This window comes from Panthera pardus, unplaced genomic scaffold, assembly GCF_024362965.1.
Source record: "Panthera pardus isolate Hobbes unplaced genomic scaffold, ASM2436296v1 HiC_scaffold_12, whole genome shotgun sequence".
Lineage (NCBI taxonomy): Eukaryota > Metazoa > Chordata > Mammalia > Carnivora > Felidae > Panthera > Panthera pardus.
The window spans coordinates 49,606,277-50,157,773 of record NW_026526677.1 but is presented as its reverse complement, the minus strand read 5'-3'; the positions used below and the strand labels follow the sequence as shown (position 1 = coordinate 50,157,773).

The 551,497-nt window shown below is 43.2% G+C and overlaps 8 protein-coding genes, 3 long non-coding RNA genes and 2 other non-coding genes across 27 annotated transcripts in view; 4 read left to right on the top strand and 9 right to left on the bottom strand.

The window, feature by feature from the left end:
* Positions 1-29,279: 29,279 nt before the first annotated feature.
* LOC109271104 (uncharacterized) lies at positions 29,280-61,924 on the bottom strand. The gene is made up of 4 exons (XR_002081823.2): positions 61,597-61,924; positions 58,398-58,525; positions 33,530-33,643; positions 29,280-30,097 (listed from the first exon to the last, which is right to left on the bottom strand). It is a non-coding gene; the product is annotated as an uncharacterized LOC109271104 (long non-coding RNA).
* Positions 61,925-88,881: 26,957 nt separating this feature from the next.
* Positions 88,882-257,807, bottom strand: STK33 (serine/threonine kinase 33). Of its 3 annotated transcripts, none has more exons than XM_019456216.2 (13): positions 257,399-257,805; positions 156,003-156,393; positions 154,585-154,698; positions 150,188-150,301; positions 147,673-147,777; positions 142,651-142,789; positions 140,141-140,229; positions 137,888-137,972; positions 131,355-131,430; positions 127,183-127,295; positions 126,655-126,740; positions 107,853-108,059; positions 88,882-89,717 (listed from the first exon to the last, which is right to left on the bottom strand). In XM_019456216.2, exons 2-13 carry the CDS (start codon positions 156,225-156,227, stop codon positions 89,505-89,507), a joined length of 1,566 nt encoding a protein of 521 aa, XP_019311761.2. In that variant the 5' UTR covers positions 156,228-156,393; positions 257,399-257,805; the 3' UTR covers positions 88,882-89,504. The 3 variants fall into 3 exon arrangements, with proteins under 3 accessions (XP_019311761.2, XP_019311764.2, XP_019311762.2); XM_019456217.2 differs by lacking the exon at positions 88,882-89,717 and adding an exon at positions 91,718-91,968 and having other exon boundaries at positions 257,399-257,806; XM_019456219.2 differs by lacking the exon at positions 107,853-108,059 and having other exon boundaries at positions 257,399-257,807.
* A 12,475-nt stretch (positions 257,808-270,282) lies between these two features.
* On the bottom strand, positions 270,283-330,524 carry TRIM66 (tripartite motif containing 66). Of its 3 annotated transcripts, XM_019456222.2 has the most exons (21): positions 310,833-311,641; positions 310,257-310,305; positions 304,691-304,794; positions 303,113-303,260; positions 302,105-302,237; positions 301,660-301,776; positions 300,251-300,365; positions 299,552-299,698; positions 297,274-297,391; positions 294,940-295,844; positions 293,400-293,561; positions 281,822-282,343; positions 281,464-281,656; positions 279,896-279,956; positions 279,280-279,454; positions 278,685-278,974; positions 278,070-278,196; positions 277,669-277,743; positions 277,147-277,299; positions 276,515-276,733; positions 270,283-275,767 (listed from the first exon to the last, which is right to left on the bottom strand). In XM_019456222.2, exons 3-21 carry the CDS (start codon positions 304,697-304,699, stop codon positions 275,708-275,710), a joined length of 3,729 nt encoding a protein of 1,242 aa, XP_019311767.2. In that variant the 5' UTR covers positions 304,700-304,794; positions 310,257-310,305; positions 310,833-311,641; the 3' UTR covers positions 270,283-275,707. The 3 variants fall into 3 exon arrangements, with proteins under 3 accessions (XP_019311767.2, XP_019311765.2, XP_019311768.2); XM_019456220.2 differs by lacking the exons at positions 310,257-310,305; positions 310,833-311,641 and adding an exon at positions 327,936-330,524; XM_019456223.2 differs by lacking the exon at positions 310,257-310,305.
* A 501-nt stretch (positions 330,525-331,025) lies between these two features.
* RPL27A (ribosomal protein L27a) lies at positions 331,026-333,866 on the top strand. The gene is made up of 4 exons (XM_019456224.2): positions 331,026-331,157; positions 331,598-331,673; positions 332,351-332,525; positions 333,694-333,866. Exons 2-4 carry the CDS (start codon positions 331,642-331,644, stop codon positions 333,820-333,822), a joined length of 336 nt encoding a protein of 111 aa, XP_019311769.2. The 5' UTR covers positions 331,026-331,157; positions 331,598-331,641; the 3' UTR covers positions 333,823-333,866.
* LOC128776327 (small nucleolar RNA SNORA3/SNORA45 family) lies at positions 331,853-331,982 on the top strand. The gene has a single exon (XR_008421403.1). It is a non-coding gene; the product is annotated as a small nucleolar RNA SNORA3/SNORA45 family (small nucleolar RNA).
* On the top strand, positions 333,440-333,570 carry LOC128776326 (small nucleolar RNA SNORA3/SNORA45 family). Its single transcript, XR_008421402.1, has one exon. It is a non-coding gene; the product is annotated as a small nucleolar RNA SNORA3/SNORA45 family (small nucleolar RNA).
* A 1,017-nt stretch (positions 333,867-334,883) lies between the features above and the next one.
* Positions 334,884-336,871, bottom strand: LOC128776177 (uncharacterized). The gene is made up of 2 exons (XR_008421202.1): positions 335,347-336,871; positions 334,884-335,091 (listed from the first exon to the last, which is right to left on the bottom strand). It is a non-coding gene; the product is annotated as an uncharacterized LOC128776177 (long non-coding RNA).
* A 3,445-nt stretch (positions 336,872-340,316) lies between these two features.
* Positions 340,317-518,865, bottom strand: DENND2B (DENN domain containing 2B). 8 transcript variants are annotated; one of them, XM_019456225.2, is made up of 25 exons: positions 518,394-518,864; positions 516,321-516,391; positions 497,542-497,801; positions 497,147-497,281; positions 495,725-495,857; positions 448,883-448,971; positions 391,834-391,938; positions 373,682-374,926; positions 369,856-369,992; positions 362,328-362,479; positions 360,603-360,818; positions 359,484-359,580; positions 358,842-358,886; positions 357,660-357,844; positions 356,479-356,588; positions 356,195-356,264; positions 353,343-353,420; positions 352,643-352,783; positions 348,821-348,969; positions 344,983-345,160; positions 344,640-344,681; positions 343,644-343,755; positions 342,649-342,888; positions 341,683-341,769; positions 340,317-341,062 (listed from the first exon to the last, which is right to left on the bottom strand). In XM_019456225.2, the coding sequence occupies exons 7-25, from the start codon at positions 391,911-391,913 to the stop codon at positions 341,028-341,030; spliced, it is 3,399 nt and encodes a 1,132-aa protein (XP_019311770.1). In that variant the 5' UTR covers positions 391,914-391,938; positions 448,883-448,971; positions 495,725-495,857; positions 497,147-497,281; positions 497,542-497,801; positions 516,321-516,391; positions 518,394-518,864; the 3' UTR covers positions 340,317-341,027. The 8 variants fall into 8 exon arrangements, with proteins under 8 accessions (XP_019311770.1, XP_019311772.1, XP_019311781.1 ...); XM_019456227.2 differs by having other exon boundaries at positions 497,147-497,270; XM_019456236.2 differs by lacking the exon at positions 358,842-358,886 and having other exon boundaries at positions 518,394-518,865.
* Positions 379,942-391,819, bottom strand: LOC128776176 (uncharacterized). Its single transcript, XR_008421201.1, has 2 exons — positions 391,520-391,819; positions 379,942-381,341 (listed from the first exon to the last, which is right to left on the bottom strand). It is a non-coding gene; the product is annotated as an uncharacterized LOC128776176 (long non-coding RNA).
* Positions 518,866-519,007: 142 nt separating the features above from the next.
* On the top strand, positions 519,008-526,688 carry AKIP1 (A-kinase interacting protein 1). 3 transcript variants are annotated; one of them, XM_019456238.2, is made up of 6 exons: positions 519,008-519,113; positions 519,332-519,559; positions 520,023-520,103; positions 522,288-522,392; positions 523,974-524,048; positions 526,249-526,688. In XM_019456238.2, exons 2-6 carry the CDS (start codon positions 519,338-519,340, stop codon positions 526,387-526,389), a joined length of 624 nt encoding a protein of 207 aa, XP_019311783.1. In that variant the 5' UTR covers positions 519,008-519,113; positions 519,332-519,337; the 3' UTR covers positions 526,390-526,688. The 3 variants fall into 3 exon arrangements, with proteins under 3 accessions (XP_019311783.1, XP_053755979.1, XP_019311787.1); XM_019456242.2 differs by having other exon boundaries at positions 519,090-519,109; XM_053900004.1 differs by lacking the exon at positions 523,974-524,048 and having other exon boundaries at positions 519,041-519,109.
* A 3,995-nt stretch (positions 526,689-530,683) lies between these two features.
* On the bottom strand, positions 530,684-536,490 carry CUNH11orf16 (chromosome unknown C11orf16 homolog). 2 transcript variants are annotated; one of them, XM_053900003.1, is made up of 5 exons: positions 536,393-536,490; positions 535,600-535,784; positions 534,154-534,310; positions 532,126-532,360; positions 530,684-531,526 (listed from the first exon to the last, which is right to left on the bottom strand). In XM_053900003.1, exons 2-5 carry the CDS (start codon positions 535,764-535,766, stop codon positions 530,775-530,777), a joined length of 1,311 nt encoding a protein of 436 aa, XP_053755978.1. In that variant the 5' UTR covers positions 535,767-535,784; positions 536,393-536,490; the 3' UTR covers positions 530,684-530,774. The 2 variants fall into 2 exon arrangements, with proteins under 2 accessions (XP_053755978.1, XP_019311616.2); XM_019456071.2 differs by having other exon boundaries at positions 536,397-536,487.
* A 2,628-nt stretch (positions 536,491-539,118) lies between these two features.
* ASCL3 (achaete-scute family bHLH transcription factor 3) lies at positions 539,119-540,089 on the bottom strand. The gene has a single exon (XM_019456667.2). The coding sequence runs from the start codon at positions 540,035-540,037 to the stop codon at positions 539,492-539,494; it is 546 nt and encodes a 181-aa protein (XP_019312212.1). The 5' UTR covers positions 540,038-540,089; the 3' UTR covers positions 539,119-539,491.
* Positions 540,090-547,448: 7,359 nt separating this feature from the next.
* Positions 547,449-551,497, bottom strand: part of TMEM9B (TMEM9 domain family member B) — a 14,277-nt gene continuing 10,228 nt past the window's right edge. Inside the window, exon 5 of the mRNA XM_019456243.2 lies at positions 547,449-548,630. Within this exon, the coding sequence (XP_019311788.1) occupies positions 548,475-548,630 (156 nt within the window). The 3' untranslated portion in view covers positions 547,449-548,474. The remainder of the gene's footprint in view (positions 548,631-551,497) is intronic.

Here is a 551,497-nt window from a genome sequence, read left to right as displayed (position 1 = left end):
AGGGAACAAGGGCAAAGGCTCACAGAAGGAGAACTGTCTAGGGCCTTGGGAAGATAGGCTGACTCTAGAGAGTGTGGACTCAGGAGATTTGGGTTTGCATCCTGAAGAGGGCTTTTAGTCTCTGTCTACCAAGGGTGAGTCAACAGCATGGCCCTGCCATCCTTGAGTAGTTAAAGGCTGGAAGGGACAATGTCCAAGGAAGTGCTTCACCAGTTTCATAGGCATTAGGCCAGAAGGAGCCTCACCTTCACCTTCAGGACCATGAGAGTTTCTCTTACCCTCCTGAACTCCATATCTGATTCAAAAGCAACCCCTGTCAGTCATACCTTCAAAATATGTGCAGAATTCAGTTGCTTCTTACCACGGGTGCTCTAATCTAAAGTGTTGTCATCCCTTGCCTGGACTATTGCAGTAGTCAGTAGCCTCCTGGCCATCTTCCTGCTTGTCCCTCTTATAGGTCATTTCCCCCATGGTAGCCTTGAAAAATACATGCCAGGGGCACCTAGGTGGTTTAGTTGGTTGAGCGTCCAACTTTGGCTCAGGTAAGTGATCTCACGGTTTGTGAGTTTGAGCCCCTCTTCAAGCTCACTGCTGTCAGCCCACTTCTCATCCTCTGTACCTCCCTCTCTCTGCCCTTCCCCACTTGCGCTCTCTCAAAAAATAAATTAAAAAAATGAAGAAAAATACACAACAGATCATGCCATTCCTTAATGGCTTCTGATGTTACACGATCTGCTCCATGCTTCCTCTCTTCTCTACCTACCCTTCCAACCTTGTCTTCCTCCCACTCTCTTACTAGATAATTCAATTCCAACACATTGCTGTTCCCCAGATATGCCAAAAATCCTCACATCTCAGGGCCATTGGGCTTTCTGTTCCCTTTGCCTAGAATGCCCTTCTCAGATGATTGCATTCATTCCTCCATCTATCACCACATCTGGGTCTCTACCCTTATGGCACCTTATCCATGAGCCCTCCCTCCTGGTTACCATCTTCCTCCCCTACTATATGTATTTATAGTACTTATTTTCCAAATGTTATATAGCAGTAGTAGTGTGTGTGTTTCTCCCATCCTGTGTAAGATCCATGGGAAGAACTATGTTTTCTTCACCCATGCATCTCCAGCCAATAGGACAGGTGCTCCATAAACACTTGTTGGTTACACTGAATAAGGACATCAGAGTTCATTGAGGCCAACTCCTAGGAGTGTCAGAGCAGGTTAAGGGAAAAAGGGCCTGAGCTGGGCTTATTTGCTCTGGCTCTTTCTCATAAAACAAGACCGTGTTCGTACAAAATCTAGGGAGTGGCAGCAAGCCACTTGCCAGATGTCTCATGGCAGAACCCAAGGAGCTCCTGGCCTGGAGATGCATTCACTCAGATATGGTGGCCACCTGTTGTGGGGGAAGGAGGAGTGTACTCAGGTTCTCAACTCTTTCTCTGAGCTGTGAGATAAGCCAGGTGCCAGTTATACCCCTGGAGAAGCTGGGACTATTCAGGTGGCCGGTGGCAGAGAGGAGCAGAGGGTCTGGTATCCCACTTATACACAGACTCTGGATAGAGCACTGGTCCTGGCTTTGTGACTAACTCATCCTGTGGCCCCAAGTAAGACTTTTTCCCACTCTGGGCCTCAGTTTGCCTATCTCTGAAATAGGGCTTTAATTGACTTTGGTTATTATCTGCCTTACAGATGAGGAAAATGACATGCAGAGAGGTTTGAAGACTGGCCTGGGGTCCCAAAACAGCATTAGTAATAGAACTGGCCCCAGGCCCTTCACACCCACATTTTCATCCCCCTGCGCCCCTATGCTCAAGTCCTGACTGAGAAAGCTGGTCTTTCCTCATATCTAGACTTGTTTCCCCAATTAGGCTTCAAGCCCCTCAGGGCAGGAACCACATCTGGTTCCTGCTTCTCCCAGTTCTTCACAATTGGGCAACAAGCAGGTGATGAATGAAGGCTTGGTGAATGAGGCAGGGAGTCAGGTTGCCCAAGGTCACATGAGGAGATGGCAGCAAAGCCAGGATTCCCACCAGGTCCACTGGTTCCCTTGGAGCCTCCAGATGCTAGAATTTGAGTCATTCATTCATTCATTCATTCATCGATTGATCGATCCATCCATCCACCCAAACAATATTTGCTAAGCAGCTGCCCTGTGTCAATTACCACTACAGTATGGGGAATAGAGTATAGCAGTGACCAAGCCAGACAAGGTTTTGCCCTCGGGTGCTTACGTTTCAGTGGGAAGTGGCAAATAGCAGGGAACAAATCCATACACAAGACAATTTTTAATCAGCACAAGACCCTGTGACAGAAATCAAACAAAGAGGCAGACAGTAACTGGGGTGGAGCTGATTTTGAGTGGGTTGGGGTGGGCCTCTTTGAAGAGTTGAGACCTGCTGGACAAGAGGGAAAACCACAGTAGGCACAGGGAATGGCAAGTACAAAGGCCTCCAGGCAGGGTGTGTGTGTGTGTGTGTGTGTGTGTGTGTGTAACAGAAGGAAGATTATAGGGGGTGAACCCAGAGAGACGAGCTGGAGAGGTAGGCAGGAGCTAGGTCTTGGCCATGGTAAGGAGTTTGCACTTTATTGGAAGCAGGATGGGAAGTCACTGGGTTTCAGCAGATGACTGGAAGATGTGATTGGTGTTTCTAAAGGATCCCTCTGACTCCAAAACTTCTTGCTGTTGCTAGTAGAGGAATCGTGGTGGTCTGTGGTCCCTTGCCCAAGGGGAAGGCAGCTTTGCTCCCAGGCAGGCAGAGGTTGTGGGTGGCTAGCACAGTTCAGGGCGTCTCTGGAGAACTACGCCTGAGGTTCTGGTCCAGGGGAGCGCAGCCGCGTCCCCACCCCGCCCCCTAGGATCCCATCAGCACACCCCCCGCCCCCCCCCCCCCCGCCTCCCCTCCCCCCCTCCCCCCCCCACCTCCAACATCCCAGGGGTGTTACAGAAAACCGTGCCTGCAAGATGTCTAGGCCCCCACTCCTTGATTATATTAATGCCAAAATGTATTAAAGAAGCGTGGTAGAAATGCCATTCTAATTGTTTCGTACACACGCCACTGGGAGGGAACTGATTGGACACAGCTCACAGGCAGTATGTTAATACGCTATTTTCATATGATGATAGCTTTGCATAATCTTCCCTTCTCCCCAGCTTTGCGGGGACCTGTTGTTAACCAAGCCCCAGGAGAGAGGGGGAAAGGCAATTTGACTTCAAGTCCACTCCCCGCCACATTAATTAGTCATGTGGCTGGGGAAAGGTGTGCTCACTCAGTACAAAGTAGACTTTATAATTTATACACCAGCTGTTTCCGTCCATTCTCCTCCCTGCCTGCCTCTAATGAAATCGTGTTACCAGAGAACTGACTGGCGTGAATTGAGCCTTTAATCCCATTGACCCTGGCCTGGCTGGTGGGGCCCAGGGGAGGGGGTGGGGTCTTTCAGCACAGAGCTGTGATGAGAAGACCCTGGCAGGCACGACCCTTCCCCCCCAACCCCGGCTGCAAGCCCACACAATGGAGCGGCTTGGCAAAGGAAGGGGGGTGCTGGGAGCGGGGGCCTGCCTGGCTGAGCAGCCCTCGTGGGTATCCCTGGAGGCTGGGATGGCTCACATTTATTGCCTCATCTTCTGAGATCCAGCGAAGCACAACATTCTCATCTAGGTTGTTCCTTTACTTAGAGAACAGGCCAGGCCAGACTGCACAACCAATGAGCTAACACTTGCTTTTTCTGGCCGTGGGGGTTGCTGGGAAAACAGAGACATGATTCCAGGGAAGGAGATGCTGCCCCGGTCCCCCAACAGCAAACTTAAACTCTCTTGAACGAGGAGGTCAAGTGGGAGACCAGGGCCCCTTCCTGGAGGGGAGGGCCGGAGGCAGACAAGGGGACAGGCCCTAGTACTGGTTCTGGCCTCTGGTTCCAGAAAGGCAGTGCTGAGATGGATGCTCCTCTTTCCCTCCCCGCAAAAAGAAAAACAAGCAAGACCAGGCATCCAGAGCCACTCAAGCAAATGCCTGCAAAACAGAGCGCATTTGGCGAGCAGGAATAAACACAGCAATTAGCACCATGGCAGCCTCTTAAACAAACACATGGGACCAAGTCATGGGTGGGGGAGGTTCAGATGCATCTGTCAGAGAGGCCAGAGGCTACAAACATAGGCTCAGGTTGAGGGAAGCTGCAAATAAGGATGAGCAGACCAAAATGTTGGGGTGAGACGGATCTGAGGGTGGGGACAAAGAGATGGGGTAAGTGCTTGGGGCAGGGGCTGAGCGTTGCAGGAACAATAAATGGGGGAGGTGGGAGCAGGGCAGGGCAGGGCGTATCAATGGAAAGGGATGGGGGATACAGAGGGACTTCTAGGCTGCCATCTTTAATTGATTGGGAACCTGATATCCTCACATGGACGTGAGGACTTTCTTTCTGCTGGGAAACCTCAGTGAATTGGGATGTAGTGTCCCCAGATCTCATTTCTGATGAGAGCCTGAGTGGGCATCTTCTATCTAGGCCCAGATGTAGTCCTGAGTCTCCTGTCCATTGCCTGGCCTTGGCTGTCATCTTCTGCCCCATCTGGAATGGCAGCCTTCTCTTCTTCCCCCAGCTAAGTCCTAGAGCCTTCAAGACTCAGATCTGATGTCACCTCCACCTTTCCTGACCCCCCAGCTGGTCTGTCAACAGCCATATCTTTATCTCCCCCACTCCTTGTTGGTAGGAGCTATTTCTGTATGCCTGGCAGCTAGCCTGGGGCATGACAAGATGACCTCGAGTGGGTCACCACCTGGTTCCCTGTTTACTCATCTGTAAAATGGGTTTGATGATCTCTTAGAGACATACTGGCTACTTGAGAGCCCCAACTGGGTTCTCTCAGGCCAAAAACCGAATGTTCTGTCCTGAGAAAAGGAAGGGAACATTTCAAAGCTGTTTGAACTCTGTGTGGGCATCCAAACTGATTTATTAGCTCTGAAATAGCCAAAGTACTGCCTTTGCTTAATGACATTAAGAAACAACAACAACAAAAACGAAAAAACCTGCGACCAGTCCTCTTTTTAATGAAAATGTGGGGACCGTCAGGAGAACCTATCCAGGGAAGGAAAATGAAGTTGTCATTTTTCAACATAATTAAACTTGGTTTTCAAAAATCTCCTGATCTGAAATGTGAATTACGCTAATTACTTCTGGTGGCTGCAACATTGATTTCAGTGTTAAAGTTAATGGACTTAATGGACGTTGCTTTTCCCTCAGACGTGGCTTGGAGCTCCTTGCTGAAGCACCACGAGGGGCTTCCACCGACCCTCTGAATCTCCTGTCATCAGCTTCTCCTGCCTGAAGCCCCCACCAGGTTGGTTCCTCCCTGTCAGGCCCTGGGTCTGGGCTTGGGGCCTCAGGAGGACTACTGTGGATGTGATTCAGGTACCTACTTAATGCTCCCAACTGTGTTAGTCCCTGTGAGGGGACACAGAGAAGCCAAAGGCAGGTGGTCCCTGTCCTTGGAGGTCTCACACACTAGAGGAATCCTGACAGGAACCTGGGGAAGGCTTCAGGCAGGCAGGGCTGAGGTTTGGAGCCCAAGGCTGTCTTGGCCCTGAGGGGTCCTCAGTGATGGAGCTAGTCAAATGTGGCACCTCCTAGAGCAAAGAGGTAAGGGAGGCAGAGATGGGTGAAAGTATTCAGGGGAACTTGCTCCCTGGAAAGGGTGCAGTGCTGGCTAGGAAGGTGGAGTACAGGAGCGAGCAGGGCAGGGAGAGATCTGGTGGTGCAGGGGGCCTGCTGGACTGGAGGACCCAGCAGAAGGATGTAGGACTGAAGGCATAGAGCACAAGGGGGCCTGGAGCTGGGGTAGTGAGTGATGGGGCCAGCATGGGTCAGAGTGGGAAGGGCCTTGACAACCAGCCCAAGAAGCCTGGACTGGATCCTGTCAGGACAGACAGACAGCGGGACAGGGAGCTCAGGCAGGGGAGGAAGGAGCCTCCCTGAGAAGAACCCCCTGGGGGCAATGGGGAGTGAGCGACGGGACTTTAGGAGCGGGGTGATTAGAAGGCTGCTGCAGGAACCCCAGCGGCGATGAGGAGGGCCTGACTCTCCCTCAACATCCCCCCTCTGACCATCACCAAGTTTCCCTCATACATTTCTCTCGAACTCTCCCACTTCTATCTGTCCCCTCCCTACTCCTTGCCCAGACCCCTCCGCGGAGGCCATCAACATGTCTCCCCTGCACTGCTGCAAAAGCCACTCTCCCAGCCTCTGGGTCTGTCCCCACGTCCCACCTCCTCACAGCAGCCCGGGTGAGCTTCATGACATGGAGATCCGACCTGTCCATCCCCTCGTTGAAGCTGTGGTGGCTAACAGTCGCGCAGCACTTGTGACAAGCCGTTTGGGGCCTTGTAACAGTCCTGTGAGGCTGACGCTATTATCAGTCCCCGGGTTACATTTGAGAAACTGAGGTCCAGAGAAGTGAAGTGATCTGCCTGAGGTTACACAACTAGTGGGTGGCCGAGCCAAGGTTCGAAGCCAGACAGTGGCTACTCCTGCCCTTGACCCCTTACAGTCTGCTGTCAAAGATGTAGTCAGAAAGACCTTGATCATGTTCAAGCCCTTACAATTCCCTCCAAGGCCCTATGTAGCCTGGTCCTCCTTACTTCTCTTCCCCCTCTGCTTCCCTCTCCTCACTCCACAGTGCCTTCATGGCTGTTCCTTGAACATGCCAGACCTCAGGGCCTTTGCACTGCCTCTTCCTTCTGCCTGAGAATGTTCTCCAGTATGTCTGCTTGCCTTGCTCATTTACCTCTTTCATGCCTTGGCTCAAAAATCACCTCCCCAGGAAGGGCCCTGAGCATCCTACTGAAAACTGCAACTCTTTCCCAACACTCTATTTCCCTTCTTTGCTTTACTTGTCTATGTAGCACATATAGCCTGCTGGCATATTATACACTGTTTATTATAGTTATTTATTGTCCTTCTCTTCCACTGGAATGGAAACTTCATAAGGGCAAGGATTTTCATCTGGTTTGTTCATGGCAGTACATCTCGTGCCCAGAATAGTGCCTGGCACAAGGTAGATGAAACACATATTTTTTGAACGAATAAAAAGATCTTCACATCTCTGCCCCTTGCCCAGGTTGTCCCATCCCCTTGGAATGGGTTTCCTCATGGGTGTCTATGAGACGCTGATGTGCTCTCCCTATGGTGTCTCCAGCAGCACTTCTGCTGGGAAGCCTTCTCCAGTCCTTACAGCTGGAGCCAGTCCTCCTGGTTGGTCACAGCCCAGAAAGTTGCTCCTATGTCACCAACCACACACTGTCCCATGTGCGTGTGATCCTGAATTTGAGTCATTACGGGAAGGGATGAGGGCAGACTGGTGTCCGACTCAGCGCTTTCTGTCAGATGCTATGTTCTGCTGATGCCTGGGAGATTGGGATGAGGTACACCCCATGGAGTGGAGGTCCCCAGGGGAGAGGATTCATCAGCCTGGCCTTCTCTGCAGACAGGCCTCCGCAATTCTCTGGGACTTTGCTCCTTGGTTTCTGCTCCCATCCCAGGACCTTTGACACTTCACTCCCTTTCAGGCCCTCGTCTTCAAACTGCTCTGCACCTCTCTTTAATCTGACCTTCATCTCCCTACCAATCTATTTCCATCTTAGAGCCCAGAAACTAGGTTCCTCATGTTCAGTTACAGAGGTTGTACACTGCACAATTTGAAGAGGGGGCATTCGTCTTGTGGTCTACATAGATAGCACTCCTGGAAGCTTGTGCAATGCAAAATCAGCACAACCAGACTAGCAGACCTGCTGGACCCCCGTTCACAGTACCGCCTTGGGCAACATTTCTCTAGGACCGTATAGTCTTTGGGCATTTCTTGGGGCTTTGCTCTGTTCTCCTAGTGTCAGACTTCACTCACCCTGCTGCCCACAACCTAGCTGCATTGTCTGAAGACAGAGAAAGACTTCAGAAAGTAGGATCTCCTGGTTCTGAGTCTTCCCGCTCCCTTCTGTGGGAGAAGCTAAGCCCAAAGGAGGGCATGGGGAATCCCAGCTGGGGTAGCAGCCTGCATGGACCCAGACTTGAACCTGTAGCTTACCAATTACTTATGGAGAGACAAGAAGATCCTGTGGGCACGTTACTTTGGGGATCATTTTTGGGCCAGCAAAGACTTCCTGATGTAGTGTGCTCACTCCTCCCTACAGCGTAGGGTGGCAACAAAGTGCCCCTGGTCATTGCTCACCACTCCCGCTGCCCACATCTACTGCTAATTGCAGTGACTCAGCCCCGTCTAGTTGGGCTGCCCACGTTAACCCAAACAGCCCATCAATGTCCCCATCTTCCTCTCTGGCACAGCACAGACTCAGGGCCGTAACGACCGTTACAATCACTCCCATATATGACGGTGAACCACGTGCCCAACAAGATGGAGACTATCCTCATGCCCATTCTACAGATGAGCAAATTGAGGCTGGAGAGGTTCTGCGACTTAGTCCAACTCACAGTAAGTTGATGGAACTGGGATTTGAACCCAGGCTTGTCTGGAAGCCCGTCCTACATTCTCAACCACTCTGTTCTCCCACCTCTAGAGCCTCTGGACGTTGAACATCTGGTTGAATACGCATACCAAGGCCCCAGTGCCCAGGTGCAAGATGTACATGTCACACTGTGACCGGTCAGAGGTGCGGCCTGGGTAAAGCGTGACCCATAGGTGGGTGGATTGTGTGGGAGCTGTTCTTAGGCATGTCTGAGGGGGTGAGGAACAGAACGTGGAAACCTGGGCCTCTCTTCTCCTGACAGAAGCAAGGGCCTGGAATGGATTTCTCGCTGAGCTGAAGTCAGGCCAAATCTGCTTCCTCACAGGTGTTAGGTTGCTCCCCTGTTGGCTGGAAATTCAACTGTGGTTGATTTAAAATCTGACACCTGTGTCCATCACGCCAGCCTCCACCGTGATTACCATCCCTATAAAGTTCCTAATCCCTGTACTTATGCAGTGTCCTTACCCTCTGACGGGCCGGACCTATGTGAGCAGGGAGATTGGGTTATTATGTAGAAGAGTTATAATAAGAAATATGACTGCAAAAGCCAAGTCAGTTGAAATTGGACTATAATTAAATGCTTAGAAAATTCTATGCTTGGCTCATTTTAAAATCAAGTGCTTCTTTGTAGCAATTTCCTTTCTTTAATTACAATTTCCTGTCTAGTTTGACATTTACAATGCAATCTTGGGGGACATGTTTGTGATTTATTATTCCTGCTCCTATCAGGATATCACTGTGCAGAAATGAGTTTATAAAATAAGAGCTCAAATTATTATGGCCTTTGACCAATAAAGCAGGCTCATAATTTCAGGCCTGAGAGAAGATTACCATTTTTGACAATCTAAGGCAGAAATACTGGAGGGGGGAGGGCACAGTTTAGGAATTTGCTCCATGTTCACAAACATTGCATCATCTCCTCGGGGAAGGCCAGCTTGGGAGGCAGAAAAGCACATTAATAATACCTCAAATATATACAAGGCTGCAGCTTTGAAGAACTTTCACTGTCATTGGTTCCTATCATTGTTAGCAATAGATAGATACCCTTATCCCTATCTTATAGATGGGGAAATTGATGGCCAGAGAGGTTAAGTGACTTGCTCAAAGTCACACAGCCTATAGGAAGGGTCTTAGAAACAACACCCAGGTGCAACCTAGTGAGTCCTTTCCCCACAATATAATAGCTCTCCCAAAGGCCGAGAGGTGACCTGAGACACAGACGATGCCCTCAGGGTACCTCCCATGGCAGGAGCTCTGAACTAACCCCAGGGGAACATGAGCCCATTACCCGCATGTAGGCCGTCAACATAGGCCTCCGTGGCCCCAGTACATGAAAGAGGTGTCATCATTCCCTTTTCTCTTTTTCCTTCCAGCTCGAGGTTTTACCTAGAAATTTGGGAGTATCATTCACTTATTGGCCGGCATCATGTCCCTTTGCCCTTGGGCTGCAAAGTGGGACTTCCAAGCCCAGTATAGGAGGGTTTACCTTCATATGCACACATGGAGATACAATTTCTCAGCTACATGTTTAGGGGTATGTGTGGGCACCAGTGTGCAAAGTGGTGTGTACACGTGCTGAGTACGGTAGGTGTTAGATGCTTGCACAAAAGTGTGCATTGTTACCCCAGCCCATTGGACAGAATCTAAAGAGCAGAGGCCGAAGTGAATGCACAATGCAATGTGCACCCAAATCAGGAAAGACTCGGTTTCAGTCCCCCTGGGAAGGCCTTGAAGAGAATGGGAGGGACCGAGAAAAGTTGGGTCTCCTGGCGGTTGTCTGTGGACCCTTCATCATCCCATTCCCTGGAACTTTCTATGGCAAAGGTTCCCATCAGCCTAGTTCCCATCTGGGGGGCTAGGGGTTGATTTCTGGTGAGGTTAAGTGTACCCACTGGCCCCTCTCTGAGCCTGAAGAGTCTCTGGGGAAATGAGCATCCCCTATCCCACTCTCTTCCAGAATGCCAGTCAGCTCTGTGCCCTGGTCAGGAAGGTGATGCCATCTTGATGATGGTGAACACAGGAGGTGAGGCAAGCCTGGGCATTGGTGATGAATCTAGTTGTGGATGCAGTGAGCTGGAGGCACTATGGGACATCCAAGGGGTGGGGTCCAGGTGGTTACATGCGCAGGTCTGGAGCCTGGGGAGAAGATCTGAGCTGTGCTTATGGTTTCTGGCCCTCTGGCCTCTGCCCTCAATGCCCACCCCAAGGCTTTCAGCCCCGGTGTCCCTCTCCAGCTTTGGCTGTGGCCATGCAGCCAGGATCAGAACAGATTTGGGCACATGGTACAGACACCTGAGGTGGGCTGAAGCAGTCAGTCTGTGATGAGGTGGCACCCAGCAGTTGGTTGAAGTGGGGTTGGTGGAGCTGTTGGCCTGGGTTTGCTCAGAAGCAAGGCTTCTAGGCCCAGAGCAGGGAGTTCTGGGGCGCTCCTTCCTGCCTCTCTGTGGATCCCCTTCAGGAGTGGAAGTCAGGCTTCCGCTTTGTCTCACTTGAAAAGAGCCGTTATGGGAGGTAAATCCCCGTCTCTGGCTTTTGGCCTCAGATTAAGTCTGTCCAGAGACTCATTTGTTGCCTGTGAAAATCCCTTTATTACTTCAAAAAAAATTTAAAGCAGAATGCATTAAGATTTTTGAAGAAAGAGAAAGAATCATATCCCTACACCAGGATGCTGGTTATGAAATTCAAATGGATGGGACAAAGCAATCCTCTTATAGTACCCCCCTCACGTCAAACTGGGAGATGAGGAGGGGGCTTGGGCTCACCCCTCAGAGTCTGGAGTCCTAAGGAAACCTGACCACTGAGCAAAGCACCACTCTCCTGAAAGCTACCACACTGGCCTTGCCTGGACTCATCTGCACTCGCTTTCCTCCCCCACGTGCACATACATACATTCACGTGAACACACACACACATGCACACAACAGTCCCTCCCTGTCTATAGTTACTTCTTTGAATCATCACATTGTTCAGGAAGGAAGGAGATGACTATTTGATCCCTATCGTTGAAAGAGAAAATGGAGGCTCAGGGAGGAGGGAAGTGACCCTTTGAAGGTCAACTAGGACCAGATCTTCCAAGGTCAGGACCCTCCCCTTAGAATTTCCCAGACTTCCAGGCATAAGTCTGGGGCTCTTACCAGGTTCCTGAATCCAGGAGGAAGGCCTATGAGGAAGGTGATCCTGGGACTCCAGCTCTTCCCTTGCTGGGTCTGTGGGGCTTGCTGCCCTATCCTGCCCAAAGAGACAAAGAAGTAGGCCAAGTTAATGCCACTGCCCTTACCCCACTCCAGTCCTCTCCTGTGCTGGCCCCTTCAGGCCCCAGGATCAAGCAGGGAGGAAGGCCTATATAGGAGGAAATGGTTTCCAGAACTCATAGGAATCCCCACATGCATGCATTCATCCTTCCGTCCACCCGGTTCAGCTACACTGTGGCTATAGCAATGAGTAAGGCTGCTCCACTTCTGCCTCCAGTTGCTCATGGGTCTGAGAGAAGACAGGAAAAGTCATGTCAAACCAGCGTTAAGTGTTGTGACAGGAAAAGTGTAGGGAGCTGCGGTAGCACAGTGATGTCACTTACTTAGCTGGGGAGGAAGGACTCCTGAGCCACGACAGATGGAAGAGCCAGGCAAGGATTCCAGGGGAAGAAGGAGGTTGGACAATGGGTGACCATGTTCTTTCCAAATGTTTGGTGGGAGGACAATGGGAGAGAGGCTGGGAGCTGGGGTCCAGGACTGCCTCTGTGGAGTGCCCACAGAGTCTCCATAAAGCCTCTGGCCTCACCTGCAGCCCACAGACCCTGATTCCACTGCACATCTGTTGCAACTTTCCCACTACACATTCACCAGTGGGGGCCCCTTCTCTAAGCACTGTTCACAATATGACTAGCTCTGGCACAACCACTCCAAAGATGTGTGCCACACCTTCTGCTAAATGCTTTAGGGATGTCATTTCCCTTGGGGGTAATGAAGCTGGTACAAACACCTCTATGACACTGAGGATGCGAACAGTGGCACATCTTTTGAGTTTTCTAACAGATTAAATATGGTGCCAGCCAAGCTCCCCAAGGTTGGCGATAGATCCAATCTTATTTGTAGTGGGCTCTTTCTTCCCCTCTTTTTTTATCTTATAAGAAATTCGGGGACCTTATCCTCAGATATGGCTGTCTTTGCTCATGACCTGGGCCCATCCCCTCAGCTGGGACCTTCTCCCAAGGCGCTGGAGCCTGCTGGTCAGCCTTCCACCTCCTCCTCTAGGTGGACCCAGATTTGTCTTCAAGGTCTTCCTAGAGTCTAAGGATGTATCTCATGGACTAAATCACTTGGAGGACCCACCTAAGGTTCATAAGTTGGTTTAGTGGCTTAGGATCTCCTTTGGTCACCCAAGGATGTCAGTAAGCCCAGCACTTTGTGTCCTTCTCCTTGGCCACTGGGAAGAGTCTGGCAGCCATCCCTTCACTGTCCTGCTAAGGGCGCTGCCGGCCTCTCCATTCCCTGCAGGCTGACCCATCTCTGTGACAGTTCAGAAATTGTACATTCAGTGGGAAGATGAGGCCTGATTAAGAAATTTGTGCTAACGCACTGTGCTTAATTGGATTTGGAGAAGGACACAACATGGGCTGCTTGACATTCCAGGGTCCTCAGCAAAGTCTTGGGACCTCCCTGTTTCCTCCCTGCAAAGCTGGCCGTAGCCCCAGCCCCATCGCCCCCAGTGCCGCAGCCTTCGGCCTCTCAGCCTAGTAACGGGGAAGTTATCTGCCTAATCAGACTAATTAGCACTGGGGACACAAAGTCATAATCTACAAAGAATGCAAATGCCAGTTTTACAAAATGAAAACGCCATATGTGCAGTAATTAGCAAACCACGGGCACATTTTATAAATCATATTTATTAGTTTGTAAACAAATCAAGCTCTAAATGAAATGAAAGATGCCATTAACTGTGACTGCAGCAGTGGCAATGCTAAGCCTCAAAATGGGGGCCTGGGGGTATAGGGTCGAACCTGATCCCGTGACCCTGCCTAGGAACCCACCCACCTCCACCTAACCTTGCCCCCCCCCCCACCTCCACCCAGGAGCTCTGCTGTGGGAGGCAAGGGGTCTGTGCCTTGGCCCATGGCCCACTCGTCCTCCCACCAGACCCCTGCTGGGATGACCACCTGCCCAACATCCCACGACTCTCGGCTGGTTACTCAGATGAGGGCTTAAACTGATTGTTCCCCCCATGATGGCAAGATGGTATCTAAGTGCCAGGCTCCCCTTCTCTTAATTTTGGAGCCATGGGCCTCTGTGTTCAATTACATACTTCTGGGGCTTGAGTAAAAGTAAAGCAAACATCTTAACTGAAGGAACTACCAACACTGACCAAGCCCGCTGCCCTGCTCTCAGCCTCTCCTGTCCTTGGAAAGGGGCTTGGGGGAAGGGGACTTTCCTGGGCGGGCTCTCCTCTATGCTGCACTAACATATTCTCCTGTCCATCCAGCTGAGGTCCTGCCTTGCACTCAGCCCTCCACTGGGCACTCCAAGTGTTGAAACAGAAGTATAAGGGTAAGTCTAAGCTTTTCAGGTTCTCCATATCCTGAGAAGGGCTCCTGGTGTGGACTGTAGTAGCATGATTATGTTGTGCTCAGAACATTATCTCAGAACTTCTCCCAGCTTTGGAGATTTTTTTTTTTTTTTTTTTTTTGCCTTGGAGAGAACACCTCTTTCTGCCCCATGTGGCCATAATGAGGCTCTCAGTCCAGGTATCCGGTACCATGTCCTCTATAAGATAAGCATGTGATGCAAAGAGAACCACCATAGCATTGCATTGCACATCCCAGACCCAGTGACACAAACTAGGCCCATCGCTCTCTTTGTCCCGATTTTCCGAATTGAGACGGAGGGATTGTCAACTTCAGAATGAAGTTGGTTCACACTCTGGTTGCCTAATTTGGCCTAGACAAGGATCAATGACTATAAATTTTATAAAAAGAAACCCAAAAGTTCATCAGCAGTTTCAAAAATAAGATTAACATCTCCACAAACCAGACATGGAATAGAAGTCTAAAATGGTACAGTGGGACCAAAGCCATAATTTTGCTTGGATTCTGGGTCTGGCATCAAGAGAGGCAGTCAACAGTTCAACCCTTGTAGGTTTAAAGGGGAGGAAAGTGATCTCCAAGGACAGGAGGGGTAGGAGGCAGCTTTGTGGTCCAGAATGAAGGCAAGCTGACTGGCCAAGTCTGTGACTATGTTTGGGACATGCCACTACACCCAGGGGAAAGGAAGCACAAACTGCTATTATAAGAGTTGGTTTGGGATAACAATGGGTAAAAACAGACAGGGGAGAGAGAGGGAGAAAAGGAGGAGGAGGGGAAGGGGAAAGTAAGGGAGAAAAGGAATCCCCGCTTAAAATGAGCCTATGACTCAATATTCCAAGATATATGGAGAGACTTCTTGCCAGAAAAAAAAAGATCAGCAATCTGAATAGAAATTCAGTCTAGATAGAATTCACTTGACAGAAGAATCTGTCCAAGACTTAAAAATAAATATGTTTAGAAGTTCAAAGATATACAGTCTTATTAAAAGAAAACAAAAGAATTATAAAATAAAAACAGGCATAAAGGACAAGTAGATATGAAAAGGAACCAATTAGAAACCTGGTTAAGGAAAAATGGAGTCATTGAAATTAAATGTTCAATGGATGAAATAAACCCCAGACTGGGCATAGTTAAAGAGAGGACCAGATATTTGAGTTGAAAGTTAGACCTGGAGAAATTAAACAAAAATGCACCACAAAGTGGTAGTTAGAATATTTATTTAAAAAAGCAATGGAGACACATGGAAGTTAGATTGAAGAGCTCCAACATGGGTCTAATAACAGTTACCCAAGAAGAGGAGCGCCCGGGTGGCTCAGCCAGTAAGCATCTGACTTCAGCTCAGGATATGATCTCACGGTTCATGAGTTTGAGCCCCACATCGGGCTCTGGGCTGACAGTTTGGAGCCTGGAGCCTGCTTCGGATTCTGTGTCTCTCTCTCTCTCTCTCTGTTACCCTCCACCACTTGTGCTCTGTGTGTCTCTCTCTCTCTCAAAAATAAATAAACGTTTAAAAAAATTGTTTAATTTACCTAAGAAGGAAATGAAAGTAATAGTAGAGAAGCAATATTTAAAGATAATTGTCAAAACTTTTCCAAAATTGAAGAAGGATGTGAGTTTTCAGATTTAAAAATCCTCCAATTATACTGAATCGGAAAAATAAAAATAGATCCATATCCAGGCACATCACAGTGCAACTTCAGAACATTGAGGGTAAGGAAATCATTTAAAAGCTACTAGAAAGTGGAAACAGATTATGACAAAAATCCAAATAGATCCAAAGCAGGATTCTCTTCAGCAAAATGAAATAATATCTTTAAGGTGCTAAGAAAAAATGACAATAAATCTAGAAATGTGTGCCCTGCTAATGTATTATCCAAAAGTGCTCTGGCACTTTTTGCTCTGGCAAAATGAAAATTCTTGCAGACATGCAAAGACTAAGCTAATATTCCCTATAGCCCCTCCCTGAAATAAAGATTTCCCCTTAGTAAGAAGGGAAGTGGACACAATGAAATGTGATGCGGGAAACCATGGATGACCACAGGAAATAATAAAAGCATGTTGGTAAATTCAATTAAGTGTTGACTATAAAAACTAGTAATGATACCCATAGTATGTATATTTAAGAGGTTAAACTCAATTTCTAAACAAAAATTACTAAATGGATAGGGATGCTCAATATGGCATCACATGAGAAAGAAAGAAAGAAAGAAAGAAAGAAAGAAAGAAAGAAAGAAAAAGAAAGATCTTCAGGATGAGAAAGAATGTATTTATTTCTAGGATGGTAAGCAGATAGTGATGCTGTAATGTCCCACGGTGGTGGTCGTAGGGTTTTAACACCCAAGCAAGGACAGGAGATTTAGCCTCCTGCGCATGAAAAGCACAGAGCTGGAACTAAGTCCCCTGTAAATGGCCGGGAGCACTGAAACGCTGCCATCTATATGAAAATGGAAGTAGAAAAACTGAACTCACAAGCTGAGGAAGCAACAAGAAAGCTTATTGTGCACCTGGGGCACTGGATGAAAGAGGGAAAGAGCCCATGAGAAGGTAAAGACTTGGGAATGAAACAGAAGCATGTGTGAAGTCCTCAGTGCATACTATACTACCCGTACATAGGGCATAGGATCCACAAGCTAAGAGAATAAAATGGGTCTGGGGGACCAGCAACAGGAACTATGAAGTGGCTTGGAAGGATTATTTCGACAACTATGGCACAAGAGATTCCAACAGAAACAAAACCCCTGCTAAAGAAAAGCTCAGAAAAGTTACCAACTACATGAGGAAATGAGGCACCATGAGGGAGAATCAGGACATATAAGATCATCTGAAGATTCCTGGTAGTTCCAAAAGAAGACAGCAGACAGAATGGTGGAGGGCATGCTAGAAGGGAACATGTCTAAGAATTTTCCATAGTTGACGAAAGAGGTGAGTCCTCAAATTGATTAACCCCCTTAAATCCCGAGAAGGACAAATAAAACATATCCACACCTGGATGCATTATTGGGAAACTTTAAAACAGGAAATAAAAGAGAAAAGTAGAGAACTCGAGACAGCAGAATCTCTGAAAAAGAACGACGACTGGGGTCACAGCAGATTTCTCAGCTGCCAGATTGATTCCATAAGACAACGGAAGAATATCTTCAAAGTACTAAAAGAAAAATGGCTGGCGATGTATATAACTCATTCTGAATAAAGACAAAATAAACTATGTCAGGAAAAGCCAGAGAGAGTTTATGACTCACAATCTTCTCTGAACTAACAAGTAAAGATTGCACCTTTAAAGGAAATCAAGACCAAAAGGTAGAGTTGATGAGCAAATACAGTAGAAAACATGTTTGGTTAAGCTAAGCATTGCCCACAAAAAATAAAGGCTAACCTTTGGGAAGAGTTAAAAACAGGGTAAAATTAAAGTACTTTATAACAATAACAAGAAGACAGGGGCAGGAATCGGAGTTAAAATATTTAAAGGTCTTTGTATTGTAGGAGGCAAATAAAGATATTAATTACATTTAGACTTCTATTTATTTTATTAATTTAATGTTTATTTTTGAGACAGAGGGAGACAGAGCATGAGCAGAGGAGGGACAGAGAGAGAGGGAGACACAGAATCCAAAGCAAGCTCCAGGTTCTGAGCTGTCAGCACAGAGCCCGACGTGGGGCTGGAACTCACAGACTGGGAGATCATGACCTGAGCCAAAGTCGGACGCTCAACCGACTGAGCCGCCCAGGCGCCCCTTACATTTTTTTAAATGTTTTTATTTATTTTTGAGACAGAGAGAGACAGAGAATAAGCAGGGGAGGGGCAGAGAGAGAGAAGAGACACAGAACCCAAAGCAGGCTCCAGACTCCGAGCTGTCAGCACAGAGCCCGCCCGATGCAGGGCTTGAACTCAAGAACTGCGAGATCATGACCTGAGCTGAAGTTGGACACTTAACCACCCAGGTGCCCCAAATTACATTTAGACTTAAAAAAAAATGTAACATCCAAACCACTAGAGAGGAGAAAAAAAGGTAATAAAAAGAACTCAATAAATCTAGTTGAAAGCAGGAAAGGAAAAGAAACAACATGGTAAAATTTTTACAAGATGGTACAAAGAAGTCCAAGTTTATCAGTAATCACAATTCACTTAAATGGATTAAACCCACTTATTCTGAGATATTCTGAGATTTTAAAATTCCAGTTGTAAGTTGTTTATAAGAGATATAATAACTGAAACATAACTGCGGAAAGCTTGATGGTAAAAGGAGAACATCTAAATACTAACAAAAATAAAGGAGGTATAGTAATAGTATAATGTTATAATATTATCATTCTATAGTATATATGTAATATAATTATAATATAACATAATAATATAACAGCAAGTGAAAGAGATTTTAAGGCAGAAAATTTTTTGAGAATTTAAAAAGATGAACATTTACTGACAAGAGAAATAATTCAATAAGAACCTATAATGATGCTGAACCTGATTGTTTTTAATAATATAACTCTTAAAATGACAGAATTATGAGGAAAAAATTAACAGAGTACATTAAGCAAAATTATGTAGCAATATGGGAGAGAAACTGATAAACCTAAAATCGTAATGGGAAATTTTAACCTGCTCTTTCAGAAACTAATGGAACAGACAAAAGATTAGTAAGAACATATACAGTTGAATATCTATGATCAAACTACAAAATTAGCTCTTGTTTAATGTACATATATAAAATCTTCTCTCCAATAAAGAGTACACTTTATTTTTAAGTACACATGGAACATTAACAAAATTGACTATATAATAGGCCACAAAGGACGTCTTAACAGATACTAAAAATCTGATGTAATTAATGACACATGTCCTATGACTCCAGTTCAATAAACTTAGAAAAAAAATAAAAAAAATTAGGTCAAAAAATATCTCATTCTTGTTTTTGGTATAATTGTGGACTATGCTATATGCATAAAAAAGTATACTTACGATACACACAATGTTAAGAAATACAATAAACATTTGTGTACCATCACTCAGATTTAAAAACAGTGTATTTCCAGAATCTCAGAAATCTGTGTGCTCCCTCCATCTGCATTCTTTCTGCTCCCCACAGGTAACCACCACCCTTTTAGGAAAATAATTTTATTCGTTTTTCTTACAGTTTTGTTACCTAGATGTACATCCCTAAACAATATCCACTCTTGGCCTGTTCTTGATTTTTATATTAATGAAATCTATATTCTGCCTGGTATCTGCATGTCTTGCCTTGTATCTAATCATGTGCTGGGCAAAGGGAATATAGACGTGAATTACACGTGGATCCTGTCATCTAAATGATCACAGGGTTGGTTGTGCAATGCGTAATTATGCCATAGTGTGCAGTAAGCTATGGGAGCACACAGAAGGGGGACCACCACAACCAGACTGGGGAGAAGAGAGACTTCTTAGAGAAGTTGACATTTGAGATGAGTCTTGTAATCAGTTGTTTTATTTTCCAGGATGACAAGGGAGGTGAGAATTGCTGACAGTTTAAACAAAGGTGTAAAGCAATTCAGCCATCGTCTTAGTTAAGATTCAAACTAGGCACGCACACAGAATTTAAATTTACATAATTGAAAAACAGATGAGTGAGTTCAGGCATGGCTGGATCCAGGAGCTTAATCTCCATGTCTCTCAGATAGGCTTTCTCTCTGTAGTGAATTAGATGGTCCTCAAGAGCCCCAGACTCACTGCCTTTCAGCTTAGCAATATCATTAGGAGGTGGTCTCTTACCTAAGTTCCAGCCAAGATTCCCAGAGAAGACTTTTAATAGGCCCTGCTTAGGTGATGTTCACATTCCTGCGTTAACCACTGAGTCTAAAAGGATGGTGTGTTAATATCCTAGATCACAGACCTAGATCACCAACCATCTTCACTTAAACCACATAGAACTGGTTTCTCGCATGAGAGAAGGACTCTGTTCTCAGAGTAAGAAGAAATCCTAAGAGAGCAAAAACAAGTAGAATCCACCCCAAATATGAAGACTGCTTTGCAGTTGAGAAACTGCTAGCTGTTTGGTAGGAGCGGAGGGTATGATACAGGGGAACGTGCCCAGAAAGAAGCGGGGGAGGTGAGGGAGGGGCAGAATACGTAAACTACCAAGTTTTATTTTATTCTGAACCTAATGAGAGCTTTACAGTGATTGAGGGGATTGAAGCAGAGGGTGAGGGGTTCAAATGTTCATTTTAGAAGGATCCCTCTGGGACCTGTAGGAAAGAGGGACTGGGGAAGGACTGTCACGACAATTCCAGGGAGGGGCATGAAATGGTAGAGGGAACGGAAGGCATGTGGGGCAGGGGGCAAGGAACAGTCAGGTAGGAAGCTGATAAACAAGTGGAGACTATAGAATGGGGTAGGAAAGGATGAGAAGACAAAGAAGTAAGAGGAGTCAAGATGACAGCCACATTGTCATCTGCGTATCAGGTGTGTATTGGGGTGCTCATCACCAAGATGGAGAGCCTGAGAGGGAGGAGCCCTTTATTATATGATGGTTGTAACTCTGCCCCTGTCCTCAGGAACCCTTTATTATATGATGGTTGTTACTCTGCCCCTGTCCTCAGGAACGACCTGGTGCTGGGTACACTCTAGGCTTCTGACAAACCTTTAGGGGTAGGCTGATTGGGGGTGGCACTGAAATGTAGATTTCAGTGTGGCCAGGGCTCCAAGCTGTAGGTCTCCATGGGGCCCATTGCCAAGTACTTGACAGTCCCATTGAGGACGGCTGGGGCTGAGCCAGAGTGTGTCTGTTCCTATTGTTTTGTCTGTCTGTGTGAGATGACTTTCCCGCCCACTGCACTCACCCTCAGGCCTCACCATCCCTGACAGCCAGGGGCTCCCAAGCCCAGGCATCCTGCTGGCCAGGACCAAGGTGGGCTTCTCCATATCTGCTACCTAGCCTGGTGTGGGGGTGTCCCTTGTCACCTCGCCAAACCTTCCAGAGGAAATCCTGGGGAGGGGAGTGATGGAACCCATGTCCTAACCTTAGTCAGACAGAGTGTGTCAGGGAGGGACCAGGCCACAGCGTTGTGCTCTGCCCCCACCCCCCATCGGGTGCTCTGCAATGCCTTCTCTCCGTTCACTCTTACCATGTTCTACAAGGCAGATATTAGCAATGCCCCCAATTTACAGATGAGGAAACTGTAGCCCAGAGAGGCAAATGGAGTTGCCGAGGCCCCTCATTGGTAAGTGGAGGATGGAAGCACAGGTCCCATCAAGCTTGGGTGCCTCAGCCCTTTCCAGAAAGGTTGTCTGGAGGCAGGCAGCCTGGAGTGGTAGAGCCACAGGGCTCCTGGGGGAAGATGAGGAGCTCAGATTTTCCTGGGCCCCAGAGGAAGTAGATCTGAAGCCCAGCTTTAAGGGAGCACACCAGCCCCTCCCCCCACGGGCCTGGGTCCCTAGGGGCCCTCATAGCCACCCAGCCCAGCCCGTGGCAAGCAGAAGGCCGGTAGTGGTGGGGGTTGGGGGGGCTGGAGGAGTGGGTGGCCAGGGGTGGGTTAATGCTGCTACCTTATGAAGGACATTTTTCAATTGAGCCAGTAACTGGAGGCCCTGGGAGTGCGTTCTGTCTCAGCAACTCTACAATCGGAGGATATGAACTGGCTGTGAGAAAGCCATCAGGGGCTGGCTATTCCCAAACTCTTGGAAGGCATAGGGCTAGATTTAATAAAAGGGGAAAATGAAACATTTTCATTAGCACCAAATTTTCCATTTAATTTGGACTTTTGCAAAATAAGTGGCCTAATTACTGCCATGATTTGAGCTTCTCAATAGGTTTTACCTCTAAGAAGTTGAAGACCCCACACGGACTCTGTTCTCCAGAGCTTGCCCTGCACCTGAGACCCTCCCAGCCATCCCTGGAAGCAGGAGGGCTTCTGAGGCCTGAGGGGGGTGACGGGGCAAGCCATGGAGGGGAGCCCAGGGTTCACTGGTCCTCTTCTGCTCCCATCTGGCAGCCTCCAGTGGGGCAGCCACCATTCTGGGACCCGAAGACCCTCAACGCTGGCCTAGACTGTGTCTGAGCCCTGACCCGAGTCTTACCTGAGTCCAGCTCAGGGGCTGGGAGTTTGCTGGGCTGCAGTGAGTTGACTGTATCTTCTCCTCAGTGGCCTGGTTTTTGCCTTTGGTGCTGTGCACCCCAGGCGGCTAGTCTTGGCCTATAAAAATGACTGCAGCCCAGCGGTCTCAGTCCCCAGCCTACTCACACTGACTCTGCCAGTGCTGGAGGAGCTCAAGGAAGAGGCAGCCTCAGCTCTGGGTCTCACAGCTCTGGTTCAGGACCCTCAGGGCTCCTTGTTACCCCCACTCTGTATGGAGGCTGAAAGCCTAGGGCTGGAGCCACTTCCTTCATCTCTTTTCACCCCTCCCCCACTTCCCTCACCAACAGGCCTTCAGCTTTTTCCTATTAGCTCTGCGCTTGAGGAGAATCAGGGATTAAAGAAACAGAGCAAGAAATTGCCAAGAACTAGCCTAGCAGACGATCAGATAGAGTGATGGAGAGATGGGACCCTTCCTCCAAAAACACCTTGGAACATCCAGTCTGATTGCGGCCCAAGAGAGATGGCGTAATCCAGTAGGCAGGGTCTGGGCCACTTACCCACCATCCCTGACGGAGACTCCAGGCCTCCTTCTCTCCCAGAGAGCCAGTGCCAGCCAGGACCTCATCACTGGGCCTTCTATCAGCAGAGCTTGCCAACCCTCCTCTTCCTGCCCAGGAGAGCAAACCCCACTCTGGCCCCTCTCCAAGCCAAACCCAGCTACTGTAACACCTCCAAGGACTCCCACTCCTAATTTTCAGAGTCCAGACCCCATCTTAGCCTCAGCACCCTAGTTCTGGTCCTCTTTTTCCAGAGAGAGAGAGGCTACCCCAAGTCCCTTATGGAAGATCAACCAGAGGCACATGGGGACTCACCAAAAGCCACTGGGATATTGTAAAACAAGGTAAGATGTTTCCTAGGGAGTTATGGCTTCCCTCAGTCCAAGAGCCCTTGTTGGGAGAGGGTTTTACTGTATTGACAGTTTCTCTTTCTTTCTTTCTTTCTTTCTATAAATGTTTATTCATTTTAGAGAGAGAGTGAGTGGGGGAGGTGCAGGGAGAGAAGGGGACAGAGGATCCAAAGCGGGCTCTGCGCTAACAGCAGTGAGCCCGAGATGGGGCTCAAGCTCATGAACCGAGAGATCATGACCTGAACTGAAGTTGGACATTCCACCGGCTGAGCCACCCAGGCATCCCTATATTGGCAGTTTCTTAAGCCAGACCTTGAGTAGAGCCCAGGGAGGACACAGAATGGAGAACATTCTTTATGTCCCCTATTCTCATGAAACTTGAGGACCAGTGGGAAAGAGGCGGGTGATAGTCTCCTGGTTTACAGATGAGGAGACTGAGCCTCAGACCTAGTGTGAGGTGTCCCATTGGTCATCCAGCTGGGGAGTGGTAGAGCTGAGATCCAACTGAGGCCATTACATTGAAAAAAAAGTTTCAAAAACCCCCACAAAAACTAGGGCCCTTAAAGGGTGAGCCTATATCTGTTATTATAATTTTAAATTTACATACAGCAAAATGTGTGACTCATGTGTACATCCATGTGTACACCCATGTAGCCATCACCCAGCTTAAGGTCTCGATTTCCAGTATTCTAGAAGGTTCCTTTGTGCCTCCTCCAAGTCAGTACACTCCCACAAAGGTAATCTTTATTCTGCAAATCTTGGCACTTCTTTGCAGGAGAATGGATTGGCTGGCCCAGTGGGGCTCCCCCATTGTGCCCATGACTGAGCTATTGCTGAAAAAGTGGCATGACCCAGCACCATGCTGGCATATAGAAGGAAACACTAGCAATTTGGAAAGTAAAGAAAGTTAATAATGTGGGGACTACAGGTGTTAACAGGGACTATCCTCATTTCTCTCTTTACTTGGGCCTGCTGTCTCTCTGCCTGTGTCAGAGTTCAGAGGCTCTGAGCCAAAGTTTTTGGTGAGAGCTGTGCTGTGTGTGGGGGGGGGGGGAGGTCTCGCCTGCGGCAGAACCAGACCTGACCCACCAACCCCTTCTGGGGGTACACCAGCCTCGGGACACAGTGAGGATGGGGGGGGGGGTAGGTGGGAAGCTAAGACTCTCTGGGGCCCACGCTGTACTTTCCTTGAGGGTGGACCTCAGAGACAGCTGGTGGGGATTCAGTGTCCACAGCAATGAAGACTGTCAGGAAGCAGGGTCCTGCCCCAAGAGGCCTTCTGGGGCCTCTGAGGCCCGCGGACCCACCCCCACCCACCCCACCCCACCCAACCATCATCCATTGGCCTGGAAGAGACCACACGGGCAGATCCTCTTTAACCCCAGCCTGCCTCTTTGTCTCTGAGCCAGGCCAGCCTATTCAGTGTTAAAGTCGCTGGAGTGTCCAAGGAGACATAAAGAAAGTTTAGAGACTTTTAATTTGCCAGCTCGGCCTCTCCCACTGGCCAGCAGGTTGAGCATTTATGGAGAAGGGCAGCAGCAATAAAGGCTTATTGTTCCTCCTCTGAGCCACTGCTTGGTGACTCCTTTCTTAAGTGAGACAAAGGGAACTCAAGGCCCACAGGCGTCCCCAGGCCGAGGAGCTGGGCCCACAATTAGCAGGCATCCCCCACAGCCACCCCAGAGCCAGGCCTTGTGGGGAGGGCCCAACTCTGCCTCCCTCTGGGCTGTGCCCACAAGAGAGAACAAGTGGGGGAGGGGGCACAGTCCACTGGGACCCGCATTCCAACAGGGATTCTGGAGGACCCCAGAGCACCAGGGAGCAGGACTCAGGGAGGGGCCCAGAAGTCCCACTGCAGGGTTGCTACACAGCCAGAAGAAGAGCAGGTGTGGGGGACACAGGGGATGAGCCTCATTTTCAGAGTCCTCTGTGGAAGGTGGGGGGAGTGTCCCAGGAAAGGTTTCCAACAGCCAGAGAGGCCACCTCAGGAGGGAGTGAACTCCCAGCCACAGGAGTGTGAGCAGAGGCCAGAAGCCCACCTGCCAGGAGGGTGCCCAGAATGAAGGCCGAATTCTGGTTGAGGAGGTCATTTCCAGAGTCCTAATGCCCAGACTCAGGATCTCCAAGCAGGCTCTTTTGGCCAGACAGGAACAGGGGAGAGCAGAGGAATGTGGTGACCCTTTCAGAGACACGCTGCACTTAAGGCAGCCACCTGGTGCTGCACACCTGGGAGCCATGTATCCCATGGCCCTGGGGAATAGAGACTGAAAGGAGGCACCATGTCCCAGAGCACCTCTTGCTGGAAGCACCTTGTATCACATCCCATGGCAGCACTGCTCAGGAGTCCAGAAGAGAACCTGCACGGTTCGTCCATTCTGCCTGCACTCACTTACCATGAGGCCAAACACCTGTTGGCATCCTGGCAGATAGTGATAATGGGAACATCCTTTCTCACTGTCCATCACCCCCTCTGGAGACTCTCCTTACTTCATTGCCCAGGACATTAAAGGCTTTGGAGACATTAGGCAGACAGTAAGTTGCTTAAATATGGCATTTTCAGGCCACAAGACTGCTGGTAGGGAGGGTGGTAGGGCCGTCATGTACAGTTGCATAGGCTGTATACTGCACAAGGGCTAAGAGAGCAAATGAGGGTTGGAATCTTGATTTTTCTCTACTTACCAAACCATAGGCCCTGCGTGGCCCATCCCTGCCTGGAGGAAGGGGACCCTTTTCCTAATTTTAATACACACAGAGTCACTATAAGGGGCTAATGGAGACCTTGAAGATGTAGCCACCTGGTCCGTGAGGACTGTCCTTGCCACTGTTTGGCTCTTTCCCCTTCAAGTCACTCTGACCAACGGTCATTTCTGAAGCCTTTGTGACACAGGCCCAGCTCTAGTGTATACTGGGTCCACCCCCAGCATGCGGGGTCTTTCCTGGGATTGGCAGCAAGAACTGGTGCCTGTGAGTTTTATGTCTGTACACGAGGCTTCAGCCTCAGTTACATCTGGGAGCTGCTACCTCTTTCCTCCCACCTCCCAACGCCTCTCTTCCTTGGGTAATTGGATTGGGGAAAGGGAGTGTTATTTACTAGTCGTGTGGACCTGTTCCTCTCAGACCCATCTACCCTCCCTTTTCTCTGTCTTGCCAAAGAACAAAGATTGGGGATGAAATAAATTTGATAATAACCAATAAGGACCCCCAGAGAAAATAAAGCAGCTTTTATTAAACTTCTTCCAAGACCTTTTGTGCTGAGCCTCTCTGCAGGCTCTCTCAGTGCGGCCTTGGCAGGCTCGCCTCTGTCCCTGCCGGCAAGGGGAGCCCTCAGTGTGGCCCTCATGGTCACTCCTGCAAAAGCCCAGCAATGACTCTGGCCATCATTCTTCCTGTGGCCGTCTTGAGTTGACTCCTATTTGAAAGGCAGTTACAACCACAGCAAAGACTCTGGCTATGTGTTGCCCGGCTCTGAGGTTTTGGCCGCGTGGTCTTCCTTGGCCCCGCCAGGGCTCCAGGTGGCTGGTGCCTGTGGGTCCCAGCTCCAGAGGCGACAGAGCGGAGCCTCAGGGGCATGCTGCCATTCATCCCTGGAGTCATCTCTCCAGGTTGAGTATGGCACGATTTAATGCGCCCATTCCTCCATTCCTGCTCTGCATGACAAATTGTTTTAATAAACATAAACCGGGTAATAATAAAGTCATAATAAGCCCGCAACTCACCTTATATCACTGCAGTTAAATCCTCCCATAAGCCGGCGCTGGTTACAATGACAATTACGGCCGGGCCAATCCGCAGGCAGGCCTGCGTGCGGACAGATTTAATATCGTTTGTAAATATGATTAGTGGGCTGTCATGTTATTGCAGGCTGCTATTTACATTTCTCTCCGGGGTTATACACTCCGCCAAATCAACATTAAGTAGTGGGCCTCTCTTTCCTCCTTAAATCATACATTCCCTCTGCCTGCGCCAATCCCGCTTAATGAAGAAAGGGAACCTGACGGCAGGCGCTGGGCAGAATGGAGCCTCGCCTCGGCATTTTTCTGAAGACAGATGGGCACTGGGAGCCCCGAGAAAGCTCCGCCCGGAAACTCCAGTGGGTGTACGGGCCCTGCCTGCTGCAGCCCCCTCCCCTCCTACCCACAGCCCCTGCCCCTCTCCCTGCCTGCTCGCTTATGAAAAATGTTCAAATAATGAATGGTTGTTGTTTACAGAAGTAATTTCATGCTACATTTCCATTATTGCCTGGATTTGTTTAGCTTCGCACACTACCCCATTGCCTACGATGAACTTTTAAGGAAATATTGCTCGCGCTTCCCGCTCTGCCGTTCCGCTTCTAATGGAAGCCGCTTGCATTTGAGACATATTGTGACACTTCATAACTGTGTGCAAATAAGCATTCTTAAACTGCTAGGGTCAATTAATCATTGTTGCAGAGGCTGATCTGCTTCTGGTGCAGCAGAATCCACTCTTCGGGGGGTAGGGGTGGGGGTGGGGGTGGGGGGGGGGCGAGGTTGGGTGGGAAAGAGCCAAATAACTCTGGCCGGAGGGACCAGGGGCCTCTCTGTGCTTCCAGATCATCCTAAACCACTGGAGCACAGTGTGTTCCTCTCTCGTCTTCAAAACAGTTCAGTGTGGGCCTGTAGAGCAGAGTGTGAGGGAGAGTTAGGGCGGGGGCTGCGTGGGAGGACGGAGTAACACACGAATACCATAGGCCTCCGATGTCTACTTAAAGACAGCGCTCTAGTCGGGATTCCATCTTGAGATGGCCCACGTCTCCGTTATGTTTGGGAGTGTGATATATTGACGCACTCCGAGGCTGGCTGTTAGCCCCTGCTCCGAACGCCCCAGCCCTGTGGTTTCTGAGCCCTGCAGCTGGATGTGCACGGTAGCTATCGCCCTCGGGGTGTCTGTCCAGAGCATCCTCACTTCCTCCTACTGCTCCAAATTGTTGGTGATCTTGGCGGCCAGGAAATCAACTTTGGAGCATGAGGACCAGATAGCCAAACTTTATGAATTCTTTGTGAAAGAAGAAAGAATAGACTGGCTACGAGAGTGGGAACCCTCTTCAAAGTAAGAGTCAGGATGTGTATTTTACTCAGAGCTCTTTGTTTCCTTCCTGATTCTCTGTTGAGTTGGAGCAAGGGAAGAACCTGGAGACAGGCTAGGAGGGGCTGTATCCTTTAGCGAAAGTGCGTTAGCCAGTTCATTCTGTAAGTCTACACCTGCTGTAGACAAGACGCTTCTGAGCACCGTAGATCAGAGTCCCTTCCTTCTCTGAGGAGATGATACTTGAGGGTGATAAACACATTGCCCCTCTTGGTGCATACCTGCAAATCCTTCCAGACCCCATATGTGTGCACACCTGTATGCATTTTCTTCTTCATTAATGACTCTCGAATGAAATAATTTTTCCTCATAATGGCCTATAGTTGCCAAACTTTGTATATAACAGATATTTATTATTTTAATAAAAAGAGATAAATATACAGGTTTTTTTCAACATCAGGGGAGATTTGAAAACATTTGGGAAGATTTTCATCCGTAAGGATTAAAATGATTAAGTGTTGGTGCTTCAGTGATCATACATTCCACTATCTGAAAAATGTGGGTGATGAGCGAGGGTGGAATGTGTGTGCGTGTTTAAGAAGGGCAGGGGTGTAGCTAGGGGTGGCAGGCCTGGGGATGGCCCCCGGGGTTCTGAGGCAGTGTGAAACGGACCATGGGTCCTAGAGCATGTGTTCACTAAGCTTGTCAGCCTGTACAGAGATTAGGGCTGGGACCATGGCCAGAGAACCGTCTCAGTCCCCAGCAGCACAGAGGAAGCCTGAGACATAATGAAAATGAGTCGCCCAGCACAGAAAGTGGAAAACGATATTGATTTTCCAGTGCTTGGTTGCTCAGGGGAGCTCATCAGGTACAACCTCACAAGCCTGTCCACCACCCTGGAGGGGTCTGTGGCGCCCCCTGCCTGCCTCGCTTTGCTACTTCGCAGAAGCCAGCTCACCCATCTAGCCTCTGCAAGCCCCATGAAGTACCTCCCCCCGGGGGGTCCTAGGGGTCCAGCTCAAAGTGGAAGGGCAGGTAATGGAGGGGCAGAAGGGGTCTGGGAGGGCACAGCACTTGGCTCTGATGTGTGTGAGCAGAAGTGAGACCACTGCCCACAGGCCAAGTTGTTGCCCCAGCTCTGGATCCTTACCCCCACCCATCACTGCTACTTGCCCCCCCCAGCCCCCCCCCCCCACGCTACAGGACTCCAGAGCCATGGGGAGGGAGCAATCTCCACCCTTGAACATGAAGCAGAGAACGGAGGCAGCCCCACAGAGCCTCGCACCCCTAGGAAGGTGTTACCATCTGGGCAGCTGATAGAATACCATTGTTACAATCCTGGCCTGGCATCCTGGCTCCTTCATTTGGCACTATGTAAGTGTAAGCAAATCATTGAACTTTCTTGAGCCTCAGTAGCACCATCTGCAGAACGGGGAGAATAGTTGTCTCCTCGAGGGATTTATTGTGAGAATATCATCACATAAAGCAGGTAAGTCACTTAGCATCTGCTTGGCTATAGGAGTGCTCATGATTGTTAACTAAAACAACAGTAACAACAACAACAATGATAAAATCTAAGGATCTAGGGGAGGGCTGGGGCCCACATCTGCTCCCTATGACATTTTTCACTTTATGAATGGTACCATCATCCCCTCATTGCCTGAGGCAGAAACCTTGAGGTCATTCTAGAGTCCTCTCTTGCACCCCACAGCCAATTAGTTGTAAAGTTCTTCCCATTCCACTTTCTGAGCACCCCTCTATTCCCACTGCCTCCCCTACCCATGCAGGCGCCACGACTTCTCTCCTGGACTATTATAGTTGCTGCACACCGGCTTCCCCAAATCCACTCTTGCCCTCCCCACTGCGTTCGACACCCCACACCTGAAGCATATCGGGAGTTCATCACACTCTGATTCAACATCTTCAATTGCTCCTCTTTATTCTGTGCTTGCGTGTCACTCTGCGTGTCCCCCAGGGAACAGTGAGCTCCTCCAGTACACAGCCCTTGGACTTGCACCACTCTGGAACAGAACAGGCTCAGTGGATGACTGCTGAGTGAATGCACGATGTATACAGGGGGCCCTTCCTCCCTCCCCTGTCCCACATCTACTGCTACTTAGAGCCAACACCTTGGGCCTGCATCTGACCACAATACATTAGAGGCATGAAGTGATGGCCCATTGCAGGTGGGTGGGCACTGAGGAGTGGGGTGCTGGGGGCAGAGCTACAGAGGCGGGGGAGGCAGAGGAAGAAGAAACAGTGGGCAGGGGCAAGACTGCGAGGAGCCTGGGATGTCTGGTAAGGACTGTGCACTTTACTTTGTAGGTAGTGGGGGAGCCATTGAAGGTTTCAGGCAATTAGAAGACACGATCCGATTTCTTAGAAATATTGCTCCAGGATGAAGGGATGTGGAATAGAGACCGGAAAAACAGACAGGAAACACTTCCATTCCTTCACGTAAGAATTGAGAGATGGTGGTGGAGAAGGGGGATCAGATTCAAGAGGTAAAATTAATAGGCTTTGGTGACTGTTGAGTTTGAGGGAAGAGAGAAAGAGAGAAGTGGAGGATCTAGCAGGTTGCCAGGTTTCTGGAGAATTCCCAGACAATTGTGCAACGATAGTGCCATTCACCGGGATGCTAAGTACAGGAGGAGGGGCAGCCTGGGCCAGAAGGGGTGGGCTCCATTTTGACCATGTGACACCCAAGGTTAGATGTCCGGAATCTGTTGGCTGTAGGGGTCAGGATGCAGCTCAGGGCTGGAGACAGAGATGCGGCAGCCTCTGTAAAATTCAACAGTGGGAGGAAGCCGAGCACCAGCTGGACTGTAAGGAGGTCTGTTCAGTGAGAGAAAGAGGACTGGGTCGAGACCATGGGAACACCAGCATTTAGGAGGCCAGTGGAGGAAGGGGAGAGAGAAGGGAGTGAGGAGGAGCAACAAGAGGCAGGAAGAAAGTAGGGGACTGTAGGATCGGAGAAAATGGGAGAAAAAGCCTTCACAGAAGCATGGTCAGTCATGTGGCCCACAGAGACTTAGCAGGAAGGGGAGGGGTTCAAGATGTCTTGGGCAGGGTGCCAGGGGGAAGGCAGACTTAAACAAGATTCTTTTTTGGTAACCATTGAGGAGACTTAAGTGTCTATAGTTACTTACAGATTTAAATTTTTATCCTGCCTCCTTTTGCAAACAATGTAAGGCAGCTGAGAAAAACGTGATCATATTTAGAGTTGGGGAAGAGCATCAAAGTGGGGCCAGGCCTGCTTCCCGCATGATCCCCTATAGCGCAATTCATTTCAGAGAAAGGTCTGCACTGAAGATGTCCCCTCAGCAAGTACTGTGCAAGGGTCTCCGCCATGGTCTCAGGACAAAATCAGAATTGGATGAGGCCAAGGTGGGGTCAAGACTGTGAAGTCAGGGTGGGGTTGCTGGGAGTGCAAAGTGCGGCAGGAGTCAGATGAAGACAAGGGGCGAGATTGGAGGGTCAGGGTATGGAGGTGTCAATTGCATGGAATCCCAATGGGAACAGAGTGTGGTCAAGTGGGGTCAGGACAGGTAGGGCCCCAGCAAAAGCAGGAGGGAGTGGTCACTCTGGGTGGTGACTGTGATGGGAGCTGCCGTATCCCTCGCCCCACCGCTATGTGTGTGCCTGAATGCATATTTGAGTGGTGGGTCTGCCAAGTGCTCGTGGCATGTGTGTGTGCACATGTGTGTGACATGTCCTTTTGTGAGTATGTGTAGGTGTGGAACATATGTGTGTATTTTGTATAATGGTATGTTTTCTAAAACCACAGAATGGACTGAGTATTATAATCAGAAACTCAGTACACACCCTTCAAAGATACAACCAAATATCCCATCCCATTTCCTGATAATTTCCCAAGGCCAAAGAACTTTGGAAGCGATGTGGAGAGGGAGAACCTCTGGTTCTTTGTCGGCTTAGAAGGATACATTGATGGGAATAGGGCAGGGGGTAGTTGGTAAAAAATGGACCTCACCCCCAAGTCTGGAATCTTCCCACCCTGCATCTCACCTTACTGAGTCCAAACTATTCTCCCACCTAATTCAGCATTGGAGTGAATGCTACTGCCTCAGCACCTCTCCTCCACACCCCCCTAATCTATCCCCTTCCTTCCTTCCTTCCTTCCTTCCTTCCTTCTTTAACTCAACAAATATTTATGACTTGCTTCCAGTATCTGAAGATACAAAGATGAATAGAACTCAGACAGTGACCTCCGGGGGCTGGTTATCCCTCAAGGGAGAGAGTTGGATTAACAGAGTATCAACCAGGCAGTGACTAAATATAATAGGTGCTCAATAAATACATATTGAACGAATGAGGGAACATAGTAAGTGTAATAATAGATTATAACAAAATAAGGGACAGTGATAGGAAAGAAAAGAAACCTTTCCTCTTCCTAGAGATCAGGGAAGGCTTCATGACATCTGGTGACAACCAGATGAACTTGTAAGATTTGACTAGGAGCTTATAGGTGGCACTGAGAAAGAGCACTGAGCAAATGTCAGCACGGCCAGAGGATAGGCAAAAAGGAGCAGCCGAGTGTGTGTGTTAATTGGCACAACTAGGGCCCGGGGCATGGAGACAGGAGGTGGCAGACAAACTGGGGAGGAAGCTGGCACTTGTCACAGAGGGCAGTGAGCAATGCTTTCTCCCGAAGGTGGATGGGGGCTCTTCCAACCAGTCAGGGGGGCAATGACCAAGCAGGGGCCTGGTGAAGAGGAAGCATTTGGGTGCAGATCTGTGGGACCCAGCTGTTGAACAAAGGGCTGTGGCCTAGAGGTGGTGGCCCATATTCAGAAAGGCCCTGTGCTTAGGGTTTAATGCTCTATCGTTGCCATCTTGAAATTCTCAGAATTTTGAGTTTGTGTTTTGTATGTGAAGCCCGAGGGGACAATGGAGCATGTGCCAAGGGCCTGGAGCACAGTCCAGCTTCCAAACCTCCTGGGGTGAATTCTCAGCCTTCTTCTACCCCTAGTGCCCTGGGTAGGGCCCCCTTGTTGCCTCCCTCCACTCCAGGGGCAAAAGAGGGCCCTATTCCGAATTGGCCCTCACCCTGGCCGTGTTCTGGACACAGAACCGGGGAAGGCCAGGTATGCATCCCATGGCTTCTTGGGCAAGGCAAAGTGGCAGTCATCCCTGCCCGCCCTCGTCAGCCAGGGTCAAGAAGAGTCTCGCATTTAACTCTATGGTGGTGGTCAGGGTGGGGGGTCTCTTGTCCATCCCTCACACAGGGATAGGTCACATCCCAAATACACCCTGCCTGCGTTGTCAGGTGGCAAAGGGCTTTTTAAGTTTGCACAGGGATGACAGATGAGGCACATGGGGTATGAAACAAGGCAGACCCTCTCCTGACCATCCCACCTTCTGTTCTGGCTTCATCTTCCTGGTGTGGTCACCGTGGGGGGTGATCAAAAGGCAGATATATCAGTGTTACTTACTGCAGATTTCTGGAGAGTTCTTTATGGCTCAGTTTCTGTGGATTTGTTTGTTGACAAAGACGATCGTGCCTGCCTGTGGCTTCCATTACCATGAGGACCTTCACCAAGGTGCCCCTAGGAGTTAAGAGTTGGAGGTCTGGCTCTGCTGCTTATTCCTTTTGGGAAGTTGGGCAAGTTACTTAACCTCCCTGAACTTCGGACCCTTCATCTATAAAAGGATAGTAATACACCAACTTCATGGTACGGTTATGAGGATTAAGTGAAATTAAGAAAAAGTTGCTTAGTAGAGTGTTTGACATTGAATGGGCTATTGGACAATAAGAAGAACTGTAATAATAACGACCACTTGTATTGTACTTGCTGTGTGCCAGACGCCACCCTAGGGCTTACGGGCATCAACTCATCCAGTTTTCAGCACACCTCATAAGATGGGTCCATCTTGCAAGAAACTGAGGCACAGAGAGATTAAGAACTTGTGCCAGACCACACAGCCAGTAAATGGAAGAAGCAGGCTTCTAACCCCTGGTCATCTGGCTCCAGGGTCTGTCTTCATAATCACTGTTCTATTCTGCCTTGTTTGTTAAAATAAATGCAAAATAAGATGGCAGGTGTTATTTTTCTATTTTTTTAAATTATTTTTCCTCACACCCATGCACGAGCTCCTATACTTATCAACACACACACACCCACACATGAGAACTTGCCTCCTGGGGCAATGGAAGATCATCCCAGAAGGTGACTTCAGGGGAGCGTGGGCCCTGTAGAGAACTCAGGGCAGACAGAGCCAGGTTGCTCCAGCCCAAGGATGCCCACTCCCCTCCCACCAGGCCAGCAAGTTATGTGAACAGAAGCCAGAAAACAGAGGACGGGGCCTGGCTCTCAGCCAAGCCCACTGAACATATTGAGTGGTCCCTCGTGTCACATGAGGCCAGGCTCAGGCAGTCCTGTCTCCCATCCATGAGAATTGGGTTTCCTAGTTCCAGAAGGCGGAGCAAGAACAACACAAGCCCTCATTACTTTGTGGTGTGACACAGGACAAAAGGACTGAGTGTGGGCCTCTGCTGAGGCAGGAAAAGGAAGTGACCTGGTGTCTCTCTGTGTCCCAGCTGCATGGTCCTCTGGCCCTCCTTCTATACCTCCAGGAACAGAGACCTCACTGCCCTCTGAGGTAGCTGTGATGTCATTCGTCAGCATAGCACCACAACCCGCCTGCCTGTAGCTCCCACCCTCTGAGCCTACCTGGGGTCCTTCTGTCACACACTCGGAGCTCAATGACTCACCTGCTCCAAGCCAAGACCCTCTCTTGTTCCTCAGGCTCAGACCACCTCATCAGGTCACCCCTGCAGCCACCAGGCCTGGGATGGAAGACACATGGTCCTGAGATGATGGTTTGGTTTTGTCAGCAAGAGCCAATTTGTTTAATATTCAGGAATTTTGCAAGTCAGTTCTTAAACTACTGGGAGCTTAAAATCTGCCACAGTGGAAGTATTTACATCAAGGAAATTGGCAAACACTACACATTAGGGCCCGCTTTCCCCTGGAGAGCCAGTGTGCTGGCACGCCACACCGTGGAGCCCTGACTCTCATGGGCCAAGGAGGATGCCCGGTGTGTGTGTGTGTGTGTGTGTGTGTGTGTGTGTGTGTGCTTGTGGGAGTGTCCATATGTATCCATAGGAACATACATGTGTGTGTATGAGACGCGTGTTTGTGCATCCCTCTCTGTGTGTTTCAGGGGCTGGCAGTGGGCTCACTGACAACCAAAACTACCCAGGTAGCAAGAGTGTCCCAATGTAGGAAAAATGTCCCCCAGAGGTCTTGCAAGTGGCTCAGACCTGTGACCACGCAGGGTCTTCCACCCAAACCCGGGGCGGGGGCAGGGGGACTCAGGCTCACCTTAATCATATAGTAAAGGGCTGGGACTTCTGAACACATAAACCCATCAGCAGCCCCAGAATCCCTGCAGCTGGTCCAGCAGCCACTTGTTAGCTCTATTCATAAACTGTGTTCTGATTCAGTTGGTTTTTCTTTTTTGTTTTAATACAGAAAACAGGGTTGGGTGACTTTGCAAAGTCTTAAGTCTGAAACAGTTAAAACAGCAACGACGGTAACAAATTACCTGAGGTTAGTAAAGAGATAATCTTTAGCTTTTCATGTAAAATAATGTTCATACCAAATCCAGAGCAGACCAGTGAGAAGGCACGACTGGGGGGGCGGGGGGCTGGTTACTACGGCAACTCCAACCCAGTGAGGGAAAAGACAGTCTGTAAAACAAGCTGTGGCTCAGTGTCCTACGAGGGCTGGGACAGCCCTGACTCTGTTGGGCCAGGCACTTGTGGAAGGAAGTCAGGGCTTTTTCTTCTCAGTCAACAGAGGCCATCGGGCTGACCTGGGTGCACCCGAAATGAGAGGGCTGACAATTAAATAACACGGTCACTTCCCCATGCTGGCCACGCACAGGAAATGCTCCGTAAGTGCTGTGTGCTTTTTTTTCTTTTTAGGGGCCTTTCTTCCTTCCCCCACCCTTTCTTTCCTAGATAAAGACTAGAGATGTCTGTACACCCTGGATCCCTGGGATGCTGGTTAGAGCCCAGAATGGGAAGATAATGATCCAGGTCCTTCCTCCCATCTTCCCTGAAGGTCTGAGAGGGAAGGACTTTGTTACAATGTCCCCAAAGGGGGGAGTCTACCTGCACAAGAAGTGACCTGCACAAGGGTAAGGACCTCGGGCCAGGACCCACCCACTCACTCTCTAGTTCTAACTGGCCCCTCCATCCGGGAACTCTCAGAAGAGTGGGTGGTGGACTTTCTGCGTGGGACTCCTGCTGACCACGGGCTGGACCAGCCCTCCTGGCCACAGCAGCTGTCCTCAGCAGCATCTGGAGGAACTTGGCTCTGTTGTCAGTCCCTGACCATCCGGGGGGAAACAGCCGCTGTACCCCCTGATGGGGGCCCCCTCAGAAGGAGTACCCAGGAACCACAAACTAGAGGCTCAGCTTCCTGTGCCTGGTTGGCTGCCCTCTGGTGGAATTCTAGGGGTTCCCCGGAGAGAACTCAGAATGTGGGGGGTAGGGAGTGGCAAATGAAGATATTTAACCCAAGCTCTGTTGTTATCTGCTTTGCATAATAGGCTTGTTTGTACAAAGACTTTGTTTGAAGAAAGCGTTCAGTTACTTTTTAAGAGTTGCAAATCATTGGTTTAGGAGCAGAAATTTCATTAGGTAGGTTGGTTAATAACCCTTAGGGGATTCCATATGGTGGAGGCAGGGTGGGGAGTTGCATGTATTTTGTGCAAGATTCTTGGGGGTTCTAATTTGCCCTGAGAGCCTAGTGGGGTCAGAGAAGCCTGAGCCAGGCAGATCCCATGGATGGGACGAATCATGTCCTGGGTCCCTGCACCATCTTCCTCTGCCTGGACATGAGCCCAGAGACCTGCCTGCCTGTCCTGTGTTTATCTGGGGTGTTATCTCGGTGGCCTGGGCCAGGCCCTCCTATGATTACAGCCTCCGTATGTTGTGTTGGGGAGAGGTGTTTGCATGCCCACCACACCTCAGCCCCATTGCCCTCTGGTGTGTGCCTCTAAGAGGCTGAAGGAGAGAAAGGGGCGGGGGGCTCCCTTCAACCCAAGGGGACAGGGCATCTTCTCAGCATCCCTTGGGCCAGATTCCTCTGACAGAACAAGGGAAGGGGGACTCTGGAGAAGGTGACATGGCCTCTGGGATTCCCCAGCTTCCCCCAGCTATCCTCTTGGTTCAGGAGTTGGAACCTAATGGAAGGGGATCCCTGAGTGAAAGGGAGGAAAAGAGGCCTGCCCTGGAGGAGGCTGTGCCTCAGGTTGGTCCCACACCTGGAACTGGTATGCTGAGGGGCAGGGGTGAGGGGAACTAGACAGGAAGGCCCTAATCCCAAGACTGCCCTCCCCTCCCAGGGCCTACACGCTTTACCTGCCCCTCCCACATGCAGACCCTTCTCCCAGGCACATTCTTCCAGCTCCCCCTGCTTGACTGTCCCAGGATGGGCCCATGATCTTCTCCCCCTCTACCCTACGCCCTTTCCACAGACCCAGCCAGCTCACTCCTGGCCTGGTGCAAAGTTTCCTTCTCTGTTCTCCACCTATCCCTGTGCAGCTCCTATGTACCTGCCCAGGTGAGCCTGTGCCTTAAGCTGGGTCCTCTAGGGGGCGGCAGAGAGAGTCCAGACTAAGCGGCCAAAGAACCCTCTTCTAAAATTTTTTTAATGTTTATTTATTTTTATTTTGAGAGAGAGAGAGAAAGACAGCATGTGAATGGGAGAGGGGCAGAGAGAGAGGGAGACACAGAATCCAAAGCAGGCTCCAGGCTCCAAGCTGTCAGCACAGAGCCCAATGCAGGGCTCAAAATCAAGAACCGCAAGATCATGACCTGAGCCGAAGTCGGACGCTTAACTGACTGGGCTACCCTGGCGCCCCAAGAGCCCTCTTCTAGATGCATTTCTATCCCTGAATTGCTGGGTGCCTTGGGACAATCCATTGCCCTCTCTGGGCCTCCATTTCTACATTTGCTTTTTTGGGGAGATGACTCCCTGTTGGACATACATCTGTGGCTGGGCTGCTGCAGAGAATCAAAAGAGGAGGTGGAGAAGTGAGAGTCCAAGCTGCCAGGGAGGAGTGTAGGAGGCTAAGGGGCAGTGGGGGGTGGGCACCATCTGTGTGCTATGGGCAAGAGGGTACCATGGCTGAGAACCTCCCCCCGCACCCCCCATCTCCAGGATGGCAGACCAGCTTCTACACACAGGCCAGGGAAGCATACTGTTGTTGGATCACGCTCGTCAGGGTCCCAGTTCCGGGCACTGGGACCTAAGAGCAGAGAGTGCTGTGTGCCTGCAGGAGCCGGGCACCCCTGGGGCCCACATGCCCATGACCACCTCTCTCTCTGCCACTTCTATCTGGGTTTTCTCAGCATGGTCTGACTTTAGGACTAATAGATTTGGGATTTCTCTTTGTAAGAAATACAAGCCCAGCATATGGAGCTGGGAGGTTCCTAGCCCACCCAGATGCCCAGGGTCCTACATTCCCCTTCCCTGGGGAGGGCTGGCGTTTGGGCTTAGGGGACGTGGTTGGCCCTGCCCAGGAGGGCTGGGAAGTCAAGGAGGCTGGAGAGGCCTGGGCCCTGCTCTGGCCTCTGCCAAACTGCACTGGGGAGGCCCAGAGGGGTTTATTTGTTTTTTTTAATTATCATTTTTACTTTTTTTCTCCTCATGAAAAAGTTTTAATATACACAGTAAATTAAGCCCAGAAAAAGGGAGGGGGGGCACATTTCATCTTTAATCTATTTACTTCTGAATATTTAACATACAATTCTGGCACCAATCACCAAATTTAACTGGAAAATTACTCACTAATCTGTTTGCTTATTTGGAATAATTGGGTCGGCTGCCAGCGCGAGGATTTCCCCCCCTGTTTAATATCTCAGTTAGTAGTCCAATTTCAGCTTGGCGGCATAATTACTCTGACAGAGCTGTAGCCACGGGGCCTGGGAGTGGGGCTGCTTTTAAACCGTAAATTATGAAGGATTAGCATTTATGAATTTTAAATCAGGGCTGGGGTAGGAGACACTAAAGCTGCTTAACGCTGGGGAACAGCAGCCTCCACTCAGCGGCAGAAGCCGTAACCCTTCCGCTCCCAGGACGTGGGAACCCAGGACGGGGATTGGTGACCCAGGAGGTGTGGACACACAAAGGACAGGGGGGCAGGGGAAGCTGAAACAGCGATGGAGCCCCTGGGGGTGAGAGAGCCTGGGAGGGAGCAGGGCAAGGGGCTTTGGCCTCCTCCCCTTTCCTGTCCAGTCTGTGGGGAATGGGGGGAGCAAGAGTTCAACTCCCATTGCCCCAAAGGCAGCTTGGAGCACAGACTCAGGAGTTGGGGTCAGCGCCTGCAGCCCTCCGTGTGCCGGCAGCCTAGAATGTGAGCATTCTCAAGAACCCCCCTCTGGCCCTGAGCCAGTCTGACCCAAAGCTCTCTGGCTCTAGGTGAGACTTCCCAGTGTGCCCAGCGCTGGTGAGCTGCAGAATGGCCGGCGACACTCCCCCAGGTTCGTCACTCTCAGTTCTTGCCTTCCAGCCCACTCTGCCTCCATCCCCACCCCAGTCCCCTCTCGCATGCAAGGGCCAGGGGACCCAGCTTGGAAACCAGATGGACCTGGGTTTGAAACCCAGGTATGCTCTTTGTGAGCTGTGTGACCATGGATAAGTTACTTAACCTTTCTGAATAGCTCAGCTAAATGAAAACAGTAATTCCTACCTTGCAGGTGGCTGGGAGACAGTCATCAGATACCGTGGGTGGAGTGCCAGGCACAGTGGTTGGCACATGGCAGGTGTATATTGGAGCAGCTCCGTGCTCTTTAGGGTCTCCTCAAACCTGAGTCCGTGCCCTGCCTCCACTGCCCTCTCCTTGTGCTTCCTCCCTCATAGCACAGGGAAATCTCAGCCCCTGGCCATTCAACCTGGCCTTATGGCGGGTGCCAAGGGTGGGTCTTAGGCCTCTGTTGGCTCCGGGACTGATGGTCACTAAAGCTCTGACTCTGGAGCCAGGTTGGCTGTACTTGAACTCTTATTCTGTCATTCACTAGCCGGGTGAACTTGAACAAGTTATTTAGCCTCTCCATGCCTCAGTTTTCCAATTTGCAAAACGGGAATAGTAGCAATAGTATTTTATCATAGCGCCGTTAATAAGGTTTAGTGACTTAATTACTGTGTTCAGAATCACGCCTAACACACACAGTAAGCACTAACCGTGGTAGTTATTTTTATTTATCATCCTTATGAGGAAGAGGACTATTGCCCTCTCTGTGGAACCTGCCTGTTGTGAGGCTGCAGGTTGACTTCTCCTGGGCTTGGGGCACCTCCAGGTTGCTCACAAGAGTAGAAGGAAAGGGGGCAGGATCTGAGTGGGTAGAAGAAGGCTACCCAGAACCTCGCTGAGGACCAGTCTGGACCATATCACTCTGTTCAGGAGCAAGCAGGCCTTACAGTGGTCAGACCTCTACCTGTCCCATCTGTGGGTGATGGGGCCTTCCTGTGACTTGCAGCTCTGAAAGGGCCTTCTGAGGCACCTGCAGGGGCAGATCCCCAGGGTCCAGGCTAGCTGCACAGGCAGCAGATACATGGGGGACAGGAGAGAGGGCAAAGGGGCACGTTAGCCCAGAAAACCCCTCTGCACGGACCAGCCCTCCTTCCCAAGCTGGCCAAGATCTCTGTCCTCCAGGGTCCCCAGGCCTGAAGTAGTGGGGTAGTGGGTGGCCGGGGAGGGGTGAGGGCCACTTCAGGCATCCCAGCGTGCAGGGTGAGCAGGCCGGGCTGAGTGGAGCCCAGAGGCCTCACTCCATGCCTCCAGGACTATGGCTCTGGGCCCACCCTTCCCATGGCCCCGAGCCACACGCCGTGACACTCTCCTAGACCATCATGTATACAGGTGACAAATTGCCTACTGTGAGTACTCTGGCCCTTCAGTTCCCCTCTGTGGACCTCATTTTGCACATCTGAAAGAAGAGCAGGAGGGTCTAGGGGTCTGTAATTCAAGTTCATGCCTCATCATCTCAGCAAATAGACACAGCATGTCACTCCCCTGTTCTCTGCAGAAGAGGTCCCACGGTCCACCCACAGGTGCAGGCTGGGGGCAGTTTGGCTTTCTATGACCGTCCAACACCATCCATGACCTCAGGCTTAATGACAGACCAAGGCATAGCCTCAGCTCCTAGGCGCGGGCTGGCGGTGGGGGTCCTGGAACAACGTTGCAGCCCACACAGGGCCCCACAGGCTGTCACATGGTTTGGTGCTCTTTCTAAGGCTGGCCTGCATGATAATTTGCTTCAGCAAATAAATCCTTAAGTATTCCCCCTTTTACTTCCACGGACCCCACACCATCGTCTCCAGCCAGCTGGCCTTTCAGGGCCATGATCCGGGGCCCAGCGAAGGGGAAGGTAACTGCAGCAGTACTAAGTGAGGCTAGATTCCCGGCGGCCCAAGATTTCTGGCCCGGCTGGTCTGCAACCACGCTGGGATGCTTGATGGATGGGAAGTGCCCAGTTTGTCGAGTCCTTGCTGAGCTTTGTGATAACTCATTATATTTCTTTCTTTACAAATTGCCCCATTAGTGCTCTCGAATTGAACAGAATCATAAAGCCAGGAGCACCCCAGCCTGAGCTGAGCCTGGGCGGTGAATTACCTGTGGCTGGAAGGCCTGCATTTGGGGGAGGAAGCTGGGGGCCCGCTGGCTGGAGCAGGCCCTACATCCTGCAAGGGAAGTGGGTTTGTTTTCTTTAAACTCCAGAGAATAAAAGAGTTCTAACCAAGTCCTGCTGGATTTAAATAGCAAGATCTGCCTCACTGTTCATTGGCTTTCAAGCTGGGGGCTCTGATCCCTGTTTGAGGGGTTAAACTCTAACCCCATTAAGCCATTTATGGGAAGCTGACCACCAGGGAGGGAGGCGGCCCCTCTTCCTGCAGCCTTCCTAAAGCCCACAGGTTCTGAAATTGGTTGTCACTCTCAGTCAGAGGATTCTAAACAAGTAGGCGCTAATCCCCTCTGTTAAGGAGATACTTATTTTGTCTGAAAAACTTCAAAGAGCCCATGACAGACACTCAAAATCAAAATTAGCATTCCAATGAGGATTTAAAAAATAATAATTCTTACAGTTCTGCTGAGGAGAGGAGAGGGGAAGTGACTGGCCAGGAGGCTGGGGAAGGAGGGGCAGCGCCTTTCATCTGCCCACCCCGAGGGGCTCTGGGGATCTGCCCCTGATGGCTGAGACGCTGAAGCCCCTCCACAAAGAGGCAAAGCCTGGGCCCTGGCCTGGGCCGTCCAGGGTGGGCAGGAAGTGACAGCTGCCCCCAAGGATTGCACAGAGAAGCCCAAGGTTTAGGGAGGAAGATGGTTCCTGAGCTGCAGCTGAAGCCAGCCAAGTGGACCCAGGGACGCCCCAGGGCTGCCTGCCTGAGGGTCACAGTGATGTTCCCCACTCCGATCCGGGACCTGCAGGAGTACAGAGAGGCTGACAAGTGTCCTGGGGCAGCTCAGTGGGCGGCAGGCCAGGCGCCTGCCCACATCTTGGCCGCAGCCACTGCAGGATCCCAGCACTCCCAGCAGCCTCCCTTCCAGAACCTAGCGAGCCTCCTGCCACTCCCAGGCATGACCCCTCCCTTTGCTGGACCAGTTCCCCCAGCTCAGCCTCACCGTGGCCTGTCCCACCAGTCCAGGAATCCTCTCTAGTCCTCTTTTACCTGTCATGTGGGCATTTCCGTCTCTCAAGGGACCCTCTTGTTCCAGATTCCAAATTCCCAGGCCATGAGGAACCCCGTCTCCAGACAGGGCACTCTTCTCTCCCAATCTCTGTAGCCTCTTCCTGTCTGAAGTCTCCTGCAGGGCCTTCCTGGGCCTCCCTGGGCTTCTGGGCCAAATACACCACTTGCTCTATTGGCCCCTGCTTGGGCTTCCCAGGAAGCCAGGGGGCAGCACCTATCCCTTCCTGTTCCCCTTGGCCGGGTTGCCCAAAATCTGTTTGGTGTTGCCCCCTGCAGGGAGGAACTAGCACATGAAGACTGTTAGTGCAGGGGTCATGGAAGTTCCAGGGACTCAGTGTTCCTCTACTCCCCTGGTACACACTGCTTTTCTGCATCACACCCCCACCCCAACCTGCCCCTACGAAGCTCTCTCTCATCTGCCGAGTCCTCACTAGCACCTCTGCTCTGCTCCAAGGCTGACCCAGAACCAGATTCTGTCTGCTCTTGGGATGCTTCCAGCCCAATGGGAGATCCAAGCAGCAGAACTAGTCCATCACGGTGTAAAAGGTGTGAGCATTTGACAGGGGGATCAGAGAAGTCCATCTGGGGGCTTCCCGAGCAGCTAGGTGCCAATGAGCTTCAGTAGAAAGTCACCAGGTGGAGGAAAGAACAGAGCCTTCCAGTAGAGACAGCAGTGTGCAAGTGCAGGGAAGCCAGAGAAGCTTGGGAATGAGACAGAACCCCGACTCTCAGTTCAGACAAGCCCAGTGCCCCTTCCTTATCCCTAGCCCGGGTCCCCAGGCTCTGGATGAAGAGAGAGAGACCTAGCTTCCTCTCGGCTCTCTGCATTGTGAAGACAGCTAGAAGTTGGCAGTTTGCAATCTGAAAGAAGGCTCTTTCATGCCAGCATGCCAAACATGCTGGCACCCTGACCTAGAACTTCCAGCCTCCAGAACTGTGATAAATACATTTTTGTTGCTTCTAAGACACCCAGTCTATGGTATTCTACGACAGCAGCCCAAACTAAGACAGACTTTCTTGGGGCCAAATGCAAACCAGGCGTTGGGATAAAGTCCCCCGACTCCAGCTTCTGTCCCTCCCACAGCCTTGCTGGATCCTGAGGGGGCCCAGAATACTGAGATAGAAGACCACGGGCTGGGGCTAAAGACCAGCATTATGAGCTGGGTCTGCTGCTGACCTCCCTATGCACAGCCTTAGGTGGATCAGGACTGCACTGAACTTGGGGCCCCTCCTGGCCCTGCCCTTTATCCTGTTGGTCACGCAGAGGGGCAGATATCTCCTTTTCCTGCTCCATGCCAGGCACCATGTTGTGCATGGGTGCAGCCTTTACCCAGAGGAGCTTGCAGTCAGGATGGGACAAACATCCACACAGTGTGGCAACGTCTACCCCGGGGAAGCACAAGGCACTGTGGAGGCATTGAGGACAGGGTTTCAGGGGGAGAAGGGAACTAGGTCTGGGAAGAGGGGAAGAAAACCTGCTCTGAGGCCCCCTTCTGCAGCTGTGACCCACCCAGCTTCTCAAAATCCCGGGACCCCAGCTATCCCTGATGTGAACAGCCCAGGTGAGGAGAGCCGGCTAAGGAAGCATGACCCCAGCCCTGCCCACAGGCCTGCTGGGCAGGCAAAGCCCAGTCTTGGTGGTGGCTGCTGCTGTGTCCTCCTCAGCAGAGCCCCAAGGGGCCTAGCCTCAGCTCTTCCCCATTTCCTGCAGGCATTCCAGACTTCTTTTGGGCTAAACTGAGTCTGCCTATGGACCAAGCTCGGGCAGGAGAGGAGGACTGAGTCCTGCCTGCCAGAAGCCGGGAAGCGACAGCCCAAGGTAGGAGCTGGTCTGCCTCCTGGGCCAAGGTTGGGTGGTAGCCTGTAGGGCCTGTGGGGCCTCCACTCTGCAGTCAGGGCTTATCTGCCTCTTGCCCCCACCTGGCCACTAAGCCTGATGCTGGTAATGAGCATCTCTTACACCACCGTGGCTCAGAGGAGGCCTCCTAGCAGCCTGGCCTTGTTCTCATTGTCCTGCTCCAGCCCAAATGCACCAGGCCCAGGCCTCAATCATGATCAATGGGCCGAGGATGTGCTGACAAGGCACTTTCATCTTTTCTCAAGGCCGGTGTTTGAACTTCTCCGAGCAAGCGGCCTTCCCAAACGGGCCTGTCTTCTAAGAAGGCGGCCAATCTCCTTTCCCTTGCTTCCTAAGCAGGCTGATCCTGAGAGTTATTGAGGCACAAAAAAGGAGACGTTCAAAGGCAAATCTAAATTACCGTCCTCTTCAAACTGGGGAAAAGTCTTATTAAGTCACCTGCATGTGAATCCCGGCCTATTTCTGTCTGCAGACCTTTCTTCCTTTGTGCCACATAAATGGACACATCTTATTGATTTTCTTTCAACCTGGATCACCTCCATAGCTGTGAATATGGGCAGACAAATCCCACTTCTTCCTCGCCGGTGGGGCTGAGGAAGAATGGGGGTGGCAGCCACGCAGGCCCAGCATGCTGGGGAGGTGCCGCACCCCTCCTCACCGCCCCTGGGTGCCTTTCCACAGGCCTCAGCAGAGCTCCTGAGAGCCAGCTCTTTCCTCAGGGGCGCCAGGGGAGGCCCCATGGGCCTGGGGAGCTGGCAGATGGGGCCTAGCCAGCCCTTCCTGGGTAGGAGGGCAACTCCAGGGACCCCTGAACTTGCCCACCTCTGCCCTTAGCCTGTTAACTCGTTTTCTGTGTCTCTGACTGCTCAACCTCTGTGATTCTTCCACCCCCAAGCCCTTGCCACTTTGGTCCCACCATTCCAGTCCTGACCTCCTTGTGGAACAGGGCTCACATGCTTCTACCTCAGGGCCTTGGCAGTGCTGTTCCCACGCTCAGAAACTTCTTCCCCCAGACATCCTCAAGTCCCCTTTCCTCACCTCCTTCAAGTGTCGGCTCAAATGTCAACTTTTCAGTGAAGCTTTCTTGGCCACCCCACTCAAAACGGCACTCCCCCCACCCATACTGCCCAGATCCCTCCCACGTTTTATTTTTCCACACAGCACTTATTACAACTGACATATTCTGTGTTTTACTTGCTTTATTTTATCTCCCCCATTAAAATCTAAACTCCGTGTCAACAGAAATTTTCGTAGAACAGGTCCCTGCGTGAGGGTGTTTCACCCCATCAGACCCAGCTGGCCAACGTCCTCCAGGCCCTCAGCTGCCCTCTACAAGCCCTTCCCAGAGGATGGATCCTCCTGTGGGGACCCCAGGGCTGCCGCCCACCTCCCTCATTATACCTCTAAACTGGGCGAGTTGGTGTACTAAATTACTATGCACTATGGTCTGAATGTTTGTGTCCCCCACCCCCAATTCATATATGGAATTTCTAATTCCCAGGGTGATGGTATTAGGAAATGGGGCCTTTGGGAAGTGGTTATACAAGAGCTTCCTTGCCCCTTGTATTGTGTGAGGGCACAATGAGTCAGCCATCTCTAACATGGAAAAGGGCCTTCACTGGAACCCGACTGTGCTGGCACCCTGATCTTGGCCTTCCAGCCTCCAGAACCAAGAGAAATACATGTCTGTAGTTTATAAGCCACCCAGTCTTTGGTACTTGGTATAGCAGCCTAAGTGGGCTAAAACACTGTGTAAACCACCCCGGCTGGCTGACGGGAGCCCCGGAGCTAGGGTTGGCTCTCCCGGCATGGGTCCCAGCGTGACTCTCCTTTTATCTCCTGACCTCAGTTTTCCCACATGCAACATGGAACCTGAAGACCCCTCTGTAGGCCTGACAATCAGAGCCCCTGGCCCATTCTGGGGAAAATCAGAACCAGCAGCTGGAGGCACTTAGACTGATCTAGGGTCAGTTCTCATCTTTGGGCTGCTCCAGGCCAGGCGGGTAGGTTGAGAGGCTGGGATGGAGTAGAACATTGGGGCCAGGCCCAGAAGGTTCAGGTAAGAGTGTGGCAGTGAGGGAGACATCCCAAGTCATGATTTCATCCCCCCCACCCCCAACGTTCTCAGACCCCAAATGAACCACAGGCAGGCATTCAGGCTGTGAGGATTAGAAGGCCACCAAACCTGACCTCAGTCCTCAAGGAGACTTTACCGATCAGTTCTTCATGTTTGGGGTGGGGGTGAGGGGGGATTGGCCAGGAGTCTCTGACTCGGGACCCATAACCCTGTGATCTTCCCTTCTCCTATTTTAAATGTGCTGAACAGAATCCTGGTCATGAGCTCAGCCCCAAGGCTGACCCTGTTGCTGACACTGACCTTGCTGCCAGGCCCGGCCCAGACACCTCCTGCCCCAGTGGACATGCTACCCCCCAGGGCTGCCAGCCTTCTTGCTGAGCTGAGCTGCAGGGAGCATGGCTGCCTCCCCACATTCATCTCCACCAGATTTCAGCCACCGGCCACGCGTGTGGCAGCTCCACCCACAGTGACCCTCCAGTCTCCAAGAGGCCTGTTCCTCTCCATTAGGCCAATCGGTGATTCTTACCTGTCTGGTCTGCCTAGCTCCTCCCCCAACCTCCCTGCCCTCATCTTGACTGACGTGTGGTCCTCCTCTCCCCAGGATGCCTGCAGTCACTTCCGAACTGGCCTCCCTGATCCTGACCCTAAACCTTGGCATCACTGGGCTAGGAGGCTGGGGTCCAGCACACAGCTGCCAATGATCTTTCTTTAAAAATCTGGTCCTTTATTTCCCTCTTGGAAAGCTTGCATTGCCCCAGGGCCCCTACTAGGCCACAAACTTTAAGAAGGCACTCACTCTCAGGGCTGTGCAAGTGCAGAGTCATTCTTAAAAAGCAGTGCTTCTGTAAATCTTGTGCCAAAGGGGCCCTGCTGGACTCGCCCTAGTCTCAGCCCTGCATCACCCTTAAATCCAGATAAACTCCACATTCCTTCACTTGGCTCAAGGCACCACCACACCCCAGCCCCAACCCTCTCCTGCCTCCTCTCCTACCCAATCCCCAATGCCCCTGTACCTCACCACAACAAAGGACCTGGGATCATTCACCTAGAGGCTCCCCCACTTCTGGGTTCCTGTACCCTCTCCCCTCCTGGGCCTGTCTCCTCTTGGTCTTCCAGGCTTCACTTGGCTGTCACCTTTTCCAGGTAAGCCTCTTTGGCCAGGGTGGGCAAGGGGTCTCCTCTGCTCCCAGGGACCCATGGGAGGAGCACACGGCACTAATCCCATTGCACTACCTTTGCCCATTTATGCGTCCCTCACTCCCAATGGGCTGACTCATCTTTGAGGGCCAGAACAATGTCTGATTTCTCTCCTTTTCCAGCTCAGGGCCTGGCCCAGAGTAAGCCAGTACGTGTCAGATGGATGAAAGACTAACCCACAAGTGCGCAGGCTCATCAAAGAATGGGCTGTCAGCCCCTGCCCCAGCACATGAGCCCCACTGAGAAACCCCATGTGTCTGCTTGCTGGGGAGAAGCAGACAGACAGATGGAAGCAAGTGAGGCCTAGGAATTCTTTGGGGAGGAAGCTCATTTCCAAACGGTAGGCATACAGGCTATGGGAAGACAAAAAAATTTCTCAAAATTAAACCAAAGGAGGGGTTTGGGGAGCGATGGGGCTCCGAGGGATTTATTAATGCACGCCTCCGAGTGATTCTTCCTTCTGCAATCCAGGCACTAGGTTAGCACTGACTTCCAAATTATATTTAATTGGACAATTATTCAAACTGAAAAACCTGCACAGAAAACGAAGGCGGTCCTTAATAAACACCTTGTCTCCTCAGCCCCAAACAGGCAAGTCGTTTACTGACCCAAGAGGCACAATTTTGTCTTTGGTAAATTTATTTTGAAGTAATTGCCGACTCCAGGAGTAACCATTTTTCAAAGGGAAACTTGGCTCTAGCCAGCAGAATAATAAATTGTTCCCTGACCCGTGTGAAGCCTAATCCCATTAGAAGGATGTGCGCTTAGAGGGTGGACGGTGGAGGGCGGCGCACGGGGAGGGCTGGCTCTGCGCACAGCACCATCACCCGGTCTGGCGGATGGGAGGCTCCCGGGATGTCCAGGGCACAACCACCGGGAGGAGCCCATACTTTCTCTACAGGAGCAGCCGCAGGGCTGGGCCGGGACGTGTTACCCGGCCACGCTCGCCTGTGTCCGGGAGAGAAGTCTCCAGCCTCGCCGGGGCAAAGGGGTGGGGGCAGCCCTGGGCACCGCCCCACTAGGCTTGATTGCAGCCCGGGAGCCAGGCCACTCCCCCGCATCACCTCCCCCGACCCCGCCATCCCACCCCACTGCGGGGACAGCCCTTATTTCCGCTCTGCGGCCCGGCCCGGGTGCCCCCAGCCAAACCGCCCCCTCCCCACCGGCCAGCGGGGTTGTGCGGAGGAGCCGGCAGGGCAGGCGGACCTTCCCAGCCGAAGGCGCGCACGCGCGGGCCGCACCTTGTTGAGCAGCTGAGGGCCTTGGGGAACCTGCTTTAATGAATAGAAGTACGTTTATAAATAGCATATCCATATGCAGATGAGCACCTCCAACAGCCTGGAAACAGACTAGTCTCTGATCGCTTCCTTTTAAGCAAATACAGTTTATAAAAACTGGGGTCTTTTTTCAGGAGAGAAACGAAGGGACTTTCCTTGATTTGCCAAGGGATTCCAACTTGGTTTCCTTGAAGAACAAGGTCCCTCCCTTCCATGAATAGTGTACCTCGGTGCTCTCAAATCTGTCTTTGGCCTACTTGGTAACTACCACAGGTTTTTGTTCTTACGGCGGATGCATCCGGGTGCCTACTACAAGTGCCTGCCCTGAGGTAGTGTTCAATAAAATATTGTTCATAGCTATGACTCCTGGAGAACCCGTCCTCTGGAGAAGCCTCATCAGTTCCTTCGTGCAGCCTTTCTCCAGACCTTGAGCAAAGTAAAGTTCACAGGACATCAGTTGGAAAGACCCTCAAGTGTGATCAATTATCCTCTTCCCTCTTTTTCTGGTCAGAGAGACAAACTTTGAGAGGCTGAACAGTGTCCCAACTTCGGAACAGATCCCAGGCTGAAGCAGAGGTGGAACCTGGGTCTCTCCTGCATCCAGGCCACCTCCCAACACCAGCCTGGCTCCACTCGGAGTAGTAACACAATCAAAAGAGCCCTAGCAGTGAGCAGGTCCTCCCAGAGCACCTCTGGCTACCCACGGCTTCTTACAAAGAAACCGAGGCTTCCAGAGCGAGACCCCAGGTAATACTTTGAGGGGGCTTTTCCCAAGCTCTTAGGCACTAATATGCAGCCTATGAGTTAGGGCCAGGTGCCCTGTCAGCACCTTTGGTCCTCTGGGGAGCCACAGGGCTTGGGCCCCTGTATCTAGCAAGGCCACGTCACCAGAGGACAGCAACCCCACAGGGCATGGAGGCTGCTTCTGTTGGGTTCTAATTCCTCATTCAACTGCCCCGGCTCATCACAGGGAGTTTCTGGGGCACCCCGGCCCAGAAACCCCATACCACTCCCATTGTCTCCCTGAAACCTTCTGCCTTGCTCGTGCCCCTGTGCTCCCAGAGCAACTCTCCACATGCCCACAGTCACACCCCCCACCCACTAACTTCCTTCTTGATTTTGTGACTGTGGCCTCACCTTCTGCCTTAAAATAATAAATACATTGTTGAGCAAGAACAACCTGAGGCCCATAGCCGGAAAAGCGGAGGCATCTAGCCTATGGAAGACCAGATTCAGGGAGAATGTATCCAGAGAGGGCTGTGGGAGAAGCACTGGAACATTTGGGGTTAGGAGGATGAGCCCAAAAGTCTGAGGTCTGTGAGCCATGCCCCTCTTTTAACCAACTATGTGGGTTATGAAGGTCATATGACCTTCACAGGTTGTTTCCTTATCTGGAAAATGGAATGGTAAGTAGAGCCTAGATGGTTAAGTTGTGTCATTATGAGATCTAACGTTTTTGGAACACTTGCTGGGGCTATTCTAAACACTTTACATTCACACACTCACTTGATCTGCACTGCAAGCCTGTGAGATATTATTTCCCCATTTTATAGATTAGGAAATTGAGACACAGAGAGGTTAAGTTTCTTGCCCAAGGACACACAGCTAGCAGGCATTCCTCCAATGCATATAATAGACCTGGCATATTATAAGAATTCTATATTTATAATTGCTATTATTTAAAAAAAAATTTTAATGTTTATTTATTATTAATGAAGGACAGAGAGAGACAGAGCATGGCATGGGAGGGACAGAGAGAGGGGGAGACACAGAATCCGAAGCAGGCTCCAGGCTCTTGAGCTGTCAGCACAGAGCCTGACATGGGGCTTGAACTCACTGAGAGATCGTGACCTGAGCCAAAGTTGGATGCTTAACTGACTGAGCCACCCAGGCGCCCCTATAATTGCTATTATTAAGACTTGATTTTCCCTCTTTTGCCAGTCCAAAAAGCAGAATGATGGCCACTGAGGCGAATCAAGGGAGCGCGTGGTGTGCCAGAGAGCATGAACGGAGCAGGGCTGTGGGGGCAAGAACTGCCTCTGATACTCCTGATGGAAACATTAAGGCGCATCCCTATGTAAGCATTTGCATCCAAGATTTACACAAGAGGCAAGAAATATACCGGGAAACACTTGAATTCAGACCACATGCATCCTTTATATGGGCTCCGGGGCCCTGACAGAGAACAGAGAATAGGCCCCAGGTGAGAGCTCATCCAAAGGGGGATAGTGGCTGATGTGGCGGACAAACCCAGCCAGGTCAGAGCCCCCCAGCAGGAAAGTGGGGTATGGCCCTGCAGCTGGAGGGGCAGGCCATCCTGGGAGCACATGTAAGCTGTGCCCTGAGGGAGGAAATCATCACAGACTGTACGCTGAAGGCCGAGCTACCCAGCTGTGGGACCTCCAACTGGGCGTGACATGGAGGAGAGGCACCCCCCTGGCTTTGAAAGGGAGACCCTGAAGACACAGGTGTCATCTGCCATGTGACTGGCAGTAGAGGAGGAAGTAAATGCCTGGTACAATGAGCTCCAACGTGGTGGTGGTGGTGGTGGTGGGAGCAGTTAACAGTGGAAGCTTGGCCGGGATTCTGGCTCAGTTGGCTGCCCCTGTGAATACAAATCATATAAGGTACTTCTGGCAATCACCCAAAACACCTGGGAAACGAAGGTCTGCGGAGACCTGAACAGGGGCCGGGGCCATGGAGATTCAAATGTTTCGCTAAGGCCTGAGCCATACAGGTCACATAAGGACGAACTTGCTGATTTCAGAGGGTCTGACAACAAACTAAGCAGACTAGAGTGGGAATGAGCTCCCCATCCCTATGAGTATGCAAGTGGAGGCTAAACCACTATCTGCCAGGGATGCTGCAGAAAACCTCCCTCTCCTGTCCTGAGAGGGGTGAGATGAGCCTTCCTGATTCATCCTTTTCCCCTCCCCCACTCAGATATGCCCAATTTCAACCTAACGCTCTTCCTGAAGGTTCATTGCTCACACTATCAGGCACACATATGCCCACAGAGCACAAAAAAAAAAAAAAAATGATAGTAAAGATGAGCTAACACTTACATACGGGTATTGGGTGCCACAACTTTGCAGGTACTGACTCACAGCCTCACGACAGGTGAACTGAGTATTGTTATCCCCATTTTACAGATGGGGAAACTGAGGCCCAGCAAGGCCTGATACCTGTGGTATCAGGTGGTCTAGCCCCTGGTCCACATGCTTAGCCCCCATTCTATGCTGCCTCCCACCACACAGCACACCCATGGGTCCTTCATGGCTGGGCTGAAGCCTAAAGACCTGGGTGAAGCCCAGCCCAGAGGAGGAGCCATCAGGAATACCCTCTTCTTGGGGACAAGAAGATCCCTGTGGTCCTGGCTGGGTGGCCTCCTCTTGTTGGACACAGCGTCTGTGGACCCTCTGTAAGGTGGGTCAGGGGGACTGTCTCAGTAAGATGGGTCCCCAATCTTCCTTAAGGAGGGAGGCAGACACCAAAGCACAGAGAGGTTTTAGCCACCACCTCAGAGGGCATCAGACTGTAGCTGGGCACCTGCCCTGTTGGGGCTCTGGGAACCTGTTTCTGTCTGTGCTGTGGTTTCTGCTGCTGTCTGCAGGGAAGCCCTCAGAGTGGACTGAGCTGTGGTCTTGCTGGGGGCAGGGATGAAAGCAGAAGTTGTAGAAACAGATAGTCTGTCCCTCCATGGGGAAGGGATGAAGGCTTAGGCCCCTGAGGGAGGCCCTAGAGAGGAGTGGCCGCACCCTGGGGCAGGCCCTAAGGGGTCAGGCCAGGCCCTGAGGTGCCCTCCTGATCACAGTTCAGGGGGCTGCTTTCGTTGCTCACTCCTGGCCTCTCTGCTGCCCCCTCTAACCTGATAATCCCCTCACCCAATGGCCCCGTCCTCTCTGCTGCCCCAGATTCCAGAACACAGTTGTGCCTATGCCTTGCCCCTGGTAAGAGCCTTCTGGTGGCTTCTTGGCACCAGAGGGCAGAGCCCAACACTCCCCACCTTGGGAGATGTGGTTTCATCTCCCACCACACACCCTCTCCCTGCCTGGGCCCCAGTCACCTCGCATCCTTACCATTCCTCCAAAGGCAACCCGAATCACAAACACAGGCTGTACCCTCAGCTTTGAATGCCCTTCCATGCTCTTCTCCCCCACAGGAGGTTGTGCAACCTTCAAAGCTGCAACCCATGACCTCTTCTTCCATGCAGCCCATTCCGGTCCCCTTTCTTCCTGTCCTGAGCACCCAAGCAAGACATAAAAACACCAGCAACCCCCTCAGTCTGCACTATTGCAACAGCTTTATACTTTTACACCTTTCATCCTTCCAACGTGTGAGGTAAATGCTGTACTGGATCAGCCCCAGTTCACAGATTAGAAGACTGAGCACAGATAGTTAAATAACGTGTCCAGGGTCACACAGCTAGGAAGGACTGGAGCTGGTAATTCAAACCTAGATAATCTGGTTCCAGAGTCTTAACCATTATTTTATTCTCACCGGTTTGGGTGTCAGCCACAGGCTCTGTTTCCCTCTAGGGTGGGGAGAGGAGTCCTCAGGTCTAGGTCCACTTTACTACACACCCCTTTGGCTGGGAGTCAGATCCCACAGCTGGCTGACGCCTCTGGGATCGGAGGCCTCTGATCCCTCTCACCTAGCATCTTGTCACATCTCCCATGTGCCTCTGGGCTGCCTGGTAAAGACACCCAGGTTAGCATGACAATCCCCAAATCAGCTCAGGGTCCACAGGAAAAGGGCCCATCCAGAGATTCCCCCCTCCAAACCTCTCTCTGCCCCACCTCCACCCTCCACCACATTGGGCTTCAGAGAAGGGTGAGGTTGGAGCCCCAAGATTCCAGGCATCTCCAGAGCTTCCCTAAGACAACTTGCAGAGTCCCGCTATAGTCCTGTTGACAATCCCAACCTTCTAATCTTCACATCACTTAGAAAGTTCTGGCTAATATTAGTCATAAGACCACTGTGTCTATATCTGTGCTTATTAAAGGCTGGCAAATCTTATGCAAACAGAAGATAATGCGTGCAGGGCCTAGCCCAGAGAAGACACCACGAAACTTTCTTCTCCCTTCCTTCTTATCTCCCTCTCTCCCTTCCTTCCTTCCAAAAATGTTTTGAGCCCTTATTGGAGAAAGGCCTATGCTGGATGTTGGAGAAATGTTGACAGAATACTGATCTTCATAGAGTTAACAGTCTAGTGAGAGAGATGGTCCAGAAAACCCGTCCATAGCCTGTGGTTTGAGAGCATGGACAGAGGGCAGCCCAGGGAGTTAGGGGCATGGCCCCCACCTAGAGAGCTCGCGTATGTGTGACAGGCTTGGGTGATCAGAAGGGGCCTGTGGGCCAAGCTGAGCAGCTTGGACTCCACTCAGAGGCTGAAGGTTCTACATGAGGGGTTCACCATGAGAGGGAGCTTCAGCAGGGTCACTCCGGCAGAAGAGGTAGAGTGTGAGACTGGGGCAGGGAGACAAGAAGGACAATTCAGATGGTCAGGAGCAAGGTGATGCTGACCTGGCTTAGGAGAGTGGCAGTGGGGATGGAGATAAATGATATTTCAACAGTACTTAGTTGGTCACAGTTAACCACAGCTTCCGGGTATGGAGTGACACCAGTGGCCTAGGTGTTGGATCTTTGTGCCTCACACCCAGTTTCTCCATCCTTATAGGAACCCCCCAGGGAGGTCCTTTAGGCCACATCCAGGGCAGAAAGCAGATGGCACCCCTGAGGCACAGGGCTGGGTGGGGCAGGCAGGCCTGGAGTGTCCAACACAGGGTCGGCCAGAGGGCTGGGACACTGAGTATGGAGGAAGAGTCGTCAAGGGTGACACAGGTCTCTGGCAGCTGGTGGTGAGATGCTCTGAGACAGAGTCCAAGACCAGGGAGGGCTGGATGGGAGTGTGGGAAGGGCCCTGCTTCCACCCTGAGGCTCCCACATGGTCAGCACTGGCTCTGTGCCCCAGACAACATGCCTCTTCTTATCCTTTGTTTCTAAAACAAAGGACTTACCAGCGACATGAAATGACTTCATGTTCCCCCATCCCAGCTCTCACCTTTCTTGCTGCCAGCATTCTAGGCCAGGCACATGGCCCCTTGGAGAACCTTCTTTCATGGGGGGTGGCATTTTAGGGAACATGAGCTATTTGGGGACAGTAAGGGACAGGCTGGGAAGCCAGAAAGAATTGAGTTGGACAAGCACAAAGCTGCAAAATGTTATACATTCAGATGTGCAAAATCACAGACCTTTATTTTCTATTATTTACCTCACTTTGCTGTTGAGCTCGAATGCCCCCAGATGACTGGGAGGGGAGTGTGGGAGATCCTTTGGCTAACCAGTTAAAGATAGCTCAGCCGTTTCCAGCTTGAAAGTCTCTTTCAGGTTAACACAACGACTTTTTCATAAATACTCAGTCTTTCAGAATCAAGCTATAACAACTGTTTCTCTCCTCTGTCAGTATATCTTGAGTCTACTCCTTTCTTCCCAAGATGGCTGCTGGCTGCTGAGGGCAGCTGGCACCCCTCATGGTGGCAGGGGAAGGCCAACAGGCCCACGTGCTACAGAAGATGGATGTCACTGCTCAGACAAGCAAGCAAATGCACCTTTCCTCTGCCTTTTTGTTCTCTTCAGCCTCTCGACCCATCTGAAGATGCTTGTCCACATAGGTGGGGAGAGGGCGATTTTTACTTGGTCTACCAACTGAGATACTTATCTCTTCTGGAAGTGTCCTTACAGACACACCCAGAAGTAATATTTTTACCTGCCTTCTGTACATCCATTGGTTCAGTCAAGTGAATACATAAAATTAACCATCACACGGGCATTGGCCAACGACCAGCAGGGGCTGGAATATGAAAGCCCAGCTCCCTTGCTCCTGCTCAGGACAACTAGGAAGCAGTATTTCACTCCAGAGTTCCTCATGCAGAACTGAACTGGACTGACACTACCCTCTGGGGAACTGAAATTGTTTTAAATCTCTGCCTCATCCCCTGATGCACCAGCTTGGCTTTTCCCGTCTCTTCCCCCTGCCCACTCCTTCCAGGCTTCTCCTGGGAACACCTCATTAAAAACCACTTAAACATACATCCTCATCTCGGGGTCTGCTACCAAGAGCCCAGCCTTGAAGCAACACATGCCCCACAGAGCTGTAAGCATGCAAACTAATTGCACCAGCTATTTATTGAGCACCTGTCGTGTGCATTGTACTTCACATGCCTTATCTCACTTAATCCTCAGAACCCAACTGCCAGATGGGACATGTTATTGTTCCCAATGTACAGATGAGGACACCAAGGCTTAGAGCATCATTTGACTTGCTGAAAGCCACCCAGCTGGGGAGTGGTGGAGCAGGATTTAGATCCAGGACTGTGGGACTCCACGGCCTGTGCGCTACCCTCCCAATGTCCACCCTACCCCAGGATGTACAGTGAGTGAATGTGGCCCAGACGCCCATGGCAGGAGGTAAGGCAGTTAGCGTGAGGGAAGAACAAGATCCTTTTTGGAGAAATCGTGGTAGAGCAACACAGAACGAGCTCAAAGTGGGGATAGGTGTGGAGAAGCAGACCCATACCTGGATTTTTAAAAAAATTTTTTTCATGTTTATTTATTTTTGACAGAGAGAGACAGAGCATGAGTAGGGGAGGGGCAGAGAGAGAGGGAGACACAGAATCCAAAGCAGGCTCTAGGTCCCAAGCTGGCAGTACAGAGCCTGACGCGGGGCTCGAACTCACGGACTGTGAGATCATGACCTGAGCTGAAGTCGAACGCTCAACCGACTGAGCCACCCAGGCGCTCCAGTCCCATACCTGGATTAAGACATGGGATTGGAAAGGGGCTGGTCTGAGCTGGCCCACAGGCATGTGCACCTGCCATAGTGACACAGAAACACCAGGGAAGCTTAGGGGGTTACAGCTCACATCTCACCGTTCCCTTGTGGGGACTCTGGTCGGCTCCATGCCGCTCTCCTGGCTACAGACGCCTTATCTTGTACCGTAAGACTTCTAGCATGGGTCTGGCCTTTAGGAAGGAAGGGATCCGCCCAGAGCAGGAAGGATTGGCTCACAGAGGCTGTGGGTTGAGCTTGGAGACACAACCCCTACGGGACAAGTTTTTTTTTTTTTTTTTTTAAGTTTATTTATTTTGAGAGAGAGAGAGAGAATGGGCAGGATAGGGGCAGAGAGAGAGGGGGACAGAGGGCCCGAAGTGGTCTCTGCACTGACAGTAGAGAACCCTATGTAGGGCTCAAACTCAGGAACCATGAAATCATGACCTGAGCCAAAGTCAGCCAACCAACTGAGCCACCCAGGTGCCCCAGGGACAAGTTTTGATCTCAACTGGAGGGAGGGATCACCCTGATCTAGCTGCTGATGAGGGAGGTGGGGGAAGGGCATGGGCCTCCCCTATACCAGGTGGGTCAGCAGGGGAGGGCAAAGACAGGAGTGGCCCACATCTGGGACCTGTCACACAGCAGTTTTTGCCTAAGCCCTGGGAGCCTGCGGGGGTGGCTTTAAGTCAAGTGCGGCCAATCAGGAATCCAACGTTCCGCTTCCTGAGATCTGGAGCCAAGCTTCTGCTTGATCTGGGGACAGGGTTTGCGGCTAAATGGCAAGTATGGGCTGGTGGTCATGCTGTGTGCAGGGAGGGAGAAAGAAGAGGAAATCCAAGAATCACTATCCTTCGGAGATGGCACCATACTGCTCACACCAGCATCAGTGTAAGCGACTGGGCCACTAGCCCCCCACACCCTTTGTCTCCAGAAATAGTTGGGACAGAAGGCGGCTGGCTCTGAGATGATGGCAGGAGATACAGAGCACTAGGCTGGAAACAAGAGAAGGAAATCCCTGGATATCCCCTGAGGGAAGCTGCAGGAGATCCTAGGTTGACATGCCTGGTCCTATCTTCTGTCTGGGCCCCCAGACAGGATGATGAGCAAACAAGTATCTCTCAGACAAGGAACCCCCACAGTCTGATGCCCATGTGACCCCCAGCTGTACCCCCGTCCAGGACAAAATGCCTTCCCCCTGAAACCAAATTCCAGTTCTATTCCCTGATCCGAACCCCTCTCCTATACTCAGATGGAAGTGTCACTTGACCCCTGACCTGAATCCAGGCTTACTTCAAACCTACCCTGGCTGAACCCAGACTTCACTGTCAATCCCCCTCTTACCCTGCTCTTACCTTTAACATCTGCTGCAACCCTGGCTGTGACTTGGCTGCACGCTCGTGTGTATCCAGGGCCACAGTTCCATTCATTCAGGAGGACTGTGCTGGCCACCTGGTGGCTGCTGGCCTCTGTTTGCCTTGCTCTGAGGGACACAGGGGACCCCTTAGAATGGCTGGGCTCTGAACAGCTCTGGCCATCCCTCTGCAGTGACATCTGAGCTCTGGTATTATCAGCATCATGGGAGGGATTCACCGATTTCCCTGCCTGTCACTTTACCATAATTTCAAAGGCACGGTAAGCTGATTCCATCTCACAACACCATGTGACTCCATCTCAGTCTCCAAAGGCTTCCTTGGGGCCAGGAACCAGAAGAGATGGCCCGCGAGTGTGATTATTTGTAGACATGCTCTGCCAGGCCCCTCTGCCCTGGCCCCGGCACCACTCCTGGCTCATCTGAGGCCTGATGGTCCCAGGAGCACCCTCCTGGAGCCTGAAGGAGGCAGGTGAAGCAAATGCCACCAGGGGGCCCTGCCAAGCTGTGCCTTCAAACCCTCTGCAAGATGACAGAAATCCTAAAAACCCCAGAGTTGCTCAGGCAGGAGGGCTGTAAGCAGGGCCTGTGGCCTCTCTTCGTCCATCGCCTTCACCATTTGCAACTGTCCCGACCGACTGAGCATGTGCTCAGTCTACCCCGTGGCCAGGGGCGAAGCTGGTGGGCAGTGGCTGTGTGGGCCGCTCTAGAGCTGGGCACTGGGGAAGAGTGGTTCAGAAAGAAGCCCGCAGGTTAACAGGGAGGAGGGATGCTGTGGCTGGAGCCTGGCAGGATTACCCCCAGGGGACTGAAACTATCAAAGGCACAGCCCACCCAGAAGACTGATGTTAACTGGTGCCCTAGGGTCTGAGCCCTGGACTCAGAGGCAGAACCCTGCCAGGAGATGGAGAAGGGTTTCCAGACCTGGGACCTCAGCCAGCGGGGTTGTTTGGCGGTGTAGCCCTGAGGTGCAGGGTGGGTGTTGGAGTCCCCCTCCCCCCATCCACAGCCTCAAGACATGCTTTCCCAGGGCCCCCATGCCCGGGGAGGCCAGATGCTCCGGCCTGGCACAAGGAGAGAGGAAAGTAGGGTATTGTTGGGAAGGTTTCATCTCTCAGTATAGCTTTCTAACCATCACAGCATCCAATTTAAAAGAAAATCTAAAAAGAGGACATCACATCAACTCTCTGATTATTTGTGGGCTGTGAAGACTGCCTGTAAAACCTCCCCGGTAATTAAGTAGAATGACTCCATTTTGCCACATAAGTATGGTTATTGCTCCTGGGTGGCTGCAATGAATATAAAAGCAGCTTAAGGAAGCCATCATCAAGGCGTAATGAGTTTTTAAATATTAATTAATATGTTAATAATCATTCTAGGTTGAGGGTGAGATTGTGGTACCATCAGAAACGGTTTCTGCCAGGGACTCAGGAGTGCCTGCCTCCTACCCGGCACACCCTCTTCCTGGAGGGCTTCCTGAGGGAGCAGTAGTGGAATGGAGATCAGAGCCCTACTAGCTCTGTGATGCCTGGCGCCCCCGTGCAGCGCTCTGAGCGACTGGTCTGGAGCACATGGAACATCGTGCAAGGTCTTCAGCAGGGGCCTGTCACATCCCCAAATGGAAATGTGGCATCAGCACCCCGGGAGGGCCCGTGGAGCGAGAGAGATGCCCCAGGAGAGCCCCTGGTCCACTTCCCTCCCAGGACGTGGAACCAGAAGGGATGAGCGGAGAGGTGGCCACAGGACTCAGGGCTCGTGCCCTGCCTGGATGGGCAAGATGCCACCATGAACCTGAGTGGGGTCCAGTAAGGCTGGTCCACTCAGGCCCAGTCGATGCCTTAGATTCTGACCTCCTTTGGAAGGAGCTGGGAGGACAGTGTTCAGAGGAAGTTCTTGCGTGGGAAGAGGAAAGGGAGCTTGAAGCACTTCCTTCCCCACAGCCACCCAGCTTTCGTTCTTGAACCTTCTGGCCTGCCTAGCAGGGGCATGGCTGCCTGCTGCTGGAGCCAATCCACAGCTCATGGATACAGCCTGTTCCTAGCTAGCTCAGGCCCATCCATCAATACCGACTGGAAATCTGCAGCCCCAGAAGCCTCTGAATAGGTTAGAACAGGGTGTTAAATGATTAATCCAAGGCTGTCCTACACACTTATGCCAAAAATTCACCCTCCTTTCTATTTCGCCACCTTAAGTTATAACCAGGCTTCCTGTCCCAGCTAGTTCAACCGAGGGCTACACACGGACCACCACAGACAGCATATGCCTGGGCAGCAGTAGAAAAATTCCCCTAATCTGAACCTCATACCCTTCTCCCATCATTAAGTTCTTACAGAGAAATTAATGTCCCAAATGAAATCCTTTTCCATATGTTAATCCATCTCCAAAACTCTCCCTTCCCTGTTGCTTTTCAGCAACAGAAGGGGCTTTCCTTGGAAGCCGGGGGGAGGGGCACCTAGGGTACTTCTTTACCCCTGCAGCCTGGACCAAATTCCCCTGGAGTGGTTTGCAAAGTTTCATAGAGCTAATTTGAACTCTCTCATCTGTGCCCTTTTCCTTAAAACTCCAAATAGAACAGCCACAGCTCTAAATCCAGGCCATTTGGAAGCAAATGTGGCCACTTTAGCAATAAATAACATTCCCCAAGCCAAGTGAAGGTCTGACATTTCTGCCGGCAGCCATGGACCACAGGCAGATGTTGGAGCCCCAGGTTAGGGAGCAAATCCCTTCTGCACTGTGGGCCTCAGTTTTTCCCTTCTGCAGAATGGGAATGACAGTCCTGCCCTGCTTGCTTCCCAAAGCTGTGGGGATAAATGGAGAAGAGGCACTTTATAATCTGTAGCTTGAGATGTCAGGATGAGAGTGCTATGTCACTGTGTCCGCTCCCTTCCTTGCCCTTCCTCCGTGTGGATCAGCTCCAAGGCAGAAAAGCCTCTGCCAGGCCCAGCCTGAGCTCTATACTCTCCCACAATCTTCCTACCCCTTTCCCCCACCTCCACTCCCACCTTCAGCCCTAGCTCCCTTCTCAGTCCTGCCCCAGTCCTTACTTCCCAGATAGAAGATTCTAAAGCACCAGCCTAAGGGTCCCTACAAGTTTGGGTCTGAACCCTGGCACGGAGCACACCCTCGAGTACACCACATCCAGCTCATCCCACCCAGCTCAGCACAGGTTGGGGGAACTTTACCTCCTAGCAATCTGCCTGGGGGCGTGACGAAAGTCCAGAATGCTGCGAACACGGGGCTGCCAACTTCCGTCCAGATGGTTTCAAACTTGCCGGGACAAAGGGCTGAGCCCCTTCCTAGGAGCGGCAGCTGGGCCCACGGAAGCATGGGGAGCGCCGCCGAGCAAGCCCCCCACCCTGCATCAATTAGGCACTGATTAGCAGGGAGGGGGCCAGGTGGGTGCTGGCTGGGCGCCGCCCCGTGGTCACAGCCTTGCTTCTCTAATTGGAAGCCGTGCCTGGCAGGGCTGGGCACGGACTTCACGCCGAGAGAGAAGAGAGCCAGGCGCAGCCTGAGTGCTTCTGTTTCTGATCTCTTCTTGCAGGTTTTTCCAAAGCTGCTGTGAGCTGCCCAGCCTTGGGGAGGAGGGGAACAGCGGGTTTAAGCAGTTGGCCGCCACCTGCTAATTGCAGCTTCTGATACTTGAATGGGGCTATAGAGGCAGGTGCGGAGGTGGGGCTCTTACACTTTCCCACACAGCCCCTTCCCACACTGCCCCCACCTGGCGTTTGTGCAGTGCTATGAGACCCTGAAGGGTAGTGCTGGGGAAAAGATTCCTGAAGGTTTCCAACTCCAGGTTCTGCCTGGGGCTCGGAAGGCCACTGACTGGCACTTAGGGGTGACTGATAATGGCAGACACGAATACTCCACATCTGACCACTGAACATGGAAATGTGACTTCCAAGAACCCAAATGTAATTTAATTGTAGTTCATTTAAATAGCCACACGGGACTAGTGGCTAATACCGGACAGCACAGATTTAGACAGAAGTGAGGAAAATGTTACCGCGATTCCCCCCAAGTCTCTGAGAGGAACCTGAGGAATGACATGACTGTCCCCTGATCCCGTTCTCTCCACGCACCAAAAGAGGGCTTTCCTTCCTCCCCCTGTTCCGGTCTGGGCCTCTGCCGGTGAGCCCCGAGCCCCCACAGGCAGGGCTGCTTCCAGGAACAGTCAGGGACTGAGGTTAGGAATGTAGCCTTTGGGGCCACACAGACTGAAGTTCAAATCATCCCTGCTCTGAAGCTTTCTCATCTGTAAAACAGGGGGAAATAAATAACACCACTATCCACTAAGGGTTTCTGTGAGGACTGAATGTGAAGCACCGCGACCAGCCCCTGGCGCATAGGAGGCACTGGGTAAGTGGCGGCTTTAATCGCTATCACCATGGCCACCACCACCACCGCTGCTGACAACTGTCTTCTGGAGGGAGACTGCAGACCTTAAAACGCGGTCTGAGTCTGGAGCTTCTCAGATAGCAGCAAAGGCCGCCAAGAGAGAAACCAAACACGGCCCTGCCCCCAAACGGCTGTGTGTGTTGAAGGGGCCGGGGGGGGGGGGGGTGGCAATACCTGTTGTTAAGTGAGAGAGCGTGTCCTTTCAGAGTAGGGATTCACACATAACGATTGCTGCCAACTGGGTGGGGGGTGAGGGGTGGCTGGAATCTGTCAGTAGTTACGGGAACAGTCAGGCATGAAGCTCACCCCAGCGGGAGCAGAGACAGGACCATCCACATGAAACTCCCATGCTCACTCTTGGCCACGGACCTGGCACTCTTCCTGCCCACAGCTGTCCTGGTGAACCTGGGTGGCATTGGTGGGAAGGTGGAGGAGTGGGGACCCCCAAGTTGCTCCAAAGTGAATGACTGGCGCACGGTGTTTGCACTAAGGCGGAAGGACAGACACAGGGCCGGGCGTCCTTTCCTGCTGGTCATGGCAAGGATTCCTGAGAGCAGGTGGGACTTCAGACAGAGAGGTTTGCAGAAGACCCATCGCAGGGCCGTGGGCTTTGGAGCCGGGGAGGACGATGAGGAGTGGAGAGTACCCAGGAATCACCACCCCCTACAACGTCTGAAGTCTGAGGTGACTCAGGAGCCCCCACCCCCATCTCTGCTGGTTCCAGAAAAGAGCAACATCAGCTGTCAGATGACTGGACTGTGACCCCCCATTCTGGGCAGTGGTGGCTGTCAATGGAGACCGGAGGGCCTTGGTGGAGCTGGCCACACCAGGGGAGCACGCTGGAGAGAGAGGAGCCTGACCCTGAAGGTGCCCCCACCCACCGCACCCCGAGGTGGAGGAAGCCGTCCCTGAACGGGGAGGACTCCATACAGCAGGACACAATTGAACAAAATACATCGTGGAGGTGTGGACTTGGGGTGCCCCACGGCTGCTCACCCTTCTCTCTCCCGCCGTCCCCACCACCCGGCCCTCCAGCGAGCAGGGCTGTCATCAGACTCATTGGCTCCCAAGTTCTGAAATGAACTCTGCTCTAAGTAATTACAGCTCTTCAAGTTTCCCGTCCTCTGTTTAAAGAATTCGTCCTCTGGCCCTCAATGCCCCATCAGCTCCCTAATTAGCAGCGCGCAGCGCGATTACACATTCTCCGCAGCTCGCTGGGTCCGGCCCCCTAATGAGTGTTTGTGGACAGCTGGGAGCCAGGCCCGCCACCGCGGCCCCGCCGAGCCAGGAGTCAGGGCCCAGGAGTGCGAGCTGTCAGCTCCGTGATGGGGCTGGAGCTGGTCGCAGCCCCGCGGGCCTCCAGGAGGAAAGGCCTTGAAATATAAATGAAGATGAATATTCATATTTGGTTCAATAAGTGCCAACTATTAATATACATGTCTGTCGGGAAGAGGAGGCAGCACAGAGCCAATTCTGCCGGGCATAATTGGGCTCCTAATTCACAATTAGCCTTGAGCTCCAGGCCTCTGCACAGCCAGAACCTGGGCTCCAAACCTCGAGAGGGGTAGGGGATGGCCCTGCCATCTTGGGGTGCTTCTGCCCTGAGACCCCTCCACCAGGAAAAGGCCAGGGAGAAAAGAGGGGCCCGCAGTCCCCTCTAGAATCCCCCAGGGATTACGGGAACCACATCCTTCAGGTGGACCCCAAAGTCACATCTGAGCCACCCACACTGTGCCTCTATGGGGCTGTCAGTTCAGAGAGCTCACGTCCAGCTTGTAAACCAACTTCATGCCACGAAATGTCTAGAGATGCATGGGAGTGAAGCCAGAAAACTGTAGGGTCGAGGCCTAGTGTGGTGGCTATCCACTCTGAAGGCTGGCTTGCTGGGGCCCACCCATGTGGCCAGAGAGGGACTCCAGCCTCTGCCTTAACCAGGATCCTGGTGTCACTTAACTTCTCTTCTGAGCCCTGTCTTGCTTCCCCCAGACTCTGACCAGATGTCCTGCATTATGACACAGCTGCCACCTGGCCTTCTCTATACCCTAAAATTCACGGACTGCCTGCTGGTGGCTGCTGAGCATGGCTGCCTTCTGCTGTGTAGCCTCATCTCAGAGGCACAGGGAAGACTTCAGGATTCAGAGACCAGGAGGAGCCACAGCCCAGAGCAGCGGGCATGTCTGAGCCCTGGCAATGAGCGCACACCCGGGGCAGCTGTGTAGACTCCCTTTGGGCCAAAAGGGGAACCAGGAGGTTGCCAGCTCAGTTCTAGGTCTGCCCCAGCCAGGGCAGGGGCCAAGGTCTGCCACTGGGCAGAAGGCCTGCCTGTGCCCTCCAGCCAAGGTCCAAACCTGCCAGGACTCAGATGGCTCCAGTAGGGATGGGAAATAGTCTGAGAGGTGCTGAATGCCTGGAAGATGAAAGGCTAGATTGGAGGCTTGTCCAGGTATGCTTCTGCCCGAGCAGTGGCCAGGAGCAGGCAGGACAGGGCAGGGCAGGCAGGAGCTGTGACGAGGGCCTGGTGTGTTCTGGGCCTAGGTCATTGCATCCTCTTAACGATGTGTGAGGCAACCTCCATTTCACAGATGGGAAGGCTGATGCCCAGAGAGGTTAAGCTAAGGGAATAGACAGGAAATCCGAGCATGGACAAAGCCATTTTCCCATCTGCTACCTCAGGGTCTGCAAAATGGCCACATGGAACCTACAGGAATGGGGGTGGCCTCCCATCATAGGCAAGTGAGAAGGATCCTAAGAGAGTTTCCACTCTTTCTCTTCTTCTTCCTCCCCTCCTCTTCCTTTTATGAACAACTTTGCCCAAAAGCCACGAGGTGAGGCCAAGCAAGGTCAGTGTCTGCATCAGAGGCCAGGGGACGTCACAGTGGCCCAGAGCAGGGTGTTGTGTCGGAGCTGGAGTAGGATGAGGACTCCCAGGAGGGAGGTGGTCCACCACGGTGGGTGAGGCAGGCACCGTGCAGGAGAGTGGGGTGGCAGGAGAGCCTGGCTGCATACAGGGGGCTGACCAAACACAGAAAGACACTAAGGCTGGGGTGCCTGGGTGGCTCTGTCGGTTAAGCGACCAACTTCGGCTCAGGTCATAATCTCGTGGTCCGTGGGTTCGAGCCCCGTGTCGAGCTCTGTGCTGTCAGTTCGGAGCCTGGAGCCTGCTTCGGATTCTGTGTCTCCCTCTCTCTCTGCCCCTCCCCGACTCACGCTGTCTCTCTGTCTCTCAAAAAATGAATAAACGTTAAAAAAAATTTTTTTTAAAGAAACACGCTGAGGCTAATGAGAACCATGCCCCCCCACCATTGGGGAAGGGAGTTGCAGATAAGGAAAAGGAGTAAACCAGAATGAACCCTGGGTTAGAATTGTAAGTATCCATGTGAACATACAGTTTGCAATAGAGATCGGGATGGATTTGTCCACTAAAGTGGTTCACTGGTTAGGACTTCTTGGAGAAACAGCTGATTCCAGAGGGCCGAGGCAGGGAAAGTACCAGCTGAACCTAGGACATCTGATTGTGCCAAAAAGCAAGTGTGTGCTCAAATCGTGATGGGGAAAGTAGCAACAGGAAACAGAAGCCAGCTTGAAGGGGCTCCCACTGGCCAAATCTGGGGCAATCTGAACATCAAAATAAATAATGATAGTGGCAGTTTATAACCCATTGAATAAAATAGGAAACCATGAATCCATACTGACATAAATGAATAAATTGGAAGTTTAATGAGGAATGGGATATTTACATAGTCTCAGAGTACCTTCCCACATAGTTATTAATTATAAAAGGAAAAAAAAAAGAGTAATTTTACAGTGGAGAAGCCTGGCAGACACCATCTTCATCAACTGATCGAAGTGAACAGCAGTAATGGAACAAATCAAAATTGTGCACCACCTGATTGGATGCGAGGAGAGAAGCTCTACATCACTTCTGTCATGTTTCTGCCAGAAGCGCGCAGCCTGAACCGAACCTTCAGAAACACTGCACGTTCCCCCCCGACTGAGGGACAGTCTGCCAAGTGCCTGCCTGTCGTCTCAGAAGTGACCAGGTGAGGGGAAGCTGGGGAACTGTCCCATACTGAAGGACATGAAACAAATGACAGCGAAATGAGACACATGATCCGAAAACCTGGATCCTTTTGCGGTAAAGCACCTGACTGGGACAGCCGGTGAACCTGAGCGGGACCTGAAGATCACATGGTGGTTCCATGTCCGTGGGGCTTAGCTGCCTGGAGGATAGGTGGGAGAATGCCTTCTTTGTACGAAATATACTCTGACACGTGGAGACGCGTGACGGGGGATTATGTAGGCAATTTATTTTGAAAGGGTTCAGCGAAAGAGATGGTTATGTGTACTGTGATTGCCGCTTTTCTGTAAGTTGATATTATTTCAAAATAAAAAGTAAATTTTAGAAGGGCAGAGGGAGGTCCTCGCCTGGCCTGGGGCCCAGAGCTGGGAAAAACAAGAGCATGGTCACCTGCGTTCCGTGAGGGGCACTGACTGCTCCAGGCCAGGCTTGCCAACAGGAAGCCCAGATTGGCCCAGGCCCCTGACCTCGTCATTTGCCTCCAGCTGATAAAAGAGAGAAGCCAGGATTCCTCTGGAGCGATCACATAGGGCTGCTCCCCTCCTCTCCTCTCCCGTCCCCAGGGGGGGGGGGGAAGGGCTGCCAGGGCAGCAGAGAGTTTCTTAAGGGAACATGGCCTGTGTCCCTATAGAGTCTGGGGGCAGCTGACTGACATCTCCCCAGAAAGTCTGAAGTCCAGAGGCCACCCAGAGCTGCCTGTGAACCCACCACTCGGGTGCCCTGTGCTGGCAGAGTTTGGGAGGGCAAAGGTGAGGGAAAAGAATCCAGGGCTCTAGCTTTCTTGAAAGAACCCTTCCCCAGGAGACTGGCAGGGCATGGTGACTTCAGGCGGTGACTCTAACAGGAAGGGCCCAGAGTGCGTGTAAAGATGCAGTGAACTGGACAAAGCAAGCATGCACTCAGCACCCGCTCTTGGCCTCCAGGGCTCACCCCTGTACTGGGCACCCGCTCAGGACCCAAAGACAGCCCCTGCCTCTGGTCCCAGCTGCTGCTCAGACGAAGGGGTCTGTAATAGGGAGCTATTGCTGGGACATTACTGCACAGCGAGCCTGTCCAGAACTCTGGGGTTTACGGCAACACTCTTTTCTCAGCCCCGGGTCTGCAGGCAGGGTGACTACTGGAGGATACAGGCTGGCTGGGTTGGTTGCAGGTTTTTGTTGGGTTCAGGCCTGCCCCTCAGCCCCAGCAGGAGGGGCACTACGTCTGGGGGCATGTGCTTCTCAGGCCACCAAAGACAAGAGGCTGAGCAGAAACACAACACCTTGTCCCAAAGCCACGTGCTGCCACTTCCACCATCCAAGCGAGTCACAGGATGTGTTAGTCCGCTGCTGTGTAACAAATTATTATGAACTTAGCCACTTAAAACCCACTTGTTAGCTCGCCGTCCATAGGTCAGAGTCAGGCCTGGTGTGGTAGATTCTCTGCTCATGCTGAAGTCAAGGCGTCAGCTGACTACGTTCTCATCTAGAGCTCAGGATGCTCCTCCAAGCTCACTCCTGCCGCTGCGCTGGTAGGACCGTTCCTCGTGCCTGTAGAACTGAAGCCCCCACTTCCTGGCTGGCTGTCAGCCAGAGTTGCTCTCAGCTTCTAGAGGCTGCTCACATTCCTAGTAGCAAGGCCTCCCCCATCCTCAAGCTCTCAATGGTGCAATGACGTTTGAATGTTTCTGATGTCCCTTTCTACTGCTAACCAGAGAAATCGCTCTGCTTTTAAAGGGCTCACTTTTTAAAAGGCTCACCTGGATAATTTCTGCATTTTAAGACCAGCTGACTTGGGACTTTAATTACATCGGCAACTCCCCCCCCATCAACCCCGCCCCGCCTTCACAGCAGTACCTAGATTAGTGTTTCACTGAATAACTAGGGGTCAGGAATCTTGAGGGGTCATCTTTAGAATTCTGCTTTCCACACATGGCCAAGGCTAACCTGTAAGTGGGGGGGCGGGGGGCAGATATGCACCTCCCCAGAGAGAGGGAAGCAAAATTTACCAAACATTACAGTGTTTCTGGAAACTCTTCCTGAAACCCATTCGTCTATGGGTTGGGAAAGAAATAGAAAGGGAGGACCCCAGGCCTGTTCCCAAGATACTCTAACACTGTTCTCTTCCCAGGATGGTCCTGGGCCAGGGCCTGGTGTGTGAGCCCCACACGGGCACCAGGGAACCTCCTGGACCCCTTCCTTTGGCTCCCTATGGATGGTTGTCCAGCCATCACTTTACCGCACAGCTGGCCCTTCCTGGGCAGCCACCAGCCCAGCCACCAGCTCTATCCTGCCCTCAGAGCTCCCCAAACACTTCCCTGACTCCAGGACAGAGGCTGAGGTCCAGCCCCTTCGTCCTTGCCCCCAGGCCATGTGCCCACTGTCCAGCCTTTGCTCTCTGTGCTGTTTTCCACTCTCTTCCCCCTCACTCCCCAGGCACCTGCTCCTGCCAGACTCTAGGCTTCCATCTCACTGGCCTTCTTCACTGCGCTTCAGACTCTTCCTCTCTGATCTCTTTATTCACATCCTCACTACCCTTCAAGGCCTCCTTTGTCCTCTTGCTCCTCTGGAAGCCCCATAAGACTACCCTCTGGGCTCTGTCTTATCTCTACTCTGGGGCTGGGTAGAACTCCCTCTAGAAGGGCCAGAATGAGGTGGTGGGAACCCTAGCACAGTTGTATGTGGGGAAAATTCCACAGGAGGGAGTGAGCACCCCAACATACCCTGCGACTATAGGATACCCAGTCCTACATGAAGGGAATCCAGCAGGGGCAGCTTACCCCAAGCCCACACAGCCCCATAGCCCCCATGGAGTCCCATGCCACCCTCTTACACACCTCTTACACACCAAGTGCTCAGGGCACTTGGCTCTCCCTCACACTCTGGTACTCCCCCTCCCAGAATGGTTCAGGATCTGGGCTGCCTGTTTCCCCAGGTGGGATGTCTTTTCAAAGCATGTCTCTGCCCCCTAGGACCCAGGAGCTGGATTCAGTTTGAACAGAGAGGGTCTGCTGGCTCCCTGGGCTCTGGTTCCAACCATCCCCTGGCCAGCGGAGCCTCAGGGAGGGAGGGCCCGAGCAAGCGGGTGAGGGGCTTTGAGAACAAGGTCACATCTCGGCAACCGAAAGCCAGTGAAGCCCCTTCCATCAAGTTTTTAACTAGAAAAATAGTGTGCCCATTTCTCTGTAATACACCTCTGGGCTTTTTTATTATGACTTCATTTCCCCTTGTAATATTGGAACGTCTCTATAATTGTAAAAGTGTAATAGAATCTAATAGAATTTCATTTGGCGCCTGGAATGCTCCATGCCATGGCCGCTCATTCAGAGTGAAATAATGATGTCTAATGCCCACACACGGCTCCCCGTGACCTTATTCAATCTTGGGGCTGATCGGGAAATATATTGATTCAATTATACACTGATGACAAATGAACTCAAAGAAAGAGGAAAAAAAGGTCAGCATATATTTGAAAATGTAAATCTTAGCAATGTCTTTGGGGTTCGCCCAAAAAAAAAAAAAGGCCATTTCAAAATGCCATTTGTGGCTAATAGTGTGGAGTTCCAGGCTCAATCAGGGAGACATGTCAGTGGCCAGGAAGGCATTAATGGGGCGCCACTTCTTTAGAGCTGGGATCAGGCCCAAATCCGTCCTGAGCAGTTCCTGCTCCTTATGACTTCTTCCCACACTGCCTCTCTTCCCCAGCAGCCAGTCCTATCTTCCTTCCCTGCTTCCTTCCTCCCTCCCTCCCTCCCTTGCTTCCTTCCTCCCTCCCCTTCCTTCTTTCTTCTTCCTTCCTTCCTTCCTCCCTCCCCTTCCTTCTTTCTTCTTCCTTCCTTCCTTCCTCCTTCCCCTTCCTTCTTTCTTCCCCTTCCTCCCTCCCTTCCTTCCTCCCTTCCTTCTTTCCTTCCTTCCTTCCTTCCTTCCTTCCTCCCCTTCCTTCCTCCCTCCTCTCATTCCTTCCATACTTCCTCCTTGGGAAAGGGCGAGGAGACAGGGGTGTCAGGGTTAAACCACTGACCACACTGGATGAAGTGAGGGCAGGGGAGGTTCCAGGTGTGCTTGAGCCCCAGAGTGGAAGTGCTCCTCAGTTAGGACAAGCCGGCAGGTGATGGAAAAGGTGGGAGTTGGTGAAGAGCAGCTCTTAGAAGCCAGGTAGTGGGGACTAAGGAGTGGCCAGGGGAAAAGGAGGAATACCAGGAAGGCTGGGTCACAGAAGTCAGACAGGAAAGAATCTGAAGAAGGAGAAAAAGCCCGGTCATGTCAAAAACTATCAAATTCTAGAAGATGGAGCCACATAAAACCCCAAGGCACTCACAGAATGTCTCCAATAAAAAATAATTATTTATTTAAAACTATCTTATACACAGTAAAGTACACAAATATTAAGTGCACAGCTTGATGAAATTTTTACAAATTTATACATGCCTGTAACCAGCACTCAAATCAAGATGGTCCAGCACCCCCGGCAGCTTTTTTTCATGATCTCTACAAGCTAACAGCCCCACCTGCCCCCAGAGAACCACTATTCTGGCTTCTCTCCTCACGCATTAGTTTTGCCTGCTTTTGTGCTTCATATAAACAGAATTATAAAGTATACACTCTTCTGCGTCTGACTTCTTTCCCTCAGCTTCGTGTCTACGAGATTCATCCAGGCCATTGTAGGAACCAGTAGTCCTCTTGCTCTGGATGGCAGTGAGGGGCTGCGAAGTACTATATAGGTTGAAACTACACAAAGTGATCTTAATAATCAGTGGGGAGGGGGTGCCTGGGTGGCTCAGTCGGTTGAGCATCAGACTTGGGCTCAGATCATGATCTCCCGGTTCGTGAGTTCGAGCCACACATCAAGCTCTCTGCTGTGAGCACAGAGTGCACTTCTGATCCTCTGTCTCCCTCTCTTCCCCTCCCCCACTGGTTCTCTCTCTCAAAACAAATAAATAAAACTTAAAAAAAATAATAATCAGTGGGGAAAGTTATGATTGTTCCGTGACTTTTAAAGTTTTTTAATCAAAACAATAAGAAGTCTCTCACTGTTTGTTTAAAATGTATACGGAGATTTAAAAATTGTAATACTAATATTCATTTAGTATACTTTAAAATATTAAGAATTCAAGTGTTTTATTTCTTTGTAGGAAATTTATCAAGAACAATTAGAACAGTGCTCTCCTCCTTCCTCTCATCGTGCAACTTACAATACAGAGCAGGCAGCTTTTCTGGTCTTTTCTGTGCCATGGTGAATTGTCCTACTGTTTTCTAAGTTTGGATCAGCTTCCAACATTTTCTCTTTTGTGCTTTCAATGTTGTGAAATATCTCTGAAAGTTCCTTTCATGGGAAGTTATTTTGGGAGCATCACTTTCTCCGGGAGGTCTTCATCCTCTTGGTCACAACCACACGCTTCATTTACGTCCATAAGTTCACGGTCACAAAGTGCCACTCAGCCCCATTTATGTTTGATTCGAATTTCAATTTTATCAGCATTGATTCTTTATTTCTTCCTTGCACTTACATCTTTGTTGACGAGTTCCTTCTTTTTTTTGTTTATCGATTTTGTCAAATGTCGCCTGGGTTTAGAAGTTGGAGATAAAGAGGCAACACAACAGTGCCCTCTGCTGTCTGTGTATGAAATGAATGGCAGATGCCCCGTGGCCAGCCACCAGTAGACTTCCTTCCAGAAGGGACATGACTGGTCACAGATCATGTGATGTACATCGGCTGTTTATGTAGTGACTTGTGGGCTGAAAAGCTAGTGGGTTAGTCTGAATTTTATGCAATTACAGCTAATATACCACGATAACTAAAATTTGAACTGTGTTGTTGGGAAACCAGGATTATTTAAAACTAAACTGTGGTAACTGGAATCCATGCATATCAGAACCATGTAAGATGAAGATTGCCTTTATAAGTAGTATTTTTCTTTTTCATTGCTGTGTGCTACTCCACTGTATGAATATGTCACAATGTATTTACCCCTTCTTTTGTTGAGGGGCATTTAGGTTGTTTCCAGTCTGCCTCAATTACAAATAAGGCTGCCATGAACATTCTTGTCTTTGTCAACATATTTACTCATTTAGCTGGTTAAAGATTGTTTTACTCAGCTTCACGAATGATTGCATGTGACCCAGGAAGCCCCCACCCTCAGAGAGCTGGAAGCATCTGGGCCACACCTATAAAGGAGAGGCTTCACAAGCTTAGAACTGGACTGAAATGGGGAAGAAGCGCTTTCAGAGATCATCAAATTGGCCCCGTCCCCTCCTCCAGACCCATTTCACAGATAGGAAGATAGACACTAGGTCCAGAGGGCCTGGCCTGAGGTCACACCTCGTCAGACTTCTGGGGCCTGCCTACACTGCAGAGGCCTGCCCTCCAGGGTATAGCCCCGCTACGCTGTGAGGCTGGAACTGGCCTTATTCTGGGGCTGCTGGGGTTATCCCTCTGTCTCCATGGGCAAATACCTCCACCCTATCCACATGGGGGCTGAGATCAAATCAGGCATGTAGGGCCAGGAGGCCGATGATGGGAACCTTCCCTCCTCCTACTACTCATGAAGTTTTCAGTAGAAGCTCGGCCTGGCCTGGCTGCCCCATTTAATTCTCATAATTAGCTGACAGCTCATTAGCAGCTCATTAGAGACCCTGGAAATGCAGTGACAGTAACAAATTCGGTGCAACCAGGCAGTCTGGGGTGTCCCCAGAGGCCTGACCCAGGCTGGGCTTTCGGGGGGTTACTGGGAATAAGCTCAGCCTCTCTGCCCATGCCTGAGTCCTTGGAGTCTGAATCCCAGGCTTTTGATCCCATTAAAACGTCCTCTTCCCCAATCTGCCCACTGCCACTTCCCAGCCCCACCCCCAGCTCCAGGACCTGCAGCTACCCTCGTCTCCTCCAGGGTCCAGGTAGAAGGAGGTAGCCTAGCTCCACAACAGTAGCGGGGTCTCCAAAACCTCTAGGGAGCCGCAGAGAGCCCAGACTCTGTGCCCAACCCTGTCCACCAGGCCAGCCGGCGATGTCCAATGTCTGAGTGCCTGTCTATCTCGTGTCCTGGAGGGCATGCTCTCCAACACCCATCTCTATTTGTCTCTCTAGCTCTGGTCTCAGCCTTTATGTCTACCTGTCTCAGTATATCTGCAATTATCCAACATTCATTAGGCATCTACTCTTTGCCTATTCTGGACTAAGTCTGAAATAGTTACAAAGCTAGGTCAGATAAAGTCCAAAAGCTAATGGCTCATGACACAACAGGGAAGGAATTGAGTAGACAGGCATACTTCTATAAGGGCTGGGAGAGAGTAAAAACTGAGGAAGCAACAGAAGAGGGGACCTCAGGACCTCAGAAATGGGGCACACTGGGGAGGCTTCCTGGAGGAGGCGGCATCTAAAAGGAGGAAAAGGAGTTTGCTGGTATGTCTGTTCTTCCCATGACTACTCTTGCGGTATTCCAGCCCTCCCCTCCCTGTAGCGGAGCCGCTTCACCACATGGTCTCGGGCCCACCAGAGGCTCCAGGACAGAACAGATACTTGCAACAGAGTCAGCCCCACAGGAGAGAGCTAGGGCCTGGAGCCAGCAAGGAGAGACAGAGTGACCTCTCTTACAGAGAGGATGGAGAAGTAGAGAACAGGAAATGGGGGCGGAAGGGGGCAGGAAAGGAGAGGAAAGTCAGATGGGAGGGGCTGGAGTCCTGCTCCCCAGGCCCCCAGCCTCCAGCAGGCCAGGTGACCTTGGGCAAGTTGCTAATCTCCTCCTGGATTCCCATTTCCCCTTCTCTCTGTACTCTGTGGGAACCATGGCCTGGGTGGAGGAACAGGGATTCCTGGCAAGGCCGCCAAAGGTCAGAGCTCTGCAAGGGAGGCCTGGCCCCCAATCCTGGGCTCCCAGCTCCACCTGGGGGTGGCCATACGTCTGCCACTGGGATCGATGGGAAGTCATTATCATCGCCACATGTTAATGACACCAATTAATTCCCCATCTGTGGGTCCCATGCAGCCTTCAGTGCTGAAGGTTAAAGGGAGGGGCACTGGCTCTGGGTGGTTTTTCCCGAGGATGACAGTCACAGGCCTGTGTAGCTCATGTGTGCAAGCATGTGTACTTGCAATCCTTGCACTGCCCTGTGTATAAAGAGTATATTCATCATTTACCGGTATATGCCTTGTGTGTACACAGGTATGCATTCTGTGTATGTATATGTGTGTATGCACAATGCTCATGTAAAAGTGTAAATCTTGCGTACATGTGAACAAAGTACTGTGTGTCCTAATTATGTGCCTTATACGTGTACAAAGTGTGTGCATATAAATTATGCTTCTATATTATGTCTGCACACAATGTAGAGCTTACATCTATGTACATTGTGTGTGTGTGTGCAAAGATTATGTGTGTGAGTCCTATGTCTGTGAACACTGAGGACGCTAAGTATTTGTACCTCCCGTATCCAGGAGGATTACGTGTGGATATGTGGGCGCACATTCTGTGTCTACCTGCATCACCGCACAGGTATGTACAAAACACCCATATGTGGAAGTGTGCTTACTTCTACATTTGTGTGCCAAGTGTGAGGGGCCCCGATCAGCAGAGCCCTTTCTCTGCTGCATGGGTGTGAGGTAGGCAGGAGTCTCCTCTCTGCTTCTTTAAGGACTGGGGTTCTGCCCTTGAGCCCACGGTTCTAAGACTAGACCCCGCACCTGACACGGGCCTGATGCTGTCTGACCTTCATCCATGTTTTGAATGATTAAGAGTTCACCGAGCAGGTGGAGAAGTAGAGGACAGAAGGGGGTTCCAGGCTCAATGTTCTAAGTGTGTGACACACATTCATATAACCTTCACGAGAACCCCGTGACGTGAGCACTATCATTATCTTCATTTCACGGATGAAGAGAAGGAGTCAGAGATGTTAGTGGCTGGCCCAAAGTGGCTTGCAAGTGGTACAATCAGGATTTGAACAGGCATACATTCACATTCACACAGGCATTTGCACACACCACGATACACACAATGCACGTGTAGACAAGGCAATGGGCACACACTCCTGATCACACAGGTATGCCGAGCACATGCTTATGCACATCCACACGTGTACACAAACCCAGCTGTCCAGAGTGACCCAGACCAGAGCTCCAGCTCAGCCCTGGTTTTGTGTGGGTGGGGATTCGGGGGGGGGGGGGCAGTGAGCCTGAGATGAAGGGGAGCTGGAAGCAGGTGCCTGGGGGTGGTCTCCACCTTGTAACCATACCTCTGCAGCCCCCAGAGGGCAGGGTCCTCCCCATTCACCACACCCACGCCAGCACAACCTCTTTGCAGACCTCAGCACAGCCTTATTCTCTCCGCCTCCATGAGGGAAGAATGCCGTCCCCTTGCCACTGCCCGAGCCTGTAAAAAGGCCTCTGTGGGAATCGGGAGACCCCAAGCACTCACCCAGGTCTCGTATGTCTCCAGTCCTCTTAAGGGGTTCAAAAAGAAACCTAAAAGCTACAGCCTGCTCATGCACAATGCCTCCTGTCCCCCGAGGATGCTCCCTGAGATCCAGGCTGTCCTGGGCTGGGGGCTGGCCTGCCTTGCTCTCAGGGCCTCAAAGTCAAGCCATGTCCCGGCCACCCCTCACCCTCAGAAGGCCCTGGATGGGCAGCCTGCCCGGCCTGCCTGTGCCAGAATGTCTGGCTCACCGCCCCCCCTCCCCTGGGCTCTCTCTCTTCTTAATTAACAGAAAGTCATTGTGAATACCAAAGAAGAAATTAGCACCTGCCAGTCATCGCTGGGTGTTTATGGCTTTCTCAAGCCCTCTTTAATTAACCCCTCCAGTTCTGAAGCCCCGTGTCCCCCATGGGAGCCTGGCCCCTGCCCTCAAGGGGCCCAGCCCCGCTTGTGCTGATTCCCTCCTGCAGAGCAGCTTCCCATTCATCTCAAGGTCAGACGTACCCTGGTCCCAGGGAGGCCCTGGCCATCCCAAGATGTCAGGCAGTCAGATCAAGACATGAAGTATCCGTGCCCTTTCACCCTCCAATCCACGCCCTCTTCACAGGGGACTCACCCAGCGAGCAGGACCAAGGGGCGGGGAGTGGGGCCCAGAGACCCTGGGGAGTGCTGCTGTCAGAAGCTGGAGAAAGCCGAGCTCGCTTCCCGCCTGGAGCCCGGTCCTCGGACTCTGCCTTCCAGCAGTGCTTCTCCAGACGGGCTGTAGTTGTGGCTCCCAGAGCCTGGAGGGTCTTCCTCTTGCCAGCAGGCCCAGGCCAGGTGCTTTCTCATGTCTTAGCCACAAGCCACGTGCCTCCCAGCCTTTCTGTCCTCCTTCATCCTGGGCCTCCCCACCAACACTCCCGGATGGAAGCCTCCCGGTTACTGACACCCATACTTATGTGCCCCGGCTCTCAGCCAAGACCCCTGCTGCTTCAAAATCCAGTTACCCACCTGTGGGGGTCCCTCACAAGGTGTCTCTGAGATCCCTGGGCTTCTGGTGCTTCTCTGCCTCTCGGCTCCCACCACCTCTCACACTGCCCTGGGGTCCACCTTGCCCACCCCAGGGGCACTCAGGCACTTTGCAAGCTGGGAGGAGGTGAGACTGGTAGAGTCAAGGGACTGAACAGTCGGCCCCAGCTGCCATAACAAAATACCACAGATGGCGTGGCTCAAACAACAGATACGATTTTCTCACAGTTCTGGAGGCTGGGAAGTCCAAGATCAAGGTCCGATGGGGCTGGTGTCTAGTAAGGACCCTCTTCCTGACTTGCAGACAGCAGCCTACTACATCCTGTGTCCTCAGTCTCTGGTGTCTCTTCTCATAAGGACACTAATCCCATCACACCAGGGCCTCACACTTAGGACCTCATATAACCTAGTTACTTCCCTCAAGGTCCAAATACAGTCACATGAGGGATTAACTATATGATAGTTATGCACTTAACTATATGAATTTGGGGAGGGGGAATAAAATTCAGTCTATAAGAGGGATGTTGTCACAGCAAGGTCACATTGCAAAGAGGGTTCTGACCATCTGGCTGCTCCTCCCTTGTCTCCTCCCCCCAGATGGACACTGTCCCCACCCCGTCTGTCCCTGGACACTTCCACCTGATTCAGGTGTGTTGGCCAGCTCATCTTCTAAACCAAGGACCCGTCAAGGGATGTTTTACAAATGTTTCCCTTCCTAGGAGAATTTTTTTTTTTATTTTAGAAAGAGAGAGAGCGTGAGCAGGGGGAGAGGGATAGAGGAAGAGAGACAGAGAGAGAGAATCTCAAGCAGGCTTGATGCCCAGTGTGGAACCCGATGTAGGGCTTCATCTCACAACCATGAGATCATGACCTGAGCTGAAATCAAGAGTGGGACGCTTAACCGACTGAGCCACCCAGGCGCTACCACCCCCAGGAGCAATTTTAAACCATAACATTTTCCCACCATGCAGTATGAACTTAGTTTCTCAGCGTGCTTTCAGAGACTATGGAGGATTCTGGTGCTGAGCCCTGGTGAGAAGTCTGGCCAGCATTTAGGCAGCAGAGCTCCTACATGAACGCACACTCATAGGGCTTGAAGCACACTAGCCGAAGCGGCTGTAGTTTTAATTAGTTGTTAGTCTTGCCTTTTAACTACAGACTTCTGTCAGTTCGGCTTCATCGATGTCGGTTAACCCTACAAAGTGTTGTAACGCATATTTGCCGCACAAAGGGGTTTCCAACAGAGAACTTCCCACCACCAGGCCAGTGAAGGTAGGCGTTCGTGTTGGTTTAAATGAGAAATGTTTCTGTCCATGGTCACTTTGGAGGTATACTCACCACTCCTTCTTCCCCACATTGCTGTTCACAGAGAGGAACTCACTACTGGTGATAAAATCCTAGAATTTGTGTGACTTGAACAGGATGATAGAATCACTGAAGGATTTTCAAGTACACACAGCTCTGGCTTGTAATGTGTTTAAGCTTACATTTGTCAATAGTAAACACACAGTGCATGTATGGTGCCATCAGTGAGTTGTGGAAGCGGATCGGTGAGCCTTGGAGGGAAACTGAGCCTGCAGAACAGAGTCCACTCTCTGGGCACTCAGGTCACTGAGATTTCCAGATGCCCAACAGAACAGCGCAATCCCTTGCTTGCTTTCTGCACTCTTTCCTTCTCAAGTCAGCCACCCATGGACTGTTCCAGAGAGGCCGCACGGGGATGAGCGAAGTTGGAGCTGTGGTTCTTGAGTGATACCCGGCAGAGGCAGGATTCTTGGGCACCTGGATCCTGGGCAGGAGGGGCAGAAAGTAACTGTGAGTTTGATGTGTCTAAACATGCCAGGCAGGCAAGCTCAAATCTGTCCCCTGCGGCAGCGAGGCTCAGAAGTTGCCCACGAGTGTGTCCACGTGTGTGTGTTGGGGGGAGGGGTGTTATTTAGAACCTTCAGTCCGACCCAAGAGATGGCACAATGCTGGAGGCAGAGTTGGGCTCTCAGAACTCCCCTTCCTCCTGTCTGTCCTGGGTGCTTTCTTCATCAGCTGGGATCTCTGGAAGTGCAGAAGCACATCTGAAATAACGCCTTGTCCCAGCACGCTTTCATTTTGCATTTCTTTTAAATAAGTGAGATCACATCTTCCAGCTGCCACACTTGGCTCCTGCCATCCCTGAAGTTCCCAGCAAAGTGCCCTCCGTGGCAGAATCTGAAGCTGTTTCCAACAGCACCTGAGCTCTCCTTCTGGGTGTCCTATATCCTGCATACCTGACCATTCATCAAAACCAGTAACCTGACTGTGCCTCTGGATACCTTGTAAAATTCTCCATTTCCTTCAACTATGTCACAGCCAAAGCAAAAACGAGGAGCTAGAGATCGTGCCCTTGTTAACCAAGAATGACCAATAAACAGGCCCACGGTCTTGGGTTGACACGGTTCTTCCCATTGCCTATGTAGGAGCCCTGCAGACTCCTCAATCTTCACCTTGGCCCTAAACAAATCCCCGAAAATACCATCCAATTAAAATACATCTCAGTGTCTCTTATCCCCAAGAGGCAGGGATGGGGACCCCCACATGATGGATGAAGGGTATTCTGAGACATCCAGGCAACTGAGGATCTCCTGCCTGACCTTTGCCCTCACCCTGGCTTATAGTTAGGTGCTTGCTGCGACCCCAGAGAGAAGGGCAGTGGGAGCTGCCTGGGTGGGGGGACTGCTGGAGCCATGGGTGACTAGGTCACGGAGCGGTGCTTGCCTGGCCCCCACGTGGGATCCAGAAGGTTCACCCCACAGGGGACAACCTGGGCGCAGGATCCCAAGAGACCACTCAGCATCCACCTCCTGGCTTCTGGTCCCGAGGGCACCGAGCAGGCCAGAAAAGTCCACTTGCCGAGACTTGCTGTGCAGTGAGGGGTTGGACTACATCCTACCCTTCGCACTCCTAAAGATGCCTTTTAAAATTTCTTCTACAGACTCTGTGTTTTGAAAGATTTTGTCAACCAAAAACTTTAGGTATGAGTGTGGCCAGAGCCATTCATCACAGGCTCATATGCTCTTTTCGTTGTGCTCCTTGACATTCGAAAATTGCCTGCAAATCCCATTACTTGCTTGGGGGCCCTGGGAGGAAGGAGACCTGTTGTGTGTCAGGATTACCTGGGGCAGCCTGAGACCTGGGGGTAGGGCCAGGAAAAGTTCGAGAGACCCACCCAGGGCCCTCCCACCTGAGTCCCTCTGCATTTCCTCCAGTGCACAGGACACTCTTTCCCAGGAGCCCACCCACCCCCACCCGACATCCTACGTCACATGTACCTCAGCATCCTCTCACCACCTACATCCACCCACAGCACAAAGCTGAGTCCACATCGGGGGCTGGGTAAGGGGCACCCTGCTGCAAGGGACATGCCAGGACCCAGGCCTGGGCTGCTCTGCCTTGTCAGGGTGGAACCTGGGATTTGGGCCCAGCCCTCATCGCTTTGGACACATGGCACCCCAGGAGCTGTGCAGAAGCTGGGGAAGCAGGAGATCTAGAGATAAAAGTGAGAGGCAAGGACATCAGAAGTGACACTTTGGTTTCAAGTGTCCTGAGCCTCTGCTGGCTGGCAAAGAGCAGCATGTAAACAAGGACACGTGTCACCACTCCTGGAAATTCTAGAGAGGTTTGGGGAGGGAATCCTCTGACAAAGACTCAGATTCCTGCTAGTAACGTCGAAGGAGGGCTTGGAGCCATTTAATATATGCAGAGATGTTAATGTGCCCCTGCGGCAGGGGAGGCTATGAGACACAGAGGGTACCTCATGCTCATCCTGTTTGGAGGGTCCAGGACAGGCCTGTGACTCAGTTTGTGCCTTCCCTCCTCTCTGTATCTCAGTGGTAGTTAGAGAGACAGACACCAAACGAAAATGAGTCTGTCTTCCTGGGTGATCTTAGGGCTCCGTGCCTCAGATCCAGCCCAGGCACGTTCTGCCACTCCCCCTGGCATCACACTGGGAAAGGGCTCTTTTGTGGTCACTGAGAGTCTGCCACAAGGACAGCGATAGGAAAATAAATGTGCTTCAGGGTCGCATCATCAGTAAAGGCTGTGTTAGTAAAGTCAAGCCAGACTGTCCACCAATTCTTGCTAACGGGAACACGATGGGCCCCAGTGATAGGGACCAGTGTCAAGAGGCCTAGGGGTGGCAGGCCACATGTTCATTTTGGAAAAAGGTTCATTTTGGGAAAAGACCCAGATGAACTAGAACAAAGGCCCAAGAAACATGCCACCTGAGCAGGAGTCTAAGAGAACACTAGAGAAGGTTCAGAGGGCTGTGGGGGTCACCTCCAACTCTCAAGGGGCCGTTATGGGGCCCAAGGAGTAGACTTTAAATAGTTTCCAGAGGGGCCAGTGAGGAGCAGGTGTTAGTTAATACGAAGACTTTTCTAGCAGTTGCCCATCCCAGGGAGCATTTCATCAGAGGCTGGGAGTGGGGGGTTCCTGCCCTGGGGGATTTGGGCAGTGCAGACAGTCCACGATTCTGCAAACTTGGGCTTCGGGAAAGTATCTGGTTGGCCATTTTCTGATTTATGCTGAAGGGAATCGATGGAATTCTGAGCCAGAGAGGACCTGGTACCTGTCACCACTCAGATTCGATGAATCGGCCATAAGGAGGTTTGGCCACATCTCCTAGGGACACTTCTCCAAATGGCACTTCATGTCATCATGCCATCCTCACACTTGTTCTTGCCCAACCAAGTACAGCCATGCCCAGTCCCTGGGTGGGAGTGTGCCCAAGATGGTGCCTTGATGCCTGGGTCCTCGAACCCTGCCTAGTGTCCAGAAGCCCTCATGAACAACTCCCTGTTAACTCTGGGTCTCTCTCCACATCCTTCCCCCTCCAGCCATGGTGACCCACTCCGGCCTTTAAGTCTCTCTCAAGCAGCCATCTCCACTTCAAGGTCTGATAGCGCTTCAACTTAGGATGACTTGGAGGAGCCCTTCATCTCACTGCCAACCCCCAACTCGGTGAGTGAAACCTCTATCAAGCCGCTTACTGTTGAAGCCAAAAGTCCCTCTCGGTCCCCCACCCACTCTTTTCTTCACTCTACACATCTAATCCCTCACGGGATCCTATCAATCTATCTCCAAACCATATTTCCTATCCACCCACTTCTCTCCATCTTCTCTGTTGCCCTCTTGCCCAATGACCCCTGACCGATCTCCCTGCTTCTCTTTCTGCTCCACCTGCATTTGTTCAATAGAAGACAGAGTGAACCTTTAATCAGAGGTCATTCCCCAGCTGGAAACCTGTTAGTGGTTCCCTGTTGTGTTTAGAATAAATGGATTCCTTCTTGTGGCCCCCAAGGCCTGCAGGGCCTGGCCCCAGCCCCTCCGCACTGCCCCCCCCACCCCCCACCACCATCCTGGCTTTTGGTCGAGGTCCTGGAGTCCACCCAGCTCTGTCCCAGGCCCCTCTGCCTACAGCATTCCTCCCTTTAGCCTTCAAGCTTCTTTAGAAAGGCTCCTATCCTGTCGTTCTCTATTATGGCACTCTTTACTTCCTACCTTGTGCTCATCACAGTACACAGGTATTTTACATATTTGTAGAGATCTCCAACATCTGCCCCACACCAAGACTGCAACCTCCTCAAGGGCAATGACCTTGACTCTCTCTTACCTCATCTTATGCCCATTGCCTATCACTGTGCCCGGCAATAGCAGATGGTCAGTAAATATTTTTTGAATGAACAACTGAGTCTCTCAATCTGATTCTACTTAGGGGACATTCTTTGTGCAGCTCCCAGTCCTCGTGGTAGAGTGTGGTGTTGGTCACCTGGAGGCAAAAGGAGACGTCAGCATGGCCGGACTGTTGTTGCCCTCCAGGCAAGAAAAGTGCACCGGAGGCAAGACGTCCTGCCAAGATTCCACTTCAGGGGATGGGGCCAGGACGACGCCCCAGTGGCTGAGGCTCCAAGGTCCCGTGACTAAGTTCACACTGACTGGGGGAAAGGGGTCAGGCCACAACCAGGGAACTCATCTGGAGGGAAGACACTCTTGTGAAAAATCACCCACGTCTGTGGGCTTTGGGGGCTTTCCCACTAGTAGCCTTTCTTCCAAAGCTCCAGAGCAGCACCCAGGATAAGAACCGCTTCTCTCCTGGGCCCGAGCGGCAGGCAGCAGACTGAGAGATGGCAGCCGGGTCAGGAAGCGCCATCCTTGGCTGCTGGGCTTCTTTCCAGAGCAGGGGTCTCCCTCGTCCTGCACCGGACAGGGGCTTCGAGCCTCTGGAGACAGTCTGTGCTCCTTGATCCGGGCGCTGTCAGTCGGTGTGACGAGGAAAATAGAAGCTGAAAGCAGTAAGGAAAAGTATTCGAGCTAAAAGCTGACCTGGGCCCGTGTTTGCAGTCACACAGCCGCGCCCGCCACCTGATAGAGCCGTGCGGGGAACGGAACCGTGACGGGGACTCCTCGCCCCACGCGTGTACAACGCCGTGGGAGTCACAGCTCTCGGCCCCGGCCAGCATGTCTGTCGTGTCCGCACACAGGGCTGTCCAGGGGAATACCTGCGGCAGCCACAGGGCCTCTTTCCTCTCTTCGCTCAAAAACACATTCAAAGGTTTCCAAAGATTGCTCCTGACAATGACCAAAGCACTTAGACCTTTAGAATTCATTTTCGTCACGTGGAGTCCTTCAGAATGCAGCTTACCCTGCTATGGTGTGGTTGCACCTCATTCAAACTCGTCAACATGCAAAATAACCCTCCTCCACTCTGAGACCCAAAGTTGCCAGAATGACTGCGCCAGGCTGTTGCTGGGAGCTGGCGGTGTTCATGAGCCGCTGACCTTTCCAAACTATGAGCTCAAACCTTACAGCAGCCACGGCCTAAACTATAGATACCTCGAGAGGCAAGTAGTGCAACAGTGACATACTTAACCCCGCTGGCTGGGTTCAAATCTCTGTTCTGCTACTCCTTGGCTGTGTGACCTTGGACAAGTTTCTTAACCTTTCTGTGCCTTAATTTACTCCTCTGTAGAGATAACAGTACCAGCATCCAAGGTTGCTGTACGAATGAAAAGAACGTGTGCTTAGCAGAGTGTTGGGCACGTGATCAGTGCTCTGTGAATGTTGCTGTTATTTTTACATCATTACCCTGAACATGGGCTTTTGTCAAAAGACAAGATCCCTTCCACTAATATGGCTCAAAGTCCACCTTACAAGAGGACTTTGATTTCTAGTAAACTGCATGTAAACCAATGCCTGCACCAGGAAATACTGGTTGCCACCTCCATGCGAGGGCTTCTTCCTCAGGGTCCAGGGAAGGTGCCCGTTGGCCGTCTTCCACCTGCCCTGCCCTTGGGTCGCACTGGAAATGCTGACTCTGGGACCTTGCAACCGCCCGGGGATGGAGATCACTTCCTGTGCTGATGAGGAAAACCTCTTCGAAACGACAGCTTGGTGTCAGGATCTTGTCCGCAGAGGCTGTCCCGGGTGAGAGAGTCAAAGACTTGTGTCCCAGTCCCCCAAGGGTGGCGAACTGTGTGTAATCTCTGTCTCAGCGCTGAAGATAGGAATGATCTGAAGGTGCTCCAGAATCCCTCAGGAGAGGGGGGCGGGGCTGCCCTGCGTGGTGGCCCTGTCCTCTGGGCCAGGCCAGGAACAGTTGCACGTTTCGGGGATGAAGCCCTCTGAGGTCTTCACCCTGGGTTCATCGGGTCCACCTAAGACATCTGGGATGGCACCAGGCAACAGACAGGGCTGTCCCTGAGCTAGCCGGTGGTGACACCGCAATGTCTTCCTCTTGTCCCACCGTCATGAGTGCCCTGCTGCTTGAAGTGAGGCCACTGGGCCGGTAGTAGCAGTCTCTACCGCTCTGCTGAGGGCTGCTCCGGATAACTTAGGGAAACTGAAGACCTGCCACACAGGGAACCGAGTGGAGCTGATTATACCAGCAACTGAGGAAGGAAGCCACAAAAATGTCAGACAGACACTGAACGTGGCCTTCCTTTGAAGAACAAAAGCAAAGAAGATTGGCTCACCAATGGGAATTAAGTGATAACAATGCAGTGCACAGAAATCAAAACCAATTCTAAGCTAGCTCCCTCAGAAAAATACAGGGTCCTGAAGAGTAAAGCTGAACTATGTGAGGTCTTTGAAGAGGGAAAATGTTACTTGAAAATGCTTTGTAAAGCGATGTTAGCACTTGCAGAGATGAAACACACGGCCCGGGGAGAAGGCTTGTCTGCAGGCTGCCTGTGCTTCCTGGCCACCATAGGCTCCCCAGCAGAAGCCTCTGCCAGGCCCTCCAGTCCAGCCGGGAGACAGTGTCCCAGGCTAGGGGAACTCTTGGCTGTTACAAGTGTTGATTGCTTGCTTGCTTGCTTTTCAAAGAATGTTTTTCTTTTTCTTTTTTTTTTTATTTTGAAAGAATGAGAGAACATGAGTTGGGGAGGGGCAGAAAGAGAGAGAGGGAGAGAGAGAATCCCAAGCAGGCTCCATGTGCCAGCACAGAGCCGAAGGCAGGGCTCGAACTCGCAAACAGTGAGATCATGGCCTGAGCCAAAACCAAGAGTCGGACGCTTAACCGACTGAGCCACCCAGGCATCCCACAGGTTCTTTAGGCTCCAAAAGCCGCGACTGGAATGTAAGACCTAAATGTGAACCTTCAGGGTCCAGACAATTTCAGATCCAGTTGGGTAATGCTCGATGTATTTTGCTCTGGCTAGGTCCAACTCTGGGAAATTTCCTCTGCCATCGCCTCCCTCAACCCTAGCTAGTGACCACCCAGGTGCACCAGTTTGCTTCAGGAAGAACTCATTTAGGCTTTTTGCTCTTCACTTTACTGCTATTCAGTAGGAGGTCAGCAACCACAGACAAAACTGCCCCAGGTCAAAGAACAATGCAGAACTGACAAGAAAGGGTCCAGATCACTCTGGGTCCCAGGAAGAGACAGATGGTGCACTCAAATGGGGTAGGTGCGAGTTCAACAAAGAGACTATTTATAAAGGTACTGAGAGAGTTAGGGAAACCCACAAAGGAAGACACAGTACCCAGGGCAATAGCCCCTGGTCTTGGCCTGGAGGGGCTGCCAGCAGGTGCTGAGGCCTGCAGAATGAGAATACGGTGACTTCCCAGCAGCCCAGTATGGAAGGCCGTGGGGGAATCGATGACTGGCCCTCGGCTTTCCTAGCCGATGTCCTATTGGTGACTCCCACTGACAGAAGCCCAATATATCCAGAGGCCCAGGGAGACTGTTCATGCAGTCCCTAAAGATCAGTCTCTCGGAGTGGAGAGGGCAGAGCAGGGCAGAGTGGCTCTGGAGGGGCACATGGAAAACAGCCAGCTCAGGGTCGTTTCCCAGAGGCCACAGCTTCTTGGTCTCCAGCCAAGTGCAACCATTATAGGACACAACCTCCGTGGCCAATTTCAAAGCTCTGCTTACTGCTGGGAATGCATGTTTGAACAAAGCCTTTATTCTCTCTATTCCAACAGCAGGGCTGGAATTTAAAAAGCTTCATTTTCAAGACTGGCTGCTTTTGATGTGTCTAACCTGGAACTTACATTTTGAGTCAAATAGAATTATTTAAACAAAGCATTTCAGTGATAAGCACAAAATGTTTTGGGGTTTTTTCTTCTTCTTCTTTCCCCTCCCAATACCACAGAACATTCCTACTCTCAGAGGGTAAGGGCTTTTCTGTGGCCTACATCACATCCTCCCTCAGCCTCTGTTTCCCCGGTCTTCGATTCTGCAGCCTGAGTCTTCATCCGGGTGTGCCCGGGCACAGGCCAGGGAGGGCGACGCTTACCTCAGACAGGCCTGGAGCCAGGACTCTGCAGCGCTTCCCTCCTCTGACTCCTGTTCCAAGTTTGGCAGAAACACGTGTTGTCATCCACTCTTCTTTAGTCATTATACTTTGTCTTCTTTCTGCTCCCTTCCCCCCAACCCATCTCTCTTTCTCCTCTGATTTAAGCCCTTTTCGATAGCATCTTCTGTTCTCCTCAGCTGAACCTCTCCTCAGCCCCAAGCCTGCATTTATCAATTTTATCTCCTGCCTTGACTTGTCTGTTATTCAAGTTGGAGCGTAATCAGCATGTGCATGCCTTGGCAATTACGCCTGCTCTGTACTGTCCCGGTGTCCCTCTGGGTCCTGCAAGCCCATCTCTCCATGCAGTGCATACGAGGTGTCAGAGTGATGGTTACCAGTGCCTTGGAGCTGGCCTCTCGGTCACCGAAAACCATTCTAAAACAGAAGAGCTACTTTTTTTCCACAGCCATGAAAGCAAATGAAGAGAGCAAGTCTCAGATAGTAAAGAGGTACAGTCGTTGGGGCAAAAAGCTCAGACCTGGCCTGGTCCAGGGGTTACACACAAATAAATAACAAATACAAATAATGTGAAAATTCCCCTTAGAAAGAGTGAGCTCGGCTTCTATCAAAATGATTCTACATAAATAAAACGAAGGCCTAGACAGATGAAAGCTGATAGAATGATTTTTACGGTGGGAAGGACAGTCAACCTGGCGTGGGGCTGGGGAGGGCAAAGGTGCAAACACAATAAAAGCTATTAAATGACTTCACCTTTCACTGAATGCTTAGTTCTGGACCTTTGGTCAAGCTTACTGAGTAGAATTACTAATTTAAGGCTGAAGAGCAATGTGGACAGAAATTTGGATAATATTAAATTTAACATCAGAATTCTCTAATATGTGATACAAAAGACTGTATCACTATGGAAGTAAAAGCATTTTAGATACAGGGAATATTCCATTTTCAGCCTTAGGGGATGGACAGAATCTAAGCCACCGTCTCAGCTGGCTTTTCTGCAAGGAGATCAGCAGGCTGCTATTACCCCTGCCTTTAAGAGCACCACCGAGGAAGGGAAATCTGAGGCCGGGCTTCTCAGCAGGCAAACAGGACATACTCCTCAAAGATTGGCTCACTACATCCTGAGAGGAGGCTTACATCTCAGGAGATGGTTTCTGGACTCCTGATAGGACTGGAAGTAATAGTAAGGGAGAAAGACCTTGAAGAAGCTATGCCAACTCCAGTTCTAAAATAAAGTCTAGACAATTTAAACCAGGTCCACTTTAGCTGGCAGATTCCCTCAGGGGAAGCACACTGTAGGTACTAAGAAGGTCCTGACAGAGCTAGCCAGGGACAACGCATGTTAGTGCTACCTTTGACCCACTCGGAAGTACAACAGTGTCTTCCAAATTAATCACAAGAAGTACTTCTATTACCATTAGCCACTGAGTGGATTTATATGCAACTAAGTACATGCTCAGCAGGCTCATTTTGGAGGTCTAAGACAATCCCATCGGGAGAGGTGGAGTGAAACTAGAGTATTACTTTATACAAGTAAAAGCAAACACAGATTGTTTCCTTAGAATTTGTTTGGAAGGCCAAGCAAAGCATCTACTCACCCAGTTTGATCTCGAAAGACAAAACAATTTCCCTGGGGTGGAAAGGAGATACTTGTAACACCAAGAGTAATGATGTATTTTTCCCTGTATCCACTTCGTGACTTTCCCCAAAGATATGTGCCTACCTTTGCAGAAGCAGGCCAAACTCATAATTTGCATAAGGGCTTAGAGGACCTTTTATATCCACCTCTCATTAACATAAAAATTAACGTTCATGGGTGACATCTGTCTTTTATTGATTCAATCAATATATTGGGAATTTAGCAGCAACTTAATGGCAAGCAGTTACAAAAATCTCCTATTCTTCTACATTTAAAATAAGTTGTCTTAAATAATCTACACCAACCTAAAATCACAAGAACACATGTGAATGGCTGAAGCACTTCTGCTGTTATGCCTATGGCAAGTTTATTAGTAATTTCCTAACAAAATCTCCTAGTGCAAAGTGCACATAATTATTTGGGACCTCCATCACCATATTTGGCTCTCATTTTCTCCTACAAATAATTGTGCCCAAATACAAGAATGTGAAGTAAAACTGAGCAAGTATGCCCACCACCTTGCTTTGAGGATGCGTGCTCCTCTAAACAACTCTCAAAAACCTCGAGTTAACTGCAGCCACAGCTCGCCATCAAGCCTGTTGGTGGCTGTTCTTAACACTAGGCTGCCTTGAAGATCCCCAGCTCCGAGGTTAAACTGGTGCAAACACATGGCAGGGCTCAGCGGGGCTAAAAGACTAAAAGCTCGACATAGTCCTGTCCTTTCTCCCTCCCGTCTCCTCACTTTAGCGCTAGAAAGAGCAGCTCCGTGTTTGTACTATTCATCTGTGAAGGGAACCTTAGAGTTTCTTTTTGGTTCTAGGCACGGGATTGGATTTAGCAATGTATTTGGTTGCCGGTCCTTGGCTTGACGTCATGGGGGATTTCTCTGGTTCTCCCTTGAGTCTGGCTGGGAAGTTTCTGCTACCTGCGGAACTTGCATGCTTCGAGTCTGAGTTGTCCGCGTTTTCCTTCTTACTGGCCACAGGAAATTTCTTTGCATAAGCAGTGGACTGGAAATAAAGGGAAAGGCCTGGATTACTTTTCAGACACGAGGCAATATCTATCAATTCAAAGAAGCAAGGGACTACAAAATTGCCCAGGATTTGCAAGGCGGAGCACTCTCCAGAGGGGAGATAGAAACTAATCCCATTGTAGGGCTGTTATTAAATGCCCAAGTAAGTTCCTTTAGCACTTTCAGGAAAACAGAACTGTTTAGGGTTTGGTGTAGTGCAAACTACAGGCACAATTTCAGATCCTCTGCCATGCAAAACAAAAGTAAACATCTGGCAACATTTGCGTAGGGAAGCTGGCCAGGACATAACCACACTCATTTCATCTTTACAGAATTCCAGGCCGGCCCTGGCATGTGTACGGTTGACCTGACAGGCACAGCACAGCACAGCTACGCCTCCTGACCTGGGGACAGTCGCTGCATATGGCCCACTCCTCACGCTCTCGCCATTCTCTGTGCTCACTCCGGAGCCTGGCTTCAAATCCCGGTCATACCACGTGGGCAGGTCCACGGACCTCTTGGAGTCTCGATGCCTCACGGGTAAATGGAGAAAACGTATTTGCATGTTTACTACATGGGTTTATTATGAGAATGCACCGAGATAGAGGCCATGAAAGTACTTCTTCAAGGCACAAAACAAAAGGGGTCTCAATAGGCAATTGTGTTTCTTCAGGTCACCTCACCCCACTGCCAAGGAAACAGTCTCTGATTCTGCTGTCATGAGGGAAGCAGAGTCCATTTTAACCTTAGAGCCATTTTATAAGTAATCACTTCTCTGGGTGCCATGGTGGCTCAGTCGGTTAAGCTTCTGACTTTGGCCCAGGTCATGATCTTAATGTTCTTGAGTTTGAACTCCATGTGGAGCCCCGCATCAGTCTCCGCCCGGACAGTGCACAGCCTGCTTGGGATTCTCACTCTCTTCCTCTCTGCCCCTCCCCCACTTGCATTCTCTAAATAAATAAATAAATAAATAAACTTAACAATGACAACAAAAAAGAAGTGAGCACTCCTCATGAAATGAAGCTGAGCACAGAGTTCTAAAAGAGCTGAGAACGTATTAGGAGAAGGGGACACAAGCAAGGTGGGGGATGAGACAGGGGAGAATAGATACAGCAGGCCTCACAGACACAAAATGGTCTGGGAAGGGCTTGTAAGTTTAACGCTCTGGCAAATGCAAAGTTACTCTACATCTGGATCAATAATCAGGTTAACAATTTTCAGAGAATCTGAAAAGACTACATGTAACACTGTACAAATAAACCTGGTATTTCTTTGATCACTCAGGCCCTTGTGATACAAATGGCCATGTTTTATGCCCGGTAGTAGGCACTTAATATATATTTGTTCAATGAATAAGTGACCTCCCAGGGCAGCAGCAGAACTTCGGGTCATTTATGATTTTTGGTACCTGTATTTAAAGAAAGAGAACATTTACCTGACATTTGCTTATTGCAGACAGGCCTTAAATATGTGTCTCTTCAGAACATCACTCATGTAGGACTTCCTAACCATGTCTGCTAATTCTTGAGCTGGTAATTTTATACATTGAAAAAAATTAATTTGTATAAATTTAGAAATGTAAAAAAGTCCTTTTCTCTATAGAGTTGTTTCACCCACGAAAATGTCTACGTTGCTTCTCTGTGTATTCTTTCACAAAATAGAAAATACTGAAAATGCATCAGCATTCCGTAACATAGATTGTACCCTCTCACTGAAAATTCCCATGTTCAGCAATACGGTGAGGGTGAACTCCCCTAATGCTCCAGTAACCGGCCGGAGAGAAGCTGCGTTGTTTAGAATAGCACTGATCCCAAAGACAGGAAACCTATCTTGGAAATTTCAATTCATGAAAGTTGAATCCTATTAAAAGGTGAATCTAAGTGTAACCTTCACTCTTTTGATTTTCCACCTTTTGAGTGATCATCCAAGTAGTTGAGGAAATGTCTTTGAACACATCCACCACAACTACTGTTCTACAGAATAGGAACACGGATTCAGCCATTTTCTTTTTAATGTATTTATATTCATTTGCAGCTCAACACTTCCATTCTTCTTCATGGTTCCATTTGTTAATGGACTTGAGTCATTAAAGTAGACTCAGAAGTTGCAGTCACCAGAAAGAAATACTCAGAGACAGTCTCTGTGGGCAGGTTTAGTGATGTAGATGATTTTTTCTTTTTCCCAAACGCATTAGAGGCTCTGGTGTTTTCTTCTTGGATAAGGTAACTTAAGATTATCCTCAGAATTTTCTGGCAAAGGGGAAAGAGAGAAAACTAAACCAGAATGTTTGCTTGCTTTAGTGCAGAAATATGGTGTTTCTGTTTCATTCTAGAGCAAGATGAGAAAATATTCCTCAGCAACATTTCATTATTTTATTTATTTCATTTCTTTCATTATTTTATTTATTTATATCTAATTCATTATTTTATTTATTTATATCTAATTTTAGTGATGTATTTTTAAAATAGATGGTACAACCCCATGATTTAATAGTCACAGTGTTAAAAATCTTCTCCCTGCCCCCTAGTTGACTCTGCTCTGCCCCACATCAGGGACACCAATATTATCAATTTACAGTGTATGCTTCCAGAGAGTTCATGCATCTCTTCAAGCAAATATTACGTGGAACCAGATTGAATTGGTAGTCATTTCTGCAGGCCAAAACAGCCTAATAATGGCAATTTCATATGGTTCCATCTAATCCATATATTGACATGCTTTCTTCTCCCTGTTTTTACCCAAATGGTAGCCCACTGTAAGTGTTCTTTCACACCTTGATTTTTTTTCAACTAATGATTATTTTGAGGATCCTTCCACGTCCATATGTAAAGAGTTCTCATTCTTCTTTTTGGCTCTGCAGTATTCTCTTGTTTGAATATTTATTTAGCCAGCCCCTTCACAATGGACATTCAGGTCGTTTCCAAACTTTTCCTAGTACAAATAATGCTTCTGTGAATAATATTGCACTTGTGCCATTTTGTACATGTGTAAGTATATCTACAGGCTATACATTTTAGAAGCAGGACTCCTGAGTCAAAACATCTATGGATTTGTAATTTTGAAAGGTATCGCCATATTGCTTTCCAGTGCCTCTGTACCAACTTATATTCTTACCGGCAACATATAAGTGCCTGTTTTCTTATTTCCTTTTCAATTTGGTATTTCATACATGTTAAAACTAATATAGTCAACCATGTTTTCTTTAACTCCAAGTTGGCCCAAAACTGGCTGCACTGAAACAAATCTCAATACTTGTTCCTTTACTCCTTGGTAATATCAATGCAAATTTACTCACCTTTATACAGATGTTTATTGTAAATGCTTAGAAGCTTCTGTGTATATGTGTGCACCTTGTAAAATGGTGTGTGTGTGTGTGTGTGTGTGTGTGTGCGCGCGCATGTGCACACTTTACCATTTCCCTGCTAATTTGCAGTTGCATTAAGTTTAGAATGCCATTGTTTAGGAATCAGAATTGTAAGAGCTTTCCTGAAGCCTCTGAGTCTCCCCTCTTAAATATCACCTCCGATATTTGAAACTGTGCTCTGATGCTAACAAGACATGGATGCAGGCCGGCTCTCATGATGTCCTTTAGACTGAGCCGTAGCTTTCTTCACCAAGAGCCAAGCCACTCACTTCCTTGAACACAAATGGCCAAAGCAAATTCCAGCTTCCAGGCTTTTCTCTAGGAATATAAACAAATCTTAATGTTTCAGGGATTTCCTTTGTAGGTTATAGGTTATCTAAATTTTAGGTTTCTCTTTTTCTTCTCTCACAGTTGAGGGGATTCCTTAGGGATCTATGCTGTCACTGATGCAATTTTACAGTTTTGTGAGTAACGTGACAGAAAAATGAAAAGTGAAATTACCAAGGCTATAGGAATTACTAAGATCTTCTAGGTCATAAAAGGCAAATAGAAGGTGATGAGCTCCCATCCTGTTGTACAGAGGGGGAGAAAGATGAGACAGGAATTCAATATTCAGTTCTAGGGGAAAAAGAGTTTAAATGATCATTATGAGATTGTTGGCCATCATTATCAGTCCAAAAAGGATCTACAAATCATTGTAGATTGTGCTCTGAAGATACTAGGGTAACATACAATTGCACAGTGATCAAGAAAACCTAGCTATCATCAGAAAGCATTTTAGAAATAAAGAAAAAAATCCTTTATCCTTACATAAAATCATGAAGAATTCATACCTGAAACACTGCAAATCAGCTTGAACAGAGATAAAGGAACGAGGAAAGGTTTACAGACAGGTCACTAATATGATTAATGGATGGAGGTTTCTTTACGAGAGAGAGCTCTTTAGTCTAAAAATATAAAGAATAGAGGACATATATAATCACAATCTGTAGAACACACAAGGGGGAAGATCTCAGCTCTGTGCTATAGTCAAGATGGTTATACCAGGGGCGGCCCCAAGCAGCATTTCAATTGTTCCTCATCTTTGACAGGCTCTTTCCACCTGGGACAGTTGAAGAATAGTCAGTCCTACTGGAGGCGGAATGATGGAAAAGATGACCTTACAAGGTTCCCTCCGGTTTCATCTTTTAGTAATTCAGCACCCATGGCCTGATTTCTTCAGCTCATATTATTAATCTTGGAAAGGGGCTCCATGTGTGCAAGGGGAGATATGTAACAAGAAAATTGGGCTAAATATACATATTTCATTATTCACTGGCATAACTTTAACCTGATGAACTCATCTGGTGATAATGGATGCAAAACCTGTAAGCTCTAGGCATATCCCTGCAAGTTAATACCAGTACATGATTACTAGAAACTGTTACCATTTCTCTGAATTTTGAGTAAAATACATGCTATTTAAGTAAAGTGGTTTATCGCCATAGCAACCATTTCTAGAGTCACACATTCAAATTATAGGCCTGCACAAGGTCCAAGTGACAGAACATTCTGATACAAGTTTTCAGCTCCAGTTTGCTTGCAATGGTCACCCACTTTCTCTCACATTCCTGTGGTTTTCAGAAAGAAGAAGGAAGGGAAAGAAAAACCAAAGGGAAGAAGAGTAATTAACTTCCAAATATATAGATTTCTTCTATAAGGCTATCTACATAAATAGCTGGGCCTTGTATGGAGTTAATGAAAATAAAATCTAACTTGCAAATCAGGGAGATATAAATTTCTCTTTTCTTTTTTAGTTGAAGTATAATTTACATACAGTAGAATGTACAAATCTCAAGTGTACAGATTGATGACTTTTGACAATGCATAGACCTGTATAACCAACACTCAATCAAGAAATAGAACAATTCCCTACAAATTGCCCTGGGTCCACATCCCACTCAACTCCCTCCCATCCTGAGGCTACAGGTGTTCTGATATAGTTCAACATAATTACTTTTCTAAAACCTCATATAAATGAAACAACATACAATATGTACTCTTTTGTGTCTGACTCCTTTTCCTTAACATGCTTTTTTAATTGAAATTTTTACTGAGATTTAAGAAAAACAAATTTTTATTGAGATAATTATAGATGCTCATGGTATTGCAACATATGTTTTCGAGATTCATCCATGTATTAGTGGTTCACTCCTTTGTATTACCAAGTAGTATTCCATATTTTATGGATATACCACAATTTGTTTATCCATTCTTCTATTACTGGATATTTGGACTGTTTCCAGTTTGAGGCTCTTTATACATAAAGCTGCTATAAATATATTCTAAAAATCCTTTTCTGAACTTATACTTGGGATTTCTGGGTAAATGGTAAGTAAATGCTTAACTTTATAAGTAACTGCCCAACTGGTTTCCAAAGAAACTCCATCATTTTGCACTCCACAAAGCAATGTAGGAAAATTCCAACTGCTCCAATATTTGCTAAATGGACTGGATTTTTTAGATTTTGGCAATTCTAGAAAGGATATAGTGATATATGTTGTGGCTTTTCCTGTTATCATTTGCATTTTCCTGATAACTAGTGATGTTCCACATTTTTTTTTCACATTCTTATTGACTATTAGTGTATTTTCCTATCTGAAATGTCTGTTCAAATCTTGTGCATATATTAAAAATTGAGTTGCCTTATTGAGTTGTAAGAACTATCTCAATATTTTGGATACAAGTCCTTTGTTAGATATATTTATTGCAAATATTTTCTCCCTGTCTGTGGCTTGCCTATTCTTTTTCTTAATATGCTTTAGATGAGCAAATGCACTTACTTTGAAGAAGTTCATTTGATCTGACTTTTAAAGATGCTTCCTGGTGTTCTACGAAATCTTTGACTACTCTCAGGTTGGAAGATATTCTCCTATGTTTCTCTTAGGAGCTTTATAGTTTAGCTTTTAGATTTAGGTCTACTATCCATTTCAAACTAATTTTTGTGTATAGTGTGAGCTGGAGGTCAAAGTTCATTTTCCCTCATATAAGTATCATATTAGCTCAGTACTGTTTACTGAAAAAAAAAAAATCTTTTCCCCTACTGAATGGCTTAGAAATCTGTCAAAAATCAATGGACTACCTAAGGGTGGGCCTATTTTTAGACTCTATTTTGTTTCCATGATGTATTTGTCTATTCTTACATCAATACCACATTGGACTGATTACTATAACTATATAGTAAGTGTTGAAATCAGATCACATAAGTTCTCCAACTTCATTTTTTTGTGTTATTTTGGCTATTCTAGGTCTTACGTATTTCCAAACAAATTTTAGAATCATCTTGTCAATTTCTAACAGAAAAGCAAAGTCTTAGATTTTAACTGGGATTGCTTTCAAGTCATAAATCACTTTGGGGAGAATTGACATCTTAACAGTATCAAACTTCCAATCCATAAACATAGTCTTTCTCTCCAAATATTTCCATTTTCGTCAATTTCAATGTGTTGTGGGATTTAGAATATTGTACACATATACTGTTAGAGTTAAGACTAAGTATTTTATGTTTTATGATATTTAAAATGGTATTTTAAGTTTTGTTTTCTAATTATTCATTGCTAGTATATAAAAAGACAATTTGTTTTTGTATATAGATTTTGCATCTTGAAAACTGTTTAACTCACTTTTTGTAGATCCCATGGGATTTTTTTTTCCACAGTCAAAATAAAGACAGTTTTATTCTTCTTTTCCAACCTATATAATTTTCTTTTATGTGCCTTGTTGCATTGGCTAAGATCTCTAGTACAATATTAAATAGAAGTAGAAAGGGTCATCTTTGCCTTTCTCCTACCTTCAGTTGGAAAGTGTTCGATATGTCACCATGAAGAATGATATTAGATACAGAGGGTTTTTTTTAATATAAAAATCCCTTAATATGTGAAAGAAATTCCCATCTGTTCCTAGTCTACTGAGGGTTTTTCTCATGTTTAAGTGTTGAATTTCATCAAATTATTTTTTTCAAAATGACTAAGATAATCATGTGGCTTTTCCCCTTTACCTATTTTTTTAATATAAATTATTGTCAAGTTAGCTAACACACAGTGTATACACAGCTAACATATAGTGGATACAGCGTGCTCTTGGCTTCAGGAGCAGATTCCCATAATTCATCACTTACATACAACACCCAGTGCTCATCCCAACAAGTGCCCTCCTCAATGCCCATCACCCATTTTCCCCTCTCCCCTGCCCTTCCATCAACCCTCAGTTTGTTCTCTGTATTTAAGAGTCTCTTATGGTTTCCCTCCCCCTCTGTTTACACCTATTTTTTCCCCTTCCCTTCCTCCATGCTCTTCTGTCAAGTTTCTTAAATTCCACATATGATTGGAATTCTCTGACTGACTTATTTCACATAATACTCTCCAGTTCCATCTGCGTTGTTGCAAATGGCAAGATTTCATTCTTTTTCATTGCCAAGTAGTATTCCATTATATATATAAACCACATCTTCTTCATCCATTCATCAGTTGATGGACATTTGGGCTCTTTCCATAATTTGGCTATTGTTGATAGAGCTGCTATAAATATTGGGGTACATATGCCCCTATGAATCAGCACTCCTGAATCCTTTGGATAAATTTCCTAGTAGTGCTATTGCTGGGTCGTAGGGTAATTCTATTTTTAATTTTTTGAGGAACCTCTACACTATTTTCCAGAGTGGCTACACCAGTTTTCATTCCCACCAACAGTGCAAGAGGCTTCCCATTTCTCTACATCCTCGCCAACATCTGTCGTTTCCTGTTGGCTGTTAATTTTAGCCACCCTGACCAGTGTGAGCTGATATCTCAGTGTGGTTTTGATTTGTATTTCCCTGATGATGAGTGATGCTGAGCATCCTTTCATGTGTCTATTGGCCATCTGGATGTCTTCTTTGGAAAAGTGTCTATTCATGTCTTCTACCCTTTTCTTCACTGGATTATTTGGTTTTCAGGTGTTTAGTAAATTACTTATAGAATTTGGATACTAACCCTTTATCCAATATGTCATTTGCAAATATCTTCTCCCATTCTGCTGGTTGCCTTTTAGTTTTCTGGATTGTTTCCATTGCAGTGCAGAAGCTTTTTACCTTGATGAGGTCCCAATAGTTCATTTTACTTTTGTTTCCCTTGCCTTAGGAAACATGTCGAATAAGAAGTTGCTGTGGCCAAGGTCAAAGAGGTTTTTGCCTATTTTCTCCTCTAGGGTTTTGATGGTTTCCTGTCTCACTTTTAGGTCTTTTATCCATTTTGATATTATTTTTGTGTATGGTGTAAGAAAGTGGTCCAGTTTCATTCTTCTGCATGTTGCTGTCCAGTTCTCACAGCACCATTTGCTAAACAGACTTTTTTTCCACTGGATACTCTTCTTTCCTGCTTTGTCAGATTAGTTGGCCATATGGCGAATTATATTTGTTGATTTTGGATGTTAATCCAAAGGAATCCCAGGAATATACTGTATACTTGACCATGATGTGTCATCTTTTTAATATATTTCAGGATTGTTTGCTAATATTAGTTTGGGATTTTTATGTCTATATTTGTGAGAGATATTGGCTAACAATGATCTTTTCTTATAATATCCCTGTCATGTTTTGGTATTTAAGTTATACTTGCTTTATAAATGAGTTGGAAAATATTTTAAGAGTTTGTGTAACAAGCTTTCTCTTCTGTAAATATTCAGAAGAAATTAACCAGTGAAATCATTTGAGATTGGAATTTTCTTTACTGACAACTTCTTAATTATGGATTCAATTTTTAAAGTAAATATAGAACTATTCATATTTTCTGTTTTGTATATCTACTTTGATGTTTTTTAAATAAATCTGAACATTTCATATAAATTTTCCAATTCGTTGGCACTAAGTCATTCACAATATCCTCTTGTAGGGAGAGTGCTTAATTTGTTGTTCTTTTTCTAGCTTATTGAGATGAAAGTTTAGATTCATTATTATTGCTATTGTTTTAAACCATCAATATGATTTTATATTTACTCACATATTTACTCTTGCTGATGCCCTTCATACTTTTTTGCAATCAATATTTCTATCTGGGATTCTATTATCTTGAGAATTTTCTTTGAGCATTTCTTATGGTAAGATATGCTGGTAACAAATTCTTTCATCTTTTTCATACTTGAAAACATCTTTTATCTTTATTTTTTTTTAATATGAAATTTATTGTCAAAGTGGTTTCCATACAACATCCAGTGCTCATCCCAACAGGTGTCCTCCTCAATACCCATCACCCACCCTCTCCTCCCTCCCACCCCCCATCAACCCTCAGTTTGTTCTCAGTTTTTAAGAGTCTCTTATGTTTTGGCTCCCTCCCTCTCTAATCTCTTTTCTTTTTCTTTTCCTTCCCCTCCCCCATATTTTTGAAGAAAATTATCACTATAGAATTCCAAATTGGCAGTTTTTTAAGGTTTATTTCTGTTTCCACTTAACACTTTAATGACATCACTCCATTGTCTTCTGGCTTCCATTATTTCTTTTGATGCATCAGATGCTGTTCCTTTGATGCCAACATGTTCCCCAGCCCCACCCTCCTAACCCTGGATGCTTTTACAATCTTCTCTCCCTAGTCTAAAGAATTAGAGGGCAGAATTCAAAGCAACCACAGACATAAGAAAGTAATGAGGGAATCCCTGAAAGGAGAGAGCCAGAGAAGGGGCATCTTAAATTCTTCCCAGCTAAAGAGAAATGAACTGACCTAAGGTTTGAACTGCTGGCTAAGAGAAAATTTGCAATTTGTACCCAACCAACTAATTGCCTGCTAAAACAGAAACATCAACACTTTTTGGAGGAACGCAGTTGAATCCAGAGTCAGCACAACATAACACTTCTAATCTCTAGGATACAGTCCAGAACTACTCAAGAGAAATAATAATCAATAGAGACAAACCCTGAGGTGACCCAGATGTTGATATTAGCAAACAAGGATTTTAAAGCAATTATTACAACAATTACCAATGATGTAAAGGAAAATATTCTTTGAGGAAAAAAGAAGGTCTCTGAAGAAAAATAGAAATAACAAAAAAGAATCAAATGGAAATTTTAGAATTTAACATCTAAAATTAAATATTCACCAGGTAGGTTTAACAGAGAAACAGAGACTGAATCAAGCTGCAGGGAAACGATACCAGATGGAAAACTGGATTTTCAGAAATGAAAGAATAACAGAAATGGTAAAATACCTGGGTACATATAAAAGACAAAATTTCCTGGAAATATTTATGACTATTTAAAGCAAAATTAAAACATTGTTTTGTGGGGTTTATAATTATGTACCTATAATACATGTGACAATATTAGCCTAAAGGCAGGGTAAGAGATGAATGGACCCAAATTAATATATTTTGAATTAAAAAAATTTTAAAGCCCAGCGATTAATCTTATGACCACTATTATAAATTCTTGATCAGATATATTGTTTATATCTGTTTTGATCAATTATTTAGCTGTCATTTTTTCCAGGAATTTCTTTTGAGGAGAATTCTTCCGTTCTGTCATTTTGGCCAGTCTTCTGTCCCTCACATGTTTTAAAAGCTTGTTATGTGTCCTGAACCTGTGAGCACTACTATATTAAAGAGGGGTCATACACTGTCTAGGGCCTGGACCTTCAAGAGGTGTTTTGGGTTTTTTTTTTGGAGTGTGTTACTTGCTCTCTGCTGTTGTGACCCTGGTTGCTTTATGTCCCTACTTGTAGTGATGTTTTGGACCCTCTACCAGGTGTGCTTTGATTTGTTCATTGAAGTAGCCCTGTGGACTGCCAGGTTGCCCTTGTGGGCCCCAGGAGCCGTCTCTGTCACTCTGTAGCCCAGACTCTTGGAATTCAAAGTACTCCGGCATCTAGACTGCTGTGTTTGAGGGACAAGGGAACTTCAGGTCCTCTATTTTTCTGACATGTCGGATCTCCTCTCAGCCAATTTTTTTTTAATTTAAAAAAAATGTTTATTTATTTTTGAGACAGAGAGAGACATACCACGAGCAGGGGAGGGATAGAGAGAGAGGGAGACACAGAATCCAGAGTAGGCTCCAGGCTCTGAGCTGTCAGCACAGAGCCCGACGTGGGGCTCAAACTCACGAACCACGAGATCATGACCTGAGCTGAAGTCGGATGCTTAACCAACTGAGCCACCCAGGCATCCCTACAATATATTTTGAATTAGAGCAATATTTGTTAAAATCCAACCCAGTGGGTATCCTAACAGCTACAGTCCCTAAGGGGAGCTGAGCAAAAGCCAGGCTTGGGACAGGATAGAAATGATTTGAAAGGATTCAATAATACATTCCTTCAGCTGTGGAAATCTGGCTAAGCTTGCGGTGAAACCTAATCAGAGTAGCAGGGACAAAAGCCTTATTGTTTATGGAAGCCTATGAATCCAAATTGGCAATTGGCATTGTAAACAGCTTTGGATCAAAGAACAACATGTCAAGATTCATGTTAGCACAGTTATTTGCACCTGTATTAATCATCTATTGCTGCAGTTATGCTACTGTCTTTGGGAGGACAGTAGCATTTGGGAGGTCCCCTAAATCACCTCTAGTTTCCATGATTCACTAGGAGGACTCACAGGACTCAGAATATAGGTGTACTCATGCTACAATTTATTACAAAGCACAATTAGCAAAGGTAAAAGGTACTTGAGGTGAAGTTCAGTAGAAACCAGGCTCAAGCTTCTAAAAGCCCTCACTCAGGAGTTACACAGAATGCACGTAATTACTCCAGCAATGAGCTGTGACAACACATATCAAATGTTGCCAACCAGGAAAGGTCTTAAAAATGGCACCCTCGCTTTTTATTGGGAAGTGGTCATGAAGGCAGTCTCTGCCTAGCACCTACCAAAATGCCAGACTCCCAGAAGGAAAGCAGGTTCCAGCATAAACCATATCATTTGTACAAAGAGTTTAAATAGAATAAATCATTTTTTAAATATTTATTTATTATTTATTTTTGACAGAGGGAGAGAAAGAGTGTGAGAGGGGGAGGGGCAGAGAGACAGTGAGACAGAGAATCCAAAGCAGGCTCCTCACCAGATGTGGGGCTCGAACCCACAAACCATGAGATCATGACCTGAGCTGAAGTTAGATGCTTAACTGACTGAGCCACCCAGGTGTCCCAGAATGAATCATTCTTATCAGTTAATGGTAGCAACCAAATCCAAGTTCCCAGAAGCCAGCCAAGGGCCAATCTTGCAAGCAATCCTTTTCAAGGATAGCATTTTAAGTCTGCTATGTTAACTGTTTTCGGTACAATTACATAACTAATGACTATAAAAGTCTCAGTATCTTATAACAACTAACATTGCTTTCTCTCAGTTAGCTGTAGGGGGTAGCCATGGTAGACTCAACTAGACTTCAGGCTTTGTATTAGGTTCAGATCTGCTTCACAAATCATAGTTCCAGGAATGGTGGCTCCCTGCAGGCATGTTCTTCTCATGTCAGGTAGCAGAAATACAAGAGAGCAAGCTAAATCAGGCAAACACTTTTAAGGTCTCTACTTACAGCATACCTCTTAACATTCCATCAGCCAAAGTAAGTCATACAGTTAAAACCAACATTAGAGGGATGAGAAAATATCCTTCATCTACCCTAGTGGGGAGAACTGAAATGTCACATGGCAAAAGATGTGAATGTACAAATCCCTTACAGAGAGGGATTAAATAATTGGGAAAAATAATCTAAGCTACCACAGTAGGGATCCAGGGACCTCACAAAACTCAGAGGGCAAATGAGATTGGAAGCATCACCTTATCATTTTTGAAAATGATACTTCTTGGTTTGTTCATTAGTTTATTGAAATACCTATACCCAAAAGAGACTTGAAGCTGACAAGAAAAAATGTGCAGTTTTAGTAATATTCTACGCAAGTTCTTTAGCGATATAATAATCAAATAATAAAAGCTAACATTAATGAGTGCTTACTATGTCAAGAGTGTTACATGCATTATTCCATTTAATCCTTGGTTGATACCACCATTATTTCCATTTTATAGATGAGGAAACAGAGGCCTAGAGATTTTCCCAAGGTCGTAAAGCTTGTAAGTGGTGAAGCCAGATTTGAATGCATGCAGCCTACATCCAGAGATTGTGTTTTTATCCATTGTATTTTAAGTGTGTGCCAGACTGTGATGTTTCAATATTGGACTACAAAAGTGTGCCAAAGTTGTGGAAGCACCACCAAATCTGCACATGAGCCACATGGGTTCATAGAGCTAAGGTTTAATTTGTCAAGAAAAGAAAATCTTTATCCTCCTCAACTAAAATACCAAGAAAACCTGACTCTTTCCCGTAGAAATATATCAACATACCATAGTTCAACTGTTTCATTTCCATGTTATTTAAATTCAAACATTTCTTGTCTTTGAAGAACTGCTACATGAATACATTTCATTGATCAAAATAACTGCAAAGTTTCTAAGCAACCTTGAATTTCTACTTTCTAGACTAAAGTATCTGCTACACGTACCATCTCCTGTGACACTGTAAAGGCCATGTTTTCAGTCAACAAAACTAATCACAAGAGAAAACAATTAGAAAAATCTTCCATTTTCATTAAACAAGTACATTCAAGACTGTTCAATGAGTAATTGAACAACTAAGAAGTTTCTCTTTTATGAAGCAAGAATTCTGTAATGCAGATATACTTGTATCACATCCAGAATTTTTGGTCTTTCCCTCCATAGTTAGAGGGAAATGCATTTTAATTACAGATATTCATTTCCCACTTGTTTTCTGAGATTAATAAATAATGAAAGTATGGTAGTACACACCTGAAATCACTAAGGACATAATGTTAAAAGGCATACTCCTGCAATAAGCAATGGTCTGCCAACCATCTCATTTGAAGATGAGTAAATGTTATTGTAGGAACTAAAGTCTTTATCTCTGATAAAATAGATTTAAGCACCCACTGTAGGGGCACCTGGGTACAGTCGGTTAAGCGTTGGACTCTTGATTCAGCTCAGGTCATGATCTTGTGGTTCGTGAGTTTGAGCCCAGTGGCGGGTTCTGGGCTGACAGCGTGGAGCCTGCTTGGAATTCTCTCTCTCTCTCTCTCTCTCTCTCTCTCTCTCTCTGCCCCTCTCTGCTCATGCTCTTGTGTTCTCTCTCTCAAAATAAATAAATAAACATTAAAAAAAAAGAGAACCCACTGTAGGGAACTTATTTATTTTTTAAAATTCTTCAGTGGATCTTTTTTTTAAAGTTTATTTATTTATTTTGAGAAAGAGAGAGAGAGAGACAGAACATGAGGGAGGGGCAGAGAGAGAGGTAGAGACAGGGGGAATTCCAAGCAGGCTCCTCACTGCCAGCACAGAGCCCGACATGGGGCTCAAACTCATGAACCACAAGACCATGACCTGAGCTGAAATCAGGAGTCAGATGCTTAACCTACTGAGCCACCCAGGTGCCCCCACTGTAGGGAATTTAGAGGGTTACTAAAAACATAAAACATTACCTAGATGTACTCAGCCTATAAAACACAAGATGCACACAAGAGAACATTTTTATCCTCGAAGACACAATTACCCAAATTAGACAAAAAATTGGAAGTAGAAAGAAAAACAAAAAGGACGAGGCCAAATGTCAACTATTTGAAGACAAGTTTGAAAAAGCACAGAGGAATACCTACCTTAGTCCAGACATGAACAATGAAGAGATGTGGACTATATTTGTCCATGATGACCTGGGCATTTGGAACTAAGGGATGGTTATTCAGTGAAAGAAGAAGGTGTTTAGTTCGAGTGTTTTTTATTTTGTTTATAACAAATCCTCACTTTCTCTGTTAGTTTTCCAAAAGCTCTGCCACTTAGCTAAAAAGAATGATTACCCTGGTTTATAAAAAATACAAAATCGGAGCTCTAAATGGATTTGTGAGATTTTCCAGAAGAGAGAACAATGATACAGTGGAAAGCAGGAACTGTTGGCAGATTTCCACTTAAAGCCAAATTTCAAAAATTTTAATGGAAAAAGAATGTCCTTAATTTTCTAGGTATAAATTATTTATATTATCACATCAAATTGTTTATATAATCTAATTTTAACAAACAATTTTCCCCATGGGAAATATTTTAATATTCATAGAATAATTTTAATAAAATTAAAATTTCACTCTTAAGAATATTAATTACTATATGAATCCTGTGTGGACTCAAGAGTAAATGGCAAACTCTATTTTTCAGTTATCACTTGAGAACTTTACACTAGAATACTATTTACTGCTAATGAAGATTTGAAAGAAAAGAAGTAATTTCTTAGCATAAACTCAGCTTCAATATAATTAACAAAGTAACATATTTATTCATAAAAATCCATGAAAAAACTTAATATGTTAAATGTATCAGAAGTCTTTCTTTTAAGGGATAGCACTTTTCAGAAAAACTCCTGCACAAGGTAATGTGTTCCCCTCAAGACATCACAGCCAAAACCTAAGCATGGGAAAGTTCCTTAGAGGACATCCAGGCATCCAGGATTCCTGCTACAGCATTTCTAACAAGTAGCTTTCCAGACCCTGTATGAATCTTTCCAATAACTGGGAGGTGGGGTCTACTATCCATGGTCCAGCCTATTCTAGTGCAGGGGAGCTGTGACTATAGTAAAGTTCTTCCTGCTGATGAGTAGAATCTATGTTCTTAAAATTTCAACCTACCTGGTATAAAATGAATACCACTGGTTATATAAAGTTCTAGTGTCTATAAAGCACCTCAAATTCCAATTCTTTTGTTCCCTAGTTGGAAGTAGCTAAGAATAGCATAGAAGTTCTATCACTCTAGGACTTGCAGAAGGAAGGGGACAAGAGGGTAGAGGTGTGACAGAGCAATGTAAAAGGAGACAGAAGACAACGAGATATTTGGTTCACAAGGATATTTTATGTCAGATTCAGTGACAAACATGGATATAATCCAAGACTACAAAATACAAAAGATGATATGGGTGCATGTGGTGTACGTGTAAGTATTTGTGTTTGTATATATATGAGTATATGTAGATGCGTGTGTTGTATATATGTTTAATACATGTGCATGAGTGCATGAGTATATATATAGTTGACCCTTGAACAACAGGGGTTTGAACTGTGCAGGTCTGCTTATAAACAAGGATTTTTTTTTAGGTAAGTACAGTATACTCACTACTGTAAATGTCTTTTCCTTATGATTTTCTTAATAACATTTTCTTTTTTCTAGACTACTTTATTGTAAGACTACAGCATATAATACATATAACATACAAAATATGTGTTAATCGACAATGTTATTGGCAAGGTTTCAGTCAACAGCAGGCTATTAGAAGTTAAGTTTTGGGGGAGTCAGTAGTTACATGCAAATTTTTGACTGCATGGGGGTCAGCACCCCCCACTCCCATTATTCAAGGATCAACTGCATATATGTATATGGTATATGCATGTATGTGTATGTGTGTGCATGTGTGCGTGCATATGAATATGTATGTATAAAATGCCAAGTCAGCCAATAGAAAAATCTGCAAACTATGTTCAATAATGGAAATGCAAATGTGGGTTTTTAGGGTATTATTTTTAATAACATAGAATTCACACAGCTACTAAACATGGAAGGAGTTATTAACAGACCAGAGAGGATGAAGGGAATTCAACAAACTTATGTTTATATTACGGTTTTAGAAATATTATTTTGAAACATCTGAGTCATGGAACGTGAAACTTATTATCTAGATATTTGCTATTAAGTAGATGAAGAAGTTCTCAACCAGTAAATCAAAAGCAACCAGTAGATCACTCAGTATGTCAAGTCTCTTTCTGCAAGTGCTAACAAAGCTGATATCATGGGAGGGTAAGGGCCAGCAAAGCCACACCTTCCTGGGTGCAGCTCGGGGTCCACCCTTACAGGCCTTGTCTGCACTCTACCTATGCTATGCTTCAGGGAGCCAGCCAGCAACAGTTCCTCACAGGGGTCTGGGCTGCCCTGAGGTGAACACAGTCCCCACTGACAGGACACTCAATTATTAAAAGAGAATTCAAATACGTTCACTAGATCTCAAGATAAGGAAGAGAATAAACACAGAGAACATACATAGAACATACATTTTGTTTCACACAAACATAGAAACAAAAGAAGAAAGGGTTTGGGTAAATCGTTAGGATATTAAATTGTTACTAAATTTTACGCACCAAAAAGAATAAAACGCTACTCAGATCTAATATGGCAAAATGATAAAGCTACATAAACAGTTTCAGTTAATCATAAAATTGGAAACAGATCATTGGATAATGTAATATATCTTTTTCTAGGTAACACATAAACCCATTCCAAATTGTATAGCCTGGTAAAGCACAAAAATTACTACTTTTGACCCATGGGCCAAATATCACACACCATCTGTTTTTGTAAATAAAGTTTTGTTGCCACATGGCCCCCCTCATTCATTTGCTGTCTGTCTATTTTCATGCTAAAACATCGGAGTTGAGAAGCTGTGACACAGACTAAGACTATTATGGCCCACAAAGCCTAAAATATTTACTCTCTGTTCCTTCATGGGAACAGTTTGCAGACCCCTGCCCTACATAATTACAGATCTTAAAATAAACACGTACGTCACACTGCTAAACCATGACAGTCTCAGGGGAGGAAAGAAGTTCACTTGCTTTATCATGTAGGCCCTTCCTTACAAACCAACAACAAAAAAGAATTGCAAAAACTGTTCCAAGGGTTGTGAGGGTATTTTACAGTTTGGAGAAATGAAGTAATTGCTCTTCCTACTTGCTGTGTGGTTCCTACCTGTTTTTCCTCCTCTTCATCTGAAGTGCTACTGGTGTTCTGGACATTTCCGCTGGGTCTGCTCGGTTGGTAACCTTTCAACTTTTCTTGAATGGACCAGTTTTTCTCTGGATGTGTTGTGTCTTCCTCATCACTTTCTGGGTTATTTTTCCATTGTTTCATCATTTCTAACACATTGGTTGGTCTTGCTGAAGAAAGTGTGTTGCCCTAATATCAACAATGAATTTTTGGTGTTATAAACCGTTTAGAAAATTGAGATTTTTACATCTTTTAGTAATATATTTCCCTAAAGCCAGTAAATTGCATGGAAAAACTATAATGCTGAATAAATAACAAAACTTCTGATGCCCTTTGGAGCATACTTCCTGCACTGACATGGCTCGTACCTCTTGACTGATCTCATGTACAACCCGTTAGGGTTCGGAGGTGGGGCAAGACCCCCTTCTAGAGCTATTTGTAGAAAACTAACAGGGAAATGCAAAGAATGAAAAAAACTTGCCCCAAGTCTAGTGGGTCCAACACTAAGGACAAGTTTATATAATATCAAAATGTCTAGGTAGAGGGGCGCCTGGGTGGCTCAGTCGGTTAGGCGTCCGACTTCAGCTCAGGTCACGATCTCACGGTCCGTGAGTTCGAGCCCCGTGTCGGGCTCTGGGCTGATGGCCCAGAGCCTGGAGCCTGCTTCCGATTCTGTGTCTCCCTCTCTCTCTGCCCCTCCCCTGTTCATGCTCTGTCTCTCTCTGTCTCAAAAATAAATAAACGTTAAAAAAAAAAAAATTTTTTTTAAAAAATGTCTAGGTAGAAATGCTAAATTCAATTGAGTAAACACTGTGAAACAGCCTCAAAATTGTATTATCTCATGCCATTTCATGGAGAGACACTTTGTTATCAGCAGATCTTATTTAAAAATTTTTTTTAATGTTTATTTATTTTTGAGAGAGAGAGAGAGAGAGAGAGAGAGAGAGAGAGAGAGAGACAGAGTGTGAGCAGGGGAGGGGCAGAGAGAGAGGGAGACACAGAATCCGAAGCAGGCTCCAGGCTCTGAGCTGTCAGCACAAAGCCCAACGTGGGGCTCAAACTCACGGACCGCGAGATCATGACCTGAGCCGAAGTCAGCCACTTAACCGCCTGAGCCACCTAGGAGCCCCTCAGCAGATCTTATTTTAAAATGGATTTTGTCTGTATTTGCATTGGACATTTTTGCTTTTGGGGTTTCTTTATTGTCATTTCAAATAATATACAATACAATAAACAACAACAAAAAACAAAAACAAAAAATATCACTGTGTCCAAGAATATAGATATTTGATTTTTGATTTAAAAGCTTTTATTTGAGGGGTGCCTGGGTGGCTCAGTCAGTTGAGCGTCCGACTTCGGCTCAGGTCATGATCTCGCGGTCCATGAGTTCGAGCCCTGCATCGGGCTCTATGCTGACAGCTTGGAGCCTGGAGCCTGTTTCAGATTCTGTGTCTCCCTCTCTCTGACCCTCCCCCGTTCATGCTCTGTCTCTCTCTGTCTCAAAAATAAATAAACGCCTAAAAAAATTTTAAAATAAAATAAAAGATAAAATAAAATAAATAAAAGCTTTTATTTGACTGGAAGATTTCAATATGATGTGGTCATTTGAGTATAACTAATTCAGCACACTGCTTTTATCCCAGATGTGACTATCCCATACCAAAGTTGACTGTTTTATATTAACAATGTTTTTCTCAAATATAATATTCCACTTCGTGCCAAGAAATACATGAATGTAGTCTCAAATGGCTCCCACTAGAGTAGGAATGCCTTAAATATTTTTGCTCCTAACTCAGACTAGTAGAGAAAGTTTAGACAAGTTTGGATCACATTTGGATTAAAATGGGAAATTCAGGTGTGGGCACAGCTATGGAGTGATTCTGCATTAACTTGGTATGTGAGTGGATGCAAGCATCAGTGACACCAAATACTATGAAACAGGGCAGTGTAAGGGCAGCCATCTGAGCACCCTGTTGAGGATTTGTAGAGTTTAACAGACTTGTGGTTAAAAACACAAACACACATTAAGTATGGAATGGTAACAATGAAATGAGGATCATTATGCAATTAATTCCCCATGGTTCTTCTATTTCATCCTGTTTTAAGAAGTTCTATATTCTTACCACTTTCTTAGCATCCTGCTTTTGATAAAACACTACCCATAGCATCCTCTACCCGTTCACTCCCAGAATTCCTTCACCACGCCTTCTGCCAACCCATAGCCTACATTTCCTCCAAGCCTCAATTTGAGTCATCTCTAGTCAAGCATCCCAGAACTTCAAAAGATGTTGTCATCTTAAATTCAGATGAAGTACGGAAGGAGTCTCAGTAAAAGAGTTGGGATTGTCTACAATGGTAGAGTCTCTGATCTCTCATCTGAATGAGTTCTGACCTCCAGGGCTCTGCCAACAGCCCTGTTTGATCCCTATAATCCATCTAGCTTCTATTACAACTTCCTGGTTTCATCCTGATCTTTAGCCCCAATTTTCATGTAATTACAATATCAGCTCCTCGAATGCTAGTAGACAAAACTCTGCCTCAACTTGATTCTTTCACTAGCAGACAGACAATCTGATATTATCTATGTCTGTATTTCCAGTCCTCAATTGCCCTTCCCTGATAAACTTCCTATAAGGTAACTCTTTAGATACTATGGTAGTCACAAAGGCTGCTCACCTAACATTCCTTTCTTCTAGGCATGTTGTAGACCTCTGCCTCTCTTCCTCTTCTGGGATACAACCATGTGAATTGTTTGGGCCAGTAAAATGTTATTGGAAATAGTATATATAACCTCTGGGTGGAAACTGTAAAAGATGGTGTGCAACGTATCATATCCCCAATTCCTTCGTGAGTAACTACAGAAGCAGAGAGATGGAGCCTCCCTCAGCCTGGATCCCTGAGTGAGGGCAAAGTAAAACAAAACCCCCTCCTCTCCTCCCAGCCAATGTGCGATGGAAGACATCAAGGACACTGAGAGTTGGGGGTCATTTGTTACCACAGGATAATTTAGCCTGTCCTGATATAAATAGCAAATTAAACATTTGCATTCTGTAAGTCACTTCCAAAAAGCCTTAGAAAGAATGAGCCCATGGTACAACCAGCATACCCAACAAAACTGTAATGACTACAGAAGTCATATCCAATTAGCACCATGTGATAGCCCATTTATTCAAGCAGTCCTTGCTTTGCACAGTCCTGATGTGTATGAATTTCAATCATCATGACTTAGTTAAATACTATCAGTCACCCAACAACCCAGTTCAAACTGCAGTCACCATGGTATACTAACACTAATTACATGAAGTTCAAACTTCACTGCTAGCTCTTCAATCCACAATCACCATGTAAATTACAGATGTGCATTGTGATCAGTGATGGATCATGCCACTTCTTTCCCAGTCTGTTGTGACGGGGCACCGGGCATCTGCTATTCAGTTCACACACAGGCAGCAAAGCATGCAGTTGTGTTGCCTCCTTGCCTCCCAGTGAACTTGCCAGCTAAGAAGAAGGTGTAGCAAATAAATGAAAGGGGATCAGGCTGGAAGTGGAATCTGAATCAAATGTCAGTAGAGCAATAGTAGAAGCAGCTGACCTTGGAAGCATGGACACTGCCACCATTTGAGAGAACCTAGCCATGCAACCCAAGGAACTTGGTGAAGGCAAACTTATAAACATAAATGGGAGGAAAGTGGTGTGCAGAAACGATGCAGGTGCCCCAGAGACTGTGCAAAGAAGGTGACATTTAAAGAATTTTCAGAGATAATTTATGACATTGAAAGCACAAATGATAAAAAGTTGGAAGTTGACCCAAACTTAGAAAATTGTATTGTAACTCACCAAAATGTAAAAAAGATGCTTCCCTCTGTATTGTATTATATTCAAGCAGGAGAAGGTAAGCACTGTTTAAGCTAATTTTGATATGTTTTTATTAAAAAAATATATACTTTAATTCTGATATTTCTAGTGTTTTAAACTCCAATGCACTAAAAAATCAGTTTATCTTTCATTTCATTTTCTAAGTATTATAACCAACAGTTTTCAATGTTTAACAAAAAATTTTAAAGTGCATGGAACAATCCTAATTTTCCCCAATGATTATTAATATCACTTTGCTCTTTCAACCTGCATTGTTGTTTTTATGGTCCTGTGCTACTATACAAACCAAGGATTCCCTGGATTATCTTGAATCTGTATCTCCAGCAATCTTTCAAATGCTTGGTTCACATATACATATGCATAAGAGCTTGATGACTGACACCCTAAATGCCTAAAGTAGAGTGCTTTTGCACTCAAAGAAATGACCCTATTTCTCATTCCAAAGAAGCTGTGGAGAAAAGAAAGGATTCAGGATAGGACATTATTCCCTCCGAAACATGCTACTTGGAAATCTCTAACTCCTTGTTTCTGACATTCATGTGTGATACCAAACAGGGCACAAATAGTGATACTGACTCCAGACTTTCCCTGTTGTCTACAGTCCAGTCAATAACTTACTAGATGACCTTCTTCTTGCTTGCTAGCAGTTGGAGGAGGAATTGCATCGCATTCTTGGACTGACCGATGATTAAGTGACCCAGGGCTATGTGTCATGAGCCTTCTAGGGTCAATAGAAACTACAAATGAACCAACCACCCAAAACAAAGATGGGTGGAATTATTAGGGCAGACACTGTAGATTGTGTAGATTTTACTATCAGGACACTACCCTCTGAATTTCCTTTACTGGCTTGGGGAATCAAGGGTCAGACACTGAACTCATCAACTATGAAATAGTAAGAGGCAAGAAGGCGGCAGTAACAGACCAATAATCTGAGGCTTTCAAAAGTAGAACACCAACCTTTTGGTTACTAAATTTCCACTTGTTTAACTAACAGATGGCTGAGGCTATTTTACTTTGAAAAATGGAAAATGAACACCCATGGAGAAGAAGCGCTGGCAAAAACTGAGATTTGGATTTAAAACCTTAGTATTAAATGAAGACCACAAATGGAGACCCAAACATATGCCCTCATCTAACATACTTCTCAAGGACGGCAACTCTAAGTATTTGGTAAACAATAAGTATGCAACGAGTATTTTTAACTGAATGAATGAACAATATTCATGAGCTGGGGTGAGGTGATACAAAACATAAAATTGGCAAAGCTAAAAGAAAACATTCGAGGTCTTTAGCTTTTGGTCATCATTCTATTTCTTGTAAATAGCCAGAACTCGTCATTTTGTGATGTTCCTAACAATATATATGTATTCTTAATTGAGTATAGTTGATACCTAGGAATAAATTTTTTCAATAGGAAAGTGGAATAGTCACTTTATTAAAAAACATAGAAGAATGTTCAACTTCCCAAAATTAATAAAACCCAAATCAAAACAATGAGATGCCAATTTTCACTTAACAGATGGACATAAGTTTAAGTTTGACAATACTCTGTATTGGTAGGGGCATGGGAAAACAGGGTTTCTCATCTACTTGCTTTTTTTATTGGATCACATAGGAAATCAAAAGGGAATTTATTTGTTTAATTTAAATTTTAGTTAACATACAGTGCAATATTGGTTTCATGAGTAGAATTCACTGATTCATCACTTATCTACAACACCAGTGCTTATCACAACTGCCCTCCTGAGTAGGGGTACCGGTGACTCAGCTGAGCATCTGACTTCGGCTCAGGTCATGATCTCACGGTTTGTGAGTTTCAGCACTGTGTCAGGCTCTGTGCTGACAGCTCAGAGCCTGGAGCCTCTTCGGATTCTGTGTCTCCCTCTCTCTCTGCCCCTCCCCCACTCATGCTCTCTCTGTCTCTCTCTCTCTCAAAAAATAAACATTAAAAAATTAAAAAACAAAAGACAAAATGAAACAAAAAACAAAAAAACCCCACAAATGCCCTCCTGAGTACCCATCATCCATCTAGCCCACCCTCCACCTTCATTTACTTGAGCTTTTTATGGGAGGGTAAATTAGTAATAGCTTATCAAAATAGATAATTCACATTCTCTCTAACCAGTAATTCCACTGTTAAGAATTTATCCTATAGATATGATAATACAGTATGCATATCTACAGCATAGATATAATACAGTACATGATAATACAGTAAATATATACTTGTAAGAACATTTGTTGCACCATTGTTTGTAACAGAAACAGTCTGAAACAACTTAAATGTTCCATATTCATATTCATAGTGGACTATTTAGAAAATAATAGAGTGTCCATAGTTTGGGATATAATGCTGCTTTTTAAAAAATAAGGAAATCTTTCCAAGATATATTAGATAGAAAAGAATAGCATGCATAATATGAACTTGCTTGTGTAACGTATGTGTATATATATATATATAATTATATAGAATATAGAATTATATTATAGAAATTATATAATTTATAATAGAATTTATTATAGAATATAATTATATAGAATATATTCTATATAATTATATAGAATTTTTTTAAAAGAATGCATAGAGACTTAACAATGGCTATCTTTAGTAAGAGGGAATGAGGGGGATGGAGGAAGAAAGTTACTTTTCCTTTTTTGTTTACCATTTAAATCACTTACCATGGATAATCCTAACTATTACCTTTATAGAAGTAGTAATTAATGTAAATTACAGCAAGAAAAGAAATAATGTAAATTGCAGATACCAACATGAACTCTAGCACCCAGAAAAATCACCAAACTCATCCTCATGGGTCTCGATGAGCCCAAGGCAGCAGCATCCCAAGGTAATAATGACCACTGAAGTAAGCAACTGTGTGTCACTTTACAATTTTTCCTAAAAGTCATCTCGGTGATCTTCTTTTACACGTGCAGCAACTATACGAATATACAAGGTTTAGTGCTGATATTCCTATTCTTCAGGGGAAAGCAGCCTGAGAAAGTTAGTAATTTATCCTATGCCAGAAGTGTATTTCCAATTGCCTGTCAAGAATTTCTAGCTAGAGGTGTTGTGGAGCCTTCAATAGTGTATTGTATATTTGAAAGTTGCTAAGACAGTAGATCTTAAAAGTTCCCATCACAAGAAAAAAAATGTAACTATGTGAGCTGATGGATGTTTTAACTAAACTTATTGCGGTAATCATTGGCAATATATACATATGTGAAATCATTATGTTGTACACCTGAAATTTATATAATATTATACATCATTTATATCTCAGTAAATCTGGAAAAATAAAAACAAACTCGATATATTCCAAACCAACATTCTTCAAACTGTGTACACCTGGCTGTACATGAAGACTTTCAAAGGGATGTGTAGGCAGGGATAGTCTGCGGGGAATCTATTTCAAGACCCCCAATTTCCAATGATCTATTCTTTTTCAAAAGATTGGCAGTAATCTTTTCTATGTTCTTTTTCTTAAGTCAGCTTCTTCCAATTCTCATTATTGTATATATATTTATTTGTGTGTCACAGAATGCTCATTTATCTAAAATATATAACAAATTATCAAAAAAAAAAATAAAATATATAACAAACTCCTATAAATCAATAAGTTAAAGACCTAAAACCAAATAGAAAGATGGAGGGAAAAAGCTTGAACAGGTGTTTCACAAAAGAAGATTTAAAAAAGAAGAAGATATCCAAAAGGCCAATAAGCACAATTAAAGTGGTTAATTTCATTTGTCATTCAGGAAGTGCAGAATAATTAAGGAATCTACTCCTGAAATCATTGTTTCACTATATGCTAACTAATTTGGATGTAAATTTTAAAAAAAATTAAAAATAAAATTAAAAAAACCACACTCTCTCTCTGTCTCTCTCAAAATAATTAAATGAACTTTAAAAAAAAAAACCACAATGAGATGCTATTATATATCTTCCAAAGTATCTAAGTTAAAAATATTGACAAAATAAGCACTGGAGAAGATGAGGAGAAAAACTAGAACTCACACATTGCTGGTGAGTGGTAAGCCCACTCTGGAAAAGGGAACAATGGAATTTTCTAGTTGGGGATAGAAATGTTCTATATTTTGTTTTGGGTGGTAGTTACACAGATACATACATATATAAAAATTCATCAGGCTATATACTTAGAATCAGTGTATTTTGTAGTTAAGTAGATTATGTCTTAACAAAGCTATGATGAATTTAAAGATCAATTTCATAGCTTCACGGATATTCCTTCATGTAGTTTAATCATTTTTACTAATATATATTATTCCATTGTTAGACCATACCATAATGTATTCATTCACCAAACTGCATTTGGGCTGATTCTGGGATTTTGCTCCTATATACACTTCTATACTCCTGGTATATAAGTGCAAGAGTTCCTCTTGGGTATATTTTTTTTTTTTTTTTTTTTTAATTTTTATTTTTGGGACAGAGAGAGACAGAGCATGAATGGGGGAGGGGCAGAGAGAGAGGGAGACACAGAATCCGAAACAGGCTCCGAGCCATCAGCCCAGAGCCTGACGCGGGGCTCGAACTCACGGACCGCGAGATCGTGACCTGGCTGAAGTCGGACGCTTAACCGACTGCGCCACCCAGGCGCCCCTCTTGGGTATATTCTTAAGAGTGAAATTTCTTGGTGGTAGAGTATATGAATGGTTAGCTTTATAGGATGGTGTCAGACCCTTCTTCCTTTGTACCAATAAATACTCTCACCAGCAATGATTAAGGGATACGCTTTATCTACATCTTTTCCAACTCCTAATATTGTCAGATTTCTTAATTTTTGGTTTACCTCGCTGAAGTCTCAATTTGTATTTCCCGATCACTAATGCAATTGAATATCTTATCACATGTTCATTAGCCAAATGTGGGTCATCTGTCATGAAATGCCTGGCCCTGTCTTTTGCCCATTTTCTACTAGGTTGTTTGCCCTCTCTGTATTGATTTGTAAGTTATCTAAATTTCATATTAACCCTTTGTTGATTATTTGGGTTACAAAAATCTAGTTTTTCTCCTAGTTTATAACCTGTTAACTTTACCTACAGTATTATTTTATGAACAGAAAAGTTCTGAAGATTAATATTTGTCAAGTTTATCCATGATTTCTTTTATGTTAGTGCCTTTGTTATCTTGCTAATAATATCCTTTCCTATACCCTCCAAGGCACCCAAATTTTTCTTCTATATTTTCTGCTAAAAGTTTCAAAGTTTTAGTGTTTAATATTTAAGTCTTAGATTCATTTGGAGCTGATTTTTGTCTATGATGTGAGATAGGAGATAGGATGTGAGATAGGAAAAATGGATAGGTTATCCATTTTTTTCATATGGATAACCATTTATTCCAGCTCCATTTATTGAACAGTTTCTCTTTTTCCCACCAATCTGCCATATGACCACCGTCATAAAAGTCCCAGGTGTCCGGTTCCATGTATATTTGAAAATATTTGTATAATTCCTTTCATTTGAATGATAATTCGGGTGGATACAAAATTCAAAGTTAAAGTTCTTTGTCTTTTTTTTTTAAGTTTATTTATTTATTTTGAGAGATATAGAGACAGCACAAGTCGGGGAGGGGCAGAGGGAGAGGGAGACAAGAGAATCCCAAGCAGGCTCTGTACCATCAGCCCAGAGCCTGACGCGGGGCTCGAACTCACCAAATCATGAGATCATGACCTGAACCAAAATCAAGTCTGATGCTTAACGGACTGAGCCACCCAGGTACCCCAAAGTTCTTTGTCTTTTAATATATTTAGAATATTACTCGATTTATGCTCATATCCAATGTTGCTCCCCAAAAGTAAGATGTCAATGTGATTCTTGCCCTTTTTCATATGATTTGCTATTTCTCTCTGGGAGTTTTTAGAGTTTTTTCTTTGTTTTTGATGTTCTTAAATTTCATTATGCCTCTTTTGTCAGTTCTTCCTTATCTCTCCTATTTAGGATTCTTCCATTTGTTGAAATCTGAAATCTTTCTTTTTTCTTTAATGCCGATTATTTTATCTCTATTATTTCTTTAAAGATTTTCTCCTCCTCCTTTTTCACTTTTCCTGTCAAATTCCTATTAAATGAATTTGGGCACTTTTAACTCCACATAACTTTTTTTCTCTCTTTTTTTTTTTTTGTATGTTCAATTTGTGTATCTTCCTGCTTCCCTCTGTAAAGTTCTATAATCTGATCATCTAGTTTTTAAATTCATTCTTCAGCTGCACTCATTTCACTATTAATTATATAATTGCATTCTGTATTTCAACTATTATACTTACATGGTTCTACTTGGTTCTGTTTTATTATTTCATATACTTGCTTCATATTATTAACATCTTCCCTTATCTCTTTTAGTATGCTCACTTTGTTGATTTTCAAATTTTGGACTGCCTATTCAAAACTCTCCTAATGGTGTCTGAAACTTGGTCTGTGATCTCATCTTCCCCAGGGAATACTTGTCCTTGGGAGGACAGTGTATGGTTCTAAGGCCAAATCCAGGTCCTCAGCCCAGGAGTTTAAGGAAAAGTAGGGGTAAGAACCCTAAGCACCAAAAACATGCCCCCTCCAAGCTAGTCCTCAGTCCAGGGCTTCATCCTTATCAATCTTCTCCCAGGAGAAATGACCTTAGGTACTCCTAAAAGTATAACCTTGCATCGCTGACACTTTCCCCCTTCATTTTACTTGACTTTTCCACAGTATTTGACTCTCTTTAGCAGTCCTTTCTTGAAAACTTTTCTGGATTTTTATATTACCCTGGCCTGGTTTTTCTCTTGTCTCTGAGTATCTTATGTTTGTGAACTGCCTTCCAGGGTCTAAATTTCTTTTCTCATCCTTCAGATATTGGCATTCCATACTCATTCCTCTTGTCTCCTCTCTCTATATACTTTCTCTAGATGGCTCTCAGGTCTCTCTCCAGCACACAGCGTTCTGCTAAGATCTAGCTCCACCTCTCACCCCACCTGCATGGACACATCCACCTCAAGGCACCACAGGCTTTTCAAAGTTTGTATGTTCCAAAGTGAAAATCATCTCTTCCCCCACCTCAACTTTCTCACTGTCCCATATTCTCTATTATCTCCATCAAATTTCTAAATAAAGAAAATCGTTCACCTCTGTATGCTACCTGTCATTCTTCAAGGGGAAATGGGTCAGAAAATGTTGGTTACCTATTTAAAAGTTATTCCTGACTTTTTTCTTGATAAGAGTACTTTGACTTTTTTTGTTTTTTTGTTTGTTTGTTTGTTTGTTTGTTTGGATATGTCTAGATCAAAAGGATAAGTTATGGGTTTCTTCAGTCTTGGCCATCCCATTCATTTTTGCCAGATACTCATTTCCACATCCTCTCCTAGACCTAAGAATGGCCCATGTGATTCACTTTGGGCCAGTGAGAAATAATGAGAATTTATCTGGGTGCCATCTTGATAAAGTTTTTTCCTTGGTAAAACTGGAGAAATGTATACTATGTCTTTGTCCCCTTTTTTCCTTCTTGAGATACTGTCATGTGAGAAGGTGATGCTTGGACTGTGGCAGCCATCTTGCTACTGTTGGAGAAAAGTCTTAGGATGAAGGCTGGTCCGGTAAAGATGGAGGCACACAAAAATGGTATAGTGTCTGTGAGTTGTACTGTGCCCAAATGGAGGACTCCAGAAAGCTACTGGCAGCATAAGTGTATCCAAAGAACTGAGAAAGATTAACAAGTTAAAGTGTCAATGTTTTCTAGCCTTGGTAGGCATATTCAATTCTTTGCACCAAAATGTAAGGGAAGGAAAACAACTTGGTGGAGAGGCATAAAGAAAATTAAATAGCTAGAAAGGAAAGCCTGCTAAAACACTGAAATATTAGCAACTACTTGTTAAAAAATAAAATCTTAAAGCCTTAAAAAAATAAATAAAAGTATAACCCACCAGTCCTGGAGCTTGGAGTTCAATGTGTAAGGAGTCAATGCTGAACACCAGTCACTTCCCACCCCTTTTCTTTAGCTTCTCACTCAAAACAGGGCTTTAGTGCTGCTTTGATTTTATTGCTTAAGACCTCTGTGAGGGGACAGGTATCACTGTCCCAAGGCAAAGGAAGAGAAGCAAAATGGGAACTTGGATTTTTTTTTGTCTTCCTGTTTTAACTTCCTATCCTGGCTCCTGGCTGCCGCCTCACCAATCGTACACACCAGCTCCAAATGAACCCTTTATTTTCCCAAGAATTTCTCATAGTATTCTCTGTAATCTTGTATCATAAGGTTTTTCTCTAAAGTTACTCTAGGTTTAATCTTCAGAGAAGATGCAGTGTTCTGTGCTAATTCAGCATCTTGGGAAGGAACAGAGCCTTTTGGAAGTGGCCTCTCCCTGGGTGGTTTTTGACAATTAGCTCAAACAGATTTAAAGAACTGAGTGACACTGCTATGTCAAAACTCCTTCCGGGGCACCTGGGTGGCTTAGTCAGTTAAGTGTCTGACTTTGGCTCGGGTCATGATCTTGTGGTTCACGAGTTTGAGCCCTGCATTGGGCTCTGTGAGGACAGCTCAGAGCCTGGAATCTGCTTCAGATTCTGTGTCTCCCTCTCCCCCTACCCCTCTCCCACTTGTACTCTGTCTCTCTCTCTTAAAAGTAAATAAACATTTTTAAAAAATTAAACACACACACACACACACACACACACACACACACTCCTTCCATTCCCATCTACTTATTTATGTAAGGTCCTTGGTGCCTGTATCTTTAAAAACTAAAACAACAATACAATTGGTGCTGAATGCTGTCTCTAACAGTAAGTAATATTCAATTCTGGATGAATAAACAGTTTGGGGGAAAAATGCAGCTTCATCCATCCACTAAAGAGATGCATTTCCAATATAATTTTACTTGTGATGCTTAATAATTTTAACAAATTATAATTACGTTCTCTTGATCAATTATGTGTTAATAAACATAATGATAAATCATTGTTAAATAATTTTTAAACATTTAAAGGTTTAAAATTTTTAAAACTTAAAATCACAGGGAATAAAAACAAAGTATTAAATATGTATTTGAATCTTTTTTTTGGAAAATGAGACAAATGATAGGATGATTAATAAAAACCTTTCAAGTAAAAATATATATAAGGATAAAATTCTGTGAAAGAAGTGGAACAGAAATACAAATTCAAACGAAAGAATGAATAACCTAAAGTTTCTGTTATAAAGAGTTCATAAGTTTTTACAAATGGATAAGATGAATATCCTATACATGTAAAAAACAATATTAGTTTTATTTTTAATTGTCAATATTTGTAAAACATTATAGCCTTTGAAATTAAATTTATGATGAAAAATTTTTAAGCTTGACCTACAAAGATCTTCAGAGATTCATAATTTTTACATATTGTTGGAATTACAATAAAAGTTTGAATATACAATTCCAAAAAATGCCTCATTCTTTTTCCAATCTACGAAACCAGCAATTCTCCTAGACTTTCTTTTTGTCTTACACCACTTTCCCAGTCACCCGAAAAAGGTTTGATTCCTTGTACTCTTTTACCTAACATTCATACTTATTTGAAAAATTGTGCTGATTTTCTTCCCAATGTCTGATTTTTCCCCTCCTCTCTGTTCCATTCTTTTTGCCCAAGTTCCGATCTTCATCATCTCACCCACATCCTATTTCAGTGCTCCAACTGCTGCTTGCCCCAAGCAAACCATACCACGCGCTGTTGCCAGATTATTCTTCCTGAAGTTCTGTCTCGCCAGGAATCCATCTACCAGCCCACTAACTGATGGAGCTGGCCTGTGAGGAGTCTCAGACACTTGGCTACTTGTCCCTGACCTGCTCCAGTGCCCATCCTGTTTCCATTCAGACCCTGATCCTCATTTTATCTCCCCATCAAGATCCTGCTTCTGCCTTTTAGCCAAGTTCCCTCAAGACCTTCAACTCAAATGTATTCCTAGGGCTTTGCCAGCTTCTTACTATCTCAGGCAGGACACTCCATTAGAATAGGCATTCTCCCCTCAGAATCTAAACCACAGACCTCATCCAAGTCCACCCAAACTACCCTACAAGGGTCAGAGGGACAAAGAAGAAACTCACATAGGTTCAGCTGTGATCAGGGTACTTCATTGTCTTCCATTAGCAACCCATTGTCAAATAAGCTGAAAATAAAGTCTTCTCCAGGTAAGTCAAGTTCTAGAGCAAAACAGTTCTCACCTGCCTTCATGGCTTAATTTCCCCCTACTTCCCTACATGTCTTCTACGGATCTAGAAAAACAGAATTACTACTATATTTCGTATTCTCTGAACATAGTACACATTTTTTTTCTGTCTTTGTAAAGTTCTGTCTTTGTAAAGTTCTTCCTATCTAGAATCCCCTTCCTTCTTACCATGACTGTAACATTAATTTCTACTTTCACCTATTCTTTCAGAGTCAGATCACATATTACCTTCACTTTAAGTAGTTTCCATAATCCGCTAAAGGGAATATTAGCTCTCTTCTTAAAAATCTAGTACTACCACTACATTATATAGCACCACATTACTACATCATATGTTTTATCTTACCATATTATATAATATTATATAGCACTGTTATATAGTACATAAAGAATACATGTTATTATATACTATGTGTAATATATACACACACATACACATTATTATATATTCATTCACTGCCTGTATTTTTGTTTTAAACCCTTTACTAGGTTGTGGGCAACCTGTGGGCAGGGACTGTGCCAGACTCGTCCCTGTGTCCTCCACAGCACATAGTAGTATTCAATAAATATTTATTGAATTATTAAGTGTATATCAATCATTGCATATTGAATAAATCCCCAAGGCTCCTGCTTAATGGGTTCCTTTGTAACATAATTTTCATAAAAACCTTCATTAAATAGGGCCTCAACATATTCATACACATAAGGTAATTCACAATTTAAGAATAACTAAATATAGTAAAATAAAGGTAAGAGTCTTAACATATTGGGATGAAAATATACAGTAGAGAAAAAATGCCCAACAATTAGGCATCAGAAAAGTTTCACTCTCTTACTTAGAGTGTGTATGTTAAGGCTAAAGGTCAAAAGCTGATGATCAAAACCTGGATAACAGCTTGTAAATTAATGAACAAGGGTCTTGTTCACACACTAGAAAAAACATTTTAAAATTAGCCCCCACACTTTGATGACAAGTGCCTTCACAAAGTTTGACCATAAAGCAAAAGTACATTGTACGTTGTGGTAAATTACTCAAGGCGAGAGGCTGCATTCTATTTATCTTTGTACCCCTATAATGGCTGACGGATTAAAATCCAAAGATACTTGTTAAAATCAATAAAGACATTTAAATGACTGCTGTGCCATTTTTAAAAAGCCACCTTGCAAGACTGATGCACTACGACAATAATTTCCTTCATTTCAAAGAGGATACGTTATTCTCAACTATCTATGACAGCAAGTTAAAACTTTTTTAGACTGGGATTCACGTCCTGTCACAATTTTCTTTCCTTTTTTAAAAGTTCATTTCCCACTTCTTTCCTTCAAGCATTTTATCTGCCAGTCAAATTGAACTTCCTTATTTTACACTTGCTTGCCTCTATACCTCTGGTCATTTGGCAATTTCTTATGTCATTCATCATTTTCTTCCCTGTATTGTATCTTACACATAGCTTGTCTCCCTTACCAGATTCTAAGTTCCTTATATCAGATTATCTATCCTTAATTATATTTTTATATATCTTTATATATCTTCAATTATATTTTATTACCTAGCCTAACATGGTAGGCACACACACACACACACACACACACACACACACACACTCGGTCAAAGGAATTACTGAATGTATGAAGAATACCAACAGGGCTCAGATCTGGAAACTACTTTATGACAAGCCATAGAATAAAATGTTTCCTTAAATTATAGCTGGGTTCTTAAATATAAGTAGGCATTAAAAATACCTTGGAAACGTGTTAAACATGCAAATACTTGGTGTTAGTTATCAGAAGGGGGCTTGAAGGAATACCAAGTGGCAACTGTAATTACCCAATAAGGAGTAAACTTCTGAACCACTGTTGAGAGTAAAGAGGACAGAAAGGAAGAAACAGACACGAGAGGATCCCAGGCACACTCCTGGCAGTAGGAGACATCATCAAACTCTTCCTTTGTTGGAAAAGCATTTCTGGGCTGGTTTTCCTTACATCTAATCTTTGACTTTTGAAATCAGGATGACAAATGTATTTATTTTAAGTTCCATTCACTTAAATGTACATAGAGAAACCATGACTATTTTTCTCAGAATACTTTTCAGATATATACCATATTTCAAAATGCACAATACATAGGCTGAACCATAAAAACTTTTTATCCAATAAAGCCCTTTGAAAAAATGTCTCTACATGTTAGATATTGCAAAAGATAAGCTCTGCTTATAAAGCAGCCAGGTACTGAGAGAAGTAACGTGTTCTTTTTAGATTATTTCAAACAGAGGATATGAATTATAGGAAGACTTCAAGTAGCTAAGAAGAAAAGAGTCTTTTTGCCTTTCAGAAGTTTATGAAATGCCCATATTCCAAACTTCATACACTGAACTCCTTAGGGTAGTCTGATATAGTACACGCTATCTGTCACTTCTCTACCCATTTGGCAAAGACTACATAGAGACAAATGTTACAGAGGCTCAAAAATGGAGACTTCTGGAAAAATGACCAAAGCCAGAAATAAAGTTGTACTAATTAGAAAACAAATAATTAAATGGCCAAACCCGAATGTTGTGTGATGCTGAAAAGAGATAGATTTCTAAGGCACACCATCTGTTTTACAGTTTTTGATTTTGCTGTACTACAAATCTACTCAGAACAGTTTTGCCATGATCTAGCTGCTAGCTCATTTGCACAATTACTTCAGGCCAGAAAAACTTATTGCACAGAAGCATTTCAGAGATCAACACATTCATAGAAGAGGGCAGATAGAAATCAGCTTTCAGTGAAGACTAGTTTCTGAGCCCTTGAAGGAAAAAAAAATATTATTCAAAAAAATGATTACAAATTGCCAAAGGAAAATGAGAGAATTGAAAGGAACAGTGATATCACTATAAATTTCTGATACATATCTAAACTGACCTGGGTCACCACCAACCCCTCTGTTGGCCAGTCTAATGGAAACTCATCTCGCCTTGACCTCTCAGCAGCATTTACCTGGGAGCTAAGCTCTCACTTTGTCAATCCTCTCACTTAACTTCTCTGGCACCACTCTCACGATTTTCTCCTCTTCTTACCTGCTATCCCTCCATAGCCCCCACTGCTAGCTGATCCTCTTCTGAATGCTGTAGTGTCTCATGGCAGGGTGCTGGGGCCTCTTCTCTTTTCTATCTGTATCTTCTTACTAATTTATCTCTTTAGCCCGATGACTTTACATGGCATCTATATACTCATGATTCCCAAACTTCTATCTCCAGCTTGGACTTCCCCAGCTCCACACTCACATATCCAATGATCTATTTAATATTTCCACCTGGATGCTAGGTGTCTCAAGCTTTGCACATCTAATATGGAACTCTTGAGTCACCATCCTCCCCGCAGGAAAAAAAAATCTGGAAGTCATCCTTGACTCCTCCCTTAACCTCTTTCCTCATCTAAGCCACCACCAAGTCCTGTCAATTATACCTAAAAAACATGTCACATGTATTTCTCTCCAACTCTATTGCTACCACCCTGTCCAAGCCACCATCACCTTGCGACAATACCACTGCAAGGTACACATATCATGTATCTCCAGTACCTAGCACAGTGTCTAGCAAATAATAGATGTACAATAATTTCTTCATAGATGAATACTGCTTAGCAATATTTCCTATGTGTATTTAGAAATCTCCAATCTCAGTTCTTAAAACATTTTCTGAAATACCCACAGGCTTACTCATTTATTGAATCATTCACTCATTCAGCAATTATTAGTTGGTCTTAGGCTCAACAACATATTTTGCAGTGTCTTCAAGATGGCAGAAGTTTGTTTCCAGTTTTTATGAAAATCTCTGGAGATGGGCAGTCAAAGGCTGGCATGGCAGCTCTGTGAACTAAGAGCCCTGGTTCCTTGCATCTTATTGCTTTGCCATCCTCAGTTTATGGATTCCACTTTATGGTCTAATGTGGCTAGTCAAACAAAGAAGATGGGTATGAGGAATGCCATACTCTTTCCATTTAAGGACATTTCCCAACAATTGCTCCTACTTCCCCCAACATGATAACTAACAAAAACTGGGGATAACTAGCAAAGAAGACCAGATAGCAACGTTTCCAGCTGCAAGTGAGGATCCTCATACCAGAGAATAAAAAGAGAATAAATATTAAGAGGTAAGTAGCTGTTTCTTCCAAGGTTCCTATTGTGACCAGGTAATGTTCTCAGTACAGAAATACAAAGCATGGTAAGATATAGGGTCTATGCTGAAGGCAGTTAGTCTAATGGGGGAAAGCAATATGCAAATGAATAATTACTCAAAATTTCAGGCCAGGTAACAGCCACTGTTAGGAGATCTTGGTTTTTCTAAGTCCCCAAAGATTCCTTCTATCCAAAGAGCTGAAAGAGAAGTGGACAGTTCCAGTGCTTTACGTCACTGAACTGTACAGACTGCCTCAATATTCCAGTTTTCATAACGGGCATTTCTCAGCTCTCTTCTACAGGACTTGATATGGCATGGAGCAAAGCAGAGTTCATTTAAACCTCTGTAAACATATAGAAACTACTGTGGTAATAGTTTTAATAATTTGAAAATATCCATTTGAGAAATGTGTTAAGGTTCAATAATTTCTTTTAACTTGTCATAAGATGAAACTAATTGACTATTTTAAGACTATACATAAATGACAAGGCCAAATTAAAAAAAAAAAAAGCAATGATAGCATGTCAAAAAGAAAAAAAAAAGAAGTAATACTATCACTTACTGTTATCCACTGGTTATCTAGAAGTTCCTTAGCTGTGATTCTGTGAGCAGGGTCTACTTTCATAAGTTGTTTCAACACACTTTTAGCTGCAAATAAGGGAAAATCCTGAAAATCTTATTTTAGCTACAATTAATACATTTTCCAGTTTATTTAGAATAAGGTCTATGTGACCTGAGGGAATGACTGCAATTATAAAATAAATATCATCAGTATAAATGGTTAATAAATAATGTTTCACAGGCCTACAGTGAGGTTTTATGGCCTGGATTAGCTGGTTTATGGTCTATAGTAAAAATGAGCTAGATGATTGGCAATTTCCTCTTCAATTTTTACTATGTATTTTCTGTTTTTGTTGGAAGTTTTGACAACAACAATCACAGTGAAGAGATCACTATTTCTACAAGTAAATAGTGTTTATTTCTACGAGTAAATACAATGATTAAACAGATCTCGAGTATTTGAATTACTGGCCAAGTTTCTTATATTACATATATTTCCTTCAGTAAATAATAACAAATCTATACTTACCGCAATCACTTATGGAATCCCAGTTTGGATCTTCAAAATGTAGTTCTCCCTTTCTTATTAGCTCAAATAGCTTCTCTTCTGAGCTTGCCAAAAAGGGTGGTTCTCCACATAATCTACAACAAAGGCAATGATTTTGTTTAGATTTTTAAAAAATAATCAAAATGATGCTATTAAAAATTAACTTTCCATAGGAGTTGGAAATAGTGGTGCTTCAAATTTAAATAAAGGATAGCTAGAGGTGGGTATCTCTCTAGATGTACAAACAGGAGAAAAGGGTTTTTGCAAGATCAGTGCTAGGCCCTCTTTATAAACCTTGAAATCTCCAGATTAGCAAATGGCCCAAAGGTGTTCCAGATGGGGGAGAACTAAGCTTAAATAGGGCCAAAATACAGGAAGGTGTGAGATTTTAAGTACGCAAATAATAGTGGAGGTGAACTTCAACGTGAGAGAGGATAATGTAATGCTTTAAAGGACATAATTCAAACTGAAATTTGAGGAAAATATACTGAGTTTTCAGAGTCCAATGAGAGTTGTATCCATGGTAAAATACTACACAAATGTTAGTAAGAATAAACCAAGAAAAACCCTGGGCTGTACAGGCTCTGAGTCAAAGCCAAAAATACATTAAAATCACCACAACTCTTCAAAACTGGTATACAAAAGGAAGACAACCTGGATGAGGAAAGTCAGATGACGATGATTTGACCTTTCAGTCTAGAATGAAAGCTGAGTTACATAATGATCAACATCAGTAAAAACCATTGGCAATATATATAAAGTCAGCATGGCTTGTTGCACATTCTGTAATACAGGGACTATGTGTCTTCAGACTCTTTTCAAAGGAAGTACTGTACTATATTTTACAAAGAGCATGGCAAGCCTATGCTTCAGTAAGTAATCCAGACCAAAACTATAAGAACTCGTGTAAAAGCTGAGTTCCAATTCTTCATAATATATTCTCAACAAATGTTACCCATCATCTTCACTGTCAGTCCCAACCTCTGAGTACAACCCTATAGACAACAACCAGATTTTGCCAATGACAACCAGACAGGAGCTGAACCTGGGCTCATCACAGAGGCAATACCATATGCCTGTTCTTCAACTCTCAGGATTATATTTTTCCACTTTGTTACTGAAAGAATAAAATGGCATAATTATATTACACTCCGCAAATGCCAGTCTATTATGTCCATAAGTATAATGATCTCTAAGTTTCCCAGCAATTAGATTTTTACTTTGACTTTTAAAGTTATACTGTGGAGTTCTTTTAAAATCTTCACTATGATCATTTTTGAATAAATCTAAATTTGATAAATAATTCACATGATAATGAGGATGGTGATGATGATTTTGTAGGGAAAAAAAGTTGTTTTCATCCTTGAAGTTGATCAACCTAGGCTGGAAAAGAGAACTCTTCATTTATATAGCTTCTTGTTAAAAGACCAGTACTTATCAAGTTGTTCTACAGTCTCTTATTTTAATACTTTTTATTTCTCCAGCTCATTCTGACCCTCCTCTCTCTGATCTTATTTGCCTATTGTTTAGTTTCAAAATGCAATAAAAAAAAAAGCTAGATAAATGGTCTTACGGACAATTACTATCTATTATAACAAGTACAGGCCAGCAAGAGTCCAGCTCATTGAGTCTGTTAACAACCAGTGATATGCACATTCACCAATTTCTTAGCTGCCCCTGCATTGCCCGACTCGCATGCCACTATAGCTTAAGGGCTACTTTTTAAAAAATTCCACTTTTTTTCTGTCCTTTGCAATTTTACTTACACAAAATGTATCTAATGGTTGGTCAATCAGCAGCATATGAAATTTTATGACAGCAATTTTCTGCACATCCAGAAAAGGGAATCCAAGACATGAAAAATGCCTCTTGAAGCCTTTCTATTATTTTCTGTTGCCTTCATAGGAATCACAACAGCAGAGGATAGTACCCATGAAGAGTGTTTATGTTAATTTCACCTTGAGGAAGTACGTTATCATTGTCCAATTAAGCAGAAATGAATCAGGGGTAACTGATAAACAAGAAAATAACCCCCCTGGAGAAGGTAATATGTTTGTGCCCTTGGTGAAAGAAATTATCTATAAGAACACTGGCTCAGGCAAATTAATGAATAGGCACTGATTAGCTAAGTAAGAGTCTAGTGTAAAGAAAAAAATATGTCATTATGATGATATGCAGTCACGCTCTGAAGCAGAAAAATTCAAATTATATCTTTAAGAAGGAGAAAAAATTTAAGATATGTAATACACTATCACTTTCTTTAACAACAAATTCAAACTAAGAAGGCAGCAAATACCACATGAATTGTGTAATAATAGATTACATATATTATGTTTGACTTGTCTAGAAATTCTTACAAGTATAAAACACTAATTTAAAATAGTTATATTTTTAATTAAAAATTATGGCTCAGAATTTTTATGGTTTGATTGTAATCAGCACAAAACAATGATCAAAAACTTTGTGAATATGTTTATACTTCATGCAATCTGAGCAGTGATGTGTGTTGACCATCTGAGTTACAGCTACAATCACATCTTCCAATTTCTGCTGCCTGTGTATTCCATTTCACAGAACTGTGAAAATGTAACTACTGTGATGTCAATATTTAGAAATGATCTGGAAGAGGTAGTACACAGTGAAATCTTCAATATGATCATAAAACTAATGTTGCATCAGCATAAAAATGTTCATACTCACCAAGAGGCAGAACAATGGCCACTAACTTTTCAGAACACCTCTTACATAATTCGCTTTAATTCAATTTAACAAACAGATATTGAGCACTGACTACATACCTACCATTGTACCAGATACTAGGGATGCAAAGATGAATAATATAAGATCTCTTCCTTCATGGAATTTAGAGTAAAGAAAACAAAAACAGAAAACAAAAACATACTCTAACAATTATATTCCAATAGTTTTAAAAAGTGCTATGAGAACACAGGAAAGTGAACACTTCCATCAAATGTACACATGTGCAAACTTTCCTGATGAAATGTTATCGTTTTTCTTTCAGTGTTGTTGTTTTGCGTGCATTTTTGTATGTTGCCTTAACCCCTCTTTGGAGTGTAGGAATGTATATACATAATGAATGCAGTAGCTCTGCTGGGGTAGATGGTAGGAGTTAGGGAAACAGAAGGTGTTCATGTTTGAGCTGGAGGACCCAGGAGAAAGGTTAGTAGAGAAGTAAAAGAACATTCTAAGTAGAAGAAACTGCATCAGCAAAGACCCAGAGACATGTGATACACGGTATGTGAATCAGAAAGAGTGGCCTGAGTGGCTATAGCATAGGGTAGGTGCATGGGAATGCACATCTAGCCCAAGACTGGAAAGACATTCTGGAGCCAGATCATGAAAAACTTGCCTTTATGCCGTGCTGGGATGCTCTGACGTTTTTCTATAACAAGGGAGAATTATCAGAGGTTGTGAATCAGAAAAGTAGTACCATCAGATTTGAAAATTAGAAAGTCCTGACAGCAATGTGAAGGATGAACTAGGGAGGGAGACCGGGGGCAGGAAGAACAGTCAGCAAGACAATGTAATATTCTAGAAGACGGATCATAAGGAGAAGTGATACAAGTGAAGAGAAACCAAAGAATTTCCTTTTCAAAGGAAAAATGAACAGGACATGGGGTTTGATTGACTCCTGAGAGTGAGAAAGAAACAGTGATGTTTTCGGTAGCAGCGAGAAGATCAGGAACTATGGAATACTCTCTGGATCCCGGGATGAACCTCTGTCTAGTTAGTGTCCACTCCTCACATATGCCCTGTTCATAGGACAGCTAAGTGCCAGGTACCAGTACCTGTCTCTACCTGATGAATCTCTTCAGAAAATACAAAGAAGCTTTCTGGTTTGTAGCAAAGGATCAGGGAGGTGTTAAGCAAGAGTTCACTCAGATCATGTCACGTATTCTAGCATTTATGGGTCAACGAAAAGCAAACCTGTATGTTATAAATTTATAGTATTAAAAAAAATATCTAATGGATGTAGCTAACAACTAATAAGAGAGCTTTCAGAAGTACTTCCCAATTGTTTTTTCAGTCATTTTTTAAAACCTATATTGTTGAATCTTCATTTAAAATCTATATAATTCTACTGTTAGGGACTATCCATTCATTTTAAACTGTACCTTTAGCAGGCTACTTACAGAATGTACATTATGACACCTATGCTCCAAATGTCACACTGCTGGCTATAGTCGTGGGCATTGATAACTTCAGGGGCTGCCAAATAAGCAGAAATGAAATAATATTAATAATACAATAAATGAAGTTTAAATGCTTAGACACAAAGCATGAAAAATGTGCTGATGTGTTGTAATTTATTCCCCCACAGGGAAAAAGAGAACCAACAGCAGATGTTAAATGAATAATGTACAGGCCTTAACAATTGATGTCACTGTACCCTCACTCCTGTCATTTAGCTTCTAATGGAACGATGGCATAAACTGTGTAACTAAATGTACTACTCTTCGTTCCTTTGAAATTGTTAAGAAATGATTTTGCAAAGACTGTGTAAGTTATAGAAGACAACAATATCTCAGTTCCTTTCCAAAAATAGAATTGAATACGTGCCTGAAGTGGATATAATTTAAAGCAAGCCCAATATGTGGAAATCTGGATTCACAGAGAAACTAAGATAAATGGTTATAAATCACTTTAGTAAAATAATAATAATAATAATAATAATAATAATAACAACAACAACAACCCAGCACTCCTATGACAGGACACAAATTATTTTCCACACCTTCTAAATGAGAAAACTAAGGTGGCAAAGAAAGAGCTCCTACAACCTAACTGGATCAAAACGCCAACTAGGAAAAGGATCCAGGTACTCTGAGTCCCCAGTTCTGTGCTCCGTACTTTACAATGTGTTCACAATAGGGCTCCTTTAAACAAGCTTCTCAAAATAGTTGTTTTTCTTTCTTTTATTTTTTGTTTTCTTTTCTTTTTTCTTTTTCTTTTTTTCTTTTTTTTACTTGAAGGGAGCACAATTTAATCGTTAGATTACTTTATAATGGCTGGCTTTTAAAATGGCTTTAAAAATGTCCCATATGATATTTCAGGAATAGTCTATTGTGCCTCTATGGTTAGGAATCAAATATCTTTCCTTAAGGAAAAAGAAAGAATGAAACTGTTATAAACAGAAAAATAAAATATAGCTGTATATATTTCAATAGAACTTTAATATTTACAAAATACTTTCATATAAATTATGTTATTTGTCTAAATCATACTATGAATCTTGGGAGATGGGCATCTGGCTCACTCTGCCAGTGGGGAAACTAAGGTTCAGATACATGAAGTGACTTGCCTAAGGTTACACAGCTACAGAGTACCTCCCACATAAAAGGTGTTATTTTAGAAAAGTTTCATTCTCCCGCCCTGCCCCAGACCCTTCTTTTATAACTACTAAAAGCAAATGGAATTTCACTTCTTCTGCCTGTTGTCAAAGGAACTAAAAAGCAACAAAAAGGAACCAAAAAGTAAAGAGAAGAAAGAATGAATAAAGGTTCAACTATAGATAATTAACAAAACTGAGTAATTCATTTCCAAATCATTGAAAATTAATTAGTATTTTCCTTTAAGTAGCTACTTATATTCCTCAACTCTACTTAAACTCTTTAAATACTGAATCATTAGAGTTCAAGTTGTTCTGTGGCTTTGAGTCAATGACAAGGGCAAGTCTGTGATTTGATTCCATGAAGGCCCTCCACACTGTGTGCCCCACAAGGTAAGGGCCGGGATTCTGGGCCTTCATCTTTCAGAGCCATCTTAATTACCGGGGGCGTTTCCACATGCACTGCCATCACAGCCCTCACAGGGAGGCAGAGGCCAGAATGACGGTGCCAGGGAGCCATTTAGGAAGTCAGCAAAGCTCTACAAACCATCTGTCTTCTCTCTTGTTCTCTCACTTGTTATCAGTGTAGACAGCTAATAAGCAGGCATAAAACTCAGGGTGCTTGGATATATTTTCCCCATGTAACTACAGACCAGATGTCTTTTGCCAACAGGAGGATATGAACAGAATCTAAAGTAGCCTTTTCCCAAATAAGAGAGAACAGTTTCGAAACTTTATATATCAAGTAGGAAAAAAAAAAAAAACAGAACTAAGTATACTCCTCAGCAATAGAAATGAATAATCCACTGACACAACATGGGTAAGTCTCAAAATCATGACACGGAACAGAAGACAGACACAAGAATGTACACTGATTCAATTTAAATAAAGTTCTAGGCAAGAAAACCTAAGATTTAGTGATAAAAGTCATCAGTGGTTGCTGGGGTCTGGATGGGAGACTGACAGAGAGCAAGACAAAGGAATTTTCCAGGGCAAAAGCGATGTTCTATACTTTCACTGGGGCGGTGATTACATAAGCACATGCATTTGTCAAAATGCATTGAACTTTACACTTAAAATCTGTGCATTTTATTGTACATAAATTTTATTTCAACAAAGATGTTTTTAAAGAAATCTATAAAAGGTACAAAAAGATTTGTCAAAGCCCTATCTTGGTGGATGACTTTAATAACTCTCTCTCTTAGAAGTCAACAGAAGCAAACAAAATTAAATTAATAATATGCAAAGTCTGAATCACAAAGGTATCACATTTGACTTTATAAATACACACACAGAGAAATTTTTGTGGTCAACAAACCAGGAATATATATACTTTCTAAATACCCAATGCAACATTTGCAAAAACCAACTATGTGTTCAATCACAAAGAACAATTCCTAGAAGCCAAAAACCTTTAAGTCACAATTGCTCAGGACAATGAAGAAAACCAGGCAGAAAAACCAAACGGCTAGGAAAACTAACACATATTCACATGAACATCAAACGTATCCCAACCACCTGGGAAACTCTAAAAGCATTTCTCAATGATTCCTGGATTAAAGACAAAAACTAAAATTATACACTATTAAAAAATAAATAATAGTTAGAAAGAAAACTGGATAGGAAAAGAAATGGTCAAAGAAATACTCAGAGGAAAATATGTAGAAAATAAGAACGCTGAACATAAATAAGCATTTAGCTTAGGAAGTTAAATAAACCAAAATAAAATATAAAGAAGGAATTCAGAAAGATAAAAACAGAAATTAATGAAAAAGCCAATCAAATAACATTAGACTTGAGCTGGTTCTTTGAAAGCCCAATAAATTGTCCTAACCACTAACAAATCTGATCAAGAAAAAAAATGATTAGTATTATTACAAGAGCTTAAATTGAGCACTAAGTGTCAGGTAATGTGCTAAGCACTTTACATATATTTTCTCTTTCAATTCTCATGTCAACCTGATAAGAAAGACATTATTATTACCATCCTAAATACATCCTCTCCCCTTCCCTGGTTTATTTTTCTTTCTTAGCACTTCTCTCTAACATCCCAGATAATACCAGACATTTTACTTTTTTATTTTGTTTAATGTTTGCACCAACATGACATTTTTTTCTATTTTGTTCACTGCTGTAGTCCCAATACCCAGACCAGTTCTGACACAAAGTAGACCCTCAAAAATTGTTTGATAAATGGATGACATACTCCCCATTATACAGATGTAGACTGCAACAAAAGCAGTCAGGTTGTTTTGCCCAGGTGTAAGTGACAGAGCTGGAATCCCAAGTTAGCCCAGTGATGCAGGACATATTGCTAATCTGCCATCATATGACCTTCTTAAAAAATATTAGGAATTATTAGGGGTACAGAACCACAGATACACTGGAGAATTACAAAATTGTAAGTGTGAGGTGCCTGGGTAGCTCAGTCGTCTAAGCATCCAACTTTGGCTCAGGTCATGATCTCACGGTTCGCGGGTTCGAGCCTGGCACCAGGCTCCGTGCTGACAGCTCAGAGCCTGGAGCCTGCTTCAGATTCTATGTCTCCCTCTCTCTCTGCCCCTGACCCACTAGTACTCTGTCTCTCTCCAAAATAAATAATTAAAAAGATTTTTAATTAAAAACAAAATTATAAGTGAATATAATATGCACATTTATGCCAATAAATCTTAAAATCTCAACATGATGAACAATTTTCTATCAAAACAATTCAAGAAGGTGTGGAAAACATGAATAACCCAGGATAAATTGAAAATATAATAGAAACTTAACCTACCAAACGGAATCAGGGCCAAAAAAACTTTAAGGGGAAATTTCATCAAACTATTAATGAATAGATAATTTCTGTTACTTTGTGGTTAATGAGCAGATCATTTTATTTTTTAAATGAGGCTAGCATAACCCTAACATCAAAAAAGAAAAGGGCAGCACAAAAGAAAGCAAGCTACATTCAAAGCTCCTAAATAAAGTGGTGACGAGTTGAATAGAGCAGTATATTAAACCAAGTGGAGTTTAATCCAAAGGTGCAAGGATAGTTCAGCATTTTAAAAACCAATTAATGCAATTAGTCTGCTAATAAATTTAAAGAGAAAAAATACATAATCATCTCCTAGGTACAGATTTGAATAGACATTTCATCAAAGATTATGAGTGACTCACAGCTACGTGAAAAGATGCTCACCCTCATTGGCCACTAGGAAAATTAAATTAGCAAATTAAAAAACCACAATGAGATACTACTTCACACCCACTACAATGACTATAATTACAAGGAAAGGTAATTATCAAGAGTGAGCAAGGACAAAAAGAAACTGGAACCCTCATACCCACATGCTAGTGGAAAGGTAAAATGCTATAGCCACTCTGAAAAACCACTTGGCAGTTTCTTGAAAAGTTAAACATAAATAATCCATGACCCAGCAACTTCACTCCTAGGTAGCGCCCAAAGAAAATGTGTCCACATGAAAATGTGGACCCAAAAGTTCATAGCAGCATTATTCATAATAGCCCCGAACTGGACACACTGCATGGCCATCAGCTAACAGATGAACAAAAGATGGCATGTCCGTGCAACAGACAACTGTTCAGAAACATAAAGGGACAGACTACGGCTACAACAGGAAGGTACTGCAAAGACATTACGCTTCAGTGAAAGAAGCCAGACATAAAAGACAACATATGGTATGACTCCGGTCAGACGAAATGTCCAGGAAAGGCAGATACAGAGAGGCAAAAAGATTAGTGGTTACCTGGGGCTGGGATGGGAATGAGATTGAGTACAAATGGGCAGGAGGCAATTTTCTGGGATAGAATTACTCTGAAACTGGACTGTGGTGATGGTTGCACGAGTCTGCGAATGCAGGAAAAATCACTGAATGGTACACTTTTTATGGCATTTAAATTGTACTTCAGTAAAGCTGTTAAAAATCACACTTGGAAAAATGGTAAACTGTTGCTTTACAAAATATATTTAATCGGTACTCTTTATGATGTACCACTTGATGGCAATAAAAATGGACAAGAAATGGAAAGAAGCAAAACACACACATGATTTCAGCACGAATTCACAAAACCAATAATTAAGTTTGGGGTATGATTACCTAAGAGATATAAACACTCTAAGAAGAGTCCAGAAAACCAATAAAAACTATAATCTTTAAAGATAAGAACTGCGAAAAAAATGCTAAAACAACGAAATTATTTGACCTAGGAAAAAGAAAAAGTAGCTTGATTACAGGGCCATCAAGTCAAATTATGGCAAAATCAGACTGCTCAGGTTTTTTTTTTCTGCTTTTTTTAAAATTGAAGTATAGTTGACATACAACATTCTATTAGTTTCAGGTGTAGAACATAGTGATTTAATATTTATATATGTTACTAAATGATCACCACAATAAGTCTAGTCACCATCTATCGCCACACAAAGTTATTACAATGTTATTGACTCTATTCCCTATGCTGTACTTTACATACCCGTGATTTAATTTATTTTATAACTGGAAGACTGTACCTCTTGATCCCCTTCACTTATTTTGCCCATCACCCCCAAAACTACCAGTGTGTTCTCTGTATCTACGAGTCTGTCTCCGTTTTGTTTTGTTTGTTCGTTTGTTTTATTTTTTTAGATTCCACATTTAAGTGAAATCATATGGTATTTTCCTCTTTCTGTCTGACTTCTTTAACTTAGCATAATGCCCTCTGGGTCCATCTGTGTTGTTGCAAACGGCAAGATTTCATTCTTTTTCATGGCTGAGTAATTACACATACTCAAACATACCACATCTTTATCCATTCCTCTATCGATGACACTTAGGCTACTTACATAGCTTCGCTACTATAAATAATGCTGCAATGAACATGGAGGTGCACGTATCTTCCCAAGTCCGTGTCTTCGTTTTCTCCAGGTAAATACTCAGAAGTGCAATTGTATCACATGGCATTCCTATTTTTAATAACCTCCACACTGTTTTCCACAGTGGCTGCATCAATCTACATTCCCACCAACAGCATACGAGGGTTCCCTTTTCTCCACATCCTCGCCAACACTTACTTGTCTTTTTGACAGTAGCCATTCTGACAGGTGTGAGGTGGTATCTCATCGTGGTTTCGATGTGCCTTTTTCCCTGATGATGAATGATGTTGAGCATGTTTTCATGTGTCTGTTGGCCATACAGATGTCTTCTTTGGAGAAGTGTCTATTCCACTCTTCTGCCCACTTTTTAATTGGATTGTTTTTAGTGTTGAGTTTTAGGAGTTCTTCAAATTGCTCAAGTTTTAATCTACATTAGTTGTTCTACTCCTTTATATAGAAAGATCATTTTAAATCTATGAACTTACCCATATAGATAGGAGTCCCACATGTGGTCTGCAGCATGGCTTCACTCCTACCCTGCTTCTTCACAGCTAAGCCAAAATCAGTCACCTAGAAGAAGAAACCCAGTCACCTGGTTTCCTGTCCCAGAGTTCACTCATTCTGAAAGTAGGAGTTCTAATCGCTTCTCGGCCTTTTGGCTAAGATCAAGTGTGAAAGTAGGAGTTCTACCGCATTGTAATTGCACTGTATTTAATTCAGGGATTCTTGAGGATGGAGGGGTTTTATTTGTATTACTAATAAGGACTTTGCTTTCACTTCCCTCCCACCCCTCTTTGTGAAGAAGAAAAACCTTGCTGGTAAAGAGAAGGCTGGTTTCTCCTATCTGGAGCAAACACCCATGATACTGATTGATTGTTCCTTCTAATTAAACTTACCGGCTCAACATGGGAAGTTCTATTTTGAAAGAAGGCATTTAGCTTTTTCAGATTAAAAAAAAAGTTATTTTTAAAAACCTCTTTCATTGTAGAATGCATTCTGGCCTTAGTAGGTTTACTCTCTATTTTTCTGACACTCAAGCTCTGTTCCAGTTTAAAGCACCGTTATAAATGCAGTCATTATCCTTGGCAGCACTCACAGAAACGGCCCCCTTTTTAAAATTACTTATAAGACACTATCTCTGGTAAATACCATCTTCTCTTTGCTATGACTTCCTTTGTGTTTCTAGAGTATACTAACTAAAACAATTACGACGCTATTAAAAACTACAAGAAGCAAATTAACAGGGAAAAAAGGCGACCGTAGAGCTAGAAATACACGGGAGGCCCTGCTGCGACTGCGCTCTTCCTGCTCTGTTCCAAATCGTGGTCAGGACACAGTCGGTTATTAAATATTCAGTATGTGCCCTTGGTCTTGTCTCCCAAGTTGGAACAGCCTTGGGCTGAAAGCAAAAAAACAGGCACATTTATTGATCATACAACCAAAGATAGGCTCGTGGTCCACAGACACAGAATGCAAAGTTTCCAGGGCCTTCTGGAGTGAGAAAATGTTCCTATCAGTACGTGATACCACTATTTTTCTAAACAGAATGATTGATTTCTCCAGGAGTTTTCACAATTATCTCACTTGGAGGATTATAATGTGTATCTTTTCTCCACAGAAAATCTACACAGATATCAAATATACAAAAGGTTTCACGATCAATTCCGTTCTTTAGAGAGCAATCATTCCCTCATTTACCAAATATTAAGTGAACACATACTATGTTTTCAGACATTACTCTAGGTACCAACAATCAATAAAACATGTATGATTCCTGCCCTCACAGAGTTTAAAATGAAAATATTCAAGAATATTTATTTACTTTGGTAAAACAATGCTGTTAAACTCACTTATATTACATAGAGATTTAGCTTCTGCAACAAAGTGAGTTATTCACAGACAACATTTTATTCCTAAATTAACACATTCATATATTTTGAAAGCAGCCACTATTAAAGTGCTAAGTAATAAATAATGTATCCTATCATTTATTTGACATTAAGGAACACTTAATTTGAATAAAATCTTGAGGAATAAACACTTGGCACATTAATTGTGCTTAGGACATAAATATTAATACCCAGGAAAATTTTCAATGAGAAATACAGACTTTAGTGTTAATTTAGTATCAAAGGCACAGCCAAGGTGTTTTTTTTTTCCTCTAAATCTGTAACACATTTACATCAAATTACCAGGCATAAATTTGAAATTAATTAGAATTCAGAGCATCTGTTTGCTTCTTTAACTAATGATTTAGAACTATCCAAATGAATATCTACTTTAAAAGAGATTCAATAGCACTACCTAACTTGTAAAATTATTCTTGTCAGTTACAACCTCTTTTGTAAAAATTTTATCTTTATTTTATTTTGTTTTAACTTTTTAACATTTATTTACTTTTGAGAGAGAGAGAGAGAGAGACAGCACGAGCTGGGGAGGGGCAGAGAGAGGGAGACACAGAAGTCAAAGCAGGCTCCAGGCTCCAAGCTGTCAGCACAGAGCCCAATGTGGGGCTTGAACTCATGAGCCGTGAGATCATGACCTGAGCCGAAGTCGGATGCTCAACTGAGCTACCCAGGTGCCCCAAGTTTTATTTTTATTTTTTTAGCACAAGACACTTATTTTCTGGCTGCTCAAAAGCTTCCAAAATATATTTAAAAAGAGGATGTACTTTGCCACTTTGCTATCAAACTGTTTACAGGCAAAAATTTACCATGATTTCTAATACCTTATCTTACCTTTATATTTAAGTTCATTTCATTGTTATCATCAGTAAAGCTGCTTTTGACCATTATGTTTTCCAGTTTTAGATCTCTGTGTACTATATCTACCAAGAAAAGAAACAACAAATCAAATGAATAGTGAATGACAGGAGAATAGAGGGGATACAAATATAACAAATATATATAGCTGACAAGTTAATGCCCACTGTTAAAAACTTTGGAAAAATAAATAAATAAATAAAACATACATACATACAAAACTTTGGGGAGGGCCAAGCACAATTCTGTCCTGTTCTATTTCCTTCTATTCAAATCCCTTTTCTCCACGTGTTTAACTTTAAGCAGCCCTTTTCTTTAACTCTGTCTTCTCCCCCATCCCCCTACTGCTCTAGCAGATGCTCTTCATGACTGGTGGCCTCATGAGTGGGACAGAGGATCCTGCCCAAAGTCCGGCATTCCCAGAGGAGGGAGACCATTGTAGTTACAAACCCAGTAAGGTTTCCCATATCCTTAGGTCTTCAAATAGAGGATTACTTCTTTACTTCCATGCATATGTTATTGCCAATATAAACATTTAACATACTGCAACTTAACTACATGTATACAAACTGCACTCATTTCAGTATATTTTTCTACAACATAAGCACAAACTTTCCTAACTCTTTATATGTTAAAATACAAAGCAAACAAACGAAAACCCCGAGACACAAAATCTCCAGTTGAACATGTCAGACATCAGGTAAGATTTTATGTACATGCAAATAATCATGTGCCAAAACATTTCCTCTGCAAGTGACTAATTCACTTCATATCCATAGCAATCATTTCCCCAGACTTAAAAAAGTTACACGTACAATTGCTGGAAAAATGTAGCTGAAGAGCCCTGGAATGGCAATTCTACCTAATCACTTATAGTTCCCTTACACAGTTCCCAACCTGTGTTTTTGGAATTTTTATGTTCCCGTTACTTTGCTTACTTATCTCTTCTGTCATAAATACCACCCAATAAGTCTCCCTACTGCCTCCATCATTCTTTTTAATTGTTTTCTTTGCTATTCTTGCCCACTTCGGAATAATTTTATCAAGTTCCATGAAAAATCCTGTGGAAATTTTGGTTGGCATTATACTGAATTTATAGCTCAATGTGGGAGGATTGACATTCATATAATATTAAGCCCTTGATTTCCTGCCCTTGCAAAACTGTTGCCCCTGCCTGGAAAGCCCTCCCCTCTTTTTTGTCTGAATTTGTATTCCTCAGCTCAAATTTGTTTCCTCTGTGAATCCTTCTCTGGCTTTTCAGGTCAACTGAGGCACTTACATTCCTATGCTCCTTGCGCTGTATATGGCTCTCCATTAGAGAAATTATCACATTGAATTACAGTTTGCTTTCTATACTCAATCTCCCACTAGGCTGAGTGCCTTAAGGGGCGGGGCCTTGTCTTTTAATCTTTCTAACTCTGGATCCAACCACATGTAGAACTCCCTCAGGAAATATCTGCGGAATGGACCCCTGGGTCCATTCTAATACTAGCTCTGCCACACCTCACCATGTCACTTCACCTCTCTGGAACAAACTTTTCTCTCATCTGTATAATGAGAAGGTGTTAAAGTCACGTGAGAGCCAAATTAACCTTGAAGAGAAAAAGGAGGTGCCTGAGGAAAAGCAGTGGCAGTAACATCAAAGAACAGTAAAGCAATTAGAATAATTTTTACATGTGGCTTTTAAGGTAGTGAACCTATTCTGTATGATACTAGAATGGTAGATACATGTCATTGTATGTTTCTCAAAACCGACAGAATGTACACCACCGAGAGTGAACCCTGATGTGAACTATGGGCTTTGGGTGATAACAGTTTGTCAGTGTAGGCTCATCAGTTGTAACATGTGTACCATTCTGGTGGGGATCTTGCTAACTGGAGGAGGCTGTGCATGTATGGACAGGGGTAGACGGGATATCCCTATACCTTCTGCTCAGTTTTGCTACAAACCTAAAACTGCTGTAAAAATTAAATCTAAAAAACAAAAAACAACAACAAAAAAGCCTAGAATATATAGATTTTAATATATAGAATATATATATATATATACACACACAGAATATATAGATTTTTATTTAAATTCCAGTTAGCGTGTAGTGTATATAAGCATTTAGTGTAATATAAGTTCCAGGCGTCTAGTGATTCAACACTTCCATACAATGTAAGTGTTTTGAAATTTCACTTTTATTATTGACTTGTCTACTTTTGTTTTGATAAGATGAGCAGCTTTTCAAAGTGTTGAATAGAAATATTCATCCTTGTCCGTGTACAATGTAATGAATACTTGCCTTGTTTCTAATTAAAATATATTTATTATATTTAATTAAAGTTTTAAAAAGAAAACTACTTTAGAAAGTTTTTTAAAATAAAATTTTCTGTTTTAGTGGGGATTATTTCTGTGACTATGAATCCTGAATACAATCACTCTTAAACAAAAGTGCTGTCTGCATTCATGGAGTCAACGAGCTGAATGACCCTCTTCTTACCCTTATTGTGAAGATATGCTATAGCTGATGCGAGACTTTGAATGATCCACCTTGTCTCATTCTCTGAGAAATGCCCTTTCCTATCCAGAATTTCTTTGAGTTCTCCATCCTCACAAAGCTCCATCACCAGGTACATTTTCTGACATTGTATTTTTGAAAAGAGAGAGAGAGGGCAAATTATACAGTTGAGAATTTTTAAAATGTTATATATTGCACATACATAGTAGAAATATTATCATAATCTAAATCATCAATCTACTCATTCAAAATTATTTATTACCTATCATGCACAAGATACTCTGCAGGATGCCAGAGGAACAACGAGGCATAAGGCATAGATCTTAACCCTGAAGGAGTTCACAGTATAGTCAGAAATACAATATCGTATGGTACGTGTTAATCAAAGAAGTATAGCCAAAATGCCATGAGGTTACAGAGGAAAGGAGCCTCTGTTTAAAGAATGCTCACTGAGGAGGTAACACTAAACGCAGGTTTTTATACCTGAATCGGGACTTATGCTTAGAGAATGGGGGTAAGAACAGGATTAACACATGGTATTTGCAAAAACTCCAAAGATTGAAACAGCACTGACTGTTGAAAGAAGAACAGATATCTCAGTGTTACTAGTACTGGGAGTTTGGTAGGGTGGAGAACAGTGGAGTGGAGAGGGGCGAGGCTAGGAAAAACAGGTTAGTGCCAGGTTGTAAAGATTCTTGGATGTCACACAGAGGAGTTTGCAATTTTTCCCCCATATGCAGTAAGGAGTCACTGAAGTCTTTTAAGCTGGTGTCTGGAGTGGGGGGAAAGGTGTGTGCTATTGTTAAGTCTGCCTTTCTAAAAGAACACTCTAACAGCAATGTAGAGCAGGGCTCAGCAAACTTTTTCTCTAGAGGCCTGATCCAGATAGTAAATATTTTTGCCTTTGTAGGTTGTACAATCTCTTTTGCAACTACTCAGCTCTGCTGTTATAGCATAACAGCAGCCATAAACAACACAACAAAACTTTATCTATGGACTTTGAAATTTTAGTTTCATATGCTTTTCATATGCCATCAAATATTTACTCTTTAAATTTTTTTCAGCCATTTAAAAATGTAAAAAAACGTAGCTTACAGACCATAAAAAAAATCGGCAGCATGCCAGATTGGGCTTGCATGCTATAGTGTGCTGACCTTTGTTTACAGGGGGTAGATGCAAGGCACAGAATGGACACAAGAAGGGGAAGAAGAAAAATACATGAAACTTACCTAGGAGGAAGAAATAGTGGGACTTTGTAACTAACTGGTTATATACAGGAAAAAGCCAGGGGTAAAATGCCTCTTCCATATTTGCTGTTTATGTTGATGCATATTAAGACCACTTTGGGTTTTCTAGAAGTCATTTCTTCAGTCAAAAAGATTCACAGTCAACTAAAATGCAAGCCTTTTTCATATCTGTTGCTATTCAGTCGTAGACTACCCTCCATGGCCCCCATTCCACCCTCCACAGCTAAATTTTTGTAATTTCTTTTTTAATTTGGGGGTCTGATTATATTCTATAGCCGCTACTAATGCAGCATCTGTATTCAATCAGCAAGCATGAAAACAGGAATAGAAGATTAACACCCTTTCTTCCAACAGTCAAAATTCAAATCCACTAAACCTCAGGATGCTTTGGAATTTCAAAAGTAACTAAAGAATTGTGCAAAGTCTAGCACATAAATAAGCTTTTGAACTATGCCATCGTATTTCCACTGATAGCACTGTAGGGATCATAAGTGGTATGTGAACTATTTGGAAAGAAGAGTTATTTTAGCCGTGCTTACAACATAAATTGATGTCAAGTTTAAATATGAAAGTTGATAAAAGGTATATCAATCAATAAAAGTTTTTTATAAGTCTTTTTATAATTATTAGAAATCATTGTGTAGATCTGGAGAACATTTGGATTCACAAAAAAACCATAACATAGTCTGACTTAATGACAGTTCTAATACCATGGTCTACCCAATCAGGTAACAATTTCCATTCATCTTTAAGATGACCTAGAAGGTCTAAGTATTTGAGTTGGGGAGGGAAGGAGAGGGGGCAGATCTGACCTATGTGAATCAAGGGCCAGCAGTACATTAAAAAACAAACAAACAAACAAACAAAAAAACCCACCACAACAAACCAATCACAGATGATAATTTCCTCTGCCTTCAAACTATTCTAGATTTGCACTCCCACCTGTGCCCAAGATGGAGTAACAGAGACTAGACTGACCCTCTCTCCTGAAACAACTTAAGAAATGGACAAAATATATAAAACAGCAATTTTCAGACATTAGACATTAGGTAGCATAGGGTGATGACTCCTGAAAGAGGGGAAACACATGAGCCAAGCCCCATGATCATCCTACCTAACTGTCCAGAGAGGATCTGTAGGCCATGAGGCAGTGAGAAGGAATACAAAGAGAGCCTAACAGTCTCCATGAATTGAGGAAATTGAACAGGGAGTCCAGGAAGGCCAAGACAACTAAATTTCACAGGGCAGAGTACCAAAAGAGGAGAAAGCTGTACACAGAGAAAGCTCCATAGATTTGCAGAGGCTCCCCGTCAAGTCTTCAGCAGAGTCCTGTTCAGTTTATGTGTATGAGGGAACTACCCAAAGCTGGGTAAAGAACCATGCAAGAGAAGCAGAGGGAACAATAACTGGAGCTTACACATGGCCAGAAAGAGCCTGTATTCCCATTAGCCAAAGTGGAAAAGCTCATAATTCACAGGACATCAGGTAAAGTACTCTCAAAGGGTCTTACTTCTGTAGTAAGAAAAAATTAGCCCTAGATCAAAGACTGCTCTGGTATCATCTAACAAAGCTTAAACAAGCTTCAGAAGTATCAAACTGTTTCCAACTAACTATGTCTTGCAATAAAGCTCAAGAGAAGTTATAAGAATATAAAAATATCTAGCAACCTACCAAAAACTAACAGGCATACAAAGAAGCAGGAAAATATAACCCATAATGGAAAAAAAAATCAGTCAATTGAAATTGACCTAGAAATGACATATATGATAAAATTAGTAGAAAAGAATGCTATAAGTTATTATAACTATATTTAAGGAGGAGTAAATATAGAGCATGTTAAATAGAAACATGGAAGATACAGAAAAGAATCAAATCAAATTTCCATTGGAAAAGATAAGTAGCACACATGATGTTACAGAAAAAGAGATTACTGAATCTGAAGACATCGCAAGGAAAAGTATACCAAAGAAAACAAAGGAAAAAGTAAGCTGTGGACAATATCAAGCAACCTAACATTCTAATATGGATACTTGAAGTAGAAGGCAGAAAAAGCATTTGAACAAATAATGGCCAATGATTTGCTTAAATTTGATAAAAACCATAAACTCACAGATCTAAGAGGCTCCATGAACCCCAAGCACAAGAAACATGAAGAAAACTACAGCAAGGCATAATATAATCAAATTGATTAAAACTGATGACAAAGAGCAAAACTATTTTCACATGATTTGGGGATTAAAAAATAACAACTCGAAGACTAAAAAGAACAGACTCTTGGCATCATTGCCGTATACTGCTCCCATAAAGGATGACTGTGGCCTTTCATAGTTATCAAGCACTCCTAATGAATCAAGCATAATACATAACCCAAACTGACTAATTCTGCCTCAGAAACTGACAAAGGCAACAAAGAACAATAGCTAACAATTAAAGAGACAGATGCCTTATATCCATTTTCCCATTTAATCCTTCAACAACTGTAAGAATAAACCCACCGGCCCAATCAAAGGATGCAGAGACTCAGAGCACAGTGAAGTGAGGCTTTAATTAAACAACATTCTTGCAAGTGGGTGTCTGACAGACAGGCACCCTCAGGGCATTTACAGCAGATAATTTATTTCCTAGCACAAGAGTCCCTCCCCTGGTTCCTCACTGGCTGAGTACTACAGAGGTTACAGCCTTACCTCGAGTAAGGCAAAAAGTAATCTGATTGGAACAAATGTACATTCCCTGAGGTGACGCAGAGACTTTCAGCCCCTCCTCCCTTTGTTCTTTGGCTCATGCTCATTGCAAAGCCCGAGAAAATAAGCCCCAGAAACAGAGAGGGGAAGAAGAACCGGGAAGCGAAGTGTCTAAGGGTTTGGGACTCCATTGTGTGTGGGGGCGGGGGTGGGGAAGATTTGTACATATTTCCAATAGGTTGTAAACCTACTGTTACTAGACAGCACAGCTTTTATTTGGTATTTCTGAGAATGAATCGTCTCCCTTCTCACACAACCAAATGAGGTCGATACTATTATTAAACCCATTTTACAAATGAGGAAACTAAAGTATAGAGAGGTTGGATAACAACATGGTCTCCCGGCTAATAAGTGGTGGAGCCAGGATTCGAATGCACAGGCAATCTGAGCCCAGAGTCCACATGCCTAACCACTACATTATACCGCCTCCAAGCAGAGAAACGCCCAAACCCACAGGCACTAAACAATCTGGAGGCAGGATGGCAAATAACTCAGGCTTCAGAACAACTGTAAATAAAAATTACAGGCATTTAAAGAGAAGATTGATAACATCTAGGGAAGAAAGAAGATTAAACACATTGGTAAAACACAGATGGTAAAATATCTTCTACACAGTGCCAAATATACCTATGCCAACTTTCTTATAAAGCTAACCTTGCAAAATTACAACAATATTCTAAGAGATTCTAATGGAGACACCAAAGCCCAAAACAAAAGGAAAGCCATCTCTGAGGAAGCTCTAATTACTATCTGTTTGTGTATGAAGTTGCTTCAATTGTAAACATTTGTTTTCAACAAGCCACCCAGAAATATCACTAAAGACATCAATCTAATCATCAGACACCTAATTATATAATCAATAATAAAAGTCCTCCAGAATGCCCTCATCAATCTCCAGTGACAGACACATGCCACGGACAGGAACACCTGTGCCCTACAGGGGTGACTGCAGAAGGGAGTGATGTTCATCTGTAATAGTAACAACTTTCAAAGTGCAGCACCTGAACAAGCCTTACCTTAGGCGTCTCAAACACTTGTTCCAGATGTATGATATGTTCGTGTTTCACACTTTTCAGGATATTCACCTCCCGTTCAAGTAGCTTCACAGCAGAGCTTCCAGCCTTTCACAATGAGGATGCATAGATTTCACATATGAATGTCACTAATACAAACCTCAATATAAAAGTTACAGTCATTTTTATATCTTTTCCTACATTTTCTGGAGAAGTTCCCTTTTCAAACGATAATATGCAACTTATTTCCACGATAACATTAAATTATGGCCCTTCTTTCCTTTGTCCAATTTTAAGTTATATATAATTTGGCCTCGAGCCACATCTGTTTCTTGGACTGTTTCTATAAATTAACCACAACATGGTCTCTGTCCCCTGAGAGAATTGTTCCAGTTTTTAAAATGCCTTTTGGTATTTCCTTCAAAATCATGTTAATCCTGTGATGTTAGCATAATAAAACCAAAATCTACTTTCCAGTGACATCATTTGGAGAAGCTAAAAACAAAATGTTTTTCTTTTGTTGTTTTGTTTTGAAGATATATGTGTGCATATATATATATATATATATGCTTTTATTTACATATTTATATATTTGTATTTATATACAAAATAGGCAGTGAGATTCTACACCTAGCCCTGCAATATGTCACTTCCTGATACCCCCAGCTTCTAAGAGAGAGACAGAGAGAGAGATCTTACCTTCAAAAAAATTTTTTTAACGTTTATTCATTTTTGAGAGACAGAGAGACAGAGCACGAGCAGGGAAGGGGCAGAGAGAGGGAGACACAGAATCCGAAGCAGGATCCAGGCTCTGAGCTTTCAGCACAGAGCCCAGAGAGATCTTACCTTCAGACCAACCTAACTCCAGCTTTATCTCCTTACATGTAACCTTTAACCATACCTGATGGCAAAAGGCAAAGACAGGCACATCCCAGGGAGCGCAAATCAGGGTACAATTGATTTTCTACAGTCATCTCAGAAATTCTAGAAGGGCCTTTTCTACCCTCACCACCATTACGACCACCCCAATCATCCCCCCTTATTGATATCTAAATTACCAGCATTGCCCTTATTCACATAAAAACATCCCTGAAAGGGACGACAAAGGTCTTATCCCTCTGCCCCACCCCCATGCCACCACCAAGGTTAGAAAATGCGTAATAGTTCTTCAAGGACTGCAAAAAGATGGATCACATGGCAAATTTTACCTAGTTAAAATTTTACCTAGAGTCATCCCTGCATCCAATTACCTTTACCCTTCAACCATTACCATCTCAGAATGAGTAGGAAACTGCCTACCACTACGCCCTAGGGTGAAAGTCAACAATTAAAGGTTATCCTAGAGGGTCAGGAGAAACAGTAATTGTGAGGAGTGAATTCTTATCTAGACTAGACATGGAAAGTTACCACAATTTCTCCTAATACAAGTCTCAATTCCATTCCTACCTCCCTCCCCAAATGGCCTAACCTGCATATAATACAGTAAAATATATTGTCCAATTCATAAATTGAGGATATAAATTTATTTTACTATATTAGTGCCTATAAATGCTCATCATCAGTATGTGTATGCAAGATTTTGAAATCCTAAAGTTGCAAGCAGGTACCCTACTATATAACCCTAAAATCTAACCTCTAGCCCTCCCTGACACCAAAGGGGCAAAGGAAACAACATCCCATGTAGCACGATGGTTCTAGAATTCTAAAGATTTCCAGAAAGTCTCTAGATCTCCCTTTATTAGGATTTGTATGTTATTTTATTAAACTTTAGAGAAAAATGGTATGTAATTTTCTATAGTCTGTTTTAAAGAATACATAAAACTTACTATTTCACTTTGTAAATGTAATATTAATCATCACAAACCCAAGGAAAAAAAAAAACACCGTCTTTTGTCTTTTCCCAGGCACAGAGGTTTTTTAAAAGCTGATGAAATGATCAGGTGTAAAGCCTGAAAAGCTAGACGATCTCTTAAAGACAAGCCCAGTCATTGTCCACTCCAGGAGAAATCCAGTGAGAAAAACAGTGGCTACAAGTAAACAGCACAGTTGACAGTTGCTGAAAAAGTGGTTCAAATGGGAAGAGCAGGTGGGATGAATAATCAGAGACTTAGCTAACAATGAGGATATAGGGAATCAAAGGAGAGGAAAGGATAGGAGGAAAGCCGTTGGAACTACACTGGGAGAGAGCACTGAGACTTCAGTCTAGCTAAGCCATATCTAGCCCTTAGCCCTACAGCTACACAGACATAGAATCAGCCCTTACTTTCAACTCATTCCGAAGAACTTTACCCTTATTTGGTCATACTGGTTACATTAGCTGATCCTTCATTTGCTTTTCCCAGATACATGAGTTCAAGAATAGGTCCCTATTCTTGAAGGCTAGGGAAATGGCCACACTTATCCAGGGGAACAGCCCAGGTCCTGCCCTCAGAGTCAGCTGTTAGTGTGAAAACTATACCGCCTACCCCACCCTGCCCTGGCACCGTGCCCTCAGTGTGATGCTGCTAATAAGTCTTACCTTGTCTTTGTTCACTTTTTTAATTGCCCACTTAGTTTCTGTTTCCTTGTCTGTAGCTTCAAAGACCATTCCAAAGCTCCCTTGTCCCAATATTCTTCCAAAGGTATAGATTTCCTGGATAAAAAATAAGAGCTCCTTTGTCTCTTTCATCAGGTATTCATCAGGTATTAAAAATGAACACAGAATACTGATAGATACCCAACCAAGGGAAGAGAGTTTCTGCTCCAGGGTAAAATCAAATAGAAGATGCCACCTATTTGATATTAATTAACCAAAAATGAGTTTTGGCAAATCTCATTAATTGCCCTTTGGAGAAAAACCATGAACATCCCAATGGAGACATACAGAAAACCTCAAAAGTATCAAGATGAATCTCTTACAAACTACAATGAATGAAATGTCTTCATAAGAAAGAGGAGGAATGGAATATTAATGCATACATGAATGTGTGTTTGTGTGTATAAAATACATTTACCGAAGAAATTATCCCCAAATTCCTAGAGCTGTATTATAAAATCAACACCTATTAACCACTGAATACCTGCTTTGCTGTTTACCAAGTAACACTTTTTCTTTACTTCATTATTTCTATTAAAAAGCACTTTAGTGGTTTCATTCCTTTTGTTTTAGAAAAAGCAGTATCTGACAGAAATTTTAATGTAAGTCAGCACTGAGAAGAAAATAAAAACCATCCATAGTAACGCTATCCAGACCAAGAATTCTTCCACATATTATTTAACTTCTGATGGTAACTGCACTTCCCATGATGAGCATAGCATAATGAGAAGAATTGTTGAATCACTAAGTTGTACACCTGAAACTGAAACTAATGTAACAGTGTATGTGAACTACACTTCAACTTTTTTAAAAAAGCATAGCACCTAGAACATAGTAAGCACTCAATAGAAGTTAAGATTATTTAAAAAATAATAATGCACTATTTTTGCCAACACCAGCATCCTGGTTCTCATTGTAAAATAACAAACATGTAACTCATTTACACTTTCTTTTCCTGTTTGGTTGGGGAAGTCAGTCTCCTTGATCCAAATCACTAACAGGGTATTAATAAGACTTTCTGGACACATGATGCCTGGGGACTATAATACGACAAAACATCTAAAGTAATGCCACTAGGTGAAGCCTCTGCTGGGTCAGCAAAGCCTTCCCTGGAGATGCTACTCTATTTCTCTGCAACCACTTTCGCCTTTGCCGTGCAAGAGATAAATTAGCTGCTAATCTTCATATCTTCTGCTGCTTACGTTCCTGTCTTACTTTCATAAAAAAAGATTTAATGCCCAACTAATTACTTATCTCCTTCACGAAGGAGTTCCCCGACTTTGCACCTTGGTAATTGTTCCATTATTTTGACTTCCCTCAGAATGTATGCATTGGTCCTCACGTATTATTGTTACTCTCTTTCTTACAAATACTTTGGTTCATGTTTTTCTTCCAAGATGGTCTAGAAGCTTAAGAAGCTGTTTCTTCTGTATCCTTTAAAAAGCCTACCCTGAAACTTTGTAGGTAAAACATTCATGCTTAGCACATAGTGGGGAAAAGAAGGAAGGGAGGGAGGGAGGGAGGGAGACACGGAGGGAGGGAGGAAGGAAAGAAGGAAGGAAGAAAGAAGAAATGTTTGGCTTCAACATGTTAGACTTTCCTTAGATAGTTCCTTGTGTACATATTTTATACAAAAATGGATAAAACACAATTTCTGTTTTCTCAGAATTTGTAAGCTACTCAAGAGACAAGATTATCACTTAAGTTATAAAGTCTTAAGTTAAAAAAAAAATACAAAACAACATTGGGGCCAGAGACCACAGCTAAAATACTGGGAGAATAGGGGAAAACATTACAAAAGAGATGGCTTCTGAGATCAGCATGTGAGGGAACAAAAGCAAATAATCGAGAATCTTTTTTCTATCATCCAAGCAAACAAAGCAAGGAAGGCATTCCACAGGAACAGCAGTGCAAATATGGAATGAATGAATGAACGAATCAGTAAATGAATGAATCAATCAACAAATTCAGTCAGCAAGCCAGCCAGCCAGGAACCTTCTACATATATACACCTGTGAGAAGTGACAGACCAGTTACGTGGAGTTGAACCCTGGGGTAAGAATGTTGGATTTATGGTCTTGAATGATGCAAATGGCAACTCCTGGACTCACATAGGGTACATCCTGCCCAGGTGATGGTTCCCACGATGGGACTTTCAGTGATTTATAATTACTTTTTCCCTTCCTTCTTCCTACAACCACTTAATGGTGAGAATCAAAATCAGAAAAACTATGACTAAAAAAAGACAAATATTTTATTTTTATTATATTTATATGTAACTCCCAATTATGTATTATGAAAAATGAGTAAAATCTCAATTTAAATGGTCATTTATCCCTTTTGTTTTCCACAGAACAAAATGATATAAACTATATAACTATTTCTCCAATTTTTCTTGTTCTTTAAATGAGAAAACTCTCATTTGCTTTTTTAACATATAGAACCACAACTTGGACACAGTATTTTAACACTGTTTAAATAGGATATTTTAAATGAGGAATGGATATAGAAATAGCTCTATTGCCCAACTAGTTTTATAAACTAATCTTTTTCTTCAACTAACTGCTTTGACATAATTACATAGTGGTGAAAATAAGGAGAAAATTACTTCTTGTTTGTAATAATCTTAAGAGGATGCTATAAAAATGGTAATGTAGATCTATTTTTATTGACATAGAATGATATAGTGTAGAGTATGAATGCATGTATGATATGATCCCATTATGAAAATGTGGGTATGTGAAGGTGCTGACATTGATATCTGGAAAGATGGTCATCTAAACATTAAGAGTAGCTATCACTGGATAGTAGAATTTTGGATGACTTTAATTACTTTTTTATACTCTTCCAAAATGTTTAAAAACTTTAAAATGATCCTGTCCATTTAATAGGACAAGAAAAACTTCAATTATGCTAGTTAAGACTATTTCCTTAAAAATATGTATATATTTGAAATGTTTCATAATTTAAAACAGGAAAAAAAACTGGAAAGAAAAAATAGAGTAAGACATACATGTATAGAAAAAATAAAAGTAATAAATTTTAAATTCGGTTACATCTGGCTCATAATTTTTATTTTCTTCACTTTTCTATCTATATTTTCCTAATATTTTACAATGAACATATTTTGCTTTTATAAGCTCTTAGGGCTAAATTTAAAATTCAGTAAAGTTGTGGATTTTTGAAAAATACAGGTTATTTATCTATTTTTTTAAAATTATTTATCCACTTTGAAAGAGAGACAGAGAGAGTGAGTGGGGGAGAGGCAGAGAGAGAGGAAGAGAGAATCCCAAACAGGCTCCGTGCCATCACTGTAGAGCCGGGCGCAGGGCTAGAACCCATGAACCATAAGATCATGACCTGAGCCAAAACCAAGACTCGGCCACTTAACCTACTAAGCCACTCAGGCATCCCCCCCAAAAAATACAGGCCTTTTATTTAAAGTGGGAGAATTAAATTTTTCAAGTTAGAATTCTCAGGAAGTTTTTCTGATCACTTCAAGTAAATTGTCAAACATCTCTTAACACACTTTTTAAAGTTATTTAATGTTGGGGAGCCTGGGTGCCTCAGTCAGTTAAGCAACCAATTTTGGCTCAGGTCATGATCTCACAGTTCATGACTTCAAGCCCTGCATACAGTTCTGTGCTGACAGTTCAGAGCCTGGAGCCTGCTTCAGATTCCGTGTCTCCCTCTTTCTCTGCCCTTCCACCTCTCTCTCTCTCTCTCTCTCTCCCTCTCTCTCTCTCTCAAAAATAAATAAATGTCAAAAAAAAGTTATTTAATGTTAATTCAATTTTCTTCTTCTAGTTGTTCTTATTGTGGTTCTTTTAATGTGATGTTAAAGGAACACATGTTAATTTCTAAAATGGTAATAATATTCAAACCATAATAATTAGAATCCTTAGAAGAGTAATATTGGTACCCATCCCATCACAGTCTAGAAAAAATGGAGGGGTCCATGAGGAAAATTCTGGCCTCAGTACCAGTCATCAAGGAAATGAACAGCCAAACCATTTCAAGTCATCTGGTCTTTCTCTGTCTTCAAGAGGTCTACACAAAGACCCCAAGATTGTTCTCAGCAACAGGCAAGACATAATGACCAAAATGTTCTCATTTTACTACTAAAAATGTCCTCTGCTTTAATTAAAGTCTATTTGGTTCACTATAAGCAGAAAAAATAATTAGTCTGCATTTTCTTTGGTAAAGACTTCGGCATACTTGAAACTGATTAATTTTCTCTTTTCTTTCCTTCCTTTCCTTAGAAACTAATTTTTAAATCATTTTTGCCACTAACTATTGAGTTACAAGTTCCTAGAAGTTTCAGTTTGCTTTCTATATACCTGAATAGCAGCTCCGTTGTCCATCCTTATGTGAGGAACTTTTCCTTCTGTAATGTTTCCCCGACTCCATTGTTGTTGAGACGTTTTTCTCTCCACATTGGAGGTTTTCGAGGGCTTACACCAAAAGGAATAAAAAAATTAAGATATATTTGTAGTACAAATACAGTACACTTGTATCTTGACAAAATAAGAACCCTAATTTAAATAATATGACAAATCTTTAATGTGTGCTATATTTATTGTGTAAAAGAAATATTGTCTTTTTTTGTTTTTAAATGTGTGCTATGATATTTACTGTATAAAAGAAATATTGTGTTTTTTATTGTCTTTTTTAAAATTCTAAGTCCTATATGATTCATTGGCTTATTACGCTAGAAGAGACTATAAGAAGCCAGCCATTCAATCTAGTCACCTGAATCCAGGCAAGTCTACATGATAACCTGCATCACAAATCCATTAGAACCTACCTGATGATTATGGATAAAGAAATTGTGGTTTATATACACAATGGAATACTACTTGGCAATGAGAAAGAATGAAATATGGCCTTTTGTAGCAACATGGATGGAACTGGAGAGTGTTATGCTAAGTGAAATAAGTCATACAAAGAAAGACAGATACCATATGTTTTCACTCTTATGTGGATCCTGAGAAACTTAACAGAAAACCATGGGGGAGGGGAAGAAAAAAAAAGTTAGAGAGGGAGGGAGCCAAACCGTAAGAGACTCTTAAAAACTGAGAATAAACTGAGGGTTGATGGGGGGTAGGAGGGCACCTGTTGGGATGAGCACTGTGTGTTGTATGGAAACCACTGGACAATAAATTTCATATTTAAATAAATAAATGAATAAATAAATAAATAAATACATACATACATACATAAAAATAAAACTTACTGCTCTCAGTCTCCAAAGTTGTGCTGTATCAACTACAATCTTCCATACTGCCTCTTCTCCATAAAGGTAAAATACCCCGCAAACCAATCCTACCAGGTAGTCATAGATTGTAACTAACATACATCAGCTTTGCAAAGTATATTTGATATTCCATCTAGATAACCAGAAATTGTCATAAATAATAACCACCCTATATTTCACTATAACAATGGGCCAAATTCAGATTTAATCCAATTTGAAAGCCAATTCATTTCTGTATAAACCATTAAAAACTAAAGAAGCTGGAATAACATTCCAAATTATTTGTGATCATGGAAAATAACTCAACAGTGGATGGAATTATCATAAAAGAAATTACTAACCAATTTTGCTCACCTCTCACATAAGCAATAAATGTTCCTTTAATAGTTAAGAAGGCAATGATTTAGCTGACAAGGGACCAAGGGATATGGATCAAGCTAAGGATGGGATTAGGAAATACGATGTCAACTTGTGTTGGGATATAGAAACTTCAATATTTACCATAACTTTCCCAGAGGCACTATCTGTGATGGGTTGGTTTTCTTTTTTTCTGTCTGCTGAAACTTCATATTCTGAGCTGCCCATGCTTGATTCTTGGGACATTTCCACCACAGAGATTGGAGAAAGCCTTCTTCTACAGGCACATACATACGGTACATCTTGCTTAGAAGTAGATGAACAGTTGGAGCATTTTGCGCATTGTTTACCAAACCCACTATTGGCCATTTGCTTAACTCTGCAACTAAAGCAACTTGAAGGAAAGAAGTTTCCACTCCTTGAGGAAAAGAACCAGACCAAAAGGGATAAGGTAAGCTGATGGTGAAAACTGTAACTTCTAGTTGGTGAGGTCTTTACAGTACTGATGCACTATACTTATATTCACACATGAGAGCTGCAGAAAGAAAATAAACAATAATTTAGAAGGTTCTTTCTGATTCTGTCACCCTCCTATAAGTTAGAGAAAAACTTGGAGTTAGCACCGAAAGCATCCTGCCTATACATGAAAAGTTAATATTTACAACAAAATTAGGACATATTTCTAAAAACCAATGGATTTTCATCTTTCAAAATTTAATAACCATAAATTGCTGAAAAGCATCGTCTAGGGAAATCAATTTGGTGGGTTGACATCAATTTTTTTTAATTCTAAGAGGATATGAGTATTTTGCATAGATCCTTGGTAACTTCTATGAAACTTCTAATTATGTAAATACACATATAGAGAATGTTTGTGTATGAGTATGTACTGAGTCACAATATAAGAGATACTTTTTATTGAAGTATAATTGACATATAATAGTATATTAGTTTTAGGTATACAACATAATGATTCAACATTTATATACATTACAAAATTATCACCATAAGTCTAGTTACCATCTGTCACCATAAAAAGTTATTATAATATTATTGACTCTATTTCCTATGCTGTACTTTTTACACCACTGTGACTTATAACTGGAAGTTTGTATCTTTTAATCCCCTTCACCTAGCTCACCCATCCACTCCCTCTTCTTAATGTGGGCTGTGGTAAAAAAAGAAAAAATAATTTAAAATAAAGGCTTAAAAATAGTGATGTAAAACATTCATTTACTGTGGTTTCAAAATTTAAACCTTACTCAGCTTATTATTAGGGCAAATTCATATTAACACCTTCACAATGGAGTAGACAATTTGATTTTATAAAACTACTTATTACTAAAGCTCTAAGGCAATATTAGAAGTATTTTCATTTTTATACTCAAATAGCAAAAAAAAAAAAGAAAGAAAAAAAGAACTACTGGGTGCAATTTTTTCCTGAGCATAGAAACAGGTATGCCAAGCATACTGGACATACTCTACCTAACTAGAGTTATTGGCAGCTATATGGTGGCAAGTTGGAAAGATGTGAGCAAGTTGGAAAGATGGCAGCTATATGGTGGCAAGTTGGAAAGGTGTGAGTTAGTTCTACCTAACTAGAGTTATTGGCAGCTATACGGTGCAAGTTGGAAAGATGTGAGTTGGAAAGATGTGAGGAAGGAGAAATGTGCTCTGCAGTACATATAAGAGAATACCTTGAGAAACTTCCAGAAGTAACTGGGAGTACATTATTATGGTTTTTTACCATACTATTTCCTATATTACATAAAAGTATATTTTGTAGTCACAGATTGATAAGGCTAGGGATATATGGAATATACTTTTATCCTTTGAACTGGAATAGGCTTGACCAGGAGAAAAAGTTAGATACCTTTATTTCAGTGAAGAAATGTCTTTCTGGTTTTAGTTGTCTAGGACTAGTTTTCTAATCAGAAACAAGTGCTACCTTTTATCAATTCTTATCTATTGTGATTATATTTTTTCTCATTGGATCTTTTGCTATGTTGTGTTCTTTAAAAAGATTTCCTAATATTAAGGCATTCTTACACTTAATAGTATGAACCCTACATGATCATGATGGATGATTCTTCTGATGCTAAAAAACGGATACATTTGTATTTGGGGCTTTCAATTACATTCATGCAATCCCTATCAAAATAACAACAGCATTCTTCACAGAGCTACAACAAACAATCCTAAAACTTGTATGGAACCAGAAAAGATCCCGAATAGCCAAAGCAATCTTGAAAAAGAAAACCAAAGCTGGAGTCATCACAATCCCGGACTTCAAGCTGTATTACAAAGCTATAATCATCAAGACAGTATGGTATTGGCACAAGAACAGACACTCAGATCAATGGAACAGAATAGAGAATCCAGAAATGGACCCACAAATGTATGGACAACTAATCTTTGACAAAGCAGGAAAGAATATCCAATGGAATAAAGACAGTCTTGTCAGCAAATCGTGCTGGGAAAACTGGACAGCAACATGCAGAAGAATGAAACTAGACCACTTTCTTACACCATACACAAAAAAAACCCTCAAAATGTATGAAAGACCTAAATGTAAGACAGGAAGCCATCAAAATCCTCGAGGAGAAAGCAGGCAAAAACCTCTTTGATCTTGTCTGCAGCAACTTCTTACTCAACATGTCTCTGGAGGCAAGGAAAACAAAAGCAAAAATGAACTATTAGGACCTCATGAAAATAAAAAGCTTCTGCACAGAAAAGGAAACAATCAGCAAAACTAAAAAGCAACTGACAGAATGGGAGAAGATATTTGCAAAGGACATATCAGATAAAGGGTTAGTATCCAAAATCTATAAAGAACTTACCAAACTCAACACCCAAAAAACAAATAATCCAGTGAAGAAATGGGCAAAAGACATGAATAGACAATTTTCCAAAGAAGACATCCAGATGGCTAACCGACACATGAAAAAATGCTCCACATCACTCATCATCAGGGAAATACAAATCAAAACTACAATGTGATACCACCTCACACCTGTCAGAATGGCTAACATTAACAACTCAGGCAAAAACAGATGTTGGCGAGGATGCAGAGAAAGAGGATCTCTTTTGTGTTGTTGGTGGGAATGCAAGCTGGTGCAGCCACTATGGAAAGCTGTATGCAGGTTCCTCAAAAAATTAAAAAAAGAACTACTCTACGACCCAGCACTTGCACTACTAGGTATTTATCCAAGGGATATAGGTGTGCTGTTTCGAAGGTACACATGCAATGTTTATAGCAGCACTATCAACAATAGCCAAAGTATGGAAAGAGCCCAAATGTCCACTGACAGATGAATGGATAAAGAAGATGTGGTATATATATACAATGGAGTATTACTCAGCAAACAGAATAAAATCTTGCCATTTGCAACTACATGGATGGAACTAGAGGGTATTATGCTAAGTGATATTAGTCAGAGAAAGATGAATATCATATGACTTCACTCATATGAGGACTTTAAGAGACCAAACAGATGAACATAGGGAAGGGAAGCTAAAAAAAAAAAATATATATATATATATATATAAAAATATATATATATAAATATATATATAAATATATATATAAATATATATAATATATAAAAATATATAAAATATATAAATATTTAAAATATATATAAAATGTATATAATATATATATTTATAATATATAATATATATAAATATATATAAATATATATAAATATATATGTAATATATATATATAAATATATATATATATTTATATGTATATATATACAAACATATATACAATGTTTATATATATATATAAACAAGGAGGGGGACAACATATAAGAGACTCTTAAATATAGAGAATAAGCAGAGAGTTGGTTGTGGAGGGGTTGTCGGGGGGGATGGGCTAAATGGGTAAGGGGCATTAAGGAATCTACTCTTGAAATCATTGCCACACTGTATGAATAACTTGGATATAAATTAATTAATTAATTAATTTTAAAAATTCCATTCATAAGTTAAACTGGTCTATAATTTTCCTTTCAGCCATCTTTGTTAGTTTTGATACAAGCTTCTGGCTAGTTTCATAAAATAAGTTGGGTATCTTCCATTTCACAACGTTTGGTAACAATTTGTATAGCATAGAATCTACAGGAAAAATCTCCCAGAAAATGACAGGATTCTATGAAAGATTTTTTTTTGTTGAGAGAGAGAAAGAGAGAAAGAGCGCACAAGAGCATGAGCTGGGGAGGGGCAGAGGAAGAGAGAGAGAGAGAGACAGAGAGAGAGAATATAAAGCACATTGCACACCTAGAGAGGAGCCCAATGCAAGGCTCTATCTCACCGCCATGAGATCATGACCTGAGCTGAAATCAAGAGTCAGACACTTAACTGACTGAGCTACCCAGGCACCCCATGAATGATATTGCTAGTAGTTTATCCAATATTGATTCTCCCATTATTCCTTACTATCAGAATCCTGATTTTGACCAGGGCTGCCATGTACATTCATTTAAAAATCTTCCATTTCTGGGGTGCCTGGGTGGCTCAGTCGGTTAAGCATCTGACTTTGGCTCAGGTCATGATCTCACAGCTTGTGAGTTCGAGCCCCACGTTGGGCTCTGTGCTGACAGCTCAGAGCCTGAAGCCTGCCTCAGATTCTGTGTCCTCTTCTGTCTGTGCCCCTCCCTTGCTTGTGCGCTTTCTCTCTCTCTCTCTCAAAAATAAACATTAAAAAAAATTTTAAATAATAACAAAATAAAAATCTTCCATTTCCCAGCCTTTTTTGTAGCTTAGAGATGTCCATGTGACTTATGACCATGAACCTTATACAGTGCAAGCAATGCTGTACTTAAAAGAAAACTTGTATTCTTAAACCTTTATTAAAAAACAGAAAAAGGATAAAACTATACATGAGCAAATCAAATCAAAAATAAAGAAAAACATGATTAAAGAATAAAATTTCAGATGAACAGAAAAGACAAAGAAATATACTTTTGTTGATTTTTGCCTATAGGGCTCCAAACAAAGACTTACCTCCCTTGCTCTAGATAGGCTAGCATCCTCACTGTTCCTCGAATATGTCAACCAAATTCTGTTCTTATGGCTTTGGCCCTTCTATTTCCTTTGCCTAAGATGCACTTCCACAGATAATTGCATGGCTTGATCCCTCTTTTCATGGTGGTTTCTGCTCACTTGAGAGAACTTTTCTAACCACCTCATCTGAAACAGCAGACCCATTCACTCTGTCCTCTTACCTTGCTTTATTTTTATTCACAGCACTTATCATTTCATTCAAGAAGTTCTCTACAAAGTTCTTGCCTACTTTTAGGGACCAGATGATTCCCCTATAAACTATTTCAGGGTAATGAAAAGCCATCCAGTTCATTTCACTTAGTAAGAATAACCAAAACCTGACCACAGCAGTTCTCAAAAAAGAAAAAGGCATTCTTATAAGCCAATCTCATTTGCAAATAGATGCAAAAATCCTGAATGCTATACTTACATTAACCCCAGATAATGTGTACAGCATAGTCCAAGATTTTAGCTAGAAATAATGGGCAAGCCATCCCAATAAGTATGACCCCATCAAAGTTGTGTGAAAAGCATTCTCCTGCTGTGATTAAAACTCATAATGGCAAGCACTGGAAAAGATACATAAAAGGACCCTCCTGGCATGTGGAGGGAAAAAAGAATGCAACTGATGCCACTAAACAAACACACACACACAGTCTTAAAAATGTTAGACCTTGTTTTTCAAGTGTATTTAGCAAGACAAAGAAAACCCAGAATATACCTGTATACACTTTGCGAAATGATTTAACTTCAGGCCTTGGAAGAAACTGTTTTGCATTTCAAGTTAAATATAAAGCCTGTAACCATCAATGACTCAGAGCAGCCGAGTAGATCTGCAAATAACAGCCTTTCTGTGTAGGGAAACTACTGTTTTCTCTCTGCAGGTGTAGAAAAGTTGCATGTAAGATGTGTAAGGCATTGTTTTATGCATGCATTAAGAATACTGACTTTATAGTGCTTTTTATAAGAAACTGAAAGAAGAGTTCATAATGTAAAGGTTTATTTCATTATAAACAGTACTCCTAAAAGCATGCTTTCCATACCCTTCAAGATTTACTGTATATCTATCCACAAACTTTCAACAGAATCTGTACATAATAAATTTCCCATGTTCAAGATGGGGTTTTGTGTGTGTGTGTGTGTATCTTAAAACAATTATCTTTTTCTTTGCTCTGCTCAGAAAGCACTTCCTTTAATTTTTCCATCAATTTCTCGAAATAAATCACATTTTCATCACATCACTGACACTGATGTCGACTTCTGAGTAACTTCTAGCTCCAGTTTCTGATTTATCCACTGCCCTGGCTGCATTTAGGAGCTATACTCAGAAGGCACAGAAGTTCCTGTTACGCACTGAGTTTCTTTCTGCTCTCCAACCTACCAACCATTACATCTACCAAAGTAATGTTCTACTTTCATACCACAGAGATTCTAAAACAATGGGTTGAAGAGCTGCATGCAAAGTTTCTTAACAAGAACTAGATTTCAAATTTAATTTCTTTTTGGCTGACTGAATTCTAATCATTATAGCTTAAAAACCAAAATAGAACAAATGTTTACTCACATTTATTTCTTTCTCATTTATGAATTGATCTGAAAGATTTCTTACTAAAATAAATCTACTATCCAGCAGGCCAAATGATGTCATTCATATTTTAGAGGCATAAACTTAATCAAGCATTGCAAACCTAACATATCTTTATGTAAACACAAAGATGAATAGCTATTTTTCTATGGAATCATGGAATTATGTTTAAATAGGACTTTAGGTACCAAAAAATGTATCAGAAAACCAAAGAAGCTTCTGCTATAATAATAGCGTTTCTTTGTATCTCCAAAGACTGGACAACATAGGTGTTAGACATAATGTAAACAAATAAAGTAAGTTCAAATTATGTCAGTATTTAACTAAAGTGTGAGCTTTATTTTGACTAAAGGTTTTCATTTTATTTTCAGAACTAAGACAAGTCAATGGAACAACTCTGAGACAGAAAATCTCTGAGCTTTTATTTAAGCATAAAAAGGTCTCTTACATATTGGCCCTAGAAGATACACTCGCAGCAATTTCCTCCAGAAAATGAACACAAGAATGGTTTTATGAGATATAACTAGCTACAATTTTCTTCCCCAAAAGCAATTTTTAGTTTTCTTTGCTAAGACTGTGTCTACAAGGAACCTAAACAGTCAGTCAATTCAGTCAAAAATGTGTTCTATTCAAGGGAAGAAAAAAACCTTCTGGATTGTCTGACATTATGCAGACCAAGCTGAATGACTGTATCTTCACTATTCAACTACTTGTTTTCCCAACATGCTCACAGAGCCGAAAGAGGGGCCAGATGAGCTTCCTAGATCACAGTGTTATATTTTCAAGGAGACCAGCAGTTGTTCACTATTTTCATTAAGGGCATGATTAGGGAAATGAGTGTGTGTTGTCTTAAAGACAATTTACACTGTGTTTAAAATTTATGTCATTACAGATATGTTTAGAATGTTCAATAGCTGATATGTGCTATTACATTTTTTTCCTATTTTAATTTGCATAATATTCTCCACTGATTGGGCTGTAATCTGGAGGGACAGTCTTAAATGTGGTCCCCATACAGGCAGTTTAAGATTCAAACAGAGATTTCACTAAGAAAGTTTGGCTTAAAGAGATTGGAGAAAACTAAGAAACCTCTCCCTGATTTCTTTCCTGTTGCTGTCCAGTGTCTTCTCCCTGTACGTTATAAGCAACCTGAAATCAGGTACCTTTTCTGCCAGCACAGGCCTGTCCTTATGCAAAAAGAAAATTTCTGAGTGTTCGTTTTCTGGGAAAGAGCCAGAATCACAAATCACTTAGGCAGAAAAATAGGCAGGTATATAGGAAGAGTCAGCAAAGTAAAGAGATAGGTCATATGAAGGAGGGATATCTCAAAGAGAATGTGAAGGATCTCTTCATAAATATGAAAAGGATTAGGCATAAGGAATTAGACTTCTATGTGATTCAAAACAAGAGTGCAAGCCAATCTAATATAAAGGGCTTCCAAACATTTACAACTATCAAAGATAAAAGGAAAGACTATCTCTGTCACTAGAAATGTCCAAGCAGAGGATGGAAAGTCAATTGGCAGGAAACCATAGGTCTCTAAGTACAGACTAGGATGTCTTGAGGTTCCTTCTAGGCCTAACAATCTACAAAGATGAATCACTCCTAATGATTAACTGAGGTGAAGCAGACATTTATTTATTTTTTGAAATTTAAATCCAAGTTAGGTAACATATAGTGTAATAATGGTTTCAGGAGTAGAATTTAGTGATTCCTGACTTACATATAACACCCAGCGCTCATCCTAACAAGTGCCCTCCTTAATACCATCGCCCATTTAGCCCATACCCCACCCAACACTCTGCCAACAACATTGTGTTTTTCAAATTCCACATGAGTGAAATCATATATCTGTCTTTCTCTGACTGACTTATTTTTCTTAGCATAATACCCTCCACGTTCATCCATGTTGTTGCAAATGGCAAGATTTCATTCTTTTTGATCACTGAGTAATGTTCCATTGTATATATATATACCACATCTTCTTTATCCATTCGTCAGTCAATGGACATTTGGGCACTTTCCATAATTTGCCTATTGTTGATACACTGCTATAAGCATTGGGGTGCATGTACCTCTTCAAATCAGCATTTTTTTGTATCCTTTGGATAAATGTAGTAGTGCAATTGCTGGGTCATAGAGTAGTTCTATTTTTAATTTTTTGAGGAACTTCCACACTGTTTTCCAGAGTGGCTCTACCAGTTTGCAATCCCACCAGCAGTGCAAAAGTGTTCTTCTTTCTCTGCATCCTTGCCAACATCTGTTTTTGCCTGAGTTGTTAATGTTAGCCATTCTGACGGGTGTGAGGTGGTATCTCATCATGGTTTGGATTTGTATCTCCCTGATGATGAGTGATGTTGAGCATCTTTTCATGTGTCTGTTAGTCATCGGGATGACTTCTTTGGAATTGGGATGTCTTGTTCAGAAAAGTGTCTATTCGTATCTTCTTCCCATTTCTTCACTGGATTATTTGTTTGCTGGGTGTTAAGTATGATAAGTTCTTCATAGACTTTGGATACTAACTCTTTTATCTGATACGTCATCTGCAAATATCTTCTCCCATTCCATCACTTGCCTTTTAGTTTTGTTGATTGTTTTCTTCACTGTGCAGCTTTTTATCTTGATGAGGTCCCAACAGTTCATTTTTGCTTTTCTTTCCCTTGCCCCAGGAGACATGTCAAGTAAGAAGTTGCTGTGGCTGAGGCCAAAGACATTGTTGCCTGTTTTCTCCTCTAGGTTCCCTGTCTTACGCTTAAGTTTTTCATCCAATTTTATTTTTCAGTACGGTGTAAGAAAGTGGTCTAGTTTCATTCTTCTGCATGTTGCTGTCCAGTTTTCCCAGCACCATTTGCTGAAGAGACTGTCTTTTTTCCATTGGGTAGTCTTTCCTGCTTTGTCAAAGATTAGTTGGCCATACATTTATGGGTCTGTTTCTGGGTTCTCTATTCTGTTCCATTGATCTATGTGTCTGTTTTTGTGTCAGTACCATACTGTTTTGATGATTACAACTTTGTAATACAGCTTGAAGTTGGAATTATGATGCCTCCAGCTTTGGTGGGTTTTTTTCCCCAAAATTACTTTAGATATTCGAGGTCTTTTCTGGTTCCATACAGATTTTAGAATTCTTTGTTGTAGCTCTGTGAAGAATTCTTGTATTATTTGGATAAGGATTGTATTGAATGTGTAGATTGCTTTTGGTAGTATAGACATTTTAACAATATTTGTTCTTCCAATCCATGAACATGGAATGTTTTTCCATTTCTTTGTGTCTTCTACAATTTCTTTCATTAGCTTTCTCTAGTTTTCAGCATACAGCTCTTTTACCTCTTTGGTTAGGTTTATTCCTAGGTATCTTACAGCTTTTGGTGAAATTGTACATGGGATCAATTCTTTGATTTCTCTTTCTTCTGCTTCACTATCGGTGTATAGAAATGTAACTGGGTTCTGTACATTGATTTTATATCCTGCAACATTGCTGAATTCATGGATCTGTTCTAACATTATTTGGTGGAGTCTTTCAGGTTTTCCCCACAGAGTATCATGACATCTGCAAAGAGTGAAAGTTTGACTTCTTCCTTGACTATTTGGATGCTTTTAATTTCTTTTTGTTGTCTGACTGCTGAGGCTAGGACTTCCAGTACTATGTTGAACTACAGTGGTGAGAATAGACATCCCTGTCATGTTCCTGACCTTAGGGGGAAAGCTCTCAGTTTTTCCCCATTGAGGATATTAGCAGTGGGTCTTTATTTAATATATGGCCTTTATGATCTTGAGGTATGTTCCTTCTATCCCTACTTGCTTTTATTTTTTATTCTTTTAATGTTTATTTACTTTTTGAGAAAAAGAGAGAGACAGACACAGAGCAGGAGTGGGGAGGGGCAGAGAGAGAGACAGAATCTGAAGCAGGCTCCATGCTCTGAGCTGTCAGTACAGAGCCCAATGTGAGGCTCGAACCCACGAACTGTGAGATCATGACCTGAGCTGAAGTTGGAAGTTCAACCAATTGAGCCACTCAGGCACCCCTCCCTACTTTCTTGAGGGTTTTTATCAAGAAAGGATGCTGTATTTTGCCAAATGCTTTTTCTGCATCTATTGAGAGGATCATATGGTTCTCATCCTTTCTTTTATTAATGTGGTATGTATCCTGGTGATTGATTTGCAAATCCTGAACCAGCCCTGCAGCCCAGGAATGAATCCCACTTGATCATGGTGAATAGTTCGTTTCAGGTACTGTTGAATTCGATTTGCTAGTATCTTATTGAGAATTTCTGCATCTAGGCTCATCAGAGACATTGGCCTGTAATTCTTTTTAGTGGGGTCTTTGTCTGGTTTTGGAATCAAGGTAATGCTGGCTTCATAGAATGAGTTTCAATGCTTTCCTCCCATTTCTATTTTTTGGAACAGTTTGAGAATAGGTATTAACTCTGCTTTACATGTCTGATAGAATTCCCCTGGGACACAATCTGGCCCAGGACTCTTGTTTGTTGGGAGATTTTTGATTACTGATTCAATTTCTTTGCTGCTTACAGGTCTGTTCAAATTTTCTATTTCTTCCTTTTCCAGTTTTGGTAGTTATATGTTTCTAGGAATTTGTCCATTTCTTCCAGATTTCCCAGTTTGTTGGCATATAAATTTTCACAGTATTCTCTTATAATTGTATTTCTGTGGTGTTTGTTGTGATCTCTTTCGTGATTTTTATCTATTTGGGTCTTTATCTCTTTTCTTTTTGATAAGTCTGGCTATGTTTATCAATTTTATTAATTCTTTCAAATTCTTAGTTTCATTTATCTGTTCTACTGGGTCTTTTTGTTCCTACATCATTTATTTCTGCATTAATCTTTATTATTTCCCTTCTTCTGCTGCTTTAGGTTTTATTTGCTGCTCCTTTTCTAGCTCCTTTAGGTGTAAGGTTTGGGTGTATATTTGGGACCTTTCTTGCTTCTTGAGATAGGCCTGAATTGCAATATACTTTCCTCTTAGGACTGCCTTTGCTGCATCCCGAAGGGTTTGGACTGTTGTGTTTTCATTTTCATTGGTTTTCATGTATTTTTTTATTTATTTAATTTTCTGGTTAACCCATTCATTCTTTAGTAGGATGTTCTTTAACCTCCACGTATTTGAGCACTTTCCAAAGTTTTTCTTGTGGTTGACCTCAAGTTTCATAGTGTTGTGATCTGAAAATATGCATGATATGATCTCAGTCTTTTTGTACCTGTTGAGGGCTAATTTGTGACCAAGTATTTGATCTATTCTGGAGAATGTTCCATGTGCACTCGAGAATAATATATATTCTGCTGTTTTAGGGTAAAATATTCTGAATATATCTGTTAAGTCCATCTGGTCCAGTGTGTCATTCAAAGCCATTGTTTCCTTATTGATTTTCTGCTTAGATCATCTGTCCATTGTTTTAAGTGGGGTATTAAAGGCCCCCTACTATTATTGTATTATTATCAATGAGTCTTGTCATGTTTGTTATTAATTGATTTATATATTTGGGTGCTTCCACTTTGGAAGCATAAATATTCACAATTATTAGATCTTCTTGATGGATAGATCCCTTAATTACGATATAATTTCCTTTTCATCTCTTGTTACAGATTTTGTTTTAAAATCTAGTTTGTCTGATATAAGTATGGCTACTCTGGTCTTCTTTTGACATCCATTAGCATGATAGATGGTTCTCTATCACTTTCAATCTGCAGGTGTCTTTAGATCTAAAATGAGTCTCTTGTAGGCAGCATACAGATGATCTTGTTTTTTTCATCCATTCTGATACCCTATTATCTTTTGATTGGAGCACTTAGTCCATTTACATTCAGAGTGATTATTAAAAGATATGAATTTAGGGCCATTGTGTTACCTGTAGAGTTGGTATTTCTGGTGATATTTTCTGGTCCTTTGGAGTCTTTGTTGCTTTTGGCCTTCTTTTTTTTCTCTCCACTCAGAAAGTCCCCCTTAAAATTTCTTGCAGGGCTGGTTTAGTCGTCATGAACTGCTTTAGTTTTTGTTGTCTGGAAAACTCATTACCTCTCCTATTCTGAATGACAACTTTGCTGGGTAAAGAATTCTTGGCTACATATTTTTCCCATTCAGCACACTGAGTATTTCCTGTCACTCCCTTTTGCCCTGCCAAGTTTCAGTGGACAGGTCTGCTGGTAACCTTATGTGTGTACCCTTGTAGGTTAAGGACCTTTTGTCCCTAACTCCTTTCAGAATTCTCTTTGTATTTTTCAAGTTTCATTATGATATGTCATGGTGTCGACCTGTTTTTATTGATTTGAGGGGAGTTCTCTGTGCCTCTTGAACTTGAATATCTGTTTCCTTCGCCAGATTAGGGAAGTTCTCAGCTATAATTTGTACAAATAAACCTTCTACCCCTTTTTCCTCACACTTCTTCTTCTAAGACTCCTATGATATGCATATTATTTCATTTTATGAATCACTAAGTTCCTTAAGTCTCCCCTAGTGATCTAATAGTTTCCTTTCCCTCTTGTTTTCAGCTTCATTATTTTCCATAATTTTATCTTCTATATCACCTATTCTCTCCTCTGCTTCTTCATTCCTCAATGTGACTCTATCCAGTCAGTTTTGCATCTCAGTTATATCATTTTTTATTTCAGTCTGACTAGGTTTTAGGTCTTTGGTATCTGCAGCAAGGGTTTCTCTGGTGTCTCCTGTGCTTTTTCAAGCTAGTATGAGTGTTGTTCTAAATTCCTGTTTAGATATATTGCTTTTTTTCTATTTTGAGCAAGTCCCTTGCTGTGATTTCTTCTTTACCTTTATTTTGGGGAGAATTCCTCTGTCTTGTCATTTTGGCTAAGTTTCTGTCTTTTGCGTCTTCTAAAAGCTTGTTGTATTTCCTGCACCTGAGAGTACTACTATATTAAAAAGGGGTCATACACTGTCCAGGGCCTGAAACTTCAGAAAGTGCTTCTGGTACATGCTGTGTGCACTCACTGTTGTGTTTTTGTTACTCTTTCCCCCTGGTCAGTCCTCTGCAGAGCTCTTCCTTGCTTGCAGTGGGAAGTGTTTGGATCTTTAACTAGGTGTGCTTTGATTTGTTTGCTAGAATAAGTCTGGGGAAAAAAAGAGGGGAAAAGCCTGATCCCAAAAGAAAAAAGGAAAGGGAATGAAAAAAAAACAAATAGAGAATCAAAAAACTATAAGGCTGATTCCAAAGAAAAAGAAAGGAAAAAAAAGAAAAGAAAGAAAAATTGAAGCCTGATCCAAAAGAGAGAGAGAGAGAGAGAGAGAGAGAAGGAAATGAAACAAACAAACAAACAAACAAAAAGAAATTATGAGGCTAATTCCAAAAGAAATGAAGAAAGAAAAAAAAGTAAGTCTGGTCCTGGTTCCACTCAGAACTGCGGGTATTGTTTTGAAGCACTTGATTTTCAGTGAACTTGGTGCATGGGGCTGCTGGCTGTGCTGGTCTTTTGGAGGAGAGGCCTTCTATGACAGCGAGTCAGTCTCGCCCCAGCAAATAAGCTGTTGCCAGGCACTGGGGAGCCGGGGGTTGGGTGCAGAATTTGGCATAAACTGGTCCCACCTCCACTGGGGGCCACTGTGCTGCTCTCTGAAGTCCCACAGTATTGGTATTGGGGAAAATGGTGCCACCCCAATCTCCCATCTCGAGGAGATCTCACACCCCCTCACTGTTCAGGTAGCCCTCACAGAACAGTGAGGGTAGTCAGCTTGCCCTGCACCACAACTCTCCTGCATTTTTTGGGGGGGGTTGGGCACAAGGCTGGGCTTCAAAACTGGAAGTCTTAAAGAATCAGGCACCATGTGGAGCCATCCCCCTCCTTCAGAGCAGAGCCTCTCCACACTGTGCTGATGTCCTTTGTCCCAGAAAAAAGTACCACACCTGTGCAGCGCTCAGAATCTATGGTGTAATACCACTAAAAGCAGCAAATGTTATATTCCCTCTGGGTGTGCCTCTGTCTCCTGCTGATGAAAAGCCTCTTGCTGGCACCTACAGGGGCTTTTGTCCTTGGAGAGGCAATATACCCTCTTCCAAATGTATTCCGGCAAGGGGAATGTTCTCTTCCAATGCACCCTGGAGATTCCTACACCACGCTATGCACTCCAGGGGCAGCTCCCTCCTTCTCCCCAGGAGTACACTCCACTGCTCTGCTCTGGAGAAAAGTTGCACACTTCCAAACCTCCCAGTTTTAGCTCCATACATTGTTCGCAAAAAAAAACCCAAAAAAGAAAAAACAAAAACCTGCATCACTCAGTACTTCTTGCTCCCCAGTCCATGGTCTAGGGAGATTTGTCTCTTATGTGAACCTGACACTGAACTCAGTATCCCCTTTCTCTTTCTCTCCCTTTTGTCTCTCCATTGAAAGAGTTCCCTCCCCTCCACAGTACCTCCATTTTTCTCTCCCCCAATTCACTTCCACGCACCTTGCACCTGCCACACTTTCTTCCTCCAACCTTGGAGATCCTTCTGCCACTCCACAGAACAATTTCCTGGGTGTTCCAAGTGATCTGATTTCAATACAGCTGTGTGTGAGGGACAAGGAAAGCCCAGGGTCCCCCTACTTCTCATTTATCTTTGGTGAAGCAGACATTTAAAGGAACCAAAGTGGTAGCTAACCTCACCTCCATTATGGAGGTTCAGTATTATAATGGGGTTTCTGTTTTCCTACCACAGACCGGGCCAAACTAGTTACAGCCCTCAAATTCACCTCAGCCAATCTGAATTTCACCTGTAATAGAATAGCATTGTAAGAATTTACCATGGGGGGAGGGTGATAATGAGGAGGAAGGGGATGAGCTGGAAAGCTGGATATGCTAAGGAGTAGTGGCCCTGGCTACAAAAGAAAAGGCTAAGTTAAGTACAGAATAAAAGGTACTGTAAGAGAAAGGAAATAACACTTCATTCCCACTCACAAAATCAGAGAATAACAGGTGAAGAGTAAGCAAATGGGCCCAAATGTAGCTAAGGCAGCCAAAAAATACAACATTGCTAATAAATTCTAGAAGAGAAGTAGAACACTGAGAATTGTGGCATGAACACTCAGTTGTGCTCTATCAAGGATGCTTAAAAGAAAAATAGTGTTCTCTTTTGGGATGAGCACTGGGTGTTGTATGGAAACCAATTTGACAGTAAATTTCATATATTAAAAAAAAAAAAAAAAGAAAAATAGTGTTCTTTGTACTCAGGAATGTTTTTTTTCCTAGCTTTACTGTGGTACAAATAACAAATAAAATTATAAGATAATTAAAGTACACAATGGGATAATTTGATATACCTATACATTGTGAAAGGATTCTCCCATCAAGTTAATAAACACATCCATCACCTTACATATTGGATACAAACTTTCAGTGAGAAGATGAATAAGTTCTGAGAATCTAATGTATAATATGATGACTATAGTTGATAACATTGTATTATATAATTGAAATTTTCTAAGACAGTAGAGCTTCAAAAAAAAAGTAAATATGTATTCAGCAATCTTAATCCAATTAGCAATGGATCAATAACATTAAGAATTTGATGGTAAAATTGAAAGGTTTGCTAGCTTTGTTTATCAAGTACTGATTAATAATTTTGCACTAATAAAATATATTAATATAAAATTGTGTGGTCAGAGTGCCTTTCCTGTATGCCAAACATTCCCAGAAGTATTAAAAGAGAGGAACTTTACAAAGCCAGCAACTTTCCATGAAACTATTTAGTTAGCTAAGAAAATGTGTGATATAATGCTCCAACCCTGATGTTTCATACCATATTAGAAAAGGCATTCTGACTCTCAAGATCATGTTCAAATATTGGAAGCACAATTTAGATGTATCCGGGCACCTTTCCTCCTGTGGCCAAATCTCTGCAAACTCAGCAACTCCAAACAGTCTACAACAAAACACCAACAACAGATTCCATGATCCTTATTTTTAAGTATCTACAGAAATAATTTAATGACAGAAAACAACAACAAAGACTACTTCTCTTAACTGTGTGCCCCCCTCCAGGGCAGGAACTATGTTCTATTCACCTTGTCATCTTGTGTCCAGTAGAAGGTCTCCTTTAAATAAGGATTATTGATTGCAAGTCATTTACTAATTGCTGGAAACAATGTCTTAGAGCTTACAAATAGAAAATCCAATGTAGTCAAGTAGTGTAAGAGAGCCAGTGGCCTGTCATGTAAACAAAATCAGAAAATCCTTATGGAAGTCTCCTGGCCAAAAAAAAAAAAAAAAAAAAAATGCACTACAACCAAATCCTCACTCTATCTTGAAGCTCTCTTTCTAGAGCCAGGCCCTGACACCAGGCTTGACCCCAATCTTCTAAATTTCCACCCACTTCTGAAAGATTCCCTATCAGACAACAGGTTATTATTGTACCCTCATATTTATTTTCTACTCAAGACTATGGTTTCCAGGAGTCTGAAAGGATAAACACATACACATTTATTTGGGGGAATGAATCATATTGTCAAACTCAAAGAGTTTCTGCTAGAAACTTAACCTTCTCAGGATCCCTAGCCAAGTGACCTCAATTAAGGTTCCTGATTTTCTGGAAATCTGTTTTCTTCACTCCTAGTGATAAGCCACTTATCTGTAGCACATAAACCCCAGATTCATAGCCAGATAAAAGCATTTAGAATGTCATATCTCAGGAATCAATGTGTCATGACTGTTAATTTCAGCAAGAAAGGAAAATTTGGGGGAAATAAGACCTAAAATGCACTTAATTGCCAGGGTTCTGTAAATCTGGCCAAAAAGAGTGTCCAGAGGGCAATAAGCAAAGAGCACCAGAGGTCCAAATAGGAGAACAGGTCAACTGAGAATCTAGTCTCTAACAGTATACTTACATATCCAACAAATATTTTTTTAAGACTTGTTATATACCAAGGATAGTCGTGGGTGTTGGGGATGAGACATTATCAAGACATGGGCCTAATAATGATTATGATAAAGATAATAATAGGTACGTACAAAGTACAGAAGTGATACAAAAGGGGGAGCGATCAAGGAAATAAGATAATCTACTAGGAAACAAAAAAATTTTAGAATGAGAGAGACCAGAATTCAAACTCTACTTCCACACTTACTAGCTCAGTTCCTCCATATGTAAAGTGGAAATAATGGTAGTTAACTATTTTATATGACTGTTGTGAGGACTAACTAGATAACACTTATAAAATGTCTAGTACTTTGCCTGGTAGATATTACTGCCTTAAAAATCATTATTACTGACTTGCTAAGGGTTTCATGGGACAGGTGATAGTCAAATTAAGTCTTAAAGAATGAATTGGAGTTCAGTTGGTGAACAAGTCAAGGAAAGGCTCTCCAGGCAGAGACACCAGTACAGGCAAGGGCCCAGAGCCTATGGTTCCAGAGGAGTAGAAAACATAGAAAAGGTGAGGAGTAGAAAAAGGTGATTTCCATTTGAAGGCAAGAACAATAGGAGTGAGCAAGCCAGGTTTGGTTAAGACAAGAAGAGAGAAGCACTTCCAGAAAAGATCAAGGTTAAACAAGAGTGTTTTCAGTGAAGAATAGTGGCTCCACCAGGCACAAAAGACAGATGGGGTAGAGTGGGACACAAGGTTCTCATTCTGAGAAAACCAAAAAGAAAGAGAAAAGATACCACTGCTGCAGTGGAATCATGTTAGGTGAGCACTTCCAACCCTGACAATAACCAACCACAGATTTGGAGTGAATAGAGAGTGGCCACCAAAATGCCAACACTACCTCCTCCGGCAAGCATAGCAGGCTCGGCAGTGGAGGGGACACAGAGCATCAGTGGATGCTGAAAACATAAACTATAAAGCTCAAAAGTATGAAGAATAGGCTCCAGCCAGTATAATCAATCAAAATCTACTACCATATGAACAAATTACAATTTAGTGACAAATTCACTAGAGTAAATGTTGCAATGTAAATGGCATAGTTCTAATTAGCTCCAAAATAACAAAAAAAATTTCAAAGAAAACTTCCCACTATAATTCCACATAAAATATTAAGTTATTTATTTTATACACACACACACACACACACACACACACACACACACACACACACACATCCCTACTCCAAATGTAGCACTATTACAAACAAAGCTTTATCAGTCCCAAGAAATTGAATACCAGTATTCTACCATTTAGGGTCTAAAGATCCCAGATTCCTAAACAATTTATGAGCATTAAAACCTCACAAGTCTTCTCCGAATGATTCCATTTTACATGTACAGAAAATTTCAGATGAAATGTGTTTGCCCTTGGTAATCAGAAAGAACCCAAGCTTTACTGTTAGACCAAAGTCCAAACTACTCACCAGTGACTTAACCTATCTGGTCTCAGATTCCTCATAGGCAAAGTATATACATAGATGATGTCTATCTACCTACATGACAGAATTGTTATAAGGATAGGATAAGATGTATGTAAAGTACTGATACAATGTAAGCTCTTAATAAACGGAAGTTATTGTTATTATTATGAAACTCTGTCAAAATCTAATGGATAGTAACATCAGAAAATTATTTTATCAGTCAGGAATAACCTCTCAATCTAATGTTCCAAATATTGTTCTACATGGGTTTCAAGATACAAATTGCCATCTAATTAGCTCATAGCTAACTTAGAATACAATTATGAGAGCTTGCTCTAGATGTATGCAGCTGAACTGTTGAGGGAATGGCTTGCTAGAGTAGCCCATAAGCAACTTATTATATGTTAAATTCTGAATGCTACAAGGACTCAAATATCACCTTTCTATATATTTTTAAGTATATAATGCTGATATATCAAGCAAAATGTTTTAGACTAACAAAGGCCAAACATTCCTTCAAAATATCAGTAGTTTATACAATATCTTAACAAGTGATCAAAAAGGAATAATATGTAAATGGTTAGATTTTCAGAGAAAGGAGGCGTCTGCATCCACAGATTTATTTACTTGGTGAGTTTTCAAAATCTTGCAATGGAACTGTAAAAACAATGTGATTAAAATCGATAGAGCACATCATTTGCTGATACTGTTACCCAAGAAAAGGCAATAAGCCTTAGGCATGTTATTACTAGATTACACAATTTCACTGACAGTTTCAAGATTTTTAAAAGCAACTGAGAACAGAGAGGATTTCTTTTTGGGGGAGAAAAAATTTTTCTTTTCAATTAAAAAGAATTTTTTTATGATAAAGATTTAAAATGCCCTCTATAACATTTAAAAAATAATATGAAAAATTTTGTTGTTTCATAAAATAAAAATAAAGCCTCTTTTGTTTAACAATACTATATACAACCACACATTAATTTAACAAATACTAGAAATAATTCAGGGAATAATGATTGTAAGACCATTATTTTTGCACAGTCCTTGCAAAAGAATATGAAAGTCCAAATATATGAGTTTCCAAACCTCTTCTGCACAAATAAGTAATGATTCTCTTTTCATGTCTTACTGATGAAATGACAAACTTTTAAAGAGATCTTCAAATTCAAAGAACACTATATTTCACAGTATGCTTTTTAATCAGATAGCAAATTTAGTCCTGTAGTCATACATTCATTTGATAAAAAGTGACTAAATAAAACTGAACCTAAAATCAGCAAAACCTTTTACCCTAGTGAGATCTTCTCCTACACTACAAACAAAAGTTTTTAATTGCTTTGTAGTGCAAATTCCACAGCAGAAACATTCCATATAGCTGATGGAATCGACCATTATAGTTTTATGCCTAGGATAGAAAAAAATGTTGACTAGAAGAAGAGATGAGATGATTTTAATCATGAATCCCAATAGGAAATGAGAAGCTAGGTTCACAGAAAGAAATAAATTGACCCAGGCATTAGGCCTACATTTGCTAGCTTTTACCAAGTATATAGTAAAGTCAATTCAGGGGAGTTTAGATCTTTAGACCGACATCAGATGTAGATCATTTGAAAAAAATCTACAAACACCATACACTTTCTTGTCACTAATGTGCATACATACTTACATAAATACAAAACAGTTTTATATTCTAAATAGATAACTATTGAAATAGATACCTTAATTAACTGAATAATACAGAATTTTCCTTAGTGCTTTCTTCTCCCTCAATATCCATGTCCAACAATGACAAGTCCATTTTACTTCCAAAACAATTCTCAAATCCATCTGATTTTCTCCATTCCAAATGTTCGCATCAATATCATCTCTTACTTGGATTAATGCAAGAGCTTCCTAACCAGTTACACTGATTCCAAGTCAGCCCTCTCAATGAAAACATTCCCCTCATTATAGTCAGGGTGTTCTTTCTAATATGCAAATCCGCATCATGTTTCTTCCCAATAAAAATCACTTCACTGGTCCCCAATAGCACAGAGTCCTTAACATGACATACAGGAGACTATGGGATGTGGCCCTGGTTTATCTCTTCAGTCTTACCTCATACTACTTCCTCAACATGAAGTTTTCCAACCTACAGAACTTCTTTCATTTCCTACAATCCCATGCCTTCTTTACATCTTCCTTCATGCACTCTCAGCCTGGAACACTCTTTTTCATTCTTCCCTTCATCATTATAATTCCTACTCTTACTGCCCATCTCAGCTTATACATCATCTCTTCTCAAATTTTCTTGATATCTTGAATCGAATTCAGTTGAGTGTCTGCCAATCTCTTTAGTGCACTATACTTGCCGTATCATGCTCTGAATTGTACTTGGCACTTATTTGTCTGTATCCCTCACTATACCCAAGTTCCCTAGATGCAGGGATGGTATCTATATTCCTACCTATTGTTTACAGGGTGAAAGAATGACAAAAGGAAATGTGCTTTGTAGAAGCACATATTCTTCTTTCAGTACAGAAAATGTATAAAAAGTGAGACAAGACTGGAGATGGAAAGACAAGAGAGTATTAGAATAGCCCAAGCAAAGACATAAATGTGGCCTTAATCAGAAAAGCAGCATCAGGGATGGGGAAAATAGTCAGATTCTGGAAATATATAGGAAATAGAGTAATAAAACTTGGTAAATGATTGGCTATGACCATGGTGAGAGAAACAGAAAAGTCAAGAATACCTTGAGTACTGAGGTGGATGAGGGCCAAATTACTGAGAGAGTAAGGGGAGGAGGAAGAATAGGTTTGAAGTAAGATAATCAGTTCAGTTTGGGATACACTAAGTTAGTTTTGCCTTTAGGGCACTAAAAGGGAGATGCCTAAGAGGGTTGTGGATATGTAAGTCCAGAGATAAAGGGAAATCTAGGTTAGAAAGTTGGATTTAAGACTTACATCATAGCAGAGGCAACTGAAATCATTGATGTAGGTGAAATCACCCAAGAAGGATGTATGGAATGAAAACATAAGAGACCTGAGGACAGAAAACACTGGGAAGATGGCAGAATGGCAGAAAAAGAGGACTCAAAGCTCATCTTGTTCCCCAGATACAACTAGATAACACACACCTCAGTGTAAATAACCCAGAAAATGGCCCAAAGACTGTCAGAACAAACTCAACAACTAAAGGTACAGAAAAGGCCATATCACAGAGGTTAAGAAGGGTGGAGACATGGTGGGGAGCTAACACAAGACTATGGCTGCCTACAGGAGGCAGGGAGCCATGGGTGTGAAGAAAGGAGAGAAACAAACTGTCCCAAACTGGAGCCCAGATAAGGAAGAGGAATCCTTGAATCCTCATACCATTTGGCTTTGAAAGCAACAGGGCCCAAATTTTAGGAATTTGTACAACCAACAGGACTTATGGCCTGGAATTTTAAAAATAAATCAGCAGGTTTGGTTCTGAGAGAGCTCAAAGGGTGATAGGAAGCTGAGTCTCCACCCTTAAAGAGACAGCACAACACATAGCCTATGGAGACATAACATTGAAGCTGCAGTTTGAAAACTGCCTGAGGCATTTATGAGGGAAAGTTATTTACTCATCTCAGAGCATGTCTTGGAAGGGCAGGTTCACAGGGAGACCCCTCTAGGAACAAAGCAGAAGGTGCCATCTCCCCCCCACTCCCCCGACCAGTACAAACACGTGATCATTTGCAGGAACCAGTGCAGCATGACATTCATGACCTAATTTGCTTATACCAAGATCCACCCTTTCCAGTCACTCTTGCTTCAGTCCAGGTTCTGTGCACACCCTCCCTGATAATACTACCACAAAACTTGCCAACACCACATCTCCTGACTTGTGCACTTAGGGGACCTCAGTCCCAGTGAAGACAGTGGTCCCACAGAAGATCAAGGCAAACCTTGTTAAAACTGCACACCCCACCTCAGCTGAGGACCAAATACTGCCCACAACAGGCAAACAGAGCCACTACAGATGACTGGACTGAAGGAAAGTGGCCAGGACACAACAGCAGGGTGCACAAAACACACATAGAAAATATTCCTTAAGTACCAGATTCTGGTGGACAGGGGACACTGTACTGAAGGGCACTATAGGACCTCTTCTTCATATAGCCACTGCTTTCAAGAACAGAAAACATAGCTGACTTTCCTAACATGGAGAAACAGACACAGAGTAAGACAAAATGAGGAGACAGAGGAATATGTCCCAAATGAAAGAACAGGACATAGCCACAGTAAAAGACCTAAGCAAAACAGATGTAAGTAATATGCCTGATAGAGAATTTTAAGTGATGATCATAAAGACACTCACTGAACTTGAGAAAAGAGTGGAGGACATCAGTGAGACCCTTAACAAAGAGATAAAAATGAAGTAATCAGAAATGAAGAACACAACAAATGAAATAAAAAATACATTAGATGGAATAAACAGCAAGTTAAAGCAGAAGAATGAATTAGTGACCTGAAGGACAGAGTAATAGAAAGTAATCAAGCTGAGCAGATAGGAGGAAAAAAATCATGCAAAATGAGAATAGACTTAGGAAACTCAGTGATTCGATCAAGCCTAATAACATTTGTATTATAGGGATCCCAGAAGAGGAGAGACAAAAGGGGGCAGAAAATTCATGTGAAGACATAATAGATGAAAACTTCCCTCATCTGGGGAAAGAAACAGATATCTAGAACCAGAAAGCACAAAGATAAGCCCCTTGCCCAAATCAACTCAAGGAGGTCCACACCAAGACACATAGCGATTAAAATGGAAAAAAGTACTGATAAAGAAAAAATTTTTCAAGCATCAAGAGAAAAGACAGTTATATACAAGGGAAACCCCATAAGGCTATCAGATTTTTTTCAGCAGAAATGTTGCAAGCCAGAAGGGAGTGGCATGATATATTCAAAGTGCTGAAAGGAAAAAATCTGCAGGCAAGATACTCTATCCAGCAAGGCTATCCTTCAGAACAGAAGGAGATATAAAGAGTTTCCCAGACAAACAAAAACTAAAAGAACTACAAGAAATATTAAAGGGGATTCTCTGAGTGGGAAGGAAAGACCATAAATAAGAGTAAGAAAAGCAGGAAGCGCAAAAGCAGTAAAAATAAGTATATCTGTAGAAATCAATCAAGGAACTCACAAAATAAAAGGATGTGAAGTATGACACCACGTACCTAAAACATGGGGGGAGAGAAGTAAGAGGGCATTCAAACTTAAGCAACCATCAACTTAATATAGACTCCTATATGCAGAAGGTGTTATATCACAAACCAATGGTAACCACAAATCAAAAAACAATAATAGGTATGTAAAAAATAGAGAAAGAAATCCAAGTATATCATTAAAGAAAGCCTGCAAACCGTGAGAGAAGAGAACAAGATAAGAGAACTACAAAAACAACCACAAAACAAGTAACAAAATGGCTAGAAATACATATCTATCAATAATTACTTTAAATGTAAATGGTCTAAATGTTCCAATCAAAAAACGTAAGGTGACAAAATGGATTAAAAGACAAGACCTATATATTGCTATCTACCAGAGATTCATTTCAGACCTAAAGACACCTATAGATTGAAAGTGAGGGGATGGAGAAACATTTATCATGCAAATAGCTGTCAAAAGAAAGCCAGGGTAGAAATACTTATATCAAACAAAACAGACTTTAAAACAAAGACTGTAACAAGGAACAAAGAAGGCACACCCAAATACATAAAATAGTTAATAACAAATATAAAGGAACTAATCAATAGTAATATAATAATAGTAGAGGACTTTGACATCCCACTTACATCAATGAACAGATCTTCCAAACAGAAAATCAACAAGGAAACAGTGGCTCTTAATGAATTTAACAAACATATTCAGAACATTCCATCCTAAATCAGCAGAATACACATTCTTTTCAAGTACACGTGGAAAATTCTTCGGAATAGATCACCTATTATGCCACAAAACAAGTCTCAACAAATTCAGAAAGATCTAAGTCATACCATGTATCTTTTCTGACCATAACACTATGAAACTAGAAATCAACCACAAGAAAAAATCTGGAAAGAGCACAAATACATGGAGTTTAAATAACATGCTACTAAATAATCAATGGGTCAACCAAGAAAACAAAGAAATTAAAAATTACATGGAGACAAATGAAAATGAAAACACAATGGTTCAAAATTTGGGGATGCAACAAAATCAGTTCTAAGAGGGAGGTTTACAACAATACAGTCATACCTCAAGAAGAAAGAAAAATCTCACATAAACAACCTAAACTTACACCTAAAGGAGCTAGAAAAAAACAAACAAAACCCAAAACCAGCATAAGGAAGAAAATAATAAATATTAGAGCAGAAATAAATGATATAGAAACTAAAAAACAATAAACAGAACAATGAAACCAGGAGCTGGTTCTTTCAAAAGATCAACAACCTCTAGCCAGATTCTTTAAAAAGAGAGATAAATACACTTAAAAAAAAGGTGGGGGGTGGCACCTGGGTGGCTCTCTGTCAGTTAAGCATCTGATTCTTGATTTTGGCTCAGGTCATGATCTCACAGTTTGTGAGTTTAAGCCCCACATCAGACTGGGTTGACAGCACGAAGCCTGCTTGGGATTCTCTCTCCCTGTCTCTCTGCCCCTCCCCCACTCTCTCTTGCTCTCCCTCTCAAAATAAATAAATAAGCTTAAAGAGAGAGAGAGAGAGAGAGAACTCAAATAAAATCAGATATGAAAGAGGAGAAATAACAACCAACATCACAGAAACACAAAAGACTGTAAGGGCGTATTACAAAAAATTATATGCCAGGGGCAGCTGGGTGGCTCAGTCAGTTAAGCAACCGACTTTGGCTCAGGTCATGATCTCACGGTTCATGAGTTTGAGCCCCACGTCAGGCTCTGTGCTGAAATCTCAGAGCCTGGAGCCTGCTTCAGATTCTGTGTCTCCTTTTCTCTCTGCCTCTCCCCTGCTCATGTTCTGTCTCTTTCTGTCTCAAAAATAAATTAAAAAAAAAAAACATTAAAAAAAATTTTTTAAATTATATGCCAACATATAAGACAACTTAAAAGAAATGGGTAAATTCCTAGCGATACATAACGTATCAAAACTTAAGCTGGAAGAAATAGAAAATTTGAACAGACTGATCACCAGCAATGAAATTAAATCAGTAATTTTAAAACTTCCAACAAACAAAAGTCCAGGACCTGACAGTTTTCACAGGTTATTGTATCAAACATTTGAAGAAGAGTTAATACCTAGGCTTCTCCAACTTTTCTGAAAAATAGAACAGGAAGGAAAACGTGAAAATGCATTCTATAATGCCAGCATTACCTTGATAACAAAAGCAGACAAAGACACCACTAAATCTCTGATGAACATAGATGCAAAAATCCTCAATAAAGTATTAGCAAACTGAATCCAATAATACATTAAAAAAATCAATCACCATGATCAAGTGGGATTTATTCCCAGGATGCAAGGGTGGTTCAATATTTACAAATCAGTCAACATAATATATCACAACTATAAGAGAAAGGATAAAAACCATATGATCATTTCAACAGATGCACAAAAAGCATCCGACAAAGTACAACATCCATTCATGATAAAAACCCTCAACAAAGTAGGTTTGCAGGGTCATACCTCAATATAATAAAGGCCTTACATGAAAAACCCACAGCTAACATCATACTCAATGAGAGTTTTCCCCCTAACATCAGGAACAAGACAAGAATATCCATTCTCACCACTTCCATTCAACAGAGTACTGGAAGTTCTAGCCACTGCAATCAGACAACAAAAAGAAATAAAAGGCATCCAAAATGGTAAGGAAGCAATAAAACTTTCACTATTTGCAGATGACATGATACTATATATAAACAACCCTAAAGAGTTGACCAAAAAACTACTATAACTGATAAATGAACTCAGTAAGATCAAAGAATACAAAATCCATGTACAGAAATCCATTGAATTTCTGATGTTTATTTATTTTTGAGAGAGAGTACCAGCGGGGGAGGGTTAGAGAGAGAGGGGGACAGAGGCTCTGAGGCAGGCTCCCCACTGACAGTAGCAAGCCTGATGTGGGGCACAAACTCATGAACCATGAGATCATGACCTGAGCAAAAATCAGACGCTCAACTGAGTCACCCTGGTGCCCCACATTTCTGTACATCAATAATGAAGCAGAAGAAAGAGAAATTGAGAAAAACAAAACTGGAGGTATCATAATTCCAGACTTCAAGTTATATTGCAAAACTATAGTAATAAAAACAATATGGTGCTGGCACAAAATAGACACATAGATCAATGGAACAGAATAGAAAGCCCAAAAATAAACCCACAATTATATGGTAAATTAATCTTCCACAAAGTAGGCAAGAATATGCAATGAGAAAAAGGCAGTATCTTCAACTAATGGTGTTGGGAAAACTGGACAGCTACATGCAAAAGAATGAAAATGGACCAGTTTTTTACACCATACACAAAAATACAATCAAGATAGATTGAGGACCTAAATGTGAGACTTTAAGCCATAAAAATCCTAGAAGAGAACAGAGACAGTAATTTCTCTGACACTGGCCATAACAACACCTTTCTAGATACATCTCCTAAGGTAAGGAAAACAAAGGCAAAAATAAATTATTGGGACTACATCAAAAAGCTTCTGCACAGCAAAGGAAACAGTCAACAAAATTAAAGGCAACCTACTGATATTACAAATGACATATCCAATAAAGGGTTAGTATGCAAAATATATAAAGAACTTATAATACTCAACACCCAAATACCAAATAATCCAATTAAAAATGGAAGAAGACACATGAAAAGATGCTCAACATTACTTATCATCAGGAAAATACAAATCAAAACTACAATGAGCTATCACATCACACCAATCAGAATGGCTAAAATCAGCAACACAAGAAACAACAGGGGTTGGCCAGGATATGGAGAAAAGGGGACCCTCTTACACTGCTGGTGGGAATGCAAACTAGTGTAGCCACTCTGGAAAACAGTATGGAGATTCCTTAAAAAGTCAAAAATAGAACTACCCTATGATCCAATGCACTACTAGAAAAAGAAGACGCAGTAGGGGCACCTGGGTGGCTCCATTGGTTAAATGCCTGACTTCAGCTCAGGTCATGATCTCATGGATTGTGAGTTTGAGCCACATCAGGTACTCTGCTGTCAGCACAGAGCCTGCTTTGGATCCTCTGTCCTCCTCTCTCTCTGCCCCTCCCCCCACTTCTTCTCTCTCTCTCTGCCTCTCTCTCTCTCTTGCTCTTTCCCTCTCTCTCAAAAATAAATGAACATTTTTATAAAAGGCTTATTGGGGTGCCCAGGTGGTTTAGTCAGTTAAGCATCTGACTTTGGCTCAGGTCATGATTTCACGGTTCGCAGGTTCAAGCCCCACATCGGGCGCTGTGCTGACAGCTTGGAGCCTGGAGCCTGCTTTAGACTCTGTATTTCCTCTCTCTTCCCTCCCCCACTAGCACCCTCTCTCGCTCTCTCTTTTTCTCTCAAAAATAAAATAAACATTAAAAATTTTTAATTTAAAAAGGCTTATAGAAACTGGACAAAAGTTTAAAAAGCTTATATATTCAAATATATATGAATATAACTCAGTGACAAAAAAGAATAAAATCTTTCCACTTGCAACAACATGAAAGGAGCTAGAAAGCATCATGCTATGCAAAATAAATCAGAGAAAGACAAATACCATATGATTTCACTCATATGTGGCTTAAGAAACAAAACAAGGGTGGTTGGCTGGCTCAGTCAGTAGAGCACGCAACTGTTGATCTTGAGGTTGTGAATTCAAGCCCCATGTTGGGTGCAGAGATTACTTACAAATAAATTTTTAAAAAAATAATAAAATAAATAAATAAATAAATAAATAAATAAAATCTAAGAAACAAGATAAATGAGCAAAGGGGGAAAAAAGAGACAGAGGCAAACCAAGAAACAGACTCTTAACTATGGAGAACAAACTGATGGGTTACCAAAAGGGATGTGGGTGTGGGATGGGTTAAATAGGTGATGTGAATTAAGCAGTGCACTTGTGCTGAGCATCAAGGGATGTGTGGAAGTGTTGAATCACTATGCTGTATACCCAAAATGAGTATTACACTATGTTAACTAACTAGAATTTAAATAAAAACTTAAAAGAAAAGATATGGTATATATATGTGTGTGTGTGTGTGTGTGTGTGTGAGTGTGTGTGTGTATGATGTAATATTACTTAGCCATTAAAAGTATGAAATCTTACCATCTGCAACAACATAGACAGATCTGAAGAGTATGATGCTAAGCAAAATAAGCCAGTCAGAGAAAGACAAATACCATATGATTTCACTCATATGTGGAATTTAAGAAACAAAACATACAAACAGAGGGGAAAGAAGACAGACTCCTAACTAAAGAGAACAAACAGAGGGGATGTAGGTGGGAGGTGAAATAAGTGAAGAGGATTAAGAGTACGCTTATCTTGGATGAACACTGAGTAATACGGAGCTGCTGAATCACTATGTTGTACACCTGAAGCTAATATAACACCGTATGTTAATTATGCTGGAATTAAAATTTTTAAAAGAGAGAGCCAACGACAGGACTTTCAGGAATATCAACTCCTAAAGGATAATCTGAGGAAGAGAGTCTACTGATCAATGGAAAGGATTGTCCATAGAGGCAGGAAGGAGGATATTTAATGATGGAAAGGTTTGTCAAAAGCCAAATGGCTCAACATTTCAAGAGAGATGAGGACTGAAAAATTATATTTAAAAAGTAAGCTATGGGGTATTGTTGGCAAAAATGACAGATTAGGGACTTCCAAAATTGTTCTTGCATAAAGGCAATGAAAAAGCTGACAAAAATTATTAGAATAAACCTTTTCAGAGAGATGGAAATTAACCAAAGGCTTGCAGTGACACAGGAAGGATTTTTTTTTTGAGAGACAGAGAGAGCAAGCATAAGCAGGGGAGGTATAGAAGGAGAAGGAGACACAGAATCTGAAGCAGGCTCCACGCCCAGTGTGAGCCTGACATAAGGCTTGATTTAATTAACTGTGAGAGCATGACCTGAGCCAGAATCAAGAATCAGATGCTTAACTGACTGAGCCACCCAGGTGCCCAGGAAGCACTTTTTTTTTTTTTTTAATAAATAGTTGTCTATCAGCAAGAACAGGAAGCTTTGTCACATTTTCACTTCCCTTAGTCCCATCTCCCACACTATTTTTGCAATAGCCCCCCCCCCCCAAAAAAAATAGCCTAGTAGTTGCTGGGGAGAGCAGTGGAAGGGAGTGGATAGGATGTGGCTAGAGTTCTTTTCAATTCTGATCCCCAAAGAATACTCATTTCTTGACCTTTGTGATAGTTCTCTGGGAGACCCACTTAGAAGTTAGTCTGTACTTGACCTGAATCAGGGCTCAACTTGTATAGCATCTTCTTCCAGGGGGCATTTTCTGAAAACAATTACAATCAAGTTTATAACTTCATAGCTGCCTGAAGCAGTGGTTAATACTTAGCGCAATAGTAGCCAAAAATCTAACTAAAAAGCTTAAGAGACAAAGCTGAAAATTAAGATGTCCATAGGTGTCTTGAAAAGCTCCAACAGAGCAGAAGGGAGTCTCCGGAGTCAAGCGCAGACCAGAGGCCCACGGAAGAGGGTAGGAAGGGCGGCGAGGCGGTGCGCGCTCCACGGACTGGCGGGAGGGAGCCGGGGCGGAGGGGCGGCTCGCCGGCCAAGCAGAGCCCCCGAGTCTGGCTGGCAAAAGCGGAGGGGCCGGACGGACTGTGTTCCGACAGCAAGCACGACTTAGCGTCTGGGAGGTCAGAAGTTAACAGCTCTGCTCGGAAAGCGGGAAGGCTGGAGGACAAAGGGAGGGAGAGCTGCTGAGCCCCCGGACGGCAGAGCTCAGCTTGGCGGGGAACAAAGGCGCCAGCGCCATCTCCCCCGCCCATCCCCCAGCCAAAATCCCAAAGGGAACCAGTTCCTGCCAGGGAACTTGCTCGCTCCGCGCAAACACCCAACTCTGTGCTTCTGCGGAGCCAAACCTCCGGCAGCGGATCTGACTCCCTCCCGCTGCCACAGGGCTCCTCCTGAAGTGGATCACCTAAGGAGAAGCGAGCTAAGCCTGCCCCTCCAGCCCCCGTGCACCTTGCCTACCCACCCCAGCTAATAGCCAGATCCCCAGCAACACAAGCCTGGCAGTGTGCGAGTAGCCCAGACGGGACACGCCACCCCACAGTGAATCCCGCCCCTAGGAGAGGGGAAGAGAAGGCACACACCAGTCTGACTGTGGCCCCAGCAGTGGGCTGGGGGCAGACATCGGGTCGGACTGCGGCCCCGCCCACTAACTCCAGTTATACACCACAGCACAGGGGAAGTGCACTGCAGGTCCTCACCACGCCAGGGACTCTCCAAAATGACCAAACGGAAGAACTCCCCTCAGAAGAATCTCCAGGAAATAACAACAGCTAATGAACTGATCAAAAAGGATTTAAATAATATAACAGAAAGTGAATTTAGAATAATAGTCATAAAATTAATCGCTGGGCTTGAAAACAGTATACAGGACAGCAGAGAATCTCTTGCCACAAAGATCGAGGGACTAAGGAACAGTCACGAGGAGTTGAAAAACGCTTTAAACGAATTGCAAAACAAAATGGAATCCACGATGGCTCGGCTTGAAGAGGCAGAGGAGAGAATAGGTGAACTAGAAGATAAAGTTATGGAGAAAGAGGAAGCTGAAAGAAAGAGAGATAAAAAAATCCAGGAGTATGAGGGGAAAATTAGAGAACTAAGTGATACACTAAAAAAAAATAATATATGCATAATTGGTATCCCAGAGGAGGAAGAGAAAGGGAAGGGTGCTGAAGGGGTACTTGAACAAATTATAGCTGAGAACTTCCCTGAACTGGGGAAGGAAAAAGGCATTGAAATCCAAGAGGCACAGAGAACTCCCTTCAGACGTAACTTGAATCGATCTTCTGCACGACATATCATAGTGAAACTGGCAAAATACAAGGATAAAGAGAAAATTCTGAAAGCAGCAAGGGATAAACGTGCCCTCACATATAAAGGGAGACCTATAAGACTCGTGACTAATCTCTCCTTTGAAACTTGGCAGGCCAGAAAGGCTTGGCACGATATCTACAGTGTGCTTAACAGGAAAAATATGCAGCCGAGAATCCTTTATCCAGCAAGTCTGTCATTTAGAATAGAAGGAGAGATAAAGGTCTTCCCAAACAAACAAAAACTGAAGGAATTTGTCACCACGAAACCAGCCCTACAAGAGATCCTAAGGGGGATCCTGTGAGACAAAGTACCAGAGACATCACTACAAGCATAAAACATACAGACATCACAATGACTCTAAACCCGTATCTTTCTATAATAACACTGAATGTAAATGGATTAAATGCGCCAACTAAAAGACATAGGGTATCAGAATGGATAAAAAAACAAGACCCATCTATTTGCTGTCTACAAGAGACTCATTTTAGATCTGAGGACACCTTTAGATTGAGAGTGAGGGGATGGAGATCTATTTATCATGCTCCTGGAAGCCAAAAGAAAGCTGGAGTAGCCATACTTATATCAGACAAACTAGACTTTAAATTAAAGGCTGTAACAAGAGATGAAGAAGGGCATTATATAATAATCACAGGGTCTATCCACCAGGAAGAGCTAACTATTATAAATGTCTATGCGCCAAATACCCGAGCCCCCAGATATATAAAACAATTACTCATAAACATAAGCAACCTTATTGATAAGAATGTGGTCATTGCAGGGGACTTTAACACCCCACTTACAGAAATGGATAGATCATCTAGACACACAGTCAATAAAGAAACAAGGGCCCTGAATGATACATTGGATCAGATGGACTTGACAGATATATTTAGAACTCTGCATCCCAAAGCAACAGAATATACTTTCTTCTCGAGTGCACATGGAACATTCTCCAAGATAGATCATATACTGGGTCACAAAACAGCCCTTCATAAGTTTACAAGAATTGAAATTATACCATGCATACTTTCAGACCACAATGCTATGAAGCTTGAAATCAACCACAGGAAAAAGTCTGGAAAACCTCCAAAAGCATGGAGGTTAAAGAACACCCTACTAACGAATGAGTGGGTCAACCAGGCAATTAGAGAAGAAATTAAAACATATATGGAAACAAACGAAAATGAAAATACAACAATCCAAACGCTTTGGGATGCAGCGAAGGCAGTCCTGAGAGGAAAATACATTGCAATCCAGGCCTATCTCAAGAAACAAGAAAAATCCCAAATACAAAATCTAACAGCACACCTAAAGGAAATAGAAGCAGAACAGCAAAGGCAGCCTAAACCCAGCAGAAGAAGAGAAATAATAAAGATCAGAGCAGAAATAAACAATATAGAATCTAAAAAAACTGTAGAGCAGATCAATGAAACCAAGAGTTGGTTTTTTGAAAAAATAAACAAAATTGACAAACCTCTAGCCAGGCTTCTCAAAAAGAAAAGGGAGATGACCCAAATAGATAAAATCATGAATGAAAATGGAATGATTACAACCAATCCCTCAGAGATACAAACAATTATCAGGGAATACTATGAAAAATTATATGCCAGCAAATTGGACAACCTGGAAGAAATGGACAAATTTCTAAACACCCACACTCTTCCAAAACTCAATCAGGAGGAAATAGAAAGCTTGAACAGACCCATAACCAGCGAAGAAATTGAATCGGTTATCAAAAATCTCCCAACAAATAAGAGTCCAGGACCAGATGGCTTCCCAGGGGAGTTCTACCAGACATTTAAAGCAGAGATAATACCTATCCTTCTCAAGCTATTCCAAGAAATAGAAAGGGAAGGAAAACTTCCAGACTCATTCTATGAAGCCAGTATTACTTTGATTCCTAAACCAGACAGAGACCCAGTAAAAAAAGAGAACTACAGGCCAATATCCCTGATGAATATGGATGCAAAAATTCTTAATAAGATACTAGCAAATCGAATTCAACAGCATATAAAAAGAATTATTCACCATGATCAAGTGGGATTCATTCCTGGGATGCAGGACTGGTTCAACATTCGCAAATCGATCAACGTGATACATCACATTAACAAAAAAAAAGAGAAGAACCATATGATCCTGTCAATCGATGCAGAAAAGGCCTTTGACAAAATCCAGCACCCTTTCTTAATAAAAACCCTTGAGAAAGTCGGGATAGAAGGAACATACTTAAAGATCATAAAGGCCATTTATGAAAAGCCCACAGCTAACATCATCCTCAACGGGGAAAAACTGAGAGCTTTTTCCCTGAGATCAGGAACACGACAGGGATGCCCACTGTCACCGCTGCTATTTAATATAGTGCTGGAAGTTCTAGCATCAGCAATCAGACAACAAAAGGAAATCAAAGGCATCAAAATTGGCAAAGATGAAGTCAAGCTTTCGCTTTTTGCAGATGACATGATATTATACATGGAAAATCCGATAGACTCCACCAAAAGTCTGCTAGAACTGATACATGAATTCAGCAAAGTTGCAGGATACAAAATCAATGTGCAGAAATCCGTTGCATTCTTATACACTAACAATGAAGCAACAGAAAGACAAATGAAGAAACTGATCCCATTCACAATTGCACCAAGAAGCATAAAATACCTAGGAATAAATCTAACCAAAGATGTAAAAGATCTGTATGCTGAAAACTATAGAAAGCTTATGCAGGTAATTGAAGAAGATATAAAGAAATGGAAAGACATTCCCTGCTCATGGATTGGAAGAATAAATATTGTCAAAATGTCAATACTACCCAAAGCTATCTACACATTCAATGCAATCCCAATCAAAATTGCACCAGCATTCTTCTCGAAACTAGAACAAGCAATCCTAAAATTCATATGGAACCACAAAAGGCCCCGAATAGCCAAAGTAATTTTGAAGAAGAAGACCAAAGCAGGAGGCATCACAATCCCAGACTTTAGCCTCTACTACAAAGCTGTCATCATCAAGACAGCATGGTATTGGCATAAAAACAGACACATAGACCAATGGAATAGAATAGAAACCCCAGAACTAGACCCACAAACGTATGGCCAACTCATCTTTGACAAAGCAGGAAAGAACATCCAATGGAAAAAAGACAGTCTCTTTAACAAATGGTGCTGGGAGAACTGGACAGCAACATGCAGAAGGTTGAAACTAGACCACTTTCTCACACCATTCACAAAAATAAACTCAAAATGGATAAAGGACCTGAATGTGAGACAGGAAACCATCAAAACCTTAGAGGAGAAAGCAGGAAAAGACCTCTCTGACCTCAGCCGTAGCAATCTCTTACTCGGCACATCCCCAAAGGCAAGGGAATTAAAAGCAAAAGTGAATTACTGGGACCTTATGAAGATAAAAAGCTTCTGCACAGCAAAGGAAACAACCAACAAAACTAAAAGGCAACCAACGGAATGGGAAAAGATATTTGCAAATGACACATCGGACAAAGGGCTAGTATCCAAAATCTATAAAGAGCTCATCAAACTCCACACCCGAAAAACAAATAACCCAGTGAAGAAATGGGCAGAAAACATGAATAGACACTTCTCTAAAGAAGACATCCGGATGGCCAACAGGCACATGAAAAGATGTTCAACGTCGCTCCTTATCAGGGAAATACAAATCAAAACCACACTCAGATACCACCTCACGCCAGTCAGAGTGGCCAAAATGAAGAAATCAGGAGACTATAGATGCTGGAGAGGATGTGGAGAAACGGGAACCCTCTTGCACTGTTGGTGGGAATGCAAATTGGTGCAGCCGCTCTGGAAAGCAGTGTGGAGGTTCCTCAGAAAATTAAAAATAGACCTACCCTATGACCCAGCAATAGCACTGCTAGGAATTTATCCAAGGGATACAGGAGTACTGATGCATAGGGGCACCTGTACCCCAATGTTTATAGCGGCACTCTCAACAATAGCCAAATTATGGAAAGAGCCTAAATGTCCATCAACTGATGAATGGATAAAGAAATTGTGGTTTATATACACAATGGAATACTACGTGGCAATGAGAAAAAATGAAATATGGCCTTTTGTAGCAACATGGATGGAACTGGAGAGTGTGATGCTAAGTGAAATAAGCCATACAGAGAAAGACAGATACCATATGGTTTCACTCTTATGTGGATCCTGAGAAACATAACAGAAACCCATGGGGGAGGGGAAGGAAAAAAAAAAAAAAAAAAAAAAGAGGTTAGAGTGGGAGAGAGCCAAAGCATAAGAGACTGTTAAAAACTGAGAACAAACTGAGGGTTGATGGGGGGTGGGAGGGAGGGCAGGGTGGGAGGGAGGGCAGGGTGGGTGATGGGTATTGAGGAGGGCACCTTTTGGGATGAGCACTGGGTGTTGTATGGAAACCAATTTGACAGTAAATTTCATATATTAAAAAATAAAAAAATATATTAAAAAAAATAAAAAAATAAAAAAATAAAAAAAATTAAAAAAAAATTAAAAAAAAAAAAAAAAAGAAAAGAAAAGCTCCAACATATTCTTGGGCACCTAGGAGGCCACACATACACATAGGGCTGCACCATCCATCCACAGGAAAGATTTGAGAAGCTCCTAAGCATTCATCTCTGGCTGACCTTGAGGTCAGAATGTTGGACAAAGACTTTATATAAGCAATTTTAAATATGTTCTAAGAAATGAAGGAAACCATGCCTAAGGAACTAAAGTTTGAGGATATCACACCAAACAGAAATTATCTATAAATATGCATAACCTATTTGTTTAAATACAATTCTGAAGTTGAAAAGTATAATAATTAAAATGAATATTTCATTATAGATGCTCAATAGCAGATATGAGCAGACAGAAGAAAGAAAGAATGAAATGAAGATAAATTAACAGAGATTATCTAGTTTGAGGAACAAAATAAACAAAAAGAATGAAGAAAAATTAACATAGCCTTTATATCTGTGAAGACACCATCAAAAGTACCAATATATGAATAATGGGAGTCTCAGAAAAAGAGGAGAAATAAAAAGGGGCAAAAAGAATATTTGAAGAAATAATGGCCCAGAACTTCCAAATTTGATAATTTGATTCAAATTTAATAAAAAACATTAATCACCATATCCAACAAGTTCAAAAATTTCTAAGTAGGATAACTTCAAAAAGATCCACACCTGAACACATATTAATCAAACTATCAAAAGAAAAAGACAAGGAGAATCTAAAAGCAGTAACAGAGGAGTGATTTATTACATTCAAGGAATGTTCAGTACAATTAACAGCTGAATTCTCATCAGAAATCATGAAATCAGAAGGAAGAGAGATGACACATTCAAAGTTCTAAAAGAAAAAAAAACTGTCAACCAATGTTTCTAAATCCAGTAAAAACTATCCTTCAAAAATGAAGTGACTAGCCTGAGGCCAGTATTAGTAATAAACTGTAAGCACTCAGTATGTGTTGTGGGATAATGGAAGGGGAAATGAATCTAAATCATGACCACACTCCTCACATTATGCCCCAGCAAAGATTCTTTCATGAAACTTGTGGTAAAGGTAAAGGTAAAGGAGGAAAGAGAGTGTATACCCTTGTCAAATCCATCTAACTAAAGAAGACTAAATAATGGGTGGTAGATAGACTTAAAGGCACCGCTGATAAAAAATCTCTACATCCACATAAGCCAAATCAGAAACTGATTGGGTAAACAAGTCTTTTTTTGTTAACACAGTGACTACTGAGACAAATACCATAATCATTCCAGGAGCATTTAGAGAGTACTTATAATATAAAATTAACTGAAGAATGCAAAGATCAATCACACTCTTTTTATAAGAATTTTTCAGTGTAGTCAAGTATTTCTCAAATGGGCTTTACCTTATCCACAATTACAAATACATTTATACATTTATTATATATATTTATTTATATTTATTATATATAAATGTATTTGTACATATATATGGGCATATATATAAATATTTGTGTATATATGTATATATACTGAAATATGTATTTAATAAAAATATTCTTAGTATTTCTAATATACTGTATTTGCTATTCTTATCTATTCTATTCCCATTTAAAAAATATTCTTGTCACAACACCCTACCACCACTCCACTAAATTGATTTCACTACCCAGTAATGGTCATGTTCCCAAATTTGACCAAATTGGTACTGAAAAATGCCAATCTAGATATGTGATCAAGTAACTTTAACACAAGGAAGAATAATTAAGTGCTCAATAGAGGTTGATACCATGGGAACACAGGAAAAAGTTAATAATTTTGACTAGGTATCCAGGTACCACTACATACAACTATAGACATAAATGAAAATTCAAACTATAGGAACTAAGAACTGGTCATAGTTCTTTTCCTTAGAACTTCCTGCAGAGGTGATAGCCATCTCCTATTCAACATCATGACTGCCCTCAGACCTCTGGTGAAGCCCAAAATTGTTAAAAGAGGACCAAGAAGTTCATCCAAAACCAATCAGAATGATATGTCAAAATTAAGTGCAACTGGTAGAAACCCAGAGGTATAGACAATAGGGTGTACCGAAGATTCAAGGGCCAGATTTTGATGCCCAACATTGGTTATGGGAGCAATAAGAAAACAAAGCACATGCTTCCCAGTGGCTTCCAGAAGTTCCTAGTCCACAACATCAAGGAGCCTGAAGTCCTGCTGATGTGCAACTAATCTTACTGTTCAGAGGTTACTCACAATGTCTCCTCCAAGAATTGCAAAGCTGTTGTGGGAAAGAGCAACCCAGCTGGCCATCAGAGTCACCAATCCTAATGCCAGGCTTCACAATGAAGGAAATGAATAGACGGCTTATGCGCACATGGTATTTGTATTAATAAAACCATAAAACTACACACAAAAAAAGAAAAGAATTGGTCATAGTTGGTTTCCTTCTTACTCCTATTTACCCAGTCTGAGTGGAAGACAAACTACTAAAATATTTGATACACCAACTAACAGCAACACTTAGACATAAACTTGAAAGTTATCTGGTTTGTTGCTTAGATACTATTGTTTCTCTTGCCCTTGTTGGCTCTCCTCCTCTGGAATGAGCAACCAACCCCAGGGAATCTTCCAGTGTCCTGTCACTAAATCTGCTTATTGTCCAACGTGCCTGCCTCTGCCTCTGCTCAGATTTCCAAGGTGCCCAAGTGCTCCCCAGTCCCCAATTTTGCCTTATATCTGTCTTATAGTTTCCCCAATACTGTATGGCATTGGTAACCATCATCAAAACATGGACAAAATCTGCTCTAAATGCTTTGGAGAGGTAAAGGAAAAAGGAGTATTATATCACATATACATGTTTCATCTGCACTGAATAGCTAAATTACTGCTTAACTCATTGGTCTTGCCATATCCAGATAGTGAAAGAACTATCAAGTATCTAAAGACTTTGATTAAAGTTTCAGAGCTCAGTGCCTGGCAGTGCTCCAGTAAGGAAAAAGGGTGAATCCTTAGGAGCAGGCAGTGTGGTCTGAGAGGTCCATGTGCCACACAGGGAGAAGTGGTTCCCCTGCTCGGAGTGCATTTGGTAGATGACAAACAGCCTCCCCACAGGCAAAGATCCCAGCAGACCCCAGAAAAAAGCTTTGTTTGCTGTTGGGACAAACCAGAACACCACAAAACCTGGTGCCACCTGTGTTGTGATTTGCCATAATGTCTAAACCTCTGACACTCCGTGATTGCACGAACATTTCCTGGGGCCAGTTGGCACCTGGCCAATGCTCAGCAAGACCCTCCCCCAGATAGTCAGTGGGGGCCCAAGCCACAGGGGTCTCTGAAGTATGGGATTTTGAAACACAGCCCCATCTGAGATAAAACTCTGGAGGGAGGTGCTGCCTGGCAGGTGAACAGCTTGGAAATAGGCAGGGAGTGGACAGAGGGCTGAGACAAAGGAGGGGTGGTGATCGCAGGTTGGTGAGAGCATGAAGTTTCTTCACCAGAGACTAGGGGGCTGGCTAAAGTCATTTTCACCTCTCCTGTGCACACGCAGGTATGCATGCACATGCATGCACATCACACTGATCCACCCCAGTAAGCTACACAGTGCCACCTAGTGGAGAATGGAGCTATTACACCAAGTTCTGCCCAACTGCACCCTCCAAGCACGTCTCCCAGAAGACCAGCATAAGTCCCTCCACCTGATTAGTGTACAGACTATAGAGTGCTTCATAGTTTCAGTTCTAGGGGAAACGGGATGTAACTTCATTTGGGTTTCATTCTATTGGCTGGTTCATTTATTAGTTCCTTTTCTTCACTGCTGTTTTTACTTAAGTTGGTTTTTTCCCCCCATTCTTTTCTTTCTCTTTCTTGGATACAGAAAGAGAAAATTTTATTTTTATTTTTTTTACTTTATTTTCTTAAATTTTTTATTCTATTTCATTTTATTTTATTCTACTTTGTTACATATATTTTTTTAATTTAAAAATTTTTTTCTTACCTTTTTCCTTTTTTTCCCTTTCCTTTCCCTTTTTTCTCATTTTATCAAGCTTCTTTCAACAAGAGGACCAAACCACACCTAGGATATAGTTTCCTTTATTTGATTTTTTGTTTTGTTTTTAATTTTTAAAATTATTTTTCATTTTATTAATTTTTTTTCCTCCAAAATGACAAGATGAAGGAATTCACCCAAAAGAAAGAATAGGAAGAAATGACAGCCCGGGACTTAACACAGATAGAAGCAAGATGTCTGAACTAGAATTTAGAACCATGATAATAGGAATACTAGCTGGGGTTGAAAAAAGTATAGAAGGCACAAGAGAATCCCTAGAATCCCCTTCTGTGGAGATAAATAAAATCTAGTCAGGCTGAAATTAAAAATGCTATAAGCGAGATGCAATCTCAAATGGTTGCCATGACAGCAAGGGTGGATGAAGCAAGCAGTGAATCAGTGATATAGAAGATAAAATTATGGAGAATAATGAGACAGAAAAAAAGAGGAAACAAAGGCAAAAGATAGGGATATAAGACTTAAAGAATGTAATGACTTATTAAAAGGGAGTAACATCTGAATAGGAGTACCAGAATATGAAGAGAGAAAAAGAGGCAAAAAGTTTATGTGAGCAAATTACAACAGAAAACTTTCCTAATCTGGGGAAGAACACAGACATCAAAATCCAAGAAGCACAGAGAACGCCTATTAGATTGAACAAAAACCGACCATCAACAAGGCAGATCATAGTCAAATTCACAACATACACAGACAAGGAAAGAATTATGAAAGCAGCAAGGGAAAAAAAGTTCTCACCCTAATATAGAAGACAGATCAGATTCATAGGAGACCTATCCACTGAACCTTTGCAGGCCAGAAAGGAGTGGTAGGAAATATTCAATGCGCTGAATCAAAAGAAAATATGCAGCCAAGAATTCTTTATCCAGCAAGGCTGTCATTCAAAATAGAAGGAGAGATAAAGAGTTTCCCAGACAAAAACAAAAAACAAAAAAACTAAAGGAGTTCGTGACACTAAACCAGCCCTGTGAGAAATGTTAAGGGGGGTGGGGGTGCTTTGCGTGGAGAAAAGAAAAAAAAAAACAACAAAAGAAAAGCAACAAAGACTAGAAAGGACCAGAGAACATCACCAGAAACACCAACTCTACAGGAAACACAATGGCACTAAATTCATATCTTTCTGTACTCTAAATATAAATAGACTAAATAGTCCAATCAAAGATACAGGGTATCAGAATAGATAAGAAAACAAGACTCATATATTTTTTAACGTTTTTATTTATATTTAAGAGAGAGACAGAAACAGAGCATGAGTTGTAGAGGGCCAGAGAAAGAGGGAGACACAGAATCCCAAGCAGGCTCCAAGCTCTAAGCTGTCAGCACAAGCCCCACATGGGGCTCGAACTCATGAGCTGCAAGATCATGACCTGAGTCAAAACTGGATGCTTAACTAACTGAGTCACCTAGGTGCCCCAAGAAGACCCATCTATATGCTGCCTACAAGAGACTCATTTTAGACCGTAAGACATCTACAGATTGAAAGTAAGGGGATTGAGAACCATCTATTATGTTAATGGTCATCAAAAGAAAGCTGGAGTGGCCATACTTAGATAAACTAGATTTTAAAATAAAGACTGTAGGAGAAGCCAAAATGATGGAATAGTATGGAAGTTTTTTGTGTGTCTTGTGTCCATGAAATACAGCCAGACCAACACTTATCCATCCTGCAAACCTAGAAAACTGATCTGAGGATTAACACAACAATCTGCACAACCTGAACCACAGAATTCAGCAGGTACCCAGCGCAGAGAGGTGAACTTGGAGAGAGAGAAGCCACGGAGGTCAGGGAGTTGCTTTTGCATGCAGAGAGAGGACAGAAACAGGGGAGGGAGAATACAGGAAAAGCACCCCCCACCAAAAGCAGCTGGAGAGAAAGTGGAAAAGTGGAAACAGCTGCAGGGACTGAACTAAAAAGGGAGAAAGGAGAAAGGAGAGGGTTTAAATTCCATTAAGACTATAAACAGGGGGAGTACAGAGTCTGAAACTCCGAAGATCAATATCTGGCAGTGCTCTGGTGGGAAGGGTGAATCTCCAGGAGCAGAGTGGAGTCTGGGGTTCTTCAGGCCACAGGGGAGAGACATTTTCTGCTGGGAGGACACCTGGTAGAGGCTGTGTGGGTCGCCCAAAGGCAAGGCTCCAGTGGACCCTGGAGAACAACCACATTCACTGGTGCTGGAACAAGGTCGTTAAGGGTGAAGCCTGGTGCCAGATGTGTGTTGTGATTTTCCATAATCCCTGAAACACGGCTGTTACACTATGTCGCAAACTTTTTCTGGGGCGGGCAGCAGCACAGTCCCGCAAACATTCCTGAGTGCAGCCGGCACCCGGCCATTGCTTGGTGAGACCCTCCTGCAGAGGGGCAGAATGGGTAAAAGCTGCAGTCCCTCAGAAGTAAGGGGTCAGGAAAAACAGCTGCATCTGAGACAAAACTCAGGAGGGAGGTACTGCCTGGGGCTTGGTCATGGATTGTGTAAAAGCAGGGAGTGGATGGAAGCTGAACACAAAGGACAGGTGTGCAATTGCTGATTGGGAAGAACAGAGTTCTGATACTAGAGACTAGGTAGCTGGGTGACACCATTTTCATTTCTCCTGCACATGCACATACACACCTACAAGCGCCACAACAATCCACCCCAGTAAGCTAAGCAGCGCCATCTAGTGGAGAACGGAGCCGTTTCACTAAGGCCCGCCCAACTGGGCCAACCTCGCTCTTCAGGAAAAGAATTCTCTCCATCTACTTAGTTTATGGACTATAAAGTGCTTCATAGTTTGACTTCTAGGGAAAAACAAAGTAATTTCGGTCATATTTCAGTCTGTTCACCGGTCCACCTATTTAGTTTTCTTTCTTTTTTTCTTCATTTTTTTTTCTCTTTTTCATTTCTTTTTTTTTCTTGAATACAGAAAAAGTTCATTTTTGTTTTCAATTTTTATTAAAATATTTTTATTTTTTCTACTATATTTTTTACTTTTGTGTACATTTTTCAAATTTTATTTTACTTCCATCATTTCATTTTAGTCTACTTCAGTGTATTCATTTTTTCAAATTTTCGAAGAATTTTCTTTTTTTTCTCTTTCCCCTTTTTTCTTTAATCTATCAAGCCCCCTTCCACACCCAGACCAAAACACACCTAGGAAATAGCATAATTTATTTCATTTTGTGTGTGTGTGTATTTGTTTTGATTTTTTTAATTTAATATTTGTTTAATTTTAATATTCAATTTTATTTTTTTTACCTCATTAATTCCTTTTCTCCCTTCAAAATCGCAAAATGAAGGAATTCACCCCAAAAGAAAGAGCAGGAAGAAATGACAGCCAGGGACTTAACCAACACAGATACAAGCAAGATGTCTGAACCAGAATTTAGAATCACGATAATACTAGCTGGAGTAGAAAATAGATTAGAATCCCTTTCTGTGAAGATAAAAGAAGTAAAAGCTAGTCAGATGAAATAAAAAATGCTATAACTGAGCTGCAAACTCGAATGGATGCCATGGCAACAAGAATGGATGAGGCAGAACAGAGAATCAGTGACAGAGGACAAACTTATGGCGAATAATGAAGCAGAAAAAAAAGAGAGATTAAGGCAAAATAACATGATTTAAGAATTAGAGAAATCAGTGACTCCTTGAAAAGGAACAACATAAGAATTATAGGGGTCCCAGAAGAGGAAGAGAGAGAAACAGGGGTAGAAGGGTTATGTGAGCAAATCATAGTGGAAAATTTTCCTAACCTGGGAAAGGACACAGACATCAAAATCCAGGAAGCACAGAGGACCCCCATTAGATTCAACAAAAACTGACCATCAACAAGGCATATCATAGTGAAATTCACAAAGTACTCAGGCAAGGAGACAATCATGAAAGCAACAAGGGGGGAAAAGTCCTTAACCTACAAGGGAAGACAGATCAGGTTTGCAGCAGACCTACCCACAGAAACTTGGCAGGCCAGAAAAGAGTGGCAGGATATATTCAATGTGCTGAATCAGAAAAGTATGCAGCCAAGAGTTCTTTATCCAGCAAGGCTGTCATTCAAAATAGAAAGAGAGATAAAAAGTTTCCCAAACAAAAATTAAAGGAGTTTGTGACCACTAAACCAGCCCTGCAAGAAATTTTAAGGGGGACTCTCTGAGGGGAGAAAAGATGAAAAAAATAAAGAAATAAATAAAAACCAAAAGCAACAAAGACTAGAAAGGACCCGAGAACACCACCAGAAGCTTCAACTCTACAAGCAACATAATGGCAATAAATTCATATCTTTCAGTACTCACTCTAAAAATCAATGGACTAAATGCTCCAATCAAAAGACATAGGGTAACAGAATGGATAAGAAAATAAGATGCATCTATACACTGTTTACAAGAGACCCACTTTAGACCTAAAGACACCTTCAGATTGAATGTAAGGGGATGGAGAACCATCTATCATGCTAATGGTCAACAAAAGAAAGCCGAAGTAGCCATACTTATATCAGACAATCTAGACTTTAAAATAAAGACTGTATCAAGAGATGAATAAGGGCATTATATCATAATTAAAGGGTCTATCCACCAAGAAGACCTTACAATTATAAACATTTATGGGCCAAATGTGGACAGCAACCAAATATATAAATAAATTAATCACAAACATAAAGAAACTCATTGATAGTAATACCATAATACTAGGGGGCTTCAACACCCCACTCACAGCAATGGACAGATCATCTAATCAAAACATCAACAAGGAAACAACACCTTTGAATGACACACCAGACCAGATGGACTTAACAGATATATTCAGAACATTTCATCCTAAAGCAGGGGAATATACATTCTTCTCTAGTGCACATGGAACGTTCTCCAGAATAGGCTACATACTGGGACACAAATCAGCCCTCAATAAGTACAAAAAGATCGAGATCATACCATGCATATTTTCAGACCACAACGATACGAAACTCGAAATCAACAAGAAAAAATTTGGTAAGGTAACAAAGACTTGGATATTAAAGAACATCCTACTAAAGAATGAATGGGCTAACCAAGAAGTTAAAGAGGAAATTAAAAAGTTCATGGAAGCCAATGAAAATGATAACACCACAACCCAAAACCTCTGGGATGCAGGAAAGGCAGTCATAAGAGGAAAGTACACAGCAATCCAGACCTTCCTAAAGAAGGAAGAAAGATCTCAGATACACAACCTAACCTTACGCCTTAAAGAACTGGAAAAAGAACAGCAAATGAAACCCAAAACCAGCAGAAGACAGGAAATTAGCAAAAATTAATGCTATTGAAACCAAAAAAAAAACAAAACAAAAAAACAGAACACATCAATGAAACCAGAAGCTTGTTCTTTGAAAGAATTAACAAAATTGATAAACCACTAGTCAGTTTGATCAAAAAGGAAATAACCCAAGTAAATAAAATCAAGAATGAAAGAGGAGAGATCACAACCAACACAGCAGAAATAAAAACAATAATAGAATATTATGAACAATTATATGCCAATAAAATGGGCAATCTGGAAGAAATGGACAAATTCCTAGAAACCTATACACTACCAAAACTGAAACAGGAAGAAATAGAAAATTTGAACAGACCCATAACCAGTAAAGAAATCAAATTAGTAAACAAAAGTCTCCCAAAAAACAAGAGTCCAGGGTCAGATGGCTTTCCAGGGGAATTCTACCAAACATTTAAGGAAGAGTTAACACCTATTCTCTTGAAGATGTTCCAAAAAATAGAAATGGAAAGAAAACTTCCAAACTCTTTCTATGAAGCCAGCATTACCTTGATTCCAAAACCAGACACAGACCACACTAAAAAGGAGAACTATAAACCAATTTCCCTGATGAACATGGATGCAAAAATCCTCAACAAGATATTAGCCAACTGGATCCAACAATACATTAAAAAAATTATTCACCACAACCAAGTGGGATTTATACTTTGGATGCAGGGCTGGTTCAATATCCATAAAACAATCACTGTGATTCATCACATCAATAAAAGAAAGGACAAGAGCCATATGATCCTCTAAATAGATGCAGAGAAAGCATTTGACAAAATACAGCATCCTTTCTTGATAAAAACCCTCAAGAAAGTGGGGATAGAAGGATCATACCTTGAGATCATGGAAGCCATATATGAAAGACCCAATGCTAATATCATTCTCAATGGGGAAAAACTGAGAGCTTTCCCCCTACGGTCAGGAACAAAACAGGAATGTCCACTCTTGCCACTGTTATTCAACATAGTATTGGAAGTCTTAGCCTCTGCAATCAGACAACACAAAGAAATAAAAGGCATCCAAATCAGCCACAAGGAGGTCAAACTTTCACTCTTTGCTGATGACATGATACTCTATATGGAAAACCCAAAAGATTCCACCAAAAAATTGCTAGAACTGATTCATGAATTCAGCCAAGTTGCAGGATATAAAATCAATGCACAGAAATCAGTTGCATTCCCATACACCAACAATGAAGCAACAGAAAGAGAAATCAAGGAATTGATCCCATTTACAATTGCCCCCGAACCATAAAATACCTAAGAATAAATCTAACCAAAGAGGTGAAAAATCTATACACTGAGAAGTATAGAAAGCTTCTGAAAGAAACTGAAGAAGACACAAAAAAATACAAAAAGATTCCATGCTACTGGATAGGAGGAACAAATACTAAAATGTTGATACTACCCAAAGCAATCTACATATTCAATGCAATCTCTATCAAAATAACACCAGCATTCTTCACAGAGATAGAACAAAGAATTCTAAAATTATATGGAACCAGAAAGACCCGGAATAGCCAAAGCAATCTTGAAAAAGAAAACCAAAGCTGGAGGCATCACAGTCTCAGACTTCAAACTGTATTACAAAGCTATAATCATCAAGACAGTATGGTACTGGCACAAGAACAGACACTCAGATCAACAAGGAAACAAGGAAACAGAATAGAGAACCCAGAAATGGACCCACAAATGTATGCCAACTAATCTTTGACAACACAGAAAAGAATATCCAAAAAAAAAAAAAAAAAAGAATATCCAACGGAATTAAGAGTCTCTTCAGCAAGTGGTGCTGTGAAAACTGGACGGTGACAGGCAGAAGAATCAACCTAGACCACCTTCTTACACCATACACACACCAAAAATAACCTCAAAATGGATGAAAGACCTAAATGTAAGACAGGAAGCCATCAAAATTCTCAAGAAGAAAGCAGGCAAAAACCTCTTTGATCTTGGCCACAGCAACTTCTTACTCAATATGTCTCTGGAGGCAAGGGAAACAAAAGCAAAAATGAACTACTAGAACCTCATGAAAATAAAAAGCTTCTGCACAGAAAAGGAAACAATCAGCAAAACTAAAAAGCAACCGACAGAATGGGAGAAGATATTTGCAAAGGACCTATCAGATAAAGGGTTGGTATTCAAAATCTATAAAGAACTTATCAAACTCAACACCCAAAAAACAAATAATCCAGTGAAGAAATGGGCAAAAGACATGAATAGACACTTCTCCAAAGAAGACATACAGATGGCCAACCGACACATGAAAAAATGCTCCACATCACTCATCATCAGGGAAATACAAATCAAAACCACAATGAGATATCACCTCACACCTGTCAGAATGGCTAACATTAAATACTCAGGCAACAACAGATGTTGGCGAGGATGCGGAGAAAGAGGATCTCTTTTGCGTTGTTGCTGGGAATGCAAGCTGGTACAGCCACTATGGAAAACAGTATGTAGGTTCCTCAAAAAATTAAAAAAAGAACTACCCTACGACCCAGCACTTGCACTACTAGGTATTTATCCAAGGGATACAGGTGTGCTGTTTCAAAGGGACATACGCAATGTTTATAGCAGCACTATCAACAATAGCCAAAGTATGGAAAGAGCCCAAATGTCCATTGACTGATATAAGTATAAAGAAGAGTATGGAGACCAATTTGACAATAAATTTCATATATTGAAGAAAAAAAAAGAAGATGTGGTACATATTAACACTGGAAAATTACTCAGTGATCAAAAAGAATGAAATCTTGCCATTTGCAACAACATGCATGGAACTAGAATGTATTATGCTAAGCAAAATAAGTCAATCAGAGAACGACAAATATATGATTTCACTCATATATGGAATTTAAGAAACAAAACAAATGAACACAGGGGAAGGAAAGCAAAAATAAGATAAAAACAGAAAGGGAGACAAACCATAAGAGACTCTTAAATACAGAGAACAAACTGAGGGTTGCTGGTGGGGTGGTGGGTGGGGGGATGGGCTAAAAGGGCAATGTACATTAAGAAGGGCACTTGTTGGGATGAGTACTGGGTGTTATATATAAGTGATGAATCAGTAAATTCTATTCCTAAAATTATTATTACACTATATGTTAACTAACTTGGATCTAAATAAATGTTTAAAAAAGTATCTAAAGACTTTGAGATCCATATATGAATAGGTTTCTCAAAATTTATCCTTCTGTGTATAAATACTATGTACTATATTTATATTTTGATTATATGCAGAAAATAATTTTGCTCTAAAGTTACCATGGCAAATGTGTAGGACCATTACTAAAATTGCTTTACTATTATCACAATAGCAGTCACAAGTATTTATTCAGCCATTTATTTAATAATATTTGTCAAGCTCCTACTATGTACAAGGAATTATGGGCCCTATGAAGGAAACAAGTAGTAAGGTCCTTGACTCTTTCAACCTTAAAGGAAATAATATAGCGTAAATACAAATAATTTTACTTCAAGGCAGAAAAAACAAAGTTATAAAGTATAAGATGAAAAGAGGAAGCTTTTCCAACTTTGGTATTAAAAAAAGCTAAATTATCAATCCCAAATTTTGGTTTATCAAAATTTATATCATGTTTAAAAATTAGTTGATATACCTTTGAAAATGGAAAACAAAATGTCTCAACAGGTTACTTAAGGAAAAATATTATAAGACAGGGGAAGGCATGTTAGCCCAAGGAAGCAGGAAAGAAATCCATTTAATTCCATAAAAGAGCATAAGTTATTACACAGGAGTTGGGAAATGTGGAGAATGGATTTCTCCCTAAATAGGAGCTTAAAATGAATAACCGTCAAAATCCCAAACAATTCTAAATGCCACTTACTACAACATATTCAAAGAGTAAATGGTATAATCTGATCTACATTAAGTATAATTCTCACTTAAAGGATATGGGTTCAGTTACTAAATGTTTATCTTTTTGAAATATCCAGGAAGAGATACTTTTAATGAAAATCTTCCATGTAACTATAGTCAATTTCCATCCTGCAACTTTGCATGTGTTGAGCAGTATTTCTTTCCAAAATTTTCAATGAAATCAACACTCTAAACAAAATATTTGGGTTGTGAAAGTATACCCAAATAAATTAGGGGTAAATTCAAATAAGCATATTACTTAATAGGCATTTTCCAGTAGTCTTGTGGCTGGTGGGAGTGGGGGTCAAAAAGGTATGCTAAGTACTGCCTATGCCTTAGGTTGGAAGAAAGCCTTTGTGTATATGGAGAGAATTGGGGGCAGCATCACACAGTACCTTGAAATGAAATGAGAACATACACTATCAGAGGTAATTAATGAATAAAAACCTAATCACAGTCTGAAACAAATATTACTAAACTATTGGGAAAAAAAACAGCTTAGATTTGTGAAGGTCAGGCACAGGGAGACAGCAGAAGCAAAAGCATTTAAAGCATTCATGTGAGGAGTCAGGAGGTAAAAGCACTCCAAAGCATAAAACGAACTTACTGGTAAGGGAAGAAGAAAGGGTCTTGCTAGGGAAAATTGTTGGAATTTTGTTTTCTTGTAGTAGAGAAATATGTACTTACTATAGATGCTGGGAAAATGGACGAACATCCCTCTACCCCAGAAAGAAGAAAAACTTAACTACTTAGAAATTTGGAAACACTTTCCAAAATGTGTTGGTTAAAAAAAAAAAAATCAAAATTGAAATTACAAACTCTCCAGAAAACTATGAAGAGGTAAATATTTCCTACCAAACTTATGGGACACAGTGAAAATTATACTCAGGAAAAAAAATCTTCTAGCTTCTAATATACTTCTTACAAAAGAAGTAAAATGAAAAAGGAAGTTAACCTAGTACTCACCTTTAGCAACTAGGAAATGAGCAATTAAATAAACAGAAAGTAAGAAGAAAAAAGTGAATAAAGGTAAAGCTTCAGTTAATGAAACAGAAATATCTCAAATGATAAAATACAAAATGTAAAAACTTGTTCTTTGACATGATTAATAAAATAGATAAAACCTCTTCAACTCTAATTAAAGAAAATTGAGAGCAAAATATATCTAAGATCAGGAGTATGAAAGAAATCATAAGCTCAGATAAGAGAGACATGAATATAATTATAAAACAAAAGGGTAACTTCCCCAGTTACAAATGCTGCATAACAAACTACCCCAAAACTTAGTGCTTAAAACAACAAATATTATGCTCACAGATTTTATCAGTTGAGAAGTCAGGAAGGGCTCATCTGGGCTAACAACTTCTCACATGACATCAGTGTGATGCCAGCAGGGTTGCAGTCACCTGGAGGTTCAATTAGATTGTGTGTCCAAGATGGCTCACTCTGTGCTCGCTGACATCTGGGAGCTTACACATGCCCTCTCCAGCATGGTGGAGTCAGAGTACTCAGACTTCTTACATGCAGCAGACTTCCCCCACAGTGAGCATCTCTGAGAACTGAGTAAAAGCTGCACGGCCTTTTCTGAACCAGCCTTGGAAGTTACATAGCATCATTTCTGCCATAACTCTATTGGTCGAAGCATTCATAAGCCTGCCTAGATCCAAGGGGAGTGAACAGAAATCCATGTCTTGATAGGAATGTCAAAAGTTTTACAGAAATGTTTTAAAACCACCAAAGCAAAAATTTGAAGCCTAGAGGAAACATCACTTTCTAACAAAATGTGAACTCCCAAAAATAACCAAATAAATGGAAAGCTTGAATAGATCAAATGTCATGAAGAGACAGGAAGAGTGGTTAAAGATGAGCTGCTAAATAAATGCACGAGGTTATTTTCACAGCTGAGTTCTATGAAGCTTTTAAAGAAGAGAAGTGCCATGTTATTTGAACCAGGGGCTCTCGAACTATAGTGGGCATCAGAATCACCTTGCCAGCTAGTAAACATGCAGATTCCTGGGCCCCATCCCCACAGATTCTGATTTCATAAGTCTAGAGTGCAGAACAAGGATCCGCATTTCTTTTTTTTTTAATTTTTTAAATGTTTTATTTATTTTTAAGACAGAGAGAGAGACAGAGCATGAGTGGGGATGGGGCAGAGAGAGAGGGAGACACAGAATCTGAAACAGGCTCCGGGCTCCGAGCTGTCAGCACAGAGCCCGACGTGGGGCTCGAACTCACAAACTGTGAGATCATGACCTGGGCCGAAGTCAGACGTTCAACCGACTGAGCCACCCAGGCGCCCCAAGGATCCACATTTCTAACAAGGGTACGATCATGTTGACACCTCTTGGCCACAAAGTATACCCTGAGTAGCAGCGATTTAAACCAGAGGCTAGCAAGCTATGATTTGTTGGGCAAATCTAGTCCACCTCCTATTTCTATAAAGTTCTACTAGAATATAGCCATACTCATTCATTTACATAGTGTCTACGTCTGCTTTGGCACTACAGTGGCAAAGCTGAGTAGGTGCAACAGAGACTATATGACCCACAAAGCCTAAAATACTTAACTATTGTGGCCCTTTGCCTCCATGCCCTAATTTGCCAACCTTTGCCTTCAGCAGACATTTTGGTATCCTCTGCTGATTGTGATGGTTCAGGTGCAAAACTGATAGGACAAATAGCTTTCATCTCACATGCCCTTAACACCAACTTAGAAACAACCTGGATCACTATGTTAAAGGGGATGTAAGACTGTCCAAGCTCAGTGAGAAAAAATGTTGTGATCGATTAGAGATGTCTACCACGAGCACTGAAAGAAGTAACTTGCAGCAGAGATGGTGTCTATTTGCCGAGCCTGATTGTAAAACATACAAGGTTTAAGAATTTTTTCAAAAAACTATTGGAAAACTGCCACAAAATATGGATGTATTGCACACATTTTTAACCACACCATTAACAATGTATCAGATCGCATTCCAACTGCTGTGGAAGTTATTGTAATACTATGCAAATGTTTCACATTCATAAGAAAGTGAAGAAAATAAAATCATTTTGTGATTTTATCAGAGTGTAATACAGACCAATTTTGTCATGTTTGTACACAAGATTTCTGAGATTGATGTCTGCTCTTGAAAGAATACTAATAATGTTTCAAACGCTATGAGCCCATATTTTATCAGTTGAAAATGCCCCCATTATTAAGACATCTTTCACAGATCCCAACTCTCAGGGAGTGATTTGTGCACATTAACACCATATTCCCATAATGTTATTTCCAAAATAGTGACCCAGAACATATTAACAACAGATATATTTTAAGATTTGCATATTTACTTTATTATTTAAAAGGCAAAAATGCATTTGTTGTACTAGGCAAAAGAAAAATTGCATAAGAAAATATATGTATATGTTTGTTGTTCTAGGCAGAAGAAAAACTGCAGATGAAAATGTCCAACGTGGGTAGGAAAAAGTTAAATGCCAAATCCCAGTAAAGCAGAAAGGAGCAGGGCTGCCACAGAGTCCAAGATTGGTGGCACAGGAGAATGAACCACATAAGAATGAGGCAAGGGTCAGCTGGGCACACCCAGACATGGAGTTTTTCCAACCATTGTGTTATTCCTCACATTAACAAAACCTGGCACATAGAAAGAACTCAATAAATATTTGTGGAAGGAAGGATAGAAAGCACGAAAGGTGAAAGGGAGGGGAGGCAGAAGTTCACACCACAAAGCCGTAGCCCCATTCTAATTACCAGATGGTGGTTGTAAAGAACAGTTGGGGAAGGTGACTGATAATAAATAAGTTTCTCCACCAGAAATGAAGATGGCCAGAAATCAGCCTGCAGTTGCTAGGGGACTGATGTGCTAAGTTCCTAGCAAAGGAATATCTCTGTAAAGGACACAATGGCTCCTGACATATCAGATACAAGTGTTTGTCCTTGTGCCCTGACTCAAAATACTATAAAGACAACTCTATTCCCAGGAAGAATAAGGCTCATCTGAGACTTTTAACCTTGATATGCAAGATGAAGTTTTATTTATCACATACTTTCTTTGGTCTGCAAAACTATGTTAGTAATATTTAAAAAGAGGAGGGGAGGAAGGGCAGAAAATCTGCTGTGCAGTTGATATTTGTCCAGGCATGTTGGGTGAAATCTATCGGGAAAGCAAGATAATTCCAAATGTTATCTAGCATAGAAACTTTTAGAACTAAGGAGTCCATGTTTATGCCTAAAGACTGAAAATGTATGCAAAAATGTATGTATGTGCATTTTCCTGAAAAGAGAGTCCATTGCTTTCATCAGAGTGCCAAAAAGGTTCAGAATCTGTTATCCCCCCGCAAATATTAAGAACTACAACTACAGTGATTTACAAATTGTAAGTCATTTGTGGAGCACAACATTCTAAAATTAAAAAGGATAGAAAATATGAGAGTCCAACACTTGTCATAAAGGTATTATTTCTTCAAACTGGCTTTCAGGTATATGTGTGAATGTGTGTGTGTCTGTGTGTGTAGCAACGTAAATTTTTTCATACTGAGATTGGGGTTTAAATGCTTGAAAGCCACTGCTCTAAGGCATGAGAAATGGCTATATACAATTCTGTAACATATTAAATCATCATCCATTGAAAACAATTAGGTGATCTGTGGTTCCACTGGGCATTCTACTGTTTTGAGTGACACCTGATCCACCAAAATGAAATTGCTATTATTAAAGAACTGCAATCTGCGATACTCAGAAATAAAAATATGTCTCTGTAAGGTCCTATTGATCTTAAGACCAAGGACTAGGAAGTGGTTGCCTTTGAAAGGACCCTGCACAGTGGGTCTCTTGGAAAAAAAATGTAAAATACTGAATAAAATGTTTAGGAAGAGAGAAAGAGAAGAGTACAGATATTTCCCTGGAAGAATAGAAGCCTCTAAGCACCTTAGCAAGATATCCAGGAAAGAAAGAGTATGGAAACTCACCACTAAACCTGGTATAGCAATAAGTTATAGAAAAAATATTATTTCTTTTACACCAAAGAGGCAGAAAAATATGGAAAATTTGCCTGACTGCCTGGGTGTGAGGGAGGTGTCACTTTAGTCCCAGACACCAGTGTCTGGTACTCTATTCTCTCCTAGCCCTCAATACAAGAAACTTAAATGATCCAGGCATTGAATTATTTGGCTTACTGTCTAAAATGTTACTAAAACACTTTACAGATTTGAGTTGTCCCAGTCAATGCAAAAATTTCATAAGTACCCCTAGATTCTGCACAGCCTGGCTACTATTCCTCCCCAACCTACAAAAGACTGGGAAGTTACCCTCCCAGGTGGGTGCCTTCTCTGGCTTGGAAGGCAAGTTTTTCTTAGATCAAAAGTGAAGCGCCATACTGAGTTTTCCCAGCCTCTTCCCTTGCTTATGGCCCAGAGGGCTAGGAGCCAGGCTTATAGCTACCACATAGGAGAATGAAGCCTGCCCCACTGGAGAAGCTGTCTCTGTCTCTGTCTCTCTCTCTCTCTCTTTCTCTCTCTCTCTCTCTCTCACACACACACACACACACAATGCACAGACACTGACATACAAGTATTCCTTGCCTGCAGCCCCCAGAAAAAAAAGGCTTAGATCCTTACCAGGTTGTCTTGACCAGCTGACATAGAGCTTGTCATGCAATTTTGATACCTCATTCTTAAATAGGAAAACATAGGCAAAGATAAATAGACATTTTATTAAAGACACAAAAGTGAAAGAAAATAAAAACAAATGGGAGGAAAGGAACTCAAAGTAAAGCAGAGGGAAAGCCAGAAGCAGAATTATGCCAAATTGTAATGTTCCTCAAGAGTTAAAAGATAATCATATCCATGAAAAAAGAAGCTACAACAAAAGAACATTCAGAAACAATCTTAAAAAAAAAAGTTAAAGGAGTTAGAAGATAAACTTGGGAAATGTCTTAGAAAATAGATCAAAATGACACAAAGATGGAAAATGAGAGTGAATAGATGAGAAAATTAAATGACATGTTTAGGAGGTCCAACCCTTGAATAATGAGTTCAAGCAAAAAAAGAAGAGAGAAAACAAAAGAGAAGAAATTATCAAAGAAATAATACAAATAAACTTCTCAGGAGTAAAGAATTTCCAAAATGAATTTCCAAATTGAAAGCATCCACAGATTTCACAGCAAAATTAAGGAAAAATGGTCCACATCAATAATCATAAAATTTCAGAACATCAAGAATAAAGAAAAGAAAGGTTGTTGAGGGGACTCCACAATGGGATGGGAATCAAGCTGATACCACCTGAGCCCACTGATCAGTACTAGCCTCACCAAAAGCAGGACAACCAGACACTATGTGTCTGATGATGTCGGTGTGAGGCTCATTGTGTGCTATAATAGGAAATACACAGCACTGCCTGTGAAGTATTATTATTTAACAATTGAACTAGAATTTAATTAAGCCTAAATCTAAATACTAGTGATTTTTTTTTCAATCATTGTATTTTTTCAGGACTAAAATCTCATTTGGTTTTCTTTATGTCCTTTATTTCTATGCTGAGATGTTCTATTAAGGGAAATATTAAGGGTGAATCTTGTCATTTTAGTAATCATAAGTATAATTTCATAGATTGCTTTGTTGCTACTAGGGGAAAAAGCCTATCGCAGGAATTTTTCTGGAAAAATGAATTGCTCAAGAGGATAGGCAAGATGTGTCCTGCACTAGTGTCTGGTGTTCAACAAATGTCAAATGAATGAATGAACGAATGAATGAACAAATGAACAAACAAACACACATATATGCATGTCTCTACAAACTTTGAACAAGGAGCAGAACATCTACTCCTTTCAAAAGTATTAAAAAGGGGAAGAATCTAGAGCTACAATTCCTAACAGAAGAGTCCCTGAAAGTCAGGAGTCAGGAACTGTTTCTGGTGATAATTATGGAACAATGAACTACTGCTGTCTGGCCAATTAACCATTCGGACTGGAGGACAGTACATAAAAGCTAAAAGGAATGTTTCCAAATATAGTGATGATATAAACTGGGATGAATAAGTTTAATAATTGTCCAAAATTTGTTCTCCCTTTGATGTTCAGCCATATCCAAGAAATGTCAGATCTAGCTAGAAGGATTTTACTACTGAATGATATGCAAAGTTTACAGAAGAGACATTTTTATACTGTTACTGAGTCCAGTCTTCCAGGGGGGCTTGAGAGCCATCTTGGGACACTGCTACAGCCTAAAAGTTGTTCTCTCGGTGGAGGTCATAAATCTCTCTTTTCCTGGTCTGATGAGGTCATGAGTAATCATTTGGGAGAGTGTATCTGAATAAGATAAAGAAGTAGGACAACTGGTCAACATGGAGACTAAACATTGACCTACTGACTCGGTGAACCAAACTCTCAGCCAAAAAACCTCCGACAAACAGACAAGAATCTTTTCACCTTTAGCCCAAAGCAAGGGAGTGTCCATAAAAACATCAATACCAGTAAGAGTAAAGTACTCTAATTTTGGACTGCAACAGGACATTAAAAGATTTGGAGAATCTACCTGCAATTGCTTCCTTACATTAAAGAATACCCCAAGTAACTCGTGCAATAATGACTTGACATTAACATAATCATGTGATGTATTTGGCATTTAGCTAACATGAGTATGTGTAAAAAGAACTCAGGGAGGTTACAGTATCCCCTTAATAGCTAACTTATAACTAAAGTATTATACAAACATATAAATATAATGTAACTATATATAAATTTTAATATATAAATATTAAATTTTAAGCTTCTATAATATAGACTAATATAAATTTTAAGCTTCTATAGATTAATAAAGAATATTCGAGGGGCGCCTGGGTGGCGCAGTCGGTTAAGCGTCCGACTTCAGCCAGGTCACGATCTCGCGGTCCGTGAGTTCGAGCCCCGCGTCAGCCTCTGGGCTGATGGCTCAGAGCCTGGAGCCTGTTTTCGATTCTGTGTCTCCCTCTCTCTCTGCCCCTCCCCCGTTCATGCTCTGTCTCTCTCTGTCCCAAAAATAAATTTAAAAAAAACGTTGAAAAAAAAAATTAAAAAAAAAAGAATATTCGATGTATCATCCTTCAGTGAGCCACAAACTAAAGAAAAGATTATATGATCAATTTAGGTTCTAAACAACATTTTACAATGGAAAATAGACAAAGCAATTAAGGGCCCCTAAAGAATTCAGTTTTATACCTTAAGATATGAGTTGGATTAAATTATATCAATTACTTGAAAAATGTGTACATTTTTCAATAAGCGTATTATTTAAAAACTGACCTAATTTACTAATGAAAGAACAAGAGGCTTTTCATCTCTCCTTTTCCATGGAGGTTTTTTTTTTTTTTCTTAAATAGTTCTCGGTTTCTTGACTCTGTGGTATAATACAGTTTTACATTTCCTGCTTTATCTGCTGAAGCAAGATAACTCACTAGCTATTGTCCAAGCAGATTTTCATTTCACCCAGACCTCAGTTTTATACAAAGTAAATTTCCTAACTTCAGAGAACTAACAACTATTCCTAATGAGAAACTCTTTAGGCAATGCCAAGAAAAAAAAAAAAAAAAACAAAACCATGGAAGAAATTCTGCTCCAGTACAGTAGGAGCAATTCCTTACTAAATAGCTTTTTTTTTCACCAACTCCAGTGCATTAAGCACATTCCATGCGCATCTTTCTATTACTGTATATTTTGGAATAAAAAATATATAAAATTATACAGGCCTAAGTCACTTGCTATTTTACTTTTCATTTGTTTAAAATGTTTCACAACTTAAGCCTTGATATTACAAGCCCCTCCAGAAGATTTCAATAGTATTAAAATGCTGCTTTCAATTTAAAGGGCAAAATATCTGGAAAATTAAGGTCACAATGTTGGAGAGTCTAATGTAGTATGGATTTCAACTTGAAGTACTTCAACCAGAAACCTCAGCCATCCTAAAGCTGTCTCTCCTGGATATAATAAGTTGTAAAGCTTTGAATGAATTTTCAGAATATGTTTCACATCTCTCATAACTTCAGAAAAGGATGCAGCAGAGAAGCACGGAGAACAGTCTCTATAATAATGGAATTTCTATGCAGTACCAATAAGTTACAGAGCCTTTAAAACAAAAGATGAATAGGATCATTCTTAAAGGAGGAAAAATAACAGGCATTAGGTTTCTTTGTAAAAATTTGTGCCAGAGTCCTTTTCAACAGATCAAGAAATAGTAGATTATTTGATTCAAGATGTCACAAACGCTATAGAATCATGATTAAATCGATTGTTAATTTTCAGATGTAAGGTTTTTCAGTATTTCTATAGCCTAAATGGCTAGTTCCATATTCCATTATAACACCTAAGCCATTTTTTCAGATAGGACACTACCTGGGAAATACTGAAAGACCAAATCACATGGAACATATTTGAAATTGGGAAACAATGCAAAATATATTTCAAAAAATTTGCTTTTAAAATGTTCATCTAAGGGGCCCCTGGGTGGCTCAGTCGGTTAAGCGTCTGACTTCGGCTCAGGTCATGATCTCGCTGGGTTTGTGAGTTTGAGCCCTGCATCGGGCTCTGTGCTAACAGCTCAGAGCCTGGAGCCTCCTTCAGATTCTGTGTCTCCTCCTCTCTTTGCCTCTCCCATGCTCATGCTCTGTCTCTGTCTCTCAATAATAAATGTTAAAAATAATTTTTTTAAATGTTCATCTAAAACAGTGGTTCTCAACCAGAGGTGATTTTTGCCCACTGGGGGACATTTGGCAATGCCTGGGGACATTTTTAATTGTCACAACTGGGTGAGCCCTACTGGCATCTGAGGGTAGAAGCCAAGGATGCTGCAAAACATTTACAATGCACAGGACAACCCCACAACAAAAGTCATCCAGTCCAAAATGTCAATAGTTCCAGGGCTGGGAAACCCTGATATAAAATAATACCAAGCACACAATCAAATGAAATCAAATTTCTGAATGAATGAATGAACCTTAATAAATAAAATGATTTAGTTTTCACTTTTTATAGCTTCTTATTACCTCCCTCAATTTGATGCTGCCTAATACAGACTCTATGCCTAGCCTCAAGATCTTTATCTAGTCATTCATGATTTCCCCCTAGTGTCAAATATGACTAAATGAAAGTCACATGTTTACCAAGGATCTTGACCTATGCCATGATTCCAAGGAATCCAAAAGAGAGACACTACATTGACGATTTAACTGTTACTCAATTTAGCAGATGAATACATTTTCAAATGCCTTTGGTGATTAACAGCTCAAAAATACATAGTTTTTAACTATGGGAATTGAAACACTATTATTTTACTTGGCCACATTTGTTGATAAACCAAAGTAGTTAAAATTCACAAGTCAGGGGGCACCTGGGTGGCTCAGTTGGTTAAGCGTCTGACTTCGGCTTAGGTCATGATCTCACAGTTTGTGAGTTCAAGCCCCGCGTGGTGCTCTGTGCTGATAGCTCGGAGCCTAGAGCCTGCTTCAGATCCTGTGTCTCCCTCTCTCTCTCTCTGCCCCTCCCCCACTCACGCTCTGTCTTTCTCTCTGTCAAAAATAAACATTAAAAAAACATTAAAATTCACAAGTCAGGATTAAATAACTAAAACAAATAGTCTTTAGAAAATACTCATCATGTGAACGATGTAACTAGAAAAGCTTAAAAGGCTCATGTCACATGACCTTCCTAAACAGTCATTCACAATTTCCAAGTCAAAACAATCATAAAGAAATTTTCTTAATTATAGAGCCCCCTAGGGACACCTGGTGTCTCAGTCGGTTAAGTGTCCGTCCATCCGACTTCAGCCAACTTTGGCTCAGGTCGTGATCTCACAGTTGGTGCCTTTGAGGCCCCGTGTCGGGCTCTGTGCTGACCGTTCAGAGCCTGGAGCCTGCTTTGGATTCTGTGTCTCCCTCTCTCCCTTCCCCTCCCCAGCTCATGCTCTGTTTCTATCTCTCTCAAAAATTAAATAAAAATTTTAAAAAAGAAAAAAAGAAAAATTCTAGAGTCCCCAATTTAATCTAATATGAAAACTGTCTCCAGGGAGGAAGCCAGATTTTTATATTTTTTAACCCAGATTTATATGTAGTCTTTACTGTTACATAGCTAGGGACTGATTTTCATGAACGAATACCTAGGATGATGATTGTTTCTGAAGAGGAATTATGAATACATTTTATTTTTTCCTTATAACTTTTTTAAATTTTTCAAATTTTTTACAATTTTATATGAAAAGTAAATCATATATTCAAGGAAAAAGACCCTCTGATAATTCACATATATTCATTAATTTATACTGAATCATATACTATTCCAGGGTTAAATTTTAAGAACAACAGAGCTAATCATAAAGATGAAGAATTCCTAAATTATTTCTCTCTTAATTTGGGTTTTTTTTTTAATGTTTTATTTATTTTCGAGAGACAGATAGACAGAGCATGAGCAGGGAGGGGCAGAGAGAGAGGGAGACACAGAATCCAAAGCAGGCTCCAGGCTCTGAGCTGTCAGCATAGAGCCCAATGCAGAGCTCGAATTCATGAACCGTGAGATCATGACCTGAGCTGAAGTCGGACGCTTAACTGATGGAGCCACCCAGGTGCCCCTAATTTCTCTTTTAAAAAGCTACCATTTACAAAAGGGAAAAAAATGAATATAACTGAGACTTACAAAGACATGCTTCCAGCCAAAGTAATGTTAATTACAAATACTGTGTCAATTATAAACATTTCCACATTATTCTGCAACTATACTTTGTTTTGATTATTCTTGAAGACAAATGTTTCTATGAGAAATATATCACCATCCTGTATATCGCCTGAGATGATGTTATTTCAGTAGAAAAAAACTCTAAGGATTACATCAACTAAAGCCATGACATGGTCTTACAGTTATACATTGAAGAGCAATCTAAAAGCTGTTCAAATGTTTATTCAGACAGAAATGAAGGGCACAACTTCTCAATAAAAAGTTAGAAATAGGAAGTTGTTTACCAGAGGTATAGGTCCAAATGAACCAATGAATAACGAAATTCTATATGGGACTATTCCAAACTCATTTAAAGCCACATTCACTTGGAAAACCCAAAACAATCAAAATAAATACATTACCTAGACATGCTTTCAAATCTATTTCTCCCCGCTGGGTATCAACAACCAGAGAGGGTGTTGATTTGTTCTTTTCATTCTTTTTTACGGCTAAATGAGCATGCAAACCTTCAAAAGGGAGGCAAAAATGGAAATGACAGCACCACTTATGAATCTAAAATAATCTCTGTGAATCAATGTCACTGAAATAGGCAAAAAGACCTATAAACATCCCAAACAAGTAGTATCCCTTTGTAAGAAAATCTGAATTTAGGATTACTAACATTACAAAGGATTCTTGTATATATCAGTTCCCTGATGCATCTGTTTAGAAATCATTAACTACTTTTGAAGGGAAATGTAGCAACCAACAATTAACTTATAAATTCCTTCCAAAAGTTTTATTTGGAGCCTACAATTGCAAGGGACTGTATCAGGCACAGGGAGAAAAGCAAAGACTTGTCCATCACAGGTTTTGGCCTCAAGAAGCTTACAAGTCTAGCGGGGAAGATAAGACATGCCTAGAAACAGCTTCAAAACAAAGTAAGAAGAAGTGACTCAAGAGCAGTAAAAATAAAATGTCATAAGAAGTGAGAAGAAAAAGAAGTGACTTCCAGCCAGGGTGATCAGAGAAAGACACTGAGATTAGATGGTAACATGTGAGATGGGTCTGGAAATATGCATGGGTCTTGCACCATCTTAGAAGGTGGTAAACAGATTGCAAGGAAAGAGAAACCACACAAGTGAAGGTGGACATATAAGAAAGCATCCATGCTCATCCAGAAATTCTGTTGGCTAACATGGAGCACTGCCAAAAGAGGAGTGATTAAAGATGAAAGAGGATATTGACACTAGGACCAATTTGGAAAAGTTTGACCACAAGGCTGAGAAGTCTGGACTTTATTGGGTAATTGGGGAGCTGGTAAAGATTTCTGAGCAGGAGAAAGCATCATCAAAGTTGTGCTTTAGAAATATCAATCTAGCAGTAATTGAAGTAACTGAACATCAATCAAATGCAGATGATATAGCACAGTGAGTATAATGTAAGCCTGCAGGAATTCAGGAATTCATTTATAAAAATGTAATTTATATGCATCTTTTCAGTAACACAGCTCTATAAACTGTCTTGCTCATAGACTAGTACCTAATTATATAAGCATCTAAAAAGGTCATAAGTACTATAAAATGATATCACAAAACCTCTTGCCTCTGCCTGGAAATCCTTCCACCCCCTTTCCCTTCCGGTAAACTCCTTATCCTGTAGGTCTCAGTTTAAATGTCACTTCCTCAGAAAGGCCTTTTTTAATCACTTATCCGAATTAGGTCTCGCTGGTTTTTCTCTGTTCCAAAGGAACTTGTACTTTTTTCTTCATGGCACTCATCACAATCTGTAATTACACATTTTGGTCAGTAATTGATTAACGTCTATCTCCCCCATCAGATTATGAGAGGAAGGACAGGACTATCTTCACTCATCATCATATTCTCCAGATATAAAACAGCACCACACATAGTAGGCACTTAACAAATATTTGTTCTCTGAAGAATGAATGAATGAAAAAGAGGAGAAGATATTTTAAGGTCACGACTGTAATGCCCCTTTGCTAAAATGGCAAAGATTCTTTCAGAGAGAAAAAATTAAAAGAATTCGTAAATTTCAACTTAAGGCCAAATTCCTATCTTCTAAAATTTGAGTAGAAGTCTATACTTCAGCAAAGTAAATCTTAAACCAGGTATTCAAGCCAAAACAGACACTCTTACTTCTCATACTTTTACAGAAATAATTCATAAGGCAACTAGTGAGTCAACTGGAATAAGGAACAGAATCTAAGTACAGGGTAAGTAAGCATTGTAAGTCAGATGTCAAGAAGGTGATTATATATTTGTTGTGACTCCTTGATCCATGCTATCATGCTGGAACCTCAAAAAGAACTTCAACATTCAACATGAAAGATTTTATATTAAATTAAATCATCACTGGAGTCGACAAAACCCTCAAAGAAAGATGGCTAAGCTTCCTCACAAGTACTTCATTTCCAAATAATAAATGTGGTTTTCAATCACATGCTACTTGCACCTTTGTGTTTCACGCTACAAACTTGTTATGATATTTTCTTCATATAATAATAAATGTATAGAAAATTAGCAGAGTAATGAACAGAGGTCTAGAGAAGTCCAAAGGAGTTCAACATGTGCGCTTGGGATCCTGATAAAGATGAAGCCCTTTGCAAAATTTTAATTTAGAAAAATCACCCAATTCATTAGTATATGTAAACTCCCTGACCAACTGTCAGTAAGGAACTAGAGAAGTTGGCTTAACCCTGGAAATGCTGGGCTAACTTGGTACAATGGAGCACCCGCAACAGAAGGAAAAATATAATTTCCATAACCCATTAGGGAGTGTTTGTGCATGTAAGTTTTGCAAATCAGGTGCACCATATAAACTTAAAATGAAAAGAAAAAAAGAGATCAGCATAGATTTGTTTGAGGAGGAAGTCATTTTTGTTATACAGAGTCATCTATGTTCCTAAAAATCACTACACTATGTAAAAATCACACAACAGAAAACACAGGACTTATGAGGGAAATGCAGTTAGGGATACAATACTCAAAAACTTTGTCAGTGACACACACACAAAAGATAGGAACCTAGGGAAAAAGGTAGCACATCTTTATACATGTTAAACGGTTAAGAAATACATATATATGGTACCTTACCTTGAAAAAGACCTGAAGGGGCGCCTGGGTGGCTCAGTCGGTTAAGCGTCCGACTTCGGCTCAGGACATGATCTCGCGGTCCGTGAGTTCGAGCCCCGCGTCAGGCTCTGTGCTGACAGCTCAGGGCCTGGAGCCTGTTTCAGATTCTGTGTCTCCCTCTCTCTGACCCTCCCCCCCCCCGTTCATGCTCTGTCTCTCTCTGTCTCAAAAATAAATAAACGTTAAAAAAAAAAAATTAAAAAAAAAAAAAAAAAGACCTGAAGTTTGCTTGCAGATGTGAGTGCTTGGAAGACTGTAGTTTGTGAGTTAATTGCTAAGTTGTGGAAAGGTTATCTGAAATCAGAGGGAAAGATGTGACACCAGCTGTGGGTCGGTGTGGCTCATGACACTCTAACTGAGGTAGCTGGTGGATATCCCAGGTGTGAGCACATGCCATTTTTTGTATTCCTACACTGCTCAGTTCAACTAGTTGCAGTATTTTATGTTCACCTGGTGCTTCTTTTTTTTTTTAAGTTTATTTATTTATTTTGAGAGAGAGAGAGAGAAAGAGAGTGAGCAAGGGAGAGGCAGAGAGAGAGGGAGAGAGAGAGAATCCCAAGCAGGCTCTGCACTGTCAGTGCACAGCCCATCGCACCGCTCGAACTCACAAACCGTGAGATCATGACCTGAGCCAAAATCAAGAGTCGGACGTTTAACCAACTAAGCCACCCAGGCGCCCCTCACCTGGGATTTCTTACTGACAAAATTGTGCATAAGCAAATACAAAATTCATTTATGCTTAAATTGTTTCTTAATATATCAATTACACTGCAGCAAATTCAGGTTTTCAAAACAAGCGTTAATAGCAGACCTATGTGGGTATTTAGAATCAAACAGCCAATGCGAACTGGATACTGCAATCATTTCCCATTGTTCAAATATCTTGAGTTCAATGGAATCACAAGATTTTGAAAAATCACAGATTCTCTAGTAGAAAAAAGTCGCAATTTCTAAATGATTTGTGTAAATTATATGGCCAAACTCAGAAATGCTGGGATCTGCTTGGCTCCATGAAAGTACAATCTTCTTCATAAAATCATTGCCTTTACAGTCATAAGTATATAGTGACATAAAATCTAAACATCACTGGTAAATACAACATTTGATATCAAATCTAGTTTTTTGTTCAGGAATGCTGGATCTTCTTTTCCTAGCATCAGTATTATCATTACCATACCGGCTCACATCTTCTCTATACCACCAGCAGCCTTTATGATGATAACCCAAACCCAAAGCCAACAATCTGGCATAGCCTAATTCACAAAGCTTAGCAATAGCACTGTTTTTGTCCTTGGTACTAGTTTCTAGGTTGGTATCACAACAATGGTCATGTAGTGAACACAGTGTTTGCAAACATATCTCATTTCATCTGGTGTTAATTAGGAAACCGCAACCTCTAGGAGAAATGTCTGAATCTCTATTTATAGCATTTATCAAGCATTATACATTCCCCAGGTTTGTAAGCATCAAGAACAGTCAGTTCTGTCCTTCATGCAAAGTTGGGGCTTACTTAATTTTTGTTGAACAAACATTTGTTGAACTTAGTTGATTTGTTTTGCTATCTACCCCCAAATAATTTTATTCCCAAAATATTGAATTCCACTTTCAAAACCAATACAGTCACCAGTCAATGGAAGATTATCTTTCTTTAATTACCATAAAATTAAAAGATGAGTGCTATAATGAAGACTGGAAGAATCCAGAGGGTGTAAAATGAAAACAAATGTTTACAACATCTCCATTCTCTACTTTAGACACAACTACTTTTAATGGTTCTTGTGTAACATTCTAGAAATTTTCTATGCATTTATATGAATAAATTATGTATTATTTTTAGTAAATAAGGTAACACTGTATCTAGTCTCGTATAACTTTTTTCTGTAAATATTATAGCCTGGCCACTTTCCCATTATCAGTATATATATTTATACAGCTTCTGTTTTAATGGCTATATGATATTCCAAGGTATGTAAGCACCTTAAGTTATTTAACAAACTCACATCAGTAGTCAAGTAAATTGTTTCCAAGTTGTTTCTCTTTTAAGCAATGCTATAAACAATATCCTTTCACATATATCCTTGTACTCTAAGAAAAATATATTTGCAGAATATATTCTTAGAAGTAGCATTGCTGAGATAAAAGGTGTGAACATTTCTAATTTTGATAAATGCCAAATTGCCCTCAAGAAAGGATGTGAGAATGCCCATTTCACCACACCCTAACATTAAATATTTTCAAACTCATCATTGTCAATTTCATAAATGAAAAAAATGGCATCTGGTTTTAATTTCTACCTCTTCAATGATAAGAGAGACTAAGAATTTTTTCAAAAATTTTTATTTTTCTGTAAAATGTTTGTTCATTCAGATCACCCATTTTTGCCCTGGTTGCTCATATTTTCTTGTTGACTTATCAGTGATCCCTGAATATTAACAATATCAATCCTTCTGTAAAGTATATTGCAATTATTCTTCCCTACTTGAGTCTTTGTTCACTGACTCTTATCACAGTGATTTTACCATGCAAAAGGTTTTACTTTTTATGAGATCAAATTATTCACCTTTTCATTTATGGTCTCTGGGCTTAAAGTTATGCCTAGAAAGACTACCTCTGTCCTAAGATTATAAAACTATCTGCCCATATTTTCTTTTTAAAATAGTAATAGTAAATAACAGTAATTGTTAGCGAATGCTTACTCTGGGCTAGGCACTGTTCTGAGCACTTCACATACATTATTGCATTTAATCCTCACAACCTTAGCAGGTTGGTAGTGTCATTATCTCCATGATACAGATGAAGATTCTGTGACTACAGATGAAGTTCAAACTTATCTGAAGTTACACAGCTGGTATGTGGCAGAGCCAAGATTTCACCTCAGACCAGTAAATTCATCAACTTTAGGCTGTATCTACTCACTCTCTCTCCACTAAGAAAAATGAGTTCACACACTTACATATACCTTTGCCTCTTCTGTCTTCCCCCACCTTACATTTGTTATAAATTCTTTTTCACTATTAACTGTATACCCCTTACATTTTCTTCTGTTTTCACAAAATGCAGTTATTCAGATTTGACTTAATTCAACATTTAAGTGAATTGCCCTGCCAATTCTTTCGAAGACCATCATATGCTTCTCCATTCCTTATTTTCCTTATTTGTCAAATAAATGACTAATTTTATTCATTAGGTAGTTTTTCAGGTTCTAGGTCCTTGAATGTTTGAGAATATTGTTTAATACCTTTCTATATAAGCAATAGCTTGACTAGGTATCAAGTCTTCCCACATATGCCCCACCAAAGCTCTAGAAACAACACTTAATCACTGCCTCCTGGCTTTGACTATCACCATGACATTTAAGGTCAGTCTGATTTTCCACCTTTTGAGTGACTTGCTTTTTATTCCCAGATTCCCAGAAGATTCTCTTCTTAACCTTGAAGCATGCTAGCTTTCTTATCACGTGCTTATTTGGTATTATCCTGTTTCAGTTTTTCCTAGAACCACGTGCCTTTTTGATTCTACATATTATGAATTTCCTTAATTTCTAAAAGTTTTTTTTCTATCATATATTTAATTTTTTTCTGTTCATTTGTTCTGCTCTCTTTGTTAGGCACACCAATAATTCATATGTTGGATCTTCTCTACCTGTCTTTATTATGTATATTATATTATATAAAACTTCTAGTTGCAAGCATTTATCAAATGGTAGAAGGCTAACTTGAACTGGCTCAGATAAAAGAAATGTATTGTAAGGATACTGGAGTACCTCATCTGTCTCTAGGAAATGCATACAAAGCATCAGGGCCTCAGGGATTACTAAAACCACACACTCCAACGCCACCAACATCACACCTTTTTATCTCAACCAAGGTGGTTTCTCTCTTATCTTTTATTTTAACTGCTTCTATAGTGTTGACTGGCCCTTACTATCACAGACAGACCAACTTCCTCCTTGAGGCAGGGAGTGGCTTCCAACAGCTCCAAAGCCTCACATCCCATGACCGTCACCACTGGAAAACAATTGCCTTCTTTTCCTTAATTTCAATTTTTAAAAATCCTATGTTCCCTTCATATTATTTGAGTGAATATAGATGTATTTTCCTGGAATTTCTATTTCCTGAAATAATTCTTTTTTTCCCCCGAAATAATTCTTAATCTGAAATGCACTTCATCTGTATAATTAGGGTAAAGCAATTTAGCCAACTTTGGTTTGCTAATTTATTGCTTGTTCATTTGATTCTGCTCAACTTCTGCAAAGCTCATTTCTTCCTCTTTCTTCTCCCTCATTTCACTATAGGTTAGAAGCTGAGTATAAAAAAAATACTGTTCGCTAAACCTCAACTCTCCCTCTATTCTGAAATATGGAACTAGCTCTCTTAGAGACTTGCCAATTTTTCATACAGTCTGCTCCAACTCCTAAACCTCATAGGATAGGCATTCAAGGCCCTCCACTTTCTTTCAGTGAAATTCACTTAATTTCACTCTGTTTACAATCTAGAGAAGTGTATATCAGCTTTTAGCTTCCTTCCTAGATTTGATCCCTATTTCACTCTACCTCTTAGAAATCAGTCCACAGCCTAGAACTGAAACATCTCCTAGTTTTACGGAACTTTTCTTTGTATTTTCATTATATTTGTTGAGTTTTAATTAGTTCCATGCTGGGGAATATGTTTAACTGCCTTTACTTTTCTAAATATCTCCTGAATCTTTAGAAGTCATAGTTACTATTAAAATCTATTTTGAAAAACTTACAATCCATTCACTCATCAAATATGCATGGAATGTTAACAATGTGCAAACCACTTTGAAAGGCACTGAAGTGAAGAAGGCAGAAATAGTTCCTACCTTCTTGGAACTTATAGCAAGGAAGACAGGTTTTAAACAAATAATCACAAGGATAATAGATCAATAAGTAGTAAAAGGGTGGTTGTTAAAGCAGAGATTAAATAGAGTGTCCAAGAGGTATGGATTAAATTATTTTAGCTAAAAATTTCTGTGGTGCTTCTCAGTATGGGGAGAGGCAAAAGTCTCCTTGAGACTAATTTTCTTCATTTTGTAAAGAATCCCTTAGATTTGCCTCCCTTGGTGACAGACGGCAAGATAAGTAAGTACCCTGGATGTAATAGAACTTTTTTTAGCTGTAGAACCTAAAAATAACTACCCTGATTCTTGGAATGTAAAGCCCATAGGCCTTCTGAGAGTATTCCTTGGAATTCCAAGTTAGGAAAATCTGCTAGGGTAAACCTGACATGGCCATGACCAAAGTCTTCTGGCAAGAAGGGATGCAAGTGTCACTGAAAGAGTAGTTGCTAGGCAGGAGCTGTCTGAGTTGGTGTTCAACTCAACCCAAGTGTTCATGAAGAAAGAGTGACAAGTGCCTCTGGCCCCACCTATAACCACCATAAACACAAGATTATGCTTTGAGGAGCAATGACTGAGTGTATGAGTATCAACCAATGACACATTCTGTGGTTTGGACAGGTCATTCCAACGTAACAGATAATTTATTCCTTGGGCTATGCAGGACCAGTCTTCAACAACAAGTCTTTATCAGCAACAGCTCTATTGTACTTACCAGATTTCCAATTCACTCTCTACCTGGTACACTCCTTCGGAATGTCCAAGTCCTTAGACAACACATAAAGTGAAGGGAGAGTCCTCAACAGAGAGATAGTGAAATTTCTGGCAATAAAAACATGTAGGAAAATGCAATTAAATTGATAATTAAGAGATCTGACTACATTGGGATTTCTTCTAAAGACTGATACCTGAGCAGAGATCTGAAGGTCCATGAGCAGTTAGCTAGGGGAAGCAAAGAATACATTCCAAAAGGAGAATCCAGGTAGGAACGTGACAGACTTGAGGAAACCAAAGGGGACCAGAATGGCTGGACTGTGAAGAAGGGCTATGCCGCTGTCAAAGATGGTGAGAGAGGCAAGGGCCATCTCCTATAGGGCCTTGAGGTCTACATTAAAGATTTCAGGCTTTATCCTGGGGGCAATGCAAAGTAACACATAAGTCTTAAGAGTGGAATTATCTGATTTGAATTTGTAATATGACTTTAGTTGTAAGATATAGGAAATGAGTAGGAAAGGGAGTTGGGAAGCTATTTGAGGAAGAGTGAATGGGTGCAAGCAGGTTCATGGATTTGGATGATGGGGAAAGTCCCATCAAATGTGTTCTTTCTCTATGAAATAGCAATTAGGAGAGAGAGCTTACTGTGGGCATTTATGGATTAAAAACAGGGATTAGTAAATTCAATCCCAAAAGCCTCTTGGAAGAAAGTAGGCACTTTGGCCTCATAGAATTCTGCTAAAGACTTAGAAGGGAATTCTGGCACTTGTGGATCCAGTGTTAGGCTATACTGCTAGGTTAAGAATTCTATATTATTTTGTCAAAAATAAATCAAAGTTTTAACCAAGAGATTAAAAGCTATATAAAGAAATACAGCTTTTGCTTGCCCTTGTGCAGCATGTGGATGTACTCTTCCTAAGTATCACCTTCAAGCAACTTCAGATGAAAAAAGCAAGAGAACTTGGGGAATACTTTTAGCAGTTGACCATAGATAGACCCTGGCTAGACCACAAAAAAGAGGGCCTTATTAAAAGCATTCTTAGCTGATGGCCCTTTCACCATTAACCAGTCACTTAGGTCAAAAAACAAAAGATAAATGCTATTCCCCAGGTCTAGTGCCACCATCAACATGGAGGAAATGATGAAAGCCCCAGATTATAGGGGAAATTCAGCAACGGGTGCCTTTGGGAGAAGAAAGCTGACATTCTGTCCTCAGCCCTTCAAAAACATATCCCAAGCAGAAAGAGATCTAGGATCAAAGCTATCTTTAAAGAACCAAAAGATCTCAGAAGCACTGCTGCCTGCAGGTGTAAAAATAAAGTGACAAAAGTATACTGACAGACCAAATTAGTGATCCCTAAACTTCCTTTTAGGCTGGCCCACTACTCTTCCTATTAAGACTCTAGAAAGTCCTTGAGAGGGCACCTCCAGTAGTGTCATTTATGAAAAACCAAGCCAACAGAGAGAACACCTAGTAAGATAATTAGTGGATTTTAGGAGAGGAAAAAAAAAACAACAAAGTAGTGAGAAGTACAAGGGATAGATTCACCACCACCTAATCACTGCTATGTGGAGAATATAGGTCTTTACTGTGAATATAGGCAGAGGTGAAGAAGCTTCACATTTTTAACAAAAATATACCCACTCCCGCCTCCCTGGAAGCTATAACCCTCGACTTTTGCTATAATTGGGGTTTACCCATGGGGTTAATTTCCCATTGGATGTAAGCCTATGACTGTCCCTACCCTGCAGGAAGCATAAAACTGAGGCAGAAAAGAAATATCTTCTGCATCAGGAAGCACAACTTCATAGCTGGAATCACAAAGCCCTGGGTTCAAATCTCAGCCCAGCCATTTACAAGCTGTATGACCTCAGGCAAGTTACTGAAACTCTCTGGGCCTCAGTCATCTTCTCTATAAAAGGGGATTAGAATCTGCCTTATAAGATAAGAAGAAAATAAGATAATATATACAAAGTATCTTCCCACAGTACCTGACATGTATTAAGTACTCAGCAAGGGAAAGGTACTGTTAGGAATCACCAACTCTTTCTTACCTTCAGCTCAGTGGTTCTCTGCTACCTCTGAAGAATCTAGGGTCTTAGATGTAACTTGTATACTTGGAAGCCCAATATCCTGTCTGCTTCTGCCTATCTCTCTCTATGTGCAGGCCTCTCTTCCCTCTCTCTTCCAACAATCCCCTGGATTTAACTTCTTCCCCTTCCAGACCTACAAACTCTGCTGACCTACCTTCCTGTGTAAATCCCCTCCTTGGCCTGGCCTCTTCTGCATGTTGCCATTCATTTCCAGTGTGACAAATCTGAAGTCAAGTCAGATTGTTTCCATTAGTTTCAAGGCTGCCTAAAAGTCTATTTAACCTGCAGTAGCCAAAACCATTTCTTACATATAACTAACATTGCTGGTTAAATTACTCTGTACTTGGGACCATGACAGAGTCTCCAAATAACTATTTGGGATCTGCCAAAATATGGCATTCCTATTTTACAACCACAGAAGTTGCCTCAAAATGTTGCTTCCAAATGAAGACTCTTGGTTTCTGCATCATAATTCAATACCTTGTTATTTCTAAAACTTGAAAGCTGAGAAATAAAACTCTCTAGGCTACTTTAAAAAATTCTTAGACCCATATTGCATTAAAATCACCAGAGAGTATCTATTAGTGAACAATTTCAATAATTTCACTATTTCATTACTCTCAGGGTAAATTCTACATCCTTGAAAGAATTAAATGGGATTTGAAGTACCAGCAACCCCAAATTGGTCAAATATTTAATATGTGGTTAGTTTAGAGGCAATAAAGAAAGGTCAAGGTCATTAGCCTTTTCTCTGCCAGTTATCATCTCCTAGGATATCTTTATTAAATTCTGCAAATACAGTATTGAGCCAATATTGGGTCTTATAATGGTCATATATGCCTTTATTACTATAAAGATGACTCTTTCATTATGTTTCTAATTCAAAATGTATCCTGCTACCCAAGTTTCTTTCAGAGCACACTTCTTTAACTTAGTATACTTGAAATTTTGCACTTCCAAGAACAGGAAGGAGACAATATTGACATTGCCAAATGACAGACTGACCTCTAGTGGAAATTAAAGAAATTACCAAACAAGCTTTTTGGAGATGTCTTTAATACAAAGTCGGAGTTGTCAAACTTATGATACTGTTAATGATGTTTAAAGTGCTGTTAATAAAAAGTTACTTGGCATTTCTTAATCAATTTGAGCTAAACATGAAAGAATGGGATTAAGAGCAGAGAATTTATTTCATAGCTCACTTCTGTCACTTTCTAGCTGACAATGTTTGTCTCAGTTTCCATCTGTAAAATGGAAAAAAAAATAATATTACCCTACCTCACAGAATTGACGTGAGGGTCAAATGAGTCAATATATGGAAAGTATCTACAACACTGTGTGGTACACAGCTCAGTGACATAAAATTATTCATTATTGTGATTTGTAGCTCTTACAAGGTGGTTGGAGTCATAGCATAATTTCAGAGGATATGAAGAAAACCAAGAGTCCTGACAGGTACACATTTCTTAAGGGATTAGACTATAACAAACCAATATAGCACCAATCCAGTTAGTCCTCCATTTCCAGAAATACATGAGTTATGCCTGTATATAATATAACAGCGGGGGGCGGGGGGAAGGCGGGGATCAGAAGGAAGGGAACTATACCTGATTATCATTTTGTGGGAAATACTGGAAAGCCTTTTTATAGTCCCAATATGAACATAATGAAGAACAGCACATACTATCTTTTAAAACAACAGCCAAATCCACCTGGATCTTTCAGGCTTTGAACTCCTTTTTACTCAATGTCTGTAGCAAATACAATTAGCGCCTTGCTGCACACTAAATCATTATCAGCCTCAGATTCTCTGAATCACATATGTAGCACTTTTCTACAACCGACTTACTCTTTTATTAGGCTTATATTACAGAATTCTAAACTTCAGAAAACAATATTCCACTGCTTCCAGAGTAATATATCTAATTAATAACTAAAAGATGCCTCCATACAAAGTTAATAAAATAGTTTCCACCTCTTGCTCCAAGGAAAGCCCAAATCAGCAATTATTTTCAGCTGACAGAAATGCCCATAAAACTGAAAAATGATCTATAATTCCAAGGTACTTCTTTACTGCAAATAATTGCCATCCAGAGCAAAATGGCTTGTTTTCTCATAAAACAATATGATCACTCTAATAAAATGAATATAGTTCTTAGTTCTTTCTATCACTGTCCTGAGGTGCCCTAATTCATTTCAGTTAATTCAAATATTTTATTCTGTGAACATTCCAGACTGAAATTAAAAGTTGCAATTCAGTTATTCAATACAAACATGAGCCCATTAAAATGACATAAAAGTTCCTCTAAGATCTTATTCATAACATCTACATGTATTTACTACAAGAGACTAAAAGGACCAATTTATGTAACTGGAATCATAAATTGTGGATAATGTTTTATATACGTAAAACCACAACTCAAAAATAATTGCAAAAATGAATACTGCAATATGGTTAGGTAAATGATTTCTAGAAAAAATCATTTAAAGTAACCGAGAAATGTAACACTATTAAGCATATATTTTAAGATAACAGCAAAATATAGCCTGTTTGAAGTTTTTGGGAAACTCAAGCTTATTTATAAATATAAAAGCAATAATGCTTCTTCATTACAGTACTGATATTTCATTAAGTACAGTGCCATAAAAACTGTGTCCCTGAATATTTCCCTAATACCTGCCTAGAAAATATAATACAGCAAAAGGAAGATCAATTCTGATACTACAGAGGAAATAGCTCAATTCTCTTACACATCCTTTGTTGACAGATTTAATCAATGATGTGCTATGTTACTTTCTTGTTTTTCTAGTACTAAATCAACTCTTATATTTTTAATATTGAAACAATAACAATTCAGTATACAAGGCAACAAATATACCCAGGCAAAGACCTAAAGAAAAGTATTTATTAGTGTATATATAATAATGATATATGACAGTATATATATTACAGCACCTTTCTAGAAATTAAAAGATATGGAAGCTTAAGTAGAATGAAGCCCAATCCTCCTAAGGAGTATTTTCTAGAGAAGACCCACAAAATGACTTCTATGAAACATCAGAAGGTATGGATTTTACCAAGGTCTATTCTGTAATTCTCAACTTCGCTGCACATTTTATAGAAATTGGCAAACTGATTCCAGAGTATATTTATAAAGGCAGAGGTCCCAGAAAAGATAAAACAATCTTAAAAAAGAAAAAGTTGGAGGACTCACACTACCTGGTTTCAAGACTCAATATAAAGGCACAGTAATCGAGACACTGTGGTATTGGGGCATGGAAGAAATCAATGGAATAGAGCTGAGGTCAACTGATTTTCAACAAAGGTGGCAAAGTAATTCAATGAATTATAAAAGTCTTTTCAACAGATACTGTGGAAACAACTGCCCTAAACTTAAAAGCAAGTCTCAAAAGGCTTCAAATGACTTCAAGCAACTTAACTGCATGCCAGAACAAAATCCAGCACTATGTAAAGAAGTCAATTTAATCTATCAACCAACAACATGGAAGTCACAATGTCTGACATCCAGTTAAAAGCTGGCAGGCTTATGGCCCCCAAATGACAGAGGTGATAGATCTAGCAGTCAAAAATGTTAAAACAACTATTATAAATATGCCCTACATGTTTAAAAGGATAGAGAAATACATGAACATGATTAAGAGATAAATGGAAGATTTTTTTAATGATCCCAATGGAATCTCCACAGATGAAAAATATAATACATGAAATAAAAAATAGTGTAGGCAGGATTAACAGCATATTAGACACTTCCAAAGGAAAGATCAGTTAGTGTGAAGGCATAGCAACAGGAACTATCCAAAATGAAGCACAGAGAGAAAATAAAAAGGCTAAATAGGAATAAACAGGGCTTCAGTGACCTGTAGGACAATATCAAGCATCCAGTATACATATAAATGGTATCAAAAGGAGAGCAGAAAAAATAAAGAAATAATGGCTGGAAATTTTATAAATACGATGACAACTACAAATCCACAGATCCAAGAATTTCAACAAACTCCAAACTGGCATGCCAGGTTTTTCAAAACAATATAGATAAAAAGGAAACACTGATAAGTTAACCTCATCAAAAGTAAAAATTTATGCTCGGTGAAAGACTTTGGTAAGGGTCTAAAAAAGGCAACATATAGACCTGGAGAAAATATTTGCAAATCATACATCTGACAAATGACTTGTATCTAGAATATGCAAAGAACTCTCAAAATCCAACATTCAAAAATACAATTAGAAAATGGGCAAAACACATGAACAGACATTTCACTAAAGAAGCTACACAAATGACAAATAAGCACATAAAAAGATGATCAATATCACTGGCCATTAGGGACATGTGAACTAAAATCACAATGATATATCACCATCAGACTGGCTAAAATAAAAAATAATGACACTACCAAATGATGTGAGGACATGAAAAGTTAGATCACTCATTGGGGTGCCTGGCTGACTCAGTCCAAAGAGATGAAGACTCTCGATCTCAGGGTTTAAGTTCAAGCCCCACATTGGGTGTAAAAATTACTTAAATAAGTAAATAAAATTTGAAAAACAGAAAGAAAAATTAGATCACTCATACAGTGTTGGTGGAAATGTAAAATGATACAGTCACTCTGATAAATAGCTTGACAGTTTCTTTTAAAACTAAAAGATAGGGGCACCTGGTGGCTTAGTCAGTTAAGCGTCTGACTTCGGCTCAGGTCATGATCTCATGGTTCACGAGTTCAAGGGCCGCATTAGGTCCTGTGCTGACAGCTCAGAACCTGGAGCCTGCTTCAGATTCTGTGTCATGCTTGCTCTCTGCCCCTCCCTCATTCTCACTCTCTCAAAAATAAATAAACATTAAAAAAAAATTTTAATAAATAAAATAAAACTAAAAAACAGACTTACTATATAACCTAGCAGTTGCACTCTTGGGCATTTATTCCAAAGAAATGATCATTTGTGTTCACATAGAAATCTACACATGAATGTTCATAGCAGCTTAATTAGTACCAGTCAAAAACTGGAAATGCCCCAAATATCCTCCAACAGGTGAATAGTTCAACAAATTGTGATGCATCCATACCAAGGAAAACTACTCAGAAATAAAAAGGAAACAAACTATTAATACATGCTACAAACTTTGATAGATGAACCTCACGGGAACTAAGCTGAATGGAAAAAGCCGGTCTCAAAAAGTAGCATACTTTATGATTCGATTTATATACCATTTTTAGAGTAACAAAAATATAAAGAGGAGAACAAATTAGTGGTTGTCAGGGATTACAGATAGGAGGAGGGGTGGGTATGGCTATAAAGGAGTAGCACAGGGAGCCTTATGGTGATGGTACAGTTCAGTGTCTTGATTGTAGTGATGGCTACACAAAACTACACATGATTTTTTAAAAAAAACCTCCAAAAACCTCCAAAAACCACACACGCCCACACACACAAATAAATGTACAGAATAAACTCTTTGGATTGTACCAATGTCAGTTTTCTAGTATTGGCTGTATACTATAGTTACTTGAGATGTTAATATTAGGGGACAATGGGTAAAAGGTACATGGAACCTCCCTGTACACTTCTTTGCAACTTCTTGTAAACCTATAGTTACAGGCAAGGGAGATATTATAGCAACTAACTCAATATAAGGAGTTAGCCAATCAGTAACAAACTTACATTTGTAGATGGTATAGAAAATGTTTATGGGATGGTGTGCGAAGGGCAGCAAGCAGAAACCAGGCATCCGAGAAGAAAGGACGAAGAGAGAGTTCTAAGTGGAGGAGTGAAGGGGAGCTAATAACAAACAGCAGTAGCTTCCTAATTCTCTTCATGACTGCCTTTTACTATCAGCATTTAACCAATGTCTGGGAAACTCATATTAGTGACCACAATTTGCATGGACAATAAAAGAATAGTCTATGTTCTGAGGTGACCTCTCTCATTCAAAGCAAGAATTACAACCAACAATCAAGAGAATATGTTCCCGGGCCTTTCAGATTTCACTTCCTTTCAGCACTTTCCAAACTATTTCATGTTCTCAAAACCATCTAATGTAATAAGAGGAAATAAATAAACCTGAAATCCATTTTCTGATTGTAGATAAAACTCTTATGATACATTACTATCTGATTAGATGTATAGCATAAATTGTGTTACTTCAACTGCTTGATGTGTGAATAAAGCAGATACTAACTTTCTCACACTAAATAATAATAGCTTACATTTATTAAATATCTTTTATGTGCCAGGAAGTGGTCTAAGTACTTTTACGATACTGTCTCACTTAATTCTTATAACAACTCTATAAAATAGGTCCTATTAATATCTTTATCTAACAGATTATGAAACCAAGATACAGACAGGTTGGTAATATGCACAAAGCCACACAGCTAAGAAATGATAGAGACAGGCTTCAAACCCAGGAAATCTACTATCAGACCAGACTCTTAAGAGTAATACTATGAAAGGAAGCAAGTGATAGATGTTCTAGAGTTCTGTCATTTCACAAAAGACTACTGGATGACTTCAAATAGACCTGAACAAGGAATGAAAGAATTGTTCTACTTCCCTGGGATTTAAGGTTCCCAAACAACTCACTGGCTGACTAAATTATACTAAAATGATTCAAATATTTTAGCACTATACACCAACACTCAAGCATAGTCAGGGCACCATTCAAAATTAAAATTTATCGTCAAAGTAAACAAACAAACATGAGTTTAGAAGATATGTTTTCAGACCTATGACATGCATTTCATGCAATAAGAGCATTTTATGTAGAGGCACCACCCCAGGCACTGGAAATATAAAATGAAAAATACAAACAAATTCCCTCCTCTCACCAAGCTTCTATCTTAAGAGGGTAAGGAGGGAGAGATAGACAAAGAATAAAGTGCCTAAGTACTATCATGAAAACAAGAGGACAGAGAGATTGAGAGTAACTTGGAAACTGCTTTAGTTTGAATAATCAACATAGTCTCTCTGAAAAGGTGATTTTTAAGTGGAAAGTTGAATTACAAGAAGTTTTTAACGTGTCAACGCTACAGATTTAGTAACTCAGCATTTTACTGTATGGAAACTATTATTTATGTCCAGGGAAAATAATTTACCCAGTGAATATTAGGGTGATAACTTGCCTTTCTTTCAAAGAAAACCTTAGAACACCTAATAACATAGGTCTGCTGACAGAGCAGACACAAATATTAAAAATCCTTTGCCCTTTTCCCTGTAGTTGTTCTTATTTTCAGATACGAAGCATATGAAGGGAAAAAATAAGGTACATGTATATAAGATTCTTGAAATGATAACACTATACAGAGATGGAGACAAGACCAGTGGTTCCCGGGGATTAGGTGAGGGGAGAGGGAGGTGGTTGTGGCATGAGGGATCCTACAAACACACGCGCACGCACACACACACACACACACACACATACATTAAAATTGGTGAAATCTGAATAAAATTGTATTTATGTCAATTTCCTGGTTGTGATATTGTACCATACTTCATGTAAGATGTCACCAGTGGGGGAAACGGGATGAAGAGTCCCACAGGATCTCTATTATCTCTTACAACTGCATGTGACTCTATAATTATCTTGTAATAAAAAATCATTTTAAAAACATAAGGTGAGGAGCACCTGGTTTGTTCAGTTGGTTAAGCTTCTGACTCTTGATTTCAGTTCTGGTCATGATCTCACAGTTCATGAGATCAAGCTCCACATCAGGCTCTGTGTTGACAGTACAGCAGGGCCTGGTTAGGGATTCTTTCTCTCCTTCTCTCTCTGCCCCACCCCCCTCTCAAAGTAAATAAATAAACATTATATATATATACATATATATATATATATATATATATATATATATATATATATAGAGAGAGAGAGAGAGAGAGAGAGAGAGTGAACATCAGATACTTATTGAGGAAGCATCAGAATATTGCAAAGGAACAGCTTTCAACAAATTTCATGCACTAATCCATTGCTTTAATTTAAGAACTAGTCCTCATCAAAGAGTAAAACAGACTTTGAAGCTTATAGACTGAAAAATTAGAAAATATGCATTTTTCATATGAGGCACCTGTAATCTCAAACTGTGACATAACTTAAATGTACTTTGACATTCATTATTTTCAAGCCAGGACTCAGGAAATAAACTTATAGTATTAAAAGGAAGCAAGTCAAATATACTAAGTAAATATAAGCAACAAGAATTTCAGTTTTTCTGTATGTATTCTATAATTAAACAATGTTAATAAACATTTTCTTTTGGGGGAAAATACATTTTTGAAACCAGAATTTAAAGATGCTAATTTAATTTTAAAATGGAAATGTTTCCTGAGTTTCAGAATGTAAAAGTTATTACTCTACAGTCTTTTAAGGTATAAAAAAAATATTGGAGGGAAAAAACAGAAATTCAATAAGCCTAGAATCTCCTATTTTTAAAAGAATTCTATCACACCATTTTGACAAATTTATGAGAAATAACCAAAGTGGAATGTATCATACAGTATAACTTTAATCAAGTATTTTCTTAATGTTTATTTACTTTTTGATAGAGAGACAGACAGACAGAATGTGAGCAGGGGAGGGGCAGAGAGAGATGGAGACACAGAATCCGAAGCAGGTTCCGGGCTCCGAGCTGTCAGCACAAAGCCCAACGCAGGTCTGGAACTCATGAGCTGTGAGATCATGACCTGAGCTGAAGTTGAATGCTTAACCAACTGAGCCACCCAAGCACCCCCAACTATTTTTATTCATCACTGTGATCCATTCCCACTCCTTGATTAAGAATAAATGACCATGAACAAAGAACAGACTGCCATAGTATTATCTGAAACTCCTTAATCAGAGATCCCATGGGTTAAATAATACTCAGATCCCACTCCTACAATCCAACTGAACATTCAGTGTTCCCATGCAAGCTATTTAACCTTTGCACCTCAATCTTCTGAGTTGTAAAATAAGAATCATGATACCTGCTAACTAGTACACAGGGATACTGAAGCTTAATAATGTAAGATGTTCCATCTAAGTGACCTCAACCCAATGGATGCCAGTGGATCTTACTCAAGCAAAACTTCCCAAAGAACCAAGTGAACTCCAAGTTCTTATTGCTTTCCATTTTCTCTCCAAATACATAGATGAACATTATCCAGAAGTTCCAAGGAATACCATTAGAATATTATCACTATAACATTTAAAAGTGAATACCTAATTCACAGACATGATAACTTTGTAACAATAGTTGGTTTAATGGAGTTTTTATAAATGGATTCATTTGTGATATCAAACTAATATAAACATAAGCATTCCAAAAAAAATCACAACCCATAAAAGGATGAAATAGTAATGAGCTATATGTATGACCACATCTTAAACATGTGTTAATTTCTATTTTGTTTCTTCCTTCTCCAGCAGAGAGAATGCTCAGAACAGACAAAATGAGATGTGAAGATGCAGACAAAAAAAAAAAAAAGGTAGGACCAAAAAAGGACATAGCCACTCTGGGCCCGGCTGAACTAGATTAGATGCTAAAGAAAGTTGCACATGTGACCTCAGAACCAATAGCAGTAAACTGTGAGTTTGCTGGGAAACGGAAACAGGAGCTCTTGAACACTGACAGTCAAGTGTTATACACATGAGAACGAGCCAAGCAACATGGGTCTTAACTGCTGAAAAGCCTACATAGCAATTAGTCAACCTTGCTGTAATCAGACTTTGAGGAAGGGCAGTTGGGAATGGCAGGAACTTTGATGTGTCAGAATAGGTTGTGGGACAGGAGGATTCATTTAGAAGAAAATGCAGGAGGACAGGAGCCCCCAAATGTATCCAGTATGGAGCTAACAGTACTTAATAGCTAATATGACACAACTACCAAAATATGGTAGTATCACTTTTTTACATGTGATGATTATGTTCTAAATACAACACGAACAAACTAAGAAGTTCTATTTCTGGGTAAAAGATTTAAAATTTTTATTAATTAAAGTGAGTTTTTTCGGTATTATAGAGTTCATTAACTATAGATTCTAGAGCTAATAACTATGAAAGAGAAAACAGCCAGAAATAAAAACCAACAAAGATATTCTAAGAATGCATAATTAATAAATTGGAATATTAGAACAGCAAATCAAATTCAGCCTTGACTCAAATTTAAAACGTCTACATGACTTTTCACAAACTTCATTTATTATCTATTACTTATGTAATGTGCTATAAGCAGAAAAATCTTAAATCTGTTCCTTGATTCTGCCATGACACTCTCCTGAAGCTAGTTTATCTAGACATATAAATGTATTTCTTTTTGTACTCTTCAGGTTCACTTTAGAATATCTAGAAACACTCCTGAAAATAGTAACTGCCCACTGATTACACATAAAAATACAAAGTACTATGTAATTGTATCCACGTTTACCTCCACATTCACTGCATGTTCTACCAGTGCAGAAGCTACTCTATACCACTTGCACTCCACTCCACCTCACAGCTCTACAGTTCTTTACATCCAAGCTTGCTTTGGTTTTCTTCACTTTACATATAGATCTTAAAAACCCCCTTTTGCCCATTTACTGAATATACTCAATGGCAAAGAGCCATTGTAGCCATTTTTAAATGGCAACTTTCTGAAGCAAGAATCGTACCATCATCTTAGTAAGGGTCAAATGCATTCATGCATCTCCAAGGGAGCTCTTCCATGAAGAACCGAGTCATTTTTCTTTAGGAATGAAATTTTCACTCTGTTGAGTAAATGTCTGCTCATATGCAGACATCTTTCACTCCAAGTCAGCCAACTATGCCATAACCTTTTTTTTTTCTCATTTTTGGAGTCTACAAGCCTTTGCATATATATGTTTACAGTACTTGATGTGGAGCCCTGCTGATAGAAAAGCAGTTACATATCTGTTGATTATTACACACTTATATACTTGGAATAAAAAACACCTTACATCTTAGTAATAAAATATAACTCTTCCTATAGTGAATTTCACCATACTCAGAGCAACCCCCTGGGTTCTTGTTTAGCATACATGGTGGACTCACACATGTACAAAATAACTCAAATGAAAAGTTACTTATTAGACATTGTTTGTAATAGCAAAATATTGGTAAATATCCAAATGCCCTGCAATAGAAGACTAGGGGTATATGCATACAGTGGAATATTATGCAGCTATTTAAAAAATAGCCTTTTTTTTTAATAACCGAAACAATCTCCTTGATATTGTTAGGCAAAAAAAAAAAAAAAAAAAAATCAAGGTGCAGGCCTATAGTACCCTACTGTTTGCGTAAAATGAGTGAAATTTTATTTGTATAGAATATACTGCGTGTATGTTATATATGTATGTTCTTATATACCTAAGTTACAGTTACACACACATGCATACAGAACATCTCTGAAAGGATTCTTACTTTAGGGAAATGAGTATCAAGAGGGCAGGGACAGAAGAAAGACTTTTTCACTAGAGACGTTTATATTTTTAAATTATACCAAGTATAAATGTAATCTACTCAAAAAAATAATTAACCTTTAAACTGAAAGCCTATATAGTATGATAGTTACATGCAGAGGCTCTGTGGATAAGAAGACCTGGGCTTGAGTCCCAGCTCTGCCATTTACCAGTATGACCTTAGGCAAGTTCTCTAAGCCCCAGTTTGTTCACCTACAAAATGGGAGTAATGATAGTTACTGTGAGAATTAAACCAAATCAAGTATATAAATCACTTAGCACAGTTCCTGGAAATTATTATGTCTTGTTTTCTTTCAAATGATACTGTGGACTTGGAAATCACAAAGATACAGTCATCACCAATCTCTTTTTCTCTTACTTTCAGTGAGCAAATTTTGCTAGTTCCTCTTTCAAAAAAAAAAAAAATGACATCCAACCATTTCTGTTCATTTTATAACTACCAGGGATTGGCTTAAGCCCCAAGAATCAGCTAAAGAGTTTTAATTTCACAAGCAAGACAATCAGGAGCCATTGCATGTTTGCCTCTATCTACAGACTTATGCACATAATCTTTACCAAATACCAAATGCCACTAATTTATATTTGTATTCTTACTTTACCATTTACAAAGCATGTTTGAACACCAGAGTTCAATTCCTAAAATAAGAATTTCAGAAACGGAAGGGCCATTAAAGGACATTCTCATTTTCAACAATGGCGAGGCAAGCAGAGAAGATATTTTTATTCTTTTATAGATGAATATTCTTAATCGAAGGGTAATCTATCAAATATGAATGTAAATGATTTTAAAATAATAAAATAAATAATAAGTAAATGAAAGTCAAAGAAGAGGAGTGAATTGCCAAAGGCCGCGTGCTTCATGAGAAAAAAAAAAATGCCTAGACTTCAGATCATCTCCTTTCACCCACATTCTTACCAGGAAGTCATCAAGTGCACTGTGCTTCCCTCACCTAGAAGGCTCCTACCTATTTAAAACAAGACCTGTTTCCCAGAAGCTATCCTGGATCTGGTAGCCACACGTTTCTCTCTGAATTCCAGCTACTGTGGTGGCAAATAACCAGACCCATCCAACTCCCCGCTGAGCATATCTACAAGGATGACCCCCAAGCACTTCAAATGCAACATGTTTATAACAGCAATAATTATCTCACCTTGCTCCTCTTCCACTCTCAATCTCCACCTAAACTCACTCTTCTCCCTGTTTCTGTGAATGGTCCCACAGTCACCCAAGAGACCAAACCACAAATCTAAGAGTCATTCTTCTCTTTGCCCTCTCTCTAAATCTACAAATTCTGCTTCTACTTCTTTTTTTGAAATGAATCTGCTTCTCTTCAGAATGGATATAGAATAGGAGATGGTTGGAGGGGAGGGCTCATGCTTGGTCCCCCATATTGCCAAGAACGGGGAGCAATGATTAAGAGAACTGACCCTGGCCCCAAACTGGCATAGTTCAAATCCCAGCTTAGACACTTACTAGCTATCTGACCTTGGGCATATTACTTAACCTACATTGCAGTTTTATCATCTGTCTGATTGGGATAAAACTAGTAGCCATTCCATTGGATTGTTGTAAAGTATAAGTCAATTTATAATGTAAAGTGCTTAGAATAATGCCTGTACACTTTATAATATGTGCTACTATTTTCAACAGAAATATGATTTTTTTTTAATGTCACAAGATATTTGTTCTAACACAGCTTAAAATCCAGACTTTTTTTCAAACAAGCAAAGGAGGAAAAAAATTAGAAAAAGGCAAGCCAAGAAACAGACTCTTAACTAAACAGACTAAATACACTAAATAGACTCTTAACTAAAAAGAACAAACTGGGGGTGCCTGGGTGGCTCAGTCGGTTAAGCATCTGACTTTGGCTCAGGTCATCATCTTGCAGTTCTCGTAGGTTCAAGCCCCGCATCGGGCTCTATGCTGACAGCTCAGAGCCTGGAGCCTGCTTTGGATTCTGTGTCTCCCTCTCTCTCTGCCCCTCCCCCACTGTGCTCTTTCTCTGTCTCTCAAAAATAAATAAATGCAAAAAAAACCACATTTTTTTTAAAACAACAAACTGATGGTTTCCAGAAGAGAGGTGAGAGGTGGGGAGTAGAACAGGTGATGGGTATTAAGGAGGGCAGGTGCTGCATGGAATTGTTCAATCACTATATTGTACACCTGAAACTAATATTACACATATGTTAACTAGCTGGACTTTAAATAAAACTTAAAATAAAAAAATACATTTTAAAAATCCAGAAGTTTTTCATCAAGACAGGAAATCAAAACCTAGTCCAAAGTTCAGTTAAGCTGAAACTCCATCTCACCTCAAGTTTTAGTCATGTAACACCTACAACTTCAATGTCTCCTGCTTGGATCACTATACCAGCCTCCAATCAACTGATCTCTTCATCCAGAGCTCTCTCCAGTATAGTCACCAAACTGCAACCAAAATGATTTTTCTAAAACGCATATCGAGTCATGCCATCCCCCTACTCATAGCCCATCCATTACCTCCTCTTAGCTTGAACTGAAGTCTGGATTCCTTAATGAGGCTCACCAAGCCTAGCACGATATGTAAGATATGGTCTTCAGCCTCATCCTTGTCCACTGCCTCCCCTTGTACTCTAGGCTCCTGTCAACATTCTTGCAGTCCCTGTGTCTCTCAGGTCCACCCTGACTCTCAAATGTTATTTCCTCTGCTGGAAACACCATGCCCTATACTCTACCTTTTACCTGGATGGTTTCTATCCACCCTTCAGTCTTAATGTAGATGCCACTCCTTTCAAAAACACATCTTCTGGCCCCTAAGTCTGGATTAGGTGCCTTTTGTATGCGTCACGCAGTCCCATGTACTTTCCCTATCGTAGCACCTTTGCAGTTGCCCACTTACCTGTCTGTAACCCCATCACACTATAAGCTCTGTGAAGGTACAGACCACATCGTTCCTTTATCCTAGTGCTCACCACAACATCTGCCACAGAGTAGGCGCTCTATCAAATATTTGTTAAATAAATTACTTAACATCACAGTTAGGGCTCCATAAGATTTATGCATATTTTATGAACAACGCTAAGTGTAAGGATTTTTTAAAACCAAAGTAAACCAAGTAACTAAAATACTAATAAACACATAAGTTGAAAGTCTCAGGAAAACAGTCAGTATGACACAGAATCGAATCATTATGACTATCCAGTGACCGGGTCAGAATCCTTAAGAAATTGAAAAATGGGTTTCTCAGAAGAAATAGGGGGAAAAAGTTTTCAGTAATGCAGAGGCAAGAAATCATGAACACTAAGAGTTATCCTGCTAAGCCTCTAGAAGCTAAAAAAAAAAAAATCTATCATAGAAGATATTTTAAGGATATAAAATAATGCTTCAATCTTCCAGCCAACTATAAGTTCCACCACGCTGAACTGAAAATGCCTGAAATCGATGCCTAAAATCCATGCAGATTAAATGACACTGATTAAACAAAAAAATTAATACTCAATCACACCTCTACCTTCAAAGTCAATGTTCATTTCTCTTATTCTCCCCAGCCCGACCCCCAAAGCATACATAAGCTTCTCTATCCTCCATTCTTGCTGGCACTGTGTCCCTGGTTCTCACAGGGTGCTATCTTGATCACACTCCATCATATTATGTGCATACCTCTGTGCCACCAGCCCGCTCTTGAGGACACTGGTCCTATCATTAACTCATAATCGTATCCTTCAGGTTACACGGTAGGTATCCAGGGTTTGTGAAAAGGAGAGAAAGAGGGAGGAAGGGAAAGAAAGAGAGAGAAAAGTCTGTTTATGCAAATAAGCCAAAAGGCGGCAGTGAAAGTGGTAGAGAACTCCCATAGATGGAAGGAAAGAGGACAGAAGAAGTGAAAATTGCTGAACGTTAACATCCAGGTAGCTCAGCAAACTTCTTAAAAGTTATTAATAGGAATTAATAACAGCAACAATGACTTCTCAGTCCCATCCCACTGGCACTCTACAAATAAGCTTATGAAGTAAGGACCTCCGCAGAGAGTTTTTTATATATCCTGTGGAGAAGCACAGAGGCAATAAAAAGGGAGCAGGCAGAAAAGGGAAGAGGGAAAGAAGAAAGCTGTTCTGTGCCCCAGCTTCGTGTCTAAAAAAACCACATCAATTCAAATAGTTCAAAAACGGTTGTCTGTGGCCAATATTATTAATAATATTTTGAGAAAGATGCATGAGGATATTTTGCTATTAAGGGGAGAAAAAACATTGGAGATTTTCAACAGAAATTCATTATCATATTTTCATTTAGTTATGTAACTCTAAAATGTTCAGACACAAAGGGATAAATTCATTTGTTCGTTATTTGCATCAGATACCCAAATATTTGAAAAATCATGACTTTGACATTAAATATCACTATTTACACTGCACAGTACTCGGGCTGAAGTTAGAAGAAAAGTTTACCCTCTGGCAGATTTGGATTTAGCACAGTCAGAGGATCTGTTCCTTCCCCAAGACTGCCAAGGCTTTTGCTCCCTAAGGAACTTAAGGACATTCCCCATATTCTCTAATACCAATGGCCTGGGCTGCATAGAAAGAGAGATGTATTCGTACATAATCATAGACTTTGGGCCCTTAGAATGAAACGTATTAAAGAATTCCAAAACTCCTATAAAACTTAAATCTTTATCAATGGGCAAATTCCCCTAGTATGATGACTTTCTTTTTTGTAATACCAAATCAAAGCTTTAACAGCACCCACATTGAGCTTAAGTTCATGCAGGAAATAGACTTCTCTAACGTCTTACCACTTCAGAAGTCTGCTCTGGAAGAGAACCGTCTGTCCCTGGAGAATGAGTCCATTCCAAAGAGAAGATATGTATCTTCTCATAGTTTATTAATTTATCGGCATGATAACTTGCATCAATTTAAAGGCATTTCATCTACAATGAGAAAACTGTTTGAAAGCTAAATGCACTAAATCTTCTTTCATGGGACCTGTAAGTACTTTTTGAACTCTTAGTGGTTTGCACTTAATGCTTTATTCTAAAATCAGATTTAATCATTTCATAAAACCAGTAGTTCTTAAGGAAAATGGATTTCATTTTACCTCTGTATCTATTACCCCAGGTCAGAACTGCAATGAATTGTGATGCCCTTTGAAGCCACTGATACTGCACTCAACAATCCAATTGGAAAGTGAGTCTGAAAACACAATATTCCAAAATGACTATAGTGTTCTCACTTCCTATTCTTAAATATCTAAGATACTAATTAAAAGTCTATACTATTTTATAGATCTTTCTCAAGTAATCTCACCAGTTTTTAATTCCTACTCCCACAAAGGCTCTTTGTTGGCTCTATTTTGAAAACTTAACAGAGCTGAATTCTTTAAAGTCAATTTGATAAATAAATGTCAAAATTTAAAAATTTCTTTTTACAAGACTCAGAGGTCTCTAAAGCATATGATATTTTATAACAATAGGAACAGAGGACAAAACTATGAAAGTATAACAACTTTCCATTATACAAAACAGATGTATGTGTATGAGTATATATGTGCACATGGTATATATCCACTTTGTGAATTATCTACAAAGATTTAATGTCAGGCAGTTTTTATCTACCAAGCCACAGAATTCTGTGCTATGGTTCTTCAGGAAAATAAAGTCAATCACATGAATCACTAAAGCAAAACCTAGAATGGAGAAGTAGCCACATTATAGTACCAAGAGTGGGGAGGCAACCACAGAATCCAGGAAATGGAAAGAACACCAAAGGACATCTAGTACCTGGGACTTTTTCATGGAAGATCTGATATATGCTGACATGGACACTGCTAAAAGTTTTCCAATAACAGGGATCCCATTCTTTATTTTCCCCCAAAAGCTCATGTCATTGGATACCATGATAGAATGTTTCTCTTCAGACTGAGCCAAAAGTATTTTCCCTATAAATATTCCTACAGGTCATGCTTGGCCTGTCTTCCTATGGATATGCCTAGTCCCTCTTTATTTTTTTTTTAATTTTTTAATGTTTATTCATTAAAAAAAATTTAATGTTTATTTATTTTTGAGAAAGAGAGAGACAGAGTGTGAGTTGGGAAGGGACAGACAGAGAGGGAGACATCGAATCCAAAGCAGGCTCCAGGCTCTGAGCTGTCAGCACAGAGCCTGACGTGGGACTCGAACTCACGAGCTGTGAGATCATGACCTGAACTGAAGTCTGACACCCAACTGACTGAGCCACCCAGGCGCCCCTTATTTTTTAATTTTTTTTAATGCTTGTTTATTTTTGAGAGACAGAGACAGAGACAGAACATGAGCAAAGGAGAGGCAGAGAGAAAGGGAGACCCAGAATCCAAAGCAAGCTCCAGGCTCTGAGCTGTCAGCACAGAGCCAGATGCAAGGCTTGAACTCACCGACCACAAGATCATGACTTGAGCCAAAATCAGACCCTTAACCAACTGAGCCACCCAGGTGCCCATGTTTACTTATTTTTTAGAGAGAAAGAAAGAGAGAGAGAGAGGAAAAAGTCGGGGAGGGGCAGAGACAGAGGGAGACACAGAATCTGAAGCAGGCTCCAGGCTCTGAGCTGTCAGCACAGAGCCTGATGCGGGGCTCGAACCCACGAACCATGAGATCATGACCTGAGCTGAAGTCAGATGCTAAACCGACTGAGCCACCCAGTTGCTCCTGCCTAGTTCCTCTTTAATAGGTCTCAGTCTTCTGTGAGGCACCAGGGTGGCTCAGTCAGTTGAGCACCCAACTTTGGTCAGGTCGTGATCTCACGGTTCATGTGTTCAAGCCCCGTGCTGGGCTTGCTGCTATCAGAGCAGAGCCCACTTTGGATCCTCTGTCCCCCTCTCTCTCTGCTGCTCCCCTGCTTGTTCTCTCTCTCTCTCTCTCTCTCTCAAAAATAAACATTTTAAAAATTAAAAAAAATAGCTCTCAGTCTTCTAGATATGAAGAAAAAGAGTATGTCTGCTTGTTCCTGTAGGCAAGTCATGTTTTCTACATCTCCGGTACCCTGAGCTATCCCCATGTCATGTAAAGATGCTGCACTCTCCTCTAGATGAAATTCAGCTTGCCAGTATCTCTAATGAAAAAGGGCATCTAGAACTAAAAGTCACATGCTCTACAAATTATGACCAACATTCATTCACTAGGAGACAGATATTTCAGAAAGAGTCAAATCCAAGAACCCTCTACTTCTTAGGGAGCAAGTCTTGACATATAGTATGGAAATGGCTAAATGAACAGAAAATATAAATCAATGCTATCCAAAGACAATGATGAGAAAAGTGGGGGGAGGGTAGTGAAAAAAAAAGTGTCATCAAGCTTTTTGTTCTGAAAGAAGTTAACTACCCTATATATTAGTTCACAACCTAAATTATCTGATATACTGGTAATGCAAATGTAATATGACCAAAGCTTTCTAAATTTGCAATAAGCATAGGTATACAGAGAGTAGTCTTAGTCTTTAAAATAAATTACTTTTAATCTCATCTAAAGAATCAAATGAAATCAAAACACTAGATGTAATTAAGACTGTCTAGTTTCCCTGGAGATTATACCAATCAGACGTGTTCAGCATTCTAGGAATGAAACATTTGATACAATTAAGGAAATCCTATTGAAAAAAATTAGTCTGTAAAACAGAGATAATATGGGACTAAGGAATGGTTTATTAATAACTCATTCAATTCTGGGTATAATAAATACAGCTATTACAACTTCAATTCACTAGTGGCTGAGCTCAAAATGCTAAAACGCTGCCACTCAATCTGCCTCAAGAATCCAGATCTAATCAGTAGAGGCACTGCCTGCTACATTTATTAAATCACAGAATTATTTTAGGCTTAAAAGAATTCAGATTTAAAAAAAAAAAAAGAAAAAGAAAAAGAAAAAAAAACAATGCTAGTAAAAGGTAGGGCCAGAATTCCAGACCAAAATCTAGTACCTTGTCCACTCTACTTAAACAACCCTTCGGATGTTTGAAAACAGCTGTCACACCCTCCCTTCTCCCTTCCCACCCCCTAACCAATCTTCTTTCCAAGGCCAGTTTCTTCAATGATTTAAAAGGTAGGGAGGATCTCTGAACAAAGTCCTACACGACTGACCTCTGGAAATTCAGTCGTGTCCTCTCATGTCGGAGAAGCCAGCTTAGACTGTGTCTTGAGGGGATAAGTGACTGGATGGGTGGAGACTGGCTGCCACCAACGAGGCTAAGATTCCTGAGCTTCAGGGCCACTTCTCAATCCCTCAGTTCCTCTGAATAAGGCAAAGCAAGAGAGGCCGGGAGATATAGCCCCAGAGCAGAGTCAGTGAGTGAGTGACTGCGGGAGAAGAGCAGAAGAGAGGCTAGAGCTATGCCAACACCAGAAGCGCCGGCTGACAGTACCTCCAGTTCAGGGGCCTTCCCCATGTACCCGGCCCCCCTCCAACAGCCCTCTCCCTACCCAGCTCTCAGCCAGCATGGTGGGTCTTTCCCATTACTGACTGAATCCTGGGGAAAACAGGAAATAGACTCTTCCAGAGAAAGTATACAGACACAGAGGGAGCTCTCCATGAGCTATAACCCCAAAGTAGAGAGGCTAGTAACCTAGATGATATCAAAATGGCCAGATGCTATGTGAAGAGAGTCACCAAGGCAAAAGGCTAAAATAGCAGATACTTGGAAAAAATGCTAAAGACGAAAAACAAAGAAAGGATTTTTTTAAACCTAGGCTTAGAATGAGAATAAAGCCAAGATAGATGTTAATTCTTAACTACAAATTGTGTTTGTTTTCACCATCAAAACGGACCTTAAATTCAGCCCAGCATAACAGGCTCTTTTTAAGCTGGTGCTACTATGCTATCTAGTTACTGTCCCTGATTATTCCCCTGGGTATCAACTTTCTTAAAGAATACTGTCTCCCACCTCCAGGCCTGCGGGCCTTCTGTCCTCCTGCCTCAGACTCCTTTCCTCTTTGCCTCATCCTTCCTTGACTTGCCCAGGCAGACTGGGGAGTGCTTTCTTCCAACTCCCAGAGCACCTTTGTAGCTTTGTAATTTCTTGGTTTGTAATTTCTTGGTTTACTTCCCTCCACAAGAGACCATGAGCTCAAAGAGTGTATCTCTGTATCCCAAGAATCTACAATAGCGTCTGGCTCATAACTTACCAAGTGAATGAATCAAACGGGAGAAGTGAGGATGCGTGAAGTGACAGCCACGCATCAGGCTTTCTGTCATGGATGTCTGTCATCTCTCCTCCACTGACTAATGACACACATGTGGAGAACAGTGCCTGAAGTACGGTAAGTGATCAATACTAACTAAATCCAGTAGATAAACATGAAAAGGGCTCTCTGACAGATTCAACAAAATATTTTTTTAATTTTTTTAATGTTTCTTTATTTTTGAGAGAGAGAGAGAGATAAAGCATGACCAGGGGAGGGGCAGAGAGAGGGAGACACAGAATCTGAAGCAGGATCCAGGCTCTGAGCTATCAGCACAGAGCCCAACGCAGGGCTTGAACTCATGAACTCAAATCAGATCATGACCTGAGCCGAAGTCAGACGCTTAACCGACTGAACCACCCAGACGCCCCTCAACAAAGTATTATAGTCATAATATGAAGGTCCCTTCCAACTAACTCTAAGATACTATGGAGTTTTTTTTTAATGTATTTCTACAGATTTATACAAATTTCCCAGAAAATTTGGAAGAGGAGAAAGGAAACCAGTGTTTCCTTGGGGGCTCCAAATCTGTTAGGTACTTTACATATGACACTTTGTTTTTCAAAACCATCCTTGGAAATTGGATTACAAAGCCTATTTTATAGATAAAGAAACCCAAGACAGAGATGTAGAGAACCAAAATTTGAACTCGGGTGAGCCTGACCCCAATCCTAAGCTTTTTCCACATTACCACTTGAATCTCTTGGAGGAACCCAAAGCTCCCTTCCTTATCATTCCATTCCAAGGAAAAGGAGTTCTGAAATCAGCCAAGTCTCAATTAGGTCATAACTGCAGAGAAAAGAGCTTTCAAGGGGAGGCACAAACAGGTGAAAAGCTCTGTTTGAGTATCACCCCCTTTTCTTTGGGGAAAGGTTCACAGGGCTCTTCTGTTCCTCCCATGAGGCTAAAAGGGTAATTTTAGGGCCTTTCTAAAGAAAGGAGGAAGCAACTTCTCCTTGACTCTTCTCCTTTCCCCAGAGGTCAAATGAGAATCAGGCTATAATTCAGAGTAAAGACGGCCAGGAGGCAGCCACATAGGTCCACTTAGAGGCCTTAAGGTAGATTAGAGAGGGAAGCAGGCCTGAAGCTTCTATCACCTACATGCCAATTCACCAAGCTATAAGCCTACACAGAAAACTGGAGCCAAAGTCCTAGCTCCTAGCTAGCAGTACAGATGCTCCTTTGCCTGGAATGTTCAGTGTGTAGAATGGTGGCATCTAATTGAGATGACAAGAAATCAGCCAAATTCTGTTTCCCCAAAATATGACTCACCAGTTGACAAAGTGAGGTGTACAACAAATGGTGCTGGGACAAGTGGATATCCACACACAAAAGAAATGGATCTGGACACCTACCTCACACATATACAAAAATGAACTCAAAATGGATCAAAGACTTCAATGTAAGAGCTAAAACTACAAAAATCCTAAGAGAAAACATACAGGTAAATCTTTGTGACCTTGAGTTAGGCAACAGTTTTTCAGATAGGACATCTAAAGCCAAACAACCAAAGAAAAAATAGACAAACTAGACTTCATAAAATTAAAAGCTTTTGTTCCTCAAAGGCCACTACCAAGAAAGTAAAAAGACAATCTACATAATGAGAGAAAATATTTGTAAAATATCTATCTGATAAGGGTCTAGTATTCAGAATATCAGAATATATAAAGAACTCTTTCAACTAAACAATAAAAAGACAATCCAGGGGCGCCTGGGTGGCTCAGTCAGTTGAGGGACTGACTTGGCTCAGGTCTTGATCTCATGGTTCATGAGTCCAAGCCCCGCATCAGGCTCTGTGCGGACAGCTCAGAGCCTGGAGCCTGCTTCAGATTCTTTGTCTCCCTCTCTCTCTGCCTCTCTCTCTCTCTCTCTCTCAAAAATAAATATTTTAAAAAAAGATAATCTGGGGCGCCTTGGTGGCTCAGTCTTAGGTTAAGTGTCCGACTTAGGCTCAGGTCATGATCTCATGGTTTGTGGGTTCGGGCCCCGCATTGGGCTCTGTGCTGAATGCTTGCTCGGAACCTGGAGCTTGCTTTGGATTCTGTGTCTCCTTCTCTCTCCGCCCCTCCCCCACTCGTGCTCTGTCTCACCCTGTATCTCAAAAATAAATAAATGTAATAAAAAAATGTTTAAAGATAATCCAAATAAAAAAAAGCAAAGGATTTAAATACATATTTCTTCAAAGAAGATATACAAATTGCAATAAACACATGAAAAGATTTCAACATCATCAGTCATCAGGACAATGCAAATCGAAATATAATGACATACCTCTCCACACCTATTAGGATGGCAATAATCAAAAAGACAAGAAACAAGCATTGATGATTATATGGAGACATGAGGGCACTTACACATTTCTGGTGGGAATGTAAAATGGTGCAGCCACTCTAGAAAACACTTTGACACTCTTCAAAGAGTTAAACATACAGTTACTGTACAACCAGCATTTTCACTTTCAGGTATATACTCAGGAGAAATGAAAACATATGTTCACATAAAAACTCATATGCAAATATTCATAGCAGCTAGATTCCTGATAGCCAAAACTGGAAACACCACAAATGGCCACCTACTGATGTATACACAAAAGGTGGTATATCTATTTAACGGAATTTTACTTGGTCATCAAAAGGAATGAAGTACTAACACATACTACAATAGAAGCGATTCTGAAAAACATTGTGCTGAGGGAAACCAAATGCAAAAGGCCTCATATTGTATGGCTCCATTTATATAATAGGCAAATCTACAGAGACAGAAGGTAGATTACTGAAGTAGATTAGTGTTTGTCAGGTGCTGGGGGAGGGGAGTTGGAGGTTGACTGCTAATGGATGTGGGATTTCTCTTTTAAGGTGATAAAACATTCTGGAATTAGATAGTGGTGATGACTACAAACCCTAGTGATATCCTAAAAACTTGACTGTACACTTTAAAAGGGTGAATTTTATACTATGTTAATTATATCTCAATAAAAAAGGCACAACTATGAAAAATGAGCTAAGTGTACATAACATATGTACCATCAAAGAGCTATAACAGAAAAGCAATTAAGTTAACTTGAAAAGCACCGCTGTACATTGGTGTTTGCTTTCATAATAACAAATATGAAAAGCATTGAATTTTATTGTCATAAACTGAACACCAACATAAAGAAGGTTGAGAGGAAAAATTAATTTGATTTCCTTGAAAAAACGCCCAAGGATAAATATTTGCTTTCTTCCTGGTATCTCAGCTGATTGCAAGCTGAGCTCCCAAGAGCAGATAGAAGAGCCTCTATGTTAGATCTGCTAACCGCAAACAGACTTGAAAGAATTCGGGTATAAGAACCTGAGCCTCAGACGCACTGCCTTTGGTAAATGGTAAAGGGTTTCTCTCCCAGCAAGCTCTGTCGCTGCGAGTGAGCATTCCACCACGATAACAACAAAGTAACAGAGTAGAACTTTCAATTACCAGCATCTCAACCTTAAGAGACTGGATGAACATTTTCCATAAGGCTTTTCTTAGATTCCCTGAATGAATATGTGTGAGTCCAAATGACCAATTTTTTCCAAATAAGTACAGCTCATGTGAAGAATACTGAATCACAGGGGCGCCTGGGTGGCTCAGTTGCTTAAGTGTCCGACTTCAGCTCAGGTTATGATCTCACGGTTCTTGAGTTCAAGCCCGCATTGGGCTCTATGCTGACAGCCCAGAGCTGGAGCCTCCTTCAGATTCTGTGTCTCCCTCTGTCTCTGACCTCCCCTGCTTGTGCTCTGTCTCTCTCTCTCTCTCAAAAATAAACATTAAAAAAATTGTTTTAATTAAAAAAAGAATATTGAATCACAAGCAAACTTTGTACAAGTGAAAAACAACACAGTATTCTAGAACTGTGCCTGGAACATCATATGTACCCAATAAATATTTGTTGGATGAATGTTTATAATAGTTGATAATGTTTACTAAATACTTTGGATCAAAAATTAAGGCAAATGGTAACAGTATTTCTATATTAACTTATCTTAGTCAATAGAAAGCTCTTTCTTTTTGTAATGTAATAGCACATTCTCACTGGCATTCAAACTGACACATCAATGGCTATTAAGAAAGATAATTAGTCCATTATAAGTAGAAAAGATATTCTGATTAATTATAAAAGTCACTGCCCCTCACTCAATAAATCTTTCTAAAATAGGGGCACCTGGGTGGCTCAGTCAGTTAAGCATCCCACTTCGGTTCAGGTCATGATCTCCCAGTTCATGAGTTCAAGTCCCATATCAGGCTCTGTGCTGATAGCTCAGAGCCTGGAGCCTGCTTCAATTCTGTCTCCCTCTCTCTCTTCCCCTCCCCCACTCACACTCTGTCTCTCTCTCTCTCTCTCAAAAATAAACAGTTAAAAAATTAAAAATAAATAAACCTTTCTGGAAATAAAAGAACTTCAGGTCAAAAACAAACAAACAAACAAACAAACAAACAAAAACTTCAGGTTGACAAAACTGCATGAGTTTGTGAGGTGATTAGTTTCTCATACTCCACAATTCATTTTAGTTAACAAACTAAGAAAGAATATATCAATAAGGCTTAACAGTAAGTTGTCCACTCTTTACATTCTGGAACACTAAGACAGATCCGAGCAAAACACAATTTGCCTCATTGATCCATACTGGACCTCAGCAGGAAGGAAAATTCTTTTTGAAGCACATCTTGAAACGTACTAATTTACCAGTGCCAGAAGGTCAGCAATTAATATTACATTACATTTTCCTTTTCTTAAGCCTCTTTTAAAAACAGGGAAATCATCTCGCAGTATCTAACAACTGTGAGTGCTTGAAATACTAAATAGGATCATATATAGGACAAAAGAAGTAGAAAGAAGCTTCAGAGATCACATCTTCTCCTCTCAGGACACTTCCAAAAGTGTCTAAGGATCCACTGTACAAGTTCACAAAGCGTGACAGACGCCATCAGAAAAAGTCTTCCTCAGAGCGCGCTTGGAGCACGTAAGCTCTATCTTCAAGGGGACGTGAAGATGACACGAGGACATCCCTTTGTATCAGCATCTTTTAGATTTTGGTTGGAAATCACACTACTCAACTCTCTTTTACTCACTTCCATTAACTCTTCCTTGATGGGCTGACATCACAAACTAGCATTTTTAAAGAAAATGCAGACAGTTATTTGGTCTCTGCATGGAAAGTACTTTCTAAGCATAAAGGTAATGAATCAAAAAGGAAAAGAGTAATAGGTAGAAAACATAGAATTATTTCAATTCTAGAAATAAAAAACCATCATAAATTAAGCGAAATGGCAATTGTGAGGGATGGTCCCATATGACAAAGAAGGGTTAATGTCCTTATTCTATCAAGAGTCCCCACAAATCAGTGTCTGGCCAAGACAGTACCCCCAGCATACCCCCTCTTCATCCATACAATAAATTACATTGTCCCTATGAAAAAGAGGTTACAGTTTCTCTCTCCCCCGTCTTTTAGAATCATTCCAACTCCTTCTGCCTCGGTCCTTTGCCTCCTACCTCCTGCAAGCCCTCTTTCTTCCAAGTCCTGTTAGACTGAAGATTCAGATAAACACACGGTCAGCCTGGTCTTGATTTCAGATTTTCCCCGAGACGCAGCCTCTGAAACACTGCTTTCCACTTTGCTCTGTAGCTTGCGGGCAAGTTACAACTCGCCCCAGGCTCCACGGATACCTATCCAACTAATTCCAGCCAAAGCCCAGCATACTGGCTCCTGCCTGGACTGCGGGAAGCAGAAATCAAACAAACCATTGATTTTTAAAAACTGAGGCTCCGATATAAAAGCCATCATAGAGTCTGTGCAGGTAATTCACAGAAAAGAAATACCTAATAGCTAACAATGAGATTTTTTAATGCTTAAAACCTCAATAATGAAAGATCTGAGTTAAAATGAGGAGGTACTATTTTTATCTGTGAAATTAGCAAAGATTTTTTAAAAATAATAATGCTAACACAGGCATCACAAAACTGATGGTAGGATGGTGAACTGGTATAATCTTTCTGAAGGCGGCCATATGTTTCAAGAGTAGTCCCAATGATCCTGTGCTTTGATTGTAATTGCATTTTTAGGAACTGATCTTAATCAGTTATCAAAAATCTAGTCAAAAGATTTAAATATAAAGACGTTCATCTCTTCATTTTTGTACTTGCAATATAAATATCCAACAATAAGTAAATTGCAAATAAATTACAGTTAATACACAATGTGGATTGTAATGAAGCTAATAAAATGATATAATAAGAGCTGACCCTACTATAGCAATGATGAAAGACCATTCACTGTTCTAAGCCAGCAACATGTACAGCCGACCTTTGAACAACACAGGTTTGAACTGTGCGGATCCACTTACATGTGGATCTTTTCCAATATGGTACAATGCTATAGATGTATTTTCTCTCCTTATGATTTTATTAATAACATTTTCTCCAGCTTGCTTTGTTGTAAGAATACAGTATCTAATACATCTAACATACAAAGTATGTGCTGTTTGTGTTATCGGTAAGGCCTCTGATCAATTGTAGGCTATTCGTAGTTACACTTGGGGGAGCCAAAAGCTGTATATGGATTTCCAACTGTGTTGGGGGATCGGTGCCCCTAAACCCCACATTGTCCAAAAGCCAACTCGTATTAACACATGTATTCCTCACAAAAACACAAACAGAACCTGTGAGGTAGGTAGATGCTATAAGCCTCCTCATTTTACCGTTGAGGAATCTCAGGCACAGAGAAGTTAAGTGATTACCTAAAGGTTATGCTGGGACAGACTCACATGAAATCCTAAAATCCAAAAAGGATTCTCATAAATTTGTAGCAAACTGATTTTTTGGCAAAACTTGACCTGAACTGATGCAAAACTATGTACAGCCTTTATCCCACTTAGAGTGACGTCATCTCACTAAAGAAAAAGTAATGTGTTTGATTACACGGTACTGCCCTAGACCCCACTTAAAAGTCAAACAGTATACACACCATGTTGTCTTTCTATAGTCAGACACACTCTCAACTTTAAAACACAACTAGCCCCACAGGTTTCAAATAAGGAATTGTGGGGGAGCTGAAATTCAAATCCAAGCATCCCATCTGTGTACCTCTGCAGTCTGTGCTGTTAACCACAATGTGGCGTTTTCAGAGACTAATGACATTGGAAAATGCTTGTAAGTCAGACATTCAAGTATTTATTAACTACATCCTATGTGCCAGTCACACAGACAAATAAAATTGCAATTGTGATAAATGCAAGGAGAGAGATGGTGTCAGAAGAGCCTATACCCGAAGGGGGTCTGTCCTAGATGGAGTGGTCAGAGGCAGTTTTCCCAGGGGAAACTATTTGGTCTAAGATGCGAAGGATGAGCAAGAGTTAACCAGACTAAAGAGAAGAGGGAAGAGCATAACTGGCAGGGAGAAGATCACGTAAAAAGGCCCTTAGTAGGAGGGAAAATGGTGACAAAGGACTGAAAAAGAACCAGTGTAATTGGAACACAGAGAACCAGCAGAGCCTAGTGTAAGATCCGGCTGGAGAAGAGGAAGGTGCCACAGGGCCTTACAGGTAGAGTAACCATTTGCCCCGGAATGCTAGGGAACAGTCCCAGTGTAAATAATAGCACTGTCTTTTACTCTCAAAACTATCTTGATCTGGATGTTAAAGTATACAGCCACCCAATTTGTGGGCCATAGTAAGAAATTGTATCTTTATCCTAAGAACAAAAGTCATGATGGATTTTAAGCAGGGGATGATGGAGGAGAAAAGAGGTATCATAATCAAATTTTAACTTTTAAAAGATTACTCCTGCTGCAGTGCAAAGAACAGATAGGAACATGAACAGGGCAGGATGAATACCTTTGGACTAGTTAAGAGGCTACTATAGGAGACCAGGCAAGAGATAATGGTAGCCTGGTGTAGGGTACCAGTGGTAGGGACTGAAATAAGTGGATGCGTTGACACTGATTTGAGGATAAAATGAACAGATAATCATTGGTTTGATGATAATTTAGAGATGGAAGGGGAGGGAGTGGCAGGTGTGAAGAAGTCCAACATTTCTGGCTTGCAAACAGGAGGGATGATGGTGTGATTCATTGAGATAGAAACGCTAGAGATTTAAATCTCTAGATTTCAATGTTGGGCTAGAGATTTAAATGTGTGAAACGAAATATCTGCATACGGGTTGTAATGGGAAGGCTGGGGGAGGAGGGGAAGGAGGAGCGCATAATAATACAAGCAGGAAGTTTAGGTTCAAAATGTGTTGGTGTTTCTTTTTCCATTCACAGAGCCCTCCTCCAATGCATGACAACCCTATTTTCTGGTTGGACATTGGAGCTGTTTGGTGGGCGGACCAAAAAGGTCTGTCTTAGCTGGTGCTGTGGAACCAGGAGTATCAAACCACTTGCAGCATGCAAATATCCCTTACGACTAATTCCCAAGTGCTTTACATTCACGGTTCACGAAGCAGTTTCACACACAAGCTCCTTCGAGCCCACAACTTTGTGAGAAATTACAATCTGCATTGACAGATGAGGAAAGAGAGAAGAGTGCTTAAGTTTCCTATCCACGTGGCCAGTCAGGGGCTGCTCTAAGGCCATACAAGCTCCTCGGATTGCAACCACTGTGTGCAAGGGACTGCATCAAGTGCTGTAAGAAGTCCCCCATATTGAGGCCCTACTAGGAGCCAAGCGCTAGGAGATTAAAAAAGAGAGAAATGGGGGTGGGGGTAGGGAGCCCGCAAATTCAAATTTTAAGGATGTGTTCTTTTTTCCAAATCACACTTACCCTACAGTAAGTTCACTTTAAACTTCCAAAAGGGGTCAGGTCTCAGGATGGGTGGAGGTGAGAAGGTGGAGCTGAAACTGGGCAGACCGGGATCACCCCGAACACCAGACCCGGGGTATAGGAGGTCCCAACGGCTGGGCCCCCGGAGACACTGAGAGGGGAGGCGGGCCCGCCCGCAGCGGGAGGCCCTGCGGCCGGTTTGCCTGCGCGTTGCCACAGCAACGGCCGGGGCCCTGGGGCGCGGCGTCTGGGGGGTGGGGAACTCACCAGGCCTCGCGGGCCGGCCGGCCACCCGGGGGCGCGCACCCTCGGCTCTGGGGGTCGCCGAGCCCGGAATTCCGCCCCTGGAGAAACTTTTCGGCCGGCGGCGAGGCCGCGGGGAGGTGGACGGGGGCCGCGCGGGGACACGGCACGTCTGCTGCAGCGAAGCCCCTTCGCCCCGCGGCTGGGCGGGCGAGGAGGCGCCAGCGGGCCCCGCGAGCAGCCCTCCCAGAGGCGGGCCAGAGAACCCTGGCTCGGGGACAGAGAAGCAGCCGCACCTCACACGTAATGAAAGCCCGCTAACAGTGCCAGCGCGGTACCGAGGCGATGCCCAGCGGGTATCCCCAGGCAGAGCGCGGGAGGCAGCGGCCAGCCAGTGGCGGCCGGAACCGCACGCATCGCCCGGCGGTGTGTGCGGAGCTGGTCCCCAAACCCGGAAACATGAACCCGTTGTCAGCGCTGCGCGGAGGCCTGGGTGAAGGGTGTGTGTCCCCTCAGAGGGGCCGCGAACGCCGCTCACAGACAAGATGATAATTCCCAGAAATAAGTTTTAGCCACAAACCTCAGTGGAACCATCTGAAAGCAGGCCCCCTGCAATAGTGGCTAGAAATAATGGGTTCCAGCTGTACTAATGTATTTCTTGACCTGCTTTAGGAATGGCTTCTGTGAACAAGGGTCCTGCTCTAGAGCAGCTGTGGAGATGAAATGCAACTCTGCTAATACTGGCCTAATTATTTCAGTCAGATATCCTCTAAAATTCAGTTGATTAATAGCCAATAACTTGGTACAGCAGGTCCATTCATTTTATTGCTTAGAACCTGGAGGAGGGGGGGTACCCTGGGCAACTGGTTCATGCTGTCCGGTTCATCAGAAAACTCAAAATGACGTCAGTTTTGCAAATTTTCCAAGCGCAAACAATCCCTGCCATATCCTGAACTGTAGAATTTTGGGGTCTTGGCCAGACTTTGTTCCGGAGAAATACAGAACTGTTGTACAAAAAGGATGTGGAATAGCCTGCAAGAATTTCCCCTTTGCCCCTCCCCCTCAACACTGCCCCATCCAAGCATGAGCGTTAGTGCCACAAAGTCCAACAAAAGGAGATGAACTTTGCCATCTGCTTCACTGAACTGTGAAGTGTACGGGTTTATTTGCCTTTAACCGGCAGCTATGAAGCCTTACATTCCAGATCCTTACCAAGAAATAAATTCAAATTGTTCACTTCCTAATGCCTATGAAAAGCCCAGTTGAGAGAAACTGCAGTTAGGGAGAATTGTTTAAAAGGTATGGAGATGACCCCTCTGGGTTATATAGTCTCTGGCTTATATAGTTTCGGGGTTAGCAAGTCCCAAACCTGACTACCTATCAGAGACATCTGTTTGTTTTGCTTCATTTTGTGTTTAAATACAGATTCACAGGTTACACTTATAGGAATCCCGATTTGACAGATCCCATTAAAATCATTTTTAAGAGGTCCTCAAGTGACCATGATACAAAGCCAGGTTGGACACACCACTAGCTATATTTTAGCCTGAAAGAAGACAGACAAAGACCACTGTCTTCACCCTTGCAAAATTGTCTGTACCAAGTCATGCTTTATCCTTATGCCATCTGATTATATTGAAAAATGCTATTAAAAAAATACATTATTTTAGAATGCTGTTTATTACATCTCTGTAACAGAATCCTACCAGATTGCCAATTTTAGGGTTCTGCAAACTTTTTAGACCATAATCCACCCAAAGAAATATGTGTTATCACCCAATACACATGGACCTATACCTTTAATAACTGAAACAAATTTTATAAAATATTACCCATACCACATGCTATGCACCGATATTTTTATCTCTTTTTAATGTTGGTTTAAACCCATTAAACGGTTTCTTGACCCCTACATGAGTGTATTTTAAAAACAGAAGAACAGATGTCTTTTTCTGGAAACTAGCCTTGGATCCTCAGACAAGGTAACTAGGCCACCAGACTACAGTCAGTTGCTCCTATAGTAGTTAGCTGACTCAAGCTGAGCCAATCATATCTCTCTCCCAGGAATTTGGAATTAGGACTGAGAGATTTCAGTCTTTCTCTAGGTAGCTAACATAGAAACATGGAAAATCAGTTGCTGTCCATAGACATGCTTCCCACCACGTGGCCTGTAGAAATGCAGAAGACCAGGCTGCAGGAAAAATGTGAAGAGAATAGGAAGGATGAAAAAGATCCACAAAGAGACAAGAGAAGAGACCAAAAGAGTTCTGACAGCTTCCTATCCCTAATCCTAGTATTTCCTGAAATGAGCTACATTCCTAGAATTTCATGGAATATTTCAAATCTCTATAATAAAGTGCTCTCCTTTGCTTAAGCTAGTTTAAGTGACCAAGTTTCTGTTACTGCATCCTTAATAGATCTAATTATACTAGTTTTATGGCTGTTGTAACAAATTATCCTAAAGCTGATGACAAATACAATCATTCTGTGCCCCGTATAGAATGGCCTACTATAGAAAGGTCCACACAAGAAGTGTATTTCCATCCTAAGTGCCAAAAAAATCATCTTTTTCCCCTTGAAAAACTGACACTTCTTTTCCTTATGAAGAAGACATACCATGAAACCGATCGTGTTTCCCTTTTCACCTTGGTTTCCAGGAAGATAGGAACCAAAGTTGCAACTCAACTTTCATAACTTTGCCGAACTCTATGGCTTGCACACCAGCAATACAACGTTCTCCTGTTCTCTCTCTTCCGTTTTCCCTCATTTCTACTTTTATCTTTTTGCAGCCTTTCATTGTATGGACTGTATTATTTTAAACTGCTTCAAATAACTTGCACTTACTGTTTCCTTTATCTACAATGTTGTGCCCCCATACCTCCCCAAGGCTGGTTCTTTTTCATCATTCAGGTCTCTGCTCACTTGCCACCTCCTCAGAGAAGCCTCCCCTGATCCCTGTATCTAAAGTAGTGCCACTCCACAGTCTATCACTTTGCCTGCTTTGTTGTCTTAGGGCACTTACCACCTAAAACAAACCTGTTTATTTTCTTTCTTTCCTCAGCAGAAGTTAGGCTCCAGCCTCGCTGTTCATTGCTTGTTCCCAGTGCCTGGAACAGTCCCTGGAACTTAATAGCTATTTAATAAAAAATCATGGCATTAGTAAATGAATGAATGAAAGGAAACAAGAAGGAGGGAAGGAAGGAAGGAAGGAAGGAAGGAAGGAAGAAAGGAAGGAAGACAGGCTTTGTAGAACATGGTGAAATATAGATGAATAAATAGGTAGATAGGTAGGCTGACAAATAGACAAATATTCATTTCTAGTACACAAATATCACTAACATTTGTAAAGAGGAATCAGAAACTACACAAAGAAGTAAAACACAACTCCCTAAAATATGCACCTAGGGGCATAGGGTTTTCCTGGGAACACTTGATGTAAATGCCTTAGAAAAAAAATTTTTGAAGTTTTCCAGTGACTCAAGGCAGCTACATTAAATATTATGGGTAGTTACCATAGCTGGAGTCATTGAATCTCAGTGAGGTAATAGATTGCAACACCATGACCACCAACATGACAAACTCAATCTTTTGCAGGGGCCATTACTATACAACAATCTTCTCTCATTCTGTTCCCATAATTATTAATGTCACTGCTGGCATACAAGTGTTGTATGCTGTTTATTTAAACACCCCATGTGGTAATGTCATTGTTACAGTGCAATATCAAGTTGCTTGACATTTAAGGGAGAGAGATGGGAATTAAAGTTTGTCACTATAACAAAACATAGAAGCAATTAGTACAGTTTGTTCCAGGGTTTGTTTACCCTATCAGTAACAATACCAAAATTTGGGGGGAAGGAATGGACTTGAGTTTTCTTAAGTCAAGAAGAATTGCTTTATGCATTCATTAAAATGTATCTCTGTCATTCAAAAGATTTCTGAGACACTCAACATCACAAAAAACCACTCTGTAATTTTTCTGATCTATAATTATGTGTTATATTACAATTTTTTGAATGGGGACATGTCTTTGAAAAATGTAACTTTTTCCTAATGAGCTCTATCTTTGATTCTGGTAGGCTCTACAAATTTATGCAAGTCTTTCTATTTTTTCTCTTCTCCTACCTTGACAAAAATAAAAATGTACCTTATCCCCACAGTTCAAAATGAAACATTTGACAATTAACTCAGTTTTTCTGATAATCCGTGGATGTCTGACCCAGCCTCCTTGTCAAATAAAACCAATTCAAGTCAAGTTAGTACACACCAAAACTAAATTAATGTTTCAATGGGTTGGAAGACTTGATATTGTTAAGATAGCAATACTCCCCAAATTCACCTACAAATTCAATGTGATCCTTATCAAAATCTCAGCTGCTTTTTTTGCAGAAATTGACAATCTGATCCTAAAATTCATAGGGAGATGCAAGAAATCCAGAGCAGGGAAAACAACCTAAAAAAAAACAAAGTTGGGAGGTGGCTCACAGTTCCTGATTTCAAAATTTACTATAAAGCTATGTTAATTAAGACTTCCAGGCTGGCATAAGGATAAACATATAGATCAATGGAATAGAATTGAGAGTCCAGAAATAAACCCATGCATCACTGACCAATTGACAAGAGTGCCAAGATAATTCAATGGGGGGAAGGGGGGGTGAGAATGGTCTTTTGAACAAACAATGGCATGGCCAAACCATGGGCACACGAAAAGAAGTGAATTTGCATGTGTACTTCATGCCATATGCACTGGTGTATCCATACAATGGAATATTACTTGGCCATAAAAAGGAACGAAGAACATATACATGGTACAACATAGATAAACCTCGAAAATATTATGCTAAGTGCAAGAAGACAGATGCAAACATCCATATATTGCATGATTCCATGTATGTGAAATGTCCAGAATAGGCAAATCTATATATAGGGAGAGTAGATTAAGTGGTTGCCAGAGACTGTGAAAAGGTGGGGAATGGGCGGAGAATGCTAACAGGTGTGGGGTTTCTTTTTAGGGTGATGAAAATGCTCTAAAATTAGTGGTGATGGTTGCACAACCTTGTGAATACACTAAACAACACTGAATTGTACACTTTAAAAGGGTGAATCTTATGGTATATGAATTATATCTCAATTTAAAAATAAAATAATTAAATAGTGCTTTATAGTTCATGGATTTTAAAATCCACATTTTTTCATTTTTCAAACTTTGAAGTTGGGTTGTACCTTACAACTTGATTATATATTGCTGTCAGCCAGGTAGCAAACCTGATATATTATGGAAAAATATTCTGTTGACTCTTCCCTGAAGGACCAAGAAAGTGCCAGCCTATTTGTGTCTTGGTTTTCATAAAATACAGGTTATACTAACTCACCTAATGTCACCAGCTCTATGCCAGGCACTGTCCCAAATGCTTTATATATTCTAATGTATTCAATCCTCACAACAACCTCATGAGGTAGGTCCTATCATCATCCCCATTTTATAGACAAAGAAACGGAAGTACTGTGTGTTAGAGCGACCTGTCCAAGACTACGTAGCTAGTAAGGGTGAGTCCCATCTGGGTGATCCTGACTCTGTGCTCCTAACCATTAGGCATCACTTCCTCTCTTACCTGTGGCATGCTATGGTGCAAGTCAGCCATTACCTCAGTCTTCAGCGTTCTCCAATACAAAGTTGGCCAAAAGGGTAACTAAAGCTAACAGTGAGTCTTCTGGTGGTTTAATGATGAAAACACCAGTCATTTGGTGGTTTGATTAGCTCATTCAAACATTTTTGGGCTACGCCTAGGGGATTTCACGTCTAGAACTTTATTTACTGAGCTCAGGTAAGAGGGAGTAATCTCTTTTTGCTTGGCTTACAACGTGAGTAAAAGGGAACTGGAGCCTTAATCCAGACTGTCTGCATTTTTCTCCAGTTGACTGCAAAGATTGACCTCCCTCTCCTATGAGAAGATCTGGGTGAGAGGCAGGCCCAGCATGGAGTTGGAGGGATGAATTCCCTCTTACTTGTTGGGTATGGAACCCGGGGGAAACACCACCAGAAGTCATCCCAGAAAGAAGTGCAGGGTCAGACCTGGGGCAAATGTTCTTCCTACCACCTGACCTCCAATTTTGCTGATTTAATGCAAAGTAAATCATTGGAAGATTGGAAGGATTCCTAATGATTCAGGGGTGTCCAGCATGCCAGACTCAGGAGAGAAAATGAATTGTGTCTCTTCCAAGGAACTGTAGGTAGAGGGAAAGGGTAGCAAAGCCCTCCTTGTCCCAATACTGCCAAGGCTCACGCCACACCCAGCCCAACTGAGCCCCCCAGGTACCAGATGCCTCTTCAGAATGACTGGGGAAACCTAGCCTGAGCCTGATTGCTTGCAATGAGCTGACCCCATGGATAGCCTCAGGCCCCAGAGACCAGAGTCGGGGGTGAAGACGGGACTCAGAGCCCTCCACTGCTTCTCCAACTCACCGTACAGAGGCTTCAGCAACATTTCCCAGCCATGGACAGAGTAGTTCCACCCCTTCCAGCTTAGGCCTCAGCCTCACAGGCTGGAAGCCAAACTCAGTCTTTTCAGGAGAGAAATGACTGAAGCAAAGGGACAGCAGAAGTCACGCACAAGTGAGGCAGGACACCAGCTCTGAATTGTGCCACAGAAAGAAGGGTGGGCAGGGGAGGCACCTGGAACCACCATCCTTCAATGTGGTTTTGCTTCGTAAATTTATATTTGGAAATAATTTCAAACTTACAGAAAAATGGCAAAAATAAAAATAATAAAAAGAAAATCCAATAGTAAAAAGAAAAAATAGTAAAAGGAATCTTTACCCAGATTCACCTCTTAATATTTTACCCCATTTGCTTTGTTTATATCTACATATACATATACATGTATACATATTTTTATAATTCAAAGATATAAAGTATATATAAATATATAATATACTTTATATCTTTAAATTATAAATAAATAAATATATATTTATATATTTATACACACACACAGTTTTTTTTTCCTGCACCCTTTAAAATTAAGTGTCATACACTCTGGCCTTTTGCTCCTAAACACTCCAGTGCACACTCCCTAAAAATAAGGATATTCTATTATATAACCCAGTACAGTTATCAGCTATAGTATATTTAAATTGATACAATAATGCAGTCTACTGTCCACATTCCAATTTTGTCAGTTGACCCAATAATGTCCTTGATAGCATTTCCTGCCCTCCATCCAGTACAGGACCCAGGACTCAATAGTTGAGTCTAGTCTCAGGTATTGCATTTAGCTGTCATGTCTCTTTAGCCTCTTTTAATCTAGAACATTTTTACAATTTTTCTTTGTCATTAGTGACAAGGACAATTTTTAAAAATCTTGTCCCCTATCCCCTGACCCTAACATAACATTTCTCATTTTTAGCTTGTCTGATGTATTTCCCATTAGATTCAGGTTGTGCATTCCGGGCTTCGTTACTATATAAGTGATGTGCCGTCATCAGTGTATCACTTCTGGACTCACAATACGTCCATCTGTCCCTCATCCCTGATGTTATTTTGATCACACAGTCAAGGTGTGGATTTCTCCTCTGTATAATTACTGTATATTTTTTCTCCCTCACAACTAATGAGAAATAGGTAGAGAGACAATTTAAGACTGTCAGATATCCCGCTTCTCATCAAAATGTCTCTCTGGAGTTTGCCTTTACCACTTTTTCCAGACTTTCCCTAGAGCTACATAAGTGCTGCTGGCGCCACCTATGGGGCTTCTGGCACACTGCAACAAGGGGAATGCTCTGTGCATCCTCTTTTACTCCTGCCACTTGTCTGGTGTTCAGGAGCTATTTCAGCCTGAGAAATTTTGAAAGAAGACAGTATAGAGACCTGAGTCACAAAACTTGAGTTCTAGTTCGACATCGCCACTAACTTGTGAGGAACGTTGGAAAAGTTCTTCCCCTTCTCAAGACTTGAGAGTCCCCAGTAAAATGGGAGTCTGGATGACAAAGACCTGAGTTATTCATTCAACATATATCCATTGAGCAGCTACAGGCACTGTTCTAGGGTCTGGGCAAGATTTCCGCTCTCAGGAAGTTTACATCGTATGAGGGGTGACTCAGACGATAAGCAAGAAAACAAGTAAAAGATAAACGATATAGTAGTAAGTGCTATGATGACAATAAAACAAGGTTGTGAGAGAAAGTGCCTGGGGTCCACTTCAGATTGAGTGGTTAGGACAAGCTCTCTGAGAAGGGGGGACTGAGCTAAGACACACAGGATGATATTTGAAACACACCATGATAAAAGTTTATATATTTGCATAAGTGTAAAAGTAGTACAACCTTTTAGTGCAAAGTTTGGAGAAAAAGCAGGAAAATCATAACGCTACCACCCTAATATATACCATAATGCTACCACCCTAATATATAACCACTGAAAACATTTCAATCTATTTATATCTTTTTTCCTTTGATTTTACATATAATTCTGTGTTCTGCTTTTTTTTTGATTGGCATCATCTCATAAGTATTTTCCTTGTTGCCATTCTAGATGCATGCCTCATATTCTATTTGTTAAATTTGCCCTTCTCCTCCCAAGAACAGTGTAATGAACACCCAAACACCCTTCATCTACAATTGCCAATTGTTAAGTTTTTGCCACATTTACTTTAGTAATATAACACATCATTTTTATGAACCTTTAAGAGTTGCATGCACCATGACACTTCATCCCTAAATACTTTAGCATTCTCCCCTACAACCACAGTTCAAATTATCATGCTCAGGAAATTTCATATCAACACAAGCTACCAACCCATATTAACATTTTCCCACTTGTCCAAATAATGTCCTTTACAACTGGGTTGGTTGGTTTGTTTTTGGATCTGGTATCTAGTATTTGATCTAAGGACCAGGCACTTTATGTAGTTGTTATTCTCTTTTCTATTATACACTTAAAGCTTCTTAGGCAGGAAATTTTGTCTTAAAGTAAAATGATAGCATTTTAGTGCTCAGACTTGAAAATTTAGGCCATTCTAGCTGCTAGTGAGAATCAACCTAGTCCAACTAACACTAAAGACTAGACAATCTTCTAGACATCCCTATCCACTGTGGAGACTGCGTGAAAATTTATAGTAACAGAAAACAGAGCAGGGTTGTTCAGTGAGCCTTGGAAATGTTATTCATACAAAAGCATCCTGTGCTTCATAGAGTGTTATGATGTTTTATAAAAGGTAATCTAATCTGCAAATCTGTTTGTTTGCATTAATAATTTATTCCTCTTTTGATAATTGTTTAAACTGATGTCTCTGCTTCCAGAAATACTCGAGAGGCTTCTCAAGTCAGAAGAACTTTGGAATTTTCTTCTCCCTTTATGCATTCATTACTCTGGGCAGATTCTTAGTCCAAACAAAGATTTTGAGAATTTTTGTCTCATTTAAAGTATGTCCTATAAGTTCCTTAAATATCATTTAAAATTATGTTCTAGTAATTATTTAACCATCTTCTATAGGCTTTTTATTGTTTCTAATATTGTACTAAGACAAACCCTTACCCTCTAAAACAATAAAAATGTAAAATACAAAATAAAAATAACATGAAAAATAATAAGTTTTTGGTATCATCAAATATCCTGTTAATGTTCAGCTTTTCCCAATTGCCTCATGATATTTTTAGTTTAAATCAGGACGTAAGTTCCATACTTCACAATTGATTTATATGCTTTTTAAGTCTCTTTAGTCCATATGTTTCCTGTCCATCCCACTTTTATCCCCCTTGCAATATGTCTGTTGAAAAACCAGATCACTTGTCCTATGGGTTCCACAGACTGAATTTTGCTGACTGTATCCTTGTGATGTCATTCAAGGTGTTCCTCTATTCTTTGCATTTTCTGTCATGTGGGAGCCACATCTGTTAATTGGTAGGTAGATCTAGAGGCCTGATTAGTTTCAGATCCTATCTGTTTGGAAGCATTTCATAGGTGATATTGTGTTCTTCAATCAGGAGGCATGTAATGTCTAGATGTCTCTCTTTTGGTGATATGGGTAGCCATGCGTGGTCATCACCCAGATTCATGAATTCATTAGGGGTTGGAAAATGGTGATATTCCAAACTACCAACCCTTCAATTATTAGCTGGAATACTTTTGAAAGAGACACTTCCCCTCATCAAATATTTGGCTACCCAGAGATACATTTTATCTAGGACAGAGAGGATGAATGCTCCACTCAGCTAATTAATAAACTTAAGAAGGCACAGAGACATGGCCCTGGCACAGCCTTTGCCATGAAGTGACCCTGTCAGTGGGCCACGCCTGGGACTCACTGGAACAAATGGATTGTAGAACCCTAGAGAAGAGCAACTGCTTCCACCAGCACCAGGTCTCAGTCCTTTGGCTGAGGCTATGGTGTTCATGTTTCCAAGCCTCCTCTGAGGCTGGATGTTGTCTCAGGAATAAGATCTGGCCCACTGATTTTGAGAAGCAGTGATGTGCACAACTTCCAAGACACAGGGCTTTTGTTTGTGTGTTTTTTCTTTTCTGAACCAGATTTTATCCATGCAACTCTCTTCTAACACCATCCCATTGGCGTTACTGGAACACATACATGCATGGAAGAAATCTAACAATGACTTTGATTCAAAGCTCATACTTAAAAATATGGAATGCTTCACGAATTTGCATTTCAGAAGCAGCAATGTATACAACTCCCAAGACAGAGGTTTTAAATGAAACTGCTTGCCCTCCACTTCCTCTCTCTTTACCCTTCCTCCAGGCAGGCACACAGATAAACTACTGGTCAACCACTTCAATCCCTGGTTGAATCCTAGAGAATGGTGACACCAGAACTTATAAAGAACCTGGGTTCTTAGCCTCGAACAGAAGAGCCATCTACCCACCTTAAACTGCTTGTTTACCTCTCAGACTGTCACCTGAAAAAGACTTCTTGCTTACCTCTCAGACTGTCACCTGAAAAAGAAATACATTGCTATTTTTTAAGCCCCTTTATTTTGGAGTCTCTTTTGTTGTTACAGCAGTTGAGCCTGCACTCTTATACCAAAAACAGAGCATTATTTGCCCACTGGACCAAAAGGATATTCCTAAGCTTCCTGGGCTTGCTGTACGCTGGGTCTCCTGCTCTGTAGGTTCAGCATTCATGGAGAAATATTGTGGAATTGTTATAAAATTAATAGGGTTAAAACTTAGACACTGGGTATTTATTTAGACTTTGCTATTTTTAATTTTTTGGTACTTATTTTTATATTAGGCCCTGGATTAAGCTCCTCCTTTACTGCCTAGTGGATAAAATAGTACATTGGCCACATGTGCAAGAGGAACAGGTCTGCTATAGGCCTGCCTGTCAGGACAGGGCTTGCTCTGGGGAGTAGGCTTGCTGTAGTTGCTTGCCATGGAAACTGAGGAGGTCAGAGTGGACAGGCTGATGTCCCTGGGACCTGGAGAAAGATAGTACTTAGAAAATTAGTAAGGACAAACACAGAAGAAAACTCAGAGGAGGTGTGGATAAGGTTTCAGGTACTTGGGCCAGTCTGGAAAGGGATAAGTTTAGAGAAGACTTCCAGGTATCATTTTAAATATTAAAAGTGATGATCATCCTTCCTTGAAACACAAACTTCTCTGACACCACATCCTCCTGGTTTTCTTCCCGCATCCCTGGCTTTCAAGATAGGGAATATTGAAGAAGAATATGTTAAGGGTGCCAGGGACTGGCTACTATGTCAGGTGACATTGAGACACCCAAGTGGAGGTGTCCAATAGACCATAGGACATGTGGGTCTGGAGCTTGGAGAGTGGGTCCCTGACTTCACTAGATTCTCTGAGATTTCTGCATCAGTTAGGGTGCTTAGTTCCAAGTAAAAGAACCCAATTCTGGTTAATTTAAGCAGAAAATGAGTTTCTTAAAATATTTGTTTAGAGAGTTCATAGAGCCGTTGGAAAGGCGAGAGAACTGGGAGCTAACTGGTCTGCTGTAGGAACCATCCCTGCCATCAGGCACCAGGGGCTTCAACTTGTTCTGCTGCTCTTGCTGCCATGAAAACCTCACCTACCTGCAACCAATACCACCACCAAGAAGTCTCTGTGGTCCTTGAGCCACCACCACCCCCCCATGCTTATTTTAATGACTACCATTAGAACTGTATCCTGGCTACCAGGGACATGGTAAATCAAGATTTTAGTACATTTAGCTACTGTGGTGAGGAGTTAGCTCTTCCTCTCAAGACTCCTGAAGTGGGGAATTCACCCAAATAGGAAAGGGGTTCAGATTCTATGCAGTTAAAATGAATGATGAATATTCAGAACAATGTCCTTACACCCTAAATGGCTAGACACCACTGGCGTAGAGTGGGCAGAGAAGACAGCTAAGTCTAGGCGACTGGGGAATGGCACTAGATAAAGGAACATTCTTGAGGTGTTCATTGCCTAGAAGTGGTGGGCACTCAGGTGGTTTTCCCCTAACTCTACCTCAACCTCATTGCCTTAATTTTGAGGAATGGGCTGTGTTCATTCAATAAGAAGCAGAGAGCTGAGTTCTTCCCTAGAGAGAAGGCTTCCCAGTCTATTCCCCACCTTGGGCTCTTAATGATGAGGCAAAAAGACCATGAAGTAGGTTCAACCATTGCTACTGAAGAAACACTCCAGGACACAATTATTGGTAAAGAAAAGTGTTATTTTTTAATTTGTTCTTGAATGTGTAGGTCCTTTTAAGATCAGTGACATTTCCCTTTACAATATTCCTCCCTCCTGCCCCCAACCACTTTGGATCTAATGGCCACTTCTGAAAAAGGCCTAAGAGGAATTCACCCTGGATATCCAAGAAAGAGATGCAGCTTGAGGAATGGGTATACAGTTCAAGAAGCAGCTCAAAGCTGCTTTCCTCAAAGCACCTCAGTTTGGCCTATGAGTCCCTTTGCCCTATCTTGGCCAAGACTCCCCAACATTCCCTTGCTCCCTGTGTGGCCTGAGCTTTAGAGTTAGAATCAGTATCACCATCTTTCCAGCTATAAAGCCTCTGAGAGATCCCTGTTTTCAACCCTCCCCCCTCCACCAACTCTATAGAAGGGGAAACTGTACCCAAGGTCACATGGCTCATAACTGGCAGAGGTGAAATTTAGGTGTTCAGCATCTCAAGTCACGTAAGTTTCTAGTATATTTCCCCACCTCCAAGAAAACAACCACCATCTACCTCCAGCTCTAGGAACAACTGGAGCAAGCAGGTGGTGGTGATCAGATGGGAAAGACCTGGCTAAAGAGGCCAGGATGACCTCAGCAGAGCCCCAAGCAAGTGATGAATCACAGCACTTCTCAGTTTTCCCTCTACCAGAGTATTACCAGTATTACTGGTGAGTATTACACTCACCCCTGCCAGGATCCTCCTCCTGGTTAGGAGCTCACTGAACCATGCATGGCAACATGGTATACCATGATCCCAAGTGCCTCTAACTTGTACTTGGGAGCTGCCATCAGCCTGGGAATCCCATTTATCAAACTGTTTCTTGGTAAGGCTCAATCCACATTCGTGGGCTGATTTAGATGGGACCTCTTGGCGACTAAATCTAAAACCTGTCTCCATCACGCACTGGGAAAAACAGAGGGAAGGGCTCACAGATGCTGTCCTCCCTAGAGAGTTCATAAACATGACTGGCATGGGGAGAACTGAGTCCAGGAGAAGAAACGGACTCAAGGAAAATGGGAGACTTAGAGGGTGGGGAGCAGAGAGGCTGTGATTCCTCCTGATGGCCCAATTCCTGAAGGGGAGAGACCACAAAGCGCTATGGATGTTCCCTTGTCAAGATTTTAAGGAAAGCTCAGCCTGTGTGGCTGAAAGGTAAGAGAATAATCCAGGGACTTATGGTGTCATAAAGGCCATGTGAAGGGGCTGTTTCAAAGAGGAAGTGGTAGAAATGCTGTGAAGTGGTGTGAAATGCTGTGGAGAGTTCCAGACAGCTGAGGACTGAAAGGTCTTCTTTCTATTTGGCAATGGGTGGTCACTGGTGACTTTTATGAAAAACTGTGGAGGGTTGAAGAGCAACTGAGAAGAACTAATGGAAAAAATCCTTTTTTAAAGAAACTTGGGAGCTCCTGGGTGGCTCAGTCAGTTGAGCATCCAACTTCAGCTCATGATCTCGTGATTCGTGGGTTCGAGCCCCACGTCAGGCTCTGTGCTGACAGCTCAGAGCCTGGAGCTGTCTTTGGATTCTGTGTCTCCCTCTCTCTCTGCCCCTCCTCCACTCATGCTCTGTTTCTGTCAAAAATAAATAAATGTTAAAAAAATTTTTTTAATAAAAATTAAAAAAAAAAAAAAAAGAAACTTGGCTAATAAGGAAAATGTATAAGGGGCAACATACCCTAAGCGTTTTGCTTCAGTCTTGGGGAGACCTTTGCTTGTTTGTAGGCTATGTGGAGCACCAGTGAGAGGGAAGTTAAGACCCCAGCAAATGGGGCAGTGGATGAGGGGCAGAGCAAAGTCTTGGAGGCCATACAGCAGGATTCAAGAAACAGAGCACCCAACAGGAGCAAAAGGGAAGGATGTGAGGAGGGATGTAGACACAGACAGATGGGAAGGAGAAAGGAGCCAATGGGCAAGGAGGTTCTTGCTTTAGGGACTTTTCTGTGAATAGGCAATGAGGTCAGTCGTTGGCTGAAAGCAAAGATGAGGGGCATGGACAGAGAGCAACGCAATCACATCAAAGATACCCATTCAATGCTGACAGCCCATCTGAGGGTGTCAACTCTGAATCTGTCATGTTTAGCAACCCAGGAAGACAGAGCAGCAAATAAGCTGATGCAGAAAATGGAGAATGGTTGGCAGTTTCAGGGGAAGTTTTGAGATGGAGAGGATAAGAAAGTTCAGGATGCTGATAAAAAAGGTCAGTGTGTGATGGGTCACAGGTTCAGGGTAGGGAGAGGAAGCAGCCCACCAGGAGAAGGCTGAAAGACTGGGAGAACAAAGAAAGAGAGAGAGAGGGTCAGGAAACTGAGCTAAAGGAGCAGGCATTTAAATAAACAGCAGGGAGGGAGGAGAAGCAGAAGAGGAAGCACAGGGCATGGTGATCCAGAAGGTGTTGGGGGGTTCAGAAGGGAAAACTACAGGGGGCATCCTGGAGTCAGAGAGGGAGCAGAGTGGAGCCCAGGAACAAATAAGGAGGGGTCTAGGTCTTAGGAGCAAGGCAAAGAGCTGTCACCAGAAGAGGGCACAGGGAGCCAGAACCCACCGAGTCTGATGGTGAGGACTGCCTGGCGCAGAGCCTACAGAGGGCCCAGCAGCTGCTACTGTGGGAGGAGGACCTGCAGAGGGTATAGTTGGCAATTATTAGGAGTCAGGTAGGGCCAGCCTGCCCACGTTCTGGAAGAGGACTCTGCAATTCATCCTGCAGCAGTGTTTGCACTGAAACCCCCCCCCCCCCCCCCCGCCTTTGCCTCCACTGAAGCCGCTTGGCTCTCCTGTTTCTCCCACGTCCAAGGAGCTCAACTTCTCCTCTAGGACTGCATTCTATACTGTGAGGCCCCAGAACTTGCTGTATTTCCATTTCATGACTTTGTCAAGGGCCAAAGGACTTGCCTGACTTCAAAAGGGGCCATTGTGGGAGTGAGTCAAAAGCAGGAACAGCTCAGATGTTAAGGAAGAGCCACTGAAGTCAGTCACTCAGCTAGCAGCTTTTTTTTTTTAATTTATAAAAAGTCATGTTCTGTTTTCTGCATGCAAAACAAAACAAAACAAAAACCATGACACAAAACATTGGTGCTAAGTACACAGGAAAAGCCTGGGGGAGGGCAGTGGTGTGGGGTAAGCAATGCAGGGGTGGTGTGGCAGGCCATGGCCTTGCACCCTTGCAGGGAGGATACCCTACATCTGCTCAGGTGCCGAAAGTGGGCCTCTCAGCATGCAGGGTCTCTGCGGTGGGAAAGGAATACGTGACTCTTGACTACGTTACTACGATCCCCTGGCCCAGCAGGCTATACCCAGCTAGGAGCTTCATGAATAAAAGGGGAGCTAAGCATTTAGCCCCGTATTTCTGCTTTATATTTGTAGTCTCCGGTTGGTCCTGTGGAAGGATCTCAGTCAGGTTTGAGACTGTCACAGCCCTCACCTGGCTATCTGACACAAAGCACCATGATTCTCACTCAGGGAAGGTGGAAATGGGGGCCACAACACAGGAAAGATGACCTAGAGCATGAATTCATGAGGTAATTACAGAGGGAACCTCGCCAAGTCAACTAAACAGAGAAAACGATTCAAACATTGAAAGGAAAGTGGCCAGAGCCTAAGCCAGAGAGTCATGTGAGCCCCAAAGAACAGAGGGCTAGGTCTAAAGATTGCCTGGCTAGTGAAGCACGAAAGACTTAGTTACCCCAAACTGGGAAACGGGATTATGGAAGCCTGTCTGCGCAGGAGAGCCTGGCAGGTGCTGGTGAAAGAATGGCCGGCGGAGGATGGCCTCTCAGCCTGGGTGGTGAAGGAAATGAGCAGCACCACCAACTGACAAGGAAAGCAGAGCTTCCTCTAAGCAGAATGTTCCCCTTAACAAAGGCCCTACAAACAACAGCTTCCTTAAATTTCATCTTTTAGCAAAAATAAAGCCAAGCCACGACAAAGTGATGTCTCTGAGCCAGCCCACTGAAGCGCCAGGTCTGCAGCTCCCCCAACACCATCAGCAATAGGGTCCTTCTCAACCAAGTCCTGGCTGAGGAAGTAGCTTGACCCCCAGCATCTGCCTATGCAGCCTTCCCCAAACACCCCACACGGACCATGAAGATCCATCTCCATCTGAGATAGAGTCTGGAATTCCTGTTCCCATGGCTTCCAGAACATTTCCTTCTGCATTCTTGGAGAAGTGATGTCCTGAAGTTGCTTCAAAGTCACTGAAGGACACTGGCTTCTCACCTGTCAGTTTCCTCTTCTCTACCCTAGACAGAACTTCCCCCATGAATGATTACACCACGCTCCTGGCAGTCCCTTTGGCCTTCTCCAACCTCCAACAGAAAAGGGCTGCCAGTAGAGTCCTGACTTTTTTGGGGGCTGCAGACAGCCTGGGGGTGAGCGAGTCAGAGAACTCACTTCTGATCTTTGGCTCTGCGAACGTGGAAAGGCTGAGAACTAGGATCTCTACGACAGAGGAGAAGCCTAGCACAGCAAGCCAGTTCTGGGTCACTCCCCTTGCCCAACCCAACTCTCAGGTTTACCCAAGCAGAACTCGGGCTCCAGATCTCTGAGTGGAGACAATGAAGGGATGGCCACTGACAATCACTTCTAGGAAGGCAGGTTCTGACACTAAAGAAGAGTTATTAACCCAAAGTAAGTGGCACAGAGGACAGGCTCTGAAGTTGACATCTCCTTAAGCCTGCACGTCTGAGCCTGAAGCTGTCGGTGGTCCCTGCACAGCCACCTGGCCCCGTCAAGAATGCCATACATACCACCTAGAGCACTTTCATAGCGGCCACCTAAGTCAACATCGGGACAGGGAGCATGAGAAACAAATACCCTGAAAACCGTTAGAACCCGAATAGGCACCAATTGAGACCTATGGCCTCTGGAAGCCTCCATCACCCTGCCCAGGGCAGCTTCCTGTCCTGGCAGGCCAAGCAAAGGCAAACAGTGACAGTCTTTGGCTGTGCTGGGCCAGGGATCACAGGCCTGCCATATGTCAGAACCTCTCTCCCTTCTTTTACCCTCTTCTGGACCCAGGAGGACTTCAGATAGATACATTGCTCCTGAGCCCTGCACACTGAAAGGTGAGAAAAGTCTGCTCTCCTTAGCAGAGAGCAGTCACCAAGGAAGTTAAGTCCTCCCAAGCCTGACCAGACTTGGTCTTGTCAAGTGGACCCCACACATCTGATTTTTCTGGTAATAGGGAACACCTCCCTCTTTGCTGTTTATTACTGAAATCTTCTCTGTAGTGGATGCACTATGGCTCCCAAATGAATGTCGTAAGATGCAAACGGCAAAGAGCACTACACAGCTCGACAAGACTTGTCTCACATCCACGATCTGAAGAGAATGAGCTGAAAGGTGGGGAGGAGTGGTCAACAGGATGGGGCGCCAGCTGCCAGAGTGCTTGCTGTACCACCAGCTCTCACACCTGGGAGATGCTGCTGGCCAGGCGGAACGACATTCTTTTTGCTCTTTCATTCTCCTGAAAGAAAAAAAAATATGTGTGTGTGGAATCAAAATAACCAAAGGTAGTGCTTATTAACGTGCAAAGGCAAAGTGTCCAGACTGGGACTCCCCAGAGCCAAAGTGTTTTCCTCTGCCCCAGGAATGCAACAGCAAAACTCACTGCAGCCACTAAACATGGTGGGCCAAGTGATGTAAACAACTGGGGATGGCTGCACACAGCAGGCAGGCAGGCAAGACATTTCAGCGGAATGAAACAGCACTGAACTGTGTCCCATGTCTGCATATGTGGGACCAGACACAGATCAGAAGCGGTCTCTCTACTGTAAGCAACACCTCTCCCTCCTTCTCTACACCAAGGAGCTGAAAATATCCCTTCCTTTCTCCCAAACGGAATTTGAGACCAGGCCCTGAGACCAGGTGTTTCTCTTCTTCCGGGGACCACAGTGGAGAAGAATCAGCATTGAGCTGTGAATCGGGAGACCTGGCTTCCCACCCTGATTCTGCTGTTAATTTGCTGGGTGACCCTGGGCAGATGCATCCACCTCTCTGAGTTTCAAGCCTCAGTGGTAATGAGACTTGATGAGCCCTGCACTGCCCTGACTTCCTGTTAGACTACAGGCTTGGGAGCAAGGGTTCCTTCTGAGCACTCTTTGTGCCTCCAGCAGCTTTGCTTTAGGCTGCTCTGTACACGCTGCTTGGGTGCCCCCTGACTGCCCACCCACCGGCCCCACAACCTGCCTGCCAGCTGGCAGCAACTCTTTACCATATGTCGCCGCCGCCTCTTGGGTTGGATGCCCTCCTGCACGTAGGGGGGCCATGGGAAACCCTGCGGAGTGGAATACCCACTCTCGCTTGACACCTCCTCGGAGTCTGAGTCCTCCTGCCTTGGCTGGGCAAACCGTTTCTCCGGGTAGATCTCCTTCAACCAGCCCTCAAAGAACACTTCCAGGCAGCGGCCGGCCTCTGCAACCTCTGAGTCGGGCTGAAGGGGAAGGAGAGCAGTGATGGTCTGGCCCGTATCCACCACCCCATCTCTTCCAGGTCTCTCAAGAGCTATACAAAGAGCACAAAGCCTGGCTAGGTTTCCTGGAGCTCTAGAATGTGACATTTTCTCCTGAAGACTCAAGACCAAACCAGTTTAGTACCATCTCTTCAAGCAGAAGTGACCCTGACAGTTACCCACAGAGGGCCAACCACCAGCATTCCCCCCTTCTTCCTTCTGAGTCCACACTGAGGCCCAAGTGTGGGAGAGAGCTTTTAAACACTCACTATGGGAGACCCTAAAAGTTTCCCATGTCCTTATGGCAGCTCAGGACCAAACCTGATAGCCCCCATCCAGGCATGAGTCTTGGGGTCACTGGGAAATAGAGGAGGGGGAAAACAGGCAAGACATACATAATTGAACTTCGCACAGTTCCAGAACATGAGGCGGACGTCTGACACCACCTCCTCTGGGGTGGTGTAGTGAGCTGGGTCCTTCTTTTGCAGCTTCCTCCGAATGATTGACAGGTCCATGGGCCTCTTGATAATCTGGTAGTAATGCCGAGCCTTGGGGGAGCAAAGAAGGGGAAGCAAAGCAGGAAGAGAGAAGTAGAGGTACAGAGAAGAAAGAGGGAGAGATGGAGAATGAGTTGAAACAGATGTGAAATAGAACAAGAGAACAAGAGAACAGCAGCAAGAAGAAAAGGGAAGAAAGGAGACAAAAAGGGAGAAGGAGGAATGTTTCACTGTCAAGTCAGGTGTGGTGTAGCAGCAGCTGGGCTGGGGGGCTGCGGTGGCCACACTGAGTCCGCTAACCCATGCACGGATTAATCAGACTTCCAGCGGCCATGCTCTGAGCCCGCCCCAGGGTAGCACTTGGACTCACACCCAGGCCCAGGGCCCTCGGAGCCGGCAGAAACAGGAAGCCTTCCTTACCAGCGGGCTGACAGGTTCATGGAAGGGCAGGCTGAGGCTATGGCAGCACAAGGACAGTACCAGCTTTTCACACTTCTGCAGAAACCAGAATGGCAGCACGTTACTTCGGCCTGGCCCCATCTCAAGAACTGAAGACAGTGACCCTGATAACTCCAGCAGGGTCAGCTCTGTCCCACAGGGCGTGGGCCAACACGTTAAGGCACAGCACAGCCTGCCAGACTAGAGGAAGACAGCTGGCAGAAGGGAATCCATAGCAAAAACCCCCATGGGCCAAGCTGTCAGGCATAGCCCAACAGTGAGATACCTGGAGAGACTTCCCATCCCCCTCAGAAAGGCCTCAGCCCCTGGCACAGGGAGGCTGCCCCAGGCAGGGAACCTTGTTTTCAGAAACCCCTCCCTACCTTCTGGTCATAGATGCTCAGGCCAGGAGTGGCCCGCATTCCAGGCTGATTATAGCGAGCATTCTCACAGTCGTACTCCATCTCGGGCTGGGTCAGGCTGCGGCACAAGGTACATACCCAGTCTCCCCTGCAGAGGCAGATGAGGCCAAATTAGGCATCAGCAGGTGGCCCAGAGCCACCTCCCCTCTCCCTCTGCTCCAAGATGGGGGCAGAGAGAGAGAATGGTATGGGAGACTCAGTCCCTAGGCCTGCCCTGTAGGGAATGGCTTCCTAACCACAAGCTTTAAAGAAATTCACTAACTTGGGATGGAGTGAATCCAGAAAAAAATTGGATTTAGCAAGGGGCTGAGAGGGGAGTATGGGGACAAACCTGTGTGTGTAGGAAGAAACTGGGAACAGAGGAAGAAAAACAGCCACTCAAATTTCAAACACCTTCCTATCTATGCATAGAAGGCACAAGGCAGTAGGGCCACTGACTCACATACCTGCAATTCATGTAGGCCCAGAGAGGGGAGGAAGCCCATTTGAGGGAGCTCTGTGGGCCTGGCCTGGAATAGTCATCCCTGGAAGATCACCCTGCTAGGCAGCCAATGGCCCTAGATTGGCACAACTCACCCGGGGAAGCTGAGCAGGGCCGGCAAGTGGCAGGAAAGGTGGAACACTTTGGGGCAGCGATCGCAGCACAGCAACTCTCCCCCATTGAGGCACACAGCGCAGAAGTCCTCATTCTCTATTGGTACCGGGGGCCCCTTCTTGGCTCCAGGGGTCCGAGGAATGAGTCTTTGTTCTTCAGGAGATGCACCCTCCCCCTCTGGTGGCTGCTGCCCCGCCAGAGAAGTGACAGTGACCTTTCTTCCCCCCAGACTTGGGGCCTGGATGGCATCAGGCATGTTGTTCTGGCTGACCTTGGAGAAGAAGTGAGTCTGAGCAGTCAGCACAGCACCAACAAGTTGTGGAGGGAGGGAGAGGAGGGACTGACAAGCCCTGGGCACCAATTTATTCCAGGCCCCCAGGCCAGCTGAGCCCCAAGAATGCTGAGCCTCCTGATATGCATCTCACAAGCCCCTGGCTGCCGAGGACAAGTCTGGTCAGGCTGCAGCCCCACTCAGACTCTGGACAAGGCCAGAGCCAGAATTCTGAATGAAGTGGAGAAAGAAGAGAGGCTCCTAAGGTGGGCCAAGCTCAAGGACAAGACAGAGCAGAGTGGTACCTTAATAGACATGCTGGAGGACTCAGTGCCACACTCGATGATCAGCAGGAAGCTCCCATCCTGCTCATTCTTCTGGGGCTTCAACTTGAACACAGGCATCTCTCCCGAGGAGGCAGCACAGATCTTGAGCCGCTCCAGTCGCACATAGGGAATCTTAGGCTCGCTGTTGAAGGGCCTGTGGCAAGAGGGACACCCCTGGGTCTTAGTGGGAGCCTCCTCTGACCCCAGCCTCTAAGTCAGCTCAACCATGATCCGACAACTGAACTGCTGCTCAAGATCTCCTCAGTACCACCCCATGCAGGCCCATGTTTCTCCCTCCCACCCCCGGCGAGCTGTTTGCTCAAAGAAGAGGGGATTCCTAAAGAGGGAGGACTTCACACAGAGCACATGCCGTCTGGTGCAGGAGCCAGGATAGCTTCCCACAGGCATCCCAGACTTCCACAGGCATTCCAGACTCCCAACCACACAGATCCTACTCAAGGGTCTAGGAGTTGAAGAAGACAGTTGCAGGCAAACTTTTGCTTCTAGTGAAGTCATCAAGTGTGCTTTCTGTGCCAACCTCCCAGGACATGAAGTTGAGGGGTGGGAGAGGGAGGTTGGGCCAAGAGCCTGTTACCTGATACTCTGGTTCCCTTTTGCATCCAATTCCAGGGCTCCTTGTTTAAAATTCTCATACTCTAATGCAAAAGACAAATACCTGTGACATACATTTATAACAACATGCCCAATACCCATACCTTCCATTCATGTGCTATTCATACCTTTGGCCACACACCTATCATACAACTGTTACTCACATTGTAATCATTCATAATGGTGGCAATCCTACCACGGCTCTCCTTCCTGAGAGAAGAAGGCCACCTTCTTTTAAAAAGAGAAACAACACTCAGAGGCTGTCTATGGGTGAGTGTTGGGTCGGGTGAGGGGCCAGCTTCTCACCTTCCAAATGAGCTCAGAAATCTCTTGTTTCCCATATACTGGGGTTACGTGCTCTCAGGGGTCATTCTGTCCAGTCTCTGCATTTTCAGCCAAATTCTGATATTCTAGTACTGCCTGAGAATCTAGCTCATACCACATAGGCAAGAGGCTCCCGTAGCCCTACCCTGGGTAGAGCAGTAGAGCCTGTGTAGCTGGGCAGGGGGCAGTGCGGGGAGAGAGGAGGATACTAGCATTTAGTGAGTACCCACTCAGCACCAGGCACTATCCTAGGCACTTTCCTTGGGCAAGCACAGTCCAAAAATTTGATTGTTTAAAATTCAGGTTTCCATTATTACACAGTTAATAAGAACCAATCAGTGTTCAGTTAGTCTTTCAGTCAGTGCAAAGAAACAAGGGGAAAATTATTTCATTTTCATTTATTAGATATATGGGAAATAGACGGTTCATTACAGACTAAACACACATCATACACTAAACAGAAAAAGTCCCAAATTCTCACTCGGCAGTTGCTTACAAATTTTCCAGCTAGCCCTCGCCTACCACAGAAGAAGGCAAGTCCCATTTGAGAAGGGGTGTAGGTAGCTGAGAAGAGAATCAGAGCCAATCTCTACCAGTCCAAATTCTCTTTACTATGAGGCACACCATATATCCAGATGACTGCTGGGTGCAAGGCAAGTTCTTGTTACTACAGAGAAAGTCATCAAATGATCTCACTGTAGTTATTTGGCCCAGTAGTCTACAAAGTAGTTACACTAGCCCCATTTACAGAGAAAGAAATCACCTCAGAAAGGTTAGGGGTCTCACACAGGATCAAACATAAAAAGACAGAGCTGGTTTTCTATGATAGATCTACCTGACTCCAAAGTCACACATGCTCTGTTCCCTAAAATATTTTGTCAAGGCTAGCCCTTCTGGGATGAGTTTTGGGATGAGTTCTTCCCGGGAAGAGTTCTTCCTTCTGGGATGAGTTCTTCCTGCTTCCCCCACCTCTAACCCAGACCTCCATGGGAATGTTACATGGAGCTAAGTCTTGGCCATGCCTGGATCAGCCCCGGCCACAGTGAGGAAAACAGAACAGGTACCAATAAGTCAGTTCTAGAGGGAAGAAGTGAACTGAGCAGAGAGAGAGAGAGAAACACTGCTCCCTCACACCTAGAGCCTGTCTTCTGACCTCTCTGTCACCTGGGAGTGCTGAGCTCATGTTTGTGGCCAGCACAAATAACAGGCTACTGACTTGAGCCTCACCTTTTGGGTTCTGGTACTGTTGCAGAGCCATGGATGTGTTGATCACTGGGACCAGTGGGGGTTTCTTCACAGAGAGGTTAATTGGCTCCTCTAGTTCTGAAGGGATAGCCAAATCCTTGGAAGCATCCAGACCAGGGGTTGTGGAGTCTTGTCTCAGAGAGTCAGTGAAGCGGGTAGAATCCTCACTTTCCATCTTTCAAAAGCGAAAGGCCAACAAGAATCAAAGAAATGAGACATTTTTATTGTTACTGGTCATAAAGCTATTAAGCTAAGGCCAGGATAAGCTCTTATCTGCAGCGGCCACCCTTTTGCCCAGTGATGAGTAGAGGGTGTGGAATGGTATTTACCCAGGACTTACCTTACACAGGGCATTCCCGAGAGAGGGGTCAGCCCCATCTCCAGGGCACAGGCTCCCTACAGCTCGCCCAGAGCCAGGACTGCAGCTGGATCCAGTTTCTGGTTGCGCGTCAGAAGCTGGAGGCATGCTCTGCAGAGGACAAGTCGCCAGACTTGGCATAGCCTGGGTGGGACCAGACATCAGGTTGGGCCTGGCCTGTGACTGATCACTTGCTAGGCTTGTGATGGCCTGGGAGGAATCACTCATCAGGCTGGGCACGGACTGGGGTGTGCCGCGCACAAGGCTGGGTATGGTCGGCAGATGACCCACTGTCAGGCTGGGCATAGCCTGGTTTTGACTGCTCATCAGGCTGGACACAGTTGTGGGGGTGCTGCTCAGCAGGCTTGGTACCATGTGGGAAGGGGCGGCAGGCAGGCTGCTCACGCTCTGGATCTGTGGCTCTAGGGTCCTTGCCAGCCTGGTAGATGACAGCTCCATCTCCAGTGTGTTGGAAAAGCCCATGATGCTCACCGAAGTGGAGTGCTGCAGGAGCAAAGACAAGGCAGAGTCAGGCTCTTAGCAGGGAATGGGGGGGAAGGAGGAGAGAGGTGCAGCCCTCAAGAGCTCCCACGCTCAGATTTCACCCTGGCCTCAGAGACTAGTAGTAGCAGGGAACTCACACAGCACATGAAGTCCCCATTCCCATTCCCCTGCACCAAGGAGGCTGGTAGAGAGGCAGGCACAGGCTGAGGACACTGGCGTGCATGTGTGTGTGAATGTGTGTGTGTGAGAGAGAGGGAAGGAGAGAGAAAGAGACAAGACAGTGTGGAAGAGTGAGAGATAGCCTACCACCTGACCTGAGGGTGGTATGCGCATGTGTGCATGTGCACGTGCGTGCACACACACACACACACACACACACACACACAGCCACCATTAGCCCACGCCCCTCAACCCCTATCCAGTACCTAGTCAAAGGGTCAGACTGTAGGACTGCCCTCCAGCTTCACATTCCCTTCTGACTAAATCACTAGTGCCTTCTTGTCCCTTCTGGGGGTCCTATAGACTAGTTTCTGTTACATAAAAGTTGAAGGAAGTTCAGAAGGCTCAAACTCTGATCTGCCTCAGGCTTTCTCTGAGATAATGCCAAGGCTCAGGGAGCCCCAGTTAGTGCTGGGGAACTAATTCCTTTGCATAAAGCCATTCTTTTCCTTTGCATAAAGCCCTACAGTGCATTCCACCACTCAGGACAACTGTGAAATCAATGGCTTATCCCCTGTCCTGCTCTGCAGCCACAGTTCATCCCTGAACCCTCCCATTCTCTGAGCTCCAGCCACTCACACATTTTTCAGTTCCTGAAACAAGCCAAGCCTTCCCTCCACCTAGAATCTTCATCCCTTTCAAAGAGACTGCTTCTGCTCCAGGGAACATTGTCCTATCCCTGCCCCTGTCCCACTTACCCTTCTGAACTCAGCTCACCTGTGATTTTTTTCAGAGCAAAGCCTCTTTTCATTCTGTGGCCCAGGCCTGGTTCCCTCTTTTGTGTTCTCATAACTCCTTTTTATACTGTATTCTCGTAGCTGTAAGACCATTTGATTAATCTCCGTTTCCTCCATGAATTGTAAACTCTATTAGGGCACGGATTTTACTTATTTTGCTTACCCAGTGTATTTCTAGACTCAGGAGCAGTCCCTGGCTGAATAAATGAATTAATGAGCTATTTACAATTTTAAAAAACAACATAATGTGTGATTTTTTATTCTACAAATCTTAAACCAAACAAATAGCAGCTTAGTTCTATTAAAAACTGTGTCTATGCATCTCTCTAAAATAATGGTTGTCTTCATATAGCTAAAATTTATTGAGCATTTATTATATGTAAGGAAATTTGCTAAGTGTCTTACATACATTTCCTCGCTTAATCCTCATAACAAACATTAAAGGGTTGTTGTGAAGGTTAAAAGAAAGAATCCATGTAAAGATTTAGTTGGGATAAGCACTGGGTGTTGTATGAAAACCAACAATAAATTATATTTAATAAAATAAAATAAAACTAGAAAAAATGAAAAAAAAAAAAAAAAAAAAAAAAGAACATCTGCCATATTGTAGGTACTCAACAAACCCCAGCTACGGCTAATGCTGCTGCAATTATTGTTATTGTTATTCTTCTTCTTATGGCCCTAATTTTACACTTGAGAAAAATGAGTTTCAGAAAGGCATCTGAAGTTTTTAATGCTACTGAACACATAATTTTGTATATTTCTATTTCTCTTTACTTGTGCTCACACGCAGAAACACGATTTTTGCATATTGACCTGGTACCAGAGACCTTGCTGAAGTCACTTGGGGAATTTCTGTGAACACAAATCATGTCATCTGTGAAGAGTTAAGTTTTATTTCTTCTTTCTCCTGTGTTTTCCGGCCTTACTCCACCAGCTAAGACCTCCGGTACCAGGTCAAATAGAAGCAGCAATAGTAGCTGAATTGTCTTGTTCCTAATCTCGGGGGATCCTTTCTATATTCCACCAACTAAGAATGATGCTTGATGTGGGATTTTCACAGATTTAGAATCCAGATCTCTGGCCCCGAAGCCACACTCTTGACTGTGGCCCATCTAGCTCTGTCCTTCCCTGTGCTTCCTCCCCTCCCCTTCCCACACTCTACACTTCAGCCTCTGTCCTTCCCTCGCCTGCTCCCTCTTCCTCTCCTGTTTTCCTTTCTTCTTATCATCTCTTCCTCTTCTCTCCCAACACCTTTCCCTTATTATTTAACTGCTTTAGTAAAGCTTACATTTTCTATTCTTAATTCCCAATTCGAAAAGCATATAAGCTAAATACCTTTGTTTCTCCAAAGAAAAGTTTTTATTTTTAGATGTTCCTTGGTAGTGCAATAGTGTTCAATAAAAAGGCTTCCATTTGCTCTATAGTTTAAGTCCCAAGATAAGGAATATTGAGGAGAACAAAGTATGGGGAGAATACTCAGAGCAAATTGGGTAGATTAAGCATGGAAGAGCCGCCTCAAACATGCCCTGGCCTGCATCCCTTGGCATTCCCTGCTGTCCTGCTTATATACTACCACAGCTTTCTAAGATTTGATCTTTCCTTATCTACCTACAAGAATACCCAAAGATTGTTGGAATCTCTTTTGTAACATAGGACAGTCTAACCCTTTGAGCTGGTTTCTTTCACCTTTTCCCCATTTGACATGTATATTTAGTGCAACTCTGGTTGTCATCTCATCTGCCAATGACATAGATGGCTCTGTGTGAGATCCTTGGTGCCAAGCATTAAGGGCATCAAAATCTACCTGGGACAATCCCAAGTAATAATGGTCATGTGCTGTAGGTCACAAGATATGCACAACATTAAATCCCCAAAGACAACGCTCCCCAGATTAGAGGCAGGATATCTCTACATCTCCAGATTAATGGTAGGATATCTTTGTAGGATATCTACTCCCCTGTCCTGATTATTTATTGTGCATCATGAAGTATGACTTAATGATAGAGGACAGGAGGACATGAGTACTGAGCCCTAGAAGAACTGTGGAAATTCTATCACAGTTTATTTTGAGCTGGGCCTGCTGAACCTGCTCCTATAAACACCGAGCACACAGCACAAGGTCAATAACATGTCCTAAGAGACTGCAGACTAGACTAGTCTTTTTCAAGTCCACATTCACATTCAATCTCAAGGAGACCACAGCTATCAGGAAGTAGGGGAAAGCCTTAGTAGTGGTAAAAAGAACCTGAGAAATTTCCAGGATCTCAGAGAAAGTGTTATAAGGAAGCCAGCACCACCCCATTTCTATAGGCTATACAAATACAGCTGCATTTCTGGAACATATGTATGCTGTGTGTTAGTTATTTTTGATACTTCATTTGGCTCTCTGGAGTGAAGAGATGCAAAATATTAAAATGGAAGGAACTATTTCATGTGTAGAAAGAAACACAGGATTGAGAACCTCCTTTCTACCCTGCTGCCAGTGCTGCAAAGTGAGTAGAGGCAAGGGGAGAATCAAATTTCCGGGCCAGGAAAGCAGGCTGAGGAACCAGGGCCTGGGAGGAAGGACAGGGCTTCTTGAGAGCACACTAGGCTTGAGAATATGGCCATTCCTGACATTTGGTGCCTCACACACAGAAGGTGCTCATCTCTCAGTGGAGATGACATTGCCTGCCCTCTCTAGCAACCAGGATTGTTCAGAGATCAAAGGAGAGAAGGCAAAATTATATGGCCAACTGTAAGGTCTATAAATGGCAACTACTGACCCTTCCAAGTTGTCAGCTACATGACACCTTTCCTTCTTCTTCACATGTAAAACCTTCAGATTTCATGAGGCAAAATATGTACTTTGAAGTCTGCAAGTGAAAAACTATTTTCCAGATCAGGGAGGAAGAGAAGTCAAAAATGCCAAAAACATTCACTCTGAAATCAGCTCAGGTCATCTCTGTGGTACAAGGGGAGACTGCTCCGAGCCTCTTACCTCTCTTACATAGTGTCTCCTCACTTGCTCCTAATTTTCTTTCCTTCCCCCATGCTGTATGTTCCTATATGTGTCCCTTTCCTCTTCTTTTCTCTCTTTATCTCTGTTTGCCACCTGCCTGACCTGTGACCTGTCTAAATCACCTCACCTGGAACCTATAGAATCTGTCTGAACCACCAGCATCCACAACCTGCCTGACCTACGACTTCCCTGAACTGTCTGTCAGCCTCTTCTACTAGTCACCTGTGCAATCCTTCGTCCACCTGCCGCCTCCATCCCCATCCTCACCACTTGGGTCTTTTTCTGGAGTTCAATGTGCTTATTTATATCATTACAATGATTGTCACATGATGTTATCAAAATTTGGAGAAGGCACTGTTCTTTCATTCAACAGAAAAGGAAACTGAGACACAGAGCAATTACACAGATTTCCCAAGCTTCTATAGGCCTAAGACTAGGAGTCTGGGCCCAGCCTTAAAAGCCTGCTGGCTGGTCTTGCTTTTGTGCCATTAGCTAGAAAGCTAGTGCTCTAGTAAAACATGATAGAGAAGTCAATAAACAGACACTTAATGCACATGCCCTGAGTTTAATATAAATTTCAGGTTCTTACAGCAAGATAATATTGCTGGGGATAAAGCAGCACAAATAGGGTGGTGTTCCACAGATATTAATTTTCCATATATCTGAACCATACCTCTTTCAATAACAAAATGCAGTTGGCTTTAAAAAATTATTTTGAATGGGACTACTTCTAAAACACTTTACACACCACCCTGTCATATTAAATAGAGTTCATGAAGCCTAATGAGACCACTCCTTAAGGACAGAAACAAGCTTGGATGGACTTCTGTTGCTGGAGTAGGCTGTAGTTCAGTGATGCTATAAGGCAATGCAGGGCTTAGCTTGTCCTTTCACCAAATGACCTCACACTGTGGCACTTTTCCAGGTGATGGTTCTTGTCTTCTCCTTTGTCGTTAGCTGACATTACAGAAGTCCTGACTCCTTGCTTCACTCTGCTTACTGCTACCATGTAGGAAAACTAAAATTTCCAAAGGAAACCATGTAACTAAGTTTACTGTCAAGACCTCTATACTAGACACCTGAGTGTGGCCTTATGATCTCATGCAGAAATAATGTGTGGGCTTTGTGACATCTGTTCTTGTTGCTGCTCCAAAGCTTTGCCTGCTCACTTCTGGGTTTTTGCCCCAGTAGTTAGGATTGTCAAAGACTGATTGCCTTGTAAATGTACAGAGGAAAGGGGAGCAATGACTTGGAAGTTAAGTCTCGGAAATACACTAAATGCCTTCACTCTGGTTGAAAGAAACAGATGAGGACATAAGGATTGAGGTATACAGATTTGTATTAAATCATGGAATATCTGAGTGCTTCAAAGCTTCAGATTGGGTAGACTGGTTTAACATTAGTAGATCTTCAAACAACTGAATCAGATACCTGAGGAAGGAACTCATTTCCCCAGCAAGTTGTTTCACAAGTTGATTTTTAATAGCAAAGTTGTAGCTTTTATGGACAGTGAGTGGTCCCCCAGCTGAATGAAAAGCTCTTATACAAATTAAGACTATTCCTTTGGATGGGAATGCAAGCTGGTGCAGCCACTCTGGAAAACAGTATGGAAGTTCCTCAAAAAACTAAAAATAGAACTACCCTACGACCCAGCAATTGCACCTCTAGGTATTTATCCAAGGGACACAGGTGTGCTGTTTCAAAGGGACACATGCACTCCCATGTTTATAGCAGCACTATCAACAGTAGCCAAAGTATAGAAAGAGCCCAAATGTCCATCGATGGATGCATGAATAAAGAAGATGTGGTATATATATACAATGAAGTATTACTCAGCAATCAAAAAGAATGAAATCTTGCCATTTGCAACTATGTGGATGGAACTGGAGGGTATCATGCTAAGTGAAATTAGTCAGAGAAAGACAAATATCATATGACTTCATTCATATGAGGACTTTAAGAGACAAAACAGATGAACATAAGGGAAGGGAAACAAAAATAATATAAAAACAAGGAGGGGGACAAAGTGTAAGAGACTAATAAACATGGAGAACAAACAGAGTGTTGCTGGAGGGGGTTTGGGAGGGGAGATGGGCTAAAAGGGTAAGGGGAATTAAGGAATCTACTCCTTAAATCATTGTTGCACTATATGCTAACTAATTTGGATGTAAATTTTAAAAAATTAAATTAAATTAAATCATAAATCTAAAAAAAAAAAAAAAGACTATTCCTTTGGCTATAACTATGGTAATACATGCTAACTGACCAGAATCAAATGGGAAAACATTCATGGGTGATGAAGAGATAAGAACTGAAGAATGTCCAGTGTCCTGATGATTCAAGAAAAACAGAAATGGCAAAGAGGATCTTAGGGTCAGAGGTGGAAGGAAGAGGAAAGGAATAGGCTGATTCCTATAAATCTGAAGTAAAAGCCAGAATGAATGAAACACTCAAACCCTAGCCTTGGAGACTCTGAAGAATTAGGCCAGAGATATTTTGGCCAGTCCATTGTAAGGAAATTTAGGGCCCAGGAGCAAGGACCTGTTTTCTCATGGACCAGGAAACCTAGACAAAGATCTTAGATTTGATCTGTAAGTGAAATCAGGCTAGAACAGAGGAAAGAGCCTTCCTAGAAGTTGCAGAATTCAGGGAGCCAGACCTGGGGAATACTTGGCTTGGTTTCTGAGCAGGACAGAGCAGAACTCTGTATAGTTCTGCAATTGCTGACCAGAACTCAGGCTGTGCCCTAAGAAAGCTTCACGAGGCCCTGGGAAGATTGTGAGCAAATTCTGCTGTTGAGACCAGGCTATGAGGCAATGATCATTGCTGGAGTTGAGAAGCCATGACCTGGCCCATGGCCATGGATCTGGAGACTATGAAGGCAGGACACCCAGTACTTCCTTTACGTAAGCCAAGATTTAGAGTATGAGTTAAAGCAAGACACTTCCCATCTCTGGACTTTAATTTCCTCCTCCACAGGTTAATGTACATTTGAGTTATAAGAATCAAATTAAAAACTCAGGCATCAAAGTGCTTTGATAATGATATAAATGCTCTTCATGTGAGTCATTATCCCTTCCTCTTCTGCGTCACTCTTACTAATGTAGACCACAGGAATGCCTACTGCTTGGGCATCATTTACTAAAAATACATCTCAGACTCCTCTAAAGCCATAAGCAGCATCCTGGTGGTCTTGCTCAGCCTTCCATGGAGGATGTGGACCACATGTGAGTGGAAGAGAGGTCCCCCTTGCAGCTGAATTATGGCTCAGACAGGCTCTCTGTGATGCCCACAGCCTTGACTTCAGGAGAGGTCTGAGGAAAAGAGTGCATGTGTGTCCTTCAGCAGTTGACTCATTCAGAAGTATAAAATGCAGCCATCAAAATGTCTTCCAGTTTCACCTGGGATATAAGGTATTCTTTGTAGTGTGGTAACCGTGGTCTCTCTTCAGAGTGGCTAAACCAAGATTAGGCAACGTGAGGGCCAGGCAAATGTCAAAATTCATTCCAAAACACCCTGCTGGATGCAGGGAAGGTAGTGGGATGATCTCCTTCCGAGACTGCCGAGCTCAAGCCACTAGAAAACCCATTCAAAAACATTCCTATCTCACTTTCAGCAGCAATGCGTTCACCATCAGCTCGGTCAGCACCAACCCCCAGGTACTTGTGCACAGCTGCTGTGCTGTAGCGGAAGTCCTCCTCGTGGTGATGTAACATCAGTGAACAGCTCAGAGCATGGAGGAGTCGCTGTGGAACACCCAGAGAGACGCCTGGTGCCCCAGCTTCCTCTGGTCCGTGGCCTTCACATAGACTTCTGACTTCCCTGGCACTCACAGGCCATCACAGGCTCAGGAGCAGGTTGGAGGCTAAAACACCTTTACCAGATAGAGATAACCAAGACCAAACGAGGCTGGGTCCTAAGAGCTCTCCCCAGCAGGGTCTCAGGCTACTCCCAACGACTGTAAGGGGGAAAATCCAGCACGTGGGCGGCCAGATGGAGTCGTACTTGTCACACTGCAGTACACGGGGAGAGACAGTCTAACCTAGTCCCCGAGCACGAGCAGAGCCAGCAACCCATGCTCTGGTCCCAACTTTGCCAATGCTCAGCTGTATAACTCTTAGGTGGGTCACTTAACCTCTCTGTGTCTCAGTTTCCACATCTTTCAAAGGGGAATATGAAAGTGGCTTCCTCATAACACTTCTATGATAAACAAAGACATAAAATGGAAAAATACATGTAAAAACCTATGGGAAGAGATAGAAAAATGCTATACAAAGTATTATCATTTAATGATAAGATGCTCAAAATGTTGTTTGGTGTCCTCAATCTTCATACCCTCCACCGTGCCTAATCCAAGCTTTCAGACAATGAATTCCCACCAAAAGAAAGCCCTTTCTCTGATCTCAGTAGCTTTGTGTATAACCAGTACCTCTCTCAGTCAAGTAGACCCAAAGGCTGCTCTGGGCCAGGATGGCAACATTGAGGTTCCTTTCTCGGGGAGTCCAAGCCATGAAGAAGCCTATAAAACATCGGGAAAAGGCTGGGCCACTTGCTCCTCCAAACCTCTGCATGAGCCCAGGTTAATAAGGGCCAGGAGCAGGTCAAGATGAAAAGTCAGAGTTCCTAGGACCTTCACTAACCCCACTGCCAACCCAAAGGCACACAGTAGGGCAGCATCCCCTTGCTGATCAGAGATCCCTGTGGGCTACCCACACAGGCAGCGTGGACTCCATGCTTGCACACGGTTCACCTCCTTTCCTTTGTACTGTGTGTGGGGACAGAACCAAGACTCATTAAATAAGCACTGGCATTTTCTGTGTGGCTTCTATTACACTTGAGCACTGGCAATCCCCATGTTGCCTTCTGAACCACATACACCTAGAGCTAGCTGCCTTCTGGTCATCTTATGTAGCTTCCACAGGAGAACACCAACAATTCAAACTTAATTTTTTCCTCCCCCCAAATAGGCCCTTCTTTCCATGCCCCCATCTCAGTGAATGGCAACCCAGTGGGCAAGACAGACCTGGGTGTCAAGCCAAAGGATTTTCTCTCCCTCACTTTCCATCACCAATCAGACTTCAAGTCCAAAAGCTCTTGTGATCTGATCTCTTGAAGTCCATGCTTCCTCCTTATACCCATTGTTACTGATTCCATTTAGCCTCTCTTATTTCTCTGTATTTTGGTCTCCCTTCCTACAGCTAAAGTGAACTTTCTAAAATTTAATTCAAACCATGTCCCTCCTTGCTAGAAATCCTTCATTCACTCCTCACAACCCCCAAGACTGAATCCTAAACTCTGTATCATAATTTACAAGGCCTTCCAAGCACTCTGGTTTCACTCCCATCCACAGTACACCTCATGTTCCTACCAAGCCAAGTTATCTGAAACCCCCTAAGCACCCCAGGCTTTCTCTCACTTCTGGACTTTCCTACTAGCCATTTGTTTTGGATATTTATTCTAGCCCTCTCCCCACCTCTTCACTAGCCTAACATCTTCAAACCTCAGCTTAAAAATCATGTCCCATAGGAAGTCCTCTGTGAAAAGTTCTTCTGCCAGTGTTATGTGCTCCTTCTATACACCCCAGTGACTATCACAGCCTTTTATCATATTTATTGTTGTTGCTTATTTAACTGTCTCTCCCACTAGACTGTAAGCTCCAGTGTGAGACTATCTTATTCACTGATATGTGCCTGGAACCTAGCAAAACATCTAGCATATACTAGCATATATATAAGTATATATACATATGAGTATATATATGTGTGTGTATATATATATGTGTATATATATATATGTGTATATATATATGTATATATATGTATATATATAAAACAGTGAGTGAATAAATGGATGGATCGATAGACAAACAGCCTAAGTGTAAAAAGTTAAACCCTTAAGAGCCACAAAGGGCCTATTTATAGCATCTCTATGGCCTCTAGGCCAAACCATTTTCAATAGGGTAGGACAGGCCCAGCATAGGCAAACAACCACTAATACCAGAGGCCTGGGCCAGACTTCAAGCATCACCAGGGTTTTCCAAGTTACCATTTCATTTCGCCATCCTTTGCTTTTCTAAAGTCTCTTCTCAAGTGTCACTGGGATAGACTAATCTAAGATACATATGGCAGCAGCGTCACTGGGGGAAACACAGTGAGGGGCAGGTACATAGGACAACTGTGTACTGGGGCCACAGAGCCAGGGGGATGTGCAGGGCTAAGCATGCAGTCTGGGAGGGTACCGAAGAGCTGACACAGCTTCAAGTGCAGGGCTGAGAGGAGGCACCAGGCCAAAGAAGGCAATAGGACAAGTAGAAACAGGCCAAGGCACACAGGGCAGGCTGAGTGGGGAGCACAACACATCAATGAGGTTCCAGCTAGGAGGATGACAGGGGTGAGGGTGAAGGGCAGGGATAAGGGGAAGACAGCTGATGGGCTGTGGCGTTCTGGGCTGTTGCCGGGGTAAATGAACATTTCTAGCAAGCAGGTAAGTTGGTGGACAGGAAGGGTAGCTTATCTTCCAGAATTCTCAGTGCCCCTAGATGCTCAGCTACCTCTGCAGGATGTCCTTACAAATCACTCACCCAAAAAACTCCACTGATTCAAATTCTAAAGCCAATCAATTTTGGGTTGTGGGGACACATAAAATACTTCCCTCATTTTCATTGCAGAGAAAAAACAGTCTCTGGATTCTGACAAACCCGGTTTTAAATAAACCTCACCCCTCTTGTCTACAAACTATAGGGCCCTGGACCTCAGTTTCCTCAGCTAGAAAGTGGGGGTGCCCACCTCACAGAACTGTGAAGCTCATGCACCATTCCAGGCACTGTGTAAGTGTGTAATTTCCCTTTCCCTTTACCACTTCCACCCTAAATGAAGGACAACTGCTGTCATTTTAAGTGCGTGTGGGAGTGGAAATGGGGTGAAGGAGGACTCTGTTGCAGACTCATTAGGACAGACAGCATGAGTCAGGGCTGCGTAATATCCAGGGATGGAACAGGGACACTCCTCCCCCCAGCCCAGTCATCCTCATCCAGGGCCCCAGGCTCTTGGGTGGCAGCGGGTCCCCCATGGTCAGGGAATGAGGGCTCCATTAGTACCTTTCTCACCACATTTGGAGAGGAGTGCTGGATGGTGTTGTCCAGTGGGGGGACACTGGGAGGGGTTTCTTCCCCAGACGCCTGGGGCAAGTTAGCAGCAGTATTCTTGTCAAGAGGGAGAGCTGGCTTTGGACCTTCAGATGCTGGGGGCTCATCTGAAGCCTGAAGAAGAAAATAAGAATTTGAGTGGCTTTTACCGCAAAGAGTAGCAATGGCAGCAGCAAAGGCTGATGGCCACCCTGCATTACCCATTGTCATCAACTATACATTGTGACCTGCTTGAAAATTTTTCAGAAAGAAAGATACTCTTATCTAAACTCTTGCTGAGACTACATCCTAATATGATAGTCTCAAGATAGAACCCAAACCGAGAATTCTGGGCTAACCCTGCCGTATTCACTTTAGCAATCCTAATGGTTCTGACTTCCATTTTGCCTGTGGTCCTCAGTGAACCCTAGACCTTTCTCTGCCATCATGAGGGTGGCTTCATATCTCCTCAAAGGAACTGAGCCTCAGAGGGAGACATCTGAAGCATGATCTGACGCTGTCAGTGCTAAAGCAGAAATGTGAGGCCTTATATTTCATAATAAAGTAAAAGTCCATAGAGCTGCTTTGAAGATACAAACGTGATTACAGAATTAAAGGACATACCACTGGGGAAAAAGTGAGAAAGGATGGGGAGAAGGGGCTGAAACAGGAAACTCCAGGAAAAAAAGAAAAGCACTAGTTAAGGATGAAGATGTGGAATGCAGCAAAGATCCCAGAGGTACAAATGTACCTCCTCAGTTGGCTCGTGACTGAGAGAAGACAGGAGCAGCATTCATCACTCCCCCAGGGAGAGAACGAGGCCTCTTCTGTGGAATTACAGTCAGCAGACCGGGATCCAAGCCTTCGCTCTGTCTGTTGCTCAATGTTTTATGATCTCTAGGCAAAGTGCTTGCCTTCTCTGACCCCCTCTTCTGAGCCTATAAGATACACATGGCAATGCCCACCTAACACTGTTGATAGGATAAATCGTATAGTATATATAAAACATACCCAGCTTAAGATATCTGAAGTAAATTTTAAGTCCACATCTGGGTAGTGTTAGAAAGCTGCTGCCCACTAGAATCAAAGGCATGCCCTCCCGCCGCTCCTGAAGCTCTCCCCTTTCACCTGAGATTCCTAAGTTCCCAGCCAGGGAAGTGGGAGGTTATAAAGATAAGAAACAGCCTCCCTTCTGTCCTGGCAATGGCAGGAGTCTAGCACAGCTCAGAAGATTCTATTAATGGACAAGGTCCCTAGCATCATCTAGGAGGGCAGGGCTAAGCCAGGCCACTCTGGAGAGTATTGAGCCCAGATCTATGTTGGGGCAAAGTACTATGCTCTCTAGAGCTTTTCTGTGATGGGCAGGGGAACCCAGGGAGGACTTGAAATGTGAGGGCTGAGTTTAAGGCCACCCTAAGATGAAGAATGTGTGTTCCTGTGACTGGGGAGGCTGTGTTTGCCGAGCGATCCCAGGACAGGGAGGACATGTGTCCCAAGCCACCCTGAGGCTCACCTGCACGGCATCCTCCTGGCTCTGGGACTGGATGGGTGCTGGCTGCCTCACAATGTAGTTGATCTGCCCCACAATGGTTTGCTGAAGGTGCTGAGGAGATTTGGTCTGATTCAGCTGCAGGCTGGGCTGCTGAGCCTGAAGGAGAAGCTCCAGGTCCTTCTGCATCTCCTCCAGCTCAAATTTGTGGTGCATTATATCCATGTTCTGGGAGCAGGCAGGCCCAGGCGGGCTTCCATGCTGACTAGAAGCCAGGTGCTGGGATGGAGGTAGAGGTGGCGGCGGCGCCTGCTGGGGTGGGGGCGGCGGAGGTGGCAGAGGTGGCAGCTGCTGCTGTGGCTGCTGCTGAAAGTGGCTGAGCTTCAGCTTCTGGTGGTGGCCAAACTGGACTTGGATGGAGGGGGTCTGTAAGGGGGGCTGGGCATGGGCTCCTTGCTGAACATCCTGCGGGGGCACAATGCACACTGGCTGGGAAGTCAGCTGCTGCCCCGGCCGCTGAGACAAGTTCTCCTGCTCCACAGGGGACTGCGTTTCCAGCCAGGGCTGCATCAGTTTTGGTGGCTGAGGATTACAAGCCAGCTCTTTCTCCCTGGGCAGCAGGGCAGGGCACTGCAGAGACCCCAGTTGTTGGGATGCCATCTCAGAGGGTTGCCTGAAGCTGTGAGCTGAGTGTATGCCAGGTGGGGGGACCTGACCTTTGAGGGAGGGCGAGACTGGGGAGCAGTGGGAGCAGCACACAGATGGGGAACACAGTGCTGGAGACTGGAACTTATGTGAGGGGTGGCTGAGAGTCTCTTGCTGTGCCACTGGGGACTGATGGCTTTGATAAAAGGATGGCGGTCCCTGTAAGCCTCCATAAGCAGGAGTCTCTGCCCGGGACAGCTGTCCACCTTCAGTAGTTATACAGCCTGAAAATTCAGAATAGAGAATGTTTCCAAAGGGAATCTGCAGTTGTTCCCTGCTTGCCACTCCTGCTCCCGGGACCAAAGGACATCAGTCAGTGGACCTGTACCAGGTGCAGAGATTAGAAAATTCAACCCCTGAACTCTAAGATTTGGTCTAGAATGCTGTCAGCAATGGAACCAATATCGACCTTTAGGGGCCAGGGACATTTGAGACATTAGCTCAGCTTTTACCAGATGCTCAGTCCTCACTCTGTATCCCGCTACAGAAACCATGGACTCCTTCAAATAGCACCCACTCCTTTTTAACACAGGCTCAGACCAAAAAAAAAAAAAAAAAAAAGTCAACATTGGGGATGGGGAGGTAGTATGCTGGAGAGTAGCAAAGGAGAGAGAACTGACCCTGGGACAAATGAATAAGTCTCCAAATATAGGTCTGGGAGGCTGTGTTTTGGGCAAGTAGGATGGACAGAGTCGGAGAGCTCCAACACCAGGTCAGTAGCAGACACAAGCACTGTCCCGAGGTCCCAAGGCTTCGTGTATTAGTAGACAGTATATATGCCTAGCTCAATCTCGTGGCTTCCTCGCCTCATTGTTTTGATGAGGCTTGCTTAGGGAAGACCCAACAACTTGAGAGCCAGAGGTGTGTTCTATTCATCTCTGATCCCTCAGCACCCAGCATGGGGTGCTGGCCCACAGCAAGGGCCTGCCAAAGGTCTGCTGAATTAAATCAAAGTGGAGAGGGAAGCAAAGAATAAATCTAAATATTATGCTTCTCTCTGTCAAGTTCAAAAACCTTCTATAGAGGTTAACAACCCAGATGAAGGCAGCAGTTGGCCGTTAGCTTAACAAACCTACCATTGGGCCATCAACACAGGTACAACCTCAGGTTGTCTACATTCTGTCTAAAGACTCAATGCCAGAAAATCACTGCAGCAGGGAGGGCCATGGATTATCTGTTTCCATCTTGACTCCAAAGGAGGTGTGTGGACACTACCCCTCTCCTTCCCTCCTTCCCTCACCTTGTTGCTGATACCCATTTTGTGCCTACGCACACAAATACCCTTGTATGGCCACAGAGACAGAGGTTCACCTGAACTGCCATACAGCAGTCTGAAGAGCAGAGCCACTGTCTTGTTTCCTCTAGCAATGAAACCAAGGTAACAGGGACATTCATGCAGAATGGAAACCTCAGATTTCAACTGGTCCTGTTACAAAAGTCCTGCATTGCCATTGCTATTTAAGTTGTCCCCCTCCTCAACCCCACCTCACTCCCGCACACACAAAATGGTCTGCTGAGTGACTCCATGACCACTGGCAGTCTCAGGGAGTGCCTTCTCTTGGCATTAGGCTAACCTACCCAGTAAGCTAAGAAGATGCTCTCTATTCATTGTTAGCAATTATGTAAAAGCCCACAGGGTGGGCCCTGACTCACCAAGGGAAGCCAGTTGCTTGGTCCAGAAGTTAGGCTCCCAGGTGAATCTGATACTCCAAGGGGAGCCAGGATCTGTGTTACAGTTTGTCTCCAGCAATCGCTGCATCTGAAACACAATCTGACAACAGAGCCAAAGGTCATCTCTTTGGGCATCTTGCACCTGAATGACAACTCCCTCTCCCTCACTCTCCGACAGGGTGAAGGGCTCAAAGCCATAGGTCTTTAGCCTCAGGTCCCCCATACGCTCATTTCCTTGCACGTTGGTATCTTCACATCCCTTCCCCTGACCTTGTCCCCTCCCTGCCCCTACCAGCTCATCCCCTTCCTCTTATCCAGGTTTCCTGATCCCCTATAATCTTTCAGGCCTTGAATGGTCTATAATTCTCCCTCAGACATCACCTGCCTGGCAGCCCTCTCAAGAGTTGCATTCATTCTTCCATAACCTTGATTTGAAAGCCTACAAAGGCAGACATTCTCTGAGCTCCCACTGCTGTCCTTCCATCCATATGTAACACCCCATCCTAACAACTGCCCTCTTCCTCCCTCATCCCTTCCATCTATCCCCTATCATGAACTTTTCCATTTATCCAGGATTTTGGCAAGCATCCAACTCACCCTTGCCATCATCTAGTTAACCAATGCCTCAGTCAGCGTCTTGGCCTCTTCCTTCCTCTCTTTCGTGTCAATCACCTTCACCCCTCTTTTCAGGTCAGCCACCTCACCCAGACCTTTTCATCTTCTAGAGACCTTCATCTCTAGCAACTGGCCCCTGCTTTAACTAGCTCTCACTCTTTTTGAGCATGCTTGCTCCTCAACCTTACCGAATTCCCCAAGCCCTGTGCCATTGGTCCCTAGGGCCATTCCAGCTTCCCATCATTTTCAGTAACAGTATCACTAGCGCTTAACTCCCTCTGCATCACCACAGTCTATTAGCCTTACGTCGATTCAGACATCCCAAAGCCATGTTATCTGGGGCCACTTCAGTGATCACTAACCTCGGGGGCACCCTATAGTCCTTTTTCTTATCACTTCTTTTCTTGTTGGCTTCCTCTTCCACTGTCCTCGATGACTATCTAAAGTCCACACTTCCCTCCTCAATTCTACTTACCCAGTGCCTAATTCTCCTATTATCACCCCCTACTTCAGAAAGGACAAGAGACACAAAAGACAAACTTCCCCAAACTGGTACCATATGTACCTCCAACCTTAACTACAGTATACTGAGACCTTCCTGTTCTTCCTTCTCAGAGGGGTGCCCCTTCCATTTAGGGTCCACTGGTTCACTCTAGGTCCTATTTCTTCCTGCCTTCTCAGGATGCTCACTCCACCACACGTCTCCTTTCTCAATCATCAACCTCTTCTCCCAAAGAAACTTGCACAAATGCCTTCCACATTTAAAACAAAAAAAATCAATCCTCCAAACCCATCCCCTTCTCAAGCTACCTTATTTCCCCTCTTTTCACTTGTTTCTAATTCCTCCCCACCTCCCCTAAGGCCCCTCAGTCTAGCTTTTCACCCTCCTGTTTTGCTGGAATTTCTTTCAGAAGATCACCAGGGACCTCCTGATTCCCAAATCTCAAGGCTTCTCTTCACTACTCCTCTTTCACCTAGGTAGTGACAATAATGTGGACGACTTGAAATGTGAAACTGTTCATTTATGTGCACCACCCCTTCCTATTTTTCATGCCATCTATGACTATTTCTTCTCACCGTCCTTTACTCTTCTTCCTTTGTCTATGCTGAAAATGATAGTATTGCCCTGGGTTCCAGATTTCTTGTCCTCTTCCTTCACACACTCTTCCGAGGTGATACCACCAAGATCCCAGTTACTCCTACATCTCTAGCCCCAACCCTGATTTTTCTTCTGACTTCCAGACCCGTCAAGCAAAACAGATTTTGGACATCTTTGAGATGCCCTGCAGGCACCTTAGATTTAACATATACAAATATAAACCCCACCAACTTCTTTCAAAATTCTTTCTCCTTCTTCTGGTCTTCACCATCCTCACAAGCCCAATACCTCAGTATCATCCTCGATGCTCCTTTCATCTTAGCCCCCATTTAAACCCAAACAATTGTCTACGGGATGCCCAGAACACTGCTGGTGTCCGGGCTCATGTCTCAATCCATGACCTAACACAGGACTCCAGAATTTCCCACCTGAGTTGTCTGGAGGAAAGCAAGACCATTTTAGCACCTTGGCACTGTGGGGTTTGGTAAAAAGATGCTTATTCACTTACTAGCCCAAAGGCAGTGATTGATGAGTTGGAGCTCTTACCAGCTCTTTGCTGAACAGGAAAGGGACACTGGTTTTGCTGCAGACAGCCCAATTGATGAAGTTCTGCACATGTTCAAACTGGCGGTTGAGAACCATGATGCTCTGTAGCTGTTGCTCCAGCTTCCGCTTTCTCTCATTAGTAATGCCCTGCATATGTATGGACAAAGACAGAGTCCCTGATCCTGTTCTTGGACTTCAGTCCCCCTGTTTGGGGAGTCTGGTGGCCTGTGGATCGGTGTGACCCTGACAGGGTCAGATGAGACTGTGCCCCTGAGAGGACAACAGTAGGACAGAGGGGCACAGGAAGGGAGGGAGGAAGGTGGGTGGATTTTATAGTGCAAATATGAAATGGGTGATAAATGAACGAGGACATGAACAAATGCCTACATCTCTTGGGCATAACTTGTTTCATGATCCTCTCTTCCAAGGCGATAAGCGTGTATAGACCAGGAAGGCAGATGACTTAAAGCCTTATAGCATTGATGGGAGTTTGAACTGATTTTCCAGCCCCTAATGAGCCATCCTCCCCAAATTAGACTGGACATTTTAAGACATAGAGAACAGCAGAAAGCTATGGAAACTGCATATCTGAATTCCAGCCAAGGGGGCTCTAAGCCCTGGGACTAGCTTGATATGTGCCTGGTTTCTGACCCAGGGAGATCGCCAACCCAGCCATCTGATCCATCTGTCCACATATACCTCCAACTCCTCTATGAGCCCATTGGCCTGTTTGTTCAGCTCATTCATCAAAACCATCTTGGCCATTTTGATCTGGTTTTCCACCTTCCTGTGTTGATGCTTCACTTCAAAAATCCTATAAATAGAATGGGACATAGCATGATGAGCCCCTCCTCCAGGCCCATGATGACCTAGAGATAACAAACAAAACAGCCAACAACTTAGAGGCTGCCTATGTAGATCAGGGCCCAGCAGGCACCAAATATAAAGAAATAAGAACCCTCCTCCACCACCCTACCCTTTGCACACGCAGCCCACTTGATCTAAGTGGGCCAATGGCCCAAAGTTCAACCAGGTTTTCTCTAGGTAAATATCAGGTCCACACTCAGGTCAACCCAGCAGCTCACTAGTTACACAGCAATGGAGACAGGACAGAAAGAGTGAGTATGAGTATGACATCGTGTAATCTGTTGTCTTAAAAAGGTGGATGCTCCACTAAACAATGCCATGCAGTAAAAAGAGCATGGGCAAGGACAGAAAGAAGACTAGTGGTTGCCAAGGGCTAGGGATGTTGGGGGGAATGGAGAGTAACTACTAATAATGTGTACTGGATTTCTTTGGGGAGTGATAAAATGTTCTAAAAGTAGATGGTAACAATGATTTACACAACTTGGAATATACTGAAAACCACTGAATTGTACATTTTAAAAGAACAATTTTATGGTATATAAACTATAGCTCAATAAAGTTGTTTTTAAAAAAAAAAAACACGGGCTTTGGAGTCACACATACCTAGCTTCCAAATCCAGCTCACTGACTAGCTGTGTGATCTCAGACAAGTCACCTAACCTCTCTGAACCTCAGTCTTCTCATTAGTACAATGGAGCTAATCCAACTCTAAGAATTGTAAGAATTGAACAAAATAATGCATGTATGATGTCCAACCCAGTGCCTGCCACATGATGAGCTCTTAGTGTCTACTAATTCCTCTTCCTACATTAAATATTAATGGTTCTATATCATTTGTAGATGTATATGGAAGACACTGGGAAAGGGATGATAAAGGGTAGATTTCCACTGAGTTACTGCACCCTCATGATAAACCCAGAATCTGCTTCATGCCCTCATTCTCAAGTACCTACCCTGGCTATGTCTGTCATGGGCCACATTCAGGAGGCATGTGCCTAGGCTCAAACTCACACGGATCACCCTGACCTAGCTTGGTCCCATTTACCAAGTGATGGCCCAAAGCCCTTTCACTGGCCCTGAGACCTCTAAGTTCCAGGACATATGCCTTCTGGGACACATGCCCACATCTGCTTAACCTCATGTATTCTTCATAAGTACTACATCTGATAGCCTGATATCAACATCCAGGATGTCAAGAAACAGAGCATTTCCAGAATTGGCAAGGGGCTAGTCTGTGTTACCTGTCCTCAATTTGCTTTGCAGAGGTCTGTAGATTAGATTTCTTATGAGCCACCTGTGTAGTCACACTTTCCAGAAGCATCCTCTGGTTTTGCAAAACTTCTTCAAGATGTCTACACCTAAAGAAGGAGGCAGAGAAAAAGCTGAGGAGATCCGAGTATTCTTCTGAGCATGCCAGTCAAGCAAGAACCCCCACCATGTATTGTCTCAGCCAGGCCCATGGAAGCTGGGATTATTACATCTAGGGAAAGTCAGATATAGTGCAGAGTCTTAACCCTTCAGGTCTTCTCCAGAGAAGCCCCACGGCAAGAGCAGAGAAAAACTCCAGCCTCAGGGCTCCAGATTGGCGTAGGCAGAGAGATGATTTTGATGCATTGGGAGACCAGCACCAGCAAAGCAGAGTCCAGAACCCTCCCAGGCCCCCTTTGAGCAGCCAGCCATCCCTACCTATGTTCTTTGTGTTCCACCATGAGGCAGCTATGGCATGTTAGAACATCACAAGTCTCACAGAATAGCTTGAGCACTTCTTGTGTGTGTAGAGGACAGTACAAGGCGAAGTCCCCAGAACCACCAGTCACTCCTGCCAGAGAAGACAGAGAGAGTGGACTTCTCTTGCTCAGGAAGACTCTCAGTTAAGCTCCACTGAGCAGCCCTCAGCCCTCAGCCCTCAATGGACACAGGGGAGACACAGAACCTGGAGGAAAGGTGGTGAAGACAGGAGAGGCCTCTCTCTGGGCCAGTGAGGTTCCAGGAGCACAAGGAAGAATGTGAGCGTAGCCCAGCTGGATTTGCCCAGCTGTCCAGAAATCACACACCATCCAGCCCCAGGTATCTCACCACCTGCCAGAGGCTGAGGAAGGGGCCTGCTACTGCAGCACATGGACCTTCTGCAGAGTAATGGATCCTCTAAAATTCAACCTAAAGCTCTTCATTAACCAGGGTGCTGCTGCGGGGGCTATAGGCCAGGTCACAGACCATTAACTCTGGTTCATGCGGGTGTAACTAAGGTAAAACCCTTCCTACAGTTCAAGGACCTTGGGCAAAGACTGTCAAGGAGACTGTCATTGAAAACAAGTGGCAATGAATGGACCAATGGACAAGCCCTGATCCAGGCTGTTTAATTATGCAAGTAACTAAATAGAAGTGAGGCATGATTGTTCTACTTAGAGATGAAAGTAGGGAACTCGGCTAGCGCTCACAATAATTCAAGACTACTCTTCCCTGCACGTCTCACCCACACTCACCCCTCCCACCCCCAACAAAGAAGAGCCTAGCCATGAACTTGCACTGTGGCTGTGACTCTGGAGGAGACATTTTTCTTTTGGGAAAGGCTCTAAGACCACCTTTACCTTCACCCCAGTAGGGAGACAAGGTCAGAGAGCCACTCTCCAGAGGTTTTAGGGGCCAGAACTGCTTAAGGGCACGTGAGCCAGTGGGGGAAGCAGGGAGAGATACCTGGCGGGCCCTTCTGGGCCCGGGGAAAGAGCGGGCCCCCGGGGGCTGGGCCGTGCCGGTGCTCCTCTGTGCAGGAGCTGCACAGCCAGCGGTTGCAGTAGGTGCAGAGGATGTGTGCTGCCCTCTTCTCCTTGCACTCGGAGCAGTTCTGGAAGCAGAGAGGTCTGGAGTTACTGACAGCATCCTCAATTGGGCCTGCCTCCATGAGGGACTGGGGGCCTGTAGGGCTATTCTACTGATAGGGCAGTCAGTTTTGGAAAGCCACCTAGGAGTGACAGTGGTGGCTTGTGAAGGAAATCATCCTTTGTGACTAAAAGAATAGTGGCCACAGGGACTATTCCCCCAAGTCTCAAGCTGAAGATGAGGAGAAGGCAAAGATCTACTTCCCAGGCGACATAGCCTGCAGGGCATGGCAGACGGTTAATGGATGATGCTGTGAAAAAAGCACACAGCCAGTGTTAAGGAAGCACAGGGAGGTTTCCAGGAGCTCAGTCTAGGAGTTGCCAGGAAATATTTCATGAGGAAGTGACTTCTGATTGGATATGGAATGACAGGTAGAAGTTTCCCAAGCATGCAGGGGAGTAAAATGGGAGAATACAGGCAAAAGCGGGGAAGTTCAGCATGCCTGCAAAAAGGGAGAAGCCACAGATGTGGGAGTACACAGAAAGACAATCGATCATATACAGCCAAGAAAGAACAAATACAGACCAACTCTCAGAGCTGTGTTTCCACAACTGGGGCTTGCTGGACCCAAGAGAACCTAGTCCTCTCCTAGCCCAAAGGTTCATTGATTTGGTCAGCAAATATCTGGCAGGGTAATGTAAAAACATGTGTAAAAAAGATTTGTAAAAAAGTAGCCTGTCTGTGCCTGGATAATATAGGCCATCAAAATAATATGTATTCTGACAGCTTTGTACTCATACTGCCCTCTGACAAACCCACAGGGGGAAGGGGGGAAAAAAAGAAGAGAAATACAAGTGTTACTCATTAAACTATGAATTCCTTGAGAGTAGAGAACATGGATGTTTGTCTCCCTAGCACCCAGCACAGGGCCTGGCACATGTCAGACATTCACTAAAAATTCAATACAGGATCAAGTAAGTACACTGGCAAATGAAGAAAATGTAGTGCCAGGAATACCCCAGAGGAGAAAGGAACAATAGGTGCCAGGCAGTAAGTGATGTAAAATTGCAGAAACTCAGAAAAAGACGTATTAGCTGCTAAATATAGGCAAGATTGATTAACCCATTCAGCTGGTGTATAAGTTTCAACTGAGGGGAAGAAAAAAGGAAATAAAAGATCAGTACTAATATTTTTCAGTCAGAGCTGTAAGAGAGAGAAAAATAGCCCCATTTTACTTCCCCCAACTCAAATATTTTAATTCTCTTTAGATGGAGGGATGGATGGATGGATGGATGGATGGATGGATGGATGGAAGGAAAGAAGGGAGGGAGGAAGATTAGGCAAATTGATGGAGGGGTAACAAGTCAGATGAAGTGATGGGTGAATAGATGAACTTACGGACAGGGGCCCCACAGATTTCTGAAAAGGATCAGTTGTTTTCTTGTCCTGACTTACCCTGGCCATCTTGGATTGCCCAGTAGAAAAGCACTGCAGAAAAAAACGCTCAGTTACATCCCTGGTGAGGTCTGCTTGCTTACACCCAGGACAGGAGATGAGCTCTGGGAAGGGGGCAAAAAAGCAGAGTCAGGGCAACATGGCAGATTATACATAAGGCCTAGACACAGGCTTTCTACTACACAACACCAAGGCATGTGTCAAAACCCCTCGCGCCAAAATGACCTGTGTTTGATGTCATAGTCTGCACTTACCATCTAGGTTCTCTGGACATGACCACTCCTTTAGGGGCCGGCCCTACAGACCTCCTCACATCCACCTTCCTGACTTCCTCACAAGCCATGCTACCTGTTCTGCTTCTGATAACTGGGTGCCTTCCTGCTGCTCCCACTCCTCATTTCCCAGCTCTGAGACCCAACCTCCCATTATTGGCTAAGCTCCAGGGGGTCAGTTTATCCCAGGACACAGATCCAGCCACTAAGGTTACCACAGAGCAGAACTACTATAAAGATCTCAAAGCCAGAGCTTCTAGAAAGCTCTTCCCACAGAAAGCAAGGCCTCCCTGTCTGCTCATCTAGCAGATATTTTTCTCTTCTTACTGCCAATACCAATCAGTCTGCCCATGGGGCTCACAGAGATTTTGTGGGGCCTTCCCCACCTAGTCCATATTGCACGCCTACACAGACATATGTTTCACCTGGGTACACGAACATTTTGCCCTATCCCCTCTCCCCAGGGAAATGTAAACATCTCCAACACTTTCCTCAGTATACGGGGTTCCCGAACTACATAAGCAACATAGACTGCCACCCTGGAGACTAGAGTGCTCTTTGGGCCCACCTCAAGAGCAGGAAGCTCACTGGGTGCAAGGAAATGCGGCTCCTGGGGAGGGCCAGGTTCCTGTGCCCAGGCATGAGGGCCACCTGGAAAGGGGTGGCTATGACAGAGAATGCAGCGGTACCACCATAGTATTTTCTGCCTCATATCATCGAAATGATACAATGGCAGTTGCTCTAGACCTGCAGTTAGACAAACTTACGTCTAAACACAAGGTTTACCACCCAGTGACCTTGGTTGGGCAAGTCACTTAATCTCACTTAGCTCCTCAGGGGTCCTGTTTCTTCACGTGTGAAATAGGAAGGGAAAATAAGAGTTGCAAGGTTTAAATTAAATAATACTTGAGAAAGCACCTGATCCTCCACAAACGTTGACTTTGAAATCAAAACATTTCTCATATCCCATTTATGGCAAGGCAATGACCTCAATTATCAACTCTCCCAAGTGATGGAAGTCAGATAGTCTGAGAGGTAGAGTGAAAAAATAACCATAAATTCTCCCCCCACCCCCACAACCCCCCTGCATCCATGCTCTAGCATGGAGTCTATTCTCCACCCTTTGAAGCTAGGCCACCTTCATCATGTACTCTGGCCAAAAGAAAGCCACAAAAGTGATGCTGAACCAGTTCTAAGCCTAGGCCTCGAGTGGCTTTGTATGATTTAGCTCTGCCCTCAGAACTCTAAGACTTCCACCTGAACAACCCCAGGTTAGATTGCTGGATGAAAGACTACGCAGACAGAGGCCTTGGTTCTCTCTAGTGCTCACTTGAAGCCGTCATAAACCAGTTAGCCCCAAATGACTCACTGGCTGAATACAGACAAAGGAGTGAGCACAGTTGAGCCTAGCCAAGCCCAGCCAAGCCCCAAAGAACCAGCCAGAGGGTCCCAGCCCAAACTGCTGACCTATACAATCAGTATTTTTAAACTACTAAGTCTTGAGTGTCTTATAATGGAGCAAAAGCTAACTGATCTATCCTGGAAAAACCAAAATCCACCAAATCATGCAAAGTAATAATTCAATACTTGTCCTCCCCTTCCCCCCACTGAAGAGACACCCCCCCCCACACACACACACCCCTCACAGAGCCATGGATCTGCAATTCCTAAGACATTCTCCTGCTTGTCAGGAACAGGGGCCAGAGGCAAAGAAGAATGTTCTTCATAGGTGTCATCATCCAGGGGAATTGGGTGACTGTCCCTCTCTTCCATTTGGCTCACCCTGAAGAGACTCCCCTTATCTACCTGCAGGTCAGAAACACTGCTCTAAATGTTGAAAATAATTTCCACAAGGCTTCTAACCCCCTGGTAACAGATGCCCAAACATTAATCTCATTAGCATCAAGGAAAAAAGGGAGAAACAACTGAATAGATCAGACAAGGCCTCATAGCACATCCTCTACTGCCCCTGGCCATAAATGCCAAAATCCTCATCTTGGTGCTCAAGATGGCCTTACTTCACTCTAATCTTATCTTCAGCTTCACCTGCCTCACACCCTGTGTCGTTGCTGGGGCAAATATCTCTGCTGTCTTCAGATTGTCAAAACTCTGTTTATGAGAGTGCTGTTCCCTCTCCCTGAAATACTCTTTCTTGCTCCCCTCCTTTTCAAATAAACTCCTATTCATCCTTTCAAACCTGTTCAAATGTTCTGCCTTTAAGAAGCAGGGTTGATTTCCCTCAGGATGAGTTAATTATTCCCTCTTCTGGGTTCCCACAGCACCCTGAACATCCTTCTAGTATGACAAATATCACATTGCATTTTAACTATCTGTTCATATGTCTGCATACAAAAATAATCCACAATTGGCACTAAAAGATATTGCATAATTTTTAGCAGATTGGACAATTATATTTCTTTGGGGTTTGGGTATCCCATGCGCATTCCTTGCACTCACAGCCACTGAAAGTAGTAAGAAGCCATCTGGAGGTTTTCAGGGTGATGAGAAAAAAGCCAGCCAGGATGATAAAGGAATCAGGTCTGATCTAGAGCTGTGAAAGACTGTGAATTGGGAGATGTGGGTTCCAGGTCTAGGGCTGGCACTATCTGTGTAACCTTAGGTAAGTGACCTCTTTCCCCTGAACCTTATTGTCTACATCCTTAATATGAGGGGAACAGGAACAGCAGGGAAGTGTGGATTATCCAACCCGCTTCCTCTGCCTAATGTACCCAAGCTCCAGAAATATTCCCCTGGGCAAGACTGGATGGGACAGATAGCCAAACAGTGACCTGCTGATCGTCTTTGTCAGCAAGTCAGGGGACAGGCTTATGGCTTAGGGGAGGCCTACATCTAAAAGTCATCCCATCTGACAAGGGGCTGCTGTGGCAGACAGCAGAGATGGAATACCACCACGGCATTGGTACAAGCAGGCCCCAGGGAGGCTGTGGGGCCCAGAGTGGACACAGAGGACATGTGCTCTCTTTGGGTCATGACATCTTTGTCCAGAAATTCTTATCTTCCTTCAGAAGGCCCCTAGCCCCCATCAAGCTGTGTTAACCTTGAGCTTTTGTTTCAAGGGGGTTCCCCATTCTTCAGTGCGAATCCCAAAATAAAGTTTTATTTTAGACAACTATAATACATGAACCCGTAGGGCTACAGATGTATATACAAAATAACCAAACATCTGCTTATAATATTTAACATTTAATGTTTAATATTTAGTCATCAATACATATTTAAATCACATATTGCACAAAATATTTAGATATGTTTCTTTTTTTCTATCAGGATTATTCAAGCCTTAAGCTTTTATTTCATACACAGAAACATCAATTCTGAGCAATGCAGAGCCAGGGCCCAAAGGCCACACACCACCATCCCTAGAGGAAGTGGGGTTCCTGCCTCCCGAATGAAGAAGTCACAGGCCCCAGAGGTTCTTCTGGGGACCTACGAGCCTGGGAGAGAAGTTCTGAAAGCAGAAGGCGTTCAGTCCACCTGTCATAAGAATGAGCACTCCCGTCCCTGGGGTGGATCATTCTTTTACCACCACTCCCTGCACGAGACACTTTATGCATGTTATCTCATTTAATCATCAAACCACCTCTGAGAGGCAGACATTATCCCCATTTCATAGCTGGGGAGACTGAGGCTCTAAGAAGTTGTCATCTGGCAAAGATCATATGAAACAGGAGCAGAGCCATGATTGGAAATCAAGTCTCTCTGCCTCTAAAATCCACCCCTTTCCAGAGCACCTGGACGGCTCAGTCAGTAAAGCATCCAACTTTGGCTCAGGTCATGATCTCGCGGTCCATGAGTTTGAGCCCCACATCTGGCTCTGTGCTGACAGCTCAGAGCCTGGAGCCTGCTTCAGATTTTATGTCTCCCTCTCTCTCTGCCCCTCCCTGATTGCACTCTGTCTCCCTTTCTCAAAAATAAACATTAAAAAAATTAAAATCCACCCCTTTCCATTATGCTATATCTCTCTAATTCAAATGTAAACAAGGTAATTTTATTTTAATTAGATAATTTTATTATAAGTAAAACATGCCATAATAATGATCAGACTCTAATTATGACCTGGACCCAGCTTTGGATTATGGGAATCCAGAAGGAAGGAGCTGGGAAGCCAGCCCCATCTGTGTTTAAAGTTTTATAAAATAGACTCCTTGAGAAAAGGCAGGCGAGGAAGAGTTTTTCTGCGTGGTAATAAATCTGGGGACAGTTTCATATTATAGAACCAGTGGTTCTCGAACTTTGTTACATATTTGAATCCTGTGGGGCACTTTAAACATCCTGATGTCCATTCCATATCAATTAAATCAGAGTTTTAGGAGGTGGAATCCAGGCATAAATATTTGTTAAAATTCCCCAGGTGATTACAACATACAACCATGTTTGAGAACCAGTACCTTAGAGAGAGCCTCTCCTGCCCCTGTGCCTAAGTCTGATAGCTCTTTCCCCACACCATGCGGCTGAGGAAGGCAGGATCGGCCAGTTTTAAAGAGGCTCCACAAAGTTAGGAAACATTTTGAACGTGGAGGTGATGTATTTCCCCTCTGGCAAGGAAGAGAAAAGGGCACGTTCCCACCAGACAGCAGGTGTCCTGATACGTGGGTACCCTGGGGACAAGCAGTGAGCTGGAAGACACCTCCTGCCCCCCCCCCAACTCCCAGCTCCACTGAAGGACCCAGAAGCAGACTTAGGGTGCTGCCTGAGCTTTGGCACTACAAGCATGGCTGCTGGGGCCTAGGGTGCGCTGTGCTCCGGACTGAGTGAGGCAGCAAGGGACAGGAGTCAAGACTGGGTAGTCCACCCTTCAGACGTGAACAGCAGGGCCAAGGCAACCTGAGCACCAGGGGGTTATGGTGGGAGAGATATCCCAGGGAGGTCTCAAGAAAGCTAGCATTGGGTCAGCTCAGCCCACCAGGTAGGGGCACAAAAACCCCCGTCACATAAGCCTGAGCCTGGTGCCAAGAAACTCACCGAGGGTTAAGAAGCCCTTCATTCTACAGCTTTTGTCCAGGGCTCCAAGGAACTTTACAGCTGGAGCCCAAGCTCGGACTCCCAACAGAGCAGTGACATCCTCTGAGGCAGCCTGATGCTCCCCTGCCAGTTCTCACCTGTAGAACCAAAGCTGGACAGACCTAGCTCTGCGCTGTTCAAGGAGCCAATTCCCTCACCATACAGATGGTGACATGGAGGCCAGAGAGAGGAAGGGACTTACCTGAAAACCACAGAGCCCTTGTAAAATGTAGGTGCTGCCTTGAACCACTGGGCAGTCCTTGATTACCTACCTCTGTATCCACAAGTAAGACATTCTACTCCACAAGCCTCTGCCAATCACTAGGCAAGGAGAGAAAAACTACTCTGTGGTAGTATCCTCTGGCATGTTGGCCATCCTCACTCCTGCCCTCCCACCCGAGGGGAGCCCCAGGGTACAAGGCATCAGCTAAGCCCCCCACAACACAAGCCCCAGCAGCCTTCCTCCAGCCCATAACTCAAAGCAGCAACCCCCTCTAGAAATACATTGCACCCATTCCCAAGATGCCCAGTCCCTGCTAGAAAGGCAAATCTTAAGGTAACTGCTGCTCCTGCCCCTGGCTGCCAGCAGGCTTACCTGAGGCTCTGTTGCCCTGTGATTAGAGCAACACCTGGGAGAGAAGTCAGAAGAGCGACAGGTGAGACCACCACAGGTCCCAGAGGACAGTGTTTACCAAGTGCCCAGGAACACCCACCCTGCGTGCTGCAGCCAGCTGGGCTGCAGGGCCTAACCCTTGGGGAAATGGGCACTGGGTAGGGGAAGGGGAACACCCTGGGTCCTCTCCTTTCTCTGATACATCCTCAGCCAGGGCTGCATTTCTCCAGCTCACCTGAGATGCTCCTGCAAGAAAAGGTTGGTTGACTCCTCCTGTTCCTGTTTATCTCGAAGGCTCTGCAGCAATTTCCCAAACTGAACAGCAAGAGGGAGACCTCAAAGAGGCGACTCTCTTCCTAGCTGCATCTCCTTCCTAATCCTCTGGGTGCCTTGGAATAGAAGCTCAGAAGGAAGAAAACGAGATTTTCAACTTTCAGGAACTAGCTCTGTCGCCCTCTGCACAGCTCGGGAGGCCATCACTCTCAGCCTTTTAGGATTCGATCCAAAAATCCTTCAGCCCTCCATGTTCCCCAAAATGACAGTGCTCATGTATGGCTGGAATCTGCCCCGATCCGGCAGCTCATTTAAATAGAGCTCATCACAACAACAGTGTTGGTGGAGAAGTGAGTAGCTGCAGGGCCCTGGGGACCCCCTGTTTATACGTAGGAAGAATGATGCAATCTGGGTATCAAAATAGCAATCCAGAATGGAATAACAGGCTCACGCAGCAGCGGTGCCTGCACAACCAGAGCTCAAGTTGACACACTCTGTCAGCCCCACACTGCTGCAGCACGCAGATGCCAGGCACACACTCTCACCGCATCCTTTTAAAAATCAGCAGGAGCCCGAGATATCCCTCCATGCCCCCGGCACTGAAGGAGGGTGTGGGGGGGAGGCCTTCGACAGACATTAAAATCTATCTCCTACACACTCACCTGCTCCTGCCACTTCACCTGAAGTCCTTATCCTGTGACGTCACAGTCAGTTGCCATAGTGACCAATTGTCCGTCACAAGTGGAGGATTAGGACTTCAGAAGGGGAAGACACACATTTATGATGCATAAAGGTCCTGGGAGGTGTCCCTTGGCAGCTAACTCTAACCCCCCCAGGGAGATACAGTCAAACACAAGCAGGGAGAAAAAAGGGAAGGAAAAGCAGGGTCGAGTTAGAGGAAAGACATTAGGATGAGGCAAGACTACAAGCACAAAATAATTGCAAAAACACAGAGCACAGGAAAATTTTAAAAGCACAGATGGGAAGTGGCAGGGATAAGCTTGGAAAGACTGGTAGGAGAGTAAGCTCCTGAAGGACCCTGAATGCTAGGCTAAGGAGCTTCACCTTTATCCTAAAAGCAAAGGCTCTGGAGAGTGACAAAGCTGGGCTTTATGATTATCCTGATGAACTGGAGATGGGGCACAGGGAGAAGCCTTGTCCAGTTTAGCACTGATGGGACCCTGAACAAGGGTAGAAATGGAAAGAAAGGGACAGAAGTGTTTCAAAGAGAACCAATAAGGCATAACCAAAATAAGATGTTGGAAGGAGTGGTGGTGTGTGAAGAAAAAGGGGTCAAATGGATGGGCTGTCATAAACAGAGATAAGAGGGAGTAAGAGGGTACTTGCCAAATCCCATCTTATGTGGGCCCCACTTTCTCTGGTATCCATAGCCTCTCTGGGTCAGGCTTCATTCTGCTTTGCTGGACCAGTGATTCACAAATCTTGAGGGTTTGTTAGAAAACCTGAATCTGCCAAATCTAGATCTCTTGTATGTGGGTGTGGGACCAAGAATCTATATTTTTGGTGAGTAACCCAAGTAATTCTTAGGCATTTGAGGACCAGTAATCTGGAACCAATGGCCAGGACAACTAAAGTAGCCTCCTAGCAGGGCTTTCTGCATCTAGTCTTGTCTCCTCCAATCATTCTTCTCACTGAACCAGAATAACTTTTTAAAAATACGTATTTGATCGTATTCATTGACCAAAGTATCCAGTGTCTCCCCACTGCCTAGAGCTTAAATTGGTCAAGACCCTTCATAATGTGGCCTCAAATTTCCATTCCAGAGTTCTCACTTCTCTCCTTCAAACAATCCTATATTGCAGCCAAAATTAACTCCCTCCTTTGCCTCCTCCCCTTTTCTCCATGCCTCATCCTAACACTATTCCCTACCTGAAATTTCCTTCCATATTTTCCTGGGCCTGCCTGGCTCCTATACGGATATTCCTACTTGATGTCACTCACAGGTTCAAATCCATCCAATTTCCCCAGGCAGAGACTAAAACAGGGGTCAGAAAACCACAGGTTGCCTGTTTTTGTAAGTAAAAATTTACTGGAACACGGTCATGCCCATCCATTCCCATATTGTCTGTGCTGCAGTGGCAGAATTAAGTAGCGGTAACAGAGCCTATATGACCCACAAAACCAAATATATTTACCATCTAGCCCTTTACAGAAAAAGTATGCTGGCCCCTGGCCTAAGGCAACAGCTACTTAAATTGTTCTAACCTCACCCTTTACAAAGTGCTCAATTCCAGTAATGGGGTCCTGCTTATTCCCAAGTTAACCTCCACCCTGTGTCCTCTAAGTTATGATAACTGGGTCACATTTGAGCCAACCTTCAGTTTGGGGTAAGATGTTACTAACAAGAAAAGGGCACTTCAGGAGGAGGGAACATCATACACAGAGGATTACAGATGTCAAAATGTGAGGCCTCTAGGGGAAAGATTCATAAAGCTGGCTCATGCAGGAGGAGTGACAGAGATGAGGCTCTAAAATTAGCTTGGAGTCAGATTGGGAAGAGCCTTGAAGGCCATGCTAAGTTTCTGTTCTGAACTGTAAGCAACTGAGAGCCTTTTAGATAGCTCAAAATGCAAGCCCACAATAGAAGAGAGTGGTCAGGGTTGAGGCTAGAGGATTTAGGAACATAATGCACAGAGGCAATAGGTAAAGTGAGGTTAGGCAAGGACAGCCAGAGAGTGTGGGGCACAGCCAGGTGGCGGATCTAAGCTAGAGTCAGAAACTGGGCATGAGAGCTAGGTGATAGGCTGAGGAGATGGATGGTCCACAGCTTTCAGAGCCCATGCTCCAAGGGGACCACCTGACTGAAACAAGCTTTCGGTGCCAAGAAAGAACCCAGAACAGAATGCAGAAGATACAAGTGGGAGGAATCTGGGCTCATCTCATCTGATAGATTGGCACCTCTATATCCTTCCCTTCAAATCTCAAGAGTCAGTCCAAGGCCTTCAGTGACACTCCATGCAAAGCCACTGTCTCCATCTCCAACTGGGCCTGGACAGAGAGACAGTGGAAGAACAAAGGGCAGCAGGCTACTCTAGGTCTGCAGTTCCTACTGGCCCTCAAGCCCGGGCAAACCCTGGATTGGCAGGCAAAGGAAATGAATTTTCTTTCTGGCTCTGTAACAACTATGGCATTCAGCAGGATTCTAATGCTTTCTGGACTCCTGATGCCCCATTTATTCAGTGAGGGATTAGAGATAAGCTCCAAGGGTCTTTCCTGCTCTTTAGCCTCCACAGCAGTCAACCATGGCTGGTCCCCCTTGAATGAGAGAGCTCCAGCAGACAAGGGTCACCTCCAAGACCCTATCCATCAATCACAACCACCTTGAACTCCCTCCCTCAGCAAATCTGCTCTAGCTATATCCTCCCAAGCAGTGTCGGCAGCAGCCAGCATATCCCCGAGAATACAGCCTGCCTCCTTCCTATTACCAAGGGAATTGCTCTCCCAGTAACGGGTACTGTTCTGAGGTGCTGGTGCTACTCCCAGGGCCCTGGAGAGCCAATTAAGGTGAGGAAACTGTTCATGAACTAAAAAGCCATCCCACTGATAGGGCTCCGGAGCTCCAGCTTCTGCACCTGCTGCACACTCAGCTCAGCCCAGCTCAGCTGGCTACCCTCCACCTAGGAGACTTGGGTCACTGCCCAAAACAGACCCCACAATGGTTGGGGACACAGTTCAGTACCTGGACTGGCCAAACAACTCTGCCTTCCAGGCTCCTATAGCTGAGATCTCACCCCTGCTGCCTCCCACTCTCACCCCAGGCCATTAAGAGCCCCTCCAGCTGAGCTCTCATTAAGATCATCATTTCCTTCTCTGACTCTGAGGTTGTAGCATGTTGCATCAGTTCCCTCTCTTTGGATCTTCCCAAAGTCCCAAGACCTGCCCACCAAGGGACAGAGATTGCTCCCCTTTTCAGCAACTGTAGTTTACAAGGGATGTGCTGTCACCCATCACTAGCTTTGGGAAGCATGAGGCTATCGTGGTTATTTGGTGTTCTTAGAGCTCTTCAAGTCCAGCCCTGAAAGCCAGAGAAGACCTGGGATTGCCCAGTTAGTGCTGGAGTCCAGACTGAGCTCCAAAGGCCATGACTTCCATACCAGGGTTCTGCTCACATCTCACCAATCACCCACATTGATAACAGGAAAAGTAAAATACTAAACAAGTAGATTCTAAAACTTAGAAATCAGAATCAAGGTCTCTCAGCTAGGATTTGCCTTTTAGTAGATTTGAAAAGAAAGAACAATGTTCCTTTTACTTACCTGGGGAAGGAAATATCCAATTAATTGCCTTTCTTCCCTAAAATAACAAATAGAGCTACAGGAGTCCTGAGAATTTTGAAGACACATGGTAAATGTCAGTTTCAGGCCCACCAGCTCCCTTCAGAGCTTGCTACATCTTAAAGTATCACTTTGTGACTCAATGGCTAACTTCACAGATAGAGTTTGACCTGGGACCATTTTCAATTAGGCTTAAAGGCAAATAGTCCCAAATAGATATTCTCATTGGCTGAGTAAATCCACTTCCAATATCCAGCCTTTCTGCACAGAGACTTCAGCTCCAGTCATCCCACTGCATGGCTAAGCCATTGTGTGCTCAGCACAGAGCTGCCTTTGCTCTGGTCCCCATCACTACCTTTTGAAGACTTTGCCCAGCTGGTCTCCTTAGAGGCAGAGACCTAATGTAGACACACTTCCCACTGTGCTGGAGTTGCTGGGGGGGGGGGGGGGGACGGGGAGGGGAGGGAATCTCAGCTAAGCTGTGGCCTCATTAAAGATGTGCACCTGATGACTCAGGCTGCAGCATTGGTTCTTTCCTCAAAGATTTTCCGCAGAGTCTCCATCAGTTCAGTGATTCCGGGTGAAATCTTTCCCAGAGTGAAGTGCTACAGTGCAGATCACAAGCTTTGAAGACAGGTTTGACCTGAGCTGACATTTAGCAGTTGTTTTGGACCTTAGACCTTACATATTCACAATCCCCAGGTTTTTCATCTGTAAAATGGGAATGCCTAATTATAGGGTGATTGCAAAGTTTAGAAAAGATAATACAGGCACAAGTACCTACTGCAGTCTCTGCCAACTAGCAGGTGCTTGAAAAATATATGTGCACCTTGCAACTTGAGAAGTAGAAAGGGGCAGTGTCACAAGTGAAACAGTCTTCCTTCCAGGTAAGAGCCATGGGAGATCTCTGTGAATCCAGTGATTAAATCATTCAATCAATAAATATTCACCTGAGCCCCCATCCTGTGTCAGGTTCTGTGTTGGGCTGTGGAGTTGTAGAGTTGAAAGACTCGGTCCAGTTGAATAAGATGCCCACCTCATGTCCTCCCCAGTGCCGAGTACCAGTGCAGAAGTGCAGGCATGGGAAGGCTCCACCGAGGGACTGGAGTTGGAAACCAGCTGGCCAGAACCCGAGCCCAGGCACACAGCCGATGCAACACAGCAATGCTCAGCTCTGCCCAACAACTAGCAGAACTAGATTTATGGAAAATGACATATCCCCATTCACTGTTGGCATATGGCTGGAGGCACTGATGCACCCTATTTATTCTTCAGCCTCTACTCACCTCCTCTCTACCTGCTTCCACATTTTACTTTTGAAAACTCCAGATTGACAGCAATACAATAAGCATTTTAGCAAGTCTGTGCCCCTACTCTGCTGGACAAAGTGGAAGTGCTTAAAGCTCTTTCCAAAGAACCAGACTCCCAGAGCATGGCTTCTCAAATTATGGACCAGAAATCAAGTTCAGGTATTGGGTCTCTCACTAGACTTACCAGAGAGAGAGGACAGCTCTCCTTTTCATGAAGCAGCTCATTTGGGTACCATTCTTTTAGTTCTTCAGAAAATATTCAGTAAGCAACTGATATCCACCAGACTTGGTCCGTGGAGAACCTCCCAGAGGCATTGCTGCTATGCCTGAACTTTCAACAACCTTCTCTTCATACCCCTGCCGCACCATATTATAATCATCTGTCTAGTTATTTGCCCTTCAACAGAACATGAGTTTCTTGAGGACAAGGGCCCTGCCTTTTCATCTCTGTACCCTAAATGCCATAGAGCCAGCTACACAGAAGTCAAATACCCATGAAGGAGACAAACATACAAACCAACAAATACCACACAGCATAGAGTCCTAAAATCTCCAAGTAGTCATGGAAGCTGATTCTACTCTTCATCCATAAATGCAAATATAGAAGGTAGCAAAGGCCTAGCCAGACCATAAGATATACCAAGGAATATAAGATGCCACATATTTAAGAAATTGTCTCTCAAAAAAAAAAGGAAAAGAAATTGTCTCTCTTGTTCTAAATCAAGCATGTTCACATCTAACAGATTTTTTTCCACTTCAGTTTCAAAAGTTCTAAATAATAATATTTTTTCATGTTTCTTGTCTTATTACTATATACTATGAGTAGCACAGAATGTTCTATGTGTATGTTATAATTTCATTTTCATAACAATCCTTTAAGTTAATTACTACTATTACCATCCTCATTTCATAAGCAAGACAACTTGCCCAAGCTGTCCAACTAAGTGGCAGGCAGATTAGAACTCACACTCATATGCCCAAATACACTGACACCAAGGCTTATATTTTTATTCTCCATTACACTTCAAATAACTTGGCAAATAAACACTATGATTCTAATAATTGTCATTAGTATGATTTAATTTTCGACTTGAGAGCCACACAAAGCCTTGAGACATGCATAATTAGTTCATGTTAAAAATCCCAAATGAGATCAAAGACTTAAACATAAGAGTTAAACTATAAAACTCTTAAAAGAAAATACAGAGGAAAAGCTTCACAACAATGGATTTGGCAATGATTTCATGGATATGACACCAAAAGCACAGGCAACAAAAATAGAGAAGTTGGACTTTAGCAAAATTCAAATCTTTTGTGCATCAAAGGACACTATTAACAGAACAAAAGTCCAACCCACTGAATGAGAGAAAATATTTACAAATCATATTATCTGATAAGGGTCTAGTACCCCTAATATATAAAGAACTCCTACAACTCAACAAAAACAACAAACCTGATTAAAACACGGGCAAAACTGAAACTCAATACCATTATACAACAACTCTCCATTCCCCACTCCCCCCAGTCGCTGGCAACCACCATTCTATTTTCTGTCTCTATGAATTTGACTACTCTAGGTACCTCATGTAAATAGAATCATAGACTATTTGGGGTTTTCTTTAATGTTTATTTATTTTTGAGATAGAGAGAGACAGAGCATGAACGGGGGAGGGGCAGAGAGAGAGAGGGAGACACAGAATCTGAAGCAGGCTCCAGGATCTGAGCTGTCAGCACAGAGCCCGACGCGGGGCTCGAACTCACGGACCATGAGATCGTGACCTGAGCCGAAGTCGGACGCTTAACCGACTGAGCCACCCAGGCGTCCCGACTATTTGTTTTTTTGTAACTGGCTTATTTTATTTAGTATGATGTTCTCAAGGTTCATTCATGCTGTAACATGTGTCAGAATTTTCTTCCTTATTAAGACTAAATAATATTCCATTGTACTTATACACCACATTTTGTTTATCCATTCATCTTTCAGCGGACACCTGGGTTACTTCTGCCTTTTGGCCATGCGAATAATGCTGCTTTGAACACAGGTGTACAACTACTTCTTTGAGTCCCTGCTTTAAATTCTTTAATTCTCTCTGGTATACACCCAGAAGTAGAATCGCTGGACCATATGGTAATTCTATTTTTTAATTTTTTGAGGAATGGCTGTGCTGTTTTCCACAGAAGCTATACCATTTTATATTCCCATTAATAATATACAAGGATTCACTTTCTCCATATCCTCACCAACACTGGTTATTTTCTGTTCTTTTTTTTTTTTTTAATAGTAGCCATCCTAATGGGTATGAGGTGGCATCCCATTGTGGTTTTGATTTGTATTTCCCTAAAGATTAGTGATACTGAGCATCTTTTTGTGTGCTCATTGGCCATTTGTATATCCTGTTTGGAGAAATGTCTATTCGAGTTCTTTGCCCATTGTTAAATTAGGTTGTTTGATTTTTTTTATTGTTGGGTTGTAGAAGTTCTTTATATATTCTAAAGGAACTTTTTAAGACATATTTAAGATTCACCATGTTTATAAATTTAACTTATTAGATTTCCAAGTGTCCTTTAATTAGGAATGTTTATTTGCTAGACAATTGAAATACTTAAAAAAAAGAATAAAATAGGAGGTGCCTGGATGGCTCAGTGGGTTAAGTGTCCAACTCTTGATTTCAGCTTAGGTCATGATCTCACAGTTTGTGAGATCAAGCCCTGTGTTAGGCTCTGCTAACAGCATAGAGCCTGCTTGGGATTCTCTCTCTCCTTCTCCCTCTGCCCCTCCCTCATTTGCTCTCTCTCTCTCTTTCAAAATAATAAACATTTTTTTAAAAAAAGAAAAATAAAATACGTTTAACTTATGAAAGCAATTATTAGCTAAGTTTGCAAATTTGTTCAAATATTAATAAAGTCCCTTTAAAAATGATTGTTAAAATTTGCCACATAAATAGAATGAGATTTATAAGGTAAAATTAAAAAGTTAAGGAAGAATGAAATTTAAGTTTAAAAATCAGATATTAAGTTTTATTTTTTTAACGTTTATTTATTTTTGAGAGACAGAGAGAGACAGAGCATGAACGGGGGAGGGGCAGAGAGAGGGGGAGACACAGAATCCAAAGCAGGCTCCAGGCTCTGAGCTGTCAGCACAGAGCCCAACGTGGGGCTCCAACTCACAGACTGCAAGATCATGACCTGAGCTGAAGTCGGATGCTCAACGGACTGAGCCACCCAGGCACCCCCAGACATTAATTTTTAAAATCAACGTACACTATCTTTTCTGTGCTCCAAACTCACAAAAGAGCCCAGAGAGGTTACACAGTTTACCCAAGGATTTAGAGGGCCCCAAATTCATACCTAAGGACAACTGCACTGCTACAATGCCTCAAGGAGCCTAGACTTGTGCCACAAATCACTTTAACAATACTGCAGATAACAAAAATAAAGATGATGTTCCTAAATACTCTCTACTTGTTTGACTTTCTCATCCTCCAAGTTCACCCAACAGAGACTGCACCTCTGTTGCATGCCTGTGCTAGAACGCTGAGATGAAGGGATCTGGTTCTTGTCTCCAAGGACTCACAGTCCTCAATGAGACTGTTCCCTAGGAAACCTGATGTTCAGGAGTGAGACACAAGCTCCTCCCACTAAGCAGCAATTTAACTGGTGAATGGTTGCTAGTCAGTGTGCGTCTGTTCATAATCAGGTCCTGACCAATCCTAGGGGGCCAGCAGTTCTCCCTCCGCCTCGCCTGGGAAGTTTAGTGAGCCAGGACACACGTCCTCTCTGTCTGGGGAGCCAGCCAAACCTTGAATCAACACCTTCCCAGGTTTCTCGGTCTGCCATCAATTTAAGGAAATCCCAAGCATGGCGAGTCCCAGCTTACAAAACAGATATAGCAGGCATCAAGAGGATTTGCTTTGTCTCACAGATTCCCTAAAGAGTTGTGCTCAGCAATGAGTGTCCCTTGGGCATTTAAATTCCGATTCTTTCTACACTTGAAATTCGGTTCCTATGAAACAGGAAGAGACCTATGATGTGAAGGAGGGGAACCTGTGGTACTTTTGTACTTACCATCTGAGACAGTCCCACAAGCCTTGGCAACCTGCCTCAGCTCCTGGATCAAGCCCTGGAAGCAGTCCTTACAGAGCAAATGCTGGCAGGGTAGGAGTCAGGCACCGACAGCCTGCAGGTTCTGTCGGCACAATGAACAGGCCAGTACCACGGGCTCCATATGACCACTCTTGTGTTTCTGGTCAACTAGTGGCAGCCCCATAAAGCTCATACCCATATCTGACCCCATGCCCATGACCGTGCCCAGGACCGGGGCTCTTGCAACGACCTCCTCAGGTGTGAAGCAGCGTGCAGAGCGAGCAAGCTCCACTGCCTGTAAGTGAAGCACAAAGCAGAGTGATTAATTTCTTTGGGGTGGGGGATGTTCCTGGACAGGCCAGAGAGGACTCTGAGAACTGGAGGCTCGTGCCCTGAAACCTGCAGGGCTCAGCCCCAAACTCTCACTTGAGCTCAAAGAGAGAGTCCAGCATCTCCACTGTGGAAAATAAAGCCTAGAGAGGTCTGCTAGGTTGTGTGTTTCTTACAAGGTTTGTTTGACTTCAAAAGTGTCCAAGATCTACCTGTGCTTCTTTTTATTAGTGGGCAAGCCTGGTCCAAGATTTTGGAAAAGAAAAGGAAATGTATTAAAAGCCAAGTTTATACCAGGTGCTTTATATGCTTTATCTCAAACCTCACAACTACTCTTGGAGGTAGGCATTATGATACTTCTACGAATTCAGTAAAACCATGAAGGACAGGCTGAGGAAACTGAGGTTCAGAGAGTTTGGGTAATTGCACAAAGACAGATGGCAAATAGCAAAGTTCAAATTCAAATTCAAAATTGGACTTCACACCCTTACTACTGAAATATTTCTCAAGCTAAGGTCCAACACACATATTTTTGTGAGTTCTCCTCACTATTTTTTAAAATTAGTATTCATTCTGATAAGAATTTTTAAATCTATAAATGTTCCAGTTCATCTGCATATACACCTCAACAAGATTTTAGAGGCAGTGTTAAGAGTTTAGGATCTAATTCACACCATGCACTTATTACTTTGTCTCAGGCAAATGGAAAGAGAAAGGGGAAGCCTTAATATGTAAATGATGCATTCTTGCCACATGAAGTCTCAATAACATTGTGGCATGTGGTGAGGAATGTTTCATCTTGCTTGGAACAGATGTAGGAGGTAGGGAAATTAAGCCATCATCACCCTGGCAAAAGTTTGCCACACCTGGCCACACTGGGAGCACCACATTTAACCTGTAATAGCAGTTTAGTTCAGCAACACATCATCTGCAAATGAAACTGATATTGTTAATTTGATTGTTTTGGTTTTTTATAACTTGCAAACTGTATTCAATTTTATGTAAGTTTTGTATAAGAGTAAAAGAAGTGTACCTCATTTTATACTTGTACCTACTTAAGAAAGAAACCAAATGTCATTGAATTCACATCTGGAGCTCTGGAGTTATGCAGATTTGACAGAACTTTCATTTCAGTCCATAGTCTTTGGGAGCCAAACCCATTAAAGATGAAGAGTGACAGGGCTGGGAGAGGCCAGGCTGCTTGGAGGCCCAGCAAAATGCCACTAAATAAAATAATGGATGGACTCTCACCTCTAATTCATTTTGGGGCTCTAAGAGTAGTTATTTCCCAGAGGGCAGCATAGTAGTGCTGGTGGAGGGAAGGGCAATCTGTCTTAGAAGGTTTAAGTGTGGCTGAGTTTATTTTGTTAGACTTCGAAAATATCAGACTTAATTATTCAGGACACCAAAGAGATTTTATTTATGTGGGTTATATCTACTACTATTTACCATGTTATAAATGAAAACTGAGATAATTTTAAAATATTAATTCATTTAAAAACAATAAACGTATTACATGTCCACCTGAATAGCATACTTTTTAGGAAAAAACAAACTATCAAAAAAATAAATTTAGGGAGAAGAGTGACATTGTTTTTCCTTTTTGCAAACCTCATTAATGTCTGTGTTAATAAAAGCCAGCTGGATTGCCATACCTGCTTCCGTAGTCCATCTGCTGTATGTTGTTCTGTTTACAGTGTATGAAGAAAAGCCAGCCTCGCAGGGCTGTACGATTGGAAAAGATAAGAGTATTTTTAATAGCCTTATCAGGTAACTGTGGATATCCTTTGAAACTACAACAAGTGGCACTTTCTTAAAGGTTAGTTGTAATGTGGAATCTGAAACTACATCAGTGAATTTTTCTTACCCTGTGACATGAAAATCCACTGGTCTGTCTTGCACTGTAAACTGCCCTTCTACCTAGGCATCGTTTTAGAACACCAGGCATCTGTCATTTGGAAAACATTGATCCAATGACTTACGTAGATGCTTCAAACACTGATGTTTCCTTATACGATAACAAAACATCACACTCTTAAACATCACCTCCAGTCTTATTGGAAAATACTTTATTAGGAAGATGTCAAACTCATAGAGGCAGCTATGCCTTTACCAGAATTCTAAATTTTGCTGAAAGCTCTAATTTTATCATTGGCAACAAATACTGTCAGGTTTTTTTCCTTGAAATGACAGGCTCACTTCATTTTTGAGAGCATATTTGCCATATTCTCAAGTCTGAATAACCACAGTTTGTCTGTCAGCTGTTCTCTCAAGTAAAACTGGTGTTGTACAAAAAAAAAAAAAAAAAGGCTAGTTCAGCTTGCAACTCAAATAATAGTACAAGTGCAGTTCCTCACCCTGATAAGTAGAAATGCTTTATGCACACTTCCAGTTTCTTCACAAAGAGTATTAAAATGATGCATATTTAAGGACTGGAATTTAATAAAATATTGCCTACCTCATCATGGGCACACCTAAGTGAAACTGGCTTCTCCCTTCTCCTCCCGTCCTTTCCCTTTTCCTGCAAGTGCCTAGCAGTGAAGAATACAATGACTTCTACCAGCATCTTTGGCTTTTTACACACCACCTTTGGCATTTGCTTTGGCACCATTGGTGCAAATGACAATCCAGTGAAAAGGGCAAATAACATTCTGTAGTGTTATGAAAATGGTTTTGACTCTGTGGAAACTTGTGATCCTGTGGACACTTGTGAAAGAGTCTCAGGGACCATCACCATCCCCACCCTGCCCCTGCTTCCTGCCATAGGTCTACAGACCATACTTTGAGAACTGTTGCATTAGGCTTCAAATGACAACTCTGGGACGGGAGGGCGCCTGGGTGGTTCAGTTGGTTAAGCATCCAACTCTTGATTTCGTCTCAGGCATGATCTTAAGGGTTGATGAGATCACCCTGCATTGGGCTCTATGCTGATGGTGCAGAGCCTGTTAAGATTCTCTTTCTCCCTCTCTCTCTTTCCTTTTCCCGCTCATGCTCTCTCTTTCTCTCAATAAATAAATAAATAAACTTTAAAAATAAATAAATAACAACTCAGGGGATTCAAAGTGGTGGCATGGCTTTTCAACATCAGTGGGCACAACTCAGGGTAAGAATATAAATAAATATTTCACTTCTGTCTTAGAAGAGCAACTGAAGTAACTCAGAGGGTAAAGGTTAAATTAAAGGCACAACCAAACAATAGTCTCTGATTTGAGAGTAAAGGGGGACGGTCAAATGACCTCTCTTCTATCCCCTTCCTCTGGCTGCTTTCCACTATGCCTTAGCTCTTCCCTCTCCTTCCTACCTCCTCTGACCTAGAAAAAGGGATAGAGTATGGCAGAATGTACTTAAGCCAGGGGTAGCAGATTCGAATGCCTATGGGGGCCAGGCATGTAAATAGCGAAGTGCTCCACCTAAAAGAATATGGGTCTCAGGGCGCCTCGGTGGCTCAGTCTGTCGAGCGTCCGACTTTGGCTCAGGTCATGATCTCGCGGTTCATGGGTTTGAGCCCCACGTTGGGCTCTGGGCTGACAACTCAGAGCCTGGAGCCTGCTTCAGATTCTGTGTCCCCCTCTCTCCCCACTCCACCCCTGCTTGTGCTCTGTCTCTCTCTGTCTTTCAAAAATGAACATTAAAAATAATAATAAAAAGAATATGGGTCCACTGTTGCCAAATCTTAGTTTTTCAAAACGCCAGAAATCCAAATTTTTACTTAAACTCTGAAACGTTGGCAACTAATTAAAATTTAAAACCATGAAAACAGGGGTGCCTGGGTGGCCCAGGTGGTTAGGCATCAGACTTTGGCTCAGGTCATGATCTCACAGCTCCTGAGTTTGAGCCCGGCATTGTGCTCTGGGCTGACAGCTCGGAGCCTGGAGCCTGCTTCGGATTCTGTGTCTCCCTCTCTCTCTCTCTGTCCACCCCCCTCCCCGCGCCACACACACACACACACACACACACACACACACACTGGTACTCTGTCTCCCTCTCTCTCAAAAATAAACATTAAAAAAAAATAAAAACTTGAAAACAGCATGAGTCAAACAACATATACCAGTAATCAGCCTGAGACCTCTGCTCTAAGTCATGGAACCAGGAAACTAGGACTAAATGAAACATCATGTGAAAGCCTGGAAGGACAGAAAGCCTCACATATAACATTACCTTGCTCACAAATCACTTCCTTTTAACACCCGACAGCCTGATCTGAGAGTTTCTGTAGCCTTGCCAAGGAATGGCAGAGCAAGTCATTCCATGCCACATTGGGGGTAAGAATTTCAAAGACTGTTCGCACGGGTAGTACAGAGCAAGTGATCATCAAAACAAGATTCAGTTCAGGAGGAAAAGAGGAGAGAGACACACTAGGCAATGAGAGAACACCCACTCGATGCTAGACGGTTTGAACATGATATATTATCTGTTTACTTGTTTACTGTCTATTTTAGACACAGTCCTAGAACAGAACTTAGTCTTTCTTGTTCACCATTGTCCCCACTCCTCACTGCCTGGCACATATACATAGTGTCTACACACAGTATGCACTCAATAAATATTTCTAAAATGAAAGAATAAATCTCAGTATTTTTCATTAGAAAAACAAGAAAACTAAGATCCAAAGAGAGTATGTTGTTCATTTAATATCATTCAGCGAGTAAAAATAGAGGTAGAGGGGTGCCTGGGTGACTCCAGATTCCAGCTCTGGTCATGATGTAGTGGTTGGTGGGTTCAAGCCCCACATCAGGCTCTGCACACACTGACAGTGTGGAGCCTGCTTGGGATTCTCTCTCTCCTCTCTCTGTCGTTCCCCTGCTCTCTCTCTGTAGATAAATAAACTTAAAAAAAATAGGGGTAGGAAATGAACCCAAGCTTCTATGTTCTTTCTGCTGATTTTATCACCTGAAATTAAATTAAAATCCAAATATTTAAGCCCTTCCTTGTTGTGCTATTGGATAAACTGTCCTCTAATATCCTAGAATTCCTCTCTTCACATTTTGCTATTCTGAGTTTAATGGCAGCAAGGTTTTCCACCCTAGCTTGCAACAAAGCTTCTAGGAATACACTTTCCATGTAGTATAATGAGATTTTTAAAAAATCTATTCAACACAGTTAGGAAAGACTCCTGGAAATTCCTAATCTTCAAATTAGATTATTTTTACTTTGTGCTCAAGAAAACCCTGTGGTCCTATGGATTTTTCTCTAAATACTATATTGCCATTTATCAAAAACTACTGATAAAGGCAAAACAACAACAACAAAACCCCCTGAGCCTGGTGTAGCTGAAAGTGGTAACTATACATGCTGCTGGTGCATAAATTGGTACAATCCATTTGGGGAAAAAAACAGCATAAAATGAATCATAAAAATGTTCATACCCTATAATACAGCAATCTCACTCCTGGGAATTTACCCTAGACAAGCTATTCAATAGAAGAAGAAAAAACACATATACACAAATGTCCATTGCATCACTGTCTCTAATAGCAAAGAACACAATAAGAACAACAACCAAAAAAACAAAAAGAAACAAAAAAAATACAGGAGAAAATGGCTTAGTAAATTACAGTACATGCTGAAGATAAATCAGTTAAGATATTAAAAATAATAATCATGAAGACTGAGTAGTGATACAGAAAAATGTCACGGTATTAAATGAAAAGCAGAATGCAAAAGGATTTGTATGCTATGATCATCAGCTTTGTAGATAGCTATGTCTCCACGTAGACAAGAGCTGAAAGTAATATTCAGACATAAAAAAGCATTATAAAGTGTTATCATTTGAGATGTTTATACTTATATTTTTAAAGATTTTCTTTAATGTTTTACTGGATTTTCTATTACATGCTATTTTTAAAATCCTTTCTGAAATACATTAGGATTTCTGAGTTTTTCTAGAACTCTCACTTAAAAAGAACAGAAACCCTAGGGCGCCTGGGTGGCTTAATTTGTTGGGCGTCCAACTTTGGCTCAGGTCATGATCTCACAGCTCGTGAGTTGGAGCCCGCTTCGGGCTCTGTGCTGACAGCTCAGAGCCTGGAGCCTGCTTCAGATTCTGTGTTTTCCTCTTTCTGCCCCTCCCCCGCTCACACTCCGTCTCTCAAAAATAAACATTAAAAAAAAAAAAAAGAACAGAAACCCTGGCTCTTTCCATCTTAAATTAACAATCCTTTACTTGAAAAAGGAAAGCAACATAATCTTTCCAAATGTCCAAACCTAAAGATGGAGAGCAAGAAAACAAGGTTGGATCTACCCAGGCTGTTGTTGCCATGTGAAGGACTGCTAAGGAACTCAGGAACCCAGAGAGGAGAAAAAGAAAAGGGGACCACCAGAGCCCTCTTCAGGGTGGGGAGTGTTCATAAGGTTCCCTAGAGAAAGGCGTGGGTTCCAGAAAAGGTCAGCACCACATTTACCTGTCTCGCCAGGCTGCTGTCTGGCATCATCTCCCTTCTGCTCATTTCACAGATATTTTCTGAGGCCCTTTCTCTCCGGGGGAGCCCATATGCCTGAGATGTCACAAGACCACACTCTACTTCAGAAGAGATGTCACAGAGAAGCAGGCCTCTCAGAGGTCATGTCTCAGCACTTTCCGTGTGCCTGGTGGAGAGGGACAGGTTACCTAATGCCTAATGTCTGGATGCTACTCAACTTTGCAGATACAGAACTTGCTGTCTCAGAGCTGGTCAGCCTAGGGAAACTAACCCACATTGACAAACCACCTTAGGAATGAAAGGGAATCTGCTAGAAACCAGAGCCAGACAATCACCCAGGGAATTCCCTCCACCGTGATAGAACCATCAATGAGAAGAATGTTAGGTGAACACAGAACCCAACACAGAGTGCTGGTCCACTCGGAGAATTTCCATTCAGATGGATGGCCTGAGGGAAAGGATATAGCTCCTCTATAACCAAAGAACCTGGCAAAACTATCCAGAAGCAGTGCCAATTACCCAGAACCCTACCTATATCCCCTGAACAGTATTTGTCCTGGCTCTAGGCCCTCCTCACAAGACACTTGATGGTTACCTTTCATTCCCAAAGCTCTGCCCAGCTTACCTCCATTCACAGACCATGTTCCCAAGGGTAGTTTCCAGGTAGCTCGGTTCATCCCTTGTGCACTTCCTGGCCAACTTCAATGTCAAATACAGGGTGATCTCTTCTTAGACCTTGCCCCCGACTCTCAAGACCCCTGTTTCTGCTGGCCACAGGTAGTATGTGATTGAGGACTGAAGGAGTGATGAAGACCATAATACTGTGAGGTCAGAGAGGGAGTGGTCACTGAGGTAAAAGCAGATCTGGAAAGAGAAGACTAAAGGCTAGGTAGGCCCAGGCTCTGTATCTTGGCAGCTCTGTAGCCACCGGTAAGTCATTCAAACTTCTGTGCCTCAATTCTTTCATTCTCATTCATAAAATGGAGCTGGTAGTGTTGACCTCTCAGGCAGAAGCAATTTGTAAGATTGCAAGGTGTATTTGGCTATTATCACTCTGGACTGGTGTGTTCTGGGAAGAAGCAGAATACAAGGTGGGCCCTAAACGTTGAGGGAGATTCAGGATATCTGTTCAGGAATAAGATGAGCAGTATAGGCATGAGAAATGGCACCAGCACAGGCAAAAAGGTAGAATGGATGTACCAAGTTTGGCTACAGTAGAAAGCTGCTATAAGAGGAAAAGCTGAGGTTGGTTTGGAAAGGTACATAGGCCTTTCTGTAGGTAATAGGGAGCTATCCAACTTTTTGATCAAGTAAGTGAAAGGATGAAAGTTATGTTTTGGGAAGATTAACCTGGCAGAGGTGTGAAGGATGAAGGGACTGGAGGAGGGTTAGAATGCAAGCAGGGTGCCACAGGAGGATGCTGAACTCAGGATAAGAGACATGATGAGGGTCTTAATGAAGGCAGTGTCATGGGGGCTTGAAAGGAGGAAGCAAATCTGAGATAGAGAACAAACGGATATGGTGACAGTGTATTAGAGGAAAAGAAGGCTCGGGAACAATTTTCAGGTGTCCATGACATCACTATCTAAGTGGACATGAGCACCACTCACCAAGATACAGTATAAAGGAGAAGGCACCAGTGAGAAAGGAAAATTGAAGTCTTTGAATATGTTTACCTAGTTTGTCTGTAGAATGTCCAAGGAATAATAATCAGAAATTAAGTAAACACATGAGTGTGGAGCTCAGCAATAACATTGTGAATTGAAGCCACCCAAAATATATTCGCCCAAGAAGACTGTGTATTGTGAAAAGATAAAGAGCAAGAACCGGAGGGTGAAAAATAACACCACTTGAATGGTGCATAAAATTAGAAGAACCTGAAAAGGCTGTGAAGTGGCCAGAGAGACAGGAAGAAGGCAAGAATTTCTATAAAGAAGTGAAAGAGGTAAAGTACAACAGAGAGAAGTGGTATGAGGAATAGGAAGAGTCCATTCAACTGGTATTTAATTGATGCTTCGAATAAGAGCAATTTCATTGAAGTAGTGTAGCTGAGGGCTAGATTGCAGTGGATTAAACAATGAATGGGAAATGAACAAATGGACAGAATTTGTAGACTCTGCTTTTGGGGAGCTTGGCTGTAAAGGAAAAAGCCAGGGTAGCAGGTAGAAGACAGTCAGGGAGAATTTAGGATATTTAGCTAAAATATATTTTAGCTGACAGGAATGGGGCAGGGAAAATAAATGCACACACAGAGTAATTGAAAGAATGGGATTTCGAACACTGATTGAGACTCGAAAGAGGGCTCTTCCAGTTAGTGAAGACAGGGAGGTGAGAGTAGTTACATTAGGTCACTTAATAATTTGTTGAACATGCACTACATGCCAGGAACTGGGAGTGCATGGATAAAAGAAAATATTCCTGAGCCATTACGGAATTTGGTCTAGTACGGAAGACAAATGTGGATCAAGAATTATATAAGAGCTATGTACTTGATTGTGTGAAGGCACAAGTGGGGAAAGTAAGCAACAATGACTGAATGGGTCAGAGAAGTTTCACAGGAAAAGAGACACTTGCACTGGGTCGAAGTGAACAGGGATTCTCTAGTCCAGGAGAGGAGGTCACGGCCATGTCAACTGGGTTCAGGTGAAAATTCAAACTGGGTGGTTAGAAAAAGTATTTACAGAGTCTGTATAAAAAGGACCATAAAGCAACCAGGTATACTGGTGCCTGAAGTATATCAGATTGTTCAATCTGTGGAGGCCCAGATGATAGCACCAAGGGCAAAGGAGGAATTAAGACCGAACGCCTCCCTGGAGTGTACGTCAGCAGGTGCCGGTGGGTGGTGGAGACATCTAGTGAAAGACTCCAAAGGTAGCAGAGCGAGACACCCGGTAAGCACGCTGAGGATCAAATAGCGTCTCGCGAATCCTCACTGCGGCTGGGAGACAAGAGAGCAACCGCTACCGCCAGGGCCGAGCAGACCGCAAGAACGGAGCGAGACGCGTTGGACGACTCAGAACTGGGGCGTCTGATGGGTACGGTGGCCTAGTCGGGTTCCAGGGCCAAGTCACCGCGACAGCTTGTACTGCACAGCGCCCCAAGCGCCGGATTCCGCGAAAGCTCTCAGCCTCAGAGCCAGAGCGAAAGAAGGTAGCGACCAGCACGAGGCCCACACGTCAGGTCCAGTGGTATTTCCTGGAGAGGACCAGGACACCCCGCAGAAAGAGGCAGGGGCCAGCCTTATAGTCACGCGAGACCCGCGAGACCCAAGAGGCCCCGCCCAAGGCCGGGTCTCCCTGGCCGGAAGTGAGTCTCATTGGCTCCGCCTCCGTTGTCAGTACCGCGAGATTTCGCGGAGACCTCCCTCTTTCTTCTGGGCCGCCGACATGGTAGGTTCTTATTTTCGTGCTTCCCCGTTGTTGCTGGTTCAGGCCGCGAGCTCCACTCGCGTTGCACCCCAACCACCCACCCCTCACCTTAGCCCGGTCTCCCAGGCCGCTCATGACAGGCCTCAGCGCAGGGTGCCCGGCCGGGGCCTGGGGCCTTGGTGCCGCGTGCTCCGCTCGGAGTTTGGGTCTCTGAGATACGCGGGCCGGCGCGCTTGGGCGCCGCCCTGATGAGGCCGCTTGTCCCCAGGCCAGTTCGTAATATCAACTTTGCTGAATGTGCTACAAAGCAGATCTTAATTCCCCAGGCCTACAGACGCCTCGCAGACGGGCAAGTTGGCCCCCTGCCACACCTACCTCCCTTTGGCCTTAATACCAAGCACCTTTTTCCATACAGCCATCCAGACTGAGAAAGACCCGGAAACTTAGGGGCCACGTGAGCCATGGCCACGGCCGCATTGGTAAGTGCCGGCGTCCCATCCCGGTCTGCTTTGAACTCCCTGCCGGGTGCTTAGCTAGCCAGGAAGTAGGTAGGGTAGAAGTGGGTTAGCTTTGTGTGGTCATTCGGATTAAGTTTGAATGTTAGCTGTTTTTTTTCTTTCCCCTGTGAGAATTCTCACCAGTACTCCATTTTTAGGGAATTTCACATCATTTGGAGGAATGAATGAAAACTGGGGCAAAGTGTTGAATTGATTGAAGGCATGGAGCACTGTGGATAGTGCTGTGATGTGGAACACTGCATAGAGATGTTTCACCTGGAGTTTTGAAGGAATAGCAATGCTTAGGTATTGTAGACTGGGAACAAGATAAGTAGAGATGCAGAAATGTGGGGAAATGGTTTTGGGAGAAAAATTGAGGGGCTGGTGAGGGCTCTGTTAACTGTAACTTTGTATTCTTGCAGGCAAGCACCGGAAGCACCCAGGAGGCCGGGGTAATGCTGGTGGCATGCATCACCACAGGATCAACTTTGACAAATAGTGAGTGCCTCTTAGCTGTACTGTACTTTTCACTGGCACTGGCAGTCTGCATTTAGGGGCAGAGGGCTGCCCTAGAACACCTTTAATGGGAAGCAAGCCTCTTACCACTCAAAAGCCTTGTCTCTTCCTGGCTTTTAGCTTTCACCAGGTTACCATTTTATGTGAACTGAGAACTTGTCATCGAGGCTAGAGTCACGCTTGGGTATCAGCTATTGCCTTGGTGTGCTAGAGTCCTCGAAGAGTAATTGCTGACCTTATTCACTGGCTGTGACCCTCATGGCATAGTCAGTCACCGGGTTAGTGACATGCATCAGATTAACCTGTATACCTGTTAGATACACTTATTCCCCCAAATTTGCTTAGAAAACCTCTATTCTAAGAATGTGTTGATTTTCCATAAAATTTTGTCAAGTGAGCTGGAAGACCTTTAGTCTTGGCACTGCCTCTTACTTTCTAAGTGACTTCTGGTTCCATGAAATAAGGGTAGTTTTTTACTCCTGAACATCTTTGGAGGCTTTTCTTAAAGATTTGTTTTAATTCAGCAACGAATGGGGTACCTGCTATTTCACTATAATCCACCAGTGAACAATTTACACTATAACCAAGGGAGATGGACAGTGAGGATGGTAAACATCACTAAAGGGAGATCATTAAAGTGATTGCTCGTCTCTTCCCAGTCATCCAGGTTACTTTGGAAAAGTTGGTATGAGGCATTACCACTTAAAAAGGAACCAGAGCTTCTGCCCAACTGTTAACCTTGATAAACTGTGGACCTTGGTCAGTGAGCAGACACGGGTAAATGCTGCCAAAAACAAGACTGGAGCTGCTCCTATCATTGATGTGGTGCGATCGGTGAGTATTTGTTACCTTTATATGGTCCTTGCGTCTTAAAATTCTTAGCAATCTAATCTACTTGATCTCCTACCTGGAATCTATACCCTGTTATCTACTAGACAGTTCCACCTTTTTAAAAAAAAAAAAATGTGTATTTTGAGAGCAAGAGATTACTTGCATGCAGGAGTGGGGAGCGGCAGAGAGAGAATTCTGATGCGTGGCTCAATTCCACAAACCATGAGATCGTGACCTGAGCCGAATAAAGAGTTGGACACTTGACCGACTAAGCCACCCAGGTGCCCTCAGACTGGTCCACCTTTTGATAGAATTGTCACAGCTAACTCACCAAAATTGAGCTCAATTGTGATTCAAGCAAAATATTGGAAGAATAATAATCTTTCCAGTCACTCATTCATTCAAGTACTTGTATTCTTTCTTGAATGTTTTTCCAATCCATAATTTCATTCCCACTATTGCCCTGATTTGTACAGGTTTGCATTTCTGGCCTGAGCTTTTGGCAGTATGTTAACTCAACTGGCTCTGGTCTGCTTACATGAGACACAGCTCTTGAATCTTTATTCCCCTTACAGAATAAAGTCCTAATATGTTTGATTGTTATTTAAGGAGCTACATTATCTGAAGAGATTCCCACCCACACCCCCAAAACACTGATGATGACAAAGCATTTTTGTATATCTTTTTGGAGCTCTGGGCGTAGTGTCAGCTCCCATGGGTGTGGAGGTATTCTAAATCTTAAGGGGGCTTTCAGTTAAGTTTTAAATCCCTTTTCCCTGTGTAACATCACTTGAGCAATTTTCATGGGCAGGACTTCTTGGAATACTGCTGGGAATGTGGTTTTCCCTTTCTTTTTTTTTCTTTTCTTTTTTTTGTTGTTAATCAGCTAGTAATTGGAGAGGGGAGTTTGTGCTTTGCCTGAGGCTAGAGTCACATCCTGACACATCTCTTGTCCTGGTGTGCTAGAGTCCTCAGAGAGAATCCACTGGTCTTGATTCACTGGCGAGGGCATTCTGTGCCCCCGGTAGTGCCCAGATCAGAAACATGCCCTCCCAGTTCCTAGATGGAGCAGATTGGCAGACATCTTTCTTTATACGTATCAGGGAGTTGGTACCCGCAATGGTGTGTGTTATAAACTCTTTTTTTTTTTTTTTTTTTCCAATCTCTCCAGGGCTACTACAAAGTATTGGGAAAGGGAAAGCTCCCCAAACAGCCTGTCATCGTGAAGGCCAAATTCTTCAGTAGAAGAGCTGAGGAGAAGATTAAGGGTGTGGGGGGAGCCTGTGTCCTGGTAGCCTGAAGCCACATGGAGAGAGGTTCATTAAATACTAACAACTGCTTTTCTCTTCTGGTCTGGGTGTAAGTTCTTTAGCACCCCTACCTCTCTTACCTGTACATTGGAAAGCCACGTAACAGATCCAGGAGTAAGGGTATGAGGGCCTGAGCTCCTTTGCCAACTCAGAAAATGTGCAAGAGATAGCACCAGTACTTAAAAGGACTTGGCCCATTACCTACCTTGAACATTTATAAAGTGAGAATATTTGTTGATAGCATATTTGTGTATCTTAGAGTTGAAAGGCCTGCTTTGCATTGTATACTCTGAAAATACAGTGAGTGGGAGAATACCCTTAACGGTCATGCATGGCTCACGGGGGAGATTCGGGATTTTTGTGTGTGGAGGGGTTTGTTTTGTTTTGTTTTGAAGTAAGCTATACACCCAGTGTGGGGGCTTTAACTCATAACCCAGATATCAAGTTGCATGCACTACTGACTGAGCCAGGCACCTGGAAAGAGGAAGACTCAGTTTGATAGGCACATTTTAAATAGTGAATAATGTGTTAGGATTGAAGCAATTGTGAAAGATGTAATTCCTGAAACTAAAGTTTTTCCTCCTTGGCTCCCTCATCTTGTACCACACTGTTCTAGTCATAACCAAAATCTTGAGATGGGGCCTACCAATCTGAATGTTAAGTGCACCAGGGCTTTTACACATCAGAGTGGTTTGGAATCTAGAAAGCCTGTGTCCTTGTGCAGAGGAGTCATAATGTTCAAAGAAATACATCATGAGATATTAATGATTCTGGTCTGAAATGTTCCTAGTATAGAATTTGGGAAATCCTAAAAGCCAGAAGCTGGAATCAGGTGGGGATTTTGCAGACCCTCAAACATAAGGAAGCACAGGGGAGCAAACTTTGTGGATTTGGTTAAGAAAAGTGCCAGGAAGGCTTTCCTCCCTTGTACAAACAACTTTATCATTTGGATTTGCTTCTTTGTAATAGTCCTGATGGAGAAAGATAAAACCCATGGGTTTTCCCATAGTGTACCTATAAAATGGAAGCTGAGGCCATCAGTTTAAACAGGTTATAGTTGATAAGAGTAATGTTTAATTGATTCCAAATAGACACTGAAGATCCAAAGATGTATAAATACAATATCTTAAAAGATTGAGATGAAGTTTGAGATTGCAGTCCAAACCATAACAGCTGTGGTGGCTTAAGTTTAGTCCAGTTTTCTCATCTTTAAAATTGAGGATTGTGTGGATTAAGTAAAATGGAAGGCTTTACTAAACCTTTTTTTTTTTTTTTTTTTTTTTTTTTTTTAACGTTTATTTTTGAGACAGAGAGAGACAGAGCATGAATGAGAGAGGGTCAGAAAGAGGGAGACACAGAATCTGAAACAGGCTCCAGGCTCTGAGCCGTCAGCACAGAGCCCGACACGGGGCTTGAACTCACGGTCTGTGAGATCATTCACGGTCTGTGAGATCATGACCTGAGCCGAAGTTGGCCACTTAACCGACTGAGCCACCCAGGCGCCCCTACTAAACCTTTTTGACAGTTAGGGAAGCAGACAAGAAAAGCCCCTTGGTCTGATTAAGTCAAGGCAAAATGATCAAAGCAGAGGAAAGAGCATACATGCTTACCAACTTGGAAAAGTTAAGCAAGTGTTAGGTGGGCAATAAGCATTCAAGGGAGAATGTAGCTAGGGAGTGGGCTACAGTGGGAGAACCAAGAAAATGGGAATGAGAAAACAAAGTAGGATTCACAAGACCCAATGGACAGGACTTGGTGAGTGGGTGAATTGGGGTAGGGCTGACCAGCAAAATGGTTAGGCCTGGACAGGTTGGGTTTAGTGAAAGATAGATGAAAATTAGTTCCTTAATAGCCAGGGTCTTTCTTGGAAATTCATTATTTGTACCATGTAGCCTCACTGTCCATAAACAGGATGGGGTTGAATGGGATAATACTCCTTCCAATCCTGTTGTAAATGGACACCCTGGACGTGAAAGTCCCTCGGTTATTTTAAGTCGAAGACAGTTGAGGTACCAGACCATGTACCTGGCCTGGGAAGGGCAGGGTCAGTTGCCTGGTTCATTTACTCAAGCATCTACAACTAACAAGTTGGCAGACGCTTTGATTTTTTTTTTTGCAGGTGTTAATGCCAAGGAAGCTAAGTGACCAATGAAAAGCCATACTTTCATGTTCCAAGCAGACCTGTAGTGACCATTTGGCTCATTTGATGGGACCAAATGCAAACCTTACGCTGTGACTGAGTTGAGTGCAAGGTACCACTGCTTAGATTAACAATGGTCCATGCGGAGGTAACAATGTTGAAACTGCCAAGCTTTGAGCCTGCCCTGTAGGCACAGAGGCCCCTACTGCTAGGTCTCTAGTAGCTGATAGATGTATATAGAGTTAATGCCCTCCCATACATGGGGAACAGAATTTTGTCAGGTACCCCTGTAACTCCCATTTCCTTAAACCATTTGTTTACCTATTCAAATTGTGAAGAACAATGTTACCAAGCACATAAGGTTAACAGCTAAATTTTCCATAAGCTTGAATTGCCAAGGAGATAACTTACGGCCTAAGGTACGTGTGCTTTAAATATATTTTTATTCAAACCTTGAGGGTGTAGCTATAACAAGCTTTGTTGGCAATAACGGCCATATAATTGGCAAAATTGGACCCCATTATCAAAATCTGCTAAAAATTGTTTTAAATTCAAATACGTGCCTTCTGCCTGGGTAGGCTCAGCGTCTACATCCGCCTCCACTGGAAGGGAGGCTACGGGGATGACAGCCAGAGACCTGCAGAGGTTGGCGCTCCTGTGCCTGCCCTCACGGGCGTACACTGCCCTATCTTGGCGACGCCTTCATTTAACACCCACGTTAGGCAGCGCTACTCCGTCAGCCCCTGAGAAACTACTTCCGGAGGGTGTGAAGTTCTGGTTCCGGGGTCACGTTGACCTTTACCACTCCTACGGCCGGAAGCCCTTTTGGCGTTTGCTCAGTCTCAGTACTCAGCCGGTTCCGGCAGGGGGCGGGGCGGGCCGCGCTGTGTCGCGGCCGGGGGACTACCCTGCAAGGCCGAGGTGGGGGAGTTTAATACCCGCCTGCTCCCGGGGGGAGTGGGCCCCTCCAGGGGGGCGGGGAGGCCCAGCTAACCTCGCAGCGCTTTAGATCCTGCTTCGGCCTCACTTGCGTTAACATGACCTTTATACACGTTAGAAGGGGAATTTCCAAACTTCTCAGAATTAGTTTCAGTTTTCAAAAAGATGAGCGCCAGCTATGTTCAAGTTATTTTGGGTACCTGCTTGTACACACGCGGGAATATTCTGGAAGAACAAAACTGAGCCGGCATTTCCTCATGAACTTTGGGAGAGATGTATGTTTCGGTAGTTGAGTTTCTTGCTTAGCCAAATGCATATTATTTTCGTATTAAAAGGCAATATAAATGGACAGAAAATAATTTGAAAGCTACCAATAGCTTGCCAGTACTGAAAAGTAATATTTTCTCTTGGTCTAGAGTTTTCATGACCTTTTATGTGATACCCACCACCACCTGCATAGGCAAATAAACCTAAGATGTTTTGTAATGCATACCACCACATTATCTGGCTCAAGAAAATAATTTTGTGTATCATCCTTAAAAGTGTTAAAGCATTCATTATGTTTCATTCTGGCTCTTTGTTTTACTTTTATTCCCACTTTAAGTTTTTTTTTAAAAAAATAGTTTATGTATCTTTATAAATAAGTCATTTTGGGTACAAGGTAAGTTACAAGTCTACATGGGAAATAAAGGGTATTATTTTTAACAAAAATATAACTGAGCTGTGATTATAATCAGAGTGATTTTCTTAGGTCTCTAATTTCACGCACCATTCGATGTGAGCCAGAGTTGGAATAATACTGTTTTCCAGGGGCACTCCTTCAAAATACTGCCCTTAAGAAGCCCACACTCCTCTCCTCATTTTTGACACTACTGCTTACAGAGCATGGTTACTTAGTAAAGAAAGAAAGAGACAGAGAGAAAGAAAAAATAAGCATTTAAAGATATAATGGGGCAGCCTGCCCTGCTCTACCATACTGATTGAGGAGAAAACCCTGGACCTTTTTAAACTCCAGAATAGAGGGCTGACACTCCACAGATATTGGGGCTTTTGGTAAAGGAGACAGCACTGTATTACCCCTGAGCAACTAACCCAGGGTTGTCAGAAAGGCACTATTTAAGGACATTTGTTCTCAATGGTGGCAATACCATCCTTTAGGGGGTGCAATTTGGAAATAAATGGGGAGGGAAGTTTTTGTCACAGGGAGGGGAAGCAACCAAGCATGGTTCTAAATGTCCTGCGATGTATGGGGTTGATTCCAAACAACAAAGAAAATTTTAGTTTAGATCATTTATACGTAATAAAAAAAACTTTTTTTGTTCCAGTTCATATACTTCTCAGCTTTCCAGGATTCCAAATGCTGTTTAAGTCAATGGAAGTTCGTACTGGGTTTTCTTCAGAATACTACCAAAAGTTGTTCAACCCAGTACATACTCAGTAGAATCTGAGTTACTAATACAAAACACTTTTCTCTGTCTGCATGTGTAGCTACTGCGTTCACAGTAACTCTGTGTACAGGTTTGAGCATCTGACCTCACTGTGTCTTCTAAGTGTATCTGTGCCCAAGCATTTACATATTTAAATACATGTTAAAACAAAATACTTTTATTTATCCCTATTTATATTAAAGTTAAGATGTGTTTAGGTAGGTTATATTATCTATGAATTTCATTTCAAGGTAGTAAAGGGTAGAGTTAAGAGTATTTGCTATAGAAAAGTAGAGTGTTGGATGGTGATAGGATTGAGAACCATCTGTTTAGGGGTCAAGAGACCATGTGAAACAGAGCTTGGAAAGAAGTCCTGACCACTTTTTGGGGAGCCTGGGTGGCTCAGTCAGTTGAGTGTCCGACTTCAGCTCAGGTCGTGATCTCACAGTTCATGAGTTCGAGCCCCGTGTCGGGCTCTGTGCTGACAGCTCAGAGCCTGGAGCCTGCTTCAGATTCTGTGTCTCCCTCTCTCTGTGCTCCTCCCCTGCTCATGCTCGCGCTCTCTCTCTCTCTCAAAAATAAACATTAAAAATTTTTTTTTTAAAAAGAAGTTCTGACCACTTTTTGTCAACCCCACACCAGATCCCCTGGTCACACCCTCCTCTACATTCCCCCCAGAAATTTCTGTGTCTTGCCCATAGTACTCACCATATGGACCTTTGCAGCCCAACCAGAGGCATCATGTGCCAGTACTGATTGTCTGAATTAGGATGAGAACTGTGGCCATCGTAGGAGGAAGGAATCCTTTGGGTTAATCTTAGGTATCTTAAGATTTTAAAGATATATAAATGTTTCAAATTTTCTAAAAAAAAGCATTTATACCTATATATCATGTGATCTGATCACGTCTTGAGGGTTCTTTGAAATCATGTTAAAAAAGAGAGGAAATAAGAGAAGGAAAGAAGGAGCACCTTTTGGAAATTATTATTATATTGTTAAAGAATCCACTTCTATGACTATCATGAAGCCAAGGACAGTAACTACACTGGACTCTGGACTTTATGGTTATAAGCAGTTTTCTCTCTATACCTGGAAGATGCCAAAGCCAACTATACAGTAGGCTTTTTCAGAGAAGACAAACCCTCTACTTTGCTTTATGAGGCAGTTAGCAACCTCAAGCCACAGACAGGTTGGGACCTGCGCAGACATCAGTGGAAACAGGGAGAAGGGAAGGGACTCAGGATAGGGTTTTGTCTCCTGTTTAAGTAGGCCAGGGTGGAAGGAGAGAAAAGCTCTACTCCTTGGTTCAAATCCTGCCAGACCCAAACCAAATTCCAGTGAAAAGAATTCCAGCTGAATGCCTCATCTTGGACATTTTCAAGGTCTCTACTCTGCGAAGGCGTTGGGTGGGTGGAAAGCCTAAGCCACCTATATTTCCCACCCTGTTTCTCTTCTTGCTTTTCCATGAAATGTAGCAGAACTTTCTGCATGCAAACCTCAGGTTCCAACAGGAAAAACTAGTCACAGAATGACAGAAGAGCTGTAGGCAACAGACCAGAGCTATGAGCAAGCCTGGGTTGGCTTTTGCTGAGTTTCACCCACCAATATCAGGATACTCAATCATATCTTAAGGGCTTCATACTAAATAGGAAAATGTTAAGATTCACCTAACAGTGGAGCCAAAAGCACTGAGCATTCTTTGCATCAGTGGGAACATGTACAGAGAGTCTGAACAGTTGGGTTACTGAAGAGGAAAGGTGAACAAGAACGATGACTAGGTATCTTCTAAGACCAGTGACACAGTTCAAGCTAGAGAACTTGATTTCAGGGGAGGTAAGTGACTCACACTAAAGCTAAACTCTTAATGAGGTACTCAACTCCCTACATGATGGTGTTTCATTCCTGACTGGCCTATCTCAGCCCTTCCCCCAGGAGAGAGAACTCTAGATAATGAATAAAGCCAAGGAACACATAGGGCTCTGGGCCCAAACAACTGTACACTGTTTATTGAGAACACCCGTAGATGGTGGGAAGGAGGGATGCCCTGTACCGCATCATGGCCACCACGGACTGGGAGCTGGGCCCAGAGATCACTGGCACAGCTGGGGGGTGGAGGGGTGGGCTTCCCATGACTCACTGACCATCACAAAGGTAGGAGGAACAAGAGAAGGCCAGACCTGAGAGCCTGGTACCATACTGCAAATGGGGATTGATTGGCCTTTGCCTTTCAAAAACAGAGGGTCAGGGGAGGGGACTACTAGAAAAAAATAGAAACTCTAAGATAAAAAAAAAAAAAAGTCCTGTACAGAACAAGACAGCATCTGCTCTCCAGGGCCCAAGACTGGCAGCAGGGACCTCAGGCAGGCAGGCCAGGAGCCTCCAGGGAAAGATCAGTGGTTCGGCTGAGACAGTCAGCTGCACATAATTGGCTAGTCGCCAGCACCCAGCCCCTTGGGAATATACAAATATTTACCAGATTCTCTTTGCTTGTTACAAAAAGAGATAAGAAAGCTTACAGCAGATTATTTACAAACAGTATCCCGGGATATCGTGAAGGCAGAGGTGGGCTGGCTTGGAAGGTGGGGTCTGTGGGGGCAGAGCAGCCACAGTTGGCCCATAGGGTCCCAAGCTGGCCCCCTCCACAGGCTCCAGGCTCTGCAAGGCACTGGACTCTTACTGGGAAAGGGGCTTAATTCTTCTTGTGGAGGAACTTCATTTTGTTGCCTGTGGGTCAGAGAGGGCAAGAGTGAGAATGTTTCATCATCAATTCTTCCAATAGCCCTAACCCTCTCAGTGGGAGACACGATTAGAAAGACTGGACTTCAGCTGTGACAGATCTGATTCAGGGCATCGAAAATATGCTAGAGCTCTAATTAGGGCACTGGTATCAATCACTGTGGGGCTATATGGGCAAGCTATTTAGCTTCTTTGGCCCCAATTTCCCTTTAAACTGAGACATTCTATGATTCCATGATTTAATTGGCTAAGCTCTTTCAAGGGAGTGGAGGTTTTCAGAGAAGGACACTCTAGCACCTCGACTTCTGTAGACTCCTTTATGGCCTAGAGAAAAGCTCCCTGCCCCTAACATCCTCATATTCACTCAGGAAGGAGTACACTGAAAAAGACCTGATTTATGTAGGGATCTGTGGTTTCTCCTGGTTCTGCAGTTTGGTAAATGTGGTAAATGGTCTTGGAGCACTGGGCTGGGAACCTCTTCGCCAGGGGATCTCTTACTGTTCGGTCTATAGCCCCAGTATAAATATCCAATGATGGTACTGGTTTAGAGAAGTTTGGACACAGCCTTCTTGCTGAACACCCATCTCATCAGTGACCATGCTTCTTACCCAAACCTCGGAGAAACTTATTCATCCCACTCTGTTCAGTGTCTGGGAGTTCCTCTAAATACTGCTCCACTCGCTGCTCAAAGAGGCCTGGGGAAGAGGAGGAACAGGGAAGAGAACAGTCATTGCAGGGAGGAAAGGGGAGGCCTACTGGAGGGGATCATGGGCACAGATCCCCAAAACGGAGAAACTGAAGATCTGCAATTATAATTTATGGCAGCATCTTGTTAGAATTCAGACTGTTTCATTGGAACTATAATTAATGACATCTCACTGTGTTCATTGCTGAAGCAAGAAGCCCTCAGTACCTTGGTTCCCAGTGCACATCCCTGGCCCTGAACTGTATTCCATAAGGCAAAGATGCCATTCCTGATTTCAGAACTGGGCACCTTCTCTAGTTCCTCTTAAATCACTCTACTATGTTGTTCCAAAAGATTTGTTAGACTAAATGGGCAGTAGTAGTGGATAGAAGAAATAACAACCCTGAGGTTAGACAGAAAGATCTTGATGAGATTTTATAAAAAAGGTCCTAGAGTGAGCTGAGCCTCTGAACGGCGGCTGCCACCAACCTCAGACAGAAAGCTAGCTCAATCTTCTTCAAGGGCTTTTCCAACCTGTGATTCTCAGAACCCCCGAAATTGCTCAGTCTTGTCTTTTTCTCTGAATAAGAAAGGCATCTGAGGAAGGGATGGGCAACCAATGGCATGCCACTCTTGGGTAGAGAGGAGTCCTACTCTCTAACCACGTGGCTCCAGCCTGCGCACAGTCTTGTGACAGCATCTACTGGGACAGGAGCAGAAGAGAGCTCCCTTGGCAGTTTCTATGAGAAGAAAGGAATGTTAGGAGGACTGGCCCTCGCTGATGATACCCAAGAGTTTCCATCACAGTACCTAACTATTCAGCCCAGTAGTAGCAGAAAACGTAGAGGAGAGGGCCCATAGCCCCAACCCCAAGCTCTTCTGGCCTTACCCTTTGCACGACACTTTCTTAGCTCCCTGTCTTGGATGAAGCCAGCAAACATCTGAGACTCCATAAAAACCTCCAGAAAACGGCGGATGCTCTTGGAGGCCACAGACTTGCGGAAGGCTTCTCGCTGAAAGGCCCTCTCCCCCTTCTCACTCTGGGTCAGGAAGAGGGAGTAGTGCCCAACAGTCTCCACAAAGAACCGGATAAACACCTCTGACACCAGCCCATTGAGGGTATTACATTCTGGAAGAGAAAAGATAATCTTTGAGGTTCAGGTCAAGAATCTGTAATCTCCAACCTGCAACCCCACCCTCCAGCTGGTTTTGTCTCCCTCTCCCAAGAGAACTTCCAGCCAGAACCACTTATCTGTTTTTGAAACCTTATCTCTTGTGCTCCTGGCCTTGTAACTAGCCCCTGAGCTGGAAGATCAGAAATGACTGTCTGAACATGGAAGTTGGCAAATATTCACGAGTGAATGAGAGTGGAAATCAGAGACCAGAGGATCACTTTCCCCACACTCCTCACCCTTGGTGGTTTTCCTGGCTTCACAAGAAGAGGAAGTTACCTCTGTCTCCTGCAGGGGCTCAAGGCAAGGCCCCAGAGGGAGGAATAACTAGTTTTCTGTCAGCAAAAAGAGTCCTGTGGTTGCCACATGTCTTTGGGTTTTCCTTCTCAAACCTCCTGAGGTAGAGAAGAATTAGAGGGAAGAGGGTAGCTTTATAGCCTGGGCCTCGCTAGAAGCGCCCCCAGTGTTGTTTATGTTTCTTTGACAAGACACCACAATACTTCTCTCCCCTTAGTCCCATTACTCCCTGAGCCCACTGGTAGTGGGGCTAGAGATTTCTAGGCTAGACTGAGACCAAGGTCCTATATCTGAAGCCTCATCAACCAGAAGGGTCTGGTGTGTAGAAACAGGGTCCCACTACCATGAAGCCCAGACCCAGAGCAGAGGGAGTCTGGGGGCAGAGCTGATCCTGCCCAGGGCAAGCCTCACTCACCATCATCAGAGTCACTGTCAGAGTCCTGGGAGATCAGTTCATTCTTCCTCTCTAGAGCCTGCTCCAGAGCCGCCTGTAACTTCCTCGGTAACAGCGTGTCCTCATCATCCATCTATAGGAGAAGGAAAACACACAGTGATCATAATCACATCTGACACTGGCTGAGCACTTACTATATGCTAGGCCCTGTTTGAAGAACTTAAATATATAATCTTATTCATTCCTCCTAATAAACCTGATGCTGTTATCAACCTCATTTTATAATGAGAAGCTGAGCACAAAGAGAGGTTAAGAAACTTGTCCAAGGTCACACAGGTAAAAAGTGGTACAGTTGGTGGCATTCACTGGCCAGGACCAGTCAGGGGTTCCTCGCCCAGCACCCTGATCTCTAGTTCCAAAGTGGGAAGCAGAGCTGGTTCAGGGCAGGGAAACTGTGGCCCGGCCTGTGTCTCAGTTATAAGGCTAGGCTGTCCTTCCTGTTTCTGCAGTCTGGTTCCATGTCTGTCTGGACCTTGATGCCTGTACCCAGGAGTCACAGCTGTCAGTGGTGTGTAACATACTGTACATTCCCAGGGGGTACACCGTGGGCTATGCTCCTTAGTGGAGAGCCAGACTAGCAAAGGCTTTTTGAAGTTGACACGATGACTGCAAACCTTGACATTCCCTGGCATTTTCGGAGGCCTGGCCAAGACCATGCAGCTCAAAAGTGGCAGAGCCAGAGCTCAAGTGTTTGGACTTCCAGGCCATGCTCTCCACACACCTACACTCCCGTCACACTGGATAATCCCAACCAGAAATGCAGATCCTGTTGGGGTCAAGACTTCTCAGATCAGCCTCTCCCCGCCTTTGTCTATTCTGTGAATATGGAACCCAGAGAGCTCAACAAAGAGGCTACGAAAGTTAAGCAATGTGTGTAACAGTGCTGGGTGTTCTTCAGCCTGCATCAAACAAGCACCCACCCAGGGCAGGCCACATTCTGTGGTGTCCTGCTCTTACCTGTCGGATGAATCGGTCAGATCCCAGATTCACCATCAGTGCCTAAGAGAAAGAGTCATTAGTGGCGGTGATGCAAGGTATGAGTCCCTGCAATGCCCTCCCCAGGCCTCCAGACCTCCTAGACTCCCAGAGTCAGACAACAGGAATAACTCCAGTCAGGGACAGACCACCCAGGGAGAAAGGATAAGAGCTGGGTAGAGAGGCCCAGAAGCCACAAGTGAGAAGATCCCAGTGGTCTTTCTCCCTTTTTTCCCCCCCTCCGCCCCTCCCTTCTGGGAGTTTCTGTTCCTTCTGTCCCTTCCTTCCTCCCCTCCTTGCCCAGCTGGCTCCCCAGGTGGCCCACCTCCTCCACAGGCAGCTCCTTTAGTTTGGGGAGGGAACTGGAGAGCAGGCCAACCAGGAAGGGTGTGGGACAGCAGACGATGTCAATCATGGAGGCCGGAAGGACAGGAATGAAGGTGTGCTGCCAGGAGAAGGGGTAGAGCAAGGCCACCACAGCATGGGAGCAGCTGGAGAGGGTACTGGTAGACAGACAGAGACAAAGCACCTGAACCCAGGCCCAGCACCTTCAGTGAAGGGGAATTAGAGCCTGCTATGGGTTCAAAACATCCTTTTATAGGTTAAACCTCCCAGTGCAACAAAAGTGCTAATGGAGTTCAGGTCTGGGTCTGCCCCTGCAGGCTGGTGAAGACCCCACATTCCCACCACTCAGGGCCTCAAGGACACTGGTACCACCCTCTGTGGGACTCGACCTAGGAACAGTGATTAAGGTATAGCAACACTTGAACACACAAAGGACTCACCTACATACCCCAAGGGCCACACTAACGTACAGACAGGCCTAACTTAGAGAGGGAGTATCAGCTCAAGCCAGGGAGTATGAGGATAAGGCAAGCAAGAGTTGATCACAAATTCATAATGTGGAAGAACTAGAAAGCCCTCATAGGTCATCTTATCAATTCCACATTTTACAGCTGGGGCCACAGATATGAAGGGTCGGTTTCATAAGTGGCCGACCTAGGACACAACCAGTTGTCCCATCTCCCAGTCCAGTGTTACTTGACTACTCTGCCCTCTATCCTAACCCCCCTCTCCCTAATTGCAAAAAGTGGTCTGACTGAGGACCCCTGACTGAGGTGAGGCACCTGGCACCATTCCACCAAGCTGAGAAAAGTGTCCGCTCCCACCTTTCCTCACCTAAGGTCTCAGTGGGGCCATCCCTCTCTCAGCCTAGAAGGGGCTCCAGGCCTCTAGACCCAGCAGCACTACAGGCCCAGCTATCAGAACAGAATGACCAGTGCAAGACAGGGAGGAAGAGCTGTAGGGTGCTAGCTGGAAGGAAGTGTATACTCCCCACGTGAAGGGCCGGTGTGGGGCACTGGTAAACACAGGAGATCCACCCGGCTTGAACAACCCATCTGTTGGGAGGAAAATCAAAGTCTCTCCCCTAGGGACCATATTATAGATGAGAAGGCAGAGGCCTGCAGTCAAGTTCAGTCTTAAACCTGACTTTCCCACTCTGACCCGCTGCCTCTATTGGTCCCACCTATTAGCCATAATAGACTCTACTTGATCAGATCCAGCAGGGATTCTCTCCGTTTCCTAATGCCCCACCAGTAGGAGAACACGGTTCAATCCATGACAGAAGCAAACCCCCTCTTACAGAAGGATCTTTGGATGTTCACAAGTATTTTGTCACCCAGTGCCTTGTCTGGCTCTCCTGCCACCCTATGGACACCTAAAATAGTGCTGGGCCTTGAGGAAGAGACCCAGGTGTCCTGACTCTGACAGCCCTTCCCTTGGGGACAACAGCTCCCCACATGGTGAGGAGAGCCATCCAGAAAAGATGTAGAAAAGGGCTGTCTCAGGGTGGAGGGACACACTGATCTCCACAATCCCCTCCAATGAGCCTGGGTCTTTGGAGGCAGAAGGTTTTAGGGCTGATCACTGCAGAACCTGTGTATATACATAGTGCATCCCTCCCATATACTCAGACATAAAACTAGACCAGAGGGATAAAGGATTTGTGGAAAACCTAAAATGTGAGCAATGGAACATGAGCTGGCTGGACTTACTGAGCCCTGACCCAGTTCAGGCCTGCATGCCATCACTGGACTGCCTACCCTGCCCCTCCCCAGGCACAGGCAGACCCTGTGCATGATAGACATCTTTTCTAAGATCCAAGAGTGGCAGAACTTGAATGCTGAGCCAGGCAAAGAACAGAGCCTTGGGGTACTTTCCTTCCAGAATGGTGTAGGAATGTGCTCAGAGGCAGGGGCAGCCACAGAAAACAACAGCTCTATTCAGAGCCCTAGTGGAGCTGGGCTATGGGTGGGGGTGGCAAAGATAAGGCCCTGCCCTGAGTGAGGGAATGGAACCTTCAGGAAAAGAAACCTCAGGGTCCAGCCTTCATTAGGGACACCAAGCTCTGGCCAGAGCAGAACCTCACAGCTGGGCAGCCAGTGGCTTTGCTGATGGATAGTGAACCAGGGGGCAGAGAGGTAGCAGATAGGGGCCCCATGGAGCTGCTGTACCTGGCTAGTTCCAGCTGCTGGGCTTGGTCCCTTCCTGAGGACCTGATGGGCCCACAAGATACAAAGAACTGTGGGATAAAGAAACACTGAGACTGGGGCAGGAAGTGAGGGGCTGTTTTCATTTCTAAGGCTGGCCTTCTCTGGAAAAGTCAGCAGCCCTGGCATTTCCTCCTCTTCCTTCTCCTGGGCCAAGGGTGGGCCTGGCTTCCTGCCCCAGTGCCCTGTGAGGGCATTCAGGAGCCCCTTTCTCCAGCTCTCTTCAGTAGCCCCTCACACAGACAGAAAGACCCCAGGGAGCCTGGGCCTACTGAGGACCAACCAGAAAGAGGATTTTCCTTTTCTCCCCCTCCTATTAGCACCTGGCACGTGGTATGGCACAAAGCAGGTAGGTTAACAAATGTCCAAATGACTGAATTAATTCTACCCATCTAAAGAAACCACTTCTTCCTGTGATGGATTCTTTGACCAAAAAAATACACAATGTGTTGCCAAGATCTCATCCTTTCCCTGCCTGTCCACTCCCCACACATACTCTATGGTTTAAATATTTGTGCCCAAAATTCCTATGCTGAAATCCAAAACCCAAATATGATAGTGTTAGGAGGTGGGGCCTTTGGGAGGTACTCAGGTCATGAGGGTGGGGCCCTCATGAATGGGATGCACGTCCTTATAAAACAGACCCATAGAGCTCCCTCGCCCCTTCCACCACATGAGGACACAGTGAGAAGGGATGAGCTGTGAACCAAGAAGCAGGCCCTCACCAGAACACAACCGCGTTGGTGCCCTGATCTTGGACATCCAGCCTTTAGAACTGAGAAATACATTTCTGTTGTTTACAAGCCACTCAGTCTGGTATTTTGTCACAGCAGCTTGAATGGACTGAGACATTTTCTTTTAAATCCTGACTGCCTAGAAGAGTTCAGCTCCTTCCACAACACCCCTCCCATGGCCACAACCAGATCTTGGCATCTAGAACTCCTCTACCTGTAAAATCATAAATGTCAACATTTCTGACCAAGACCTATGATCCAACCAGCTCTTTTCTTACTCACCCTAAACCAGCTGCCCTGCCTCACAGGCACCTCCTGTCTCTGGACATTTTTTCCCTTTCCTAGTTTGAGTAGACAACCTTCCTGCAACCAGTCTCCTCCCCAGCACCCTCAGTGCCTCACCTTGTCCTTCTCCACAAATCCCCAAGTGCCTGGCCCTGAGTCATGCCAATCAATTGCCCTCTGCAGGTGATGCCCTAACTGGTTCCTCCCTGGGGGGCTCAGCATTACTCCTCCTACCTCTAGTCAGTGCCCTTGGCTCTTCCTCACAGTGGTTCTGCCTAGAATTCATACCTCTCCTCAAACTCAGCATCCCACAGAGATGGCCTTGCCTGCCCTTTCAGAGGAAGTGCAGCCATCAGCCAGAAATCTCCTTACTCTACCTTTCTCCATAAAATGTATCTGTATCTGCACACTTGGCTGGGGCAAACGAACAAAGGTCCCACCTCTTCCCTCAGGCCAAGTCCTCCCTTGGGTTCTCAATCCTACCACACCAATACCACAGTAGCTGGCATATACCAGGGCTCGTAAAAAGATGTCAGATTAATTAGTGGATGTGCCTTCCCCCTCTTCTTCCCCTTACCCTGCTGGGCCCTACCTGAGCTTATCTGCCACAAAAATGACCCGACGCTCCAGCAGCAGCGAGGCAAAGATTCGGATGAGCTGGCGCACACTGAGACAGGTAAAGAGGCACTCAAAGTCCACATGCTCCAGCCGGGAGTCCATGGGCCGCCGCAGCTCTAACACCTGCAGGAGAGCAAGGGGGAAAGTGGGTCTAGGCAGGCCAGGTGGGTGTCACGCCGGGTCCTATACAAAGTGACAGGCTGGAGGTTTCTCTCCCCACCTTCCTTTTCCAGGTCTCTAATATACCCCACCATGCAGTAAGACCCAGTCTCTGTCTCCTCTCAGACCACAGTACTTAGACACCTATCCTCTGAGCACTGGGGCAAACTGGACGATGAAGGAGGCTCCAGAAGGAAGGAGTTGATGGGCCATCCATCAGGCTCTCAGGAAAAGGAGGAGAGGTGACTATTCTTACAGATAAGGAGAATGAGGGGACCACACAGCTTTATCTGTGGGGTACCCCCCGCCCCCTTTTCCATCTCCCCAAACAAAGGTCTTGGCATCCACGCTGAACAGACCCCACAACCAATCGCTGCTCCCCAGGCCATAGGAAGAGCAGCATCTCTGTATCCCTGACTGCCACCTCTTGAAAGCCAATGCTATGTCCTTGTTGTCATGTCCTCTCCCTTTCCTGTTAGAGTTTCCTTCCAGAGGTCATGTTTGTCCTACCATTCTGGCCTCTATCTCTGCCAGCCTGTCTAATCTCTGTGCCAGTGACAAGGAAAACACAAGGAAAGGGCTGGCTATTCCACAACAGTGCCAGGAAGCAGGACTTTCTGTATCTGGGCCAGACCTAGCTGTCCTCCCTCCAGGGTGCTGCAAGGCCACTCCCAAGGTCACTGCTGTGGCACAGAAAGCCACTTCCCTGAGGGCAATCCAAAGGGTGAAGGATAGCAATTGACCCTAGCTGTGAGAGCAGGAGAAACTGCTGATGCCCAGGCCATGCCAAAGCAGCTGTCACAGGGGCCTGCAGAGTCTCCTCAGTCTCTCAGCGCATGCGGGCAGCAAGGAGGTCCAGGCCTCCTGATAAGCAGGGTGAAAAACAAATTCCCTCTTAGAGCCCCTTTAGAGCCCCATATCATCTCATGTATTTCTCAGGGTCTAAGCAAGGGAAGTTCAAAGTCCTAGCTCAGTACTCATCTCTCCAGGTCCCAGAGACCTGGCACAAGCTGCCCTAGTGATGGGTGTATGCTATCTTTCCCACCGGATGGTGAACTCCCAGACGGCCCAGTGGTGAGCACAATGCCGCGCACACACACAAGGAATCCCATACCACAGTTTCCCCAGAGGCCCCCGCACCCCACTTGTGCTTGCCCCACCCCAGAAGTCACAGTGACGCTCTCCCACGCCGCTCCACCCCCAGGAGTCTGCGTGCAGTCCAGCAGGCTCTGCTCTGCAGCGCAGCTTCACACTCCCACTACCCCCTGGGGTCCCTCCGGGGTGTGAGAATGCACAAAAGCAGCTCATGGGGCCTGGGCCTCCTCTCACTCACCCCTGCCCTCGAGGGTCACAGTCCAGCGGGGCTGACTGAGTCTAAACAACCACAGCTGTGAGACTGGTGTCAGAACGGAGGAAGCTACGCTTCACATCTGTACGGGGGCCCAGAGGGCCCAGAGGAAGGGCGAGACCCCAGCTGAGACAGGAAGGGGTCAGGGCAGTGGCTCAGAGCACAAGATACTTCACTTGGGCCGTCTAATGAGAGAAGGGAAGAGTGTTCAAGGCAAAAGGAAGCAGGGTTCAGCGACAGTAAGCAATTCAAGTCAGAGTGCTGAGAAATGAGGCTGGTGAGGGTGGGGCCATCCCGAAGGGCTCCCAGGCAGGCTTCTGGGATCTCCCATCAGGGCAAGGCTGGCCATCTTGCGCCAGACCCCTCAAGAAGCCTAAAGTCCCTCCAAACGAGGGTGGTTGAAAAGAGGCCAAGAGAAAGCCCTGAAATGGCATTTGCGCCACCGGCAGTACCCTGTGTTTCTACAGTCAGACCCTCTCCCACTCTGCAGCAACTAAGCCATTTCTTCTTCCCTCTGCTAGAACCCAGCACCCACCTCTCACTCTCAAATGGCCTTCTTCTCCATTTTGAGAAAACCGAAGCTGCCAGAGGAGAATCCAAAATCTATGAGCCATGGCCCTTCCTGCCAACCCACAAGGAAGTGCCTATTTCTCCTAATGAAAGTCAGTCCCTCCCCGGATCCCACAGCCCTGCCACCTCCTGGGGGACAGAGAGTCCTCTCCCTCCCTGCTTCTTTCACCTCTGCCTCAGCTGGGCCATTCCCACCAGCCTCAAGACAACCATCTGGAGCCCCCTTTCAACCACTGACTGTCCCCTTCCCTAGTTCTCTTCATCACCAAGCGTCTTGAAGAGATGTCCACGCAGTCTATTCCCACTTTCTCACTCCAGTTCACTTCTCTACTCACTCCACTCAGGCGTCTGGGTCCCTGGCCCCGGCTCCACTGAAATCCACTCTTGTCATTGCCATTCCTCATGGCATCTTGCCATTCCTCACCCTGACCTCACCTGATCACCCCTTCCTTCTGGAGATGCCCCCTTCTTGGCTTCCAAGCCACGGCCTGCTATTCTTCCTGTCTTCTCACTCCTGAGGGTGGCTATTCTTCCGCTGCAGGACCCCTAAATGTTGGAGTTCCCCAGGTCTGAGGAGGATCTTCTCTCGGGTGCCTCACAGGTATCTTAAACAACACGTACAAGATCCACTTCCTCCTCTTCCTCTTCAGAGCCTGCTCCCCCTACAGGCAGCACTCCATCATCTACCCTGTCACTCAAGCGAGAAAGCTGGGAGTTAGCCTTAAAATCTCCCTAACATTTATTTCCACTCAAACTGGTCCTAATTCTAAAACACATCTCAACTCCACCTACTTCTCCTCATTTTTCTACCACACCTTAATCCTAGCTACTATCATCTCTTGCCTGTAATACTATACAGGAGCTTAGCTGGTCTCCCTGTTTTCACTCCCATGCATTATCTCCATAGCAGCCAGAGTGAGCTTTTAAAAGAACATCTCAGATCTTATAACCCTGCTTTAGATGACATCCAAAATCCTCACCTTGGCCTAGCAGGCACACTGTGACGTGGCCCTTGCTTCCTATCACACCCTGCTCACCACCCTTTAGACCATCTCGACCTGTTTTCAGTTCCTTGTCACTTTCCCAACATAAGCCTTTGCCCGCGCCGTTCCCTCTCTACCTGGAATAACCTCCCATCCACACCCTTCTCTTTCAGTCTCCCTCCTCCACTTCATTTAGCTGACTCTACTCACCTTAGTCGCTTCTTCAGAGGAGGCCTTCCCTAGCCCCCCGAACCTAAAGCAGATCCCCTGTTACACACTCTCACTCCTGTGCTTGCACTTGGCACTTAACACTTTAGAAACTGTCTATTTAAATGCGTGTGTATGCATTTACTATTGGTCTCTCCCACTAGATTACGAACCCCACAAGCTCAGAGCTGTGTCCCACGTCAACTTCATGACTGCTCCCAGGTGTGGCGCAATCCCTGACTGTGAGAGAACATTACCAGGAAATCCCTGATGAATGAATTAAAGGAGGGCAGGTGGAATGCAGTGGAGTCCAAGCAGGTCAGGGAAGGTCCCCTTGCAGCTGCAGGGAGTTGGGCCCCAATTACAGTTCTGTCATTCACTTCTCCAGTCCCTATTGATTAGGTGCACACACATGGAGAGCAAGGAAGGGGCCATGCTCTGCCCCTCCTGGGGACTGCAGCATTGGCTCAGCAGGCCTTGCTCCAGCCCCCATCCATCGTGTGAGAGAACAGGCAGCAGAAATCCCTACCTCATTGCCAGCACCTGGAAGAAATGTCTTCACTTTGATGGTCTTCCCCGGGGCAGGGAAGGGTGACTCCATGAGACTTCTCATGAAGGGATAGACCAAGGCAGCAGAGATCCCACGCCGGCGCTCCACCTCATCGAGGACCTGTGCCCACCACCAGCAGTCCAAAAAGGAAGGGTATCAGGGCACTGCCCTTTCCCTACCTCCTGGGCAGAGAAGAGGGTGGCCTGGCATCTGACCAGCTGGGGCCAAAAGCTGGGGGACAGGAGGACTGTCTCACCAGCAGATTTACACTCTACCCTTCCTGCTTCCCTTGCACTCAATGACTGCTCTGCTCATTAACTCATCCTTGCCTCACACCCAGGAGCTGGGCAAAGGAAACACTACTTGGGAGTTGGGTCCCTGGGCACTTTGCTTCCCCAAGGACTCTGGCTCTTCCCATGGCCTAGGGACAGCTATGACACTGGCAGACCAGGCTGGTACAAGGAGCTGGGGAGATGCCAGCTGGACAGCTGGGAAGTCAGGCTTGAGAACAGGAAGGAGTCAGAGAGCCTGCTCTACTTGCTCTTGCATTCTCTTTCTCTCGCGCTCACTCACTCACACACACACACAGGTGGTTTTCTCATCTAAGCTGGCTGCTGATACTCCTAAGGGAGCTGTCCGCTGGGGGAAAGGGGAGGGAAGTAAGCCGGAGCCCTCTTACCTTGGAAAACAAGCCGAAGCAGCCAAGGCGGCTGATGACACAGTATACTTCTGGCAGCCGAGGCCCTTTCCCACTTGGCTGGGTTGGGACGAGGCAGAGGAGAGAGAGACAGATACAGAGAATGCATGATGACTACATCTGGCTGCTTTTCCTTGGGAACTGAAGACTAAGGACTGCTCTCCTAGTGGAAGACTCCAAGACCCCACTAAACCTCTACTCAACCAGGCCCCAGGTCTGGAAAGGCTGACACTCTTGGGGGGCAGGCTTCAGCCTCTGCTGGGTCTTCCAGCCCAAGGTGCCAAACTCCTGCTAAGCTCCTTCCAGGAGGACACGGACAGAGACTGGCAAAGGATTAAGCAGTATGGCAGAAGCTTTAGGGTGACTCATAGATTTACATCTCTAAGGCTGGGAATCCAGAGGATGCAATGATAACGAGAGGGACTTGTGTACATTCTTAGGAGCAAGCCGTGTAGTCCTCTGCGGCTCACAGGGGACATTCTAAAACATTCCTATTCTAGATTCCCCTTTCCTTCCTTCCTTGATCCACCCCATTCTAGTAAGGCAAACTGAAAATAGATAAGGGCAGTAAAGTACTATTTACTGAATATTTACCATATGTGAATCCTGGGCTTGGTACCTGACAATACCTTGTGACTCAGGCACTATCATCTGCATTTTATAGATGAGTAAACTGAGTTACAAAAATATTAAGCCATTGCCCAAGGGCATGCATCTAAAAGTCATGGAGCCAGGAGTCTCTTTTGGCCTCTGATTTGCTGTCTTATCTCTAAAGCATGCTGCCTTCTGACAGGATAGAAGGGAAAGGGACACAAAGACACAATAGAGGTATGCTACCAGCGGTGAATGAAGGAAAAAGGAGACTGAAAAGGTGACTGGCTGGAGATGTGCATTAAGAGCTCCCCGGGCCTGGAGACCCCAAATGCAGGCTGGGATGAGTCCACAGGAGTCTACTTCTCCAGCCAGGGGCTGGAAGGACTCTGTGGCTGCCTCTGGCTCAGAGGCCTGAGTGCCTGGCAAGGCCAAGTAGGGAGGGAGCAGAGCAGCAGGTGCTGGCCCCTCATGCAGGCTGCTAAGCAAATGCAGATGGGTCTATTTCAGTTTCCAAACCTGCTGGCCACACGTCACAGATCTAAAGAGAAGGCAGAATCTGTTTTTGTCCATATTAGGCCTGAAACTCACTCCTCTCTCTTTCCCTCTCCCCCGCCTCCCCTAAAGCCCCAAGTGATTAAATCAAGTATGTGGGATTTGGGTTAGAATCATTGTGTCCAATCTACAGGAATGCCGAGCTAGTGCCAGCCCCCTTGGCAGGGACCCAGCCCAGGCCCTCTCTGAGCACGCCAGGACAAACACGCTCTTCCCTGGGGGCAGCAGGCCTGCTGCAAAGGAGAGGCTCTGCTCCATCACTATTCCTGCAAAGGCAGCCTTTGGAACATTCCTCTCCAGGCCCAGGTGAACCTGGGGCGTGCTGGACTCTGCCTGGCTCCCCACCTGGCATCCATACTGCTCCACATTCCCTTAGCCCTACTCACTGGGCATTCAATATTCAAATATCCCTTCCCCCTGGACTACCCTTTGGGGTGATCCAAGAATATCAGACTTGGTGTTCAAGAACTTAGGGTCAATCCTGGCTCTGTCTCTCACTGGCTGTGTGACCCTGGGCAAGTCATTCCATTTCTTAATCTATAGAACTGACATAATAATACCTCGTGGACTATTAAAAGGATCAAAAAAGATGACATACTTAAAGCATCTAGCCTGGAACATAATAGGTCCTAAATAATAATTCATTCCCTTTGTCTTCCCTTCTATGTTGAAAGTTCTACCTCCTCTACTAGACTATCTAAAATTCCTTGAGGATTGGGTTGGATTCATGTCTAACTTATCTTTTTGTGCCTTTAACATGCTGCCTGACCCTCAACAGGAGTATGGTACGTGTTTCGGAATGAATGAATGAATGAATGACCCAGAATCCATCGTTTGGGGTCCCTCCTATACATTACCTTTGCCTAGGACTGGCATCTAGTGAGTCCTGCCCCTGGACTGGCATCTAGTGAGTCCTTGTCCCACTAAGGCATGGGGACCCTTAAACACTGCTGACACCCCAAACCAACACCATCCCTAGTGAACTTCAGGGAGGAGTGTAACAGGACTCTCTTTACCTTACCTCAGTCTATTTCTCAGAACTACGGGAAGGGGTTTGGGGAAGGGCTTCTCTCTATATAACATGGCTTATATTTTCAAAACCTTCCCTTTCTCCTGTGTTCAAGGCATCTCTCCCAGAATCCCAGGGAAGGTACTGCTCTATCCCTCCTCAGCCTCCAACACTATCAGACCACAGACAGGATTCTTCCTCACATCAGGCTGGCCAGTATGGGCATGAGGAAGGTTGTCCTCCACCCCTGTCCGATGCACACACATACTGCTGAAGTGATATGATCCTTCAATCTAGCATCAGCAATCAGAGCCCAGAAGCCCGAGGGAAATGAATGAGAAGAAAAAGTGTAGGAAAGTTAAAAACATATGACAGCCCAGTAGAAGGTGATTCACTCTCTCCTCTTATTGCAGGTTATCTTAGATCCTGGGGCCTGATCAAAGGAGTCATTCTGAGTCCTGCCATCCCAGGAGTGCCTCCTCCTTGTGAGTGTGTGAGACTGTGTGTGTGTGTGTGTGTGTGTGTGTGTGTGTGAACGTGTGCTCTGCGGTGGCATCATGGAGCATACGAGGAAGCAGAATGTAGGCTCTCATACAAGCTAGAGTTGAAGAAGATGCATGCACACACACTTATACACACGTGTGGCCCAGCCCTACAAGGACTGAATGGCCCTACTCACCAGTAAGCGCCTGCAGTAGCCAAAGCGTCTGCTGCCATCTTCCCCAGTCAGCATGAAAGAGAAAGTCTCACTGGAATAGGGAGGGGTCTGGCATCAGGGAAGCATCAGAGGACCCAGGAAATAGCACCCAAGAAGAGGGAATGCCCTCCCAAGGAGGGGTGAAGGGCTAGGTTGCTGTAGAGAGCAGGCTGGGACTTGGGTGTGCCCCATGCAGTTGCCCCTGCTATGGAGGTAAAGGAGATTCTGCCCCTTCCTGCCTCCAGCCAGACCAGGCCAGGCCTCACCTGCTATACTCTGACACAGGAAGCCAGTCCTTGGCATCAGGGAAACAAAACTGGGGAATGGCCTTGAGCCTCTCCTCTGCCTCCCGCATCTGCTTGGTGGGTCGGTCCAGCTATGGGGAGAGAAATATAGGGAGAGATAGACAAGAGAAGATGTGGATCCTGAAGGTGGTGGGGGGTGGCTGAGAAGCGTCTCCTCCCCTGAGAGCTCTAGATGGCATCCTACCAACTGGCATGCTTCTGCTTCTCAGCAATCCTGTTCCCATTCCCGATTCTTACAGCGAGGTCTGGGTGTGGGCTGAGTCATCATTTATTCATTCAATATATGCCAAATGAGCGCTTTTCTGTGGCACCTGGCCCTGTGTCATGCTCTGGGGCTACCGATGGAAAACAACATGGGCAAGGTCCCTGTCCCTACACATTCTAGTCAGGAGGGTGAGATACTCAACAACAAAATTTCAGAGGGTGCTGCAAAGGAAATAAATAGGGAGATATGACAGACAGGACCAGGCAGGGGAAGGGATATCTTAGGTATTTGGAAAGATCTCCTGGAAGAGGTACTATATGGGCAGAGAATGAGGAATGAAAAAGAGCTGGCAGCCATGTGCAGAGCTGAAGAAAGAACATTCCAGGCAGAGGCAGAGAGAAAGGAGGCCAGGTTGGCTAGCTGGTGATGGGCAGAGAAGGTGTGGTAAGAGGGAAGGTAGGTAGGGGATGGGGAGGGACAACTCATTGGTACAGGGTTTCTTTTTGAGGTGATAAAAATGTTCTAATTGTACAACTCTGAATATACTAAAAGTCATTGAACTGTATACTTTAACTGGCTGAATTATACAGTATGTGAATTAGGTCTCAATAAAATGGTTTAAAAAAAAAAGAAATAAAATAGTAGAAGTACCTGGGGGCCCTTCCTCAGGCCCTTTGCCAACCTTATAAAAAATTTGGATTTCATTCTAAGCATACTGGGAGGTGTTCTTTCCACCCTCATGCTCTGAACAAGCACTGACCCAAACCCACACCCCCTGAAGCCCTCTGTTCCCTGCTGGCTAGCAGGATCCATGCTCAGGGCTGTCGCAGTGAGGGGAGTGACTGCAGCAGGACCAGGATCTCTCTTGCTCCACAGATGGGCCAGGCAGACAGAAGGTGCTAGAGGAGGGGATGGGAGGAGGGAGAGATGGCCTCACCTTGGGAAACTGGTAGGAGACTTCAGGGAGGTAGGTGTTTCGAGATGGCTTCTTCTTGAGGGACACCACCACAAAGTACTCAAAAAGCTCCCGCTCTTGCCACTCGAGCAGTTCCAGCTCCAGGGTCCGATAGCTGGGCGCACGCTTCAGCATCGACTGGATGTGGACTAGGCGCTGTGTGTGGGCTGGGGGCAGGTCACAGGTCAGGGGAGAGGCAGGCTGGACCCTCACAGATTCCACATCAGCCTCCCTCTCAGGCTCTGCCTCTGTGGACCACCTCTAAGTGCGGGAGCCTGGTCTGATGCCTTGTCCAGGCAGGTTTTGGGGGAGAAGTGGCAGGAGCAATGTATCTACGCCTGTGCAAAGGCCCTACCCTGCCTCAGGGAGCTACTACTGGAGCCTCTGGAGGCTGGGCTGGGGCTGGCAAGACTGCTTGAGCCCAGTAAACCCAGGCGTGTATCACTGCGCCTACCTACCTCTGCCTAGTGTCAACATGAGAAAATGTGGACCTCCATGGAGGCTTCATCCTGGACCCCTCTCAAGAGTCCTTGGACCTGGACCCTTTGTCCCAGTTTCCTGACCCAAAGTCCACTTGCCCACATGCCTGGGGGAACCAGTAGAGAAGGGAAGGAAGGAGCTAGGTTCCACATACTATAACCATCCAGGAAAGTCTAGGCAGGTTTCCCAGTAGAGAAAGAACAGACATTTGTCCAAGGCTGCCGGAACAGGAAGTTCCCAAAACCTTTTCAGGGAGGTGGCAGGCCTCCTCTCTATGGATATGGGGGGTGAGTGGCTTTGGGGCCTCCAGAGGACCAGTTTTCCTCAGACCGTGGCACGTTTCTTAAGCCAGAAGAGGTACTTGCAATCTTCTAAACCCATCTCTAAACCTCCAGATTTGCAGCATTTACCAGGGAAATCTAGCACCTAACTCTTGGGGATAACACCTTGTGGAAGTCCAGGTGAAGGGGGCTGTCTGAGTTCAACTTGGCAGAGCTGCCTTGCATGCAGTAGGAGAGGCTCCCCTATAGTTCCTTGCTCTGTTGGCTGCTATCCTGCCTGCATGTTGCCTCTCCAAAGCAGGCCAAATGGGGACGTTGGAACTATATGTGTAGAGGGAGGGGGGCGAGTCCCTACAGAGAGGGCTGGGAAGGGGTTCCGTGCTCTTGGGGAGCCACACCTCACCTTTGAACCTGTCGTCAGAGTCGCTCTCGCTCTCACTATTCTCATCTGGAAAAGTAACAGCAGGAGTGCACGCTTGCTGAGCCACCGCCCCACAGCCAATGTTCTCCATGCCCCCCTCCCAGCTATCCTCACAAGGGATGGATCATACCTAGTCTGGGCTTCTATGGGCCCAGGGTCCCCTGAGTTCAAACTGAAGGTGCTAACTGCTATACAAACCCCTCTCCACCCAGTCCTGATCTGGGGAAAGCTGCTGAAGGCCTGAGCTGGAGGCTGAACCAGAAGAGAGGCCTATAGGTCTGGAACACAGGGCTTGCCTCCAGGACGCGAAGATTTGAAATGGGAAACAGACCACAGAGCTCTATAAGCCCGGCCTTTCCTTTTGCCAGAAGCAGATTCCCACACCCACCTCCCTAATCAGGGCTGTGCAGCCCAAAGCCTGAACTAACCCATCCCATGGCTTCCTTCCCTCTTTGGCCCTCCCCTTCTATGTGCTACTTCTTGGCAGGACTCTACCTTCCTAGAAGGCAGCAGAATCCTGTGATCTGCCCAAAGAAGGGTAAATTGAGGCAAGTCCGTGCCTCTCCCCATTCCTAACGTCCAAGGGCCCCAGATATCTGAACCAGCTCAGATATCAAGGCCTACCTCTCAGTGATGCTGTCTCAATGCTGGACATAGACAGCTTTTTTAACCTCTTCTTTCCCCTCTTGGCGTTGTAGATGGAGTTAATTCTTTGGACAAGCTGGGTGAGAAAAGCAGGGAGGGTGAGGTAACCCTGGTGAGGTAAGCAGTTGCCCCTACTTCCAAGAAGGCTGATTAGTAGCCCATTCATTCCCTCAGGTGCAAGCTTTCTGCCCTCCTGACACTGGGCCCGGTACTGGTCTCCCTGCTGCACTGACCCTGAGTGTAGACTGTCTGGTTGCTCTTTACCTCATCCCCTAACTGGTCTCCTGCCCCAATGTGCAACGATGTTAAACTTAGCTCCCTAGAGGAAGGAACTGTGATCAAACTAGACAGGATGGGAGCTTCTGGGTCCCCAGAGTCACTGAACCAAAGGAGACAAAGAGCTCCTCAGACATAATAACAGGAACAAAGATTCGAGCCTTTCCCTCTAGGCTATAACCTGGGGCCCCGACAGGAAGGAGCTAAATTCCCAATATACCCAAGCATTGTTTGCAAGCTAAAAATACCATTTGGCTAAATCCTGCAGCTTTGGGCTGGGGATTTGGGTCTGACTGCCTGTGTGTGCAAATCATTGCTGAAAACTCTCAATTCTGAGAGTCAGAGAAAGGAAGACTCATGTTTGAGTCCTAGGTCCTTCAAAGCCTAGAAGTGTTTAACGTGCAGAGATCTCCAAATGCACACCCCACACTCACTAATGGGGAGTCTCCTAAAGGACTGGTTTCCATTCATCCAATGGCATAGAGTGCTCCCTGGGGGAGAGGCTAGCCTGTCCTTGCCCTAATATCTGTGCACTCATTTATTACTCATTAATGCATCTTTGGTAATAAGATAGAGAATTAACCAGATGAAAGAGAAAGGGCCAGTGTGAGGACCGAGAATTTATTCAAAGAGAATTGAGGAAGTAGCCCCAGATTAGGGAGGGAGGGAGGGAGGGAGGGAGGGAAGGAAGGAAGGAAGGAAGGAAGGAAGGAAGGAAGGAAGGGAGGGAGGGAGGGAGGGAGGGAGGGAGGGAGAGAGGGAAGAGCTGCCCACCTGCCCACCCACCTGCCCAGCCCCCGTTGGCTCCTCTGGGGAGGCTACCTTGGGAATGCGGCGGGCCCTTCGGCTGGACAGCAGCTCACTTGTGGTGCTGAGGCTGTCCTCATTAAGGCTAGAGGGTGAAGACGGCAGGCTCAGCTGAGCCAGCAGCAGCATGTCGTCATGGCTGTGCCTTTTGGGTAATCGTGGCAGCCGGTGGCTCTTCCTTTCTGACCAGTTCCCACTGCGCAGGGACTGGCTGTTGGGTTTCAGGGATAGCTGGCATGGGAGAGAAGACATGGGAGAGGGGTTCACCACATGCCTTGGCTGGCATCCCTGGCTCCCCGAATCCCATCCTGGAATTTCCCTCTGCCTGGGTTTCCTCTTTTAAGACCTCAGCTGCTAATCAGCAGGTCAGGGCTAGATTAGATACATGCTTCTACAAAGGAAGCTGAACCACCTCTGCCAGAAAAAAAGAAAGCAGAGGCTAAGAAAACTGGGCTCTCATCTGAGTGAAAAGATAAGGCCAAGCAGGAATTCTGGGGGCTCCTTGTGAGCTTTGGGGCAAGGCTTAGACTTTGCTCATTATTCATCCTGGCTGATGGAGCTAGTCTCCCCCCACCCCCAACCTCCCACCAACCCCGAGCCCCCAGTCCAGCCCTAAAAGGCTTCTTTAGCAGGGGTCATAATCCACATGACAGCCTGGTCCTGCTTACTTCTTCCAAGAAAAACAGAAGGGCTCTGGGCTCTCACTATCTATCAAAGCCTGGCAAGGTGGGCCTCATAGCCAGTTGCCTTCACCCAGCTGCCCCTCCCTGGCCCTGGTCTACTCTCTCCATCTAGACCAACACTCCTCCCAACAGGGCACCTTACTCTTCGCAGACCCAACTCACTGCTAGAAAGGCAGCACCCCTGCCAACTCGGCCTGCCTCCTACCCACTGTCTGCATCTGGAATTCCCTCTCATCACTCTTCACTAAGTCCTCCTTCCTCCCGTCCCCCAAGGCCCTCTTCCCACCCAACCAGTCTGGCAACATAAGTTCAGTGGAAGCCTGTTTGAATACAGCACATTAGAAAGGTGACTCCTGTATAAAAATGATTACATCGTTTCAAAACCAGAAGAAATTTCTCTATTCTTTAGCCAATGTTACAAAATATCCAGGTCCCTCCATTTGCAAAGAAAATTCGAACTGCCTGGGTAGGTCCATTCTCCTGCTTCCTGTCCACCCCAGATAAGGCCAGAATGACCTAGAGTCTAGGGCCTCCTTTGACTCCGTCTTTTTTTCTCATTCTGCCTTCTATCAGTCCTTAAGATTCATTCTTACTTCCTCCAACACAAGTGGCTCCAGGTCTGGTAGACACGCATCTACCTCTCCAAATCTGGTTCTTGGGTCTATGCCTGGCCCCCAAATGCCAGTACTGAGATCATTTCTGCCAGAGCTGCAGAATATCAGGACTCCAACCAGGGCCCCCATCTTTCTGTTACCCACAGAAGGGGAGCAAGAACAATGATAAGACAGGAGGCGGCAGAGGCTCATGCCTTGGTGTTGCAGCTCAGAGCTCAAGCAGTGAAGGGAAGAGCATGGGGCAGGGTGCCCCAAGGGCATGCCTCACTTCCCCGTGAGGATTCTGACATGACATTAGTCCCTGCATGCAGAGGCCTTTCCTGAGGTCACCTCCTTTGTCAAGCACTATGAGGGAAAGAGCATGAGTGGAAGTGGGCCCAAACCCTGGTGGGACAGGCCTCTCCTGTGGCCCTCGCACTGGCTCAAGTCAGGGCTGCAGTTACCTGAGTGGGTGGGTTGTTGTACTTCCTGTCCTGAGGACCCCACATCCTGTGCAAAGAGTCCAAGGAGTTTTCAGACAGTTGCTGGGATTTTCGTCCTGCTCTTCGGCTCTTCAAGTCCACATCCTCGTATGGATTCTCCTTGGGTAGATCTCCTGCAGAGGGGGAGAAGTTAGAGACGGGGAGAAGGGAAGGAGGAAACACATGCACTCACAAATAAACAAGCAGAATTCCTGTGAACCAAAGAGAATGGCTTCTGCCTGGCCCTTCAGCCCATGAGTCATACAGCTGCCCGTCTGCAGTGGGGAGGCTACAAACAGATCCCGGCTCCAAAACCAGAAGCGAACCCCCCCACCCCCACCCCCACTTCAGCTCAGCCTTGTCTGGCCTCTGCTTTATAAATTCAGAGATTGCACAAGACTGGCTCAGCTACCCCTGCCTGCACCCAGCCAGAGGACAAAGCCAACACCAGGCGTCGTTCCTTGGCTCCAGTTCCTCTGCCGTGAAAGCCCCAGAGATATACAGTTCAAGGTAGGAAAGGCTTTCAGAGGTCACCAGCCTGTCCCATTAGCAATGCTCCCTGAAGACCACTCTACGGGATGGGCATGGAGGAACACTGATGAACTATAAGGAGCAAGGCGCTCCCAGGCTTCCCTCTCAATCACTCTACCGTGCACCGCTCTTTCAGGGCAGGTCTACCATCCGGTCCACAGATAACCCCCACACCAGAACACTGTCAGTCAAGTAGTGAGATTTCAGTAACGATCTGCTCAATGTACTGCTCTCATTACAGTGTCACTCTAATTAATCTACTGCTGACCTGGAAAAACAGATTGATCTTCACTCCCCTTTTGGAATAAGCCCTCCTGCTATGACATAGGGAGGTGTGAAAGGCCTGACAGCAGCCTGGGCCTAGGGGTGAGGGTGGGGAGTTTTTGTTTTTCAGGACGAATTCTTGAAACCCTGGCAGTAGGCACTGTACTGTCACTACGAGCAAACCTCGGGAAGTTGACAGCACAGTCCCTGCCCATAAAAGCAACTCCTGCCCATAGCCATACCTGCCTGCCTCTTTCCCTACAACCATCCCTGGACGTTGCTACACTCCAATAACATCATGAGCCAGGTCAGTCCTGGCTCAAGCCTGCAACGGATCTGTGGGCACTGTGAGTGAATACAGCCCTCTGCTCCTCTTTTCCTTGTCTTTCCATATCCTCCCTGCCACATCAATGCCCCTGTCTGGGACGTGGGACCTAGGCACCAGTGACCAGCATTAGGCTGTGCTGGGGGTAGCATACAAAGAGAACAGGCCTCACTCCTCTTTTCCCTGGTCAGCACCAGAATGGAGCCTAGTGACTGCTGAGCCCTGCAGATGCCTGGATGTGCCTCACACCCAGGAGGAGTTCAAATACCACTTCTCAGGGAGCAGACAGAATAAAGAGCCATATGACTAGAAACAAGGCCACTGACAGTGTAAGCTTTTCTAGGATGGAACACAAAAGAAAAACTAATCCCTATATGCTTACAGAATTCTCAGTTTCCCCCCAACTGGGGGAATCTACAGTTACCCCCCTCAAAATCCCCCAGACTGGGGGGATCTATTTATTATTATCATGAAAAATCACAATGAATTTAGGAAATGCATTCAACAGAGGTAGGGGGAGGGAAGAGATGTGAAGGAAGGGTGCCATGGGAGCAACGCAAATCTCTTGAACTTGAGTCAAGAATGGGTCAAGAAAGGATTTGGGACTGGATGAAGTGATTCCGAGCACCACGCAGAGTCCCCAGCAATTGAGCGGAGTTTTCCTGTAACACAGTCATGCTATGAATATGACTTGTCTCCATTCCAGAGTCCTGACTAAGCAGAGCTGGCCCAGCAACGCTGCCTCAAGAAGCCAAGTATCAAACCTGGCATCCAGCCTACCCTACTCTAGGCACTTAGAGAAGAGTCAGGAGAGACTCAGTACTTCTTGGTCTCCCTCCAAAATATATTCTGTATTGATGAGGTGGGTGGATCAAGGAATCAAGAATGCCAGGACACAATCTTCCTGATAGTGGGAAACAGGACCAGAGCATCACTGCTCAGATGGGGGCAGGAAGAACATTTATTCCAAGCTCATCAAATCCAAACTGCCTTGACCTGGATGACCAGCCAAAGTCCTTATCATCATCCCTCAAACCAACAGGATGACCTTGTCTCAAGTCCTTTAGATCAGAGTTTCTCAAATTACTGACATTTGGGGCTGGGAAATTCTTGTGGTGGTAGCCTTTCCTGTGCATTTGTAGGATGTTCAGCAGCAACCCTGGCCTCAATCCACTAGATGACAGTAGCACCACCTCTGTTGTAATAACCAGAAATGTCTCCAGACACTCTCAAATGTCCCCTGAGCAGATGGATAAATGCATGGATGGGTGAATGGATGGATGAATGTATGGAACGAAGGAGGGAGGGAGGGAGGGAAGGAAGGAAGGAAGGAAGGAAGGAAGGAAGGAAGGAAGGAAGGATGGGTGGATGGTTGAAATTACTCCCCTGCCCCATTAAGAACGACTGCTTTAGACAGATGTTTCTAAACTTCCTAATAGATTCTGAGTGCCATGACATGACTCCCAACACAAACCCTCTTTCCTCCATCCTTCCCTCATTCCTTTCTTCTCCCTCTCACCTTCCTTCTCTTCCTTCTTTCTTCCCCAAGAATCAGAGCCTTGAAAACTGATATAAAATCCAAAGCTCTAAGAAATAGATATAAGGGACTGAGGTCCAGGGAAGTAATAGAAGTACAATGTTGATACACATCAGTGACAAGAAAACAGCTGGGAACACCAGGGTCTCAATACTAGTATTGCCTCTGGAAACAAAATTTCAGGAAAGCCTCAATGCCCCTCCTGTCTTCCCAGCCTTAACACCAGCTTCTTTCTTCTTCAGCAATGCTTAAAATCCTCTCTGATATAAGCAGGCCACTAATCCCTTCTCCAGGAAATGACTGCTGGCCCAAGCCCTGCCTCCCCACCCTTAGCTGGGCCTTCACAGCCCTAGTTCACCTGCTACTCTTGACTTCCAAGACTGTTCCTGGCCACTGTTTTGGAACTGTCTCAGGGGACATACCCCCAGTCATTTTTTCCAGAGACTAAGGGTGCCCAGGGGATGGGAATATGCAGAGACCAAGCAGGCCCTGAGTAGAACCACACCTGAACCTGCCAAGAGAAAATTAACCCCGAAGCAATGGCTCAGAATTGGGAGAGGAGGAGGGTTGGGGAAAAGGGCTCCGAACTCCCTCTGGGGAAACAAGACAACAGCAAGGCTGGAGAAGCTACAGCTGAGTGAGTATGGGAAAGATTTAGCAGGGGCATGGGTGGGAGACAGGAAGCCGGGTAGACACCAGACTTTTACCTGCATTCCCACTCACACAGCTTCCTCAAGGGTGGTCCGCACCACAATGCCCTAGGAGTGGGAAAAGAGGTAGGCCCTCTTCCCCAGAAGCCTGGACCTGAGCAGCCCCATCACATCAAGCCCAGCTGGGGAAGCCAGAGGTCTCAGCCCTTCCCAGCTTTGCTGATGAGATATGGAACAAGGGCATCGCCAAGAACTTCTGCTTTGCACTGTTTTAAAGGGGCTTGTCAGAGACCAAACTTATCACACTGATCCTCTCAAAGGAAGAAACCCACCCCACCCACCCAGCCCTGCCCCCATTTCTCCCCACAGCAACTTTGGTCATTAACCACATGTACCAAACAGCACTCACTCAACACACACACACACACACACACACACACACACACTGGAAGAACCAGTTAGGGACAAAATGTGTGTGAATATGCATAGGCACTGAGAATTTCTCCCAACACAATCCTAAGCTTCCTGACCACACCCTGATTAGGGCCCAGTCTACAGCTTCCCTGTCAAAACCTCTCCCGGTTTGAACCAGCTGTTTCTCCTGGTTCTCAGCTTCTTCCCCTCCTTCCCAAGGTGGAGAGAGGGCCAGGATAAAGGCCCAAATCCCCCACAACACACTCTGGGTTGCAGCCTCAATGCTGTTAGGTGCCCTATGTTCCTTACTACCTTCCTGCCTGGGGACAAATAAGAAGGCAGAAAGAACAGAGGTTCAAAATGCTTTGCAGTCAGGCTAACTGGCTCTGTCCCCAGCTCCCATCCCGTTCAAGTTCCTGGAAACTCTCCCTCAGCCCCAACTAGCTGATGGGAGTGGGAACCTCTGCAGGAATGCAGTCCAGGCTCCCTGGTCAGGCGCCGAGGCCACTCCACATAACTCCCTAACAAGCTGCTTCCTTGGGTGCATTTTTAAGTGTCAGGCTCAAAATGCAAATGATTATAAGGCTTTGTAGAATAGCAGCATCTTCAGGGGCAAATGTCAAATTGGACAGGCGAGAATTAACAGCCCCAGAAAGCAACAAGACAGTAACTTTATTTTTGAACCCCTCTATTGCAAATTAGCAGGATAAACCTCAGCCTGTTTTAGAATATCCCACCACAGGTCCCCAGGCATCATGCCTGGTGTGGGCAGGAGGCCAGCAAATTCCCTGAGGCCCCTCATTCAAGTCCACTGCTCACAGAGAAGACATGTTAGTTTCTGGGCCAACTGATACTCAACCTCTAACAGACCAGAAACTCCAATCCAATCAACTGGTCCCCAAGATGGAGATTTAACGTGAGTGCTCCCTGCCCCCCGCCGGCCCCATTATCACACACCCAAAACAAAGCTTTGTCTGTCACTGTGCAAGCAAGGCAACATAAGAGTTCGTTAATCCAAACAGAACCAGAAACGACCTTAACCTCATAGAGCACAGGCTGGGCCAAGAACAGAGAGAAGGCTCCTGGGAAGTCCTAAGCACTGGTCAATCCCAGGCAAAAGTGAAACTGACATTCAGAGTTCAGCAACAAAGGCCCTGGTGAAGCCTCGGGGGGGGGGGGGGGGGGGGGGGGGGTCCAAATTCTTGGGCCTGTCTCCGGGGGAGGAGAAGGGGATAAATCAACCAGAATCTGAGAGAGATATTCTCTCTTGTACTTCCCTCTAGCCTCCCTGGTCAAGTCTAGAAATTCAGACAGCACTGTTGTGGGGGATACAAAGGAGGAAGCCATATCCAGGGCACTGAACTAACTACACCCACACCCCACAAAGCAGAAGCAAAACCCAGGTGTCTGGGTCACTCCCCTGCCTTCCCTCTAACACTTTCCTGAGTACTCCTCCCGTACTCTCTGCATAATGCTCCAAAGATCCAGAAGCCAGGTGAGCAGCTAAGGAATACACCCTAACTCCAACCTCATCCCATACCAGCCCTTACCCCCAGCTCTAACTCACACATTCAAGAAGCATCCAAGCTGCTCCTATATTTCTTTGCCTCCTCATACAACATCCCAAAGTGGCAGTAAGTCCCCTCTACTAAGTGAAGAGACTGAGACCCAGACATACTTGCCTCTCTCTCCCTCTTCTCCCTAACCTGACCTAAGAAGGCCAGAGAACAGTTCTGTTTCCTAGGACAGTGCCCCTCAGATTCTCATCTCCCCCTGTACCACCAGATATGGTCCCCAAACAAGCCCAGACAGAGCCTTGGATCATGGAACTCTGCACAGGGAGAGATGGTTGAAGCATCCCTTTCTCTTATTTCAGTTCAGCTGATACAAAACATTTCCCCGCCTGAAATGACAGGACAGCACAGAAAGGCTGCAAAGCCTTCTCAGAGAAGAGGATAACAGTGTGGACAGTGCCTGGTCTACTGGGGGAAGGGAGTTAAGAACCATAGCCTCCTTGGCCCACTGCAGCAGCCACACTGGGTGCTCTGGAGGGCCCTGGGCAGCAATAACACATTCTGGTTTCTTCTAAACTAGAGGAAACAGAAATGTATCCTGAAACTGGAGTGGGGAGGAAGATGGGGATATGGAGCTGATCCCCACAGGTCTTGACCTCAACTCTGGGTGACTATATGTACAATGCTTTTTCCCAGGGTTAAGAGAAAAGGCCTCCCTCCCTAAACCCTTTTGCTATTCTAGGGACCTCAATCCCACAGTATTCCTGTTATGACCTAATTTTGGATGCCTATATACTATACATTCTGCTCCTGGGGAAGCAGTGCCTATGTGGATCCAAGCACTGCTGCTATTTCCCCAGAAATGCTGGCCCAGCAAGTTATCAGGAGAAAACTATGAAACTGGTGGCAAAGATCAAATGAGGGAATAGACGACCCCCTCTTCCCAAGATTCTCTAGTCTTAGGAGAATCTGGAGGGTTCTCCATTAGGGCCGTTTTTCTCTCTAATATGTTAACTACGAACTTGCAAGGGTCTCCAGCCTCAAGGCCTAACACAGAGATGAGACAGAGCCAGAGATGAGAGAGGAGGGGTCAAGTGCACAAGCACACTGCTTCTCTTGAGTGACACTCACACACACTTTACTCCAACAAAACTGAAGCCCCACTAAAGAGAATGAGACCAGGATTCAAATGAAAGCCCAAAATAAACCCAACGCAGCCTAGACTACCGGTTTTTTGTTGACCCTGGAACACAAGTTTGCCAACACCAAGTCCTCCCAGTTGTTGAAGGACAATTCTCCATGGTATTTTACATTTCTGACTTTTGAGCAAGGGGAAGGACCTATCCAGACTGTCTTTTCAAAGATGTATAGCAAACAACCTCAGAAGGTAGAGATAGTGCCTTCCTCCAGGGAAGAGGCGGTTTGTTTCCTGGCCAGAATAATAAAAACAAGACCTCCTTGTGGGGCAAAGGTTGGGCATGTTTGCTAGCCACCCCCTGGAAAGACTGGGGTTCCTTCAGCCTGAAGTTCCTCCTGGTACACAGACCCACATGTAAGTGCAGTTTCAACCTGGACTTCCTCCACACTGCCTCAGGGGACCTGGGAGCAAGGGGACCCATGTGCTGCCTGCTGTGCCATGAGTAATAAATCCTTTGACTGTGATCCAAGAGTCTTGTGTCTTCGGCCAGCATCTGTGAAGCCAGGGAAGGCTAAACTTGTTAGTATTGTTAGCAAGCAGAATAAAATCCCAGATGCTTTCTTGACACCATTTACTTTAAGAGAAAGTAGAAGAGATATATATTAAGGACCAGGCACTGTGCTAGGTACTCTGATATACATTTTATCTCATTGAATCCTAACAATAATCCTTTGAGGTATTATTATTATTATTATTATTGTTGTTGTTATTAACGTATCATCATTATCACTTTATAAGAGGAAACAGGCCTCAGAAACGTGATTTGCCTAAGATTACACAGCTAAGGAAGGACACACAGCTAAGGAAGCCTTCTGAAAATAAAAGGAATGATATGGTTTTCCCCTTACTGTGGTCCCAGAAGCCCTTTCAGTTTCAGTTCGTTCAAGGTCAGGCTTTAATATCTTAGCTGCTCAGTCTTTTCCAAGATGCTTCCCCTGATGCCCATTTTCTTGAGAAGTTCCAGAAGCTGGGCCATGTCTGCCCCCAGTGAATGAAGTGGAACCTGGGAGTGTCCCTCCTGTTCCTGTTCTGCAGCCCCCAGAGATAAGCCAGCCCACCACCTCTACCACAGCTTACCCACAATATCTTCATAGGCATTTTCTTCTAAAGTGCTTTTGGATCCAAACTTGGGTTGGCTCTCAGTACCATTCTCAGTGGGAGAAGAGGGGTACAGGGACTGGAGACTGGATGCATCCTCAAACTCAAAGGATTTTCTGTGGATAACAAGAGCATGGGTCATTTCAGCAGAACTAGATTCCAACCGCCTCACTGGGGGAATGGCCATGGGCAACAGCAAAGACCAGAGGTCCTCCTCACAAACCAGCTACCAAGCAATGTATCAAGGTGGATCCAAACTTACCATTCAAATGAGAAGATAAATGGTCTGAGAGACCCCAGCCTCGGTGCCTGCTAATCATACCAGTAACAAATCCCACAGCTAAAAAGGGTGCGATGTATCAGATGCTATGTCAAACACCTTGCTCATGGACCTCATTAATCTTCACAATGCTGCTACTAGCTATTGTGCCATTTTATGAATGAGGAGATGGAGGCTCAGGGAGATGAAGTGACAAGTGGCCGGACTCACCGAGGCTGTCTGACTCCAGGGTCTGAGCTTTTGACCTGGGCCTCCAAGCCCCGGAGCCTATCATCCTTGCGAAGTATCTGCCAGTACCACAGAATGGAGTGCCTGTTCAGCCTCTGGAGCCTCCATTATGCCCGCATCCTAGCAAGCGCTCCTGCTCTGAACAGGTAGTAAGGGCTCAACAGTGGATGGGTGATGCCCAGGGCTGTTTGGGGGTCAGGGAATCAGGTGGTGATAGGTGCATCGTTAGAAGAGGAAGGGCTGAGATCTCCAAACAAATCATACCATTTCTGAGGTGGACCAAGGAGGGCAATTTGCAGCCAGAAGCTACTTCCAAGACCCAGCTTCCCTTGAGCTAGTCAGCTGCTCCTTTCCATACTGCAAATAGCCATCCCCTCTACTACAGAATTTCAAAACCACGGCTTGTTAGCTCCTCAGACAGCTTGAGCCCACAGTACTCTCTACTCCTCTCCTCCGTTATCTAAGACTTGACCCAGGTGCGTCCTCTCCCTCTCCAAGGCAGGTCCCAGCAGACTCCTGGGGAGGGGGGAGAAAGGAAAGATACTGACTGAAGACCTCCTCCCATCCATTAACACCTCCCTCTTCTTTTGGTTACCATTAGATATTTCAGCCTTTCTCTCTTGTTTAATGAACAACTTCTCAGAGTCTTGGGGTGCAAGTCAAGGACTAAAGGTGTCCTAAAAGCCACATTCTGTTCTCAGCTTGCCTAGCTATCCTGTAGCACTTGACACAGCTGAACACTCTACACCGGCACCCTCCTCCCTTCACCTCCATGACACAGTCAACAGCTTCTTTGGCAATTAGTTTTCAGGTTCATGTGAGGGATATACCTTTTCCACTTGCCTTTTAAATGCCAGAGTCTCTCAGAGTTCTGTCTTCAGGATTCTTTCTCTCACTCTGTGCTCTCCGGGAGCCAAATACTGATGGCCATTGCTATACCTACCATTCCTACTATGATGGCTCCCAAGTCTGTCTCTGACCTAGACTTCTGACCCAGTTAAATATCCAATGATTAAGTGCAGTGGTTCCTGAATGTTGGCTCACAGATACTGGCGGTCTGAGATCAAGCTTTCATTAACATATATACTGTGAGGTCAACATCTTTTGCAGATAGTTCTCAAATATACAGATATACAAATCATGTTCAGCCAAATTACCCTTGAAAATCCCTCAGGAAGATACCACATTGAAGACCAACACACACTGTCTTTAATTAAGACTAATATAGTCAGTTTCTCCACAGATTTATTTTTAACAGATTTCTTTCTTTATTTTTTTTTTTTTTGATTGAATACCAAAAGAAATACTTGGTTGGTATTTTTTAAATAAAAAATTGTTAAATATAAGAATCATGCCTGGGGGCGCCTGGGTGGCGCAGTCGGTTAAGAGTCCGACTTCAGCCAGGTCACGATCTCGCGGTCTGTGAGTTCGAGCCCCGCGTCAGGCTCTGGGCTGATGGCTCGGAGCCTGGAGCCTGTTTCCGATTCTGTGTCTCCCTCTCTCTCTGCCCCTCCCCCGTTCATGCTCTGTCTCTCTCTGTCCCAAAAATAAATAAAAAACGTTGAAAAAAAAAATTAAAAAAAAAAAAAAAAAAAAAAAAAAGAATCATGCCTGACACAACCAAAACAAACTTACCATCTCATGCTCCTCCAGGGAATATGCCACTGTATGAATAGGCAAATAAAAGAACTTATACTTTTTGAATGGTCTCTCTTTTTTTCCAAGAGCACAGATTTTTTAATTTGCTATGTTAATTATTATGTGAAGTGACTCCACCATATATGGTATATGTGTGTGTATATATTATATATAAATGTAACATGTACACGAGTATGTGTTAAACCTTCGGGCTGATATACTCTCCCACATCCCCTTTTCCACCTAGCTAACTGCTTTTTTGTTCTTCTAAATTTAGCTCAACAACTCCCTCTATAAGGAGGCTTCCCGCACTCCCCTGTCTAATTTAGCTGCCTCTTCCTCTGGGTCTCTGTAGCATCCTACACTGACATGGATCGTGTCACATAGAGCATCTAGGATTTATCTGTGATATACCTCCTGTACCACATCAAGAATGGAAGAATAGAAGAACTGTATCTTATTTGACCCTGTGTCCCCTTATCCAGTACAAGGTTTAGTGCATGGCAGGCTCTAGATGGGTATTTATAGAAATGGATAAATCAGAACAAAGCAAACACTCCTGGCAGGCTGTTAAAGTCTTGAGAGCCAGTAAGCATGTTGGGGTAAGCCAAAACATAGGATTACCCTTAGCCCAGGGCTCTTCTGGCCCATGCACCTGAAACTTTCTGATGTCTTCCTCTCATGGCTGAGCAGTTATCTATATGATGGTATCCCTGAATGATATGCTGGGTGTAGCCTGAAGTATTAGGCCTGACTGAAGAACCCCGAGAAGTAAAATAAGCCCAAATGCCATCTGACTTTGGGTTAGAAGAGAAAGGCAGTGAGGGAGAAGCAGACAGGCCTTTCTAAGGAGGTGGGCTCCCGCCTACCCCAATTCAGAGAATAAGGTGTCTGTCAACTTTCACAACCCTAGCAGCTCCAGTGCCCAGTCAGTCACTATAACTGTGGAGACAGCCCAGGTAGTCCAGGGTCAAGAATGCTGAGACTGAGCAGGAAGCTAATGACAGTGTCAGGACAGGCCATTCTTGAACGTGGCCAAAAAACCAGTAAAATATTCTTTGACACCTTTTTCCATCAGTCTCCCCTTTCACGATCCAAGGATCTCCTCTTCCTAAAGGCCCAGGATCCCTAAATGGCCAGGCAGCCCTCAGGAGAGAGAAAATCATCTTAAATGTATTGATGCTACTATGTTAATGGCAACATGCAGTATTCAGATAATGATTCCCTCAAGGAAATAAGTTTCTAATGCTGGCATTTCAGGTAGTCATGAGACTAAGATCCTACGTTCCTCAAAGGACTGCCCATTCTATCTAAAAGTAAGGTGGTCCTACCTTTCCCACAAGGACCAAAGCAGTTCCAACAGGGCTCAAGACGTAGCCCAACTCTCCCCCCAAGGCCAAATCCAGCCCACACCTTCAGTAGACAGCATTTGGAAGAAGCATTTTCATCCTCCCACTCACGTTTATGTATCCTTATCCTGCAAGAGCAGAACAATTTCTTTTTCACCTAATTCATGTCACCACCTGACAATTACTCACTGCTTCAGGATCCATGAAGCACTTCTGACTGTGACCCACAACTACAGTCTGCTTTTGCATCTTCCATCGAAAAGAAAGCCACAGTACCCGGCTGTGAAGACACTGGAGGAACATTCGTTACCTGCTCTGGGACTTGCGGTGACCACGCGTGTCCTTCTTGGGTCTCCGGGTGACTGGAGGGGCTGGGGTGGAGGGCAGGGGGGGTGGAGCAGCAGGTGTGGGCGAAGGAGGTAGACCATTGCTTGGCTTACTCTTGGGATTCTTGTCAGCCTCATATTCAAAGGTGCGCTTGGGTTTGGGAACAGGGTTCACAGCGGGATCAAGGGAGCTCTTTGATGGCAGCAGCTGGGAGCTCAGGCTATTTCCCGGGGTCCCTGGCTTAGTGGAGCCACTGCCTTCTCTCTCCAGGGGTGGGCCTGCCTCCACCCCAACTCCAGCCACTCCTCCTGCCCGGTTGCCAGTGCTCACACTCGTGCTCCCTGTCAGTTCCTCCAAGGTTCCCAAGGTCCCAGTCTTCCTTTTCCCTCGGTCTACACTGTAGCAGCTGCTGGGGAGCTGGGGGAGTCCCCGGCCTGGCTGCTCCTTCAGGGCCTGTTCAATTTTCTGGATCCGACTCAGCACTGCTGAGCTCTCTTTCCTACTGCCATGCCCCCTGAGGAAGGCACTGGGCTCACTCCGGCCTGCCCGTCTCTCTAGCCGGTAGAAAGAGTCCCGGACAGGGAGCGCCTCTCCCTCCTCCTCGGTCTCAGGGTAGGAACACTCTGAGAAGGTCCTGCTCATCCTCCGGAGGCCCTTGAAATCAAAGGTTTTTTCTGAGCTGCAGGGGGATGGCGCCACGCTGGGACAGCCTTCACTGACCGCCCACTCGCCCCCAGAGCCCTCCCGCTTCTCCCCACACATGCTCATCCTGGGCGAAGCCTCTCGGCGACCCTCCCATGCTGAGATCTTCTCCCGGATGCCCAGGCTATGGGCACGGTTGCCAGTGCGGTTCAGAAAGGAGCTCCGTGAGCCGGTTCCTGGCCCCAGGGATGGGGTGCTCTGGGCAAGGGGGAGGCAAGCAGCTACTCCCTCTACATCCTGGGCTGCCCCTTGGACATTCTCCTTCTGGTCCTCTCTCTTGCACACTGAAGGGCTTCTGTCCAAATAACTGAAGTTGGTGGCCTTGAGAGGACAGATAGGTGGTGAAGTGTCTGGGGAGTGAGCTTGAGGATTTGGGGGTGAAAGATCACGGGGGTGCCAGTCCTTGAGGAGCAGCCGGGAGCTGGAGCGGCTTGGGTACCTGCAGGCTGACGTTTCACTATCACTGAATGGGTAGATGGGACTCCTTGGTGGGGAGAGAACTGGAGGTGGAGAGACTGACTGAGACCTAAAACCAACAAAAACAAAAAGAAAAACAAAAGGAAAAGAAGAGAAAATGGCAGTGAGTGGCCCGACAACCAGAGGTATGGTGTTACATTTGTAGAGAGCTAAGTAACTCTTTCCTACAGGACGTGCAAGCTCAAAGTACTCTATTCAAGTAATACACCCCCAAAGCCATCCTCAAGGAAAGGAACAGCTCCTTATCCACAGCAGGCCAAACTCAATGGGTCTCTCTGCCCAGTTCAAGCCCAGAGACCCTGAGTACCATCTGGAGCAGAAGCCAGCTCTGTGTCAGGTGAGAGGATCCCCAGAATCTACATCTGCCAACTAGAGCACAGTAAGGCCAGTGGTGTCTGCAAAATATTTAGCCATCGGCCCTCTGAAAGACAAAGCACAGATCTGTAATGTTTGCCAACTTCCATGGTATAAATATTCCTATTGTGGCTGATTTTAAGCTACCAACATGACCTCACTGAATGTGACATTGGGAAGAAATGCTAGTGATCAGTTCTCAGGAGCTGCTAGAAAGCATCTCCAGCACACTACTTCCTGCAGTGCCCCAAATATACACCCAAGTGCTTTGATCTGTCTCTTTAACAAAGCCCTGTCTCCCCTGAGACTTCTGTTACCACCACAACATATGCAGCTCAGCTTGAGTCCTGACCAGAATTCAGATCTCTGAAGGTCTCAAAAGGATCAGAAGGGTCCCTCAAGAAAGAGTCCTCTTGGCCCTGTCACTGAGGACGCCCATGGGGAAAGGAGGCCAGCTCCTCAGGCAGCTCTACCTTCCAGCGGTGGCATCCCTTCAAACAAGCACTGGCCACTTCTAGCTCTAAATCCACACATAGATCTTATCAGATATGAGGAATAGTTCTAAATAATACTGTTAACTCATTTAGTCTTCACAAAAACTCTATATAATAATTATTGTTTATTATTATCTTCATTTTACAAATGAAAAACACTGAAGCCCAGAAAGGCTAAATATCTCATCCAAGGCCCCTCAGCTAGTGAGGAGGGAAGCCAGGACAGGAATTTACGGTATATGATGTGGTCCCCTCTGAAGACGAAGCAGTGGCCTCTGCCATCTTTGTGAACTGCCTAGGCTCCAGGACATAACTCGGCAGGAACCATCACACCACTGGGCACAGCCCTGTCTCAAACAGTGCATTTATAAGGATCAGGGACCTCTTCCCCTCAAGACCTCTAGACCTCTCCCCTACTAGACCACGATTTCTTCCAGGTGGAAGGACACATCTTCAGTATCTGTAAGGTGCTCAGTGAATGAAGGACAAATAAAGAAACAAAAAGGTAAAGGTGAGCTTATTGACAAGAACCACGAGAGGACTATCTTTTCAGTTCACTGTCAACTTCCAGCCTTCTTCTCAAACAATTTTAGTTCAAAGACAGCAGGGTTTTTGCCAACACCACATACTACAAAGGCCTACCTGACCCTAACACCATGGGCCTTAAAGCCGGGCAGTAGCCTCATAGGCTCCAGAGTCCCATGCCATCCACAGGAAGGCAGCCAGCTGCCCTCAAGCCAGCCTGCTGTCACTGCTTGCTCACACACAGAAAACCGTAGCTTGGGTGAGTCAGGGATTGGCCGACAATTCCCTGTTGGGTCATAGCCTCTGGCTGCCCCCGATCAACAGGAAACCTCAACATGCTTAAGTTGTTTTTAAAAGGGCAAGTCAAACAAGAGCCATCCCACGTGTACATGGGCACAGATGAGAGAAATTCAGTGCCCAGCCAAACCAATGACCAAAGAGACTCTGCTCAGTAAGGACGTGTGAAAAGAATAAGCCTCAGCGCTCCCTAGAGTAGGCAGCAGCAGGGCAATGTGCCAAGCTTGAGCCTGGGGAGATCCCAACCTACTCACAATCGAGGGAGGCCTGAAGTCCCTCATTTATTTCACAGAACCATGGATACAGAAGGCCATCAGTCCAGCCCTGTAAGCCAGTAAAGTCTGGACTACACAAAGGATTCTGTTTCAGCTATTCTCAATTGGAGGTGGGAGAAGATGCCTTGAATAGAAAACAACTTTAATTTGTGTTTTTTCATTCAACAAATACTTAGTGAGCATCTACTATGGACCAGGCTCTGCTCTAGGTGCTAGATATAAGAATAAACAAAAGGGGCGCCTGGGTGGCTCAGTCGGTTAAGCGGCCGACTTCGGCTCAGGTCATGATCTCGCGGTCCATGAGTTCGAGCACCGTGTTGGGCTCTGTGCTGACAGCTCAGAGCCTGGAGCCTGTTTCAGATTCTGTGTCTCCCTCTCTCTGACCCTCCTCTGTTCATGCTCTGTCTCTCCCTGTCTCAAAAATAAATAAAATGTTAAAAAAAAAAAAAAAAGAATAAACAAAAGAGACAAAAATTCATGTCCTTGTGAAGTTTAAAATCTAGTGGGAGATGACAGGCATCTAATGAGACTCAGAATCTCTTAGGAAGCCTTTTGATTATGCCTCATTGCTCCAGACATTTTGATATGCTCCCTTAGAGATGCGTCTCCTCAAACTCCCAAGATGAGAAGTCATCAGGCCATGAAGCCACTGTACTTATGGGGAGTAGATGTGTGTGGCACAGTTCCCACAGGTGGGAAAGAAATAGGGTAAGGATCTCTGGTCTGATTCCAGCATGATTTCACAACAAATGGCTCCCTAACTTCCCGTAGTAGTTCCAGCATGGAGAAATCTCCACAAAGCAAGAAATTCTCTCAATGCCTAAATGCCTACCCTGCTGTAACTAAAGTTTAGTTTCCCTCCTCGCATGAATCATCAAATAGAGAAGAGACTGACCCTTGCCTTTAAAGGTCCTGGTCTCTGTATCATTGCTGAGCTGTGGCCAGAGCTATAGGTATTCCTTGCACAGTCTCACACACAGGCCAGGCCCCAAGTGCTGTATCAGCTTGGGATGAAAAAAGGGGCCTGGAGCCCAGGCATCTCCAGGTTCATCACTCACTCCAGGGTTCTAGGAATAAATTTGTAAACAATATAGATAAGCCCTTGCCTTCATGCCATTCTCACTTAACTCTCCCTGTTTCTAATTCTACCTTTTTAGGAATGTGACCTTGGGCAAAGCTGCTCACTCTGAGCTTCCAGTTTCAATCCCTCAAAACCGATCCAACTACGTCATTGGGTTGTCATAATGGGCAAATGAGACTATGGATGTGAGCTGATATCGTACACTGTAACTCACTATGACTGTAATCATCGTTAGTATTAAGTTTTTCACTTAATGGTTATGCTAGGCCAGTTGTTCTCAACAGAGGGTAAGAACATTAGAAAGCCTTAGGGTTCACATTTCAGCATAGCCACTACCAAGTTACATGACTTTCAGCAAATGACTTCAACTCTTTAAACCTTAGTATCTTGATCTGTAAAATGGAAGTTAAAAAAGCACACATCTCTGGGGATTATTGTAAGGAATAGAGACAACATATGTCAAGTGTTGAGCTCAGTGGCTAACACATAGCAATCAATCTTAGCCAGATAATAACTAATATTAATGAGGGGCTCAGCACTCAGAACAATTGCTTGGCAAACTTTTTCAAAGAGCTTACCTTTGTTCTTAGATTCTAAACATCTGGGGTGAAAGGGATGGGAAGTAAATTAAAAATGGCTATAAATCTTTTGCAGCTCATGCTATCAAAAGGTGGATTCTATTTTTCTGCCCCTTAAATCTAGGTTGATCTTGTGATATGCTTTGACCAAAAGAATGGAGTAGAAATTAAGTGAAGTTCCAAACCTGAGGCCTCAAGAGGCCTTGCAGAAGCCCCCTTTATATACCTAGAATGCTACCCTGAGAATGTCATGTAAGGAAGCCAGTCTAGTCTTTTAGAGGACAAGAGGAGCGCAACTGAGGTCCCTGCAGCCGACAGCCTGCCTCAGTGTGAGCCTGACACGTGAGTCTAACACGTGAGTGAGGTCATCTTGGATCCAAGTGAACTTGGCTACATGAGTGACTCCAGAGGAAACCAGTGGAGGGACTGCCCAGTAAATGCACAGAAACGTGAGAATAAACTGTTCTAAACCACTACGTTTTCGGGTGGTTTGCTACAATGCAACAGTAAAATGATGCAGGTGGGAAAGGCCAGCCTTGTGTATAATTGGCCTGCCCTATCCCAGTGCAAAACCACTGCCCTGGACCTTCCATCCCTGTGCCTCTCCTCCACTTCCCCATAGAGCAGTTGTTGGTCTCGATGGTCTTGGTCTTGGATCTCCATGGTCTTGATGTTTGGATCTCACTCTCTTTACTAGGGGCTCTGGCACTCTTCTGAGAATCTCCTCTGAGCACTCCCTACAAATGGAGCTAGTTCTGTAATCCCAAGAATAGAATCAGCTTCCATTAGTCTTTGCCCCCCCCAAAGTGGCCAGTATCACAAAGCCAAGAAATAATAAGCACTGGCGAGCATATGGAAAAAAGGGAACCCTTGTATACTTTTGGTTGGAATGTATATTGGTACAACTACTGTGGAGAACAGTATCAAGGTTCCTCAAGAGATCAAAAATAGGGGCGCCTGAGTGGCTCAGTCGGTTAAGTGTCCGACTTCGGCTCAGGTCATGATCTCACGGTCCGTGAGTTCAAGCCCCGCGTCGGGCTCCGTGCTGACAGCTCAGAGACTGGAGCCTGCTTCAGATTCTGTGTCTCCCTCTCTCTCTGACCCTCCCCCGATCATGCTCTGTCTCTGTCTCAAAAATAAATAAAACATTAAAAAAAATAAAATAAAAAAAAATAAATAAAAATAGAAGGGCGCATGGGTAGCTCAGTTGGTTGAGTGCCTGATTCTTGATTTTGGCTTGGGTAATAACCCCAGGGTCATGGGATCAAGCCCTGCATCAGGCTCTGCATTCAGTGTGGAGCCTGCTTGGGCTTCTCTTTCTCTCTCTCTGCCCCCCTTCCCCGCTAGTGCACTCTCTTTCTCTCTCTCTCTCTAAAATAAAATAAATAGAAATGCCATCTGATGTAGTAATACCACTACTGGGTATTTACCCAAAGAAAATGAAAGCAATAATTCAAAAAGAAGTATGCACTTCTATGTTTATTGCAGCATTATTCACAATAGCCAAGATACAAAAGCAACCTAAGTGTTTATCAACAGATGACTGGATAATGAAGATGTACACACACATATACCAATACACAGTGGAGTATTACTAAACCATAAAAAAGAATGAGATCTTGCCATTTATGACAGCAGGGATGAACTATAAGGTATTATACTAAATGAAATAAGATAGAAAAAGACAAAAACCACATGACTACACTTATATATGGAATCTAAACAAACAAACAAATCCTTAAACACAGAAAACAAACTAATCATTGCCAAAAGGGAGGGAGGTGGGGGGATGGGCAAAATAGGTGAAAGGGATTAAGAGGTACAACCTTCCAGCTATAAAATAAATAAGTCACAGAGATGAAGAGTACAGCATAGGGAATGCAATCAACAATACTGTAATAATGTCGTAGGGTGACTAGACTCACTGTGGTGAGAAAAGCTGTTGGTGCAGGATGAAAGCAGGCAAATTCAGGAGCAATGTCCTTAAGCAAGCAGTAAAGGGGATGGGGATCCAATGTCCATCTAGAAGGGTTGCCCTTAGACTGGAGAATCCCTTTTGTTCTCACTCTCATCCACCTGGGCTGAGTATCTTCTCACGTAGTCTCATCCCTGTGCTGCTTTATGCTTCCACCATTGGCTTTTACTGCTTTCGTGTTTTCTAACTCATTCCACAGAGGGGAGAAAAGATCCAGATTTGTTCTTTGTTTCCCGCTCCTTCAACCATATGTACCCAGCTCCTTCCCCAAACACACAGATCTACATAATGACTAAGTCCTACCAATTTTACATCCTTCACATCTCTCAGATATGTCCCCTTCCTCATCATCCCCACTGCTGCTACTTCTTTCAGATCTGATCTTTCACCGGGACTATTGAAACAATCTCTTAATCTCTCTCTCTGCCTTCAACCTTAACCCAGTTCTCATCAATCCTCTTATCTTCTGACATCTTTCTAGTAAGGGAAACTCCTCATGCTTGACACTCCCCACTATCCACAGAATGAAGTGCAAATTCATTGACATGGATGTCAAGGCCCCTCATGATCTGGTCCTTATTTATTTTTCCTCTGTCATCTCACTATTTTTTCTTACATGCAATCCTGTATCCTACCCACATCAAACTCCTTTCCCCTATTTATTTTTTCTTTTGTCATCTCACAGTCTTTTCTTACATGCAATCCTGTATCCTACCCACGTCAAACTCCTTGCTTTTCATGCTTCTAGGCTTCCCACGTTGTTTCCTTTGCCTGGAATGCTGGCTTGGTCACTTACATATCTCTGTAGCTGCACTCTGGAATCTCTCTTGATCCTACCCCCTTCATCCAGGTGGAGACAGCTATGTTTTGATGCCTCCACTGAGCCTGTAAAAATGTCTGTTATGGTACTTGTAACATGTTATTGGACTATATTATTTCCTCACTTGCCTCCCTTACTAGACAATGAATGGACCTAGTTGAAGGTGGTAACAGAGTCTTATTAATCTTCGTATCCCCCATTCTTTGTACTGCATCTAGAATTTAGCAGGAATTAATGTTTATGTTGAACGACTAAATGAATGAATAAAAAATAAATGGTTAAAACTTAGGTCTCCTTTTGCCTGCCCAGGACAGGCACAGACTTCCCTGCCTCCCCCTCTTGTTGATATATGACCTGAAGAACAATACAAAAAGTTACACAAAGCACTCAGTGCAGCCCAGAGGGCAGGTGACAGTTCCCAAAGCCCTCTCCCATAAGGCAAAAATCATATAACAGACTAAGAGTCTAAAAACCTGGGTTTCCTCTGGTCCTGGTCCCATCACTTCCTGGATGTACTCATGGAAAAGTCACCTAAATCCTCTGTGCCTCAGATTCTTTATCCATAAAACAGGAAAAACACTTGCTTGTGGCTAAAATGATGTACTTTTCAAAAGTGCTTGAACACCATAAATGGTTCCAGGAATATAAAAGAAATATAAAAGTAAATACAACACAGCTAAAAGACATCTAAGACTCTGCTCTGATCATCTCTTGCTCTTTATTCTAAAATCCCAGGTTTGCCCCTGGGAAGGCAGACACTGTGAAATGCAACACTCACACCACTGCCTTGTCAGCAGGCAGCCAGATCTGCTCTCGGCACAGGCGCGCATGCCAACACCGCAGCATGGGACTGGCCAAAACCAACATTTACAGAGATAAAAGGAGAAAGAGAGAAGAAAGGGGAGAGAATGCAAAGGAGCAGAGGAGCATAAATACTCACATACAGACAAATATATAAGACAAGTGAGTAGGAAACAAAGAGTATGAACTAAGGGTATGGAAAGAGAAATTTAAAGAAAAATTAAAAAAAAAAGAAATTTAAAGAAAAAAATTTAAAGAAGAAAATTTAAAATTTAAAGTGTGTGTGTGGGTGTGTACATAGACAGAAAGTGAGAGTTAAAATGCAAACTATCAAACTATGTGCCCTTTCCTCTGGTATTATTTTATAAGAATACAACCTAACCCTTCGCTTAGTGATCTGAGCCATTCTCCAGTAATATAGCAGCAAGCATTCATGCTGAGGGATGCCAAATGTACCCAAGGACTCTTTGGGAGGGAAGGCTATCTTTAATTAGTCCTTGATGACAAGAGATTTCTGAACTCAGCATGTTCTGGTGACAGGGCTTCTGAGAGTATCAGTATCAGGAAGAAAACCAAGTTGGGGCCAGTTGGGGAAGGTTCCTATGGGTCCAGGAAACAGCCCCAGAGGTACCAAGATGGGCTGTAGATCACATCAAGTGAGGCTGTTTACAGATTAAGATTATACAGAGCCCAGCTTCCAATATGCTTAGTCTTTACCAAACAAGTGTCCAGCCTGCTTCTGAATGAAACTGCCTAGAAGTTGGCCATCCACCATTCTCAGGCTGTTCAATGAAGGTGGGCCCTTGTTGGCTCAGTGGACATCAGGATCCTACCACCACGCAGTGACTGCCCCAACTCTGGAGGTGACATTCACACCGTATTCCCTCAAGGCCATACTCTGAGTCACACAGGAGGAGAAAGGGGAGGAAGTCTGCCTGAATCCTGTCAGCAAGTCCCAAAGTTTGTTCCCCAGGCCAGAGCAGGTGCTCAGTTCAATAACTCCCACTGAGATCCCACTCTGGGATGGTCCTGATAAAAAGCCAAAGGACAGGGAAACTCTCACAACTTGGACTTCCTGTTCCCAAAGCAACCTCATCTCAAATGGCTGGACCCCCACAACAGGGCCCAGGACAGCCTCATCCACCAAGTGGGGCTTCATATGAGCCACCATCTCTAGAGATTCTTGAGATCAATCACAGCTTGTCAGGGTAGGTAGAACAGTAGGTAGGGTCAGAGCAGAACCGGAGTCACCTTTTCACTTCCAAAAGTACATCTAAGAATCTACCAAAGTCACACCTGCCTGCCTTCCAGCTGGTTTCTAGGGAAGCATAAAGAGGATTGGTCAGCTCTTCTCTGGGGGGGGCCCTAAGTCCCCTAAGTAGTACAGAGCAGTTACAAGACAGAAGCCCTCCCTGAGGCAGGTAAAAATTATGCCTTACAGGAATAGCTCCCGGTAAAAATGAAACTGCTTTACAAAACAGAACCAGGTACTATGCAAAGCCAACAAGGAGAGAAATGTAGTTTCAGGAAACCATATTAAAGATACTTGTAATGGTTTTAAAATATGGTCCCCCAATTCTCTGACATGCCTCCTATAAAAATGACCCCTCCTCTTGAATCTGGACTCTGTGACTGCCTGACCAATAGAATACAACTGAAATGAATCTGTCAATTTTCAGGCCCAAGCCTCAAGAAACCAGCAGCTTCTACTTCCTGTCTCCCATGCTGTGAGGAAGCCCAGGCCTCACAGAGTGGGCACATATAGGTATTCTAACAGTCCCAACTGAGGTTCCAGAAATAGCCAACATCAACCCCCAGACACGTAAGGTAAGACACCTCTAGGTAATACCAGCCCCTAGTCAATGAGTTACCCTACACCGTGAAGTCTTTCCAGCCAAGGACCCAGACATCATGGAGCAGGGAACAGCCATCCCTGCAGTGCTGTCTGAATTCCTAAGCTACAGACTCTGTGAGCATAATAAAATGGTTGTTTTACACCATAAAATTCCAGGATAGTTATATAGCAGTAGATAACTGAACAGATTTCGGTACCTAGAAACAGAGTGCTGTTGAAACAAAATCCTAAATCAGTGACTTTGGGACTGAGTGACTGGCTATCAGGAGGGACTTAAGGGAAAGTAAGGAAAATGTTAGTAGAAGCTAGAGGAAGGGGACCCTCAAAAAACATTGGAAAGTTTGCTAATCCTGTCACCAGTGGTGACATGGAAAATAGAAAATATACCTAATTTAATGAACTCGCTTAAGGTATTTCCAAGTAGAGTGCTAAGGCGCCATCTGACTTCTAGCTGCATATAGTAAGAGAGAGAAGAGATGAGCCAAAAAAGGAAATATAAATGGGAAAGGGCTTTCTGTGTTAGGAGATAACACTTGTTTCAGTCTCAGTCTCTCCAAACAAGAAAAAAGTCCCTAATTAAGAAATGGCTTTCCGATTGTGGGGGCAGTTTTACTGCATGTGTGTATGTGCATAAATGTGTAAACTAATCAGACTGTATACTTAAGACTGTTCAGTTTATTATACTTTAATTATCCTTCAATAAATCTCTTTAAAAAAATATCTGGAGTGGGACTGGAAGATCCTTGTCAAGACCTAAAAAATGTTTTCAAGCATTGTCTCATTAAATCTTACAGACAGACACACAAAAGGCCTTCTAACAATTTTAAGGGTAGGCCTGGCAGATCCTCTGTAAATAGTAAAGCGTCTAAGACTCTTAAGAACCAAGCAGTCTCACAGAGAACCCAAAGTGGGAAAGGACTCATGGTGAGGTGATTTGTACATGTGCCTTTTGTCTACTGCAGTGGATTATAAAGTGATTCGGAAGAAACTCACAAAGTTTTTAAAGAAACTATATCATCAGCTGGAACTGAGAAGCACAGAGACAGTAAAATGAAAGGAAGGCTCTGGACTCTTGAAATACTATGCACATGAAGCAGTTGGAGAAAACTACTCACCTGTAAGAATGGACTACTTTTTATGGAAAAGGAAAAATAAGAGTCGGGATAACCAAAAGCCCTGAGGATGGAGCCAGAGACAAGGTAAATGCCTCCAAGGCAGTAAAACCAAGACCTAATCAAGGAATTGGTAATTTGTGCCCTCACTGAATATAAGAATTACAATGGACCCCTAACAGCTGTGTGGCCTCCAGTGTTCCCCTTTCTTTTTTTTTCAACGTTTTTTTTTAATTTATTTTTGGGACAGAGAGAGACAGAGCATGAACGGGGGAGGGGCAGAGAGAGAGGGAGACACAGAATCGGAAACAGGCTCCAGGCTCCGAGCCATCAGCCCAGAGCCTGACGCGGGGCTCGAACTCACGGACCGCGAGATCGTGACCTGGCTGAAGTCGGACGCTTAACTGACTGCGCCACCCAGGCGCCCCAAGTGTTCCCCTTTCTGAAAAGAAGTATCTACAGCGGTTACTCAAGGCCTGTCCGACCGGGGTATTTTGGGTGGCAGATATAAATTCTCTTTAGTTTATAGGTCTTCACATCAAGAGGAACAGTACTCAAGGAACTGCACCCAATGAAAGGGACTGCACCCAAAGAGTTTCATCTATATCTGGACCTGACTTACATGACAAGATCCTAGAATTTAAGCTGATGCCATTAAAAGGAGGAGACCTGGGATCTTAGGGGAGAGACTGAGTGTATTTCACATTTGGGAAGGATGTGAATTTTTGTGATCAGAGGGCAGACCATGGCAGATTGTATTTTCCAAAGAGAGTGCCCACAACCTACCCTATCTCACATGCCCTTCTAGCAACGTGATGTTGATAATCCTCTCATCAAGTGGGAATTAGTTTCCCTCCTCTTGTGTGATACTGTGATTTACAGTAAGAAATATGTAATTGGTCTTAGTCCCATTTCTGGCACAGAGCTCCTAAATCCCTTGGAATTGCCTAAGTGATGACAGTGTTGACGGTGTCTTTTGTTATGCTAATGAAGTGACTTTTGGACTACACCTAAACCTGAGGGCTGTTTGCCAGGAAAACCAACCTTGAGATTAGAGGGCTGGAACTTTCTGTTCTCCCTTGAACACCAAGGAGAGGAGGGGGCTGGAGGGTGAATCAACCACCAATGGCCCATGATCATCCTCAGTCATGCCTGTGTAACTGAAGCCTCCATAAAACCCAAAAGGGAAGGGTTTAGAGAGGTTCCAGCCTGGTGAATCAGAATGCTTCCACATGCCACTATGCCAGGCCCAGCCTCCCCAGGACAGAAGATCCTTTGCTTGGGACCTGGCCCTATGTATCTCCTCATCTGGCTGTTGATTCATATCTATTAATATCCTTTGTAATAAACTGGTAATCTAATGAGTAAATGTATTTCTTGAGTTCTGTGAGCCACTCTAGTAAATTAATGAACTCAAGGAGAGTTGTGGGAACCTCTGATGTTTTAGCCAGTTGGTCAGAGCACAGGTAACAACCTGGGCTTGAGATTAGCATCTGAAGGAAAGGGCCCTCTTATGAAACCGAGCCCTTAACCTGTGGAATCTGATGGTATCTCTGGTAGATAGTCTCAGAATTGAGTTGAACTGTTGGGCACCAAGCTGATGTCAGAGAATTGCTTAGTGGTGTGGAGGAACACCCTCACACACACACCCACGTTGGAATTGCCGTGCAGAGCTCTTTACCTTGAACTTCAGCAGACCTTTGTTATCTCCTTAATCAACAAAATAAAACAGAAAAAACACGATGTAACTTCTGAGGCTAGGTCATTAAAATGTCATGCATTTTCTGCCTTGTTCTCTGGAGATGCTCACTCTTGGAATCCAGACATCATGCTGTAAAAGCATGCAACCAAACACAGAGGCCACACGTAGGTGTTCTGCAGCTGAGATCCCAGCTGACCACCAGAATCAACAGTCAGACATGTAAGTGAACAAGTCTTCAGATGATTCCAGCCTCCAGCCACTGCGTCACCAATGCTGCAAGGAAAAGAGACAGGCTTTTCCTAATGAGCCCTACCCAAATTGCAATTTGTGAGCAAAATAAATGACTATTAATGTTGTCAGCCACTAAGTTTAGGGTTGTTTGTTATGTAGCAATAAATAACCAGACAAATACTGATGACATCATGGGTGGATTCTAGGAAGCATCTCAAGTAATGGGGGGCTAAGGCCAGAGGTTCTCCTGAGAGGTAGCCTGCTTTTTTACCCACAGCCAGTACTCTCAGGAGACTTTCCCTATCTGCTAGCTCTTACCCTCTTCCTGAAATCCAGGCACTGGGTCCAGATCTGTGTCCACTTTAGCAGTGGGATCTCAAGACCTCTCTGGATTTCACTACAAATCAGTGTCTCCCTCTGCACAGAAACCTGTAAATATAAGTTGAATTTACAGTTCTACTGTCAATTAGCTATGTAGGTTTTAGCTTCCTCATAAGTAACATCAAGTAATTGAGCCAAATGAATCCCAAGACCCCTCCAACTTTAACATTCCAAAAGAGTATGTGTTGGGCCTCCAAAGAGTTCTAATTGAGTAGGGGGAAAAAGACCCACACAAATATCCACTCTACGAGCTACTATATGATTAGTGCTATTTGGAGGCTCCAAACTCAGGATTCTAAGTGTGAATACAGAGAGTGGAGAAATCCTTCTTAGCTGGGTAGTTAAGAAAAGCACTGGGAAAGAAAGAACATCTGCATCTAGACTGGCAGAAATGCAAGTTTTGCATTAGGCAATAGTGAAGGGTAAGAGTAGAAAGAAATATCAGGGCTTTTTATGAAAGCCTTACAAGCCAGGCCAAGTTTGACCATATCCTACTTGACAATAGTTTTTGAGCAGGGAGATTCCAGGAATGTTTAGAGGGAGGTGAATGTAGTGGCACAATAAAATAATAGAAGGATCAAGAGAGCTAGGCTTGAGTTCATCCTCCCATTAGCTTTGTATTTGGGGGGAGCACCTCTTCTTTTCTATGTCTCAGCTTCCCAATCTATAAAACAAGTGGGTTAATACTGAATGAGCTCTAAGGTTATTTTCAGTTCTGCTTTTCTAAAAGTCTTTGGACTGAATGGAAAGGGAGCCCAAAGTTGGTAAGACCTACTAGGAAGATACCATAAAGATTCAAACAGCACAGCAGCCTATTCTCCAACAGGCTCACTGCCCAGACATCTCATCAACTGGCCAAAAATAGTTATCATCTTCCACAGAACAGGCATTGTTCCAAGCTCAAAGGAGAAGGAAAGAAGTCAATCAAAGTCCTTGACCCCCCAAGAAGTCTACATTTTTATAGGCACCCAGGTTTCTTGCACCTACATCCAGAGGCAAGGTTCCCAAACACAATACCGACTGCCCATATTTCCATGTGGCAACAACCGGGTGCTGGAGGTTCACAGTGCAGAAGCTGTTAAGGAAATCGGCAGGCATAACAAGTCTCCTGAGAACACCCCCTGCTGCCTGCCAGGCCTTACAACGCAAGTGAAATTCCTGGAAGGCAACAAGTAGCAAACAAAGTTCACCCCACACAGGTGGCTGAATTCGCTTTACACACAACACTTCCTTGTTTGCAAGTCACCACTCTGCTTCTAGTCCCACCCCAGGTCATCAACACCAGCATCATGAAGCCTGGCCTCTGAGATCCAGGGGACCTTTGAGACTCCCACCTCCCACTCCCAGAAATGAATACGAGCTAGAGTGGGAACAACCTGTGGGAGGGTGTATCTGGCAGCTAAGGGTGAAACAGTGTGCCTCTCCTGCCCCATCAACAAAGAGAAAGGGAAACCTGCTCCAAGAGACCAAAACATAGCAAAGAACAAAACGTTGGTGGTCAAGTGAAAAGGCTTAGATTTCTTCCTCCTGTGTATCCTGCCAATGAACACTGGGCTGCAGAAGAAAAGGAAGGAAATAAGCAAAACACCCACCCACCCACCCCCCCACACACAAATAGAATGGAGTCCAGGATCCTTAACCCATATTGGCTCAAGTGAAATCTCATTCAAATTAAGGGCACAAACTTGCAAATACCTATCCTGACAGTTCCACAGGGTCCCATCCCACCTTTCCCACCTTTCCGTGCCCCAGAGTACCTTCTACCCCCAAAGTGAGATACAAATGCCTCCTAGTACCACTGGATTCCTCTGCCTCCGTGTGGATGATGTGGAGGTCCCCAAAGCAGTCAGGAAGTCAAACACCTAGCTTTCCCAAGCCCTAGTACCCTCATACTTCCCAACCAAAGTTCCCATCACACCAAGGAGTCTTTTCCCACTGAGACCCCTGGGCTAGCAATGATAAAAAGGGCCTTGGGTCACTGCCAAACATCTATTGAAAGGTCAGACTAAGAAATTCAGGTGCCAAGGTCATTAATCCAAGTTGTAAATGCCTTGACGAAAGAGAATGGGTCATTCTTCTTTGTCCCCCATTGTCTACCACAGAACCTGGCACCTGAGAGCAAAGCCCTCAGAGTTCATTGACAATGACTTCCTAAATGAGCTGGTGATTTAGTGCCCTACTCAGCCCAAAGAACACCCCCTAGAAATGGCTGGGGGTGAAGACAGCCAGAGAAACCACCAGATGACAATTTCAAAATAGCACCCACAGTCCAAGTGGTAGCCTCTGAGAGGATACAGCCAGCCACAGAGGCCTGTGACTCCATGCTAAAAGCCCAGGAAAGGAGGGAGGAAGGGAAGCAGAAATATGACAGGAAAGAAAGGAAGTGAACACTTAGAGGGGAGGCTGGAAGAATTCTTTTTTTAGGCACATCAGACGCTCAGATATTTACAAACATCATCTATCATGTTATGATGGCAAGCATGCTAGGAAGTTCAAGGAAGAGCAATTTCTAAAAATATTTAAAACATGTAGGTATGTATTTTCCAAACAGAAACAGGTACCTGTCAGTGGCCCAGATTCTGCCTTGTGACTTGCTGTAAAACCTCCATCTCCCATTCCATCCCCCACATAGTAGAAATTGGAAGAAAAAAAATGAATATTTAAAGGAGTTGAAGGCTGCTGGTATGGTAATTCTAATGCAGGTCCTAAATACACTATTTCTTTAAAATTAAGAATAAAACTATACAATCACAAATAATGCTTATTTTACTGCTACAGTCTCATATTAAAAAAAAAAAAAAAATGGGAATCTTAGTTCCCAGTCTCCATCTGCCAACTCAGTCTCAGTAACACATGCCACCAGACCGGTGAGAGCCCAGCAAAGAGGTTCCCCAGAAGCAGACAATGGGAGATAAAGACTCTAATATCTAGATCTGCTTCTGCTGTGGCCACCAACATGCCCTGGGAGAGTTCAGGTTTTCTACCTGTTTTACCCAAGAAGTTGTCAGTCCCTGCCATTCTCTGGCTCACCCAGTTCAGGGACGCGAGTATGCAAGAAACTCTACCTAGGTTAGAGGAGGTGCAAGGGCAGGAGGTAGGGGCTGTTCTTGTTGGTCTTGCTGCCACAAAGTGGCTTCCAATTTGTGTGCCTAAGTTCCAGAATCTCCCAATCTCTGTCTGGTTGACACAGTCCATCCAGGCCATTTCCACTGGGACCAAACCTCGAATGTGTGGTACAGGAAACTCCTCTTGCCTCGTTCACACCAGTCACTCCTTTAGGGACGATGTGCAGTGTTCCATTCTTTCAACCATATCTTGATTCCAGTTCTGAATGAACCAAACAACTTCTGCCAGCTCTGGACAGACACCCCATCAGATTCACCCTGGCACTGCACAGCCCAGACACGCAGAGAGGAACTAGCCCTATCCCAGCCTAAGCTAAGCATCCTTCTCACAGCTATCCATTCTACTGGTTGAGGTCCCAAAAGTCAAATTTATCCACCTTAGATTCAGCAGAAGAGGCTAGAAAAGGTACATGGATTTAATAAAAGAGCCCAGAGGTTCTTCGAGGACATCAGCATCCAGCCTCAACCAAAACTTGTGAAGCCCTGGTGAGAACAGTACATCTATCTTTCAGCTCTGGAAACTTTTATCCCATCATAGGGAAGGAGCTAATATTTATTGAGAAGCTTTATGCCAGGCACTACACTAAGCACTGACATATATTATGTCATTTAATCCTCACAGCAACTCTGTGAGATAAGTACTATTATTATTATTTCGTGGATGAGTAACTAAGATTTTAGAGGGCATAAGAAAGTGTCCTGAGATCTCACTATCTCAAATCCAGAGCTGGACTTGAAGCCAATTGTATATGATTTCAAAATCTGTGGCTTTTCTATTGTTCTACATTCCCACTTTTAAAAAGAAAACAAAACCAGGAAAGTGGATTATAGCTTATGCTGAGTAAAATTCCCAAGATGCTTTGTTTACAGCCCAGGCTATATTCTTGTAGAATCTGGACTTCTCTGCTTGGAACTTGTGCTAATATGTGTAACTGCCTCTCCACCCCTAACCCCAATGTGGTCAACTTCCCTCACTACAGTGTAGCCTAGCTCAGGCACAGCCCCCAAGCTGTCCCCATCTTAGGAAAAAGGATACAGCCAGGAGAACGTCAGCTGCTTCTTGCTGGCTCCATTCCTGGAGCCCTAGGCTCCTCCAACAGCACAAATCAAAGTCTGTTTTAGGGTCCCTGTTTGTTCTCCCCTATGAACACTTATAGAACTGAAAAATGGCATATATATTAGAGATGGCTTTTGCTTCAGTGTCAGCATGAGCTGGGCCAGGATCATTCACCTGGCTGACCGTCAGAGTCATGATGATAATCATTTACATTTTGGACCAAAGCCATATGGCTGCCCCTTGATGCCACCCTCCAGTGAGCCCCATTCCCCCATCAATGCTCCCCTGCTCACCTGCTCAGAGTCCCCCGAGGGGCCTTAGTGCCTCCAGCTCCGTGGGTGATGCTGGAATTCTTGTTGGCAGTCATGGTCATTTCGGCTTTCTGAAAACCCAGAGCCCTGCAAAGAAGACAAGGCCTATAAGCCAAGTTTCCATGGGCAGCCAAAAGCACCTCAAACATTTCCAGATGACCTCCAAAACTGCCAAGAGGGTTTGTGTGGCGGTGGTAGGAACCACTTTCCCACATATATTTAATTCCAAGTGTTATGGCTTAGGAGGAGCCTCAAGGGACCCCTGATCTGAGTTAGGGAATGAGTCTAGGAGCTAACAGATAACTTACCACTTCACAGAAAATGACAAAACTCCATCTCCATCCTACCTCTTTTTGTTTCTTAGAAGTCCCAAACTTCTAGCATGCCATAGAGCCTTTACAAATTCCATCTTATTTGCATACCTCCTGAACAACTATTTATTCAGCATTTTTCTTGAATCAACCTGAAACAGACTTGCTTGTCTCAAAATGTTTAACCTTGTTCTATACAAGCAATCATTTAGTCATTCAACAAATACAAATGTTTACTGAGCACCCATGTCCTAGGCACTGCCATCCAGCAAAGAATGAAACAAAGTCTCTGCCCTCAGGGAGCTTACATCTCAGTGGGGAGAAACAGGCAATAAACCTGCACATGTCACATATGTGTGATACATCAGTGTACATTTGTGTATAATACGTATGGTGATGACAGGTGGTACGAAGAAGAAAATGATGCAGGGTAGATGGAGAGTAAAGAAGATCTGTTATTTTATTTTATCTTATTTCACTTTTTTAAAATGTTTATTTATTTTGAGAGGGAGAGAGAGAGCGCGCGAGCAGGGGACGGGCAGAGAGAAAGGAGAGAGAGAATTCTAAGCAGGATCCGCGTTGTTAGTGGCAGAGCCCAATGTGGGGGCTCCAACTCAGAAATGGTGAGATCATGACCTGACCCAAAATCAAGAGTTGGATGCTCAACCGACTGAGTCACCCAGCCCCCCACCAAGAATATCTGTTATTTAAAAAAAATTTTTTTTAATGTTTATTTATTTTTGAGAGAGAGACAGACAGACAGACAGACAGAGCATGAGCAGGGGAGGGGTAGAGAGAGAGGGAGACACAGAATCCAAAGCAGGCTCCAGGCTCTAAGCTGTCAGCACAGAGCCCAATGCAGGGCTCAAACTCACCAACCAAGAGATCATGACCTGAGCTGAAGTTGGATGCTTAACTGACTGAGTCACCCAGGTCCCCTGAAGATCTGTTATTTTAAATAAAATGTTTAGGGAAGAATATCCTGATAAAGTAACATACGAGCCAACACCATAAAATTATGAGCAATCATTTTTTTCTAATATCCATTAAGATAAAAGTAATATATGTTATGGTATTTAAGTACTGACAAAGTGAAAAATATCCATTCATGTACTGTAAAGAGTTAGCTAATATATCATTATCCTTTAGGGAACATTATTTTATGCTAAAATAATAAAAGGAAGAAAAAGGTTATAACTTAAGAGTACATCCAGATTGGAAAGGAAGAAGTAGAATTATCTCTTAGTTGCAGATGGTATAATCTTGTACACAGAAAATCCAAAGGATTCCACTAAAATACTCTTAAGCTAATATATAAAGTCAAGCAAGTTTTCAGGATACAGAGTAATATTTTTTAAATCAATTTTACTTCTAAATAATGACAGTGAGGGATACCTGGGTGGCTCAGTCGGTTAAGTATCTGACTCTTGGGTTTTGGCTCAGGTCATGATCTCACAGTGCGTGAGTTCCAGCCCCACATTGGGCTCGGCACTAACAGTGCAGAACCTGCTTGGGATTCTCTCATGTTTGTTCTCTCTCTCCCTCTCTCTCTCTCTCTCTCTTTCTCAAAAATAAATAAACATTAAAAAAATTTTTTTAAATAAAAATAAATAAAAGACACCCATGAGTGGGGGATATTATTTGCAAATCACATATCTGCTAAGGAGCTCATATCCAGAATATATAAAGAATTCTTTCAATTCAATAATAAAAAGACAAATAACTCAATTAAGAAGTAGACAAAGGAAGGTGCCTGGGTGCCTTAGACAGCTAAGCATCCAACTCTTGTTTTCAGCTCAGGTTATGATCTCACAGTTTACGGGATCAAGTCCCACCTTAGGATCTGTGCTGACAGTGCGGGGCCGATTGGGATTCTCTCTCTCTCTCAAAATAAATAAACTTAAACCTCCCATGCTCTCTCTCTCTCTCTCTCAAAATAAATAAACTTAAAAAAAGTAAACAAAGGATTTGAATAGACATTTCTCTAAAGTTGTAAAATTTGCCAATAAGCCCATGAAACAATGTTCAACATCACTAGTCATCAGAGAAACAGAAATCAAAACTACAAGAAGGTATTGCCCTTGGGTATTGCACACCCACCAGGATGGCTATAATCAAACAGACAGATAAAAACAAATGTTACTATGCAGAAAAAGCATTTGACAAAATAAAGCATCCTTTCTTGATAAAAACCCTCAAGAAAGTAGGGACAGAAGGATCTACCTCAAGTTCATAAAAGCCATATATGAAAGACTCACCGCTAATATCATCCTCAATGGGGAAAAACTGAGAGCTTTCCCCCTAAGATAAGGAACACAACAAGGATGTCTACTCTTACCACTGTTATCTAATCAGACAACACAAAGAAATAAAATGCATCCAAATCGGTAAAGAGGAAGTCTTTACTCTTCTCAGACAATGTGATACTCTATGTGGAAAACCCAAGAACTCCACCAAAAAACTGCTAGAACTTATACACGAATTCAGCAAAGTTGCAGGATATAAAATCAATGCACAGAAATCAGTTGCACTTCTATACACCAATAATGAAACAGCAGAAAGAGAAATCAAGGAATTGATCCCATTTACAATTGCACAAAACACCATAAAATACCTAGAGTAAACCTAACCAAAGAGGTAAAAAAAATCTATACACAGAAAACTATAGAAAGCTTATGAAAGATACTGAAGAAGACACACACAAAAAAAGGAAAAATATTCCATGCTCATGGATTGGAAGAACAAATATTGTTAAAATGTTGATATTATCCAAAGTAATCTACATATTCAATGCAATCCCTATCAAAATAACACAAGCATTCTTCACAGAGCTAGAACAAACAATTCTAAAATTTGTATGGAACCAGAAAAGACTCCAAATAGCCAAAGTAATGTCGAAAAAGAAAACCAAAGCTGGAGGCATCATAATTCTGGACTTCAAGGTGTATTACAAAGCTGTAATCATCACGACAGTGTGGCACAAAACAAACACATAGATCAATAGAACAGAATAGAGAACCCAGAAATGGACCCACAAACGTATGGCCGACTAATCTCTGACAAAGCAGGAAAGAATATCTAATGGAATAAAGACAGTCTCTTCAGCAAATGGTGCTGGGAAAACTGGACAGCGAAATGCAGAAGAATGAACCTGGACTACTTTCTTACACCATACACAAAAATATACTCAAAATGGATGAAAGACCTAAACATAAGATAGGAAGCCATCAAAATCCTAGTGGAGAAAACAGGCAACCCCTTTGACCTCAGCTGCAGCAATGTCTTACTTGACACATCTCCAGAGGCAAGGGAAACAAAAGCAAAAATGAACTATTGGGACCTCATCAAGATAAAAAGCTTCTGCACAGCAAAGGAAACAATCAGCAAAACTAAACAGCAACGATGGAATGGGAGAAGATATTTGCAAATGAATATCAGATAAAGGGTTATTACCCAAAATCTATATGAGAACTTATCAAACTCAACACCCAACACACAAATAATCCAGTGAAGAAATGGGCAAAAGACATGAATAGACACTTCTCCAAAGAAAACACCTAAATGACTAACAGACACATGAAAAAATGCTCAACATCACTCATCATCAGGGTAATACAAATCAAAACCACAATGAGATGCCACCTCACACACGTCAGAATGGCTAGCATTAACAACTCAGGCAATAACAGATTTTGGTGAGGATGCGGAGAAAGGAACCCTTTTGCACTGTTGGTTAGAGGGCAAACTGGTGCAGCCACTCTAGAAAACAGTATGGAGGTTCCTCAAAAAATTAGAAATAGAACTATCCTACAACCCAGCAATTACACTGCTAAGTATTTATCCAGGATAAATGGATTTATAAGGATACAGGAGTGCTCATTCAAAGTGGCACATGCACCCCAATATTTATAGCAGTACTATCAACAATAGCCAAAGTATGGAAAGAGCCCAAATGTCCATTGATAGATGAATGGATAAAGAAGATGTGGTATACACACACACACACACACACACACACACACACACACACACAGGAATATTACATGGCAATCAAAAAGAATGAAATCTTGCCACTTGCAACAACGTGGATGAAACTAGAGTATATTATGCTAAGCGAAATAAGTCAGTCAGGAAGACAAATATCATATGATTTCACTCATAAGTGGAATTTAAGATATAAAACAGATGAACATAAGGGAAGGGAAGCAAAAATAATATAAAAACAGAGAGAGAGACAAACCATAAGAGACTCCTAAATACAGAGAACAAAGCGAGGGTTGCTGGCAGGATGTTGGGTGGGGGGATGGGCTACATGGATGAGAGGCATTAAGGAGGACACTTGTTGGGATGAGCACTGGGTATTGTATGCAAGTGAGGAATCACTAAATTCTATTCCTGAAATCATTATTACACTATATGTTAACTAAATTGTACTTAAATTTAAAAACTCTGTAAAGTAATGGTGTAAAATCAAGTTGATATGTATGTGTGAGTTTGTATATGTATATGTATGTTCATACTTATGCAGAACTCTAGATTTTTTTCTTGTTAGCATAAAATTTAAATTTTCATGAAGAGATATGCCACTTCTTGGACTTATTTGATGGTAGAACTCCTTCCCACTTTTTTTCTCAGAATACTAATTTGTGTCTAGAACAGGGGTAGGTAAATTTTTCTGTAAGGCCTAAATAATAAATATCTTGGGCTATATAGGTCATACAGTCTCTGTTCCAATTACTGAACTCTTCACATAATATGAAAATAGCCACTGATTGTATGTAAATTAATAGGCATAAACGATTACGTTTCAGTAAAACTGTATTTACAAAACCAAGTGGTGAATGTCTGGGATTTAGCCAATGGACCATGGTTTCCTGACCCTTGCTATAGTAGAACATTTGTTTACTAAGACAGTTTAGATGATGTTACAGGACATTATATTCACTGATGGTTTATAAAGTGCTAGAGTAGACCAGGCACTTTATCTAGCTCTATCCACTGCAAGCCTCAGAATCTTGAGTCCAATAGTTAGGTAGAGCATATGCAATAAAGATATCTGTAAAAATAAGAGAATTAAAAATTAAAAAATTAAGGGGCACTTGGGTGGGTCAGTCTGTTAAGCATCTGACTTTGGCTCAGGTCATGTGTCTCACGGTTCATGGGTTCGAGCCCCACATCAGGTTCTGTGTTCACAGCTGAGAGCCTGGAGCCTGCTTCAGATTCTGTGTCTCCCCCTCTCTCTACCCCTCCCCTGCTCATGCTCGGTTTCTCTCTCTCTCTCTCTCAAAAATAAATAAATGTTAAAAAAATTTTTAGTGAGGCTGTGGAGAAACTGGAACTTTCATTCATTGCTGGTGAGAATGTACAATGGTGCAAACATTTTGGAAAACGGTTTGGCAGTTCCTCAAAAAGTTATACACAGAGTCACCATATGACCCAGCATGATCCACTCCTAGGTTTATACCCAAGAGCAATATAACTGTGTCCACACAAATATCTGTACACAAATGTTCATAAACAGCATTATTCATAATAGCCAAAAAGTGGAAACAAATCCAAATGATCATCAGTGAATGAATGCATAAAAAAGTATGGTATATCCATACAATGGAATATTATTCACACATAAAAAGGAATGAGAAATACTGATACATTCTATAACATGCATGAAACCTCGTGCCAATTTTACAAAATGTCCAGAATAGGCAAATCTATACAGACAGAAAGTAAATTAGTAATTGCCTAAGTTGGGTTGAGAGTGGCACACTTGGGAATGACTGCAATGAGTTTGGGCTTCTTTTTGGGGTGAAAAAAAGTACTGGAATTAGTGGTGATGGTTGCACAACTCTGAACATACTAAAACAAGTAAAATGTATGAATTTTATAGTACGTAAGTTATATCTCAAGATAGCTGTTCAAATAAAAAGGACAAAAAAAAAAAAAAAAACAAAACCCTTTTTTTAAGTGCCCTGAAGAGCGGATGTGAGAGAGAACACAACTGATACACCAAGCATATTTCCAGTGTGAACGTACATTCTGGCCTGAACTAGCACCCCTTCCTGGAAGCTGAACAGCCATTCTCACTCTGATTGGTATTCCCATCACACAGACCAAAATGAAGTATATTTGGATGTGAAAGTTAAACATATTTGTTTACATCCAGATGGCTAACAGAACCATGAAAAGATGCTCAACATCACTCATCATTAGGGAAATACAAATCAAAACCACAATGAGGTACCACCTCACACCTGTCAAAATGGCTAAAATTAACAACTCAAGCAACAAGAGATGTTGGTGACGATGTGGAGAAAGAGGAATACTTTTGCACTATTGGTGGAAATGCAAACTGGTGCAGCCACTCTGGAAAACAGTATGGAGGTCCCTCAAAAAATTAGAAATAGAACTATCCTACAACCCAGCGACTGCACTACTAGGTATTTATCCAAGTGATACAAAAATGCTGATTTGAAGGGACACATGCACCCCAATATTTATAGAAGCACTATAAATGTGTGTGTGTATGTGTGTGTGTGTGTGTGTGTATATATGTATATATATATATATATATATATATATACACATAAAACGGAATATTATTTTAGTGTGTGTATGTATATATATATATATATATATATATATACACATGTATATATGTATATATATGTGTGTGTGTGTGTGTGTGTGTGTGTGTATATATATATATATATATATATATATATATATATATAATGGACTATTATTCGGCAATCAAAAAGAATGAAATCTTGCCATTTGCAACAACATGGATGGACCTAGAGGGTATTATGCTAAACAAAATAAGTCAGTCAGAGAAAGACAAATATCATGTGATTTCACTCATTTGTGGAATTTAAGAAACCCAAAAGATGAACATAGGGGAAGGGAAGGAAAAATAAGAAGAGAGAGGGAGGCAAACCATAAGAGACTCTTAAATACAGAGAACAAACTGAGGGTTGCTGAGGGGTGTTGGGTGGAGGGATGGGCTAAATGGGGGAGGGGGACACTTGTTGGGATGAGCACTGGGTGTTATATGTAAGTGATGCATCACTCAATTCTACTCCTGAGGCCATTATTATACTATATGTTAACTAACTTGGATTTAGAAAAAAAAAATTAAACATATTTATTGACAGCCACTAAAGGCCTTAATCCTAGAGGCTGTCTTACTTATTACCTTGGTGCAGAAGAGCAATTGGTCTCAATGGCAAAAAATAAGCCCAACCGTAATTTTTGTTATCATTCCTAGTTCTCTCCTAATTTCAATATGAAATGCACTTCCTCTAATTTCTTTAACTTCATCACGGAGGCTCTCCAGATTATGGTTTTATTGATGGTGGGAGCAGGTAAAGTGGGAGTTGGAAAGGGAGGAAGAAGCCAGCAGGCATCAGGTGATGGTAATGAAACGTCCCTCCATTGTGAAGACTGCAGATGCTTTTGAAAGAAAACCAAACCTGAGACTCACTTTTATCCTTCATTAAGTAGAGAAAACCCTTCTCTATCTGTTAGGGAAAAAAATCTTTAAACCTAAGTATACAGCATAATGTTAGTGATGATGGTAATGATGATGATGATAATGAGGAGGAGGAGAAGTCAATCCTGCACCAGCCTGTGCACACTGGCTCTCAGCCCCATGCCAAGTTAAGTGCTTGGCATATGGCTGTGTGCACAACAGAAGGAAGGGAGAGAAAAGGCAGCCTCTGGAAGCTTTCCCAGGCCAGTTCTCAGGGTCCTCAGGGAGCACAGCACTACAAGGAATCAACTTGCTAAGTATGAGCTTTCAACCGTGCCCATGGTAACAATGGTCACAATAACCATCATAACCCATCAAAACAACACTAGACATGCTCTAGCAGCTCCAGGGCAGGTCCTTAGGGAAAGGGCAGAAGATTTGTAGAAAGACCAGAAACTGAAAAATATTAAAATAACATGATAAAAAATATATTCTTTCTTCTCCCATATTTCCGATCTAAGGAGGGTGGACCCACTTCTCACAAATGCTTTTACGTAGTTGAATATGAGAACACAGAGCCAACTTAGTAAGAAAGAAAAATACAGATGACTTTGACATTTCTTGGGCCAAGAAGAAAAATCCTGTGAAGAGGTAACCAAGAGAGGAGTGGATCAAAATTGTTACAAGGTCTATGGCAAGGACTCTTGATCACACTTCTGCAAGATCGCAGCTGCTAGCCTCAAAAGTAGCCTAGGAGTTCAGGCATCTTGAGCAGGCACTGCTGAGAACCCCAGACAGGCCTGCTCAGTCAGAAGAACAGAGATGCCAACTCATCATCCTTCCTCCCACCTGCTCTCACTAGGCCAGGTCTATCAGCTCAGGGAATAATCTAGGGGCTTGAGGAACTAAGGCACAGGTTAACCCTTTACACCTGAAGCTCAGACGTGAGCACTCTGCATGGCTGGCTTCCTGGGGGGCACTGCTTCTCCCAGGGCCCTAAGAGTAACTCCAGGTTCTCATCTATGCTTTCAGTCTGATACCTTGGCTAGTCGGGCTGCAAGGAGAGAAGACACTCCAGTTAGAGGAAATAGCCACTGAGCATGGAGCAGAGAAGGGAACTGAGACACTGTTTTGTTCTCAGGCCCATCAGTGGCAAAGTCCAAGAAGAAACTGCATGTTTAGAAAGTGAATTGTTCAATTAGCATCTACGACCAATGACAAATTGCTCAAAACCCTAGCTCTAACAAATTATAGACAACTATCTGAAGAGTCAGGACTATCCAGAGAAAGGACTATAATTATGTACCCCCAGAATTTTTCTATAAACTGCATTGAGACAGACAAACCACAGTCCCAGGTACTTGAGGTGCAGTGGGAAGAACACCTGATTTGGGGTCAAATAACTAAGTCCAACCCTGCCTCTCAACTGCTAGTTAAGTGATACTGAACAAGTGAGTTTCAAAGACTAAACTTTGTCACTATAAGAGCAATAATAATAACATGACCTACCTCACGTGATTGCCTGGCATACAAAAGCTTAATAAAAGGTTTTTCTTCCAGATCATCCTTCTGTGGGTATGTGGAAGGCAACCATTCTTGACCTTAAGTCATTTTCAGAGTCGCTGGTACTGTCATTCAATCTGTTTGCTATACTATGCTAAGCACTATGCAAACGTACTAGAATATAAAAATGGACAGACACGGTCCTTGCCCTAGAGGATGTAACAATAAAGGGACAAGAGTCAAGTAAAAAGTGTACCCCAGGAATGTCTCATAGGGAAGTGACATTTGAAGTGAGCCTCAACCTATTTGTTACCCACAGTTAGAGGGCCTAAGGAAAAGCAAAGGTACATTTATTAAGACATGCTGTTACATTCTTTATACAATTGTAATACCTGAAGTTATAAGTGCTTCACATGTATTAAATCACTTAATCCTAGTAACAACTTTATGAAGTAGGTATTATTATTTACACATACCAAGGAAACCAAGGTACAGAGCAGTTAAATAGCTTGCCTCAAGTCACTTGGCTAGAAAGTGGCCACACAGGCACTTGAGCCTGCACCAGTGCCACAGCTCAGAGCCAGGACCCTGCATTATGTCTAATCATCTTCTGATTCTGCTCTCACCATCCTGCAAGGTAGTGATGATACAGGCCCATTTTTCCAATCAGGAAATTTAGTTTCAAAGAGACTGAATGATTGGCCCAAGATCACTCATGCAGCAAAGGAACAGAACAGGAATGTGGCCTCAGCTCTGTCTGACTCCACTGTGCACTCACTTGCCTTAACATCAGTGGGCTGCTTGTTAAAAATAGAGTCCCAGGCCCCACCTCCACCTCCTGAATGAGAATCTATAGGAATGGGGACTAGAAATTTGCATTTTAAGCTAGTTTATATACCTGTAAGTGTGAAAACTTCTGCCCTACCACTCTCTGAGGACTTGGGAAGGTACAAAGGGTCACTACTGACTACCCTCCTAAGGATTTTCCCAGCTATAAGCAAATAAAAGATGGATGTTCATTCAGCTCCTCTTCCTCCTCCCACCCCTCAGCTGCTCCCACCCTGCACAGAACCACTGACCCTCAAAGACAAAGGAGCAGGTACAATATGAGATCTATAATACAATATGGATAATAATATGAAAGCATTATCAATGTCTCCTCTAAACAGTTACTCAATTTTCTGGTGTGCCCAGTGTTCTTATATCTCAAAACAACTCTTCCTGCCACCCACCTCTGGTACCTAACATCCACCTTCCTCACTTTCTCCTCACTTTTAACTCCTGGGAAAAAGAGTTTATACCTGAAGACATAAACTGGTGTCTGCAAGACATAAACTGATGGTTTGCAAGAGCAAAAAAATATGTCTTATCTGGCCCTCCCTTTATTTTTAAATAATTTGAATTGTCAAACATTTTTTTTTTTTAACATTTATTTATTTTTGAGAGAGAGAAACAGAGAGTGGGCAGGGGAGGGACAGAGAGAGAGGAAAAAACAGAATCTGAAGCAGCTCCAGGCTCCAGATTCCAGGCTCTGAGCTGTCAGCACAGAGCCCGATCGATGCAGGGCTCGAACTGGTGAATCACAAGATCATGACCTGGGCCGAAGTCAGAGGCTCAACCAAATGAGCCACCCAGGCACCCCTAGTTGTCAAACATTTTTAAAAAGTGGGTGGTTACAAATAAAATACAAATAAAAATCAGATTCTGGCTTCTCTTGAAAAACCAGAAAACCTGATGTCACTGCATTTCTGTGTGGCAACAATTGACTAGACTGAGTAAAAGTGGCCCATTTATTTTTTATTTTTTTATTTGAGAGTGAGAGAGACAATGTGAGCAAGGTAGGGGCAGAGAGGGAGAGACAGAGAATCCCAAGCAGGCTCTGCACTGTCAGCGGGGAGCCTGATGCGGGACTCAAACTCAGGAACCAAACCATGAGATCACTGACCTGAGCCGGAACCAAGAGTTGGACGCTGGACCGACTGAGCCACCCAGGCGCCCCAGAAGTGGCTCACTTAGATGCAGCAAGCTCTCTCCAATTTACCGCTGTCCCTGCCCACCCAGTGCCTACAGCTGGCCAGCTTTACTCAGCTCTGTGACCTGACTCTATCAGCAGGTGAGTGCTACAGCCCCAGCCTGAGTCCCAGCAGGGAAAGGTTAGGAGGTACCGTACCAGAAGCATGCTTCCTGTGGAGCATCCACACAAAGCCTCTGTACAGCGGGGCCTGAGCAGTGCAGGGAAGAGGAGCCTAGTCTAGTCCAGGGCGCTGCCTCTTAGTCACTTGAAACCCCCCATTTTCTCTCCTCACTGTCACTGGAGGAAAGACCTCTGAAAGGCTCCCAGCTTTTGCTCAGGCTAGCTTTCATCTTGCAACTCTCTCTCCCACTTCTTCTCCCTACAATCCAATCCCATGACCACAGAGAATATCTGTGTTCTCTGAAGGTCCAAGAAGGGACCATCAGGTCAGTCTCTTAAGGGAGTTCCTTCTGAGGGATGCCCAGACTCTAAGAATGAACCTTCCTATCCTAGAGCAAAAAAAAACCTGTTTCCCTTTGTTTAGGTGATATTTCTAAATGTCTGTATGATACTTTTCTGCAGGCCTAATTGTGGATGTGACAATATGCCTTGCCCTGAAGGAGGAGACATATGAAGCTTGAGAGTGATGAGGAATAGACACAGGCATTTGGAAGAAAGCCTCCCATTTTGCTAGGGTTAAAGTCGCCATTGAGAGGAAAGACAGTCACTGTCAAGCACTGTTTTACTGGTCCAGGTAAGAAGTCAAGACACCTGACAAAGGAAATCTCTAAACCATGTAAGAGAATTTCTGCTAACAACTACATTCCACCCATTTCTTAAGCAATCTCCCACGTGGATGTGGCAGCTTAGGAAGCAGCCCAAAGAGAAGGAAGAGGTGGGAAAGGGAACAGAGCTCCATGTGTGCCCTGAGAACCTGGCTGCAGCCTGGAGACTGTACAGGTCTGTACAGCTGTCATCTGACCATGGTGAGGTCAACATTCCTACTACCCCTGCCCAGGGAACACCTACTCAGACCCTCCTTACCTTCTTACTGACTCCCTCCTGCAACCTTTTCTAATCACTGGTCCCTGGCCAAGAAAAGGAACAGACCAGCAACTCCCTGGAGGAGGGCTTAGGTCTTTAATTTCCTCCTTCCAGAGTCCCAGCAACCAATATTGGCTCTACCAGCTTCAGGGAGGATCATCATTAGAATGAGTTCCCTTTAACCATGCAAACCAGAGTTCCCAAAAGAGTGTTTGTGTCTTTCCTTCTCTCCAGCAGATGTCCTTGGATTAGAGTAAGGTGGGAAGGGCTTTGTCTCCCTTTCATGGCTCTGCCTGGACTAACAGCTCACCTGCACAGCCTCTCTGTTGCTTGGCATTCCTAGGAAGTTCAGCGACACTGCTCTCCTGCCATGCTGGCCTCCTCTATCCCCACATGGCTGAGAAAGCTATGGAGCAGTTCTAGCTAGTTCTTCCCTGGGTGTTCAACTAAATGTGATCTGACTTGTTAACTGATGACAGAAGAGGACCCCCAGGGAGTCAGAGGCAAGGATGACAAAGGGCCCTAGAAATCCCACACAGGGCATATCCTTTAAAGTGTGCTCCTTCTCTTCCCAAAGTCACAGCTGCTGTAAAGCTGATGAGAGTTTCCCACTGTGGCTGCCACCCAGTCAGACTGTCAATGGCAGGCCTTTTCCTCCTACCCCTCAGCCGATCTTGTCCACCTTGAGGCTTTCAATCAATCTCCTCACAAGTATCCCTATTATCTTCCTGAACGCTGCTTCAGTAACAAGTTCTCATCCAACACACCCACAAGGAAAGGCTGTTCCTGGGAATCTTGCCTTCATCTCATTCACGCTGGCTTCTCCTCCTTCATCCCCCTTTTCCTCCCCTCCTTTCCCGATTCATTTCTTATTGGTTATCTGCCCAAAACCTGTCTTTGGCTCTGCTGTGCCTAAAATCAAGGGCTTACAAGGAAAGGGGACAAAGTGGGCTCAGAGTTTGGCTGGGTAGGCACCAGAAGCTTTAGAAAGGGAGCCAGGAATGATCTTCTCAACTCTATCCCATACTTCCCTCCAAAATGCCAGACCCTTTTTCTCTGTCACTACCTCTACATACCTTATACCTTGGAGCCTTTCCATGCCAGCCCCAGGTTCTCAGATTCTAGGTCCAGAAAGCTCTTCAAGCAAAAATGTCAAGGGAATCATAAGCCGGGTCAAGTGGAGAGGAACTGAGATTTGTTTTGCTGGGAAGTCAGAAATGCTGGGTGTTTTTACAGGTCACCATGAGGCTGAAATCTTCCTCATGCAGCCACGGGAAAAGATGATTTTTGTTGTTGTTGTTGTTGAATAATAATCAGAAAAAAAATAAGCTCTTTCCATCTCTTCACTGTCCATTTATCACTCCCACATCCTCTTTCCCAACCCTCCTCCTCAAAGAGGCCTATAAGTTTGGGTTTTCAACCTCAACCATTTTCAATCCCTTTTCCTGCCAGATGGTCCTTCTCCACTTCAGTACAGATTCTGTGGAGGTTGGGAGCTGGGTTTAAATGTTTCCTGAAAGCCTGAAATGGGGTGAGGGCTTGTTAGGCAATTGCAGGCCAAAGGAAATCTGGTGGCTTCCAAGATAGTTTTAAAAACCCAGACATGGCTGTTTCAGCTGGTCTGGAAACTCAGCTTGTCAGCAAGCAGCTGAACCCAGCTCTGCCAGGACAGCGGAGCCTGCTCCGTCGAATGACTTGGCAACACTTGGAAGAAGAAAGTAGAACAGAGGCTTGCCCCACAAAGAGCCCTGCTCCTTGGGGCTAACCACTGCCCTCGTTCACTTTGGCAAGTGGATCCCATAATCATGATGATGATTCAAAGGCCACAGACCTGTCTCACACAGTGCCTTCCTCCGGCCAGCCACAGCAGACTGGTTGCCATTTCCTGCAGATGCCAATAATGTTCATGTCTTTAAGGTTTTGTTCAACCAACTCCTTCTATCTTGATGTCCTCCTCCCCCACTCTTTCTTGAATATTCAACTCAAGTGTCAACTTCTTTCTGAAGCCTTTCTTGATCCTAAATCTTGACCTCCTTCTCCCCCTTCCCATGCTTTCCAGTCTAGGTGAACTCAACCTGACTGATGGAAAGATGCCTTCCCTGCTCTAAAAAACACACCATCCACAAGCCAACTTTCTCAGAAGAAGACTAGGGAATAGTAAGGGCCAAAGGGACTGCACAAGTCTCCATACTTCCATTCTTCTATCTGTAGCATTAGGCAGAATATCCCACCTCTATAATGAGAACACAGAGACCAATGAGAAGCCATCTACAAAAACCAGAGGATACTCAGAACCAAGAGGGAACACACTTGAAGTCTCTAGTCAGTGGGTTAGCTTTCCCCCATTCTCAATCTTAAAATCTCTTTCCTTTTTCTTACTCTTCTAGCTGACTTTGCTTCCTGTTTCACTGAGAAAACAATAACTATCAGAGCAGACCCTCAATAACCTACCACCAGCATTAGTGCAGATCTTGTCACCTTTCTGCTGAAAACCCTGACATGGCTCCCAAAGTAAAAGCAAGTCTTTTTACTCATAAGTAAAATGACTCACAAGGCCCTTCATCTGGGGCCCAATGAGATCTTTGACCTCCTTTCAACTATTCTTCCCCTTACTCTTTCCACACTAGCCACACTGCCTCCTTGTTGCTTTCTCAAACACCCAAAGCATGTGCTACCTCAGGGCCTTCATACTTGCCATGCCCTGTAACTAGAGAACACCCCGCAAGAGAGCCTGCTCCTTCTTCTTCCAGGACTTGGGTCACATGTGTCCCCTTCTTAATGGGGCCTTCCCTGACCACACTGTAAAAACTTAGTATTAACAAAATTCCCACTAAAAAACCTTCTTTGGGGCACCTGAGTGGCTCAGTCGGCTAAGCGTCTGACTCTTGATTTCAGCCCAGGTCATGATCTCATGGTTCGTGAGTTCAAGCCCCACATTGGGCTCTGTACAAATGGTGTAGAACGTTCCTGTGATTCTCTCTCTCTCTCTACCCCTTCAGCATGTGCTCTCTCTCTCTCTCTCAAAATAAATAAATAAAACTTAAAAAAAAAAATCTTCTCTGGGGTGCCTAACTGGCTCAGTCAGTAGAGCATGCAACTCTTGATCTCGGGGTTGCAAGTTTGAGCCCACATTGGGTGTGGAGATTATTTAAAAATAAAATCTTTAAAAACAAAACCAAAAATAACCTTCCTCCATTCTGTGACCCCTCACCACTCCTATTCCCCACTTCTTAGTTTATTTTTCTCCATATCATTTATTGCAATCTCACATACTACTTTTTTTTCCCCCACTTACTATGTTTATATAAGCTAAGGATTTTTGTTCATAATCTGTGTCCTCAGTGGCTAGAACACTGCCTGACACACAGTAGGCCCTCAAAAAATATTTTTTGAATGAAAAAAATTTGCCACCAGCTCAGAGTGGCCCTCCCTGGACAGGGTGAACAGCTTCAGGCTCCATTATCCAGGCCCATCTTCCAACCCCACAAGCCTTTCCAGTTCAGAATCTAACCCTACCTGCAACAATCCTACCCACTCAGAAAACTCAAAAAGGACCAGCCCTCTGAGCATCCAAAAGATTCAGGGCAGGGGTGGCTGCAGCCTAAGAACTGACCTGAAATTGCTCTCTGCAAAGATTACAAGGACTTTCTGACTGCAAAATGCAAGGGTCCTTTCTATGGATCTTAACGAATTATAGGACCTCTCTTTTCTCACGTCTACATTTTGGATACTACTGAACAGACCTCTGTGAAGCACTAGAATGTAGTTAACTCTCAATCAGGATTACACTCCCTGGGGGATTCACGATCTGCCCACAAGATTTTTATGTTCATCCAAAGGGGGAACAGGTTAAGATAGGTTGGGAAATACTGTCAGAGAAGTAGAGAAGAGGGCCAGGTGTGGGCACCTAAGGCTTTCAATTATTTACTTACTCAAACCCTTTGAGAATATCTTCCCAGCCAAGCCCCCAAACCACTGTGCTTTAATCTGGTCTTTGCCCTTGAGCAGCTATCCTATCCTGCCTGCTTTAGATTTAAAAAGATTCTGGTACAATGTAACAAGAGCTGTGAAAGAAGTATAAACACAGAGCTCTGGGAACAAGGAGAAGGACACCTAATCAGGTGGCCAGAATGGATTTTAGGAGGGCATCTGGAGAAGACAGAGAGTGATACTGGGCTGGGTCTTGCGAGGCTTGGGAAAGATAAAGAAGACAGAAGAGGAGCACTGAAAACAGAAGAAAAACCATGAGCAAAAGCCAAAGAGACAGACCTTGGAGGAGGCTGAGATTTCTGGAACAGGACACAAAAAGTGACAACCTAATGGAAAACGCTGATAAATTAACTACATTAAATAAGAACTCTGTTCATTTTTTAAATGTCATTTAGAGAATGAAAAAGGAATCCACAGAGTGTGTACACAGGTTAAAGGGGCTCAGAAGATTTGAGAACATTAGATACATAGAATTATCATGAAGAAGTAGATTTATTCTCATACTGCAGATCTTGGCCAGATCACTTTTGGAGAAAAGCCCTTTGTTCCTCAATTTTGGAAGGTAGTAGATGAAAGTGTACATATACAGCAGACTTTGCTGGCTCTATGCATGCATTTATCTCATTTAATCTGTCAGTATTTCGGGGCGCCTGGGTGGCGCAGTCGGTTGAGCGTCCGACTTCAGCCAGGTCACTATCTCGCAGTCCGTGAGTTCGAGCCCCGCATCGGGCTCTGTGCTGACAGCTCAGAGCCTGGAGTCTGTTTCCGATTCTGTGTCTCCCTCTCTCTCTGCCCCTCCCCCGTTCATGCTCTGTCTCTCTCTGTCCCAAAAATAAATAAAAAACGTTGAAAAAAAAAAAATTTAATCTGTCAGTATTTCTACTTTATGGGTGAAGAAACTGAGGCTCAGGCTAAGTAATTTGCCCAGGGATACACAGTAAGTGGCAGACACCAGAGTCTGGAGAAGGTTAGCATTGAGCTCTATAATTGATACCAGAGCACATCAGTCCCTTGGTCTTTGTCATACCTTGCGGCAGGAAGCCATCCTCTATCCCAAGTACACACCTGCAGCCCAGCTCTATGTGGAAAGAGTTTGAAAAGGATATTAGCAGAGGTCCTCTGCCTTGCCCCCAAATTCTTGGTGTTAAAAATCCCATTTTTCTTTAAGCCAACTACTTCAGAGGGCCCTGAATCAGCACAAAATAAATATAAGAGATGCTCCTCTCTTGCTGCTCTTCAGGCCTTTTCTCTTCATCATTATTCCCCACTCAGGAACAGAAACTCTCACAAAGACAGACCCTGGTCAAAGAAAGGCCTTCCCCAAAAAGTGCAGTCATGCCGAAGCAGAGACTGCAGGTAAGGGGACTCTGTCCATCCATCTGTCCAACTTCTTTAAGAGTCATTATGGGGACAGAATTTGCCTCTTTTTCCTCCTTTAAACAAAGCAAGTGCTGCTTGGCAATTGCAGGTCTGTGATTCTCAAACTGTGTGCTGAGGTATCCTAGAGCACTGCAATGAACTCACAGTAAAATACAAGATATTTTCATTTTTTTGAGGGAAACAGAGCAATATTCAACATTTGCCAGACACCCCACGAGTTCACAGTTTTAACATCAGATCACACTACATTCTTTTTAGTGATGCCATTTCTTGGTGAAGCTGGGTTTTCAGCAGCTACAGTGATAAAAAGCGAGTACCATGTGAAAAGCAATGTAGAACAGGAAATGAGGATGGCAATATTCAATCTGATTCCAAGATGTGAGGGGTTTTTTGACTAGTTGACAACCAATGTTGCAATAGTTTCGGGTGTATAAATAGTGATTCTACAAGTTCATACATGATGTCATGTTCACTACAAGTGTAGCCACCATCTGTCCCCATACTAAGATGTGAGACATGGTACAGGGCCCAGTATGACCCACTACTTAGTAACTGTAATTATTTATGAAATAAAAGTATGTTCCCTTTCCATTTAGGTGTATAATTTTTTCAAATGGGTAGTCAGTTGTTAGGATATAAGTACTTACTAAATTGTTTAGACCTAAATGTCTACGGACACTGTGAAAAAATTACTGAAATATAAAGGGCCCATGAACTGAGAACGTTTGGGAACATCTGCAGCAGGTGTTTTTACATCTCTGCATCCAGGAGCCAAAAAGGAGTCCCCAGGGCACACCCAACCCTGCCCCAGAAACAGGTGAGCAGCAAGCATTCAGGTCTATGGAGGGCACGCGGAGGCACACGGCACCCGACAGAACAGCTGCCCCTCTGCCGGAAGACAAGTGGCTGCACATCAGCTCTCTCTCAACCTGGAGGCTGTGCACATCCGTGTCAGCTTCACCCCAGGCTCCCAGGCTCTCCTCTGAACTCCCTCCCTAAAAAGCTCTATTCAGTACTGACTTCATGAACAAAACCCAAAGCCAGCCCAGAAGCCAGCCCGCCAGCAGGAGACTTCCACACATGCTCAGGCTTGGGCAATGTCCACAAACCAACCCATTAATCCACAGAGGGAGGGAGCAATGGGAATCTGGGTGAGGGCTTCCACTGACAGACAGCCCATCCATAGAAAGGCCACTGCTGCTTTTTGGGTGAAGATTTGCATAAAAATAACTCCTTTGTTCCTAAGGAGTCTCTAGCCTGCTACACTCCCTCCCTCCATTCTTCCCTGAAGTTATAATCCTCCGTTGGTGACATCATGGCCTTTGATACAATAGCTAACTATTGTGATGTCACAAGACTCAACTTTTGTCATTTTTGGTGGGGGTTGGGGTACAGAATGTGACAAAGGGCTAGAACAGAATAAAGTTATAGAACTGGAATTTGCTTTTTCATGCTAATTTCCCTGGTAATGAAGGGCAGTGACTCAGAAAAGGAAAGGCAAGCCACTGGCAGGCAGCAAGGCTGTACATAGACTGTCCATATCAAGGGAGAGGGGTAGGGGTTGGGGGCAAAGGCAGAAAGAAGACAAAACAAAGTTTTCACTTTTAGGGTTAGCCAGCCAGATATGAAGATGTTCTCAGTCTGGCCAAGTCCAGGACCTTCTCTTTCTATCGGCCATTGCTTGGGCCCAGAGAAAACACAGAAAAGCAGAAACGCAGGAAAGGCTCCAGGCTGGAGTGTTCCCTGGAACTTAATGTTTGGGATACTGTATTGAGTTCTGGACTCCACACTGTCAAATGGACAGACTCAGTTTGGACCACATCCTGAGGACAGCAACCGGGATGGAGGGGGCACTCAGAGGCATGTGATGGGAGAAATGACTAAAGGAATGGAGAATGTTTACCCTGGAGAAGGCAAGACTGGGGATGGAGGAAGAAGATAATTGCCTTGAGAATTCCGAAAGGCTCTCATGTGAAAAAGGCTCTCATGTGTTTTCTACGGCCCCCAAAGAGACCTCAGACATAAGAAGATCCAGAACGGAGAAAATGAGGAAGAATTTTTTAGTCTTAAATTCCAATTAAAGACTTTAAGTTATTTTTAATTACCAATTTTCTCAATTACAAACTATGCTCTTGAAGACAAGGACTATCTTGTTCACCTTAGTATATCCCAGAACTCAGGGTAAATAGCACACAGTAGGTGCTTATTAATAGTTGTCAAATAAATGAATTAATGAAGCAATAGCAATGGTCTGAAGTTGTTGGTGTTCACAGGGACTCACTCCAGAAAGTATTCACTTCCAGAAAGTATTTTTTGAATCCCTACTACATGCCATTCACTTAATTAAGATGCTATGGACACAGCAGTGAATAAGGTAGATAAACTTAGTCTATCTCCCCTCTCGCCCTGCTTTGTAGTTTAGCACAGATGGCATGTAAGGTCCCTTCCATATTCAGATTCCTTGGTTTCAGAATTGACTAAAGAATTTGAAACTGAGAGGAAAGAAGACCCCAAAGGCCACAGATGAACCCTATCTACCACTTCTGCTACTTAAAAAGCCTAGAAATCTAGACTAAGCTAAGGCTGCCTTTTCAGCTGCGGAGGGCCTCCCACTGAGAGACAGCAGGGTGCTCGACCAGATCAGACCAGAGCAAGCCACAAGGCTGAACATTTATTAAAGCCCCCCTTTCACCACCACCTGGCAAAGTAGGCTTCTACGTGAACCCAAGCTCCCTCAGCCCAGCAATAGGTAAGTATGGTCCTGACAGGTAACATGAGGTATTTCAGATGCTTTCACTTCTCTCAAGGAGCTTATCATATCCCGATCAGCCTCAGGCAATTATCCTGCTAGAGGCCACCTGAATGACAACATAGTTACCATAGAGCAATTTTCAAAGAAATAATTCTAAGATCTTCTTTGCCTAGCTTGTGCTAGGGCTGTAGGCTTGGTTCCAACTGGTGAGGGCATGAAAGTTATAACTACAGGTAATGAAGCAGATTATTTAACAATAATGACACACAAATACACAATACACCCAGACGTTACCCTCTTCAAAGTAGTCCTTAAAGGCCTAAATGTTTATTCCATCCAATACATTGTCAAAGCATTTCTGAAACTCTCATTTGGAAACTGCCCTCAGAGGCTTTGGAATATGATTTGAAGTTTCTCTGAAGGAAAATCTGCATTCTTCAAGGATGCTAACTCATTCATATGACCAAAAAAAAGTACAAACTAGAGAAAACCATCTTAGGTCAGAATAAGCAGTAACTGTCAAGTATACTGTAGAGCCTTCATATCAAAGGGGATGTGTACTGAAACTGTCCCAAATCTCCACTCTTTAGAGGACAGCAGTTACTCACTTTGAGTCACAGAGCTCTGTGGCTATCTAATAAACCCCAATAACCCCCACAGAAACCCTGTAGGAACATACATTTATTTCTGTCTCCCATTTCAGGGTTTTCCTTTTAGGCGGTTCACAAGCTACTCCACAGACTCATTTTAAAAATCCTTACCAGGGGCACCTGAGTGGCTCAGTCGGTTGAGCGTCCGACTTCGGCTCAGGTCATGATCTCACAGTTCTAAGTTTGAGCCTGTGTCGGGCTCTGTGCTGACAGCTCAGAGCCTGGAGCCTGCTTCGGACTCTATGTCTCCGTCTCTCTCTGCCCCTAACCCACTTGCATTCTGTCTCTGTCTCTCTCAAAAATAAATAAACATTAAAAAAAAAAAATCCTTATCCTGAGGTGCCTGGGTGGTTCAGTCAGTTAAGCGTCTGACTTCCCCTTGGGTCGTGATCTCGCAGTTCATGAGTTCGAGCCTCATATCACACTGACAGTGCAGAGCCTGCCCAGAATTCATTCATTCATTCTCTCTCTCTCTCTCTCTCTCTCTCTCTCTCTCTCTCTCTCTGCCTCTCCCCAACTCACACTTGGCACTCTCTCTCTCTCTCGCTCTCTCTCTCTCAAATAAACCTTAAAAAGAAAACCTTAGGAAAAAAAGAATTCTTATCCTAACCTATTTTACCTTCCTCACAAATGCACACATCATTCCGAATGGAGATCTACACAGCTCAACAGACATGCTAATGCTCGGCACAAAGACAGACTCAAAGCACCCTGCTCTCCTGAGTCCTTGCAGCACCATGTTTCACACTCGGACCTCAGTATGACAATTAATAAAAAGAAACTTCATTTAAAATGGAGTCAGGAGGCCAGAAGTGGGAGCTCTCACAATTGCAGGCCCAAAAGGAAGTCCACACTACTTCAGCTACTTTACTAGACCAGCAGGAAGAAGAAAGGTTTTTCTCTTCTTCCAGCAACAGCCCAGCCAATGAGAGGTCACAATTCAGCCAATGAAAAACCACTATACTCCAATGGACTTTTTGTTTATAACAGCCCCTCCCAATTTCCCCTTTTCCTCAATAAAAGAGTGTTCCTCTCCTTCGTTCTTTGGACTTGCGTATGGTTTTGTGGTAGCTTGTTTGTCTTGAATTGTAATTCTCTGCTATTCCTGAATAAACCCATTTTGATGGCAAAGTAAGTTTTATTTTTAAGGTTGACATCAGCAATCTACAAACTAATACACTTCACAAGACTCCAGGGGTGGTAGAAATGGTTAAATCCAAAAATGTTGGACTCACAAATGCCAAGAGTCTTGGACTCAAATGTGACATTTTCTAACGTGGTTTGTAAACTGATGCTGGAGACAATTCCCAAAGAGGAATCAAATCTACCTTCAGGAAATCACATTCATTTATCCGTAAGTGCAGATACAAAGAGCAAGCTATGGTCTCAGCATGTATTTTCTCACCTAAGTCCCTAGTCTCCTTGTGAGAAGTATGGGGAATATTCCTCCTGCATTCTTCTGGGCCAGCCAGCATGCTCACCAAGCAGCTTTCACATACTAAAAGCCACCCAAGTCACATCTGACTCATGCCATTGCTCTCTGTAATGGGGTATGACATGCATCTAATCTTTTGTATATTTTCATATTTGTAGCCTACAATTAGGCATTTTTGAGGGATGTAGCTGACTAGCGGTTCTGTTCAGTGACCTATAATTATTCACACAGGCATCATGGCCAATCCAGGCAGCTATTAGGCCGGAGGCACTCTGAGCTCAGACCTCACGGAGGAGGCTGCTTGGCTCTTAGGATGTCCAGAGAATATCGGTTAGCAACTGGCTTCAGAAGGGCCACACTGCTCTTCCTTGGCTGCACATGGAGACACCCCTATTCCACGCCCTTCACCCCTCTTCCTTATCCACTGCCTGGCTCAGCACAGTTCACTCCCAAACCTAAGTTGTGGCACATCGAGGAGCCCAATGTTCCAAAAAATGGACCATTTTCTTGGACACAATCTCCATTATCAAGGCAATAGCAATATACATCAACTTTTAAGACGCCCCACAAATTTCTCACCTGAAGAAAAACAGGTCACACCCACCAGCCCACAGAATCCTCCAGTTGCTGCTGTGCAGCTGGGCTGTGGGAGCTGACACAGGCCTCTTCTCTGAGCCAGCCTCTCTGCCACCAGCTGAGTGGTCTCACTGCTCCTAAGGGCGCAACAGAGTAATTCTCCCCCACGCAAATGCCCACCACCCTGCTTTGTACTACTTTGCTGGCTAGAAAGGAAGGGCTGGTTAGCCCTAAGAACCTGTTTTAGTGATAATTCATATATATATCTCCAATAAAAACTGGTTTCTTAATTCATTAATGACAGCTCAAATCCTGATTATTTTTTTTGAAGTTTATTTATTTATTTTTGAGAGAGAGAGAGAGAGAGAGAGAGAGAGAGAGGGAAAATGGGGGTGAGGCAGAGAGAGAGAGGGAGAGAGAGAATCCCAAGCAGGCTTCATGCTACCAACATAGAGCCTGACACAGGGCTTGAACCCATGAAACCATGAGATCACAACCTGAGCCAAAACCAAGAGTCACACGCTTAACCAACTGAGCCACCCAGGCGCCCCTCAAATCCCGATTATAAATATACTCAAAGATACTGCCACAAGCCAGCTCAGGAAAGCTGTGAAGCACAATTGTGGCCCCACACTCAGCAGCATACACATTAAGTATGAGCCCAATACCTAAACCACAATAACTATACAAGTTTCCCTTCTTCCTGAACACTAGTTCAAAGTACTTTAAGAGTGCTTTATAGTTTTCAAAACCACTTTCACATGTTATCTTAGTGGAGTCTACCAAGCAAGCCTCAGAGGTTAAATGCCATAAGTATATTCTCCAACTTTTTCTTTTTTTAGTAACCTTGACACCCAACATGGGATTTAAATTCAAGACCCCAAGACCAAGAGTTGCACGTGCTACAGACTTTATCAGGCAGCAGTATTTTCTGCATTTAACAAAGGCTGAGACTCCAGGGAGGCTGTCTTATCCCAAGGCCACTCAACTAGTAAGTACAGAACCAGGCCTAGAACTACTTTGTAGCTATGTGACCTCAGTTCTTCATATGCCAACAATTAATAATTGTTAATTAAGCTGCCTCACAGGGCTTATAGTAAGGAAGTGCCTGGAATGGCATCTGGTCACAGTAAAGATTATGTTGTTATTATGTTTTATTGTTGCTGTAGTTATTAATAATTATGAGCATTATTACCACCACCACCACCAGAATCCCCAATTCCAAATCTAGAGCTCTTTCCTCTCTATCCTGCTGTAGCTTTGCACAGTTTACTAGGAAGTGGTGTCATCTAACCTTCAAACTTTTATTTTTGTGTGCATACATATGTATCCCCCCCCTTTTTTGCACATTTTTTTTTGAGGAGAGAGAGAGAGAAAGAGAGCATGAGTGAGGGAGAGGAAGAAAGGGGGAGAGGGGGAGGGGAGAGAGAGAAAGAGAGAAAGAGAGAAAGAGAGAGAGAGAGAGAGAGACAGATTGAGTCTTAAGCAGGCTCCACTATCAGTGTGGAGCCTGATGCAGGTCTCCATCCCACAACCCTGGAATCATGACCTGAGCTAAAATCAAGAGTCAGATGCTCAACAAACTGAGCCACTAAGGTGCCCCATGCATCACCTTTTCTGCAAGTCTGACTCTAGTCTCCTGGCATCTGAGGTCATTTATGCTGTGTTAGCCACCATTCTGTGGCTCACCCTGTTTGCAGTACTCAACTTTTGCTAATATCCAAGTCTTCATTTATTCACTTCCTTCCTTCAACAATCATTTTTTTTTAATGTTTATTTATTATTTTTGAGACAGAGAGAGCATGAACAGGGGAGGGTCAGAGAAAGAGGGAGACACAGAATCCGAAACAGGCTCCAGGCTCTGAGCCGTCAGCACAGAGCCCGACGCGGGGCTTGAACTCACGGAGTGCGAGATCATGACCTGAGCTGAAGTCGGACGCTTAACCGACTGAGCCACCCAGGCGCCCCTCAACAATCATTTAATGAGCACCTACTCTTGATGAAGCACCACACAAGCTAATGGGTGAAATATCCTTCCCCTCCAGATACAAGAAATGAGAAGTACAAAAGAGCAGGATGCACAAAGGGGTGATAGCACAGAAGTACCAGAAAATAACTGTCTCAGGGCAGCACAGTAGAGTTCAGAGAAGGCGAATGAGTTTTAGAGTGTGACTGGAGTTTCTGAGGCAGATAAATGCAGAGAATGACATTCTGAGCTAAGAGAACAGTATTTACACAGGCATACAAATCAGAATCATACAGAATATGATAATCTCATACTGCCAGCATGAAAGGGCCGTGTGTGTGTGTGTGTGTGTGTGTGTGTGTGTGAGAGAGAGAGAGAGAGAGAGAGAGAGATACAGGCAGACAGAGGCAGAGAGACAGAGGCAGAGGGAGACAAAGAGAGACAGAGACAGAGACAATGAGAGAGAAACAAAGACAGAGAGACAGAAACAGAACAAGCTCTGAGCAAGAAATATGTGGGAGAATGAGCCCCTACTGCCTGGAAGCGGCAGGCAGGTGGGACAACAAATATCGTGTCTGCCTTTCTACAGTCTAAGGGCAATCCCTACACCCTGAGTACGCTTACAGTGTACCAATTTTAAATGCAAAATCCTTTAACAACTGTTTTCTCTCTCCTTCTGTCTTCTCCTCCTTCTAAAGAAGAGGCTGTTTATCCCTATTCTCATTTCTGCCCTGCTCTTAGCCCTGAGTTTTAGTGCCAATGCTTTTACACAAATCCAGTTTCACGTCCTGAGTGAAATATAATTTCATAGGAATGTAATTCTGAAATGATCTCATTGAAAAAGCACATCCAGCAAAGGCCATGAGCAAACTTTGGGCCAGCCCATTCACACCCAGAGCCAAGGAGATTGTAGACCCCTTTCCCTTAAATGGAGAATATGCCTGGTACCCAAAACAAAGGACACCAGCTGCCCATGGATATTATCCTGCCCACAGCCAGCCTGCCTGCTTGCAGACAGAGGCCTGGGCCCAGAGAAGCCATGGCTACAAAACACTCTTCACTGTGCAAAGGCAGACTCAAGAGCATCCAAGCAAACAGGCCTCACCACACTGATGCTCCCTGTGTCCCTCCGGAGGGCTCTAGCTCCAGTCCATGAACCACCAGCTCAAACTGTTAACACTGCCTTGTCACAGTCACATCAGACAGAAGAATGTCCAGGAGCCAAATGGCTAAAGATCCTCCCCACCATGACCTGCCTTCCCTAACTCTGACACTCAGTTGCTATCTAATTCTACTGACAGCATCAGAAATTAGGGCATGTGGGGCACCTGCGTGGCTCAGTCAGTTAAGCATCTGACTTCAGTTCAGGTCATGATCTCACAGTTCGTGGTTTTGAGCCCCATGTCGGGCTCTGCGCTGACAGCTCAGAGCCTGGAACCTGCTTCGGATTCTGTGTCTCCCTCTGTTTCTGCCCCTCCCCCACTCACACTGTCTCTCTCTCTCTCTCACTGTCTCTCTCTCTCTCTCTCTCTCTCTCTCTCTCTCTCTCAAAAATAAACATTAAAAAACATATATTAAAAAAAAAAGAAAGAAACTAGGGTATTTGACTCTGAAACTAGAGTCAAAAGCCAGGTCTAGTCTAGTCTGGCAGAGCTGGGACAAAGTGGAACTGGGGGAGAAATTATGTACTTTGATGGACTTCCAAAACTCCTAGCTGAAAAATCTGCAAGTTAGGATCTTTGGGGGAAAATGTCCTTACTCCAAATCTGTACTCCACCCCCACCCCCCACGAATCCTCATGAAATGGACCAGAAGGGGAAGAAAAAACTTAATGGCTTGCAGGGTCTACAGGAACTCTCTGTTCTCTCTTTACAACGTTTGTGTAAATCTAAAACTATTCTAAAATAAAGAGTGTATTAAAATTAATAGCTTGTCATGGTTTCCTCTATAAGGAATAATGGAAAAGAGTTGTCTTGGTTGTAAATTCCAACTCTGCTTCTACTGGCTATGAGTGACCTAACCTTTCTAAACTTCGGTTTCCTCCTCTATTAAATGGAGATGACAGTTCCCACCACGAAGTATTGTGTAGATTAAGTGAGGCGTCGCGCAAACAGAATTTATCCCTGCCCAACATGCTTTCTTTCTGGGCAGTAACTGTTTTTCAGTTCAGTTAGCCCCTACTTGGGGTTGGGTTGGAGGCCCTGTCTCCACTCCACAGTCATACCTGTCTCCATGAGTTACAGCCTCTTCCACATACAGCATCACACTATAAGCCCACAGTAACTGCCCAAAGGGCTGAAGGCCGCCTCACAGCGAATTCCAACCAGTGAAAGCACACCTTTGTGGACAGAAGCATGTTCTCCTTCCTGCTTTCCCCTCTTCCAGTAGGATCCAATGTCACCCTCATGAGCTCAGTTACTTTCCTGAGGTTTGCAGGGGTCAACCACAAGGAAAGGCAGAAGTTGACAGAGCCAGGTTTCTGGAAGAATTAGCTGTCTATGGTAGGGTATGGGCAGGGGAAGAAGTATGCTCTCAAAGTTGCCACAGAAGATTCTTCACCCTTGGCAGCACCACACCACCCACCACCACCACCACTAACTCACACCCCTCCCTGCACCTTGCTCCCCACCTTGGCCCCACCTGAAGCTGGGCTGATAAACTACAAATCCACCAAGTCAATGCTCAGTGTAAATTCCCCAAAGCCAAGAGATAAGCCCCAAGGCTGGACATGAAGTCACCCCCAAGCCCTGGAGTCACTCTTGAGCCTCAGCCACCCTGACTCTTGGCTTCACGATGAGTTAATCCATTTTTCCCCTAGGAAGACTGAGGTAAGTGGACAGGGCCCCATCCTGGTTTTATAAGTGGATGGCCTGGAAGCCAAGTAAAGAATCAGGTGAAGAAAATTATGGCTGTAATGTCATGTTATCTCTGAAAATCACTCAAAAGGGTAGCAGATCCTTAAAAAACTCTCCTAAACCAAAGGAGAAGTCCAATCTCACCCTGAAAATTTAGTGTCCAAATAAGGGAGCAGTCAGTGCTAGAACAGTTAGCCTGTTCCAACTTGGAAAAGCCCTGTGAGAGAAGCAGTTCCCAGGCTTAGGATTCCAGTGACAGGTTGTAACCCCTCGTAGCACTAATGGGCACATTCTAGTGGCTAATTTCTCTGACCTTCCAGTTGGCTGGATTGGGGACACACCCCAGCTGAGGCCAAAGGACATTAGTTCCTGGCAGGGAGTGTGCAGAAACTCAGCAGCCTAGCCGAGTCAGATAACAGCCCCAGCTCCAGCAGTTTCAAGGACACGTTTTGGGAAGCAGAAGATGTCCTTGGAGCCATTTCTTATTTAACCAAATAAGAGCCAAATATAGCCAAATATGAAGAAGCTAACTATGTCATCTTCTATGCAATTTTTCTCCAGCTTATCACTTCACACTAAATAAATGTGAAGTATTACTATTATCATTACTAGTTTCCCTTTATGCTTCCACGTCCAGTCCTCTCTGCTCATAAACGACAGACCAAGCATCCTGGAACATCATGTCATTCCTTGGGGCTCCTTAATTGCCAACCATACCAGATCCAGATTCTTCCAGTTCTTCCAGAACCTTGTCAAATGCTACCAACCAATCATACTTCTCTTCTTCCACCACCCCTCACCATACTACCACACCCTCCATTCCCCTCCACACAAAGACACACAGACCTGCGCGTGCACACACACACAAACACACACACACACACACACACACACACACGCACTTCTCTCTCTGAACAGAATACCTCCTGCTGCAAGCATGTCCATTTCTGCCTCCATGTTTTTGTGCTCAAACCATTTCCAGCCTGGAGTCTTTCCTTCCTTTCTGCTTATCCAAATACTATCCATGCTCCAAGGCCTAGTCTAAGGTCTCAGACTTAGGTGGAGAAGCCACTCAATCCACAAACAATGACTATGCACTTCCTCTGTGCCAGGCACCAGGCCAGACACTGAGTACACAATAAGGAAAACAACACAGCCCTACATGCGTCTAACTGGTGGGAGGGGCTTCACATAAACCTCCTTGCTCACTTGAACTGTGCAGGTAGGGGAGTCAATGACCAGACCTCAACTGGCAACTTGCTGTGATTCTTGTGGGGGAACACGAGGAGGTGAGAAATGAAGTCCAGTTGGACGAGGTCTTCATGCCTCTCCCTTAAGCATCTCCAAGAAGCAACCCAGGTTTGGTGGTTTCGAACACATTTTATTACAAGAACCATCATTCTCTCTGATCACCTGGGGAGTAGTGCTGCCTCCTGCTTTGGAGTTTTATCAGCTTCAGAGGTAGGCTGAATCCAACCCCATTCAGTAATAGCCCTAGACTACCCTTCCTAAGCCAGAAAATGGAGAGAAAATGACCAATACTCTCCTCAAGAGTTCCCAGACTTTGGAGGTCCTGGGTGGCTCAGTTGGTTAAGTGTCTGACTTTGGCTCTGGTCATGATCTCATGGTTTGTGAGTTCAAGCCATGGACTCTCTGCTGTCAGCTCAGAGCATGCTTCTGAGCCTCTGTCTCTCTCTGTCTCTGTCTCTGTCTCTCTCTGCCTCTCACACTCTCTCTCTCTCAAAAATAAACATTTAAAAAGCGATTAAAGTCTTTTTAAAAAGACTTTGTGCCACTGTGACTGCATAGAGGATGGTCACATGGGAGGCAACCTCCTGAGGTCCCTCAGGGTAATGTGCAATTCTCAGACCCTAATAGTAACTCTATTCCTCTCTCTTCTATTCAAGAAAGATTATCAGAATATAAGTCTGATGGCTGTTATTATAGGGATAATCTTGCATACCTTCTAAGTTAAAAAATAGGTAACCCATTCACTTGTCCCTTGAGCCTTTAACTCCTGTAGGAACAAATGCAGTAACTCCATGAGACATATCATATCAATACAGACTCTTTTTTCCCCCTGAATAGAAATAGAAAATGTCCTCCAGATGTAATCTTAGATGCCTTTTGGATCCAGGAAGAAAGGAAGAGAGAACACCTAACCCACTCCTATTTATATTTCCAGCAATGGAGACTCACAGTCTTCCTCATTACCTATTCTCATCACAGTCTATCTGGACTTCAAGTTTCTAAAAAGCTCGTCTCACATGAGACACAACTGCTAGTTATGGCACTAACTGTTCAGCATCCTACTGGTAGGATTACCCCAACCCCCCACAAGGCTGAATGGGGTGTCAGTCCATACTAAGGAAGCTCACAGCTTTCAGGACATTACCCAAAACACCAGTCACATGTTTAGGTGTGCAGACCTCTGGGGTCTTGGACAGGTCAAGACCATTAGAAAGGTCACAACCACTGGTGGTCAATGTACACCACATATAGCATACAAGGGATCAATGAGCAAAAAGCCTTAAAAGAAAGGACAGATGAGAAGAAGCTGCCACCAGCCCTCAGATCACAAGCATCTCACTTGGAGGAGCATCTGCCTAAGTGAAGCATTGCATCCAACCGTTAACAAGCACTTAGTCTTTGATAACTTGTGGTATCCAGACAGTATCATACCCTACCTGACTGCCCAGGCTCCCTCACTCAGCTACTCTATCCTCAAAGGCTGGAAGAGGACCCAGCACACACTAAGTATCTTCAGAGACTTAGCTACACATTTTCAGTCCCCTTCCACCTCAGCCCCTCCTCCTGCCCCTAACAACTCAAATTTTCAGCCTCTACATATGTGTCTATGTGCCTGTGTGTCTGTGTTTTATTTACACTACCCATGTCTGTTGTTAGCAACAGAAACAAAGTACTTTAAGGCAGAAAAGGCAAGTCAGCCAACTGGCTTGCTGCTCCCTGTTCTGCTTCCAGCTCAGGGAAGAGGCTGGTGAAGGGTCCTTCGAGCACCAATCTACCATGTGTGCCTAACGCTTGGTGCCAGCTTACCCCAAGCTGTCCACCACTGTGCGAGGCCCCAGCCATCAGCCCACCTTCTTCTTCCCTGGAGGCCATGCCCTGAACACCTCATTCCCTTACCTGCCTGGATGCTGAGTACTGTTGGAATTCAGAGCTTCAAAAGCCAGAATTCAGGAAACCCACTCTCTTCTCTTGTACACTAGGTGATTGTTAAAGACAAACAGGCATTGCCTCCCCAGACCCAAACTCTGGAGACCCAGCTCATGAAGCTTAACCTTCATGGCCTTTCCCATCTTCAGTTTTTCTGTTACTGATAATCTTCTCAAGTTCTAGTATCAGGCTCTAGTATCAGGCTCCTCAATAAAACCAGTGGTAATTACTGGTCACTGCTTTGTTTTCAGCAGAAAAAAAAAAGACACACACACAAAAAAACATGACGTGTGATTCTTGCACTCAAGGAGCTCACAGACTAACTTAGGGAGACAAGAAAACAATAGGAAATAATTCAAATGTGAGATACAGAGTTAAAGTACTCTAAAGTAAAATGGTTGGAAGTGGAGGGGCTAGAGTAGCTCAGGAAAGGGTTTCTATGGGAGAGAAATATGAGCCAGACCTTAAAGGACAAACAGTAGTTGGACAGAATGAGACAGGAGGTTATTTGAGATGAAGAGTTAGACTCTGACTCAAGGTCCCAAGGCAGGAAGAATGGCAAACATCGTGCCCACGTGTTTTCCCATATCCAACTGAGGCTCAGCCCTGGGGGGTAAGGAGGAAAAGGACTGGCCTGACTTGATGAAAATAAAACCCTCCCCTCAGGGTCACCATGCTCTCCAATCCCTCTGCTCCCACCTCTGCCAAGAGCATTCTCAGTGTTTCCTTTTTCTGTACTACTTTGAAATCCTCTCCCCTACAGTGCACAGAATGTAGCCAAGCCAGCCTAACTCCCTAAACCCGAAACATCCTGCTGGAACTCTTGGTACTCAAGGCTCCTGCTCCCACAGTGGGACAAACTTTCTGTTCTGCCCGTTGTAATGTTGGTCAGGAGCTTGGTCTATTCCTCTACTGGGCCAAGTCAAGCTAAGTCTGATTCTTTACTCACTAGAACAGGAGAAGGGCTAGGAAATTTTAAGTACAAGTCTCTGGTAAGTAAGCCAGGGCAACAGTCTCCCCTCCTTCCATTCACACAATCATATGTGCATTCAATTAATACATACTGAACATCATCATGTGCAAATTCATGTGCTTAGCACTGGTTGGGACACCAAAATGCCTCACGTATGAGTCCATCCTCAAAGAGTTCACATTCTAGTAAGGTGTATATAATAGAAACATAAATATATAAGTACCAGGAAGACTATTTTAAGGGCCATTGGAGAGATGAAACGCTGTGGATTTAGGTTAGAGGGGGATTACTTCCAACTGAAGAAGCAGGAGGGACTCAATAGAGAGGGCTGCCCCTATACTGGGGCATGGATGGAACTACATGAGCAAAGTCTTGGAGGCAAGAAAGTAGAAGACATATGAAAGAAAACAAGATGTTCAGCCTGGCGGGAGTTTAACTGGAAGTAAACCAGGGAAAAGGAGAATTGGAAAGAGAAATACCAGATCTTAGAGGGCTTTGAAAACCAAATTAAGGGTCTTATCTTTTCTCTGGGAAATCATATAATTTTCTGAGACAGGAATGAAGGGTCAGGAACTGTGCTTCTGAAAAATGGAGGAACCCTCAGAAATCTAGGGCTGTAGCAGAAAAATCTGATTATGGAGCCCACAAGGACCGAAGAGCACAGGAAGGAGAAAAGAGGGAGGGAAATCAGGTAATCCAGTACATGACTGGAATTCTTGTCTTTGGGGTTCAGGCTGAATGAGAAAATAAGCAGGCAGTCCTGAGGGCACTAAGAGGCTCTACAAGCAGCGAAAGGTGAGAGAATCAGCTATCCAGAGGAGACAATGAAGAGTGGGATGTGTAAGCATCCAGAAGACTAGAGAGGGAGAGCAATTTCAGAGCTTAGGATGCTGAAAGTGGAACATCTCTAGGTGATGAGGCCAAAGATATGGTCATGCTATAAGATGAAACCAGAAGAGGACAGAAGATGAAGTCTTTAGAGCTGAACAGATTGAGGGGCTGTGAGGCCAGACCACTGAAGGATTCGCAGTGTGAACTTCCAAGCAAGAATCCATGATCCATCACATCCTTAAATCACTAACCGCTTCTCCTTCCACTGCACCTACTTGTAAAGCCCTAACTCTGGATCAGTTCAACCATCAGCATCCTTTGTACCTTCTGAGGGCAACTAAAATCTACTGATCAAAAATCAACGTGTCCAAAATGTGTCTGAAAGGTCTTTCAGAAAGACATTCTGAAGTATTTATGGATGAAATGCTATGATGCCTACAATTTGCTTCCAAAAATCCAGTGGAGAAGAAGGAGAGGTAGCAGACAAGGATGGAAATAAAACAAGTTAGGCCAAGTACTAATAACAGCTGAAGACGGATGATGGATGTATAGCTGTTCATCTTTGATTCTCTCTACTTTTGTCTATGTTTGACATTTTCCACAATAAAAAGTTGAAAAAATAAAACCACTTAAGTGAAAGATTGATGGGGAACAGTGCCAAAGGTTACCCACAGATTATCTGCTGGTTATAAAATGAAAACTGTAATTTTACAATGGAGAAATTTGGCTGGCCCTATCTTAAGTAGTGACCAAGTTTAGCATCAGTAATAGTGGGAAAACCAGACATTATGTGCCTCTGATCTGCTGCATCATTTATAAAGGGTTTCCTCCTCCCCCCAAAAATGCTTATCGTAAATCTAATCAAGCCTCTAGATCTAATCTGCAGTTTACAGAAAGTACAGGGGAGAGAGGAAGAAGCTACACAACACCCTAAAGAAACAATCAGACAAATCCATGGGGTGCCAAGTGAATTTATGTTAAAAAATTTAAGAGAGGGGCGCCTGGGTGGCTCAGTCGGTTAAGCGTCCGACTTCAGCTCAGGTCACGATCTCACAGTCCATGAGTTCGAGCCCCGCGTCGGGCTCTGGGCCGATGGCTCAGAGCCTGGAGCCTGCTTCCGATTCTGTGTCTCCCTCTCTCTCTGCCCCTCCCCCGTTCATGCTCTGTCTCTCTCTGTCTCAAAAATAAATAAACATTAAAAAAAAAAAAAAATTTAAGAGAAAAAAATTTTTTTTAATTTTAGGAAAAAGAAAGGCCTAAAATTGAACTCATCATTTCTACTCCACCTCTAATAAAACACTTTTTGCCTCTTGTACTTTTCCGACAAACTTTCTCCACTTTTCCCCAACTCTACAAGTCATCTCTGACTTCTCCTTCTCCTTCTTACTCCAACTCAGTCTGGCCCTGCCAATGCTGCCTCCTTAATGCCTCAGGTTCACCTCCTCCTTTCCCCTGCCCCTTATTCACGCAGAGTTTATCATCAATTGGCTTGACTTACTGCCATAATCCCCTAAGAACCATCTCTTTGCTTCTACTTTTACTTTCTACAGGCCTATTTCCTACACTTCAACCAAAGTGATCCTGCTGCAATGCAAGTTCACCGTATCACTCCAGGGTTCAAGTGCTTTTAGTGGCTCCACTGCTCACAGCAGTGCTTCCCAGAACGCAGTAAAGAACTATAGGGCAGGCACCCTGCGGCATGAAATCACAAGGTGATTGGGTCGTTCACCTGTTCTTGCAAACCTCTCACTCGATTCAATAGAAAGTCTCCACACGCTGCTGCTAGCTCTAGCTCTAACCCCTTGATCTCTTAAGAGAGACTTTCATAGGCAGCAGTATCTAGCTAAATATTTTTCTTAATTTCTTTTTTATAAGTTTGAGAGAGAGTGTGTGTGAGCAAGGCAGAGAGAGAAGGAGAGGGAGGGAGAGAGATAATCCCAAGCAGGCTCCACACTATCAGCAAAGAGTCCCACTCAGGGCTCAATCTCATGAACTGTGAGATCATGACCTGAGCGGAAGGCAAAAGTCAGACATTTAACTAACTGAGCCACCCAGGTGCCCCTGGCTAAAACTTTTTGTCCTCACTGTATTTACTTTAAAAGTTACCTTGTGTGTATGACAAGTAATATTGATTTTCCACTTTAAGAAAGTGAGATAACATTTCCTTTTAAAACAAATTTAAGTTTGAAAGTGAGCTGATTTAAACATTATGTAAATAACAGTTCAGGTATTAAGAGGCCATGGTAATACTGTGAAGATGGTAAGCAATGAACTAAGTTTGGGAAAAACTGTCCCATAGCATAAAATTCAAGTTTCTTTATAACTCTCATGCTTTCAAAACAAGTTTGCAAACTGTCTGATATTCCTCTCCTTAAATCAGAAGAGCCCCTTTAACTACCTCAAGGAACAGAATGTGGCCTATGTGAGGGTACTTCACTTCCAAGGCTAGGTTAGATAAAGGCCATGCAACCTCTGCCAGCCTCTCTAGGGTCACTGGCTTTCAAGTCCTGAGCCACCTGATAAGAAATCCAGCAATCCCGGAGACCATAAGGCTAGAGTGACTACAGGGAGTAATAATGGGGGGTGGGGGGAGGATGGAGTGAGAGCAGCAGACCACAGGAGCCCCAGATGCTTGAATCTCCCCAGCTCAGGCACTACACATGGGAGAAGGAAGCCTTCTGATGATTCCAGCCCCAGCCACCACCTAACTAAAACTACATGAGAAGACTGCAAGCAAAACCTCCAAAACCATGAGAGGTAATAACAAAATTATTGTTGTTTAAACACCCACTAAGTTTGGGGTGATCTGGTATGCAGAGCAACGGCAGATCCATCCCTACAAGGGCTAGTTCTGGAGACCAGTCTCTGCAGTCTCACCTTGCCGCTGCTCATCCTGCCCTACCACGCACAGCAAAAATGACCAAGTTGGTAGTTCTGTGCACAGAACTTTGCACATACTGCTTCATTCCTCTCTGTCTTGGCACATGCTGATCCCTCTACGTTGGAATGCCCTTCCTTTGGCTTGTCCACTTAAAAAATAACTATTCATGGGACGCCTGGGTGGCTCAGTCAGTTAAGCGTCCGACTTCGGCTCAGGTCATGATCTCGTGGTTTGTGAGTTTGAGCCCTGTGTCAGGCTCTGTGCTGACAGCTCAGAGCCTGGAGCCTGCTTCAGATTCTGTGTCTCCCTCTCTCTCTGCCCCTCCCCTGTTCATACTCTGTCTCTCTCTGTCTTTCAATAATAAATAAACGTTATAAAAAATTAAAAAAAATAACTATTCATGATGGCCAAAAGGAACAAACTTAAAAAAAAGCCACAATTTTTTCATACTTCAAAACCTAAATCTGCATCATTTCCTCTGTGAAACCTTGCCCTCATCTTGATCACACTCTTCCTTCCCGCCGGTGACTAAACGAATCCCTTCCTCCTGGTGCCACTTATATTGATCTTTTATGTGCCTTGTCCACTGAACTACTAAGTTCCTTAAGGGTAGGGATTATGTCTATATGCAGCTGGTCCTACAGAGGCCTAATGAACATCCGCTGGTCTGAAGTCGTTCGTTCCTCCTGCTTCCTTATTTAGCCTATTCCCACTAAAAATATTTCCATCTAAGATCCTGGCTGACAAGAACAGAAATGATGCCAGGTTGATGCTGCTCTCCGGGGTCTTTCAAACCCTAACTTCTCTGGTTGCAAGATTTTACTTACTCTGACCCTTGAATAAGGCTTTCTCTTATGGGTTCACAACCCTTAGGAGCAACAACCCTTGGTTGATCCAGCACTAAAAGATGACTTTTAAAATATAATTAGGGGCACCTGGGTAACTCAGTTGGTTGAGTGTCTGACTCTTGATTTTTGGCTCAGGTCATCTTAAGGCTCATGGGTTCGAGCCCCATTTCGGGGCTCTATGCTAAGCATGAAGCCTGCTTAGGATTCTCTCTCTCCCTGGGAATGCAAGCTGGTGCAGCCACTCTGGAAAAAAGTATGGAGGTTCCTCAAAAAACTAAAAACAGAACTACCCTACGACCCAGCAATTACTAGGCATTTACCCACAGGATATAGGTGTGCTGTTTCAAAGGAACACATGCAACCTCATGTTTATAGCAGCACTATCAACAGTAGCCAAAGTATGGAAAGAGCCCAAATGTCCATCGATAGATGAATGGATAAAGAAGATGTGGTATATATATATATATATATATATATATATATATATATATATACATACACACACACATATACATACACACACACACACACACACACACACACACACACGCACACACAATGGAGTATTACTCAGCAATCAAAAAGAATGAAATCTTGCCATTTGCAACTACGTGGATGGAACTGGAGGGTATTATGCTAAGTGAAATTAGTCAGTCAGAGAAAGACAAAAATCATATGACTTCACTCATATGAGAACTTTAAGAGACAAAATAGATGAACATAAGGGAAGGAAAACAAAAATAATATAAAAACTGGAAGAGGGACAAAACAGATGAGACTCATAAATATGGAGAACTGAAGGTTACTGGAGGGGGTGTGGGAGGGGGAATGGGCTAAATGCGTAAGGGGCACTAAGGAATCTATTCCTGAAATCATTGTTGCACTATATGCTAACTAATTTGGATGTAAATTTAAAAAAATAAAAAATTAAATTTAAAAAAAATAATAAAAAAAAAAAAAGATTCTCTCTCTCCCTCTGACCCCTCCCCCACTCACATGTTTGTGCACTCACACTCTCTCTCTAATTTAAAAAAAAAATCCGGATGTTTTCTTTGAAAGTGTCTATTCATGTCTTCTGCCCATTTCTTAACTGGGTTATACTCGGTTTTTGGGTGTTGAATTTGATAAGTTGTTTATTTCTAAACCTTTATCAGATATGTCATTCCATAGGCTGTTTTATTGATTATTTCCTTTGCTACACAGAAACTTTTTATCTTGATGAAGTCCCAATATTTCAAAGAAGACATCCAGATGGCTAACAGACACATGACAAAATGTTCAACATCACTCATCATCAGGGAAAAAGACAAATCAAAACCATGATGAGATATGACCTCATATCCATCAGAATGGCTAAAATTAGCAACACAAGAAACAACAGGTGTCAGGGCGCCTGGGTGGCTCAGTTGGTTAAGTGTCCAACTTTGGCTCAGGTCATGATCTCGTGGTTCATGAGTTCGAGCCCTGTGTCAGGCTCTGTGCTGAGAGCTCAGAGCCTGGAGACTGCTTCAGATTCTGTGTCTCCTTCTCTCTCTGCCCCTCCCCCACTCATGCTCTGTCTGTCTGTCTCTCAAAAATAAATAAACATTAAAAAAATGTTTTTAAAAAGGAACAACAGGTGTTGGTGAGGATACAGGAAAAAGGGAACACACTCTTACACTGCTGGTAGGAATGCAAACTGGTGCAGCCACTCTGGAGAAGAGTATGGAAGTTCCTCAAAACACTAAAAACAGAACTACCCTATAAGCCAGCAATTGCACTATTAGGTATTTACCCAAAGAATATAAAAATACAGATTCAAAGGGGTACATGCACCCCAATGTTTACAGCAGCATTATCAACAATAGCCAAGCTATGGAGAGAGTCCAAATGTCCATTAGCTGATGAATGGATAAAGAAGATGTGATATATATATCACATGTGATATATATGACAGAATATTACTCAGCCATCAAAAACTGAAATCTTGCCATTTGCAGTGATGTGGATAGAGCTAGACTGTATTATGCTACGTGAAATAAGTCAGTCAGAGAAAGACAAATACCATATGACTTCACTCATATGTATAATTTAAGAAACAAAACAGATAAACATATGGGAAGGAAGGAAAAAAAAAGAGAAGAGAGGGAAACAAACCACAAGAGACTCTTAATGACAGAAAACAAACTGTGGGCTGACAGAGGGAGGCACGTGGGAGATGGGCTAGATAGGTGATTGGTACTGAGGAGGGCACTCATGATGAGCACTGTGTGTTGTTGTATGTAAGTGATGAATCACTGAATTCTAGTCCTGAAATCAATATTGTACTGTATGTACCTAAAATGTAAATAGATAGATAAATAAATAAATAAATAAATTTTTAAAAAATATAATTAGGTGGGACCTAACTAGTTTAGTATCCAGGACCTTAAATAATTATTCTTCTTCCTTCTCTCAGTTCAAAAATCTTCCTTAATCTTGTAAGCATCCAAGTTTCTTCACTCTTCTTCCTGCTGCTCCCCTCACCCAGAGTCACAACCTTCCTGGATGTTGTCTTAACATCCCTTTGACTTTGGCCCTTTAGTCTCCTCAGCACCAAGCATGTAATTGTCTCTCTGCTCTCACCTCAGCCAGGCTGAGCTCACCTCACCAGGTTTAAGAACAAGGCTTTCATGTCACACTACCCAGGTTTAATGTGTCAAATATGATTGCACATAGGATTCACTATAAAGTTTCTCACAGAGGAATGATGCAGTTTTCCCCAAACATCAAGAAAAGGAATCTGGCTGCACTGTGTAAGGATAATAGCCAACAAACAAAAAAACAGGAATGGCAATCAGAAGACTTGGGCCCAATTCCTTGATCTCCCTCTCTCGCTAAAGGCCTTTATATTGCAAGAATTTGAATATTGGTAGCCTCACTCACAAAAAACATTAATGTAGGGGCGCCTGAGTGGCTCAGTGTGTTAAGCATCCCACTTTTGGTTTCAGCTCAAGTCATGATCTCAGTTTGTGAGTTGGAGCCCCACCTGGGGCTCTGTGCTGACAGCAGGGAGCCTGCTTGGGATTCTCTCTCTCTCTCTCTCTCTCTCTCTCTTTCTGACCCTTCCCTGCTCTCTCTTCTCTCTCAAAATAAATTAATAAATGTTTTTTAAAAACACTAAAGTAAATGTAATAGACATTCACAAAGTTTATAAAAAGAGCTGATTTAATAGGAGAAGGTTATTTTCAGGTATTTTATCAATAAAATTTAATTCTTACCTCAATCCTTACCAGAAACTTAGTTACAACTTAAATGTAAAAAATTGGAATGATAAACACTAGAAAAAAATCAATGAGTTGTATAATTCTGAGGAGGGAAGAAAACTTTTCTAAGTATGACACAAAATTCAACTCAAAAGCCACTAATGAGAGAAAAAACAAGCCCTGAAGGAAAATATCATACATTTGCCTAAATAAAAATTTAAGACATACGATATATAAGATATATGAAAAGCAAGTAATTAACATAAAAAGTCAAAAATTAAAAATAAACTGAGGGGAAAAATATCAGCAACTTATATGGAAAACAGTTCTAACGTAACATGTTATTTAAAAGCTCTTACTGAATCTACAAGATAAAATAATGACCAAATAGAAAAATGAACAAAGTACTTGAACCAAAAATTCCCAAAAGAATGAACACAGCTACCAGTGAGCATAAAAGGTGTTCAATTTCACTAACAAGTAAAGAAATCCTAAGTAAAGTAACAATAAGAAATCCTTTTCGCCTATCAGATCGGCAAAGATTACAATGGTTTATAAGATTTACAACAGCCATGTTGGCAAGGGTGGGGGAGAAACAGGCACCTTTACATACTGTTGATGAGAATTACATTGATGCAACTTCTCTGGAAAGTGGTTAAGCAATATTTATTAACATCTTAAATGAGCATGCCTTTGATCAGCAAATCTTCCCTTCTAGGAATTTTGCCTAAGGTAGTACAAGTACTACAACGCTCAGGCAAAGACAGCCGTGTGCTGCTGGCTACTGCAGCCCTGTTTATAACAGTTGAAATTGGAAACAACTCAAGTGTCCATCAATAGGGGCTTGGTTAAATAAATTACATTACATCCACCTGAAGAAACACAATGCTGCTGTTCAAAGTAATGCACTGACATGGAAAAATAGCCTAGATAAATTACCAAGTGAAACCATTTTCAGTAGAGTATAATCTTGTTATTCATTTTTTTAATTGGGGCAAAACATCTATAAAATCTACCATCTTAAACATTTTTAAGTTTACAATTCAGTGACATTAATTACATTCACAATCTTGTGCAACCATCACCACTATCTATTTCTAAAACTTTTTCATCACCCCAACAGAACACTGTAACCATCATTATACAATAGCTCCTCATTGTCCCCTCTCCCCAAATTCTTGGTAACCTCTAATTTACTCTATCTCAATGAATTTGCCAATTAAAGATATTGCACATAAGCAGAATCATACGATATCTATCCTTTTGTGTCTGGTTTATTTCACTTAGCACAATGTTTTCAAGGTTCATTCACACTGTAGCAAGTATCAGAACTTCATCCCTTTTTATGGATGAATAATATTCCATTGTGTGCATACACCACATTTCATTTACTTATACATCAGCGGGTGAACACCTGGATTGTTTCCACATTTTGGCTACTGTGGGTAATGCTGCTACGAATATTGGCATATAATTATTTGAGTCCCTGTTTTCAATTTTGGGGGGCATAAATACCTAGGAGTGGAGTTGCTGGGTCACATCGTAAGTTTTAGCTTTTGAATTTGTTCCCCAACAGCTGTACCATTTATATTCCCACCAGCAGTGTATGAGGATCCTAATTTTTCCACATCCTCGCCAATACTTTTTATTTTCCATTTTTGGTTAGAATATAATCATTTTTATAAAAATAAAATAAATGTTTATATAAATGTATTGTAGAGGAAACTGTTAACAGTGATTATACTCCTGGGGCACCAGTTTATAGGAAAGGCTCATATTCCAACATGTATTTTCCTATTGTGTAAAAGTTTACAGAACAAATGTATTACTTTTGTTATTAAAAAAATACTTTTTAAAAATATTTACTTATTTTGAGAGAGAGAGAGCAAGTGGCAGAGGGGCAGAGAGAGATTGGGGGAGAGAGAATCCCAAGTACACGCTGTCACCACAGAGCCCAACACAGGGCTCAATCTCACCAACTATGAGTTCATGACCTGGGCCAAAATCAAGAAGAGTCAGATGCTCAACCAACTGAGCCACCCAGGTGCCCCCCACCAAAAAAGGTCTTAAAGAAAAATTAACCTGAGATAGTTTCATGCACGCTTACTAATTTGAAATTGTAACACATTATAGTTCTTGTGAAATGCTTATAGCAAAGCCCTGAATCAAAAGTCAATTCCCCGTCCTGGCTCCGCACCTTGGGCGCTCGGTTTTCTCACCTGACGCAAGTGGGACTCTGACGCAAGTGGGACTGGACCAGAGTTCCCAACCACAATGCCAAGAATGGGTTATGGTTGTGTAGACACTGCGACTCCTTCAAGCCCCAGGGCAGCACTGGGGCTCAGCGCTACCAGGAGCCTCCTCCTGTTATCCCAACGTGCCTTGCAAAAGTTATCACTTCTTGTGTGTGCAGGGATAAGAAAAAGGTTGGGCAGCGCTAGGTCAGGTAACCTTTAATATCTCTTCCCATACTGAAACAGAATTCTACAACTGTGCTGAACTAATGAGCAAAGCTAAGAAAAGGGGGGTGTCAGGGAAAACCTAAGAGTCACCTACCATAGAGGAGAAAATGGAGATCCTTCCCCAAGGAGAGAAGCAAGCACAGACAGTGATTCAAGAAATGAGAACCTCAAGGAAGAGAGGGCAGCTTATGATTATTCACTCAAGTGTCTCACATGAAGCCACAGATCCTGAAACAGAGAGCAAGGGAGCACTGCTTGGAACGACACTGCTCTGGGAGAGGCATCCCAAAGATACCCACGTGGGCAGCAGACAAGTAGAACACCCGACCTCTGTGGGAAGAGGCACTGAGAGGCCTGGCTAAGTGAAAGCCAAGTGAAATCCTCTCTTCCAGGTGTTCTCAGCCTATCAGCTGCCAACTGTGGACTTTGTCCTGGAAATTCAACTCCTGGGCTAAAGAGATAATCTCCCAGGCATGTCCTGTGTAAACCTGGCTAATCAACAGAACACACTCAGAACTAAGCCTGACGGCAGTCCCTAAAACAGTCCTGCCAACCAGGGGGTGTGCTAAAGGGCAAGGTGGGAGCTCATCCTGGCATAAATGTCATCTCTCCTAATAGAATCAAGTGGCCAGGATGGGCATTTTCCAAAAATAAGTCAAACAGCTGCTTAGAGACAAGCACTCAGCTGGAAACCTCATCCGGAAGTGATATGGATATCGTGAGAAGAGTCACTGTGACTGAGGGCATGGACCTTTACTGGGCTTTGTTGACATTACAGTGGTAAGCCACCCAAGAGATTCTAAAGTATAGACATGAAATTCTAGGTCACTGAAAGAAGGCATACGGATTACATCTGGCCCTCACACCCTTTTTGAATCTCAGCTGCTGAGCCTCTTACGCAGTGGTTCCCAACCAGCAGCAGCACTTAGAAACTTGTTAAAAATGCACACCCCCAGCCCCCACTCCAGATCTACTGAATTGGAAACTAGCTCTCCAGGTGAATTTGGAGCCCCTCTCAAGTCTGAAGACCTACAATCTGGAGTTCAGATCCTCCAGACTTCCCTTATACTCAGTTTTAAATAAGCTGTGAGAGACTGGAATACTGCCCTCACTAGTTATACCCAGTAAGACAAGTTTCCTCCCACCCCCATTCTATCTTCCACATGGTCTCACAGGTTTCTTTTCTACCAACCAAATCCAATTGTGTTCCTTTCCTATTTTCAAAAGAAGGATTCTCCAGTACCTGAAGGGTTCTAGCCCTTAAAGATCTGACCAAACCAATCTTCTTAGCCTCACCCCTAATTCATCTGTATGTACCTACTCATGGTAGGTGAGCATCTCATGTTTGCTCAGCGAATCAGTGCTAAAGATAAAAACGTTGTCTACAGGAATCTTTCCTAACCACACATCTTTTCCTCCAGAAGCAAAGTGGTTACTAAAACAGACAGGGACAGGGGAGACAGGAAAGCAGAATCCCATTACAAAAGAAAATTCCTCTGTGTGTCAAGAATCCATGCTAAATCTGAAATTCAATCTCACCCTGCTCTGCCCTTCAAACTATTCCATCTAAGCTGGCTGACAAGGCTGAACACAGATCTCATGAACACCGAGGAATGAGAGTTTACAAACAGCCCACACATTTTCATTTCAGAATCCTGACCCTTGCTTTATAGAATCCAAACAGGATCAATCCTTCAAAAAAGGAAGAATCCACCAATAGAAACTAGTCAATGTTCAATTTCCAGCAAGTGAAAGTTGTGGCCTGATAAATTTATTTCCTCAAACATTTCTAATGAACTTTGAGATTCTAAAAGAAACCTGTGAACTAGGAAATCATAGTTTATTTACAAATGCTAATTTACTGAAAATTAGTTATATTTTCCCAAAACAAATTCTATCTTTTTACTATAAAACAGAAGGAATCGTAATCTAAGATATCTAACTACTTGTGGAATATTGTTAATGAAAAAGACCATCACTTCTCCTACCCAAAGAGTTATGATTCAGGTTATCTGCTTCTGAGTCTTGCCACCTACCCCCAGCCTCCCCGGTTTTTTATTTGGAATGGAATTCTCCATACTTAACCAGGTACTCCTTTCAGAGAAAGTTGAAAAGAACTCATTAAAATCGACAAACATCCAAAATCTATCCTAGCTCCCAATGGATAGATGGCAGAACATAACAGTAAACAACACATAACAATTCAGAGGGAAAATGCACATGAAGTATGTTAGATAACTAAAAGAAAGTACAGTTGGTATACCAATTAGAGTGGAGGTATAAAAGGAGCATATCCTTTGGAATCAGACAGACTTAGATTTGGATTTTAAGCAAGTCAGCCACTCTCAGTTCCTCATATGTAGACATCAAAACATCAGCAAATTCACTCAAAGATGATTGTGAGAATTTACTGAAATGATGTAAGTAAAAATGCCTGGTGTAATACAATGCCTGGAATACAGAAAGCATTCTACTAATGATATACCACAAACCTAAAATATATAGCAGTTTTTAAAACATATATTGCTTGATCCCAAGAATTATGCAGCATGGAATTATACTTATTCCACTTCTTTTAGCTAATTAGCTAGGCCTATCCCCACTCCAGATCCCCCTCAATTTCCCCATATTTTTTCTTGATTCTTCTCAATCAAATCCAATGTTCCTCTTAGCCATCCCTTTCACATTTTGACATCCTATCTCTGGTCGTACCACAGACCTAGAATGTACACCCTTCACCTTGGTTCTCAAAACTCCTTACCATGGCCAAAAGGCTGTACCTGAACTAGCCTCTACCAACATTTTATGCCCTTATAATCACTGGCTCCTTATATTCTAACAATGAACTTCATGTTCTTTCAACATGCCAAGCTCTTTCCTACCTCAGGGCCTTTGCCCTTACTGTTCCCTCCTCCAGAAATGTACATGCCCCAAACCTGAACATTCACAATTTCTTTTTGTGCTTGAACTTGCAGCTCCAATGTCCCATTCTCAGAGAGGCTTTCTCTAACTCCTCTTTTAATAGCTTTCAAGTTCCTGCTACTCTCTCTCTTTTACATCACCACTATTTCTTTCATAGCTCATGTCACTATCATTATCTCATTTATTGTTTACTTATTTACTGACTGCTACCCCAAACATTTTAAGCTCCATGACACATATACTTTGCTGTCTCAGTCATCTCTACATATAGAACAGTGCCTAGACCAGAATGGGTACTCAATAAACATGTAATAAATAAATGAATGAATAAATAAAAAGTTTCTAAACAAGAGGTGCAGAGTTTGACACACACACCCCACACCTTACTTCTCTACCTGGTAGCAGAAGATGGAATCTCCAGGAAAGAGTGTAAAGTAAAAAGAGAAAGGCTCTTATAAATAATGCTGCAATAAATATAGGGGTGCATATATCTTTTCAAGTTAGTCTTTTGCTTTCTTTGGGTAAACATCTACTAGTGGAATTACTGGATCAGATGATATTTCCATTTTTTAATTCAATTTTTTTAATGTTTATTTCTACTTGAGAGAGAGAGAGAGAGAGAGAGCGCACAAGCAGGGGAAGAAAGAGAGAGATAGAATCTGAAGCAGGCTCCAGGCTCTGAGCTGTCAGCACAGAGCTTGACACGGGGCTCAAACCCATAAGCCATGAGATCATGACCTGAGCCAAAGTCGGACGCTCAACTGACTGAGCCACCCAGGCGCCCCGGTATTTCCGTTTTTAATTCTGAGGAACTTCCATACTGTTTTCCACAGTGGTTGTCCCAATTTACAATAGCCAAGATATAGAAGCAACTCAAGTGTCCATCAAAAGATGAATGGATAAAGATATGGTACACACACACACACACACACACACACACGCTTTGGAATATTCCTCAGCCATAAAGAATAATGAGATCCTGGCATTTGTGACAACATGAATAGACCTAGAGCATATAGTGCTAAGTGAAATACGACACAGGAAGACAAATACCATACGATTTCACTTACATGTGGAATATACAAAATGCAACAAACAAACATACATACAACAACAAAAAACAAACTCTTAAATACAGAGAATAAACTGGTGGTTGCCAGAGGCGGGGGCAGGTGGAGGAATGGGTGAAATAGATAAGAGGGATTAAGAGGCACAAGTTCCCAGTTACAAAATAAATACATCATGGAGATAAAAAGTGCAGCATAGGGAAAATATTCACTAATATTGTAATATCCTTGTGTGGTGACAGATGGTGACTACTTGGCGTGGTGAGCACTGAGTAATGTATAGAATTGTCAAATAGCTATGCTGTACACCTGAAACTAACATAACATTGTATGTTAACTATACTTTAATTTCTTAATTAATTTTTTTAAGGCTGAGGAGAAATAAACTCTTGGGGAACACAGTCATCCCAACTCCCCTGCTGACAAAACATTAACTACTCTCAGGGCCTGGGATGATGTCAGAAGTGTTACTGTCTCCATGACTTCTTACTACCATCACTGCCTTTTTTACCACCTGTCTCCTCCCAGCCAGCTCTTCCAGCACAGGTGAGCAGTAACTCACTCCTGAGCAGCAGTGAGGACTCAAATCCAGAGACACAGAGACACAGAGACACAGAGACACAGAGACACAGAGAGGACAGTGCTGCCCATACCACTTCAAAAACGGCAATTTATCTGGCAATCTTTCCATGTGCGTCTGAACCCAGACTGGTGAGTGAATCAGGGGGTTAGAGGGAGGCAAAGAAAATAAAAAATTTCAGTGCTCTCTTCCCTTCCTAGATTCCAAAGCCTCAATTCTCTGAACACAGCAGCTGAGTTGGTCAAGTCACAGACTGCCAACCAAGGTCACTGCCATCGCCAAGTTCACCTCAGCTGTCCCAGGTATTTTCCTCTGGCATTCAAGTACCACGCTTCTTTATAGATGCTGGGGTCAGTTAAGTTCTTTAGTTTCCCTTCCCTATTTGTATCTGTTTTACCAAGTGACAGAGTACTGTATATGCACACACAGATCTGACCTTTTTCTCCTCAGATGAGTGCAAAATCTCCATGTGTGGTTTCTATACCATGTGCTCTTGGTCACTTTTAATCACCCCTTCAGAACACACGATAGGTCAAAAACTGCTAATAAACTAAATGGGGTGAAGGATTCTGGCATAACTTTGTGCCAAGAAAACTTACCTCCTATAAGGAGTGCCAGGCATGGTTTTGGCAGCCGTAAGTCCCATCAAGGCTGAGCCTCTCCCAGCCGTACAGGGAGCTATTGTAGAGTCTGAGCGCCTGCCTACACAAGTAAAACTGCAGAAGAAATACAATGTTTGACCCTAATCTTCAGAGTTTGGTCTTCTCTAAAGCACAAAGAACCTTAAATTATAAACAGCCTAACTCAAAGGGAAAATCTGTGAAACACCTACTCCCAGGAACTCCCCATTCTGCCCTAGGCCTGCTTGGGTTCAGCAGGCCCATAAATTGGCACTGTTGATATGACCTTTCCAGGCTATATTTCAACAAGAGATAACAACAAAGCTGAGAGCTTTGGTAGCACTCAGAGGAGATTTGAAGGACTTAAAACATGCTGCTAAGTTTGGCAGCAAAAGTTCCTGTTTCTTACAGCTGGAAAAGGAAATCTCTTTATAATTATACTTGTAGATAAGACACACCGAGCTACTCATGCTACTCATTCTAGTTAGGAACAGATTAGAGCCGCCTCATCCCAATCCACCATTCCTCTGAGATCGATCTGAGTGAGCACTGTGGGGTGTGGGGGCAAGTCTCACCTGGGGCTGAGGAGTCAACGTACCTACAGGGAAGATAAAGCTTCTCAGTGGGGCTTACTGTCATAGCCACTCCCACTTGCTCAGAGATACTTGCCACTCTTCATTACCTAGCTCTACTTTCTGTCATCCCACTTCCCATCTTCCTCTTTTACCCAGGGTTCTGCCATGCCCCTAACTCCAGTGCCATATAACATGTGTTACTCATCACAAAGGGTCCTTTAAACCTACATGCTCTTTTGGCTCAGATTCTCTTTCTGGTTTATATATTTCTTTACAAAAGCAAAGTACAAGAGCTACAATCTATGTACTGATTGCAGGACACTTATTACTGCTCTGCTGATACTAGATGTCTGCCCAAAACATGGAGCAATGGAACATCGCTCCACATTTCTCAGCAGAACAAACCAGACAAACCAACCATTCGGAAACAAACTCTGCTTGGCTTACAAGGTAATAAGATATATTACAGTAATTGCTCACATTTCATTCAGCATCAGATACAAGGTACTATGCTAAGCACGTGACACTTAGGCCTCACCACAACACTACAAAATAATACAATTAACACTTCTGTTTCACAGAAAAGGAGCTGGGGCATGGACAGGCTCCATAACTTACCCAAGATCTCAGAACTAGTAAGTAGCAGAACCAGAATATGAACCCCTACTGTCTGCCTCCGGAGCCCAGGCTCTAAATGTCACTCTTTCATTAGACAGCTCTTCTCGTAACACACAGGTTTTTCTTTGAGCACCAATGGCTCGCTTCAAACCCTGAAGGAAACACTGACATTTTTCTCCACAGAGAGAAGGAAATAGTGATGGCAGTACTTATTCACAAAGCTGATCTGAGTCTATACAGCAGAACAAATAAGTACCCTAAACATCTGTCAACCAAAATTTCCCCAGGAGCACCAAGTGAAACCCACCTCCTTTCTTACTAACCTGGTAGACTTTCTAACTTACTAAAGGCTGGAACCTCTTTGCAGGTTGTTACAACCAAGCCCTGTGTATCTGAGAGCAAGATTCCAGGCTCCAAGTTATGAGAACCAAGTCAAATGCTTTCTAGAATCCAGCTGATAGGATTAAAAAAAAAAAAAAAAAAGCTATGCAAATATTTTTTAAGCATAAGCAATATATGTTGGCCAATTTGGGGAATAATTTTATAGAACTTCAGGGAATCTAGTTGGAAAGACAAGACATATGCATTTAAGAGTCAAGTCAAAATGTCAATGAAAACACTGTATCTAAACCCCCCACTTTCTAGAAGAGGAAACTGAAGCCTAGAGAAGCCAAGGTTACTTCCCCAAGGTCACCCAAAAGTCACCAACAGAGCCAGGACTAAAGCTCAGATCTGCTGACCACCTGGCCAGGGCTCTCTGTACTGCTATATGGAGGCCGAGGAACTCACAGGAGAGACAGTTCTCAAACAACAATTACAGCTAACAATTACTGAAAGCATATTTGTGCCAGCAACTAAGCTAAGTGCTCTATATAAATTCACTAATTTGGTGCACCTGGGTGGCTCAGAAGGTTAAGTATCCGACTTTAGCTCAGGTCATGATCTCATGGTTCATGGATTCAAGTCCCACATCAGGCTCGATGCTGACAGCTCAGAGCCTGCTTCACATTCTGTGTCTCCCTCTCTCTCTGCCCCTCCCCCCCCCAAATAAGTAAACATTTAAAAAAATTATTTAAAAAAATTAACTCATTTAACCCTTATAACAAACCTTTGAAAGGAGTAAGATTATTCCCAATTTACAGATGCAGACACTAAGGTTTACAAAGGTTAACTCGCCAGAGATCCACAGATAGTTAAGAGGACGAGCCAGACTACAAGCTTCCAGAGCTGGCTGCAAAGGGTCTTAAAGGATACACAGGTAGGATTCATGGAAGTAGAAGGACCAACAGCAGCTTGTGAAGGGCGGCCAATGTTGGGGGAAGGAGGACCTAGGGCCCTGACTGGGCAGGCTGCCAGGAAGCAACTGGCAAGAAGCAGTTCTAGTCTGTCATGACAGTGAAGGGTATGCATCCTACAGGAGAGTAAAGCAGAGCCTCTGAAGCTGGGGTGAGAAGGACCACTGTGGAGACTCTCCCCAGGTGTCAGAAAGGTGAATAAAATGCAAAGTATAGGGACACCTGGGCGGTTCAGTCGAAACTTCTTGGTTTCAACTCAGGTCATGATTTCACGATTTGTAAGATTGAACCCCACATCAGGCTGTGTGCTGACAGCGTGGGGGCTGCTTGGGATTCTCTCTCTCCCTCTTCCTCTGCCCCTCCCCCTTCTCACTCTCTCTCTCTCTCTCTCTCAATAAATCTTTGAAAAAAAAAAAAAGAGAGAGACGCCTGCTGTACTCTTCAAAATGCTGCACTAAGTTGATAATGATAATGGAAAGCACCGAACCTTTACTAGGTGCCAGGCACTGGCTGAGAGCCTTACAGGTGTCATTTCATTCACTCCTTGGCACAATGCTAACAAGCTAAGTACTACTATTATACATTTCACAGATGCCTCACAGAAAAGGGAGGCTCAGGGAGATTAAACAACTTGTCCAAGGTCACACAGCCAGTAACTGTAATGGCAGGTTCTAAACCTAGGCATGTAAGACCCTTGGGCACCAGCTCTTCGTTACCACACCTTGCTGCACTGAGACACTCACAGTAAGTGCAAGTGGTCCATTCCACCACACACGCACTGAGCATCAAGAGTCACTGAGAGCTGAACAAACACATTGCAGGTTGATTCATTTAAAAGCAATCTATGATATTTAGCTGTCAGAACTCCATCAGGGAGCTGTGTTCCAAGACGTAAGTGAGCACACCAAAATTCACTTCCTCTAACAAGGCTAAAGAGTTCTGAAAACTAGCTGACTATATAGTTTTCTTTCCAATTTTTCCCTTTCCCTTTTCCTATCCTCCCACACCCAATTCACTGACACTCTCAGAGAAACTTCAACAGAGACCTAGAACCCTCTCCTTCCTCATATTTCCAGTCCTTTATAGTTGGCTTTCGTCCATCATTCAAACAGTACTTCACATCAGAGTCTAAGAGTTGGCTATTCCTCCTTCTTCCCAGCCTAACGCATGAGATGATCATTAACCCTACCTGCAAAACACCAAACTTCAGCGGGTCTTTGTTTCTTCTTTCTTAGTCGAACACACAGAGGCTCACTTTGGGGAGGAAATAACTACAATACAACATCTAACATAATATATATATGGGATAAGTCCCTCACTTGCTACTATCTAGACCCTCCCCAGCCCTTGGCTTAGCCACTCTGTATTCACTGACAAAATGGGTGAACAGACTAAGAGGGCATATGGGTACCAGAGATGCCTCTGAGCCCAAGAGCAAATGAACAGGGGTGTCAACTCCAATGCCGGCCTCCCAGGACACAACGCTGTCTCATTGGGTCCCCCGGGGACAGGCCAGCCTTCTGCTAAATTGTAAAGGCCTCCTAGAGCAGCCCAAGAACTACCTTCTATCTCCCCTGCTTCCCCTCAGAACTACCTTTCCCCAGTCCCCTTGCCCAGGGCCTTTCTCCTGTTTCCTTCTAGTTTTCCTACTGCTTCAGATCTTGTCTCCCCTAACTCCCAGTTCATTTCATTTTCCCCAGGGTCAAACAGTCCTTCATTCACTGTACTGCTTCTCATTAGTCAATCTCTAGCTCATATACAAACCCCTTCAGAGACAAGTCACACAGAAGAGGAGTCTGTATCTTTGAGAAATGGGTGGTTTATACGACAAACACTTAGAACAGGTCAGCTTTCATTAAGAAGCCTTCATACCCTAATTGCATATATAATTCACCTTTTATAGATACAGTGCAATCTAACATATAGGCAGTTTTTAGATGAGAATATTGTGATCATTTCAATAGCCCTTCAAGAACAGTATATCCGAGCCAGAAATACTAAGAGAAGGGATCTTTGGAGAAATCCTACAATGAGGTCTAAACTCATTTAACATCCTCCTCTCCCCTCAACACACAAATACACACAGGCAAGTTTTCTAGGTCTTACAGGTGGAAACAGAGACACTGGGGATTTTCCTATCAGGCAATATTATGCAGCATATTCCCCTAAGATAGATGCACCCAGCATTTTACTGCACCCACCTACTGAGATAGATGCACACAGTGCCTCCTCCCAAGCCAAAAATAGATGCTCAGAATCTCCCTCCCCATCCCCAGGAGAAGGCACTCACTAATGCAAGTTCTCCCTTAGGCTTTATAGAGAATTCTCTGCAGACTATGCCAGATGGTATTTTTTTTTTTTCTTTCATGCCCTCCTGGCCCCTTCTCCACTTTCCATGGTTACTCTAACTCAAAGAACTCAATTATCTGCCAGCAGATTTCCCCCTCCCCCACCCCTGTCCACCCTAAACACCCTCTTCTTCCAAGCTAATGTAAAGGCTCAGAAGGGAGGCCAAGCCAACACTCTGCAGGGCGGCTGCCTGGACTCCTATAGGCTCAGATACACATTCCCTTCGCTTGACTGCCTCGGCAAACTCTCTTGGGCCCAACACTGGAAATCAGGAGACTCCAGGACAGTGACACATAACAGACAAAGAGAAGCAACAAGAAGACATGCTCTTCAGTCTCTCAGCCCCACCTGCCTGCAGGGAGGTGTTCTGGCAGTCCCAGACTCTGACCCTTCCACCTCCTCCCCGTGGTCCTCCCCAAAGTAGTTCTTAGAATCAGATTAGGTAGACACGGAGCACAGCCTCTCTTACTTATAACTCAGCAGTGTTGCCAAGATATCTGGAGTCAGAGGCACCCCTGCATACTGTAAACCCACACCCTCCATTCCAGGGACAGGGTAGAGCCAGCAGAATTCAGGATGCCCTAGGCCTGTCCTCGAAGGCATTTCAAAGTTTCAACTTCCTTGAGTAACTGATTATTCTAATTTTAGAGAGAGGGAGCCCAGAGGGAGAGTATGTAGGAAGGGCAGTAGAGGAAGGGGGAGAGAGGGAGTGAGAACAGGAACGTTACTTTTTAATCCTTAAAGAATATGGAGGGATCCATCCAATGTGTGACTCACCTCTGGGAAGCTGGACTGAGCAGAAGTGGGAACCAGCTGCAGCCCCAATCTAAGCTACGGACCACTTCTCTGGGACCACTTCTCTGTCGGGCCTGAGAGGCTACTATGATGGATTCACCTGAAAAAAGGCTCTGTTGTTAAACAATAACAGATCTGTCTCCTCAGGGTCTTCCCAGGGGCTTCTTCCCAGAGCCTACTCCAGGGCATGGAAGCTTGCCCTGTCCTGCTACAAAAGCTGAGGCTGCCAAATGGGGGGCCAGGTCTCTCCCTGTGTTCCCACCTGGCATGCCATGAGCCCTACACACTCCCTGAGAACAGATCTGGGTGCCCTTTCCTGAAGTCTCCCCACCCCTGCTTTTCTGTTCCTTGGCATAGTCCCAATGCATATCAAGAATCTCTGCCCTTGAAATTCCCACTTCCTCATTTCTTTCTTGTTTCCCTCTAAGCTGTAGCCATACAGGTTCCTGAAAGAGCTGCCCAGCCCCCAAGGAGCCTTTCAGAGTGATAACTCTGCCTGCCGGTTAAACCCTGTCTTTCAGACCCAGAACCCAGCTAGCAGAATGAGGGAACCAGCCCTGACAATCAGAAGCCTCTCTTCCAGCTACTGAAATGTATACCATAACTGCCAGGTAGTTAGCTGTGGGACACTGGAAAAGCGAAGGGTCTCTTCGAATCCTTCTCTTCTATACTAAACACATGAGTCGGGTAACCTAAGCAAAGAAAGCTTCATCTCTGAAGCATCATTTATGAGGCTCAAACCTGCAGTGAACATCACTCTTCTATTTCCCAAAGAAAGCATCATTTATTTCCTTTAATATCTCGAAGGACCTTTTAAAGGTTTTTTCTCATTTTTATTTATAAATGCACAAAAGAATAGGGCACTTTATAAATTGGGAAACCAGAACAGAGAGGCAAAATGCCTTTCCAGAAGAGAATGGGGCCGTCATTCAAGCTTTAATTCACAACATCTCACATTTTACAGGACTTGACTTGCTTAAAATTACTTTCATAGAAATTGTTTTAAGCTTATTTATTTTGAGAGAAAGAGAGAGAGAGAGAGAGTACAAGTTGGGGAGGGGCAGGCAGAAGGAGAGACAGAATCCCGAGCCAACTCCATGCCATCAGCACAGAGCCTGATGCAGGGCTCAAACTCACAAACTGTGACATCATGACCTCAGCGGAGATCAAGAGTCAGACACTTAACTGACTGCACCACCTAGGTGCCCCACTTTCACGGAAATTACCTCATTTTTGTTCCTCCCAACAGACCTGTTAAAGTAGTTATATCATTATCTCTCATCTCAGAGCTAATAAATCTAAAGGTCACATAGGTTAATGGTCTTGCCCATGGCCACCTTGATGGCAAGTAGCAGAACCCGACCATGGACCTAAGTCTCCTCACCTCAAATCCAGTACTCATTCTGCTACATCAAAAGAATGACCACCTGCTCACCCTCTTCACATGTGTGGGGGTGATAAAGTTAGAGGAACCCCAACCACAGCCACTTGAGTAGAAAAGTGGGATTCTGGATTTGCACTGCCCACTGACTCAGAGAGGCCTCCTCCTCACACCCCCAAATTTAAATCCCAACCAACAGTGCAATGCCATATGCTTCCAACAAAACAGAGGTTTCAACTAAGCGGAGGATCACTGGGAGTGTATTAAAAGGAGGCATCACTATAGCAGTGGCCCATCTGAGGTCCAGGGCCACGGAGTTCACCCTTGTGGACCCTCAGGCCACAATACTGATGCATACATGTATACAATCAGGGAGCCCAAACTGGGGACATGGTCAGTGCTTTTACTGGCAAGCTGACCCGAAGTTAATCAGAAGGCCCCCTCATTGTCTGCCAGAATACAAAAGACATTCTGTTCAAAAAGTTCAAGAAGAAAAACCGAAGAGCCAGGACAGCAGCTGTTCCCTCAACCCACAGAGAAACCAGAGGCATCCACAATGTTCCCTAAGGCCCAGCAGTAAGTTTGAGATGTAACATGGCTGAAGCGGAAGCACATCTCCTGATAAGTCTCCACTGCAGGGAGTGTCTGCTGCATTAATGCTCCAAATAAGATCACTGAGAACCTAACTACCCCATCACCTATAAAGGTGCCTTTCTGGAAGGATCTCCTCTCCTAGGCCACACTGAGCTTAGCACACACCACTCCCCTGGGACAGAACAAGTTTCACCAAAGCATAGGGCAAACAAAACAGGAATGCACAGTGTGGACAGTGCGTGCTCTGAGATTTGGTTAAAATATTAACCTGAAGAATCCATCACAGTACCTCAGTACTGTGTCTCCACAACCACAACCTCGTGCCTCATGTCTTCACAGGCAACCTAGTAGCAGCCACCACTGAGAGCTCACTCAGAGATATCTGTATAGGAAACCTCTTCACAGCCCCCACCCCCAGCCCAAAACACACACACACCTGCCAGCCTCCTTTAGCAAAGCCTGTGATGGGCCTTATTAATGAAGGAGGACAGCTTGCTTCTTTCCAAGTTTCTGAGGGAGAAACGAAGAGAGTGACCCTAGCTCAGATATCCCTAAGACGGTCCCTCTGTCCTAATAACTGCTCCAGAGACTGGGAACTCACCACAAGCTCCTAGCTGAGTTAATTGGAGCTTTTTCCTTTTTTCACTACAGGTCAGACATAGCAACACCAAGAGACAAAACAGACAGTGTTCACTAGAACAAACCAAGCCACTCAAAAGACACTGGAGTTTCCACGTAGGAACTCCAAACACAATGCTGGAATGATGATAACTTGCTTTTTCTATATAAAAAAAAACTGTTTCTGTAAAATATCCTAAGCCTTTGTGCTAAATACAAGATGATGATTTCTACAGAAAAGTCTAAACACCTCAGGTTCAGCAAGAGTGAGATCAGCTAGATTTGCAAAGTCAAGAAAATTGGCTGTTTCCCTCCTCCTTAAGCTAATAGAATCCAACTGTTGGAGCATGACATCATTCCTGAGCCCCAAACCCTGAGCAGAGAGTACAGACTTATCCCTGCCTCCCAGAAAACAGCCCAAGACTATGGCCAGGAAAGGAGAAAAAACAATCCAAGCCGGAGCTGACCTTACCTGAAAGTCCCGGTGCTTTCCTGCCCACTCCATTCTCGGCAGAGTTTGGCTCACACCACAGTCTGTAAGGGAGCCCGGGGCCCCAAAATCCACTCTCTTAAGCTCCGATACCTGCTGCGAGCTTCCCACAGCTCCTTCCTCTGACCTTTCGTGGCGCTCCTTCCAGCCAAATGAGCAGAGCACTTCTAGCCGGCCAGGCCAGTTGTCATGGAGACCCTGTTCTCGCCAGCCAGCGTGCTCTGTGCTCTGGCTTGCTCTCTCTCTCCTGCTCTCGCTTGTGCGCTCGTGCTCGCTCTCTCTCTCTCTCTCTCTCTCTCTCTCTCTTTCTCTCTCTCTGTCTGTCTCCTCTCCTCTCTCCCCCTCCACCCCCCCTTCTCTCCCGCTCTCAGTTCTGGGAGGCTTCCATGAAACAGCACTGTCTTTTGATCAGCTCGGGTTTTGCACACATTCCACTCCTCCTACCTCCCTTCCAGTCAAACAAGAGCTCTGGGCAGCTCCTGGGAACTTGCTTGAACAGTTAAGATGGGAGAAGGGAAAGACAGTGAGTGGACTTGTTTTCCTCCCCTCTAGTGTCTCATTTTTTTTTTTTTTTAAACTTGGAAGAAGCCTGGCCAGCAGGGAGGGAGCTAGCTGGAGCACTTGGGAGGGGAAGCAAGCCCTTCCTCTGGGTCCTGGAGTGTGGGTAGGAGGACCCAGATGCATTGCCTTGACTTGTTTGTGCACTTGGGATTTTCCGGGCAGCACTTGAGGCGGAAATGTATTCACATCCCAGGAGCTCGCCTGGACTGGCCTCTCCACTTACCTTGTTGCCTGCCCAGGTTGTGGCAATGGCTTTAACCAGTGCAGGGACTCATGGTACTATTGCTGATACCCAAGCAGTCTCTCATCTTCCTGCAACAGAGAGGAAAGACACCAGGTCAGGACCAGTAAGAGTCCCAGACAAGTCCAGAGTCATAGCAGAAGCAACAAACAAGATACAAACACAACCTCATCTCTCTGCCCTGCTCAAGACCTGCAGCTAAAGCCCCTGGATGTCTGTGAGCTGCTGTCACAGCCAGGGATACTATCATTTTTGTCCAAGAGCCAGCACAGTGTCTAGGACACAGCAGGCCCTCTCAATTCAATCCCCCCATGTATATTTCTTCTTTGTGATCCCGTAACCCTGGGATCATGACCCGAGCTGAGATCAAGCTCAGTTGGATGCTCAACCAACTGAGCCACGCAGGCGCCCCATGACCTTCTATTATATGCACTATTTTGTCTGACCCTCAAACCTTCTGAAATACACTGAGCAATATTATTACCATTTTATACATGGGAAAACTGAGGCTCAGAGAGATCAAATGTTCAGTCCACAGTTACACAGCTAGTGAGTTAGGCCGTCAAAGAACTAGTAGAGGCCAGTCCATTGTTCTTTAGTCCAGTGTCCTTCCACTAAAGCACACTACCATCTGATCTTAAAAACTAACAACTTTTTTGATAGCCAGTATTGAGATACAAGGAGGAAGGCAGAGAATCTTTCTGAGTCATTGTGAATTAGACCTGACTACCATTCTGTTGGCCTGAAGACTGTATGATAGCATCTATGAGCTGTAGAAGGTAATGATACACAGATTAGAGGGAAAAGTCTTGCCCTGTAGCTATAATTTACCTTACACTTTTTCGAAGTACTCTCAGAAATCTTGACTCATCTGTTCAACACAACTGACCTGAAAGTTAGGACTGCTATTATCACAGATTATTAAATCTAATTTAACAGATTGAGATGAAAATCTGAAAGAGAGGTCAAATGACTTGCCCCAGGTCACAGAACCAGAAAATAACAGATCTAGAAAGAGTACAGAAGCTTTTCAACTCTCTTTTGTGTAGTAAGCAGAAAGGCTGCAGGGAAACCAGGTGGAGCAGGGGGTCAGAAGACCTTGGCAGTATCTGGTTCCACCATTAACTAGCCATGTGACCTTGGGCAAGTCACCTACCCTCCCAGTTTCTACCTATGAAACCTGTCCCATGGGCAACTGATAGGGCTGGGATGGGCATAAAAGAGATGACTATGTAAAAGCATTCTCCTTAAGTCGGGCACTAAGCTAAGAACTTCATTCATCTCTACTGTTTTCACCACATACAGACAAACAAAACCCAGGGCCTCTGTTATCTCTCCAAGAGGAGAACACCGAGGCTTAAAGAAGAGATTTTTCTTTTTCTTTCTTTTTTTTTTAATTTAATGTTGGTTTATTTTTTGAAAGAGAGAGACAGAGCACAAGCGGGGGAGGGGCAGAGAGAGAAGAAGACACAGAATCTGAAGTAGGCTCCAGGCTCTGAGCTGTCAGCACAGAGCCTGATGTGGGACTCAAACTCATGAACAACAAGATCATGACCTGAGCCAAAGTCAGATGCTTAACCAACTGAGCCACCCAGGTGCCCCAAGTAAGAGATTTTTCAATGCTGCTTTCCAAAAACACTGCCAGTGAGGTCCTGATGGAATCTTTAATGCAGCGATCCTTTATAGAATCCTTTTGACTTTTATTGACCTCTGATATATCACAAAATTATCAAAATAAGATTTTAATTGACTTGAGTTTAAAAAGTAAATATATGTCAGAAGCTAAGGTAGGGAAAGTGTTAGAAAATCCAACAGGAAATAAATCCTAAGTGGTGGGCACTATGGCTTTAGTGAAGCAATCAGAGCTTCAAAACGGTCAGGTCCAATTTCCCACTACAGAAGCCCGACCTGACCCAAACACCAGCTCGGGAATCCTTCAAAGGCCCTAGTTCCCCATGTCTGCAAAGAAAGACTGAATGAAATGACAAGTGGAACACCATCAAGTCACTGAACTTCTCCCCTTCCCATTCCCAACAGGCATCCCTTTGCTCTCCTCCTGACCCTCCACTTCCAAGTACCCACACTAAGAAGAGGTGATGCCCATCCACTTCTACAACAAGCTAATACTCAGTTACAGTATTAGCACCAACAAATATTTATCCAGCACCTACCATATGTCAGGCATTCTTCTAAGCACTGTGAGGGGCCAGGACCAGGGCTGAAGACACAAGTCAGACTCTAAAGTAATGCAAACTTCAAAAAGCCCCACAGACCAGGAACAGAATGCAGGCCATGCTCCCCCTAGTGGCATGCTGGAGTTCACAGAGGTTCTTTAGAGCCTTATCCTCTGGGGGAAGGGACACAGTAAGGGCCCCATTATGGGAGAACCAGAATCCCTGCTTGGGTGCTGTGACAGGTATAAGCTCTCTGCACTAGGCAGAGCAAGAGGACAGCTGAACCCCCCTGCTGCCCCTGCACGGCTGGATTCAGACCAATCCTGTTTGACCTTTCCCAAATGATAGGGCTCTTACAACCTCATGTGTTCTAGGATCTGTTGAGTGGCATGCATGCATACCTATGCCAGAAATCTGGGAGATACCCTTGCATATTCCCACCTCCCCCTCTCCATATCCAATCCATTTACCAATTCCAAACATTTCTTTTTCCAAAATGTATCCGTCCATTTTTCTGCACCTCCACCGCCACCCTAGTCCCGTCTTAATGACTGAAAAATGTCCGGATTGCCCCAGCTTTCACTCTTGCCCTCACAGCTCCATTCTCCATGCAGCTGTCTGAATCACCCTTTTACATCAGATCATGTCATTTCCTCCTTAACACACTTCAGTGTCTTCCCACTGCACTTTAGATGAAATCTTGATTCTTACCAGGACCTAGAAGGCCCTGTGATCCTTCTCCAGCCTCCTCTCAGCACATTTCCTGCCCTCCACCTGAGTGTGTCAGCTACAAGGGCCAGATTTTCCCCAAGCTGTTCCCCTTTGCCTGTGTCACTCCCCATGTGCCAAACTGGCTCTTACCTTGCCTCAACCAGGACTCTCACCTCCTCAGAGAAGTCTTCCACAATCCTCCAATCTAAATGAGGATTTATCCTTCATAGCACTCACCATCATCTCTAACCAAAATATATCCATCCTTTTCATAATGTCAGTTTTCCCCAATGAGTTCCTTTAGGAGCAGGAACCTTGACTGTTTTTGCCGCCATATTCCCTGCATTTAGTATGGGGCCCAGATCCCAGCTGGCACTCAATTAATGTCTGCTGAATGAATGCAAAAAAAAACACACACACACACACATTTCATCCTGTCCTACAGGAAGAAGAAACTTAGAACAGCTATTTCATGTCACTCATTGTTTCTTTTCATAGGCTTACAAACTATAATTACATCCCCTTTTCTTATGTGCCTTGCCTGTGGGCTCAACCAAAAATTCCTGTAAAGTCTCCCTGTGGTTTGTTTCCCAGAAATTTCCTCGTAAGGTCACTCTTCTAGGGACGCGCTCCAGGGTTTTATAGCCTCTCCCATTACCCATTACAGGCACTCCTCCACCAGTATCATTGCCAAACCAAGCGGGATGCAGGAATGGCCCAACTCCCATACATGAGAAGGTTCTCTCAGGTCAGCAGCATTCAGGGACAAAAACGCTTTCTCTTATGTCTACTGTGCAGGTCACCGTACTTGCAAGAAATACATTTTCCCTAAAAAAAATCATCTTATGTTTTATAATTTGGAGTATAAAAGGTTTGAAAAAAATGTTTTTTTCATTACTAAATATTTGTATATGTATACATACACATTCATACATATATATATACATTTATACATATATATATACATATATGTATATATGTATATATATATATATAACTACTATTTGAGGGGAAAATAAGGAAAGCCTAAATAACAGTAACAGCAGTGTGACTAAACCCCCTCATGAGATACATTAGCACCAAAATCTGAAATCCTTTCTGGCTTCATCTGCTGCCCATGCTTCCCCTGCTGCCCACACCCATCTACTGGCACAACAACCACACACCACCTATGCCCTGAACACTGTGTTTTTCCTCTCCTACAGCCCCTCCCCAGTGCTCATGCTGTTACCTTTATCCGCCTCCCTACCTCCGCCTCTACGACAAGCAAAATCTTACTGCTTTCAAGGCCCAACTCCGTTATCACTTCCCCTGAGAAATATTTCCTGATCTCTTGGCAGAATCTGTTTGCTTAGTCTGCAATCCCACAACAGTTTGAAGATGCCTTCATCATGATATTTATATCACTTTATCACTGTCACTTGTACCCCTGTATCCCCCACAGTTGTGAGCCCCATGAGGTCTACCAACTTTATTATCTCATTCACAGTGGGCAATCTATTCATGTAATAGATTGATCCTTGAAAAAGACTTTTTAAAAAATAAATACAGAAGCTGTCTCCTCCATAAGATGAGGGAATTTGAGTGTATAGACTTACACTGTACCAAGAGTATATGTGTGTGTGTGTGTGTGTATGTGTGTATATATATATGTTTGTGTGTATATATATGTGTATATATATGTGTGTATATATATGTGTGTGTGTATATATATGTGTATATATATGTGTGTGTATATATATATATACATATATATATGTATATATATATATACATATATATATGTATATATATATATATATATATATATGATTAGATTCTAGATTTAGTTCCTAGAAGAGTTTATAGTATTTTCTTATCTCTTTAAAAACAACTGAAATTCCAAACCTGAAAACACAGGAGCAAAGTAAATCTTTTAAAGTCACTCCTTACTTTGGGATCAAAGGAATTCAAGAAAAGTAAGCTGTTGTTGGATACCAGAATGCCTAAAAGATGCCGTGTACTTCAGAAGCCTCCCAGTGCCCACCAGACTGGAGTCTAGCAGCATCTCCACTGAAGACAGCTAGTTCTACCCAAGTAACAGGGAAATCAGGCACGTATCCTGCCCATTTCTATACTGGGCTCTGGCCGCCATGTGAGCAGGCAGACTTACACAAGAGCCCTTTAGGGCTTTCCAGTTTTCCTTTTCTACCTCTGAGTGGCAATGTGGTTTAGAAGGGAAAAATTAAAAATTCAGAGAGGGAAAGAAGGAGTCAGCAGGCTGGAGCCCAGGTCCTGGTTTCCAGGGTGGTAAGATCTTGAGCAAAACCCTGCCCCCACTGAAAAGCCTCTGCTTTTCCCTGCGTATAACAAGAGGGCAATTGGGCTGTTTGAACTAGCTGTTCTCTAAGGGTCCTTCCAGCTTGAATTTTCTCTTGCAGTCACCCAGTCCAACTGTTCTGTCCTAGTCACCTAGTCCCAGTGCTTTCTGAAGAGTCCAGAGCAGCAAGAAGACTTCTTGTTTCAGGGGCTACAGAGTCTCCATCTAACTCTTTCAGCAGAGCCCCTGATCTGGGGCTCTGGAGTCATCTGCCTGGTATCAGACAGAAGACTGTCCCCCCAAACAGGGCAGGCTTTCCTGGAGGAGAAGATGGAAGATTCAGGCTTCTTGACTACGGAAAGCTAGAGAGAGAATAAAGATACTAAACACCAGATGCGGATATTTGGAAATGGCCTGGGAAGTGCCTGGAAGGAGACTGAGGCTCCCAGGGACTTACTCCTGGCCATCAGTCTGAGACAAAGCCGCTTTTACAAAGCAGAAGAATTGGCAATATCTTAGTTCTCTTGAAAGATAATCTGCCTACTACAAATCAAGCAGTCTCTTCTACCAGCACCTTTGAAGCAACAAAATAAATGTCTCCCTCCAGATGGCAACCCCAGCCTCCTCTGCCTCTGTCAGGAGGCACATCCAGCAGGACCTCCAGGCCACTACTACACATACTCTGCTTGCACAGCCTTCCTGGGAAAACAGAGAAAGAGCCATCCTGTATTCAAATCCTGCCGTTTTATGGCAGGATATTCTCTGGGGTCCTTACTCCTGCCTTAATCCCACTTGCCTCTCACCCATCTCCTACCCTCCCACCCAACACTAAGACTCTGAAGTAAAAGAGTATGGGATTCAGCCTGTAATTATCCTGGATCCCACCGCCCTGTGGTGAAGTGGCTACTAGACATCTTCATGCTGGGTTGAGCACACTTTCCTTTGGTCTGTCAGCCTTCTAGCCTTAGTTTACTTCTATTCAGCTCCCAACCCTCAATATGAAACTCACAATTCAGATCCCCAGAGCACAAGATACACAGTGGCTTGATCCAGTCTCTTGGAGTATCTGTCACAATGCTCATATACGGGCTAATTTCCTAGAATCTCTCAAATCCACAGACTTCTGACTACTGTCCCTTGCCAAGTCTGAGCATTTTAACACTGGGCCACATAAACACAGTCTGGGGCCAGGAAAGACTGGACAGGCAATATACCAGACCCCCTCTAAAAGCACCATTTTACCTTTCCAGAATGTGCTTCTCATGCTTACTTGGCTTAGAACTCTGAGCTCAACCAAGATCTTAACCTGTCATGACTGAAGCTTCAAGATGGGGGAGATAGAGCACAAAGTGGGGGGAAGGGAGATGGTGGAATAAGAAGACTGTGGACTCAAATGGCTTCTCCATGATATAACCAAGAAAATACCTGGAGCCTGAAAAAGAAAAGTGCCCCTCAGAATAAGATCTGGGTAAAGCTGTAGGAAATGTGGGCCCAGGCTGTGTCATCTCCTCCATGCTGTCTCCCCTGATTTTCCCTGCCTGGACTGGATTCTCTACTCACAGCGCCTATACTCCTTGAAACAAACAGTCTAAGTACTAACAGTTGTTAGCTGTGCTCACTGCCTTGTATTTTAGTGTACCAAGGCTATTCAACTTAATTCTCCTACTAGCCTATAATATTCTTCAGGGCAAGAACTACTTGAATTCTTAACTCTGAATTCTAGTTTAGGACTCTGTCCCAAGCACAATTATTACATTTTTAATATATGAACTAATGAAACCAACCAACTAATCAACCTTAATAAGGGATCAACAATATCAGCACAAAACCTAAACCATTTGGTGCTTAGCACCTCAGAGTGGTCCAGAGTTTCCAAGGTACGGTGTGTATACAGATGATTGTAAGTGGTATATGGACAAACATTTTAAAAATGTTTAATACTTTTGTATTTGTCTTAATGTGCATAAGAAAAAACACAACCAGCTATCATTTTCACTGATCTCATTGATTAGACCAATGCTAAAAAAAAAAATAAATAAAAAAGGTACAGTTAACCCATGAACAACATGGGGGTTGGGGTGCTGGCCCCCTGTGCACTTAAAAATCTGCATGTAACTTTTGACTTCCCCACTACTTAACTACTAATAGCCTACTGCACACTGGAAGCCTTACTGATAACATAAACCATCATTAATACCTATTTTGTATGTTATATGTATTATATACTATGTTCTTACAATAAAGCAAGCTAGAGAAAAGAAAATGCTATTAAGAAAACCATAAGGGAGAGAGAATACATCTACAGTACTACACTGTATTTATAAAACAAAATCCAAGCATAAGTGCACCTTCTGCACCTTCACTGTTCAAACCCATGTTGTTTAAAGGTCAATTGTATATATTTTGTGTTTGCTTTTAATTTTGTTTGCTAAAGTTAGTGGATAGAAGTTTAAAGAGAAATAGCAGACTTGCACAGCTTCACAGTATCTTTATCATTACAAAGGCAGAAATACAAAAACTTGACAATGAAGAAACCCAGCAGACATTATCTTTACCAAGTGATCAAAGTTAACATTACTATTAATAAGTCATACTGACATCATGTAGCCCTGACATGATGCAGTAAGAAGGGCATTTCATTTCTGTGGCATTCCTCCCCAAAATTCATAACCTCAGTCTAATAATGAGAAAACATCAAACAAACCTGACTTGAGGGACATCCTATAAAATACCTGGCTACCACTCCTTAAAAGTCTCAAGGTCATAAAAGACAAGGACAGAGTGCAGAACTGTCAGAGACTGGAAGAGACTAAAAAGACACAATACATAAATGTAATGTGGGAACCTGGATTAGATCCTGGAATAGAAAAACTAATGGAATCCAAATTAAGTCTACAGTTTACACTACACTACTATTAACTTCTTAGTTGATAATTGTACCATAGTTATAAAAGGGTAAGGGAACTTGTATTGTCTCTACAACTTTTCTGTAAGTTTACAATTATTTAAAAATAAAAAGCTCTAAAAAAGCCAACTTAAAGATCAGTAAATAAAAGTATATATGGTACAAATCATAAAAATTGGTAAGAATGGCTCCAGTTTGAGAAACAGTAAGAGCAGTCACCCCTTGCATCCCACATCCAAGAAAAGCTCCCCCCAGAATGAGAGTAGTAGCTCTAGAGGAATATTTAGTATAGGGGCGCCTGGGTGGCTCAGTCAGTTGAGCATCCAACTTTGGGTCAGGTCATGACCTCATGATTTGTGGGTTCAAGCCCCACATCAGGCTTTATGCTGACAGCGTGGCACCTGCTTTGGACTCTCTGTCTCCCTCTCTCTGCCCTTCCCCAACTCATGTGCTCTCTCTCAAAAATAAATAAACATAAAAAAAAAGAATATTTAGTATAATAGAGAAGTGTTCACTTTATATTACTTTGAGAAAAGTAACAAATTATCCCATTTAATTAAAAAGTATATAACACATTGGGGCACCTGGGTGGCTCAGTTGGTTAGGCACCTGACTCTTGATTTTGGCTTAGGTCACAATCTCACAGTCATGAGATCGAGCCCAGCATCCAGCTCTGTGATGACAGCTCTCTCTCTCTCTCCCTCTCTCTCTGCCCCTCCCCTTCCCTACTTGTGCTCTCTCTCTCTCAAAATCAATATTTAAATGTATATATATATATATATATATATATATATGAATATATATAAATATATATAAAACATTTATAATGCATAGAAAATGTGTTAAAATAAAAATAACTTATACTAAATAAAATACAGACAGCAATTATTAAAGAGTAAATGGGACAAAGATTTTAGAAAAGTAACTTGGCTACATTAATTAAAATGTTCATATCCTTTGGCTCAGTATTCTCACTTCTAGGAAGTTACCCTAAAAAAAAAAAACATTCTGTAGGGGCACCTGGGTGGCTCAGTAGGTTGGGCGTACAACTTCGGCTCAGGTCGTGATCTCACTGTTCCCAAGTTTGAGCCCTGCACTGGGCTCTGTGCTGACAGCTCAGAGCCTGGAGCCTGTTTCAGATTCTGTGTCTTCCTCTCTGTCCCTGCCCCTACCCCAGCTCATGCTCTGTCTCTGTCTCTCTCTCTCTCTCTCTCAAAAATAAATAAACATTTAAAAAAAAACATTCTGTAGTATGAGAGGGAAAAATGCCTATTCCCAGTATTATTTATAACAATGAAAAATTAGCAACAACCTCAATGTCAGTCATTACTAGATTGGTAAATTTCAAGTATGCTTTGACCAGGATCCAGAGTAAAAACTACAAATATAACATAGTATGTGCATATGTGAGAGGGCATGTGTGTGTGTATAAAACTGAACCAAAAAGTTTTCTCAGAACAGTACTTATCTTTACCATGTGTGATGCTCTCTGCTATTTTCTATCGTAATCTATTTCATTAAGAAAACAAACAGAGCTTGTACAGCCCCCGCTAAATGATTTTCCAACCCACTAGTGATGACCTGCAGTCTGCGAAACACTACACTGGACTATTGTGCAGCATTAAAAGAGACGACCACAGTCCACAAGCTGCTACCAGCAACTGGCTCTAGGGAAAGAGAAGAGAAAGCCAGGGCAAGACTCACTTTTCTCTGTACATCTTTTTGTACCTTTTGAACCTATATGTATTACTTTTACACGTGTTACATGTATCACTTAGTTGGGAATTAACTTTAAGTGATGACTGTGAGGACTTTAACAGCATCAGACAATGCTAACTATGCAAAACAGAGCTGTAACTACATTAATAAAAACACATGCAAGTGAAAAAGGAAATAATGCCAAAACAATAAACACAATTTTTTTTCCTTTTTACTAAGTTTGAAATACTTTAGAATATTTTACTTCTACAATTTAACATACATATTTATTTTCTTAAATTAAAACAATTATTGGGGCACCTGGGTGGCTCAGTCCATAAGCATCTGACTTCGGCTCAGGTCATGATCTCACAGTTCATGGGTTTGAGCCCCACATTGGGCTCTGTGCTGACACCTCAGAGCCTGGAGCCTGCTTGGGATTCTGTCTCCCTCTCTCTTGCCCCTCCCCCATCCCCCCCCCTCAAAAATAAATAAACATTAAAAAAAGACTTTTTTTTTAAATTAAGACAATTATTATTAAAGGCACATAGGAGATTTTAAAACTAATGGTAATGTTTTCTTTATTAAGCTGGGTTGTAAGTACATGAATATTCACATTTATTTTTTAATTTTTTTTAAGTTTATTTACTTTGAGAGAGACAGAGGCAATGCAAGTGGGGGAGGGGCAGAGAGAGAAGGAGAGCTAGAGAATCCCAAGCAGCATAGAGTCCAACATGGGACTCAAACCCACGAAACACGAAATCATGTTCTGAGCTGAAACCAAGAGTCAGACTCAAATGACTGAGCCACCCAGGTACCCCATGAATATTCACATTTAAACTGGACATATAAAAAAAGGACTGTCTATATTTTTAATAATATTTTTAAACGAAAGATTTCAGAAGTGGCCCCCCTTGCCAGGCCAGCCTCTCCTTACTTTCAAACTCAGTAAGACACTCCAACAAAGTACTGGGATAGGATTTAAAACAGTCAGTCAATTGGATACTTTCTATCTTTGTACAAAGGTTCTGACATGGAACATACCACCACTATGGCTTCTAGAGCTTTCCATTCAGAACCTGGTAATGGACTAACTTCACCGTCCCATTCACACTCAGGATTCTCTTTTCTGAGTTATTCTGCTTTCACTCCTTCCTCCACCAAGCTATTGTTCATCCCTTCGTATTTGTAATAACATATAAGCTTTTCTGAGCAAAGAGATCATTTCTTATTAGTCTTTGAATTTTCAACAGACTATAATGCGGTGTTTTTTTTACATATAGGAAGTACTCAGTAAGTATTTATTAAATAAGTAATATCACAGGCAAAACTCCAGAACAAAGAAAAGTGAAAAGTGGAAAGGACATAGAGAAGGAAGTACCAGCCGCTAGAGATTACACACAAATCATACTAAAACACATTATTACTTTCATTGAATAAAGTTAATATAAAATTATTGTAGAGAATAAAGGAGACATTACATGTAAAACACACAGTGATAGAAATCAAGTGGTCTATAAATAACAACTTGGGGTTTAAAAAGTAATATGCACACATATTTCCATGATACATATTTGTATATGATATATATGATATATCACAAAAATAAACACATACATATGCACACACATATATCAAAAAATGCCGGGAGCACAATTTATCTGGATTTCAGAAAAACTTCCCTTGATCTTAAGGATAAAACAGAAATATACTGGCAGCTGGATGGTCTGGTAAGTCAGGACAGCTGGGGCCAAACTGTGCTGCAATATGGATCAACTAAGAAGAAGCACTCTGGAACTCCTAGAAGTTTGGCCACTTCCCATCTGTTCTAGATCCTACCATTGTCACCCTTTTTATCAATGACTTGGGGAAGACATGCTTATCTGAAATGCCTCTGACAACCTAAGTGGGAGGGATAATTTATATACTAGAGAGAATCAGAATAAAGGCCTCAACAAACTGGAACCATAGGTTAAAAATAACAAGATGAAATTTTAAAAGGACAAAAGACATTATTTTATACTTAAGTTTAGGGGAAAAAACTGTGTAACAACACAGGATGAAGATGGTATAAGTGAAGATTTGAGAAATGATTCAATAGGAGTCAACTGATGAGTCCATGTGATTTTTAGATTCACTGACTGAAATACAGAGCCCAGATCAAATGAGGTCCACATCTTACTCTGCTCCATTTGCATTAGAACAATCGTGCATCCAGGGGACACACACCCTATGTGCAGACTCAGGGGTAAATGGAGTCTTAATAACTATCTCAGGCAAGTATACTGAAGGGAGAAAAATCAAGTCTATGGAGCCTCTTAAGCTGAGAAATAAGATAACATGTCTGGTTCGTGAGGCTCTTAAGTCCTCCTGCAGAACAGGAAGATACCACTTTTATCCCTATGGAGTCATCTCCGGGGAACTGGTGGCTAGATGAGATAAAGAAAGCTCACATAAAGAAGGGCCAGCTGAGCCCTGCGTGATCTGCCCTTTGTCATTCCTGCTACTCACCCTGGAACCTCCCATTTGGGGCTCTGACCACCCAGGCTTTAGTAAGGACACAGAGAAGCTCAAGAATCTCAACAATTCTTAACCATCATCTCCCCAAACCATGGTTCATCATGATCAGAATTACAAAGTGATATTTTTAACCAGCAGAGTGAATTCTCATGGACCTTTAGCCTTCTATACTAAGGTGTCATCTGATAGTTATTGGAGAGTAAGGACTCGGGTTTGACTATTGTAACTGAAACATTAGACAGTAGGAATGCAGCATTTCAGCTCCATCAGGCATTGCTGGGAAATATACATGCCAGCTTATCTCCCAAAATGGAAAACTATGATACTTCTTCTAAATACTCAGGAAGAATCAGCAAAAGAGAGAAGAGCAGCGGCCCCTCAAAACCTAGTTCTTATCCTAGAAACATGGAAGGTGGCCCTGGTCTACAGATGAGGGTCACATTAAATAAACTTCAACATCCTATAGTACAAAATGTCATTTTTTTAAACCATTCTCTTTTTTCCAAAGAATACAAACCTAGAAGTTTCTAGAATGATTAGCTCCTTCCATAACAATACATGTACTAGGTGTATTCCACTTTTATGTAAAATAGAGCTAGGTGGCTTTTGTATACAAAGAGGTGCTTCCAAATGTTCTTCACTCAGGGGTGCCTGGATGGCTCAGTCAGCTAAGCATCCAACTCTCGATTTTTGGCTCACATCATGATCTCAGGGTCATGAGATTGAGCCCCATCTGAGCTGACAGAGAGGAGCCTGCTTGGGATTCTCTCTTCCCCTCTATTGTTCACACACTTGCTCACTCTCTCCCCCAAAATAAATAAATAAACTTAAAAAAATAATGTTCTTCTACTGAGAGGTCAACATAGAAGAACCTATGCAATAGGGGAACAAATTAGGCCCCAGGTTGTAAGGAAGGGAAGAGAGGTGAGATGATGAGGGGGAAAATAGAGGAAAGTAAAGGGAGAGGAGAAAGTAGTTGAAGATCCTGAAGGACAGAAACAGGAGGAAGCTTGTTTGGAAGTCTGAGAATAGCATACTTGGGGGAATTCCTGCGCATTACTCCCAAGGATGTCAAGGAACATATCTGAGTACAACTTAGCCTCTTGAAGGAAAGAAAGAATTCAGAAAGTCTATTATTCCCTCAGCGTCAGGATTCCTTATGCTGGGTTAACATGATTACCCAAAGTCCATGTAACTGGTTGGCTAACACTGCTAAATGACTGGGAGGAGAGGGGAAGAGTACAAAAAACAAAGGTTCAGGGACCACTGTCCCTGGCACAGCAGATGCCAGCACAAGGCTTCTTTCTCAAGAGCTGTAGGCCTCCAAAGGCTGTATCTCAGAGACACTGGCTCTCTTCAAACCTGAGCAAGCACAGGAAGTCAACCATTTGAGAGTCCTCAAGGTGATGAAAGATTGCAGCCACTCATGTCAATGCAGATAACATCTGTGCTCAGTCATGCGTGGGACACATCTCTTCCAAGGAAAGGCCTACCGGAGCTGAAGAGAGGCAAATCTACTTGGGAACAGTTTACCAAGAAGATGAGGCTTGACTCTATGTCCTCCCAAGAGAGTTACGACTGCTGATTAAATTATTGTTCCTTTTCAGATTAAGACTGTGTCCAAACACGGCTAGCAGAAGCACAGCCAGCAGCCAATCTCAGAGAAGAGAGCTACAAATGTGTGACAGGCAAACAAAAAGGCTCTGCTTGGGATTTGGAGGTTTGCAAAATGCTTCTGAGGACACCAAAAGTGACTCTCATCTTTACTTTTCTTTTTTCAACTGTGACCTCTCTTTCTGCTCTCTCTCTCCTGCTGTATGGGCAATGGGAATGGACAAGGAGGGATGATCAGGAGCTATTTTAACAGAAACCAAGAACTTGGGGGATGCAGGATGACTGACTATGGAGGTAAGGAAGTGCCCAGAATGACTCCTGGATTCTGGCTGTGATCACTGGGCGCCAGTCACCACATCAGGAGATACAGACAAAGCAGGATATTCCAAGGTGCTTTGCTGTAGTCATGTCTGAGTTCAAACCAAGAGGTGAAGTCACTCCAACACAGGAAGTTGTTGAGAGAACAAGATGGACAAGAGTATAAAGGACAGAGATGGAGGATGGGGGACAAGACAAGAAAAACAGTGAAGGAGAAAGAATAAAAGAGGAATGGAAGGAGAGAGGGAAGGGAGTGGAGGAAAAGTGTGTGTCTGTGTGTGTGTGTGTGTGTGTGTGTGCGTGTGTGTCTTGTGTTTCAAGAGGAGGTGGGGAAAGTGGATAGTATAAAAAGAGCCATAAATGTAACTCTGCAAATACTGAGTTCTTGGCTGCTGATTATCACTGGCTATAGTCCACTAACAGCAGAGTTGTGTCCTCCTCAGTGGTTAGGTTCTGCGGTCAGCACATAAGGTGAAAATCATATGGAGCAAATTAACTCTAGAAACTCCCTTAGAAAAGACCACACTGGAAACCAGCCAGTCTCCCAGGAAACCCAATTCAGTACCTTTCATATACATTTTTTTGTACACTCTTAAGAATCTCAGAACTAGAAGGACCCAAAGAATCCATCTTCTTGTCTAGTAATTCTCAAAAAAAAAAAAAAAAAAAAAAAAAAAAAAAAATTCTCAGAGCTGGTCTGAATGCCTCTGAGTAAGCTTCATTTTGATCAGAAATTAGTAATCACCTAATGTCACCCAACTAGACAGGACTTTTCCGTGATCCCATGCTCCTTCCTCCATGTACTCTTCTCTTAAAATTCCCTTAGGAGATGGCAGGCTGAGACTGGAGGTCCAGTTTTACCACTAAATAGCTGTGTGAAACGGAAGCAGCAGCTTCCCCTTTATAATCCCCACCTGGAAAATGAAGCCAGACTAGATGAACTGTAAAGAACCCAGACAACTCTGAGATTCTTACTGAATGAAAAAATGCTCTGAAAAGTGCAAAGCATTTCATAAACACAAGTTACCAGTAACAGTCCACTCTGATAGGGCAGACATTTTGACATCTTCTGTCTTTCCCTCAACTTCATCCCTAACATCCCATGTCTGGGTCCAACTTCCTCTGCTTCTAAATATTCTCTAGGGTTTTACCCCCTTCTTCTCTCTTCCTGTTGCTGATGTCCCACACTCTTTAGCAGGTCTCCTTATTGCCAATCTTTGTCCTCTCCAAAATTACTCTACTTTTTTCTACAAGAGTGATTTCTACAAACTCTCATCGCCACTGCTTCACTTCCCATCTCCTATGCACCAAAGCAGAAGTCCCAGGGTTCAAATTCCCAACTCTGCTCCACCAGACCCATCACTCCCAAGGCAGATCATCAGTGACCCTAACCATGTCACATTCTGTTTTTGCTCTTCTCCACATCCACAACACTTCCCACTTCTCCTTTGCTTATATAAAGTCCATCTAACTTTCAAAGACCAGGAAAGATTCTGCCTCCTCCAACAAAGCTTTCCTATAGTTTTAAGACACAACTTTCTCATTTCTGAAGTATAAATATATTCAGTTAGTAACTAAACACAGTTAAGATCTTTGATATCCTGTTTAATAAATTTTGTCTCTCCTAGAGATTATAGGTTCCCTCAGGCAACAAACAAGCATTATACAATATTTGCATCAAAATGCTGGTTAGGCTGAAAAATTCGGCAAGTACTTGACAACTGCCTGATGGCTGCAAAGCAGTATCTTGGTTTTCTCTCCTGCCCTGACCATTCACAGGATACGCTGGAGGTAGAGGAGGGGGAAAGGGAAGGGGTGGAATCAATACCCTACCAACTCCTGAAGTACCTTCCCACCTTTTCTTTCCTGCTTTCACCCACTCTGTTTGGGGTGGAAAGGCCCTATCGATCATCACAGATTCAGATTAACCTCTTCTCTAAGAATGAGCCTGAGCACACCACGGCAGTGTGCACAGTTATATTTAGCTCCATTCTTAATGTCCTGATCAGTCTATGTGATGGCAGCAGCTGCTCACAATCCCTGACAGTGATGGGAAAATAAAGGGAAGAGAGAGACACAGAGGGATGAAGAGCCAAGACTAGCAATAATTCTGTAATACACATTTCAGATTTGGGCCCTTGAGGTAGGTCTGCTTCAAAAAAAAATTTTTTTTAACATTTATTCATTTTTGAGAGACAGAGAGACAGAGTGCAAGTGGGGGAGGGGTGGAGAGAGAGGGAGACACAGAATCTGAAGCAGGCTCCAGGCTCTGAGCTGTCAGCACAGAGCCTGATGCGGGGCTCAAACTCATGGAACGCGAGATCATGACCCACGCTGAAGTCAGACGCTTAACCAACTGAGCCACCCAGGAGGCCCTCAGGTAGGCCTGCTTCAGATGAAGCCCCATCAGTTCTCAAACCCCAAAGAGCCAGGCATCCATGAGAAGTTTCTGTAACCTGCCAGGGTACAGACACCTCTACAAGCTGTGCCAGCCAGGACTGGCAGCTACAAAGATGCTTCTTCTCATCCTTAGGGAGCCAGCAAACTGGGAGGTGGAGACTCTGGCTGGCCAACCCACTCTCAGACCCACTGCCTCTGCCTCAGAACACTCTAGGCCAGGACCTCTGGCAGACAAGAATTACACAGGTATAATACAGATGCAGAGTGGAGAGGGCTATCGCAGGACCAGCTCTATTCACAGAGGAAGGCATTCATGGCCATCATACTCAAGGTATTCAGCAATGCAAGCACAACGGAGATGCCCACCTCCCCACTACCATGGGCCTCCAGCTACTCTAAAACACAGCTCTGCAAAAATTCCCAGCTTCCATGTTCTCCACAGCCAGCTTGCTCCATTCCCTCTCCAGATTTACTACCCTTTCCTATTCATTAGCAGTGTTCACTCTCACCCTCCACTTCCAGCCATCACACACACACACACACACACACACACACACACACACACACACAATCCCTTGGGTGGTATTTGGGCAAGAAGCCTCTCTCTTTCAGGCTTATCTTTTGCCCAGCATGTTCATTCTTCTTAATGCTCTCTTGGGCCCTTGTTACTTTACAGGAGCTGATGATGGTGCCCTCCGTTAAGATTTTAAACCAGGTGAAAGTGGCACTTGCCTTTAAGGAGGAGATGCCAACATAAACCATTCACAGTGTGAACATACCCAGCCTGGGAAGACACCCAGCTATACAGCAACCAGAAAACAGATTCTCTCACCTGCCTCTAAACTCCTTCCTCACAAAAGGCATCTGCTGCATCCATCTCCAGTACCAAAGCAAGATCACAGGAAACTGAGCACCAGGCTTCCTCCCCACTCCCTTACAGAGTAGCAAGGAGACGGGGAAACAAGTTGGAGAAAGTTTTAAGAAAAATCAGTGCCATACCACATCCCATGAAAAGCAAGCTCCTGCTTCCAGGGTGGCAAGAAAGGGCAATTCTACCTTCACACTCCTGGCCATCTCCAGAGAGTGGGCAATTCTACCTTCACACTCCTGGCCATCTCCAGAGAGTGGCCTCTGTGGAACTGCCTTAGCATTCTTCATCACAGAGGACTGAAGCAACCGCACCCCACAGAGTCCCGGAGGCAGAGTTGGGCAGAAAGGAATGCAGACAGCTTCCCAGAAGTGCCCAGCTAAGAAAGAAACCAAGAGCTTACCACAGCTTCCTGGGCGCAGAAGGGGAGGAACCAGGCTCTCAGAAGAAGGACTCTGGCAGCTCAGAGACCTTGAAGGTCCTCCTATCTGAAAGCCCAAAAGAAGAGAAAAGTACAGCAGTAGAAACACGCCCAGATAGAACACGCCTGGGCTGGTCCCAGACGGCTTCAAGTAAGCAGTGGCTATACTTGAATGTGAGCAAGAGTCTTAGAAACAAACCCTAAGTACTGACAACCCCAAAGAAACCCAAGCCAGGCCAGACTCAGGTCTGAACCTCTGAGTATAAGCTTTTGCCGATGGCTTTATCACCTGCCTTCCATGCAGCAGCTTCATTTTTTCCCACGTTCTTAGGGGAGGAGGGTAGAACCAGACTGGGTACCCAACATCTGACAGAAAAGTAAAGCTGGTAAGCAGATGGGTTTCACAGGCTCCAACACCTCCCAGCTCTATTCTCTATTCTCTCTGTCATGCTTCAGAGGTCATAAAACTTTTTCCATACCTACTGTGGGGTGCAGGCTTCCCAAGAAGCCTCACCACAGTTCCTAGACACCCATACACAAGGCAAGGCTAAGCAAAGAGGAAGCTCTTCCGTGCAGAAGTGCTGTCTCCAATTGTCACAGATTATGGCTTTGTGAGGTTCTGTTCCAGGATAAGCCAGGAAAAGGAACAGAACACAGAAAGGAAATTAGAAATGCCTTCCTGTTGTATACTAAGTGTCATCACATTAAGAGTATCAAAAGAAAATAATCAGATAATTTTAACAAAAAACTAGTTAAATAATAAAATGCTTTCCCTTCCAAGAAAAGGACAATTCCTAATACAGATTCTAAAAACTGCAGATAATGCTTTCCCATCTCATATTCAACCCTCAGTTTAGAAACCCTCATCAGTTGTTAGCATTAACACAAACTACACAGACACATAGAGACACACATGTATATTCCTTCCTCAAAGCTCTGTTCCACAGCCAAAGCTGCAAGACCCCTTCTAATTTCAGGTCCCTGTGGGGACAGGAGGGGGCAAGAATTAGACAAAGGCTTTTCCCAAGCAAAGGCTTTGGCTGCCAACGGGACTGGGGGTGGCATTAGACACCCCCACGTGCAGGAAGGCAGCTGAGCACCTGGAATCTCCCCTTCCTCCACAGCACCAGGAAACTAGCTGATGTCATCTCTCTGGTAGCCACATGTCTGCCTCCCAGTCCCTGGGATTTTGCCCATGCTCACCTCAAAATTGCACAATAAGCGTCTGTAGCTGATTAGTTCAGTTACTTACAGCTTGGTACCAATGAGGCAAAGGTGAAAGGTTTGCTACTTTGAAGAACCATTAGTTTCACCCTCCCCTAAGGCTACAGATTTTATTCCCCAACCATGATCAAAATGCATACTGCACCACTCCTGGGCACCAGAGAAAGACAGACAAAGAAGGAGGAAATCAGCTATGGACAAACTTCTCTGGAACTAAATGACACACACTGTCCCCAGGCAAAAACACATGGATGAGCTTTCCCACTCTAACAGGAAATTCCCAGTCACTTGGAACCTAGTGAAGTTTAGAATTTTATTCAAAAAAATTGTTCCATTTTCCTGAACTGCTCATTCCAATTGAGATGCTACAGTTTACACGCAGAGCACAGGGACATCTTCAGTTTTCACAAATTGGCAGCAGATTTCTCCCACTGGAAATGTACACAGCCTCAAACTAGAAGATTTCCATTCAAGACCTGATATAGCATCACAAGAATGTATTGTTTCCCATTCAAAATAGGAAGGGATTTTTCAATTAACTCCACCAAACAACATGTTTAAAGGATGTGGACCTATCATAATTAGATCATGATTTCCAAAGTGGGGGTACGTCTTCAGTCTTGAAGTGTCTTGCATTTCCTGAAGTGACACACAGTGTGGAGGGCAGGGGAAGAGAGCTTAGGCAAAGGCAGGCATGGCATACTCCAGCACCTCTGGGTCCCTCCTAGAGACTCAGACAAAAGGCAGGAGCAGGACCACACTCTCCTCATCTAGCTCCAGGCATGCCTGGCAGCACCTCTCTTCTTCTCCAGATGACAGGAATATATATAGTCAGCCCCTTCCAAGGTACCAGCACCAGCAGGGGCCAGAGGGAGAAGACTATGTTTTCACTGATACCTCCTTTATCAGTGAGTCACTTCTAAAAGTTGAAGACATTTTCCCAAATAAACAATATTAGACATGGTCGTTGAATACCCAGATAAGCTCATTACCAAATAACACGGTCAAAATACTGTTTGTGTAAAATAAACGTACAAAAATACCTGTGTAAATACTAGGAATAAAACAAAACATAAGAAAGATAAAATTAGATAATTTTTACATATCCAAAGTTGTGGTCATGGAAGAAGGACAGATTAATTGTAAGATGGGAATTTTTAGGGATGTCAAAAGGTATTTACAAGGACAAGATGTGTACCACTAATTTTTCACACCATTTAATTTCATTCCCAAATGTCTGACTTTTCAACGTGTTCTGGATGCCCTACTTCTCAGCTATTAGGGCTAGATTTTACTCTACACTGAAAGAGGCAAGGGGGTGAGGAGGGTGCTTCCTGAGATAACCAAGCAAAATAGGTAAGAAAGAAAGAGGATGGAAGAAGAGGGTTAAAGAGGACGTGAGTAGGGTTTAAAAAACACTGACAGTGTTTTGACAGTATGAGCTCTGTTTGGTGAGAGACACAAAAGCCAGAGGGCTCATGAGGATCCAGAACTAGAGTGGCAGAGAGGACACATCAGCACATCAGGCATCACCTGACAACTACCAGGTGTGCCATCTGCCTTGGACAACTTGGCTTAAGACCAAATGGGATGATGGAAAGTACCAAATAGGCAGATATGGGCTCATAACCCTTATCAAGCCCCAAGTCAAGCTCTTATTTTGCCCAGATGATGTTGACATTCACAATGAACATGTTTATAAAGCCTACAGAAAGCACTCACTGCCTATTCCCTTGGAGCTGGATGATTTGGAATATCTAGCTACCTAAAGAACAGGAACTATCCCAGAGTTCGAGGTCACCTAGCTCCACCAGTCCCAGTAAAGGAGAAGACACCCTCATTGGTGATGTAGGGCCAAGATGGAGTCAGAGCTTATGGAGTAAAAAAAATATGGCGTGGGAACTCTGCTATATATCACAGAGTTTAGAGATAAATAAAGAACTGCAGAATAGTAAATAATGTCCAGTTGAAAGTTGGGTCCATACAGAGTTGGGGTGCCTGGGTGGCTCAGTCGTTTGAGCATCCATCTCTTGATTTCAGCTCAGGTCATAATCCCAGGGTCATGGGATCAAGCCCCACATCAGGCTCCAAACTGAACACAGAACACAGACCCTACTTAAGATTCTCTCTTTCTCCTTCTGTCCCTCTCCCCCACTTTCTCTCTCTCTCTCTCTCTCTCTCTCTCTCTCTCTCATATATATATATATTATATATTATGTATTATGTATATATATTATATATTATATATATTATACATATTAAATATTATATGTATTTATATAATATATATAAAAGAGAAAGTATACAGAGTCAATTACATAACTCTACTCCCAGAACTATTCCACTCAATTCTGTTTCAGCAGCCTGAGAGCCTCCAGGGTTGGGCATAGCAATAGTGAGTACAAGACCATATCACTAACCCTGCAGAGACAAGTATCCTCTGTACTCATTTAGGAAAGTTTCTGCTGATTATGTCTGACAAAGGATTACAGAACAGCAAAAGACTCTGGAGACTATCTCTGTCCAACTCATTCTGTGCTGGAAGAAACCAATGTAAATCTTTAACTATAAATAAAAAAATATAAACTAGGCAAGATCTGATTAAATTCCAGAATCCTTTCAGAAGGGGACAGGTAGGGATATGGAAAAATGTAGCTCTGCCTATCTGAGTAGGTGTAATGGGGCTGTGGTTTACCTAGGAAGATGTTAAACCACTTTGTTTCTTCTTCAAACATCTGCCTCTCGTGAACACCAAGAGGGCATCTTTCAGTTCTTTCGTCTTTTTTTATTTCCTAGTTTCTAGTGATAGGATCCCCCAAAGATTCCCCCCTTCTTGCTGGAATCACCTTTAGGGCACAAGAACTGGAACACAGCCATGCACAGAAGGAGTTATCAAGAAATGCAGAAGTTGGACATGTTAGCAAACATTTAAGGTTTCTGGAAACTACAACTTCCAAGGACCATTCTCCACATGATGAGGAAATCAAAGCCAGGTGAGGATCTGGGCTGAGTTTCAAATATTCCTGGGGTTATGAAGGAGGTAGAAGGTGGGAGGTGGAATTCTGGAACTGAACCCGCAGAAGGCCAAGCCTCCCACATCCCCAGGGTGACAGCAAATAGGTGTAGACCCAGAGCAACCCTAGGGATGGACAAGGCAGTTCTCCCTGAAGTCATCCTGGTCAAGAAATTTCCACCATTTTGTTATCACATCTTATACTTTTTCAAAGTGATTATATATATTAATTTTATCTGCATTTGAATTTGCATTTCCTTCTGGTTCCACTAATGATACTCACAGTAATGGTTCTCTACCTCTAACCTGTCTACTATCTCCTTGGTCCCCCAGACTTACTCTCTGGGTTCCCATCTCATGCCCATAGATTCCTGTCTTCTTTATCATAAGGCCCCTTTTGACAAAAGGAAATTGAGACATAGAAATGTGCTTTGCGCAATATCACACCACAAATTAATAGCGCGGCAGGGACTAGAATCCAATTCTCCAAACTCTGGTCCAGCACTGTTTTGGCTGACCACAATACCTCCGTTTTAGGAGGAACATCTGCCCTAGAGCACCAAGACCAAGAATCAAAACAGTTTATCTGCATGTCTTCTTAAGCAAAACAACACGGCCAGAATGTTTGGCAGAGACTAACTAAATATTTCCTTTGTGATCTATGCCGGAGGGGAAGACTGTGGGAGTGAGGTAGGAGCAGCATACGGGGAAACTGAAGGGAAGACCACTGCTAAGGCCAGCATGTGGGTGGCACAAGAGGAAGAGACCCAGTCTTAAACTGAAGACACGCTAGGGGCAAGGGAATCAGATTAAAAAAAAAAAAAAAAAAAAAAGTTGAGATTTAAAAATAGGATTCTAGGTCTAAATGTGAATGAATGTAAATAGACTGCCATCTAAGAACTGGACAAACAGAGGCCAGAAGAAAATATATGACAGTACCAAGCTGTGAAGACAGAAATCTATGGGCGCGAGATGGGCACCAGGAACTCAAGGAGAGGGTAGACAGGCTGGAGGCAGAGAACCACTAGCAAGGAGTGTCATTAGTGAAATTCGAGGGACCCAAACAAAGTTCTTCCAAAGGGAGAACAAGACCCAAGATCAATCTGAAGGAAGACGTGAGGGAATAGAAGAAGTCACTATACAGAACGAAGTCCACTGATTTAAAAAAAAAAAAATTCTACCTCAATTACCCAAGAGAGAAGCTCTCCCAAGAGTGTGAAAGCTTTGAGCAGAGTGAAAAAGTTATTACCATCAAGTAAAACTCACTTGAGCTTTCCAAGGACTTTTAAGAAAGAAAAGGCTTCAAAGTGCAGATAGGATCCCTCAACTCTGTCAGAGGCTCTGAAAGCAGGATTGTTCAAATGAACCAGAAGAAAAGGGGAGTTAGCACAAAGGAACACAGAGATCTCAGGCAAGCCTTCTACCACTGCCCCTAAGGGCAAAAGAGTTTTCTCTTGTACCTACCTACTGTGACCCAGAGTCTAGCACACAGTGATGTCAGCCTCAGAGAGGGTATGGCTGTGGCTGTGCTCTACATGGACAGGCTGACATTGAGAGCAAGGATGAGGTAGCCTCACTGGCAAATTCTGCCAGTGGTGGTCACCGTCCCCATAAAGCCCACCTTTCTTCTCACATGCTATACCATAGACTGGGGGAAAGAGAAAGAACGAATCTAAAGCTCTTAACTTCAGAGAGTTTACATTTTACTGGAGCAGCCAAGACATTCCAAAGAATCAGGAAATCCTGCATCAATACAAGAACCAATAAGCAGTCCAGCCTCTGGGCTTGGAAGAAACACTTTCTTAGGGAGAGTACTGACAACTAAGGCAGTGACAGGCAAATGAAAAAAGATCTAATTAAGTCAAAGAACACAGCAAAAGAGAATCTGAGGAGACAGATTAATTGCTTCCTGAATGTGAACTGATCCACTAGGCCAAGTCTATGACAGGAAGAGTTAAGCCAAGGACAGTATTTTAATAATGAGGGGTGGAGGAGGGGAGGGAAGGATGGGGAGGACAGCTCTTCTCCAGGTGGAAAAATTGTGAAAGCAGACAAAAGGAAGGAGTGACCTCCATGGAAGCAGGGAAATCCCCCATCCAAGGCCTCATTTGTAATCAAAGGCAGAAAGGACCAAACTAATGTAAACAGGCCAGGAAAGCTAAAGTGCCCTTCTCCAGAGGCCAAAACACACACTTCCCCTAGCTGGGCCGTGGAAATGCAGAAGGTAAGTGTTCCCTTGGACAAGAGAGGCAGGCTAGGAGCGTTGGGGAATTCCCAAGCTGCCTTTAGGCTTTTTTTCAGGCACTTGGCATTCACAACTCCTGGGCATGGAGACCCTGTAGAAGGTGAAGCTAAGACTTTACTGCCTGGAGGAAAATGCAGTTTGCCCCAAGTTCCCATAAGAGAGACTCAGAAGAAAACAACCAGGCAGAGCAGCAGGACCACCCCCAAATCTGAGCACCTAGACCATAGTCCTGCTGGCTTCCCACACCCCTCCTAAGCACCAATGTAATAAACAGCTGCCCTGGAGAAAACAATGGGCCTTTGTCTATGCCTCTGCCTTTAGATTATCTTGGAGAACCAAACAGGATAATTCCTTCAGAGGAGTGGTTCCCTTAAATACTGGTCCAGGCCATGATAAAAGATTTTTTTGTTTTTGTTTTTTTACCATCTGCAGCATCTCTCTCAAATGAATTCCCACCTGTTCTATACTGGGCAGTGAGAGGCCTACACAGCCCTCACCCCCCACCCCACATGGGAGCATGGGAATCAGGGGCAGCCAGGTCCCTGCAGCCGGCACTGTCCCCATGGCCTTTACCAATCAGACCACAGAGCTACAATTCGTGTTGCCTTCTTAGCCCGGCCACCGAACCGAAAGCTAAGAACTGCTCTTACTCCCCTTCTCTCCATTCACCAGAATATTCCATATTGAGTGAACTATTGACAGCTGTTTTCATCAACACACCTGTTGAAATGGACTATCAACAGTAACTGTGATTTAAAAAAAGAAAAAAAGTATGAAACAACCAGACAGGCAAGCCCCTCCTAACACTGTACCATCAAATAAAAGTTCCCAAACTGACACACACATCAATAAATTTTATGTTGTCATTTTTCTTGATTCAAAATATTTTAAAACTAACCTAATTTTGTACAAAAGGAGGATAAGGTACTTTCTTGGAAAGGGCTTGCCCTTTCATCCTATTTTATTTACTTGTTTGTTTTAATTTATTTATTAGTCTAGTTTTCAAATGCCCTTTCTTACATGATGTGAAGATACAAGATTTGAGGTTTTTGTTTATTTCTAGTCTCTTTCCCTGAGAAGAAAATTTTAATCTGGGAATCCCATGTTGGCCTCAAGAAAACAAACAAACAAAAACCGTGTTTTGTGAAATCCCATATCCCTGGAGTGTGCTAGTCTTCTCGCATTTTCCTTCACAAGGATTACTCATGGCAAATGAGTTCAGGAGCCATTTCCTCCAAGCCACCACCAAGGACTAGACGCCACAACACAAAATCCCTTTTCATGAAACAGACGATCTGAAGAACTCCTAGTGTTTCCCCCCAATTCCTCTCTCCTAGCCAGAATTACTCCTCTCCCCAAATGCCTCCAAATAAAGCATACTCAGAGTTTTTCAGAACAGTTTGCTGGATACCATAAGTTCCCTGATTCAATTCAGAATATTGCTCATTTCCGTGATTTCAGCACAAGGAAGCATCACAGTGTAGTGGAAAGGGTTTTGGAATCAAATGAACCTGTGTTCAAATTCTGGATCAGGCAAGTTCCTTGATTTCTCCAAGTCCTGACTTCCTCCTCTTTGAGACAATTAGTAAGATTTAGGAAAGTGTTAAGTAGTGAATGGCACAGAATAGGTCTCCTGAACTGACTCAGTACTTGCTTGACAGCATTCTCTCCTATTGTCCCCAAGAGCTAGGCCTTGCTGGTTATATTTCCATGGCTGTCCTCAATTCCTTTCCAGGCTCTCCTAGGAAAGGCCCAGGGCAGCTACTGAACGGGTATAAATCTTCCATTTCTCCTTCTTAAGAGCCTGGAAGAATGAATTATTAGGTGGCTCCGGGTTCTCTAAGGGCAAGGCTTTCAGTGTCATCCTGGAAAATATTAAAATGTGGAAAAACCACTCATCTCATCACCTCGTGTTTCTGTGTGGTATCAAATCAACCCTTTGATGATTTCCTTTTGGAGTTCATTCAATCCGCTCTACGCAAACACTGAATCAGGGCTCTATCACTTTGCAGAACAAATATTTCAAACAGGCAAAAAGTGTAATCAATTTTTTCTGTTTTTTCTGGACTATACATAGTCTTATTTTACAGCCCTCTTATTTTGATCCCTATAATGGGGAACTTCTCCATCATGAAAACAAAAGAATTCCCAGTACCAGATGGGCCAGAAGTATGCCCTTGTGTGCTACCTTTTCTGGGACCAAAGAAATTTTATACAGTTGAATTCTTTATAAGGGTGATTTAGTTAAATTTATATGTTAAATTTGATTTAATTTGTAGAAGTTTGTAAAAGCTTTTCACATAAACAAATTTACAAATCAGCGGGGGTAAACCCTTTATTGGCCCAAGGATCTCAAATTTGGGCTCTAAAAACGTAGTCAGCCTTTTTCATGACAAGCTGAAGGCCTCAACTAAACATGTGGCCAGTGTGTAGAAAGAATCCTTGGACTCTAGTGCTAATCTCAGCCTGCACATCACTACTGACGTACAAAACCTAGAAGTGGAATAGAACCTCACTTTTCTACCCTAGCAGAATATAAATAAGAATCTTTACACTTGTGGGGCCCCTGGGTGGCTTAGTCAGCTAAGCGTCCAACTCTTAATTTCAGCTCAGGTCATGATCTCTTGGTTTGTGGGTTTGAGTCCTGCATCGGACTCCACACACACTGTCAGTGCAGAGCCTGCTTGGGATTCTTTCTCTCCCTCTCTCAAAATAAATAAACTTAAAAAAAATTTTTTTTTAATAAATTAAAAAAAAAGAACCTCTACATTTGTAAGAATGTCTAGAAGATTACCAGTACGGAAAAGAGGCACTGGGGAAAAAGCACCATTAATGGACTGCACTTGTCCTCACTACCTCCTGCCTGGCCTTTAGCGAGAGCTCCCTCAAAAGACCTCCACTCCCCCACCCCCACCTCCACATCCCCACCCCCCATCACCTCTGCTTTCCAGGCCATCAAAGTGTACTGTCAGGCTGGCTGTAAATCCCCATCCACCTCATGCCACTCCAGCCATCTCCCCCAAAGTCTCCATGTTCTTTTATACCTCCAGGTCTTTTGTATACACTGTTCCCCCTTCCTTTCCACCTCTACTTTGCTAGCCAACTCCCATTGTCCCTCAAGATTCAGCTCCAATAGCACCTTCTCTGGTTGCTTTCTGTGATCCTGGGGCTTCCTTTGCATCTTTTCCTTATTATTCCTCCTTCTCCTCTAGTTAATCACCTATATCATACTCTATTATAAATGTTTCTCATGTTGCCCTAAAAGAATTTTACAAAACAAGTATTCTTCCCATATGTCCAAGTTAAAAATTACTTTTAAACATGTTTTTGCATCATAAACAGTAGTAGAAATATGCTTTCTAGCCTATTATAAATATTGGCATTTTATAAATATTGACGTTTTAAAATGAAAGTACTACATTACTCTTTTTTTAAATGAGTCCAAATTCATCCAATGAAGTCTGAATACCATAGTGATTTACAATCCATCACCATCCATTTAAATTTTTTAAAATATTTATTTATTTATTTTTGAGAGAGAGAGGCAGAGCACAAGCAGGAGAGGTGCAGAGAGAGAGGGAGACACGGAATCAAAACAGGCTCCAGCTCAGAGCTGTCAGCACAGAGCCCAACGCGGGACTTGAACTCACGAGCTGTGAGATCATGACCTGAGCTGAAGTCAGATGCTTAACTGACTGAGTCACCCAGGCACCCCATCACCATCCATTTAAAAAAAAAAAGCATGAAATTTTATACCCATTCCTTCTTCTCTATGAACTTTTACCTTTTACTTCCTTCTCAGGATTTTATCCTAATATTTATGCTTGAAAATCTTTTAGTGATCAACTTTTGACATTTCTCTGCAATATAAGTATTATATATAAATACATTTACATATTTTTAAATCCTATGATATAGACTCTAAATGTCCAAAAACTAATTTCTTTTGGATTGAGTTTTCATTATATTTATTACTATTATGCAACTGATCAAAACATTCATATTACAAATTTGTATTAAATATAAAAAGCAAAATTCTATTATAAATGCATTAATTTCTGTATTTCTAGTCTATATGTTGCAAGGGCCAAAAAACTTTGTTCACATAAATAACTACATAGGAATGAAAGAACTTTTGTTATAGCAATATCAATCTTTGCACTCTGAGTTAGATGCCCAAATTACACAGTGATCTATATTCAAAAATCATTTTGGGATGTCTGGGTGGCTCAGTTGGTTGAGCGTCTGACTTCAGCTCAGGTCATGAGTTCAAACCCTACATCGGGTTCTATGCTGAGAGCTCAGAGCCTGGAGCCTGCTTCTAGATTCTGTGTCTCCCTCTCTCACAGCCCCTCCCCGGCTTGTGTGCATGCTCGCTCGCTCTCTCTCTCTCTCTCTCTCTCTCAAAAATAAATAAATAATTTAAAAAAATTTTTTAATTATTTTAAATCATCTACCAGAGGGCAACTCTTTCAGTTTTGTTGAAAGCAAAAACTGGAACCATCTCATTTGGGGAAGGATTTGTTACTAAGTCATTCATTTTTTTAAAAAAATTTTTTAATGTTTATTTATTTTTGAGACAGAGAGAGACAGAGCATGAACAGGTGAGAGTCAGAGAGAGAGCAAGACACAGAATCCGAGGCAGGCTCCAGGCTCCGAGCTGTCAGCACAGAGCCCGACGCAGGGCTACAACTCATAGACCGTGACATCATGACCTGAGCCGAAGTCAGACGCTTAACCGACTGAGCCACCCAGGCACCCTGAGTCATTCATTTTTTAAAAAATATTCCTAATTGTTCCTTTGCTATCCTGGGAGTTTTCAAACACCAGACACAGAAATGGCAAAAGAGTCAGAATGAATGACAGCAATGCCTTCTCCCACTTCTAGCCAAGTGGGAGCAGAGTGACTGAGAAAGGGGACACCAGGAACGCAACTGCCTTCACAGACCTGGAGGCTACAGGAGTCAGGAAGCTCTCCAGAAGCATGCCCAAGCATTGTCTCTCAAGCACAAGCCACATGTTCATACAGAGCTTTCTCCCATCATGGTAGGGCTCTTCCTTCAAATTCATCTTAACAAAAGTGAAATGGGACAAGGGTGGGGAGGTGGCTCCTGGCTGGCTCAGTGGGTTAAGCGTCCTATTCTTTTTTCTTTTTTTTTAAATTTTTAATTTATTTTTTAGACAGAAAAAGACAGAGCATGTGCAGGGGAGGGGAGGGGCAGAGAGAGGGAGACACAGAATCCGAAGCAGGCTCCAGGCTCTGAGCTGTCAGCACAGAGCCTGACGTGGGGCTCAAATTCACAAACTGTGAGATCATGACCTGAGCCGAAGTTGGATGCTTAACCGACTGAGCCACCCAGGCGCCCCAAGCGTCCTATTCTTGATTTCAGCTCAACTCATGATCCCGTGGTTTGTGAATTCCAGCCCCACATTGGGCTCCATGCTGGCAGTGCAGAGCCTGCTTGGGATTCTCTCTCTCTCCCCCTCTCTCTGCCCCTCTAATGTTTTTTCTCTCTCTCTCAATAAATAAAAAATAAATAAACTTAAAAAAATGAAACGGGAATCTGGAATTTCACTTCTCGTTTATGAAGTCATTTTCCAAAATGGGGGGTTTATAATTAGGTGATCGCTTCGTCAGAAAAATTAAAAATGGCTCAATTCCTTAACCCTTTATAATGAGGCTGAAATAGGATCTCAATATATTGAAAAGAACTTCTCACAAATCTCAGTAAATACAGTGCAAACCAAATAGTCTGAAACTATGAAAGGGGAATCAACAAGTAAACTTAGAAAACTTAATAAACAGGAAAAAGATACAAGCAAAGAAAAAAAAACTTAGGAAACAAAAACAAAGCTAATCCCTATAATGGAATGCCTTCCCCACAGTAAACAATCAATCAAATTCATTGAATTGAATCAATTCAATTCAAATTTGAATCAATCAAATCAGAACAGTTGGCATCTCCTGATTCTCAAGGAGATAAAACAGACCATCATAATGACTATACGAGTACAGGCTGTAAAAACAGGAGGTCCATACTAAAGCAATGAAGGGATGAATGTGATAAAAACAGAAGTGATGCTACCAATCAAGAAATCAAGAAAAAGATATGATATGCAGAAATTAATGAAAGATAAAAAGAGATTCAAGAATGTACAAGCTGAAAATCATGAGAAGGAATGCAGCTCAGAGAACCACCCTGCAAATAGTAGAAGTCTTTCAGCAAATGGGCTCAAATCTGTAATTAAAATTTTCATGGAAGCAAACTGTCCAGAAAAAAGAGTTTGGTCCAAATACAAAAGATGTATGGAATTCTGAAAAAAATCAACAACCACAGACTAACACTATCACATTCTCATATTTTTGAAGTATAAAGAAAAGAAAAAATTCTGCCTGTAGAAAAGACCCAAATCTGAATTTCTTCCAATTCTACAGAGGATACAATTAAGGCCCACAGATGTGTATAAAACTCTCAGAGAAAGTATTTTTTCATTTTTTTGAGTTTTTATTTATTTATTTTTGAGAGGAAAGAGTGCAAGCAGGGGAGGGGCAGACAGAGAGGGGGACAGAGGATGTGAAGTGTGCTCCATATAGACAGCAAAGAGCCCGATGTGGGGCTTGAACTCATAAACCATGAGATCATGACCTGAGCCTGAAGACAGATGCTTAATCAACTGAACCACCCAGGTGCCCCAGAGAAACTACTTTTTTACCCCAAATTCTTACTTTTAAAAAATTGTTTTAATGTTCATTTATTCTTGAGAGAGAGAGCACACTCACACAAGTGGGGGAGGAGCAGAGAGAGGGAAACACAGAATCTGAAGCAGGTTCCAGGCTCCGAGCTATCAGCACAGAGCCCAACACAGGGCTTGAACTCACAAACCACAAGATCATGACCTGAGCCAAAGTCAGACACTTAACTGACTGAGCCACCCAGGCACCCCAACCTGAAATTATTTAACAAGGTTAGACTGGTCGAGAAAATGAAAAAGAAGTATCTGTTAGAGCTTTGATCTTAAGAAATTTATGCATCACATACCTCAGTCCAAAATATGGCTGAAAGAACAACTTTAAATGACGCAAGTTTTAAAAATAAGACTAAATAACCAAAATCAACAATTTACTAAAATGATGAATAAAATGTTAAATGGGGAAAAGAGCAATTGTCAACAATAAGTTACCAGTAAAAATATACCAAAGTAAGCAACAGAGAAGGAGGGTGGGAGCAGTATCAGAACATGAAGATAAGTTAACAAATAATTTATATGTCTTTAACATGCAAGAAGAGGCATATCAACCAAATACAAAGTGTAGGTATTACATGGATCCCAATTCAAAAATCCAATTTAAGTAAAAGACACCTTGAGACAATAGAGGACATTTAAATACAAGCTGGGTAACAGATGATATTGAGGAATTAGTTTACTTTTGTTAAATTTATTAAGAATTGCTATATGTTTTTCGAGGGCACCTAGGTGGCTCAGTCAGTTAAGTGTCTGACTTCGGCTCAGGTCATGATCTCACAGTTCCTGGGTTCAAGCTTCACATAAGGTTCTGTGCAGACAGCTCAGAGCCTGGAGCCTACTTCAGATTCTGTGTCTCCCTTTCTCTCTGCCCCTCCCCTGCTCGTGAGCAGGCTGTCTCTCTCTATCTCAAAAATAAAAACAAACATTAAAAAAAAAAAAAAAAGAAGGGCTGGGGCGCATGGGTGGCTCAGTTGGTTGAGCATCCGACTTAGGCTCAGGTCATGACCTCACATTTCGTAAGTTCTAGCTCCCCATCAGGCTCGCTGCTATCAGCCTGTCAGCACAAAGCCTGCTTTGGATCCTCTGTCCCCTCTCTCTGCCCCTCCCCTGCTTGCACTCTCCCAAAAACTAAATAAATATAAAAAAAAAAAAAAAAAAAAAAGAAGGGATATATATTTTCAAGTCCTTATCAATTAGATTTGCTTTCTGAAATATCATTGGGTAAAATAGCATAATCCAGAAATGAGGACAGATAGATAAAACAAAACTGGAAAAATGCTGATAATATTTGAAGCTGGATGAAGAAGTCATTATGGGAGTTCATTATGCAGTTCTTTGACTTTTGTGCATATTTGAAAATTAAAAGTTTTTAAAATTAGCATATTTATTGGTCATCTACTAAGTATCAGTCACTGCCTAGGTATGAGACACAAAGATAAAATGGCCCCAAGAAAGAAATACAATAAAGCAAGAGTTTTTAACCTAAGGTTCACCCTGGCAAATATCCATGACGAAGTCAAAGGTAGTGCTATTACTACTGTGCTTTATTGCCTATATTCATAATTAAAAGAAATATTGAATTTCAGTCTGGGGTCAATGAAAATGATGATGTAATTTTTTCCTAGCCAAGCTGCAGACCCTCTGAATTCTATCCATGAACCTCCAAGAGTGACATCATTCTGCAAATATTCATTAAATACCTACAAGGCAGCAGTCACTGCTAAGCACTGGGGATGCAAAGGTGAGGAGAATACCATCTTTCAACTACACAAATTAAAACAGTGTGGCATTATCACCAAAAAGACAGCGCAGTGGAACAAAAGTTTGTAACATACCTAAGTATTTGTATAAATTTAACATATGATTAAAATTGGCAATTTCAAAACAGTGGCGAAAGAATGGATTCCTTAAAAAATGACATTAGGTCATTGGGAAAAAATTAAGTTAGCAGAGTAGTTGAGGACATGGGCTCTAGGGCTCAACTATCTGAACTTGACTCCTATCTTTGCAACTTACTAGCTGAGCAACCTTCAGCAAGTCAATTTACAGTGATACTAACAGTGCTTATAGCACAGGTTTGTTGAAAGTTTAAATGAGTCAGTGTAAGTGAAGCAAGTGCCTAGCATATAATATGCACTCAAAAAATTAGCTATCATTAGTAGTATGATTTTGTAACAGAATAAGTTCCAGATTGAGTAAAGATTTAAATGCACAAAATGACATTACAAAAGAAGTAGAAAAATATATAATGGATATTTATCTAATATTCCCTCAGGAAGATCATTCTAAGAATGACACCACAGGTAAAAAAACATATTTAAAAGACTAATAAATTTGGAGTGGCTGGGTGGCTCAGTCAGTTAAGCATTTGACTCTTCATTCCAGCTCAGGTCATGATCTCATGATTCATGAAATCAAGCCCTGCATCAGGCTCACAGCACAGAGCCTGCTTGGGATTCTCTTTTTCCCTCTTTCTCCGTCCTTCTTCCATGCATGCATGCTTGCATGCGTGCACTCTCTCTCCCTCTCTCTCTCTCAAAATAAATAAATAAACTTTAAACAATAATAAAAGACTAATACATTTCACTACATTAAATTATTTAAAATGTTTATATTTAGAAACAAATTAAAGTTAGATAAATGACAAAATGAGGGATATATATGTAGTATATATGACTTAATATCCTTAATATTAAAAACATTGATAAAATCAGTACAAATATAATACATGAACATATAAATCACATAAGAAATATAAATTATATAATATAAATGGTATTAAGCATATGAGAAAATACTCAACCTCAGTAGCAAAGAGATGCAAATTAAAACAGTAATGCAAAACCATTTTTATCTTATCAGATTTACAAAATACCATTTTCCTTCTTTTTAGTTTCGCAGAGACAGCTGAAAACATGCACTCTTACCCTAGCAGAAGTGTACCCAGGGTAAAGACTTTTTGGAAAGTGATTTGGCTAAGTGTATCAAAAGTCCTTAAAAATGTTCATCTCTTTCATCTACATCTACAAATGTATCCTCCAAAAATAATCAGGGAACTGCACTAAAATATAGGCATAAGGATGTTCAACAGTGTTTTTATAACAACAAAAAGTAGGGGGGGGAACTAAATGTAAATAACAAAGTAGATATTTAGTATTTTGTGAATGAATGTTTATTTTGTGAATGAATGACAGTGTTGGTATATATTTTGGTATATATGTAAACAATGGTCATCTCTATATAATGGGTTTTGGGGTTTTTTTGTTGTTTCTGTTTTCTAATTTTTCTGGAGAAAATATGAATTACCTGTGTAAAACTGGGGGGGGGGAGGTGCCCCATCCATGGGCTCTTGAAAACGATAAGTAGAGGAGAAAGACATGTAAATAAGTAACCAACTATAATAATCATGCCTCCAGAGAACAGAGAAGGGCTTGATTCTGCCTAGAACTGAGTTTTTAAGGATGAATTTGCCAGGGAATGAAGTAGAAGGCCAAGAGAATATCAGGCACAAAAAAATGAAAGGGAAAAAGAGCCTATTGTGTTTGTACACTACATGCATGGCAGGAAGGGCAGGCTACGTGCAAAGGACCTGAAGTAAAAGCCAGATGACAAACATATTTGAATGTCACATTAAGTGAGTTTAGAATTACTCTGTCAAAGATATAGAACAAGAAGAATCAATAAAGGGTTTTTATGATTCATTTACACAAAGATCAAGAAAAAGCAAGATGGAGATACACAAGTGGTTAGCAGTAGATACAAACTTCCAGTTACAAGACAAATAAGCACTATGCACGTAACATACATGATGACCATAGCTAACACCGCTATATGACATACAGGAAAGCTGCTAAGAGAGTACATCCTAAGAGTTCTCATCACAAGGATAAATTTTTTTCTTTATTCTGTCCTTCTTTCTTTTCTTTTTATTATATCTATACAAGATGAATGTTAGCTGAACCTACTGTGATAATCATTTCATGATACATGAAAATCAAATCATCATGTTGTACACCTTAGTTTTATGCAGTGATGTATAGCAATTATTTCTCAATAAAACTGGAAAAAAGAATTCTATTTTAAGTATTTATAAAGATTTGAAAAGAAAAAAGGCAAAACAAATGGTAATAAAAGAGTGGTTAGGGGTAGGAATGCACATTCTACCTCAAAAGAGACATAAAGCTGGAAATGTTCTATATCTTGATCTGAGAGTGGTTACACGGGTGACTACAAATGCTGAAAGCCAGTAAGTTATATGTTTAATATTTGTGCCCTTTACTGTATGTTATTCCTCATAAAAAAGGAAAGGGTTTTTAGAAAGGAACTATGATAATTAAACTACTTTAGAAAGATCACTCTTGGGAGCAGCCTGAGAGACTGACTGAAAAACATCCAGGGGCAGGCATTCTGAGACATTAAGGATGCATTCCACAAAAAAGATGGTCAAATCTTTAACTGAGTTGGAGGCAAGACAGTGAGGAGGACTCTTGGGAAATGTAACTGACAAGACTTCGAGTATGATTACTGAGAAAAAAGGAGAAATCAGAGATGACTCTGATATCAATAAAGGAGCTCATGAATACAGAAGAAAGACAGCTTTATAGAGATAGGTACTAAACTAAACAGGGAAATTTTGAGAGGCCTGCAGATCATCCAGCTGTCCAACAGCAATAATTATACACACTAAATTACATGCCAGGTCATCTAAGTACTGTACATATATTAATTCATTTGTCCTCACAAAGACCTTAGGAGGTAGGCACTATTTTTACCCCCATTTTACAGATGAGGAAACTGAAGCACGGAGAGGTTAAGTGACTTGTCCAGGATCACATATAATGAGTGGTATAAAAAGGATTTGAGGGGTGCCAGGGTGGCTCAGTTAGTTAAGCATCCAACTCTTGATTTCACTTCAGGTCATGATCTTATGGTTGGTCATGAGATGGAGCGCCAGTTCAGCACTAGGTGTGGAGCCTGCTTAAGATTCTCTCTCTCTCCTCCTCCCTTGGCCCCTCCCTCACTCATGCACTTGCATGCACGTGCTCTTTCTCACTCTCCCTTTCTCCCTCTCTTTTTGCCCCTCCCCACTTGCACTGTCTCTGTCTCTCTCAAAATAAATAAATAAGCAAAAAAAAAAAAAAAAGGAAATAGTTGAAGCCCTGAAGATAGCTGAGATCCCACAGGAAGAGGGTACCAAAATTAAGAATAAAATATGCTTCTCAGTGTTGTTGCAGACATGAATAAAGCAGAGCAAACCCCAACAGACAATGTACAAACTGGCTCCAGATACCAAGCAAAGGAGGGGAAAACAACCTCACTCCAACTGGCAATTCAAAGCCTCGATGAAACACTCTTCTGCATCCATCTTCTTTTGCCTCTCTTCTGTTGAGCAGCTGCCTTTCCAAATGATGGGAAAATTTAGCATGATTGCCTCCCTCTCATTTGTGTCATTCACTCTATAAAAACAAGGCAACATGCCTCTCCTGGCATCTCCACAAAGAGCCAGTGAAGCAGGCCAAAGTGAAGAGCCTGAGAAATACCGAATGCTGCATACTGTGTGTCCAACTGTAGGCAAAGCAACTTTCAGAGGAAGGAGCAAAGTTCCCATGGAGAAGCCTCTTCTTTGAGATTACACAGACAGAAGAGATTCTCTGGGAAAGATTTCAAACTTTATTGAACGTTTCATCAGAGAAGTGCTGCCCTTAATGGAACTTCCCCAATTTAATGCAAAGGAGCTAATTTTGATTTCTCTTAAATTTAAAGATAGGCTTGGAGAACAGTGGCAAGGGGGACAGGGGAGGAACTAGTGTGAGCAGAACAAGTGAAGAGGGATGCACTACTGCTGAAACCCCCTCCTCTTGGGCTAGGAATCCCAGGAAACTTAACAGCTGCCAGATCTACCTGGTATATTCCAGGTGACCAGTTGAGGACCCTCACTAATCCTTGTTCACCTTCAAAACTGCCTCAACATTCATCATATTGCTTCTTATATAGTAAACGTTCAACAAGTGACTGCAAGTGTAAGTGAACAGTCTGAACTAACTGAGGGTTTATGGACGAGCTATATAATGTTGGGGGCTAAACTGAATGTGAAATAGAGCCAAATGTTAATATCTTATTAATAACATTTGATGCAGCATGATCAAAAGATTAAAGTTCCAATACTAAGCACAGTATTAGGTGTTTAACAGGTCCTGCTCAATAAGTATTTGTTGAATGTTAAATGCTCCAGGATTTTTTTGCAACCCAAACTCTCAGATCCAGTATGAGATATTATTTAAAGGTCTGTGTTCTCACTTACATGCTGACTTTTAAAGTTTTCCCTTAGAGATGGAAAAAGATTCCTGAGGATGGAAAAACTTTTAAAGTATCATACCCCGTGCCAATTCACTGGCTTGGTAGGGGTTGTATTAGTCTATACTCATCAGTTCCAGTTGAAAACTTATGTGGACTACATGAGTAGGCCCGAGTTTCAACACAACCAATCCATCCAAAGCATTTGTGGGCCCAGGAGCCTGGTTCTTACTCCCACTGACCTCTTGTGTCCAAGGAGAAGGAGGGAAGGAAGGAAGGAAGGAAGGAAGGAAGGAAGGAAGGAAGGAAGAAAGAAAGAAAGAAAGAAAGAAAGAAAGAAAGAAAGAAAGAAAGAAAGAAAGAAAGAAAGAAATGGTGCCAGGCTGAGGAACCTGGATGCCTGACTCCCCAGCCACAGTGCAGTACCTGTGACAGAGAGGTCCAGACTCTCTTTTGGAAGCTGCTCTCATTCACTGCCCATCTGCTCCTTCTGCCCCTGCCCATGCTCTCCACGATGATCTTCACATGGAGGACAGTGTTATCTTCTATCCCTACTTTACTAACCTGACCTGGGTTTCTTAAGAGGGATTACCATCGAGACACTGAAATTTCATTTACAACATATATGGAATTAAATAAAGTAAAATACTCCAGCCTTATTGCTCCCAAACTCTCTTAGAAATCAGGGTACACACCTTTTGTCAGAGAATTACATATCATCTTCAAAAAATACACAATTTCTAAAAACAAAAACAAAACAAAACTGAAATGTTACTACTCCCCAAACTACACTGATATCTGGATTATTATAATGGCTTCCTAACTCCTACAAGGCTCCAACTTATTCTTCAATTATAATTCATTTTCTATATTACATTATTTGTCACCTTCACTGAAGAGAAAATACAGAACAATATTTAAAGTATTTTCACATGTCTCCCTGTCATTCCAAATTTAAACTCTTCAAGATAACATTCAAGATTCTCCACGATCTGGGGCCTGGCTGGCTCAGTCAGTAGAGCCATGCAACTCGATCTCAGGATCATTACTTCAGGCCCACACTGGGTGTAGAGATTACTTAAAAATAAAATATTAGGGGTGCCTGGATGGCTCAGTCAGTTAAGAGTCTGACTCTTGATTTCTGCTCAGGTCATGATCTCACGGTTCATGAGATTGGCCATTTCAGGCTCTGAGTGGAGCCTGCTTGAGAGTCCCTCTCTCCTCTCTCTCTGCCCCTTCCCTGCTCGCACACACACTCTCTCTCAAAATAAATAAACATTTAAAAAAAATAATCCTCCAGGATCTGGTCTTACACAGCTTCTACAGCCTACTATATCTCCCATGGATCTCTTTCATTAACTCACTGATTCAATTAACATGGCCTAATTTCCATCCCAATTTCTATCCCACACAAGCCAACATCTTTTCTGCCTCTGAGCCTTTGCTCATGCTATTCCTAGTCACTTCCCACCCCTCAAAGCTCCTCCTTCATTCTGAAGGAAGCACTGTATAGAGGAAAGAGAACTGACCTAGGAATCAAAATAGCTGGATTCCAGACATGGTTCTAACAAAACCATGTGTGCCTTTGGGCAAGTTCTTGTCTCTCTGGGCTCAGTTTCCCCATTTATAACCAAGAAGCTTGAACTAGATCATCTTAAGAGTCCTTCCAGCTTTAAATAACAAAAACAACAACAAACCAACCAAACTCAATCTCGCCTTGAAAGCCTACAAGTCCTCCACAAATTTCTCTAAGGACTTCAGTCCACACTATTCTCTCCCTTCTCTGAACTCCTGTGTGGAATCCAAAATAAATCAAATTGTGCATTTGTTCAACTCAGATATTCTGAGCATTTTTTTGGCCAGATATTATGGTAAAGCCTTGGTAATAAATATAAAAGCAAGTAAGACCCAGACTTGTATGTATCACCTGCATATCCTTTTCCCCTCTACTATTTTTATCCAAGTGAAGTCATGTTAAACATGAACATCAAATGAAAATGACACCACTTACTCATTTAACAAATATTTAAAGAAAACTTTCCACATACTGTTCTAAAAAGTAAGGATACCAGTAAACAGATGGACCAACTCCCTAATCCCACGAAGTTTATTTATTTGTGAAAGCAAACAGGAAAAACACACAAATACATAATATAATTTTAGAAAGAAAAACAAAGGAAGGATTAAAGATTCATTAAGAGAAGTTTGCATAGGATGGTCAGGGACAGCCTCCTCGAGGAGATGCATTTGAGCTGACACCTAAATGAGGGAGGGTACAAACTAGCAATATTCAAGAAGAATATCCCAGGTACAAGGCAAAGGCTCTGAGACAGAAGAGATGGGGAGGACGGTGGACAGCAGGTGGGAAGACTAGAGGCTAGAGCACTTAAGGACTTGGGCAGTAAATCTGAACTATAAATATGAGGGCTAAAGTAGGGGACACACATAATACTTTGGTTGCTATGTGGAGAAGAGACTATAAAGGGACAGCAGAAGAGCTGGGACCAGTTAGAGGCTATACAGAACCAGTTACAGGCTTGGCATTCAGTGTGTAACTGTCTAGGTTCACATCCTGGCTCTTCATCTTTTGAGCTGTGTGATCTCAAGAAAGTTCATTTCTCTGTATGCTCACTTATGGATAGGTCATGTAAATTTCAAAACAAAAATCAATGTAATGTACTATGCTTTTTCCTAAAGAAAAAAATCTTTAAGAAATGATGTGGATTATAAAATATTCTCAGTACCATTCCATCATCCAACCATCAGGCCCATCTGAGCAGACACAGTCACAATGGCCAAAGCAGTCACACTACCTGCCATGCCATTTTCCCTTCTGACTTTGTGTATACATTTTCTGACCCTCTTTCCTGGAAGTTTGTCTGGGTGTAAAAGCCTCTCATACTGGCAACATGTCACACTCAGCACCCCTGCCCCCGATCCCCATAGCCCTAAAAATTTCTAGACACCAAAGCCAGAATATTTCTTTAAAAAAAAACAAAACAGCATCACAGCCTAGGTAAAAAAGAGGGAAAGAACGGAAACAACCCAAATACATATCCAGGGAATCATCTAGGAGTGTCCTTCCCGTCAGTGTACAGAAGTCACAGTGCTTTCACCTAGTTACTATGAGGGTTCATAAAATAACCTCAAGTAGTAAACGTTTTCAATGGAATGGAGGTCTAAGTCAATGAGGGAAAAAAAGAGTTATAACTTTTTCATTTCTTTACTCGATTTCCACAGAACTACATGCCCTTCTGGTTTTCTTCCCTGTCCCATCCACCCATTTCCCTACACCCACAGCCCTAGTAACCTGTCAGGGCCAGCTCTTCTTTTTTTGAAGATTTTATTTTTAAGTAATCTCTGCATCCAACATGGGGCTCAAACTCACAACCCCAAGATTAAGAGTCGCATGTTCCACCAACTAAGCCAGCCAGGCACCTCTTGATGTGGTTTCAACCAAGTCTGAGCCTCATACCCTGAGATCTACCCCTGGCCTCCCAGGGACCAATAACAGTGACAAATACATGGGAACTAAGTAGGCAACTTGTATGTGGGCAGGGCTAGGCACATGATACAGCTCTCAAATTGGCTTTCTTGCTTTTATCTAAATCAGTAATAAACAAAAACTGATAAATGTTATTTTACCAATACCTTTCAGCAAAGCTATTTCAAACTAATTCTAACCACTAAGCTACTCATGGGGATTTTTTAAATGGTCCATCTGAAATAAGACACAAAGTGGCCTCTGCCCATCTCCCATGACTCTACTATATCACTTGCTATATAAACGTTTTGGTCCTAAATACTATTCTAATTTAAGACAGTGACCTGTCAAAACACAGATATGGAAAAAAATAGCAAAACAAAACCCTTGGAACTGATTTTTTTATTAATTTGACATTAAGGACTCAAATGAACACTTTGACCTTAAATCCCATTTTTCCATGCTTTCCCTAACCCTATAGAACACTAAATATTCATCTGTAAGCTGGCTTTTCTTCATCTCTAGTACAGATTCTACTGTCCATTGAAAAACAAAAGCTTTGGCTTCCCTCCCATACTAGTAAAACATTTTAAGAGAATTTCCATTCCCCTTGGGTCCCAGTGTGAGAATCACTCTGGTCTGTGTAGAAGCCCTTTGGATCCAAGCACCTAGAATCTATCCTTGGCAAAACAGACCTTCAGGAAAACCCTCTCCAGGTAGTTCTCACTACCAACCACTGGGTATTTTCTACTGCAGTGGATATTATGCTAAGTGAAGTTCCTGGTAATAGAAAATGTAATCTAACACAACTGGTAGCAAAAATAATTAACCGGGCCCTGTTCACTCACTAGAAAATATACCCCACATGCTCAGCCTCCTTGTCAAGGGTCATCACAGCACCTAGAAGAGAGGGCAGAATGATATAAGCATGGCCACTTCCCAACAGCAGCATTCAAATCAAGAGATATCCAACACCCATATCCAAAAATAATTTCTAACTTTTTAGCTTTACCCATTCACTGATTCATCAAACACCTAATATAATGTTCACTAAAAAAAAAAAAAAAAGTAGTAAGAGAACAAACAGATGCTTAAAAAGGACTAACCCAGTGCTTTTTCCACAGCAGATATTCAATAAATGGTGAACACAAGTAAGGGTGTATGAATGACAATAATACAGACCAGTGTCTGATAAAACATCCCAACACAAGGATACCTTGGTTAGAGGCACTTGCCACTCCACTCCAATTAGCCTTCAGGATAAAAAGAATAGGGAGAAGGGTAGGGGGAAAATCCACAAATACCTAGATTCAAACTTGTTCTTAGTTAAATTAACATCCAAGATCCCAATTTCACACCAAAGAAAGACAAAAAGCCACTAACATTTATACTTGTCTACTCAAAGTAGTTTCCAGAGCACTGACAATCAGGGTTCCCAACATATTCTAATCACTATGACCTTTATCACAAAATGTCCATTAAAAAGAGTTTTATTTCTTATGCTATTAACAAAGTGTTAAGTAGATTCTTTCTATCATATTTGCTTGGGTATCCTAAGTTCTGGTTTAAACAAATGACTCCCACACTTCTAGAAGGGACTCAGTTGGGATAGTCTGTTACTTTTAGTGTAATCTTATAAAGGCTGGATTCTTTTTAAGCTCTTAAAGGGGACTTAGGCAAAATTCTTTTGATATTTTTTTAGAAGATCATCTTCAGTATTTACATATGTTACACAATTATTCATGCCAATAGGAAGAAAAAGCACATTTTATTTCCAAAAGGCTCCCTTCACTGAAACCTGTAATTGCTTACATATCTGATATTGACTTCCTGCATAAAACAAAAAACAAAGCAACAAGTATAATCATGGGTCTCAAAAGAGAGTTGTATAAAGAAAAATACAGAGTGCTCAGCTTGTTTAGCCAGACAAAGAGAAAGAAAGGATGAGTCCAGAGAGGCAATCTGCACATTTGGTAGCTGCCACTGGGGCCCAGGAAAGACAACTCGTTCCCTCTGTGAACATTTGTGTGTTGAAGAAGGATGGGAAAACCGTGAAAGCAAGAAACATGAAAAGAAAACTCAGGCTAATAACAAGGAGATAATCTGTGATTATCAGTCTGGAAAACTCAGAAAATGTTTCTTAGAGAGGTTGTGAAATCTCTTGAGAGACAGCAAATCACTTGAGAGAGATTAAGGATATTTGGAGGCAGAGTGAGTTAAAATAGTCAAATGGTTGTACTATACAGGAGATTATATCTGAGAACCAAAAGGATACCCCAGTCCTATTTTTCTAAAGCTTTCAGCTACCTTAGAAAATCTAAATCACTCCTTTAATAAATGATAAAAATAACAAATGCTTACCAAATATAAAAACATTAACAACTGTGTGAGTAAGCAATGAACCAAAAATGCAACCAAACATCTCTGACATTTAACTAAGAGCACTGTCCAACGTAACTCCTCATCAGGGAAATACAAATCAAAACCACACTGAGATACCACCTCACGCCAGTCAGAGTAGCTAAAATGAACAAATCAGGAGACTACAGACGCTGGAGAGGATGTGGAGAAATGGGAACCCTCTTGCACTGTTGGTGGGAATGCAAACTGGTGCAGCCACTCTGGAAAACAGTGTGCAGGTTCCTCAAAAAATTGGAAATAGATCTACCCTATGACCCAGCAATAGCACTGCTAGGAATTTACCCAAGGGATACAGGAGTGCTGATGCATAGGGGCACTTGTACCCCAATGTTTATAGCAGTACTTTCAGCAATAGCCAAATTATGGAAAGAGCCTAAATGTCCATCAACTGATGAATGGATAAAGACGTTGTGGTTTATATATACAATGGAATACTACTTGGCAATAAGAAGGAATGAAATATGGCCTTTTGTAGCAATGTAGATGGAACTGGAGAGTGTTATGCTAAGTGAAATAAGTCATACAGAGAAAGACAGATACCATGTTTTCACTCTTATGTGGATCCTGAGAAATTTAACAGAAGAAGACCATGGGGGAGGGGAAGGGGAAAAAAAAAAGGGGAGGGAAGCAAACCACAAGAGACTCTTAAAAACTGAGACTAAACTGAGGGGTGGGAGGGAGGGGAAAGTGGGTGATGGGCATTGAGGAGGGCACCTGTTGGGATGAGCACTGGGTGTTGTATGGAAACCAATTTGACATTAAATTTCATATAAAAAAAAGACCTTTATAGTGGAAAAAAATAATAAAATAAATAAATAAATAAGAGCATTGCCAAAGTCACTATTTGAAACCTCAATTCTCAAAACTTAAGAGCATTCTCACAGAAACTCCTACCAAAAGATCACCAACAATGAGGCTTGCCATTCTCTAGAGGAAATTCCAGCTGATTTTCCTTTCTGATCTATAACTACAGGCTACAGATGAAACAAAATGGCTTTCAGGTGACACAAGATAACAAACTACAAGAAGGAACCAAGGGACTAATCAGGGCATGAACTCTGTCTGATGCTAGAGCATTACCCTCACCTAGAAGAACCAGAAAAACTGAGCTAAGAAATCCCTCTGATATCAAACTCCAGACACTTCTAAACAAAAGTGGCAAAGCTGGAACTTGAACCCATATCTTTCGAGTCTAAATCCCCTATGCTGAGAAGTCACATTCCTCTGAGATCCAAAACCCAAACTGAGTCGTCCTGATACGATCAGAGCCGCTCGTGAGAATTTTACCTATCAAAGCCCTATCAATGGGGTAAGCAAGCTCTCCAGTTAGAGGCTCTTTAAGGTAAAAATGGGTATAGAGAACTGAGATCCTATGTTGGGTTTACATTTTTTATTTTACACAAAACTATGGTTGACTCTAACATTAATTAAAATAAAAATCCTTGGGGCGCCTGAGTGGCTCAGTCAGTTAAGCATCCAACTCTTGATTTTGGCTCAGGTCATGATCTCACAGTCCTTAGATTGAGCCCCATGTCTGGCTCTGCGCTGACTGTGGAGCCTGCTTAAGATTCTCTCCCTCTCCCTCTCCCTCTCCCTCTGTCCCTCCCCTGCTTGCACATGCACAAGCTCTTGCTCTCAAAAATAAATATATAAACAAACAAACAAATAATAAAAATTCTCTAGCTGACCAACTTGATTTTCTGCCTTTTTTGGGCACAACTCCCCCACTACCTGGTATCCCTTGCCTAAAAACCAATTCTTTAGAGTAACTGACAAGTTCAGAGAAAAAGGCCTAGATGTCGCACAAGGAAGAACCAGTTGCACTAGACTGTATTCAAAGTGGGAGACAATTCTAATAAAATGGCTCCACCCACTGCTGCCCTTCCTGAGCCCATTATCTGCAGAGAATCAAAGGGTCTAGCTATAAACTTGGGTATTCAAAGGCCCCCTAAGCTCTCTAGGTGTATATATGAACACAATTACTGGTAAGAAATGTAGAGGGGTAGGAAGAGCTCTGCACATCTCTAAATCCTGGCTTTCCTATCCCTTTGAAATTCCCACACAGTAACTTTGCAAAGGTATGCTATTGTTCCTCCATGACAAAAAAGTGAAATAAAGTGCATTTTCTCTTAACTGGTTTTATTAAGAAACGGAATCTCAATTCATTTTTACCTTGGCAATACCAAATTTTAAAATTCAGCATTTTTAGGAAACAAGGAAATGTTGGGGGGAAAGGACACCTCAACTTAAATGAGATCTTTAGAGCAGAAGCCCTGGTTTGGGAGCTCAACTTTCCTACTTAGTAAAGGCTCTTAAACAAATTACAACATTGATCTCTGTCCTAGGGTAATTATAAAAACAAACAAACAAACAAAACAAAACAAAAAACTTTCACCAAAGCATTGCAACACATGTGGGAAATACAAAGGACAAACCATGTTGCCCCACATACACATTCCAGTTCAATGTTTGCCCGGTCAGATCCAGCTCTTTTCTAGATCCCCAGCAGCCCTGTGGTCAGTGCAACAAAGTCTTACCCAGTGAACCAAGCTACTGGAGAGGCCAGGAATTTAAACATCCAGGTATATTTCCTACATTCACATTTTTTTTTAATCTCCTTTATTAAGAACTACATCTTGCACCTTACCTGTGATGAGCAAGTTACAAATCCTGTACCCTGATGTCACATTAATCTTCAAAAATGGCTTTGCCCATCACTCCTTTTCTCAAAAATCTTTAAAGCCAGACCATGCATATAGGATAAAGTTGCAACTCCTGAGCCAGAATTCAAGCTGACCAGTCTGCTTCAACTGAACTTCCCACTGCCCATTGTGGAAGGCAGCTGTGGAGGCACAAACTTTAGAGGTAGACAACCAGGAGTTAGAATTCCAGCTCTACCACTCACTACCTGTGTGATCTTCAGCAAGTTACTTATATTTCAGCTCTTCTCTTTGTAAAACAAGAATTCCCTCTCTTTAAGACAAGAGTAACAACACCTACTTCGTATCACTAGAAGATGAAAGAGAGAGTGTGGCATGTGGCACCGAGTAAGATGCTCAGTAAGCATCACATTTCTCCCCAGCTCCAATCCAAATGATCTACTGTCTCTCTTCTTGGAAACTCTCCCTAGCAACTCTCCACCAGGTTTAGAGCCATGCTTTGCTTCAAGGCCTAATTGAAATCCCTTCTCTTCCTTAAAGGCACTCTGGTTCATAATCATATTCTCCTCTGAGCTTCTATAATTAATTCTTATATTCTAAGCCAATGGATCTAAAGTTTTTATTCTTCTCTTATGTGTCACTCCTCTTTCCCCAATGAATCCACAAACCCAAGAGCAAAGTTTTTACTAATTATCAGCCAGTCACTAAGTGTTCCATAAAAAATACTTTGAAGATAACACCACTTCCCATATGCACTTGAACAAATCACCCCCATATCTTAGGGAGTTTTTCCAAGGGTAATAGTTACCGGATAAATGAAAAGGACGCTTGTATCTACGTAGTCACAGTGGAACTCTCAGACAAGCCAGCAGAGTCCAGGAAGCCTTTACTTCACTCCATGCATTCAACAGGCTCTTCTTAAGCTCCTTCTTTGTGCGGTCCTTAATTCAGCACGGGAGACAGACTATGAGCAATTTGGTTTCTACCTTTGATCAGCTTTCTGAAATCTAGACTATTTCAGGTTCTTTAGAAACCCGTCTCTGAAAAATCTCATCAGTGAAGGGATTCACCTTCTGAAAATACTACTTGGGGGAAAAAAGTAACACAGTCACTTGAGTTTTAATCTTGTGGCCCTATCCCAAGATGGCCAGTTGAAGTGTGTGCATATAAAAGATAACTCAAAACTGTCCTGGAGCTGAGATAATGACCTCTTTCCCATTCCCAAGACCCTGCTGCCCAAACAAGAGAAACACCTGCATGGGATAAAACCAAGAGCTAGACTAAGGCAGCATTAAAACAAATTCTCTCAGTTAGTGAAGTTGTTTTATTCATGTCCAAGTAACTGTAAACTACATTCGTATAAAGATCCCAGGAAAATGCAATAATCCTTAGAAACACTTGAAAATGTTCAGTCTCTTAAATTCTACTAAATTACTAAATTCTTGGATAAGGTAGCACAAACATTGGCTAGTCTTGAGTCACTTAAAAAATACATCTTTAATACTTAGTGCATTTCAGGTGAAGGACAAAAAAGGAAAGCTAATCATTCACCAATACTTGCAGTTTAATTTGTTAAAGTCATAGAGTACAAAGTTAATTTTCCTTTGTTTGAGTTCCGTGTGTGTGTGTGTGTGTGTGTGTGTGTGTGTGTGTGTGTGTGTGTGCGCGCGCGCGCGCGCGCGTCCCTCAAGGAGCCTGCATACAACCACCACAGCTGCAGGTTAGGGCTCAACAGCCACAGCAGAGCAGCTTGGCGAGTCCAGGGGACCAACCGGCGGCTGCACGCGAAACCCACTCACAGGCCCGCCGGGACTGCCCGCAGTCTCCTCTGCGCACCGCAGCTCTGCACTTCCCCAGATCCCTGGTCTCCCTGCTCCCCACCCCCAACTGCGTGGCCCCAGCCCGCCGGAAAGGCTGCCCCGACCCACCGCCCAGAGGGCAGTCCCCACCAGCCCCGCCGAGCTGCCCCCCTCCGCCCTGCTCTTCTGCGCCTGCAGAGGCCCCCGAGTGTGGGCGCCCGGCGCGAATACTCACAGAGCTGAAACTTGGCCGGGGCTAGGAGCGGTGAATAGCGGGAAAAGGGCTAGGGCTGCAGCGGCGGGCAGGGCGCGGCAGAGCGGAACCGGCGCCCCTCCTGCCCGCCAGCCGCGGGAGCCAGGGCACGGGCACCCCACCCCCTCCCGAGGGAAGACGGGCTGGGAAAGCCAGGGCGGCGGCCGGACGCTCTTACCTCTTGAGTTCTCCAGCCAGGCTGGGCGCTCGCACTGATGGGGGCTTGTCTGGAGCCGCGCAGCCCGGAGGAGGAGCCGCTCCGGGAGAGAGGGCGGTGGTCGGGCAGGCATCCGCGCCCGGGGCTGCGGCCGGGCTAGGGGGAGAGAGATGGGAGGGAGCACAGATTTGAGTGGAGGGGGGCGTGGAGGAGGTGTGCCTCCACCCGAGACAGAGAGGGTGGGCTGCTGAGCCCGGTGGCGGGGTGTGCTCCAAGGCACTGGAGGGAACAAGAAAACCCGCGCTGAGAGTGTGGAGCTTGGGGGGGGTGGGGGGGTGGGGAGGGTGTGCTGGGGTTGGGAAAATGGAGGTGGGGGGCAGGATGAAGAGTTGGCCCACAAACCGGACGGCCCTCACCTCGGCACCATCCGAACAAGAATTGTCTGGGTCTGGAGCAAAACACAAGGGGATCTGAAACTTTATGTCATTTTCTCATACACACGTGACCCCCCTGCAGTCCAGATGGTTTCAATCACTGGAGGAAAAAAGCGGCTCTGCTGGTATGCATGAAAAGCCGGAGCTGGGAGAGTCTGGGAAAAGCTGCCTGTACAGCTTGTCTGCCTTCAAACAAACCGATGAGCTCTTTCCGTTCTTCCAGCCCTTGGCCTGGGGCAGCCCTGCAAAACCCAAAAAGACATTACAAGAAGCTACGTTTGGTACTGCCAACAGTGGCAGAGGAACTCTGAAAGCAGTAGGGTTCCAAGGAGTTTGATCTGAACCAAAAGTTCCAAGGGCATTCTGAGATTTTGTTTTAAATACTCCATGTGGCTTGCAAAACCCAAAACTAGAATAGGGTGTCATTAAATAAGCAATGGAATACTAGCAGTGAGAATCTGTGATTTATTAGTGGAATTCTGAAAGACATTGTTAACTCAGTGTGACAATCCACTTGGAAAAGAATCATGCAAACCACTTAAAATCCAAACCCACACATACTTGGTGGGATGTTAGGAACCCATGTTACCCAATTTCTCATCCCATAAATCACTATAAATAGACTTTGATATTGGAATGCACAAATCTGACTTTCACAAACCTAGTTATAGCTTGAAGGAGCAAATGTATATGAATGAAGATAAACAGGCTATAAAGGCCAAGACATGTTTCAAAGCCCAGGCCAATTCAATTGTCACATGTCTGAAAGAGGGATTTATTCAGCTCAGAAATAATGGTGGGGTGGGGGTGGGGGCAGGGAGGCACCTGGGTGGCTCAGTAGGTTGAGCATTAGACTCTTGATTTCAGCTCAGGTCATGATCTCAAAGATGTGAGGATCAAGCCCAGAGTCTGGCTCTGCGCTGAGCATTAAGCCTGGTTAGAATTCTCCCTCTCCTTCTGCCCTTCCCCTACTCGCTCACATTCTCTCTTGCTCAAAAATAATAATAATGGGGACTTTAAGATACATCCTAAAAACAATTTAACTTGTTCATGATCAAACAGAAATAGTGGCAAGAATCAAACCGATAAAGTCTATTGTTCCTTTGCCCAAAAAGGATATTAATATAAATCACTGGCACGAACTCTTTATCTTGTAATATTAGTGCCAGAGGATACATTTGGCCTTTCTAGCAGAAGGCCTTATACACAGAGTAACACAGTTGTCTGTGTGTGAAAAATATATCAGCTCTTGGTAAAGTGAATTGATTCTACATTAAGAAAACCCAAGGTTTCCATTGTTGAGGCACACTGGAAAATACAGATGACAACCTGAAACTAGGCAAATCAAAACAAGTTTTACTCCAAATTCAAAATCTAGCAATGAGTTTCTCCTCTAGTTTAGTGAAGTACTTGAACCCTTCAGGAGACCAAGGCCATATATGGATGGACTTAGCCTTCTCCAATCTTCAGTCTCAAATTAGGGTGGTTCTACACTCCAAAAGCAACAAGAGAATTCATGTAGAAGAATCCTTAGGGGACACAAGCCACAAAATGCAATAACACTCCAGGCAAATGCCACCTGCAGCTCCTTATGCTGTATAAGGAGGTTCTTAAGTTTCTCACTTGCAAGACTATTAAAACTTCTACTTATTAAAGTCCTTTCTTATGAATGACAACTGTAAAGAAAGCCATCCCAAAAGAAAGCATCAAGATTTTCTTTATTCAGACCCAGGACAGTAACTGTTTTCATCTCCAAGAGCTGCCGCTGCTGCCTCCTATGTGTACTAAAGCAATGTAAGAGGGCAATAATGAGATACAAATAGTTCTTTTTTTTTTTTTTTTTTGCCAATGCTATTGCAAATTATACATTGAGCTTTTCTAATTCTTAAGAAAAACCTTAATTAGATCTGCTCTTTCAGAAAGAAAATTAACATCCCTTAAGTTTTTTAAATACAGCCTAAATATAGTCTTGAGTCTAAACTCCACTGATGTCAGTCTCAGTCAGTTAACACTGGCCAAAATTTTATTAGAGACACTGACAACTGAAATGTTTCTAATACTAATTTAAAAGGTGCTAATTAAGTAATTTACATTAATCTAATGTCCACATCACACGACAAAACTAAGGGAGATGTAAGCTCGAGGACTGGGACCAAGTCTATCTTTGCTAATAATTACATTGTTATGTGCCTAGCACAGTACCCAGCATGAAATATGTGCACAATAAGTACATGGTGTTTGAGTAAATGAAAAATGAATAAAACCACTCCCCATAAGGTGACAATCCTGTAGAGGCATGTGACTTGTAAACAACTGAATGAAATCACAGCTTTAGGAAGGATACTAGCAACAGAAAAGAGGAAGAGGTAATTAGCATTAGCTGGCTTTGGGCTTTATTCACAAATAAGAAGAGTTTACAAAGGAATTTGGTATATTTGGTGCCTAATTTAGGGATCTCACAGATACACTTTCTCAAGTCCCCATTATTCAGTCCCCTCAACACAGAGCCAAGACAAGATTTGAGCATAAACATCCTGGCTCTAATTTGGATAGTATGAATACTGTTCCTTTCATCCTCTCAAATACATCGCCTCCACCCCCAAGCCATTTCCTCTGTACTGTCTTCTGTCAGTCTAATGAAAGTTTCCTAATCTTTAGAAGCAGTAGCTTTGCTTCTCTTTGTGTGGAGAAATACAATACACTCTGATTACATGCTTATATTCCATACAGATGCCTGGCAACACATCTTATAGCTAAGAGTCTGTTTAATATTTTAACTTTGAGGGACTTATGATTCAACTATTTTGTTATATACCAAAATAGCACTTGACATCACAGAGATGGGCTTTACTTCCTTTTGCTATTTTAAATCCTGCACTTAAACATGGTGAGTGGCTTGGGTTTTCTGGTTCATAGATTTTGCTTTGGAGTGTTTTTTTTTTTCTTCGAGGGACAAAGGGATTAAGATTTTTGAGGAAGTCTTCCAGGTTTGCAGGTCTAGTACTCATGAAGCAGTTACTTCCTCCTACATACTCTGCTTACAATATTATATGTGGTCTTAATTAAAGGGGGAATTGGGGTCTTATTATGCTTCATGATCCAAATAACCAGGTTTCTCTAAGGCAGGCAACTGGGCAAGAAGGTTGGCCCAGATGACCTACCTTTAGGTTTTCTAGGGCATGCTTTTCTACATATCATTTCCTTCTTTAAATTTTTAATAAAAATTTTATGTTTTGTTTTAAATAACTAAACTTAAATGGTAAATATTGAAATCACTCTAAATAATTACTAATTATTAAAAATTAGTAATAATTTTTAATCACTCTAAATAATTACTAATTATTAATCCATAACCTCAACAAGTACTATTTAATCCAATTCTGTTTCCATTCCCCCTACATTTGAGTAGAACCTCATTTCTAAAGCACCCAATATTCACCCTTGAACTTTTTCCATAAGCTTTAAGACTTAGGGCCAGTTTCAATATAAAACAACTCTGATCTGTAATCTCCAGAAGCCCAGCATGCCTCAGGAGTAGCTATCAAGGTCATCCCTCTGGCTTTTTACTTTCCTCTTTTCCAAGACCCTCAAAAGGCGAACGGGACTTATATTCACACAGCTGAAATGTCAGTAGTATGAATCCTTATGACGAATTTTTGCAATCAGTAAAGCATAATAGCATGTACTACAACACTAGTTCCTAAAGCTGAGAGCCCTTCAGAATCATCTAAGAAGCTTGTCAGAAATACAGTTTCTGGCTATAGTCCCAGACCTACTGAATTAGAATCTCCAAGGTTAAGAAACACTACACTAAATTAATTGTAAGATCTTTGTCAGTTCTACATAGGCCAATTTTCCCTTAGAGGAAAGCCCCTCTATCACCACACACTCACACAGGCTTCCCAAAAGAAATCAAGCAAGACATTATATGAATTGAAACATAATATAGCTCTTTTCTTCCCAATAAGCAACTTCCTTAGTCACAATTGCCTTTACAGCCTACCTCTGAAAGAAAAAAAAAATCCTTAAACTGATGTTTAAAAAAAGTATATTCCTACTAAACAAAGTTTAACAAGATTTCAAAACAGATCATTGAGGACTCAGCATGTTTTGTTAAACAAACAATAGCACGAATAGGTCACTGAAACTATTGATTATATCTCTATCTTTGGTAATCAAGTAAGATAATCCGTAACTGACCTAATGTATATTCTGTTAAAAGCTACTTAGTTTTTAAAATTATAGAGGATAAGTGGGGCACCGGGGTGATGGCCGGGGGGGAGGCCTCAGTTGTTTAAGTATCCGACTTAGGCTCAGATCATGATCTCACGGTTCATGGGTTCGAGCCCCGCGTCAGGCTCTGCGCTGACAGCTCAGAGCCTGGAGACTGTTTCAGATTCTGTGTCTCCCTCTCTCTCTGCCCCTCCTCCACTTGTGCGTGCTCTCTCTCTCTCTCTCTCTCTCTCTCTCTCTCTCAAAAAAATAAACAAACATTAAAAAAATTTTTTTAATTGTAGGGTATGAGAAACACAGAACCCAAAATTGTGTGTAAACATTTTTTCATTGTGACTTTAAAATATATATATATATTTTTTTATATATGTATATGTATACGTATATGTAAGATATATACCTGGTTGAAAACTTAAAAAACAGTATAAAAGGATATTTGGAGAAAGAGAAGTCTTCCTTCCTACTCCTGTCCTCCAGCTCCCCTCTCTTCAGGCAATCACTGTAGTTTCTTGTATATGTTTCCAGAGATATTCAAAGGGAACAAAAAATTATTTATTGTGTATAACGCATTTTTGGGAGAAGAAGTCCAAAGCCTATAACGGATTATCAAAGAGGTTCAAGATCTCAAAAAAGATAGGAATCCCCATTCTAGAGCAAAGCTAAGGGTTCACGCTCTATTTCAGTCCACTGGAAGGATTAGCAGAATTGCAACCTTCATTTTACTTATGAGCGTTACTATGCACAACTCCAGACTACAAAATAGCTTCAGCGACCAATGTTGGTTAACATGCAGATGTGGTTATAAAATGCCACATCTGTTTGTAAATAACTTCCTCATTTTTATGTTTTTCTTAAGCCCTCCAATAAATAGTTCCTTCTGTTACTGTGTTAATAGACTGACAGTGAAAATCTGTACAAAAACTTCTGGCATATACATATCCTCACAACCTGAAATTTTTCTTTTGTAATAAGAGAAAGATTCTATTTATATCTACACAGAATTTAAGGGGGAAAATTGACTTAGTATACTCTTGGTAGATATAATTAACATAAGTTACAAGGTTATTAATAAAGATCTTAAGAACCTTATGTTTGAAGATATACATTATTTTTGTCAAGATGGTAAATCTCATTTGGATTTAAGTGATTATTACTTTCATAAGTGTTATAATTGGGATTTTAACATAAAGCTACAAATAAGCTATTAGTTTGTTAAAGTACTTAAGGGCTAACTGAACAGTTTCCCTTATCCCCTTTTTCAGAACAGAATCTGTTTCCTTGCCTGAATACCATGTAGTACTTTTCACTCTCCCCTTCCTAAGTGTATGAGAGATATAGTACATAAAATCAAGTTTCTTTTCCTATAATCAGCTTACAAAAAGGTTTAGTCTGACCTAGGTCCATTTATTTTTTGCTCTGTAATGCTATTTGGGGTTTTATTCCAAATACCAGGCTATTTACTATTTACTTAAAGAAAGTGTTAGGACTGTTTGACTGATGAGACTGGGCAGGCTAGACCTGGGAGAGAATAAAGAATAAGATGAGATACTGGATGCTCTTTAGATGGACAGGAAACAAGAAAAAGCTCAGAAAAGCTCACAAAGACTGAAAGGTCTCCTCACTCGTATGTCTTGCTGAATGGTCCTTTTTATTCTCTCAGGGGCTTAAAGATAATTTTTAATTGGAAGAAATTAAAGTCTAAAAATTTACTGATTTGAAACACTAGTTATCAATTTTTGTTCCAATGGTATCAGTTTTAGATCTAATCAAAATATCCCTAGATTGAAGAATGATTTATCTCTGTCACTAAGCTCACTAAACTTTGCCCCAAAAGCATCCCCGAAATAAGAATTGTGAGAATGTGATCTCTTCTAGTAATTTTCCATATTACTTGCAAAAAAAAAAAATGAACCTACAGCAAATGAGAAAAAAAATAGCTATAGCTATTTACTTCTTTATTCACTCAACAAACATTTATTAAACACCTGCAAAAAACTGTCTTTGACATCAATGGAGCATAAAAGAGATAAGTCATATAAGAAAATCTAAAATCTAGTGAGGAAGGTACATATTAACAATATATCAGAATAAAATATGTGGTATAAAAGAGATAAAGAGGAGAAAAAAGAGGAATTTGCAGTAGTAGACTTTCCTCCCAAAAACCGATGGAAAGAGGGTCGGAACTGAATCTTAAGTAATTGTTACAATTTCTTTTCAATAAATAGAAAAGAGGAGGAGATAATTCAAAACCACAGGAATTGCCTGAGCTGTGAACTACTAACTTTAAGAACAATGACTGCTCTTTATTTGACTAAAGTAACAGAGGCTAAAAAGGCAGATTAGTGGAAAACAGTTTGGTGGTTCCTCAACAAGTTAAACATAGAATAACCATATGACCCCACAATTTCAGTCCTAGGTATAAACTGCAAGGAATGAAAACAGGTGTTCAAATTAATTGTGCATGAATTTTCATAGCACTATTCACAATAACCAAAAGGTAGAAACAACCCAAGTGTCCATCAACAGATGAATTGATAAACAAAATGTGGTATATTCATATACTGAAATATTACTTGGCCACAAAAAGGAATGAGGTGCTGAAACATCCTAGAATGTGGATGTACTTGGATAACATTACGTAAGTGAAAGAAGCCAGACACAAAAGGCCACATATTGTATTATTCCATTTATATGTACTATCCAAAACAGGTAAATCCAAGAGACAAAAAGAAGATTAGTGGTTGGCAGGAGCTGGAGGGAGGGAGAAATAAGTATGGGGTCTCCATTAGGAGTGATGAAAATGTTTTGGAACTAGACAGAAGTGATTGTTGGACAGCATCGTGAATGCAATTAATGCCATTGAATTCTGCATTTCAAATGGTTAATTTTTATGAAGTTGTATGAAGTCCAACTTAACCTTAAAAAAAAAAATAGGGAGATATGGGTCTGTGGTAGATACAACAAATGTTTACTAATATCCTGCCCAGTCCCCAGAAGTCTATATGTTCCATTCACCCTACAATTAGGTAGGGCCATATGACTTTCTAGCCAACAGGTTGTGAGCAGAAATGACTCATGTCGCCTCCAGGCCAAAATTTCTAAGAATGAGTGAGAGGGGAACCTGGTTGGCTCAGTTAGTAGAGCATGCAACTCTTGATCTTGGGGTCATAAATTCAAGCCCCATGTTGGATGTTGAGCCTACCGAAAAGAAAAGAAAAGAAAAGAAAAGAAAAGAAGAGAAGAGAAGAGAAGAGAAGAGAAGAGAAGAGAAAAGAAAAGAAAAGAAAAGAAAAGAAAAGAAAAGAAAAGAAAAGAAAAGAAAAGAAAAGGAATGAGTAAGAGATGTGCATGCCTCTCTTCTCTAACCACACAGATCCAAAGCCATGTGAGACAATGGGGCAGAATGGGTCACTGAATAAAGTAGTACCTCCCTATTGACCCATGCTGGACATGTTATATGAGTAAGAAATAGACTTTTTTTGAGAGACAGAGGCAGAGACAGAGAGAGACAGTGAGTGACAACAGGGGAGGGGCACAGGGAGACAGAATCCCAAGCAGGCTCCATACTCAGCATAGATCTCACAACTGCAAGATCATGACCTGAGCCAAAATCAAGAGTCAAATGCTTAACTGACTGAGCCACCCAGGTGCCCAAGAAATAGACTTTTATTGTCTTAAGCCACTGAAATTTCAGGGGTTGCTATTGCAGCATAGGCTAAACCTACTCTGACTGACACAGGGTCAGATCCAGGAAGGCTAAAAAAGCAGTACTAAGAAATTTGAATTTTATTCTGAAGGGCATGAAGAAACAATGCTTTTGAGGAAAAGAGTAACATGATGTGCATTTCAGGAATATAATTATGGATGCAATGTGCTGAGTAAATCAGAAACAAAGATAGTCTTCAACCTTGGTGCACATCAGAAATCATCTGAGAACTGTAGTCCTCTTCCAATTCCTTTATATTTCTTTACAGAATAAAATATGTGTCCTCAGGGGGAAAAATCATCTGAGGAGTTTATAAAAATGCAATGCTGTAGTCCAGGATATGTCTAGAGATTCTGATGCAGAATCTCTAGAGGTAGGGTCTAGGCAGTTATAATTGAAAAAAAACTCTATGGGAGATTCTAGACTACAGGTTAGAGTCAAGGAAAAGATGTCTAGCTCAGAGATGACCAAAATTACATGCTTAGTGGATTCAAACAGTATAATAGAATATTATTTTTGTTAATTTTCTTAACAAATGGAATAAGTGCTTAGAGAGCTTCTGTTAAAATAGTTATGAAAAAGTTACTCACATTACCATTTGTATAGTCATAGTTATGACTTTGAAAATTTAAACATCAGTAAGATGGGGGTGACAGTTTGTATGTGTCTACCCTATTGTTAAGTGTAATCTACCCCAACATCTCTGTTAGCTTGAGAAACATGGCTGATACACTCAAGTCAGAGGACAGAGCTGCCCTCAGTCTCCTGGAAGGCCAACCTCTTCCCAGCACTCACATCTATCTTATTTCCTCCTTTCTTTCCTCTTTTCTTTTCTTGCAGAATAACTAGCATTCCATTCGGTCTTTAGTTCCTTCCTCCCAAGTATCTAAGTCATCAGCCAACCTTCAAGTCATCAAGACTTAAAGAGCCAAGATTTAAGGGCTCAAAAAGTCTGGGTTACAGATGCATTGGAAGCTGTCACTCTAACCTCTGTGTGTGTGTGTGTGTGTGTGTGTGTGTGTGTGTGAGATTTTTACTACCAATTGTAATTTTTTAAGAGTCTCAGCTTTCCAGCATACAGATCTAATACCATGAGGAAATTCATCCTTTACCAACCAAAATTCAGTTTGTGTTATGAAAACAAATCTTCAGAGCATCTCAGGAAAAAGTGATCTCTGATAAAGAGCATTGAAGTTGACTGACAAAAAGTACCTTTATGATTTCTGAAAACCTACTGAAAGGTGCAAAAGAAACTGACAGGCTTCACTACAAACCGCCTCACCGTACTGAATACTGCTCAACAATCCTTTTTTCATTATTCCTAGTGATTAAGATTCTTTTCTTGCTTTCCACAACAACGGTCCCAAGTTTGTATATTTTCAAAACTTCTAACCAATTACTGTTAGCAGGCAACCTTGCCCTCATCGCCGAAAAAGCAGAGGTGTATTTTCCTTGACATTCCTCTACTATGTCAAAATGCATCTGCTTGCCTCCCTATCTCTTATCTCAGAAGCATGCCTATTCCTTTTGAAGAATAACTCTACTATGTTGGATCTTTTGTTTCCTGCATCTCATGTCTTCCTCTTTCTTTTTCGATCCCTGTTGTAGTTTCTGAGAAAGGGTACATAGGAGGTAAAAAAAAAAAATTGATACTTTACAAGGCTGAAAATGATTTCAAACTATTCTCCCACTGGACTGACAGTTTAGGCTGGTAAAGAATTCTAAATAAAAAATATTTTTTATTCAGATTTTAGAAGTTATTGTTCTACTGGTCATATGCTTTCTAGTATTGCAGCTGGGAAATATAATGCATTTTTTGTGTCTGCTAGCTTGGAGGATCTTTCCTATCTGAAATCTGAAATTTCATGATGATGTGCCTGCATATGGGTACTTTTTCAAACATTGTTCTAAGGCACATTAAAAGTGGGCCCTTTTAATCTGGAGGCTCATATTCCTTGATTTAGTTCCAATAAATGTTTTGTTTTGTTTTTCATAGATTTCCTCCCCTAATTTTCTCTAATTTCTCTTTCTAGAACTCCTATTTATATGTTGGACCTCCTAGATTGATCCTTTATTTGTCCATCTCATTGCCTTTTTCTTCTACCTTATGGGAAATTTTATACATTTTTCCTTCTAACTCTTCTATCAAACTCTACATATTGGCTTCATTATGCTCAGTCTCATAAATAACTTGTCATTTCCTGAAAATGTCAAGAAGGTTAACACTTTTGATAGGCCCAAATCAAAGGTCACCTTTTCAGTAAAGCCTGCTCCTAGGCAGAATGAATTACTCCCTCTCTTTGCACCCAACGCACAGCCCATAGCCCAGAACATCTGTTCACAAGTATTGTTCACCATGACACCCAATCTGTTGATTCTGCTAGAATGTGTACCCCTTGAAGGTGTATCCATCTTCAATATCTAGTAAATGACAGCTACCCAATAAATGGCTGTTGCATTACAGTAATTTCAAAAGAATATATAGTATAAATATTAGATTATGTGATCATTAGCTAACCAAAGAATGTAAACAGAAACCCAACCCTCTAGAAAAAATTATATAAGCTTAAAAATGCACCTGTGAATATTTTTAATCTTAAAAGGTTATTATTTTTTAACCAAACATTCCCAATCTTATCCAAAGGCACATTCTTCATAGTCACTCACACATATGCAAATTCAGAATTTAAAAAGCTAATTCACTTTTAAATCATCTGCTTACCCAACCAGGCACCTGAGGAGTTTCCTTAGATTACAGTATATATTTGTTGTTGCTGTTGTTTGGAATAACCAAAAATACAGCAAAAAAGGCAAAAAGAGATTTCTTTAGAATGCATCACCCATATAAAAATGTTAGTAACGGGTAGCCAACCCTCCAGTAATCTTTCCAGAAACATTAGGTGATTAAAGAGTAAGGAACAGAAAGACACTCCTGAACACTAACTACAGCATGGCTACTGAAGGCATTACAAGGCTCAATAAAGAATGTTCATTCGTATACAGGGATTTAAGCGCTGTAAGGGATTTTTGTTTACTTTAGTTTTGGTTTGATTTTCTTTTTTAAACCATGCCCTAATGCCAAATGTTACTTTTTTTCTCTCTCTCTTTCCTGTTGAACTGATGCTATGTTAAGATATAAGCACAAACATCTCATAAGTGTTTTAAATCCATCCAATTGTTCAAGAAGGCATACGTGCCGGGCCAATGAAGCCAAAACATTAGAGCTAGGAATTTTGATGAAGATAATAATTGCTTACAGACCAGCTTGTTTTAACTTGCTGAACAAAGAACACAATTTTATACCACATTTTCATCACAGGCTTCTTCTCTGCATAATCACTACTATAATGAACACTTTTAAAAGGGAGATTATCTACAGGTTAAAGAGTAAGGAAGTTATCAATTAGATTCCATCATCTTCAAAATTTCACTTACTCAAACTTTATATTAATTAAAAAATTTTTTTTTTGCTGGCCTAAGCACTGTTTTGAATCTTTACAAACCATTTGTTTAGTGTACACAGCATAAATCTGAAAACAAAGACACTCGGTAAATTTCTAGTGCTGCCCTGGATGGCTCTATAACCATGGGTATGTTAATAACTTCTTTGTATCTTCATTTATTTCTAGGACATCCCTAGCAATATAGTTTCATCTTTCTCATATATGAAAGCTGCATTCAGGCTCTGTGCCTATGTCAGGAGTTCCTCTCCCACTCCTTCTCCCACTAAGTTACTTTCATCACTTGTAGGCCCCTGCAATAATTCAATATTCAACCAAAATTTATTAAGGACCTACTCCATGACAGACAGTGCAGTGAGGGGGAGGATGAGCTCGGTCTCTGAGAGGACCGTGATACTAGTTCCCTGACTAACAGAGAGGATTGTCTCAGTCATTCTGCTTGTTTCACCCTGACTCTGGATCTCCTATTCTTTACTTCCCCTGGAATATATAGCTGGAAGTCCTAAAAATTAAGGTGGTGTAGATTCACAGGATTGGGCTGAGGCTGTCAGTCAGTACTCAGATTGTTGCTGGGCCAGGTAGTCTGGGAACCAACACGGTTTCAAGACAGATAAGAAGTCATGGAATGGACCAATGTCCCCAATTCACAAGACCAAGATAACTCTTTGTGCATGATAACAATGGTGACCCTATCTTTTCTAAATCATTTTGCCCTTACAATTCCAGCCTCCAAGACAGAACGCTCTAGACTCTAGACTATGTTGACTCTTGATTCCCTTATTGCAGGGAGCCATTCATCTCAGCACATAGGCCTTCAGCATCAGTTGTGGAAAAGCAGGGTCATGTCTTCCAACTATGTCTGAAACCTTGTAAATTACAGAGAAAAGGAGGGTGGGAAATGTGAGATCTATGCTGTCCAGAGTATTAATGGGACAAATTCTAATGGCAACCTTAAATTTGAGACCCTAAACTTTGGACATATGCTTATCATTCCCCACCTACCCATCTCACTGGTGTTTGTATGCCAATCTCCTGTACTTTTGTCTCTGATCTGTTGCTTGCCCTGATCCTTGCCATTCAGTAGTCATCTTGTTCCAATTCATGGCCTTCTTCTGACCTTGGATCATGGATACGCTCTGAATCTGAACCACTTACCTGGCTCCAGTTCCCCAGCCTAGGCCTGATCATAAACTATTCTCTTGCCACCTTCCCATGCCATTCATTTCAGGGTCATCACAGCTTCTTATCCTTCTTCATCTACTGCTGCCTACCCTGGTGCTGGCTAGAGTTTTAGAATCCTTTTTAGTTCATTCTGGTAGGACAAAGAAAGTAAGTAATAATATATTTAACAACAGTGTGCAGAGAGGACCTAAATTTGCCAACATTTAACTGTAGTAGGTACTGAAGTTACTGTATTTTTCCTGTATCTCAAATTTCTCATCTTTATATTAATACACTGGCTGTCACATTCCCTCAAAGATACATTTATACTTAATTAAAATAGCATGCATTCTGGGGTCACAATAAAGCTATAATATGCTCTTATATTCCTAACTATATAATGAATATTAAAAACATTTAGAAACAAATTGACTCCCTAAAAGGAATAAAAATTTTGAGTAATTTTTATTTTTTAAACATACTATTATCTTACTTCAGAAAATATTTCTGAAATGTTACATGAAAAGAAAAAGAAAAATATTATAAGTCAATTAAGCAGAGCATACTCTTCAGAAAAACTCAATAGTGGGTTCTGTTTCTTAATGCAGAAGGATTTTGCAAATGCTAACACTTATCCCATGATTAATAAGTTTTATATATTCAGATATAATTGCATTGAGTTTTCTGAAAAGGAGACTTAGATTAACAATCATATGGGAAAAGGAATATTCTAATTACATTTTATTGGGTTAATTCACTTTAAGGCTTTGACTTCTCTGCTAGTAAATTACTAAAACAGAGGCATTTTTTTTAGAATTTAAAGACACAGGAATTTTCATTGTGCTAACATAAAGAGGAGACCCAAAAGTGTTACATAAACTTTATAAAGTTTAAAAGAGTTAAAGGAGATTCCTCATCTCAATTCCTAGGAGATGCTGTATCTGGAAGGGTAAACAGAAGCAAATAGTTTTCTGAAATTGTGCCAAGGCTACATGTCAACTGCCTGGCAGGAAATGCTTTTGGAGGGCCTAGATAAACAGACCATCATCTTTTTTTGGAAAAATCTTCTCCTTTGGATTCTTACAAAGCAAATGTACTCAGTTTAAACTAGCATCATAAACACAGTAAGCAGAAAAGGATTATAAAATCATGGTACCTATAGGGTTTATGTCACTGAAGTGATCTGTCCTTCACTTTTAACACACAAGAACCTCAACTGTTCAGCGAGCATAGACTCAATACACGCATATTGAAATCTGTGGTAAATTAAACCTCATCTTTCCATTAATTTTCTTTTTTTTTTTCAACGTTTTTTATTTATTTTGGGGACAGAGAGAGACAGAGCATGAACGGGGGAGGGGCAGAGAGAGAGGGAGACACAGAATCGGAAACAGGCTCCAGGCTCCGAGCCATCAGCCCAGAGCCTGACGCGGGGCTCGAACTCACGGACCGCGAGATCGTGACCTGGCTGAAGTCGGACGCTTAACCGACTGCGCCACCCAGGCGCCCCAATTTTCATTGCAATTTTGGTGAAGCTTTATCTTATGAGAAAGTTTCATTTAGCAGTAGCTCTTAATATTTTAGCATTATACAATGATATTTTCTTACATTTATGTAGCAATGTGTCTTTCCAAGTATTTCACATCCATGATTTTAATTTTTGTTTTAACATCTCATTTTATAAGTGCTAGCACTGAGACTAAGCTAGGACTTATAAAATGAGATGTCAGCACAAAAATTAAGTCAAAGAATAAGATAGTCAGAGGACCACACCTAAAACCAATTAGTCTGAAACATTCTCTAGTCCATTTCCTTCTGTCCCTCTATCCATGTTATGCATCAGATAATGGACCCTCAAATCTGGCTATCACATTTATTAAATAATCCTTTGACCTCACTTGACTTTTACTTTCTTAAAATCCAAAAAGGAAGATGAGGATCTAGCTGTTGACTCAGAATGCCTAATATCAGCCAGAGAAATCTTCTGCCCTGTGTCAAGCCTAGCGAGCTTTTTGCACCTCCTCTCTCCACAAAGCTGCATGTTCTATTTGGCTACTATATTCTTCTCCTCCTTCCTCATAATGAAAGCATCCTCTGCCCCACTCACCTTATGCCCAATCTTGCCCAGTCCACAATAAAGAGAAAATTTCCCCGGCCCAAGGAACAGAGTAGTACAAAAGGTGACATACCTCTCTACCTGCCATGCCTCACCCTATAATCAAGTAACTTCAGATAATAATTTGAGCCATCTCAACTTTGGGATCCTCGTTCATTGTCCACAGCCACCAGGCATAACTTTCAATATCCCCCCAATCTGTCCCATCTCTCCCAAATAGGACATCTTTGCCTTAGTTACTATTGGGTCTCATAAGGAAAAAAAAAAAAAAATACAGAAACTTTTTCTGTAGACCATTTTATGTTGTCTACACAATGTTAAGAGGATGGTGTATAAGTGGAAAAAAGTCACAAGCTGAAGGATACGAATATTTGAGTGTGAACAGCATATTTTAAATAATATAATCACCATATTACTTATTAAATTTTTTAATGTATTTCTATTATTTCTTAAAATGGGATACACCTATAATCATAATTAGATAGACTTAGCACAGACCAGAATATATAACCATGGTTTACTCAAAAATGTTGTAATCCAACCCTGGAAATTTGGCTTCCTACTCGACTTATGAGAGCTTCCTGAAATGCAAATACATTCCAACCACAATATAGAACAAAGATTTAAATGAACACTGAACAAATAAAGAAATACTGATAGAGGGGCGCCTGGGTGGCTCAGTCAGTTGAGCGTCCGACTTCAGCTCGGGTCATGATCTCACAGTCTGTGAGTTCGAGCCCCGCGTCGGGCTCTGTGCTGACAGGTCAGAGCCCGGGGCCTGTTTCAGATTCTGTGTCTCCCTCTCTCTCTGACCCTCCCCCGTTCATGCTCTGTCTCTGTCTCAAAAATAAATAAACGTTAAAAAAAAAAAAGAAATACTGATAGAATAAATATAAATTTCATCCTAAAAGAATATGTAAAAGTAAACCTCAAGAGAGTCAACAATTGTGTTTTAAAAAGCTAGGAAGGATGTAAAATTGGAAGGGAATGTAAGATCTAAATATTAATTTTTAAAAAGCTGCTACATCAGTCAGGATATATGGTGTCAGTTTTTAGGACATTAAAACTCTACCTAGGGGTAATTCCAGAATGATGGATTAAGGAGATTGGTAAATCATCTGTCCAAAGCCACAAAAAAACTATACAAAATTGTCAAAAAAAGCATTTCAGCCTTTTTGTTTTTTGGGTTTTTGTTTTTTTTTTTTTTTGGAAATTGACCAGAGGTACACAACAAATTGAAAAGCACTTATTTTGGGGGCACCTGGATGGCTCAGTTGGTTAAGTATCTGACTCTTGACTTTAGCTCAGGTCATGATCTCACGGATCATTGAGATCTAGCCCTATGTGAGGCTCCATGCTGAGTGTGGAGCCTGCTTGGAATTCTCTCCCTTCCTCTCTCTCTCTGTACCCCTCCCCCCCATGGTGTGTCTGTCTGTCTCTCTCTCTCTCTTCTTTCTCCCCCAAAATAAATAAACAAACATTTGGAAAGCATTTATTTTTAAAATAAATAAATAATAAAACTACTGAACCTCTGTGAGAAAAGTGGGACTCTGGGACAACAGAGGCTGTTCCCACTCCCTTTCCCTGACCCCAGCGCCAACACAGTAGTTCTGTTAAGACAGGACAAGTCATGAAAATCAGTAGTTCTACCATTGGAGGGCACTGACTTGATTTGGTGCCTAGGGTATTGTCAGAAACAAGTGACCTTAGAAAACAAGTGGTAAACGATCAGGGAAAATCAACATCACAGCTGGCTGAGACTGTAGTATTGGTTGGGGTAAGCAACAGACCAGCAGAAATTTAACAGTGAGACCCAGGAGCATGCTAGCCATAGCGGACCTTGATAAACTCTCACACATCCTTGGTGGTCTGGAAGGTGTGCACGTGTCCCAAGTATTCAATGCCTGAATGTGAAAGAAAGTAAGTCATAGCAGACTTGATGTTTTGTTCCCCAACTTGTACACAGATCATTTGGCAAAAAGATTTTCTAGCTACCAAAAGCACAATCCATAAAAGAAAAAAAATTAAGAAATGGACTTCATCAAAATTTAAGATGTGTTTCAAAAAAATACCATTAAGAAAATCAAAAACATGACACAGACTGAGAAAATATCCTTATACATCATACATCTGATCAAGAATTCTTGTTCAGAGCAAGAACTCTTATAACTCAATAATAACTTTTTAAAAAGCCAATTAAAAATGGGCAAAAGGTTGGGGCGCCTTGGTGGCTCAGCTGGTTGAGTGGCCGACTTTGGCTCAGGCCATGATTTCACAATTTGTGAGCTCAAGACCCATATCGGGCTTACTGCTGTCAGCGTAGAACCCGCTTTGGATCCTCTGTCACCCTCTCTCTCCGCCCCTCCCCAACTTTCACTCTTTCAAAAATAAACATTTTAAAAAATGGGCAAAAGATGTGAATAGACATCGAATAGACATCTATTGAATAGACAATAGAATAGGAATGGCTAATAGCTACAAGAAAATGTGCTCAACATCAGGAGTCATTAAAGAAATGCAAATTAAAATCACAATGAGCTACTACTGCATGCCCAGTAGAATGACTCTAATCAAACGACAAACAATAGCAAGTACTGTGGAAGGTCTGGAAAAACTGGAACCTTCATACAACACTTGTGGAAATTTAAAATGAGACAGCCACTTTGGAACACAATTTGGCAGTTTCTTAAAATGTTAAACATAAATTTAACATAACCACTCATCAATTCCACTCCTAAGTGTCTCCTCAAGAGAAATTAAAATCTGTGCCTACACAAAGCCTCGTACCTAATCTTTCATAGCAGCATTATTCATAATAGTCCTCAAGTGAAAACAATTAAAATGGCTATCAACTAGTGACTGGATAAACAAAATGTAGGATATTCACATAATGGAGTATTATTCAGTCATACAAAGGAATGAAGTACTGATACCTGCCACAACATGGATGAGCCTCAAAAACATTTTGCTAAGTGAAGCCAAATAAAAAAGGTCACATACTGTATGATTCATTTATATGAGCTGCCTAGAAAAGGCAAATTTATAGAAACAGCAAGCAGAATAATGGTTGCCTGGTTCTAGAGATAGGACCTGACTAACTGCATATGGTGGGCACAGGGATCTTTTTCAGGTAATGGAAATGTTCCAAAATTGGATTGTGGTGATGTCTGCAAAAATTCTGTACATTTACTAAAATTTATTGAATTATACACTTAAAACAGGTGAATATAATGTAATGTAAGGTAAATCATACCTCAACTCAATAAGGTAGTTTTTTTTTAAACTGCACATGAATTCCAACTATTTATATCCACCAAAATTACTATTCCTTTAATCTCTGATGGTTTTAAAATGACAAAAATTTTCCCTAATCATTCCTGCTCTGCAATCAATTTTTTAACTTCCAATTTTTTAATTTTTAACAGGTTGTGAAAGCTAATTCTCAGAACTTTGATCCATTTTCTTTAATCTATATAATCAAGATGACAATTTTGATAATGACTTTCTTTCATTCTCCAAAAACCCAATGAGTTGATGTAATCAGGCAAAATGAATGATCTAATAACTCAGTCTATAATACTACTTTACAAAGCTGTAATGATTCTAAAGCTCCCTAAGTCTGTTGAAGAAATAAAAATACCACCTGTCAAATAAAATGATTTATACATTCTCTGGTATGTACAGTATAAATCATTGTCTAACTCTGGCATGATACCCACTTTTACATCATAGGTTTTTAACCCTTCTTTTGCCTTCTTCACACAGAGAAAAATAATTTACATTTTCTCTTCACTAAAGTTGGTTTTTCTGCTCCTCAAAAAGTCCCAAATACAGCACCAATCTCTTTCCACAGATTCCAGGAATAAAGATGTCCTCCAACTCACTATTCCCCAGAATACAAGGGGAACTTCTAGACAACTTCTATGTGTTCCCTGTAATGTATTTACCTCATGAAGAAAGAAATCATGAAAGACTTACATCAACAGTTCCTTTCTCCATTGATGATCAGATACATTCCTGATCATATTCCCTCCCTCTATTTTCTGTTATATTTCCAAGTCCCACCAGTGGCTTTAAGGAATACCTGGCTTGGGCTGTGTTTGATCCACATGGGGCCTGATGGTAGGTCATGTTCCATCATTATTTCCATCCAATCTTAAAAAAGAGAAAAAGGATCCTCTCAATCTGTGGTTTATGGTTCAAACCTTGAAAGCATTTTTTAAAAAGATATATATAAATACGTTTATAAATATAAAAATAAATGCAAAATTTTAATTTCATGTCAGTCTTTAGGCTTTAGTTTCATTCCAAGCATCTTCTTTCCATATATTTCTAACTATTAAATTCTGGGAAAATTAGTTACAACTGAATATTCCTTATATTCACTCAAGTATGTAGGTAGATTTTTTTTTTCCAAGAAGCCAACTCTTATCTGGCCTAACAGGGATCTATTTAAATAAAAAATTAAGTCAGTAAATCCAACAAATGCCTAATGAACACCTACTGCTTAACAAGCCCTGGATGTTTAGAAACAAATCAGGAATAATTTCCACCTTGAAAGAAAATGAAGCATAACTAATATAATTTAAATCAGATTGGGATAAGTACATCAATATTAAAAAAAAGAAAGCCATGGAAACAGAGGTTGCATCTGGGAATAGCAGATTTCAAAAAGTTGACTTGATAAAAAGTAATGCTTCAACTGGAATGGAATTGGGAATGGGAGGTAGTAACAGAATCCTGTGGAAGAAAGCCAAGTGATGTGAGGTATGGATATAGTATCAGGTAAGGAAGGACATATGGGGAGACAAGGCTGAAGTCTGATTAAGATAATACTAGCTAATATTTACTGAGTATTTACTATGTGTCAAGTACTATTCAAAGCATTTTATATGTATTAATTTATTTGATTCTCACAACAACTCTATAAGGAATATACTATTATTATTCCCATTTTAAAGATGACAAAACTGAGGTAGAAAACGGTTAAATATGTGCTCATGGTTACATAGACACAGTTAAAAGTTCGAACCACATTCATTATAAAAGCAGTTAACAGGGATTTTAAACATGTTATTAATTCTTGGGCCATCCTCAAGACTGCTCAAATGCCTTCTTCTCTAACGAGCCTTTCTTGATACCCCCAACTGAAAAGTATCCCTTTCTCCTCTAAGCCTCATAGCACTTTATCAATCTTATAACAACAGCTTATGAACAAAATCTTAATATTTGGCCTCTGGCATTACAGATTTTAGGTTCATCATTCTCTCGTTTTTATTCTGCTTTAACCTGATCCATTTCTATTTTCCACAAGTCCTAGAACAGTGCTTGGAGCGTTATAATGCTAGTTAAATCTGTGGAGCACTTACTGTTTGCAAGGCATTGGGCTAAGCATTTTAGAGGACTTATCTCACACACAAAAAAAACCCAGCAACCCAATTCCTACTTCACTGCATTCAAGAGCTGTTTTTAGCCCCTTCTGTCACAGATAAAAAATACTAGATGCACCTTAAACTCAGTAAACAAAATGAACATGGTCCCCACTCTCAAGAAGCTTACAGTCCAGGAGGTTGGTACTATTAGTATCCCTATGTATAGAGAAGAGGAAAAGCGAAGTTCAAAGAAGTAACTTGTTCGCCCAGAATCAACACAGCAAAAAAGTGGCAAAGTCTGAATTCAAACTCAGCTCTCCAGACTGGATATTCGGGACCATGTGCGCCTAACCACTAAGTTCTAAAGGAGGCAATAAAAACCATTTACTGAAGGAAAAGTTTTAGAATATTTTATACTACACTGAAAATATCCCAATGATAACGAAGACTTTTACTTAATTTCATTCTGTGAGAGGAAAGCAGGAAATGAGCCACAGTGCAGATGGAGGTTGCAGTGGTATCCTGGTGGCCCAGAACTGCTGATCAAGCCATCTGCTGAGGAGACTAGGTCAGCATTGATTTCCTCGTGTCCCTTAAAATGACCCCTAATGAGCAGTATCCCTTACAGTGGTTCTTCCTGAACGTCAAGGCTTTGCTGTGCTGGCTGTGCGCAGTGTGGTGTAGCCCAGTCGCTAATTAGCAGCGAGACCTTGGGCTATATACCTTCTATCAAATAACCCAGAGGTGAGGAATGGAGAGGAAGAAAACGATGCATAGCTTCTTACTTAAACGTTGCTGCAACTATTCTTGAAAGCTGGGTTCAACCCCCCAAGAGAAGAGGCTTCCAAAAATGTGTGAGTCCCTACTCTCCACCGGAGAAGTTAGAAAGCCGCCACGATGAGACTACGGAGCTGTACGTAGAACTCAGATGCCCCTCCGGCCCTGAACACCTGTCTTCTGGCGGAGGGCCCCGAGTCCCACTGCCCACAGCCGGCGTGCCACACTCTTCTCCAAGCGCCACCTTGGCGGCCTCACTGTGTGGCCTCACCTCATCTCAAAGTTTTTAGAGTAGCGGTATCCCAAACTATGGACCAGGCAGAAAAAGGCTCCTGGAGGCAGGTGTCTTATTCCCCACAGTTTCTTAGCCCAACAGGCGACCAACTAACTTTACTCCGAGTCCATCTCGTAAAGCGCTGGAGATGACCTCGGAGGACATGGCCCCCAGCCCAGGGGTCCCACCGCAGGCGCAGAATGGCCGGCCCCGGCCCCGGTTCGACTCAGACTTCCACGCCCCGCACGCCGCCAAGCCCCGCCCCTGCGCCCGGCAGTTAGGCCGGCAACCGGCGCTCCCGGGCCGCCGCCGGGACGCAAAAGGCGTGGTCGGCGCAGGCCCCAGGCCCAGCCCCCCCCTCGCCAATGGCCTGCTGCGCCGGCGCCGGGTTCTCCAGGTCCAGCCTTCCCTCTCCAACACAGGGCTGGGCGCATGCGCCTGGAAAGGCGAGTGGGTGAGGGCCCCCTACCGAGGGGAGGGGGGGAGACGGAAATGGAGGGAATCTGCTCGCACCAGCTGGCCCCCGGACGGGCACCGGCCCGAGGGCGCGTTGGGGGCGGAACTGGGGGCGGTGGTCGCCGGGGAGGTCGAGTCTGGGCTCCCGTCCGCAGCGGGAGTAGGGTCGCGGCGGCCCGCTGACCAGCCCGCGTTTGTGTGTATGTACCCGCGCAGGGAGACATGGAGAACTGTTTGGCGGCCGCGGCGCTGAACGGGGTGGACCGACGTGCCCTGCAGCGCACGGCTAGGCTGGGTCAAGAAGTGCTGGAGCGGGCCAAGAGGAGGGCGGTGGACTGGCATTCGCGGGAGCTCCCCCAAAGCAGCGTGGGGGTCACTTCCCGGGAACAGCCTGACCGAGAAAGACGGCCAGCAGCCGGCCCCCAGCGCCTTCTCCCGGGAGAGGTGAGGGCTCCTGTGCTGGGGGACCAGCCCATTCATTCGCTCCTGGTGGCCTGCTGGCAACCTGGGGACGCCCAGCAGAAGCACCTGAGGGGTCCTGTCCTTGGCGGAAGCTGTAAAGTAACGGGACAATGAACGGAAAGCCCCCTGAAAACTCTTGACATTTGACAGATTCTTGTTGGGTAGTTTAGGGTACCACTAGTGGTCGGCCCTGGTATGTTACTTTTTTTATATATATAAAAAAATCTTACATGTTACCACCTGATTTTACAGGAAAGCTAGCAAACCTTTCCTTGTCCTGGATAAATTCCTATTAGATTGGAATTCTTTCTCAGTAAGGTTCTTCTTACTGACTTAAATTTGCAGGGGCCTTTTGAAAAGCAAAAAAGATGCCATTCTCCAAATGACTTCATTCTCCAGTAGGGAATACCACATCTCACCTGTGATTTGCCATTTATTCAAATAGAGAGAAGAAAGACAACCAACCCTCAGTGCTTCCTTCAGAACAATGGCAGAATTCATGGACTATACTTCAAGTCAGTGTGGGGTAAGTTGGTGTAAGCCAAAGCCATGCCCTTGATCCACCTGCAGATGGATCACAAAGTGGATCTTTGCAGAATTTAGGGAGAATCTGGAGACTACCTGTTTGCCCTGCCCCGCCTTCAAGGGCAGGTTGTAAACAGGGATTTAAACCGGGTGATAAATCCAAATTAGAATTTATTCAACAAATATTGGGTGTCCAGTTCTGTAGGTATTATTGAGGATACAGACTATTGGGGGAGGAGGGGTGGGAAGCTTATTTGCTGACTTCCAAAACAATCAAGTCCAGATATTAGGGATTTTTTTTAACTTTGAACTGAACTAAAGTTAAAAAACATCAGTAAGGTCACTCTAAACTGGAACTGAGCCTTTCTGGTTTTCGAAATGTATTGAAACAAAAACAGAAACAAATTCCCTACACTAGAATTTAACCTCTGTTTCAAGTCCCTGGTAATTTGTTTTTAAGTATGTCCCTATGAGTCCATATCACTTGTCGGCCACAAAGATGGTTATGTGGAACCCTCATAACCTGATGAGTGCCCTCATCAGAGGTGGTGTGGCTTACTAGCAGGAGCAGCCTCCCAGGAATCACACCCATGTTCCGCCACTTTCTGGCTATGATGCCCTGGGCCTGCTAGTCTCTCTCAGCCTACCTTCCCTGTCATAAAATGAAGATCTCTAAAGTGCTTTCCAGCCTCTAGAGTCTGTTTCTTCGGTTTCCACTGAGAGATGAACACCAGAAAATTGTCATGAACTGTCAGCATGAGGGACTTAAGTGATATTTTTGGTACCATTCACTGAAATGAGTGTACAAAGGTTTTAAAGACTCTCTTCTCAAAACCATACACTAAGTCATCTTTAAGTACTTTGAAGGAAAGGTGAAGGCAGGCCAGCCTGCATCCAAGGAAATTACCTGCATGGAAGATACTCTGTTATCTAGAAGTTATGGCAGACTCTGTGGTCTCTTCCAGCCTTAACATGATGTGATTCTTAATGTGGTTATAAGGATGCTGGTCTACAAGGGAGAAGGAAGAGAATACCTTGTTTCAATTTCATCTATTGAGATTTTTAAAAATCTCTTCTCTCTCTACATCTTTTGTAAAAGCCCTCTGACTCCAAGAACAGGATTCCTATCAATGAGATATGGCCCAGAGAATATTTTTGTGTTATTCTGTTAGTTTTAGAAAAATCCATCACTTCAGCTTTTCTTTGAAGTGATCAACTTAAACATTTTGGTACATGGTTCGGTAAAAGGAATAACGTTGATCTTTGGTTTGAGGTTTAGCAAAATGGTGTTCTTCATTTTGATTTTCAGTCCATACTTCAGATTTTCACTCTGGATGGAGTCTCAGAATCCCGTGGCTTTCTTGAGATAGAATTAAGACGTGTTCTGAGCTTGCTTTTACAATTTTGAAGGAGCCCCTAAAATACATCATTAGACCTATGTCCTGAAGTGCTATCCCCAGCTTCTCATTCTTTTGGTCTCATGCCTTAAACACTTTTTGTACACTGTGTTCAAAACAAGCAGGCTTGTGATGTCCTCATCATTAGTCATAATCAAGGGCAAGTTTAAGGTTAACTTCGAGGGGGAGGAAGGAAGTAGACAAGAAAAAATGTAACTGCTTTCTGATCCTTTGGATTATTATCCTTAAATTACAGACCTCTTCCTCCCCTCCCCCTCATGGACAGAACGATTGCCTAGCTGTTGAGTTTTTGTTACATTTCCTGTTGTATTTCTAAGTCTCAAGGAGATGCACCTCTCTTCCCTTGTCCTTGTCTGGGACTTAGACAATAAAAATGGAACAGCTCATCAGAATTTGTGATGAGAGGAGGTGGAAGGGCATATGTACTTGACATTAGGGCAAAGACGTTGTGACAATTATTTAACCTGGCAGAGAGCATCGTCCTGCCCAACTGTAGGTGGCCAGAATTCTTGCCCTACAAAGACAGCAGATGGCAGCAAAGTGATGCCAAATGAAGTTTCCTTCTCTGCAGCTACTTTACATGGGCTCAGAGTTGTTCCTTAACTTCAGAGGCCTGTCAAGAGACTGGATAATTTACCTTTGCTCTGATGCCTCCCTCCTTAACCACATTTTCCCCAAGTAGCAGGGAGGCTTTTGGGTTTTTTGTTTTTTTTTTTAATTTGATCAGACTATTTGGTTACCCAATATCTTTCACATTACTTCTATAGAAATATTATTCATCTGTACTGGAGGATGGAGGGGCAGCCCACGTCTCTCGTTATCACAGAAGGAAGTCGGAATTGCATTTGTGCTGTGACAGGAGGAATGGTCAGGTATGTATCCTCAGCTGTCCGTGCCATGCTCTTAGTACGCACATACACACACCCACACACCCACCACCACCCCCGAAGTGATACCCTGTAATTAGGAGTTCCTGCTGGATTTGTATTTGGGGGATTACTTTGTGTCTCAGCATTACAGTGTTCAATGGAAATGTATCAACCCCCAGCCTTGGAGACCTCGCAGCAATGAACACGAAATAGGATTTTGTCCAAAAGATAAGATTGATGCCACTGCAGCATCTTCAGTTGAGCCTGAAATCCTGAGTCCCAGGATCCTTGGACAGGCTTAAAGAGGAGAGCTTCAAATGTCCTCACCTACATCTACAGATGCGAAAGAGGTTTTTAATAATCACATACTTCACCCTAAGTTAGTGATAATTATCATGTCTTTGGTAATTTTAAAAAAGGAAGTGTAAGGGGGGGGGGGTCTCTTGTAACAATTCTTTTCCTAAAATATTAGAACATAAACTACTAGTATTAGGAACAATTATAGGCCTGTTACTACAGTCTTACCTGTCTTTTACCACATGTTCTGGGGAAGCCAAAGATTCTACTTGTTGAACTGATGCCATAGGAGTCCATTGTTGTTTTTGAAGAGAGTAGGGTTTTGTTTTGTTTTGCTCTTTTTAAACTCTCCTAGTTGTACTTGAAGACAGCAAACTTAAGTTCAGAGTCTAATCCACAGATTGGATTCCTGACTTCTCTGGCCTATGGGTTTAGGGAAAGGACAGGAGAATGGCCACAGGGATGTGAGTGAGGGCTGGATGCACGCTGGAAGCCCCTCCCGTTTCCCTGGCATGTGTGGAGCACCAACACGGCCCAAATCTTGGGTTCCCTTTTCTTGCCTGATCCTAAGGGGGTTACGTGTGAGCAAGGGTCAGTCCTGCCCCTCCCATCCCTTCCTATAAAATGTAAGTTAGTGCTTCTAAGGGAGATCGACTTTATCAGTTCTGCCTTTCCCCTCTAGTACCCCCACTCCTGGGAGAAGCATAGAAGAGAATTTTATTTTCTGAGAGCCTGCTAAGTGTCAGTCACTCTTGCACTTAAAATCTCCAATCTAGTATCCCCATGTTGTAGACTAAGAAACGGACTTAGAGAAATTAATCCACCCCTTTTTGTAAAGCAGGAGATAGGATTCAAATTCAGGTCTGTCTCCAAAGCCCATATAAGTATAAAAAAGAATCATGGTAGGGGTGCCTGGGTGGCTCAGTCAGGTAAACGTGCAACTTTGGCTCAGGTCATGATTTCGCAGTTCGTGGGTTCGACCCTCGCGTCAGGCTCTGTGCTCAGAGTCTGGAGCCTGCTTCAGATTCTGTATGTCTCTCTCTCCGCCCCTTACCTGCTTGCACTCTGTCACTAAAATAAATGTTTTAAATAAATAAATTAATTAATTAAATAACATGGTAAACATCTACAAATACCTCACAGAGTTCACTAAAAGCCTTAATAACTTAGGTGACAACTTGGAAGAAACTGACAGAACAATTATTAGACCCTAATAAAGTAAGAGAAAGTTTTTTGCTATAATCCAGAAGTCTGGGCACTAATCAGTGTTTCAACTTATCTCTTTAGAGAAAAGACACCTCTCTTGGTCTTGGAGTCATCTCTCACGCATCAGAGTGTGCTCTAGAGGCCTCTCAGCAGCCTGTGAGTACAGATCTTCTGTGTTCTGGGCTTCACCACCAGTGCATTCCATGAACCAGCTGACCTGGTTAGAGTGTTCTTTGTACCAGATCCATAGTATTTGAAGTTGGGAGGTTTCACCCTTGAGGAAAGAGAGCGTACAGCATTTTGATTCAATGTAAAATTATGTTTTCTTGGTATCCTTCCTTCACTTGAAGCTTAAGGGATACTCTTTGTGCTTGGGCTCATACTTGCGGTTGGAAAGAATGTGAAGTATTCACATCTCCATTCCTACGGCCCAGCTGGGCTGGCACTGGGTCCTGCTGGAATCCCACCATCTGTTCAAGCAGCAGGGGGGTGCTGACCCTCCTGCTTACAAAGTGAAAACCATTGCTGAAATTCTGAAACATATACATTTGGTTAGATCGAGTTCCAAAACATTTGAAGGGATTTGTTCTCATTTTCCACAAATGTTTCCCTGCAAAAACGCAGTGATGAGTTTTTCATTTTTAGAATAAAGCACTCATTAGTTCATGAACCCAGGGAATTTTCTGGAAGTTGGAAGGGCTGGAATTCTGAGAAAAGGAACTCCAGCATGTTGCTGGAATAGTTTGCTTAATCTTTATTTGTCTATAGTGTACTACTAGCCAGGATTCGGAATATGCTAGAGTTAGTGGCAATGAAGAATATCTGCTTCTAGCACAGATAAGTTGTAAGGTTTAGATGCCTCCCATGCTTGCTGAATTTTGGTAATGCTAATCTGCCCGATATTCATGGTGTTGCAATCACAGATGCCAGTCTTACCCCTGTGTTTCCTTTTATGCAGACAAATGAAGTATCCTTGGCTTTCTATGATTCCAATATAGCCGAATTTTCTGAAACCGACTTTTGTGTACTTAGTTGATGTCCAATGCATAGTTGTGGTAGAGTCCTATGCATTCGTGTCACTTAAATGATAATAAGGCCAATTTTGCAGTAACTGAGTGTGAAAGAACAGAGGTTAAAGCAGCTTTGGAAAAAGTTCACTTTATTTTTAATTTTTTTTAACTTTTATTTATTTGGAGAGAGACAGAGACAGCATGAGCAAGGGAGGGGCAGGGGAGGGTGAAAGAAAGAATCCCAAGCAGACTCCGCACTGTCAGTGCAGAGCCCGACGCAAGGTTCAAACCCACACAACTGTGAGATCATGACCTGAGCCAAAACTGGGAGTAGAAAGCTCAACCGAATGAACCACCCAGGCGTCCGAGGAAAAGTTCACTTTAAATCTCTGCAAAGTAGAGGGCGGGAAGGCAGTTTCATAAAAGTATAAATATTACCGTTTATTCCTCCTTGTGGAATTTGCTGGCCGGTGGTTTGGTTTGGGCCGCGGGTATGGTGGTATAAAGGGCAGCTGTTCCCTGTGGCTACCCCCCCGGCCCCCCGCCCCGCCCCGCCCCGCACTGAGGAAGCATGCAGGGACGTCCCAGCTGTGGGATGTGAGCTTTGGCTCTTTACTGCAGGCTCTTCTCTTCTCCTGTGTGTGGTGTTGCCGTCTGCCATCGGAACTGAGACCCCTCCTCTGGCCACACATCTACTCACTTCCCAGCCATGTGTTGAATCTGTCCTTGGAAGACGGTCTGTGTTCGGCACAGCTCTAAACACAACTCTTTCCGTTCACTCCAGTTTCCCATGCTTTGTACTGTGGGAGAACCAATCCTCCGGGGGAGGCTTTGGCCAGCCAGCCGCCTTGCTGCATGACAGAATGGGATCTACTCTAGTGTGCTCCACTTTCAGAGAAGAGAATAGTTCATCTTCCTCCTGAGTTAGCAAAGCACAGTTAAAAAGGGTCTCGTTATTCCATGGTGCCTTGTCATTACTGCTAATCCATGCTAACAAGTGCCACTGTCTGTTTTTGATCCCCAACACGATGATTGGAGTGTCCCATTTATGACCCTTCATGTTCCTGTAACATTCTAGCGCTTACAAAGTGTTTTCACGTACATGTTGTGAGGTAGGTATTATCACAGTTTTAGAAATAAGGGAACAGGCACAAGGAGAGGCGGAGACTTACCTAAATGACATTCCTGTTGTCTTCCCAGGCTGACTTGAAAGCAGGACCTCCATGTCCCACATCAGTGCTTTGTTCCACTGTACTTCTGGCACACAGGGGTCACCTTGCTGGAGGTGCCCTGATGGCACTGTGATAGAAAATCTCTAAACCGCTAATATATGCTTTTTCTTGCAGGCTGAGAACATCTCTAAGGACCTCTACATAGAAGTATATCCAGGGACCTATTCCGTCACTGTGGGTGCAAATGATTTAACCAAGACTCACGTGGTAGCAGTGGACTCAGGACAAAGTGTGGACTTGGTCTTCGCCGTATGATGTTGACCATCACGGCCATCGCATCACCTTTTCTTAAGTAGCAAGAAGAATAAAGTCACCATATGATTCTCTTAATATTTACACATTACTCCTGCTTTTAGTGCTGACTGTAGAGGGTCAGTCTTCCTGGGAACTGGAGTTTGTCTCTTTCAGTGCCTATTTTAACTTAAAATTCTGGAAGTGCCCGCCCCCCCCCCCCTTTGGCTGAAAATAATAATGTAATGATGCTATCTGAATGGTTTTTAACTGCTTACTTTCCAGGTAAAGGCTAATTATAATAAAGGGAGATGATTTGGAAATGAAGAGAATTCCTTTTTATTGGTATTAAGAGGTGAAACAGTGTCGCTCACGCACAGCTGGAGGCTTATGAAACGAGGGCAGAGAGGCTGTGGACACATTTGCCCAAAGCAGGCCAATCACCCCCTGCAGCTTCTGTGGAGGAGGCATCCTCGAGTAATCTCCTCAGGCCCCTGTCAGGGAGCCCTGGCCGTGGCCACCAGACTCCTGTGCCCCTTGCAGCAGGTGCCTTCCTGCCGCTCATCTGCCGGGAAGTCTTAACAGGTGAAGATGCTGCTGCTTACTCGACTGTCACCTGAGGCCTGCACTCTGCCTCCGTCCATTGAAGAAGGACTTGTCAACCACTTTGTAATGCCTCCTCAAGTATTTACCACCACTACTCTTTTAGCTTCCTATTAAAAAAAATCCTGAGAGTCTTATGCTGACTATAATTATAAGGCTCAAAAGTCACAGATTTTATTTATTTATGTGCACTGGGGAGGGGCAGAGAGGGAGAGAGAGAATCCCAAGCAGGCTCCATGCTATCAGCACAGAGCCTGACACAGGGCACTACCTAAGGCTCAATCCCACAAACCGTGAGATCATGATCTGAGCTGAAGTCAGGAGTTGGACACATAACTGACTGAGCCACCCAGGCGCCCCAAAAGTCACTGGTTTTCAAAAGTCCTTGATGTGCCCTAAACTTCTTTAAGGTACCGTGTCAACAGTATTCCATCTGTCTGTTTGGTTGCCTGGTAATTCATCTCATTCAGAATGTAACAAGTCTTTCCTCAGGATGAATGCCAGTATTTTATATGATGAAAACTAAGTTTTATGTAGAGCTATATTAGCATTCCTAGGGAGGAACAGACTCCCATGGACAGAGGCCTGATAAAGCAGACCCATGCCCATCACCCTAGGGTAAAGTGTCATTTCAGTGGGATCCTGGCCTCCCCAAGGGATCCTGGCCTCCCCAAGCCTTGTGAGTTCTGTAAGCCTTCTGAAACTGAATGCAAAATCGTGGGTCTGTGCGGTTTCCTGGGAAGAGAGCATGGGATTTTTCGTTCTCAAAAGGAGCATGAAGAACCACGCAAGGAGTCCTTGAGAAGCCCCTTCCCGACCATCCTGCTTTACCTGGCTCCTCAGGGCGTTCGTTCTGAGGGCCATTCCTTTCCCTCCCGTGTGTCACTGTACCCTGGCTCCATTTTCTGTGTTCAGCTTCCTCTGGCTCTGCGGCCGCTTCATGCCGCTTGCTTCCAGGACCAGCTCCTTGGTTCTCCCCACCACTACAGTTCGTACCCTCTGTTGTTTGCCGCCCCTCTCTTTCCAGATGATGCCACGTCTTGTTCCTAAACCCCAAATTTAATTACTTATGTTGTGTGTGCCACCATGGGATGAGTCTTGATGACTGAAATAGAACCACATCACAGATCCCAGAATCTCTGAACCATCTGTACGTGTCTGGCACTGCTGTTTGTAAAGAGAAATAAAGTCTGGTAGTCATTTCTGGCCATTATGCTTTTTGGGTAGGTTGTATCTGATAGCCACATTTGGAACTGGGTGGAGAAGGTATCAGTCATGATTTTCAAGCCAGCCAGTATGGGAAGCAAAGGTAGCCAACTGCCACCTGTCAAAGGAGCTTGTAAATCACACTGATCACAAAGAAAAGGTGGCAAGCTGCTGGGAAAACAAGTTTTGAAAGGTTGAACAAGGCACAACAAAACATTGGGAGATGTGACTCCAAGGGGAATAGGACAGTAATCTAAAAAGGAAGGAATACTTTACAGGAATCCATCCCTGTCCTGGCTTTGAAAACCACAGACTGAATCCTGTTTAGGTTGTAAGCATGGGAGAAGAGCAACCTAACTGGGCAGCCAGCAACCTGACCTCTCCAGAATTATTATGTGAGGATCAAACGGTAACTCAAAAATAACCAAGTGTGGAGGGCAGAGGGACCCACACGAGGGGATTCTTACAAGGCAGAGCCTAAGACTGACTGTCAAACATCGGTAGTTGATCGGTGCCATCAAGCACAATTAGGAGAAGCAAAGTAGCAGATTTCCTTAAAAGCATACAAAATCCAGAGGGGAGAAAAGGAAAGTTCTGGCATTTGCCATTGTTCCCAACCCTGGTGCACATATGGTTTTTTGCACCTTTTTTTCACTAGTTAGTTATGGCACACAATGCCCCACCTGTGACAAGGGTCAGGGATGGCCCCTTTCTCCACACCCCAACTCGAGTATATTCCCCATAGCTTTGGGCACAGGGTTGTGAGCTGGGAGAGGGCAGGTCCTGTGATCCTCATGTTTGAGCTCTAAGAATTAACCTTTGCCTGGAGCGTAACAAGTGATCTAATACCTAAGGGCAAACCAGGCTGAGTACCTGCAGGCACCATATTTATCTTCTTTATAGTCAATTAGAAATTGCTTTGGGAGGAAACAAAACACTTCAGAGTGGAGCTGTTTAAATGTGGTGAGGGGCAGAGAGACTGAATGTGGGTGGCTGGGCACTAGAGGGAGAGAAGAGCTTTAGGGGAAGTTTGTTTGTACTTAGCCAGGTCTGGAACCAGTCTAGGTGGAATGTTGTGCTGAGCAGAGCTATAGCAGTGGGAAGGCAGACTGGTGCCTGGGCCATGTCTGACCTCCGTGTCCCCTCTGGTTACCCCTCTGGCGTTCCTCCCTGAAACTGAACCCCGTGCCGCTCAGTTGCTCCCTACAGACTCCTCTCTGTCGGATAGGTACAGCTTTTCTCTCTCCAGTCTGCTGAAGCAGGAGGCAGTGGAAGCTATGGAGAATTTAGCATGAAAACTCTAGGTTTGGGCACCATTTTCTTTATAATATCACTTGTAGAGAGGGTATATCTGGTAGAAACAGGTGTTTCCAAGTAGCTTCTGCCAGTACCTCTCATAGCCTCTCACTATAAGATCAGGGACCTATTTTACAGGAGCCCAAGAACCTGCCCCCCCCCCTTTATATTATCAATACAGAGTTTCCTCTCAGGGGAGGAGGAGCTCAGCTGCACACAGCTGGATTCTTGTTTCTCTAGTTACCCCCCTCTCAGAGGTGGGGGAAAGATCCCCATCTTGAAAACCAAAGAAGGTCTAGAGCCCTCAGTTTAAATACAACAGCAGCCAACCCCTGTCCATTCCCAACCACCCCAAAGCCCAGGGGCCCAGGAGTCACCAAGAAAGTTTCTCAGTGTAGAAATAATTTAACTTTCTGGAACTGAAGACCGATAAAGTTTTTACCCCTGGGGCAAGATTGAAATCCTCAGGGGCTCAGAGGTCCTTCTGGCTGAGCCTCAGCTCTCCTGGAAATAGGGCAGTGGCCTTAAACAGGGACACACAGTGGGTCCCAATGTGGGTGGTGCCTCAAGATCCTCAAGCCCTTAGGAGTGGTATTCTTTAACCACATAGCCTCCTGCCTCAGATTGAATGTTCATTTAGTTCACTGGATGTTAGCCCCAAGAATCTGGTCTAGGGCTGGGCTCATCCCATCCACCTCTGCCAGCTGACTTAGGCTTCTGCTCTTGCTGGGGCTTACTGGGAATTAAATTTGACAGAGGTGAAGCATGTCAGCGATAGACTGCTTCTAAACCTATGAGGGGAGCATGTCTCACACTTCATAGCTCAAGGTGAAGGTGAGGATGGCTGTGGATTGCCAACAACAATCCCTTTGTAAGCCATTGGGATTACAATCCCTTGTAAGGAGTGAGCAGCATGACGCAGGGCCCTGCTTCTCCCCACTCTGATTTACTAAGGGGACCATCTGGGGAGTAAGGCCTGACGACCAATGTTTAAAGACCAGTTTCTGTGCTTCTCGGGACACTGAAGACTAATTGACACCTGGGGGCATTTTGACTGTTCATCTAGAGAAAACTCAAGGGCTCCAAGAAAAAAAAGTAGGGGTATGGGGCAGGCCAAAGCAGACAATGGCAGTGTCCTGTCAGCACAGACAAGTGAAGAAGGAAAATACAGTTGTTAAATAGGGATGCAAACCTTCACACAAAGATCAACCCATCTTTTCTTAGTGGGTTTTATTGTTCAGATGGAAACCCACTATTTCCCTCTTGTCCCAGCTTCCCCTTCAACATGGCCACACACCTAAGTGTTACTTCCATTCCCAGTACAGTGGACACATGCATGAGATTCCTAAGAGATACATGGGAGGGAAGGGAGCAGGGATCTCCGGAGGTGTTGTACCTGGCTTCCCAGGACAGGGCTCAGGCCCGTTTCTCCTCCAATACCTCCACTCAGGCTGGCAGAGGGCACCCTGCCTCCTCAGAGACTTCTCAAGAAGAATAGAGTCTGTGTTGACTGTGCTGTCCACCGCCAGCCTCTGCGGGAGGCGCATCTCCAGATCGTTCTCTAAATCCTCTTCCTCAGAAGAAGAGGAGGAAGAAGAGGAAGAAACACCCATGGGAGCTTGCACTGCTACTGCTTCCTCTTCTGCAGGACCCTCCAGAGGCAAAAGTTGTGCTGTGGGCTTTAGTTCCACCTCTGGATGTTCTGTGGCTGTGGCCCCTGAGGTCCTGGCTAGAGGCCACCAGGTGGGTCCTGCCCAGGAACAGTAGCAGAGGCAGGTCTGGTACGGCAGCTGGCAGCAGGCCTGGGGGAGGCAGGGCGGGCACAGGAACAGAGCGCCTGGAGAAAGCCCGCTGATGACACATCCAGGGACCGGTCCCAGCGGAGAGCAGCAAGGGGCCCAGAGGAGGGGCCCGGGGTGCTCCCTGGTTAAAGGCTTGTGCAGCCTCTCCACAGCCTTCTTCCACACAGCTGGGGGCACCCACCTGACCTGGCCCAGAGGCACAGTAGCTGTCTTGCCATTCCAGAAGTGAACAGTAATTCCTCCTCCTTTTGATGCTACATAACAGAGCAACATTTTGTCAGTTACCTCTTCTATGTCATGGCCTCAAAGCAAACCTCAGAGCAGCCTCTGCTCCGCCGGCCTCCCCTCCCTGGAGAGCCTTCCCCAGAACATTCCCTCACCCGCCCCCTATCTACCTACTGCCACTTCCCATTGCACTTGCAGGTACCTCCCTGTCTCAGTTTTCAGGTCAAAGTCAAAATGCATCCTCAGAGGGGAAAGAGGAGAGGCCTCCCCTTCTCACTGTCTAAACTGCAACGATGCTAGCTGGTGCACCCTGCAGAGGGGACTGTCCCCTTGATGACTTGATGGGGGACCCGTCATGAGTGTGGCCCCATCGCACCATAGGTTAGCTAACCTATTTAGACATAATAGTTTTAGGTTATTTTTCCCCGATGAAAAGCATTTTATAATCCAAAAGTTATGATCTTTTTTATCTGTTGCCACATCCACGATTAAGCTGCAAGTGAGGGGATGAGGATTTTTTTTTTTTTAACACCTCTAAGACCCTACACTCCCCTCTGAAACACTTTTGGCTCTCTCCTACCAGCCTAGCTCCCTCCGGGGACTGATAGGTCAGAGCAGCTCCCCTTACCTCTCAGGGGGTCTCTCGCCTCCAAGCCCAAGAGAACTGTGCCAGGGCCATACCGCTGCTGGTCTGGATCCCAGGCTGCAAGCACCTTGTCCCCTGGCCGTGGTGAGTGTTCTACGCACGGCAAGAACTGAATAACATCTTCTTCTAAGACCACACTCTGCCGCTGGGCTGGCAGCTTTGGGTCTGTGGCAGTGGGAACCTCAAATTCCACAAGCAGGGCCCCCTGTCTCTCCAACTGTGGAAAAGAAAACACTCAGCATAAGATGTGGCACTGGGAAGTAGAACAGGGAAGCACTGCAATTCCCAGAACCAGGCCCAGGGGCTGGCTTACTCACAGTGAGGGCCAGGGGACAGAGACAGGGACAGCCCGGCTGTGGTGTGGACATTCTTCCCTCGACCTCTTTTCACCATGGGCAACTCTTGTTTATCACTTCCTGCCATTCCTTTCCCTTCCTCTTTTCCTGTCTGTCTTTGCTCCCCTATATATTTGGCCTGCAATTCCCAGGGATAACCTGCGTCCTCTGGATCTTTCCCCAGTGTACTCCCCCTCCTCCTAGCATTCCCCAAAAATGTTGTCCCTGCATCCAAGACCAACCAGGGGTCGCATATGCATCCACAGGCCCACACCCACATGGGCAAGGAGCAGCTGTGGCCTAACATGAGGGCAGCCCTCAGCACCGCCATTACATCAGTGAGGATAGGTTTGGCTCAGGAAGTGGACATCATAAAAGAGAGGGCAGGGAAGTACTTAAGCTACTGAAAGTACGCGCTGTTTTGAGAACTCGGTATGATTTTAAAGAGAAATAAATTCTGGTTACAAATTAATCACAAAAAAATTAATCATGAGACAACCCTATTACTTGAACAAAACTGTGCTAATATTTCATTGAAATTCACATTTAGTTACTGGAAAAATGACAAAATGACTTCTGAACGGAAATTCACACTAGTCTTCCCTCCATGAATCCACATGCATGAAGTTTGACGTTGAAAAGAAGAGAAAAAAGTCCCAAAGCAGTAAACAGCCACTGAAGTACAGGGTAGGTCTCACTCCCAGAATGTGGGGGACCACACTTCCGTGTGTACAGGTACAGAGGCACATGTGTGGGCAGAGGGGTTTGTTTCTTTCCTTTAGGCTGGTGCACATAATTCAACACATTGAATTTTCCTGAACAAAGCACTTTTTACTGCAAACTTTCTTCACTGTCACAGGTTCAATTGTATCCTTCTCGAATTCATCTGTTAGAGTCCAAACCCCTCCAAATATGACTTTATTTGGGAATAGGATCATAATTAGTGAAGACAAGGTCATGGTAGGCTGAGGGGGGTGGCTGCCTAATCCAATGACTGATCTCCTTTTTTTAAGTTCATTTATTTATTTGTGAGAGAAAGCACAAGCAGGGGAGGGCCAGAGAGAGAAATCTAAGCAAGCTCCATACTGTCAGCACAGAGCCCAATGCGGGGGTGGGGGTGGGGGAGGGGGAGGCTTCAAGTCACAAAGTGTGAGATCATGACCTGAGCCAAAATCAAGAGTCAGACACTTAACCAAATTAGCCACCCAGGTGACCCCCAATGACTGATGCTCTTCTATAAAGGGGAAATGTGAACACGGACATGCACAGAGGGAAGATACCAATTGAAGGTGGGGCAAAGATTAGGGTGCCGCTTCTTCAAGCCAAGGAACAGCAGAGATTGGCAGCAAGCCACCAGAAGTCAATCAGAACAGGCATGTGGAACATATTCTCCCTCATAGCCTTCAGAAGAACCAATTCTGCCAACATCTGGGTTTCACTCTCCAGAACTGAGAGATAATACTGTTCTATTATTTAAGCCACCCTGTTTGTGCTACTCTGTTACACAGCCCTGGAAGACTGATACACTCACTGACATTACATTTCCCTTCTGGAACCTGGCCACAAAAGACATGTGCTTAGCCAAGAAACTGAACTGCTGGACACACACAGCTGAGGCATAGCAGGTGTGACAGGGCCACCCAGAGGAGGGTGCTGGGACGTGCGAGGAACTTGCCTCTGGAGCAGCCTTTATCTGAGCCCAGTAATAAAAGCCATCTGGTGCCCTTCTTGCGAGGATCCATGTGTCAGCAGCATCTCCAACTCTTCCCGACCAGCCAGGCCCCTGCCATGCGGAGTCAGCAATGTGGAGACACGGGTGGTAAGATGCATATCTGCAAAAAAACACAAATGGAATTAGGGAATGGAGACGATCAAGCCCTGAAAACACCGAGAAACACGTTTCACAGATCTGAGCAGCGCCGTGGCGTGTGTATGACATGTAAGGCTATATGGAACAGAAATCCATGTGAAAGGTGGCTGGCAATCTGTGGCTTCCAGTATGCTACGATACACTGCTGGAAGGGGCAGAAGGAGAGGACAGTGAAAGGGAATATCGTTTGGGGATTGAGAATTGCTTCAAGGTCATCAAAATGTGATTCGCCTTGATATATTCAAGTGAATTAACACTGGTTCTGAGACTGAACAGGAGACCAGGAAAGGCCACTGGGGAGGTAAATCCTAAGGTGGCGCGTGGGAATCCAGGATAGATTCATATGCGTGTTTCGATGCTAGTGCCAAAGGAATAAAACTGGAAGGATGCTTGTGGGCTCAGAAGGGAGGAGGAACTATTTGAGCAAGGGAAGCACGGAGGAGCTGACTAGGGGCCTAAGAGACAGAAATAAAGGAGAAGCCACTCCTGAAAAGTTTTGTGGACAGGGCCAAACCAGGGGTGTGGGGGTGTGGGATGGTTGAGTCAGGGCATGGGTTTTCTGAAGCAGCCGGTTACTTTGCGGGAAAGCCTGGATACAGGGATGCTTAACTCTGGCTTTGAACAAGAAGGTCCGCATAGATGAATCCAGAAAGCTGGGCTATTAAGGGTTCAAGCTGGCATGTCCCTAACCTGGGCGGAACAGAATTGAGTGTCACGGACACAAGTGAGTCCCTGGAACTGACACCACTTTTGTGTGCTTAAAGGCTGAGCTCCCTTTCCCTCTTCTGCAATCACACTTTAGACAGCCCACGGAGGAAATTAGTCAGGAAAGGCCAGGATAACCGAGGGATACTGAGGGGACCTGTGGAGGGACCTGTGGAGGGAGCTGGAGACCTCGCCTTAGCTGTTGGTTGCAGAAACCCTAATTTCTCACACAGTGCCGGGGCAAGTCTCTTGGTTAATGGTAAAATGAGCTAGAAACTCTTTAACTGGTGAATGCTTGACTGCCTTCTCTCGCACGTCTAACCTTGACACCTGCCACCCTCTACTAAGTGCTACAAGGAGTACAGTTTACACACAAGTGACATAATACCCCAAGCAACTCCTAGCCCACACAGTGAAGAAACCCTTTCAGCCTTCCCAGGAAGCAAATTGTCTCCCTCATGATATGCCATCCAGAGCCAACACCAGAGGGGAACAAAGAGGGGGGGGGGTGCACGTCACTTCCGCCAGAGGTGCAGCGACTAGTACCTGGTAAGGGGGATGTGCCGGCTGAGCCAGGGTGCCTGGATGGCAAAGGGGCAGGTGAAGGAGAAGTCCCAGCAGGGAGCAGCACCAGCCCAGGAGGCAGACTTCAGGGTTGAGGCCACACTGCAGTATTTGGGCAAAGGAATCCTGGGCCCCGCAGAGGATTCCATGGCCTTCAGGGAAACCACCTGTGAACAAGCACACCATTACCTGAGTTGCAGCAGAGGGCTGCTGGCTGGAGCAGGGCTCAGTTCTGCCACTAGCAGCCTCCAACTGCTCCCACAGACTGTTCTCTGAATCACCCGCCTTGAGAACCTTGGCTCAGAAGATACAGGAGGGGTTGAAAGGGCAAGAGTTGTGACTTCAGAGAAACCGAGCTTTAAATCCTTCACAGCCTGCAGGCTGCGTGCTCACTCCACCACTGTGCTTCAGCTATGGCACAGGAGAGAATATATGGGATGCACCTGGCGTATAAGCAGCTCAATGTGTGCTGGTTTTTTCCTTCTCCCCAGGTGTAGGGACTCCCGGAGGTAAAACAATACAAATATGACTGGCCTAACCCTCATGACAAACTGACCCCTAACCTAAGCCACAGACTCCCTTCCTAACCTAGTGGCCCACAGGACTAACACTAGCCCCAGGTAGAGCTGAGATCCCAGGGTTGTGTCCTCTACAGACCTGTTTAGAGGTGACAGCTGCCACCCCGCTCCCAACATCACACTCCATTGCCCCAGCCCACCAGAGCTATGTTAGGGTCTGCCCCTGCCCAAGCCCACAGGGCTGACCCCAAGGGGACTTACAGCCCCAAACTCCTCCACCTCAGCCTCAGCCCATCTGACAGTTGGAGCTCAGAGCCTCAGCCCAACTGACTCCTGGTTGCCAAGCAGGTTGCCATGGATCCAAGACAGCAGGAACACTGTGGACTGAGTGTACTGAGCACGTGCACAGGAGTGGCAGGGGGCCTTGGGAGACATGGCAGGGGAGACAGGAGAGGGTTTCTCTTGGAAGAGGGGGAGAAAGGGCATTAGAGAGAAAGCCCATTGCAGCCTCATTTCCCCAAAGTTCAGACTTTCCCTCTGCTGGAAGAGGCAGTCATGGTGGGAAGCCCTCATGACCCAGGGGAGTCCTGTGAGGGAGGGAACTGTCCCTACAGAGACTAGGGGCTACTGATCTGTCTCCACCCTGTGCAGGCAGGAGACCAGGTCGGGTGAGCCCCTGACTGGCCAAAGGACTCTAAGATAGAATGTATCTGTAGTTTAAAGCAAAATAACTAAAGATGTGGACACAACTTTTCTGTAACAGACAGGACCCTGCTAAAGAGCAGAGTTGTGGTTACCACTTGGGGGTGATGGGAGTGGACACCAGCAACCAAGGGAACAGAAGTCTGGACTCCGCACTTATTTGAATGTCCATGGAACAGGCTGGTGTTTGAGGCATGTGACGGCCATTGTGCACCGATTATGTGCCTGGCACTGTGTTCAGGGGAGAATACCAAAAAAGTACACTGGGACATTTGCAAGTGTTTCTCCCCACATCCATTCCCCTCTTCCAACAGTTCCCATTTCCATTTGCAGACCCGTGTGATTAGGAGAGGCTGACCACACCCCCAGCTCCACAGGTATAATGAGTGTCAATCAGCACATTCCATTCCCCTGGGGTTGCTCCTGGGGTTTGGTTAAGTAGGGGCATGTTCCTGAGCCTCTCCAATCAGAATAAATCTCAAGACTTTTGTTGGGAATTCTGGATTATAGACTTTCTCTTTCCTCTCTTTCTATGCATAAATAAGAAAGTACATTGTTCTAGGGGCTTCTGGCTGCCTTTGTGGGATACTGAAGCTATTCCCAGAGAAAGGGAGAATAGACCTAAACAAAACAGGTTCTTGGTGACATTGTTGAGCCCTGACTGAAGGCAGCCCTATTGCTATACAGATTTGACTGACTGTTGCTAAAGGCTGAGTTCTTTGGTGCACAAAATTAGAGTCCAGGAAAGGCCAATGGAGTCTCTGGCAGTGAGAGAATAAGACAGGTAGGATATCAATGATGGAGGGAAAAAGGAGAATATTCCAGTTTAGGAGTCAAGAGCTAAGAGAGAAGGATGCCTTTGCAAGACTGCTTTTCTCTTTTGGAGGAAATGGGGTGTCATGAGAAAATCAAGATGTGACTATTTGGGAAAGTGCCAGATCGGTGGGAGCTTTGAAAACCAAGAAGATACATGTAAACAAAATGGTAGTCAAAGGGGATACATCATAGGGTCTTGACATCTTCACACAATGAAGTGACAGGAAATGCTTTAGGAAAAAACATCAGAGTGAGAATGTAACCAGTTAAGAATAGAGCCCAGGAGGCCAGGGAGGAGACTGTTAACAGTGACCCAGATATGATATGACAGGAGTGGAATAGGAAAATAGGAACACCAAATATTTTACCCACAACACCTGCCTGATTTGAGGCTCTTTGTTAGGTGCTAACAATTTAGAAGGAATAAGACTGTCTACTGAAAAGATAGGTGTGTAATACAGAGTGTAAAGATAGTAGGATAGGAACTGCAAGGAGATATGTGTACAAAATAAAGCAACGAGTAATGGCTGGAGTGGGAAGACTTTACAGAGATGACAGTAGAGATGAATGTGCCAGTTTATGGAAAGTCCTGACTGGGCTTGGTGACAGATGGGACCTGGGAGTTAAGGGAGAAGGAAGAGCTGACACTAGTCATGGGAATGGAAATAGAGACGTTTTGAAGGCAGACTCCAAGATATGGGGCAGTGACAGTCCTTCCCAGGGGTGAAGGAAAGGCGAGGCACATACACATTTTCTGGCCAGGAGAACCTGGAGAATGGTGATGCTATGGACAAAACAAGGTTAATAATAGTAATAATAATGGGGCGCCTGGGTGGCTCAGTATGTTAAGTATCCGACTCTTGATTTCGGCTCAGTCATGATCTCACAGTTTATGAGTTCAAGCCCCGCATCAGGCTCTGTCTGACAGCACCAAGCCTGTTTGAGATTCTCCCTCTCTCTCTCGCTGCCACTCCCTCCTTCTGCCTCTGTTTCTGTCTCTCTCTCTCTCAAAATAAATAAATAAACTTTAAAAATTTTTAAAAAATAATAGTAACAATCATAACAATGGTTATGAATACTTCTGTGTCAGGCACTGTTAATTCTCCTCATAAACATGGGGGACAGTTCCTGTTATTATTATTCTCACTCTGTGGATGAAGAAATGAGACATGGAGAGAAGGTAGCAAGAGTCCTAGTTTAAACTGAGGCAGTTTGATTCCAGAGACTGCCTCCTTAACCCCTACACTAGGCTGCCCGAGGAAGTATTCTGCATGCGGGAAAAAGATGACTCCAAAATAATTTCACATGACAACAAGATTTTGTTAACTACCTTTGCTTCAGCCCTGGGACATTCTCCCATCAGGACATGAGTAAGATAGAGAGATGTGTAGATTTTCTGTGAACCCCAAATGCTAGCAATAAAAACCACCACACTTTGACAAATCAAGAGAGGTTCATTGTGGTCATTTCACGTGAAGTGTCTGCAAAACGCATTACAAGCATTGAGCAGTCATTAGCCATACTTTACAATACTTTTGTGAGAGTGTCTCATGGCTGAGACTCTGGCCAAGTGTGTGAGAAGGGCTAGGGGAGATTTACAGAGAATCCTGGGGACTTCTGCTCCTCTAAAGTTCTTGAAAGAAATCACCAAAGCTTAAGATGCATCTTCTCAATCCACATAAGGTAATTGTCGTATGTCTGAAACCCCCGTAAGAAATAGCCAGCATAGGTTAACATTTGAGCTGTTATTTGCCTATTCAGAAATTACATTTAGGAAAAACTATCGAATGATGCTGTAAGAGACTCCATTTTGTGAAATTATTTGTTTCTATTTAGGATCAAATGATTCTAAAAATGGGGTCACTGTGGCGGCTGGTGGTTGCCATTATGGAGGAAACTTTCTCAGGGTTATTCTTGGTTTCAGTCTTATCAGGGTACAGGAGAGACTGCAGGTAATTAATGTACTTGATAGCAGCTCTGAGGGTTTCCACTTTGCTGAGTCGTTTCTCCAAGTACTCTTCTGGCAGATGATGTCGGAGCTGGGCATAGCCTTCATTGACACACTTTACCCGCTGCCTTTCCCGCTCATTCCTTTTCCGGATGAAGGCTGGCCCATAGGCATATTCACACCTTCTGTAATTTGGATAAGGCATGGGGAAGGAGAAGGAGCAGGGTTCACCATAATTTTCCATGATCAGGGAATCATTGGGAAAAGGCAGCAATGGCAGGTCTTCAGAGAAAGGGGATGGTACTGGGGCATCAGGGTACAGGTGGAAAGTGACCATGGGGTCCAGATAGAAGGACCTGGTCAGTGGCAAGTGGACAGAATCAGAGAAAACAGGCAGTTTTTCTGGCAGATTAGAGTAGCTTCGATTGTCCATCATTTCCTCTTTAGCCTGGAAACATAACCAAGTTTATTAATTTGGCCAGATCAAAAGAGAGGTCTCATTGACTTTCTCAGAGATCACTAGTTTAAAGACTTCTCTGCTTTGATGCATAGTTTCTGAGCTCATTCTGAAAACGATATTGGGCTATAATACTCTGTGGGTAGGAAGAGAGGAATTTTTGGTGGTACAGGGGAACAGCATTAAATAACACTGACTCACTTTGTAAGAAAGTTATTCTCTTCCAGCTCTTTTGATCCTTGTGATTACAAAGATACAGCTTTAGTCTTGTAAGAGTGTGTCTTCCACATTACTAGAATGCTTTCTGATTCTCCCCAGATGGAGGCCTTCAACAAGCAATAGTATCTAGCTAGAATTTAATAATGCTTTGCTGTTAATTTCTATTAATTGTGAATTATACTGATTTCACATTTATGGAAGTGATACAAAATTTCTTTTAAAAATACATCTGCTTGGGGCACCTGGGTGGCTCCATCGGTTAAGCGTCCGACTTTGGCTCAGGTCATGATCTCACGGTTTGTGAGTTCAAGCCCCACGTCGGGCTCTGTGCTGACAGCTCAGAGCCTGGAGCCTGCTTTGGATTCTGTGTCTCCCCATCTCTCGGCCCCTCCTCTGCTCATGCTCTGTCTCTCAATAATAAGTAAATGTTAAAAAAACATTAAAAAAATACATCTGCTTGAGTAAAAAAAATCTCACTTAAAGAAAAGTAGTAAGTAAATAATAGTACAGGTGGAATACAGATAATGAAGACCGTGAAAGTACATGCAATGCAAATAAGTAAAGTTTGGGAAACATTGAAATACCACAATATTCAAATACATGCTGGAAACATTACAAACGATTAATGATCATGCAACCTCATGGCCATAGCCTTCTTAAGTAATACCTGATACACCACAGGAAAAATAAAAAATAAAAATAAGAAAGGAATCATTTGCTCTTCAAAATTCACTTTAAGATTCCTTTAAATAAGAAACTCCCCTAATATACTTAAACATAGTCAAATTACATATTTTTACTTACATAGAACTTTAAATATATTGAATGAAGTCCATCTGTATTTAGGTGTTTTGTTGTTGTTTTTTTTTTTTAACAGAACATAAGGATAGAACATTAGACCCAAGAAGTCCCACACCAATACATTCCTTTTTTCTGAATAGGTCTTCATGCACCTCATTTATTAAACAACCGTTACTTTTTTGCCTTTGACTATAATAATAAAGCCACAGCAGATTTTACAGGGATACTTCAGAGTAACGAGTTAACTGGGAGGTAGGGTAGTACTGTAAGAAAAGAGCATTTTTCTTTCAGTTATAACACCCTTGAGTTTCAATCTCGGCTTTGCCCCTTCATAGCTATGTGTCCTTAGGCAAGCTTCTTAACCTTTCTGAGCTTCAGTTTTTTTCCTATGATCAACTGAGTTATTAACTACTCTGCAGGGTGGTTGTGAGGATCAAATGAAAAAATATATATAATGTACAGGCATCAGTTATTTTCCGCTTTCCTTTCTTTACAGATGAATACTTGTGTAGTGTCCCTTTCTAAATTGCAGCTCACAGAAAAACTTGGCTTATATTTTCCCTAACACTGGAAAATCAAACATTGGCCTATCTAAAACCTATTGGTTGAGAGACGATCATACCCAAAATGGAAAAAGCAACATGAAATCTACCTGTGGGCCTCCAGAAAAGAGGGAAATATGACTTTCTGTTAATTCCTCAAGGATGTGATTTTAAAACATCTTTAGGAATGAGGGCTTGGCCTCTATAGTTGGCATGTGTAAAGAAAAAGAGGCAACTTCACCTCCCCACCTGAAAAACCTCAGACCTGTTTATGAGCAAGATTAGGTAACATTTCACTTCCTTCTCTACCTGAGCATAGCAACAACCTGCAAGCTATACTATGTAATGGGTGGAGTAGCCTCTAAGCACCAGAATTCAAACACAATGAGGTATATATTTTTTTCTTTTCTCTTCTTTTCTTTTTTTTAAATGTTTTTAATGCTAATTTATTTTTGAGAGAGGGAGAGAGAGACAGAGCATGAGAAGGGGAGGGGCAGAGAGAGAGGGAGACACAGAATTCGAAGCAGGCTCCAGGCTCTGAGCTGTCAGCACAGAGCCCGATGCTGGGCTAGAACTCAGGAGCCGTAAGATCATGACCTGAGCCGAAGTCGGACACTTAACCAACTAAGCCACCCAGGTGCCCCCCCCCCTTTTTTTCTTTTTAAGTAGGTTTCATGCCCAGCCCAAGAGCCCAACCTGGGGCTTGAACTCACAACCCTGAGCTGAGATCAAGAGTCTTAGTCTTAACCAACTGAGTCACCCAAGTGCCCCTAATGAAGTGTATTAAAGTAAAGTGCGAAAAAGCCTATCCCATCTAGTATGGCTACTGAAAGATGAAAAAGACTATAGAATCAGAGAGGGCAGTATGTGATGGGGATGGGGAGGGTGAGAGGTGAGGAGTGCTATAAGAAGTCATGGTGAAACACCCAGGAAAGGAGCAAATGCCAGGAAAACCTCTTGCTAATATGGGGTTGGGGGTTGGAGGTGGGGATGAGACAAGTGTGTAGGTGCAATTAAAAATCAAAACAAAGGAACAAGAAATGAAAGATTCCAAATTACTGACCAAATTGGCCTAAAATAACTAACATAAAACAAAAATCTCTTGAAGATTAAAAACTAGCCAAGATTCTATCAAAAATAAAAAGTTGCTGAGAGAAAAGTTAGGAAATTCCCAAGGCAGGAATTCCAGAGGGTAAGAGATAAAGAACATGGATGGCAGAAGCTACAAAAATGGCACAGTGGGTATGGAGTCTATATTTCTACATTTCTGAGAACAGCAGAGCCTTATTTCTGCCTATAGCTAATAAGCCAGAACTGACACAACAGAGTATCACAACGTAAAGCAGATGTCAGCAAAGCCAATTACACGCAAGAATTCTATAGGTATGGTTTTACCCTGACAGATAGTTTTAATGTCTTAAACCTTGACCCAGATGAAATCTGAGTAATTTACATATGCCACAGGTACTTGAAAGTTTCTAGGCTTTAACTAGACTATGCATAATTCTTAGAAAAAGAGCTTGGTGTCTCTGTAGACACGCTGTTGAGAAGCTTTTTTTTTACTAAGCATTTCCCAAAAGTTCACCAATCAATGTAGTAGCATTGAAATATGATTATCTTTTACTCAAAGAATAAAATTTAATCACAACACAACAGAGTGATACAATGACAAATGCAGTAAAGAAGAGGGTCAAGATAGAAACCTACTGGAGGATAGAAGTATTTGTAGAAATTGAGTACAGATTTTTAAAATAAAGCAACACAGATTATTGGTGTTGGGGCTTCACAGCTCCAGATACATGCACAGCTAACAAATGCACCTATCTTGGGAAAATCTCAGATTTCTGTCTTCTGGGAAATAAATGATGAGGTCTTAATGATAAAATCCTAAGAGATTCCGGTAGTTCTGCTGAGCATAAAAACTTCAACTTTTCAAAGATATTAAAAATATCTAGCCTGTAAGAAAAAAAAAAAGCTACAACTGCACGTATAATTGATTTATGGAATTTTAGGGATGGAAAGAATCTTACAACTCCTCTTATTAATCCCTCATAGGTTGTGAGTTGGCTAAGCTTGCAGAGCTCATAGCAGAGCAGGGGTCAGAACCTAGGTCTCCTGATTTCCAAACCAAACCCTTTCCACTTCTCCAGATCTAATCACCAGCAAAATCTGGATCTTTCAATTTATGGGCTTATTTGATAGTTTAAGACAATGGAATAATCAGTTGATAAAATTCATCATTTACCAACTGTGCCTGGGAATTTTCTTAAAAGCCATATTCTTATTCTCCCTCTGTGGGCCACTCTGGAAAAGAGTCTCTTACCTGTTTTGCAGCTAAGATGCTGTATTTTGGGCTGTGTCAGACGTAACCTGATTTATAGGTGATCATTTAGTAACTGTATGCAAAGTAGCTTACAGTTAAACAGAACTGCTTAGTTCTGGTTTAGCCATTTTTTCTACTTAATATGTAGATATGACAACACATAACAATACTAAATAGAAAGGTTTGCTTACAAAACTGGACTCTTATAACAAATTATTTTGTAAAAAGAATGCCTCCCAGCCATCTGATTCATATGATTTTCTATCAAAATTATTTATGGAAAGTATCTTTAAGTAATAGTCTCATAATGTTGGTCAATATTCTTTTAAATAGAGATTAAGGCTATAACCAGGGAGGTAAACATGAACCTAAATATAAACCTAATACATTTTGTTAAGATACCTGTTGTATTTTCCTCTAGACTTTATTTTTCAGAGTAACTTTAGATGCACAGCAAAATTGAGCAAAAAGTACAAAGATCCCATATACCCATTCCCTGCACTTGCACATCCTTCCCCACTGCCAACATCCCGCCCCAGTAACATATTTGTTACAATTGATGAACCAATATTGACACATCACTCAAAGTCCATAGTTTACCCAATAGTTCACTCTTAGTGTACATTTTATGAGTTTTAACAAATGTATAATGACATGCATCCACCATTACAGTCTCATACAGAATAGTTTTAGTGCCCTAAAAAGCCTCTATGCTTCACCTTTTCATCCCTCCCCTGACAACCACTGATTTTTTTACTGCCACCATAGTTTTGCCTTTCCCGGAATGTCATATATTCGGAATCATGCAGTATGTAGCCTTTTCAGATTGGCTTCTTTCACTTAGTAAAATGCATTTAAGTTTCCTCCATGTATTTTTATGGCATGATAACTCATTTCTTTTTAGTGATGAATAATATTCCATTGTTTGGGTGTATCACAGTTTACTTATCCATTAACCTACTGAAAGACATCTTGGTTGCATCCAAGTTTTGCTAATTATGAATAAAGCTGCTATAGCCATCCGTGGGCAGGTTTTTGTGTGAAGATAAGATTTCAACTTATTTAGGCAAATACCAAGGAGTGTGATTACTGGATCATATAATAAGTGCATGTTTAGTTTTGTTAAGAAACTGCCAAACTGTTTTCCAAAGTGGCCATACAATTTTGAACTCCCACCAGCAACGAATGAGAGTTCCTGTTGCTCCACATCCACACCAGCATTTGGTGTTGTCAGTGTCCTGGATTTTGGCCATTCCAATAGTGTGTAGTAGTATCTCATTGTTGCTTTAATTTGTATGTCCCTAATGACATGACGTGGAGCATCTTTTCATATAATTATTTGCCATCAGTATATCTTCTTTGGTGAGGTACCGTTCAGGTGTTTGGCCCATTTTTGAGTCAGGTTGTTTATCTTCTTGTTGAGTTTTAGGAGTTCTTTGTATATTTTGGATCATAGAAATGTATGTCTTTTGCAAATATTTTCTCCCAGTGTGTGGCTCATCTTGTTCTTTTGACAGTGTCTTTCACAGAGCACAAGTTTTTAATTTTAACGAACTTCAACTTCTTTCACCATTCATGTTGTTAGTGTTTTGTCTAAAAAGTTATCACCAAACCAAAGGTCATCTAGATTCTCTCCTATGTTATCTTCTAGGCATTTAAATTTTGTGTTTTACATTTAGCACTATGATCTATTTTAAGTTTTTGAAGGGTCTCAGGTCTGTTATCTAGTGTTTTTGTTTGTTTTGTTTTCGCATGTGGATATAGTTGTTCCAGCACCATTTGTTGAAAATGCTTTCTCCGTTGCATTGTCTTTGTTCCTTTGTCAAGATTAGTTAACCACATTTGTGTGGGTCTATTCCTGGGCTCTCTGTTCTATACGTATCTATTCTTTGGTCAATACCATACTGACACTGACTTGATTACTATAGCTTTATATTAAGTCTTAGAGTCAGATATGTCAGTCCTTCAACTTTGTTCTTTTCCATTAATATTGTGTTGGCTTTCTGGGTCTTTTGTCTCTTTATATAAGCTTGAGGATCAGTTTGTTGATATCCACAAAATTATTTGCTGAGATTTTGGCTGGGATTGTGTTGAATCTATAGATCATTAGGAAAAACTGACATCTTGTCAATCAGTATTGAGTTGTCCTATCCATGGATATGTAATATCTCTCCATTTATTTAGTTCTTCGATTTCTTTCATTAGTTTTGTAGTTTTTCCTCATGTATATTTGTACGTATTTTGTTATATTTATACCTATTTCATTTTGGGGGGTACTAATGTAAATTATATTGTATTTTTTTATGTTTATTTATTTTGAGAGCGAGAGAGAGAACAGGAGCAGGGGAGGGGCAGAGAGAGAAAGAAGGAGAGAATCCCAAGCAAGATCCATGCTGTCTGCATAGAGCCCAACGTGGGGCTCGGTCTCATGAACCATGAGATCATGACCTGAGCCGAAATGAAGAGGCAGCCGCTTAACCAACTGAGCCACCCAGGTGCCTCTGTATTGTTTTCAATTTCACTTGTTTAGATAGTATATATGAAAGCAATTGACCTGTGTATATTAACCTTCTATCTTGCAACCTTTGTACAGATCACTTAGTTCCAGGAGTTTGGGGGTTTTGTTTTGCTAATTCTTTTGGATTTTGTAAGCAATCATATCATCCAAGCTGTTTTATTTCTTCCTTCCAATCCGTAGAACTTTTCTTTTCTTGTTATTGCATTAGCTAAAATTTGCAGTATGATGTTGAAAAGGAAGTGATGAGAAGATATGGTATCCTTGCCTTGTCCCTGGTTAATAGGAAATCTTCTGGATTCTATGAAGTATGATGTTAGCTATAGGTTTCTGTAGACGTTCTTTATAAAGTTGAAGGATTTCTCCTCTATTCCTAGTTTACCAAGAGTTTTTATCATAAATGGGTTTTGAATTGTGTCAAATGCTTTTTCTGCATCTATTGATAGGATCATGTCATTTTTCTTTAGCCTGTTGCTGTGATAGATTTTGTTGATTTTTCAATGTTCAATCAGACTTGCATACATGAGATAAATTCCACTTGGTTGTAGTTGAACTTACATCTTTTAATACTAACAATAAAATCAATAAGTTTAGATTAGGTTCGTAGGTTCAAAAAAAATGTTTTTGACTAGCCAAAAAACCCATTAAGAGCTCCTAAAACCTTGGCCTTATTAATTTAATGTAATTTAATTATCATTTTGCCAAGAATTTCTTAGAACAAGCACTCCTTCATGTGTTTTTTTTCATGAATTTTAATCTCTCAATTTGTCAAAATAATATTTGTATACTTTCAGGGCCACATCAAAGTACCCATACATTTTCTCTTTCTCCCTTTTTCTCCACACACACACAATTTAGTACCAATATTTTATAATTAAACTGTCATAAAACAGTAGTCTCATAACATGATACCAAATGTCTTTGTATCTTTGAATGTATTATGCAGCAAATGAAGGAGGAGAGAAAAGTTAGGAGACATAGATATACTGGTAAGTGTTTCAAAAATTATTTTTATTGTTACATTCCAAAGAGGACGTCCAAAGAAAAAAGCCAGTTATCCAATAACTGTTACACGTTTCAGAAGGAGGCCCCCAGAACCTCAGAACACACTAGAGCTCAAACAGCTGCCTCTCCACCTGACCGGAAATGTTGACAAAGGTGTGTATGTCACCAATCCAGAGAGGCTTGGGGTAAAAGAAAATTCCTTTATTGCAAGTGTCCAAGTTCTTACGATTCATCCTTAAAGATACTAGAAGAAGATGAGAAAGACCACACACACCAGACTATGTTTAGTCATTAGAGTAAACTAGCAAATTGCTAGTTTGTCCTAGGATGCATTGCATCGGACATCACAGTACATGAGGAAAATCTGCATTTTATGAAGAGCCACCAGGTATTTCAGATCCACTTTACCATAAAGTGCAGCCACAGGCGAACCAGATACCTAGATAATATAGTCAGTGCAAAATTCAAATGGGTAATTCAGGGCTTTCATGAGGCTGGCTACACTGCAAAATATAAATGAAACTTGAAAATAGAATGTTAAGTCTATTTACAAAAGTGTGTTTAGTAAAGTGACTTGAGAAAAGTTAAGCTAACCATTTCCCACACATCCCTCCCCGCCCCTGCCAGAAAAACAAAACAGAACAAAACAAAACAACACCTGAAAATTATCTTGAAAACCAAGTTAAAACTGTGTGGTGAAAAAGACAGTGTTTGTTCCAGGTAAAGGACTTCAAGATAATTTACAGGCAGACTTATTTTTTATTAGTAAAAGTCACAAATAGGAAAAAGGTTTATTGGTTGACTTTGAGGTGTGTGCTTTTAAAAATGTCTGTATTAATACCTTAACAAGAAAATAAAATACCAAGCACATTTTTGTTTCCAATGCTGACTTTCCCAGCAAGAGTTGGTGAAATCAACAGGGTATTAAAACAAAACCCAGGAATACTCAGTCAATTTTTTTTTCAGTTGTCTGCCTTATTTCTTTCTAATCACCTGCAGTATGATTTCCAATTAGCTGAGGACAACATGACGGTCAAAGACGGATTTTCGCTGCTCTTGAACTTGAAGCTTCCAGCGCTGCTGGGCATACTCTACCTTATTCAGCACATTGGCTCGACTACGGGAGCGGGCTAGCACATCGTGGGCATTTGCAAAAGGCTGGTGATCCTGAAAAGTCCAGGAATGGAGAACATCAGAGATGGCATGATAGTGTGAAACACACACACACACACACACACACACACACACACACACACAAAACTGCCATTATCCAGCCACAGAGATAGGAGCAACTGGACTTTACAAACAACAGACCATCTCTTTGACCAAGCACTCCTAGGCACCCAAGTGCCAGAAGTAGGATGAACTCAACTACAGTAATAGGTGGTTCAAGTAGTATGAGTGATGAGGAGGTATTTGTGAAATGTTTCCTTGGGTCACCATTTCCAAAGACATTTCCCAGAAGAAGCAGGGACCAAGACAGACAGTGGTCATTTATGTTAAAGACAAGCTTTCCCTGACAAGTAGGGGAAAGAAAATCCATTTCCACATTAATAGCTACCTGTCACAGATATGAAAAGCAGGACTTCTCCCTGTTTTATTCAATACTATATAGCTAATCTTGCAGAGGAAAGACTTGTCATTTAATTTTCCTGACTCCCATTACATTAGAATTGTTAACTTGCCAGCTTGGGGCCACATTCATCCTTGGGAGAGGAGTTGACAGGATCTTATCTTGGCTGGTTTTAATATTTCCCTGCATCTTTAACACATACACTAAATGGACTGGTTTCCAAAATCCTTTTCATTCCCCCTCCCCGAGTCTGTAAGGCAAAGAGACATAGCTCAAGTGCTACAATTACCATCTATTACCAAGGACAGTAGGAATTATTACTTCAGCCTTTTTATTTGATAAGTACTTGAATCTTTCACTACTGGGCACTCAGGGGCTTCCATGTTAGTTGCTGCTTTCAGAAAGAAGCTACTGAAGGGTTACTCAGGTACCTGTGTAGAAAACCAAGCTATCCTGGTGAAAGTAAACCAATGCCACTGATGTTTGTAGTCATTACACAGGAAACCACTATGCTAATCTATCTATGGATTTGATATAAACACAGCTGCCTAAATGACAAAAAGCATTCAATACTAGTTCATTGCTTTTGTTTGCCTTTTCCTTGATCTTCTTCCTGAACCCTGTGTTAGCAAAGCTTCTAAATGTTCCAACATAGGATCCAAGTCACAAGTTGTACCTCTCTCATTAAACCTTGCCTCAAAGAAAGAAATATTGTTTTGCTGTGCACGTTTGCAAAAGCTCCATTATATATCCAGGGCGGGAGTCAGCACGTCTATAGAAAGCTATCCATAACCACATTAACTATATATACAACTTTCACTATGTGGAGCTATAACACCTGGTCTTCTTTTTATAGAAAGACACTTACACAATGTCTACATTTCAAAGACATCAAAGAGTTTTCTGTAAGGAATCTTTTTCCCTGCCTTCGCTGCCAAAACCGCCTCAACTTTTCACTTACTTTAGGTACCAGCTTGTTACAACAAAGGCAAACGGCAAGCCCCCTGCCCCTTTAAAAAATTTTTAACCTTACAAATTAAAATAATAAAAACATATTCCATAAAGTTCAAAATGTTTCAAAGATTTAAGAAAAAAGGTCAGGAAAGAGGAAGGCTGAAGTTGTTTGATTACTTGAAGTACACTGACCCAAGGTCATCTAACAAGCAAACACAAGGCTTACCTCACCTAACCTTGACTTGGTGTTACATCATCTCTACACACTGATTTTGTCCAAGTAGATTAAAATGACTCTATGGGAATATGGTGCTTCAATGAAGTTGTATATAAAATAGTATTACCATTGGTTTGTTTTGACATAAACAAGACTGGGAAGACTGGGATGTACTTTATCAGCAGAGCAGCTCTCAATTTCATAGTCCTGTTATCTACCCTTCAAGGTAGGGGGAGAAAAACCTTCCTGAGGGACAAATTTAAAGGACTAAACAAACCAGTTAATCCTTCTGGTCTGTTCTCCACCTATCAGAACAAGATTGAACTAGCTGCTCATGGTCATGGATGCTGGGAGAATGCAAATAGAGATTTACCCCTTTTATATGTTTGTTCTTTTTACACCTGATAAAATTACAATAAATACAAAACATGTTTTAATGCAATGCTTTGATAACAGCAATGATGTGTCATGGATACATGATACGATAAATATTGTGACTACTTGCAGTGAGCTTCTTAACTATTTGTACTAATTCTCACTTGATTTAAAACGCTCTACAGTGAACAAAAATGGAAAAAATAAAAGAATTTAACAGAATTTAATAAGGCATTTTTAAAAGCACATAAATAGTAAAGAACCCTCATGATAGATAAGCAACAATTGTAGGAATTTAAATTTAACTTCTTTTTGTACAGAGTTGTTACCATAAATTCACAGGTGGAGGTTAGAAAACCTCTCTCTCTGCCCAGAATCAAGTCAATAGATATCCAAGAGTCAGCCAGACATCTCAGAGAACATGTTTTCAGTTAACATATGCACAGAATCAATCACTGGTGAACAAAATGGTTATTAAGCACATTACCCTACCAATCACACGACTTTCCTACATGTTTTCTTCTATGCATTTGTGCATCCACTTCTTGTATGTTCTATGTGTGTTACATTATTTCTAAAATCAGGAGCCAGATATTTTATACTGCAAAGAATATAGTTTTAAGTCAGACTTTCTATCTGGGTGCCTATTATGAAATGGTTTATGTGGCCTTTAATACACAACATTTTCATGTTAGTTCCCAACTGGGAGTGTTTTGCCCCCCAGGAACATTTGCCAATATCCGTGGACATTTCTGATTATCATGATTGGGATAAAGGGTGCTACTGGCATCTAGGGGGCAGAGGTCAAGGACGCGGCTAAGTACCTTACAATGGACGGGAGAATACCCCACAACAAAGAATTATCCAACCCAAAATGTCAATACTGTTGAGGTGGAGAAAATCTGTCATATGTGA

Coding starts and splice junctions, on each gene's coding strand:
- STK33 (XM_019456216.2), bottom strand. CDS start 156,227: ATGGCCAATAGTGGGTTTGGTAAACAATGCGCAAAATGCTCCAACTGT. Junction 154,699..156,002: donor GTGCCTCTGGGAAAGTTATG/GTAAATATTGAA, acceptor TTTTGGTGTAAG/CCCTCGAAAACCTCCAATGT. Junction 89,718..107,852: donor ATGAAGAGGAGGAAAAACAG/GTAGGAACCACA, acceptor CTTTATTTCCAG/TCCACTGCTTATGCAAAGAA.
- TRIM66 (XM_019456220.2), bottom strand. CDS start 327,987: ATGAACCGAGCTACCTGGAAACTACCCTTGGGAACATGGTCTGTGAAT. Junction 278,975..279,279: donor CCTCCAGCATGTCTATTAAG/GTACCACTCTGC, acceptor TTCTTCTCCAAG/GTCAGCCAGAACAACATGCC. Junction 275,768..276,514: donor AGAGGCGGCGGCGACATATG/GTAAAGAGTTGC, acceptor TTTTTCTTTCAG/GAGAATGAAAGAGCAAAAAG.
- RPL27A (XM_019456224.2), top strand. CDS start 331,642: ATGCATCACCACAGGATCAACTTTGACAAATA. Junction 331,674..332,350: donor AGGATCAACTTTGACAAATA/GTGAGTGCCTCT, acceptor GTCTCTTCCCAG/TCATCCAGGTTACTTTGGAA. Junction 332,526..333,693: donor TCATTGATGTGGTGCGATCG/GTGAGTATTTGT, acceptor CAATCTCTCCAG/GGCTACTACAAAGTATTGGG.
- DENND2B (XM_019456225.2), bottom strand. CDS start 391,913: ATGACCATGACTGCCAACAAGAATTCCAGCATCACCCACGGAGCTGGA. Junction 357,845..358,841: donor CTCTGACGACAGGTTCAAAG/GTGAGGTGTGGC, acceptor ACCTGCCCCCAG/CCCACACACAGCGCCTAGTC. Junction 341,770..342,648: donor AAGAAAGTGTCGTGCAAAGG/GTAAGGCCAGAA, acceptor CCTCTTCCCCAG/GCCTCTTTGAGCAGCGAGTG.
- AKIP1 (XM_019456242.2), top strand. Junction 522,393..523,973: donor GTGACAGGAGGAATGGTCAG/GTATGTATCCTC, acceptor TTATCTCTTTAG/AGAAAAGACACCTCTCTTGG. Junction 524,049..526,248: donor TAGAGGCCTCTCAGCAGCCT/GTGAGTACAGAT, acceptor TTTTTCTTGCAG/GCTGAGAACATCTCTAAGGA.
- CUNH11orf16 (XM_053900003.1), bottom strand. CDS start 535,766: ATGGAATCCTCTGCGGGGCCCAGGATTCCTTTGCCCAAATACTGCAGT. Junction 534,311..535,599: donor CGGCACATCCCCCTTACCAG/GTACTAGTCGCT, acceptor GTTTTTTTGCAG/ATATGCATCTTACCACCCGT. Junction 532,361..534,153: donor AGATAAAGGCTGCTCCAGAG/GCAAGTTCCTCG, acceptor TCTTTTCCACAG/TTGGAGAGACAGGGGGCCCT.
- ASCL3 (XM_019456667.2), bottom strand. CDS start 540,037: ATGATGGACAATCGAAGCTACTCTAATCTGCCAGAAAAACTGCCTGTT.